Source organism: Eschrichtius robustus, chromosome 16 (genome assembly GCF_028021215.1).
Source record: "Eschrichtius robustus isolate mEscRob2 chromosome 16, mEscRob2.pri, whole genome shotgun sequence".
In the NCBI taxonomy this organism is placed as follows: domain Eukaryota; kingdom Metazoa; phylum Chordata; class Mammalia; order Artiodactyla; family Eschrichtiidae; genus Eschrichtius; species Eschrichtius robustus.
Genome location: NC_090839.1, coordinates 74,131,107 through 74,707,822, shown reverse-complemented (window position 1 = coordinate 74,707,822; position 576,716 = coordinate 74,131,107). Strand labels below are relative to the sequence as shown.

General features: G+C 41.9%; 1 protein-coding gene and 1 pseudogene across 1 annotated transcript; both read right to left on the bottom strand.

The window, feature by feature from the left end:
* Positions 1-146,678: 146,678 nt before the first annotated feature.
* On the bottom strand, positions 146,679-554,028 carry HS3ST4 (heparan sulfate-glucosamine 3-sulfotransferase 4). The gene is made up of 2 exons (XM_068524249.1): positions 553,295-554,028; positions 146,679-147,315 (listed from the first exon to the last, which is right to left on the bottom strand). Exons 1-2 carry the CDS (start codon positions 554,026-554,028, stop codon positions 146,679-146,681), a joined length of 1,371 nt encoding a protein of 456 aa, XP_068380350.1.
* Positions 516,115-516,232, bottom strand: LOC137750811 (5S ribosomal RNA; annotated as a pseudogene).
* Positions 554,029-576,716: the final 22,688 nt, after the last annotated feature.

Genomic DNA, 576,716 nt, shown 5'->3' with positions numbered 1-576,716 from the left:
CATTGGTGGGATTGGTTTTTGGTTTGGTTGCTCTCTTCTTTCTTTCTCTCTTTCTTTTTTTTTTAATACTTTTTTTTATTTTTAATGATTTTTTTCTATTTTAATAGCTTTATTTTATTTTATTTTTTCTTTCTTTTTTCTTTCTTTTTCTCCCTTTTCTTCTGAGCTGTGTGACTGACAGGGTCTTGGTGCTCTGGACGGGTGTCAAGCCTGAGCCTCTGAGGTGGGAGAGCCAAGTTCAGGACACTGGTCCACCAGAGACCTCCTGGCCCCAAGTAATATCAAACGGTGAAAGCTCACCCAGAGATCTCCATCTCAACGCTAGGACCCAGCTCCACTCAACGGCCAGCAAGCTACAGTGCTGGATACCCTATGCCAAACAACTAGCAAGACAAGAACACAAACCCACCCATTAGCAGAGAGGCTGCCTAAAATCATAATAAGTTCACAGGCACCCTAAAACACACCACCAGACGTGGTCCTGCCCACCAGAAAGACAAGATCCAGCCTCATCCACCAGAACACAGGCATCAGTCCCCTCCACCAGGAAGCCTACACAACCCACTGAACCAACCTTACCCACTGGGGGCAGACACCAAAAGCAACGGGAACTACGAACCTGCAGCCTATGAAAAAGAGACCCCAAACACAGTAAGTTAAGCAAAATGAGAAGACAGAGAAATACATAGCAGATGAAGGAGCAAGGTAAACACCCACCAGACCAAACAAATGAAGAGGAAATAGGCAGTCTACCTGAAAAAGAATTCAGAGTAATGATAGTACAGATGATCCAAAATCTTGGGAATAGAATGGAGAAAATACAAGAAACGTTTAACAAGGACCTAGAAGAACTAAAGAGCAAACAAACAATGATGAACAACACAATAAATGAAACTAAAAATTCTCTAGAAGGAATCAATAGCAGAGTAACTGAGGCAGAAGAACGGATAAGTGACCTGGAAGATAAAATAGTGGAAATAACTACGACAAGGTAACTACCATAAGATGCCACAAAATCAATCAGTGTGATACACCATATTAACAAATTGAAGGAGAAAAACCATATGATCCTCTCAATAGATGCAGGAAAAGCTTTTGACAAAATTCAACACCCATTTATGATAAAAAGCCTCCAGAAAGTAGGCATAGAGGGAACTTAACTCAACATAATAAAGGCCATATATGACAAACCCACAGCCAACATCATTCTCAGTGGTGAAAAACTGAAACCATTTCCTCTAAGATCAGGAACAAGACAAGGTTGCCCACTCTCACCACTATTATTCAGCACAGTTTTGGAAGTTTTAGCCACAGCAATCAGAGAAGAAAAAGAAATAAAAGGAATCCAAATTGGAAAAGAAGTAAAACTGTCACTGTTTGCAGATGACATGATACTATACATAGAGAATTCTAAAAATGCCACCAGAAAACTACTAGAGCTAATCAATGAATTTGGCAAACTAGCAGGATACAAAATTAATGCACAGAAATCTCTTGCATTCCTATACACTAAGGATGAAAAATCTGAAAGAGAAATTAAGGAAACACTCCCATTTGCCATTGCAACAAACAGAATAAAATACCTAGGAATAAACCTACCTAAGGAGACAAAAGACCTGTATGCAGAAAACTATAAGACACTGATGAAAGAAATTAAAGATGATACAAACAGATGGAGAGATATACCATGTTCTTGGATTGGAAGAATCAACATTCTGAAAATGACTCTACTACCCAAAGCAATCTACAGATTCATTGCAATCACTATCAAACTACCAATGGCATTTTTCACAGAACTAGAACAAAAAATTTCACAATTTGTATGGAAACACAAAAGACCCCAAATAACCAAAGCAATCTTGAGAAAGAAAAACGGAGCTGGAGGAATCAGCTTCCCTGACTTCAGGCTATACTACAAAGCTACAGTAATCAAGACAGTATGGTACTGGCACAAAAACAGAAATATAGATCAATGGAACAGGATAGAAAGCCCAGAGATAAACCCACACACATATGGTCACCTTATCTTTGATAAAGGAGGCAAGAATATACAATGGAGAAAAGACAGACTCTTCAACAAGTGGTGCTCAGAAAACTGGACAGCTACATGTAAAAGAATGAAATTAGAACACTCCCTGACACCATACACAAAAATAAACTCAAAATGGATTAAAGACCTAAATGTAAGGCCAGAGACTATCAAACTCTTAGAGGAAAACATAGGCAGAACTTTCCATGACATAAATCACAGCAAGAGCCTTTTTGACCCACCACCTAGAGAAATGGAAGTAAAAACAAAAATAAACTAATGGGACCTAATGAAACTTAAAAGCTTTTGCAGAGCAAAGGAAAACATAAACAAGACGAAAAGACAACCCTCAGAATGGGAGAAAATATTTGCAAATGAAGCAACTGACAAAGGATTAATCTCCAAAATATACAAGAAGCTCATGCAGCTCAATATCAAAAAAAACAAACAACCCAACCCAAAAATGGGCAGAAGACCTAAATAGACATTTCTCCAAAGAAGATATACAGATTGCCAGTAAAGACATGTAAGGATGCTCAACATCATTGATCATTAGAGAAATGCAAATCAAAACTACAATGAGGTATCACCTCACACCAGTCAGAATGGCCATCATCAAAAAATCTAGAAACAATAAATGCTGGAGAGGGTGTGGAGAAAAGGGAACCCTCTTGCACTGTTGGTGGGTATGTAAATTGACATAGCCACTATGGAAAACAGTGTGGAGGTTCCTTAAAAAACTAAAAATAGAACTACCATATGACCCAGCAGTCCCACTACTGGGCGCATACCCTGAGAAAACCATAATTCAAAAAGAGTCATGTACCACAATGTTCGTTGTAGCACTCTTTACAATACCCAGGACACGGAAGCAACCTAACTGTCCATTGACGGATGAATGGATAAAGAAGATGTGGCACATATATACAATTGAATATTACTCAGCCATAAAAAGAAATGAAATAGAGTTATTTGTAGTGAGGTGGATGGACCTGAATCTGTCACACAGAGTGAAGTAAGTCAGAAAGAGTAATACAAATATCGTATGCTAACACATATATATGGAATCTAAAAAAAAAAAATTGTTCTGACGAACCTAAGGGCAGGACAGGAATAAAGACTCAGATGTAGAGAATGGACTTGAGGATGCGGGGAGGGGGAAGGGTAAGCTGGGACCAAGTGAGAGAGTGGCATGGACATATACACACTACCAAATGTAAAATAGATAGCTAGTGGGAATCAGCTGCATCACACACGGAAATCAGCTCGGTGCTTTGTGACCACCTAGAGGGGTGGGATAGGGAGGGTGGGAGGGAGATGCAAGAGGGAGGAGATATGGGGATATATGTATACCTATAGCTGATTCACTTTGTTATACAGCAGAAACTAGCACACCATTGTAAATCAATTATACTCCAGTAAATATGTTAAAAAAAATAGTAAGTTATCAGCTAGAAAACAAAAAATAGAAGAGACAAATCATCCTCACAGAGTAATTCTGAATATATATATACTTTTTTCCCCGGATCCAGAGGGTCGAACTTAAACCTCTCCCCATCAAATGTGGGGTGGACTTAGTGACTCACTTCCAAGAAATAGAGTATAGAAGGGGAAAAGTAGTAACTTAAGAGTGGAGAGCCCTGGCAGACAGCATCTTAACCCAGCAATCAAGGTTAACATCACCAGTGACTGTTGGTGGCGTACGGTGAGAAGGGCACATCGCCTCTGGCACTATTCCCCAAAGTCCATAGCCTCCTTCTAATCATAGAAAAACATCAAACAAACCCCAATTGAGGGACATCCAATAAAATACCTGACCAGGAGTCTTCAAAACTGTCAAGGTCAGGACAAATAAGGAGAGACTGAGAAACTAACATAGACCAGAGGAGACTAAGATATGATGACTAAAGCAAAGTGGTATCCTGAATTGGGTCCTGGAACAGCAAAAGGACATTAGTGGAAAAAAAAATAAAGTCTGGAGTTAGTTAAGAGTAATATTCTAATGTTGATTCTTTAGTTTTGACAAATGTACCATCGTTATCCAAGATATTAACAATAGGGGAAACTGTGTGAAGGATATGCAGGATAGTCTGTACTATCTTTGCAGAAAACTTTCTGTACAATCTAAAATTATTCCAAAATTAAAAGTTTACTTAAAATATGTAATTTCCCAGTATTAAAATTCATAGTAGCTATGGGGGAAAATTTCCCCAGTTATTTCTAACATTCAGCCATTGTTGAGAACCATCTTCCCAACAATATTTAAGAAGGTAATCTTCCTACATACTGTATGATATCGCTTTATGTGGAATCTAAAAAATACAACAAACTAGTGAATGTAGCATAAAAGAAGCAGACTCACAGATATAGAGAACAAAATAGTGGTTGCCAGTGGTTGGGGGGTGATGCCAATAAGGGATGAGGGAGTGGAAGGTACAAACTATTGGGTGTAGGATAGGCTCAAGGAAGTATTGTACAACCCGGGGAATATAGCCAATATTTTGTAATAGCTGTAAATGGAAAGTAACCTCTAAAATTGTATAAAAATTTAAAAATTATAAAAAATTTTTTAAAAGTTTAAGAAATGGTAATCTTCCACACCAGTCCATTAGTATATATATTCAAACACATAAAAATATACTTACTTTGAAAATCATCAATGTTTGCTTTAAATAGATCATACTAAACACATTTCTTTGCAAGTTCTTCTCATTTAGTTGCATAATGTCTCATAACAATACGCATATGCCACCATTTAGCAGACCATTCTTTTCTTGATAGACATTCAGTGTGTCACACTCTGTTTTCAGTATGTCCCACTGTCTTATTCCATAAAATATGTTTGTGATGTCGATGTTAATGCTTTGGGCTAGTATTTTCATGGATGGTTTTGTGATCCCTCCCTGACAAAAGGTAAATTTTCTCTTTTTGTCTGTTGCAAATCCTTTTCTGTTCCCAACTGAACAATGGCACATTCTGAAGGGTTGCCCACATCTCTGATTTTGGATTCACTCTTTGCCCTCTCAAACCCTCATCTGAAAGACCATTGTCCCCTGTGCACTGAGGCAAGAGGCATTGTGCGTTGCTCGGCAACATAGGGGCAGTGAGCATAAAAAATAGGAGAGTGAGTGGTGATCGGTCAGAAACATGCTCACAGGGCAGGAGGATGGGATGAAGGGAAATTAAGACCAAGACCAGAGAAGGCAGTGGACGGTCCAGACACTATGTCCTGGGAGAAGCACTCTTTGCTCCTTTCTTTACCTGGCTGACTCAGGGATGGTTACAAGATGTAAATCAGATCCAACCCCTCCCTATTCCATGCTATTCGAACTCTTCTATGATTTTCATTTTCACTTGCAATAAAATATAACCTCCATACTGTGACCTCCAAGACTTGTATTTTCTGCTTCTCCTGCTACTTCTCTGGCTTCACATCACGCCTTTTTCTCACTTGCCTTACTCCTTACAGTCTGGTCATCTGTCAGTTCATGGAGGGCATCCATCTGTGTCCCACCTCAATGCCTTTCTACTTGGGTTTCCTTGAGTATTTGAATGACTGGCACCATCTCATCTCTCACTTCTCACCTATGTGGTCAGCCCTACAGACAAGACTTATCTCACCACCCTATCCTAGTATTCCTGTTAGTGTCCAATACTGCACCTTGTGTATTCCGGTCCTAGCACATTTCGTAATCTGCGAAGGCTTCTATTTTACATGCCTTCTTCCCTAGAGTGAAGTTCCGTGAGAGCAGGGACCTGATTATCTGGTTTATCTCTGTATCCCTAGTGTCTGACACATAGTAGATACTCAATAAATATTTTAGTGAATGGATAAACAAATGTGTAAATAAATGTGACATGTCTGAGATATTTCCTTATTTGTAAGCTAACAAATTAGCCCGTTTTTGTTTCATAGATGTTGGTAAAGACAAAGACTCTTGGGCCAGAGGAAAGTTTATTACCTGCAGCAAAACAGATAGCCCGAGTATCAACATGCATAATGGTTCCCTGAGCCCCGATTTCCACAGGGTGATGCAGCGAAAATAAGATGACATCTGCACAAGCATAGGATGCATTACAGGGAAGGAATCTGAGCTTAGGAAATCTGAATCTTTTATAACAAGCAGTAAGCATGCCTGCTGAAAGCAAACCTATTCTATACTCTAGAGGGAGACATTCTATCTTCCAAGGCTGATTACAAACATCCTTGAAAAGATGGTCCAGAATAAAGTCAGTCCCTTTGCTCTCATGACATACAGAAAAGCAAGAGATCCATGAAGACTTGTCTCCTTTGACTAGTACCTCCCCATTTCCCCCTCCACCCAGGTCTTGGCAACCACCACTTTACTCTCTGCTTCTGTGAGTTTGACTATTTTAGATTCATTGTATTAAGTGGTACCATATAGTATTTGTCCTTCTGTGTGTGCCTTATTTCATTTAACATAATGTCCTCCAGATTCATCCATGTTGTCACAAATGACAGGATTTCCTCAATAAGAAGGTTAAACAAAGAATTGTCTCTTAATAGAAAGAATGGATATCTCATTTCAGGGTTTAGGACCCATTTATCCTGATTTATTTAAACAGACCTGGCACAGTAATAATTAATTCAGACTTGAGTATTTCCCAAATAGTCTTGCGTATCCTGTAGAATTCTCACAGCAGGTGTGGAGGTGGGATGCAGTCTCCTAAGCTCAGAGATGGGAACAGAGTGCTTTGCAAAGCAGCAGGACCCCAACATATGGTCTAGAATTCAAGGTGAAATTCTTGGGAGGCAGGTGGACAATAGTTAATATAAAGTAGGGAAGACCAATGTGGACATTTGATTCTGTGAACTGGGCAATCACAGAGTTATGAAGCTCTGTGAGGATGGGAGCAGCATTCATCTGGCTCTTCTTTGTGCCCCCAGCACCCCGTACTGTGCCTGCATATAGAAATCTCTCCTTAACTATTTGTTGAATTAAGGACTCGATATTGAAATGAATGAATAAACCAGAGGGGAAGGTTTTGGTTTTGTTTCTAAACAAGCATGTAGTTTTTATCGTGGGGGAAAGGGGTCCCCTATCCTGGAAATCTCAACAGCTACATCTTGCCTCCTGATTCCCAGGTTTCGATGTGGAGAACAAGAATTAACATCCCATTTTTTTCTACATTTTCCTGAGAACCAAAACAAACAAACAAACAAAAAAACAACAGTGAACCCCCCCCCCAAACTTGGCCTTTAGTAGGCTTGGCTGGGTGGAAGTGAAACTAGGCACAAAGGCAACTAGGTTACGTTGGTTAACTGTTATAGCAGGTTAGGGAGAAGCACTCATATTTTTACCCGTAGATTGGCAAGCACTTTTTTTAACATTTAATTATGAAAAATGGTGGTGAGGCTATGAAGAAACAGTGACTTTCAAGTACTGCTGTTAAGAAAGTAATTTGGCAATATCTGTTAAAACCAGATATGCTCTAAGTGATTCCATTATTGCTACCTGCCCTGGAGACACATGCATATGTACTGCAGCATTACTTACTTTAGTGAAAAGGTAGGAACAACCTAATATCCATTAGGAGGGAAATAGTTAAATGAAATAGAATAAAGTGGTATAGAGCTATCAAATGGGATATTTTTGAATGAAAAAAAAATTGTCTCAAGAATGATACAGAATGATAACATTGATTTAAGACACAGAGAGAGTCTATTGTATTTATTTGTTGTACTATTATTGTTATTTATTGTATTCTATTTGTATACATGTAACAGATACTTCCCAAGCTGAAGGTAACCACTACCTTTGGGTATGGGAAGAAGAGACAGTGATTGGGTTGGTGATCAAAGGTGACATTACCTTTATATGAAAAAAAATAACTTACTGGGAGAATGAATATATGTGCAATGTAGAATAGCAGTTAACTAGGGGCATCATCTTATTTAAATTTGACTATTTGAGTCCTGTCTTTGCCACTTACTAGCTGTGTGACCTTAGGCACATTGGTTAACCTCTCTGTGCCCCATTTTCCTCATCTGTAACATGGGATCATAATAATATCTGCCTCATAGGGCATTAAGGAGATTTAAAGTGTTATTGAAAATACTTAGAAAGGTGCCTAGCACATAGTAAGCCATCAATAAATGTTAGCTATTAATATGTTACTCATATAATTAAAATCAATTTAAAATATTATTCAAGATATAAAGGAAGGAAAGAAGAAAAGAAGGAAAGAAGAATTTATGTTGCTCTTTCCAAAGTAAAGACAGACTTTGATCAAAAGAGTGTGTTTACAAAACAAAATGTCCTCTTGAATCGTCTGGAAATGTCATCCTCTTCCTCCCACAATTGAGGTAATTATCGCGGCTGGGAGCTATTTCTTTAACACATACCCAATCATGATGTGGCAGCCCAAGAGTTCAGAGACAGGGAAATGTCTTTCTCTCTCTCTCTCTTTTTCTTTTTAACATAATCTAAATTTAACAAGCCCATTAAAGCAAATGTTTCAAGTCGACACTGAACTGATTACAATATTTAATAAATCCTACTCCCAAAGGAGGGCTTTTAACCGCCAGCCAGGAATCAAAGTTGTACTATATTCATCCCTTTTGTGCCAAGATCTTGTGGGAGTGTGAGATGGGGAACCCCCTTTGTGCTCCATCAAAGCAAGGGAAGTAATTATGATCACCTTTAAAAGTGCCATTTATAGTTCCCAATTCACTTCATAATGCTTAAGAAAGCTAGGATCCAGCTTTTTTTCCACCCCCCACAGCAGAGTAAGACACTATTTCAAAGGGGAGGGAAAATCTCATCATTCTGAGATGCTAAAACATAGCCAAGGATGTCTAGTTCTCACCCTGGGTATGTGACATGGGGGGTACAACCTCGCCTTCCTGGACTTGGCTCAGCTATAAAACAAAAGGATTTGACCAAATGAGGATTTGCTTTGCTAGTTTATGCTTCTGTGATTACAGTTCCAGAGTCACTGCCCTTTGCTAAGTGACTGGGGGGAAGGACAAATTTCCCATGAAATTGATTCACAGCCTTCTGTTTCCCATGTGCAGATTATCTTCCTACACATTGAGGTCCTTGTGTCAAAGTTAAACTGCCTTCCTGCTGGGGTCTGCAAGGGAGAAGCTTCGTTCATTAGTGTGGCAGGTGGATTGGGGTCTCCCCATTCTGGAAAGGTCTTTCCTGCTATGAGGAAGAGGGGAACCTGCAGACTGGAAATAAAAATGGTGGCAACCATATCCAGGACTGTCCTGGAGAAGAATTGCATCTCTTAGTTTGTCTGTCTCTCAAAGCACCCGAGGATATCAGTATCGCCAAGCCTCTGTGTATCTGGGTCTCTGACTCTTGCCTACATCTTTTTTGGATGAGACGCAATCCTCCCAGGTGTGTATCTGTCTCTATACCTCCAGCTTTTTTTGTCTCCCAAGGGGCAGCTCTTTTGCTGTTCCTTGGGGGCATGTGTCCCTTGGGTGTTAGCACCTCAGTCTGTCTCTGCATTTCCTTCTCTTTCTTGTATTTTTTTCTTTTGGGCTTGAAATTTCCTGACCTTTGTGGCTTATGGCTTATGTCTAAAATAGTTGGGGCTTTTAAAGATTCAAATTTTACAGCCAGATAAACGAAAAAGTCAGCCTCTGAAAATCCCAGTGCAAGGCACCGGCCCAAGGGTAAGTGCCCTTGACAGCCAGCATTCACTGCCTTAGGGAAATCCTTCTTCCCTCAGAGGCCCTCAGCCAGCAGGACTGATGGGAGATACTAAGACGAATCAGCCTAGCCCCAGGTTCCCCAGAGGAAGGGAGAGAAAGCCAGAGGGCTACGCATCATCTGTGTTTTCCTGCCTCGTGTCTGTGGGCTGCTTAGAAAACAGTCCAGGGAGGTCCCTATATCAGATGGGCTGACGGCCTCACGCCCCTCTAGTTCCCAGGGAAATCACGCTTTGGTTGATCATAGGATTTTCTTGGAACACTAGCCTGGGCATAAATACACAGCAGAAAGGCGTATGCCCTCCTGCAAGATGCACGGTATGTTCCGGAGGCTGTCAGCCAAGCTGATCTCTCCTTCCCATCCCTCCTCCAGCACCCGGCTGCTCAGGGAGGGGCAGGAGGCTGAGACACAGAAGGACTGTGCCTGCTCAGGCCACGTGTCCTTCAATTAGCCATCACTGCGTTGTTCCCGCCAGCTTCACCCCCACGTCTGAGGCCACACGAGGGCACAATCTGGTTTGTACAACAGGATCTAACATGATGCTTGGCATGCAGTCAGGAAAAATATCTATTTGCTGGATGTGTAAAAGGTGGTTTAGGTCCCCAAAGAGAAGCAGAAGAAGGTCTCAATCCAATCGGAAGACTTTACAGCTGCCCTCTCCCCACCGTTCCTACCAGGGCTGCATCCTCCATACTCTCCTCATTTTTCTTCTTCAAAAAAGCAGAATGATACGTAAGAAATAAGTAAAATGGCTGCTTCCAAGGAGGAGCTGGGACACATCAGGGGTGGAAAGGAGACTTAATTTAACCTGTATAAAAATAATCTTTGATTTAAAAGAATCGTATACAGGAATTGTCTTATCAGATATTAAGATAAGTTTAAATTTTGAATACAAAATATAATACTACGCATGGCAAAGCATTTTAAAAGTACAGCTATATCCAATGACAATGAAGTTTCCCATCTACCCTTCTGGTTGGCAGAATAATGGTCCCAAGAGATGTTCATTTCCTACTCTCTGCAACCTGTGAATGTGTCATCTTACCTGGCAAAAGGAACTCTCCTGATGTGATTAAGCTCAGAGTTTTGAGTTGGGAAGATTGTCCTGGATTATCCAGATGGATCCAGTGTAATCACAACAGTCCTTTTAAGAGGGAAGAAGGAGGGTGACAGTCAGAGTCAGGAAAAGAGATGTGACTACGGAAACAGAGGTAGAGAGATGCAGGACCATAAGCAAAGGAATATGGCAGTCTCTAGAAGATGGAAAAGGCAAGGAAATAGGTTCTGCCCTAGAGCTTCCAGAAGGAATGTGGCCCTGACCACCCATTTTAGGACTTCTGACATCCAGAACTGTAAGATAAAGGGTGTTGTTTTAAACCACTAAGTGAGTGATGATTTGTTAAAGCAACAGTAGGAAACTAATACAATCTCTGACTTCTTAGTTCCCCATCCCAGAGGCAATTTACTCCTCCCTGTTCTTTTGTCTCCTTCAAGAAACAATATACAGCTGACCCTTGAACAATATAGTGGTTAGGGGTTCCAACTCCCCTGTGCAGTTGAAAATACACGAATAACTGTGGTCAGCCCTCCTACCCAAAATTCTGCATCCATGGATTCAACCAAGTTCAGATCATATAGTACTACAGTATGCATTTAGTGGAAAGATTCTGTGTATAAGCTCAAACCTGTGTTGTTCAAGGGACAGCAACATATATATATATATATATATATATATATATATATATATATACACACACACACATATATATACATATATATAAATTACTATATCGTAAAATATATATGCATACACACAAGCATATATGCGACAGATACATAAATGCAGAGAGGGAAATGGATATATAAATACATAGGTAACATAGATAATGTATATGTCATATCTATAAAATATAAAAGATACTAAGAATATGTGCATAGGTATGTACGTATATTTGCTTTGTTTTACACAAATAGCATGTACCATACATCTTTCTTCACCTTGCTTTTTTCTCCTAACACTATATCTTGGAGACCTTTCAATATCAGTGCACACAGATATGCTTTATTCCTCCAAATAAATATTTCAATAAAAAATAGCAAGAAATTTCTTGAGACATAGTGTGTTTTGATTTCTTGATTCTAGCTACACTGACCTGCTTCCTAGGTGCCCCTTCTTTAGTTCCCTGAAGGACTTTATTGATAATTCAGTGGGTGGTGGTAGAGGGGAAGAAAGCTATCTTGTTTCTGATACTCTATCCACTTCTCTCTGCCCCCCTTCTCATAGCTAGTACCTCCTTCTAATAGAAAGAAAGCACAATCAGGCCAGAGGCACTTGTGTACGTAGTGCCTGGACACAGTGCACTTATCCCATAGATGGATTTAGTCCATTTGGAAATTACAAGCCCAAAAAACACTCATGTCTCTGGAACCAGAGAGTCCTGGGTTCAAATTCTGGCTGAACACTTACTAGGGGTGTGAACTTGCCCTGCTGTTTCATCTTCGAAGAAAGCCTCTGAGTATATCAGTTTCATCTCTTAGTGGTATTGAATATCACATTAAAAGAGACATCACAAATAAAGCACCCAGCACCATGCCTGTGTTGGAGGTCCCCAAAACTGCCCTCAGTTTTCAGGATTCTCTAGAAAAACTCAGAAAATCTGTTATACTCACAGTTATGGTTTATGACAGTGAAAGGATACATATTAAAATCAGCAGAAGAAATAGACACATAGGGTAGAGTCCTTGCATTTGTGTTCTCCATAAGGAGAGAGCTTAATGCTCCCAGCAATGTCATATGACAACATGTGTGAAGTATTGCCAACCAAGGAAGCTCACGCAAACCTTGGTGCCCAGGGTTTTTATCAGGGGTCAGTCACATAGGATGGCGCAGCCCCCACCTCAGTGTCAAATTGATACAGCATGCTCCAAAGTCCCAGGCATGAAAAAAAATGATAATTTGCCCTACATAACATTGTTAGCATAAACAACCTGGCATGACCCATAGTTCAGATATACAAAGATGCTCTTATTGGAGAGAATATTTCAAGGATATTCACAGGTCATCTCCCAGCAGCTGGTCAAGGACAGGAAAATCTTTGGAATGTGCAGGCTTTGGGCAAATCACGTCTGCTGAGTTAAACCTTCCTGCACAATGGCTGTCACAGTAAATTAATAAAGGTTTGTTTCTCTCTTCAAAACCCTCCCTTCGAGGGGGACCTTCAAGATGGCAGAGGAGTAAGATGTGGAGATCACGTTCCTCCTCACAAATACATCAAAAATACATCTACATGTGGAACAACTCCTACAGAACACCTACTGAATGCTGGCGGAAGACCTCAGACTTCCCAAAAGGCAAGAAAATCCCCATGTACCTGGGTAGGGCAAAAGAAAAAGGAAAACACAGAGACAAAAGAATAGGGACGGGACCTGCACCAGTGGGAGGGAGCTGTGAAGGAGGAAAAGTTTCCACACACTAGGAAGCCCCTTCACTGGCAGAGACGGGGTGGGCTGGTGGGGGAAGCTTCAGAGCCACGGAGGAGAGTGCAGCAACAGGGGTGCAGAGGGCAAGCGGAGAGATTCCTGCACAAAGGATTGGTGCCAACCAGCACTCACCAGCCCGAGAGGCTTGTCTGCTCACCCGCCGGGGCAGGCGGGGGCTGGGACCTGAGGCTCGGGCTTCGGTCGCATCCCAGGGAGAGGAATGGGGCTGGCTGCGTGAACACAGCCTGAAGGAGGCTAGTGCACCACAGCTAGCCGGGAGGGAGTCCGGGAATAACTCTGGACCTGCCTAAGAAGCAAGAGATCATTGTTTCAGGGTGCACGAGGAGAGGGGATTCCTTCCCTGTCTGCCCACAGAAGCACCACCTAAATGAGCTCCAGAGACAGGCGTGAGTCGCGGCTATCAGCTCAGACCCCAGAGACGGGCATGAAACGCTAATGCTGCTGCCGCTGTCACCAAGAAGCCTGTGTGCGAGCACAGGTCACTATCCACACCTCCGCTCCCGAGAGCCTGTGCAGCCCGCCACGGCCAGGGTCCCGTGATCCAGGGACAACTTCCTCGGGAGAACGCACAGCACGCCTCAGGCTGCTGCAACGTCACGCCAGCCTCTGCCGCTGCAGGCTCGCCCTGCATTCCATACCCCTCCCTCCCCCCTCTGGCCTGAGCGGGCCAGAGCCCCCTAATCAGCCACTCCTTTAACCCCATCCTGTCTGGGTGGGGAACAGACACCCTCAGGCAACCTACACGCAGAGGCGCGGCCAAATCCAAATCTGAACCCCAGGAGCTGTGCGAACAAAGAAGAGGAAGGGAAATCTCTCCCAGCAGCCTCAGGAGCAGCGGATTAAAGCTCCACAATCAACTTGATGTACCTGCATCTGTGGAATACCTGAAAATACAACAAATCATCCCAAAACTGAGGTGGTGGACTTTGGGTGCAACTGTAAATTGGGGTTCGCTGTCTGCAACTGATTTCTTTCTGATTTTTGATGTTTATCAAAGTAGTTTTTAGTGTTTGTTACCATTGGTGGATTTGTTTATTGGTTTGGTTGCTCACTTTTTTAAAAAAATTTTTATTATCATTTTATTTTTTTATTTTAATAATTATTTCTTTAATTATTTTTATTTTTTAATTTTTTTTCTTTCTTTTCTTCTCCCTTTTCTTCAGAGCCATGTTGCTGACAGGGTCTTGGTGCTATGGCCTGGTGTCAGGCCTGAGCCTCTGAAGTGGGAGAGGTGAGTTCAGGACATTGGACCACCAGACACCTCCCGGCCCCAAGTAATATCAATTGGCAAGACGTCTCCCAGAGGTCTCCATCTCAACGCTAAGACCCAGCTCCATCCAACGGCCAGCAGGCTCCAGCACTGGGTGCCACATGCCAAACAACTAGCAAGATAGGAACACAACTCCACCCATTAGCAGAGAGGCTGCCTAAAATCATACTAAGTTCACAGACACCCCAAAACACATCACCAGATGTGGTCCTGCCCACAAGAAAAAAAGATCCAGCCCCACCCACCAGAACATAGGCACCAGTCCCCTGCACCAGGAAGCCTACACAACCCACTGAACCAACCTTACCCACTGGGGGCAGACACCAAAAGCAACGGGAACTACGAACCTGCAGCCTATGAAAAAGAGACCCCAAACACAGTAAGTTAAGCAAAATGAGAAGACAGAGAAATACATAGCAGATGAAGGAGCAAGGTAAACACCCACCAGACCAAACAAATGAAGAGGAAATAGGCAGTCTACCTGAAAAAGAATTCAGAGTAATGATAGTACAGATGATCCAAAATCTTGGGAATAGAATGGAGAAAATACAAGAAACGTTTAACAAGGACCTAGAAGAACTAAAGAGCAAACAAACAATGATGAACAACACAATAAATGAAACTAAAAATTCTCTAGAAGGAATCAATAGCAGAGTAACTGAGGCAGAAGAACGGATAAGTGACCTGGAAGATAAAATAGTGGAAATAACTACCACAGAGCAGAATAAAGAAAAAAGAATGAAAAGACTTGAGGACAGTCTCAGAGACTTCTGGGACAACATTAAATGCAACAACATTCAAATTACAGGGGTCCCAGAAGAAGAAGAGAAAAAGAAAGATTCGAGAAAATATTGGAAGAGATTATACTTGAAAACTTCCCTAACATGGGTAAGGAAATAGTCAATCAAGTCCAGGAAGTGCAGAGAGTCCCATACAGGATAAATCCATGGAGAAACACACCAAGACACATATTAATCAAACTATCAAAAATTAAATACAAAGAAAAATATTAAAAGCAGCAAGGGAAAAACAACAAATAACACACAAGGGAATCCCCATAAGGTTAACAGCTGATCTTTCAGCAGAAACTGTGCAAGCCAGCAGGGAGTAACAGGACATATTTAAAGTGATGAAAGGGAAAAACCTACAACCAAGATTACTCTACCCAGCAAGGATCTCATTCAGATTCGATGGAGAAATTAAAACCTTTACAGACAAGCAAAAGCTAAGAGAATTCAGCACCACAAAACCAGCTTTACAACAAATGCTAAAAGAACATCTCTAGGCAGGAAACACAAGAGAAGGAAAAGACATACAAAAACAAACCCAAAACAATTAAGAAAATGGTAATAGGAACATACATATCGATAATTACCTTAACTGTAAATGGATTAAATGCCCCAACCAAAAGACTAACTGGCTGAATGGATACAAAAACAAGACCTGTATATATGCTGTCTACAAGAGACTCACTTCAGACCTAGGGATACATACAGACTGAAAGTGAGGGGATGGAAAAAGATATTCCATGAAAATGGAAATCAAAAGAAAGCTGGAGTAGCAATTCTCGTATCAGACAAGATAGACTTTAAAATAAAGACTATTGCAAGAGACAAAGAAGGACACTACATAATGACCAAGGGATCAATCCAAGAAGAAGATATAACAATTGTAAATATTTATGCACCCAACATAGGAGCACCTCAATACATAAGGCAAATGCTAACAGCCATAAAAGGGGAAATCAGCAGTAACACATTAATAGTAGAGGATTTTAACACCCCACTTTCATCAATGGACAGATCATCCAAAATGAAAATAAATAAGGAGACACAAGCTTTAAATGAAACATTAAAGAAGGTGGACTTAATTGATATTTATAGGACATTCCATCCAAAAAAACCAGAATACACTTTCTTCTCAAGTGCTCATGGAACATTCCCCAGGATAGATCATATCTTGGGTCGCAAATCAAGCCTTGGTAAATTTAAGAAAATTGAAGTCGTATCAAGTATCTTTTCCGATCACAATGCTATGAGACTAGATATCAATTACAGGAAAAAACTCTGTAAAAAACACAAACACATGGAGACCAAACAATACACTACTAAATAACCAAGAGATCACTGAAGAAATCAAAGAGGAAATTAAAAAATACCTAGAAACAAATGACAATGAAAACACGATGACCCAAAACCTATGGGATGCAGCAAAAGCAGTTCTAAGAGGCAAGTTTATAGCAGTACAATCCTACCTCAAGAAACATCTCAAAGAAACAACATAACCTTACACCTAAAGCAAATAGAGAAAGAAGAACAAAAAAACCCCAAAGTTAGCAGAAGGAAAGAAATTATAAAGATCAGATCAGAAATAAATGAAAAAGAAATGAAAGAAACAATTGCAAAGATCAAGAAAACTAAAAGCTTGTTCTTTAAGAAGATAAACAAAATTGATAAACCAATAGCCAGACTCACCAAGAAAAAGAGGGAAAAGACTCAAATCAACAGAATTAGAAATGAAAAAGGAGAAGTAACAACTGACACTGAAGAAATACAAAGGATCATGAGAGACTACTACAAGCAACTCTATGCAAATAAAATGGACAACCTGGAAGAAATGGACAAATTCTTCGAAAAGCGCAACCTTCCGAGATTGAACCAGGAAGAAATAGAAAATATAAACAGACCAATCACAAGCACTGAAATTGAAACCATGATTAAAAATCTTCCAACAAACAAAAGCCCAGGACCAAATGGCTTCACAGGCAAACTCTATCAAACATTTAGAGAAGAGCTAACACCTATCCATCTCAAACTCTTCCAAAATATAGCAGAGGGAGGAACACTCCCAAACTCATTCTACGAGGCCACCATCACCCTGATACCAAAACCAGAAAAAGACGTCCCCAAAAAATAAAACTACAGGCCAATATCACTGATGAACATAGATGCAAAATCCTCAACAAAATACTAGCAAACAGAATCCAACAGCACATTAAAAGGATCATACACCATGACCAAGTGGGGTTTATCCCAGGAATGCAAGGATTCTTCAATATACACAAATCAATCAATGTGATAAACCATATTAACAAATTGAAGGAGAAAAACCATATGATCATCTCAATAGATGCAGAAAAACTTTTGACAAAAATCAACACCCACTTATGATAAAAACCCTCCAGAAAGTAGGCATAGAGGGAACCTACCTCAACATAATAAAGGCCATATATGACGAACCCACAGCCAACATCATTCTCAGTGGTGAAAAACTGAAACCATTTCCTCTAAGATCAGGAACAAGACAAGGCCGTCCACTCTCACCACTATTGTTCAACATAGTTTTGGAAGTTTTAGCCACGGCAATCAGAGAAGAAAAAGAAATAAAAGCAATCCAAATTGGAAAAGAAGAAGTTAAGCTGTCACTGTTTGCAGATGACATGACACTATACACATAGAATCCTAATGATGCTACCAGAAAACTACTAGAGCTAATCAATGAATTTAGTAAAGTAGCAGTATACAAAATTAATGCACAGAAATCTCTTGCATTCCTATACACTAAGGATGAAAAATCTGAAAGAGAAATTAAGGAAACACTCCCATTTGCCATTGCAACAAACAGAATAAAATACCTAGGAATAAACCTACCTAAGGAGACAAAAGGCTTGTATGCAGAAAACTATAAGACACTGATGAAAGAAATTAAATATGATACAAACAGATGGAAAGATATACCATGTTCTTGGATTGGAAGAATCAACATTCTGAAAATGACTATACTACCCAAAGCAATCTACAGATTCAATGCAATCCCTATCAAACTACCACTGGCATTTTTCACAGAACTAGAACAAAATATTTCACAATTTGTATGGAAACACAAAAGATCCTGAAAACAAAAGCAATCTTGAGAAAGAAAAACGGAGCTGGAGGAATCAGGTTCCCTGACTTCAGGCTATACTACAAAGCTACAGTAATCAAGACAGTATGGTACTGGCACAAAAACAGAAATATAGATCAATGGAACAGGATAGAAAGCCCAGAGATAAACCCGCTCACATATGGTCACCTTATCTTTGATAAAGGAGGCAAGAATATACAATGGAGAAAAGACAGCCTCTTCAACAAGTGGTGCTGGGAAAACTGGACAGCTACATGTAAAAGAATGAAATTAGAACACTCCCTGACACCATACACAAAAATAAACTCAAAATGGATTAAAGACCTAAATGTAAGGCCAGAGACTATCAAACTCTTAGAGGAAAACATAGGCAGAACTTTCCATGACATAAATCACAGCAAGATCCTTTTTGACCCACCTCCTAGAGAAATGGAAATAAAAACAAAAATTAACAAATGGGACCTAATGAAACTTAAAAGCTTTTGCACAGCAAAGGAAACCATAAACAAGACCAAAAGACAACCCTCAGAATGGGAGAAAATATTTGCAAATGAAGCAACTGACACGGGATTAATCTCCAAAATATACAAGCAGCTCATGCAGCTCAATATCAAAAAAAGCAAACAACCTAATCCAAAAATGGGCAGAAGACCTAAATAGACATTTCTCCAAAGAAGATATACAGATTGCCAATAAACACATGTAAGGATGCTCAACATCATTGATCATTAGAGAAATGCACATCAAAACTACAATGAGGTATCACCTCACACCAGTCAGAATGGCCATCATCAAAAAATCTAGAAACAATAAATGCTGGAGAGGGTGTGGAGAAAAGGGAACCCTCCTGCACTGTTGGTGGGTATGTAAATTGACATAGCCACTATGGAAAACAGTGTGGAGGTTCCTTAAAAAACTAAAAATAGAACTACCATATGACCCAGCAGTCCCACTACTGGGCGCATACCCTGAGAAAACCATAATTCAAAAAGAGTCATGTACCACAATGTTCATTTTAGCACTATTTACAATACCCAGGACATGGAAGCAACCTAAGTGTCCATTGACAGATGAATGGATAAAGATGTGGCACATTTATACAACTGAATATTACTCAGCCATAAAAAGAAATGAAATAAAGTTATTTGTAGTGAGGTGGATGGACCTAGAATCTGTCATACAGAGTGAAGTAAGTCAGAAAGAGTAAAACAAATATCATATGCTAACACATATATATGGAATCTAAAAAAAAAAAAAAAAATTGTTCTGACGAACCTAAAAGCAGGACAGGAATAAAGACTCAGATGTAGAGAATGGACTTGAGGATACGTGGAGGGGGAAGGGTAAGCTGGGTCGATGTGAGAGAGTAGCATTTACATATATACACTACCAAATGTAAAATAGATAGCTAGTGGGAATCAGCTGCATCACACAGGGAAATCAGCTCGGTGCTTTGTGACCACATAGAGGGGTGAGATAGGGAGGGTGGAAGGGAGATGCAAGAGGGTGGGGATATGGGGATATATGTATACATATAGCTGATTCAATTTGTGGTATAGCAGAAACTAACACAACATTGTAAAGCACTTATACTGCAATAAAGATGTTAAAAAAAAAAACAACACAAACCCTCCCTTCCTTCCAACTCAAACAAGACACCAAGCTCTGTCTTTGTGGGAAGCATTTTGTTCGGCATCATCCTACTTGAACTTCACAATGATTTTCAATGGTATCACTTGGTTTCCTATCTTACAGAAGATGAAACCAAGCCCAGAGAGGTTGAGTAATTTATTTAACATCACGCTTTCACTGTGTTCAGGGAGAGGATTCAAGTCAAGACTCTGACAACACAGCCTATATTATAATCACTTCTGCTTCACCCACATTTACTAAAATGGGGACCAAACAGAGATGACTGACTTGGCGATTTGCATGGATGCCCAGCAAATTCATGATTTTTTTTTTTATCTTTTTCTTAAATATCACTTCCCCAAGAAAGACTTCTGTGGATACTCAAACTTAATTCAATCTACTTGTCGGCACAGTCACAAGCAATTTGTACTAAGGACAATCAGGAAGAAATGGAGACTTAAGTCATGAGAAGAAGTGGATGAAGACAGGGTATCTCATTTGCTGCCACGGGCCAGTGGACACCCTGTCCTTGACCAAGAGGATGGGCACCACTTCCTCTGCCAGCTGTCAAGGAAGCTCATCCTGGACAAACACCCGATTGCTCCCATGACCTGGGAAGTAGCAGACTACGATGTTTGTAAGAAAGGCATCTTCTGAGGGAGAAAGGGCATGACATTTGTACAGTCTTTTAAATCATTATTTTAAATGTTAAATGTTTCAATTTCTTGAACCGTGGACAAATTCCCAAATCACACTATTATTTAAAGCTTGCACAGTGGTGCATTTTATTGCTTCTTTGAAGTATACAGGAAAACCGTAATGACAATTATTTAAAATTCATAATAGCTATTTTCCTAATATGTATTATAAGTTGCTTGAAAGCAAGAATCATTTCTGACTTATTCATCATTATACTACCAATGTCCACAACAATGCCCAGCATGTAACAGACTTTCAACAAATGCTTGATGAATAAGTACATGAATAAATTAATACAGTGTAATAAGAGGTGTGTTCTCCTTAAGGATAGTTTCTTACACCCTCTGGGAGGGCTGACCACTTAGGGATAAAATATTGTTTTATCAGGATAGGCAGAAGTGTATATGGACTGAATTGTGTATCCCCAGAATTCTTATGGTCAAGCCCTAATCCCCAGTGTGACTGTATTTAGAGATAGGATCTTCATGGAGGCAATTTAGGTTAAATGAGGTCATAAGTATAGAGCTTTGATCCCATAGAATTAATGCACTTATAAGAGAAGACCCCAGAGAGTTCTGTCTCTCTCTCTCCACCACGTGAGGACACAGTTAGAAGGTGGCCATCTCCAAGCAAGGAAGAGAGCTCTCACCAGAAACAATATTTGCCGGCACCTTGATCTTGGACTGCCCAACTTCTAGAATTTTAAGAAAATAAATTCTGTTGTCTAAGCCACTCAGTCTGTGTTATTTTGTTACAGCAGCCTGAGCAGACTAATACAAAGGCTACAGAGGTTAAGGGCTCCTGCCCAGAAACCAGATTTGCCTGAGTTCATTCCCCATTTCTGCAACTTACTAACTCTGTAAGCTTCATCTTATTAATGATCCTCTCCGTGCCTCTATTTCCCCATCCATATGATGAAGATTATAACATTAATCTATCTCACAACGTTTTGAGGATTAAAGAGCTTATTGTTACAATGGAAAGGCTTAGAACAGAGCCTGGGACATGGCATGAGTTATATGAATGAGATGGGCTGTTTCCAAAGATGGCCAGAGCAAGGTCTCATTTCACATGCTCTTCGGCAATGAGAGCTCACCACTCACTCATGAAGAAAGAGGTGGAGTCCAAGTTCCCTTTGCTTAAATATGGGTTTTCCCCATGACCTGCTTGGACCAATACCATGGGGTAGGAGAAAGCTGTGTAACTTTAGGCTTTGAAATATCAGCTTCCGTCTTCATCTCTTGGAACACAGCTTTTTGGAACTCGGTCACTATGCCGTGAGGAAGCTAAATCGTCCATGAGGAGGCACAAATGCAAGAAAACCAAGACCCCAGCTCACATCCCCAGATGAGCTCCAAAAGGCATCTGACACCAATTGTCAGCCATGCGAGTGAGGTCATCTTGGACCTCCCAGCTTTCCCAGAACATCAACTAACACCATTTGAAGCAGGAATACCACCACCAACAAACCCACAACGTCATGAAAGTAATAAAGTGTTATTGTTTTAAGACGTAAAATTTGGGGTGGATTTAACATAACAAAAGGTAACCCAAATAAAAATGAGTACCAAAAGCTGTGCCCTGTGTGACAAAAACCTAAAACATGTGGCACTAGCTTTGGGATTGGAAAACAGCATAGGCTGAAGGGCAGGGAGGAAACTGTTCATAAAGGGTGGAAAGGCAGTGAGAAAATCGTTGCTGGAGGTTTGGGTAAAAGAGACCCATGCTAGGTAATAGCACAGCATTTGGCAACACTTTATCTATAGCAAGATGAGACATAAAAGGTATACCGAATACACTTACGAATCTGATTAAGGAGATTTTCTGAATAATACTGAAATTACCAAATGGTTTTTTTTTTTCAGCTGCCTATGATAAAGTATGGGGGGAAAGATGATCTAAAGAAGGAAATGGTCAATATTCAAGCAGAAATTAGAGAAAACATTCTCAACCTAGGACTTGCATGTTTAGAAAATAAAATTGTTTCTACTTCTCAGGTTCTCTATGGAGTCAAAGAGTCTCAAAGTAAAAAAAAAAAAAAAAATCTTGAGGTAAAGATCAAATCTAGGATATTGCCACTAAAACAGAGCCTCAGGTCAAGATCAAGTAAAGGGTTTGGCTGTAACATTCGTTGTTAAAGCCTCAGAAAAATATAAAGAGGTATGTCCCAGACCCCACCACTAGACAAAAGGACTTCAAATAATGTTGTGCTGCAGGATCTTGACTACATCCCAAAGTAGAGAGACATCTTTCCCATAGAGATCTGTGAGGGTGTTTTTTGTCTGGTAGTGTGAACCTCAACAAGATTCATAAAAAACAACACAGTTTTAAAGAGAATTGCATTAATGGGAGTGACACCAGCTTGAACCAAAGAGACAAAGACAATTCAAAATGAAAAAAAAAAAACCTCTGGGCCCCCAAATTTCTATGAATAGGGAGCAAGTGTAGACAGAAACTCAGCTATAAAATTTTCTAATGGAAAAGAAAAAAGTTACTCAGAAGGAAAAATCCAGAGGTCAGAGACCAGAGCCAAAAGTTACTGAGAATGATTCCAGGAAGCAGAAATGGATCCTAATCAATCCACATCCTCTGCCTGCAGAGCAGAGAGAAGTGGCAACATGCACACTGGATTTCAGAAATGCTGTGGACCAGTGGCTACCATGAGCCTCCAGGTCAGGCTTTTGTTGTTTTGCTTTTGTTTTGCTTTTGTTGTTCTATTTGCTGAGCTTGTGGAAGCAGAGAGATTGTCTCTTTGGCTCACAGGCCTCTTCATCTCAGGAACTATATCCAAGGAACTGAACCCAAGGATCCTCATTTGGATTTAGGTGACAAGATCTTGAACCTTGAAGCTGAGCCTGATGCCATAATGAGATGGGAATATTAGTGGTCTTTGGAGGAAATGAATACAGTTTGCATGCCAGAGGAATACTAATTGTGGCCATAGGGCGGACTGTGTCGGATCTTGTTTCTAATAGTTCCAGCCATGCTTTCATTCCACATGCCCTTTGCAGTGTGATCTTAAGGATGTTGTGACAGTGACAAATCAGAAACAACCTAAGTGTCCAACATCAGGGGATGGGCAAATTGTGGTTACAGGGCATTAAAATAATGTAATAGCTGAATATTTAACAACATAGGGCAAATAATTCTCATGACAAAATTTTTAAATAAAAAAGGCAGAGTACAAAATAAGTGTATATATATTATAATAATACAATATATATTATATATGTATATATATATATGTGTGTGTGTGTGTATATATATATATTTATATATATAAAACCCCAAATGTAAAGAACATTATCATTATCTCCTAAGTGGGATAGTGGTAATTTTTGTTTGCTTTTTTACTTGTTTGCATCTTCTAAAAATGAAATTTGCAAATTTGGGATGTATCTATTTTTACTTTTTCATAATTATATATACACATACACACAGCAACACCGTGACACTGTCACGCCACCTGGATTCTTGGATTTCAGAGCTCATCTCCTCTCTAATGAAAGTTCTGAGGGGTTGGGTGTGTAAATTCCATCACTGAGCCTCAGTTTCCTCATCTGCAAAATGCAAGCTGACCCTGTGACCATTTATAATCAGTGGAGTGTGGTGGGAGAGGACCATGCAACTTGCAAGGCTGGACCTGAAGGGGGCTGCAGCCTCCACCCATATCTATTGGAATACTGACCGTGGCACTAAGGCGCCATGCTGTGAGAAGGCCAAGAGGCTATGGGGAGAGGCCCCCATGGAAGAGAACAGAGACCGAAGTGCCAGCTGAACTCCCAGACGGCATCCAACGCCAACTGCTCACAGTATCCATGAGGCCATTTTTGAACTTCTAGCTTTCCTGTGCTGGCCCATCGTCACCTGAAGCAGAGGAACCATCTAATCAAATCCCAGAACTGTGAGACATTATAAGTTGCTGTTTTATGTAACTATGTTTTGGTGTAATTTATCACACAGCAACAGGTAACCAAAATAAAGAGTGCTTATTTTTACTCTGATTTTTAAAAAATATCTTTCCATGGTGTTTCATTTTTCCTTGCCTTGGCTCAGGCTCATACTGGATTCAGTGGAGAAATGGGCACTCGGTATATTCAGTTGTCACTCAGTCTTTGCTTGCAGTGAAGCAACTCTGCAAATCACCTCTTACACAGCCTGCTGGAACCCAAATCGAGTCACAGATTGAGAGATGCAAGGATGACACAGATACCTGGTCAGAGGATATGATAAAGTTTAACAAGGATGAATGCAAGGCCCTGAATTTGTATGAAGAAGCCAGCTGCCCAAGGACATGTGGCTTAGCAGAAACGCACATTTAAAAACTCAACTTTTTTTTTTGTTTTTTTTTTTTTGCATGAAGTTTATAAGTATTGCAAGAGTGATGAGGCTGCCAAAAAATCTGATGTGATTGTAGACTCTCTTAATACAAGTAAAGCACCCAGAGTAAGGACGGCTATACACTTACCATAATGGGGTCAGACCACATGTAAAAGATTCAGTGTTGCCCAAAGCACTGGAAAAGTGAGATAGACAAACTTGAGTAAATTCAGGGGAGAGTGGCAAGACAGTACTCAAGGAGACACATATTACTCTCAATTTAAAAAATCTTTTTTTTTAACATTATTGGATTATAATTGCTTTTCAGTGTTGTGCTGGTTTCTGCTGTATAACAAAGTGAATCAGTTATATGTATACATATATCCCCATATCCCCTCCTTCTTGCACCTCCCTCCCACCCTCCCTATCCCACCCCTCTGGGTGGTCACAAAGCGCCGAGCTGATCTTCCTGTGCTATGTGGCTCCTTCCCACTAGCTATCTATTTTACATTTGGTAATGTATATATGTCAATGGTACTCTTTCACTTCGACCCAGTTTACCCTTACCCCTCCCTGTGTCCTCAAGTCCATTCTTTACGTCTGCGTCTTTATTCCTGTCCTGCCCCTAGATTCAAATCTAAAAAAATATCTTGAATTAATGAGTGTGTAGATGAGTAGTTCAATGAATAAGGGAATAAGTGTTAAACATTTTAAGGTAGCAACAGCATGTCTTGATTTCATCTATGTGTTGAACAAACACTTACTAAACAGGTACTGAATTCTGAGCATTCTTCTAAGCACTAGAGAGAGAACAGTGAGCTTCCTGTCATCTTGTACCTTGTATTTCAGATAAAACCAAGTAAATGAACAAGATAACTTGGGAGTTATGTGTTATGAAGCAAACAAATAGGGTTGATTGGGTAGAAAACGTCTGTGGTATCAAAAAATTTTCATTTTTGGTTATTCAAAGAAAGCCTCTCTAAGGAAATGACATTTGAAATGAGATTTAACTAATGAGAAGAAAGTTGTGCAACAGAATTGAGAAGTATCTTTCTAGACAGCAGGAACAGAAAGCAGAAATATCCTCCATCAGGGACAAGTTGGCATGTTAAAATAAAAAGAGAGGAAAAGCCAGTGTGGTTGGAGCAGAAAGAGAAGAGGAAAGTGGTGTGAGCTAAGATTAATCAGGTGGGCACGTCCATCCTGATCTCAAATGTTGTTCCACTGTCCCCAAAGTATTGTTGACGCTGCCATATTTGGGGGCTTGAAGTCAGATTTGGGGCTTGACTAATACATAGAAGATACAAGGAAAGGGACTAGAGAAGCAGCCATAGGAATATTCTAGTTCCCATAGGAGCCATGGTCAGCTCTCTGGAAGGCTGGCATGTAGAATTTGGGTAGGAATAGTGTCAGGCTTTATTTGTCCCCAAGAGGTAACACTGTGATATCAGTTGATGGAAACTATAGGGGTTGTTCAGCTCAGCAAAGGCAACATTTTCTTCTTTTTTTTTTAACATCTTTATTGGAGTATAATTGCTTTACAATGGTGTGTTAGTTTCTGCTGTATCACAAAGTGAATAAGCTGTACGTATACATATATCCCCATATCCCCTCCCTCTTGCATCTCCCTCCCACCCTCCCTATCCCACCCCTCTAGGTGGTCACAAAGCACCAAGCTGATTTCCCTGTGCTATGTGGCTGCTTCCCATGAGCTATCTACTTTACATTTGGTAGTGTATATATGTCCATGCCACTCTCTCACTTCGTCCCAGCTTACACGTCCCTCTCCCCATGTCTTCAAGTCCATTCTCTATGTCTGCATCTTTATTCCTGTCCTGCCCCTAGGTTCTTCAGAACCTTTTTTTTTTTTTTTAGATTCCATATATATGTGTTAGCATACAGTATTTGTTTTTCTCTTTCTGACTTACTTCACTCTGTATGACAGACTCTAGGTCCATCCACCTCACTACAAATAACTCAATTTCGTTTCTTTTTATGGCTGAGTAATATTCCATTTTATATAACATTTTCTAATTCATATCCATACCCAACGACAGAATCTGTCTTGGTAGGTAATGAGTTTCTCATCACAGGAAAAGTCCAAGTGAAGTCTGGATACTTACTGCCTTGAGGTTACAGTAGTCATAAATCAGCAATTGATGTTAGACTGAAATTAGCATTTCCCAAAGGGAGGGGCACATGCCACAGTTGGTAATGTAGATGCTACACAGACATACCATTAAATAACATAAAATCAAGCAGCAAAAGTGTTATTCCTTTTCCATTTCCTTTCAATTATTCCAATTTTGTTAAGGAGAACATCTCATTTGTCTTTAATACCTAACACTTGCTTTGTGTCCCATTCTTAAAAAGGAAATAAATCCTTAGATGAAGACTCTTTTGCAAGTAATAATATCTTACAAGACTTTTTAAAAATGATTTTGCCCTCATCATATTTATTTGTGTAAGAATTTATATATTTAAGGTAAGTGATGTGGGATTTATATTTATGGCAGTAATATAAAGATTAGTTTTATAAATAACTGATATTAGTAAAGAATTATATTGATTTAAAGAAAGACATCATGCATATAGACACAGATATTTTATGTTGAAGACTGTAATAATGGGGAAAAGTCATTAAAGTGCTAAGAAAATAATTGAAATGTAGAAAACTCTGGTTAGACCTTAAAGTCTTTCCCAACCCTGAGCTCTTTAGATTCATGGTACAGAATTGGGCTTAAATTGCTTTGCTAATTTTGTTGAACACGGCAACTCTTTTCAAGAAGGCACAAAGCCAGTTACAGTTATGCATGTTCAGCTGAGGAGAAGAGTTACCCCTAAGGATTATTAGCCTCACGTCAACTATCTCAACTGCGAGAAAACCCAAGTGTGATGATTTATTTTATGTGTCAACTTGGCTAGATTATAGTAACTAGTTGTTTGGTCAAACATCAGTCTAGATATTGCTGTCAAAGTATTTTTCAGATGTGATTAACATTTATAATCAGTTGACTCTAAGTAAAGCAGATTAGCCTCCATAATGTGGGTGGGCCTCATCCAATCAGTTGAAGGCCTTATGAGCAAAGACAGAGGTTACCCCCACAAAAAGGAAATTCTGCCTCCAGACTACAACATAAGAAATTCTGCCTGAGTTTTATTCTTCAAACTCAAGACTACAGCATCAACTTTTACCCAGATGTCCAGGCTGCCAGCTGGCCCTATGGCCTTCAGACTTGCCAGCCGCCATGATTGTGTGAGCCAATACCTTCAAATAAAATTCTCTAGAGAGATAGATAGATAGGAAGATAGACTGATGTTAGGTAGATATAGCTAGCTAGCTAGCCAAATAGATACAATATATATCTCTATATATAATTTTCTCTTTATGTGTATATACATATATATCTCTAGATAGATAGATATATACATACATACAAAGATAGATGTATCTTTTTATCTATCTATGTTAGATAGATATAGCTAGCTAGTTAGTGAGCTAGCCAAATAGATACAATATATATCTCTCTATATAATTGTCTCTTTATGTATATGCACATACATATCTCTAGATAGGTAGATAGAGGTAGAGATAGAGACGGAACAGTAACAAAAACATTAGGGTAATTTACTGTTTTGTGCTAATATGGGGGTGGAATCTTCAGGCACCACTTGATCCAGGGGATCAAGTGATAATGTGAAGATTTGCTTTTACCCACTTCTTGGCTCTGATTTCTGATTGTAGTTTCATCATCAGCCTCTAGGAGCCCCTGGGGCTGCTCAGTCATATTCAGGGTACATGAGGACAGATAAAGATGTCCCTGTTACCTGGATGCCTTTGTATAGAAGCCTGCATTCCTCAGCGTTTACACGATTCACCATTTGGATCAGAGAAACAGCCAGAGCTGCTGTTTGTATTCTATGAGTGAGATTCATTGGAGAAAACCAGAGGTCAAGGCAGAGTCATATAATTTCATGGTTGAAGACTTTAGCCAATACTGCATACTTCTCAGATAAGGTGTTTATTGCTGTAGGGGAAATTTGAGCTTTGTTGGACAAAGGAGACCAAAGTCTTTTACTTTTTAAATACCATGTTAGTCTTTTAGCCAAAGGCTTACAGTCAGCCTTCTGTGTCTGGGTTTTAAAGAGTGTAGGATTTGGGAGGTATCTGACATGAGAGAATCATTGAGCCTTATAGAAAATGTCTACAACTGGATCAACTGTTCCAAGTTTTATGCCAGACAATCAATAGCTGATTCAATCAGGATTTTAGCCATAACAAGGAATGATTATATGTTTGTCATTAGGGCATTTGATTAATCTTTTCATAGTTGATCCAATATTGGATTCAGATATTGGCCACAATGATTATCAAGCAAATAAATAAAACAAACACACACAAAAAAATTTAGTATTCTTCAAGAAGTTGTGATTATGTCACAGGATTGTGATATGACTTGTAATAGTAATTTCAGCCACATTTCACAGAGAGACAAAATATTGCTCAGCCAGGCCAAGGAAACTTGAGTTCATGGTACGGGGTAGAAGTTGAGTTTCAAGCCATATATCCCAGCTTCTCTGTACATCTGCATGGTCTGAAATCAATCTCCCTTGTTAAAATAAATTTGAAATGATGAGGATTTATTTCTAAAGTATCTTACTCATTTCATTTAATCATTTGATTTTTAAGTTCATCCATGTGTTCCTGTATTGCTTTCCAAAATGAAACCAAATCTATAATGGAAAAAATAATCAGGAATATATGAATATTTTCCTTGATTGAATAGGCTTTCCATGAGGACAGAGAAAGTAGGTCTTGTCCAACATGGATCTCTATCATCTAGCACAGTGCCTGGCACATAGGGGGCATCTGACTCCATTATTAAATGGATGATATAATAGATAACTGGATTAAAATATCTAGAAAGACATATTTTTCCTCTCACAGAGTTGAATCTCTGGTGGGAAGATAAAATTGTATAAGGAAGTGAAAATATGTGTGCAAAGAAACAGAGGTATAAAATTGCCTGGTGTGATTCAAAACAGGCAAAGATTTTGATACAAATAATGTGATGAATGACATGGTGGGGAAAGGTGAGAAGTTAAGTAGGAAAATGGGAGGGGAGCAGATTATGATATTTATTTGCCACGCCTTTTCAGTTGCAAGTGGCAAAACCCAATTAAAATTGGTTTAAGCATAAAATAAATTATATTGGCATATGTAACTGAAAAATCCAGAATATCTGGATCAGGCATAGTTAGATATAGATGTTCAAATGATGTCATTAAATATATATTTTTTAATTTTATTGGAGTATAGTTGGTTTACAATGTTGTGTTAGTTTCAGGTGTACAGCAAAGTGATTCCATTTGCAGCAACATGGATTGACCTAGAGATTATCATACTAAGTGAAGTAAGTCACACAGAGAAAGACAAATACCACATGATATCACTCTTACGTGGAATCTAATTTTTTAAAAATGATACAAATGAACTTATTTACAAAACAGAAACAGACCCACAAATATTGAAAACAAATTTATGGTTACCAAAGGGGAAACGTGGTAGGTAGGGATAAATCAGGATCTTGGGATTAAAATACACACACTACTGTATATAAAATAGATAACCAACAAGGACCTACTGTCTCCTATAGATTTTGGTTTGGTTTCTTGTTCTCATTTTCACACAGGCTCTCTCTCGGGGGTAAAAGGGTGAGCAAAAGTGGCCCCAAGCTTTCATCCTCCTGGCTGAGGAATCCCACTGGAAACAGATACCCTTTTACCCATGGTTTGAACAAAATACCAAGGTCTGATGCTTGTTAGCTTTGGTCCAGGAGGTTAGGTCACATGCCCATTCTTTAGCCAATCAGCGGAGCCCAGGGAATATGGTATTCTCATTGGTCATCCTGGATCATGTTTTATCTCTGCATCCCAGAAGTATAATCTGTCCAACCCAAATGTCATGAATTAAATTGGAGAGAAATAGGAATTCTTAAAGAAATACAAGGTCCAGTAGAAGAGCAACCAGACAAAATAAAATCATAGCATGCTGTTTAACCCCACTTATAAAATTCTACAGAATGCAAACTAATCTAGAGTGAAAGAAAGAAGATTAGTTGCTTGCATAGAGAAGGAGGAGTAGAAAAGAGGAATTACAAAAAGGGCAAGAGAAACGCTTTTGAGGTGATGGATATATTCATTATCTTGAATGTTCCTTGGGTATAACCAGATGTCAAAATTTATCAAATTATATACTTCAAATGTGTAAGTTTATTGTATGTCATTTATACTTCAATAAAGCTATAAAATATTGTAAAAAGAGGGGAAGGATAATGGTCAGGCAAGTACACCACAAAGCAATAAGGAATGGGCACAAGTTTTTAATCAGAAGAGTAATATAAGTCGGAGTTTTAAGATCATTATGGAAACTGATGAGAAAGTATCAGAGTGACAATGGTTAGGGTAGAAAGAAGAAGACCCATTAGGAGGTATATTGGATGTTTCTTGTGCCCCACCTTCCATCTCTCACCCCTTCTTGTACTTGAGGCTTTGGTTTGGCAGCCAACTTTGTGCAGGTGTAACCTGACAGCCCCTCACCTCAGCTCTAACACATCTCTCATGTTCTGTCCTACATCTATTATGTAGCCAAAGCTGGGAAGCCTGCAGCATCCATCCTGGCATTCAAGTATGCCCACCCTGGAAGTATATGGGAGCTGACGCCCCATGAGGGTGAAAGTCAAAAGATAAGTGCTCCCTCTTCTATCCCCTGGATGTATAATTTCTTATCATGTTTTAGTCACCTCCTCGGAAGGTTTCAGCTGAACCAAGCCCCAGTTGCCCACAGCAATAACCAGCTTAGGAGTGCCCTCTTCTATTGGTTTCCCTCGCTTCTCTTTCACTCTCCCTGAATTGCTTCCAACACTGAACTACCTGCATGAAAGTTGCAGTCTCTGCTTTCTAGGGTTTTAGAAAACTTGGATAGGATGATAGATGAATGTGATAATCTAAGTGAATATTGCTGAGAGCCTGAACTAAAGCAATGGTGGTTTGAATGGAGAAGCAGGGGAAGATGTATCCAAAGGAGAAATGATAGGACATGGTGATTAGACTTAAGGAGAGTGGGAGAGATCATATGCATCTAATTCATCCAGGAAATCAGTAGAATCCAGAGGAAACCCAATGAAAAGAATGATCATTTTACGAAGAAAAATACAGTGTCAAATTATCTAGGACCGATGATTCTGAGAAGGAGTTAGTACTTCAATTTGATGAACATTTAAATTGTGGACAGTTTAATTTAGACTATTATGTTTTGTAATGCTACAATGATTGATTACCAATGGTCCCAAGACATTAAACAAGACACCTTTTATGCACTGATATGAGAGTTAATGACATGGAAGAATTTGGATAGGCATATTGGTGATGGCTTGTCTTTGTACCATGTTATCTAGGGCTGCATCTGGAAGACTTAAGGCCAAGGCCTGGGATCATCTATTGGCTCATTTACTTACATGTCTGGTGGTTGATACTGGCTATCAACTGGGGGCTTCCTAACATTATGGCTGGGTCCCACGCTCTTGGAGGGAGACAGTAAGTCATGCAGCATCATGCTATTGTTCAAAACAGCCACAGAAATCTGCCTATGTTCAAGTCAATAGACCATAGACCCTGTATTTTGATAGAAGCTTATCAATGTCACATTGTACAACATGCATACGGAATCACGTGTTAATTTTCTATTATTGCTGTAACAGATTACTACAAATTTCACAGTTTAAAAGCAACACACCTTTAATCCTATATACAATGCTTTCCAGCAGAAATATAATGTAATCCACATAGGTAACTTAAATTTTTCTAATAGCCACATTTAAGAAAGTAAAAAGAAACAGGTAAAATTAATTTCAATAATATATGTGTTTAATTCAACATATCCCAAATGTGATCATTTCAACATAAAATTAATAAAACAGTTATTGAGATATTTTACATCTTTGTACTAAATCTTCAAAACTCATTGTGTATTTTACACTTACAGCATATCTTAATTCAGATTGCTGGCAATCAGACTGTGTAACTACAGACACTATGTTTGAAGTTATTCTGATGGTAATCTCTAAAAATCTAAATAATAAGCTGACATCATATATACAATCAAATGCCAAAACCCTCACCTCCCAGAGAGATTCTTCAGTTTTAGAGGTGAATACTCTAGCTTCTGTCTGGGGGGTACATTCTTCTTATGAATCAGGAATAGGGTTAAGGGTGCAGTAGGTGGAATAGTAAGCTTTTCTAGGCTGACTCAGCAAAGGGTCTTCAATCATTTGCCTTAAATTTGGCCACTCTTCTCAGTTCTGTTCTCTATATTACCAACTGTGCTGGCAGTAGGTAATTGAGTGAAATGGTGTCAATTCAGTTTTGAAAAATAGAATTTCACTCCTTTCTTTCTCCCTCTGGTGCTGGCACAATATCAATTCCTGAAGGCTGTGTCCCCAGCAGATTGATAGATGGACACAGCTTACCTTTAGTATCCTTTGCCTCTCTAGCAGCTTCCTTACTGGTCCAGGGGCTCTGAACAATGTCAACATAACTGATCCTATCCCAGGGAAAGATGAGTTCTGGATGGTCAAGACATTTTCCACACTCACAACATAGAACATACGTCCTTTCCTTGCAAGTTCTTCCTATTCTAGCTACTTGGAAAACCCTTGCTCATACCTTCTTGACCAGACACAAATGTTAATTCTCCTTGGGAAACCTTCTTCAGCACCACTAATCTCCCTCTTTTTTCATTCCAAATTCCCCTTTATATCTTCCTTCTATTAAAGCCCTTAACGCTTTTGACTATGATAGCTTATTCCTTTCTCTGCCACCCCAAGATATTATTACATTTTCCAAGGAAAAGACTATGCCATTCATCTCTTCATTCTCTGTGATTATCACAAAGTATTTCCCATAGTAGATACTCAGTCACGGGGGCTTCTTTGGTTCACTGAATAGAGGAAACCTAATTGGCCCATATGGGGGAATAAATGTGTGACATTGGCTTTATCTCCATGAGCTTGGAGACAAGATTTGCATGCTTTTGTTGTCCTGGATCAAGGGAACCACATGCACTTCAAAGTACTGGGGGTTGAATACAGGGATATTTGACAATACACCTCTTTAGTTAGATAAAGGGGACCTATTCATATACTGTGGGAAGGGAATCATTGAAGTTCCTGGTCCCTTTGTCTTTGACAATGGTCTCTCTGAGCAGCAGAAAAAGAGAGCCTCTAAGAAGGTGATTCATGTGAGCGCCTGCTGGGGACTTCAAATTGATCTTGGCAAAGAAAATGTCATTTCTCTGCCTGACCCTTGGTTTCAGAGAGAAATATTGAAAGGAGAGTTTCAAACAGACTGAAGAGGATACATGAGATTATTTTCAAGGAAGACAGTAAGACCATCTGAGGGTTAAAACAAATGCCTTCATCAACTCAGCAATTAAAGTTCATTTCCATACTACATGGCCTCCACAATGAGTTGCCTTGTTGACTGTTATCATCTTCAACAATGACACACCTGACCCTCTATGTGACTTTTATTTGTTGTTTCATGTATTAATAGCATACATACTATTTGCCTGACACTGTCCTCGGTTTTGAGGAAGTAGAAAGAAATCAGACAGGGTCCCATCCCTGAAGAAGCTTGTATTCTAGTGGAGAAACATATATAAAAACATGAAATTATCATCTACTGTCAGAAATGTTCTAATAGAGATAACAATGAAACATACTGGTGATACAGAAAAAAGTATTCACTTTTTTCGTCACTTTGTTCATTCAAGACATGTATATTAGCAATGAACATGTGGTGTACCAGGCTCTGGGGTTACAGCAGTCAAAAGAACTAGTTGCTATTTTGAAAGGTCCCTGAGCTGATAAACACTTGGATTGTTCAGAGATCTGAAGAGATAAGAGTGTGGCTAGAACTTAGTGGTCAAAGGCAGAGTGACATAAAATGAAGTTGCAGAGCTGGGTCACAATCATGAAGGGCTTTATAGGAAATGCTAAGAAGTTAGTTTTTCATGTTTTTTTTTTTTTCTAGATGAAGGTAAACAGGGAGTAACAAAATATGATTTGTACTTTTCCATGATCATTCTGGCTGCCAAGTGAAGAATGGATTTGGGGTGGTTGAGGGTAAAAGAAAAGTTGAGATTTGAAGCAGAGAGATCAGTTGGGAAGTTGTTGTAGTCATTTAGGTGAGAAATTATGGCACATTAGACTTGGATATGACAGTAAAGATGGAGAGAAGATGGGTGGGAAGGCATTCTTCAGACATACAATAAGGCAGGGATGAGCAAGAAGAATCCAGGAAAAGGGGGAAATGTGTAAAAAATATGGAGGCAAGAAACAGTTCAGGGAACTTTATCTTTTCCAGAGTCACCAATAAGAGTATAATCACACCAGAAACGTCACAGCCACCATCACCATAATCATCATCACCAGCTACCCTCACTACCCACCATCATCATCACTACTAACCACAATCATCACCATTATCACCATCATCTTCACAACCATAATCATCATTATCACTACCATTATCACCATCACCTTCATGTCTTCAATCTGAGTAACCATCATCGTGAACAATAATTTGTAATGCACAATAGTTTTAGTTTAAAAATGAATTTTCATCAGCATGAATTCATTTGAATTTCTCAAGTTGGCTCATCAGTTTTGAGTTCCCAATCTCTAACTGCAACTTCCTTATATGAAACCTCTTTTCCCACCACTCCATTCCTTGTCACTGGATGTTCAGTTCCTACACACCTCTCCATTGTCCTAAAGTCTTTTACCTCCTCTATCTTCTTGTGCCTTCCTTCCTGGTTTTATCACTTGCTCTGACATTCCAAAGTTGTCCTTTACAGCCCTGTAGGTTTAATCATTTGTTTGATATCGCGTACATACTAACAATTTCTTAAACTTGGATTACACGAGTATTCAATTTTTCTGATTATGAACATCACAAAATCTTGAAGAAGGAATCATAATTCAAGTTTGCGTATTTAATCCCCTTAGGAAATAACTTTCATTTTTCAAATCATCCCCACACCATCCAAACCCCAATATCATCTTGATCCCTCTCTATTCAGCAGTCAGCTCCATGGAGAAAATGGGAAGAAAGGTTCTAAAGAATGTTAAGCACATAATATGCACCAAATACCTTTCTTATCCATTACAAACGGAAGTTCTGGGGCAGGACGGTATGGGTTTGAACTTTAGTTTAGCCACTTCCTTACTTTGTGAGTTTGGAGAAGTTAATTTGACTCTTTTATACTTTAACAACATCATTTCTGAAATGGGAACAGTAACAGTAACCCTGCCTCATTGGGTTTACATAGAGGTAAAAATGTACATGAAGGTTTAAAAGGTACATAAATGTACAGTGCAACAGTACCTTGCACATACTCAGCATGTAATAAGGTTCTGTTGCTAGAATATTGGGATACAATTTTTAATTCCTTTTCACAAGTGAGTAACTGAGGTTCCAAAAGTTGACACCATTTGTTCCATGTTCCCCACAGCCTGTGATGTTGCCATTATGCATGCATGTGTGGTGCACACACACGTAAACACTCATGCCTTATGGATGCCGTTAATCCTTTGCTTGGACACCAGTGATATCACTGTCTCTAGGTCAACTATGTCCTTACTATACAAAACTCTGAATACTAGAACGTACTCCTTATACCTGAAGGACTTTCATTAACATGGTGTATATGTCTTTCTTTGACCCCCAAAGACCAACAGGTGGAAGTTACTAGAAACTAACTTCAGAAGAACAGGAGCTGGGGGAGTAGTATTTCTAAGACTAGTTCTTCCCAGTTGCTGTCTGTCGTTTCCAGCGCTTAAATATGAAATCATCTAAAAGAAGTGAGAGAAAGGATAGGAAGTACAGAGCCAAAAATGTGCCATAAAAGCCAGGTAGACCTAAGCGAATTATTGGAAGATGAGGTACATAGCTGAACAGGTGCCAGAGAACCTACAGAGTTAAGGGTAAAGAGCAGAGGACTGTATGACTTTGCAAAAGTCATTTGACCTCTCTTAGACCCAGTAAAATGCAAATAAACAAAATAAAATCACATGTAATTAGATAGAATATATCCAACCTATGCATTTAAAAACTGTTCACATTTTACTTATTTTTATTTTTACACCTTTGCCATAGTGTACATGAACAGCCCCTTGCCTACTTCTTTTTTTTAACAACTTTATTGAGGTGTGATAGACATTTGAAAAGCAGTATGTATTTAATGTATACAAACCAATGAGTTTAGGGATAAGTATACACCCATGAAACCATCACCACCATCAAAGCCATAAACATATCTATCTCCTCCTAAAGGTTTCTCCTGCCTGCTTAATCATTATGATTATGATTATCATTATTGTTACTATTTTTTTAGTGGTAAGAGTGCTTACCATAAGATCTACTCTCTTAGAAATTTTTAAGTATATAATACAGTATTGTTAGCTATCGACACTGTACTGTATGTTAGCTCTCCAGTATTTGTTTATCTTGCACAACGGAAACCTTGTACCCTTTGACCATTCACCTCTATATTTCCCCTTTTCCCCAGCCCGTGACAACCACCATGCTACTCTCTGCTACTTTAGATTCCACATATAAATGAGATGATGCCGTATTAGTCTTTCCATGTCCAGCTTATTTCATTTTGCATCATGTCCTCCAGATACATCCATGTTGGCACAAATATCTCTGCCTACTTCTTGGCACCCCTATTATTCTGCTCTTCTCTCACTAAACCCCATTCATATGGTTTTCATTTTTTCTTTGAAAATGTCTAGCTTCTCCATGCTTCAGAGCCTTTGCATTTGTTCTTCTCTCTATCTTGAACCCTTTTTCTCCACGTCTCCTGGTGGGCTCCTTCTCATCACTCAGGTCTCAGATGAAGACTGTCCCAATCATCTGCCCTCCACATTTCCCCATTCCTTTCCTTCACTGCACTCCTAGAAACCTGTAAGTTCTTTATTCCCTTATTTGCTTAGCCACTAAACACTCTTTTCCTTTGGAGCAGCGGTCCCCAACCTTTTTGGCACCAGGGACTGGTTTCATGGAAGACAATTTTTCCATGGGGGGTGGGGGATGGTTCAGGCGGTAATGCGAGCAATGGGGAGCAATGGGGAGCGGCAGATGAAGCTTCGCTTGCTCTCCTGCCAATCATCTCCTGCTGTGCAGCCTGGTTCCTAACAGGCCGTGGACCGCCACCGGTCCACGTCCCAGGGGTTGGGGACCCCTGATAAAGAACGTGAACTTTATGAGGACAAGGTCATTTTACATTTACTTTCTCACAGCCTGTCCACCTCCTATTATGGAATCTTGCACACAGTGAAATCTTAATATATAGTAAAAATAAGAATAATACACATTAATGCAGTCCTTACACCTCCATGATTCCAAGTGGTTTTCACATATTAAAAAATTTACCCTCACCATAATCCAAGGAGTTTGTTGTTGTTGTTATCATTATTATTCCTATTTTATAAATGAGATAGTAAGCTCAGCGAAGTCAAATATCTTGCCCAAAGTCACACTGCTACAGAGTGCCAGAGCTGGAATTCTGCCTCGAGAAGTTTAGTTCTAGAGACCAAGCTCTTAGCTACAATCCACATTTTTACCCACAATTTTCTTGATATTAGGAATGAATGAATGAATGATTATCCTGAGGATGATTGGGGGTCCTAAGACTCAGATGGTCTTTTCTGACTTCCCAGCCACATTTGCATGGGCTGGAAAAACTCATTAAAAGGAATTGGCCTGGGGAGGTTCAGGCACCAAGTGGTCTCAAGGCTTCCGGATCCGTTTATTTTTCTAGGGAGACACACCCACCATGGCAAGCTGACTCATTGGGGCCAAATCAACACTGTGTGATGGGAGGATTACAATTCCTGCAGCTGTTGTTGCATTATTAATGACTAGGGTCAGTCCTTGGGGGCTTGACTATTTACAAAGTGTTAAATTCAGAGTTGCCATGGGAAATTCTCAGTCCTTGCTCCTTACCCTCTGAAGAAGTATTGGAGCAGAGTCAGAAACTGCCCCCAGACTTCCTTCTTGTTCCTTTTGCCTTCTAGATAGTCTTTAAACACAACAAGATTCAAGGACCGTGGGAGTTTTTGTGTCCATATGTGGGAGGGTCCGCTTTATCACCTTTCACAATTGTTTCCTAAATGTTTCCAGAACACAGGTCTGAATGTTGTGAATGGGCCCCGGAAAAAATGATCTCCTTTCACTTTCAGGTCTTAGCAATTTTATTCCAGTAGTGTCATCAATATTGATTATGTGTCTACTCTATGCATAATGATAATACTAATAACCTGTATTTATACAGTCCATGTAAACCCTCAAGTTTGCAAGGAAACTTGAAGGTCATCAACTCTAACACAACAGCCCCCCCACTCCCCTGCCATTTACTCTCAACATTGATTTTATCTTTTTCAATCCTCACAACCATGGAAGGTAAGTTAGATTTTTGGTCCTCCTTTAAAGATGGAGGGAGGCAGCAGGAATGACTTACCCAAGGTCACACCGGCATAAATGACAGAGCTGCCACCTAGCTCTGTAAAGTGACATGTTGTGATAGACATGAAAATTTGCTGACTCTACCTGGTATGTATTGGTTAGCTTTTGCTATGTAACAAACCTTCCCTAAACTTAGTGGCTTAAAACCACAGTCTTTCGGTTAACATGGGTTGGCAAATTAGACTGAGATCAATGGGGTGGCTCTTTGGGTCTCACTTGGGCTCATTTGGGCATCTGTGGTCAGCTACTGGGTAGCTGAGAGTTGCTGGCTTATGATGGACTCAGCTGAGATGGTTCATCTCTAACAGTCTCACCTTCAGCAACCTAGCCGAGGCTTTCATTGATGACTGGTAGAGTCCCAATAAGGGAAATATGCTGCAAAATCTCTTTTGGCCTAGGCTCAGAACTGGAATAGCGTTGCTTCTCTCACATTCTATTAGCGTAAGCAAGTCACAAGACCAGCCCAGATTCAAGGGAAGGGTTACAAACCCCACTTCTGGATGGAGCTGCAAAGTCCGCTATTGAAAGGTTATGAAAACAGGGAAGGAAGGCACGTATGACCTTTTTTTTTTTTAAATCTACAGGGTATTACAAAAAATTTTTTTTTAATTTTTAAAAGACATAGTCCTTACATGCAGGACATTTATATTCCAAAGATTTGATACCTTTGAGCACAAATATATAAAAATAACTCACATATAAAGGTTGAATTTAATGTATATAAATTATACCTTAATAAAAAATGAAAAAAAGCCTTAGAGACAGATCATTCTCATCTATAAATGTATTAATATTTATTTCACTAGAAAACTAGTGTTTTAATGTACCAACACCTATTAGCCTAGTTGGAAAAATGTCAGTGGTTTCTTATTCTCTTCTCATAAGGGGCTAAAGCCATCAACTTTGGAATGCTAGTGAGTTTTGTACTGTTCTACTCAACTCATGACTAATTTTTTTCAAAAACAAAAGCTGTAAGATCTCTGTTTGCGTATGTATGTCTGTTTGTGTATGTGTATATATATGTATGTTTTAGATGTGTGATATTTTTCTACCTCTGGGTGGTATTACCAAAATTAATTTATAAAGAGCTGTATTTAATTGGTTTAGAATTAAGCACTTATAAGTTAAGTATTCCTGAAGTTCTCAGAAATATAATGAAAACTAACCCAAATGCTTTTCATGAGGTTTACATGAGCTGGGAAAATACTAATTATTAAAGCTAATTTAAATTTGTTGGTTTAATTAAAATAGGCATGTCTTAGAGTTATCAACATTAAATTAAAAACTTTTATTCTACCTGGGTTTACTAGTCAAGTAAGCTCATGCTACCTCTCTTACAAATCTGTCAGCAAGAAAAATATCTTGGTATGATAAAATTTTCATATCATAATTGTTAAAAACAAATAAATTATACAGACATAAGTAAGATGAGAGTTTTTAGGTGCAATAATTATGATTTATGATATGTGTACTTAAAAATAGCTTTCACAATCTTTTGGTAAGTTGACACTTTAGGATTTTGCTAAGTTAAATTAATGATGAAAACTTATTGATATCTAGATCATTTTCAAATAAGATAAAATATTGAACATTAATTGCTGAATATAAGTTTATCTACTTTTGGCTTCCTATTACAGAGGAACCAAAAGATAAATTTGGGTTTGTTAGTAAACATGTCTTGTGCTTTATTGAAAAGTTGTACTATGAGAAACATATGTGTCTAGAAATTATTTTAAAAATACTTATGAGTCTGCCATCCACAAAATGCTAATGTAAAAGAGAGTTTGCTTACTCCTTAGTTTTCACTAAAAATTAACATTTGTAAGGTTTAAGAATTCCAATTAACACATGTAATTAAAACTACTAAATTTAATAAGGGAAATATCTTAATATGCAAGGAAGATAAAATATGTGTTTTCAGTAAAAGAAGGAGTAAGAGGGCTTCCCTGGTGGCGCAGTGGTTGAGAGTCTGCCTGCCGGTGCAGGAGACATGGGTTCGGGCCCTGGTCTGGGAGGATCTCACATGCCGCGGAGCGAATGGGCCCGTGAGCCACAATTGCTGAGCCTGCGCGTCTGGAGCCTGTGCTCTGCAACAAGAGAGGCCGCGATAGTGAGAGGCCCGCGCACCGCGATGAAGAGTGGCCCCCGCTTGCCACAACTAGAGAAAGGCCTCGCACAGAAACGAAGACCCAACACAGCCATAAATAAATAAATAAAGCACACCTAGTATAGTGTAATTTAAAAAAAAAAAAAAAGAAGGAGTAAGAAACAGAAATGCATTTTTTTTTAGGGGAAAATAATTTTGTCCTAAATAGAGGCTAAAAAGGAGAGAAAGCATAGGACAAACTCTGAATGTAAAAAGGAAATTACCAAGATGTGTGGGAAAGGAAGCTTGAGAAAAGAGTTTTATACATGGTCAAGCTAAGATTGAAATAAATTTAAGTAAGTAAATGAGTTTTGATATCAAAAGTAACCTGGTACAAAATTAGAAGGTGGATTTTTTAACTGCTAAAAGGACAAACTATAAACATAAAAAGTTGAAGGGAGAGAGAGAGAAAGTAAAAGAGGAGATATTGCATAGTCAATCTGGCTAAAATTGAATTAACATAAGGGTTTTTTAAATTAAGCTTTAATACCAACGGTGTACTTAATGTAAAACTAAAACTCAAGTTTCATCTGCTAAAAGGACAATGTTTCTTAGATTATTTGCTCTTAATAAAGAGATTATAAAATGTTTTTATTTACCTTTGAGTAGTCTGCCTACAAAGCAGAAATTTTGTGTTTTATCAAAATAATTTCCTGTGTTGTTTATATCAGGTCTTTTAATTACCTAAGAAAACTTGGCCTTCTCTATTATGAGAGATAAGTTTTACTTACAACTATTTGACCTTCTGTATTTGCCTGTGAAGTTTTGTTACCATGGTTAAATAGATAACTAAATATTGTTTTATAGTGACCTATAATCCTATTTGACCAAGTATTTAAAAACCTTTTGATATTTCTGACAAACTTCCTCAAAATCAAATTCTAAATAAAGTCTTTTTGACTTGAAAGTAATTTTAGGATTTTCCCAGAGTGCCCCTGGAAAAATCTCAAAAAATTTGTTCTCTCTCCTTGTAGAACAAAAATATTAACCTAATTACAATTATTTGGTATGTTGCATTATGTAGAAAGCACTGTCAATTAAGAAGTAATGCTAAACTTTTAGGTTCTATTCGTATAGTTAAATAAGTGTTATAGAAATTGTATGAAATTCCTAAAAATCTGATATGTTTTAGTATAATGTTGTCAACATAATGTCGGTTGTTATCTGGAAATATTGTACATCACAAAAATAACTACACTTCCTTATCAAATAAACTCTAACAATAGACACTTTTAAGTCTTTTATCATTTACCAACAGTTATTATTTTACCCAGATGCTTTTACAAAAGCTTCCTGCAAATGTGTTTCATCTTCAGAGAAATTCATGGAATGAAATCTAACAAGTACTCTAGAATACAAGTTTCTGATAACTTTTAAATTATACCACTGAATTGGGTAAGAATTTACAGAATTCTAATGGAGAAATGGATGGCTTCATAAAACTTCTAACAAAAGAACAAGAATTAATTACATATGACTAAATGAAGAGTTGAGGATGATTATAATTTTTAGGACTTTTTATTTTAAATATTTCTGATTCTTTAATCTTTTGTTTTCTGGATATAAAGAAGCCTTTCCTCTTAAGCTAATTATAACTACAACAATTTGGTAAATTATACCTTTGTAAGCAGAATTAATACATTTATCTTTTTCCCCCTACCTGATCCCTCCAGAATTTGGAAACTTGTACTGAGTACTCTTATTTTTATGGCAACATAGTTATTTACACAAGTCAATAAGAATCTCTTCTCTGGGCAACAGAATACAATTGGAAACTTTGGTTGTATTACCATAGTTTGGGGATGTAATATTTGAGAGAGACATGCATAGCATAGACTCAGATATGACCAGACAACTCTACATGCATAGCATAGACTCAGATATGACCAGACAACTCTATGAAACTGAAGTTGAATAGTCAAATTCAGAGCCTAAAAAATCCCGTAAAAAATAGCCTGGTAGCTTGCTTACAGTGTTCCCAGCAGCCTTACCAGGTGACTAAGGAAGGTCACTTCCTGGCAGGTGCAGAAACCTCAAAATCCTTTAGAGACCTTAAGAAGAAAGGAATTCACCCAAACTTATAGGTATTGCAGGTGATTCTGATGATAAATTCTTGACTTGGCTTCCTGGCCTCAAGAGGCATTTAAGAATCCAATCTGAAATTCATTATGAAAAATTCCAACAAACCAGATTAAAAGAGCCTATATGTTCAATCACTAATCTCGCTGTACTTATGTAAATAAAAAGGCCAAGTTTATTGAAACTAAACTTATTTTGTAAACAAATTAGCTTTAAGTTGGCTATCTTTGGTAAAAATGGGGAAAAGAGAGAAAAACTGTGTTTCAGTGATACACCTTTATGGATATTAGATTCTTGCGCTACTCACTGTCTTTTAAGGTTTTGTTTTCTACCTGTAAACTAGTCTGGATCCTAAATCCTTCTAGTTTCCTCCCATATTTGGCTACAACTCTTCAAAATAATGTTTTCAATTTCTTTTCCCACCCTTCTGACTTGGAATCATTAAGAACTAAAACTGGCCTTTTTTCTGAAGCCACGCAAGCCAAAATTGTACAACTTGATATAAACTTGAGAAAAATCACCACAAGAGCTCATGTATAGACAATCTTCATGCATGTTGCTGTATTGGGCCACTCAAAAAAGATCACCAGAGACATTCGAACCACAAACTCGGAAGATCTATTAGTTTGCTACTACCTGCCTCACTCCATTCGAAGATGCTTCAAGCTGTGCGTCTAGAAATCTCAGCTGGCTTCCTTCAGAACTCAGAACCTGGGATTATGGTTTGCTCCAATCATTAACAGTTGTTTTTCATTTGTTTCAACAGAAGTGCATCTCATTAAACACCTGATTGCTTGCACCATAGTGATGCCGAAAACTCGGCCTCTGTGCAACAGTGCTGAATTGAATCTCAGAGACAGAGTTTTGGGTGAAGTAGAAAAGAATAGCTTTATTGCTTTGCCAGGCACAGGGGGACACAGCAGGCTCATGCCCTCAAAACTGTGTGTCCCAACCTGGGGGGATTTGGTGAGGAGTTTTACAGCAATGGTTCAAGGGTGGGTTTGCTGATAAGGATCAGGGCATGTGCAGGGTCTGCATTCCTTTAATCTGGCCTCAGCTGATCTCCTGATGAGCTTCTGTTGTTCCTGAGTTCATCAAATTGTGATCTCTCAGGAACGAAGAATGCTTCATCAGGTAGTTAATATCTTCCATTTATTGGGTGTTTTAATTCTGCAGAAGATCTCAAAGATATTGTTACATGTATCCCTTAAGGGGGAACCAGGACCCTGTCCCAAGGCTGCACTATTGTTTCTTGACTGCTCCTCCCTTCCTTCTGCATTCCCTCCCTTCCCTGATTAGCAACTGTTTGAATCTGCCCTTTGGAACTCAGGAAAGGTCAAGGAGGCTGAATGAAACTATTTCCTACAAACAAGAAACAGGGAACACAGAAAGGATTTGTACCAGGAGCCCCACAGGGTCCTGCTTTGTTTCAGTGTCTCCCTTTCTGTACCACTGGAGAGGAATATGACCAAATCTTTAGAAACTTATCAATAAAGAAGGCAGCAAGTTAAATGTGCATAACAACCTTGCTCTTGTTTACTGTGCTTTTCCTGGTAACCTCCCATAACTGGCCTTCTCCTTCTCCCCATCATCTTTTGTCTTTAGCTGAAAATGGTATTTAAGGTGATGGCTTTGGCTGTCTGGGGGAGTTACTATTTTTCTAGGTATTTCCCATGTATACATGTTATTAAACTTTCATTTGTTTTTCCCCTGTTAATCTGTCTGGTATTACAAGGAGTGTCTCAGCCAAGAACCTAGAAGGTTAGATGGAAAATTATTTTTCCTCCTCTACACTTCTAATGTAGCTGGATTCCTATTGGGTTTGGTCAAAGGGAGGTACTGGCAGGATATGGGATAGCAAGGAGAAAGGAGACACGGGACGTTCCTCCCTTTCTACTCTGTGCAGATGGTTTCTGGGGCAGGAGCTGTCTACCTTCCATGGCTTCAGCTCTTCCTAGGCAGATCGTCATGGTTCTAGCTTCTGCCAGGGGCCCCTTCTTTTTACCTCTCTGGCGTAGAGTTGGCAGCAATTTCCTGCTGTATCTAATCTCTGGGTCACCTTATTATCTTATGTTTGGTCTCACCATCTCTTTCATCTGGGTAAATAATTCCCTCCATTACATTCCTTCTGTTTTAAATACTGGAAGTCATTTCTCTCTTCCTGCTTAAATACAGACTGATAATTGTATCATCATCCCGGAGATTTTTGTGACCCTCAGTTTGAAAAACATGGATCTGATTTCTGACTCCTAGTTCATCATGAATTCACCTGTGCGGTCTTGGCCAAGGCAATAAACAGCACAGTTTTCCCAGTTGGAAGGCAAAGGTGTTCAGAGGAGTGATCACTAAGGGCTGCTATTGTGCTAGAAGCCTGCTTCCAGGGCTTGGACTCATTTTTTCATCATCAGTCTTACTAACATATATCTGCACTCTCCTCACCACCGGCAATCTGATTGTGCGGTTTCTCTAGGTGTCTGAGCCAATTACGAAAGAAGCTGAGCTGGATCCAGGTTGTGGAAAATGAGTTGAGTGGCTGAGCAAGGTGGAGACAGCTCCCCGTGCCTTGGGGAGCACCTGACCGCCAGAGCATCCTTACCCCACACATACAAGGCCTGCCCCACACTTGGAGGGGCTGCCGGCTCGTCACTCAGCCACCCTAAGGCATGCAGCCAGCAGCCCTGCTGGTCCCGTGAACATCACATGTGAAAAGCCTAGAAATAGGAACACTCCCCTGTCTGAGTTAATTAAGATTTCAGCCTCCAGCAGATGCCACTGTGACTGTGGAAAAAGAAAAAAAAAAAACAACCCAGTTTTCTTTTTCCCCAAACTCTGCCTTCTCTTCATGTAGATATGTTCCCTTGAGACGCTAATGGAAGGAACACTGATTCTGACTCAGTTTTCACAGACCATCCTAACAACCATGGACCACCTATAATTATAACAATGACATTATCAACAATAACAACAATAATAATACTAGCCATCACTTCCTAAATGTTCTCTATGTTCCAGGCACCTGGTCAGGTACATTCAAGCTTAGCACCTCATTTAATCCTCTCTACAACCTAAAAACTAAATAAATTCCATGTTCCACATTTTCAGCAGAAATTGATCTTAGGAGTAGTTATGTCACTGCTGAAATGCCTGTCACCTTACCAAATAGAATCTCCCAGGCCCACCTTGTCTGAAATAAAATGCACTCAATACAGGCACACATACACAGATGTATTTTCACCTCAACTATTTTATTTGTTGTCATAATTCTCATCACCACCCAACATCTATGCTCATTTTTTATCATCCGTCTCTTCCCATTAGAATGTAGATTCTGAGAATAGAGTCTATTATTTTCACTGTTTGTATCTCCGGTGTCTAGAACAGCACCTGACACAGAGTAGGTGCTTGATAAATATCTGTTGTATTGTTGCAGGAAGGGGACCCCTTCCAGGGTCCGAGAGTGGGCTCTTGTCTAACACTCAGAAATGAATTGCCCGAGGAGACACACGTGCTGACAAAGCAAGAGACTTTACTGGGAAGGGGTGCCTGGGAAGAGAGCAGCAGGGTAAGGGAACCCAGGAGAACTGCTCTGCCATCTGGCTCAGTCTCGGGTTTTATGGTAATGGGGTTAGTTTCCGAGTTGTCTCTAGCCAATCATTCTGACTCAGGGTCCTTCCTGGTGGCAAGCCCATCGCTCAGCCAAGATGGATTCCAGGGAGAAGGATTCTGGGAGGTTGGTAGGACATATGGACTGGTGTCTCCTCTCTCCTTTTGACCTTTCCCAAATTCTTCAGGTTGGTGGTAGCTTGTTAGTTCCACAATCCTTACAAGGACCTCCTGTTGTAAGACAACACATGCAAGTGGTTACTATCGTGTCTGGCCAGGGCAGGTGGTATCAGTCAGTGGTTCCCCCAACAGTATCAACACGTTAAATGATACACTCATGTCCCTCAGAGCATTTATTATTATCTGGAATTATTTTAATTATTTATATGTTGACAGTGACCATCTGTCTCCCTGAACTGGGATGTTAGATCCAGGAGATCAAAGGCCTTGCCCTTTTGGCTCCCTACTGCATTCCTTGCGCTAAAAACAGTGCCTTCCGCCCAGCAGGTGGTCAATAAATGTCTTTTTAGGACCCAGAGCTGATAAGGAAGAGAACTGGCATTGAGCTCCTTGTTCTCCTTGATTCCAAGTGCCCTGTTTTTGTCCTCCAGCATCAGATTAGTCCTCAGATTTCTTGTATCACAAACATCCCTGCAACCTGAATGAGAAGCAGGTGCCAGTTCCATGTCCTTCCTGACAGAGAACTCCAGAAAGTGAGGTCTATTCGCGTAGTCTGCCTTCCCTTCCACCACCTGGGCACAGCCATGGAAACAGGGCCCAAATGGGGAGACTGGGCTGTGAATCACAGCAAACATCATTGTCTCCCAGCTTTCGAATGCTGAGAAGGTCAGTGGAGGGACTGCTTGGAGTATTAGGCAGAAAAGAATGAGTCCAGCATATGCCTGATGGGATAAACAAGGAAGGGAGCTTAGTTTATTCACAAACGTTCACCGAGCACTGACTCAGTGATAGGTCTTATTCCAAGTGCTAGAGATCAGTAGGTGAAAAGGAAGATGTCATTGTTCCCGCCTTCATGGAACTCGAATCCCCCCACTGTGCCCAAGTTGCCAAATCCAGGACCTTAATGCAAGCCCATCTGATCTCCGAGTCCATGCATTTCCATATTATGTAGATGGGGGAACACATGTACATACTTTTGGAGCAATAGTGTAACCTGAAGATCAGAAAGACTAAAAGATGTATGCAACTTCACACAGCTAATCAGTGCCCAACCCAACTTCACAAATACCAAGTGTGGTCATATTGAGCTAGCACTGCAGACATAGGGCAGAACGAGGCAGGCGTGGTACCTCGAGGAGAAAACAAGTCATCTCTCCTCTCTTCTCCTTTATACTCACTGAACTAAAGCAACTCATTTAAGGGGTTCTGTCCTTGACAATCAGAGACATGTCTACCACTTTCTTCTCTGTTGGAAATTGGAGTGGCCCATTAAGTGGGTATTCACATTCAAAGCTTTGTTTTAGTGCCTTGATCTTGACATACTATCTCAGAGTGTTGCTGCTCTAGTCAATGCTGCATTTCCCCATAAATCAAAGAGGCCAGGATCACTCCTCAGGAAGAGGTCTCTCTTCTGGGAATCTCAATGCCCACTCCTCCTCTTCTTAAGCTAAAGCCCACTTTCATGGCCCCCCAGACCTCAGTTCAGATCAACCCTAAAGTTCATTCAAGTCATGGCCTCTTTCTTCCAGGTTCCAGGACTTAGACTCTGTAAAGCCTACATTGCTTCATCACACCCTGGGATCCTCCTCTAAGTCAGGATTGACTCACTCTCCTCATTTTCCAGGTAAGTGAACTAAGGATCCCTGCAATTTCCTGGATGATCTAAGGTCAGACATCCAAGAATCTGGACACTGATTCTGACCCATACTTACTTTGTCCTAAAAGTGTTGACCAGAGCCAAATGTAATGATAAAAGCCCCCTACATCCTTTTTCAAAATTAAACTTTTGAGATATTTGTAGAGTCACCTACAGTTGTAAGAAATAACACAAAGAAGATCCCATATATGCTTGACTCAGTTTCTCCCAGTGGTAACATCTTGCAAAATAAATAGTGCGATAACACAGCCAGAATATTGACATTCCACAGTCAGGATACAGAACATTTCCATCACCACAGAAATCCCTCACGTTGCTCTTTTAAAGCCACATCCACTGTTCCCCCAACCTTGACCCCTTCCTTATCCTCTGGCAGCCACCAATCTGTTCTCCATTTCTGCAAAGCTGTCATTTCAAGAATATTATACAAATGAAATCCTTTGTTTCATTGATTTTCTCTATTTTTTCTGCTTTTAATTAATCAATCTGTGTTTTTTATCTTTATTATTTTCTTTTTCTGCTCTTTTAAGGCTTATTTTGCTTTTCTTTTCCTGAATTCTTGAGGTGGGAGTTTATTGATTTGAGTCTTTTCCATTTTTTCTAATGTATGCATTTAATGCTATAAATTTCCCTCAGTACTGCTTTAGCTGTTTTCCACAATTTTTGATATGTTTTATTTTCATTTTCATTATCATTCCATTCAATTTATTTTTATTTATGTTGAAACCTCCTCTTTGATCCATGGATTATTTTAAATTGTACTGTTTATTTTCAAACTGTTCAGAAATTTTTTGATATTTTCCTGTAACTGATTTCCAGCTTGATTCTCTTGTGATCAGAAAACATAGTCTGTGGTTATTTGAGTATTTTTATGAATTCCATTTTGATTTATCTGTAGTGCTTTTGAGAGTATCTCCTTGTGTGGCTTTTTTAGTGATTGGTCTCGATATCACCTTTCATATACAAAATTTATCACAGTTTTCTAATGTTGTTATTTTACCAATTCAAGTGAAATCTTACTCTATCCTCTCCACATATAATATAATCATCTTAAATGTTTCCTTTACATACATTTAAAACCACATCAGTGTTATAATTTTCTCTTCCATCAACAAATACAATTTTGAAAACTCAAGAAGAGAAGGAAAATCTATTATATTTACCCATATTTTTGTTTACTACCGTCTTTCTCTCTTCCTGATAGTCCAAGATTCTTTATTTTACAGTTTTCTTTCTGTTTAGAGACCTTCTTCTAAAAGTGTTTAGAAATCTTCCTTTTTTTAGGCAGATCTGCTGATAACAAATTGTCTTAGTTATCCTTCATCTGAGAATGTCTGGATTTCTCCTTCATTCTTGAACAATAGTTTCACTAGTTAAAATTATGAGTTGACAATTATTTTCTTTCAGCTTGAAAGACAATGTTGTGCCACTTCCTTCTGATCTCCCTGTCTGATGAGAAATCTTCTATGATTCAAATTATTTTCTCCTATAGAATAAGGAGGCATTTCTATCTGGCTGCTGTCAATATTTTTCCTTTGTTTTTAGCATTCAGAACTTTGACTGTGATTTTTCTTGGTGTGATTCCTTTGGATTTATCCTATTTGGAATTCACAAATCAGCTTTTTGAATCTATAGGTTCATACTTTTTGCCAAAAATAGGAAGTTTTCAGCCATTATTTCTCCAAGTGCTTCTTTGGCCCTATCTTCCTTCTCCTCTTCTTCTGGGACTTTCATGACATATATTAGAACCTTTGTTAAAGCCCCACAAGCCCTTGAGGACCTGTTCATTTCATTTAGTCATTTTTCTCTGTGACTCAGATTTGGTAATTTCTCTTGTTCTGTCTTCCAGTTCACTGATTCTTTCTTTTTTCCTCTCCATTCTGCTGTTGAGCCCATTCATTGGGCTTTTTAGTTCAATTACTCTGTTTTTCAGATCTAAAATTTCCTTTTAGTTCTACTTTAGAGCATATGTTTCTTTGCTGAGAGTTTCTTTGTGTGTGTGTGTGTTCATGATATGTTTGCAATTGCTCATTGAAGCTTTTTTTTGTGACAACTACTTTAAAATCTTTCTCAGATAATTCTAACCTCTTTGTCATTTTCATTCTGGCATTGATTGATTGTCTTTTTTCATTTAAGTTGAAATTTTAGTGGTTCTTAGAGTCATGAATGATTTTAATTGAAACCTGGACATTTTGGGTATTATGTTATGAGAGTCTCTACATCTTATTTGGACTTTCTGCATCAGCTGGCTTTCTGTGACACTGCTTCAACAGGGAAAGGCACTCACCACCTCCTTACTGCTGGGTGGGGGCAGAAGTCCATGTTCCTCACTGAATCTCTGTGGATAGTCAAGTGGGGGATGAACTAGACTTCTGCTGGTACCTCCTTGGCTGGGAGGGGCAGATGTGCCTTGTTGCTGCTTCCCAGCGTTCACCACTGACACCACAGGGTGTGGCCTCACTGCTGGGCAATGGTGTAAGTCCTGACCCCACCCCAATGGGGAGAGAATCAGAGTCAGAAAAGGAGATGTGAGAATGGAAACAGAGGTTGGAGTGATGTGATTGCTGGCACTGAAGGTGGAAGATGGAAGAGGTCCATCAGCTTGGGAATCCAACAGCCTCTAGAAGCTGCAAAGGCAAGGAAACACAACTCTGCCAACACCTTGATTTTAGCCCAGAATTTTAAGATAATAAATTTGCATTGTTTTCAGCCACCAAGTTTGTAGTAATTTGTTACCGCAGCAATAGGAAACTAATACCGTGCAAATTGCTGATATCTAATAGGCAATTCTTTAACATGATTATGATGAAGACTGAATGCATTCATGTATTCATTTATTCAAGTTATTGACTACCTACTATGTGCCAGGCACAGTCTTAAGTGTGGGAAGGTGACAGGGTGGGTGGATTTAAACGTGAATTGAAGGCTTCCCTGCCCTCAAGACACTCACAGTAAGGAGGCATTGCACCCATAGACAATGGTCACATGATGCAATGATTATCAGTGTTTGTGGAGAAGTGGAGTCTACCAAGTTTTTTGTGCAAAGAGAGAATTCATCTTTGCCCAGCACTTATTCCTTTATAAAATATTCTGCTTATAAGCTGATTTAAACCAGATTTGAAGGAACTTCTGGAAGTGTCCTGGTACTGTGACCCAGAAACCAACAGCAATGCATCAGAACAACAGTACAACTCCTGCCTGTGTTCAGTCCTGGTTCCTACATCCAGCTGATCTTGAGCACATTCTAGGATGATAATAGGAGCATTTACTTTTCAGGGTTGTTATGAAAATTAAATGAGTCAGTTTGTGTAAGCACTTAGAACAGTACATGACATATAGTAAATGGAATATATAAGATTGCTAAATTAAAAGAAAAATCCTGAGTCAGACCCCAAATCGGAATTTCTGGGAGCAGTGCTTGGAAATCTGCATTTTAACCTCATGCATACTCAAGATGGGGACCTGCTGTGCTAGCCTACCCCATCTCGCCCCTCCAAGCAAGGCAAGCATTCAACCACTCCAATGCTTTTTTGTTTTTGTTGTGTTTTCTAGAGAAAGACTTTATGAAGTTTACTCTGTCAACATTTTTTTCCCCAGACTCATGAACTTTCTTGCAACCTGGCTCAAACTTCATTTGTCGCAAATTTACCCTTTTTTATAAATGCCAGAAGTTGACTCTTTATGAGGAAAGATCAATGAGAATTATCTGTATGTTCACTGTGTACACTTATTCATTTATTCACTCATTCACTCATCCAGCAGCTATTTAATGAGTCACGCCCTGTGCCAGATACATGTGTGTGCATGCAAGTGTGGTGTGTGTATGTGTGTGTGTGTATAATTACATTTATTCTGGAGGAGGCAAAATCTTTAATAGTAAAATAGAAGTCAACCAATCAAATGTACATGTGAGGGGTACAGAAAAAAAGATATTCCAGGCAGCCAAAGACAGTCTTTCATTGAGAAAACTCTCCAGCCTCAACTTTTCTCTCCTATGGGTGAAGAGAAAAACTGTGCCTTATCCCTCAATTCAACACTGCAATGCAGGGCATGACAAGGCTATACTCATAGATGCAATAGTGGCTGGTACCTGAGGAAACAGAAAATCCATATCAAAATTCATTTATGGTGCAGGGAGGAGCTGAGTGGAGGAGGCAAGCATCAACAGGGGTAGCAGGACAGAGTTCAGGGAGTCCCAACCATGTACCAAGGTGGCCAACATCACGGGGCTGGGAGCCAGACAGACTTGGGTTCAGACCCTGATTCTGCCAACTACTGGCTGTGTGGACTTGGGTGATTCCTCAGTGAAATACAGACATATAGTCAATATAGCAAAATACAATAGAAGTAAAATTGTACTTCCCCTAAGGGATCTGGGAGGATTACTGACATAACACTTATAAATATTTAGCCCAACACCTGGCACATTGTTCTTTAAAGAAAACTAGTTGTTAATATTGGTGTGTTTGGGGTTGATAATGGCAGAGCTGGGTATTTTTGTTTGTATCTGTTTTGTTTTGTTTTTAGTTTTTGTTTATTATCAGAGTAATGAATGTAATACAAGTTCATTAGCAGGTAAGAAAATACTAACTGCTTAGGCTTCTCCTTAGCCCCTTTACCTGGCCACCTAAGGGACATCTGCAGCCCACCCAGGACTCTACTGACACAGCTAAAACCCAATAATGCAGACAAATGAGGCCTTCATGATTGGCTCAAGAAGACCCTGAAGTCTTTTAAATAAGTCTCTCCCTCTCTCCTTTCTTATTAGGATGGGGTGGCCTAAGAGCCTCACGATGGAACTGACTTAGGAGGTAACTGCCCTTCCAATCCAACCCCTGATCCTGGTTCATGGACAAGGAGCTTCCAGGGATTGGGCAGAATGTAAAGGTGCTGCTTGACCTGTCTCCATAGAGCCTTCAGTGCAAGGCAAGCCTTTCCCTGTCAAGTCCTGGAGGATGCATAAGGCCTTTTTAGAGCTCTATAAAACACCAGCAGTTTATAAACCGTGGTCTCGGAGGCTGTTGTGTGCCATCATTTCCCATTCTTCACATCTGCTCCATTCTGTCTGTACCACACAACATGCCGAATATTAGAACCTATTAGGGCCGCAAAATACCCTCAATGAAGTCATGCAACAACTGATCACTGAGCACCTACCATGTATCATTTTCTTAATAGATAAGTAGTGATGGATGGGAATTAACCAAAAGCAGCAAACCTTTCTAGAGAACAGCCTGTGAATATGTAAAGATCAGAGAGGAAGCATAGTGTAAAATTAAGGTCAAGGACCAGAGCCAGAGCATTTAGCTCAAATTCTAGCTTGGCCACCCACTACCTGGGTGACCTTAGGATGCTGACAACTTCCATGTGACTCGTTCTCCTCGTCTATAAACATGGACCACGTTATTATCATGAAATAATACCCTTCACAAGTGTGTTGTGAAGACCAAATGAAGCTCCCTTTGGCATCTACATGTTTGATTTTATGAACTCTGCTTGCGAATGCCCTGACACAAGATATCTCTGGCAACACTGCACTTGTTTCCAAAAGTTTTAGTGACACGGACACCCATAGGTTCCTGAGCCTCAGGCTTGGGGAGAGAGGAAAAGATGGCAAAGAATTACAGAAGGTAAGAAGAAACAGCTCTTGGAGTCTATTAAGGAGTCTCTACATATAGCAGAGAAATAGGTATTTGGAAAAAGAAGAAATCAATGTGCTGACTGAATCACTCGATCGGTTCACTCACTTATTAGTGCACAACCTTGGCTCTTGGCATTTGGGAGGAGAATAGATTTTTATTGCTTAATTCCCTGTAAGTGAAGGACTAGTGAATTGTAAAATCCTGTTGCTTAACATGTAACATTAAGTATTGAACTAGCAAAAAAAAAAAAAATCGATTCCAGGTTTGGTTGCTGATTAGCTTTTCTCAGGGAATTGAGAGTAAAGTGCCATTGTTGTTCTTCTCTTTAATTCATAAAACACTGTGCATGAGACACCTAAGCAAATGTCTGCTATCTTAGTGCACAGTCTGTACTCAGTGGCCAGCGTGTTACAGACCCTTCAAGGGCTCCCTTATGATATGGTCCCAGCAGCTGCTCTGGGTGAGCCAGAGTTCTGGAGAAGAGGGCTCCTCAGTGTGGATGTGCAGAGATTCCACTACTTTGGAGAAATTCCAGCTTCTGGGGGGCTCTCCTTTGAGCATCAGTTCCCTGCTGTCCCCAGTCTCAGTTAACTGCCTGTCCGACCACCTTACCGAGGCATTCAGGGCAATAAAACGTCTACCTCCACCTGCAGGTGGTGTCTACAATTAGTTTGTCTCCATACACCCTGCATTGCCATACTGGGAATGTCTGACCCCTGCCTGCCCATGGACCTGCAGTCCAGCTCTGAGGCAGCCTTCTCAAGTCTACTTGATGTGGTCAACTCTTTGTTTCTTATTCAGCCATCCACATGAAGAGAAGGCAGAAATCAATATTTCTATGATGTTATTTATTTTCATTTGTTTACATTGATACAGCAATGATTTGGGGCTAAAGAAAATAAACCAAAGGCCAAATTCAGTCACAGTTTTGTGACTTTTGAGATAAGACACCCTACAACCCAAGAGCTCCTTTCCTTCTACCACTGACTCTTCCCTATTCTTGAAGTATCGCTTCCATAAGTTTACTGATCAATTTCATTTTTGAGAGATTCTACCTTTCCAGGTCTCTCTTTTTAAAATTGCTTGTATAATTTCTAAGTTACTATAGCCACATTGCTGCTTGTGCTAGTCTGTTCTAGAGAATCCTTCTCTTTCCTCCTTTCCTTCTTTTTCCAAAAAAAAATATTTAAGTGCTGAGTATGTCCCAGGCACTGAGTTTGAAAAATGAGCCAGAAAGCAAACTTTCATCTTGAAAAACTCACAGACAAGTGGAGGAGATGGACAGACTATCAGGGCATTATGATACAGCATGACAAGCATGATAGGATTGAAAACCAGAAAAGGAATCTTCAACTCTACCCTAGGCAGGGCAAAAAAGGCTTTGCAGAGAAGGTAACATTTGAGGTGAGTCCTGACAGATGAGATTCCACTACTCTCCATCAACTAGAGAAAAACAAAGGTTGAAAAGAGGTCATTCAGGAAGGTAAGATACATTCAAGAGATTGCAACTCACTCATCATGAGATATGACCTAGAAATTGGCAGGAGACAAGGGAAGTAGGCAGTGCCCAGCTCAAGAAGGGTCTTGTTCTCCACACGGAGATTTGTTCTTGATCCTACCTGCCAATGGTAGGGCCATTTGTAGGTTCCTAAGCTGAAAATGAACATGTTCTTAAGCTGAAAATGAGCATGGTTTGCTTTTAAGAAAGTTCCTTCTGGCAGCAACATGAAGAATGGTTTGAAGGAAGGGGAGAGACTGGAGGCAGGTAGACAAGGTGAGAAATAACGAGGGTGATCTGAACCAGGATAGCAGCCGTAGGGATGAAGAAGAGGCAATAGATAAGAGATGAATTGAGGAGGAAGAGTATCCTCCCAGTGTGTAGCAACTGCCCCAATCCAGGCTGTCTTCCCTTCTCACCTGGATCACTGCAGCAGTCTCCTCAGTCATCTCTGCTTCTGGTCTCTCCCTCTCCAATCTGTCTTCTACCAGAAAGGTTATTCTAAGAATCAGTACAGATCCAGTTTACTCAACTACTTTAAAAACTGTTTACTCCCTATCAGCTATAACAGTGGCTCTCAAGGGAGTAGAGGTGGGTATTTTGTCCCCAAGATGACATTTAACAACATCTGGAGATATGTTTTGTTTTCACAGCTGGAGGTGGGGGGGTTGCTACTACCATCAAATGAATAGACATCTAGGACGCTGCTAAACATCCTACAATACACAGGACAGCCTCCTACAACAGACCCATCTGGCCCAGAATGTCAATGGTGCTGAGATACCCTGAGCTGTAGTATAAAATCCCAAGCTCTCAGTATGCTATGATACAGTCCCAGCTTACTTCTTTCTCTCCAGCCTCATTTAATTTCTAAGGAACTTTTTAACATCTCTGTGCCCTTACTCTATGCTTTACCTGGAATGTCTTACTTCTCTACCTGAGGAATTTGCTCTCTTCTTCCAAGGTCTGTTTCAGATAGCCTCCTCTCTGTGATCTTTCCAGTTTCCTTTGGACAATGTTAATACCTACCTTCCTACACCCCTGAGACATAGTCCTATGATAGGACATCTTCCCCTTTTTTTATTTTTCCTATTTAAAAAAAATTATATTAAAAATTTCAGATTATAAAAATACTTTGATTGAAATAATACAATATAAAATTGTATCTATGCAAATCCAACATTTCCCTGTTTTCCCACTTCCCATGGTTCTTCTCTCCCCATTACCCCCCAACCCCTCAACATGATAGAACATATGCAACTCTCCTTCTAAGTCATACAACTATACATCATCATATGTATGCATATAAGGGGTTTTCTTTGCTCTTTATTTATACATTACTATGCAACTTGGATTTCGTGCTTGACAACCTTACGAGTCAATAGATATAAATATAATCTTTTTACTAATTTACTTATGCATATATATGCAGATATATGTAACAAACCAAAAAGGGATCATAGCATGAGTGGGGAGTTCTATTCGTCTATTACAATGATTTTTGGGGGGTCCACTCCAAAAATCCCATAACCAGGTAACCTGTGCTAACAAAACAGCTGTAAATTCTTCTCTGTCTTTCTCTATTTCATGTAACTATTTGCAAACTTACACACACACATGTGCGCACACACACACCTTTTTTGTCATTGTTAGCTTAATAAAAATAGTATCATAGGAAACACATTTCTTTGCCTTTTGTTTCTTACTCAACAATACCTCATAGAAATTCTTCTCTTACAGCTATAATTCATTCTTTTAAGCAGCTGCAAAATATTCTAATACATAGATTTTTCAACTCTTTCTTTGTCATTGGCACTTATTTTTTGCCACCCCATGCAATGTTGCTATAAACATCTTGGTATATGTGTCCTAATGTATTGATGTTTTTAATACTAAGGATTGTATTTCCAGAAGTGGAACTGCTAGGTTGAACAGCACGTGTACTTTTAATTTTAAGAGATATTGCCATTTTACTTTCCAAAAGGACTGTAAAAATTTATACTTCCTTCAGTAACTTTTGAGACAAGAATTTTCCCCTTATGCCCACCAGGAATAAGTGTTAAATTTTCCAATTTTTTTTCCAAACTCTTGAGAGCCGAAGGATATTTTGTTGTTACATTGATTTAAATTTTCTGACTGTGAATGAGTCTGAACCCCTACCTCACGTCACATAAAAAAATAAATTCCATATCCCTGCCAAGACTGTACAGGAATATTCTTAACAACATTATTCAAAATAGCAAAAAACTCTCCATCAACTGGAAAATCAACCGACTTATAAATAAAATCTAAATTAAAATATTAGAAAACAATTGAAGAGACTACACCTACAAATTCTTAAGATAATAAAGTCTTATGAATTGGGACAGGATACACAGAGACTACGGAAGGATATATAGGCAATTTGACTGAATATAATTTTATAATGTTTATATGTCAAAACATATTTTAAACAGAGTGAAAAGAGACAAATATAGATTTGAGGGACATTTTTAATAGAGATGATATGAAATGGCTAAAATTCTATAACAGTCAATGAGCTCTTACATATTGAAATAAAGAGGCCAGTAATAATAAAAATATTGACAATGCCTATCAAATCACAGAAGAGCAATTCCAAGTGGCCAGGGGAAAAAAGGAATTTTAGTTAATCATAAAGTGAGTACATGATTATTGTGAAAAAATGAAATCAATAAACAGTACAGAAGTATTTAGAATGAAAAGTTAATCAATCACCTCCTGTATGAGTGTTGGCAGGAAGCAGAAGACCTGCTCAAGGGCTTTAACTAGAGAGAGCTAAATGAAGGTGCAGTAGGAAGAGGTGTGGGCAGAGAAAAGGAAATCAACAAGGGATGGTGAAATACTAAGCCCCACCAGCAGCAAGAAGCTCTTGATGCCCCAGGTTGAAAGTGGCCTGGAAAGAGTTTCTAGATCAACAGTTGGACCTGTGGAATCACGGCCATCTGTCAGACAGAAGCTGTGACCACAGAGGGATGGCAGGCTCTACCAGAACCACAGCAAGGCAGGCAGGGCGTAGGGGAGGACACACACCCCTTCCCCTCTCTCCTCCTGACCTCTGATATAATGTCGCTGACGCCCATTAGCCAAAACCAACTGGAAAATAGAGGGCAAAGGAGTCCTAAGAATCCAGCGTATAGAGGCCAACCTCCTGAGGCACAGAGTAGGACAGGAAAGGGTGGAGATGAGTCAGGTGAGAGAGGCAAACAGAAAAACTAGCTTCCTTCTTACCACTTACCCTAACGCCCAGAGATAGAATAATGATTACTAACGGTTTGGGATTTATTCTACCAGCATGTTTTCTATGCACATTCTTATCACCCAAAGCTAATATATTTGATATTTAAATAACTTTAGTGGATCCATAAAGAAAGAAATGAGGAATATACAATAGAAAAGAAGTAAGGAACATAAATTAACTGTTCACAAATGAAGAAATACATATGGATAATATAAGGCTAAAAGAATCATCTTATTTTGCAACCAAATACATGCAAATTAAAACAACAACAAAATGCCATTATTCATCTATCAAACTGACAAAGAGTAAAATTGTATATGGAATGCCTCTTGTCATCAAGAGTGAGATAATACGTTCACTGATGGTAGGAGAATAAACTGCTTTATCTTTTCTTGAGGGTAGTTTGGCAAGACATATCAAAAGGCTTATGAAAGTATTTATATTCTCTCCCCTAGTAATTCTGCTTGCAGGAATTTATCCAAAGGAAATATTCAGAAATTTACATGTGATATTATCACAGCATTATTTACAATAGTGATTTTTTTTTAAATATAAATATTCACAGTAAGAGATTTGTGAATAAATTATGGTAGGGACATACAATGAAATATTATACAGCCATTAAAATCATGTAGTAGAGAATATTTAGTGACACAAGATAATGCATATGGTATTTCATTAAGCAAAATAATCTGAATGAAAGCCAGGATATATTGTATATTCCATAACCTTAATTTTATAAAAAACAAAAAGTGTGTGTGTGTATGTATATATATGTAGTTCCAGTTTGTAAGTACTCAAGGTAGCTACTATTGTGTTGGCCAAAACGTTCGTTCAGGTTTTTCTGTAACATCTTGGCCAACCCAATATCTATCTATCTGTATAGAGATACAGATACTTACATCTGTTATATCTGTATCTACACATAGAGAGAGGAAGGCTAGACACTAGAGGGAAATATACTAAATATTGATAGAGGTTCTATCTGTGGGGTAAATATACTTTATTTTCCACAATGAACATATTCTATTAAATATGTAAATTTTGTGGAGACAGGCATAGGTATTCCACCAGTCAAAGTCATCTTCTATTTGGCCATATGCAACCATTGAGCCATATGCAACCATTGAGCCATATGCAACCATTGAGCCATATACAATCATATGGAGCCATTGAAGCTACTATAGGCATGGGAAGCAGAGTAGCTCTCGCGCTTCATGAGCTGAGCTGCATGACCTCCTTCTGTGGGAGGGCCACATGCCCAGCACCTGTCTTCATCCACATCTGGTTTCCCTGCTGCCATTCTTAGGCACCTGACAGCTTACACCCTGAAGCTGGTGGGCGAGAAGACCGGCAACAGTAGAAAGAGATGTGTCCCCTCGAAACATGTGCATACGGCGATGCACAACCCCCAGCTTAGCCACTAACCTGGGAATGTGACCATCTCACAGGTTAATAAAATGCCTTGATCAAGGGAGAGCTACTGATGCTTGGGTCCCATACCCTGGTGTGAGTCCGTCGGTACTAAAATGTCCCCCGGGTGAGGGAGCCCCAGTGTTCTGCTATCAGCAAATGCAATTAAAGTTTAAATCAATGGATGTTCATTGGATTCCTCTTAGTTTCAGTCATTTCGAGTTGGAGGTATCTGTAAGACATTCAAGCATATATATCCCATGATAGTTGGAGATAAAGAAGGTAATGCTCATAATGTCAGAGAGGGGCAGATTCTAACGGTGACAGTACAGGGAGTGGCCCTGGGTGGAGGTAGCTAGCTGAGGTGAAGGGACACAGAAGACTTCCTCACTGACTTTAAGGAAGTCAAGTTCCTGTGAAGTCATGATGGTGGCTTGGGGCTTCCTTGGCATGTGGAGTCTCAGAGTAATGGTAATCATTGGGGTGGAGTTGAAGACCGTGACTGAGGCACCGAAGTCTTTATTCATCTTAGGGAACGTCTAAAGGTCAGATGGCTATGTGGTTGGCGGTGGAGAGGATAGCACAGCAGTTGGTGTGAACTTAAATGGGACAGAAGCTCTTACATAAAGATTGAAGAGTGATAGGAGAAACAACAAGAAATATATAAAGAAGGGGAAAAACAAAGGAAGAAAAAAAACACCACCCAAAGAAAATTATGACTTGTATTATATCCATCCATCCACTTTCCTAAATACATTGGGTTATTTTTCAAAAGTGGATTCAACAATATATCATTAGCATCTTTCTGTAGCAATGCTTGAAGAGTTACCATTTTAGTTATTTCTGTTAAATGAATTTACTTTCATTATTTTCAATAATTTCTTAGTGTTGAAACATCACGATGTTTTTTTTTCATCTGAAAAATATTGCTGTGATAAGAACACATTGTAAAATAACCCCCTTCGCTTCCTTAAAAAGAATAAAAATCCATTCACAACCGGACACTGTCGTTGAACACTCTTGGGTCTTACAGGTGGTGTCTCGGCTGTTAGGGTTGCTGTAGCTTATAAGCTCTCTCTGGCACTATAGACTCAAATAGAGATCATTCTCCTTGATGTGACTCCCTTCTTTCCAAGGTATTGCTTTTTTGAGAATAATCTAAAAATGCCCCCCCATCCCCTAAGCTTTGGCAAGTATCTGTGTGCCATTTTTCTCCTTTTATGTAGTTTAGTTAACAAACTTGAATGCTTACTCTGTGCCAATGTTCAAAGAATTTTACAAATTTACTAATGTATCCTCATAACAACTCTATGATGTACATTTTAAGTATCGGGAAACTAAGGCTCAGAGAGGTTACTTTGCCCAAATTAAAAAGTGGCAGAATGGAGATAAGAAGGCAGCAACGTTCTTTTCCCTTCCACGTAATTTTGTTGATGGAAAAGAGTGAAAGCTATTGTCCAAAAGTAGCATAAACTGTACACTCCGAAATGTGTGTGTGTGTGTGTGTGTGTGTGCATGTGCACGCTTCCAGAAGAGAGTAATTTTTTTAACATATGAGAACCCCTTCATCCTTATTGTCTTGAATGAAATATTCGCCAGCCAAGACAGTGATGGAATCTAAGGGGCCAGCAAGCTGTAACGTTTACAGTCTTGCTTCTTATAAAGGAACCACATCCATTCTGTTACAGTGTCCGAACTTATTAGGACATAACCTTTCAAACCTGAGAGAAAAGGTCAACTTTAACTAGAGAACAAAAGAGGTGTCTGCATTTGAGGGGGGGGCAGACTTTCACAGCCTCAGCTTCCCCAGTTTTTCCCTACCTCAGGGATGTTGAAAATTCAGCCGTGCTTGTAGGAATCCAATTACTCCTGCAGATTACACAGAGATTATCAAAGTTATAAACAGCAGAATATTTGCAGAGATCAGCGGAGTACAACAAGGCTCACATTTAATGGGAGAAATAAAAGGACGGGAGCTTCCGCAGCCAGTGACTGAGGAGTATAATGTCACATCATCAGGCTGAAGGTGAAGACGTAATTGACATCAACATAATAGCACGATGTTCTTCAGCTCTCCTGCACTTTGAGAGCACAATTCTGATTTCATAGCTGAGCAATTCATTTGCCTTAAACAGCGCACGATTAGGAGGGTGTTTTTATTATGTTGCCTCTCCATGAGGTTTGAATTCGGTAAGATTGTGGCAAATTAGGTCGCCTTTCAGCAAACCAGATGATGACAGATTGTTTGCAAAACCTCTGCATCCTCATATTCCCAGCCAGAGATTTAGGAGCTGAAGCCAGATGCTGGATTCTACAGTGGTGACAGGCGTGGGCTTTGATGCTGGAGAGATGTGGCCTCCGGGCTACATTCCCCCACATGCTCGTTGGGTGACCTTAAGCAAGTCACTTGACATCTAGCTGTAGGCCACCTCTTCTGTAAAATTGTGTCTTTCTGGGAATTAAGTGAGATAATATATTATGGGCTCATAGCCGTCATTCATCGACATTATCTAACACTTGTGCCAATACAATTTATCAAACTCATCATCCATGACACCTCCTCCAGGAAGCCTTTCTTAATATCCAAAGCCAGAAATGATTTTCCCACTCTGAGTTCTCTTTGTGCTTAATTTTTTATTAACAATTTTATTGAGACATGGTTTACATACCATAAAATTAATTGGAGTTGTGTGTAGTTTAACGGTTTTTAAAAACTTACTGAGTTGTGAAATCAACACCATAATCCAACTTTACAACAGTTTTATCATCCCAATAGTATTCCTCATGCCTGTTTAATCTCCCTCCCACACACAGACCCATGGTATGTCCGGACAGCAAAATGCTATTCAGCAGTAAAAAGGAACACAATACTGATACGTGCAACAACATGCAAGAACCTTGAAAACATAATGCTAAGTGACGCACACACACACACACACACACACACACACACACATTGTATGATTCCAATTATATAAAATGTCCAGAAAGAGGTTTTCCATTTTACCCTCTTTTGACCTTTGATGACTTTGAGTCACTTTTTCCTTTTAATTGACTCGAAGGAGGGAAGTCAAATTCATCACTATTTCCCCCAGGACACCTAATGAAATGCCTTGTAAAGTGCTCAACTAATTTTTAACATCTGTTGAAAAGTTAGATCAACAGGAAACCAGCTAAGCTTTGTCACCTACAGAAGCAGCGTTAGTGCTGAATTTATGGGTATACCCTTTTAACATCAAGAAGGAGCGCTGGTTTTCCACCGAAGGTCACCTCCTGGAGGAAGGACTAATAGTGGGACTATTAACCCAGAAGCTGGAACTATGCCCATTTCTTGGGGTACCACTGCTATAGATAGCTACCATTGCTGGAGCTCTTCCCACGTATCAGGAAGCGTTGGGTGATTTCCCTTCTGTTTTAACTCTTACGACAGCCTATGAGGTAGGTATTATTACTGTTATTACTGTTCCCATATTGCTGGTGAGGAAAGTAAGGTTTAGAGAGGTTAAAGAACCTGCCCAACATCACACAGTCAATAGGTATGGAGACAGACAGACATGACTTAACCAACTACGGCAGCTGCTGTTTCCTTAACTCCCCACAAAAAGGTAAGAAAATGGTGCCGGACTAGTCACAATGGCCAAGACATGGAAACAATGGTATACTACTCGGCCATAAAAAAGAATGAAACAATGCCATTTGCAGCAACATGGATGGACCTAGAGATTATCATACTAAGTGAGCTAAGTCAGAAGGAGAAAGACAAACACCATATGAAACCGCTTATATGTGGAATCTAATATATGGCACAAATGAACTTATCTACGAAACACACTCAGAGACATAGAGAACAGACTTGTGGTTGCCAAGGGGGAGGGGGAGTGGGGGAAGGGTGGAGTAGGAGTTTGGGATTAGCAGAAGCAAACTATTACATATAGAATGGATAAACAACAAGGTCCTACTGTATAGCAGAGGGGACTATATTCAGTATTCTGTGATAAACCATAATGGAAAAGAATATGAAAAAGAATGTATATCTATGTATAACTGAATCACTTTGCTGTACAGCAGAAATTAATACAACATTGTAAATCAACTATACTTAAATAAAATAATTTTTTAAATGCAAAAAAGAAAAAAAAAAAGAAAATGGTACTAGAAAAAGCACTTTCCCAGAATTAAAATTCTATCCATGACTTATTTGTTAAAAAACAAACACAAACCAAAAAACTATAGTAATATCTAATGCTTATGTAGTGCTTACCATGAGCAGGCATTATTCTAATGCTTTACAAATATTAGCTGTTTAATCCTCATGGCAACTCTGTGAGATGAACACTGCTATTATCTGTACTTTAAAGATAAGGAAACTTAGGCACAGAGACGTTAAATCACTTGCCCAAGTTCTGATCTCTAGGAAATGAGAGCATTGAGGTTTGAACCCAGGCAGTCTAGTTCTAAAGTGTGTGTCCTATCTTGTCCTCTTAAACAATAAGCACTTCAAGAGTGGCATTCACACCCCCTGTTCCTCAATCCAAGCATAGGGCATGACCCCATATAGACAATGAATACTTGGGAAATTTTCCTAGAAAAACACTGTGAAAAGGCAACTATTCACATGGGAGGGAATGAAGATGGCATCCTCTGGGCATCCCTATGTAGAGCCTAGAGGGCTGAAATGAGTCCAGCGGGTGGGAAAGAATGTGCTGATCCTAGAAATCAGAAGACTCAGTTTCTACATTTAGTCTTGGCACTAACTTGCTCCTCATCCTTCATTTACCATTCTTTTATTCAACACATGTTAATTCAGCACCTACTATGTTCCAGGCACTGATCTAGGGCCTGAGGATACAGTCGTGTGCAAGACAGACCTGATCTCTGCTACTTGCAAAGGAAGAACAAACAATAATTTAGTAATCACAGGAGTGTTGAAGGTTATGAGAGGGCAAATATATGATGACTAGAGGGTGAAAGCAAGTGAATCTCCCTGGCCAAGGGCTCCAGCAAAGTCCTTCATGAGGAAGTGGCTTTCAGATGAGGCCTTAAGGAGGGCAAAAGAGGGTCAGAGTGAAGATGAGGGGAGTGTGGTCCAAGCTCAGAAAATCAAAGGGATCCCATGCCAGGTCTAATTGTTCATGTCCTACTAACAATACTGCTGGTCATTAAGTGGAACCCTAAAAAAAAGATGGTGCATGTGTTTATTCTGTGAAAAAATGAAGAAATAAAGGATGTTTTCTTTATTATCTGCACATACAAATATTAAAAAGCTACAAATCACAGTAGTTAAGACCTTCATGGACTTGGGCTTGAATTTCATCTCTTAATGTTAACCACTTTTCTTCTCGGAGCTCCTTTACGACAACTGCAATCTAGAAACCGGACTAGAACTGTATGGTTTCTTCCAGTTTGGTAATTTAAAAAATCTTATGTCTCTAACTAATCACTTAACTACAGCCAGTGAGGTCTCTCTTGGATCTGCAGCTCAGATTTCATTCTCCCCCTGCTGCTCTAAAATCACTTTGTGATTTTAGATATTTTATCTAAATTGGCTATAATTCTAAGCAACATCTAGGCCCTAAAGTGTTGTTTGTAGGTCAGTCCTCCACCTGAAGCAACATGGTGCCTAATCAGTACAGCCATCACCTGTAATTCCCTAATGGCCTTATCTTCTATAATTCCCACCACATGGCAATGGATTCTGGAACAAGGACAGAAATTACACGAATATAGATAGATATAGATATAGATATAGGCTATATACTCATACATACATATATATATCTCCATACTCACACACATATATATATTGATATTATGTGTATAAAATGAGAAATATATGTAGGCTCATTATAGAGTTAATAAACCACTTGAGTTTTTCAGCCATTCTGTCTGTGAGATCTAACCATGTTTTGGAAGTGGATCAGATGAGGCTTAGACAATGGCAAGAGATGTAGAGACGCTCATTTATCTTTCAAAGAAGCCTAGATGGCTATGAGCCCAAGCTGTTGGTTGTTCATGGTCACCTGGAAGTTTCCAAATTACTCACACAAATGTGTTTGGACCATGGAAATCTTCATCTATAGTTCAGCAAGCAAGACACTTGGGACTTGGGATACTCAAAGCCAGCCAAGCAGTAGAGCCAGGCTCTGGGTTATTGTACAATAACAAAGGGTCCAGGCCAATAACAGAAGCACAAGAAGTAGGACCTGACCCTTGGGTCAAAAGTTCCAGGTAAGTTGGCTGATTTTCAGAATTGCAATTCATTCTTTGCAGAGAGAGAGAGAAAGCTTAGACACAAATGGTGAGAGAAGAGTCCAGATAGTAAAGCAGATCACACAGGGACCTTGCAGGAGACTATGTCTCAGAAGCTATGTGGATACAGGTTCCTCTCCATGTCTGCAAATACAATTCTCTACCATAAAAAAAGTGAAAAAATAAATCAACAACTGAAAACATTTCTGCTACATGAATAACCAAGGAAGAATCCATATCACCTACAAATCAAATAGAAAAAGAAAAAAACTACATAATAGAAAAATGAACTTTGAAAGGGAAGGAAATATGAATAGCCCATAAATATACTATTTTAACATCATTATTAATCAGGAAATTTATTGAGATAACCTTCTACCTCATGAGACTGGCAACATTGAAAAAAGAAGTCTAATATTATCATGCATGTTGAGGATGTGGAACAATAGGACTTCTCGTTCATGGCTAGTGGGCTTGTAAACTGTTACACCCACTTAGGAAAGGGTCTATCCTTACACGATAGAGTTAAACATGCATACTGTCAAGGCCGAGCAATTCCATTTGTAGGTGTACATTCTAGAGAAACTTTTGCATATGTGTACTGGGAGACAAGTTCAATAATGTTTTACAGCAGCAGCATTTGTAATAACAAAAGAATAAATATTCCAAGTGCCCATCTTCAAAGGAATGTATATATAAATTATGGTGCATTTGTACAGTAGAATGCTATGCAGCAACCAGAATGAATGAATTACAAAGCAGCATGCATAGATCTTAAATTATAATTTTAAGCTTAAAAAGCAAGTTATAAAAGAATGCATTCCCTATGATTTTTTGTATATTATCTAAAACAGGCAAAAGCAGTGTTTGGGAATGCATACCTCTGTGGAAAATCTATAAAGTAAAGCAAAGAATGAATAACAGAAAATCTGAAGAGCATTTTCCTCTAAAAAGGAAAAAAAGAGGTGATCAGAAAGGGACACAGGGATGACTTTCATAGTTCTGATAATGTTTAACATTCTATTTCTCAAGCGAAGTCATAGATACATAGGTATTTGTTTAAATGTTATTTGAAAATACACACATCCTTCTCATGTACTTGTATAAAAAGATATATTTAATAAGTAAAAGATAATTTAAAATGAAATACAGTTATGAGGCAGTAAGACTATTTCCAAACTGTCTTCAAGATGGCTGTTGTATAGTACCTGCCAAGGAAGGAGATTGGCTTAAAAATGTATCTCAAAATGACAACCAAGAGAACATGGACAAGGTGAGATTTATCCCACAGTGCTATGTGGACATCCAGCAATTCCTTCATAGTTGTGAGTTTTCTAGGACAATTTTCCAAATCCAATATTTGCTGATAGTGGTAGGAAGACTATTCCTACTATAATCCAGCCACTCTCCTAAGTGTCTGTATAAAAATTATTTCCTTTAATCTTCACAATAACCTAATAGGGTAGGTACTAATACTAGACATATTTTACCCATGAGGACACTGAAACTAAGATGTTTGTTTAAAATGAAGAAGCTATAAAGTGGTAGAGGCTGAACTAAACTAGATAACATTTGGACCCAAATTCTTTGATCTAAATCATGCTAAACTGTCTCTTTGAGTTTCATATGATTGTATTTAAACATAAGAATCTGAGTTCAAAAGTTTCCATTTACTCCTCTTTTTTTTTTTTCCAAAGGAATAGATGCACCCACCCTCCTCTCTTTTGAATGTCTTACTTTAAGCACTAGCTATATATTTCATAGAGCACAAAGTGATGAATTTTGGTGTATGATTCTACTCATGTTCCCTCTGTCTTTGATGGTAATTCTGAGATATAATGTGAACGGCAGACTGAGAGAGGCCTCCTGGGATTTCTTCTAACAATCTATTAATAAAGCTATTATTATGAATAATAAATTTCTCTTTATTAGCTTTTCTTTTGCCAAAAATTTTTTTGCCTTATTTAGAAGATTTAAAAAATAAGTTTTTATCCCCCTAAGTAATTACTTTTATTTCTAAGAATTTAATCTAAGAAAAATCCAGACAAGTGTTTTATGGTGTCATTTTCAGTTGTCCAGCATGCATTCCCTTTTTTCTGATTGAAACCCTTGGATTTTTCTTTGGGAAATGATTCTTTCTCTTTGTGATTTTGGTAGGACTGTAAATAAAGATGCCATGTGTTCTCTTGGCCAAATAGTGGACATGGAACAAGATAAACCTTATAGACCCTCTTACCCAGACTTCAGTGGAGGTGACTCAAGGTCAGAAAATAGTTGAAGTTGATTCATGTCCATGGTAGTGACCTCAATAGACTTTCCATTAGTTTCTGGTACTTGGGTCTTCAGAGCTTCCCAGATACATCTCCTTTCTGATGTCTAGTCATTTAGTTTGTGATTCAGTTTTGTAACTTACCTCAATCATTCCAGTAAATTCTTTCTCCCTTCAAGCTAGCCAAGATTGACTTCTGTTCCTTAAAACTGAAGGATCCTGGTTGAACTGTTATCCAAAAATGTATTACAAGACACTTATCATTGTATTGTTCATAATAGTGAAAAAAGAGGAAATGTCTACAACACGAAAATAGTTTAAATAAATAAGGATTTATTCAAATAATGAATGTTCTACAACTATTCAAATTGGTGATGTAGTTTTATAATTACTGACTTGAAAAATGTTTGCAACATATTGTTAAGTGAAAAAGCAAGTTACAGAACAGTATTTATAATATGATTCATTATGCAATATCATTATACACCAACCTATTAATAGTGATCACTCCTGGGTAGTGGGGTTATGAATGTTGTATTGCTTCACTGTATTTGCTAATTTTTCTTCAATGTATTTGCAACTCTCAAGAGAAAAAATTGTATTATTTTAATTTATGCTCATGAACAAATACATTTTTCTGGAGGAATTTTTAAGCTACATATCTAAGAAATAAAAATGAGAATCCCAAATATACTATTCCTAAGCGTTTCAATAAAGCACTACAGTTTTTCATGGGACAGATTTCTGCTCCAAGTTTTTTGCAGCCTAGGTGATGGGCCAAATCAAAAACAATGAAAAGAACTTGAGAGAAAAGTATCAATGGCTTCAAGAAGGGAAAGAAACTACTCGTCAGCTTTATCACAAATCATAGTATGATTAGTTATACTTTAAAAACGAGTCAGAGTTGTATAGTGGGAAAATCACTGAACTGGAGTCAAAAGAAATGGGTTTTACCCCAGACCTGTCACTAACTAGCTCCATATCATTGGGCAAGTCACTTAACATTTTTGTCCTGCTCATACATAAAATGAAAGGCAGAAATAGATTATCTCTCTAGAGTCTAAGATTCTTCAATTTATAAAAGGGTATAGAAACTCATTTCTGTGTTCAACCTGTTGCATTATTTGTCTAGCATCTCCTCTGGTCATAGCACCTGTTGTTGAAGTGGGAAGCCAATCTCAAACCATCAGGTGTTTAATAAATCAGACATAGTAAGCTTGTTCTGTCTAATGGAGAGTCAGTGCTCGGTTCAGATATCACTGTGTGCACCAGGGACATTTCCAGGATGGATTGGGAAAGAGGCACTTTCCTTCTACTAGAATGTATTAAAATTGCAAGATAGTTTCCCTTGAAGTCATCTTTGCCACCAGAAGAGGAGACCACGGATGAAAATTATACCCATAGAGAGGAAAGTAAGTCAATATGAGAAGAAAGAGAAAACCCTAATATTATCATTTGAGCAACTGAATCCAGCCGTTCGTGAAATCGTTATGATAGCTAATCAATTAACTTCCCTTTTAGAAAGCTTAAGCCCGTTTAAATTGGGTTGCTGTGATGGTTAATTTTTTATGCCAACTTGACTGGGCTAAGGGATGCCTTGATAGCTGGTAAAACATTATTTCTGGGTGTGTCTGTGAGGGTGTCTCCAGAAGAGATTCCCATTTGAATTGGTGAACTGAGTAAAGCAGATTGCCCTCCCAATGTGGGTGGGCAATATCCAATTCACTGAGGGCCCAAATAGAATAAAACGTGGAGGAAGGGTGAAGGTGCTCTCTCTCTCTCTGCTTGAGTTGAGACATCCATCTTCTCTTCTCCTGCCCTGGGACAGTGATGTCCCTGGTTTCAGATTCAGATGGAGACTTACATCACCAGTCCTAGACTCTGCCTCCCCTCGCCTCCCTCCCATTCCAGGCCTTACACCATGAGCTTTCCTGGATCTCCAGCTTGCAAATGGCAGATCGTGGGACTTCTCAGACTCCATAACCACGTGAGCCAATTCCTGTCATTAACTAATTCATTAATTAATTATCCTATTGGTTTCATTTCTCTGGAGAACCCTGATAGCGTTGCCATTGCTAGAAACCAAAAGGGTCCTATCTTATACTGTCTCTTTCTAGGTTGATAAACTTCTTCATGGAGTAAAACTGCATAACATTTATTCTAAAAGCCAAATCTATAACAACAAATCTACCTGCATAGGGAGTCACAAATTTCATCCTCATTGTCACAAAACTCTGGGAAGGTAGTTATTATTATCTTCATTTTAAGGACAAGGAATGTGAGGGTTTTTTTTTTTTAATATAAATTTATTTATTTATTTATTTATTTATGGCTGCGTTGGGTCTCCGTTGCTGCGCAAGAGCTTTCTCTAGTTGCGGTGAGCGGGGGCTACTCTTCGTTACGGTGCGCACTGCAGTGGCTTCTCGTTGCAGGGCACAGGCTTTAGGCATGTGGGCTTCAATAGTTGTGGCACGTGGGCTCAGTAGCTGTGGCTCGTAGGCTCTAGAGCACAGTCTCAGTAGTTGTGGCGCACGGGCTTTGTTGTTCCGCAGCATGTGGGATCTTCCCGGACCAGGGCTTGAACCTGCGTCCCCTGCATTGGCAGGCAGATTCTTAACCACTGTGCCACCAGGGAAGTCCCTTCCTCTGCATTTTACGTAAGAGAGAGAAACTTCCATTTTTTAAGCTACTTTTTTTAGTCTCTCTCACTTGCTGCCAAACCTAATTCAAAGTGATCCTGTTTATTTTTTAATTTATTTTAATTAATTAATTTATTTATTTATTTATTTTTGGCTGTGTTGGGTCTTTGTTTCTGTGCAAGGGCTTTCTCTAGTTGCGGCAAGCGGGGGCCACTCTTCATCACGGTGCGCGGGCCTCTCACTATCGCGGCCTCTCTTGTTGGGAGCACAGGCTCCAGATGCACAGGCTCAGTAGTTGTGGCTCACGGGCCTAGTTGCTCCGTGGCATGTGGGATCTTCCCGGACCAGGGCTCGAACCCGTGTCCCCTGCATTGGCAGGCAGATTCTCAACCACTGCGCCACCAGGGAAGCCCAATCCTGTTTATTTGATGGAACTATTGACATATCATAGAACTGTAAGATTTTAGAGCTGGAAGGAAGTTTTCGGGGCCTTAAGTCCTATATTCACATTTCAGAAATGGGGACCTTAAGTCTTTAAAAGAGGGGACTGTTCTTTTAAAGATGAATCAATAATCATTTTAGTTATCTCTTTGCTTGATATGATAAATGCCCTTACATTTTAATCCAATGGCATAAATTTCTTGGCACTCAAACTTCTCTGATTGTTTAGCCAGTTTGATTTCAATTTTCTTAAGGAATCAATAGGAATAAATGAAAAGTAAAACATGAGCTTTGATTTCATATATTCATGAATTTGGATCCCAATTGTATCCAATTTTTGACTCCAGAACTTCCTGGTCCTTACTCAGTTCAATTACTTGTACATTTCAGTTGATAACACCTACTTTATAAAATTGTAAGAAGATGATATAATGAATTGATGTCTACGAAACACTAGTGTCAAATACATAGCAGGAGCTCAAGCAATATAATTTTATTCTTTCATATGGGGAACACAGCTTCACTCCACAGTTTGGATAGTGTGGTATGATGTAATAAATATTTACTTGGACACAACCTGGGTTTTATTCTATTACATCATCCACTGAGTATTTGATTTTTAAAAATACTTCACTTATTAGACCCTTATTTTTCAAGATGCAAAATTAGTTTCATTGTATATCATATAGGTGGTGACAATGATTAGATATAATTTGTCCAAAGACTCTGATATATAGTAGGTGTTCACTAAACAGAAGCTATTATTAATGCTGTGGCTCCATCGCTACTCCCAGCAACATACATATCTTAGTATAACAGAAGTTTCTCTGGATTCACTGTAGTAATGAGAGGAAGATTAAGAATAATCTGACTTTGGGGTCTTCAAAAATCTTTATTATTCTTACTGAAAGACATGATGGGATAACTCAAGTCCTTTTTAAGTACATTTAGAGGCACATTTAGAAAAAATGATAAATAATTTAAATTAACTTGCCTGTTTTGGTTATAAATGAGGGAAACCCCAATGAACACTGACGTGAGCACCACACACCCCAAAATGTATTGTCTACATAATTGAGAAGCCTCAGCCATGGTTCAATCTACATATTTAATCTGCACATCATCATGATGCCATTATGCACATGCTCTCTCCCGCCCTCCTCCTAGTCATAGCTCTGCCTTCATCTATTTCAGCTTTTTTACTAGTTGAGTTATCCCCACAAGATGGCAAAGATGTCCACCAGTAGCTATAAGCTTACATCCTATCAGCTTAGCCACCTATGAAAAAGAGAATGTCACTTTCCCAAGAGTGTTTGAAAATTAAATTAGTAGAGAAGAAGTAGATTATGAAGGGCTTTGTGTGCATATCAAGGATTTTTGGCTTCATCATGAAAGCCATAGGGAACCATTGAAAATTTCCAAGTTGGAAATAGTCTCTCTCCATAATAGACAATGTAAGAGGGTAGCAAGAGTAAAAGCATGGAGATGAGTTGGAAAGTAGTTGCAGAAATTTAGGTGGGTCATTAGATCATGAACTATAATGATGGCAACAGAGACAGAGAGGAGAATTCTGAATCAAGAAATAGTTTTGAGGTCAAATTGATAGGATATGGCTACTTCTATGGGGAGGAGAAGTAGAAAGAGTGAATCAGGGTATTTCTAAGTTGAGCAAATTAGATCTTAGTGGAGTTACTTGAAACTGGTAATCTAAGAAGAATGTAGGTAGGAGGAAGTGAGGAGTTCAATGGACAATTTGAGTATGACCTGTCTCCACAAGTAGAGATGTTCATAATTGGGAATATGTCCAGAGCATTGTAGAAATATGGAGACCAGAGATACAGTGTGAAAAAGAATTGAGGACAATTCTCAGAGTCACACTTCAAGTGGATAATTGACAAATTAGAACAAATTCAGGGAAGGAAGCCATGATGATGAGGTGCCTGAGAGCTATTATCAGGTGGCCAGGTATTTTATCTATCTGTTTTTTATTATTATGGTGAATAATTAAAGTATTTCAATGAGTGCAGGACTTTCTCAGCAGTACTAAATACTCAATGAAAGGAAATTGTTATTAAGAATCAAAGAAGGAAAGAGTTGCTTGGCTCTAAAAAACAAATAATATGGCAGCTGGTAAAGGATCAAGTGATACACTGATGCATGTATATGTATATCAAATCATCCTGTTGTACACCTTAAATATATTATAATTTTGTCAATTATACTTCAATAAAGCTGGAGAATTATCTTAAAAGTCATTAAAACTATTTCCAAGGGATAGAAAAATAAATTTTCTGCCTACTGAAGAAGGGCACCCTGAGAACACTCCCCACGACTTAAATAACCCTGCTCATGCCCTTTGGGATTTTGTAGAAACACATTTCAAAGGTAAAAGAAAAGCAGTATCTAACAATGTGCATTAGACCCAGAGAAAACTGAAAAATATAATGTCATTTGTCCTCTATTTGCAACTGAATACCTTCTGCATAAGCCTAGTGAGGCTTGTCAGGCTAATGAAATTTGGGACTTGATCGCATTTCTATAGAAAATGAATCAGAGATTAGACTCACAGAAATTTTAGTACTGGGAAATGCCTTAGAGATGTTTGGTACAACCCACTTACTTTATAAATGTGAAAGTGAAACCCAGAGAAGTCAAATGACATCCTCAAACCCTCGAAGCTAGTTTTAGTAAAAGAGTAACTGCTAGAACCAAGTCAACTTGGAGATGTCTTTCTCTTTCACTCTGTAGAAAATACACCGCTGCTCTTGGTGCCAATCCACAGGAATGGGTTACCCATCCCATGAGGGTCACACACGAAAAAGGAGATAATGATTTGATCTATTTGTAAAGGGTTAGCCTTCCTTTTCTCAGTTTGCAGAGAAATAGGAAGCATTCAAGTTTTCTCTAAAAATCAGTACTAGGAAACACACTCTTTTCGTAAGCAAGCATTTAAGAACTTGTTTGGGCCCCTGAGAAAGGCAGAGACCAAAAAGAGAAGACAGAAAATCAGAGAAAGAAAAAGATACATGTTAGGATGTAATAAGGAATAGGAAAGGTAGAAGAGGAAGAGGGGGAAAAGTAAGAAAAGAAGTAGAAAAGAGCAATAAGAGAAGAAGAGAGGAAGTAATAGAGAGAAAAAGGGGAAAACTCAAACGGAAACCATTAATCCCGATATTAGGAAGAAAGTGAACAGATAAGGTGACCCATATTCCAGAATCAGAGAAAGAGCACATTGGTGTACGAGATGCACTTACTGGATCCTGTAATATTGTATTAAGAGTTATTGCTTGGCCATACACCCGGGGAAATGACATTAGAGAAAATCATGGCCAGTTAACACTATCCTTTGGACGGTATTTTCTACTTATCATTAAGAACAACAGTATCTACCATTTTTAAAGCTCCTACTGTGTACCAGGTGCTCTACAAGGGTCAGTGCTAACCTTCAGAACATGTGAGTATTATCATGTTTCCTGACAGAAAGAGAAGGTCTTGAGAAGTAACTTGCCCAAGTTCACCAGAAAACAACTTTCTTCTTTTCATTTAAAAGTGTTGTTATATGAGGAATAAGGCTAGTTTCTCCCCAAATAAATCAAGAAGATTTTACAAGTTATAAAGTAAGAACTTTGATTTTAGAAATCCTTATGTTCTGTAATTCAGCACCAAAAACAATTCTCAGAACATTTTGAGCATTCAAACCACATTTGTCGAATGAATAAGTAAGTGGACTGATGGGTGGATCCACCAGTATTTGTTGAGAATTATGCCTCCCATACTGGACACTGAAGATACAGAGGTGACTAGATATATAAGCAATTATAAGATATTCTGATGAAAGTTGAGGCTGTAATTAGAAAACCCAAGTAAACCAAACAAAGATGCAGTTTCTAGGGTCCTAGACCCTGAATTTTAATTTCTTGGATGTGGGAGGATTAGTCATCTGTAGTGTAAAAATTTCCCCAGGTGACTCTTATACACAGTATTGTTGAGAACCACCATTAGGTTCAGGGTTTCTTAAATTTGCCCAAAGGTAATATCCCCGAAGGATAAGCATACAAGTCCAGGGTCCCAGCCCAGACCAAGAGAATCAGAATATCTTGGGTTACTGTCTGTGTCTTCCTTTGCTGGTCAGCTAGGGCTTGCTGGATATTTGATAAATTGCAGAAAACCAATGACAAAACTGTAGGGGTGAGTATTGCCCAGTGTACTGAGGACAGCCCTGGTTGCGATTTTCTTCTTCGAGATGATCCCTGAACAAGAATTCCTAATGTAATTACCGTAATCATTAATTAGAAACTTTCTCTCTGCAGGGCACTGGGCTTAGATCATTCATTCAAACAGCATCTCATTACATTCTCACCACAACGGGAGGAGGTCAACATTTTCAGCATTCTCTTGTTAGAAATGGGGAAAGTGAGGCTCCAAGAGCTTAAGAAACATGTCCAAGGTCACCCAGCTAGGTCTGAGAGAGCCAGAATTCAAATCCAGGTCTGACTAGCTGGAACTCTCCATCAGCAATTACTATGATCCTTTATCAACCACATTTTTGTTTATTCTGCTCCCAGCCTCTCACTTGCCTGGATTTCCAAATTTTCCCTGGTTGCCATATAACAAGCCTCCCCAGGAAACTTTTTCCCCCAGGCTAACTGTGACCTTTAGCTCCTGATAAGATGTGCTAAGGTATCTCTGCTTTGGGGTAAAGCTAGACTAACAGTGGAAATTGGGAGGCTAATTAGGAAGTTGTAGGATCATAGGTAAGTTTTGTAACTGCAGACAGGCCCTCGGTTACTTAATCTGTCAAATAGGGATATTGAAGTATACCTTGCTAGGCTGTTGTGGGAATGAACCAAATAACATAAATAAAGAAACTTGCACGTGTCCGTCAGGGCTCTGACAGATATTAATTCCCTCCCCTTCTCCGACTGCTGGAGCTGAACTTTGCACTAAATCTGAGTGGCAGAAAGTTCTGTTGTCACCAGGAATTAGCTTGTGAGTGAAAGAAGACTCATGCTCACAGAATGCTTTCAGATCTATTTTAAGGGCGTTAAAGACAATGACCTTCCGCTCATCCATCTATATCCCCGCCCCCATCACAGTGCCTGGGGCTGTGTCTGGCATATAACAAGTATCAAATGAATATTTGAATGAAAGACTTTCCGATGAAAACATGGCAAGCCTGGTCACATTCACCATCTATCTTAAGTCTCCTTGCAAGTGTGGAGAGTTTAGCCTAGAGGTTTAAAGCATGGAGGCTAGAGTCAGACCACTTGGGATTAAACCCTTTCTCCTCCACTTACTATCTGTGTGACCTGGAGGAAGTTACATAACACCTCTGTGTCTCAGTTTCCTCATCTGTAAAATGGGGATGAGATACCAACATCATAGTGTTGTCATGACAACATAGTGAATTAATATATATATAAAGTGTTTAGAACAGTGCCTGGCAGGTGGTACATGTGATAAAAAGGCAGTTATTATCATTATTGTAATCATCCCATCTTATGGATGAGACAGTGAAGGCTCAAATGATTTGTCTGCAGTCATAAAGTAGCTCTGTGGCATGACTGCTGTCTTGGACATCTAGCCATAGGCTCTGGCCATTAATGTGGGCTTCTCAAGTTTTCCCTTGGGATTGGAGAAGTGCTGCGGAGGGTGGAAGGCAGGAAAGGAAAGCAAAAGTCAAGCATTTTCCAGAAAGGATCAGCTTACCCCTTATCCCTGGGGAGCTTATAGCTCTCCCCATCTTCCTCGACTTCCTACCCCCATACGTACATTTCAAGCTGCTATTCTCATAGTCTGCAAGCAACGGGATGCCAGACACCCATTGAAAGAAATGCCCTGCGCTAGGCACCCATGGTCTCAACACAGCTTTATTAAAAACTAAGTCGCAAATTATAACACTCACTGGGGAAGACTTGCTTTCCTCCCAATTACAGTTAATAGAAGAAAATTAATGTAGCAATTAATGTGGCTGTTCTTACAGCCCAATGTAATATGTGCAGGGACACAGCTCCCATTATAACCACAGCCTGATGACAGAACCAGGGCCCGGAGCTTAGCAAAGTTTTGCTTTTCCTGTGTTTAAACACTCAGGTCATAACTTACTTAAGAAACACACAGAAGAAGAGATTATTTAACATTTTAGAGTTTCCCATGAGCCATAAATCATTTTCACACATGCCATATTTGTTGAAAAGGACAGAATACATTCAATTTTACAGTATATTAAACTTCATCTAATTTGAACGTAAACAGGCCAGCAAAATAAATGACCAATTTCTGAAGCAGAAATTACCATTTGGTTGGTGCCATTACAGAGCTGCTGGTATTTTATCATGTTCTTAACATAATATTGCTTGTCTAGCGATGCATAGTTATAATGCTATTCCAAATTAGAAGGCGGTGAAAGAGAAGTGCATGCGTTTTTTTTTTTAACAGGCGTCATTTGTCAGATGTTATTCGGAGGGCTTTGTGCTGATGATAATATGCAGATTAAAGGAGAAGCAAATCGGGAAAAAGGAGCCGCTGCCAGGAGGAAAGAAGTCCCGTCTCTTGGGCTTCTAGGAGCTCCAGCTGTCAGGGAGAGAACGATGGCCAGGTGGCCACAGCCCCCAGACACAGATAACAGTAATTAATTTGCCCTGACAACTTCCAGGGAAAGGAAGTTGGTGGTGTTTGACAAAAAGAAAAATGCCACCCGGAATTCCAATGTGGGGTCTTAGCCTGTACAGTTAGCAATTGTAATAACCACTGGCAGGTTGCCGTGTCATCTACGAAACGTTTCACATCCATTATCAGGCTGGATGGGCAAAGAAAGCCCCAGAGGTCGTCACCTCGTTTCCTAATTAACCCTGTGTTAGAGGGGATTAGACCTAGGGTTGACAAAGTACAGGAACTTGCTGGAGTGGTCACAGCTAGGAAAGGCAGAGCAGGGATGCAAAACCAGGCCGATCAGCCTCTATTCATCAATTTAGCCATTCATTCGACAAATGGTAAGCTGCCAGGTGCCACATGGTTTCATTTATACCCTCATCTACTTTTCCCTGCATATGTATAATTATAATATATATATATATCCCAGACATCATGCAAATAGCTTATTTGTGTATATATTTATTTATTTTGATATCTTTATTGGAGTATAATTGCTTTACAATGTTGTGTTAGTTTCTGCTGTACAACAAAGTGAATCAGCTACATGTATACTGATATAGAGCCATATCCCCTCCCTCTTGAGCCTCCCTCCCACCCTCCCTATCCCACCCCTCTAGGTCGTCACAATGTATATATAGTTATTAAAAAATAACAACTTATCTAGAAAAACAACATAACCCTGATGCAATTATCACACCTAAATATACAATAATTATTCGATATCACCAAATACCCAATTAGTATTTACATTTCCTCGATTGTCTCAAAAATTGTTATTCAGTGCAATTGATCTGAGTCCAAATGAAGTCCATATCTTGTGACTGATTGACATGTCTCTTATCTCTCTTTTAAGATGTAGGTCTATCCCCTATATATTTTCCTTGTAATTGATAAGAAGGCATTGACACAAAGTCAGATATAGGCATAGATACGAAAATGACCTAGACAAAGTTACAGGCAAACACATAAATATAGACAGCTAGAGGGCTTCCCTGGTGGCGCAGTGGTTGAGAATCCGCCTGCCAATGCAGGGGACACGGGTTCGAGCCCTGGTCTGGGAAGATCCCACATGCCGCGGAGCAACTAGGCCCGTGAGCCACAACTACTGAGCCTGCGCGTCTGGAGCCTGTGCTCCGCAACAAGAGAGGCCGCAACAATGAGAAGCCCGTGCGCGTCTGGAGCCCGTGCACCGCAATGAAGAGTGGCCCCTGCTTGCCACAACTAGAGAAAGCCCTCACACATAAACGAAGACCCAACACAGCCAAAAATAAATAAATAAATAATTTTTAAAAAAAAATAGACAGCTAGAAAAAAAACTGAGTCATGTGTTCCCATAGTTTGAATTATGCCAATTGTTCGTCTATCTCTTGTATTTCCTATAAATTGGTGTAGACCCAGACGCTTGATCAGATTCAATTTCAAGTTTTTGGAAGTACACATCATGGGAGATGTGTACGTCCATTAGAAGGCACGTCATGTTTGGTTGTCTTCATTTTTATCATTGCTAATCAATGACGAGACCAATTATTTCATTAGGGATTGCAAAATTGTGATATTTGTATTATACTATATCTTCTTTGTTCATTAGGTGGGATGCAGAGTTAATATAGGAAAGTCAGGATAAATGCTTAATTCTTCCCTTTATTTACCAGTTTTCAAAACAATGAATTGGTTCTTCAGCATTTTCCAATAGTAAACAATAGGTTGTTTATTTTTTTAGAATCATCATGAACTCATGAATTTAAAAATACTGGATGCAATTTAATTTATTGAAGTTAGGATCCTTTTTTTTGCTCTAGTGGTCCCATTTTAGCCAGAGGGATCTTATCATGTTGGTTCTGAGTCCTTGTCTCAACCCTACAACTCTCTGATAGCTCTCTTGCTTTCTAGAATAACAATATACTTCAGGCTTAAATTGCACATTTTCTACCATAGTCCTGGATTTAGCTATTTTGCCAATCAGCCTTGGCTGCTCTGAGTGAGAAATGGTATTTAGAGATCAAAATATGAGCAGTAGAAGTATTCATTGCCAATGAGCTGGTCATTGTTTCTAGGCCTTTTCAGCGGGCTCCCTTCATACTTATTCATCCTCTTCTTCCTTTTAGATTTACACTTCCTCTCTAGGCCTTTTCAGTGGTCTCCCTTCATATTTATTCATCCTCTTCTTCCTTTTAAATTTACACTTCCTCTACCTTCCCCCTTTTTCTTTTTTTTTTTTTTTTGAGTGAAAGAGAATAACTTGTTCCACATCTCAGAGATAACTACCCAATTCCCACTCCTTCCTGTATCATGGAAAAAGACTATCATAATGGAGGGAAAGAGGCACAGATTCAGTGAAGGAATATGGACTCAAGCTCATGTTAATGTTAGAGCTGGCATTCAGGTCAGAGGCTGATAGTTACTTACACTAAGTTGCTATGAGATATATAGAATTTGTGAACAACCAACTTTAGAAAAGTGATCCAGTAGAGGGAGTTGTATGTGAAAATAAATTAATATTGTTCATTACATAAGTGCTAAATTAGAGCTTGCTACAAGGGTATGGATTTAGCACGGTGGAGTAAGAGTTTGGCTGAGACAGGAGAAGGCCAGCAAATTCTTCAGGAAAAAGGTGATGTTTGTGCATCACTTAAAGAATTAATGGAAATTTGTCAAGCAGAGGAGAAGGATAGACCTTCTAGGTATAGGTAATGATGTATCAAAGGAATGAAGCTATACAGAGGTATAGTGGTACTTATGCATACATTGGGCTAGACTGGAATCTGCAAGATGATATAGATGCTATTGCAATAGACCAAGTGTGGAATGATGAAGGCCTGAACTAGAGCAATGATGATGAGGAAGCAAGAAACTCAGAGGTATTTGGTAGGTAAATAGATGGACCAGAAGTATTACATGTATTTGATGAGATAAGGAGGAAAATCCAAGATTTCTGGACTGGAAGACTTAAATCAGAGTCAGGATCTAGGAGAAAAATAAGGCTTTGATGGGGAAGTTAAAGAGTTTATTTTAGGATGTGATAAATTTGAGATGCTCAGGTGGATATGCATAGGAGAGAATTGGATACCTGAGGCTGGAGCTTGGCTAAGTTGGAGAAGGTTTTATGATTTTCAGGGTACCTCCTACTATTATAGGCTCTTTCTGAGCAGGCAGACCATAAGCAAATTTTTATTCATCGCTGTCAGTGCTTTGAACCATGTCTATAGCAAATAGGATCAAGGTTTGGCCAATCTCAGACCAACAGTCAATGAAATGGCCTTTTATGGGAATCTTGCCCAATATGGACATGTTATATTGTATAGTGACTGACTATATTGCAGAGTAATAAAATGACTCAATCAGATAATTTCTCTTGGGACATTTACATATGAGATAGAGACACAGAAGTTAACATAGAAATCTAGATATCCACAAAGGGAAGCAATAAAAAGAAGCTGAGAGCCAGTGAGTACTAGATTAGAATCAGACAGATTCCCAGTAGACACAGTAAAATCAGAGATGGAGAAATTTTACCTCTGAGACCAATCAGCCCCCAGAGATGCTGATAAGTTCTGAATGGTCTTCCTGTTCATTCTGGAGACCAACTTCTGAAATGATTTCCTAATGTCACAGGGAATTCTACCTGGGCTGGAACTGAAATTCAGATGCTTCTGACCAGTATACTTAAAGAATAACCCACTGCACCCTCCAATATTTAGTATTCATTTACATTAATGGGTATGCCCAAAGAGGATTCTTGCAAAGGTGGAGAGAATGGTTTCTGTGTGCAGGGGACAATTAAGAGTATAAAGAAGAAATATGCCAAAATTGAAGGATTTTGTGAAACACTAGACACAGGTAGTACTTCCTTTTTTGGCCAAGGCAACCAAAGTTTAGCACAGAACTAGGGAAAAGAATTCTTACCAAACTGTCATGGAATCCAATGCTGCTTTAACTTGAGGATGGACTCTTGGGGGAAGATTAGCAAACAGTCACTGAAAAAAACGGCATTTTTCATACATGGTATTGACAATAAAAGATGTCAGTGAAATGGAAGCAACTGGAACAAAGGAACATACAAGCATATTTATTTCCAAGCTTCTTGGAGACACCATATGAATTCCCTGAATTCTGTAGGTAGGGAAGCCATGGGAAGAAGCAATTTCCGAACAGGTAGAGCTTAGAGTTAGAGAGATTTAGACATTGGTGGGATTTTGTTGTTGTTGTCATATTGAAGTGTAGTTCATTTACAGTGCTGTGTTAGTGTCTGGTGTACAGCAAAATGATTATATATAATCACTATATATATATATATTCTTTTCCATGAGGGTTTATTACAGGATATTGAAATATTACCCTGTGCTATACAATAGGACCTTTTTTTAATACATAATAGTTTGCATCTCCTAGTCCCAAACTCTCAATGCAACCCTCCCCCGCGCGCCTCCCACTTGGCAACCACAAGTCTGTTCTCTGTAGACATTGGTGTTAATGTGCTCTCACTGTGATCACAGAATAGCCAAACCTAGTGCACATTGTTACCTGTGCTTCCCTTGCATCCTTACACAAGTTCCCTTTCTTTGTGATTAAAATGAGCCTAATTAACATCATTAGAGGAAATGAAAATATAGATTTGACTGTCACTGCCAGCCTATAGGTGGTAGCTAGAACCTTTTCCAAGTAACCCCTTCCTGCCTGACACTTGATCTACTTTGGGCTTCTGTCAACAGCTCAAAAATCTGACAGTTTAATTTAGTAGCCCTCTGCTTTGTAATAACTGCCCTCAAGCAACTGATGTGGCAGGCTTTGTCCTTTCTCTTACAATCTCAGTGATGGTAGTGATGAGACCAGTTCTTTTCATATCTTTATTTTCCTACCATAAGGGTGCTAGCACAGTAGCAGACCCAAGAAGATGCTCTGTAAACGCTTTTTGTTGGTAACTGGATTAAAAATTCTTTTCTGTATCCTACACCTTTTTAAAAGTCAGATAGCAAGTCAAGTACCAGGTGCATGTAGAAAAGTATGGTCTCAAGTAATTCTTTGTAAAGTCAAGGTCTTTCCCACCGGCATGGAGATTTCCCTTACTCAGCATTTTGGTCTTGAACACAGGCATTTGCTGGGGCATTTCCACTAGTGCCTGTGGCACTGACCAAAGCAGATGACAAGAGCAGCCTTTATTCTATTTCGTGATTTTATGTAATTTTTCTTGTCCCCATTTGACCTCTCTGAGACATTCCAACCTACTGGCTCTGCGCAGAGTGGCAGCTCCGTCTGAGCGGCAGCTGGATTTGCATTCCATGCCCTTGGGGAAGAAGTGGTGGGGGTGAGGAGTGCTCATCTCAGCCTGGAAAAGCTACCAACGCGTTTCAAAAGCATCCACAGTGTTTTTGAAAGTGGTTTCCTTATGTTAGTCCAAGCTCCCATCATCACAATCAAACGGAGGGAATAGAGACAGACTGTCAGAACGAGGTCAAATTGCTCAAGGAGAGGGCAAGATGTATGGAAGGAGAGAGAAGAGACCAGTTTTGTTCCAGCAAGGCATTTCATTGAATTATTTTATTTGGTTCACAAGTAAACCTGGGGCTTCAACCTTGTTATCCCCATTTTGCAGACCGGAAAATAAGGCTCATCCAGGCAGTAACTATTCAGTTCCGTTCCAGACCTTCTTGACATCAAAGACTATGAGCTTTTACCACTATGAAAGCAGCTCTTTTGCCCCTTTCCCGTTTGCCCATTTCTGTTCCCCTGTAACCTTAAAAGAACCTAATTATAGGAATGAGATCACTAGGCAATTTAACCTAACTCTTGACTTATGCCGTCCTGAATGCGCACCATGCCTAGTCTAATCTATTGATTCTTTTCCCAGAAAAAAAAAAAGTAAGAATGAAGAATTAAGTAGTTAAAGAATGATTAGCTCTCTACCCTCAACAGCCCCCTAAGGAATCCTGCAGGCAGATCACGCAGGCAAGATAACATCAGAAGAGAGAGTCAGCCAGTCTGCATGCAGTGGAGCTTGATGCAGAACCGAACTTCTTGCCTCCATGACTCACTGAGATTCTTCCCCCCATTTTTTCCTTTAAAAAGTGTCATGGCGGAGCAGAATCTTGGGAATTGGTCTCTGGACACGAGTCAACCGTCTCCCCAGATTGCCAGCCTTTCTGATTAAAGCATCTTTCCTTTCTACGGACACTTGCCTCTTGAATTATTGGCTTTTGAGCAGTGAGCAGCCAAACCTGAGTTCAGTAACAACTGCTTGTTGCTGGAGTCTAAGCAACAGTCAGTAGCAAATGTAAAGGCTGGTGGTGAAGACATTGCAGGTGGCCAACCATCAAAAGCAGACCCCCCCCACCCCCCGCCGCCAAATGATTCATTCCCCTCGAGTTGACAAGAAGTTTGAGTACAGTGTCCTTCTTCTACCAAGCAGGGGGGTCCCGGGTTGGGAAGTAAGTCACTTCTTAGCTCTTCTCTCCACCTCTACCTCCTGATCCAACCCTCCCTCATCACTCACAAAGCTATTATAGCAACCTCATAACTCTTTTTCCTGAAGTCTATAATCAAAGTTCCAGCCACTGTAGCTGTTTTAAAATATCAGTGAGATCCTACCTCTCCTTTACCCAAAACTCTCCAACGGTTCCTCCTCCTTCTCAAAGTAAAAGCCAAAATCCTCACAAGGACATATAGGGCTGCTCATTGTCAATATCACCGCCTCTCTGTGACTTGTTGTACTGCTGTATCCCAAGTGCCAGCCGTGTAGAAGACACTCAACCAACGTTTGTTTAGTGAAGAGTAAATGAGGCAGAAGTCCCTTGCAGGGCAGTGTGCTGAGATTAACATGATAGGGAATGGCTCTCAACGATCCCTACCTCCTGATGTTCACAGCTTTGTATAATCTCTTCCCCTTGAGTGTGGGTGAGACCTGTGACTTAATTCTAACCATTAGAATATGGCAAGGGTGATAGAATGTATGTGATTATGTGTACGTGATTATGTACTAAGATTGTAGTGTTCATCTTGCTGAGGTCTCTCTCTCACACCCTATTGGCTTTGAATGAGCAAGTTGCCATATTGTGGGCTACCCATGTTGAGAGGCTCACATGCCAGGAACTGAAGGCAGCCTCCAGCAGTAAACTGGCTTATAATCAGTCTTATAATCATAAGGAATTGCCGTATTCCAACAAAGGCAGTTCGTTGCTGATTGCAGCCCCAGCTGACACCTTGACTACAGCATTATAAGCATCGTTATGAGTGGGGGTCATAGCTAAGTCATGCCTGGCTCACAGAACTATAAGATAATAAGTGTGTGTTGCTTTCAACCACTAAATTTTTGATAATGTGTGTGCAGGAATAGAAACTAACACAAACAGGCTAATACTCATGGTCTGTTATCCATCACATGGAAGATTCTAGGTCTAAGATAGTGTATCAGTTAGCTTTTGCTGTGTAACTAGCCATTGCAAGAACTCAGTGGCTTAAAACGACAGCATAGTTAGTTGATGACTGTGGGTTAACTGTGGTTTAACAGTTAACCCAAGGGTTTCTTGTGGTCTGGGCCAACAGGATCCATCTCTGCTCAACTCTCCCACGCATCTTTGGGTAGCTAGCATTCAATTCTATTTTGAGCTCTACAATGAACCAGGACTTCAATAATTAATTCTTCCGTTTATACAAACCACTCTCTCTTTCTTATGCATAATCTTTTTTATACAACTAGCACAAACATACCTAAGCCCACGCGTGCGTACACGCACACACACACACATACCTTATTCTTTTAGACCCCCTTATCTTTTTACATTTTCTTTCATGCTAGTCAAGTGAATCTTAAATAAAAGAAGCCTTTCAAAATTGCTACTCGCATCCAAACTAGCTCTGTGGAAGAGAAGAAAGCACTTGCAACACAGAACCTTCTGGAAACCAGGCTTCAAGGGGTAAAGGTAAGGGTGTCCACTGTCGGCCATCCTTTGTAACAGCCAGCACAGAGGAGTCTGGGTTGTGTTCCTTTTCACGGGAATCTGAAGAAGAGATAAGATTTTAGTAGGATCTTTGACTTTTTATTTTCTCTGGAAGAATTGAAGTTCTGGTTTCCCATGAGAATTTTGTGATGGAAGTATTGGGATTACTTGAATGAATTAATTCATTCAACAGAGAGATATTCATCCTACATGCCAGGCACTGTGCTGGGTACTGACCGTGGGTAGCGGGCAGAGATCTGCCCTTATGACGCTTATTCCCTGGTGAAGTGAGATGGATGTTTCATAAGTAAACACATAGACGTATTAATATAAGACACTTGGGGCTTCCCTGGTGGCGCAGTGGTTGAGAATCTGCCTGCTAATGCAGGGGACACGGGTTCGAGCCCTGGTCTGGGAAGATCCCACATGCCGCGGAGCAACTGGGCCCGTGAGCCACAACTGCTGAGCCTGCGCGTCTGGAGCCTGTGCTCCGCAACAGGAGAGGCCGCGATGGTGAGAGGCCCGCACACCGCGATGAAGAGTGGCGCCCGCTTGCTGCAACTAGAGAAAGCCCTTGCACAGAAACGAAGACCCAACATAGCAATCAATCAATCAATCAATAAATAAATCTTAAAAAAAAAAAAATATATATATATATAAGACACTTTTAGAGTTCAGTAAGTGTTATTTTGGACATAAAGTAGAGTGAAGGGGTAGAGTGTGACAAAGGGAGACGCTAGTGTGGTTGCTTTTTATAGGGGGTTCTTTCTGTGTTTCTCGACCCTACCCAGAACCCATCTGTGAAGCAAGGCAGCCCAAGCAAGGTTAGATCTCTCATGCAAGTGGGAACCATGGTGAGAAGAATGGCAAGGGTGAAACAGGTATAGCTAAGACATGTGCCTAAACAAAGCCCAAAGTCAAGGATCAAAATTTGGGGATGATGGGGGCTTGTGAAACAGAGGAATCCCAACAGAGATTGTCAATCTTGGCTTCCTATTGGAATCACTGGGGAACAATTTTTTTTTAAGCTTTTTTTGATGTGGACCATTTTTTAAAAGTCTTTATTGAATTTGTTACACTACTGTTTCTGTTCTATGCTCTTTTGGTTTTTTGTCCACGAGGCATGTGGGATCCCAGCTCCCTGACCAGGGATCAAACCTGCAACCCCTGCCCTGGAAGGCAAAGTCCTAACCACTGGACCACCAGGGAAGTCCCTCACTGGGGAACTTTAAAACGTAACAATATTTGAGCTCCCGGCCCCAGTGAATCTGATGCCATTGGTCTCAGGTGGGACCAGGGCATCAGCCTGTAATAAAGGCTCCCCTGGGGATCTTAATAGGAAGCCATGGACGAGAACCACTGGGTCAAGGAAGACCCCAAAGGTTTGATTGCTCCTGCTACAATCCACGTGAAATTCTGAATTCTCAGCTTGCTTCCCACACCCTTTTCTTAATTATCCTGTGGTTGATCTTGTTTCCCTGACTCCAGCAGTGACAGTTCTAGCCTCTTCTCTCAGTAAGTTTTCCCTGTCTACTGCAGCCTGATGGTCCCAGCTTTCATGCATAATGCAATGCAGCCTCACGAGGAAGAATCACAGCATGATGGAAGAACACAAATTCTGGTGTCACAGAGGAAGAACGCCACAACGTGATGAAAGAGCCAGCAGGGGAATTCAAAAGATGCAGTGCTATAAAGAAATGTGGTATAGGGACAGCAAGGCTACCTATTTCAAAGACCCTGGACTAGAGTAACTTAATCCAGTACAGTGGCTCTCAAAGTGAGATCCCCAGGCCAGCAGCACCAGCAGCACCTGGGAACTTGTTAGAAATACAGACTTCATACCTCTTTGAAGCTACTGAATTAGAATCTCTGTGTGGGGAAGGGTGGAGTACAGGCATCTGTGTTTTAGCCAGCCTCCAGATAATTCTCAGGCGAACCCAAGACGGAGAACCGTTGTCCTAGTGGATGCTCAAAATGATGGCCATGCGAAAAGTTAAATTATTCTTTGAGAAGCTGATGCATGTATGATGCACGTTAAACAGATTTCCACCAACCCATCTTCAGTCTACAACCCCGTGGGTGTGATAAAGATTCTCTCCTATTGACTTGACCTATTCTCAGTTCTTCTGTTCATTCATAAGAAATTACTGAGCACTGACTTCATCCTGAGTGCACAGAGCCTGCCCTCTCTTAGTGGGGGAGAGCTGTGAACAAATCATGACAACACAGAGTGCAGGAGTCCAGAGACCTTGACCATGTCTTTAAAGCCCAGCAGAAGGAGGAGATACCTGGAGCACCAACAAGGTTCCCAGGTAAAGTCTGCTTGACCTGTGTCTTGCAAGGGGGCAGTCATTCTCAAGACTCAGAGTGGGGCCCGGGAGTCCGGGCAGCAAAGGGCAGAGACAGAAAAGAACACTGCATGCTCAAGTCACAGAAGGCCCCTTGAATGTCAAATGTTGCCAGTTTCAGAAATGGGATGAGGAGGCCTGAATTCTGGGATCTGGTGTACACAAGAAAATGTTTTTAATCAAGATTCTGCTGCAGTTGAATTTTGCACAGGGAAAGTATAAACTTTTCAGTCTGGGCTCACCCTCTCCTACCATCAGATCCTTCAGTAAAACCTGTCAGTTCCTGAGATCAATATTTCTGTTTCTTCTCCTCAGCCTGTCTCCCAGTTTCTCTTATCACGATGCTTCAAACAAGGCCTGTATCTTTCTCAGCTCACGCCTGTCAGCACTTGCTAGAGAGAGGTAAGAGTCTGTTATGGAAAGTGGGCCAGGGCCTCAGAGGTGCCTTTGTTGGAGTGTGTGTGCGGGGAGGGTGGCGTGCACACGTGCACAACTTTGGAGCAGAGAGAAGAGGCCATGACAATTCCAGGGACTGTCATCATGGCACATTTTAGGGCAAGAAAGCCATTTAAATATTATCTTTCTGTTGTAAGGGAGAAAAAAATATATATATATATATAAAAGAATGTTTATATATGTATAACTGAATCATTTTGCTGTACAGCAGAAATGAACACAACATTGTAAATCAATGATACGTCAATAAAAAATTTAAAAATATAAATAGTGAAGGTAAAAACAAGTAAGTGACCCCAGAGAGTTCAGTGATTTTTCAAAGTCACACAGCAATACTCATGTGGGTAGACAGCACGGAGTAATTAGATGTTCCCAAATTTAACTGCCTACTAAAAAGTCCTGGGAAGCTTTTTAAAAAAATAGATTGTGAACCCCCCTCACACTGGTGGAACTAAAAGTTTTCAGAGAATCTGTGTTTTTTATAAAGCTACCTAGATATTCTAGGAAGAGGCTAGAGTCTGAGATCCATGATATGGGAGAAAAAGCAAAGGTCTTGGAATGTGATTTATTAGGATTATTTTCATTCCAATTTCTTAATTCATACTGGCAAAAGCCAAAACAGGGATTTATTCTTCATGAAACTAATTCCAGGATTAACAGTTTCAGGCATGGCTGGATCCAGGCGCTTTGAATAATGTCATCTGCAATCTCTCTTCAGCTCTCAGCTCTGCTTCATTCTCAGCTGGGTTCTTCCCACCAGTGGCAAAAATAGTCACTAATGTCTCAGAGTTTGCATTTTATCTTTTTAATAACCCTGGCAGAACAAGAGCATCTCTTTTACAACTCCATCAAAATTATCTGGATTATTGCCCTGCCAGTCCTATGCCATGTGCCCATCGCTAAATCAATCACTGTATTGGAGAAATGCTCTGATTAGCCTGGCCTAAACCACATGCCCAACCCTGGACCCAAAAATTTGTGGAACATGTCCTGCAAGATATTCACTACCCTGGATCCAAAAATTTGTGGAACGTGTCCTGCAAGATATTCACTACCCTTGGGTCCAAATTTGGGGGCCATAAATGCTAGAAATGGGACTAGAACTCAAGTTTCCTGAGTAGGGTCTTCCATTACAACACCAGGAGGGGGCAAGATGCTTAAATATCATCTTCTATCATCATCACGTAAGACCCTGCATTAGCTCTAAGTGTTGTCTGTGTGATTGACTCCTGGCCCCTTTAAATAGACACAAACACACACCTCAGAAAATCCCAGCTTTAGATGCAGCCTCCTCTCCTTGTTTGAAACAGATCACTGGTTGCTCCCCACTATCCATTCTGTCCCATGTTGCCATTTCAGCTGGACACATTCCCAGCCTCCCTTGCAGCTATGGGTGGTCATGTGACAGTAAACTGGCCACTGCTAAACTGATTGGGCAGAGGATCCCCTGATCTCTGACCTCCTCCTTATGAGATGGGAGAAGGACAGAAATGGGGCAGCTGATCTGAACCACAGAGGAAGCTTCGTGTTTAGGGTGGCAATTCAACCTGCTCAACCTGTCTACCACCCGTACCTCTGGACTGTTCTGTGAGAGAGAAATGAAACTCCCTTTTGTTTAAGACGCTTTAACTTTGAGTTTCTCTATTATAGCAACTCAGCCTTATCCTAACTAACTAATAAGCCATCCTTGTAATTCATCCAAATCATCTCCCTTTAGCCACTTCCGACCTACTGATCTCCATTCCATCCTTCCCTGATTTTCTAATCCACTGACAGTTTCTTTGCCTTAGCTCACAATGTGCCTTAGGACCCTGGCATTGTAGGTTCATTTTCCAGATGGGAAAAATAAGGACCAAAGTCATATGACCTTTTAGTATTGGAGTGAGGAACAGAACATAGATCCCCTGCCTCCAGCTAGTTCTTGGAATTCAGAATTCATTCCTAAATAACTTCTAAGTAACTTCACCTCAAGAGATGGCATTCCCAGACATGGACGTGACATTCTCATGAGAATGTCAGGAATCTTCAAAACACAAATAAAAATCTCTCCCTATTTAATACATGGGAAAATGAGACCCCAAGGCAAAATCAACTGATATATCTAACGTTCCCTTTTGAGGCTTTTCCACACAGTGATTTAGAGCAAGGGGTTCATCAGCTGGGCCTAAGGGGTTTCATGAATGAGAAAAGAAGAGAAGGAAAGAGGGGAGGAGAGGGAAGGTGAGGGAGGGAGGGGGGAGAGGAGGAGAGCAGAATAAGAGAAGGCTATTACAGATAACATTGTAGTGAAAAATCTTTGTACATATAGACTTTTTTCTTTTCTTGAATTACATCTAGACAATTTTTTGAGGACTTATATATTGGTATATATATGTGTGTGCGTGTGTTTGCATGTATATATATGCATGTATATGTGTATATTTTGTGTGTTTGTGTGTGTATGTATATATATATATGTGTGTATATATATATGCTTTTAACTTTACTTTCTTAAAGGAGGGTATTCATTTCTATTGCTTTTTACATATTATATAAAATGTATTTTAGTATCCATAAGCAGTGTGTCTATGTAAGTATGTGTGTGTGCGTATGTGTACACACACACACACACACACACACACACAGGTAAACCACAAAGGTGACTAATTGGATTATTTCCCTTCTATTGAGAAAGAACCTTTGTCTCCTATGTTTCATTACAGTTTATTTTTCCTGTCCTAATGACAACGATGATCATAAAAGCCACAATAACTGTAATAAATTAGATTGATTGAAAGCTTACTGACATATATTAGGTTCAATGCTAAGTTCTTTTTAGGCCTTTTTACATCCAATCAGGGAGGTACAATTATTCATTCCAGTGTAAAAATCTAGAGACTGAAGTAAATAGAAGATGAGTAACTTACCAAGTTGGCAAGGACAGAGCCAGAATAGGACCCCATATCTGAGGCAAAAGCTCTACTATGGGAAACAAAGAATAAAAACCACAAAAAGTTTTGGCCAGGTTTTTCCCACACAGACAATTTTGCAGATGCCTAGGCCCATGTGATGCTTACCTGGGATGCTTTTATAAAGCTAATACCTCCTCTCCCAGAGGGCACTCCCTAAGTAATTAAGGGGGTAACACATACCTTCTTCCATACTGGGGTACCCTCTGTTTGTATGCCCTGGACATAAGCTACTTTCTTGGTTATCCCTGTTCCTACTGTTTTTTATCATCTGAAGTATTGGAAGGATATAGCACAGTAGTCTTCCAATTTCAGCTATTTCTTGCATACCACCAGCATGATTTGGCATAACTGTGCACTATCTGTGCTATAATAACAATGTAACATGTTAATTAAATTAATTATTTAATATTAATTGATACTAATACACTATGAATGCTACTTATTGAATGCTTATCAAGTGCTAACCATGTCTTAACTCACTTCGTATTGACTATAATTCTATACGGTAAGTACTACCCATGCCCACTTCTCAAATGAAGAAACTAGAGGCACAGAGAGTTTAAGTCACTTGTCAGAGGTCACAGGGCCCGTACATGGTAGAGCCTCCCTTTCAATTTTTAGACCCAACTATAATAATCTACCTATATTTGTCCTAATCCAAATAAACTTTTTTTCTTTTTGAAGGACCTATCTCTCTCAGTCTCACACTAAACTCAAGATCCATGAACCACAGTTTTGATAGGTTGGTTATATATTTTTTCTAAAACACATTAAAATAAGCACATAGTTATTACAATGAAAATGATCTCCATAAAGTCAGCTCATCCACCTGCAGAAGCGTGAGTGCCCACTTTAGAAAATTCTGATGAGCAGAGAGAGCCCTCAACTTTACCTTAATGTCCTGCATTGAAACCCTGACCCTTCCACCTACTGGGTGCATGAATATGGTGGTCTCTTCACCTTCTCGTACTTGAGGCTCCCTGAAGCTTTTGCTTCTGTAAAATGGGAATTGGAGCACTTACCTCTGTGAGTGGGGATGAGGAGGGATAATATTTATATGAGAAACATGAAAACAGCCAATACCATGCTTAGCACAGAGTGATTTTTTAAAAAATACTAGCATATTTAGTACCTGTTCTGTGCCCAGAACTAAGGAAGGCATATATATGTCTTTTGAATACACACACACACACACACACACACAAACATACATTCACATCCTCATCCTCATAACAGACCTGCAAGATACACATTGCTATTTTAAAAGCAGAAAAATAGAATCTGGGAAGCTAAGAAACTCATCCATAATGACGCTGCCGGTAAGTGAGGTAGTCAGGACTTGAATCTGAGTCTGCTTGTATCCAGAGATTGTATTCTTTTTTATTTCCAAATTGCATTCCATTCATCCTTTATATATTTTTTCACCAACACAAATGGGCACAATTGAGGTGTGTTCCAGACACCAAACTAAGCACTGAACAGAAAATAAGATGTGTACTTTGCCATTGGGGAGTGCTAAATTTGATGCCTGAGACAGAAGGATAATCAAATAATCATAGTGTTGAGTGGTAAGTCCACAGGATGTTTCAGGGCCCAGAATTGACAGCTGGGCTATCAGAACTTGACAGAGGCAGGAGCTGGGGAAACATTACTCAGGGTTCTTTTAGCTGCTTGCTTCCTAGGCTGGAAATCAGATGGTCTTTACTGGGGTGGGGAGAAGGGGCAGTTAGGGGTCTCTTTCAGCTGATGGAGGCAGGATCTAGTGCAGGTGACAGGCACTGGATCACCAGCTCTTCTCCTGCTTACCGTCTAACTGCAGGAAATGCATTCAGCTAACGTTATAATGCTGATCACCTGCCTGGGGAGAAGCAGCTGCATCCCAGAGAACAGAATGTTGTGGTCTTTCCAGTCCACTCAACAAACATTCACTGCAGGCTTCCATGAGCCTGGCCCTGTGCTGGACCCTGGGGTCTCAGAGATGCTCTGGGGTCTTGGAGGAAAATGTAGCACAGCCAAAACTGAAGCTGCAGTGTTATCTGGGGTCAGGTTATAAAGGTCCTGAGTGCCAGACTGTGGAGTAGGGGGCATATCTTCTAGGTAATGGGAGCTCTGAAAGGCTATTAAACAGAAAGAGGCAGAATCTCTATGTTTTACAAAGACCATTCTGGGAGAATTTTGGAAAATGGAGACACATGGTTGGAAGCCCAGGGGTCAGGGAACTCAGACCTGGCAAGTTCACCTGTTTCAATATTTCCAAAAACCAACAAAGTTGGAAAGAGACCAGATTCACATTTTCTTTACTCTGAGGAAGAACTAGAAGTTGAAAAATATGGCTGGAAAAAGTCAGGTCTTTTTCCAGTTGCAAATGGTAGAGATCCAATCCCAACGGACTGCAGCCAGAAGAGACTTTCTTTGTTCACGTATCTAAAATGTGCAGGGATAATTCAGCCTTGGGCAAAGCATCATCCAAAGGCTCAGACAATGTCTTCAGGAATCTGACTGTGTCAGCACTATTTTCCTCTGCATTAGACCTATTTTAGGCAAACTTTTTCCTCATGTTGACGAGATGGTTACCAGTAGCTCCAGACCCACCATTATCTCTGAACTTCCAGCAGAAAGAGGGATTCTGTTCCCTAGTGTCTCAAAGACAGCTTTCAGAACTAAGTGTCATTGGTATAGTCAACCCACCTAAACCTAAATATTCTGGGAGAATGGGTGAAAAATAGTTACAAAAGGAAAATCAGAGTAGTGGTTTTTTGTTTATTTGGATTCTTTGTTTACTTAAAGAAAAGCAAAATGGATCCTAAGTGAGCAAAATCAATAGATGTAACACTGTAATAATGCCCATATTCTATTGATAAGATGGTTCTAAGTCAGTGATTCTCAACCAGCGCAATTTTGCCCATCCCCGGAGGACCTGGGGCAATGTCTGAAGTCAATTTTGGTTATCACAGTCTGGAGAGAGAGGTGTCACTAGCATTTAGAGAGTAGAGGCGCAGCATGCTACTAAACGTTCAGCGATGTACAGCACAGGCCCCTGCAACAAAGAGTTCTCCAGCTCAGTAAGCTTGAGGAGTAATATGATATTAACTAAAAATATCACTCCATGAGAGAGTTATTATTGCAAAGGGGGAAAGAGTAACTTTACACTGAACAAACCTGGCAGACTCAGCCTTAACCACATGATCAAACCAGTAGAGAAATGAGTAGACATCACGTGCCTCTGTGCATTGTATTCATGCACTGAGAAGAACACAATGGTCCTTGGGTAGCATTTCTGCCAAAAGTGCAAAGCCTGAATCTAACCATGAGGAAACATCAAACAAACCAAAATTCAAGGACAAACCAAAATTCAAGGACATTCTATATAATAATGGACAAGTACTCTTCAAAAATGTCAATGACATGAGACACAAAGAAAGACTGAGAAACTGTTCCCAGTGAAAAGAGACTGGATTTAATATACAATCCAGGATTTTCTTACTGTAAAGACATTTGGGGGATAATTGATGGAATCTGACTACTAAGGTTTGTACTTAAACGATATTATTGCATCAGTGTTAATTTCCTCATTTTGTAAAAGATTAAACAATAAATAAGGAGGGGAAAAAGTAAGTTGTAGAATATACACATATGTGTGTGTGTATATACGTTTTTATGTGTGTATATATATATACATACACACACATACACTATTCTTTAACAAAAAACATACAAATGTATAGAGATAAATTTTCTAAGCACAAAATAAAGGTGAGAAGCATCAAAAAGAGTCATCCAGCCTGAAATATCAACAATGCTGAGATTGAAAAGCCCTGGGATAAGTGGTAAAGTGCCTTGGAACATAGAGAGCTCCCCAGCAGGCAAGGTAACCAAGCAGAACCTGCTTGGCCATTCGTCTGGCAATGTTGCATTAAGGATTTAAGGTCTGATGAAAGGTCAGACTACATCAGAATGTCTCATCTCTTAGCTCCTCTTTGGCATGGCACACAGGCTGCAGGGATCCTACAGGTGGCAGGTAACATACAAGTTATAAGCCTATGCTTATTTAAACTGCACATTATCCTCTGCTCTCGCTTATACACAGATACAGATTGGTTCTTCCTCATGAAGGAAAGCATCTCGCCAACCAAACTTGGGAATCACTGACTTATTTTTATAAGGCGCCTCTAGTCCTGACATATGATTATTTGAGACATTGAGGCCTTAAAAAATGAAAGCAATTTTGGGGGGACAAGCTTAACAAGGGGAGACTGCAGGCCCTTAGGATTCATTCACTTATTTATTCATATATTCCTTCAGCAAAAAATTTACCAAGCACTATTCTAGGTGCTGGGAAAAAATAGGAAATAAGATATATTTACCCAGCTCTCATGAATATCCAGGTTTGATAGGAGAAGAACATAAACAAATAGAACAGTAATAATAAAATAGCACTAGGAGTATTTTGATAAAATTGTATAGAATGTGCTCTGGAAGCACAGAGTAGTGTTTGCTGAGCCAAACTTGGGTTCAGGGAAGGCTTTCAGGGAGGTGACATTTAAGCTGAAGGATGTGAAGGAGGTATCCAGGGGGAGTGAGGGAGAAGGGCCAGGCAGAGGAAGCAGCATGAGAAATGGCTTGGAGGTAAGAAAGATCCCAGTGGTAAGCATCTGTCACCTTCCAAATCTGCACCACCGTGTGCCAGGCTGGGAAGAAGAAGGTGCTGGATTTTCTAGCTCTTTGGGTGAACTGTCCAAGAATCCAGTTTGGGGCCTGACCCATCTGTCTTGATGTTTCCATCTCTCCAGAAGTGAATAATTTCCCACTTGCTTCTGGGGTGACATTTTTCCTCCAAAACCATGATCTGTAAAATTAGATGTCTCAAGCAGCAATGCTCTCTGAAGGGAAGACTGCGTGTTCTGAGCCCAGGCTGGAAGATGTGTGTGTGTTTCTGTTTTCCGCCAGGAGAGCTGGACGGAACCCAGACACAGCAATTGCCAGAGACATTTGGGAGGAAACAGAGGGTGTGAAAGACACTGGGTTTTCATACGGGAAAGGCTTACATCTTTGATGCCTTGGGTATGAGAACATTCAGAAGGCTAGTAAGGAGTTGAACTAATAATAAAAGAGAATCCTGCATATTTAAGAACTTTAATATGGCAAACAAGACCCCTGATGATCCAGCTTCTCTTTGCTTCTTCATCCTCCTGTCATGTCACTTTCACTGCCCCCAGACACACTGAAATCCTTTTACTTCCTTCAAGCCACCATATTGCCCCTTATTTTCAAGCCTTACTCTCCCTGTGCAAGGAATAATGGAACATTCTTCCTCTGTGACTTTACCAAACCAAATGTCCTCAGCTCAAACAGCCTTTTCTGGCCTAGTCTACCTCTCAAAAGGATATTATGTTTTTTGGTTTTTTTTTTTAAGAGAAAGTCTTATTTATTTATTTATTTATTTATGGCTGTGTTGGGTCTCCATTTCTGTGCGAGGGCTTTCTCTAGTTGCGGCAAGTGGGGGCCACTCTTCATCGCGGTGCGCGGGCCTCTCACCGTCGCGGCCTCTCTTGCTGCGGAGCACAGGCTCCAGATGCGCAGGCTCAGTAATTGTGGCTCACGGACCCAGTTGCTCCGCGGCATGTGGGATCTTCCCAGACCAGGGCTCGAACCCGTGTCCCCTGCATTGGCAGGCAGACTCTCAACCACTGCGCCACCAGGGAAGCCCAGGATATTATGTTTTATATGTTCATCTGTAGTACACTTACTTATCCTAGTGCCATCTTTATTATAGAGCACTACAATGGCTTTTAAATTTGTCCATCTATCCTTGTATGTGTAACCTGCTCTCCACATATATCTGGCAAGTAATAAAGTGCCTTATATACATTTTCAATAAATATTTGATGTATAAATGAGTGATTGAATTAGATGTGGAAGAAAATTTAGAGCTGATGAAAAGCACACCCTCATCTTCCACAGGAGAAACTGAAGTCTTGGAGGTAGTAAGTGAAAACCAGGATTCGGTGTCAGCCTTCCTTGTTTCCACCAAGGCCAGGCCAATTTCCACTGCAAAACTATAAATTGGGTATGACATAAGTGCTCCCAGGGAACTACCATTTTTTGTTTGTTTGTTTGTTTTACTTTTGGGAGCAAGGCGCAGGGCAGTGTCTGATAATGGAAATTTGAGGACGAGGCTGGGAAATAAAGACCTGAATAATTTACTGTGGGTGCACCTGTGTGGAACCTTCCTTCGAGGACCAGGCACCTAGCTCTCTGCCTCTGTTGGCCTTTGACATTCGTGACCCTACCATCCCCACTTGATCCCGAATAGGAGCCCCAGCGACTCCACCCATGAGATCCACCCTCCTCCCTAGGGACAGAACCCACTGGCAGTGTCAGCACTTGGCTTTTCCATCTAGAATGAAGTCACCTTCCCCCATCTTAGACCTTACTTTTTATGCCTAGAAATCTGGGCATGGGGCAGTAGGAATGTCTATGTAAAGCCTCCTTTCTAGAACAGAAATAAACAGGAATTGCATTAGTGTTCTGCAGAGAAACAGAATCAATTGGATATATATGTATATTTATATATGTATATTTGTTTATGTATATGTATATTTATTTATGTATATACACTATATATACACATATTTTATATAGACATACTATATAAAGACATACATATATACATACAAAGAAGATAGATGAAATAATTGATTGATTGATTGATTATGAAGGCTGAGAAGTTCAAGTGCCTGAGAAGCAGGAGAGCTTCTTCTGGCATAAAGTTCAGTCTGAGTCTGATTTTGTGTTTCCCAAGGCAGAAGACCAGCCTTGTGCCAACCCCAATACAAGCAGAGAAATGTAAATTATAAATTTAACGATTGGTTATAAAGGAGCTCAGCCTAGTTGGATAAGATGAACTGGACTGGGCAGTAACTTTGGAAGATACAGAGAAAAAGCCCATTGAAAACTAGACGGAGGCGTCTAGTTGACCCAATCTACACTAAAGGGCCACTCAGTGCAGGCTCTTTAGCACCAGATGCCAACGGACTGTTAGCAGAAGTGATGGGCATCCACTCTGGGCTAAAGCCTTTCACAGTTGGTGTGTATCCTCAATACGTCCCTTTCCTTCATGTAGCATATTTGTGGTCTGCATTTTACACATGGTGCAGCTACATAATAGTGGAGGATCACCTGACCCACCTTACATTTCCCTCAACAATTTGTTATAAAATATTTCAAAAACACAGAAAGTTGGAAGAATTGTACAGTGAGCATCCATATACCTATCATTAACATCTTATTATACTTGCTCTATCACACATATCAATCCCCTATCATCATTTAATCCATCCATCACCTCTCTGTTTTTTGAAACTGCATCTGATTTAATAAGAACAATTAATAAACCTCGGCTGGGCTGAGCCACTGAGATTTCCAGTTTTTCTGTTGCATCAGTCAACCTCAATTATTCTGACTACTACACATGATCCATTCCTGAAATCAACCTTTTTCTGAGGAGTTTAGATACTCAACAAGCTGTGGAAGTTTCTCAGAGATGGATGTCCAGCCTGATTTAGCTGTATCTAAAAGAATGGACAGAATTTAGCAGGTAGGAAAGTAGGAAGCTCTATATATCCATGGTCCTTGCAAATAAGGTCTAAGGGGTCTGCAAGTGGTAAGAAAACTTTTCTGCATGAGGGCTAATCAAACAAAAGGAATAATAAATACATTTATCAAAAGAAATTATTTCATGGTATAAGAAAATTCAATGTAAATCTCCTTTATCATTTATTTAGCCCTCCCCCATCCTTGAAAGGTTTTTATATTCATTTTGACATGAAAATGTTTTTATTGAGGTAAAATTCACGTAACACACAATTAATCTTTTTAGAGTGTGGAATTCAGGAGTACTTAGTGTGTTCACCATGTTGTGCAACCATCAGCTTTCTCTACTTTCAAAATATGTTCATCACCCATAAAAAATCCTATATTCATTAATTACTTCTCCCTCTCCCCTCCCCTTCACCCTGGTAACTTCTAAGCTCCTTTTTCTCTGTGGCTTTGCCTAAGGGTTTAATATCTAGAATCTGTAAAGAACTGTTACAACTCAGCAGCAAAAAGACAAACAATCCAGTTTTTTAAATAGGAAAACAACTTGAATAGACATTTCTCTAAAGACATACAAATGGCCAACAAGCACATGCAAAGATGTTCAGCATCATTGAGTAAGGAAACACAAACCATAGTGAGATACAACATCACACCCCCTACAATGTCTTTAATTTTTTTTTTAAATGAAAACTAAGAAGTGTTTATGAAGATATGGAGAAATGAAAACTTTTGTTCATTGCTGTTGGGAATATAAAATGGTGCAGCCACTGTAGAAAACAGTTTGGCAGTTCCTCAAACCATCAAACATAGGTTTACTATGTGACCCAACACTTCTGCTCCTAAGTATATACTCAGGAGAAAAGAAAATATATGCCCACACAGAAACTTGCACATGAATTTTTGTAGTAACATTGTTCATAATAACCAAACTGTGGAAACAACCCAAATGTCCATCAATGGATGGATGGATGGATAAACAAATTGTTGAATATTTTCATTTTTAAAGATAAATCTCAGAGGCTGTTTTTCTTTTATTTATCTTTCCTTGACTGACTCTGTGATTCTCAGATACTTAACTGCAAAATAAGGTTTGTTCCACCATAACTTTCAATATTGCATTATTTTGAAGTAAAGTATATATATCCAATTGCAAGTAAAGCAAATAGCAATGCTTTTAACACTCACAAAGATGTACTCCTCAATACAGTTGCATTGAAATTTCCTTTCATTAGTTACATATCTATTATTGGTATTAACCATAAGAACATATTTAGAAAATAGCCCTCATCAGTTTTCCTATGTCCGAACAGAATCACTCTTTGCGTTTCCCAGTAGATTTTTTTATTATAAGATGGAACTTAGAGACCACCAATCCTTGTATATCTGAGACTTAGTTATGCTTCTCAGGTCGTACATAATCTAGTGCCTTACTGGACTACAAACTAGTCTATAAACCAGTCTATAAACTCATCTTGTTTCTCTCTACCCCTTGATCAAAATACTCCAGTCACACTGGGTTCCTGGGTTAATACAAGCTCAATTTCAAGTCCTTTGCATCTGCCAGCAATATTCTTCCTCTTGCAAGTCCCATGGTTTCCTTTCTTTATTCAGGTCTCAGCTCACTTTTGAAGTCAAGGAATCCTTCCCTGACTGCCTTCTCTGCTGTGGCCTCCAGTCTGGTTCACTTTCTTTCACATTCTTATGTTTAATTCCTTATAAGAAATTTGGCACTCTCTCCGGTTACCTTGTATATTCATTTGTTTCCTTTATTTCCTACCTCTCCAGACTAGAATGTGTGTTCCATGGGGACAACAAACTCCTTTCACTGGTCTATCTTCAGTGTCACAATAGTTCCTGCCATACAGTGAGCTCCCAATAAATATTTGTTGAATCAGTGAGATAATTAGGCTACCACTCCTAATTCTAGAAGGCTTTTCAAAAGAGATGACATTTGATCTGAGCCTTTACAGTAGAGTAGAATTTGTTGTATATGAACAATTGCAGAATCCAGAGAAAACCATAATTTGAAAGGATACATGCACCCCAATGTTCATTGAAGCACTATTTACAATAGCCGGGACGTGGAAGCAACCTAAATGTCCATCGACAGAGTAATGGATAAAGAAGGTGTGATACGTATATACAATGGAATATTACTTAGCCATAAAAAGAATGAAATAATGTCATTTGCAGTGACATGGATGGACCTAAAAATTGTCATACTGACAAAGAAAGACAAACATCATATGATATTCCTTATATGTGGAATATAAAAAATGGTAAAAATGAACCTATTTACAAGACAGAAATAGAGTCACAGAGGTAGAAAACAAACTCATGGTTACCACGGGGAAAAGGGAGGGAGGGATAAATTGGGAGGCTGGGATTGACATATACACACTATTATATATAAAATAGATAACTAATAAGAACCTACTGTATAGCACAGGGAACTCCATTCAATACTCTGTAATGACCTATATGGGAATAGAATCTAAAAAAGAGTGGATATATGTACAGTATATGTATAATTGATTCACTTTGCTGTACAGCAGAAACTAACACGGCAGTGTAAATCAACTGTACTCCAATAAAAATTAATTTATTAAAAAAAAGAACAATTGCAAAGACCCAGAGGAGGAAATGAGCATTGATGGGTGTCTGCAGAGGCGCTCTCTCCAACCACCTTTAGTATAGCAATTACTATGTGCCAAGCAGTGTGCTAAGTGTTTCACCAACCTCACCTCAATTAATCCTCATAGCAATCTTACAAATATGGCAATATTGTCATTACGTTTTCTAAATGAAACAAATTCTCAGATTGAAAAAAACCTTGAATAAAGGATCCAGTGGTTATGTGTTGGGGTGCTCTTAGGTACCGTGCCTTAAAGATGTAGTGAATAGAAGGAGCTGGAGATAACTGGAAAGTAGGGGGAATTCGTGGTTGAAGTCTTCGTACTCCAAGATAAGAAATCTGGATCCATTTCTATCAGGAATTAGGGATCCTTCTAAGGCAAGGGAAACATAACCAGATTTGCATATTAGTCATATTACTGTCCAGTGTGAAGATGGATGTGAGGGGGCAGAGATAAAGTTAAGACGTAAAGAAATTAGAAAGTTTAGGAGAGAAAGAAGATAGTTTTGTCCAAAATAGTGGTAGTGGAGGTACAGCGGAGAGCAGGGATTTCTGTGATTTGGGGGAGAGGGTTTAGACTCATGAAGAGGGTTCAGTAGCTAGTAGGATAAATAGGGAAATGAGCTCCCTAAGAGGGAAAAATAAAGATGCTCAGCCTCTAAGAATCAGACTTTAGCACACAGCTGGAGTAGTACACTCAGGTCTAGTTACCCTCTTTTCGTGAAAGGCAGAGACAAACTGTCACAGGTCCAGAGGAGTCTGCCAGCCCTGTTATTTCAACTCAGTGAGAGGAGCCATCCACCCCCTTGCTCAAGACACGCTCCGTCCTCTGCCTCACTTCCCACACTAATTAGTCATAACATCCAGCCTCTTCTCCCTCCACCTAAATCTCCTAAATCCCTCTACACATCACAGTTTCCATGCCACCGCCATAGACAGACACAATCACCTCCTGCCCAGATGGAGGGGTTCTCGCATCCTCTCTTGATGCACTTGAAATTAATGCCTTTCAAGGGTTTCCAAATGTTCTTACCTCAGATCCATAAGATGATAAACAAGGACCTGCATGATCTCTGCATTTAACTCTGCCTACCTCTCCAGCTAATCCTGATTTTTGTATATTTTGGTAGAATTTCAAATTTATAGAAAAGTTGTATGAACGCCCATATTTTCACTTAGATTGATCAATTATTTCCATTTTGCCCTGTTTGAATTACATTTTCTCTAGATAGATAGATGATAGCTAGCTAGCTAGCTAGATAGGTGTTAGATAAGTAAATATGTATAGAATTATTTTTTCTGAGAAATGGTGTGCTTTTTCAGTGTGCATCTCTCAGAACAAAAGCATTCTCTTACATGGCCAGTTATCAAAATCAAAAATTTTAACGCTGATGCAATACTATTATCTAATCCTCAGCCATATTCAAAATTTGTCAATTCTCCCAATATATCCTTTTAAGCTATTTTTATTTTCTAGTCCGGGATCTAATCCAGAATAATGCATGGGATTCAGTTGTCATGTCTTTTTCTGTCTCTTTTAATCAAGAACAGTTCCATGCCTTTGTCTTTTTCTATCTTGACATTTTTGAAGAGCGCAGGTCAGTTATTTTGTAGAATGTCCTTGATTTTGAGTTTGCCTGATGTTTCCTCATGACTGGATCTGAGTTAAGAATTTTGTCAGAACTCTGCAGAAGTGTTGTGTTTTTCTCAGTACATCATATCATCAGGAGGCCCATCATGTCAGGTTGCCCCAGTATCTGCAATGCTAACTTTGATCAACTGGTTAAATTTGTATCACTACGTTTCTCTATCTATAAAGTTTCTATTTTCCCCTTTTTAAGTTAATAAGCATCTTGTGAGAAAGTATATAAATATCGCATGTCTCATAAAATTTTAGCCACAAATTTTATAATTCATTGATAATCTTCTAACGCCGTCATTCCTTCTATATTTATTTGTTGTATTTTCTGTAAGGAGGAGCTGCCCTTTCTTCTAGTGTTTATTTAGATATTTATTCGTCAACTTATGACAGAGCTGATTCACTGATTTTTATTTCATTTGATGGATTAGAATCCATTTCTATCATTTATCTTGGTGATCAAATTGTCCCTTGTTTGGCCAGGGGGTGGCCCTTCATTTATTTATTTATTTATTCATTCTTTTATTTTATTGAAGTATAGTTGATTTACAATGTTGTGTTAGTTTCAGGTAAACAGCACAGTGATTCAGATATATATATATATATATATATATATATATATATATATTGTTTTCCAGATTCTTTTCCCTTATACGTTATTGCAAAATATTTAGTATAGTTCCCTGTGCTATACAGTAAGTCCTTTTTGGTTATCTATTTTATATATAGTATATGTTAACATATGTGTATATGTTAATCCTAACTCCCCTTTGGTAACACTCCTGGGCATATATCCAGAGAAAATGCTAATTTGAAGAAACATATGCACCCCAAAGTTCATAACAGCACTATTTACAATAGCCAAGACATGGAAGCAATCTAAATGTCCACTGACAGATGAAATGGATAAAGAATATGTGGTACATATATATATAATGGAATATTACTCAGCCAGAAAAATGAATGAAATAATGCCATTTGTGGTAACATGGACGGACCTAGAGATTATTATACTAAGTGAAGTAAGCCAGACAAAGATAAATATCATATGATGTCGCTTATATGTTGAATCTAAAAAAAAAAAGATACAAATGAACTTATTTAGAAAACAGAAATAGATCCACAGATATAGGAGGTGGTCCTTCGGGTTGGTTCCTTGACCTTTCAATATGTCCCTATCTTTCTGAGCAAGTTATCACTTGTAAGGCACAAGATGTTCCAGCCTAGCCAATCCTATACTTCTCTCTAAGAAAATCTCTTATCCAGTCACACTGGACTTTCTTCCATTCTTTAAGTAGTACAAGCTCTTCTTTCTGCATTAGGGCTCTGGGGCATGTTTGTCCAGCTATCTACATAGTTCTTCCTCCCATATGTTTACCAGATACATAGTAAGAGTACAACAAATGTAGCTGACCAAATGAATAAAAATGTGAAATAAGCAAGCAGATTTCTATTTGAGTTCAGAAGATGAAAATATGTACACATGAGTAGCAATTATAGTGTCAGGATCTACTTAGTGTAAAAAGGAACTTGGGAATGTATTCAAGCAGTTACTTTTGACCTTTTGCCAGTAACGTCACAGAGAGAAACCTTGCTCTGTAGAAAGGAGTGGACCAGATGGCCTCTGATGTTTCTTCTGACTCTAAGAACCTGTTTCTGGTATTCTACGAAATATTCTTGGGCAGACATTTCTCATATATCTTAGAGCCCAGCATGTGGGTGGATTTCTAACCTTCCTTTTCTTCTAGCATTTTCACTAAGATTCCTGGGCAGTTTGATGATTTCAGATGCAGATTTTCCCATCAAGGTTGTCATCAGTTAAGAGGAGTTAACGAACATACTCAGGAAGAATTCAGTTATAGCAATTTATTCTTTCCAACTTTAGAAGACATAATTACATGCCTTTCAACATGGAGGAGGGATCCAATCACTTTTTGCCCTAGGAATCAGGGTGGTACAGAGGAAGGGCAACTGAACTAATGTTCATCAAACTTTGTTTGATGAACAAAGTGGGTTTGTCTTACAGATTCCACGTCTGCTGGTTAAGGTTTCTGGCTGGTTTAAGATGAGAATCCTAGCTTAACTATCCAAGAAGTGTGGGAAATTTATAATGCTCCAACTCAGTAAACCTCAATTTCCTCATCTACAAAATGGGAAAGTAAAGCCTATCTATCAGGAATGTTGTAAGGATTAAGAGATAATATTGGTGAATTAATTGGCAAAGAGCAAGGCACATAGTAAGGGCTAAATACATAATGGTTGCTATTGTTATATAAAAGACCTTAAGCAAGTTGCTTAAGCTCTTTGAACCTTACTCTCTGCAACTATTACACTGAATGATAATTACAGTCAGCCCTCCATATCCACGGATTCCACAGCAGTGGATTCAACCAACCTCAGATCAGAACCAGCGGATAAGGAGGGCTGACTGTACTCTACCATTTTATGTAAGGGACTTGAGCATCTCCAGATTTTGGTATCCACAGGGGTCGTGGAACCACTTCCTCGTGGACACAGAGGAACAACTTATCTTACAGGGTTTTATTAAGTTTTCACTGCACTAGGGCATGTTTGAGTTTCGAGCATACAGACAAGTTCTAAGTAAATGCTCTGAAATTTTTGTTAAAATTTAATCTGATATATAGCGACTTATACAAGAGTTTAGAGTTTAGCAATATGATGTTTCTTAATCAAATTCTCAGACCAAAGATTGGCAAAATATAATTTTTTCCATGCAGCCTTTACATTTACAAATTTACACTAGCCAGACTTAACTGAAAAATACCTCTTTCTATTTGGTTTCCAAAATACGAGAGTAGCTAAAAAGGCTGTGACATTTTAAAATATTTCTCGTCTCGCTGAGAAAATATTTTTCAATGCAAAATGCTTTGGGCTTCTTATTTTTACTGATGAGACTGTATGGATGACAAGAATTGCTTTTGGGACAAGTCCAGGTTGACTTGTTCTAATCAACTCCTTTTTTATTTCCTGGTCTTACTCTGTCCACACACAGTGCCCTGGATAAGTCACCAGACAACTTGCAACTAGACTTTGGGTTCTGTATAGTGTGGGTGCCATATGTACTGCAGGTGTGAAATACTCCTCTCCTCCTGTACATCATTTCACGTGATTTATCCTTCCCCTGGAATGTCCATCCTCATTGCCACTCTCCTCGTTCCCGTCCTCCTGTAAAACTCCTACTCTGGTTTCAAATCCAAGCTCAAACAATTAACAGTCTCTCCATGGTTTATCAAACTTGGAAAGGTGTTTCAAGTAACGTGTTTGAACGGGCAGGAGAGACTAGTAGAATTTCCAAGAATAGTGATAGACCTGTATTGGGAGGAGGGAAAGAGGAAAATTTTGTGTTGGGGGGTGGCCCAAGAAAACAAACTCACCATTTACACAATGGAAGGTCAAAAAAAATCTGAAGTTGATAAAAAAAATAATACAATGAGAGTATTACCTTAAAATATGGTAAATACCACCAAAAAAGCTAACAATGATAATGATTAAATGTGGAGAAAAAATGGGGGGAATGATTCAACAAATGACTCCTGCTTTTTTATGGGCTATTCTATTATTTTATACTTTTAAAAATCCATATTCCTATATTGTTCTGATATGAAAAATTAAATTAAATCATTTCTCTCATGTCCCTGAGTAAGTCATTCCTGAGTGACTGGAACCCCTGGGTACAACAACACATTGTTTATAATTATGTTTTTATATTTAACTCTTTTATCAAACTGTGAGTGCCTCATTGGCAGGTACTATACCTTGATTATCTCAGTTGCCCTAGTGGGTCCAGCACATAGTAAGTACACAGGAAAAGGTTGTTGAATGAATTCCAGGGAACTGGGGTTATGAAAAGGAAGTAAAACTGACATGAAGCTTTCATTTAGAAGTTAATTAAATCATCATATTAGTGAATATGTAATAACAAACTGATAATAATGCTCTGATGAATAAGTACACAGTTCTAGGAAACCGTGAAACAAAGGACCTGAGTTAGGCTAGTGAGAATGATAGGGGTGGTCAGGGAGGTCTTAAAGAAATAATGTCTGTGCAGAAAACTGGCATTAATGGGTCAAAATAAATCAAATGTAGTCACTTGTAAGAAGGGAACAAAGGAACGGCCACTAGTTCAGGCTTTACATTCTGCTCTTATTGCAACTGAATGTCTTGGGACAGAAAAAAGGAGTTTTCAGCCAGATGTTTTCTGAGTTCAAGCCAGAGAGAAATTCAGGAGCCAAAAATTTTGGAAGAGGAAGGGGCTGTCATAGGAAATGGTATGAAGCACACCATGAATACCATTCATCAAAAGGGGTAGGGAAATGGTGTTTACTGCTAAATATGTTGTGATCTCTCCCATTAGAAAAATAAGTTTTGATACTCCTTCTACTGCCATCTTCTGTCCTATTTCTTTGGTCTCCTTGGCAGTAAAATATATAGTGTTCTACGTTTTCTATCTCTAATTCTTCTCTTCCCTTTCTCTCTTAAACTTGCTCCGTAAAAACTGCTCTTTTTTAGGTCAATAGTGACCTCCAGGTTGCCAAATCCTGGGATAAATGATTAGTCTTATTAAACCTGAACTCTCAGGGGCACTTCACATCATCATTCTTTCTTTCTCCCAGATACCCTTTCTTCACTTGACTTTCCTGGAGTCTCTCCTATCTCATTGGTTCTCCTTCTCAGTTTATTCTGTAGATCATCACCTTCCTTAACCCCTTATTGTTGGAGTGCCAAGAACTCAGTCCTTGGACCTATTCTCTTCTCTATTTACACAAACCTCTTGGGTTTCATTCAATCTCATGACTGTTCCTAGTGACTCCCAGTTTTGTATTTCCAACCCAGAACTCACTCCTAACCTTCAGACACATAAATGGGGCTGCTTAATCGGTATTTCTGCTAGGATGTCCCAGAGACATCTCAAGCTTACCATGTCCAAAGCTAAATGCTTGGCATACCCAAATCCTGCTCCAAACACAACCTTCCCCATCTCTTGTGAAGGCAGCTCCACTGGTTATCAGTGCGGAAGGCAATGTACGTTCATCCTTATCTGACACTATACAGAAAAATAAGATGGATTAGGAACTGAAATGTAAAAGATAAAGCTATGAAATGTCTAGAACAAAACAGGAAAAAAGATCTTTGTGATCTTGTGTTAGACAAGGATGTCTTAGATAGAGCACAGGAACTCAGAATCTTCTCTCTGGCAGCAATAATTTGAAGGAACTGCTTATGTTGCAATCACTCAACAAAAACACTTTCTAATTGGGGTTCCCAGAAAGCTGAATAAGCAGTTAGGGATGAGATATAAAGGGGGTATCGTCAGAAGGCTTTAAAGAAAACATCAGCCCCATCCAAATGTCCTTACCAACTTCATCTTCCCTGAAGGTAGAACTGAGACTCCTTGGGGTTAATCTTGGCTCTAGAGCTGATGTTCTTTTAACAATTATCCATTCAGTTCAATTAAACAAATACTTAAATCTGCCAGTGTAGTGCTGGTACTGTGTCAAACAGGGATGAGCCAGCATCAGAATCACCTAGAGAACTGGTTAAAACATAAATTGCTAGACCACCTCAGACTTCCTGATAATGGAGCTCTTGGGGGGCTCCATTTGCAATTCCAGCACATTCCTCTGTGATACTGATGGTGCTGCCCCTAGTCTGGGGACTTCACTTTCAGATCCACTGCTTGAAGCTAAGGAATCTGGCATTAAAGATGCAGTTTTTTAAAAATGAAAAGTCCTATTTCAAGAAAAGTAAACGTATATAATTTTTTTTAAAAAAGAGCTTGTGATTTCTCGTTCGACCAGTGGTGTGCTGGAGCCAGCTTCTACTGGTTTGCAAGAGCTGATTTGTGGCTTGAAATCCATTATGATGGGAATAGTTACATCAGAGAAATTGACAAACTCTATAAATGAGGATTCATTTTTATTTCCTAGAGAGCTCCCTGTTGACATTGACCAACATGCTGCTGAATCAGACACACCTATCCAAGTTCAAATTCTAGTTTTCCTGTGTCTGTTAATATGTGAACCCTTTAGCAAGGCACTGAACATCACTAAGCCTCAGTTTCCCCATCTGCAAACAGGCGCGCCTACCTCTACAGGATTGTTGTAAAGATTAACTGATAATAACATTAAGCATTTAGTACATGGCACATTTTTATATGCCCATAATGGAGCTATTATTTTATTATTAGTGGGAGCAGACTGAAATGTAAATGCACAATGGAGATACAGTCTGACACATGCCCTCTTAGAAGGATTGGCAGAGTGTCATCAGGGTGATACAAAAGAAGGCTCTAACTTCCAGATGGGAAGGGGGTGGTCAGGGACATCTTCCTTTATCATTTCTTTAGAATCCAGCAGGATGGATGTATGGGGGAGGGGAAAGGGAGGGACCCAAGAGCCTGGCTATCATGGAGGAACCTTATGAAATTAGATAGTTAGACTTGATTCCTACACAGTGAAATCCAGGTTCTGCACATCATTAAATATGTGTCAGATTCAGTTTGTCATCCTTGATCACATCTGGAGCTCTGTTCCTGTTAGCCTAGACTTCATAGCTGATTGCTCTGGCATTACAGCTGTCTGCTGAAGACTTTAATAATGAAAAGGAGTGGGGTTTATGCAATACTTTACAGTTTGCACAGAATTTTTGCTTTCGTATCTTATTTCATTTTCACAAACAATGTGATAAGAAATATAGGTTTATTTGTTCATTTGCCTATTTATTCAGAGACTATTCACTTGGTGCCTACACTGTGCCCGGCATTATCCAGAACACTTAAGATACTGTAGAACACAACAGATAGGGTCCTTGCACTCATGGAAAGTGTGGATTTAACCCACTCTTCATTCATTTCCTGGTTTAATTACCATTGGAAAAATAAAATGTGAGCTCATAATTAGGACACTCATGTGTCTGAGAAAGTGACATTTACCCTGATACCTAAAAGGATGAAGGGGAATTAGCCAATGATGTTGGGTAGGAGATAAGGAAGAGGACCCCATGCTCAGGGAGAACTTTGTACCAAGGAAGCAGCAGAAACTGGGGCTGTCAATGATGTACAAAAAAAGGGCAGTGCGGCTAGAGATCAGGAAGCAAAAGGGAAATGCATGACATGCAGCTGAGAAAAGCTCCACGGTATGATTACACAGGGCCTTACAAGCCAGGCTAAGGATTTGGGTCTTTTTCCTAAGAGAATTAAGGATTCTAAGCAGGGAAGTGACATGATCAGATTTGCATCTTTTAAAGCTCTCTATAGAAAAGGGAAACATCTGAGGCAAAGACTGGAAGGATATTCTGCAAGACTTGTTGATTCTTTGGAGGTAGACGGTGAGAGAGAGGGTAAGGTCAAAGTCTGGGTAAGGTCAAAGTCTGGGTAAGGTCAAAGTCTGGGTGGGTGGGATGCCCTATACGGAGATTAACATTGGGGAAGATCAGCTTGGGAAACTGGAGGTGCTGAGGAGGAACTGGGACCATGTGAGATATCTAGGTGGTGACCTCAAGCCATCAGATATCTGGTAATGGACCTCAGAGGAAAGATCTGGGCTAGAATGATAAACTTCCAGAGTTTATCAGCAAATATGTGGGGGTGGCCAAAAAGTTCGTTCGGGTTTTCCATGCCATCTTATGGAAGAACCCAAACTAAACTTTTGGCCAACCCAATAGATGACAATTAAAGCCATGGATGTAAATGCTCTCAACGGGGGGCAGGGAGGCCATGGGAAGAAACAGGGTCTGGGATGCTGCCCTAAGTAATTACAATGAAAGAACTGGACAAGGAGAGTCAGGGAAGACACAGGAACATGGTGGGGAGTGTGATGAGAAATAAGCCAAAGAAATAAAATTTTTCTAGAAAGAGAAAGTGGTCAGCAGTCCATATCAGTTAAGCTGTAAGCAGTAAGTAAAGCCAGGAATGGAAAGAACTCCTTGGACCTGGCCAAACAGAGTAATTAGTGACCTCAGGAAGGAATCTTCTGGGGGATTGCTGAAGGCAGGGTCCAGATTGGAAGAGGTGGGTGGCAAATGAAGGTGAAGAAGGGGAGTCAGTGGATTTACTGAGACTTTTCCTTTGAGTTGTTTGCCGTGAAGAGGAAGCAAGAGAAACCTAGCTGCTAGAGTGAGATTTAGGTGACATTTTTGTCTTACGTTTCCATTCTGTGCCCGTTAGGATGCCTTTCTGCATCAAGTAACAATGGCAAATTGATCATTCAGTGAACTGATTTTTTTTTTTTCTTTACAGTTTGATTTTAGGCTAATTTCAGTAAATGGACCTAGAGCCAAATTCAGAAGTCCATGCCAATAAAAAACATCAACTTTTGAGTACTTTCGACATGGCAGGCTCCCTGCTGGGTCAGTAGTACTCTATGTTGTCACATTAACTCCTCACAAATCACTGGCAAATAAGGTGGTTTTAGTCTCAATTTACCAGCCAGGAGACCGAGGCACAGGAAGGGTCTGTAACTTGCCTAAGGTCACCCAGCTGGTAAGGGATGGAGTCTGAATTCACATTGCACCTGCCTGGCACCAAGGCCAGGGCTCTTCATTGCCACGCCTGGGCTTGCTTCCAGCACATGGGAAAGGTCTGCAATACCACACCAAAAACTGTCATCCTGAATGTAAACAGCAAGGAACTACTTTAGATCCTAGAGTGAGAGTGTGATCTTAGAAAACCATTACTTAAGGTTTTTCTCAGATAACTGGGAAGGGTGGGCTTATATTGGGGAGGTCTTTCTTCTTCTTCTCACCTTTACTTAAATATACTATTTCATCTCTCAGATTTCAGTGTAATTGTCTCTTTGTCACTAAGTGGGAGATTTCCCTTTATGGATGTGGAGTTCCATAGCTCCGTGCTTCACGTCTTTTCAGCACTTACAGTTTTCATGTGATGCTGGGATGAGTAACATCTACCCTCCCCACCCCCATTAGAAGGTTAGATTTATGAAGTCAGGAACCAGGAAGCCTTCCTTTGCTCTAGCACATTACACAGTCCTTGGAATATATTAGTGCTCAATAAACGTTTGTTGAATTAACAGGTTGTGGGAGCATCTCACCAGGGTTTCAGGGATGCGGCTGTAGCTCCATCACAACATCTACCCTCATCCTGGATACCCTACAATGCTGGGAGTGCGGGATGTGAGCTCCCTGGGGAGCAGACAGTCACAGGGATGGAAAGGAGGAGGTTGGTTCAGGCACTTAGGTCTCGAGATCTGTCTTAGCGAATCAAAGAGGCCAAGTAGCTAAGCCATGCTTTAATCCCCCTGCTGGGGACCCTGGCTGATGAAATTGGCCTCTGGATCAAAAGGACATTGAACTGGAATAATCAGATATTTCTGCTCTGCTTTTTAAATGGAAGGGCCTTTGGTGTATTTGGCAGGCTATGGACAGATGTCAAATCAGGCTTGCTTGTCCGTAGTTGGGTTGGGGATCAGGGGACACCATGACCAGGGTGTCCAAGTCAGCTCCTCAGCCATCTTAGAATTCTCCCTGGTGCCCCATCCCCTCCCTCTGCCTTCCTCTACACATGTGCACAAGCTCATAATTATGGAGTCTTCCTCATAAATCTCTCCCTAATTCATCCTCGCTTCTCCAATCCCATTGCCTTAGTTCAGGATTTCACTCTTTCTCACCTAGTGTTTCATTTCAACCTGCCATTGGTATCACCTGCCACCCCTTCACTCAGCAGGCATGATCTTTGTCAAACATCAATCTACTCATGTCACTCCTCTTATAAAGCACATCAGCGGCTCTCCATTGCCCTTAGGATAGAGTGCAAGCTCTCTAGACAGGCAATAAAGTCTCCCCACAATCTAGTTCCATCAGATCCCTCCCACTCCATCTCTGACCATTTCTCTTAAGGAGGACTTTTGCTTTAGTCATGATGTACCTGGCCTCTCCTGATTGTGTGCCCTGTGAATATTCAAGTCACCATGCCTACGAAAAAGTCACTTCCTCCACCTAGAAAGCCAGGTCCACATGGTAAAGTCCTGGTGACTTTTCAGGGCTGAATTCATTTATCCCCTTGTCCAGTCATCGCCCAAACCTTAGGATAATTCAGTTGTATTCAGCTGATATTCAGACAATAATCCATTGTCAGTGAACCCCCTGAACTTTATGCAATGATCTCAGAGCTCTTAACACCTTCTGTTGTATTTATCTGCATGTCTGCTTCCCCACTGGACTGTGGGAAACTTGGAGAAGTTCAGGGTAATATATGCAAGAGGTTCAGAATTCAGGCTATGGTCTCATAAAGTTCTAAGTCTAAATCCTGGTTATGTCACAGTATGACCCTGGGGGATTTATTTAACTCTCTGCACTTGAGATATTTTTAATCTGTAAAATGGGCACAATAGCTACCAACTTGTGTTCTTCTTCTGATATGGATTGAGTATTGAATGCTTAGCAACATCACTGATGGGTTTAGCAGATAGCACATAAAGTGTACAGAGATAATCAGATGAAAATGTTAATCAAAGACACATTTCATGTCCTTTCATCTTCTCATCCCAGCAATACAGTGGTATTAAAGGAGGTATTAAATATTGGGGAATGAATGAAGTAAGCTTTCATAGGGAGATGTGGGGACCAGGAGACACACCCATTTCTTCTATCTGTACTCACAGGCTAGAATTTCACCACCCAGCTTTGAGTTCTTCTAAGCACAGAGGTTGGAAAGAGATTTGACATTTTCCTAAGCAACCATCATTGAACGCTGTCTGTGTTCCGGGTTACTGTGCTGTCTGCCTTCACGTGTGAGCCAGACGTGAGCATTTCCCATTTTTAAACAAGAAAACTGATGCAGTGAAGGTAAGTCAGTCAGTAGCACTGGAAGGGCTTGAACCAAGATCTGCCTGATTCCAGGTTCCAAACTCCAACTTCTGTAGTCAGCAGCGGCCGCAGCATTATTCCCAACTAGAAAGTTCTCCCAGGTTTCCCAGGCAGCCCTGGCATTTCTTTGCAGAAAAAGATTCAGAGGATCGTCCATTATGCCAATGCTGTTGCCTTGAAACATAAATAGTCACTCACTGTGGAACTGTTTGTTATGAGGAATGTGCAGACTGGAGAGAAGTGAGACATAAAACCATTATTTCACGCAGAAAGACATTGCCAAAAGGATAGAATTACTTACTGTATTAATTCTGTCCTTCAGCCCCCAGCTCATCTCTCTGCATAATGACTTAGTCACAGAATGTACTGTTGGCAACATTTGGGGACATTTCCACTATGATTTCTGAAGAAATTGAATCATCTAAGACTTCCCGTTCTATTCCCTTTCGCTCTAACTACCTCCTCTCTCTTCTGCTGGTCTGTCAACACTTCTTCCTCTACCCCACCCTATTTCACCCTATGTGCAATCCCTGTTTCTTCCCACCAACCTCCTTTCCTTCTACTACTCACTCATATGCACTTCTTATTTCCCTTTCTCTTCCTCCAAACCCCTCTGTCAACCCTCCATTTCTTCTCTCTCATTTTCCATCTGCTGAATGTCATCTTCTACAACAGGCTGGAGGAGCTGACAGTGGAAATTCCACACAAGTCTTAAAAATGGTACTATGGGGAGAGTGCACATAGGGCATCATTTAGAATCATCGTCTAGAAGCATCCTATAGAATCACCCTCTAGATTCAACCCATAGATCCATCATGTAGAGCTATCATAGAGAACTATCCTATAAAACCACCATATAGAACCATCACATAGCATCTCAGAATTAGAATGACAAGGATTAAGATAGTGGGGAGGTAAACAACATCTGTTTACACCTGTGTTTATGTAGCCATGAATCATTCTTAATCCAAATCATACTTAATGGCAGAACATGATAGGCATTTCCAATTCAGTTAGAAATCCGATAGCTTTCATTTGATGTAGTTGGATGGATCTGCTATGGAGTGTGAGGCTGGACTGAGAAAAAAAGAGTTAAAGCCACAATATTCCAACTTGGATGATGTTTGCTGTCTTGTGGCCTCACTTCAAAGTTTTTTGGGCTAATGGTACCAGGTGCATAGAGAGTTGCCATGTGGAAGAGGAATTTTCTTCATGGTCTAGTATGATCGTGATTATCTAAGGCTGTTCTACAATTTCTTTTAAATTAACACCAATTCTTACCATCACAAGTTGAACACCTGCTGTGCTGTGCACTGCTATGGGAGCTTTAAATTTACCACCTCATATAACCCTCACAGCATCTGTGAGAGGCAGGGGTGAGCGTGTCTGGTTCAAAAATGAGCCGAGGGGGCTTCCCTGGTGGCGCAGTGGTTGAGAATCTGCCTGCCAATGCAGGGGACACGGGTTCGAGCCCTGGTCTGGGAAGATCCCACATGCCGCGGAGCAACTAGGCCCGTGAGCCACAACTACTGAGCCTGCGCGTCTGGAGCCTGTGCTCCGCAACGGGAGAGGCCGCAACAGTGAGAGGCCCGCGCACCGCGATGAAGAGTGGCCCCCGCTCGCCGCAACTAGAGAAAGCCCTCTCACAGAAACGAAGACCCAACACAGACAAAAATAAATAAATAAAAATAAATAAATAAAAATAAAGGAATTCCTTTATTAAAAAAAATGAGCTGAGGGAGTTCGGAGAGGTGAAGTAATCTCCCCGATATTACAATGCTATGGAATATAAATAGTAGTTATAACTGTTGCAAGGTGGACACGAAGTGTTCAAGATCAGTAAAAAATTGCTACAAATATTTACCGAGAGCTCATAAAAGTAGGCTGAAAAAACTGAGACTTACTATGTTTTTCTTTGGAAGAATAATATTTTAAAAATATTAACTCTCCTAATTTATGAGTGTAAACAATTTAAAGCCAAATCTGAGTAATTTTTCACATCTTAACAAAGTTATTCTTAAATTTAAAAAATAAACATCCTGGAGCAGCTAGAAAAATAGTAATAAGCAGTGAGAAGAGTGTACGTTAGTGTAAACTAATAACTAATTTACTAATATAGTAATGTAATGATATGCTAATGAATAATATGTATATAAATTATAATATTAATAAAGTTAATATACTTGTTTAAAACATTATGGGAACTGGCTCAAGAATGGATAGTTTGATCAAAGAAAAAGCAGAGATAGCTCAAGAAGAGACCAATATATATAAAAATGTACAAGATGATAAGTATGGCATTTCCCATCAGCAAGAGGAGGGAGAATCTTATTCCATATATGGTCAACCCTCTATTCATTTATAAAAATAACAATAGTAAGAAGAAGAAAAAAGAGAAGCAGAAAGGAGACGTTGAATGGTTACTTGAAGGTATAAAACAAAATAAATAAGTGTATTAAAGCATTGTAATGTTATAAGCAAAGGAAGAGAAGAAGGAAGAAAGGAAGGAATGGAGGCAGGAAATAAGGAAGAAACTAAAAATAATGAAAGATACTCTGTGTAACCAAACTTGGTATAGATAGGAAGACTTTTTTAGAATAACTTGAAAAGAAAAAATAAAGGAATATATTGATAGATATGATTACCTTAAATATTTTTAAATAAAGTATTTATATCAAAAATATCATAAAACTGAAAGGCCAATTACAAACTGTGAAAAAGTTTTTGTCAACTATGTAACAGAAATAGCATAGTTAAGTTTTTTAATGTTTATGTTTATTCTATTACTATTTGTGTAACACAGATAGAATATTCTAAATATGCAGACCTCTTAGAAATCACTAAGAAATTACACGTGCCCTGATAGGAAAGTGGGCAAAGGGTATAAACCAGCTGTTTCCAGGAAAAAAAAAAAATTCAAATACTTAATAAACATGGAGCGTTGGATTCCTAGTAGTTAAAAAAAAAAGTGAAAAAAAAGATTGTGAACTATGTTTCACTCAACTTGGGAGTGAATAAAAACCATTGTTGATGAGTGTGTGGGGTAAAAGATATGCTCATACAATAATGAAAATAGGCAAGGGGCTAAAATGCTATGACATTTTTTATTGTTGAAGATATCATGGGTGTATGTATCAAAAGCCTTAGGAAACATGCATAACAATAAACAATATGCATGATCCAACCCAATGATTCTCCTAGAAAACGTATTCCAAATAAGCAACCAGAGGTATACTACAATATGTGTGAGGATGAAGATATCTCCAGGTAAGAATATAGATATTCATAGCAACCTGCGGTAGGCAGCTTCTAACATGACTTTCAATTACTCTGTCTTCTGGTATTTACACCCTTGTGTTACCCCACTGCACTTAGCCACTTGCTTCTATAACAAATAGAATATGGGAAAATGATGGGCTGTGTCTTCTGTGATTAAGTTACAAAGACTGATTTCCGTCTTGCTGGCACTCCCTTCTCTCTCTCTCTTTTTTTTAAATAAATTTATTTTATTTATGTATTTTTGGCTGCATTGGGTCTTCGTTGCTGTGCATCGGCTTTCTCTAGTTGTGGTGAGTGGGCTACACTTCGTTGCAGTGCATGGGCTTCTGATTGCAGTGCTTCTCCTGTTGAGTGCAGAGCACGGGCTCTAGGCATGCGGGCTTCAGTAGTCGTGGCACTCAGGCTCAGTAGTTGTGGCGCATGGGCTTAGTTGCTCCGCGGCATGTGGGATCTTCCCAGACCAGGACTCGAACCCGTGTCCCCTGCATTGGCAGGCGGATTCTTAACCACTGCGTCACCAGGGAGGTCCCTCCCTTCTCTCTTGATTGCTCTGACAAAGTAAGATGCCAGGCTGTGAGCTATCCCATGCAGAGGTCCATGTGGAACAGGACAGAGGGAGGCCTCCAGCCAATGGTCAGTGAGGAACTGAGGCACTCAGACCACCAACTCGCAAAAAACTGAATCCTGCCACCAACCACATGCGTGGTCTAGGAAGTGTATCCTTCCCAGTCGAGCCTTTAGATATGACCAAAGCTGCAGCCAAGGAATTGGGGTTCCTTGATTACAGCCTGTGAGAGACCCAGCTAAACTATGCTCAGATTCTTGAGCACAGAAACTGTGAGATAATAAATGTAGTTTTAGGCCACTAAATTTGGGAATAATTTGTTACACATCAATAGATAACTAATACACAGCTTTATTTATAATAATACAAATTGGAAATAATAAATATGTTCATTAAGAAGAGACTGAGTCAACTATGAAGGATCCAGATAGCCATATACTGTGATGATACTAAAAATATTTTTTATTGCTACAGGAAAAAGTTTATGACATATGATAAGTGAAAAATCAGGCTACCAAACAGTATATGCAATAGGACACTATTTTGATAAACTAAGTAAATCTGTATGAATGGAAACATACTGAAAGAATACACACAACTTTTCTTCATTATCCCTTTCAGTGAGACTTTTTATAAATCTATGGGTGGCTGGATGGTAACAAAACTTGGACAGGAGGAATCTCCCTCATTCATTCCTTCATTTGCATTTAACAAGCCACGTGGGCTAAATGGTGAACAACAACAAAAATATACTTGTCCTCATGAGTCTTACATTTTAGTGGAAGAGACAATCAATCAATCCATCCATAACATAAAGCCATGGGGTCAGGAACGGACAAGTTTATGAAGTGGAATAAGGCAATATAAGAAAGCGGAGAGTGCTATTTTATACAAGGGAGGTTGGGAGATCGTGAGATGACATTTGTGCAGAGACCTGAATGAAGTGAGAGTAAGTCACCCAAACATCTGGGGGAAGTGATTTCCAAGCAGTGAGAGCAGCAAAGGTCCTAGGGCAGCATCATGTCCCTAAAATCCAACTTGAATTTGCTGCAGTACTATATAGAATTCACAAGCCCAGAACACGAAGACAGGGTTCAAGGGCTCAACTCTACTTCCTTCTTGGGGCCCTGGGAAGAAGCTGATCAGACAATTTAAAGACACAGGTTTCCGAAATTCCTCCCAACTGAATTTAATCTCTTCTCCCTCTCCAGGCTCTCCCTTCTCTATCTCGGGCAACTTTGACCAGTATGAGAGTTTCTCATTGGCAGCTGGGACCTGGAGTCATTATCATGAATCAAAGCATAGAGATGGCCTTCAAGGCACAGCATCTCCCAGCCCACGTGAGTTTGTTGGCATCTGTCTGCTGCAGATGCTTTGTAATCCAGCCCCACTGTGCCTCCCATAGAGCTCTGCGGTGGATATTGCTCACTACATGTAACTGGACTTCTAGGTCATTCTCTCTGTCATGCAGCTAATTAGCCCAATGGCCAAAGCTCTGACTATTGCTATAATAACTGACAATTATTAAGCACTTGCTCTGTGATAAGAGCATTGTAGACATAATCCCATATAATCCTCTCCACAAATGTGTGAGGTAGGTATGGCTGTGAGAAAACTGGGGTTCAGTGTGGGCTGAACTCATTTAGTGTCATAAAATCATAAAGTGTCAGGATTGAGATATGAGCCCAGATCTCCTTGGTTTCAGGACTTTTTATTTGCCTTTCCCCAAGAAATCACATTTTGATTTCCTTATTTTATTTCCTCCTTCCTTCCTATCTCATAGTATCTGATTTGGGGTGCTTCTTGGTTTTTGGAAACACATCCAGCAGAACTGTTTCCTGACCCATACAGCCTCTCTATCCTTGCAATGCTAGCCTCTGAAATTGAATCTACCCCTCACCCCAACATTATTCCGCTCAGGCCTTGCCTTCCTTCTTCCTCATCCATGCTATGCCCTGCTATGAAATGATGGAGGCCAATTGCAATGCAAACTGTAAAGTGATGAGTACGTGAGGGTGACCCTATGGATGATATGGGACACTCAAATCTTCTGCTCTGGGCCTGGGGCCCTGTGTATAGCTTGTTGTTCAGTGAACAACCTATACAGCATATGAGGTGGCCCTGCATCCCTTATTGTAGGTTTCAGGGTCAAAAATCCATTGGTTTCCCAGCCAAACCTAGGCTGCATAGCAGAATCACCTGACATCAGAGAGAGAGAGAGAGAGAGAGAGACATCCTCAAGTCTCACTCCAGATCCAGAGAATGGAAATTGGAGAGCAGAACGTAATCTTTATTTTTAATAAGCATTTCATAGAATTTTCAAGAAACCTCTCTATGGTCAGACGTTTCCTTTTCCTAAATGGATTATGTCTATAGCACCATTCAGGTGATTATACAGGTGAAACCCAGGTCCTAGGGCTGTTTGCCCAGGAGATGAATTTCCAAGTCTCTCCTGCATCTTCCAGCCTTCATCACAGAGGATGGAATTCCAGGCATGGTTAATGAATCTGTGGGAGTTTGTGTGAAAGAATGTGGCATTTTATCATTGGGGGATGCCCACTGAGCAGTCTATTGGCTTTACCCCTAAGCTGATCTTGTTTTTGAGCCCAGCCAGGCCTCAATTTATTTAATCCATGTAACTCAGAGACTGTAATAGTTTACTAAAGCTATGTTACAGGCTTAATTGTGTTCCCTCAAAATTCATCTTAAAGTCTTTACTCCCATAAACCTCAGAGTGTGACTATATGTGGAGATAGGGCCTTCAATGGTGGTGATTAGGTTAAACTCCAATATGACTGGTGTCCTTATAAGAAAAGGAAAAGACACCAGGGATGCAGGCACACAGAAATGACCATGTGAAGAGGCAGCAAGAAGGTGGTCAGCTGCAAGCCAAGGAGAGAGGCCCCAGAGGAAACCAAAGCTGCTTGTTTAAGATACCCCATCTCTGTGGATGGACCTAGAGATTGTCATACAGAGTGAAGTAAGTCAGAAAGAGAAAAACAAATATCGTATAATATCACTTTTAGGCGGAATCTAGAAGAATGACACAGGTGAACTTATTTGCAAAGCAGAAATGGAGTCACAGATGTAGAGAACAAACTTATGGTTACCAAGCGGGGAGGGGGGTGGGACGAATGGGGAGATTGCGATTGACATATATGCACTACTATGCATAAAATAGGTAACTAATGAGAACCTGCTGGGTAGCCCAGGGAACACAGTGATCTGTGGTGACCTAAATGGGAAGGAAATCTAAAGAAGAGTGGATATATGTATACGTATAACTGATTCACTTTGCTGTACAGCAGTAACTAACACAACATGGTAAAGCAACTATACTCCAATGAAAAGAAAAAAGGAGACCCCGTCTCTTATTCTTTATTAGGGCAGCCTGTGTTCGTCTGCTAGGACTGCCATAACAAAATGCAACAGACTGCCATTTCTTTCTGTGTCTGTGTCCTCTTCTTATGAGGACACCAGTCATATTGGATTAGGGCCCACCCAGAGGACCTTATTTACCTTAATCACCTCTTTAAAGACCCTATCTCCAAATGCAATGACATTGTGAGGTACTGGGGATTAGGACTTCCACATATGAATTTGGGGTCGGGGGTGGGGTCACAATCCAGCCCATAACAGAGACCTTAAGAAAGATAAGGAGAGAGAGAAGAACACTGGCTTCTCTGGATGATGTGTTTTGGGCCAAACCCTGCACTGGGTGCATCCAATCCTTACAAAAGCGCTGGGAGGTAAACCAGGTGGTCTCCCTTTTAAAGGTGAAAGAGCCGAGGCCTGGAGAGTAAACATCCAGCCACGACCCCCAGCCCCAGGTGGGAAGGGAAGGGAAGGGCTTGTGGGGCATGAATTTCTTCTCAGTGTAGCCCTGGGTCACCTAACCCGCCTCTTTTCTAGCCGTTCACAGCTCCCAACCAGAACCAACTTTTGCAGAATGGGCCAGTCACAACTGGGATGCTACTGGGACCAGGCTCTTAGGCTTGTGGGGACATGAGATTGCCATGCAGGGCGCTCAGCAAAGTGCTCAGACCTGGCAGATGCCCTAAGCAGTGACGGCTCTGCTCATCGCGATGATTATTTTGTTGCCTTGAAAACGTTTGAGTGCAAGAGAAAGAGGCTATCGAACTGGTGATTTTACCATCTACTTCTAGGCACCTCAGCCAACACCAGGAAACTGAGCTAGGGATGTTTTCACACACATTAGCAGCCCTGGGAAGGAAGAATCATTATTATCTTCCAGGTAGAGATATCCCTAAGGAGGCCCAGCTGAAAATGCAGAAGCCCAGGCTTTGTCAGCTCACTTGAATGGGCTCATCTAAATAGAACTGAACACCAGCCTCGGCTGCTGCCTCAGCCCCACCCCTCACACATCATCGTGCTGCTGCCCAGGGCCTCCACAGCCCTGGAGATGGTAAATCACAGCAAGTCTCTTCTCAGCCAAAGAACACACATCCTTATTCTCTGTCCCACCTAGACTCTCCTTCCAATGTTCGCTAGTCAAAGCTTCCTGGTCTTAAAAGTTCATCCCTGCAGCTCTGTTCCTGGATCTGTTCTAGGTCCCTGAGGAATCTTCCATATTGAAGGGTAGAGGAGAAATATCTAATGGTTATTAGGGCCTAGGGTGGACCCTTCACGTCCCATATGCCTTACTGCTCCTAACTAGTGTTATGAGGAGGCAGTGTATTGGTCCAGACTTTAGGGATGACTGAGGTCATAAAAATGTTCAGTAACTTGCCAAGGTCACCCTACCACTAAGGGACAAACCCAAGCCAGACTGACTTCATCTTTCCAGAGTATATATATATATATATATATGTATATATATGTATATATACATATATATATTACATATGTATGTATGTATATATGTATATATATAATATTTTTTTTCTGTGTTTGATTCTTAAGCCTCCAACCAATTTTACCAATAAGGAAACTGAGAGTCATTTGGTGACATGCTAAGGTCAGTTAGCTCCCAGGATGGAGCTGAGATTAGAAACTAGTTCTTCTAAGTCCAATGGTCCAATCAAGGGTCATTTATTTATTCAACATAAATGAGCTAAAACACAGAAGCAACCCCAATGTCCTTCAATGGATGAATAGATAAGCAGAATGTGTTCGATACACACAACAGAACATCATCCTGTCTTAAAAAGAAAGGAAATTCTGACGTATGCTGCGACGTGGATGAACCTTGAGGACATTATGCCAAATGAAATAAGCCAGTCACGAAAGGACACACACCGTATGATTCCACTTGTATGAGGTACATAGAGACAGAAAAGAGAACGGTGGCTGCCAGAGGCTGGGGGAAGCGGGCAATGGTGAGTTACTATTTCATGGGCCCAGAGTTTCAGTTTTATAAGCTGAAAAGAGCTACGGAGATGGATGGCTGTGATGCTTGCATAACATTATGAGTGCCTTTAATACCGCTGAACTGTACACTTAAAAATGGTCTAGATGGTAAATTTTATGTTATGTGTATTTACCAGAATTAAAATATCAGGAGAAAACTTGGACTGAGCATCTGCTGTGCACAAGGTAGCCTTCGAGTCAATGAGAATTCAGTCTCATCCCTGCCTATCTAGTGGCAGGGGATGGGGGGGATGTACAATGAACAATAAATGTAACACGAATACTCTGGATAACATGTTACTAGGTAGGGAAAGTTAAAAGGTACGTTAAAATGGGGAAAATGGTGGCCATTTTAAATGAGTGGGAAGGTAACCTTTGAGCAAAGACTTGAAGGAGGAAGAGGAATGAGGCTGTGGTTACCTGGGAGAGGAGCATCCCAGACAGAGCAAAGACAGAGAATGAACATGGCGGCCGAGCACGCTGGCTTGATACACAGCAAGAAGGTCAACATGAGTGAGGCAAAGGCAGTAGTAGGAGATGATGACAGAGAGGAAGACGAGTCATGGAAACCATTGGAAGGACTTGACTTTCTAACATGAGAAATACAGGAAAGCCCACAGTCACAGACTAAATTGTCCCCATGGCCCAGGCTGGTGATGTCACCCCAGGATGGCTGAGGTAGAACTGTGGCAAACAAGTGTGTCTGCCTCTTCTGAATGGGGCAGCCCCTACTCACTTTCATTCCAGATGTCCCCAAAGGAGAAGGCAAGCCTGATGTTGTCTGATCTGCTTTTCAATAGAAGCCAGAAATCTGGACTTTTACATGAAGCTTCCTGATTTTTTAAAAATATTAGCAATGAGTTCCGTTTCGTCAAAGCACCACGTCTCCCCCCCAAGAAGCCTCTGATTATAGAATTGCAACAAATTGACCCAGTTTGAGGCCTGTGCATTATACCGGGTTGCCATGTGATCCTACATCACCAGGCCTGTCTGATAGATTTTGAGGCATTAGGAAGAATCAGGCCATTATATTCATTACCTGTATTCAGACATGAGATTTAACCTCTATCAGTGTAGTTACCTCTTTGTGTTGCAATGATCTGTGTATATGTCTGTTTCTCTTACTAATTTGTGAGCGAGTCAAGGCCAGACACTGAGTTTTCCTTGGCTTTGAACCCCGAGAAGAAGGCTACACACATAATAGGAGTCCAGTAAATATTTATTGAATAAAGCTGTAATGGTGAATGTGTAAAAATAGCTTGCATATGTATTGAGGATAGAAGGGAAAGAAAAGACACAAAAGTAAAATGTGGATTGTGTTAGAGGTTGGCATTTAAGGAAGTTATTTTCTTTTGTTTTCCAAACTCTCCATACTGTTATTATATTGATTTTGTAATTGTTAATGGGAGAAAATGTTTTAACAAAAAACAATCAGTTAGTCTTCTAGGCCTCTCCTTTCAGAGCTGCTCTCGTTGGGATACACAACCTGTTGGGGAGAATTCCCTGCAATATCCCACTTGCTGGCCCCAAGCACTTGCTCACATCACTGAGCTCAGAACCAGTCCAACATTCCAGTTGTACATATGGGAATCCACATGATAGGCTTGATATCTTCTCTATACCAAAGAGCCCATCCAGCCCAGCCCAGACAATTCCCGCTAAATTTCCAGGATCTTTCTAAGAAAGCTTGTATTTAAGAAATGCTGCTGCTTCTGGAGTGAGGACAAACATGGAGAGAAGCAGGGTCTTGGTGATGGGACAAAATAGATGACATGTTGACCTCACAGGTCATGGTGGGTGGTCCAAGCACCATGTCTAACAGGTGTGTGTAGTGGTGTGGGAATTCAATTCAGCAGCCAAGGCATGGCACAACAGAAGCCAAGTGACCATTGAACACTGGGGACCAGACGCATAGTGAACAACCCGCCACCTCTTCCTGTGTCTACCACTCCGTGTACTCCATTCTGGAAAAATGATGTGATTTGGGTATTTGCAAATGGTGCCAGAGTAGGCAAATGTGCTATGCATGGGGTGGGGGGTAGGGGTGTCCATGTGGGCTCTGGTGTGTGAACAAAACACGGGTATATTAGGCAGGGGAATTGATCAGTCCTAACTGGAAGCACCTATTACAGAACCTCTGTCCTGTGGGTTAAGCCAACAGAGTGGAGAGGAAAATGGAGCCAACTGGCTGTGATGGATTCTGGTACTAAAGATCTACCTCAATCCTGCTCCAGGGTCTGACTACAGAGAATACAGAAACTGATAGCCAAGTTGAGAGCTTGGCCATCAGCTTTATTAAAACCCAAGTCCCTCCTTGACCCCCTTCCCTCCAGAGGGAGGCCCTCTAGAGAGCAGGCAGGTCCAAGAGATCAAGGTACACATGAGCAGTGACCAAACCTACAGGCAAACATTGTCCAACACATATCATGTTCTCATCGACTATCATGGCTACTCTACCTCCTGTGGGGAAGAACAAGAAAGAAGGGTGGAAGCTCTCCTTACAACCTTTCTTGGAAGGTTAGAAGCTTTGACAAAAGTCCCCCTTTCTGTAGAAACACAAAAATGAGTAGGAACATACCTACTATGGATTAGACAATTTCCTCTGTCTAATCCTCTATGGGAACGCTACCATGGATTGAGCCCTTTCCAGTGCTCCAGGCATCTTTCCATATATTCGCTCATTTAACCCTCCCAACAATCTTATGAGGTAACTAAGAGGAGCTGAGGCACAAGGAGGCCAAATGATGCAGCTAGTAAGTGACCGAGTCAGACTAAGAACCCAAGGGCAGCACACCAGAGTACGGACTCTGAACCTCCGCTCTGGAGCTGATGCAAGCAACATTTCCCCAGCCCTCTGTCCCGGTTTGATAGGTAAGGAACTTGAGGTTTGCCCATGAGGTCAAAGAAAGCTGGGTCTAAACTCCATGCCTGCCTGAACCTAGAGGACGTTCAATTACACCACGAAAGAGCTGCTGCATATAAGCAGTTATAAAGGCCCCCAAGTTTTGTATCTGATGGGCAGATAGCAACTCACCTGAGGAGATCCCACAATTCCAGTTGAGCCAATGCATCATGGTTCTGACCCGTCATTTAATCCTAAACTCCAGTCAACTGAACGCACACGAGACAAAAGGAAGGCAGAGGTTACTATGCTCCCTACCTCTCTGGTCTGGAAGGTCTGAGTTTGCAGCCGGCGAGGGTGAAGGCTGTAACCGTCATCCATGGTTGCACGTTAGAACCACTTGGGATAAATTTTTAAAAACATTTTTTAAAAGTTCCAGTGTAATTGATCTGAAGTATAGCCCTGGCATAAAGGTGTTTTTGTTTTATTTTAAGTTCCTCAGGGGATTCTAATCTGTAGCAATCGTAGAGAAACACTGGGCCGGGAAACGCACCCCAAACTGACAATTAGAATTAAAATCTTCCCCTAAACTAACTTTCATCTTAGACACCTGGGACTTGACTGAGCAATGACACTTGAAATGGAAAAGATCTGCCGTTATTTATGGAGTTTAATTTCAGCTCGTGATCCTAATGCTGGGTCTGTGAGGAGGGCCTGGGGAGGGGAACTTGCGGGGGAAGGTGAAATTGAAGGATGAGGCCATACAGATGGGACAAGAATCAGCAATTCACTGCCCTTGTTCGGTAAACACACCCAGTGCTTAATGCTGCCTCACGGTGCCTGTATTTGATGTCTAAAGTTATTTAAAAGTCAATTTACTAGAAAATAATTAGCAATTTTATAGTTCACTACTTCCTCGTTTGGGGGATAAACATTTTTTCAATGGTTTTATCAGGCACCACAATACAACAGTGCTATGAAATCAGTTGCCCAAAATGGAGGTAGACATGGGTCCCCTAAAGAGATAAATACGTTTAAAAAATTGTTTGATTTGCTATTTTCATTCATTGGAATGTAAGCCTATTTTCCCCTCCACTACCACTCCCCACCGTGCCAATCTCCTGTTTGAATCTGTAATAAATTATCCTTAAACAACAACAAGGGAAAGTTGTAGGAAGGCAGCTGGGGGATGGCTTAGATTTGACCTTGGGAGTCCTTAACCTTAGCAGTGGGAGTGGAGAAGAAAATTGTTTTCTCATTAGGCCAGATACATCTTTCCTTAATGAGCTTGTAAGAATATTCATTACAACACATTAGCTCACCTCTTCCTCTTTCTGCCCAGCTAGCCCAGGACTACAAGGAGAGATGGAATGATAGAAATAAATTTACTCAAGATTTTATGAAAGATTCACTAAAGAATTTGCTTGGACTTCTCTTTCTGGAGTCCTCTGCTGACAGCCAATAGGGAAAGGAATTGCTGTTGTTTTCAGTTCAGATAGAGGCTCTCAGTGGCTTTTACAAACTTTCTGCAGATGATTACCAGTTTCCACATCTGTGAAATGGGTGAGACAGTCTTTCCTCTGCTTGTTCCTAAAAGTGTGGTTCATAGATCAGCAGCATCCACAACCTTGGAAGTTTGTTAGAAATGCAGAATTTCAGGCTCCTCCTCAAAACTACCCAAAAAGAATCTCTAAGGGTGTGAAGCTAGATACTAGTGTTTTAGTAAGTCTTCAGGTACTTCTTATGCATGCTTGAGTTTAAGAACCAGTGCTTTACAGGAGTACTGTGAGCAGCAAATGAGATAAGTGAAAATATACTCTGGAAAAAAAACTGGAAGATGCTATCAAGATTCTGGGTATTATTGTTTCCCTTCATATTATTAAGTGTAAATGTCACAAAAATATTAGGAGGTTTAGGCCTAGAAGACTCATCCTGTAGCGTCATCAAAGTTCTCTATCGGTCAGGCTTCCCTGGTGGCTCAGTGGTTGGGAGTCTGCCTGCCAATGCAGGGGACATGGGTTCGAGCCCTGGTCTGGCAAGATCCCACATGCGGCGGAGCGGCTGGGCCCGTGAGCCACAATTACTGAGCCTGTGCCTCTGGAGCCTGTGCTCCGCAACAAGAGAGGCCCGCGCACCGCGATGAAGAGTGGCCCCCGCTTGCCACAGCTAGAGAAAGCCCTCGCACAGAAACGAAGACCCAACACAGCCATAAATAAATAAATAAATTAATTAATTAATTAAAAAAAATTCTCTATCGGTGATGTTAAATCTTGAGCCTTTTAGAGGCAGACATATGGAAGACAGAAAGCAGGCTGATGGAAGTCTCTAAGGACATGTGGGGAGTGGGGTGAAGTAGGGACCCACACCCTTCCTAGGAGCACTCCAGTTCTGTTTCAAAACAGTAGAATTGTGCAGGCCAGGTAGAATAGTTCTGCAAACTGAATTTGGTCTGGGGACTAATGATATGCATGGTACAAAAGTTTGGAATGCCCAAGAAAAATGTGTCCCCAATATCCCTTTTATCATACTTTTCTTCAATTTTTGATATTATAGAAATTAATTGTTTGTCTAGTGGAAGTCACTCCAAAAGGTTCTGCCTCATATTAGCTTTCCTGATCATTTATAATTTTATTTTCACATGGCTGTTGGTTAGCTGTGTTTCACTGAATATTTTCATTTTGGGATATCAGTTGTTAGAAAGATAGCTAAATGTGACACCTTCTTACTGAGTATGTGGGGTCTATGATTGTGTGTTTACATATGACTTATTTCTTCATCTAGAAAAATATTTTGGCTGCAATATTACATTCTTGTAGCATCAATATTGTGCTTGAAATGTGAACTAAACTCTTTTAAAATATTTTTTCCTATATTAAAATCCACTACAATATAACGTAGCCATTAAGAATATGAGTTTTACAAGATGAAAAGACAACATGGGAGAAAATATTTGCAAATGAAGCAACTGACAGAGGATTAATCTCCAAAATATATAAGCAGCTCATGCAGCTCAATATCAAAAAAACAAACAACCCAATCCAAAAATGTGCAGAAGACCTAAATAGACATTTCTCCAAAGAAGATATACAGATTGCTAACAAACACATGAAAGGATGCTCAACATCACTAATCATTAGAGAAATGCAAATCAAAACTACAGTGAGGTATCACCTCACACTAGTCAGAATGGCCATCATCAAAAAATCTGCAAACAATAAGTGCTGGAGAGGGTGTGGAGAAAAGGGACCCCTCTTGCACTGTTGGTGGGAATGTAAATTGATGCAGTCACTATGGAGAACAGTATGGAGGTTCCTTAAAAAACTAAAAATAGAACTACCATACGACCCAGCAATCCCACTACTGGGCATATACCCTGAGAAAACCATAATTCAAAAAGAGTCATTACCACAATGTTCATTGCAGCTCTATTTACAATAGCCAGACATGGAAGCAACCTAAATGTCCATCAACAGAGGAATGGATAAAGAAGATGTGGCACATATATACAATGGAATATTACTCAGCCATAAAAAGAAACAAAACTGAGTTATTTGTAGTGAGGTGGATGGACCTAGAGTCTGTCATACAGAGTGAAGTAAGTCAGAAAGAGAAAAACAAATACTGTATGCTAACACATATATATGGAATCTAAAAAAAAAAAAAAAAGGTTCTGAAGAACCTAGGGGCAGGATAGGAATAAAGACGCAGACGTAGAGAATGGACTTGAGGACACGGGGAGGGGGAAGGGTAAGCTGGGACGAAGTGAGAGAGTGGCATGGACTTATATATACTATCAAATGTAAAATAGATAGCTAATGGGAAGCAGCCGCATAGCACAGGGAGGTCAGCTTGGTGCTTTGTGTCCACTTAGAGGGGTGGGATAGGGAGGGAGGGAGCGAGCTGCAAGAAGCAGGAGATACCGAGATATATGTATAGGTATAGCTGGTTCACTTTGTTATAAAGCAGAAACTAACACACCATTGTGGAGCAATTACACTCCAATAAAGATGCTAAAAAAATTTAAAAAAAAAAAAAGAATATGCATTTTAGAGCAAGACAAACTTGGGCTCAGTGGTTCTGTGACTTACTAGTTGTGTATCCTTGGAAAAATAACTCCCACTCTTTAAACCTTAGTTGTATTATCCGTAAAATGGGGTCAATAATTTCTACCTCACAATGCTGTTTTAAAGAATAAATGAGATGGGAAATGAATATCATGCTGTATGTGGCATCTTTTATTATTATTATTATCAATTCTTTAATTTATATAGTATAATATTGTTGCTGTATTTGTTCATAGAACAGTGTATTGTATTGGGAGATGATATCTGGTAGGAGAATGGTTCCTTATGAAATAAATAATTAAAAAAAAAAACAAGAGTCTAGTGGAGTTCAGTAGTTTTCCTGAGTGACACATTGTTGGGGCCATCTCCCCACGGTCTAGTAAGGTCACCTGGGAGAAGATGTCATCATTTCCCTCTGGGTAAGGGGGCTCTGTTCACTCTCTCTAGCCACAAAGCACTTCATAAGATTAAGAATGCAGAGGGGGGGCTTCCCTGGTAGCGCAGTGGTTGGGAGTCCGTCTGCCAATGCAGGGGACACGGGTTCGAGCCCTGGTCTGGGAAGATCCCACATGCCGCAGAGCAGCTGGGCCCGTGAGCCACAATTACTGAGCCTGCGCGTCTGGAGCCTGTGCTCCGCAACAAGAGAGGCCGCGATGGTGAGAGGCCCGCACACCGCGATGAAGAGTGGCCCCCGCTTGCCGCAACTAGAGGGAGCCCTCGCACGGAAACGAAGACCCAACACAGCCATAAATAAATAAATAAATAAAATTTAAAAAAGAATAAGGCTAAAAAAAAAAAAAAAAAAGAATGCAGAGGGGGCCGGCTAGAGTAAGGTCATCTGGGGTTATAGCCTCTGGAATAGCCTCTCTGTCTGAATGGAACATAAAGATATAATGGCCATTTTGTTTTTAAAAAGGAGGAATTTTGCAAATGGAATGCACCTCACCAGGAACTGTCAGGAAGATCCATTCCAGCAAAAATGACCAACAGCCTTGCATAGTCTGGGCGGCAGAAGGCTTTGGTATGAGTCTCTGTTCTTCCTGCCTGCTCCGCATGTGGCTATAAGCTGTTCACTGCCTGGGGAGAAGAGCAGGGAAAAGGAAACTAGACAGAGTTGGAAAACTTCCTCTGGGACAGCTCTCTTAGCCTCTCTATCTTTTGTTTCTTTCTCTGCAGAATGGGAATCATAACCTAAATCGGAGTCGAGTGACATCGTGGATGGGAGAAAGATTTATAACCTGCAAAGTTAAGAAGTCAGCCCCATAGCTCATCTGTGTCAGTCCAGCAATAGCTCAGTAAATCTCTTTCCTCTGGGGTCCACATGGTGACAGAGAATGGTTGGCCTGGGAAAATGTCCCACTAGGAACTTGAGAAGAATATAAAATCCCATCTCTGCTTTTCTAGTGAAGCCCAGAGATTCCCCAAAGAGGGAGATGCTCAACTAGACCCTGGGTCCTGGTTCTGCCACTTAGTAGTTATGTGACCTCTTAACCCCTCTAAGCTTCAATTTCCTCATCTATAAAGTGGAATGATATTAATGCCTACCTCATAGGGTTGTGGGGTAAATTTGAGTAAAATAATCTATGTAAGGTACTCGATATGTCTTCATCAACTTGGTAAATATTTATTGAATGCGTACTGTATGTGAGGCACTTTTCCAGGAGCTCGGGGCAGAGCGGTAGACCACAGCCAGGGGGTCTTTGCCCACTCACCTGTCCCCCCAAGGGTTATGTCCCAGGGGAGGAGACAGATAGTGAGCAATTGAACACATCATGGTGATGTATGCTGTAATATAACAACAGGCACTGAGAAATGCTATGAACAAAAACAGTACAGGCTAAAGGGATAAAGCTCCAAGGTGGAAGGGTTGTGTCTTTAAATGGGGTGGTCAGGGAAGGCCTTTCTAAGATAGGGATATTTGAGCAGAGACCTGATGGAATGAGGCGAGTCATGCAGTATCTGGCAGAAGAGCATTCCAGGTGGAGGGAATAGCACTTGACACTTAGTAGGTGCTCAGTAAACACTAGCTTAAAATAAAGGGAAGGCTCTACAAACAGATGGCATCTAGTCAGACATAAAGGTGGAATTCTTATCCATGATGATAAAATGCTAAAAGGAGCATTGATTGAGGTCTGGAGGCTCTGAAGCCTTTCTCCAAAGAGATAAAAAACTGTCTTCCTCTTGGAGTTCTTAATGATGTTTTCAGAAGAAAAGTCAGACGCCCATTCCAGCCTGGCAAAATATACAGGGGAGATGCACACAGCTCTTCTCTTTCCATTTTTCATCACGTTATCCCTTTACAAGAGATCAACACGCTCAGTAGGTAAAGAGGCAACAATGGGAAAGTGAGATTAAGAGGAGGTAACAGGACTTCCCTGACGGTCCAGTGGTTAAGACTCCGCGCTTCCACTGCAGGGGGCGCAGGTTCGATCCCTGGTGGGGAACTAAGATCCCGCACGCTGCGCAGCGCAGCCAAAAGAAAAAAAGAAAGAAAGGGATGGGCTTGTTCAAGGTTAAAGAGTTGGTAACTAAGTAGAGGGGAGTGGGCTCAAATGAAGACTGCAATCTCTTTGCCTGGTGCTCTCCTCATTAAATAACATGTTTACTCATTCGTGGAACCATTCATCCCTTTGTTTGATACTTGCTGTATCAATCCTAAGATGTGGCATCAGTGGAACAGAGCTGAATAAGACCTTCCTATCCCATCCCCCTAAACAATGGCTCAGGGAAATGATTTACAGGGTCTCCATAGCATTGTAGAATACTTAAAATGCGGAGGATGGGACAACCAGGTCAGCCAGGGAATCGTGGAAGGAACATTTCCATCAGGTCTTTAAGCATGGGAAAGAAAGGACTGGTTCAGGGAGTACAGGTAGAGCAAAAAGTGTGTAGCGGATGATGACAAATCAGTGTGGCAGGACCACTGAGTACGCAGTGGTCGCCAGGGAGGAGGCTGGAGGGGATGGTCTGGGGAGCAGATTGTAAAAATCCGAATGCCCTAAGCTGAGGAATTTGGAATCTATCATGAAGGTGATAGGGAACTATGAAAAACATTTTATCAGCTTCCCAGCATCTCCTTTTGGAATCACTTCCCCCCATTCAATAATTGTGTTTTCCAAATCATAAGGGCAGGGGCTGGCTCTGCCTCGTTCCCAGGTGTGACTTGCGCCAGGCTAGGAGACTGCTTTAGATCCCTGGCCACCGTGATTGGCTCCTGAGTGGCCATGTGATCCATTTTTGATGGAGCTCTTAGGAAAATGTGTTTTCTGGGGAACTGTTAAGAGTCATGTAGGTTGGACTGCAGGCAGCCATAACAATACAATATGAAAACACTCTGAGAATGATAAGACTCTTATCATGTGAAAAGAGATCAGTGGAGACAAAATATTGGGAAACAGAGTGGGTAGAGGGGAAGGGATTGAAAAAGAGCAAATCTACTGATATTATTCAACCCTTGGATTCAGCATACCTTAAGCCAATACCTTCTGGAAAACTCAGCTGCGAGCCAGTAAATTCCTTTAGTCCTTGATCTCATTTGAGTCATGCTGTCTGTCACTGCCAGTTAAAGAGGTGACTGACTAACCTAGGAGGCATGAGTAGTTTATTAGTAAAGGGACGTTATGTTTCCCTTGTCAGCTAACATAGCCCCAGATGCAAAAATTGACTATAAATAAGAAAGGGACAACACTAGTGGGAGGGAGACCATTTATGGGCAGATCTCAGAAGACCATATGAGAAATGTAAATTGTGAGTATAAATGTGTTTTATGCAATTATTTGCTAAATCCGACAGCCCTAAGTGGAGGCGATGAGAAGTTGCTGAATTCTGGACATATTTGCTTTTAAATTATATGCAGGGGATAAGGAGAAAGAGAAAAATGAGGATGAATATAAGTTTTTGGCTTGGAGAGACAAAGAAGCCATTTACTCAGGTGGAAAGACATTGGGGGGCACAGAATTGGGTGGGTTAAAACATCTGGAATTTGACTTGAGTGTATTAAGATTGAGATACCTTCTATACCTCCCAAATGGACAAGTCAAGGGTTGTTCAATATAAGAATCTGGAGTTCAAGAGAGAGATCTGGGCTAAAAATGTGAGATTGAGAGTCACCAGCATAGAGATGGTGTTTAAAACCATGAGAATATATGAGATCACCAGTTAATGATTGTTAACATTCTGAGGTCATAATGATTTCCCCAGATATTGAGGTATGCTGACCCATGCATTCTCTTTCTTGTCCCAAGGACTCTAGGGGCTTGTAATTTAGGATGCTTTAATATGCAAGAAAAATTACTCATAATTACAAGTGTCTCGAGCCACAAAGATTTTTCTTCTCTCACTTGACAAAAAGCTTTGTTGTCCTCATGGTTACAATTTGGCTGCCACAGCTCTAAATCTGTCATCCTTTTACAACAGTGTTCAAATGTAGAAAAAAATGGATTCCTATCATATCTTTTCTTATCATTGGCCACTCTTTTTTTTAATCTTTAAAGATTATATTTCTCAAAAGCCCTGAGCTGTCCACTGCTCAGGTCCCACTGGCCATAAGAGGATCACATGTCTCCTGGCAGTGGGGAATTAAACAAGCATGATTGCTTAGATTGGTCATGGTTCATTCCTTGGGGTTGTGGAAGAGGTCCACTTTCCATGTACATATATTGACACCTCTTTCCAGAACAAAACCAGGGCTCTGTTATCAAGGAAAGGGGAATAGATAGCTGTTGGATAGGCTATCAACAACATCTGTTATAAGAATTGTGACCACTGACACCATAGGTTTGGGAACTTGCTTATGACTTATAGTTGAAACCATGGGAGTAAATGAGACCCTGCAGAACATCCACACAATGAGGAATGGACCAAGGATAGCAACCTCCACCATTAACTGAAAAAAAAAAAAAAAAAAAGAGAGAGGAGGAGGAGTCTGTGAAGGAGAGATAGGAAGAGCTGGAAGAAGTATCAGGAGAAGATGATACGGAAGATAGAGCAGGAGGGCTCCATGGAGCAAGCGGGTAACCAACAGTGCCAAATGCTAAGGAGAGATTAAGTCGATGAAGGCTGAAAATGGCCTCTATATTTGGCAATTGTAACACTACTGACGACCTCAAGCATTTCTTTAGACTTATGGGAGCCGACAGCAGGACTCAGGGGTGTAAGAAGAGGAAAGCAGTTGAGAGACTGCAGAGAGGGTAGAATCTACTTTCCAAAGCTTTAGCTGTGAAGGCGGGATGATGTATGGTATTTTTTTAAATAAATTTATTTATTTATTTATTTATTTATTTATTTATTTATGGCTGCGTTGGGTCTTTGTTGCTGCATGCGGGCTTTCTCTAGTTGCGGCGAACGGGGACTACTCTTCGTGGCGGTGCACGGGTTTCTCATTGCGGTGGCTTCTCTTGTTGTGAAGCATGGGCTCTAGGCACGTGGGCTTCAGCAGTTGTGGCACGCGGGCTCAGTAGCTGCGGCGCAGAGGCTTAGTTGCTCCACGGCAAGTGGGATCTTTCCAGACCAGGGCTCAAACCCGTGTCCCCTGCATTGGCAGGTGGATTCTTAACCACTGTGCCACCAGGGAAGTCCTGTATGGTATTTTGAAAAGTGCTACAGAAAGTTTTTGTCTTTAAATTACTGATGGGATGATCTGTTTTAGATTGACATTAAATGTAAATTCCAGTGAAGGGGGGGTAAATGAATAAAGTACGTGGTTCTAGAGGTTAAGAATTAGGGATTCAAGGCAAAAGTAGGACATGATGAGACGTGGGTGGAGGAATTAAGGATTCATACCATAGCTAGTAATTTATAATTTATAATAATATATTTATAGTAATGATAATAACAACAAGCCTACTGAGCTCTTTCTTCTTTCCAGTCCCTCTTTTAAGTTCCTTGCCTGTATCATCTCACTTAGTCCTCACCCTGCCCTATGAGGTGGGCACTATTATTGTTTCCATCTGACGGATGAGGGGAGGCAAGACCAATGAGAGGCAGAGAGAGGTGACCTTGACTTTCTCCACTACGTCAACTCTCTTGACCAATAGAACAAAAGGGAGGGGGCATGGGTAGGGATAGAAAGCTTGAAAGAAGGTGGAAATTTCTGAAACAAATACAAGGAACCTGGGGAAAAAAAATCTGCCAGGGGAGAAATAAAAGGGATGAATAACAGAACTGAGAACCCAGCTGAGGTTAGAAACCAGAAATTGATAGAGACCCCAATCCGCATTGTCTCCCAAGAGCACCAGAGCAGAATAAATGGATGACGGGATTCATCCTGGCTTGGGGACTAGTCTGCGAGTCTATGATTTAGACTCAGTGCTCAGATGTGCTGTCTGTGGCATAAACAGTTCCCATTTGAATTTTTGCTTTTTCTTTCCTCTCAGCAGGATGGCCATAGTAATGAAAGCCCTTATTTCCAAGCCCTTCTCCCAAGCATTCCCAGAAGCAGAGCCTCTCCCCTGGCACCCTTTAGAAGCACTTCTACTGGGATAAAAACAAACTCTTTTCTTCCTTAAATGACGGAAAATAAGCTATCTCCTGCTCCATCACACAGCCTTGCCTTCGATCGTCAAAGCCACCGTGGAATCTGCAGCCATCATCTCGAACCACAGCCTCGGACCTGCAGCCTCGTTCATCTCGAACGTTACTCGCTCTTTCCTCGTGGGATAGAAGGAAGCAAAGTGATTGCTAAATATTGCTTTTTCCATGAGTTATCAAAAAGAACACACACCACTTATTTTTTCTTTATACCATTTATTGTAGATTTTTTATTGTTCCCAAGGCTGTTCCCATGATCTTCGAAACAAACTAGTGACAAAAGCACATCCCCTAAAGGCACGTACATTTAAGGGGAAATATCCTTTGTCATACAGACACTGGTGTAACCGATTTGCAAGTAAAGATATGGCAGAGTTAGGTCTGCCAAGGAGATTGGGTTTCTTGAAATTTTTTAGGGAAAAAAGACTAAATCCTTCCATCCAGCACAGAGCTGTGTGAAGGCTGCCCTGTACTGTCCCACTTTTGCCTTTGTGGACCCACTCCCAAGGCATGCGGGACATGAAGTGAGGGGCTCTTAACCTTTCAAGAACCATAATTTGTCATTTTTCCAACCTGGTTCCAACCTAATCCTGCATTCCAGCTCATCTTATTCCCCTTTCCCCACCAGAATATTTTGTGTTTCTTCCAGGCAGGGAAAACTAAAAAAACAACCCCAAAAGAAAGTTAGTTAGAAATGTTCAAAAAGCTTAATATCAACTCCTCTCTCAAATTGAGACTTAAAGGAAGGAGATATCCAATATCTTCTAGAGCCCCAGATCCCCTTAATAATCAAATTCCAGAAGTTAATGTCCCCTGGGAAACCATCCTAGCCATTCTTGCTTACTGGCTGGATTGCTCTTGTACCTTTTCAGACAGATGGGCAACTTTCTCCTATTAAAGCTTCATGAGGATAGGTAATAGGACTTCTTGTTCACAACCTTCCTCTAACACCTGGCACACCTATGATACATAAATGCTTGCCAAATTAGTGATAGAATGGGATAAATGGTGGGGATTTCACAGCCTACTTGGTTTGCTTTAACAACTGTCACTGCCTAAAACTTCCCTCTTGTGCTTAATTTAGTGGATTCTGGATAGGGATGATTCCCAGGGGCCTCCTTGGGACTTCATCTTGCTCCTTATCCAAAGATGCCTCTCCTGGTTGACAGATTAAATGTAGAGTTGACAAAGAGCAGTGGAAAAGTATGTGTACTGGTCACACACACACACAGGTCTAGGTCCACCCCAAGGTGTGCTCTCTGCAGAACTCTGGAACACTCCCAGCCTGCATCATTAGTATCTCATAAGGTGGGGCCTCTGACTTTGGGAACACCATTAAGAAAAGTTGGACTAAAAAAAAAAAAAAAAAAAAAAGAAAGGTTGGACTGCATTCCAACAAGGCAAGGCTGGGGCACATTTAGAATCAAGCATAAATTCATCCCTTGCTTCCTGAAAAAAAGTCTTCCTGTTAGTATTTGTAGAAGCACCACATTTCTTAGATCAACCAGTTAGGCAAAGCTACTTTTAATACCCTTGGTTTGTCTCCTTAATCTCTGATGTGAGGGTGTGGAAAGTGCATTGGGCTACAAGTCAGTAGATCCAGGTTGGGAGCATGGCTATTCTATTACCTTAAATGAGACAGGATGCTTCTTAATTTTGCATCTATAAAGTGAAGACTAAGACATGATTCTTCACACCAAGTTTCTCTATTGGTCTGCACCTGGACTCCTACAGTAACTTATTCTAATTCTCAGAGCACCCTGAAGCTTCTTCCTGACTTTCTGTGGCCTTTTTTTCTCAGCATAGCCTGTCCTGGAGCTACAGGACCCAGGTTCCCAAGGCACGTGGAATAGATAATCTGGCATCTCTGTAAGGGAAAACTTCTCTCAATAGAGACAATGATATATGTGGTTACTGAAAGATGAGAGCAAAAAACAAGAAATTTATTAGGGAAATAAGCTGTCCGGAAGGATCCATCCAGGATACCAGCTAGGAAGTACTTCCTGGGGCCAGGTGGCTGAGAGAGGGGTCTACTGATCTGGGTCGCACTGTGAACATAGAGGGGTCTACTGCTCTGGGTCTCACTGTGAACATAGATCTTTGTTTCATCTTGGACCAAGGGCCAGGGAATGAGTTCATGATGCTTGAGACTGGCCAATGAGAAGTGTTCACCCAAATGAGCTCCTTGTCTCACATTCAGTCCTACTTACCCCACAATTGTCATAACAACAGGGTGTTATGGGTCCACTCAGAGCTAGAAAGAAGCTGTGATGAAGATCTTCCTGACCTCAAAACACAACAGACTGTCCCAGCTCTAGGCTACTCATGGCCTCAAGGATGAGCTGCTGACTGGTCATTCATTTTAAAACCATCCTTTTCCAAGCGGTCCAGAATGATTAGATGAAATCAGAGCTATTCAAGGAAAGCTGTTCAAGCCCAGGAGAGGTCTCAGAGCAAAGATTATGAAAATACCCTTTGAAATGTTTCCTGCTATTCTTTAGAACAGGCTGTACTGAAACTTCTCTCTCCTACAATTCTCAGTGCAGCAACCTGTGTTGTGATTTTACTTCAGTCATTACACTGATGTGCAACTTTGGGAAAGCCCCTTAAATTCCCAAACCATCACAGTTCCCATCTGTAAATTACAGGGTAAGACTTGTCGGTAATCCCTGACCTAGAGGACAAGTCTATATCCAACTTAAGATGTGCGAGTGTGTGTGTTTTCATTTCACTATTATTGAGTTTAGCACATTTTCAGAAAAGTTGGAACTTGGTTCCATTGGTTTGCTATATGAATCAACAAGTAGCTGACAGCTAAGGAAAGGGGGCGGGGTCATCATTTGACCTTCGCCTCACACAATGCCAAGGACACTATAGGTGTGGGGGGGTAATCTCTGTAAGGACTTATGTTCCCTATTCATGGCTTGGCTATGATCAGTTGGAGATACACACCTTTTCTTCTGCGAAAAAATTATCCTTGATAGCAACGTCCCTTATGCATACTTCTCTCTTTTTTCCCCCAAATCTCTGCCTTATAATCTTCTTAATTATCCATTCTTGTGTTATGTTTTATTTTGCTAGTGTCTACTTCTCTGTGCTTTAGCCTAACTCTAAAGAATAAGAATAGTTTTATGATTTGAGATGAGGCAAAATGCTGCTGAGTAGGGTCTTAGATACCACAAGTACTTGGTGGTCTTTCCTTTTCCCTAGTTATGACCACCCCCATTTCATGTTTCCATAGCACCCATCTCATAACAGTGTAAACCTTTGTGTATATATTTCTCCCGTGTCCATCTTCCCCACTAGGCTGAGAGCCATGTCAAGGCAAGTCAGCTTTGCTCTCTCTTTCAATTGCCCCTTGGTCACTCTACACATATTTGTGGAATAAAATCTGAATGAAACATGGTTGACTCTGGAGCACAGCTGCTTTCCTGTATCCAGGGACACTCAAGATGCTTGCCTATCTTCCATCTGTGGACTCACATTTCATACATTTTCTTGGCCTTTATTTTTTGCCTTGATGACGGATGATGTACTATTATTACCTTGAAATAACATATTTTCACAATTAAAAAAAGTGGTTGCCCATATCTCTTATATTTGAAACTGACACATCCTCACCCCCTTGATAAGCTAGAAATCATATGAACTCATCTCTCCCCACCCCAAGTTGTCACACGAAGAACCTCAGGAGGTTCCCCCAGCCCACTTTATTTCCAGAAACATATGAGACCTGCTCCCAAGCACCTGCCCTGATTCTCAAGCTTCTTCATCTTCCAGGTAAACGTTTACGAGTCAGAGTTCCAAGCACAGAATTCATAGCCTGGAAGCTTGAAAACTTCACTCCCACTTCCATCTCAAGAGAATCTGTTTGGCTCTTTGTGAATGAGCCTTGGTGCCTTGCAGCATCTAAAAGAACCTTGAGTGAGGAGCAAAAGAAAGGCCAGAGTGAGGTGACCCTGTCTGGGTATGGGGTGGGGGGGGGAGGGGCCTGACCTGGGTAGGGAGAAGATTTCTCATTTAAATGCCTGAAATCCAGCCAGTTCTGAGCCATTTATAGAGGGCTTTTCTTCTGGCCTTGGCTCAGAGCAAAATCAATGGTGGTTCCCTTCTTCCTGGCCTTCTCGTAATTGTCCAGTCTGGGTAAAGATACACCCTTGAAATACTATAAAGGTATGTTGTTCTGGAAGGGCTATCAGGAACCTCCTTCCTTCTTCTCCTCCTCTTCCCCCTTCCTCATCTTCTTCATGTTCATCATAAGGATCACCACCACCATCATCACTATCCAGTGTGTTCTTTCCAAATACCTTCCCACCTATTAATTCAGTTTGGTCATCACAACAACTCTGGGTGGTAGTCCAGTAGGGATTAACTACGTCTGTTTTCGACATAGGAAAACCAAGGTTCAGATAGGGAAGGCTACTTGTCCAAGACAGAGGCAAGGATAAAAACCCAACTACCTTTCTTCTGACAGTAGTGAGACAGAAGTGGTTTTCTTGGGGGTGGGGTGGTGGTGGGGGGATAAGGAGGTGGAGGATGGGCAAATGGGAAGGGGCAAGACAGACTGGAAGCATCTGGAAGCCAGAACCAAGGGGCTGAAGTTTTAAAGACGTGAAACTCAGATGAAGACTCCCAGTACCATGGGAATGAGCAGGCCACACTCTCCTGAACTTAAAATTTGGTCCAAGAGGCTCATAAAGTTGCAGGGAATTCCCAGTGAATGGCCACATCCTTCCAACTCTGAAGTCAGGGTTTTCATATACAGTCTAAAGATAAATAGGGATGCTGAATGTTTTTGTTATTATTGCTATTGTGTTTTGAGCTGGGAGGTCTCAGTTATAAGGCCAAGGCATTCATACCTTTCAGGTACAGACTATTACCTGCAAAAAGCGATGAACACGAGAACAATGCCAGCTGCACTACTTGGAAGGATGAATTCTCCCTTTTTTATCTTCGAACCGCTCGCAGCAGCCTTTCCAGGGCTGTGAATCATCCATTCAAGGGAAGGGAAGGGAATAGAACATTAAATATAATTTATGTTTTGCTAATTGAAATCAAATACAAAATTCAGTCTCCCGTGAGTTGCCATGCTCATGTTTAAATAGGGCGGAAGTGTCATTAACCTGATTCTATTTTAGTAGGTTGACTTAGCTTTTCTGGATAGGAATTAATTCCTTTGTCAAGTTTCCCCACTGAAGAAGGGGATGTGGCTTAGTGACTTGCTCCAAGTCACAAGGATCAAGCTAGAGGAGACACTGCCGAAAAGAGAACTTAAACATGTCAAGTTGGCATTTCTTTTCAGAGCCATGAGCTTTCAACCATATCGCCAAACAGATGCTTAAAATAAAAATCCTCCAGATCTCAAGGCTTAGGCCTCTGCCCTATTTCTCCAGAGAACTTTAGCCTACTGTTCTATGCAAGAGCGGATAAATTCTTTAAGGAGGTTTCCCCACTTTGATTTCCCAGGTTAAAGTGGCTTCTTAACCATGGGCTAACCATTTTAAAAATGGATTTGCTTGTCCTATTTATGTGAGGATGCATGCTTACTAGGTTTCTTTTTAAGCAGCACTTAAGGTCTTGATGTTCTGGGTTTATGGGGACAGGCAGACAGCCAGGCAGATGGCACATGGAGAGTAGGTGTGATTGAGGGGCTGAGCTAATGGGTGACCACCCACCATGGAAGAGATGCTGGTAGGCTGCAGTAGTGGTCATCCTTAGTTGGTGGAAAAACATCTTTAAAGCTCTCCTACCAGCAGCTGCTCCTTTGACCTCCTAAGTTATAAGATCATCCCTTACCTCGCTGTCACTGAACTCCCAAAGAGACCTATTCCTCCAAGGGAGCCATGAACCCTAGGGGCCATGTCTCTCGGAAGTAATCCCCACAAAAGCATAAAAGGAGGGAGGAAGGAGGATGAGGGGACAAAGAAATACCCAGGTGAGACTTCCCTCATTCTCAATCCCACCTTCCATAAGACTATATTTGAAAGGATAGATGTCTGGGCCCTACCCTAGAAATTCTGATCCTTTAAAAAGTCTGCAGCGGAGCTTCCCTGGTGGCACAGCGGTTGAGAGTCTGCCTGCCAATGCAGGGCACACGGGTTCGAGCCCTGTTCTGGGAAGATCCCACATGCCGCGGAGCAACTGGGCCCGTGAGACACAATTACTGAGCCTGCACGTCTGGAGCCTCTGCTCCGCAACAAGAGAGGCCGTGATAGTGAGAGGCCCGCGCACCGCGATGAAGAGTGGCCCCCGCTCGCTGCAACTAGAGAAAGGCCTCGCACAGAAACGAAGACCCAACACAGCCAAAAATAAATTAAAAAAAAAAAAAAAAAAAAAGCCTGCAGTGGAGCTTAGGAAGCTGTAGCTTGAAAGCACCACACATCTGCCTCTGATATGTAACTAACTAGATCCACTCCTTGCTTTGCTTATAAAACAAGGCCCCAAATCAGCTAGCGCACAGTACACTCTTCTGATTAAGCAGGCGTTGTCTTTTTTCAAGTAGGTGTAGATGTGTACATGTGTACGTATTTTTATATTTATCTTCTTTTACTTTGGTAGTAAAGGCATATATGTTGCCTTCAGCTCAATAACCACTTTCTTATCTGGAAAAAATTTATTTGTTTCTGAATCTGGCACATCAGTCCATTCTTTGCCAGGATGGGTTAAGATAGGAGGGTACCGCACCCCTTATAGGAGTTGCTTCCTTTGTGCTGTTTCAAGAATCATCCTGACCTGCAGACAGAATTCCCTGAAAGATTCTCTAATCTGGGTCTTTCTGGCTATCCCAGAGAAGGGATACTCCCAGAATTCGAGGGTAGGGGGAGAGGTGGGAATGGAGGTGACCAACACAAACACACCATCAAAACCCATTAATCAGATGGCATTAAGCTTTATAACAACACAGTTTTCAGTTAGCGGGAGAAATGACAGTTTAATAACAGCCGAACAGATTTCACTCCCCCCCACTCATACATATTTCCAATTTTGCTAGAACAGTTCCTGGTTTTGGAGATCTGTGAAGAGCGCTTTATGTCAAATGCTGCATTTTAATGGAATCAAACTAATGGGAATCAAACTAATGCAGCAGCCCTTGATGGGGGTGTCCGCAGACAGCCCTTACCCTCCCCCACCCCCATACACTGGATCTGAAAAATGGAGTCAGCCCTCTTGTCACTGCCCCAATATGTGCCATCTCTGAATTAAGCAAATGAAGCATGAGATGACCATGTAGGGGAGACGGTGGGACAAAGAGAAGGATGGTGACCGATCCCCTGTGGGTTGTGTTGCTGAAGGTTATTCATGACAAAAGACATGCCAGCTCTCTGGTCCTTGCCCCTCTGGGGACCCTAAGGGACAGAGCCCATTCTGATAGCATGTGTCAGAACCATGCGGCTGAGGGTCTTGAGGGATGGAGACCTCCCACCAAAAGGACTGGCTTTTCTTTTTTTCACTCCCAGAGATGGCATTCATCTCAGGGCTCTGAGCTCTGCTGCAACTCCCCTGCTCTGAGAGCAGCCCTGTGATTCTGATTCTAAGGAGGCACAGGCTAAGCTTCTCCACCACCCAGGATACTCACAAAGAGAGAGACCCAACCCCCCTTTGGGGGCTCTTAGAAAGAAGGCTTCCAGGGGTGTCAGCTTTTTTTGGTGAGAAACGTGCATGCCTCTGCCTTCATAAGGTGAGGAGGGAGCAAGTCAAAGGTTGTGGGATGAGACCTTTAAGGAGAAGGCTAGAGACACCTTAAGAGGGACGACCTTGCTCCCTAGGAGTCCTGGAGCAATTGGCCACAATTAGTATTCTGGCAAGATGCCAAAGCAGAGGTTGCTAGAGCAGGGGCCTTTGCCAGATATGGGGCTAGAACTCGGGCTTCCCAAATTAAAGTGAGAGACTCCGGCCAAAAGTAGACCTTCCTTTCTTTTTTATCATTTAAACAAACATTCATGCCACTGTCTCTGACCTTGACAACTATTTATGTATCCTGTCTTCAGATTTGATTAACCAGCAGAAGACAAGAATTAGCAGTAGATTCTGGTGGCCATCTGGTCAACCAGATGCTGCTACCCAGGCAGGCCTGGTACCCTCATGAGTATGCCATGGGATCCATCCCTTTGCCTCAGCCAACAGCGTTGGAAGCAATCCTGATTGCACAAAGGAGGAGATCTACTTGGCACCCCAGCAAGGCTGAGGCTGCAGACCCTGGGGGATTCAGGACTCAGGTAAGAAGCCTCCCTAGCTATTCACCAGCCTTCCCTCCACGTCTCTAGCCTCATTTGTCACCCTCTTCCTCTTCCCACTGGAAATTTTGACCAGTCATTTGGTAAAACATCATGTTGAAGGGTTTGTAGAATTTCCGCAGTCTGTGGATCACATCGGGGTCGATGCGGGGATGAGTCCGACCTTTGCTCTTGCCTAAGCACCTGGGGGCGCTGCTGTCTTCTGGCTTCTTTAGGCAAGGGAACCCCTTGGTTTTGTTGAAATAGAAATGTTTCTCAGTCACAACACGCTTGAGGCCTAGAAAATCCTGTACTTTGGCCATTTCCCCGGCGGGGTCCACTATGAGTCGCTCACCGCTGACGAAGAGGATCTGAGAGAGGGGGAAATACTGGAGCCAGTTTTCCAGATGCAGAGCATAGATCCCTATTCGAATGGCGCTCCAGGAGGCATCGATCAGCCCTAGGGTCCGATTTTTGAAGGCCAGCACCTCGAAGGTGGGGATCTCGGGTTTCTTTGACAGTGTCTGGGTGTAATCGGAGATGGCCCTGGTCACGGGGTCTCTCACCACCACGGTGAGTTTGATGTCCTTGGCCATGGAGTGGATGCGCTTGGGGGCCTCATTTGTCACAAAGTAACTTGGTGTCTTCTCCATGGTTAACTGCCCATCCAAAGTCTTAGGCATCACATTTCTGGAAGACGGAGGAAAACAAAAGAGTGGTTATTCCTGTCCAGAAATCATTGAACTTGTTGCACGAAACGTATGATATAAATAGCCCAGTGGGGAGCTACCCAATAAAATTCATGTACACTTGGAAGTTCTTTTTGGACTACATATCCCTCTATAGTTCTGATTATAGTATTATCAGAAAAAGCAGCATAAAGCTTGTGCAATTCATTCTTGGGAATCTTATACACCTGCATTTAAATTTCTGCTCTATCTCTTACCAGTTATGTTTAACCTAGATCGACTCGTAATTTCTCTATGTATTAGTTTTATAATCGCTGAAATGAAGATAATGATAGCACCTACTTCACACAGTTGTAAAAAGATTAAGGGAGATAACGCTTTTAAAGCATTTAGCACAGAATCTGGCATGTGTAAGAGCTTAATAAATCAAGGATATGATTGTTGTAGTGGCTTTCAGAAAGTGTTTGAGCTCAACAAGACCTCAAAGATGATCTAGTCCAGGGGTTGGCAAACTACCACCTGCCTCCTGTTATTGTATGGCCCATAGCTAAGAATGATTTTTCATCTTTAAAGGATGGGGAAAAAACCAAAATAATTAGACTAAAATTTTGTGATACATGAAAATTATATGTAATTCAAATTTCAATGCTTATAAATAAACTTTTATTGGAACATGGCCACACATTCCTTTTTTGTACTGTCTGTGGCTGCTTTTTGCACCTACATCAGCAGAGTCGAGTAGTTGCAACAGAGACTATATGACATGCAAAGCTGAACATACTTCCTATCTGGCCCTTTAAGAAAACATTTCTTGACCCCTAACCTAATCCAAAGGCATCTTTATGCAAATGAGGAAACTGAAGCCCAGAGACAGGGAATCAGACAGGCTTTGTGACCTCAGCAAGTTGAATCACATCCTCATCTGTAAAAATCCTAAAACTTACTTCAAGTTCAGTTGAGGATGAAACGAATGACATATAGTGTGACATACAGTGTGACAGCATCTAGCATAGAATTAGTTTTATACATGGGATTTCTTCTTTCTTGGCTCCCAAGGTTGTCCAGTGAGCCAGTGATAGGTCCCACACCAGGACGCATATTTCTTGGTTTCCTTCCCAAGGTTGCTTCTCCAAACCCATCCCTCCATCCATGTCTGCCTTCAGAGTGGCCTTGTTTTACTTGGGAACTTCAAGAGATTAAAGGAGTTTGATGTACTTGTACCTGTCGGTACAGCAGGCCATCTGCCACCATGTGCTCCATCTCCATTAAGTCTATTCACTTCCGAGCCTTGCACCAAAGTGGTACATTTAGGATTACACAAGACCTCTTTGCTATGATGACATGCTTTTAAATGTCTCAGCTAATAAAACTTAATACAGACGAAGATCCCTCAGCTTCCCCTACCATAATTAAATTTATTTACTATCGCGTGTGTGGAGAAGGAAGGGCTCTTCTTTCATCTCTAATTCACATGCTTTGTCAATAATTAATTGCTACTGGGTTTTGAGCTTTCTCCGCAAGCACTTTTATTAGGCAAGAGGCACTTGCCTCTTGCCTAATGTAGAGAAATTCACATGGAGTTTGTTGTTGTTCGTGTATAATGGCTGGGCAGTGAGGAGTTTTCAGATCAAAGCAATAGCCCTGGCCATAAATAATCATGCTCATCTTGAACTGATATTATCTCCCCAGTATTTTGAAAGTTTTCACGTTTGTGTGCCTGTTTGGCTCTTATCAGATTTAATTGTGACGTTTGGAGGGGTAGGGCTAAGGACCACACTTTTAGGGGAGTCACATGTGCCTGATTTAAGAGTTCTGACTACCTATGTCACCTTGATGAAGTGAGTAAACCCACTCTGAATCTCCATTTTCTCATCTAAAAAATAGGGTTAACAAGAGTCCTTCCCTTATAGGATTGTAATGAAGACTGAATGTGATAATGCAGGTAAATCATTTAGAATACTGTCCAATGAATGCCAGAATTTTAAAAGCTTAAGCCAGAGGCACAAGATCACTGGCACAGCAATTCTTAGAGAAGAGTAAGGAGAAAATATTTATGTTTGACCAAATGGAAAAGCTGAACTACATGGGAACTAAGGAACTTATCTAGAAAAAAAGGGTATTCTGATTCAAGCCAGTGTCATCAACCATTCTTCCTGATCTGGAGACTGGTGAGCAATGGGGGAGCTGCTATTAGTTCAGCTGAAGTTGAAGGAATATACTGATATCCTACTTTTCTTTCAGTTGGAGAGATGGAGTCTCTTCTTTTATTATAGAACTCATTTCATAGTATAAAAATATTAAATAAATGTTGATGCAAAAAATACTGAAGATGATATTTTTACATGGCCTCTTCCAGATTTTTGCCCCTCAGACATATCTTGCTCCTTTTAATTTGCTGCATTTTTCTTTAGCAAGGAGCAGCTGCTAGGTTTTTCTTCTCATCCAGTCTCTGCCATTCACTTCTTAGACCTCAGTGTTTATCTTTACATTGACAAATTCATCTCCTTCACTTCAGCTAATTGTTACAGTCTGTCAAGATCTTTGTTGATCTCGAGTCTTTTATCTGAAGCATCTGAGATAAATGGTACCCAGCCTATAAGCCAGTGTGTATAGGAGTAATTGTGTGACTAGCTCAGTGCTTGGTGCAAAAGGCAATGAGAGGAGCGGGGCTAGAGAAGGCAATGGAGAAGGTAGAGGGGAGCAGAGGCACCTAAATGGCTTTGATCGTCATGTTACAGATGGATTACACCATGCACTTGAGGACAGTTCCTGCATTTGGGGCACACATGGTAACACCATCTCATTAAGCCAAGATACAACCGTTGTTGCATGAGATACACAGGATTTTTTGCTGGTAAGAAGCTATCCAGTAGCTGTTCAAAATCAATGAAGTAGCAGTACCCCCTTTCCAAAAATGATTCTGAATCAGTTATATTCATTCATTCATTCATTTGTTCCATAAATGCTCATTTCCATAAATGGCAATATACTAGTGAACAAAACAGACAAGGTCCCTTCCCTGACAGAGCTTCCAGTGTAACTACTACATCTGATAAAAGAAGAGTTCTTTATAGCATCACATAAATAACTATCTTAATCAACAGAGCGGGTATCATTACTATTTCACTTTCAGAGAGAAGGAAACAGACTCAGAACCTAAAGATACTTTTTCAAAGTCTCACTGGGTGAGTATATCCTTGGTTTCTAAGCTCACTGGCCAAGCAAACACCTATCACCAGTTTCTGGCAAATAGCAGGTGCTGAATAAATATCTGTTGATTGAATGGATGAATAAACCATTAATCTCCTGTCCTAAGGCGAGGCTTTGTTGTGATGGGTTTTGTTGTCCTAATCTGGTCATTTCTCAGGCCTTGTCCCACGACCCAGCAGCTATTTCTGTACCTATCCTAGTGTCTCTCTTCCTAAAAGACTAGAGGGGGCAGTCTATGTGTAAGACCAACTTCTCCCAAAGTGGGCTTTGGACCTTGTCTCCCTCTACTTTCTCAGGAATGATTCATCCCAAGTTTCCTTCTCTCTCCTGGTTTTAGGGAAGTTCTTCTCGACTGGGTCTGACATTTTGACTGCCCATGTTCTCACATCTTTATGTGCTTGAGGAATGGGGAGGAGACCACTCATGCCACAGGGGAGTGAGCAAAGCTAAGGAAGTGAGAAAATAAGGTCAAGGGGTGGGGAGGGAAAGACCACAGGGGGTCTTATGGGCCATGGGCAAGACACTGGGTTTTATTCCATGTGTGATGAGATACCACTGAAGAACATGAAACAAGAGAACATAAAATTTATATTTTAAGAGATTTTTTTTCCTGGCTGCTTTGCTGAGAACACACAGGCATGTGGCAAGAGCAGAAGAAAGGCAGCCTGTTAAGAGGCCATTTCAGGACAGCAGGTTAGAGATGGGGGTGGCAGGAATGCAGGTGGAGAGGGCAACCTGGGAAGAAGTGTTCAGAATTAGGATGCCTTTAAAAGGTAGGGCCAACAGTCCTTTAGGATGGGTGGGATGTGTGTGCAAGAGAGAGAGAGAGAGTATCATAGAAGACTCCAAGATTGTTGGCCGGAGCTGAAGGGTGAGTAGTAGTGCAGTTTATTGACCTGGAGACAACTGAGAAAGAAGCCAGTTTCAGGGGAAGATACCAAGTCTGATTTTGGACTTGGAATCCGAAATACTCAAGTGAAGGGAGTTGAGTAATCATCTTGATACAGGAGTCTGGAACTCAAGGGAGATCCCAGTTGGAGGTGGACATTTCTATCATGAGTTCACAGTGCACCTGCCAGAAAGTAGGGCGAAGGAATGTCAGATTCTCTTCACCTTCACTAGTAGAAGGTGGGACCTAACCTTTGCCTATCTGGGGAATTCTCCTGAATAAGGAAAAGCATTCAGATGCCGGTGTGCAAAACAAATTTTTAAATTCCATAGCAAAGATTTTCACTAACTCCTTTGAATTTCCAGGGTCTTTGATAACTTCCTGTATTACAGAGCTTAGGATAATGTCATCATATGGCTGGTTCCCATGCCCTCCATGGCTAAGCTCAGTTTCCGGAAGCCATGGGCAATGTTTTATTCACACCTTTGTATCCCCAGTGCCTGCCGCATGGCAGCTGCCCCATAACTATGTGTGGTTATTAGATGAATGAACGAATGACATACGAATGAAGACATGATCCCCAGAAGTCAGGAGAACTGGGGCAGTTTGGAGGGCTCCTCTAAGTAGGTTTCCCTCAGGCGGGGTTCAGTGTTTCTGAATTCCAAGCCATCCCTCATCTGAAGGACCCTGCACTGCAGTGTGTACCATATGGTGAGAAAACACCGCATCTGGGCTTGGAACGGCTCGTTAACAGTATCTGGGGTGCTCAGAGCAGCCGTGACATCGGCGTCAACACACAGTCCTGAAGCGAGAATCATCCCGCAAGATCACACAGCTGCTCGCACAACCCCAAATGTTTATGAGACACGCTCCAACTCGCTCGCCCTCCACCACGTCCGCTCTGCTGGTGGGGGAGCTGGGCTGAGCACAAGCCCCATCTTGATGCGGGTCAGCATCCAGGGCTTCATAGGAAACAACAAAAATAGCGATCCTACAGTAGTTACCATACGCCATTTATCCAGCGCTCACTCTGTGCCGTTTGGTGGTTGAGAGTTCACATTCTGACACCAGATCAATGTCTCTAAGCACGTTCAGACACTGGGCTCTACAGCCTGGTGGTTAAGAGTAGAGCCTCCAGATGAACCAAATTTGGATCCACTTATCAGCTATGTGACTCCGGGCAAAAATTACCAACCCAAGTAATTTGTGTCTCAGTTGCATTATCTGGAAAACAGGCGCCATACGGAGAATACCCATTTCATAGGGATTTTGTGACGATGATATGAGTTAATGCCTGAAAGAGTGACTCACAGAGAGCAGGCTCGCAATACATTAGCCGTGAATTTTTAAAACGGCTTTCTTAAGAAGGTACGACTACCTTCACCACTTCAGAGGTCAGGAAACTGAGGCTCAGGGAAATTGATCTGTCAGTCCAAAGTCACAAGAGGCAGAGTTGAAATTCAACTCCAGGTCTGTCGTGAACTTTAGCCAGAGCTCTTAGTTACTGCCTGGCAATGCCTAACCAAACGACAGAGGCTCAACAAGGTTACGTGACTGGCCCAAGGTCACTCTGCTGGTAGATGGCAAAGCTGAATCTTCAATTGAGCCTCATTATGTGTGTCGTAAAGGTGGGCTGTCACTGACTCACCACTGGGAGTTACAGAAACCCAGGCCAGAAGCCCCAGAAATTCTTGCCAGATCAAGTTCCATCATTCAATTTGTGACCTCTCTCTCCGGGGTGTCATCAATTGAAGCAAATGGACACCATCACGAACGTCGAGGGAGAAGGCAGTCACCCGTATTAGATGTAAAGAGCCCATTCTCTCTGGAAGGGTTAGCAGCTGAGCTTGCCTTTCGCTTGCCTGAATCAGAGGTATGTGGGCACCTCACATTTTCCCAAATGCATTATCCAGTGGGATAAATGGTACATAAATGAGCAATATTTTCTGAGGCCTCCAGATAAACTGTAACCCAAGAGAATGGTGGTTAGAGCCAGGGCATGAGGTAAGGCTGTTTCTTCTGCATTGAGGAAAGAAACTTAGAAATTCAGTCGGGCGCCTGCTACTTGCCAAGCATCGAGACGGGCAATTTCACATATTATTCTGGCTGAACTGCACAAGTAGCATACAATTCACTGAGCCCATTATAGAGATGTGGAAACTGAGTCAAAGAGACAATAAACCCTGCTCAGGACTACTTTTCGGCCTCATTCTTTTGGCAAGTTCATGCTGCTTTTCAAATCCAAGTTTATGAATCCTGGAATCCCTGAAGATGGAAAGTCAAACCCTTTGGAAACCACATTTCTTACGTAAAGACCCAAGAAAAGCAGCCTTTGCCAGGGCCATACGGCTAAGGACCAAACTGAAGGCGGGAAAGAAGGGATCCTGAGTTATAGCTCTGACTTAAGAACTAACTTGCCAAATGCATTTAGGACAAGGATTTTTCCCTCTCTGGACCTGTACCATGAAAGGGCTATGTTAATACGAATTCCCTCATTAATTCCAACGAGTGTTTGCTGGTGCTTATTATGTCGGGTATATAGTGATGCTAAAGCAGGCATGGTACCTGCCCTGCAACAGACTGCAAGTTCTTTGAAGGACACACCTGAATTTCCCATTTTTGTAAAGTGGTCTGTGGTTCAGACGGGGCATCTCTGTTGTGGGCAGAGGTCTCTTTTCAGACAAAATCACATCTGCCACCAAGAGGGCGAAGGAGGTGACAGAAAAGTGTGGGCAGAGGAGAGGAAAGGAGGGAGAGAGCTGAAGCAAAGGATGAAGGCAACTAGAAGCGAGAGGAAGGAGAAATGAAGACAAGAGGAAGGAAAGAAGTGAGGAAGGATGAGGAGGAGGAAGGAGAACAGAAGGAGCCGGGTTTTGAGGAAACACAAAGAATTTGAATAACTGGAGAAGAATGAGGAAAGCATTCCAGTTTTGAGTGACACAGGACCACGTTGTGGGAGAAAAGAGCAAACCCAGATCTCAGGCACTTCTGTGGTTTTAAAGTTTGTGCCAGGCAGGTACAGATATTTTAGGATCTATGAAAGAAAAAGAGAGGAAACCATTTATCTGTTCATTAATTTGGCAACTGTCGTGTGCCAGGTACATTAGGAGATAAAATGAAGAGCAAGATGGGTCCTGAGGAAGTTCACATCTTCTGAAAGAGTAAAAATAGTCTGTGAGGTCTATCCTTGTCTCTGAGGATTCACGGAGTTCCATGAGTTTCAGGTAGAGAATCACTGGCTGAGGGTCGACTTGATTCCAGAGTCCACAATCACCTCCTTTGGAAGCTTGTCAGTGGGTGCTCATCCTGACAAAGGCGGGTGGCTCAGCGTTTGACTTCGGGGTTCCATCTCTGAACCACAACTGGCTTTAGCAACTCATTTCATGTCTTTTATCCTCAGTTCCATCATCTGTCAAATGGGTATAATAGCATCGCCTCCTCATTCACAAGAAAAGGTATCAGGCATCCTGGCACAGAGCAAGTATTGGTAAATGTCCCCCCTTGTTATTGCTGCTAGTGTAACATAGCACATAGTAGGTACAAACAAATTTATTTGTTGAATGAGTGAAGGAGACCAGCCCTGCTTACATTCTGAATCTAAATGCCTATTACTGCGTTGCCTAATAGATACACCCCTCTGTAAATGATGACCCTGATTCATGGAAACCCACCTCTCCAATGGGCGTTGATATGACCCACTCTGAGAGCACCAAACAGCTTTTGTTTAGCATAGATTCCAGTGAATTCCTAGAAATCTCTTTCTCCTTACTATCCCAGGGTGCCCAAGCACTTGGGAGGCTTCAGTGCTAGGCAGAGCTTGGCCACTTTATGGGGCCCATACCTCAAATGGCACAAATCCTAGGCTTGCTTTCATTTCTCCTTGTCATCCCTGGCTTTTCCCAGTTCCCCCCCCGGGGGCTTCAGCATCAACAGACCACCATATGACAGAAGCTGACTTGTTCATATGGTTTGATTCAGAAAACACATATGGACAGAAAAACAACTATGAACTTGACAATCCCTTAAAATGAATTTGTGAGCGAGTCATCACCACTGAATCTACATTTTTGAATGTGGCCATGTGTGCGCGTATGTGTGTGTATGGGATTTTTATTGATGTAGTTTACACTCAATGTTTGGTATCTATAGGGATGTGAAGGTCCCTGCAATAATTCTCAAGCCCACAGGTTGGGAAGCAGGGTTCTAAAATCTAAACCTTTGCCTGCTTACAACCTCAGCTCCCTCAGTGCCTTCTTACCCACAACTCTCCCTCCAATCCCTCCTCTCTTGTTATTGGACCACCTCACTCCAGAGATTCGAAAACAAGATGCTCCCTGATTTTGAATTCACAAGATTACGGCTCGCTTCACCTGCCCCTGACTGGGGATTCCACCCGGAGTATACTTCTCTGATCCTTTATTCATACACATTCAAAGAGTGTCCCACTGCAGAGCCTCACACACCAACTTCTCTTAGCTGTTTTATTGTATTTTCTTTCCTCGGGCTCAGCGTTTCAAAGGGCAGGTGCCACAACTAAATGATGATTACGGAGGTGTCAGCGTTGTCTGCCTGGGCACCTTGTGTGCTCACGATTTAACAGACGGTGACAGGAGAGGGCTCCTCTCGGGAAGGCCCCATTCCAGGTCTCTCCACCGCACGCTGCGCTCCCAGCTGCTATCCTTGGGGATGCTGCCAGCCTGCTTCCTTCTCACCTGCATCCTGCGGCTGAGGCAAGCCCTGCTTGCTCCTGCTGAGTCTGCCTCTGTCACCCTTTGCATGTCTCAGCCCTACTGTGTGGCTCTACCCTGGCTCTGCCATCCTCACTCTAAAGGACTTTGGGAAACTTATTTAACCACCTCAAGCCTCAGTTTCCTCATACAATGGGTATCACAAGCAAGACCTATCTCAGAGCATGTTTTATGAAGGTTGAAAGGGCCGGTGCTTATGATGCTGCTGTAGAATGAATGTGTGTGCCCCACCTCCACACAATTCATATGTTAAATCCTAACACCCAATGGGATGGGATTAGGGGGTGTGGCCTTTGAGAGGGGATTAGGTTATGAGCGTGGAGCTCTCATGAATAGAATTAGTGCCCTTATGAAAGAGACCCCAGAAAGCTCCCTCCCACCTTCTGCCCTGTGAGGACATAGCGAAAAGATAGCCCTCTATGAGCCAGGAAGCAGGTTCTCACCAGGCAGTGCATCTGCCAGCATCTTGATCCTGGAATTCTCAGCTTTTAGAACTGTAAGAAATAAACGCTTGTTGCTTAAGCCACTCAGTCTATGGTATTTTTGTTACAGCAGCCAGAATGAACGAAGGCTTAGCACAGGGCCTGGAAGGAATTAACTGCTGAGTACAAGTGTGAATTATTGTTGCTATTATATATGAATCCTGTTTACTCACTGTGCATTCACAGAGAATGCCATCTTAGGACCTGTGCTAACCGTGAGGTTATTTCATGTTTATCTCATGTGCATCCTTAAAACAAACTCTGTTTCTGTAAATAATTTGTACGTGTCTCTTCCTTGTGATGCAAGGAATCTAACCGGCTAGACCGATATATATATATAATAAAGCACTGGATGTTTTATTGGTGGAAGGGCTGCTCAGGTCGACTCATGCCTGGCCATGGAAACTTGTTAAATAACTCGGTCAAGATGGAGGCATCCATGCATATGAAGGACAGGTGTGAATGGTGCTGGGAAGAACAATATTTTGTCACACGGCCAGGCACCAACTCTAGCGTTGAAGGAAACTTGTTCTCTCTGCCAACAGAATGCAGCCCAGAAACCCCCCCTTTTCCCTATATTTGGCCAGGATGGCAGGACCTCCTCTCCTACAAAGTGCCCAAGTAAGAGCCTTCCAGGTGTGTCCTTGAGATATTTCCTTCATAAGGTTGCATCCCCAAATCAAGATCTCTAGCTTCAATGATGTAAAGCACAATCATAAATTAATCAGTGCACCCTACTGTGCCTGTACTTAGACCTGACTTTCACAGCTTGCGGCGCATGAAATACTAAACAGATTTTCAAACCCATCCATCTGATCATATAACAGATGGAGAAATGACAAATAAGAAAGAAGATCAGTGCACACCTAGAAAGATCTACACAAACAGGCACACATACTGTGCCCCAAAGATTGAAGATTCTAATATTATATCATCAGATATTCATGCACACTGATCTCCTACGGAGTGTTTCTCTTTTTCTCTTTTTCACACACACACACACACACACACACACCCCCACACACACCTCTACTCTTCCCACAACTGGCTCCTTCTTATTATTCAAGTCTTGGCTCAAACATCACCTACTCAGAGGGCAATCCTCTTCCCCAGGCACCATCTAAATCACTCTCCTTCACACCAGCCTCTTTTGGTCACTTCCTAGGGCTTCTTGTTATCTGACATTATCTTGTTTATGTGTTCGTTTTCTTGTGTCTAGTCTGTCTGTTCTAAAGGAAGCAAGCTCCCAAGAAGGAAGACAGTTTGGCACTTCTGTATACTGCTGAATCTCCAGCATCTCACTTAGTGCCTAGAATTGAGACATCGGTCTCAATAAATATTTGCCCAGTGATGGAAGAGATGAAGGAAAGAAGGGAAAAGAAAGCACAGTTGGAAAGAAGAGAAGGGAGAATAAAGGAAAAGAGGAAGGAAGAAAGGAAGGAAGGAAGAGAGGGAGGGAGGAAGGGAAGGAGGAAGGATAGGAGGAAAGAAAGTTGGGAAGAAGGATGGAGAGAGCTGGTTTCTTCCCATCATTCAGGTCTCATATTAAATGTCTGGCTTTGGATTATTATGAAAGCCACTAGCCACATGGAACTATTTAAATTTAAATTAATTAAAAGATTAAAGATTTAATTTCTCAGGGACAATAGCCACATCTCAAGTGCACAATAGCTACAAATGGCCAATGGCTACTGTGTTGGAGGTACAGCTCTAGTATATTCCATCATCACGTAACATTCTATTGGATAACGCTGGTCTGGTCCATCAGCTATGATTTTTGTGACATCAACATACCACTCAAAAGTCATCTCTCAGAGAGGCTTTCCCTGATCATTCTATCAAAAATCATGCCTGCTCCAAGTTACTGTCTATCCCATTGTCTGGTTTCTCTTCTTGCTCACACCATGTGGCATTGGTCAAGATTTGGAATTATCTACTTTACTTCCCAGTTCACATGATTTCTGATGCCCTTCTACCTGGAACTGAACTCTGCAATGGCAGAACTTTGTCTTATTCACTAGGTACTATATCTGTCTCTAATAGAGCACTGTATATAATAGGTACTTAATAAATGACAATGAATAAATGAATGACCCCTCTGGATGTGCACATTTGCATTTTTACACACTATACCCTCATTTCATGCATCCATGCAGCAAGACAAGGGAAATGAAGTAAGGTCTAAGCTGGTGGTAGGTGGGCCTCCATCTCTTCACCACCAGCTGGTGAGAAGGTAGAAAAGGCTGAGTGCTGATGCTTACTCTTGCTCGTGGCCCAACCCCCTTCACTGAGGCTCTACACATCTTGCCAGACTTCTCAGGGGCTGGACTCAGCGTCCTAGCTAGGCTCTGGCACCTAGGGGCGGGAGCCTTGGGAAAATCCAGGTCCACGGAGCTGTGCTGCTGGCTGGCTGGGGAGGAGCACATACAAAGTCACAGCCTTTGCTGCATGTCTGATCAATTGCCTACAAACTTCTTCCTCTCACATCTATCCACAATGACATTGCAGTCATGGTGTCAACATGTTAAGAAAGCTCCATTTTGGGGGGATGTGTTCAGGAGGAATGAATATTCCCTTGCTGTTCTCTTTTTAGGCTCCTCCCTAGACCCACTCACAGTAGTCCTGGCAGAGTAAGATTCTGCTCATGCTGAAAGATCCCAGGGAAGCAGGACATTGCCCCCAGATGACTGTGGATCTCATCTTCTGCCTGGACTCACTCTTCCTGGTCTACAGAATTTTTGGTCCCATTCCGGAGGAATCAGATGTTTCCCTTTCTAGGTCCAGATGGCTGGCTTAGTTGCAGAGAAACATAAATACCATTGACTCCTCTCCAGATAGATGTTTCCCACTGCCTAGAGCTCCCCATCTGCCTTCAGTCACCCCTGACCGTCTTTCATCATTAGTCTCATAGCTTAGCCCTCCTGCACAGAGCCCTGTGTCTTTGGGTGAATATGTATGCACTTGGGAGTATGTTGACACAAATAGTATACTACCCTATGCAGCATTCTAAAATTTGGGGTTTTGCTCGGTGATTTGTGACCACCTAGAGAGGTGGGATAGGGAGGGTGGGAGGGAGACGCAAGAGGGAGGAGATATGGGGATATATTTATACGTATAGCTGATTCACTTTGTTATAAAGCAGAAACTAACACACCCCTGTAAAGCAATTATACTCCAATAAAGATATTAAAAAAAAATAAAATAAAATTTGGGTTTTCTACTCAAGAATACTTCTTGATCTCTACGTCTGTGTCTCTATTTCTGCTTTGCAAATAAGATCATCTATATATGTATACGTATAGCCGATTCACTTTGCTGTACAGTAGAAACTAACACAACGTTGTAAAGCAACTATACTTCAATAAAATTAATTTTAAAAAATTAAAAAAGAATACTTCTTGAGATTTTCCCTTATCAGTTCACTTCCCATTTTTAAATGAATGTTGCATTCTATAGTATATGCAAACCACAGTTTATTTAGCCATTTCCCTGTAGAGGGTCCTTGGATTTTCATCAGTTTTCCATGATGACAAAGAAAGCTAACGTGAGCACCTTTGCACATGCCTCTCTTTGTATGTACCCGTTTGAGTATTTTCCTAACGCAGCCCTACAGAAGTTGGGTTGTTGGGTCATGGGAGTTTGTGTCTAAAGGCCATAACAGATACTGGCACATTGCCCTCTATGGTGGTCATGCCAAATTTTGCTCCCACTCATACTGTGTGAGAATACCCCTGTCCCCTCACCAGCTCCTAATGGTACTGACCTTTTTTATTTCACCAACCTGGTGATACCCATCCTTCAGGACTCAGCCCACATGCCCTGTTTTCCCCAGGATGACAAGACACTTCCCTGCTGTGGACTCTGCTGCCTGGTCTATTGCTACCATTGACTCATCCCACAATATGGCACATATGTATTTCCTTGTCTTCTTTATCAGACTCTGAGCAACTTGGCAAAAAGGCCAAAATGGCTCCCAGGAAAAGCTTGCTTGGTTGGACCAGATTAATCCCCTGCTCTTTCCAGATGCTATAACAGACCTTTGCCAGGAATGCTTGTGCCCCTGGCAGCACCAGGAACAGGTGGAGTGTCATGTGAACTTTGGGCGTCAAGAAATATTGATGGGAAAATAATCTATGCAGAAATGAGTGTGACTGCGTGCAGCCCAGCAGAAATAAGGGAGGGACAAAATTCAAAGGAAGGATCTGCTGGCCAGAATAGACTGTAGCCAGGCCCTGCTGACCCCTGCTCGTCAGCTCCTCGCGGAGGAGTGCCGTGTTCTGGCCGCAGTCCTGCCGTGCGCCCCCTGCACTCTGCATTTTGGCCTCCTAGAATTATCTTGCCATTTCCTGGAAACAATTTGTCATATCTTAGATTTTGCATATGATATTCTAACTTCCTGAAATACCCTTTCCTTCCTGCCCACTGACTGGGGGAGCCCTTGTTCATGGCATGCCTGATCCAAAGGCCTCCTCCTCTGTACAGCTTCTCTGGAACATATATAATATAATATAATATAATATAATATAATATAATATAATATAATATAATATAATATGATGTAATATAATATAATATAATATAATATAATATAATATGATGTAATATAATATAATATAATATAATATAATATAATATAAGTATAATCATAAATATATACCAACCCATAAATTACTGATAGCATTGCATCTATCTGTGTGAAGCTCCCCACCATCTCAAACATTCCCGGATGTTGTGCCAGAGGGGTAGATGAGAGAAAGAAAGAGGAAGAAGGGGAGGAACAGTGAGTACGTGAGCATTCTGGAAAAATACCACATTGGTAGTTAGATGGTCAGCCTGGAAATGATTCTCATCATTTCTGCTAACTGACTGACCAAAACCAGTCTTGTGACCCCCACCCACACACAAGGGAACAAGAAAGCTGAGAGTTACTAGAGAAATGACCTAAAGACTAAAAAACCCACTCTCCTGAATTTTGAGTTTGTTATTCTCTTGTGTGTGGGTATATCATATGTTGCATTTCTAAACAATATGCTGTTTAGTTTTGTTGGGTTTTTTTCCAAATAGCATAATACTCTAGTCTTCTGTTAATTTTTTAAAAACTTAAATGATATCTTTATAAAATCTATTAATGCCATTGCATTTACTGTTAGTGAATCCATTTTCACCGCTGTATAATATTCCATTGTGTGGACATGGCATTATTTATCCATTTTTTCTGATGATGGACATTGGGGTTGTTTGCTTTATGAACAATGTTGCTATGTAAATTCTTGTACATGCCTCCTGGTATAAAGGGGAAGAATCTCTCTTGGGTATTTTCCAAATAATGGAAATGCTGAATCATGAGCTCTGAGATGCTTACCCTTATAAGATGATGGCGCTTAAGTTATATTCCCTCCACCTGTGCAGAAGAGCTCACATTCATCCTCCTTGTGACTTAATGTCTGCTACTGTCTAACTTTGAATTTCTCTGAGTTTGGGAGATCTTTTTCATTTATTGATGATTTGTGTTTCCTCCTTGGTGAAATATCTGTATCTTTTGCCCATTTTTCTATTGGATTGTTTTTCTTCCTTTATTTATAGGGGTTCTTTGTATATGCTGGGTACTACTCCTTTGTTATGTAGATTGCAATGATCTTCTCCCAGTTTGTGGCTTAACTTATGACCTTCTTTATGTGTATTTGATGGTCAAAAGTCTTAATGTTAAAGTAGTTTAATTTACCACTCTTGTGGCTAGCACTTTTGTTTCTTATTTAAGAAATGCTTCTCTACCTGAGAATGAATATATATATATACATGTATATATGGAAATTGAAGGAAATAATTATGTGGCTCTCTGGGAGAAACCTGTTCTAAGCAGAGGAAATAGTTAGTGCAAAGGTCCTGGGGTAGGAGGGTTCTTAGTGTGCACAGAAGCAAGGTGGAGGCCAGTGGGACTGGAGACCACGGCAGAAGATGAGATCAGAGAGCTAATGGGAGGCCTGATGATGAAACTTCATTCTGAGTGTGAGGGGAAGTCCTTGGAGTTTTTTGAGCAGAAGACTAAGTGTCATGATCTGAATTGTAATTTTCCAGGACCACTTTCCACAGATGAATTGGAATTGACTGCACAGGGATTTAGAAGCTGGGAAGCTCTGAGGAAGCGAATGCAGCTGTCCAGATAAGAGATGATGGTGGGAGTGATGTAGTGGGCAGAGTCTTGGCATACTTGGAAGAAAGAGCTAATAGAATTTGCGGATGGATTATATTTGGACTGTAAGGGGAATGGGAGGTGTCAGGGTGACTCCAAGGCAACAGCCCTGAGCAACTGGGTTGGAGGAAGACATTGAGAGAAGATCTGGGTTTAGAGTGGGGGAAGATCAGGAGCTCTGCTTCAGATACATTATGCTTGAGATGATTTTAGACATCCAGATGGAAATGCCAGGTAAGCAGTGAGTCTGGAAGAGATCTGGGTGGAGAAATATTTGAATGTTGCCGACATACACAGATGGTATACGCTAAGGTGTATACAAAAAGGAGGAAAGGTCCAAGGACTGAGCCCTGCGACACTTCTACATTCATCTCTGGGGTTGGGGGTGTGGGGAGATGGACATGCCAGGAGATGAGCCTGGGAGAGCAGGTGTCTCCAGATGGACAGGACATTTCTGTCCCAGCTGTGTGCTAATTTCTGCATCCCAGACCTGTGATGCACTGCCAGGGTACCAGCGCCGTGCCCGGTTGCTCCCTCCCCTCTTTTCCTCTACCCCTGGACGAATTACTAGTGCCAGTTAATGTTTGCTCTGGCTCATAAATCCATAATGCCTACCACACAAACCTCAACGGCCTGTAATTGAGACTCACAAACATGCAGAAAAGATTGTGTGCGTGGAAGGTATAAATGATGCTGTCACCCGAGGCTGCTGCAGGAGACAGGGCCACCGACATGGTGACTGCATTCTGCATTTACTACCTAAACAGCCTGCTTCCCTTTGCCGCTGCCACCCTGGAAGGTAGAGGAAATTAGCTGTAAATATTTTACAGCTGGTAATTTGCAGGAGTAAATCACAGCTCATTTTGCCAGAGAGTCAATGGAATGAGCATGAGTTTCTTTTTCTTCCAGGGGCTGTTTGTGATGTCATCTTCCTGGTTTCATCCTGCATTTAACTTAGTCCTCAGCATGTTTATGTCTTTGTAGTGTAAGTTATTCTGTGCCTCCTGGATGGGCAGGAGTCGTGGGATGGGGGTGGGGTGGAGAAAGGAAGCAGGATTTCTCTTAGTGCTCCTACACTGGGGCCCACTGGGTACCAATGCTCATCAATCAGCAATTTATTCATTCATTTACTAAGCAATTTCTGACTGATCACTGTATACCAGATAGTCTGCTAAGTCCTAGAAGATGAAGATCAGTATTACCCGTCCCTGTCATCAAGGAGTTCCACAGCCTATTTGGGAAATCCCTGACAATACCTAAAACGTACTCATACCAACAAATGTTCGGTATAATATTTACTGAGATCTTACTATATGTTCCAAGTGTTTTACAAAATTAAATTCATTTGCTGTGCAAAAGCTTTTAAGTTTCATTAGGCCCCATTTGTTCATTTCTGTTTTTATTTCCATTTCTCTAGGAGGTGGATCAAAAAGGATCTTGCTGTGATTTATGTCATAGAGTGTTCTGCCTATGTTTTCCTCTAAGAGTTTTATAGTGTCTGGCCTTACATTTAGGTCTTTAATTCATTTTGAGTTTATTTTTGTGTATGGTGTTACGCAGTATTCTAATTTCATTCTTTTACATGTAGCTGTCCAGTTTTCCCAGCACCACTTATTGAAGAGGCTGTCTTTTCTCTGTTGTATATCCTTGCCTCCTTTATCAAAAATAAGGTGACCATATGTGTGTGGGTTTATCTCTGGGCTTTCTATCCTGTTCCATTGATCTATATTTCTGTTTTTGTGCCAGTACCATACTGTCTTGATTACTGTAGCTTTGTAGTATAGTCTGAAGTCAGGGAGCCTGATTCCTCCCTCAGAATGGGAGAAAATATTTTCAAATGAAGCAACTGACAGAAGATTAATCTCCAAAATATACAAGCAGCTCATGCAGCTCAATATCCAAAAAACAAACAACCCAATCCAAAAATGGGCAGAAGACCTAAATAGACATTTCTCCAAAGAAGAGATACAGATTGCCAACAAACACATGAAAGAATGCTCAACATCACTAATCATTAGAGAAATGCAAATCAAAACTACAATGAGGTATCACCTCACACCAGTCAGAATGGCCATCATCAAAAAATCTACAAACAGTAAATGCTGGAGAGGGTGTGGAGAAAAGGGAACCCTCTTGCACTGTTGGTGGGAATGTAAATGGATACAGCCACTATGGAGAACAGTATGGAGGTTCCTTAAAAAACTAAAAATAGAACTACCATATGACCCAGCAATCCCATTACTGGGCATATACCCTGAGAAAACCATAATTCAAAAAGAGTCATGTACCACAATGTTCATTGCAGCTCTATTTACAATAGTCAGGCCATGGAAGCAACCTAAGTGTCCTTTGACAGATGCATGGATAAAGAAGATGTAGCATATATATACAATGGAATATTACTCAGCCATAAAAAGAAATGAAACTGAGTTATTTGTAGTGAGGTGGATGGACCTAGAGTCTGTCATACAGAGTGAAGTAAGTCAGAAAGAGAAAAACAAATACCGTATGCTAACACATATATATGGAATCTAAAAAAAAAAAAAAAAAAAAAAAGATTATGAAGAACCTAGGGGCAGGACAGGAATAAAGATGCAGATGTTGAGAATGGACTTGAGGACACGGGGAAGGGGAAGGGTAAGCTGGGACGAAGTGAGAGAGTGGCATGGACTTATATATACTACCAAATGTAAAATAGATAGCTAGGGGGAAGCAGCCGCATAGCACAGGGAGATCAGCTCGGTGCTTTGTGACCACCTAGAGGGGTGGGATAGGGAGGATGGGAGGGAGACGCAAGAGGGAGGAAATACGGGGATATATGCATATGTACAGCTGATTCAATTTGTTATAAAGCAGAAACTAACACACCAATGTAAAACAATTATACTCCAATAAAGATGTTAAAAAGAAAAAATTACAGCCTAGACTCACCTTAAGAAAAAAAACACGATTAAACCCATTTAACCCTTACAAAAATCCTCTGGGGTAAAAATTACTTTTATCCCTGTTTTACAGAAAAGGAAACTGAGGCACGGGGCAGTTCAGTGACTTGTCTAAGGTCACACAGATGGCAAGATTCTAATAAGGCAGCTCCCTTAACTGCGTCAGTGTTACCTTTTGATATGCAAACAGGCAAGAGGAAGAGGGTTAATTATGATTAAGCATCTATTACATTTGCTTTATGATGTAGATCTGTGCTTGGTGATTTCTACAACAAATCCTTTAATTTTTAATTCTGGAAAATAAGCTTTATGATTTTACTAATTTTATCAAAAAATTAGGCTCAGAGAGTGATCCAAGGATACCTAAATAACATGCCACCAGGCTGAGATTTGAAGCCAGAATTTTCCGACTCTACACCAAGCTCTTTTCATGCTGCTGTGGGATGACAGTTGATGCAGACAAAGGTCTGTTCAAGGCACCACGGAACAGGGAATACCTAACTCCTGAGAGTTTGGGAGGTGAAGAGGGGGCAGCTAGTCTAAATTGTGCAGACAAAAAAGAACAGTTTAGATAATCAAGGGCTGTAATGGCAAGAGAGGCAGCAGACCAGCACGCGAACAGTACATAGTGATGTGAAATACTGTTGCTGGTTTTCTTTTCCTAAGTTCTTGAACACAGGGCATGTCAAGTCCTTCTGCACCCAGCAGAAGAGGAGAGATTAAGCAGGAAGATGACACAGTAAAGGCTAAGGAGAGAGGCTCTGGAACAGTTCCCTTGAGATCTCTCCTCCCCTCTGCATCTGTGCTAGGGGACCAGCACCTGAAGAAAGATTTCCGGTTCCACTCTCCTCTGTTCACTTTTTTGCTGTTTCTGAGCAGGTCATTCATTGGTCTGGGCCTTTATCTGCCGCCATTGTTAATATTCCCCAAGTGGCCCAAAGGCAGGGGCTGAATCTGCTGTCCCTGGTCTAAGCAGAGTGCTGGTCTGAGCTAAAGGATCGTGAATGAGGCCCTTTTGGGTTATCTAAACCTCACATCCTTCCATGTTCAGCTCTTGGCTTTTCCTTCAAGTTATATGCACGCTTTTTGTTCCGTCATTTAGAACACTGGTTTTCAACAAGAAATGGTTCTGGCTAACTATTTTAAATGGGGAATTTACTCAAAAGGATATATGAGGTGACTCATAAGGAATAGCTTGTGAATAGGCTTGGAAAGGGTAGGAAATGGGGGAACTGGGAACACAGGCTGCAGGACCTGATCTATAGTTTTTTTAAGGCATCACCATAGGAATGGGTCATATTCAACTGTCTTCCTTTCTCCTTCATTTGATTCTTCTTTCATTCCTTATTTATCTCCCCCTCCTCCTCTTCTTCTTCTCCTTCTCCTCCTCCCCTTCCTCTCCCCCCTCCCCCTCCCCCTCCCCTCCCTTTCCTCTCCCCCCTCCCCCTCCCTCTCCCTCTTCTTGTCCTTCCCCTTCCCCTCCATCTACTTCTCCTTCACCTTCTTCTTTCTCTTCCTCCTCTTCTCCTTTTCTATTCCACTCCACTAAAAATCCAAAGTCCTGATAGAAAACATCTGATGGCTCTAGTTTATTATCCAAATGAGTGCCAGTCCCAAACCACATACAGTGGGATAGAGGCAATTCCCTGAGTGCAAACTGGGGCACTTTAAAGCCGAAGACAAGGTCAGAGGTAGCATCTGAATAGGGATACAGAAGAAGTGTGAAAGTAGACAAGGTCAGAGGTAGCATCTGAATAGGGATACGGAAGAAGTATGAAAGTAAGCCACATGGAGGAAGGCAGAGGAAACAGCCCTTGCAAAATTCTGGGGTGAAAGTGTGTCTGGTGTGTCCAAGGATCAGGGAGGGAGGGGGTGGGGTGACTAGAAAGAAGTGTGAGATTGGAAGACTGGGAGGAGATCAGGGCAGAAAAGCAGCAGGGTCCAGGTAATACAAAGCTTTGAGGCCACTGTAAGATCTTTGGATTTTATCTTGAGTAAGTGGGGAGCCAGTAGGTGGTTTTGAGGAGGAGAAGGACATGGCCAGCCTTACACATTTGGAAGATCATGGTGATTGCTGTGTGGGGAAGAGGCTCTAGAGGCTAAGTATTGAAGGAAGACCAATTAGGAGGCTACTGAAATCATCACAGTGAGAGGCAACGGGGGCTCGGGCGAAGGTAAGCGTGATGGGGGTGTGATGACATATGGCAGCCATAACAGCATTTGCTTGTGGATTGGATTGAAGGTGTGAGAGAAAGAGAAGAACCAAGGATGGCTCCAGGGTTCATGCCCTAAATAAAAGGAAGAACAGAGCCAAGGCTTTTTGAGAACAGGACGACTCAAGAGGAACAGGGTTTGGGGAGTTGAGAAACAAAGAATTTGCTTTTGGACATGTTAATTTTGAGGTGCTTCTTAGATACCCAAGCGGGAATGTTGAGGAAGCAGTGGGATTTACAAATCGAGACTTAGTAGGTCTGGATTGAGAACTGTCAATTGAAAATCAGTATACAGGAGATATTTAAAGCTTTGAAAGTGGCTGAACTCAGAAAAGGAGTGGGTGAAAATAGAGAAAAGTTCTGAGAACTGAGTCCTGGGTTCTCTGTGAGCCCTGACCAAGCTTCCAAAAAAGGGATCTGCTGATCCTTTAACAAGTGGTACCAGCCCCAAATGGTCATGTTTTGGTCACTTACTAGAGTCAGAAGAGTGAGTCTAAGGTGACTTCAACTTACTGGGCTATTGTCCTTTTTTTTTTTTTGGCTGCGAGGTATGTGGGATCTTAGTTCCCCGACCAGGGATTGAACCCGCACCTCCGTGCCTTGGAAGCTCGGAGTCTTAACCACTGGACCACCAGGGAAGTCCCTATTGTCCTTTCTCAACCACTGTCAATCATGAACAGCATCAAGCCTAAAGACACAGTAGAGACCAGGACGGGTTGGTGGGAGAGAGGCTAAATTCCCAAGCTTCCAGGAGGAACAACTGGTTCCAGACACATTTAGTTAGGGTGACTGGTTAGTAGTATCAGAGGAAGGGACACCTTCAAACAAGATAATGCTGAGGTCTATAGATGCCTTAACTGAAGCCAGTTTATCTAAACCAACTTCTCTTAACGAGCAACCCACCTAGTGGTCAGGTCATGAAACTCACACTTCCTTTGAGGAGTTCTAAATCTAGTCAAATGTATTTTTTAAAAAACCACATTTACGGCACTTTAAGATCTAAACAATGTTTAAAAGCATTCCAATTTAGCTTTGTATTTGTAGTGTGTGTGTATGTGTTTATCAAATCTGCACATTTTATGAAAGTTGGGTTTTCTCTGTATTGGTGTGGAAGTTGTCATATTTTATCTACTTTCAAACACTTTAAGTAGTTTTTAGTGACACTGATAAAAAACCGTTCTTTAAAACTTGGTTTCCAGGGGTAAAAAGAATAGGATATACAAATGGATGTGAAACACTCAATGGTATTGAATTTTAAAGGATATGGTCATTAAGTGAATTTATAGCTTGGCAAAATGGTGTTATTAGATTAATTAAGCTGGGAAGGTTTGGATTAATCATGTACCAAAAGTCTCACTCATGGAGATCAAATAAAGTAGCCAGACAGAGTCCTTTGAAGGTATAAAGTCAATACCTGGGGATGTAGGAGGTGGGGTGGGTAGATAAGAACTTCCTAATGAAGATGGCCAGAGTACCTCCTGTCTATCCTATGAAGCCAACGGGGAGGGGGGGGGGTTTACTCCTCCATTACAGCTTTCATGGCAATTTCGAGAGCTCCAGAGTGACATCTTTTCCTTCCTTAGAGAAGAACTGTGATTCCTTGAGAAGAAAACTGAGTTGGAATCACATGGATCGAAGTTCAAATCTAGACCCTACAACTTATTTAGCATAACAATGATGTGTTCTCTTGTAATTTACTTTATGGCTTAGGTCTCAGTTTCTTCACTGATGGTGGTGATGATTAGATTTCTTTGCCCCACTATTGTATTAAATAAGGCAATTATATAAAAACACCTAACTCTGGGTGGCAGAGTTAGGCTAGCTACTCCCCCAAACCCATTTTCTCTTTCTTCTGGGCAGATAAACTAGGTTGCATTTCCCAGCTTCCCTGACCATTGAATGTGGTCATGTGATTGAGTTCTGGCCAACAGAATACGAGCTCAAGCGATGTGTTCACTCCCAGGTCTGTCCCATAAAAATTTCCCACTCATGATCTCCGTGTTCTTTCCTCTCCTGCCTCGTGGCTGTTTACGACCAGATTAGTCTTAGAAGCTACATGTTTACCATGTCAGAGCCTCTATCAGCTTGGGCTCCTGAATCGCTCTGTGGAAGAAAATGTTCCTTCCCTTGCCCCAGAATCTGCAACCCCTTGGCTACTGACGTAAGTAGAAAATAAACTCTTGTTGTATTAGCCTGCCCAAACTGAAACAGACAGAATCTGACACCTAGTAAGAAAAAACATGAGCAAATGAGCAAAAACCCAGAGAGAGTAAACCACCAAACATTATACAACCGAGATGGCAGGTCGACATAACACATGGCAATGGCTGGGTGGAGGTGGGATGTATTTGTCTTGTATGTACCAGATCTTCAATGGGATAATGAGCCTCATGCTGCCCAAGGGACAGCTGTTTCAAGGAATGGTATTTTACTTTGCTTGATTTGTTACCATTTGAGGAAATAGATAGGAAGAAAATGGTAACAGCAGGGGAGAAAGAAAGAAAGAGGAATGGTGGTGGGACGGACAAGAAACCCAGAGGCTTTTTCCCTGAAGCAACATGGAGAATTCAAAGAACCACCTTTTGTGAGCCTGGAGGATTAGTGACAAATGCCCCAGCAGGTAGGTAGTATCAGAATTCAGGATCCTAGGTGATGGTGATGCCAAATACCTTGGAGGCATTCTTGATAGAAAAATCCTTGCTAGACTGAGCCAAGAGACCTTACAGACACTGGATTTTTGCATGACTTTAGGCTTTCAAGAGCCATGGTCCAGTTTCACAATTGTTATATTGACCCACCCACCCTGAGGTGAACCACTGTCTGTAAATTAAGAGTGCTTGAGGTGGGATATGCTTTTGTATCACACAACTGTTTTGTCTCATATCCTTGGAAGAAGGGAACTGATACCCAAAAAAAGGTAATACTTTCCAATAATAACCCATGCTATTGCGCTACAGCCTTCCGATTGGGGTCACAGAAGAATCTCTTGTCTGTTAAGAGAATACAATCCTGAGACAGATTTCAAAAAGCGATAGAGAGAATATTGCAAAAAGGAAAGGGGTGGGGGGGCAATCACAAAAAGAATATAGCCTGGTTATTTGGTTAAGAAAAAAAAGAAAAAAAAATCTGTGAGATCCCAAAGTAAAAAGCATAAATCCATCCTTCCAGGGAGAGGGTTATGACATGAGGCTGGAAAGGAAGGCCAGGCCCAGGTAGGGCCCAGGAGTTTGGATTTCATTAGAAAGGTCTTAAAGTAAAAGGATGACTTGAAGTGGGTCAATTTTGAAGAGTCCATCCAAACTCCGATGTGGGGGAATTTGAGAATAGAAGTGAGTAGACTATTTAAGAAGAAAGCTGGCAGCTTGGCTGGGGGTGGGAGGAGGAGATGGGGAGGAGTTGAGGGGGTTGGAGACACACATTGGAGTAATCAGGTCTGCTGACAGGCTGGATACAAGCGGTGAGGGACATGGTGTCTCAAGCAATGATAACTCCCAGGTTTCGGTTATTGGGAACTGGGCAGATGGTGATGCCATTTACAAAACTGGAAGATGGCTAGGCCCAGCCCTCATTTCCTGCCTTAACCCTGGCTCAGCTGGGGAACTCCTGCTGCCCCATCTGCAAAATGGGGATAATAATGGCTTCCTTAACTACCTCATAAGACTATTAAGACTATTAAGAGGATCACAGGAGATGATGTGATAATAATGTAAACCCTAATGCAGGAGTTACGGGAAGAACAAGTCTCTCCATGATGCCAGGTGGTGGTTCAAGCAAAACTTTTTAAGACCTGAACTAATGATTCCAGTTTGGTTGGGGAGATTTATGAGGCATGAAAATAATGCAAGGGGACTAATTTTCATAAATCAGAGTGGAAAAGTTTTCTCATTATTGTATGGTTGCACCACGGATTGGGAACAGGTATACGGGAGGGTGCAAACGGATGACTCAAATGTACCGTAATGTCCCCTGCTGTCCTCAAAATCTAGGGCAACTAAGTCATCTTTAGATACCTTGGGGAACCAAGAAAGCACCTGCTCGTGGGCACGGATCTGGAGGATCGGAGAGGGGCCCCCCCAGAGCATTTGTGGCTTAGGGTATCCAGACTTGTCCCAAATATGCTGCCACTCTGTGACCTTGAAGCAAGTACCCAACATTAAGTAATCACACCTTTTCATACATAACACTGGGGAGGGTACCTTACGGGTACCACTGTTGTGAAAATGACATGATATAACAGGTGCGAATGTCCTTCCCCCAGATATCCACTTGGCCCCTCCATAGTTTCTGCTCTTTCTCCTTCTCAGGGACCCCCTTCTCTTCTCTACTGAAATAGAAATAGGATAACCCCTACACCCTTTCCTCCTAAAATCATCAGTGAATCATATTTCTGTTTATTTATTTACTGTCTGCCTCCCCCACTAGGATGTAATTTCCAGAAGGGCAGGGGTTTCTGTCTGCTCTGCTCACTTCTCTGTCCCTTGGTACCTGCCTCATAACTAGCCCTCAGTGAACATTTATTGAATGGATGAGTAAATGGATGTGAGTAAACTTCTCATGAAGATGACAGACATGGAGTGCATGTTGGATTTCCCTTCTTTGATCCCCCTGTTGACCCTGGGAGCGATGTTTGCTCCGGTTCATCCCAGATCTATCCTTCATTTGAGGTTTGAGTGTGACACAGGATGGCATCTGACTGCCTGGGTTCAAGTCCTAGCTCTGCCACCTTCCAGATGTTTGACTTGGGCTGAGTTATTTAACCACTCCGTAGCAACATTCTCTCTTCTTTCCTCTACCCATCAGTCACTCTATCCATATGTCCATCTGTATATTCACCCATCATCATCCACACATCCAAATTTTCATACATCACCCTGGACATTCATCCATTTGTTCATTCATTCAACAAACATTTACTGAGCACGGGCTTTGTGCCAAATTCCATGTCATACTCTGGAGATCCCAAGATACCTAAGTGTGATGCTTAATTTTATGTATCAACTTGACTGGGCCATGGAATGCCCAGGTGTTTGATTAAACATTATTTCTGGATGTGTCTGTGTTTCTGGATGAGATTAAAACTCATTTGGTAGACTGAGTAAAGCAGTTTGCCCTATCCAATGTGGTTGAAAGCCTCCAATCCATTGCAGGGCTGAATAGAGCAAAAAGGCTGAGTGAGGAAGGACTCTCTCTCTCTCTGCCTGTCTTCAAATTGGGACACTGGCCTTCTGTCTTTTGAACTTGGACTAGAAGTTATACCATTGGTTCTCCTGGTTCTCAGGCCTCTGGACGCAGACTGGAACTTACATCACTGGGCTTCCTGGGTCTCTAGCTTGCAGACTGCAGATGTTGGGACTCCTTAGCCTCCATAATGGCATGAGCCAATTCCATTATAATAAATCTCAATCTCTCTCCCTCCCCTCTCCCTCCCACCACTCTCTCAATAGACAGATAATCTCCTATTGGTTCTGTTTCTCTGGAGAATCCAGACTAACACAGTAAGACAATGTTTCTATTGCAGGCTCTGAAGCCAGGAACTGGAGCCTCTACCCAACGAGGTCTAATGAATCACCAGATAGGATGCCTTGGGACAGTGGTGACTTGACAAAAAGCAACGAGAACCACATGGCTTAGCTGTGGCAGGTCTCCTAGTGACATTCCCATGCTTATTGGCTGATCCAATTCATATCACTTCTCTCTGAAAGCCAAACAGAGCTGGGGATTGTCCTGTGGAGAAACTCGTTATGGCCAGTTCTCCGCCATGTTTTTTTTCTGCCAAGGGAAGCGTAACCATGAACAGGGTCAGGGACGGACAAAGACAGATCCCTGAACAATACCTCAGGCGGGCTCTAGAGGTTCCACAGTATAATTTCTTGTGCCCACCCCATTCTGTTTTTTTTTTTTTGAGAGGACTCCAGTTGCCCCATGCAATGGTGCTCAGAACATGTAAACAGTCACCAAGAACCTTAGCTCAGAATTTCCAGATTTTATCCAAAACCTCCAACCTCCTGCTACTCTATCACTCCTAATTCTGTACTATGATCCTCCAGTAGAATTTAAGCTCCATGGGGCAGGGGTTTCCATCTCTTTGTTCATGACTGTGTCCCCACACCAGAGCAGTACTTGGCACGTGGCAGGTGCTCAATAAATATTTCTTGAAAAAATGAATTCTTGAAATGTTTGCTTTCTGGATCCCACTTAGATTGGGAGTCCTCGGTTTGAATCCTCTAAAATTCTTGGCGCATGATGGGCACTTCATCAACACCAATTTCTTCTCTTCTTCCTCCCTACCTATTCCTGATAGTGCAGTTACTGGCTGGGATTCCTAGGCTTTTGGATGGCAATCCAAATGTTCCATCACTAACTTCATTTTGGCATCTCCTTAGGATATGGTATCTTCTCTTTGCATCTATATCTGTGGCTCAGTAGCTCTCTCCTTCAGTTTACCCTTTGCACAGGGGTCCCCAGCAGCAAAGGTGGAACAAAGGCTGGTCATCAGGATGTACCTAAGGTGTCAGGAAACCAATGCCCAAGGACATGAAAGATGGGCTTCAATAACAAATCCTGCCTTGGAAAGGCAGGCAGCAGGTGGCCAAGTTCTCTTCTGCTCCGTTAAAAAAAAAACCTGTACGTGGATCTGATCAGGCATGATTTATATCCAGCAAGCATTCATTGCGTATCTCTTTTTTGTGCCAGAGCCTATGCTAGATATTTTCAATATATTTGTTGATTAATCCACACAACACACCTGACAACATGTATTGACGTTATAGAGGCTTAATATTACCACAGATCAAGGTAAACGTTACAAGTGAAAAAAACACACTTCATAATTCCTCTTCTTTATTAGGGATTGGTTAATTATCCAGAAGGCAGAGTGATTTAAATGTCCAGACATCTGCATACAGACATTGCTTCTTTCTTTAGTCCAGCTTCGTGGTTCTCAAACTTTAATGTGCCTAAGAGAAACTTCACAGGGTTGTATCCTAAAACCTCACAGACTGTGCTTTATGGGTGATTTAAGGAATTCTCAAGGGTAATGTTGACTCTCTCTGTTGAGTGGGCCTCAGGTGCTCACTCCAGAAGCTAGCCTAGTAAACTCAGCTCCATTCTACGACCTCATCTTCCCAACACAGGTTCCTCCCAAGTCCCTTGATGCAGTCTCGGGGCCAGGGTGAGGGGGCCCAGGCTGGTGGAGGGTTTGCCAGCTCCTTCTGACGTCATGCCACCCCTTCTTATAACTCAGTGTGACTGATTCTCTTTGCTGTTGCTTGGGGGTTCGGCATCTCCAGATTAAAGTCTCTTATGACTATTTATGATTGCAGACCCTTTGGATGGTGGTACAGATCTTCTATATGGCTCCCCGGGGTCTCCATGGGGAGGGCCGCCATGTGGCAGTACAGGATTCTCAGGTCACCTTTGTGAATCTAGTTGCTTTTATGGGTTCGACTCTTCGGGTCTCATTCATTGGTTCTTGAGGACAGTACTAGTCCTGGGGGAAATTAGGTGCACCCTTTCCATGTTCCTCTGCAGAATGAAAGAAATGGGCCATTCTCTAGGTAGGGCCCTGAAGGCTTTTTATACAATCATCCCCGATGTCTGTCAGCCTGTGTACCTCGGGGAATCCTGGCCAACGTGGACACAGCTCAACGATTAATGACTTCTCCAGGATGCATGGAAGGACCATAAACATCCAAATGCTGGGAGGTTTCATGTGATTTATTCAACTCATTCTTTCAAGGAGAACTCTGGAACTGCAAATGGCTTCCAGGCCAGTTCTACTCTTTCCTTGTTCCAGCTGCGTGATCTTGGGAAGGTTTCTCAACTAATCTGAGTCCCAGTTTCATTTTCTGTAAAACTGTCAATAGGAGGGTTGTGAAAATCAGAAGAAAGGAAAAGAAGGGACTGAAATTAAATGCCTACAATGTGCCTGCTACTTCATAGATATAATTTCATGAGAGGCCTATTAACAAAATTATGAAATTAGAATTAGTAATAATAATGATGAGAGTGAAAATGAATTATTTACAGTGAGCCTGGTACCAGGCCAACTGTTCTCTATGCATTTTCTCATATGGTTCACAGGGCCCTATCAGGTAGGCAGTGCTGCTTGTCTACAGGAGAAACTGAAGAACAGAGAGGTTAAGTGACCTGCTCAAAGCTGCACAGTCCAAAATTTGGGGTTCCAGGACTCAAACTAACAATTCACTGGCACAAAAGTCCAGATGTGCTATCCTATCTCCTAGTGTCATTGTTCCAATATTGTGCGTGTGGAAATTAAATCTATGAGAGACAGAACAAGTGGCCTCGAGTGACACAGCTTGTAAAAGACCTATTCAGGGTCTGCCTGCTCCTGAAACATGCTGCCTCCTCTGGGATTAACACGACCACGGTGTCAAGGCCAACAGACCTTCCTGGCATGAAGGAAGCACTCAGCATACGTGAGCAGCCTTGCTTTTTTCCTTCAAGCGTCCTTGTCTTTCTATCTGCTCTTCAGACCCCCTCTGCAGTGACACTTGGCGTGTATCCCTTTTCACAAACCCACCCTAATCTCTCTGGCTCCGGCATCAAGCCCTCCTCTTCCGCCAGCCTTGACAACAGACGGCAGAATCAGCCTGGATACACCCTCCATCAGGACCGTCAGGTGGTAGCTGCTCCGCTCTCAGCTGCCGCAGGCTGGGAGCTGCCCTTCCACCTTTCCGCTGAAAGAAGTCAACCTGCACCATCTGGAGATGCAGACAGTCCCGTTCTGATTTCTAGGGGTCCTTAGGCTGCTTCCTCATATGCACCTGCTCTGGGAGGTGCTGAGGGGTTTGGATAAAGGTCTTCTAGGAGGAAGAGTGGGGCTGGGACGAACCTGTTACACCTGCTCAGAAAAACTCCCACTGCTAGGGACGTATGTGCACGTGTGCGTGGGGATGCACGCACGCACACACACATACACAGACCACACACATATACACGGAGCTCCTGCAGGAACCTTGGAGCAACTCTCCAGGCAGGCAACAAACAAGAGGAGACAGGTCCTCTGGGCAGACTTTCATTCAGAGACAATTAAGCTCCTGCTATTTGTGTGTCTGGACTTCACCAGAAGAAAATGGCTGGTTGGACTTTGTGGAGTTTACAGGGTATATTTTGGATGGTTTGACATGAAATATACCCTACATGGCCTAAGGAAAATTTAATATTGGGGAACCTTGAAGGGATCTCGGATAGAAAGGCAGCCTTGCTCCAGAGCAGCTGAAACAGAGAAAGGGAGAGGCCTGGGTGATAGCTAACTGGGGGAGGCGTGGCATACCTGCTCACACTCCAAGGATGGCTAAAACGAGCTGTGATTCGGCATCTGATCTGAAGCTCCTCATTGCAGGTGCTGGTTTGCAATGTGCAGCCTTGCCCATGACAACCACACACTGCAAGCTCCTCCCTCATTCATTCACTGACCATAACTAACGTGGATGTGTTTGGGGCATTTGTACCTGAGATTAGAGTTGTGTGAGCTCATCGGCCTGCCATTGACCCTACAACCAGCCAGCCACTACCACAACCCACCAACCAATACAAGCGATCCACACTATCATCAACCCCCAGCATAACTGACCACGCACCTTGACGGCCAATCAACCATGCCAGCAAAACCAAACATCACCACACAAACCAGCCGGCACCACAGCTGGTCACTTTCTCAACCAACCATCTGCTACAACCAACTAGACAAGACTGCAAACGACCACAACAGTCCATCAACCACAACCCTAATTAATCAGAGACCATCACAGCTAATCACACATCTCAACCAACTTCTAACACAATCAACCACCAACACGACCAACCAACCAAACGCCTCTATATTCAACCAGCCACCCCCCTAACCCAACACCGCGACAGCCAACCAACGCCAGCACATCCAGCGGCCACCACTATTAGCTAACTTTTATGTAGCATTTACCATGTGCTAGGAACTGTGCCAAGTACTTCCTGTGGGTTGACTCATGTTATCCTCACACTAAGCCAGTGGGATAGGCATTACCGCTGCTGCTGCTACTACTACTACCACTAATATGATATTCCATTATATTAGTTATACTATATTACACCCTGATGCAGGGATCATCATAAGCGATGCAGCAGGTGTGCTACAGAGAGGTTAAGTAGTTCGCTCAAGGTCACACAGCTAGTAAAAAGCAGATTTGGAAATGGAACTCAGGCATTCTGGCTTGAAACCAAACATTCACCCACTAAACAAAATCACTCTGAATGACAGGCATCAGGTGCCGAGCACCTACCCAAGGCCAGGCACTGTGCACTGCTGCCCACGGAAGGTCTGTCCGCTTGGTGGGGACACCGCTCATCAACACCATGTGGGTGCTGAGCGCTCTGCTGGGTCCTGGGACAGGCAGCCCACCATGGGCCCCGGGGAACCCTGCACGCTCTTGCTAAGTGAGCCAAACCACCAGACTGATCCGACGCTGCTCGGACACGGAGCCGTTTCTACAGCCGGTCACGTTGGCAACTTAGTAGGTCAAGGCAACCACGCTGGCTATCATGGACCTGTTCATTCCCAGGGGAGAGGACAGCCTCATTAATGCTCGCCTTCTTATGGTGCTGGGTCCCTGGCCCTGGGTTCCTCGGGGGTAGAATAGCATGGGCAGAATGTATTTGGGTCATCACATTGCCCGTGGGACTTGGGAGCCAGAGTTGGTGTACTCCGTTGAGTCTGTTTGCTGGGCTGGAATAAACCATCTCACTCCGATCCATGGAGTCTCCCCATCTACCCTCAGGGTTAATCCTTGCTGTCCCCTGTATGGCTGGGGGCTCTTCCCCGATGGTAGGCAATGGAGCTACGTATGAGCAAACATGGATATGGTCCTGCCCTTATGAGCTTTAAGTCTAATGAGAGACACACATAAAATCCAATACTTGAATCAATTATTACAGTGACAAGTGTTGCAAAGGTGAAGCACAGTGAATTGTAAAAGCCTATCATTTAGGTGTTAAGTTTTGTTAAAGTTGGATATTAAGTATATGTATTTCATAGTCTTGGTCTCTATATATTTTTCTATATTGTGAAACTTTTCCTATTAAAAATATAAATAGTAAAGGCAAGGATAGCAATCAAGATATATTAAAAAAAAAAAAAAAGTCTATCATTTAGGGATTTGACCAAGCCGGGGGGACAGGAAAGGCTCCCATGAAGAAGAGCTGAAGTTGAGCTGAGATCTGAAGGATGAGAGTTAAGTAGAAGAAGAGGAGCTTGTGTCCCACATGTGGTGTGACCAGAGCGAGCATGATGGGCCAAACGGCTAGAGACGGCCAGTGTGGCTGGGCAAAGCGAGGAATATGACATCTTTCAGAACCTTGGAGAAGGCCACACTCATGAAGGATTTTATCCTTATCTGAAGAGAAATGGGAAAGCATTGCAGGGTTTTAAGCAAAGGGAGATGTGAGGGGTATAATCCAAATCATTTTCTGTTTTTAAATGATCACTTTGGCTACTATGGGGAAAATGGTTTTGCGGGGAGGCAGGATCAATATAGAATGGATTGAGTGGGGATGGCTGGCGCCAATAATCCAAGCAAGAGGTGTCACTGGCTTGGCCCAGGGTGGCGGAGATGGTGAGAAGTGGAGAGATGTGAGTTACTTCAGGGTTTAACTCAGAGAGCCTGCTGATGACTTCGATGTTGGGGGAGTGAGGGAGCCAGAGGTGTAGGCAGGTCCCGGGTTTGGGGTTGGCTCAGCAGAATGACAGGCATTTCCCTGGTTCCCTTAAGAAGCCTTGGTTCAGCTGAATCCCAATTCCGGTACCGGCTTGTCCCTTGATGGGAAAGAAAGGGCCTCCGGTGAGCGGGCGGTTCATTATGCAACTCTCCAGGGCAGCCTGGGGCTTGCTCTAACCAAATCAAGGGGATTGAAATCCTATTCATTGCAAGTAAATATGTCTAGCTGCCCAGAGATGCCCACTCTGCGTGACCAGCATCATGCCTGCCGCTGACTTGAATGGTCAAATTACATAAACTTGAGCCCCATCAGGGGCTTGTGAAAGAGACGCCAGCACACTCTTAAAGATCCTGGCTCATTAAGGTGCAGAAACTGGAACCCCGAAGTGTTTAAAGAACAATTAATCAGCACGTTCTGCATTAAAGGCTTGGAAAAAACATTCCTGCACAATCGAGGTGGTCTGGAGGAAGAAACTGTTTGCTTAACAATGACAGCAGTGGCGTGGAGGAGGAGGGAGAGGAGGCAGTAGCAGTGAATGCGCTGCATCTGGGCCAATACGTGTAGATGCCCGAGACCCAACTAAACTGCAGTCGGGTTGTCAGAAAATACAGAGAAAAAACCTAAATATACACTTATGAAAGATGCAATCGAATATTAGTTGGTAGAGAGATAAGTGAAGGAAGGAACTGATATTTACTAAAGGTCAAGGGTTTTCTGCATTTCATTCATTCGGCAAGTATTTCTTATACACCTGCTAAGAGCCAGACACTGTTGTAGGTGTTTGGAAAACAGATGCAATCCTTACCCTCATGGTACTGACATTCTAGGAGGTGCATCAGACAATAGAAGATAAGCAAATAAAAATGATATACTCTTTTGTAATTATAAGGACTACAAAGAAAAATAAAACAAAGGGAATAGAGAGGGAGGGTGCTATCATAAGCAGAGCAATGAGGAGGCGACATTTGAGCAGAGGTCCTGAGTGATGTGAGAAAACAGGTATTGGGATTAACTGGGGGAGTTAGCATTCCAGGCACATCTCAGATAAATTCCATTTTATGCTCATGACTGGTTGATTTTATAAACCCATTTTACAGATGAGAACATTGAGGGCCAGAGAGATGAGTTGGTATTTCTGGGGTTATAAAGCTTGTGATTAGCAAAGCTGAGGTTTGAATCTGCACTAGCCTGACTTTAAATCAGCTCCTCTTTCAGTTACACTCAACTACCTGTCTGCTGTGACATTTCATTCAGGTTTCTATCAGTCAGAGTGGGAGTTCAGTTCTTCAAATAACTAAACATGGGTAAGGCTGGCTTAAAGAACCAGGTCTCAGCTGAGGGGAAACACAGAGGGGAGCGGAGATGGACAAGACACCGGCCACAGAGGAGAGGAGGATGGGTCTCTATTCCTAACTTGATTCACACAGAAACCCTCTATGTGATTCACTTCTCTCTGCTACAAAATGTAGCTGCTAAGGTTAGGAGAACATTGAGGAGATCACAGCTGTAAACTAAGAGTTTAATCAATGACAGCTATGACAATGGCTAGAAACCTCCCACGTGTTCTTTGAGACCCAAGGATCACCCCCTTGTTGAGATTCTCTGGATCCCTCCAAGTAGAATTCATCTCTCCTCTTCTTGTTTTACAAATCCCTATTAACATATTTATTTGTCTTTAAATAGATACATAAAGTATGCTTTTGGAAGATGAGACTAAAAATTTTTATGTGGCTCTAGAGGCCTCTGCAATACCCTGTGGAATTTTAATCAATGTCTTTATGGTTAACATATGATATACAATCTAAGATGCCCGAAGGATCCTGTGGTGTATGGCGTACATGAATTTCTGAAAAAAGAAGTGTCTGGAACATGAACTACAAGCTCTAAACAATCATTATGAGAATCACTTAAAAAGGTTCTGCCCCTACCCCAGAAAAGCAAGACCGAATAAAACAAAATCAGTGCTGAATACTCAAACTACGTCTTCCAAGGTTTTAACCAGAATAAACTCTCTTCCCAACCTGCACAAAGCCATCAGTTACAGCATCTAGGAATTCCACCATTCTTTCCACTCTAATTGAGCAGCATATTTTATTGGTTAAGGGCACTGGTTTTAGAGACAGATTGATCCACCTAAGATTCAAATCCTAGCTGTGGTCCTATTATTTCTATATTAAATATTTTCTATTAATATTTTCCTTTTCTTAGTTTAAAACTATTTGCTAAGTATGAAATGATGTAAGAAGTGAAAAATTTCAAATACAACATACAATAGCAAGAAACACATAATAGGAAAGTCACCATTCCTATAACATTTGAGGAGGTCTTATCCCAGATAGACTAGTTTCTGTCATTATTAATGAAGAAACATGGAAACCACCTTTATTTTCTCAGTTTGTTAAAAGGTTCATAAGAGAAACTGGGCAGGCAGGAAGGAGAGAAAGGGAAGCTAAAAAATTGAGGATAAAAATCACATTTCTTATGCAATGGATCAAAGAAATTACTGCCAGGAAACAAAATAGGCCCCCAAAAGTATTAAAAAGTCAAACTGTAGGCAATCCTAGACTGATACAAAGCAAAAAGAAATGGACAGTCTTGGGTATGATGAAGTTTACAAAGATGCAACAAAGCTCTGTACTGTTAGGAAATGATGATGGAGATGAATCCAGAAAATACCAAAAATAAGTGGGTAGGCTTCTCTTGAGGAGGAAAAAAAGAGTCCAAAAAGGAAACCCGAAGGTTGACCAGATTGGAAACCCATTATCTGTTGACCTTGGGTAAATTCCATAACTTTTTTAGTCTCAATTTTCTGATATCTAAATTAGGGCTAATATATACATTTTTCATAAGGACTAATTGAGATCATTCACGTGCTACCACAGAGTACAGTTAAAATAACATTCAAGAAATGGCAAGATATTATTATTATTATTATTATTTCTGTCCAGAGTGTAAGCATCATAAAGGCAGTATCTGTGCCTGTACTGTTCACCAATAATCTATAACACGGCTAAATCTCTGGATTCCTACACAGGGTCTGGTATATACTATACCTTCAATGAATATTTTTTGAATGAATAAATGAACACACGTTCACATGTGCTACTTAAGTCTTCATGCAATCCCGTGAGATGGGTATTATTAATATGGTTCCCATGTTAGGGTTAAGATAATTAAGGTTTCCAGAAAGTGGTGAACTAACTTGCCCCAAATTACAGAGTTGCTAGGGAAGAGTCAGGATCTGCATCTAATTTTTCTGGATCTAAACCCTAGCCTCATTCCAGCTCACTGAACTCCCCGCAGAAATCTCCAGGATGCAGGATGAGAGAGGAGCCAGTGGAGGCACGACTTTCCATCAAAGAGTCATATCTGGAAGGCCAGGAGCTGTGTCCCACTAGGCGAGCCACTGAACGCATGAGAGCTACGTTCAGATGCAGGGTCTGCAGGGAGCATCACAAAGGCATTAGCAACCAGGACTCAAGGGATTTATAAAGAACAAAGGAAACTACAACAAACTCCAATCCTTTGGTTGGCAAAAGAAGTGTCTTAGGAGACAAAAAAGTGATGGAAGCATGACCACTGTTCAGACTGGGGAGCATTTAATACTTCAATCCTTATAATCTTGCAGGAGAAAGAAATGGGAGATTAGCTGGGGTGTGAGGTTTGAGACTGGACTTCAGAAAGAAAAGCAAAAGGAGGAAGGGCTAGGGAAAGTGAATGCCAGTGGAGAGGTTATTTCTGAAGGTCCCTGGTGTCTTGAGAAAGACAAATCCCCTAAAGTCTCCATAGAAAGCCTTTGACTGGAGGCACTGAAGTAACAGAGAGGGATTAAAGAAATTAAGCCTGTTTAGTTTGGACAAGCAGAGCTGAAGTGAAGGTATAATAACCACTCACCGACATCTGAAGAAAGGACATGCTCAGGAGGGACAGATGTTATAGAAGCTGGCCCATGGGGATCTGGCCAGGAATAAAGGGATAAAGCTAAGCCAAGGGAAACTGGACCATCAGGACAAAGTCCAAATTTGGCAGGGAAGCCATCTCACCAGGAGCTACTGGTTCCTTTGCTGCTCCTCAACATACTATGTCCGTTCCTGCCAAAGGACCTTTGCACTCTCACTCCTCTGTAATTCTGTATTTCTCTGTAATTCTCTCCTCCCCAGATCTCACAAGGCTGCTTCAAGCTCATCTCATATGTTCTCTCCCTCAGAGAGGCCATCCTGACCTCAAAGTCCAAATCAAGTTAGCCCTCTAACCCGCAACCCCCCACCCCCCGCAGCAGCCATCAAATTACTGTTTTCTCTTATTCAGGCACTTGTCACATGTGAAAATATTGCCTTTATTTAACTCTCTATGGGTTTATTTTTTATCTTCTCTACACGAGAATATAAGAATGTAAGCCCCTGTCTGTCTAGATCAGAGATTTGCCAAGTACTGACCACGGGCCATATCTGGCCCTTCACTTGCTTTTGTAAATACAGTTTGATTGGAACACAGCAACATCCATCCACTTACGTATCGCCTACGGCCAGTTTCACTTCACAAAAGCCAAGCTGGGACTCGAGTTTGGTTGCAAAGTCTAAAATATTTCTACCCAGCCCTTTACAGAAAAAGTTTGCCATCCCTTGGTCTGGATAGCACTGAATATTCAAGTGCTTGAGATAGATTTGATGTAATTAATGAACAGAATGAAATAAAGGTTAGAAGGGGACAAAAGTCTCTGATGCTCAAATTAGCTGCAATAGCTACAGAAATATTCAAATTAATGCAGCTCACTCACTTCAATACATTTTTCCAAACGCCCACTCTACTGTCATGCACCATGCCTACAGCTGGGGAAGAAATGATAGAAATAATAGACTTTTTTAAGTGTTGGAGACTCTAAGAGCTGGTGTGAGGAAGAAACTAACAAATAAACTGCCGTAATTCTAGGAGCTGCAGAGGTTTAGAGAATGTGCTGTCAGAGGGCAGAGGAGGAGCAGCTAATTATGTCAGACAAGGGGACAGAAGCAGGTGAGGGAGAGATTCACTGAATCTATGTCATTTCACGTTGGCCTTGAATATCATGAATAACGGCTTCTATTTATTGAGCATTTCCTTTGTTCCAGGCACCGTATAAAGGCTTATCACATTCGGTCCTTACAATAAACTCCTGTGGCAGACGCCTGTATCAGAACAGGTTAGGCTATGCTATAGCAACAACCAATCCCCCCATCTCATGTCTTAAAATAACCAAGGTTGATTTATTGTTCATATAACACGTGTAATACAGTGAGGGGATGGGGGTAGTTGCAGCGTGAAGTCGGCACATAGGACCCCAGGGTGACAAGACACTCCACCATCTGATGAAGCTACTTTTTTAACACGAAGCTCCAGGTTTGTTACTCCAGGGTAGGAGAGGATGGAGAATCACATACAGCTCTTAAAATCTTCTGTGCAGAAGCGTGGTGTGTGCCATTGTTCATTTGTCCAAACAAGTCACGTGGCCATGCCTAACTTCGAGGGGGCTTGAAATGTGCCAGAAGGAGAAACAGGAAGTACTGGTTGAGCGTTAGTCATGTCTACCAAAGTGTTATTTACAAATGATGAAACTATAGTACAGAGAGGTTAGGTCACTTGCACAAGTTCACACCGCTAGTGAGAATGGAGTCTGGGTTCAAAACCCAGTCTGTCTGATCCTACCACTTGTGTCCTTCACCAAAACGGCTAAAATGATCCTAAAGGCTGGACAAGAGCTTCTCAGGGAGAGAAGGGAAAAGTGAAGGCATCTTTAAGTAAATGATTTAAAAACCAGAGGGTAAAGATCAGCCAGGTATTAAGGACTGATGGAAGACAGCACAGCCATCACTGAAGCCTGGAAACGCTACTTGATGAAGAACAACTGTAGTCATGTCAAGGCTTAGAGAATTTTAAGGGAATATAAAAGTGACTGACAGAATAGGATGCCCAGAACTCATCTCCATAAAGCCTGTGCTATAAAAACCCCACGGAATACCAGTTCAGTTAGTTTCTACCTCCCTCCCGCTGCAAAGGATACATCTCCTGAGTTAAATGGTGTCCGCCTCTACTGGCAGTTCCTAAATGGCTTGGTGTCCTGTTCTTGGCCTCCAACTCTTAGAACATGCTATTTCCTCTCCCTCTGACATTCTTCTGATTTCTTCACCTGGATAAGCCCTCCCGGCCCTAAGACACAGCTTGGACACCTCCTCTCTGGGAAGCTGAGCAGGGTGTATGCCCCACAGTGGACCTCCCAGGACACTGTAAACTTACTTTATCAATAGACCTAGTGTACAGTATTTGAAATGCCTCATAAACTCCTCAAAGACCCAGTCTTGGACTTATCCATCCCTGAGTCCTCTGCACCTAGCAGGGTACCTGGTACCTTTGAGAATTTCAATCAATGTCTATTGAATGAATGACTGTATTTGCAAAAACCCTGTAGCCCACTGCTTCCCAAACTTTGCTGTGTATATTTATTACCTAAAGATGTTTTAAAATCAGATTTTGATATACTTGGGCTGGGGTGGTGCCTGAGACTGTACATTTCCAATAAGCTCTTAGGTGATGCTACTAAACGTTGGTCCGTGGACACACTTTGATTATCAAGGCTGTAGGGACGCTGCGGATGCCCACCATATCCTCTCATCTCATTGTTTCCGTGGATGCCAACCGGACAGACTGCAGCTGCCAGCACCTGTGACTCTTTATTTGAAGTCTTCCTCTGGCTGCTGGACCCACATGGCCCTGTAGGAGGAAGACTGGAAGGGGCTTGGAATGAACACCCCCAGGAGAAGCCATCAACCAGTGACTGATGGGTATTGGTAAACAAATACCCCAGCTCCCTCATCCCTTGGTTGGAGTGGCCCTGAGACGTTCCCCACAGTAACTCCCAGAGTTTCCCCGTGGGACTGTGCTCCCATTGCCCACATTGGTAACCTGCCTGTTGGTGAATTTGCTATTTGCTTTCTTCCCTTCTCTGTCCCTCTTCTACTCCTTTACTAGGGTTTCCTGGGATGGCTACCTAAATGAACCACTTGTAATACCACCATGGTCTCAGGGATGCTTTCAGGGGAAACCAACTTAAGTCCCTAAAACTCTAGCTATCTGCTCTGTCTGTCCTTGGGTTTCTATTAGGTACTCATTCATTCCTTCATTCCACAAGTGGGCATGTAGTGAAAGATCAATCAATACTTGAGGGTAGGGAATAATTCTGATTTTTTTTCTGTGTTCCCAGTTCCTAGCAGAAAAGCAGACAAAAACAGGTTTTCAGAAAATGTTGGTTGGTGAGAGAAGGACGAAAAGAAGGAAAGAGCTATTCTGCCCTGACTTCTTGAATCCAGCCTTGGCCATGGTAGGTGGTACTCTCCAAGTATGAGGAGTTAGGCTGTCAGGCAGATAAGTTCAAATTTCCCTTCTGCCATTTTCTTATCAGGTACTTGAATTCTCTGTGCCTTGGTGTCCTCATCTTTCAAACCAGGCTACCAAGAGGACTTATTTTTTGGGTATAGTTATTATGAAGATTACATGAGATAATGGATGAATATCAACTCCCTCCCCAAACATGCCTGACACAGTGCTTGGAAAGCAGTAGATCCCATGATGTTGTCATTATCATTGGCTTCCTCCAATAAGCTGGCTCCAGTGCTAAAGCCTTTATGACTATTGTCTGAAAGAGTCCAGAACAGAGACGGGAGGTAGAGCTTGATATGTGGGCCCCAAGAGGAAATCCCCTTCCCTCTGCCTGAACAGAAATTGTTTTACCTATCACAGTGGAGGTCCTGGAATCAGACAGACAGGGTTGCATTCAAATCCCAGCTCTGCTACTGGTGATTCTGGGCAATTACATAACCTCTCTGAGCCTCAGTCTCCTCATCTGTCTAGTGGGCATAGTAATAGTACTCATCTCATAATGCTAAGGTATTGTGATGTTTAAATGGCATCAGGCATATGAAGTACCTGATAAATTGTAAGAGCTAGTAATGTTATTTTCTTTATCATTACTGTTATTAATATCAGACCTACGGAAGCGACAGGGCTTTCAGCTCAGGCAGCATTTGCCCTTCTGTGATTCCAGGCATCCAGGCTGGACTGGTTCTCCTTGACTGCCAGCTTCAAAAGAGCCTTTCTTTTTCAAAGGATACATTTGTTAAGTATGTGAATGTGCATGCTGCCCAAAGCCCCCCGTGGCTCCTGTAAATCCAGATTATTCTGTTTATTCCTTCAGTCCCAGCTGCTGTTGATCATATGGAGGTAGCTCGTTTATTATGTCTCTGGTTTCCCAGGCACCTGCTCAAGGCAGCCTTTGTGAACTTCAACTGCCACCACCGCCACCGAGTTACATGTCGATGGCAGTACCCACGGTCCTGGTGACCCACAAAGGGGCCTGAGACGTTCCCGGGAAGAGCCCCTTCCTTGCATCCTGCCGGGCACCACAAGCAACAGAGCTGCCTGTTTCACTATCATTTCTCCAAATTGGTACCAACAGCTGCTTTCATTCTCATACAAGACAAACATAGTCGTTTCGCTGTTTTATTATTAACACATTCTGGCATAATTGCTTGGGCTCTCAACTGTGACCTGTTAGAGATGCACTCAGCTGTGGAATTTTTAAGGGGAATACAGCGTCATGGTTAAAGACGGCAATATGCATGTTTCCCCACCAAATCTATTCATCTGTAAGCCCCCAAGTCAAATCTCTTGTTGAATTTGTTCACACATAAATTAATAGTTGAATTTACACAGATTTAATGTCTCATAATCTTTCTGGTCTGAGAATCTATATGCCAAACTAGATGCATCAGCTCAGACAGATCGCATTTAAGGCTGAAAATAATTTTAATCCCTCCAAAGCCCAATCCTTTTGCACATTACTAAGCCAGAACGGCCAATCCTCTCTAATAAGACACATAAAACCTGCTGCTGCCAAAGAATAAATACACATTTCTAGGATCTGGGCCATGTGCATGGGTCTGTTTAAAAAAGAAATTAAAGCACAAACAACTTTGGCACAGGAAATGTGGTCACTTATTATTCTCGTCTCCCTCCCCCAAATGATGCAAACACTGATCATCACTGAGGGTTATTCAAAGTGCCTGGGATAAACATCCCTTCAGTCACATCCACACAAATGTCAGTTGAATGAACTCAATTCATGCATGCAACCAATATTCATTGAGTCTCTGATATGTGCCTGGCCCCGGCCTGGGTGCTGAGCACACAGCAGAGAATAAACCCGATGAAGGCCCTGCATTCCTGGAACTGATATTTCAGTTGGGGAGCAGACAAGCAAACCAACACAAATAAATGTGTAACACGTGGCAGGTGGCGATAAGTGCTCAGAACGTAAGTACTGCAGAATAAAGGTCATAGTGACAGTAGTGGGCAGGACACGGCAGCACTGTAGCTTATTGGATGAAGGCGGTCAGCTGCCTGCAAAGGCTGAGTGAAATGGGCAGAGCGCCATGCAGATAACCAGAGGTCGCAGATGGAGATGGAGATCATCATGACCACTGATCAATCAGGCCTCACTGTGACCACACCCTTTTGCAACATCTGTGTTGCTGCTCCTCCCATCAGGAGGTGGCATCTATTTCCCCACCTCCTTGAATCTGGGCTTGCCATTGGTCAAAGCAAGTCATACTTGCAGACCTTCTTTCATTCACCCTCTTGGAATCCTGAGACCACCATGACACAAAGAGGCCCAGGCTAGCCTCCTGGAGGCCAAGTTACCCCAGTGGCTGGACAAATCAGTGAGGTCACTGAGGACCATCAGAGTATTGCAGCTGCATGGATGATCAGGTGAGAGAAGCAGAGGAGCCACTCAGGGGGGAAAGTGGCAGGGGTGGCGGTGGTGGGATGAATTGGGAGATTGGGATGGACACGTATACACTAATATGTATAAAATGGGTAACTAATAAGAACCTGCTGTATAAAAAAATAAAATAAAATTCAAAAAGAAAAAGATATATCTACAAGGTTGTTTCTTGTAAATGGATGGAAATGCAAAATTGGAAACAATCTGTATGACCAGTAATTGTGTTTATCAATACTACTGTAACAATTAAAAATGATTAGGTAAATATACATGTATTGAGATGGAAAAATTTCCAGTATATATTATTAAGTGAAAAAAGCAAGTTTCAGAACAATATGTATAGCTCCTAGCATTTACATGAAAAACACATTATAACTATGTATATGAATGCATATGCATAGAAAAATTCTGTGAATGGTGAATAACAAAATTTAACAAAGATCTCCTTTGAAGAAGAGAATGGCATTTATGTCGTGGGTGAGAAGCACTATCTCTTTTTAAAAAAAAAAATTTATTTCTATATTTGCAATGTTTATGAATGTTTGTAATGTTTATATTCATGTATTACTTGAGTAATTTAAAAATACAAATAAATTTTATAAATGGTTATAACATTGTCATCTCAAAAAAAAAAAAAAAAAAAAGAGCCACTCAGGTGCCACTCCACTGAAACATGAGAAAATATAAATCAAAAAATATAAATGTTTGGTGGCATTAAGTTTCAGGTAGTTTGTTATGCAGCAATAGCTAGCTGCAACACTGGGGAAAAGAGTGTCCCCAGAAGAAAGACTAGTAATGCAAAGGGCCTGAGGCAAACTCTACTTATTGGTGGTGGGGGGCAGGGTTCAGAGAACCACAAAATGGCCAGTGTGGCCAAAATGAAATGTGTAAGAATTCTTAACCATTCTGAATAATGTCTAAGGAATGCAGAGTTCCAATTCTATGAACCTATAAAAGCAGTGGCTACTCCTGCCATCCTCATATTCCAATAACAAGGGCTGCTAGGATTGACATACTTTCTTGTTACCTCAATTAATCCTCACAGGATCTTATGTGGAACATCTCCTTATTCCCATCTTAGACATGAAGAAACTCTGCTTAGAGACGAGAAGCTTTGTACCCACCTAGTGAGTGGAAAAACCGAAAACGGTTCTAACTCCAAAGGCCACGTTTTGATCACAATGCTTCCCTGGTTCCTAACCCTTAATTCTCTCCCAGGCTCAAGCAGTGGGATAACTTCTTCTAAACCCACTGCCTTGACTGCAGCCATTCTCACAGTATGGGTGAGCCTGAGATGCTCTTCCCCAATCCAATACTTTAATTGATGCCAACACCTTTAGCCTATTAGAATATGATCTTTTGGGTAAAGAAAGCCCATTTCAATGCCAGAGTCACTGTTCTAACCATGTAAACCCCAATATTGTGCTCCTACTAGATTCCTGGGCTGCCCATCTCCCTCCCTACCAAATCCACGCAGATACAAGCACATATGTCTCTCTGCTGGTCCCTGTCCTTGATCTGTACCTGCAAGTGCTTCTGTACTTTAATGAAGCTTGCAGGCCCAAGCTACAGCCTCCAATACAAGCAAGATTTCTAAGAAGGTACTATAATTTAAGGTAGATCCATGAAACTGGCCGGGTCTGGGACCAGCAGTGAAGATGGAAAGGAGGGATTTTTTTCTGTCATTGATGGAAAAATGGATTATACTCAGGACTAAAGGCTGGGGATAAACTATTAAATTTCTAGATGACAATATCTAACCATCGTGGACATCCCAGGGAGGAGTGTTGGTACAAAACTGAAGATATTGAAAATTATTTCAAAAAAGGAAATGTCAAACAATGCAGAATATAATACATTCTTTTTCAGTAGTGAAAAACCAAGCTGGCATCGAAGAATAACTGGAGTGTGTGAAATAGCCTGGGGATGCCCGTTGGGAATATATTAGGCAATATATTTAAGAAAAATGAATTGCAACCATATTTATATCCCAACCAGTTGAGAAGAGTAACTAAGACTCACGCTATACTGTTTCCTAAGCACTTCTGTCCAGTTTACTGCCATGTTCCCAAAGGTCTACAGAATATCTGCATAAAACTGCACGAGATCACATCCCAGGATGAGGCACGCAGGTCTCCAGTTAGATTCGTAAGTGATAATAACAAATTCCAATAGGAAATATTCAGTTATTCATTCATTCTTTTAGCAAACCTTTGTTGAGTATCTATTATTGATCAGGCATAGCGCTGAGTGCTAGAAACGTCGTCCCTATTCTCAGGTAACTACTATCTGATAATAGGGGAGACAGCATGTTAATGATTGAACTAGAGTATCGTAAGCCCGGCGGCAAATAAGAACAGGTGCTAGGCAATCACCCTGGAGGTCTGCCAGCCATTTTGTGCGGGAGAGAGTTGGCCAAAAAAGATAGTCTGGAGAAGTTTCTTGGACTTAGTAACACACTTTCTGAGTCTTAAAGTAAGAGCTAGTCAGACAAAAAATCGGGACAGGCATTTGCCCTAAATGAACACAGAAGCTCAGCATTCTTGCTCGAAGCTCAGAGTCAGGACACTGGCAGAAAATACATGGGGAACATGATAGTTGATGGACAGTAGGTAGGCGTTAATATTAGAAAGTAAGAATACTCACATTACAAATTGCATTGTGTGCCAAGTCTAGGAACTAAAGCTTTTTTCTGATTCCAAAGGTCAAGAATTCGTATAAAAAGAATGATAAAAAAATAGTCGGCTGATAAACCATGTCTTTTAAGGACCCAGCCTCTTTCTAATTTCCCTTCCATCATTCTCAGACAGTTGGCTTTTGTCTTTGCGGCCTCTCATTGTCAGATGGCTACCCAGCTCCAGGCATCACATCAACACTCAAAATGGGAAGAAGGAGGAAAGTGGCACCAGTCTTAAATGTCCTTTTTATCAAAAAACCAAAAGCATTCCCAGGACTGCCTCCACAGATATCTATTTACATCTCACTGTTCAGAGAATGCCATGGGGCCCCTATCTAGTTGCCAAGAAGGATGGAAATGTCTGAAGCTTTTCCAAACACAGAAGTAGGAAAGGAGCCGTTTGAGACTGGTCAGTCAGATAGTTGTGCCTGATGAGGGATTTTAAGCAAAAAAATTTCATTTGGGGGAGAAAAACAAATACTTCTAGAGAAGGAATTCCCTGGTGGTCGGTCGTTATGACTGCACTCTCACTGCCGAGGGCCCGGGTTCAACCCCTGGTTGGGTTACTAACATCCCACAAGTGGCGCAGCGAGGGAAAAAAATGCACTTCTGGAAGATGTGGAGAAGCCACAAGCTTCCTACCCTTAGGGGATCCTGAGAAATGACGTGGGAGTGGGGACGATGGGCGGCATGGAAATGATATTTCATATTAAGTGAAGGGCTTTTAGTTTGGAAACTGGAAGGCTGAGGGAATTGCTGAAATATTCAGTAGAAATAATCAAAGTTGGAAAAATAATGCAAGTTGTCTCCCAATTTCTATAATTTTCATAATAATACCCAGACAGTGCATTAGAACGCATAACGTAAATAGTTATGCTTTGTCTTGTTCAGTCTTATGACAACTCAGCAGGAGAGAAAGCTAAGGAATCAAAGAGTGAAAGCAACAAAGTATCCATCCAAGGGTGACACAAGTAACAACTGGCAGAAGTCCTCAAACTCAGGATTTTGCATACCACATCCCCAACACACTATCTCTCTGACAGAATATTAAGGAAATTTAATGATACCTAGAGTACGTATGATGCTTTAAAGATTATTTAGATTTTAAAAGTACAGGTTCTGAAGTCAAAAAGCATTGCAGGTCTCCAAATTTGCATAATCCTGAAGAGTTTTCCAGAATAATTTTGACTCTACACAAATTCCACCCTCAACATTGACATTAGAACTCAATCTCCCTGCAGAATGGGACCATGCTCTTTCTAACGGCGGCTGTAAAAAAAATAAAATGAAATAGTTCATGTAAAGTGCTCAGCACAGGGCCTGGCCTAGATTTAGGGCTCAATAAATGTCTGTTGAATACATAAATGGACAAAATAGCAAGAATTTACAATAGTTAGAACTTCTAGTAAGAACTTATAACTCTGGAACTATGTGCTGGACACTAAGTCTTTGCAGGTAGTAACTCATTTAAGCCTCTGAGATAAGGGGTAGTGTTTTGCCCCATTTCATAAAAGTGCTTTTGACCAGTATACTGTACTGCCTCTCATGGACAAGAAAAGGAGTTATTATCTCTTGGGTGCCATCTTAAATTTCTAAGACTGAGGCCACCACCGCATAGATATTCCTTCCAACTATGTCAGGGGCTCTAGAGACCATTGGTCTGACGTGAGCACCAATTCTGATGTTCCACATCCCATACCAAAGGCCCCACCAGCTCATCAGCCAAGATTCTCCCTGGCAGGTGAAGATGAAACATCCCTCTTCTAGACCACTCTTCTAAAAGCTAACACTCCCTCATCCAGAATCCTAAGCAGTCTGAGTCAGAATGGCCCTAAGAAATAGCTCATCCAAATATTTTCTGAGAATTGAGAACAAGCCCCAGAAAGGAAAGGCACTTACACAAGATCACGCAAGAAGTAAGTGGCCCACCTGCGTCCAGAACCCGTTCCTTCTGGTGCTGAGTTTTCTACATTACTCTGTGCTGACTTTCTCAAATGATCCTTCCATGTTTGATGGTCCTTCTCTCAGTTCTGTCAAAACCCAAGGACAGCAAAGGTGGGGCCCATCGGAGGAAAAGGCGTGAGGGCATTTGGCTCAAGTCACACATTTCTGACTGGGCTTCTGATGGATGTTCCAAATGAGATCATGCATTCAGCAGTGGTGATACGCTAACGTGATTGAAAGAAAAGGTGCATTCCAGGAGGGCAAGGAGAGAGTGAGGACCGTGAAGTGCCTGAGGCACCAAACTGAAGGGGGCTCCATCCTGACAGTAAGTGCCGCCTGAATTTTGTCCCCAACGAGCCTCACTTGCTTCACTCTAGTCCTGTCCCTGGTGCATCCTGAGCTTTAAACCTGAGTCCTGGGACCAGCTTTTGGTGTACTACTAATGAACACACTGAAAAATAAATCTTCTAATTATTTTGTGAAGAGCATGACTATTTCGCATCATATTTTCCTTAGTAAAAGTTTAAATGTAAACATTTGATAAATGCCACCATTCATAACCATTTTGACAGTTAACGATTTTTTAATACAGCGAAGCCTCAGAAAGTGTGTGCCCCAGGCATCTCAGAAAGGGAGACGTTTCTAAGTTCAGAAATACTTTCTTTTTGCTCTGGAATCTGCTTTTGGACTTGGATGCCCCAACTCCTTGCTCCCTGCCTGGCCTCCCTCTTCTCTCCTGAAGCACCATCACTCAGGGCCTCAAGCCCCCCCCCCCCACCCCCCGGCCCGAACTTCTCTCTCCCTCCCGCAGTCCCTTCCCTGACCCCCATTCTCCCTCACCCCTCACCTACTCTCACTGATGTTCCTCTCTCTGTTTCATGTGCCTCTTCCTCGGAGCACAAAGAATTTCATCTCCAGGCTTTGTGGAGCTGTGTGTAGGGATTCCTATGGGGCTTCATGCATAATTAATGACGATTCAGCTACACATGGTTTCTGTTAGCAATTCAGGCTCTTTTAGGACTTTTTAAAACATACTTTGCAATTCGCCAAAATTCTGAGAGGCATTTAAATAGGAAAAATCCATAAAAGGACAGAATGTCGGAGGGTTCTGGAAGGAGGCTTTAATGAAGAATTTCTCCCCAGAGAAGCATTTCCTGAAATGCTTTTTGCTCCGTCCCACAAGTTTCTCCAGATGAGTATAAGACTAAATCGCAGGTCTCCTCAAAAACAATGTCAATGGAATACATTTTTTAAAAAATGGTCCCGGGTTACCATAACAACCAAGGTTCCAACATCATGTTGACTAACTGCAAAGTGATATGATCAGGAAGACCAGAGCAGAGAACAAAAGTATCAGGTTGCTATAGCAACTGGATATACAGAAAATGGAGTTGTTTCAATAGGGAAGTTTTCAGTGCCAAAGTATATGTACAGCATCCTTCTAGGGTGAATGATCACCCAGGCAATTTTTACATTAGTCAAGCGTTAGCCCATCATTTTGTTTGGTTAGCAAAGCTCTAAGGCAGGAGTTTTATCAGTTAGCTATTGTTGTACCACAAATAATCTGAAAAACGCAGGGGTATTAAACAATGACCATTTATTTTCCCCAACAGTCTATGGGTTGCCTGGGGAGTTCTGCTCATCTGGGCTGGGCTCAGGTTATCTGTGCCAGGCTCGTCTGATTTCTGCTGGGCTTGTTCAAGAGTCTGCCGTCACAGTCAGCTAGCAGCTCAGCTAGGGGTTGGCTAGTCTAGGAATGTGTCAGCTGGGATGACTTGCTTTGTTCCTTTTAGTCTTCACTCTCCAGCAGGCTACCCTGAATTTGCTCTCATGTTGGAGCAGTTCCAAAAGAAAAGCAAATCTCAGAAGACCTCTTGATCCCTTGAGTCAGAACTGGCAGGCTACCACTTCTACCACATTCTGTTGACTAAAGCAAAGCACAAGGCCAGCTCAGATGCAAAAAGTATGGAAACAGACTCCATTTCTTGATGGGAGAGGCTGTAACATCCCATTTCAAAGGGTATGGGTAGAGGCAAGAGTGGAGAACTGGAGTCCTTTTTGCAAACAACATACCAAGGTGCCAACTTTTATATAAGACATACCTTGAAATCACACACAAAAGTTGAACATGCAAAAATCAAACAATCCAACTCCATATTAAAAGTCAATTATCTTCCAGGGAGCAAAACAATATCATAAAATGCCAAGTTATAGCTCATGCATTGAACATAATTTTTGACGATGTATTTTCAGGATTTTGTACTTGTTCTTTAATTTCCTTCCCTTCCTTCAAAACTGAAGAGAGTCAAGTGACCACTTGAGTCCCAAAGGTCATATAATTGAAGCTGGACCTGAGATTGCCTGAAATGTTCATTCATCAGCTGATGAAAAGAGGCTGTTTGGTGAAGTGATTAAAGTGTGGGCTTTGGAGTCAGATTGTCCAGGTTCAAATTTTCTCTCAAAATCTGGCTACGTGAACTTGGGTGCAACACCCCCATAATTCCCAGCTCTCTCACCTGTAAAATGAGGGTAGAATATTTTGTTGATCCTAAGATACAATTTTCACTTTTTAATATCTCTGAAGTTGAAGTTGGGGTGCACCACACAATTGATGCCATGTTAAAAATCACACATGAAACTGCTGTGCATCCAATTAATGGCATTTTAGACTCAATGACTATGGTGGTGCCTTTCTCAAAGGGTTGAATTAAGCTAAGCTGACTGATTAGAACAGTGTCCAGCCCCAGTAAGTGCCCAATAAATGAGAGTTGTGGGGAGGAAGAGGAGAAAAATTCACACTTGGCTAACATGTTGGAGGTTTAGGAAAGTAGACATACAATTATGTACATCCAAGTTGTGCACAGTGTGAATGTTTGAAAGGGAAGGACATTCTGAATCTGCTCCTCTGTGGTGTCTTTTCAGGAGAAGTGAAGAAACTAACTTCCCATGACTGGCTGGTGCCAGAAGCAATTTTTCTTGATTACACAAAACTGTCACATCAACCCTGGGAGGACAGTATCATCTTCCCATTTTACTGAAGAGGAAACTGAGAAACAGCAAGGTGGAAAAAAAATGTGCCCAGGGTCACAAAGTCAATTAGTGGCAGAGAGACATTGAACCCATATTTCTCTGATTCCAAATTGCCTTCATTCATCCCCCCAGGACAGGAACAAGTAGAGAGGAGAGCACAAAGGACTCCATTGTTTTGGTGCTTAGAATTACTGTGAGTCACTGCTGATTCAGAACTTCTCTCTAGAAGGACTCAGAGGCAGTAATTTGGTTGGAAGTGGGGCTGGGGACTTTGTCCTATGGACTATTTGTGTCCCTCCCAAAATTCACATGTCAAAATCCTATAGGAGGTGAGGACCTTAGAGGTAATTAGATCCTAAGGATGGAGCCCTCATGAATGGGACTAGTGCCCTCATAAAGTAGGCCTGAGAAAACTCCTCGTCTCCTTCCACAACGTGAGGTTACAGCAAAAAGATGGCTGTCTAGGAAGTGGGTCCTCACCAGACACCGAATGTGCTGGCACCTTGATCTTAGACTCTCCAGTCTCCAGAATTGTGAGAAATAAATTTCTGCTGTTTATAAGCTACTCGGTCTATGACATTTTGCTACAGCAGCCCAAGTGGGCTAAGAGAGCCTGGAAATAATGTTTGCACAGGAAACGTGATTTTTAATTAGACTGCATGTTAGTTTTGGGGTGCTTGGGAAGTGTTGGTTAATACAGATTATGAGGGACAAGCCACCCCTCAGAACAACATTGCAGCCTGTAAAATGCTATTCAATCCCATCTACCTCTCGGATCCATAGGCTTACAAGGACCTTCCTACCCAATCAAACTCCTTGGAGTCCCTGCCTGTCTTTATCCATGTCTGCACCTCTGGTCCTTGGCACAGACCCTGCTGCTAATTATTTGCTACATAAAATTTGCCGATGTCTGAAGAATCCTACAGGAATTCATTCCATCTACAGATTTGATGTTGAAGGAACAAATGTACCTGAACTTCACACATTGCAAAGGGATCTCCTTCCTTTGGCTATAGAAAGACTCTAGAATGAGACTCTCATTCCAAAATGAGAAGGAAGAAATCATGTGGAATTTTGCAGAGCCAGTGAGGCAGGAAGAATTCTGCACTGTACTCAAACTGCAGTTACGCAGGTGCATGATGTTTTCCTGTTAATTAACCTTTCACATGTCTCAGCATTGCAGCTGCCTGTGGTGAGTCTCATATCAGCTAGATTTCCATTTACCTGAGGGATAGGTTCCTGTTGGGAGTCATCTAAGTTTCTTGCAGATGCTCAGTGAATAAGTAGAAGGAAAGTGGCAGGAAAGGACAAAGGGATCAAGGGACAGAAGGGAACAAGATGAATGCACCAAAGGAGAATGAGATGAAAACTTTTCCACCTTTGGTCACTTTTAATGTAGAAGGTTTCATTTCCTCAATTAACACAGATAATACAAAATGATGGGATGATAACATTCCTTCTCTCCAGGGGACTGTCTTCGTCAGTTGGGGCTGCTCTAACAAAGTGCCATAGACTGGGTGGCTGAAAATAACAGAAATATATTTCTCACAGACCGGAAGTCCAAGATCTGGGTGCCAACATGGTTGGGTTCTGCTGAGAACCTCCTTCTGGTTCAGAAAGTTTCAGACTGTCAACTTCTCGTTGTACCTCCACATGGTGGAAAGAGAGCGAGCTAGCTTCTATCCTCTTTTTATAAGGGCACTAATCCCATTCATGAGGGCTCCACCCTCATGACCTAATTACCTCCCAAAAGCCCCACCTCCTAATACCATCACATTGGGATTAATGTTTCAACATAGGAATTTCAAGGGGACACAAACATTCAGTCCATCACAGGGACCATCTGCTAAAATGTTCACCGTCTCTTGCAGAAAGAATATCTTTCCCTCCACCTCCCTTAACAAATTCTTTTTGAAGTTTAGGGGGAGGAAAAAGCAAGTTATATATGATGGACAAGTGTAACTTCCTTAATCTCACGATTAGGTCCCTTCCCTCACACTGTTCCTGAGAACCCTTCACCGTCTCTGCCGTTGCCCCACACACAGGTGACTGTGTCATAAGCAGCTCACTCACAAAGCAAGTTTCCTACTGAGAGGGTTTCCTTGCACCTTGCATTTTAGGGTTCATAGTGGAGACCACCCTTTGTCTTCTTTACCAGACTGTAATGACCTGACATGTCATATCCAACACTCGATTCCAGTTGTCACATAACATATTCAGGAAGATCATCTCAAACACACCCTCCAGACTGTGGAACTCCATCCAGCTGTTTTGAACGAAATAATAACTTAAAAATGGGCAAAAATGTATTTTACTAATGTAGATGAGATACAGATGATTGTCTTATTTTATTGTCTTATTTTGCCCCTTTCTACCACAACGAAGACGCGAGAGCAAAGTTTTAGTACTTGGTATCGAATTGTCTTCTCTCTGGACTTCTTCATATCAGGCTGTGAGTAGTTCAAGGTGGGATCTGCTTCCTGTTTACTTTTAGTCTCCTGTAACTAGGCTGGTGTATAGAACTTGGAAACTAGGGGTCTTCAGTAACTGTTGAAATCTGTGGGCAAAATTTTCCCTCCCTTCCTGTTTTATTTCTTGCCTTATGGTTTAGTCTATGCTGACTGTCCAATCTTACTACACTGTGTTTTCAATTCAACCTCAAGTTTTCTTTACCATTGGGCATGGAATAAATAGCTAAATATATAAGAATATATTTCTAGCTGCCATCTCTGCTCCTAGGCTGTCTCCACGCTGTCCTGGTGTACACCCTCTGCCAGGTTTATTCCCTAAATCCTGATGCTCAAGAACCTACAAGGATTCCCCACAGCCCATGAATCATATCTAAACTACTGTACTCTGGGATAACTTCAAGTCTCTCCCTTATCTGGCTCTATGTACCCTGTGTTGTTCCCGCCAGTCCTCAACCCCTCCAGGCCATTCACATGACTCACTCTGGCTCTTGTACATGATGCTTCTGGGACTCTGTTCATGGTCTACCCACACCTGGGCTGACTCCAGTCCTCTCATCCACACCCTCAAGACCTACTCTAAACATTAAGGCAGATGTCAGAAACTATTTTTTTGCTAGTGATTAAAAATAGTCAACATTTAAAAACTGAGTTTAGTTTAAGAAATCCAGATTTCCATCATCTCTTGAAAGAGTGGAAGATTTGGCTATGCTGTATTTTCCTTCCTACATGACAACTTTTGGAAGGATCTGAGTCATGGCTTGGTTTCTTTAGAAGAGGACTGCATTGTCTGGGGACCATAGTCCCCATCACTCAGACAACACGTGTGTAAACACCAGCCCCATTCACCCGTGTACACTTACCCACCTAGCCTCTTATATATTTCAGTAGTGAACCCAACTGAAGCCCTAAGACCTAATTTAAGGTAATTTTCTCCATAAGGTATATCTTAATTGTGTTTTAGTTGTTTCCCTGAGGAAGTATGGGATGCCAATTGTCAATGGCCTATTTTAATTTACTGGAGTTTACCAGTCACCCACAGTTTTGTTGGAATCCTAGGGGTTCACAATTGGCTTCCAAACAACCCTCTCTGTATCCGGCTCCACTCACACAGCTAGGACTTTTCCCACGGGAATGAAGTTGTATCAGATGACCTCTAACATCTTTTCCAACTCAACTCAATATGGTGCTGTGAACGCCTCACCCACTCAGTTTCTCCCTATCACATCTCACGACTAGGCTGAGCATGGGCTTGTTAGCTGAAAATGGATAGGACAGGGAATAGCCAGGGACTATACAGTGAACTGAAAGGATTGGGGAAGATGTTGGCTGTGATGCAGATGGATTGATTGAGCTCTAAGCTATAAGAGGAAGTCAGACTAACCAGAAACTCTGGAAAGTACTGATATATTCATGGGAAGGCTCAGCATGGGGTAGAGGGATTCCCACAGTGTATGATGCATGGCAATGAAGATGATTCAGAGATAAGTCAAGTATGGCAGGTATGTATCAAAAAAGTAGGCTAACAGGGCTGCAGACACCTAGCCAAAGTTCAGGTATAACTATCGCATCTTTGGGGGCAAAAAGAGATAGGTAAGAGCAAAGTAGTTCTTCATTTGACTGACAGTACCAAAAAAGTTTTCATGCCAGAAATCTAGATAGAAAGACCAAGCCAGACTCTCATTTATTAAGTTTAATGTGCACCAGTCACTGTGCTAAGCACTGCGAAAAAGCTATTACTATCCCCATTTTAAAGATGAGAAGACTAAGTCCCAGAGGCATTAAGCAGCAAGTTAGTATTGAATCCAGAAGTTGAACGAGATCTTATTCCAATGTTCCCTTCTCTAATTTCTCTGCATTGGATCTGAGACACTTAGTTGGTTTTAGTCTTGGGGATCTGGCTCTGGGACAGAAATCTAATGGTTGGATAGTAGACACATGCTCTTTTAGTCACTTAACATTCATTAACCTCTTTCTCTCACTTCTAGCCCATGAGCTTTAGGGAGAAGTCCATTATCAACTCCAGAAGGTGGAGCACATGACCCAGCCTAGCTGTTTAGAAAAGTTCACTCTCCTGGCTACATTTGTTCAAGGATGAACACGTGACCCAAGCCAATCCAAGCAAGGATGAATCTCAGGAGTTTTTTAGGGACAACTGGGAGGAAAAAAAAAAAAAAAAAAAAAAAAGACCTTTTTTTTCCCATGGGACCTGAACCTTGAGAGAATTGGAAGCCAAAGCTGCTGGTTCTATCTTGTCACCATAAGATCAGAATTGGCCAGAGAATAAAGTCAGCACAGAGATCTGAGCCCTGAGATGGAAGAAGAAAGAGAAAGTGAGAAACAGTCTTGATGACATCGTCTGAGCCTGAGTCAAACTGCACTTGAAGCTAGAATGACTCTTAGATTCTTCATATTCCTGAGCCAATAAACTCCCAGCTGCTTATTAGACCAGTGTGGTCAGGTTTTCTGCCACTTACAATGAAAAAGTCCTACCCGAATTCTGGGCACAGAGTAAAGTTAAAAGGATGCCAAGCTCCCAATTATCTGGCCAGGATTTCTTAAATCCACCCTCCTTCTGGTCATAATTGTTCCCAGATGCTTGTGTGCAGCCAAGATGGTGGGTGGAGGTCAAGGAGAGCTTGAAGAAAGAAGAGAGGTGTGGAGACTTGGAACTAGGTGAGCCTGGATATTCTCTACCATGACCCAGGCTTGCATTCTGAGCCAGGACCACACAGTGTAGCAGTAAGTACACATTGTGCAATGAACCACCTCTTATTAGAGAGAGACAACACAGTGTCTGCAGTCAAGCTCAACCAATTTATTAGTGCTTTCTGAGATGGCGAAGCGGCATCTGGCTAAAGGACTCTGTGGAAATAATTTAATTAGACACAATAAAAGGGAGAAAGAAAGACAAGAAAACCTTTGACAAACTTCCACATCGAAAGCTGTTCAAAACACTGCATCACCATGGGATTGGGGTGTGTGTGTGCCTCTTGCCATGAATAGAGAATGTGCTCAGAAACCACGAGCAGAGAAGTAAACAGGACCTTGAAAGGAAGGGAACATGTAATAAACAGTGTTCCTCAAGGATCGATGATAGCACTTGCCTTACTGATCTTATGAAAGATCGAGGATGCGTTGCAGAGTAGAAAACCCCATCATGTGGATAGTAGCGAATTCTTCCAGTTAGCAAGCAGCCAGAGGGAAGGGACAGAGACTCCCACCGGAAGACCCAGACACTCAGCAGTCAATGACTGACCAGTTAATTACAAATCCAGGGTGATCAATAGCAGGGTGGTGTTTGAAACTACTCTGCTCTTATGGGTATTTCTAGACCAAGGAGAATTAGAAGCTGCTGCCTTGTTCCCAACACAGTATCTGCTAGAAGGTTGAATACATACCAGGCACTCAATCATTATGTGTTAGTTGTTATACCAGATTTCAGATGACAAATATGCCACCTTGGCTATCTTCCACCTTGTGGCTCATTAGAGAACCATGGTGAGAAAGAGTCCCAGTGCCTGCCACGTCTAAGTGTCAGTGTTATGATTGATTGGCATTGTCTGTTATGGAGGAAAAAAAAAGCAGAGGGCAGTGCTAATACACTGAGTGTCTGAAGACTCTGTACAAACTGAGCTCTTTGAGAGCAGGAAGCAAGGTACTCAGGTGGCAGTGCATTTCATTTCAGCAGCTCAATGGCCACCAGGAAACTCTCAGAGCAAGCGAGGAAGATAACAGCTTTGCAGAGCTGAAGTGGGGTCTACTCTGGTGGAAAAGGTTCCAACTAATGTGTCACTGGTGTTTACCCTAGGTTACCAGCCACAGACACCCTCAACACTCCAATATAAGAAGAGCATAGGTCAAGTTCAAATTGCTACACCTACTTCCCAGGGCTTCAGGCTCCTCATACCTCTTAGGGAGTTTGAGTAGTCATCCAATCTTTCCATGCGGTGTAGGACTGGGTTTCTCTGAATTGGCCATAAGGAAAATCCTAATGCACAGACTCGGGGCTCTGACAACAGTCAACAATCACAAGTAAAATAATCATAATTATATACACACACACACACACACACACACACACACACACACACACACACACACACACATATATATAGAGAGAGAGAGTTTTATGTTTTATGGATTTCACAATGCAATGCGTTTACCTTCCTAGAGTAACGCATTTTATCCTATCAAAATCCAGTAAGCTGTCGTCATCATCACCATCTTCACAGCTCAGACCAGGAGTGTTTATATGTTCTACCTGCCTCACGTAGTGAAGAATGGAGCTGGGAATCTAGCATATATTAGGCTTGTTCATGAATCAGTAAATGAATGAATGAATTGGTTAATGAAGCCAGCCTTTCTGACCCAAGTTTAGTGCCTTGCCTATTTTTTCAATATCAGTACCTAAAGGGTTCTCTCTTCCTTATTGTAGTTCATTGTTAGGAATAAAAGGTAACGATTTTGTGAAAACAGTTCTGCCTCTTCTAGCCTGGTAGTTTTCTGTACGAAAACCAGATCTCACGTCTTATGGATAGCATTCAAGAAAAAGAGAGAGAGGGGAAACAAGGTAAGGAGAGAAAAGAAGCAGCCTAAATACCCCAATATTCATCATCCCAAACCCATCATTTTGACCAGGCCTTTCACTGCTTCCCGACCTTCCACTGATGCCTTTTTACACATTCTGGGGTTGCAGCTGGCTATGCCTCATTCTTTGAACTAGAGGCTTAGGACAGCTGATCTGGCTTCCCTGTTGATCCTGACCTGAAATCGTCCTTTTTTTTTTTTTTTTTTAACATCTTTATTGGAGTATAATTGCTTTACAATGGTGTGTTAGTTTCTGCTTTATAACAAAGTGAATCAGTTATACATATACATATGTATATGTATATATATCCCCATATCTCTTCCCTCTTGCATCTCCCTCCCTCCCACCCTCCCTATCCCACTCCTCTAGGTGGTCACAAAGCACCAAGCTGACCTCCCTGTGCTATGCGGCTGCTTCCCACTAGCTATCTATTTTACGTTTGGCAGTGTATATATGTCCATGCCACTCTCTCACTTTGTCACAGCTTACCCTTCCCCCTCGCCGTATCCTCAAGTCCATTCTCTAGTAGGTCTGCGTCTTTATTCCCGTCTTGCCCCTAGGTTCTTCATGACTGTTTTTTCTTTTTTTTTTTTGGATTCCATATGTATGTGTTAGCATACGGTATTTGTTTTTCTCTTTCTGACTCACTTCACTCTGTATGACAGACTCTAGGTCCATCTGCCTCACTACAAATAACTCAGTTTCGTTTCTTTTTATGGCTGAGTAATATTCCATTGTATATATGTGCCACATCTTCTTTATCCATTCATCCGACGATGGACACTTAGGTTGCTTCCATGGCCTGGCTATTGTAAATAGAGCTGCAATGAACATTTTGGTACATGACTCTTTTTGAATTATGGTTTTCTCAGGGTATATGTCCAGTAGTGGGATTGCTGGGTGATATGGTACTATTTTTAGTTTTTTAAGGAACCTCCATACTGTTCTCCATAGTGGCTGTATCAATTTACATTCCCACCAACAGGGCAAGAGGGTTCCCTTTTCTCCACACCCTCTCCAGCATTTACTGTTTGTAGATTTTTTGATGACGGCCATTCTGACCGGTGTGAGATGATATCTCATTGTAGTTTTGATTTGCATTTCTCTAATGATTAATGATGTTGAGCATTCTTTCACGTGTTTGTTGGCAATCTGTGTATCTTCTTTGGAGAAGGTCTTCTGCCCATTTTTGGATTGGTTTGTTTGTTTTTTTGATATTGAGCTGCTTGTAAATTTTGGAGATTAATCCTTTGTCAGTTGCTTCATTTGCAAATATTTTCTCCCATTCTGTGGGAGTTTTTTTTTTTTTAATTAATTTTTATTGGAGTGTAGTTGATTTGCAATGTTGTGTTAGTTTCTGCTGTACAGCGAAGTGAGTCAGTCATACATATACATATATCCACTCGTTTTTAGACTTCCTTCCCATTTAAGTCACCACAGAGCTTTGAGTAGAGTTCCCTGTGCTGTACAGTAGGTTGCCATTAGTTACCTGTTTTATACACAGTAGTGTACATATGTCAGTCCAAATCTCCCAATTCATCCCACCACCCCTTTCCCCCTTTGGTAATCATACATGAGTTCTCTACGTGCCCGATCTTGTCTGATCTCCAAAGCTAAGCAGGGTCGGGCCTGGTTAGTACTTGGATGGGAAATCAACCTTTGGATCACACTCTCGCCACCTCCCTCTGAAAGGTGTGACCTACTACTTGCTTCCCACCCCGCAGGCTGAACCCGGATGATGAATGGGGCCAAATGATGCTCCCCTGGCACGTGTGTGTCTGACCTGATTGTTGGGACTCCAGGGTCCAGCTCTACAGTTGTGGTTCTATGACCCCCCTCTCTCTCTTTCCTTCTATGGGCTTCAGTTTCTCCATCTGTCCCAGAAAGGGGCTGGGTGAGATGTTCCATGAGGATGCTTCCAAAGCCAAGATTCTGGAATTAACTGCATTCATGTGGAAGAAAGCAGAGGCGGATGATAGAAGAGAAGCCATTTCCAGCTCCCCTGATTCTGCCTGAGGGAGCAAGAGGGCCAAACGGAAATACAGCAATTCTTCAGGGCTGCTCTGAGGCCAAGACGTGATGGACAGGAAAGAACCCTGTAATCACCGAGCAGGAGAGCGCGCAATCCATTAAGACCTTTTAGTCGAAGCTGCCACCAAGCTGTCCACCTCCTGCTGCGCCCGCGAGCCCTGTCTCTCCCCAGTTTTGATGGCCGAGGGGCCCTCTCCCGCTGACCCCGTTACCTCACTCCTGTCACCGCCCTGCCCAAAGGCCACATTTAAGCCAACCAAAAGGCCTGCACGAAGCAACACAATCTAAAGATATTACCGTCACTTGGGACCTGATCTCTTTTTCTTCTTTTGACAGATGGAAAATCTCCAGGGGTTGCTCTGAGCTAATGCCCAGATAATGCTCAAATAACAGGCACGTGTATAGCCCCTAGCTTGGCCCCTTTTCCCTATAGATGGGCAAAGTGGGCTTCAGAAAGGTGCGGGGGCTTCCTAGAAATCACACAGCCACAATTACATAGCTCAGAGAACCTCTATAATTCAATGCTCTAATAGGGCCCTTTCCTTGCAATGACTCGCGTTACTCCCACTTTTCATGGTTAAACTCTCCCTCCTCCACCAGGACCTGATGTCCCCTTCTCAGGAAGGACTTCTCAGATTGCCATCACTCTATATTTTTATTCTCTCTCATACTTTCTGGGCAGGACTGTGCCCGTCTACCTTGGACCCCCAGCGAGATGTCCCCCTCTGTCTCCTCTAAGATATTCCACAGTAAGATGGAGACCCCGCTTGGTTCCAGGCTACTGCATCTCTCCTCCTGACAAGAAAGACTGGATACATTACTTGATCTCTGTGAGCCTTGGTTTTCCCACCTATCAAATGGAGAGAGTATCAACTTCACAAGGGCATTGTTGATATGACAATATAACATGAACTACTCAATAAAATAGACTTAGTGCTAATTATAAATAGGAATACACCTTATAACACTAATAATGACACATACATTAACTTGTCATCTCTGGGTAGTTACAGAACTGAGAATGCCAAGTTGATAGGCTGACCTGTGTTATCATGAAAATCAAGAAGGGCAATAAATAAATAAATGCCTGTGTGTCATGGCGCATTACTGGGTGAAACACAAGGATGCCCTTAGTGATTTTTTAGGACATTGCATGGAGGGCATTGGCAGAAGCTCCATTTAGTGAATAACAGAAGAGGATGGAGCTTCAAAGGGTGAACACACATGGATAAAGAGCGACCAGAACGTCTGCCTCGTCCTAGAGAAGGCTGCTTGAGCACCCCGCTCCACCCTGAGATGGACCTTGGAGCATCTTATAGCCCTGAGCTCCTCACTATGCATTCATGGAACCCATGGCCATGTTCTCTGTCCTCGGCTCAGGCTCTCTCTGGAGACTTCGGATTTCGATGGGGTCTTTGCCCGTAAAATAACGTCTTGTTGTTGACACACCTGGGCTCCCATTTCCCATCTTTCTGTCTCACTTTGGTGGAGATAGCCACTCTTCTTGCAGACCCTTTCCTGATTACTAGCTCTCAACAATTTCCAGCCTGGCTCACTGGCCACAGTTTTGATTATTTCAACTGATCAGCTTTCCTGGCCCCTTGATAGAAATTGACAAGGATTCACGGAAGAGAGGCATTTAGCCCTTGCACTGGTAGGTAAACTGAGTCCATTAAGAGGGGAAGTTGATTTGAATGGACAAGAGCTAGCATCCTTCTGAAAAATAAGAGATCTTGATGCATATTCTCTGTCTTCCTCTCTCTCTCCCTCTCCCTCTCTCTCGGTGGTGAGGACACATTAAGATGTAAATCCAACCTGTCAAGTATGGTATTTACAGTCCTAGGGGATCTTTATCCAATGTCCAGTGAGCCTGAACCATGTAGACAGACAAGCCAGGTCTTTTAGAACTCTTGGCTCAAACTGTAAAGCTTCCTGATCTGTATGAATCAAATCAATCAGATGGTTAGAATGTAACTTCTTTCTGGTCAATGTATATTCAACTGTCGTGAGTCACGATACTTTAGGATGGTATTCATCCCAAGGACGCCTAAGAGGAGAGGAAAGAAACAGAGTGTCCCTCACCCAGTGGCTCTCCAGAGTGGAAGACTTTCAGTAAAGAGACAGAGACTGGGTTCAGAGGATCTTAAAGTAAGTCATCTGGGGATTCTCCTATGGGAAGTTGTTCTTCAAACCCATAAGGTTTGGCATTTATTTGTAGCCACAGCTCCCTCGGTGGGTAACACCGAGAACTAGGCTGTTGCCATTGATCAGCAGTTATGCCTGAGACCTCCCTGACAGCCCCCAAACCATTGTATTCCTCAGCCCCCATCACCATGACCCAAACACAGTGCCTGAGTTTCCCCTAAATCATCATCAGCATTGGTCCCATGCCGGCTATGAGCTAGGCAAAGTACGGTGTTTTACAAATATCATCTCCTTTACCATCATAACTGAAAGTTGAGCCTCAGAGAGGGTAAATCACTTACCCAAAGCCACATAGCTTCTCAATGCCAGAGCTGAGATCTGGGGCTGGGCCAGCCCAACTTCAAATCCTGTGCCTTCCTCTTGGATCTCAGCAGGCTCTCTCCCTGCTGGCAGTCCTGCCCCTCTCATTAACGATCCACATTAAAGGGCAATTTTGGATGATCTAAAAAGACCAGCTCATCAGTTTAAGAAAGGATGACGGAGACTTGGCAAAGCCAAGCCGACTGACTCTGAATTCAATCTCACAGGAACAAAATAGAACAATCCGATAGCCCAGGGGTTGGGAATGCATGTGACTTCAGGCGCCACCTATGAAATATCGGGGAGTCAAGCCTCTCTGCTGAGCAGGAGAGCAAACACCCTTTTGTGGTCAAAGCCTTCACAGATATTTGCTTCTCTCGCCCTGGGAACACGGTAGAATCACGTGTTTTCACCTACTCACTCTCAGACATGACTGTATGAATTGCTTTGACCAATGAAATGTGGGAAGAAGCGACATGTGTTAGGATCCAGGGCATCTACTGCCACAGTCTCCTTTGCTAGCCTTCGTGGTGGCAGAAGTCTGTGTTTCAAAAAAGCCTCCATCAGCTTCCATCCTTGAACCCCATGCTGGGCAATGCACCCCAGCTGATGCACAATAGACATGTTTTCTGAATCAGGAATAAACACTTAATTATTGAGAGTTTTGCTGTGATTGTTACTGCAACAGAGCCTAACCTATATTGTTATACTTGTCCAAACATCCACAGTAAATGCTAATGCTAATAATAATAACAAATATGAAAACTGATATATATATATATATATATGTATAAAACTATATTGGGAAAAAATCACATATACATGTAAGATTCTGATTTTCAAGTCTCTACGCAAGCAAATTGGGTGCAGAGAAGTCCATACTTGACCCCGATGGTGCACAGGGACACACGTCATAGTCCCAAATCAAGATCTCCTTGCCCCGGGTTGATTAGGACCACACTTCCTAAAGTCCCAATTTGGGTCTTCCTGGGAAAGAATAACCCATGTTCCCTTTACATCATTGTAAAGCCTGCTTCTTTCCTAGGACGCTACTGTTTACATCTCCTGGAACCAGATATGTTTAATGTCCTCTACATGATTTTTCTGTGACTTGGGAGGTTCATGCTGGATGATAAAAGCAACAAATGATAACATTCGTTAGTTACTCTCAGTGCTGTGATGAGCATTTTAAAACGACTTATCTCACTTAAACTTCCTAAATGAGAAACCTCAAACTTCCACCTGCTCTCACGGACCATCATAGAAAGACAACGTGTCCATCAATTTATGTGGGAAAGTGGGTTTTTGAGTGATGTTTCTTATGTTGCCAGGATATACACATAGACGGCAGAGCTGGATGGGTGCCTAGAGAGTATCATTCAGATGGGGAAACTGAAGCCCAGAGAGGGAAAAGGGCTTGTCCAAGGTAACACAGCAAACTAGTGACCTAGGACTTGATCCCAGGAGTCCAGTCTTGTGGTCTTTTTTTCCCCAACAAACCTCACAGAATCATCTGAAGGCAACTAACAACCTATGTTACATAAGATGAAAAGAGTTCAAGAAGGTAGACAAAGCATATTTTTAGTAAATCAGAAGTCCCCATCTCAAATCAGAAATCATCTGCAGAGATAAAGGTCCCTGCACGGAGGCAAAGCAGCACAGAGTACAAAGAAGGACACAGAAATATATTCTGGCTGCAGGGTCCAGGAAGCATCAGGAGTGGCAGGGACCACGGCAAAGCATAAGTCACATGGTCTGCATGGTCTGCAGCTACACGCTCCAGCTGCTGTCACCGTGGAGGAATATAGTGCCAGCATTGTCAGATCTTTTGAGTTTTTTCAGAATAAGCCACAATTCTGGATCTTACAGTTTTGTTTTTCTTTTTTAAATATGCAGTCTCCTGACTTTTAAATGTTGCCCTTTCCCCCCCAAGAGAACATTGTGTAAGACAGACAGAAAACTTTTGCAACATCTGGAAAGCAGAAGGCTGGATGGGCCAGTTCAAAACAAAGGGAAGGGGGGGAAGGAGCAGGTGGCAGGGTATCCCAGAGTCTTGTCCTGCCTGCTCACAGCTCCTTGTCTACACATGGACGGTCTCTCTGCCTTAGCCTACAAAGCTGGACACGATCTGCTCCCAGCTTTCTCCTCTCTGAACCAATCTCCTCCCAGTCTCCCCATTGCTCACTCAGGCCCAGCCCCAGCCCCACGGACCTTCTCGCTGTGCCTTAAACACACCGAACTCATTCTCGCACAGCACTCTTATGGCTCAGGTTTGTGTTTCCCCCAAATTCATATGTTGAAGCTCTAAGCCCTCATGTGATGGTGTCTGGAGATGATGTCTTTGGGAGGTGATTAGGTTTAGATGAGGTCATGAGGGTGGAGCCCTCATGATGGGATTGCGCCCTCAGGAGAAGAGGAAGAGACACCGGAGTCTCCTTTCTCCAGCAAGAAGGCGGCCATCTGCAAGCCCAGAAGAGAGCCCTCACTAGGAACTGAGAAGGCCAACACTTTGATCTTGGGACTTCCAGCCTCTAGAACTGTGAGAAATAAATGTTTGTTGTTTAAGCCACCCTGTCTGTGTCTTTTTTGTTATAGAAGCCCAAGGAGCGTAATACAGGCACCTTTGTGCTTGCTGCTTCCTCCACCTGGAACTCTCACGGGGCAGATTTCACAGAGTTTATTCCTTTACGCCATTCAGATGTCAGAGCAGCAGTAACCTTCTCAGGGAGGCCTCCTATGGGCCTCCACTTGAAAGATGCTTGCTTGTCATCACTCTCCATCACCTTGACCCTTCCCTGAACGTATTTTACATGCTTCCTTACTTGATATTATTTTTGTTTCTTATCTGTCTACCCCAGTGACCGTGTAAATTCACGGAAGCCGAGACATGGCACATTGTTTCCATTTCTCTATCTGCAGTGCTGAGACCAGCATCGATGGGTATTTTGTTTATATTTGTTAAAAGAAAGAGGAAGAGAAGAAAGAAAAGCTGAAAGGATGGAAAGAAGGAAGAGAGGAAGGAAAAATGGAAAACAGAAAGAGAGGGGTAGGAAAAAAGAGACTAGGAAAAAAACTGTCCTACTCCAATCTGGATGATCCTGGATGTATCATTTCATATCTTTAAGCCTCAGCGTCCTTCTGGGTAAATAAACATAAGAATGCTGACTTCTCAGGGTTTCTTCTGAATTAAAGAGACACCCCAGGAGAAAATATGAATAGATGTACTTGCCCTGTGAAGGTGGGTTTTCTGGAATAATGCTCATCCTTGTCAGGAAAGCTTGTGGGAAGATAGCTGTGTTGCTTGTGTGGAGGGAGCCTAGGCAATCTGCACGGGGCTCCTGCACTTGTCAGTCTCTGCTTGAGGTTTGCAGGGTAATTAAAGGTACAGTAGGCAGGTGTCATTAACTTGTTAACCTGAAGTTTTCCCCCACCCCCGCCCCTACTGGAAGAGAGCTTGCAAATGGGTTCCCATGAACCTGGTCTGACTTAGATGGTTTCCTTTCAATTATTCTCTCTGGAGCTCTGCAAATTTGCTGGGCTCGTTATTAAAATTCAGGGGCTGCATTATATTAATCCACAGTACCTCTCCAGATGAACACAACGTGGATGCCGGGCTCCTTAAAAGTCACTGCTCCTCAGAGGAGATCCCTGACCTCCAAACTTCACGGACCCCTTCATCCCAGCTCCCTGCTGCAGAGAGGGTTTTTTTTTTTTTTTCCCCACACTTCCAGCCTAATTGCCCAAGTTAGGCAATTAGGTCTTCTGAGGAGCTGTATCTTTTGCATGCTTCTAAGTAAGGGCTGCAAAGGCAAGGATTCTCTGAATGGCACTTTGGAAGCACTGAATGTAAGGCTCACGGTAAGAATGCTGACCACACGCCTTTCCACAATTTGCAGGGTGTGTTCATACATCTTGGCTCATTTATCAGCAGGACTGATATGTGGGGTGTCAGGTCTCTGACATGAGAGGAAGAGGAGGCTCAAAGGCTCAGAGTTCAAATCACTTGGCCAAGGGCGCCTGGTCAGCAAGAGGTGCTGCTGGGAGTCAAAGACAATTCTCTGACCTCTTAGCCGGGATCCCATCTGTCTTAACCCCCGTTGTAGCTACAGTATCTTGCACAGGGCCTGGCACATGGAAAAGACTCAATGAGTTTTGTTGATAACTATTTCCAGAAAAACAAGCAGAATTCATATTATTATGTACTTCAGAGTATGTAGCTGTATTTAATTCTATTTATAGAGAGGAAACAAAGGCATAGACAGTCTTCCTAATTCATCCCTGTGGACGGGGAGATTCCAAGGTATGAGCACACACACACACACAGGCACACAGGTCTCCCTCCAACACACACACACACACATACACACACATTCACAGCGATATCCTCCCCCAGATGCTTTTCCCAATAGTTGTCACCATTTTCCTTCCTCTTCTTCCTTGCCTCAGCCCCACAGAGGTATTTCCCAGGGTGCGGGCTTTTGCATTCCACCTTCATCACTTTTGCTGTGGCTTCTAAGAGTTAGTCTATTTTTTTTTTTTTTCCAATATTTTCTTTAAATCAACCCCCCTCAAAAAAATCTTGGCTACCTTTAGGTAATAAAGGAAAGTTTTTGATGATTATTGCAAGTGGAAGCCCAGAATCATCTGTCATAAATGAAAGGCAGGCATAAAAATTAAAGAAGATGAGAACAAGAGTAGTCTCAAATTCTAGCTAGATTCCATTGTCTTCCAAGGCTCCTCGTCTTCCTCTTTGTTCAACAGGGGATATTAGCAAATGTCAGGAGGTGTGAAAGGCATATTAGCACCAACTGAGATCTTCTTCCCAAAAAATTTCAAGACAAATGAAAAGAGAATGACTTTCTTGCGGAGTGATGCAATGTGATTTAATGTTGAATCCTAGTACCACTTAAAACCTTGTCACACAATCATGTGCGTGTGTGTGTGTGTGTTTTCACACAATCAGTGCTATGGGTTCAGTGAAAAGGTGATCTCGAGGAAGGATTAAGTCCCAGTTCCCCCAAGTGGCATTCCAAGCGTTGCACCACATGATCTGGTGTTTATCTGCAGCCTTTTTCATGATGTCACCTGGACATACCATCGGTCCCAGCTCATTATGGGCTGAGTTGTGCCCTTCCAAAATTCCCATATTGAAGTCCTAAGCCCCAGTACCTCAGAAAGTGACTGTATTTGGAGATAAGATTTTTAAGGAGGTGATTAAGGTAAAATGAGGTCATTAGGGTGGGTCCTAATCCAACATGACTGGTGTCCTTATAAGAAGAGGGCTTAAGACACAGACACACACAGAGGGAAGACCATGTGAGGACACAGGGAGAGGGCAGCTGCCTGAAAACCAAGGGGAGAGGCCTCAGGAGAAAACAACCCTGCAGATAACTGATCTCAGACTTCCAGCCTCCAAAACAGTGAGAAAATACATTCATTTTGTTTCAGTCACTGAGCCTGTGGTACTTTGTTATTGCAACCCTCGCAAACTAACACACAGTCCAAACAGAAGTTGCACACTTCCCAAAGTTCACTTATTCTCCCAATGCCCAGCCTCTGTCTAGGCCATTACATCACATCTGGTTGACTCAGAAGCCATGTCGCTCTTCAAGCACCACTTCAAATGCTTTTGTCTTCATGAGACATTTTCCAATCATTCACACAAATGTAATTTCTGCTCTTGTCAAAACCCTGCAGGTTTCCGTGCATGCTGCTCAACGCCCTGATGGAACCATCACTTTCTGCCATTCTCTTTTCACCATGAGCTCCCTGGGTGCCAAGCCCAGGTCTTTCTTATACAATAGGAGCTCAGGAAGTACATCTTCAATAAGACTGGATTAAGTAAAAGGAAATAAAATGATGGGAGATAGGAGAAAGTGAGTAATAGCTGAGAACACAAGGGCTTCAGAAACAAGATCTGGGCTTGGGTTCTGCCCTCTGTCGTCTGCTGGCTGTGTGACCCTCAGTGACTTTTGAGGCACTCTGGGCTTTTCTCACCTGTAAAGCAGGGTTAATAACAGCACCCTGCGAGGTTGCTTTCAGGATTAAACTAGATAATGAGGCCTCCTTCCAGGGCAAGAGACCAGCTAGCAAATGACTAGATTCACAATCCACCAACTTCCCTCTGAGATATTCATGAAAACGCACACACCAACACATGCAAAGTTGCTGCAGCCCTGGGAACAAGAACTACTGATCAAAATCTTTGGGGCCTTGGAGGGTTTCCTCTAATCAAAGAAAGGAAGTGCCCTTGCTGATAAACAAGGCCAGGCCCTTCTGCAACAACTTCTTAGCACAAAAGCTTAGAGCCCAGGGCCCAGTGCCAGCCAGAGGCAGGAGAGCTTCCTGCACTACACGGGAACTATTTCAGGAGGTGCCCACACATACTTTTCCTTTCTATTCCTCCAATCAGTGCATCCCTTTCTATACTCATTCAGGACTACGATGCCCAGTTGTGGAACAAAGCTATCATGCCACTTCTTTTAAATAGGAAAGGAAAGGAAAGAAGAAAGAGGCAACAAACCACTTTCTGCTGTTTTCCACTTTTTTTGCAAGAAAGGAATGAAAAGGAAGCATATCATAGTAGTTAAGAGCACATACTCCAGAGCCCCTTTGCTCAGCTTTGAATTCTGGCTCGAATACTTACTAGCTGTATGATGTTGGGTAAATTATACTGACTCAGTTTTCTCATCTGTCAAGCGGGGATACTAAGACTATCAACCTCACAGGATTATTCTGCAGATTAAATAAATGTAAAGGGCTTTGGAATAGTGCCCAGTACCAGCCCAGTAAGCAATGAGTAATGTTTGTTGACTAAACTATGTGTATATAAATATACATGTGTACACACACACACACACAATTTCTCTGCATAAAGCAGAGATAGAAAATTCCTCCTGAATCTTAAAGAACCACACTGGCTAAAAGTCTTCCCAGATGTCAGAAATTCAGCTCAGAGTGGTGAATATCACTGACAGAAGAGAAAATCTAACAGCAACCAGAAGTACCGTGTAGGAAATACAAATGAATCCACAGAGCCTAACATGGGCAAACAACAGGCTTGAATAAGAACTCTTCTTGTCCTTTCATGGAAACTATCGTCTAAGTACAGCCAAGTCTTGTACAGCAATAAAGAAGAATGTAGCTCTCACACTCATGCAGCACAGGTAGAAAATGCCCATGAAGAAGACATACTCTAGGCAACAAAAGAAAATTTCTGAAAGCAAAAATGTTTCATGGTCTTTATAAAGTTTCAAAACCATAAACTCAATGAAATAAGAAATAAAGTGGAAATGATAAAACAACTAACTGAAATGGAAAGAACTGTTTCAGATAAGCTAGTATGGAAAACAAGAATAACATCAGAGAATTAAAATATGCATTAGGCATGGTAAAGGAACAGGTTATCTGAAACGGACAAAAATATAATCATTAATGTCAGAGAAACACTGGGATGTTATAAAAGTGCAGAGAAACAGCAAAAAAAAAAAAATGAAAGTGTTGAGAGAGATGGAAAATTCACAAATGATGGTTGTTCCTAAAGAAAAGACCAGAACACACACAACCAACATTCATAGGTTTAGGAAGACACAGTGGTGAGAAGTTAGACACAAAGCCTGCATTAGCAGAGTTCACTGTCTAGTGTGAGAAAATCCTAGCAATGAGGTAAAATCTTCCAGGGAGGACAGTGTACACTTTTTTTCTTCCTACCTTCTGCAAGTTCTACTGCTGTGCTCGACTAAAATCAGTATTTCCTAAACTAAATTCTGGGGAACACTGTTTGCAATGCTACTGGCTCTTCTGGGTAAAAATAGTTCTCTGGTCAAAGAAATTTGGACAAGAATATGTTAATCTAAACTAAAACCAAATTCTTTACTTCATAACTTTAATGCTGAGATGCATTATGAATTTTGAAGAGTGAGATATTATGCCACATTTTCAAATTCAGAAAAGGTAGAGGTCACTTTTGGCTGATACTTTTGACCATAATGCCAACCCCCCTGTCTTTTTCATCTCTCATAACAGCTACTGACATCTCCTAGACATGGCTGCGAAGTGCCAAGGTAGACCCTGAGCAAGCAAATGCCAGGATTGTAACATGTCAGGCTCTCGCGGATGTGCCCTCAGCGCTACAGCCGCAGCCTTTAGAGCAGCTTGATATACAAATTACACATTCACACAGGCTGTCAGTGTCTTCTGCAAGATCATGGCTGGGGAGACCACTGTCAGTCTTGCAGGAGAGCACTGAGATCCACAGACTGGTCAACCAGCAATCCTGTCCCAGAACTTAAGTGCCTCTGTTTACTTCTCTTGCCACTCAGGAGCCGGTAACCACAGGGCATGGGAAAGCCCTGAGTTGCTGCTTCCATCTGGCTGCAGCTTCACTGGGACATGGATAATGTGCCCCTACGGTACTACAGCATCATGTCTACCTGGGATATTGCTTCAAAGCAGCAACCTCTGCTACCACCAGAATCCAAGCATCCTCCCAGCTTGTAAATCTCCCATATCAGGCGCCACCCACGGGGCTGGATCCTGGAATGTTGAAATGGATCTGGAAACCCTACTTTCTCCGTCTCTAGTCCAGCCTTCCTCCTTTTTGTACGCAGTCTGGGTCTGCCACTGGACAGCATGTTATGATGCACTGATGGTCTCCCACCAGAAGTCATTTGTAGGTTTCTGCCTTTCCTCCTTCTCCTGCTCTCTTCCTGTGGAACGACTTGGTGGCTCCTTGGAGCTCCTGCAGGGTCCATGTAACAATCAGAGCAGCTCTGATGGAACATCTGGTGAGGGAGAAACAGGACTCACTTGAGGTGCAGTTACCAGATGTAGGAGGTACTGCTGGGTTCCCTCATCCAAATAATATACGGCGCAAGGAAGAACAGAGATCTTGGAGCTGGGCTGCTCCAAAATTTGGTCCAATATGAAGAAGAAATGCTCTAAGGAGCAGGGGATTCCGAAGACGGGGGAAGCGAGTTTCTCAAGTCCAGAAATACCCTGGACAACACTTTGGAGGGATGCCACAGACTCTCTGGTCCAGAGGAAACCGCATCCTGCCCGAACGTGGAGCAAGTCATCTTCAGTCATCCCAACCCTGAATTTCCAGACCCCTTGCTTTCCCCGAGGCTGGCTAGCTGTGATTTGGGGCTATTTACTGAATCTCTCTGGTCTCAATTTCTTAATCTATAAATTGGGGTTAAAAATGGATCATGGAGGCACCAAGCTGAAGACAGAGAAATCGGCTAAGAGGTTCTTGCCTTAATCCAGGCAGAAGGTAATAAGGGCCTGAACTGAGGCAGTGACAGAGAGGATGAAGAGAAGGAGGTAGAATGTGAAAATTATTTAGGAGGTCAAATGGCACAATTTGGTGACCAAGTGACCATGGGGGATGGGGTGCAAGAAGAAGAGGAGGGGTAAGATGAGAATGAAACCATTCAAGTGTAGCTCCTAACTTTTTTGCTAGGGTAGTTGAGTAAACGTGGGTGCTATTAAAAAAGACAGTCCATAAAAGAGATTCATATTTGCTGTGGGTGTGGCGGGCATCAGTGTATTCCCAGGAGTTCTGTTGGAATGATTACTATCCCTGTTCATTTTCCTCACCACACTGTGATAACAAACCTCAGATGAGGAAACTGTGTCTGCTGCTCGACATCTGTTACCTACCTTAATCCTCATACCAGCCCCATGAGGTAAGTGTTCTACTCTTTATCTACTCTTAGCTCCATCATGTAAAAAGAGTAAAAAGCATCAGAGAGGTAAAACACTGGCCCAAGGTCACACAGCACCTCGGCTGGGATTGATTGATTATTTTATTTTTTTGCAATTTTTTTACATTATTTATTTATTTTTTGCTCTCCGAGCTCTTCTTTTTTGATTTTTAAAATTTTTATTGAGGTATAGTTGATTTACAATGTTGTGTTAGTTTCAGGTGTACAGCACAGTGATTCAGTTATATATATATGTGTGTGTGTGTATATATATATATATATATATATATATATATATATATATATATATATATATTATTTTTCAGATTCTTCAGCTGGGATTTCAACCCAAGGATGAGACTCCTTGAATTATCAGCCTTCAAGCATTACACACTGCCTCTGAAACACACTTTACCAGAGAGGCATTCTGAATATTATCATCTGTGCCATCTTCCTGCATGAAATAGTTCACTCTTCTACATAATTTTGATTTGAACCCCTCCTTGTATATTTGAGAGTTTGCCTTAGCTAGTGCAAAGGTGTTTTACCATATTATGCATTTGTCACAGCTGTTCTACAAACCTGTGTGGGCATTATGTTTGCATCGTGTGGTTTCTCTGACTAATTAGTGTTGAAAGCTATGACATGCACAGATAGATATGTACACAGAGATTAGGAACACATAGCAATACCATTTTAACATCAAAGTACACATGCCTAAGAGAAGAAGAATAGCCTATTTTGAACTCTTGGGCACTATCTGCTTAGCTGATAGCTAAGTGAAATTGGGGAATGTTAGAAAGCTGTGAATACTGTTCAATATTAATATTATAGGTTACCTGGGCAAAGGGGTTTTTACGGTATAAAATGATACTGCCCAAATCCAGCAAAAGGCTTAAAAGTCCAAACCACTCTAAATATTGATTTGACTCAATTGTTCAATTTAGAACATTCCTATATCCCCGGAGAGGAGTCATTCCTGAGGAAAATTGTGAAAATGGAATGTAAAAAAGGAGAGAGAAGAAAAAGTAATACTGCAGATCTACCACGGACAGAGTTCACTTTCATCTTTGGGGAAATTTCTTTCCACCTCCTGAAAAAGAGAGCGGCAAATAATGGTTCTCCCGATGAAACCATCCCAGCTGGATCATGCTAAAAAGCTTTTAGGAGGCAAGCGGTAAGTAAATTCAACTGTTCAAATGCATTTGGAGGTAATCCTAAATCAGTAGCATGGGAAATCGCCAAGCCATCAATAACTAAAAGGATTGAGACTATTAGATGTGGACAACAGAGAAATAATGGATGTTAAAGAGGTCAGGAAAACAGAAATGATTGCATTCACCCACCACATTGCTCTAAAGCTGACAACAGACAGGAGAATGGGAGCTCCATTTTCTAACCACTGAACTATTAAAACACACACACACACACACACACACACAACACTGATAAATGTCAGCTTCAGTTTTATCCTGTAGGTGGTTAAATAGTTTCTTCTTCAGTGTTCTGAAATAGAAGAGGACTTTGGTCTTTTACTCATTTCAGAGTAGAAGGGGAAGGATGTCTGTCTTCTCCACCAACAGTTCAGACTGGGAGGGTTGGATGCTGGGGCATCAACGGTTCCAGAACCTTGGAGGCAGGATCCTGGAACATAAGGCAGGCAGGGACACACAAAATGTCTATCCATGATCTTAAAGGATTTTTGAAGAAGAGCCAGTTCTGCTTCTCCAGCCAAGCTTTTGCTACTTGCCAGGAACATTACGCTTCAGGAGATCTGGGATTCTTGCAGTATGGACCCATAAAGCCTGCCCACGTGAAATCATCTGCGTTGCTTGTTGAAATGAAAACTCCCAGACGAAGGTCCCAATGTACTGAAGCAGAATCACTTGAGGTGAGGCAGGGATTCTTATGCCACTGACCTTGAGAATTACCATGGTCATGAGTGGAATCAGAAGTTGTGGTTTGAGTGGGATGATATTAAATTCCAGGCTCTTTGAAGTTATGATGATATAGACCAGGGGTCAGCAAACTACCACCTCCTGGCCGAATTTGGCTACCACTTGCTTTTGTAAATAAGGTTTTAATTGGAACGCAGTCATGTTCTCTCATTTTTGTCTTTGAGTAGTTGCCACAGAGACTATAAGGCTTACAAAAATCAAAAGTATTTACTAACTGGCCCTTTACAGAAGAAGCTGGCTCACCTCCACGGTAGACCAATGGTTTTCAATTATTTCTGTACATCAGAATCATTTACAGACTTTTCTTTTTAATGCCACTTCCCAGACCTATTCCCAGAGATTCTGAACCACCAGGATTGGGGTTGGACTGGGATACAGGTGTTGTTTAGAAGGCTTTTCAGGTGATTCAATGTGCAGCCAGGATGAGGGCCAGGATGATGAACAGGATGATGCAGTAAAGGGGATTGCACATGGTTTGCAAACTGGCTGAAAAGAACTTGCTTCATGATCCCACCTCCCCACAGCTGAGTGTCCTGGGGTAGCCTATGTAATCTGTGTGAGTCTCAGTTGCCTTATCTGTAAAAGAGAGATTATCAATAGTCACTTTGCTGGGCAAGGTGTTATGAGGATTAGAGACAAGGAATGCATACCTCCCAAGACAGGGCTTAGCATCCAGGAAACCTACATAAATGATGTTGGTGATGAGGGCGATGATAATGAAGACAACTGTGATGGAAGGCAACGCCTATGGCTTTAAGAATGCAATTAAGTATGCATTCATTAAACACTAGCTGTGTGCTTGCGAAGGGGAAAACGAGATACATAAGACGTGACGACCCTCTGAAGGAGCTCACGGCCAAGTCAGCCAAGCAGGCACGTGAAAAGATATTGACTGCAACAAAACCAGTTCAACCTCAGTAATCATCAGGGAAATGAGAAATAAAACGTGAGACATCTTCTCCCAGGAAACATGCAAATATTAGAAATATTGAAAATATTCTGCTTTCACGGAAGTGTAATTTTATAGACTTTTTAGAGGGTAAATAGTCAAGTTAATATCTGCGTTCTCAAATCCTCTATTTCCCTTCTAGGTATCTAGTCAGTAGGAATACATATGCATCTGCGTAAGAACATGCACTGTGGCATAGCTGCAACAATGGAAACCATCCAAGTACCCCATAAGGCGGGGAATGGCTAGCTAAGTCATCACTCTATGTAATTTATTGAGGTTTTTTTTTTTTTTTTAAATGAGGAATACATACAGGTATAAAACAGACAGCTGCCCCAAGTATTTTATGATGAAGTTGCAAATAATAGAAAATGCCAAAACCTACATATAATAAAGCACACATACCCACACGCAAAACAAAACTTTACGTTTTTATCCCCTTATGTGTATGTAAAATCCCAGACAAGATTACTTCTGGGAAGGAAAGGTAGATTTAGAGTAGGATAGAGGAGATCTTTCACTTTACTTATATTGTTTGAATATCTAATAACATGAATGAATGTATTCATGTGCTTCTTATGTACATTTTAAAAATAAAAAACAGGACAATAATTCAATATGGAGAGTATTATAATAGATGTGTGTGTAAAGTATGATGGCAGTGCCAAAAAAAAAAATTCTGCTGGGGTGGGATGCAGAAGAAGAGATGCCACAGAGACAGGATAACACTGAGCTGGGCCTCGAAGGGTGAGCCATTGGAGAAGATGATGGTGGCATCCCAGGCAGAGAGGGGACCACGAGCAGGAGATCAGGGCCACGAACGTGTACGCTTTCACTCATTCATTCATTTATTCACTCAACAAACATTTGAAGAGTGTCTCCTTTGAGCTCAAGAATATTAAAAAAAAAAAAAAAAAAGATAAAAATGAACTTATTTACAAAACAGAAACAGACTCACAGACTTAGAGAACGAACTTATGTTTACCACGGGGGAAGGATAGGGGAGGGATAGTTAGGGAGTTTGGGATCGACATGTACACACGGCTATCTTTAAAATGGACAACCAACAAGGACCTACTGTATAGCACAGAGAACTCTGCTCAGGATTCTGTAATAACCTAATTGGAAAAAGAATTTGAAAAAGAATAGATACATGTGTATGTATAACTGAATCACTTTGTTGTATACCTGAAACCAGCACAACATTGTTCATCAACTATACTCCAATATAAAATAAAAAGTTTAAAAAAAAAAGAATGTTCTAGGTGCTAGACATATATGGGGCGGGGGGAGGACAAAGGTCCCCACCTTCATGTTGCTTCTATTCTAGTCTGTCTAGATAGACAAGATACAGTCCAACAAGTAAAATGCACAGTGTGATGGTGGGTGCGATCTGGAGGGAAGGGGCATGGGAAGTGCTGGCTTGGGAATGGGGTCCCCTGCTTCAGCTAGGGTCCCCTAACTGTGGCTGTGCTAGGAGGTATCATGGAGAGAGAGCAAAAGGAGCTGCGAGAACTAGCTATGGACACAATCAGAGGAAGAACATTCCAGACACAAGAACACCGGGTGCAGAAGACCTGCTGCAGGGCTGAGCTTGACGTGTCCCAGTGACAATGAAGACAGCACAGCTGGAGTGGGTCAGCAAGAGGACTGCGGGTCAGAGGGCGGGCGGGGGCTGGATAGGTTACGTAAAGCTTTGTGAAAAATGAAAAGGATTTTGGACTCTTCTTGAGTGATGGGGGTAACTAGAGGCTTTTGAACTGAGAAGTGGCTTGATCTGTTACATGTTTTTAAAGAGCCCTCTGGTTGCTTCACTGAGAAGACTCCAGGGGCAAGAGTGGAAGCAGAGAGACCCGTTGGGAGGGTCCTGTATTTGCAGGATCTGCTATGGGTCCGGGCGACTGAGTCTGTGGAGGCTGGATCATTTGATACCAGTGTGGGAAACAGGGTCTCGGCAGCCTGTGGACATCACTGGTGCCTCTTCCTTAGGTAGCAGCTCCCCCATTCTCTTTGACAAACCCCCCTATAACATTGCGGAACCCAGGGTAAGAGCACAAACCAAGGGCCCTATACCATATGCCAAGGTATTTGAAAGTTTTAAAGCAATCTATTACAGGGTTCTATAAAATATGTACTATCCTCCCATCTTCATGATGACCTGGAAGGCCAGGTTCAAATTTAGAATCCTCTGACTTCTCAGGCTTCTTTGCCAAAATATGGCAGCATGGGGAGGGCTGGCACCTGGCTTATGGATCCTGAATCCCTACCCTCAGCCTGTCCCCCACTTTTCTTTCTCCTGCCAGCTCTGTGTCCCGCCACCCGCCATAGTGGCTTTTTGCACGTGTGGGTACACTGCAACCTGCACGTTGAAAACTGGTGGACAACGGGCTTTATATCCCCTCTGGCTTTGGTATGCAATTTGTCCTTGGAAAGGCAGATCCAGGGAAGAGGCAACTTGGGCAGGGAAATCCAGGTCCTCTGTTACCAAGAGAATGATCCAGAAGGGAAAGTGCAGGTTGTAATAAGCAAGTGCCCTTGCCCCATGGTCTTCTTATCTCATGGGAAGACATGCAGTGGGAGAAGGGCTAGAGTGGAGATCTCTAGGGTATATGACCCAGGGCAAGGATGCTTCTTGCATGGGCTTAAGAATGGTACTGCCCTTCTTAAGCAAGATGGCGAAGCTTAGGTCTACACTCTTCACCCAAGGGACATAGGATGCTTTGATTGGTAACCCTACCAAGAAGCCACGCAATGCAGGGGAGTTCCTAGGAATTTGAATCATGAATGGAGGGGCTGGAGGAAAAGTCTTGGTGCTGGTTTGTACTGGCCACTGGTTCTTGAAGAAACTGTCTCTTAACTCCTATTCTCTGGGGTGTTGGGCGTCCTCTGGTTCTAGTACTATCTTAGGCCTCTTTGTTCAGCTATTCCTTCCATTCTAGGAGGCTTTCGCAGTGCATTCTTTTTAAGGCTTGCATCATTCAGAGATAGGTACTGTGCCTGTAACCGAGAAACCCTACAAGATGCAGGTCATGTTACAAAGAATTTCATGTGCCACATGACAGCAGGTGAATGAAGTTCAGGCTTTGAAACAGAGAAGGGCCTGGGGTTTTTGTTTGTTTGATTGTTTTGGTTTTGGTTTTGTTTTCAATGTCTCCGGAGAAACATGGAAAACGGATGCAAAGGGAAGCCACTTTAATCAGTGGCTTAAACAGAGGCATTCATGATGAAGTAGAAGTTGAACCTCAAGAAAGAATGACATTCAGGTGAGAAAGATGCCAGGAGACTGATGATTGGCTAATGAGCTCATTTTCAGACAAGACCAAAGATTCAAGGCTGACTATCAGGAATTACAGATTGGGCAGAGTAACATCAAATCCCAGTTCAATTCTAGAAAACATTATAGAACAGATGGTTTTTGAGCAGGGAGAAGCCAACAGAGGTTCAGTGTGACCCAGCCATGCCAGACTCCTGTCAGCCCCAGCCTTCCCCAATCCTGTATAGTGGCACGAACTGAAATGCTTCAGCAGCAGGACGCCTGTTAGATGCCTAGGCCTCACTAGCTAGCGTGCTCTTAATGCGGCTGCCATGAACTTAGTATACAAGCCTTGATTCCATTTAGCTGTAGCTTTTCCCTAAACCTTCCAGGCCTCTTAGTCTCTTGCTGGAATCAGTATCTCAGTGCACCTGTATAGTGTTGTGAAACCACTAACCCCTTATGAAGTTCTCCCTTGAGAAATTCTCCCTTGAGGGACTGCCCTTACGATGGATGTCTGCTGTCTTTACCTGGCCAGCATCCACTTCTTCTGGGGCTGCTAACAGCTCCGTATTTGACCTGGAGAAAGGACCCTTCCTCCAGTCTCAATCCCCGTGCTGAGTGAGGTGGCGGTGGGGATGGGTGTTGACTTTGCTTCCATCTCCAGGGCTTTATCTTTGTCCTATGACACAAGGAGATGCCACTGATGAGTTTCATTAGGTGCCTATGAGGACAAGGTCAATGGTAGGATGATGGGATCAGGTTTGCATTTGGGGAGCATCCCTCAGGCTCACTCGGAGGGAGAGACGGCATACAACAAGACTAACTGGGAGACTGTCAAGAGTTTGAGGGAAGAAGATGGCACTTTGGACTGAAATACTGGCAGGAGTAAGAGAAGTAGCTTGACTCAAATGACTTTTAGGAACTAAAATCAACAGGCTGGTGATAAATCAGATATGGGGAACTGAGGGAGAAAGAGATGTTGCAAATGATCCTTAGCTTGTGCTTTGTGCAAATGAATGGATAATGGTGACTTCACCAATAAAGGGGAATCTGAAAGAGAACCAGACTTGAGCAAGGGATTCGTGAAGAGCAGGGCTTCCGTTTGGAATATTTTGAAACTCCTAAGAGGAAGTGTTAAGAGGCAGCTGCATATACAAATAAGGAACACTGAGGATGTGTCCGGGTTGGAGATATTAACTTGGCAGTCCATGTACAAAGCTAAAGATATGCATAATATCAATGAGGAAAGAAGACAGAGCCAGAGACCAACTTGGTAACAAGTCCCCTCTGTGTTCATGTTGGCAACTCTCTTTCCATCTTACATTGATGCTGTCGGTTTTCCTCCCTCCCAAAATGTACCCACCCATGACCTGTTCCTGCTTAATTAAACCTAATCATCACCACAGCTAATTTCTGGGGATGGTATTTTGACTTTGTTAACTATTTTTCATGGCACCATTATAACAGCGTCTTACACAGGGATGGTTTAAGAGATCTGACCAGATGATGAGGCTAATTCCATTCTTTTTAAATTCGCTCTCCCAATGGAGACACCAAGCATCTGGAATCTGAAACCCTATCCTCTGTTCTGCTGGGACCTCCTTCTCCCACTTCATGGAACATCTCCAGTTTGGGGGATTACACATTAGGGCAGAAGTGGACAAGTTAGATGATGTCTTATGGACAAGGGTCCAGGACAGAGAGCAGCCTGGAGGTGCTGCAGGATGGAGAACAAGATACCTTGGGGCGTATTATCAAGAGGCCTGGCAAGAAAAAGAGAAACCTGATTTATTCTGTGTGGCCCCTAGAAGAAGAGCAGGATCTGTGACTTACAGCTCTTGTGTTCTCAGGCCAGCGTAAGCCCAGTGCAAAGCAGGCTTCAATAAACGGGTGTTGAATGACTCTGTAGATGATGATGAATGTGTAGACCAGTGACGAGGCTTAGCTGAGGATACTGAAGACGTCGTTCAGGCATCCTGTGCATACGTCACCCTCACATGCTGCCTGGTGACTGGGTGTGTGTATTTAGCACCCAGCAGAATCTTGCCCCTCGTATCACGATGTCCACGGGCCCATCTCCAGCCACTCCCTCCCTTGCTCTGCCCTCTTCCCTGGAAACTGTAGAAGCCGGAGTCAGGCAGCAGGGACTCCAGAAAGGTCCTGGGGAGGAGGCAATCAGGGTGAGACTCGATCATTTACTGCAGCTCTCCTTGTCTTTTCCTGGGATCACCCAGAGCTGAAATCTGATCATGGAGCCTGGGCCACTAGCTGGTGGGGACACGGATGGGAAAATATTTATTACATAAGACGATATGCAGTGTTGTCCTACCAGCCCCTTCACCTCTCTTTGTCCACGTGAGTCTCATCTCACACCTGTATTCTCACTACCTTTCTTTAGAGAAGAGGGAGTTGAGGCTCAGAGAGGCTAGGATCTGTCACCCAGCTTGTAAGCCATGGAATGTACTTCAGACTCCGAGCCTGTGTTCTTTCCACTCAACTTCACAGCCACTCTCCAAGGTTCTGATGAGTGGGTCTCACCTCATATAAACCCTCCAGTGAGTGTAAAGAGAACACCTGAGCTAGAGCCACTTTTTTTTTTTTTTTTTAAATTTATGATGAGGATATTTTGGGCCAGAATCCAAATCAGGGTTAGAACCATGCCTCACCCTGCCGGGCTGTGCTGCTGGTGGATTAGGCCAGAGAGCACTATTGACATGCTTTCTAAATGATCACTCCTCCTTTTTTTTTTTTTAATTTGGGCCCAATTTGCTCCTCTCTGCTTGACTGGGATCTAACACTAGCTTAGTTGAAATAGATGTAATGATAATCAGCGTTTGCCTCTGTGCAGTCTTTTAGTGGAATAAGCCTTCCCAGGCTTCCTCCCTGGCTGGAATACAAACATCTTCCTTGAGCAAGCGAAGTCCGATCATGATTCTAAACTTATTCTGATAGAAATGAGTGAGACATCTTTGCCAGAGGGGGTCGGGGCTGGAATTGTTCCTGTCACTGTGTGGCTGGGAGCTGCTAAGCGATCTGTAGCCATCTTCTTCCCCTGGTTCTATTGGGGTGTGTGTGGGGGGGTCCATGTTCCTGGGTTTACAGTTCAGCTCCTCGGCCCCTCATTGCAGCATCAGATCCCTCTTCTCCATCCCAGCATCCTGGGCAGGCAGCAGGGACGTGCAATCCTGCTCCAAGCGGAGCTCTTGGCTGGACTCACAGTGTTCCCACCCACCTGCCTTCAAACTATCCGCAGCTGTTGCTTTCCTGAGTCTGCTACATAGGTGCCCATCTCTGTGCTTGGCACTTTGCATAAATCATATTACTTCATTCTCTCAACAATCCTTTCCTTCACAAATATTTATTTTGCATTTCCTGTGTGCGAAAGGAATACAGTCCAAGGGATGCAGCAATGAACAAAAAGCAGGCAACCCTCTGTCCTTGTGGGCCTCATGTTCTTTAGCAGGGGAACGTCTCTTTAAACGGTATTGTTACCCTCATTTTTAAAGAGAAAATAAAGTTTGGAGAGTTTTCATAACTTGGAACCTCACACAGCTGGTAAGTAGAAGAGATGAAACTCAAGCACTGGTTTCTAAGACCAAAACCCACCTTCCTTCTATTATATTGGACCACTTCCTGCTGATGGCAGGTCTTACTCGTAGAATCCCTATGACTGAGGGGGTGAGATCAAGATTTAACAGCTTGTGCCTTGGTTTGTACACCTAGCACATTCACAAGGGAGGCTGCAAACTGGTTCTGACTGATTCAAAAGGTCTTTCATTTAATCAGGTTACAGAGTGGAAAAGCACGATAATTCTAGCTTATCCACAGCAGGCCTACTATGGGCCAGGCATAGTTTCAGATGCTTTATTTGCATTGATTCATTTTCTCTTCATAACTAACCTACAAATATGGGTACTTTTAATATTATTTCCATTTTACAGATGAAGAGACTAACAGATGGAGGGTTTATGAAACTCTTCCCGGAGTCATGGAACTCAGAAGAGGCAGAGCTTGGGTGTGGCCCCAGGCTGGCTGGGGCCAGGGCTAGTTCTTGGATACCACTGGCTGCGTGAAGATGAGATGCAATGGCTCTCATGCTGGAGGAAGCCTGGATTCCCAGATGTCCCTCGGGCCGTGCAACCACATCACTTGCTCTCACATTTGACAGGTCTTGCTCTCATAAAGAGCAAAAGATATGAAGCACTAGGAATCTGGTTTTGACAAACAGGCAGAGGAAGGGTGTACTTAGCAAAGAGGACAGCGTGAGCTAAGGCGCAGGGGTGAGGAAGAAGCATCCTGGTTTCTAAAAAGACAAGTCAGAGGATCATCTCACCCTTTTTTTTTTTTTTTTTCATCACCCTTTTTGACACCGGACATGGAAACGGTGGTCACCCAACCAGGAAGGTCCCCTCTCCGGTCAGTCCCTTCAGGCCAGCATCCTTCGCCTCCTGGGACTGGTGCAGAGATAGACCCGGGAACTCTCCCAGGCAGAAGCAGCTACCTACTTTGCAGGGCCCTGTGCAAAGGGAAAACGTGGGGACCTGTGTTCAAAAATTATTGCGAATGTCAAGAGGGCAACAGCAGATCATTAAACCAAGTGTACGGCTCTTCTACAGGCAGCGCGCAGCGCCTCCAAGCCGGTCTTGCTCCCACGTCTCTCTGATCAACATCATCACCTCCCTTATCTCATCTTTTCCTCAAGGCAATTCTGGGAACTGAATATCACCGCGCCCAAGTTCCAGGTGAGGAAACTGAACGTCCAAGGCCAAGAAGGACCTGATCAAGTTCTCAGAATTAATGAGTAACTGTGTCAAGATCAGAATAATAATGAAACGACAACCCACAGTTAACATCTGTGGAGTTCCAGGACTCAAAGCTAAGATTCTCTGAAGCCACGTTCAGACACATGCTGCCACTCTGTCTCCTGCCTGTAGCTCGGGGCTCCTGTGTCTAATGCAGAGCTTGGACAGTTTCCTGCCTGGATTATACAGTCTGGTCTGGACCATCCCAGAGGTGGAATCAACGCACGTGTCAACAACTGTCCAGGGCCAGGAATATCTTCCCCGAAGCCTAGAGAAGAGGCGCAAGTGGAGACAGCAGGTAGCATCTTTACAAATTGCTGTCGCTGCCAAGTCAACCTCATCCTCGGGCTGGCACAGGCTGCCCTCAACAAGCAGATGGAGGAGTTTCTCTTCTTGATAACCAGACGTGCCCAGTAGAGTTTTCTATTTGATTATCACAATTTTTAAAGTGAGTTTAAAAATATAGCGCCGGGGCTTCCCTGGTGGCGCAGTGGTTGAGAATCTGCCTGCCAATGCAGGGGACACGGGTTCGAGCCCTGGTCTGGGAAGATCCCACATGCTGCGGAGCAACTAGGCCCGTGAGCCACAACTACTGAGCCTGCGCGTCTGGAGCCCGTGCTCTGCAACAAGAGAGGCCGCGACAGTGAGAGGCCCGCGCACCGCCATGAAGAGTGGCCCCCCCACTTGCCGCAACTAGAGAAAGCCCTCGCACAGAAACGAAGACCCAACACAGCCATAAATAAAAAAATAAAAATAAAAAAAAATTAAAAATATAGCCCCGTATTCATACTCACTCTTCTACCCTATTTAGTCTATTTAGTCCAAAATTAAGACTCTTTGTTATCCAGATCGTTTCTTTCCTGTGTGATGCAATCCAGCCATACCCTTAGACGGGTAATGTGTTTAAGACCAAAGAGTCAGGCATAACTGAGTTTAGGTCCAGCCCCTTGTGTTACCAGATGTGTCAACTCGAGCAAGTATTAAACCTCTCCTAAGCCTCAGTTTCCTCATCAGGATAAGAAAAGAATGCAGAGTTGTGACTATTAGGTGCATATTAGCAACGTGCTTAATGAAAGTTAACAATTAGCGGTAGTGTAATTGGCAGTAACACTCCTAAATTGGTCTCATCTAATTCCTCTGCTAACTCATTCACTCTTTCATTCATTCATTCGACATAAAGAAATCTTGCTGAGTATTTCCTGTGTTCCAGACCTGTACCACAGTTTGGAAAAGCAGAATGAGATAGAGGCCCCAATCTAGAGGAGTTCACAGACTAGTCAGCAAGGAGGAGGTAAATGTTGACCTAAATAGTTATACTACAGAGTAGACAATGTACCAGAGAACATGGAGACAGGACATGACTGGGTGAATCAAGGAAGGCTTCTTGGAAGAGGGAACATTACGCTGGGCTTTTCAATTGGATAGTAAGCAGCTCAGTGGGTAGTGTTTCAACTACTGGCCAATGAGAGCCAAAGCTATTTCTTATGAATGGAACTCCCTATAGTTTCCTGACAGCGTGGCTATCGTCCAAAATTATCCCCAGTTCAGAGTTTTACTTTTACTTTTGAAAAGTAAAATAGATTTTATTTTAAATTTAATGTTTTGAAAGTAAAACAGATTTTTTTCATATTCCAAAGATCTACAGCAGAGACTTAGGCAGTAGATATTTATAAGCAGGGGCACGTTGAAGGAGGAAGGAGGGCACTGAATTATGAGTAAGGATTCTGCCATGAGTCATAGGATATTTTCTAAACGCTCAGCCCACAGATGTATGCACGCACAAAAGGTTTAGCATTTATCATTTAAATGACCCACAGTGACCTCTACCCACACTTTTGCCCTGTAGCAGAAGGTTCTGCAGGGTCCTTCTTCTTTGATGGCTTGAGCACCAGTGTCCATTTTCCATACCCGACTTAGAGGACACATCTGATTAGTCCAAAACAATTATGATGATCCCATTTCTCTTGCCAGGGATTCATGCAGGCGTGGATATGTGACCCAATTCTGGAGAACAGACTTGAGCAGAAATCAACTGGTGGGGGGGGGGGGGGGCCGGGGGCGGGCTTCTGAGAAAGGTTTCCTCTTTGATAAAAAGGGGCACCAGAAAGTGATGTCATATCTTGTTTTCCACATTTTTGTTCTTCTGCAAAGAATTGATTCTGGATGTGATGCTTACTTAATATTGCTACATCTAGTTCATGACCAGGAAGAAAAGCTAGCCTGTATAGAAAACTGACACATCACAACAGCAGAGGAGAAAGACAAGACTAACCAGATCACTGATGACATCACTGAGCTACTGAGTTACCCAACACTGGAGCCATCCTATCTTCCAAACTTCTTATTATGTGCAGTAATAAGTTGTTCCTTTTGTGTAAGCTAATGGAATCAGAGCTCTCTGTTATTTGTAGCTGAAAGCATGCTTTATGATTAAGCTATAGTCTGTTGGCTTTTGAAATCATAGAATTGGTCTCGGTTATCAACATAAGGAGAAATGAGGGAGGTTTATCAAAAAACGATGTTGTTTCTAACCCTCCTGTTACTTGAGAAACTTAATTGCCCGTTATTGCCTATCCTCCCACGTGACATCAATCCATGTCACAGAGGCAGCAGCCAATCCTAGCCTTTCACTCTTGTCCAATAGTTGGCCTCACCCCCTCTTCGCTAGCTAGCAATTAATGAACCAATGATGCATCACCAGCCAATCAAAGATGGCCTTGAGTTCCAGGAAGCATTTTGGACATCAGATGTGGGACCCAGGGTATGAACGAAATAGTAACAGACAGTGGAATGATCAAGGAAAGCTGGCAATCAACCAAACCTGCAACTGGGATCTATCTTAATATCAAGTCATGTTATAGCACTTTCATGGTGGAAAAATTTGACCTTCGTGTTAAATAGTAACACATCTTCTCCCTTACATCAGAGATGGTTTTGAAGTATAATTTTTATTCTCTGTAAAACTATAGAAGAGTAACTTGTGCCCCATGGTCTGGAGGAGATATGATGGAATTAATTAAGAAAAGTAAAATTTGAGCCTTAGCCATTAGTAACTTTATTACTAATGGAATGGGAGAGAGGAATCCATAAAATAAAGACAAGTCATATCCTACAAACTAGCTCCTAGCTGGCCATGCAACTCTGAGCAGATCGCTTAGATGATCTGGCCTTTGGTTTACCCATCAAAGGTAAGGAGGCTGCACTTGACTCATGGCTTTTACTAGATGACATTTTGTCAATTTGGCTAAGGCTGGGATTATGTGAAGGTCAATTAAAGAGGTACTGAAAGTGTTTTGCAAACCAGGAAGCATTATGTTAAACGAGACTTGTTTTAAAAATAAACAAAAGAAAAAAGAAAAACAAATGAAATAGTTCTAGAGTGCTCTTCTTGCACGTCACAGTTCTAAAGGGAAGATAGACGTAGCACCAACTAATGGTCTATTATAATAATCAGAGCTCTCATTTGTGGATGCCTCCTCGACACAGTGCACTGATTAATCCAAGTGTTTTCTATACATTCCCTCTATTACCTAGAATGACCTAGTAGGAAATGCATTTTCAGATGATGACACAGAGACTCAGGTTGGACAATTTGCTGAGGTCACATGACTAATAAGTAACAAAGCCAGCGTGCAGATTTATATATGTCTGGCTCCAAAGCTTATATTCATTCTACTCTACTGTACCATATCAACTCGAAAGTCTGAAATAAGAACCATTCCAGAAAACTCTTTTATGCACTTTGGATTTTCAGTGCAGTCAAAATTGTTTCCTAAAATTCTGTCCTCTGTCCATTTAAATACCGTTCCTCTTACCAAACCAGCTGTGCCAAAATTGGGGGCAGGAAAAAAAAAAAACATACACATGCCTATACACATGGCTCCACTGGACCACCAGTGAAGTCCCAAAGAGCATTAAGATTTTTTAAATTGAAGTTTAGTTGATTTACAATATTATTAGTTTCAGGTGTACAGCATAGTGATTCAGTATTTTTACAGATTATACTGCATTAAAGTTATTACAAGATAATGGCTATAGTTCCCTGTGCTATACAATATATCCTTGTTTATTTTATACATAGTAGTTTGTATCTCTTAATTCTATATCCTTGTGTTGTCCCTCCCCCCTTCCCTCTCCCTGCTGGTAACCACTAGTTTGTTTTCTATATCTGTGAGTCTGTTTTGCTACGTATATTCCTTTACTTTTTAGATTCCACATATAAGTGACATCATACAGTATTTGTCTTTCTCTGTCTGACTTATTTCACTAAACATAATATTCTCTAGGTCCATCCACATTGCTGCAGATGGCAGAATTTCATTCTTTTTTATGGCTGAGTAGTATTCCATAATACACTCACACACACACACACACACACATATATGCCATCTTTATATTCATTCATCTGTTGAGGGACATTGAGGTTGCTTCCCTATTTACTACCACAAATAATGCTGCTATGAACGTTGGGGTGCACGTATCTTTTCAAATAGGGTTTTCATTTTGGGGGGATATATACCCAGGAGTGGAATTGCTGGGTCATATGGTAAATCTATTTTTAGTTTTTTGAGGAACCTCCATACTGTTTTCCATAGTGGCTGCACCAATTTACATTCCCACCAACAGTGTATGAAGGTTCCCTTTTCTCCACATCCTTGCCAACATTTGTTATTTGTAGACTTTTTGATGCTAGCCATTCTGACAGGTGTGAGGTTACATCTCATTGTTGTTTTGATTTACATTTCTCTAATTATTAGCTATGTTGAGCATCTTTTCATGTGCCTGATAGCCATCTAAATGTCCTCTTTGGAAAAAATGTCTATTCAGGTCTTCTGTCCATTTTTTAAAATATTGAGCTGTATAACCAGTTTATATATTTTGGATATTAACTCTTTGTCAGTCATATCATTTGCAAATATTTCCTCCTCTTCTGTAGGTTGGTTTCTGTTTTGTCAGTGGTTTCCTTTGTTGTGCAAAAGCTTTTAATTTAAATTAGGTCCCATTTGTTTATTTCTGTTTTTATTTCTTTTGCCTCTTTTTTTTCTTAGCAAAAAAATATTGCTATGAATTATGTCAAAGTGTGTTCTACCTATGTTCTTTTCTGGGAGTTTTATGGTTTTGGGTCTTACATTTAGGTCTCTAATCCATTTTGAGTTTATTTTTATATAATATCATTCTTTTACATGTAGCTGTCCAGTTTTCCCAGCACCATTTATCGAAGAGGCTGTCTTTTCTCCAGTGTTCTTGCCCCCTTTGTCATAGATTAATTGACCACAGGGGTGTGGGTTTATTTCTGGGCTCTCTATTATGGTCCATTGATCTTTGTGTCTGTTTTTGTGCCAATACCACACTGTTTTGATTACTGTAGCTTTGTAGTACAGCCTGAAGTCCGAGAGGGTGATACCTCCAGCTTTGTTCTTTTTTCTCAAGATTGCTTTGGCGATTCAGGGTCTTCTGTGGTTCTATATGAATTTTAGTGTTATTTGTTCTAGTTCTGTGAAGACTGTCATGGGTATTTTGATAGGGATTGCATTAAATCTGTAGATTGCTTTGGGTAGTATGGCCATTAACAATATTAATTCTTCCAATCCAAGAGCACAGAATATCTTTCCATTTCTCTGTATCATCTTCAATTTCCTTCATCAATGTTTTAGTTTTCAGAGTATACGTCTTTCACCTCCTTGGTTAAGTTTATTCCTAGGTATTTTATTCTTTTTAAAACATGGGGAAATGCTTGAGAAATAAAGTAAGGTGAAGAAAGGGAAAAAATGTCAAATGGCATAAACACTGAAATGACTACAATTATTTAAAAAGCATTGTCATAGGCTAGAAAATACTATGAAAATAGGGACCTTCTTATTGACTTAGAGCAGGATAACTAACAAAGGTCCATGGACCAGATTGGACTGGCCACCTGTTTTTTGCAGCCTGAAAATACAGCCATACGCCTTCATTTATGTGTGTCTACAACGTCTTTCACACTACATGAGAAGAGCAGTGGACTCTGGGCCCCCCAAAGCTAACTGCCCTTTACAGAAAAAGTGTGCTGACCCCTGACTTAGAGGCCTGGGATTATGAACACGTCACATTCATGCTCGGTATTAATCCTACAGGATATGTCAGATAAAGAGTAGGCATTAGACATTATCTACCACTAACGTTTTTGGATTTAGCTTTCCTGATTTTAACCAATATTCATCCATGAGATGAGTATTCACCATTACACTGAGAAGAGAACTTTGATGGGATGTGTTTAGAAACCTTGAGCACTGGGGAGCAGACCCATAGCCTCACAGATCTGCGGGTTTCTCTTGCAAACACAGCAACTCAGAAATGGCCACTTTACATCATTTCCAGTGAAACTCACATAATAAAGTGTAGCAGTTGCTAACTCAGAGGTCTAGAGGGGTTAGGCAGGTAATTCAAATGAGTAAAGTTGGTTGTGCCTAAGATAATAGGGAGTGTTGGGGACCCAGGTAAATGGGGAAAAAATGCCCATCTCATCCCATCCTGCCCATGATGGACGCTGGCTACCGTTCCCCAGCTGGTCACTTCTCTGCTTGGCAAAAATGCAGGCCTGCTGTGGCCAGATCTTTTAACTTTTCTAAGGAAGCTGAAAATCCAGATATTTAGGTAACATTTCCCATATTTAAAAGTTGGCAACTTTTTAAAAACTCATCACATAGAATAATAGAAATTTGCCAGACAAATTTGTCCCATAGGCTGACAGTTGTCCAAGTCTGCTGAAATTAAATTCACAAACGTGCGAGTTTGCAATAATTTCAAGAAGTACACCTGATGGATATTCAAGTCCTTAAACATGATCTACTTTGAGATTTGAAAGCTCCAAACACTCAAGTAAATATCAGCAATCATGTTTAATGAGTGTTTGCCACATGGTAGGTACTGTTGCAAGTGCTTCACATCTATTCCTTTAGGAAGCAAGGACTGTCTTCGCCATCCCCATTTCATAGATGTGGAAACTGAGGCATAGAGAGGTTAATTAAGTCACCAAAGATGGCAACACTAGTAACTGTAGGGACTGGGTTTGAGTCTAGGCAATGTGGGTTCCAGACTTTGGGTTCTTAGCTGCAGCTTTTTACCCTTTAACGTACACACAGGTCATCTGAAGATCTAGTTAAACCCAGTTTCTAGTTCAGGAGGTCTGGGTGAGGCTTGAGATACACTGCTACCAAGCTCCCAGGTGATGCTGCTGGTCCATGAACCACACTTGGAGTAGCAAAGCTCTTAACCACTACAACAGGGGTTCTCAAAGTGTGACTCTTCAGAGCAGCACCACCAGCGTCCCATGGGAGCTCCTTAGACATGACATTCATCAGGTCCCATCCCGGACCTGGAAGTCTGGAGTGGGGTCCAGCAATCTGTGTTCGCCAAGCCCTCCAGATGATTCTGATACAAGTTCAAGGTCTTAGAAACGCAAAGCCTTAGTCCTAGGGCTCCCACAGCCCCATCCTTTTTCAGCATCCCTAGCTTGGCTATGGGAATAGTGAGAGTGCACCTTCCTTCTGTCTTAGAGCTTTGATTCTTGCTTGGACCAGGAGACACAGTAGTGGGTGCCAATGGTTCTGAGTTTATCTATAATTCCTGGAGGCCCCATAAAGAGCAGTGCTTCCTTAAACAGAAGCAAGGGTCGTCTCTGTTATACACATTTATCTTCTACTAAGGCCAAGATCAAGTGAGATAAAATTATCCCAGTTTGACTCAAGTCACCTCTTTGATTCCACTACCAATTGTCAAAGGTGACTGCCACTGTCTTCTCTGGACTTGACATCCCTTCTCAGAAGTTCCCCACATTCGGGGTTTTAAGCATTCATAGACTTTGGGAGGGAAGATTGGTGGGAGCTGGGTGTAATTGGGGGAGGGGGTGGTGTCGGGAGAGCACAGACACCGCACAGCTGTTATCTGGAGCACCAGACGTGTTTTGACAGTTTTCGAGATGGTCATTAAATCACACACTGGAGAGATGGTGAAGTGGGTGTCAGTCAGACTGGGGATGGGGCTGGTGCAGCTGGCGAGTAGCAATTGCAGTGACTATGTGATGGGAGTCAGAATGAGAATCATAAATCTTGATTATTCTCTGTCTCAGCTGATTTGATCCAAACGCCTGGGACAGGAACGGAGTTCACATCTCACTGAAAACTGCAAAAAAACTGATTAAATGTACAAACTGATATAAATAGCCCTCGATCCATGTTAATGTTCAAACTGTCACCACTGCGGAAAAGAGGTTACATTTTGCAAACTGGGGATCTGTTTCGATAAGAAGAGGCATTCTGGATCCTTGGGAGCCAGAGGGACCCACCGCCCTTTCTCTGTGTTTTCATTCTAGTCCCGGAGAACAGCTATCTCTGTGTTGCCAGAATGCTAGCTGCTCTTATAATGAAAGCAATTAGTACAGCCAGCCCTCCCGATTTAGAGTGCCCTCCTGTTAAAATCAGGCACCCTATAGAAAAATGGAAATGCAGAGTCGTTACCATAAAGCAATAATTAAGTAAACCATTCAATTATGGATGAAAAAAGCACTTGGATTAATAAGAATATTGTATGCTTAAGAGCATTAAAATACCGGCGTATTACCATTTCTGCATACATAATGAATGAACTTGGAGACCAGAATGATTAGGATATAAAAATACTAACTGGTGGCACCCTTCCTCATAAACCAATGCTGCTGCTTGGGGTCTAGGGGTGGGGGAATGTGTGAATAGCACAGGACCCCTGGACACTCCTATCATTGCTTAGAAGTAGGGATTGCGGGGTGAGATGGAAGGGAGAACAGATGAGAAAGAAAAACTGAGTAGCTGGCAGCTTCCGCTTGCAGGATGGGAATGTGGCTGGAAGAGTCCTCAGCATCCAGATGAGGAAATGAAAGGTAACGGTGGGGCTTCCCTGGTGGCGCAGTGGTTGAGAATCTGCCTGCCAATGCAGGGGACACGGGTTCGAGCCCTGGTCTGGGAAGATCCCACATGCCGCGGAGCAACTAGGCCCGTGAGCCACAATTACTGAGCCTGCGCGTCTGGAGCCCGCCCTCCGCAACAAGATAGGCCACGATGGTGAGAGGCCCGCGCACTGCGATGAAGAGTGGCCCCCGCTCACCGCAACTAGAGAAAGCACTCGCACAGAGACGAAGACCCAACACAGCCAAAAATAAATAAATAAATAAATTATTTAATTTAAAAAAACGGATAGCTGTTGCATGTTGGAAAGATATTAAAAAAAAAAAAAAAAAGGTAAGGGGTTGCAAAGTCACATGACTACAGGGGCCAGGCAGGTGACACTAACAGGTGAATTGGGCCAGGTGAAAGGTAATGAGGATGGGGTGACTGTAATGAAAGTCGGCGACTGTTTGCTACTCAGCTCCTGCCATTTTTCCGCCAAGAGGAAGCATGGGCCCAGTGCTGCCAGATCTTCTGATTTTCAAGAGAAGGTAGAAAAGCTAATGTTTGCCCGAAGTTTCCCAAGTAAAACACTATGTGGGCCACACACAGTGTCGGTGAGGACCAGATATGGCTCCTGGGTCACTAGTTGTGGTCCTTGGTGTAGTGTCAAATGCTTAAACGTAGAGGGTCAGGAAATCGTGTCCTTTTCTGACCTTGTCAATAACTGGCTGTATTACCCTAGAAAAATCTCATTGCCTTGCTAGGACTCAGTTTCCTTGTGTGTAAAATAAAGTCTTCTAGATTGTAAGCACTTTGAGGGCAATTATGATGTCTGTTTTGCTCACCTTGATACTCCCAGAGTGCAGCAGCATGCCTGGCATATAGCAGGCACTCAGAAAATGTTTGTTGAATGACTGAATAAGTGAAAGAATGAATGGGCGTCATGCTGTGAGTTCCCACAACCAGTCTCCTGGTTTCTGACCAGTCCTATCCCCCCAGCTCTTTCTCCTTCTGGTCAAAATACAAACCCTGACTCCTGACTCTGTCACTTTCTCCACTTGTACTATATTTTATCCACTTTCCCACACCTGTTCATTCATCTGTGAAATCTTAAAGTGGCCCCATTGTTCTGGGTTAGGTCCTATGCTGGGCACTGGACACAGAGAGATAAAACAGTGTTATCAGCCCTGCTCTCAAATAGCATCCAGTCTAGACAGCTCGAATATCAAGTGAGCATCAAAACAAAACGCAAGGGGATCAACTCTCCAAGGTAGATGTGTGCAAGGCTCCATTTTGGTTTACCTTTTAACCCAGCCATCGAACTCACCTAGAATCCTACCTTAGAAAATAGATTCTAGGACCCTGGTGCTGCTACCCGGCTTCTGAAAATTTGTGTCAGAAGTTCCTTTCTGCTCTTTCCTGACACTTCTTCTCAGCATAATCCTGACTGTCCCAAATCTCCCCTTAGTACCATCTCTGGGGGCTGCTTTCCTTCCAAATGGCTATTTTTTTTTTTTTTTAAAGGGCTAGACAGGTCTCTTATATGTATAAGGAAACTTGATAGAACTGGCATCATTTGCCAAAAATAGACAGGAAGCACAAATAGATCAGAAACAGAAACAAAGCACACTTCAAAATTTCATGTAGATGTTGCTGCTAAAGGGTCCAAGTCTAAGACCCACTCTCCTTTTATAAAAAAGGAGGTAAGCTAATGATAGAGAGAGAATAAAGATACGTTAGCCCCATACTGAGACACTTTCCTCCTTGGCCCAAAGAGACAAAAGAGAAGTAAAATGTGAGTAACTTCCCAATGACGTGATTCAATATTATTTAATGCCCTGTCCATGTAGCCTCTAAAGTGATCTAGTATATACCAGTGGTACTTACACCTGTGAATTACTCTGACTCTAGAGCATGTCTGGGTGGACAGAATTAGATATTTGGGCCCTGCTCTGACAACCACACTTGCAGGAAGATTCCTAGATACTCTCATCATAAAAATAGCCTCATCAGACCCCTCCTGTTCGCAGGAGCAAGACATCATGTGAGAGGGTAAAATCTGTTTGCTCACATTTATTCTGTGCAATCCATGTGTGTATAGGCTCATTTCTGGATTTACTTTACCCCAGGGTTTCTCAATCCCATTGAAACCGAGCAGGTCACTGTGGGGCTCCCAGGTACACAAATCCTTTCTGTGTCCTCGTTTCTTGTTTGTAGGAAATAGGCTTCTTTCAGCCTCCCAGACCTTCCCTAGGTTCCTGAGGGCAGATTGATGGTTGCTAATCAGGGAAGGGAGGGAATGCAGAAACAAAGGAGAAGCAGTCAAGAACAATAGTGCAGTGATGGGGCGGAGTCCTGGTTCCTCCTCAAGGAATATACATAACAATATCTTTGAGTTTTTCTGCAGGTACTAAGACCCCAACCAAGGTGGAGGATGGCAACTTCAGGCTGATCACCAAATTCCTGGAACACCGCCCTGTTACCTTACCACCAACCAGTGAGAAGAAAGTCTGCATACAGTGGAAGATGATGAAGACTCTGACCCCCTCCCCAAATGATTCTCCCTTTAAAAACTTTCATGGTCCAGCAGAATCTTTGGAGTTGGTTTTTGGACATGAGTCCACCTTCTCCCCAGGTTGCCAGCCTCCTGAAAAAAGCAACTTTTCCTTTCCAACCAACACCTGTCTCTTGAGTATTGGCTTCCGAGCAGCAAGCAGTGATGCGGTTACCTGAGTTTGGTAACAGCATCACTACTGACTTGGGGGCCAGATAACTCTGTGGTGGAGAGAGATGGCTGTCTTGCACATTACAGAATATTTAACAGCATTCTGGGCTCACCCATTAGATTCTTCCCCCCACCAGTTGTGACAACCCAAAAATGTCTCTATTCCTGGCTAAATGTCTCTAGGTAGGGGTTACAGTCACCCCTAGTTGAGGAGTACTGGTTTAACTTAAACCTAAAAAATCAGAGAGACAATCTGTGGAGTAAGGAGTTTGGCCTCCAAAGAGAGGTCTGACTTTTGTCCTCACTCCTGGGAAGTAACCTCTAAACCCTAGGAATTTCCCTCAGTAGGAACATCTTTGTTATTCATGCTGGGCCACACCTGATAGTTTATGCTAACTTGGTGACACATGGTGGGCCCTTAGATAGTCTGTGTTAACCAAATGACTCAGGCTGGGGGCTGGCCACACCACCACAGAGACCAACCACGTGATGAGAAGCTCTGAGTCACACAGTATCCTGACCTCTAAGGAGGGGAGGAGGGCTGGAGATCGAGTTCAACCATGCGAGCAATAATTCAATCAGGCATACTTAAGTAATGGAGCCCCAATAAAAACTCTGGACACCAAAGCCAGGTAAGCTTCCTGGATTGTCAGTAGGATAAGGCATCTCTAAGGATGACAGAAGCTCTGTGTCTGGAACCCTCACCCTCTGCCACCCACCTGAGTCTGCCCTACAGATCTCTTTTTTTGGCTGGTTCTGAGGTGTGTCATTTGCTATAATAAAATATAATTGTAAGTATAGCACTTTCCTGAGTACTAGTGAATTATCACATCTGAGGGGAGGCATGGGAACCCCTAAATTCGTAGCCAGCTGGTCTGAAGTGGGATGGCCCTGAGGACCTCCAAACTTATGGCTAGAGTCAGAAACCTTGGGCAAACTTGACATCTAGACGACTATATCCTTAACCTCCAGTTTGACTAATTCCGAGTACAAGTGTAACAGGGTCACGTATTTTTCATCATCAATTTTGTCTTAAAAATCGTTTCTCCAGCAGTTGATCATTGCTCCTTGTGGGGAAGGGCTGTGCTCCATAGCTCCAGTTCACCATTAATAACCAGCAGGAATTTCCAAGATGTTGAGTCACAGGGTGTGGTGGATAATGGCTCAGATCTCTAAATCATGAGCATAAACCCTAAGTCTATCCCTTTGTTGGTAATAGTGGTCAAGTCACTTCACCTCTTGAGACTTGCTGTCCTCACGTGTAAGATAGTGATGATAGAGCTTTCACTCATTCATTCATGAAGTATTCACGGAGTGTCCACGATGTGATAGGAACTGATTTAGCCCCAGGGATATAGTATCAAACAAGACAAAAATCCCTGCCCTCGTGGAGTGCACTTTCCAGTAGGAGAGATGGACAACAAACAAATAACTCTACGTGATGAGAAGCACCACAAAGGAAAATAAAGCAGGGTAAGGAAAGAGAAAGTAATAGTAAGAGTGGATACTTCTTTCAGTAGAATCCTTTAACGCCTCTCTGAGAATCCTTTAACACCTTGTGCAAAGGCCCTGAGGTAGGCACAAATTTGGCATATTTGAGCTATAGGAAAACTTGGCTATTGAGGAACAAATAAAATAAAGCCTACAAAATTCATGAGCTTAGCGCCCGGCTCTTAAATGAAAGTGTAAGCATCCATTAGGTGATTCTGCATAAATGCACACTGAATGTTGCTGGAAAACATCCCCGGGAATAAAAATGGTTGAATTCGATTGTGTGCTTACCATATATTTTATATGAATTAACATATTTGATCCTCACAACACCCTCTTGAGGTCGATAACGTTGTCTTCACCATTTTTACAGCTGAGGACATCGAGGCCAGAGTCTTAAGGAAATTGCCGAAATTCACGCAGCTTGTATGTGGCAAAACCAGGAATAGGAACTGGCAGTCATCTCTTGAGTACCCTGCCCCTAACCACTCAGCTGTCCTGCACATTTTAACAACAGCTCTAATCCAAGATCTGGTCTCCTTTTTCTGACCTCTCAAAACACACTTGGACCTTTCCCGTGAATTTATCATCTGATATATTTATTCAATAAGCATTTATCAAACACCTGCTAAATTGCCGGCCCTTGAACAGGCACTGAGAATATAAAGAATGTGGCCCGGCCCCTATACATGCTGGAGGGTGGGCGTAGAGACAAGTGCAAAATAATAATGCACTATTTCAAGCCTTGAAATGGCATTTCACTGCCTCATGTGTCTTCCGCTTGTCTTCCCAACAACAATATGTCAACAGAGGTTGTGTTGTATGAAATTTATTGCTAGTGTATCTGGACATCTTCATAAACAATGGGGAAAACATTACTGGCTTCTGAGAAACAGAAGATTACAGTAGTAGAATTACAAATTTCAAGAAATCTTCAATTATGCTTAGAAGAGACTTTGCTAACCAGGTTTTCTCAGCTGTCCAAATCTTGATTTTTCTCCTTTGATCTTCCCTCTTTATTCGAAAATTTGGCTCATTGGATGAGATACAAAGCTTCCCTTCCTTTTTGCTACTATTGCATATTATTTCTTCTCTCCCTGGTCCTCAAGCTCATACATTTGACAGGAGTCCTTTCCCCATGGGCCACATGAGAGGAGGTTAAGACATTAATCTCTGTCTCCTTGTTTTATGGTCAAATAGGATTGTCTGCAAACCACGCCCTGCTGGCTTATCTACTGAGACATAAGGCCCTGTTGCCTTGTTTGATTAATTCTTGAGACTGATTTGGAATTTGTACCTATCTCCTTCACAAGCATCACAGAGGCATCAATTGATTATTCAGGTGTAGAATCTATTCTGTTCTCCAACTTTACAGCCCTCTCAATCTCTTCCAGAAATTGCAAGGGCTGTTTGGCCCTGGTGTGGCTTTCATTCATCTTGGCTTGAGTAACACATGGGGAAAGAAGCCTAGAATCTGGAGACCTTGTCACCTCATTTCTGTAACTTAGATCTCCACCTCATATATCCCTGATAATATTTGTAATAGATTAGAAAAACATGGATTTTGCTTCCCTTTCTATTATACTCTCCACATTGTCTCCTTCCAACTGCGTTTCCTCCGTGCGCACACACACACACGTGCATGCACACACACATACACACTCCTGTTGCCAGATTGTGATTGGCAGTCCACCAGCCAAACCCAGCCTGAAGTCATGTTTTACTCTCCCTGTTCATGTATTTTAAACAGTTAAATTGGAATGCTTTCAAGTCATACTGCGGCTCTCCAGTAATGGTGGGTACCAGAGACCCCATCAATCTTTATTCTCCGGTTTCATTTATGTATCTCACCTGCCTGGTGGCTGGAGGAATCTGATTTTGCAATCTCTGCCTCTAGCCACACAAAACTACTTCCAATTTCCTAATCATGCTACACTGTGTCTTCACTTGATGCCACTACACATGCTGCTGTTCATGCTTGGACCCTTTTTCCTTCCCTAGCCAGGACTAAAAGCTGAGAACGTGGTATGGGTAGGGCACGATGATAAGCGTTCAAAACCAAAGAGGGACTGTTGGCATCCCATCTTATAGAAGAGGAAATTCAGGCTTCTGGAGATTAGGATAATTGTGTAATATCATACAGCTAATAAATAGTAAATCCCAGATTAGAAATCAGACCATCGGGGCTTCCCCGGTGGCGCAGTGGTTGAGAATCTGCCTGCCAATGCAGGGGACGCGGGTTGGAGCCCTGGTCCGGGAGGATCCCACATGCCACGGAGCAGCTGGGCCCGTGTGCCACAACTACTGAGCCTGCGTTCTAGAGCCTGCGGCCCACAACTACTGAGCCCACGTGCCACAATCACTGAAGCCCGCACGCCTGGAGCCCATGCTCCGCAAAGGGAGAGGCCGCCGCAGTGAGAGGCCCGTGCACCGTGGCAGAGAGTGGCCCCTGCTCGCCGCAGGTGGAGAGGACCCGTACACAGCAACGAAGACCCAACGCAGCCATAAATAAATAAATAAACAAATAAAAAGAAATCAGACCATCAGCTCCCCAAACACACCTTCTTTGCCAATAAGTTATCTCAGTCATTCTGCCTTATTCTTCAACACTCAATTCAGATAAATCCCTCCTCTGGGAAGACTTCTTTAAGTTCCCATGGGCAGAATTAGTTACTCCCTCTTAAGCATCCCCACAGGATTATACGAGTCTTTGTGAAGTTATCACACTTTGTTGCATTTATTTGATTCCATGTAAATATCCCACTGGACCAGTATTTCTCAGTTGAAAATGACAAACGTCCCAGAATACATCCTGCAGGTTCCCAGGTTTTCCTTGAACCTCAATTTAAAAGCCCTACCCAAGCAAACATAAATATGTTTAAAAACTACAGATTTCACCTTGTAAAGCCATTTAGACTATAAAAATATTGAAAACTCCTGCCCATACTAGTCTATGCCCCTCTTTAAGGCAGGGGCCATGTCTTATTCATTTTTAGATTGTTACTGCTCAGCCTCGGACCTGGCCCAGAATGCAGCTTCTGAAAATGTTAGTTGCATAAATGAATGCATAATAATGTGGGCTTCCTAAGAAGACAGGAGCCACAGCTCATGCTGTTAGGATCAATTAAGCTAAAATGGAAAGCTGAATTTGCAGAGCTAATTCCCCAAGTTCAGTGGCTGCAGTTTATACCAGTCTCATAGCTGAGACAGTTGGACTTTTTTTTTTTTTTTGGCCATATCTGCATTCTTCTTCCAACATAGAATGGCACTTCCCAGTCCCAATGACATTTGGCAAGAGTGTGTGACTTACTTTAGTCAATACAATGTGATTAGAAGTGAAATACGTTGCTTCTGGGTGGAAGGCTGTAAGAGCTGGTGAACCATCTGTCATTTTCCTTCATCTGCCACATTCCAGATGGCAGAGGTTGCATGTGCTTACACACCTGAACAAGGATGCCACGGGGCAGAGGCTGGAGCCGACTGCAATGGACATGAAGCATGGCTGAATGCGAAAGGCTCCTTTGCAGTGTTAAGCCACTGATATTTGTTGATTGTTACTGCAGCAAAACTATTTACTTATTCACTTAACAAACATTTACTGAGCACCTAATATGTTCCAGGCTCTAGTCTAGGAGCTGAGGATAGAATGGTGCAAAATCAGATACGGTCTTTTTTTTTTTTTAAACTTTTTATTTTATATTGGAGTATAGTTGATTAACAATGTTGTGTTAGTTTCAGGTGTACAGCAAAGTGATTCAGTTATACATATACATGTATCTATTCTTTTTCAAATTCTTTTCCCATTTAGGTTGTTATATGCAGTCTTTAATCTCATAGAAGTCATAGTCTATTGGGAAAGACAAATATTTATTAAGGAAAGACATACATTTAAATATACAACGTGACAGATATTTTGAGATGAGGAACATGAAATAAAATCACAGAATCAGCTGATCAGAAGTGACTTCCCCCAAGGAACTCACAGTCGAGCAGAGCGCTGAAGGAAGAAAAAGAGTGACTAGGTAAAGGCTTTGGAGGATGGGAGAAGAACATGTGAGGCAGGGAGCACGTGCAAAGAGCCCAGGACAGGACCCCATGAGTTTAAGAAACTGAATGAAGGTCAGTGATGCACCAGTAAGACTAGCTTGGGACTTCCCCACCTTCTGTGATGATCAGGCAAGATGGAAGCACTGGCATTCTATCCACGGGTGCAGCTAAGTGAGACAGTGCATATGAAATTACTTAGGACCTGGAAGGTACTAGAACTTAGTAGGTACTTCACAGATGCCAGTTGACTCTGACTCTGTGGCATGTACCAAATTCCTGACTTCCTGCTTGCTTTTTCTTTTCTTTTCCTTTTATTTTTTCTGTCTTTTTTTTTTTTTTTTTTTTCAACAGAGACCCTGTATCTAACTGCCTTGGGTCCTAAAAGTTTACATCCTTGGAGGGAAAAGAGAGAAAAACAGTGTGGTGAATCAGTTTCCCTGGATATTGCTTCATAAACCCCAATTTCCACTCATAGTTCATGAAAACAAAGTGTGAGGTCCCTGAAGGACATGGTCATGTGATGGATAGAAGCTCCGGTCTTCACTGCCTGAAAGTGCAAATTAGAAAGAGAGGAAATGGCCTGGTCTTGTGAGCCTGCACACCTTGTGAGCGGCACCCCGGAGGATTTGAAAAAATGGGACAGGGGAGCAACATTTTATTAAGTTCTAGGGTGCTTTTGGATACTGTCCCTTCTACTTCCCCAACATCCCTAAATTGTACCTGGAAACATTCCCATTTTGCAGATGTGTGCAGAGCCTACAGCAGACAACAGATAAGGAAACTGAGCCACACAGAAGTCCCAAAGCTGGTAACTAGTCAAGCTAAGATCTGAACCCAGTTCCATCAGATCCAGAATCGTCCCGAGGCTAAAAAAGAAGCTTCAGATTGTGCAAAATTGAAAGCAGGAGTTATAAAAGCAAATACCTCCCGGCGCCTGTGCAGGGCAAATGAGGGGAGAAGCAGTCTGGAAGAAGCAGAGAGGGGGCCTGGTGAGCATATGCTTTTTTGAAAAGGGGCAGCTACTAACCGGCCACGATTGGTAATTGCCGTGTGACACTGAGGACAGATCTCCCCATATTTCACGGGAATCCTCAAATGCAAATAATAACGTAAAATCTCTGAGCTGTTAAAATGCTAGCATCTAAGATAGATAGATAGACAGATAGATAGGTGGGTGGGTGGATAGATGGATGGATGGATAGACAGACAGACAGACAGACAGACAGACAGACAGACAGACAGACAGACAGACAGACAGACAGATAGATAGATAGATAGATAGATAGATAGATAGATAGATAGATAGATTGGGTGGGTGGATGGATGGATGGATAGATAGATAGATAGATAGATAGATAGATAGATAGATAGATAGATAGATAGATAGATAGATAGATGGATAGACAGACAGACAGACAGACACATACCCAGTCTCTGCAGGAACCAAAGCTGTACTGAAGCCTCATTTAACCCAGTGGTTCTCAACCAGGTGTGATTTTGGCTCCCAGGAGACATTTGTCAATGTCTGGAGACACTTTGAGTTGTCACAACCGGGGGCAAGGAAAGCTACTCTATTCTGGTGGATAGAGGCAAGGGATGCTTGGAAATATCCTATCATTCATAAGGCAGCCCCACATCCAAAAAATTATCCAGCCCCAAATGGCCATAGTGACAAAGTTGAGAAAACCTGATTTAACCTGTGGTCCCTCAAGCTCTGATCTCTGATTTAAAGGTTTCTTTACCCAGTTAAGTCTTCTCCGGATTTCATCATCCCTCACAGCTATCCTAGGGCAGGGATGACATGATATTTACTTGCTTTTCATTTGGTTTGCCTTGTTCCAGACCCAGGCTAATTCTTACTAATGCTGAAGGTCTTAAGTTACACTTGCAAATCCAGCTTAATGTTCAAGTGTATAAGAAACAGAAGCAATTCAACTCCAGTCAATAATGTAAACAAAGCCTGGTTTAGATAAACCCCATTACCAGACCTGAAGCGGCCCAGGGCACCTCTGCTACTGCTGATTAGCATAAATGCTAAACACAAACCAATTAACACACTCTAAGGCTGCTTATCTCCTGTCACTTAACGCAGAAATAAAAGCCCAATGCTAAATACACATATTGATCTGGCCATTAAATCTACTAGCATCACTCAAAATAAAACTCATTATATTATTGAGTAACAACAAAGTCACCTTAGTTTTCAGGATGGGCTGTATTATTAAGAAATTTCACTTTTCCACTGTTCCACCAATTTCCCAAACCACACTGAGCACTTCCTCCCAGCGTGGGTCTTAACCAGCTCCAGGACAAACCTAGAAAGTAGAGTTTTGCATTCCCCTTAACATGATCTTTGCTTTTAGCCCTAAAAATGTCCATTCAGAAGGGAATCCTTTTTCTTTAAAATGTTATTTCAGCATAGACAAGGAAATTTTATGCTTGAAAGAAAGAACATTAAAGGGGAAGACGAACTGGGATATTAAACAACAAATACAAAAACCACAGGCGTTATAATAAAAATGGGTTAACTTTGAACATAAACCACAGGCACTGATCCGATGCTTACGGGCAAAAAAAAACTGCAGAAATATCTTCTTTGCTTAGGTGTAAACAACAGACCGAGGCATCTGAAAAAAATGTAATCATGAAATCACTTTGAATAGGCATTTTAATTTATTCTGCATCAGGTGCCACGTGCCATATCCTATATTCTATCGTTTTGGCAGCCATCACATTTTACCAAAATGAGTTAAATCTCCTCAGTGGGAAACCAAGCCCCAGTGAATGCTTTGTCTTATTGACCTTCATATCCCATACGCTAGTCTGGCGTGTTTGCATGTAGAGGACACTATTCCATACGGGTAACACAGAGACATTGGCCATGAGCTGTCTCAAGAAATGCCTGCTTCTAGAAGTGCCCATAGAAGTTAAGTGTCTACTTCTTGGGTTGTGTTTTCCCCCAGATTTCATTTGTGGGCTCTTTTACCTTAATTTCTGATTGACAGGATTGGACACATGATCTTAGCCCTTGTAAATATCTCTCTACCAAATGCTGTCCTTACCACAGCATCCTTGTAAAGTACTTAATAACCAGTGTTATTTTTCAGCTGCTCTTAACACATGACTCTGGTGTGCTACAGATCAATGGTAGAGAAAGAAGTGTACTTACAGCTCAGGGAAGTACACATGATCCATAGTATCTCCTATTTATCCAACACACCTTACTGATAGAAATTTGTTATACTAAAGAAACTTATTTGTCAGGATGGCAAGAAGCCCTGTCTTTAAAAAAAAAAAACAAAAAAACCTTCTGTGGGGACTCAGGATTACAAAGTGGAGTGAATGTGTGCATTTATCTCCTTTCCCTCCAGAAAGATCATTAAAATGTTAGTAAATACATGTTAAACTCTAATTTCTAGGTTTGTTAAACATGTAGAGAAATACATATGGACAAAAAGAACTGGACTGGGACAAAAGTAGATAAGGAAACTGACTTGGCAGGATGGAAAAAAACTGGAACTAAGCACCCACACTGACAGGCATCAAATAGAAGCAAGAAAATGTGTTCCAAAGAAGCATGGAAGGCCAGAGCTTGGAGGTTCCAGGCAGAAGGGGTGGGCACAGGGCATGGAGCTACATACAGTGTTGTCAGTTGAAAGTCTACTCATCCTACATTGCACTGCCAGGCAACTCCTTCACCTCACTCCAAAACCCCTGTCCAAGGTCAAGCTGAAAATACCTCCAACACAAAAGAAACGGAAACAAACACAGTCTGTGACTTCAGAAGGGGGACACAATCAGTGCAGTTCATCCCACTGTCCATAGTGATCCGTTTGGGAATGGCCATACTACCTAGTTGTTCCAGTGAAAGTCACCCTTGGAACTTCTGCTGGAAATGTTAAGCAAAAGACACATTCCTCCTGCTGGGATTGCTAAACTGGTAGCATCCGAGCCTGTAGTTTCTGGTGGTCATCTTTCCCCAGCGGAAAAACTGCCTGAGAATAAAGTCAATAGGGAAGCTGGTCCAAAAAATGAGAGAGGCGGATTCATGATGGGCTTTGTTTGAGCACCAGGATCCAGCCATACCTGAAGCCAATTATCCCTGGATAAAATCAGCAAACGCTCAGTGAGCAATTATTATGCATCAGCCCCGCTTCTAAGAGATTTACTTATATTAAATCAATTAACCCTCACCACAGCCCTGTGATGAAGGAACTATAATTATCTCTGTTTTACAGATAAGAAAATCATTTGGACAAGTTAAGTAACTAGGTCAAAGACGCTAACTCAGGAGGTATGGTTCCAGAGCCTACAAGTTTAAAACATTAGAGTGTATAATCCCTGGTTGTTACTTCTGTGAGTCAATAAATTCATTCAAGTCAGTTGGAGTTGGATTTCTGTCCCTTCTATCTGAAAGAGACTTAACCAATGTACTGTCTTGTCTGATAGGAACAAGAAAGAAATCTTTACTGATGGGAGCCTGCCAAGCATGTAGACACTATTTGTGTAAAATGCCTTGACAAACCCTTCTCCTATGAATTGTTTTCAAGTAAGGAATTCTAAGGATGCCATCTGGGAATCCAAAGTCCTTTCTCTGGAAACACTGAATAATCCAAATCTTTCTAAAGTCCAAATGTTCAGTAGCTCTTATTTCTGGATTTTTCCTAAGATCTAAGCCCCACTTTTCCACCATTCCTCTGAATTTCTCAGCTATTCAGATTTCTGGTCAGCAAGGAATTTACCTCTTAACCCTTTGCACTATTTCTGGCTTACTTCCTCTATAATAAACAAACTAGAACTTTGCCCTACTGTCCCACTTGGTCTCATGAGATACATTTTAAGTGTGGTGAATATTTACTGTCCCACCTGCTCTGGAGTAACCCTTAAAAAACAACGTTCACAGGCTCCTAAGTTAGTCCCACTCTGTTTTTATGCCTCCACTTTTTCTGAGTAATCCCAGCCATTCCCAAGGCTTTAATGACCACCTACATACTGATGGTCCCCAAACTTCATAGGGAGTTTTGGCTCTTCTGAACACTACACCTATAATCCCAGTTTCCTACTACACACGTGCACCTGGAAATCCCATAGAAGCAACAACACCAAAACAGTCTCAGTCTCTTCCATGCTGCGCCAGAACCCCCATCCATGTACTCCTCTACCTGTATTTCAGTTCTATTAATGGTGTTCTCATTCATTCAAGACTCTAAAACAGACAACTTGGCTTTTTCATCTTTCTTGCCTTGGACCCCTTGTTCAATTAGTTACCAAGCCCTGAAAACTCTCCCTTAAAATATCCCTCAGAGAAAAAGAAACCCTTTTACACTGCTGGCGGGAATGTAAATTGGTACAGCCACTATGCAGAACAGTATGGAGGTTCCTTAAAAAACTAAAACTAGAGTTACCATATGATCCTGCAATCCCACTCCTGGGCATATATCTGGAGAAAATTCGAAAAGATACATGCACATTTATGTTCATAGCAGCACTATTTACAATAGCCAAGACACGGAAGCAACCTAAATGTCCATCGACAGATGAATGGATAAAGGAGATGTCCTATATATATATATATAAAATGGAATATTACTCAGCCATAAAAAGAAATGACATAATGCCATTTGCAGCAACAAGGAAAGACCTAGAGATTGTCATACTAAGTGAAGTAAGTCAGAGAAAGAGACAAATATCATATGATATCCCTTTTATGTGAAATCTAAATAAAAATGATACAAATGAACTTATTTACAAAGCAGAAATAGACTCACAGACATAGAAGACAAACTTATGGTTACCAAAGGGGAAAGGGGGGAGAGGGATAAATTAGGATTGGGGGATTAACATATATACACTACTATATATAAAATAGATAACCAACAAGGACCTACTGTATAGCACAGGGAACTATATTCAATATCTTGTAATAACCTATAATGGAAAAGAATCTGAAAAATAATAAATTTATATGTATATATTTATACACACACATATATATAACTGAATCACTTTGCTGTACACCTGAAACTAACACAATATTGTAAATCAGCTATACAATTAAAAAATAAATAAATAAAGGGGAAAAAGGAAAAAAATCCCTCAGAGACATCTTCTCTTCTCTTCCCTCATTATTTCTTGACTGAACTATTGCCGATAGCCCCCTCAATCTCCCCTCACCTCGAGGTCCTTTCCATCCTAATCTGCCCTCCCCACTGTAACCAGCACAATCTCTCTTCAAAAAACATGTTAGAGCCTTGGAAAAAATGGCACAGTAGGTGCAAGCAGTCAGGAAGCCCTTTCTCGAATCCCTTTAAAATGCCCTCAAACAACCAACAAGAGGATGGTGTGGTATCTTTGCAAAGAGGATAAAATCAATTACATTATGAATCAGGGCCAAGTTTATATTAATTGCAGCGTCTTTCGAAATGGATGTTAAAACATATTATATCACAAGCTTGTTGAAAAATCTCAACTACTTTGTTAGTGCCTGAAGAAAGATAAATCCCAATACTTTTTAGACTTTTTATTTGGAACTAATTTCAAACTTAGACAGAAGCTGCAAGAATAAAAACAGCACAAAAAATACCTGTACTCAGATTCACCTATTGTTAACATTTTGTCTCTTCTGCTTTATAATTTGTTCTATGTAAATATTCACACAGACTGTTATTTTCCACACCAATTTTAGAGTACATTGTACATATCGTGGTCTTTTACCTTTAAATAGTTCAGTGTCTATTTCTGAAAATAAGAGGTGTTTTTATATATCCACAGTACACTTATCCTCTTCACTAAATTTAACACTGATTCAATATTTTTATCAAATCTACCATCTGAATTCCAATATTGTCAATTGACCCAATCGAGTCCTTTATTGCTTTTTCCTTCCCTCAGAGATTGCATTTAGGTGTTACGTCTCCTTTCTCCTTTAATCTGTAACATTTCCACAACCTTTCTCTATCTTTTATTACACTGACATGTTTTGAAGAATACAGTCCCTTTTTTTCTTTTAAGCAGAACTTCCCTTACTTGGGGTGTGTCTGATGTTTCCTCATGATTAGATTCAAATTAACCACTCTCCCATTGAATACCACATAAGTGTACCCTGTCCTTCTCAGGGTAATATGTCTAGGAAGCCCAAATATTTCCAATGTAGCATTCAGGGTCTTTACTTTTTGACTCTCCCTAGAGTCCACACACCCATTGAACCCTGCCTGCCTGACCTCCCAGAGACCAGCCTTTGGAGAACGTGTTTACCCACCCATCATCCATTCCTTTGCGGAATGCCCTCCCCAAATTCCTTATGAACGCTGCTCAATCCTCTTGGTTTTCATAGGGTAGATCCCACCTCTCTTGTTCCAGAGATATCATCTGGGACCAGGAATGGCCAACAAGGTCCCTCCTCTCCTTAGACACAGAAATGCAATCAAGGATGGGCACATATCACTTGGGAGAACAGTATGGAGGTTCCTCAAAAACTAAAAATAGAATTGCCATATGATCAAGCAATCCCACTCCTGGGCATATATCTGGACAAAACTCTAATTCAAAAAGACACATACACCCCAATGTTCATAGCAGCACTACTTACAATAGCCAAGACATGGAAACAACCTAAATGTCCATCAACAGATGAATGGATAAAGAAGATGTAGTATATATATACAATAGACTACTACTCAGCCATAAAAAAGAATGAAATAATGCCATTTGCAGCTACATGGATGGACCTAGAAATTATCATAGTAAGCGAAGTAAGTCAGAAAGAGAACAACAAATACCATATGATATCACTTATATGTGGAATCTAAAATATAACACAAACGAACTTACCTACAAAACAAAAACAGACTCACAGACATGGAGAACAGATTTGTGTTGCCAAGGGGAAGAGGGGTGGGGGAGGGAAGGATTGGGAATTTGGGCTTAGCAGATGCAAGCTATTACATATAGAATGGATAAACAACAAGGTCCTACCATATAGCACAGGGAACTATATTCAGTATCTTGTGATAAACCATAATGGAAAAGAATATGGAAAAAGAGATATATATATATAATACTGAATCACTTTGCTGACCACCAGAAACTAACACAACATTTTAAATTAACTATACTTCAATTTTAAAAAAAAGGATGCACACATATCCCAAGTTAGGCCATCCTGGACTTTCTCTGGACCTCTTAGGACATTTCTTTTCTTTGAGCTTTGTGAATTATGAGAGCACATATGTTTGGATCTGTGGAGGAAGAGCATCTTATCACAATGTAGAGAGATCCTTCCTGAGAATGAGGGAAAATGTAGCTGTAACTTGAAGTGAGCATATGAGAAAGAAAAAGACAGAAAGAGATATGTGATGGCCTAATTTGAGCACCTGATTCCTGCCATGCCTGAAGCCTTCATTACCCAGGACTTTTCAGTTACTTGACCTGGTAATTTCCTGTGTTGTTTAAGCTAAAAGTGGGTGCCTGTGTCTTGCAAACTGCGTCAGCCTGACTTTGTCACCTTTTTCACACTAGTCTGTGCTGCTGATGTCCAGCATGATAACAGATTGGGCAATAATACATACATTTACTTTTCAAAGTTGTGTACATTTATCTACAGACTAGATCAGCATTTCTTAGATTCTGTGTTCACCTATTGCTGTACTGACTGTTCAATACTGCTCATGAGCAGTCTGAGAGAAGAGATGAGTACATAACTATTTAAAATTATATTTCAAATTGAAAGTTCAATATGAATTTTTGAGAGCCCTTAGGATGTGTCTAAAGTAGTTATCAGAGGAAAACTCATAGTTCTAAATGGTACGAATTTTAAGCTACACAAATGAAAATAAATTATACTTAAGGATCTAGAAAAAAGAACAAGATACGTGCAAGAAAAACAGATGGCAGCAATTTAAAAAGATAAAAGCAGAAGTTACTAGATTACAGAGTAGAAGAAAAATACTTGAAATGATGAATACAATCCCAAACGTGGTTTTCTGAAAAACCACCTGCTCACCTAATCAAGAGAAGAAGAGAAAAACGTGAGTTAACAATATTGAAATAAGAATGGAGAAACAGTCTCAGATGCAGAGGCAATTCCATTATGCAAGAAAGAAATATATGCTCAGAAAGCTTCAGAAGTGAATTATATCAAAACTTCAAGAAAAAAAAACCTTGTGCCATTTAACCTGTTATAGAGCACCCTGTTAGAAGCATAATGTGATAGGTGCTCAGAGAGAAATCTTAAAAACTTATCAGGGCACTTCGGCAGGAGCCTTTTGCTAGTTCTCAAAGCTTGAACTTCCTGCTGTTGTCCATCAAATGGACGAGAGCAGGAAGTTCATCCCAGACAATGGGAATCTGGGGAGAAAGACTTGGATTATGAACATATGGAGGAAATAAATATTCATCAAATGGCACAAGCCTGGGAAGAGTGAAAAAAAAAAAAAGGATTAAACGTCAGGACCAGGAATGAAAAATATTCTGATAAACTGGAGTCGTGGAGCCAATTTCTAAAAATACCTGGATATGGTACTGAACTTTGGTAGATCAGCCAGAAAGTAGTCACACCTGTGATATCAGTTATTCAACACTAACTCATTATAACTCAGAAATATGATGTGCGTAGCAAAAACGTGAAGTAACCTCAGGTTATGTTGCAGAAGTATACTACCTAGAAAGAAGAAGATGACAGTCTCCATCTACAGTACAAGCCAGTACACTTGGATATAGTGCTCAGTTTTAAAGGAATATCAACTTTTTTTTAAAAAAGAGAGAACATATCCAGAAGAAGACTAGGATAATTAGGAGTCACTTGATGGAATCTATTGTTCTGCTTTTTCTCATTCTTTGGGGAAAAATAATTCATCTCTTCTTGCGGAAGCATTCGCCATTACCCCCCTCCACACACACATACACACACCATCCTTAGCCCATGTTGGGCCTTAAAATCATCCAGAGCAGTGGATACATGATCCAGGCATGCCCAACCACAGTCTTATCCTCTTGGAAAAAAAGGAACTGATTAGTTTTTAGGCTCGTGGTCACCAAGTTAAGTCAAGAATTGAGTTGGAACTATTAGAAAAATATTCACTTCTTGCTGGGATTGCTGAGTTGAGAGGACATAAGTCTGGGGCTACTAGGGACACTGTGATCACCAAGCCGGTGGAGAAAGCATCATAGATAAGAGATGGAAAGAGACAGGTTCCTGATGCCATTAGTGAGAACCTTGGTCCAGTCAGTACAAACTTTTCGGTTATGTGCATCTACAATGCTCTTTAACTAGTTTGAGTTCAGTTTCTGCCATTCACCACCAAAAGATTTATGGCTAGTTCAGCATGCCATATGAGAAATGATTAAAGGAACTCTTGATTTTGAAATTCAAAGGACACATAGAGACCATGACTGCCCTCTTTAAACTCTCAAAAACCATTTCACTGAAATCAAGACAAGGTAAGGATGACTTGCATCGCTAGTATTATTTTGCATTTTCCTGGAGGTTTTAAGAATACAATAAGGCAAGAAAAATAAATTAATTTCTGAACTATTGGATAAGAAGAGAACATTTTTTTCCTCTTTGCTGATATGATTATCTAGATAAACCATTTTGGTTTGACAAAGTGGCTGGATGGAAGATAAATACACAAAATCAGTACATTTTCTAAATCAAGTACTCACTAACTAGAAATGAAAATGGAAAGAAAGTTCATAAACGTGATAAAAGAGATACTTAGAAATGCATTAAACCCAAAGAATATGAGACTTATCTGAAGAAATCTATAAAACTGTATTTAAGAATATCAAATCTACATATCAATAAGTGGGAAGATATAGTATGCCCACGGATGGGATGACAATATATTATATCAGTTATTTGAAAATTACCTTATTAATTCAATGTAATTTCAATTGGATACCAAATTTTTGTTAATTTTATAAAATGATATTAGTTTTTATATGGAAGAATAAATTTCCCAGAATAACCAAAAATATGTCAAGAAGAATAGTGAGAAATGACTTGCCTTGCAAGTTATTAAAACATACTATGAAATTACCATAATCAAAACAATGTAGTATTGAAACAAAGAAATAAATAGATGGGGGGGGTGGCAGTAATGAGCCCTGAGACTATATATATATATATATATATATATATATATATATATATACACACACACACATATATATATATGTGTATATATATATATATCTCCAGTAACAAAAACATAGTTTTATTTAATAAATAGTGCTGGCATAACTGCTTATTATCTGGAAGAAAATGGAACCCATTATCTTATACTGTACATTAAATTTTTGATAGATTAAAAATTTTAATGTAAAGAAATAATAATACAGTTAAATCCTAGGTTATGATTAAAAATTATATGCATATCTCCAGATATTTAAACCACACAAAATACCCAGAAGCTATAAAACTCTCTCCTAACACTTTATCTTGCCCTCAGTTATCCTCTGGTGGAGGAGGATGGATGCAAAGCAATCACATAACAAATAGAGGATTCTTAGAATCTATGAAGGTATCAGGGGATAGTGTTGTCACCACCAATGTCTGCAGAGAATTGCTATAACTAATAATTAGAAGGCTTTGGTCCCAAATTTTATCTGGGCTCTGATCACATTTCTTTGCTAGTTCTCAGCCAAGGAAAAAATTTCCTGTATCATTATTTATACTGATTATCTCCTGGTCCATCTTATCTACAAATATACCCTTTTTTTAAAAGGGAGAAGGAACAAATCAACTGAAGCAAAGGTGCTTCTTAGCAAGGTGACAGTCACTCTTTGAATACATAATCCTGGTAGAGTCTAGGGAAAATGGAAGTGGGAGCATCAGAAGAAGAGAGAAGAATTCACATTTACTGTTCACCTACTATGTGCAAAATACTTTCAATATCAGAAAAAAACCAACCAAACAACAAAAAAAAAGTTTGTGTCATTATCCCTGTCTTATAAATGAGGAGATTACCACTCAGCAAGTTGAAATAACTTGCTCAAGGTCACTGTGGTAAGTATCCTGATGTATTTTCCCGCCTGTTCCCTCCTTTCAGCACTCTGATTTCTCTTTGAGAAATCATCCACCCCCATTCTCAGTCCTTGTGTATCCAGGGATGGGCACATGGCTGAGGCATAGACAATCACTTTGTTTCATCCCCTCACCACAGTGATTGGGCTAGGCATGGGACTCTGGTCAGTCCTATTAGTGCAAATTTTAAAATTTTGTTGTAACTGTTGAAAAACATAAGTTTTTTCCAGTCCGGTAGTTGAGCTGGTAAACTGTAGGCCTGAGCTGCCCTGTGGACAGAGCCAACCTAAGAACTGAGCTGGACAGATGAAGGCTTTTTCAAGAACTAGGGCAAGAGACAGAGTCTTGATTGTACAGTTTGAGCCCCTGGATCTAGCTATACCTGAAGCAAATGCTGCTTTTGAATTTTGCAGGTACATAGACCAATAGATTCCTCTATTTACTTAAATCACTTCACGTTGGGCTGCTGTCCCCTGCACAGAAAACGTCTTGATTAATTGAGTCACCACAGAGCTAAGAAGTGATACAGGCAAGATATAAATGTCTTTCTTTCTGACTCCAAAGGTCATAATCTTTCCACAACACCACGCTTCCTAGAAGAGCACTATTTATTAGCTGGAGAAAAATAGTACACTTCACCAAAGAATCTCCCGTGATACCTGACACATCCTTAGCCTGCTGTGAAAACTACACTGTCTTTGATGAATGGGATTAAGGAAGAACATTCTGGGAAAGTTGATGTTAATGGGATTTAAATTGTATTGAAAAAAAACAATGAAGTCTGGTTACCAACGATTTGGCTGTTACTTGGGAAAAAAGCACATGTTGAAGAGGAAAGAACAATGGACTCTGAGTAAAAAGAGCAGAAAGGGGGGTTTCCCCGGTGGCGCAGTGGTTGAGAACCTGCCTGCCAATGCAGGGGGAACATGGGTTTGAGCCCTGGTCTGGGAAGATCCCACATGCTGCGGAGCGACTAGGCCCGTGAGCCACAATTGCTGAGCCTGCGCGTCTGGAGCCTGTGCTCCGCAACAAGAGAGGCCGCGATAGTGAGAGGCCCGCGCACCGCGATGAAGAGTGGCCCCCACTTGCCGCAACTACAGAAAGCCCTCGCACAGAGACGAAGACCCAACACAGCCATAAATAAATGAATGAATGAATGAATGAATGAATGAATGAAAGTCATGGACACTTTAAAAAAATAAAGAACAGAAAGGTAATTCTGGTTTCACCATTCAGTTGTGTGATTTTAGGCAAGATGGGGGGGCAGTTCTCTGAGCCTTAATTCTTTCTCTTCCTCCTGGCAGAGATTTTGTAAAATGAAAATAAGATCTTGGCTGTTAAAGTACTTTTACTTTTTTAATTGTAAAGGGCTATAAAGTAATATTATTAAATTTGCTGGGGTATTTGAGTACAGTTTAGATTTCCAGTGCCTTTATTACAACATATAATAGCGAGTCTTTAGACTCAGCATTAAAAACAATAACATATTTAAAGAAATGAATATTGGTTAAAAAATAAATAAGTAGGATCAAGTTAATTGTATATACTAATAGAAGACATTAGCTCAAAGGCAGTATTGTAAAGATAAAAGTGGTGACTCATAAGTAAACAGCATATATTATATTGTCTTTACAATATTGCATGAAACGGTAAGATATGTAGATAATGTAAATAAGATAAAATGGGCAAATAAAGAGAATAAATGTTATAATAAGATTGAAAAAATAAATCTAAAAGATTAAAAATACCAAACAAGACTACGTAGAATAAAAATTAAAACATGATAAGGTCATAATAGGGAAAAGAGGAATATATTATAAAGCTAAGAGAGTTAAGTAAAACAACGAACATAGAGGAATAGAGAGATTCTAAAGCCAGACAACTACCTGGATCTGTACCTGATATTTACTGAATGCATAGTATGTTCCAAGAACTAGGTATTTTATATTCAGTATCTCATTTATCCTAACAGTAACACTGTAAGCTCGGTATTAACAGTCCCATTTTACAAACTGGGAAGCCGAGGCCTGGAGTGGCTAAAGGATGGTCTCACAGTAGGTCCAAGTGCAGCTGAAATGGGAACTCCAAGGTTTGGTTTCTAAAGCACACTTACTTTGCCCCACACTGCCTCCAAAACAGCTGTGGCTACTTCTCGGCCCCCACCAAAGGTTGCCTCTAGGTGTCATTGGGATTTCAAGACAGAATTAACATCGTTAGGGTGTGACGTAAAAGCACAAGGGTGCCCACGATCCACCCGGCGTTATTCCAGTAACCAGCCCATCCTTCCCTTGGGAAACGACCCAACCCCACTCTCTCGCATCTCAGCTCTGGGCGGGGCACCTAACCTAGGCCTCAGCCAATCAGGTTATCACATTCCCTTCCCAGCAGTGATTGGCTCCAAGGTGGTCAGATGACCCAAGCCGGGCCAATCGGAGCTGCAACCTCAGATTGCAGGGCTTCCGTTGGAGCTCACAGAGAGTTCGATTTCTCATCCCCACTCATCCCACACCCACCTACCGCGATTAAAACAGAAGGTAAGAAGTTTCCCACTGGCGGCAGCCATCTGTCCACCCCAAAGGGGACGGCCTGCCTGGGAATGGGCCGCACAGAGTGCAGGACGTAGCTGAGCAGTGCAGAAAGAACAACAACGTCATGGCTCAGCTTTATCCTCAGTCACGCTGAACCTGAAGTAAAATTACCCCTGCACCTTGCAAGTACCTGAGCCAGCGTGCCCGGTGGTTTCTCTTCCTTACAACCTAAAATTTACAGAGACATCAACTTGAAGCCTTGTATCCCTATTGTGAGAAGCCATGAAGGAAACCAAGAACGTTTCTCACCCCTAGCCTCAAAGTCCCAACAAGATGCTGGCTCTAATCTGGGGCTATGGGTGTCACTGTCAGACTGCTATGGTTCTAATTGGGAGCTGCCAACACACCTCAAACGACTTGGATGTTTCCTTTGAAGATTATGTGGCTAAGAAGATGACAGATTCCCTTTTGTGGGTTTCAGTGTAAAGAGTCAGACAATCCTGGATTCAAATATTAGCTTTGTCACATACTGGAGTATGAAACTTGGGAAGTTAGTGGCTTTTCCCTACCTCTGTGCCTTGATACATATTCCTCTACCTGGAACACTCTTCCACCCCTCTTCACCACCCCCTCCCCTTTGCCTGGATTAGCCCTGGTCATATCTAGATCTCAGTTTAGACATCACTTCCTCCAGGAAGCCTACCTTGACTTCCTTGACTAAGGTCTAAAGCAAGTTCGCCTTAACCAGATTCTCAAAGCACCTCCATTCTTTCCTTACCCCAGCACTTGTCTCCCTATAATAATCATAATCGAAAGATAAATATCTAGGTCTCCCACCAGGATAGAAACCCCACGAGGCAGGGAGTGTGCCATAGTATTCACCATCGGATCCTCAGGGTGAACTAGCACAGTGCAAAAGTTCTGACGAATGAACAGATATCTCAGCCTTTCCGTTTTCTCATCTGTGTAATGGACATCATTGTAGCCAGAATCATAGGATTGCTTGGTGATTTAACTCCAGGTTGTAGATAGCCCATCACGTCTGGCACACACTGGGTGCTCCATAAATGTTAATTCCCTCCTACTTCATTTACCCTTTCCAAGAAATTTGTTTCTTATGGAGTCATTCTTTGCTAATCACTAACTTGATCTCCCTGAATGCCATTAATAAAACTGATAAAATCCTCACCATTTCTTCAGGAGACCATGACAACTCAAGGGTTAATAATAATCTGTCTCAGCTTGACAATAATTCCTGGGTCACAATCACCACAGAAAGCTCTTTTTTTTTTTCTCAGTAGCTGTCAACACAGAAATAAAGTGATTAAAAGTGTTAAATATCAGATATAATAAATGGCACCAATATAAAACTTAATGCCCCTAATATTTCCTTTGAGTTGCTACCTTTTGCATTAATTGAAGCAAGAAATGTTCCACTTAGTTAAAATATCTACTTAGTATCCTGCTCATAAACACATCTGCAACCCGAGCTCACTGGTTCAGTGGGTTTAAATTAGTTGGTATCAATGTTATTGATGACACGAGGATTCAGAGAGCACGCTGAGGCCATAATGAGGAGGAGGACGCTTTAGGTTCTCGTATTCTCCACAGGCATGGACACAGTTCTGTGGACGTGTGTGGGTGAGATGACTGCAGGGCCTTACAGGAAAACTTACAAGGCTTTACGGAGACCCAGTAGCATCATAATGGATCCTTTGCTGAAATGAAGAGCAACTGCCCTGCTATGTGCCAGAGGCAGGACGACATTTTTACTGAATATCTATTATATATGAGGCAATGGGTGTATCACAGTGGTTAAAGGCACTGGCCCCAGAGTCAGGCAGATTTGGGTTTGAATCTGCCTCTGCCACTCCCGACATAACCATGAGCACAACACTTTCTCTCTCAGATCTGCTGTTTCTTTATCTGCAAAATGGAGCTAAGAATAGCACCTGAGTCATAAGGTTACTGTGAGGATTAAATCCACCTAAGTCACTTAGCGCAGTGACTGGCACGTGCCAAATGCTAGGTATTATCCTTATCATAATACTTGTGTGATGTAATTTCATCTTCACACTGGTCCCATCAGATTGCATTATGCTACTAGAGGGCTCACTGGATTTAGACCCAAAACATCTGAGTTCAAAAGTTGTTTAGAATGGCCAAAATCCAGAACACTGACAACACGCAATGCTGACCAGGATACGGAGCAACAGAAACCCTCATTCTTTGCTGGTGGGAATGCGAAATGGTACAGCCACTCCGGAAGACAGTTTTGACAGCTTCTTACAAAACTAATCTTACTCTTTACCACACAATCCAGCAGTCACACTCCTGAGTACTTTCCCAAATGAGTTGAAAACTTATATCGACACAAAAACCTGCACACAGATGTTTATAGCAGCTTTAGTCATAACTGCCAAAAGTTGGAAGCCACCAAGATCCATTCCCCCAGTAGGTGAATGGATAAATAAGCTATGGTACATACAGACAATGGAATATTATTTAGTACTAAAAAGAAATGAGCTATCAAGCCATGAAAAGACACGGAAGAACCTTAAATGCATATTACTAAGTGAACAAAGCAAATCTGAAAAAGGCTACCTATTGTATGGTTCCAACTACATGACATTCTGGTAAAGGCAAAACTATGGAGACAGTAAAAAGATCAGTGATTGCTGGGGCTGGGGATGGGGGAAGGGGAAGGAGATGACCAGGCAGAGTACAGAGGATTTTTAGGGCAGGGAAACTATTCTGTACAATACTACAACGGTTGATGTATGTCATTATAAATTTGTCCAAACCCACAGAATGTACAATACCAAGAATGAACTATATTATGGACTTTCAATGATTAAAAAGAAAAAACATCCGAGAGACTAGGTAGCTGTGTCACCTGAGACCATATATTCACTCTCCCCAAAACTCCATGTTCTTATCTGTAAAATGGGAATAAACAACCCAGATCAGGTCACTATGAGTTTAAATGAGGTCATGCATTAGAAAGTCTCTGGTTCAGGGTAGGTGATCAACAAGTCAGTGTTAGACTCCAGACTAAAAAGCATCCGCAGTCCCACTGGCCTCCACTTGGGGTAGGGGGCATCTGTTTCCGGAGACACAGCCTAGGATGGTGGGGATCGGAGGCAGGCACAGAGCCAGCGCTGACGGAAGGAAGCCAGAGTTGTTTACATTCCTAATTACAGGAACCAAGGCTTCAGCACAGCCAGGTGTCATTCCAACAGACAAGGTTAATAGGACGTGAACCGGCCCAGCTGCCACCACTCTGCTCACGGAGGACGGGCGTGGAGGCGAAGCCGGCAGCCTGGCCATGCTGGTCAACTTCAGCCACTTGGAGGCACAGGTTAAAATTCAATCTTGCAGATCCTGAGTTTCTCCTACAACCTTCTCAAGGTTGCTGTAGGTTTGTTTCACAAAAAGGCACTGTCACAGGGTGGGGTGGCGGGGGAGCCATGGTCAAGTCAGATATTTGGCCAGGGGTTTCAAACAGGGTCTTCTTTCCCCTCCAGCCATGAAGTTTAGGGAGGAGAAATGCATGTGGCCGTTAAGGGCACAAGCTTCAGAGTCCAAACCCTGGGGGAGATCCCACCTCTGCCACCTTCAAGTGGTGTGAACAGCAGCAAACCATTTAACCGTTTCGGAATTCAATTTCCTCATCTGTAATATGGGAATAATCCTTTTAGGGTTGTTGGGAAAATAAACTACTTACAGGCACATGGGAAACTAGCTCAATAAATATTAGTGAAAATTATTAGCAGTATTGCTTTAATGGGCTACCTGGGCAAGTTCTGAGCCCGGGCATCCCTCAATCCACAGTCCGCGCCCTGCCGGTCAGCAGACGCTTTAACCAGACCGATTAACAACCTGTTTCTGATCAACGATTTATGGCTTATGTTTCCCTGTTAATGAAATGTAATTGCCAAGCCTGAGATGTACCACGGAGGCAAAACAAACCGCCGTCTGAAAATTACATCCCAGGTCCCATAAGAAAAGCTGCAGCAACACGCCGGAATGTCTTATGATCAGAGGCGAGCGCTGCCAGCCCTCGCCTTCGAGGCGCTTGCTCTGTGTGAAGGTGGAAGAGGCGCTCCTTGCCAGTGTATTATTCTCCATAAAAATTAACGCCGTAACAGGACGCCAAATGGTTTCGGCTAATGTGCTTTTGAATGAGGACTAAATTTTATTCATAAGCATCCGTGTCAGAACTAAAATAACATTTTTATGGACACTGTGAGGATAAACAGCAGTGCTGACTCAACCAGGTCTGCCACTGAATTGCCTTGTTTCCCTCCGGGTGGCTGTTCAGACAGCAGGGGACTGGAAATGAGAGAGCCTGGGCTGGGGTCCTGCCTCTGCGTTCTCCTGTTCTGAGATACTGGAGGCAAATGAACCAGAAACAAAAATGAAAACACACCACCCCCGACCTTCCGGCTCATCATCTAGAAAGCGGGGATAACAATAAAACCAACTTCAGACTGATGTTGCAAATATAAAGCTCACTTATTCATTCATCCATAATTCCAGTTTCCCATCTGGATGCTGGGCACACAGCAGTCATCAAAACAGAAACAACCTTGATCTCGTGAAACTTACATTCAGACAGTAGAAAATGAATAAGTATACTGGATACCCTGCTAAGGAGATGTCACTGCTAGTGAGAAAAATTAAACAGAAGGAGCTTGGTCATGCCAGCGGGGGTGGAGGATGCAGGCAGTTTTAAAGAGGGTGGTCAGAGAAGGCCATCCTGAGAAGATGACACTGAAATAGCCCCGGAAGTGGGGGCTCAGTATAGATCAGGACTCGAGCAGAGAGCCAGACTTACACAGTAAACATCCAATAAATGGTTGCTACTGCTGTTGTTGCTTTGGTGCTGTCGTTACGGGGAGAATGCTGTGAGAATACCTACTGTGAGAGCTTTCAAAACTGCAAGGAACCATGCAACCTAAGTCAATGGATTCGTGCGTGTAAATGTCCAAGGAGACTTTTGTCACCCCTTCCTGTGATAGAGATTAACCTTAACATGGGTGCCCTGGGCAGGAAAAGCTGCCCTTGCCTCCAGGAAGGCCACAGTGTTGTGACTCATTTGTTGAACAGTGGGTCCCCTCTACCTCCTAGAGCATCCCACTCAGAGATTTGCCCAGTGACTAAAAAAGGCCAAGAGATGTGGGGAGAAAGGGGGGGGGGGAGCCTTGACTTTTCAGTAACTACCTGAATTCTTGAGGGTACTTAGGGATGCAGGAGTATGCTACCTTGTCATATTAGCCCTTGAATTTCTAGAGACTCTATAAAGTTAAAAGTTCTAGATTGTGATTTCCGCCTTCTAGAATCAAAGGACCAAAACTCAAACCTGCACTTTGGAACTTCTTAAATGTGTGATGTTAGGAAATGTCACTTACCCTAAAATGTGGATTGAAAGAATAGCTTATGAGGCACAGAACCAGTACGGGGGTAGAAATGGGACCTAAATGCAGGTCTTTCTGACTCAAAATCCCACGCTCATATGGATTTAGGATGGTGAGAACATATCTCTTTTAGAAGCACGAGGAAAAACTCCACACAGTTTGACCCTGCCTTAGCTATCTAACTGTTATTTCCTTCCAACAAAAATTTCTGATAACAGGAAGGCCGCGACCTTGGGATTCAGAGAGAGTTGTACCACACGAGTTACTTACCTTCATCTGAGAAGGAGGAATCAAACCGACTTTATGTCATTGAAGGGATTAAAAATTATATCAAACATTTATTGAGTATGAATATGATACAGATGCAATGCTAGGCACTTTAGGGACACTACTGGCTTTAATTCTTATAGCAAGGGTATTATTATCCCCACTTTGCAGAACAGGAGACTGAGCCTTGGAAAGTTAAGATTTTTCCTAGTGTCACATAGCTAGAAAATGAGGATTAAACTCAAGCAGTCTGCCTCCACAGCATATGCAATGAATCTCTACCGTGCACATCCCTTAAAGGCGCTAGATCACTTCTGGGTACACGGTAGGTGCTTAATCAACAGACACTAGTCCTAACCTTTCTGTAAAGTGAAACCCTATCCTTAGTGCCTATATACACTGCTCCTCCTCCCACTTCTAGGCCTTTGCTTAGAAGGGTCTTCCTGCCTAAAGGGCCTTTCCTGATTCTCTCCTCAACACAGTATCTGCCATGTTTATCACAGTTAAAGGGAAGATCCACTTCTTCGTGAAGCCAACAGAAATTGTGATGGGATGAGTGGGTTGATCTTAAACTCCAAACACTCTACCTGCAGTACAAGTACAGTACAAGTTTTTTGTTTGCCTGTCTTTTTTGTTTTATTGCCTGCCTGTGTCTCTTTACCTCTTTTTCTAAAAATAACCCGTTTTCTTTTGAGGGAATCTTCACATCCAAATTATCAGTCCAGGTGGTTTATCTGAAATAACTCCAGGCTCCAGGAATGACACACCACCCAACCTAGGTCACCCAGTGTACCTCAGAATGTCTACCAGAAATATATTGGGATACATACAATTTTCATTCTGGGATGACCAAGCTGGTAGTGTGTAATGCCCATGGAGATGCCCATGCCCATCTCTTCCCTTACTGAGGAGAGCCTTGGTAAGAATTAAGAGTAAAACAAAAGGAGACAGATACCTGATTGTATTGTTTGAACCCCTTGATCCAGCCACACCTGAAACAGTTAAATGATCCCATACATCTATTTTTTTTTTTTCCCACAGCCATTCTGAGTTGGGTTTCTGTCACTTGCAACTAAAAGACTCAACGCACACAAATTCTTTAACATTTTAGCTCTGCAGCCTAACCCTTTTGTAATTTTTTATTACAAAAAAATGTATTCTGTTACCTCAGTGATTTTACAGACTCTTTAAAGACAGCAGCAGATTCCTTTCCCAAGTCACTAAGAACTTGTAAGACAGTCAAGGGTACCTGGTGACTGATCACATTAATTAGAATAACCTATTTAGCAGCCTTGGGTTTTTATGCTTACAGCATCTATGGCGTATGGACAGAGATGGGAATGTGAAGTCAGGTTCTAGAACTGGTCCCATAGTTTACTGTGTGACCTTGGCAAAAGTCCTTTCACCTATCTAAGTCTCAGTGTCCTCATATAAAATATCTGGAGAAAATAATAGAAAATGATAATGTCTAGGATATTGGGTGTAAAAGTGAAGTGATAAGACTCATTTCTTGAGAAAGGCAAGCAGTTTCTCCTACTTCTCTTCCCTTTTCCTTGGCCCCTAACTCTGTCTCTACTGACACAGGCAAATGGACCTATTCCAGGTAAGTGAACAAGTAGAAATTAATTTATCCAAACAGACATGTCAACTCTGCTTGGAAACACAAGGGAAGCCTGTTGGACTGGTTCATACCATGGCAACAGGAAAAGCATCAGCCATCACCTACTGCAGGGCTCTTGTGTAAATTACATGATGCTTGGGAAAATCATTTGCAAACTGCAAATCACTATATGAATGTGTCAGGAGAACCAGGTAACTAAAGGGCACAAGCTTTTTGGAGGTCAGCAGGGGGTTATGAATCCTTCTCAAAGTTCAAACAAATCCCTGAGTACATGTTCTCTTTTACTGGGCAAATAAAGTGCAATAAAAAGCAAAAAAAAAAAAAAAAAAAAAAAATCATGGAGTATCTTCTAAGTGTTGGACATTACATTGAACTTTAATGTATATCTCTAATCATCACAATGATTAGAGATATGTACTGAGTCCTGACTATATGCTCCTTACTAGAGCAATGAGAATAAAGAAATGGTCCCCAGAAACTCAGACCAGTGGAAGAAAACGTGTGAACAGCCGCACAAAGAGAGGTCTGTTCAGGGAACTAAATGAGGCCCCCATGTAGTAGATACTGTCAGTTCTAGTCTGTATTCCTGGGACCCACTAGCCAGAACCACTGGTTGATGGGAGTTGGTGTACAAATGCCCCAGCTCCCTCGCCCCTTGGGTGGAATCACCTTGAAGTTCAAGTTCAACATTCGCTCCCGGAGTTCACAGTGGTAACTTACCCGTTATTGGATGCCTTCCCTGTCTTCTTGCCCTTCCCCACTCCCCTACCTCTGTCTCCTGGAATCATTTTCCCAATTCACTATTAGCACTTGAGTTGTTTTCTCAGGTCAGCTTCTGAGACAACCCAAACCAAGACATCCTATGAGGTGAGAATCATTGTGCCTGCTTTATAGACTAGGGAACGGAGACTTAAGGTCACACGGGTGCTCCTCCCATGCCCTCCCAGTTGGATACTGGGGTTCTCACCAAGTTATGTAACTACATGCACATCAGGCAAACCAATGGGAGGATCTTCCCTGAGATTCTCCACCATCGACTCCAGTGTTGGCGAACACTGCTCATTTCTCTCCCAACAGATGAAACACCAGGTAGTACTAAGTGGTGAATAATTCACTTCACTCATCTTTATTAATATGCATTGAGGTCCACTGAGTGCCAAGTGCTGACCCATGCCATGCTACAAGTATTAACTCAGGACAATGACACAGATCATTACTTCAGACACTTGGTTGTGGAGACGGAGCCAGATACTTAACCCCAGATCCCATAGCTCTAGGACGCAACTCAAAGGGATCTGAGAATGGCGTTCGGAAACAAAGAGGGCCAGAATGCCAGAGGGTGTCTTCCCTAGCTCTCCCAGGCTGTATCACCGCCCTTGTCCTCTCTCTACAATCCTAGCTCCCCCCAGCCTCTGGGTCGTTCTTGACCAGCCCCATGTCCACCCACACTGAGTCTCTGGAATAAGTTTGCTTCTGTGGCAGGCAGCTTCTAAGATGGCCCCAGTGATCCTCTCCTCCTCGTGGTCATGCCATGTGGCACACCCTCCCTGTGAGTGTGGACTCGACTCTCCAACTCATTTCTGATAACATGGCAGTCGTGATGGGGTATCACGAGGGTACGTGTAAGACTCTCACTCCCCTCTTGCTCACACCCACTCTGGCTCCTTCCCTTGCTCACTCTGAGGGAAGCTACACTGTACGTTGTCCCAGTGGCTGGGAACCGAACCCTGCCAACAACCAAGGCAGTGAGCTTGACAGTGGATCCTCTCCCGTCTGGAGCCTAAGATGACCGTGCAAGGTTGGCACCTTGATTGCAGCCTGTAGACTCTGAGACAGAGGACCCTGGTAAGTCGTGCCTGCATTTCTGACCCAGAGAAACTGAGATAATTCATATGTGTTCTTTTAAGTCACTAAATTCTAAGATAATTTATTACACAGCAATAGGTAACTAATACAAATGCCTTCTCATCATCTTCAGTGTCGTCCCTCATATGACTAGGCTAACATACTACAACTAACTAGTGCTAGTACTAGTTCTACTTCTACTAGTACTTCCATTAATACTACATTGCCTGGAGCAGTAGAAGTGCTCAAGAAATACTGGATGCTACCTGTCTTAGTCTGTTTCTCCAGCTGTAACAAAATACCATGGGCTGGGTGGCTTATAAAAAACTGAAATTTACTTCTCACAGTTCTGGAGGCTGGAAGTCCAAGATTAGGGTGCCAGCACGGTCGGGTGAGAACCCTCTTCCAGGATGCAGACTTCTCATTGTGTCCTCACATGGCAGAAAGGACCAGGTGGTTCTTTCAGGCTTCTTTTATAGGAACACTAATCCCATTCATGAAGGCTCCACCCTCTTGACGTAATCCCCTCGCAAAGGCACCACACCTCCTAATACCATCACCTTAGTGGTTACAATGTCAACATATGAATTTTGAGGGGATACAAACATTCCGACCTTAGCACTACCATCATCGTCATCACTATCCTCACCATCACCATCATCACCATCGTCATCATCATTATCATCATTATCATTATTATTTAACAACTGCTACTGTGAAGTAGCTTCTCTAATAGGGGTAACAAATAGGGGTATATTATCATATTTAAACCTCAAAACTGATCTCTTCAGGATGCAAATCAGTTCCCCCACCCCTAGGCCCCCATATCGGCTAAAATGTTTTACTGATGTTCCAGTTCCCTTATGATGTGGACCAAAATCCCTCACTTGTTCTAGGCTTTCTTCCACTTCCTCTGTGTCAGCCACCTACCCTGGCTCTCTTTAAGTTCCTCAAAAACCCCCTTGCTTCCTCCCACCTCAAGGTCCCTACACCTGCTGCTGCTGTGTGTGCAATGCTCTCTCCTTCCCTGTGCCTTTTATCGCCTGAGTTCTCTCTCTGTGCTCTGCTCAAGCCCTCAGCTTTCATCACCCAGCTGACCAATGCCCTGCCAGACTCTCAGAAGACATAGTCATCTCTTCACCACATCTTTCCCACAGCTGATTTTCTTGACTTGTTGATTCTTTGATTAATTTCTATCTCCCTCCCTGAATCCCGAACTCCGTGAGGGTAGAAACTACGAGTGTCTTCTTTTGTTGAACATTCTCAGCGCCTTGTTGGGTACACCTTTTTCTCGTTAGCTCCCCAGCAGCCCTGCACAAATTCGGCCCTCAGTATGTATTGAACGAATGAGTCAAAGTTTACTATCCATATTTTTAAAATGAAGAAGCTCAGACAGGTTAAGTAACTTGCCCAAATCACACAGCGGATAAACGGCAAAGCCAGGATTTGGTCTCACGCAGTGTAAAGGGTTAAGATCTTCAGCCAACGCTTAAACAAAAAAGCATTGTGTGCCTCAGGCCTAAACTGTTCTGTTTTCTTGATAAACCTGAGAGTACAGAAAGTACTTTTCCTGAACTTGTCTTAAGCACCTGTTTCTTATATAGCCCCAAACCACAGAATGTAGGAATGTATCTGCCCTGGGCTTACTTACCTTGGGTCATCTTTTCTGCGAACTAAGCTCTTGAATGAACTTCTCTAGACTTTAGACTCTCTTTTCTGGAAACTGAAAACAATGACCTGATCTTCATAGAACTGCATTCCCTGTTTCTCAAGCCCCCTCCTCGAGAACACATCACATCTCTGATAACTGCCACGAGTCTAGCACAGTGTGAACTTTAGACTTTCTCCCCTACTGTAGTGGAAATGAAGGTTTTTCTTTCCTCACCTGTTTTTCTGTGATTACTCTAGGACAGTGATTCTCAACACATGATACCAGACTAGAAGCATGTGCGTTCCCTAGAAACTTGTTAGAAATGTGAATTCTTGGGCTCCATTCTACCTACCGCATCAGGGACTCTGCAGGAAGGTCCAGCAATCCGTGTCTTCACAAGCCCTCCAGGTGATTCTGGTGCAGGCTGAAGTGTGAGAATCATGGACTGACAGACTGATTAACACCCCCCCCCAACTTATCTCCCCAAGAAAAGCTTTTCAGCAGAGAATGAGTCAAGTTAGAGCATCAAGAAAGAGGTGAGGGCTCGCAATGGCCAGGATGGCCATGATCAACGAGTCTACAAATAATAAATGCTGGAGAGGGTGTGGAGAAAAGGGAGCCCTCCCGCACTGTTGGTGGGACTATAAATTGATACAGCCACTGTGGAGAACAGTATGGAGGTTCCTTAAAGAACTAAAAATAGAACTACCATATGATCTGGCAATCCCACTCCTGAGCATACATCTGGAAAAAACAGAAACTCTAATTCCAAAAGATACATGCACCCTTATGTTCACTGCAGCACTATTTACAATAGCCAAGACATGGAAGCAACCTAAATGTCCATCGACAGATGAATGGATAAAGAAGATGTGGCACATGTATACAATGAAATGTTACTCAGCCATAAATAAGAATGAAATAATGCCATTTGCAGCTACATGGATGGACCTGGAGATGATCATACTAAGTGAGGTAAGTCAGACAGAGAAAGACAAGTATCATATGATATCACTTATATGTGGAATCTAAAAAACAGTACAAATGAACTTATTTACAAAGCAGAAACAGACTCACAGACCTAGCAAACAAACTTACGGTTACCAAAGGGGAAAGGGAGGGGGGAAGGATAGATTAGGAGTTTGGGATTAACAAATACACACCACTATATATAAAATAGATAAACAACAAGAATGTACTGTATAGCACAGGAGACTATATTCAATATCTTGTAATAAACTATAAAGGAAAATAGTCTTGGTGCACTTCCCATTCTCCTGGAACTCTCCATCTTCCGAAACTGTGGACCACCCCCTAGCTTCTTTGATACTCATATTGCCTCAATTCACCTACTGCGAGCAATTCCTAAATGCCAGGCACTTAAGTAGGTATTTTCACATGTCTCCTGTAGTTCCTGCAGCAACCCTGCCATGGAAGCATGAGAGACTCATTTTATAAACAAGGAAACTGACGAAGAAGACATTCCAGTAACCTGCCCAAGGTTACAGGACTAGTCATTGGTGGCTTGGGAATGTAAACCCAACAGCCTCATTTCAGAGCTAACACTCTTAACCCCCATATTCCACCTCCACAGTATGATGCTTACCCAGCCCCAAGACCCTCAATCCCTCTCAAAGGACCGGACTGGAAGTTAGGTGGGCAGAATTCCCCTGGTACAGTCGTCCCTTGGCATCCACAGGGGATTGGTTCCAGGACCCCCGGGGATACCAAAATCCATGGATGCTCAAGTCCATTACGTAAGACACTGTAACACAGTCGGCACTCCGTATCCGCGGGTTCTGCATCCGTGGACTCAACCAACTGCAGACCTCCCAGGTAGGTTGAATGCACCCGTGCAGAACGCCGGCTATGGAGGGCAGACTGTACACCTTGCCATCTTGGAATGAAGCCGAACTGCCGCTCCAGTTCTCTATGAAACATGCTGTGCGTCCCACTGGGATCCCGAGTCACTGTAGGACTGAAGACAAAAGAAGCCACGGAGCTCCCACAGCCCACTGATGAGCCTCTTTTATCCTTTAATGAACCTCCATTCCTGAAAGCGCCATCTGTGTGGGTCTAACCCTCCGGATTTTCAGGAACCTGACTCTGGTGAATGGTGTGTGCATGTGACACGGTATGCACTTCACGCTTTCATTCATTCTTTGATGAAGCCCTGACTAGTGGGGACCAGACCAAGCTGAATAAGACAAGAGTCTGCTCTCCAGGGATGCCGGCCTCCACCACCAATTCCAACACACGGGCTCTGTGGCCAGGAAAACAGTTCAAGGACGTTCAGAGAGCTGATCAGAGGAAATGACCACCTGAAGGAGTTGAGGGAAGCCACTGAAGGAGGCAGAAAAGGAGAGAAGAGGATTCCAAGCACAGGCGGTGCATCGTGAGAACACGTAATACTGAGTGCAAACCTTCCCCTGAGAGTCTTATGTGCTCCATCCCGTTTGTCCTGCACCAGATCCTGGGACGTAAGTATTGGTATTATCTTCACTTCTCGGCTGAGGTTGAGCCTGTGGTCACAGAAAGCAGGGAGAGCAGTTCTTCCTCACTCTGAAACCTGGGGATGCTTCCCCCTGGGGAGGGTGAAGATGTTGGTGAGGCTGAAGCGTAAGTGGACCAGGGTGGATGGCGGTGGAAAGTGAGCTGAAGAAGGAAGCTGGACTTGGATACTGGAGGGACCTGAGCAGCAACCTCGTCCCCTACCCTGTATCCCCCTCCCGCCCTTCTACTCATGTTTCTTCTAGCACTCACGTGTCACGCAACACACTGTATATGTACCTATTGATGTGTTATCATTTACCTCCCTCCACTGGAATGTAAGGGTTTTTACCTGTTTTCTTCAATCTTGTCTCCACAGTGTCTGGAACAGTGCCACTCAGCTGGGTTTCGATAAATAATCGCTGAATAAATAAGAGATCGTTGCAGACTAAGGACTAGGACTTCCAGCTGCAGACACAGGTTTCGAAACAGGGAAGTGCTGTGATCAGTTTCATTTTAATAAGAGAGCCGTGGCTGGGGAGCCGTTTGGCCCCAGGAAGTAAAGCCGGGCACTTGTTTATGACAAGGGGGCAGAGGCTGAGGCAACAGAGAGTTGGGACGACCCTACACAGGTGACCAGATGTTGTTCCAACTCGAGGCCTCTCAGCAAACATGGTCTGACTTCCCGCCTGGGGCTTTTGGAAGGCACAGGGGTGGCTACCTGTCAAAGCACATCCAGAAATTCAGAGCCCAGCTGGGTGCGTGAAGATGGAACCATCCGTTCATCTCCGCCCCCCACCCCCCCCAGCAGCCTTCCGCAGCCGCAGCTGTGTCCTGGGCCAAGTGGGACGCTCTTCACCTGCCTGGGGAAGCTTTCCGCGAGGTGGAGTGTGCAGGCGCCAACAAGGGCCATCAGGCACGTGGATGGAAGTCCCGTCACGTGCGCGCATGTGTCTGTGCGAAAATATCCACGTGTGCTGGTGTGCGCTCGCGGACAATCTCCTACCTTCCCCCTGGAACATGACTGTGGCTGCTGATAAGATTTCAAGGCACCAGAGGCCACTTTTTGAGCACTAACTACATGCCACAGCCATACTGAGCGTGTTTCACTCATTACCTATGTGATAGGTATCGCCGCCATCATCCCCACTCTGGCCCCAAGGGGCGGAGGCTCCAAGATCGGGTAGTCAGGATCTGAAGTAGGGCTGCCGAGCCCACAACCTTAGAAACCACACTTACAGCCTCCCCAGGGAGGCTTGGTTCCCTCCACTTCAGCCTTTCTGTGGCCTGTGAATGACAGGCCACAGCCACCTACAGGTCACCTACAGGATGAGGTGGCAGAGGAAGCCTGTGGACCCTGGACAGACCACAGGTGAAAGCCCTCTGCGTCCTGGGCACCTGCTCTGGCATCTACGGCCTTCCTGAGTGGGCTGAGGGCCTTGTCATAGAACCCAGCTTCTCTGTCCTGTAATCTCTGAATAGTCACCACCAGAGTGCCACCCACCCTGAACTCTCCACTGTAGGGGCTGGCAAACTACAGCTCCTAAGCCAAATCCAGCCACTTCCTGTTTTTGTGAATAAAGTTTTATTGGAACACACCCACACCCATTCACCGATGGGTGCTCTATAGCTGCCTGCAGCCTACAACGGCAGAGGTGAGTAACTGCTATGGAGACTGTTCAGCCAGCAAAGCCTAAAATATTTACTAGTTGCCTCTTTAGGAATAGTTTGCCAACCGCTGCTCTACTGGGTAGTTCCCAAGGCTGGTTAAAGAGAAGAATGAACCAATATTTTTTAGCACCTACTATTTACTTGGTTTTTAAAAACTCCTAAGAGAGTTTTTATTTGTTTTACTCAAAGTAAAAGTAACATTTCTATTTTGATAAAGTTCAATGCTGAAAATTCAAATTAAAAAAACCTGAGATTATATATATAGGGGTGTGTGTGTGTGTGTGTGTGTGTTTATATAAAATTACTATCATCTGAATTTTCACCATCCAGAGTTAAATATTGTTAACACTTTGTTGAATACCATTTCAGGCACACACAGAGACACTGTATACGTGTGTGTGTGTGTGTGTGTGTATGTGTAGATTTATGTATGTGTGTGTGTGTATATTTAGACAAATAAGATCATGCTACACGTTACCTTTTGTAACCTGCTTTTTACATTTAAAAATATATTACAAAATTCTTTCTATGTGAATGAATATAAATATGACAAACAAAAGAAGAATAAAGGAAATATTAAAGCTAAAAGCAAAATCTAACACACCAGAAAACAGAAGAATGATAGTGTTGGTAATCTCATATATTCATTTTACAAGTATTTGTTGAGTGCCTACCATGTGCCAGGGTGGGAATATGATGGAGAGAAATACACCCACACCTCTGCCCACTTGTCTTATAGTCCAATGTGGTATACACACGTTTATTCTAATAACCCCATATTAAATCAGCTGTATGATGAAAAGGTATCATGTGCTATGTATGATTAACAATCTAGCTGGAGAAGAGATTTAGAGCTCAGGGGTGAATATGGGTAGGTGTATTAAGCATGCTTTTTGGTGGTGATTTTTTTTTTTTTTTTTTTTTTTTAAATTTCAATGCTTTGACAACTTGGGGCCTTGCTGATACGGGAAAGGATTGCCCCTCCCAGGGTAACCTAATTCCTAGAATTAGCAAAGAATTCTGCCTAAAGCATGCCTTTCATGTGCAAACCAACCAATCTGAAGCTCATAACCCCCAGCTACCCCCTTCCTGGGGCTCTCTCCTGCCAGGCCACTGTCCCTCTGCTCTAATCACTCTAAGGCCAGGTACCAGATGACTAGGGACAACCCCTGGCCCCAGAGGATGTGGAAGCTATTCAAACCAGCCAGTCCTAGATCTCCTTAGCCTGCTTACCCGACCTTGCTCTTTCCTTCCCAGGGAAACCACAATAAAGGCTCTTGTCTACCTTTTCCCCTTGTTCCCTCTGCCTCCTGGCTGACGCTGGTGCTTCCCCATGTAGCCCTGTGTGGTGTGCCATGCCTCTTGTTTCTAGGGATCTGTGAGGATAAAAACTTCTTCCTTCAGGACAGTCATGTCTCTGTCTGTCTGTCTTACCAAAGCTGAATAAAACAAATCCCCCAGTATACTTTAAAGCAGGAGTCTGTCAGGTGGGCATGTGCAAAGTGGGGAGATATTGTGGGATGGAAGAGGGCTAGATAGAAGCCTTTGACTGAATGTTGGTGGTTGGCTCTGTCCATTCTACCGAACTTCTACACCCAGGAACCACAGGAGATGCGCACCTGGCTGGGAATATCGAGAGTACAGCAGTGGTTGACCTCCTGGAACTCACTGTGTAATACGCTGTGATAAATGATGTGGTCAGGAAGTACCAGGGGTTAACCTAACAAGAAGGGGGGAACTTGATCCAGACTTAGAAGAAGCAAGAGAATCAAAGAACGTCTCCCAGGCAAAATGACATTCGAGTTGAGTTCCAAAGGTATCCAGGAGAAGCAGGAAAAGGTAAGGATGGGTGCATACCAGGATGAGGGCTGAAACCATGACAGGTTTAGGGAACCACTGGGCAAAGTGCACAAAAGGAATGATGTGGATGAAGCTGGAGAGGACACAGTGCCTGGAAAGTCACACCTGTGAGTTTAGAAATCATCCTGGGGAAAACCTGGAGCCACTGCGGTCTTAAGCAAAGAGCAACAGGTCAGATTTTTGTTTTACAGACACTCACTGTGTGAAGAACAGATTGGAGGAGGACACGACCAGAGGCAAGAAGACCAGGAAAGAAGCAGGTGGGATGACTGAGGGAGAGCTGATGAGGTCTGAAGTGGTAGCAGTAGGAATGGGATGGAGGAAGCAGATCCAAGAGAGAGGCGTGGAAGGAGGGCTATGGTCAAGGATGACGCTGGGTTATAATCTGCATCACGGGGTAGGTGGTATTACCATTCACGGAGGAATGGTCCACAGAAGAGAGGAAGCCAGTTGCAGGTTCAGGGGAGAGCAAGTACCAAATTCAGTTTCAGAGTCTTAAAGGACATCCAAGAAGAGATACCAGTGGAATGCTAGAGGCAGGGTCCAGAGCTTATGAGAGACAGCAAGTCAGCGACCTCCTTTGGGCAGAGTTGTAAACTCTCTCCATCACTATCATGTGGTCCATAGGTCTCCAGGTCCTAGCTCATCTCAGTCATGACTTCTCCCCCTCCCTGCCTGAGCCTTGCTGTGCTTTTTACTGCCTTTTCTCTATAATTTCTGTTCCTAATCCTGAAGAAGTCAGTCATGAGGAGAAGCAGGAGGAAGAGAAGGAGACGGGGAAGAGGAAGGAAGGGGAAGGGGAGGGGGAGAGGAAGGAGGCTGAGACTTGTCTGTGCTAATCTGAATTTTGGCAAAACACTCGTAAAGGAAACAATGACTTTTATGCTCATTTTCAGATGAGGAAATTGAGGTCTGACTTAGGATCACCTGTGAGATTATCTCTGTATCTCTATCTCCATATCTCTATCTCTATCTCTATCTATACCTATATCTATTTTGAAGGAGGAGAGCCAGTTGGTGAAAGTTCTAGTCCAAGTCCAAAAGCAGGAGAAGACCAATGTCCCAGCTCCGAAGACTGTCAGGCAGAGAGCAGATTCTCTCTTGCCCAATCTTCTGTTCTATTCCCACCTTCAGCGGGTTGGATGAGGCTCACCCGCCTTGGGGAAGGCGATCTTCCTTCCTCCCTGAGTCTACCAATTCAAAGGTTAACCTCAGCCAGACACACCCTCACAGACACACCCAGAATAATGTTTAATTAAATATCTGGGCACCCCAGCACCTGATCAAGTTGACACATAAAATGAACCTTTCCAGAGGTGAACTATGGCCCCAGGCCAAATCCAGTGCCCATCTGTTTTTGTAATAAAGTTTTACTGTAACACCATGCATGCACATTGAGTACTTTGTATGGCTATTTTTTGCACTACAAGGGCAGAGTTGATTAGTTCTCACAGAGACTATATGGCCTGAAGAGCCTAAAATATTTACCACTGGGCCGTTTAGCAGGAAAACGGTTGCTGATTCTTGCCTAGAAAGTTGCCTCTCTTCTCTCTTCTAATGATTGGAATTTCTGAAACTGGGAAAACCAACTGTCATTGTCCCAGGTTATTGTATATTACATGGCAGCCCCCTTCCCCATCTTTAATTCAAAGCCAGCGTTGGCTGAAACAGTACTCGTGATACCCTCCAGGCTGGAGTACCTACTGTGTGTCAGACATTTTAAGGGCAGCCTCACTCTTCACCACACTCTGACATAGTAGATATTTTCCTCATCATTTTGCAGATGAAGAAATGGAAGCTTGAAAATGTGAAGGCACTCACTCTAGGTTAAACAGCTAGTAAGTGGTGAGGCCTATTCCACACTTCTCAGACTCTCTCTAAAAGCCCTGCTCTTCCCACTACCACCTGCTGACCTCCAAGAAAGATGCCTGCTGGAGGGCTCCAGGCTGGGGGCAGCAATCTGTGTTCAACATCACCGGACATCGCAGGGCACCCACCTTGGTGCCTGGAGTGCCTCGAGTTCCACTTCCTCTCCACAGAGGAGTTTAAGTCAGACTGTCATCAGCTTAACAACTACTGCTTTAATTAAAAAAATAAACAATACCCTTCCTCTTTAGGCCAAGTATCATAGGACTGAAGATTTGAATTCCAAAGAAGCCAGCAACTTGCTATGCTGTTAACAGGGTAATATTTGGGGGTGGGGTTCTCAAATACATTCAAGGGCAGGTTTAGACAACTTGAATGTGATTCTATGGGGGAAACTATTGACATGTACGCACTGCTATATTTAAAACACTTAACCAACAAGGACCTACTGTATAACACAGGGAATGCTGCTCAGTATTCTGTAATAACCTAAGTGGGAAAAGAATTTGAAAAAGAATAGATACATGGGGCTTCCCTGGTGGCGCAGTGGTTGAGAATCTGCCTGCCAATGCAGGGGACACGGGTTCGAGCCCTGGTCTGGGAGGATCCCACATGCCGCGGAGCAACTGGGCTCGTGAGCCACAACTACTGAGCCTGTGCGTCTGGAGCCTGTGCTCCGCAACAAGAGAGGCCGCGACAGTGAGAGGCCCACGCACGGCGATGAAGAGTGGCCCCCGCTTGCCACAACTAGAGGAAGCCCTCACACAGAAACGAAGACCCAACACAGCCCAAAATAAATAAATAAATTTTTAAAAATAATAATAATAATAAAAATAACAAATGTTCAAGTACAATTGGTGTCTAAAAAAAAAAAAAGAATAGATACATGTATATGTATAACTGAATCACTTTGCTGTACACCTGAAACTAAAACACATCGTTAATCAGCTATGCTCCAGTATAAAATAAAAATTTAAAAAAAACCCAATAAAGCAAAGTGCAACTAAACAGGTAAAAAATAAATAAATAAAAACGAAGAGACTTTGGGTTGGAGAATATAATGATGGATGTGTAAAGACCTTTTAGGTCCTAGGGCTCTGTTAGTATTATTTATCGTCTCAGTATTGAGAGGAAACCAGGTGGGCTGCGTTTGAAGGATTAAGATACGGAATGTGATGAGAACTGAAAGGTGAAAGAGGGCACGGTGTGTTCAGAGAACTGAAAGGATTTCAGTCCCTTGGAACACAGCATGCAGGTGAGGAGCAGTGACAAGTGATTTGCATATACACAGGGCAAGGGAAACAAAGGCATTAAATGTCTGTGATGTACCGGGGCTGTCCAGGCAAATTAGATCATCTTGGTCAGGGTCCAGCAAGTGTGTAAGGAGAGAATTAGCCCTTATTTTAAAAATGACAATTCTGATAATATATTGCAAAATTGTATTAGTGAAATAAGAATAGTAATGATATATGCTAAGTGCTTAGTCTGTGCCAAACAACAGGCCAAATTATTTACAAATATCTTCTCATTCAATTGTCCCAAGGCACTAGGACGGGAGTCAGCAAACTGTAGCCCATAAATCCTACCTGTGAGCTAAGGATGGTTTTTACATTATTGAGTGAGTAGTTTAAAAAAAAAAAAGAAGGGGATTTTGTGACATGTGAACATTATATGAAATTCAAACTTCAGTGTCAATAAATACAACTTATTGGAACGCAGCCATGTTCATTCATTTCCATGCTGTCTACAACTGCTTCAGAACCACAATGGCAGAGCTGAATGGTTGCAACAGAGACAGTATGGCCCACAAAAGCCAAAGATGTTTACTATCTCTGGTCCTTTAGAGAAAGAGTTTGCTGACTCTGGCTCTAGGAGACGGGGAGGCATTCTTCCTAGACCCATCTTCCTGGTGGTACAGAGCTTTGGCCCTCTGGCCAGCTTTGCACAGCCAGGACACAGTAGAGCCATGGCTGAAAACCAGTCCTCTATCCAGACACTGCATGTCTAAATAAGACCCCACACTGCCACCCACCAACCTCTCCTTCCCAAATACGGGTTTACAGGAAGCCCCAAAACTCCACTGGAGATTCAGAGACCGGTCAAGAGATAAACTGACACTCCTGGAGAAACGAAGGCAGAATACACAAAAAGACAACTCACAAATGATCGATAATGGTTTGAAGAAAAAAGGTACATGAGCCACTTGTAATAAAGTAAGTGCCATTAGAAACAGATATAATATTTAAAATTATGAAGTTGGGATACAGGAAAAATTTGTAAAATTCACTGCTGTTGAGGGTATAGTTTTCCAGATACTCGCATACACATCTGATGGAAATATAAACTGGGATGAAGTTTCTAGAAATTAAATTGGCAGCATAATTCAACTTCTCTCCTTCCCTGATACAACTGGAGGAGTTTCCTTTATTTAGTTCCTTTTATTCAGTAATTCCACCCCTAAAAATCCATTTTAGATAAATCATATGAGACCACTGCTTACATGCATCATGGTACGTTGTTCATAAAACTGGTAGGGGGGTAGGAGTCCACCAGTAGGTAAATAATTTACTGGCATATCACACTATTTAGCCATACTAGCCATTTTTTAAAATCATGTTTTTGAAGAATATTTTATGTATGAATTTTATTCTGAGTGAGAACAGAAGCCACGGAGAGATGTGACAGAGAAAGGACCTACCTGGACTTAACATTTAATGATCTCTCTGCCACATAAGGAATAAATCAGAGGAGGGGTGAGATGACTGATTAGAAGGCTACTGCAATACTCTAGGCGAGAAATGATGCGGGCTTAGGCCAGGGTGGTTATGGTAGAAAGAAGAAGTCATCAGGGTATTTTTCAAAAATAGACATGACAGGATTTGCTGACATATTACTGCATGTAACTGGTGAGAGGAGAAGTCAAGGATGATTCCAGGGCTTTTGACCTAAGCAACAGGATGAATGGAGTGGCTATTTATTAAGAGGGAAAGGCCAGCACTGGAGGAGGTTTGGGAAGAGACAAATAAATAAATACGAGTCTGGTTTGGATACACTAAGTCCAAAATAATTATTATAGCAATTTCATGTGTTCCTGTAATTTTGAATGTCTCAGTGATCTACTACAAGTTATTGAAGGTCCAGAAGTATACCATTTTTAAATGACATTTGTCTAACTGTAATTATTTTGTAAAAATTATAAAGTAACACAGTCATTAGAGAAAATGTGGAAAATAATATATATATATAAAGAAAATTAAAATCGCTTATAATGCCCCCCCCTCACAGATAACCACTGTTTTCTCTTGTCTCTAGACCACAGATTTCATGCTATGTTCTTGGATCATGGTCCTCGGTCACTCGAAGACCCCAAAAGGGAGTTTCTTTGCTACTCTGAGCTCTAAAGATCTAGCAAGTTCCTTTGCTGACTTCTCAATCAGGACACATTTTCTATTCCCCAAACCAGATGAAAGGACCTCTCTGGAGGAACTTGCACCATTCAGTTTCTGAGCTTCAATTGCAACATAATGTTCATGTTATAACAGTGGCCTTCCCAGAATGCAGTGTTGCCAAGTGGCTAAGTAGCTTAGTGCATCCATGTCCCATAATGCTATCTGAGACACCACAAGGGGGTGTTAAAAATAGCTCCAGCGGCAAGCAGCCCTGGAGACCACGCAGGGCCCTCTGATGTCTCACAAAATCTAGTGTCAGATAAAATAGTAACAACTAGTGGCTTGATGACTGCCAGAAAGGTATTTAGATAAACACAGCTCAGAGAGACTTAAAGGTGAGTTCTCGAAAAGACAGGCTGACAGATTATGGAGAAACACAGAGAATATATAAAATTTAAACTCCTTCGGTCATGTAACAAGTATATACAAGAGCTTTGTCTCTGATCGGAAATGAGCAAGAAGCTGAGGTAAGTCTGACCTGGCCCCTGTCCTTATGAGCAAGCTGCCTTGTACGTCTAATCCTCAGGCAGATGGAAAGTCTCTTCCTTTTCTCTGATAGTTTGTTTGCAGAGCGGGAAGGGCCATTTCTTAAGCTCTTAGACATTGGCACTACAGCAGAGGCACTTGAGCTACAAAGTCAAATAGCCTGAGGGTGTGCTCTGCCAATTATTGGCAAGCCGTTAACCTTTCAAGTCTCAGTTTTCTTACCTGTAAAATGGGCATAATAAAAACCTACAACACTGTTGAGTTTTTTAAAAGTATCCATAAACGGTGGCAATTTGTGTGTGTGTGTGTGTGTGTGTGTGTGTGTGTATCTGGTTGTCAAAGTATTCAAGGTCAGCAAAATCATCCCAATTTCAGATGAGGAAATAAAAATGCAAAAAGTTCAATGACAAGCCCAAGGTCACAGAACTAGGCACTAGGTTCAGCATTAGCCCCGAGTTCTTGGGATTATTTTCCAGAAGCCAAGCAGGACTCAAGACTGGGAGGAAGAAAATGGTACTCTCCTTATGGGCACTTCTGGAGAAGGGTCTTGCAGAAGAAACAGTTGGTTTTCTTGCACTGGATTTTCTTCTGTTGGACTCTCATGGCCAAGAAAGATAATCTCTTTTCTGAACTTTAATAGGTGGCTTCAGAGCCTCCAGTCTTGTCCCCTCCTTTCTAGGGCATCCATCTATGCCTATGACATTCCTCAGCTTAAAAATCCTTCCTGGCTTCCCACTTCATAGGAGATGGACTCCAAACTCCTATCACAATCTGGCACTAACCTGATTTTTTAACTTTCAAGTGTCCTGCTTTCCAGTCAAACTGAACAACTGCTAATCCCTATGCACATCCAGGGCCTTCAGCGCTGCATCTCTGCCCTCCCCTGACAATACAACAATCATTTTCTACTCTGTGGTCTTTACTTTTTAAATGAACATCCATCCCCCAGTAGGCCAGGAGCTCTTTGAGGAAGGACTCCCTTATAATTCATCTGCTCCCAGAGATCCCTCTAATAATTCCCAATAGTAATGACGATGATGATGTTGATATAGTCGAAAGCTTAATAAATATTTGCTGAAACAAAAGACATCAATAACAATATTAGTAATAATAATAGCTAAGAGTTTTAAAGTGTGAACTACGTCCCTGACAGTCCTCTCAAGGCTTTACATGCACGACTCATTTAATCCTCACCACTGTGATGGGAGCTTCACACATGACTCCCTAGGATCCCCCAATCCTGGCGTTCATGCCTTGTATAATCCCCTCCCCTGAGTGTGAGCTGGACCAGAAGACTTAACTTCTATTGCAGAGAATACACAAAAGTGACGGGGTGTTACTTCTGAGATGAGGTTACAAACAACTAGGACGTCTGTCTTCCTGGCTCTCTTTTTTATCTCTCGTCCTCTCACTTGATCTCTTTGATGAACCAAGCGGACACGTTGTGAGCTGCCTTCCACAGAGGTTCACGTGGCAAGGGACCAAGGGAAGTCCCCGGCCAACAGTTTGGGAGCAACTGGGACCTGTAACTCAGATCCAGCAACCCTCAAGGAATTGAATCCTGATAATACCCTCTTGAGTGAGCTTGGAAGCTTCAGCCTTAAAATAACTGCAGCCCCAGCTCACACCTTGATTGCAGCCTTGAAAGAGGTCCAGAATGAGAAGACCAAGGTACGACATGCCTAGATTCTTGACCTACAGAAACTGTGAGATGATAAATGCTGTCCTTTCAAGCTACCACGTTTTGGGCTAATTTGTTACACAGCAGTAGATAGCGAATATAACCACTTAGGTACTCTTACCATCCCATTTTGTAGTTGAGTACACCAAGGCCCAGAATGGCTCAGGAATTTCACATAAACTATGTAGCTAGGAAGCAGCAGAGCCAGGATTTGAACCCACGCAGTCTGGCTCCAGAATCTTCACTCTTGACCATGATGTGATAATAACAGGGGATGAATGGAGGGATGAACAGGTGGATGGTTTTCTCCCTTTCCCGACTGAAGGGGCCTGTTGCTCACCCCTGAGGATGATCTCATTATTAACCTCATCATATTGCACCATCAGCCCCAGACAGAGCACTTTATTAAAAAGTAGCCTCTGCAAGAGTGTCTACGTCTTGGTGAAGGTGACGTTTGGGTGGGAGGGACGTGAGCAATGCATGGAAACAGATTGCATGAGTTGGGGAATGATGCAGTTATGCAACAGCTGTGAGCTTGGAGCAGGCTTCTAACAGATAATATCACCTTATCAAGTCACATATATTATAGGTAACTATTTTCTTTCTCTAAAGACTGTAACGTCCTCGAGTGAAGTATTTGGTGTTATTAACTTTTGTATCCCCAGTGTTCCTAAAAACCGGTGTCCCTCTTTGAGGAATGAATGAGTGAATAAGTCAAAGGAAAAAATGAATGGATGAATGGATGGATGGATGGATAAAATGCGTTTATGATGATTAGCATATGGATGTATTCAACCATGAGCTTCTTTAGTATCTAATTCATACATAAAATGATTATTCAAAGGCCAAAACCCTCCCTTCACTCTAAAACAACCAGAGGAAGGGGAAAAGGAAACTAACATTTAATGAGCACTTATTATGTTCCAGGCCTTGTCTCGAAATCATACTTAATCCCCCCAACAGTTTGACTGTAGAATTTCCACTCGGCAAAGGGGAAACTGAGACTCAAGCAGGTAATGTGGGCCTCCCCAGAGCTACACACAGTGCCAGACTTGTGAATCCATCGCTTCAGACTCCAGAGGCCATCTCTCTGCCTGTCCTTCCACTCATGCCTGCTGAATGAGTGGCTGGGGGGAGGGCAGGTGTGTTCTTATTTAGAATGGAGAGTCCTATCCTGGTGTACTGACTGTAAGGGTACCGTCCGTGTATTTGTTCCATCCACAAGAATTGACGGTGCAGGCTCTACTCTAAACACCGGGGGCAGCGTGCTGGTTTGGGGTGGGGTTTGGGATGGAACTTTGCTCCCAGGGAAACTCAACACAGGTGCCTGATCTCAGAGCACGTGACCATAATAGCGCTCACACCAAATAATCAGCTCCTCTTCCCAGGCTCCAAGAGGATCTGAAACGGGGACCGCCTGCTCCTTATCAGTACATGGTGAGCTCAAGTTCAAGTTCATGCTATGGCAACTTTCATTTTCCCTTAGGAAAAAGAAGGAAAAGGGCATGAAATGGCCGAGTCTGCAGTGGGCCAGCCTCCCACATGCATACTGTCTTGTTCAACTCGGACACGAGCTGACAAGTTACGACTGCCCTTGTTTTAAGGGGAGAAAGTTGATACTCAGAGAGGCAAAGGGACTTGGCCCAGGTCACAGGTTGGAGGAAGAGGATCTGGAATGAAATGAGGCCATATAGCTCTACAGCCTAGACTCTTAACCACAGTGCTGTGATGTCCACTGACTGCTTTGCAAAGCACTTTTACACACACACACACACACACACACACACACACACGACCATGCCGCCACCCCGACCAGCTCTGTACAGGTGAATTGTGGGCCCCCCACCAGCCCAACAAGTTAGCACTATTTCTGAATGAATTCAGCTAGAAGCCTTCATGTGGCCAGGATCCCAGAACGCTCCCTGTCTCAAGGAATAAAATATCTATTCAGGGCGGGAAACTACCTCTAAGCTTTGTGTTCCAAAGACTTTGGGGCCCATGGCATGGGAGCATGAGAGAAGCACTAAAAGAACACTAAATCAATAGTTAGTAAATTCAAATATTGGGGTGGCAGGTGTATAATATACACGACGACTAGCAGTAGTAACAATGCTCACTGGTAGTCATCATTAGAGCCTTCACTGGGTACTGACTAACTACCAGACACTATTCTATGCCCCTCACTTGTATTAACCCGTTCATTCTTCATAGAAGACTGGGAGGAAGAAGATGTCGTACATATATACAATGGAGTATTACTCAGCCATAAAAAAGCATGAAATAATGTCATTTGCAGCAACATGGATGTACCTAGAGATGACCACAGTAAGCGGAGTAAGTCAGACAGAGAAAGACAAATATATGATATCACTCATATGCGGAATCTAAACAGAAGCAGACTTACAGATATCGAAAACAATCTTATGGTTGCCAAAGGGGAAACGTGGAGAGGAGGGATAAATCAGGAGCTTGGGATGAACACACACATACTACTATATATAAGATAGATAACCAACAAGGACCTACTATATGGCACAGGGAACTCTACTCAACATTTTGTGATAACCTATATGAGAAAAGAATCTGAAAAAGAATGAATGTACATATACGTATAACTTAATCACTTTGCTGAACACCTGAAACTAACACAACATTGTAAATCAACTATACTCCGATAAAAAAGGATACCCAGCTCTAGTATGCTCTAGTCATGTGACCTTGACCATGTCCGTTAACTTCCCTGGGCCTCAGCTCCTTCCTCTGTAAAATGGGTATAATAACCCTGTCATCTTAAGGGAGGACTATGAAGGTTAAATGAGATCCTCTGTGTAGGACATTTAGAACTGTGTCATGGCACATGGGAGGCACTCAGAAAATGTCAGTTCCCACTTTTCAAAATAAGGACACAATGTTACATTAAATAACATGTACAGGGCAAGCACTTAGGAAGAGTTCTGGATGCAAAAAGACATGCTGTTGCAATCAAGTGTATTTGTAAATGTCTTGTTCATTATGATTTGGGGTAAAGAACAAAATGCCTCAAGTCGGCATACACAGGTGAGCGTGACATGGAGAGTGAGAACGAAATGTTTCAGTTAATAAGATGTATGAAGACACAAGCATGATAAAAAGGAAAGGACTTGCAAGGGAGAGTTTTGCAGAAGACAGCGGTGGAGCTCCTAGGCGGGAGGGTCAGTGTTACCCGTAGAGGGAAATGTATGCGCCTGTGCACTCAGTAACTCTTGGGTGTGAAATATCCCAAGTCGGGAATTCACACCAGCCGTCTAGACTGTTAATATCACTGTGTGGAGGGAATCTGGCCCCGGAAACAGCAGAGCCCACCTGCTCACGGCTTCATGAGTGGACCTGCCTTGCCGAGGATCCGGGATGCTGAAGTCAGTATCCCACGACCTCTGCGGCACCTCCTGTAAAAGGAGTCAGCCTCCTGGATGTGCAGGGTGGGGATGCCCCCGCCTCCAGTCCCCCAACCCCTTTCATACAAAGAATAGTTGGTGCATATCTCTCGAGCTGAACCCACCACCTTCCTTTATCTGTTATGATGTCCCCTGTGCACCTGTCAACGTCTTTAGAACAGAGACTCTGCCCAGTTCATTTTTACGTACCCAGTGCTTAGCCCATTACCTGGCGCACAGTAGCTACTTTTAAATATTTGTGGACTAAATGAAACAAGATGAATAAATGGTTAAGTAAAGTGATATATACGGAGAATCATATACTATGATAACATATCATCATCAAGATAACTGGCAACACGAAGTAACGTTGATAAGCTAATATTACATCAAATGACAGGAAGTGAGGTGATGTGTACGTAGGATTGAAGTCATGGGGGAATGTTTACTTCTGGGCTGAAACCGGAAAAAAGAACATACAAGAAGCACTGTACTGATTAATTATCCTTTACTGAGTGGCAGAACTCAAGGGATTAAGAGTGCAGGCTCTGGAATCAGCCTGCCTGCCGTCAAAACCACTTCACCATTTCCTAGCTGTGGGACTTGGAACAGGTATTTAAATATGCCTCAGTTTCCGCCTCCGCAAAATGCGACATCATAGGGTTGCCATGAGCATTGTATTAGTTGAAACACGTCAAGCACTTAACACAGTGTCTGTCACATGGTAAGGAGCCAATGCTGTATATATACTTCTATGATGAGAGGATTTGTTACATATTTTTTCCTCAATGTTCTTTCATCTTGTTATATTGAATGGTCCACTTTCGAGAGCATTCCTTAAATCCTGCCCACAGAGCACACCAAGTCACTTCACCAGCTCTTCCCCTCCCACCAGTCAGCAGCTCCCCAACATGGCTGTCCTGACTCAGCCAAAAGACCTGAGGTCTACAAAGGACAAGGATGTAGAGCTAAAACGGAAGGACGTTTGCGTCCAGCACTACAGCACTAAATTCTTTGATGATTTTGAGAATAAAATGCTGATGAAATCCTTATGGGAGTACATGCAGGTACATGCAGTCTTTCTAGGAACAGGAAATTCTTAGGGCAGACAGAGATAATAAAAGCAGCTCTGGACGCGAAATCAGAAGGGCAAGTTTGAGGTCCAGCTGTATCCATAACTGGCTGAGGTTTCTTTTTCTAGAAGATGGTGGGAATAGTCCCAGTATTCCAGGGATGTACATGCTGAGACTGTCCACAGGGAGCAGCACTTGAGATAATCAATCTAAGACACTAAGGAGAGGGTAGAAAGTCTAGAAGCTGGCAGAGGTGAACCGTTACAGGCATGATGTTTAGGCAAGCAGAAGAATGAAGAACCCGAGTTGGGCAAGGAAGGGCAGACATGGTCAGCCTTGCCTGGGGAAGGGTATTATGGTTCATGAACAAAATCTGGAAATTGAAGATTCAGGCTGTGCTGCATGTCTTTGCTTGCAATTTGGGGTACAGAGGTGATGTCAATGTAACATGAAGAAAGGGATTTTGCAAAAAAAAAAAAAAAAGAGAGAGAGGAAGGAATGAAGGAAGGAAGGGAGGGAGGGAGGAAGGAAGGAAGGAAGGAAGGAAGGGATTTTGCATTTGTTCAGAAGTCCACCTTTGCTTTCTAGACCACACTTGATTTTTATTCCTGTTGCTACTGCTGCCCCAGAATTTCTCCCTGGCATTCTCTCTGTTTTGATAGGACTACACTTTCCTCTGCATCTCAGGTGGAAGAAGGAGTAATAGTAGTTGTAATCACAGCACCTACTGAGTGCTTATTATGTGCTGGACAGTGTTCTAAGTGATGGTACACATGTTAACTGATTTAGTCACAGCAACCGTATGAGATAGTGTGGGAGAGATTCTTAGTGTTCACCAACGACTCCTCCACATCTCCCAGCCTGCCTGGGTTTGGTCAGCCATGACTCTCATTCTGAAAGGAGTAGGACAATGTGTCACTCCAGGCTCAGGTACTCAGTGTCCAGCTTGCCTTCCCCATGTTTTCAAGGCTGGATTGCAGGGCTATGAATTCCAGAGTGGTAGAACCAAATGATGGACACAGCTGGATCCCTGAGTCACTGCTTGGAGGAGAACCATTCCGGAAAGATGTGAGACCCTCATCGGTTTGTATGAGGAAGAAATGTTTAATATGGATAGGCACTGATATCTGGGTTTGTTTTTATGGAAGCTAGCATGAATTGATGACTCTGACAAAAACAGGTAGAGACTGTCTTTATGCCCACTTTACAGATGAGAACACTGAGGCAAAAAAAGGATAAACAATATGTCCACGGTCAAAAAACCATGGAGTGGTAGAGCTGAGATTGAACCCAGATGGACTGAGCTCTAGAATCTATGCTCTTCCTTTTTTTTTTTTTCTTTTCCCTCACCTTGTTCATGGTTTTTGTGGCTCTCTTCATATTTTCCAGGATGGATATCATCTTGTACCAGTTCCAAGAGTTAAAGTGAAACCCAGGGGGGAAATCCATCCTTTTTCCTGGATATTTGGGAATAAAATCCATTAAGTTCTACCTTCTGTCCTCCCTGGGTATACATGAGAGCTACCCACACCAGGAATTATACTGAAGATGCTATTGAGTGTGTTCAAGAACCATTTGTCTGTAATTCCTTTCTTTTTATAATCACATACTATAGTCACACCTGGCTAAAGAGAGAATTAGTGACCAATAACCTTGCAAATTATCTCAAAGCCTAACGAGTTTTATTTTCTAAATATCAACATCACCATCGTATCTTGCAACTCGTTTCACAGTTTACAGAGCAAATATCCATATATAATTGGGAGCGAGGAGGTGGTACAGCAAGAAAGTTAATGGCATTAACTTTTTAAGTCAAAGAAAACAATTTCTTTGTCTAACTCTTTCATTTACTCCTGTGTGACCAGACATAAGTACATAATCCATGCATCCATTTACTCCTTTTTAATAACAGGTATCTATCTCACCAGGCTGCTGTGATAATTCAATAAAATAACGTTTTGGACTCCTAGATTTGAATGAAGAGTAAGCTGAGTGGAAAAAAAAGCAGTGTGCAAAGACATATTGCCCCTTCCTCTAGGTAAGAAACATACCCTGTGTAGTTATTATTAATTCTAATTTTCCTTATTCCTTGAGGGCAGGAAATATATCGTGTTCATCTCTGTGGGCCCCTTGTCTATCAAAAGTGTAGGACAAAATAAGTGTTCAGCGAATGCTTTGGAAAAGGATGAAAGAATAAACCACAGGGGTTTAAACCACATGAGTAGGGACAGAAGGGATCATGCTACCAGAAAAGCATAGCAGGCAGAGGCCACACACACCAAAAACGTGATAAGCGTGTCCACATCACGGTTGGCTTGGGGACCAGGAGCCTCACCCTTCTAATCACGTCTTATCACCATTCAATACATGCCTGGCTCCCAAGGAGACAGAGTAAGTACGTGTGTGACAGATTCCAAGATACCTACTGGGGCACATTTGCAAATGGGTGTGGTTACCGTACGTCCACTAACAGGTTAGCTTAAGAGACTCGATCTTGTTCTCTTCTCTCTTCCAACCCTGTGGAAGATGGAAGATGCAGTAAACTGTCCCAGGGACTGTTCTGAGGCCAGTCCTCTCATATTTGTCCTTCTCTGTGTCAAAATGTGTATGTTTTGGACTCTAGGAAGAGGCAGCATAGGGAGTGAGGAGAAAAGTGCAGGCCAAATGCATCAGTTTAATTCTTCAGTGTGAATTCTCAGCAGTGAATTTGAGGATTAAGCCCAGTTAGCCATGGTCACCCAAGTTTCCTCAGACAAAGTTTCACGTTCCCTTCAGGAACTCGTGGGGAGGAGCATTGGGCTTAGCAAGGTAAGCTAACACACGTCGCTCTGATTTTTAACATTTATTGTCTCATTTCCAACTTCCCAACAACTCTGCCTTTTGCCAATATTACTGGAGTGGTCCCCTTTATAAGACCTGGAGGCTTTGGCTTTGATATATAACATCACTGGGCTGAGATAACAGGGCAAGTTTGTAGCCAAGGTGGGCAGGGACTCAGACCTTCAGAATTCACCCCCAAATAGTTTGAAGCACAGTTCTCCCAGGGTTTATTCTAATAGTCTCGTAGACCATGTGGCTTATTCTAATAGTCCGCTGGACCAGGGAATGAGGGCCCCCCCCCTCATTTATTTTATCTAGTAAAAATGCAGCATCTGAGAAACACCAATGACTATGAATCCCACAGAGTCATGTCAGGACTTGGGTTGAGCCCCAGTACTATATATTTTCCACTCTCCATCATGTTGTCTATCTTTTAAGGTCCTGGCTCCCCATCCCCAGACAGGGGCCCTGTCTCTGGGTTCTCCTGGTAGATTCTATTTCCAAAGATTGAAGCAGCCGTGGCATCTGTTCCATGGGTTCTTCTGCAATGTTATCTTGTCACTTACCCACCTAAGAGATAAGAGTCAATTTATTTGCCCCTTGTCTTGGGGCTGGCCCTCTGACTGCTTTAATCAATAAAATATAGTAGAAATGACATCAGAGCTCAGATATTAAGAAGGCCTGGCAGCTTCTGCTTTTGTGTAAGAGGTCTGGCTACTCTGAGACCTCAGCATTAGGAGAAGCCCATGCCAGCCAGGAGAGGAAGCCACGTGGAGGGCACTGCCCTGTTTCAGCAGAGCTCCAGCCAAGAGCCAGCACTGGTTTGCCAGCCTCGCGAGTGAGACCATCTTAGAAGCAGACTCCCAGCCCCAATGAGCCAGCTCAGTTGATGCCACGTAGATCAAAAAAAAGTCTTCCTAGCTGCACTCTGCTTGATTTGCAGACTCATAAACAAAAGTATGATTGTCATTGAAGCCACTAAATTTGGAGGTGGTTTGGCAGCAAAGACAGCCAAGAGTTCTCATGGCATCCACCCCATCAGAGAGGTTATGATTCTGAACATTGATTATTGTCTCAGTAGGTATCTCTCCCTAATTTGACTCTCTAGGGCTTGCTCCCTGTGGAGTACCCAGAGTCCAGAACAGTGCCTGGCACATAGTAGGCATGCAAAGAGTCCTCGCAGAAAGAAGTGGACGGTGGTTTTGAACCAGGCTGTGCTCTGTCTAGCCTGCAGCCGACACACCTGCAGTGATGCTGTCCGGCTTCACAGCGGAAGGAGACCCCAATAAAGAGTCTACTCATCTGTCTCCACATCTACCTGCAGCTCAGAATTCACGGCAGCTCCCAGAAAACACTAAACTGAGCCAAACGACAAGCCTCCTTCCTTCATGTGGTTGTTTTATGACAAAAGTGCTTGTGTTAAGAGGGCTGTGGAAGGTTCGCTGATTTTTCATCGGCTACACAGCTTCAGATAAAATTTAATTAAACAGATCCCTGCAGCCATATGCCCTCCGTCCCAGATCGAGTCAATTATTTTCCTTTTCTGGCCTTTACGAGAGAAGATGCAGCGGAAGGGGCCGAAGCTGGGGACGTGCAGTGTGACAGACACAGGAGGGCTTCTCTCCAAAGGAGGAGTTAGAGGGGTCTGTGGAAAGGCCAGTAGTGGCAACCCTGGCCAGCTCTGGCCACAGAATTCTCCAGACCCCTCATTCTCTGAGCTCCTCCCATCCTCACCAGTACCACCCAAATCTGGGCTCTGATGGTCTCTCTACGGAAACATGGCCATAGCCTCCTTGTTTCCAGTTTCACCCAGATCCAACATCAAACCCACACTTAAATCAGATCCCCTCCCCTCCTTTTTTTTTTTTTTTTAAGACACAAACCTAATCACACCATCTCTTGCTCCTGGAAGGTATTCACAGGAAATTAAAGTCTTTCATATTCTGACCTTGCCATTTCCTCTTCAGGCCTCCTATAGCTAAGGGGGGTGGGGATGGGAGCAACTGACCTAGCTTTGGCCAGTGAGACTTCATTGTTGGGTTCCAGGAAGGGTTTTACTCCATGAAAAAAGAAACAGGGAGGAGACCTGTCTCTTCTTCATGCCATGAGCATGGTGGTGTGAGACCATGATGCTCAGCCTTGGGGCGGACATCAAAAGGCTGTGAGGCAACAAGCCAACATCCCAGGGGAAGGCAGAGTGGAAACCCAGGCAGAGCCCTCACACTTGATGACATTTCTCAGCCACTGGACCAACTTTGGGTAAGACAATTAAATATATTTAGTGTCCATGCCTCCAAATATGTTGTTGCACTGAAACCTTTACTGCTACTATCAATAATAACAACACACATATAATGAATTGTGTGAGGAATTGCTTTGCCAAAGGAAATTGGCTACCATGTTGGCTTAGATCAACCAAGCTTTATCACCGTGGTTTGACCTCCCAGAGATGTTGCCATTTCTCCCCAAACAAGATTCCATAAACCCGGAGAAAAGGAGAGCAACTTTTGGGTAGGCTACCAACACAGTCTGCCATAGCCTTAAAATATGAATAAGATTTTGACAAGGACGGCAGAAAAGATAAGGTGTCTAGACAGAGGCATCAATATGCACAAAAGCATGGGGCTGCGTGAAGAATAGAGAAAAGTTTAGTGCTATGGTAGCACAGGTGGGTTGTGGCTTCTCTAACTCCTTCAGGTGGATTTAGTAACCCTTTCCTCTATACGACACCTTAAAGTACACATGTCATTATAATATAATTGAGTCTATTTTCCCCAAGACACTGCAAAGTTCAGCACCACGTCCTATTCGTCTTATTCCTGTTCGTATCATCTTCCACTATTCAGTGCCTAAAACATACTAATCACTCCAATAAATGCTTGTTGAACAAACACACAAATGGCATTATCTCATTAGAAGTGCCCTGGGAGTAAAATAAATCAGACAGAGAAAGACAAATACTGTATGTTCTTCACTTATATGTGGAATCTAAAAACAAAATAAAACAAAACCACCACCAAACTCATAGAAAAAGAGATCAGACTTGTGGTTACCAGCTGCAGGGGGTGGGAAAAGGGGAAATTGGAGGAAGGTGGTCAAAAGGTACAAACTTCCAGGTATAAGGTAAATAAGTACTAGGGATGTAAAGTACCAATGATGGCTACAGTTAACATGCTGTACGTTATAGATGAAAGTTGTTAACAGACTATATACAAGAGTTCTCACCCGAAGGAGATTTTATTCTTTTCTTTCTATTGTATCTATACGAGATGATGTTTGTTAACTAAACCTACTGTGGTCATCATTTCACAGTATATGTAAATCAAACCATCATCATGCTTATATCTGAAACTTATACAGTGACACATGTCGATTACTTCTCAAGACTGGAGGAAAAAAAGAAGAAGTTCCCTGGGAGTGTATCCGCCACTAGACAGCCCGTGGCCAAACTCTTAGAGCCCAGGGGCTGGAGGGATGCCCACACCAGAGACAAATACACTTTGCATGTTCATCTATTTACAGAGCCATTGTAAATATTCCTAGTGGGAAATGCACTGTAAATGCTCACAGAAAAGGCAATTGCTTACAGTTCTGGACTTGTATGGGCTTCCTAGGTACAAACTATCAGTGAAGGAACACCTACACTAAGAAAGAAGGGAAGCTTGACCACGGTGGATTGGAAATGCATTCTGAAGGCTATAAAGTTACAAACGAAGTTCATTACACCTTTAGGACAGTTTGCAGAGCCTGTCTTGTCTAGTCTCACAGCCCAGTGCCATAACCCTCTATAGCATCCCTGACCATCTGCCAACCAGCCTCTGTTTGATCAACTGCAGGGTGGGGGCCAAGGCTACCCGGTCACAGGTTTAGCAGGTCAAGAAGAGGAGCTGTGAGCGGCAAGGGAGGGAAGGAGTAAGCTTTTCAGAAATGCCTTGCTCTGAGTCTCACTCATGGGGACCACCCACTCCCTGGCCTGGCCCTGGCTTTACAGAGTTTCTACAAGAGCTGATCCTGTCCTTTGCTGAAGACTCAGCTCCTCATGTTGACTTTTGATGGAAATGATCTATTTCCCAAGCACATTCACAGCTTCATCCCATCCCAGGTTTCTGTCTTTGCCAAGACTCAGGCTCTCGGCCATTACACTTCAATTGCTTATAGGATAAGATTTCTAAACTTTTCACCATGACACAGAGGTTAAGAGCTGGGGAGCTGGAAACAGACTGATAAGGGTTCGAATCTTGGCTTTTCCTTTAATGTTTTCTCACTTATTCATCCATTCAAGACATATCTTCGAAGTGCTTGCCATGTATCCAACACCCTACTAGGTACCAGGCAAGAAACAGGCCAGAAAAGGTCATAAAACTTACCTTTGTGTGTGTATGTATGTGTGTGTGGGAGCCGGGAGGGTGGGACTGGGTAGATAATAGCAAGTAGACTCAAATATCATATGTTTAATATGTGCTAGTTATCTCTATGACCATTTTAATTATCATCATCATCATCATTTAATCCATCATTTGGGATTAGGTTTGGCTGTGAGTGATAGAAAACCCAACAATGGCTTAAACAAGACAGATTTTTTTTCTTTGACCTAAACCCTAGAGGTAAGCTGCCCAAGCCTGGTGTGATGGTGCCACAGTCAGCAGGGACTAAGGCACCTTCTTTCGCTTTGCTCACCATGCTTAACCTCTTGGTCTAGAGTATCCCATAAGTATTCACCATTCCAAACATGCTGACAGCTCCTGACTGCAAGCACCTGAGACTCTCAGAGTGTTTGGTCCACATATGAAAGCCTGGAAGTGCTGGGGAAGTAATGCCTCCAAGAGCAGCCCTCAACGAATGGCAGACAGGTGTTGGTGTATAAATACCCCAGCTCGCCCACCTTTCAAGTAGAATGTCTCTGAAGCATGTGTTACCCAATTTCCTCGAGTTTTCCAGCAGGATGGAGCCACCATAATTCATTCATTAACACACCCTACACTAGCTTCCTTCCCTTGCTATCTCACGTTCCCATCCCCTATCAGTGCTTCCTGGGATTACTCGGCACATAAATAACTTGCTCGCAAATCTCTGACCGAGAGTCTGCTCTTCGGGGAGAACCTCATCTAAGACATGGCCTAAAATGGCCACTTATGCTCCGCCCATCTCATCCACATCCCAGCCAGCAGGAAGGAGGAAGCAGTGAAAAGGGCTGAGCCCCTCCTTTTAAAGAACATTTCTTGGGAATTCCACAGGATACCTCTGTTTACACCCCATTCATTGGGTAGCGAAGGATGATGGGAGGTTTAGTTCTTATTCTGAGTGACTGCATGCCCTGTGAGATCGGGCATTCTATTACTAAGGAAGAAGGGGTAAGTGGCTCGAATAAGCCAGCTTTGTCAGTGTCCAGGGGATAGGAAAGGCAGAGCCTTGCGGTGTAGGCTGAGGACAAACGAGCAGGTGTCTGGGCTCCTGATCAACCATAAATAGCATTTCACAGACACCTTGGTGCCTGTCTCTCCACCTGCTCCCCAACACAGTCTAAGCAGAACTTAATCTCTCCAATCCTGGGAGAAAAGCCAGGACTTAGCTACATCAGACCATGCCAGGATACAATTGGTATACTAAAATCACTCGAGCTGGCTTTTCCTTCACCTTAATTTTAGATAAATAACTAGTGGCACAAAAGACCCCAGCCCTCAAAGTGCTTAGATGATTCATAAAGAGGCACGACAGATGCATTAAAGAAGATGTGGGATGAACATGGCTAATGACAAACGAGCGGTCCAGGGGTGAAAGCCATAGTGGGAAGCTCTACGGACATTGCAAACCCATAAAATATCAGGGATGCAGGGAAATGGGGAGGTTTAAGAAAACATCCACTGCATGCAACAATGCGCCATCTGAAGACATGTAAAATTCCCAACCAGTCTATGAGGTAGGTTTCATTACTGGCACCATTTTATTATTTTTCTTTTTGGCCTCACTGCGTGGCCTACGGGATCTTAGTTCCCCAACCAGGGATGGAACCTGTGCCCCCTGCAGTGGAAGCCTGGAGCCTTAACCACTGGACCGCCAGGGAAGTCCTCTGGCACCATTTTTTTTTTTTTTAATGCATTTTAAATTTATTTATTTATTTATTTTTGGCTGTGTTGGGTCTTCGTTTCTGTGCGAGGGCCTTCTCTAGTTGCGGTGAGCAGGGGCCACTCTTCATCGCGGTGCGCGGGCCTCTCACTATCGCGGCCTCTCTTGTTGCGGAGCACAGGCTCCAGACGCGCAGGCTCAGTAGCTGTGGCTCACGGGCCCAGTTGCTCCGCGGCATGTGGGATCTTCCCAGACCAGGGCTCGAACCTGTGTTCCCTCCATTGGCAGGCAGACTCTCAACCACTGCGCCACCAGGGAAGCCCCCTCTGGCACCATTTTAAAGATGAAGAATGTAAGGCTACGACAGACAGAATAACTTGCCCCCAGTCACACAGCCACTAAGAAAGACTGAGAAAAATATTTTTTAAATGTGAATAATAATACATATTCTAGCTCTTTCCTTATGTGCCAGGCACTGGGCTGAGTACCTGTCATGCTTACACAATTGAAGCCTCACAATAGCCCTTGAGGTAAGAATGATTGTTATTTCCATTTTACAAATGAAGAAACTGAGGCTGAGAGAGAGTTAAAAGCTTGAAAAGAGTGACACCAGGATTTAAGAGACCAACTCGTCCAACTGCCAATCAGATGCCTGAATCCCCTTTATGGACGTGTCTGCCTGTGGTTACAGGGCCATCGGCTGAAACGCCCAGTGTCAGAGAACACGCAGCCTCCTGGACCCATCTGCTCCTTTCCTGGAGGAAGCCAGCTGAACAGTCACTGCTTCTGACATTCTGGACTGTGACCTCCACGGGAAGGACCATTTTTTTTTCTTTGGACGCACCACGCAGCACGTGGGATCTTAGTTCCCCGACCAGGGATCGAACCTACACCCCCTGCAGTGGAAGCTCGGAGTCTTAACCACTGGACCGCCAGGGAAGTCCCAAGGACCATTTCTTATACTGCGTAGCCCACCCGAAAGTTTACCCTAGGACAGAGCTTGGAAAACTTTTTCTGTGAAGGATCAGAGAGTAAATATTTTCAGCTTTATCACCCACATCGTCTCCGTCACCACTACTTAGCTCTGCCATTGTAGCTCAAATGCAGCCAAAGACAACACGTGAACCAAAGGACATGGTGTGTACCCTAAGAAAACTTTACTTATAGACACTGAAGTTGGCATGCCATGTGATTTTCACGTATCACAAAATAGAATTCTTATTTTGATTTTTTCCCAACCATTTAGAAATGTAAAAAGCATTATTAGCCCATGGGCAATACTAAATCAGGCAGCAGCCCAGACTTGACTTCTGGGCTCTAGTTTGCCAATCGCTGGCCTAGGATCTAGAAAGCTATCTGGACAAAAGTGGTACTTAGGAGCTCTGGTTTCCCTCCCCACATACAACAGTGCAGAAAGATATAATGCATTGCTTTTTTATAAAGTGGCAAATGGTTAGAGAATTGGAGTATAATTTGGGGCTGGCCCACCTCAAGTTCAAGGGCTAACCTGAAGTTTTAGCCTGCAACCTGAAGACTAGAATGGAAAGTAGAACCTGTATAGTACGAGCCCACATAGCCTCGCTAAGCAGGTTGAACTTTTTTTAAGTTGCCATTAGGTGCGTAGTACCACGTGACAGTTCCTGGGATTAGTGGGCTAGTGTTCTATTGCTGTGTATCTCCATCATGACACAGTTAGGAATATATTATTATCCCCACTTCACAGGTAAGGAAACCAAAACTCAGAAGGGTTAAGTGACTTGCCCAATATCCCCCAGCACGCAGAAGGAATTCACATGCAGAGTTGCCTGATGCCAGTTTCTAAGCACTGCGGATCCTACACAGGATGCGCAGAGAGGTGAAACACAGTCAAGCTTCCCCCGGAAAGACTGGCCGTGGCTCCAAGCTGGTCTGCTGCATATTCGTTGCTTCAGGCCTGATCTAGGAACATCCACCGCTGACATCAGTCTCTAACCTAAATCCCCTCTCAGCTTCCAGAGCTACCCAGAACCAAGTGATGCTGGAAGGCCTACGTCTTAGCAGCAGGCGGGCGTCAACCTTACAGAGGGAGGGATTAATTAGAAGACTCAGTGGGATGCCCCTTGCATAGAACGCACGCTTCCTACAAAAACGACTTGTGCTTGGAGTCTACTTGCTGCTCAGGACAAGGAGTGCCCCGTAGGGTAGGGGCAAAGGAGTTGATCCATAGGCAGTGTTTTCAATAATAATGGCAAGAGTGTTCAAAGCTGGCATCGTGGAAGACCTTTCCTCATGCTGGGCCTGGGTCAAGAGGCATCACATATATTATTTTACTTAATCCTCAAGACAACTCTAGGAGGTGGGTTTTACTGCACTTATTTGCAGATGAAGGGACTGAAGAAGCTCGGCTGATCAATGCATCACGCTGAGCAGGAATGTTGACTCCAAAGTCCATGCTCATTTGCCTGCTGGGCTCAGGAATGCAGTTCCAAGGTGTCAATCTGGACCTTTATCCTCCTTTGGCTTGCAGTGGTTCGACAGCCATTGACCCAGATATGTTTGAAATGACCCAACAGAACTGCTTTAAAAATAAGTATTTCAAGGAGGAAGGGCAAGATAAGGGTATAGGATTAAGAAATACAAACTACTATGTGTAAAACAGATAAGCAACAAGGATATATTGTACAGAACAGGGAAATACAGCCATTATTTTGTAATAACTTTAAATGGAGTATAATTTATAAAAATATTGAATCACTATGCTGTACAACTGAAATTAATGGAGCATTGTAAATCAACTGTACTTCAATATAATTTTAAAAGCTATTTACAAAAAAAAACTATTTACAATAAAAAAATAAAATAAAATAAAAACCAAGGGAATTTCCTGGTGGTCCAGTGGTTAGGACTCTGTGCTTTCACTGCTGAGGGCCTGGGCTCAATCCCTGGTCGGGTAACTAAGATCCCACAAGCCACGTGGCGCAGCTAAATAAATAAATAAATAAATAGTATTTACATAGGGGGAAAATTTTTTAAATAAACATTTCAGGCAAAGAGTAGTCGAACCCGTATAGCATCAAACAAGAAATTTTATAGTCATCATTTGTTTATTCATCTGGTCATCCATCTATCCATTCATCTGTCCAAATATCTGTCCATCCATCCGATGAATCAATCATTCATTTAAACATATAATCAATATTGCCTGGGTGTCCCCTGTTAGTCAGGCCCTGAAGAGGGAAAGTAAGACCTACTCTCAGCCCATTCACAGGGATTAACATTTTAGAGGGGCCACATTCCTGAGTGTGTCCACTCAAGGCCAGGGGGTCCGATGGGTCATCTACCTGGATATGAATGAATTTGTGTTCCCTGATTACCTCCATCTCTTTTCCCTACAGCCCACTGCCCTCACTGGTGCCAAAGCCATCATGCCCTAAAAGATCAGCATTTGGGTCAGTGAATAGATGTCACAAGTTGGTAAAACAAAGGTACTTCGTGACGCTGTAAAGAATTCTTAATCTGAATTGTCCTGCAAAGGGATATGCACCAGAAGACACTTGTTTCTTTGGGGTTATTCAAGGAGACTCTGATGACCACCCCCATGTACAAGATTCTCTCCTTGACCAAACTTGGGTCAAGTTCCTCTGAGCTCCATTTTGACAAGACCCAACCTTGAGCTCTATCCTTGGCTCTTTAAGCCCAGTTTTAGCAAGAATTCTGCAGGGTCAGTTTAGCAAAAATCTCCCACCCTTGATATCTGATTGGATTCCTCTTCCTCCACCCTCAACCTCTTATCACCCCACCTGTCTTCAGCAAGAATCCTGCTGAGTCAGTTTCGCCAGAATGGCACTTACCCCTGATGTTTCCTCTAGTGATTTTCCATCCACTAACCTCCACCTCGATTCCTGGCTATAAATCCTTACTTGTCTTTTGTTGTATTGGGAATGGAGCCCAGTTCCATACTGAAGTCTCTCTTCCCCTATTGCAATGGCCCCTGAATAAAATTTGCATTCACCACTTCCAGTACAGTCTGGCTCTGCTTTGTTTTGACACATGGATGGCATGGAAGGAAGGTCCACGTGGAAAAGATTCATTTGTTCTCTCAAAAACAACTCACGAGATGATACCTGCTCTGAAAAGCAATGTATCCCAGTGGTTGCTGAGGCAGAGGGAGTAACAAATACCATCTGGACATGGAAGGTCTTTGGGTTGATTGTCAACTCAATACTCTCATCCTCAGATTCCTGCTTTTATTAACTGGCAAGGTACTAAATCTTTCTTTGCTTCAGTTTCTTCATCGGGAAAATAGGCCTAATAACAGCATCATTGCAGAGAGATGTGAGGATCAAGTCAGGTGATGATTACCTAGCACAGTGGCTGACACACTGCCATGCTCAAAAGATACCAGCAATGATAACCATTGCTACTAATGGTAACTAGTCATGTAACTAGTAGTAGCCATTAATATTAGGTGTGAGAAAAGTGACTAGGTGATGGAGGTGTATAGCATTTGAGTCAGAGAACATTTATGCACTGCATGGAATTTTACACAATCCCTAAACTCAAGAATCAATACAAGTAATTAGAACAAGGGGGTACAGAGTGATCAATGCTATGAGAAGGCAGCAGCAGCAGAAATTATTTCCAGCTTGGGGGATAACAGGTCTCCAAAGAATGAGGTGATGTTTGGGATCGTGGCAGGGCTAGAATGTATCCATGAAGAGGGGTCTGGAGGGCATTTCAAGAGGAGAGCACAGGACGCAGGCAGAGAACCACAGACACACCATGTTTCAAAGCTAACACTGGCCATCATTCTTTATCCACGAACCTAAAATCCAAAATGCTCTGAAAACCAAAATATGTTTATAACTAATTTTTGTGACAAAACCTGAGCTGATCTGATACAAAAGTGTTCACCTTTTTTGTTTTTCCATTTTGTGTGAATGATCATGTTTCATGGCAGAATATTCTAGATTTTGGTTACAAGTTTTTGCTCCAGAACCCATTGGGGATGTAATGTATTTACTATATCGTGTGTGTATCACATTGCCTTTCTAAAACAGAAATAATTCTAAATTTCAAAACATGTCTGGTTTTCAGTAAAAAGATATGAACCTATACTAACAATCCCTAATATTTATGGAGCACTTCTTATATTCAAGCACTTCTCTAAACACTTAACTAAGTTAATCCTCCTTACGTAGGTAGGTACTGTGATTTTCTTTTTTTGCACGGATGAGAAAACTGACGCACATGGTGGTTTCTAATCTGCCTGGACTCACACAGCTAAGAAGTCTCAAAACCAGGATCAAAGCCACAAAGCCTTGCCTCAAAACCTTTCTTTATTCTTAAATACCACACTCAACCACATCTACACGCTATAATTAAGAGCAAGTGTGGTTGACTGTATTATTTATTCACAATACTTTCCTTCCTCGTTCTCCTCTCTCCATGCCTTCCGCTTTACAGAAGGATTCTACTTCCCACTGCATTGAGGTTGGATTGCTTTAGCCAATGAAATGTTAGTAGAGGTGGCATAAGCAGAGACTTTAAATGTGCTTTTGTGGTTTGGCTTGGCCTCTCATACTCTCATGATTTATTATGGAAAAAGCATGCTCCAGGTAGCTGAATGCATCTCAGAATAAGGGACAAGTACACTAGACCTCTACCCAACCCAGAGCCTGAGGCAGAGCTACCTCTGCCAACTCACAGACTCATGAAGGAGAAAAAAACAAAATGCTTGTTGCTGGAAGCCACTGAGATTTGGGGGACTGTTTGTTACCCAGCATTATCATAGCAATAGCAGACTCATTTCAACTGCTCAGCATTTCCTGAGATGAGGATTTAAAGCCGATGAGGATTCAGTCATAATGGGAAGAATCCTAAAAGTAATGTTAAAGATTTTGGATCCCATCCCAAAAGCAATAGAGAAGCATAAAATGCTTCTAGGCAGAGGCATAAAATGATATGACTTCTATTATCTACATTGCAACAGAGTCATCTGTTACACAAAATGAGTCACTACCTCCATCCCCCATCACCACACATACACTTACCTAATACCTGTCAACAGCTTTCCATTGGTCTTAGGATAAAACCCCAAATCCTTAATCTCTGGCCCCTGCTCAGCTCCCAAACCACATCTCACCCCATGCTTCCCCTCACACTGTGCTCTAACTCCACTGTCCTTTTTTCAGTTCTTTGAATGTGATCACTCCTTTTCACCACAGGATCTTTGCATACGCTTTTCGTGCTGCTAGAGAAACTCTTTCTCTAATTTTTTGCCTACTTTACTCTCAGTTTAATTGTCGCTTCCTTCTGGAAGCCTTTCCTGAGCTCTTTGGTAAGTCAATTTCCCCTGTTATAGGTGCTCTTAGCACCATGTGTTTCTCTTTTATTTCACTTATTATAGTTGTAGTTTCACATTTGTTCATAAACTTTGATTAGTGTCCCTCTCTGCCACTAAACTGTCGACTTCCTGAGAGCAGCTACAGGGTCTTTTTCTCCCCCTTATCTCTGTACACCCAGCATTAGCACAGTTCCTGATACGTGGCTGACGCTCAATAAAATTTGCTGAATGAAAGAATGCTGTTGGACGATAGCTCAGACAGCAGTGAGGGCAATGGATTATTCTGGTTGCCTAAAGCACACAAGAACAGAACTAATCCTTCTTTCTTGCATCAGCCCTTTCAACTCTCGCTTGCTTTCTTTGAGAGTTGGCCAAGACAGATCTGTCACAAAGCAAGAGTGTGGTGGAAATGCATTATCAATCTGTTAGGACCAACGGGGAAATAGGACCTCAACGCAGTGCAATATGGTCCATCTATGTGGCAGGTGTTCATCCTGTATCCCCCAACATCGCACTGTAATTTTACAATCCAGAAGACTCCCATAATTGCAGGAGGACGAAACATCTGGATGCTGCAAACTCTCTCGACAGGTTGTCTATACCACCATCACCTTCAAAATCGATGCACAAGAAATGAGAGTTTCTGGAGTGGCAGAATAGTGGCTGGCATTGGAACATGCTGTTTAAGTCCCTTCTTGGTATTAAGCAAAGACTACCTGGATTTCCTTTGGGAGTGATGTGAATATGGGATCTGGCATTCAAAGAGGCCATGGGTAGGACGGAGTGATGACTTCATTTCAAATGTGTTTGTGCTTAGGGAAAAGGACATCCCTGTTATCACATAATATCTGTGAAATAAATAAATGAATTCGGTAAATAATTAACCAATACCCTAGGATCATTCTGATCATAAGATGGAAGTCTGTATCTGAATAAAGGTCAAATGAGGGGTAGTTAAGCGTGAGCATGGAGAAGCTGGAGCTGAAAACAAGCAGTAGGCAAGTAGAGTGCTGGGAACTATGATGTAAAGTCGCTAAATCAAGTGCAATAGCAACAAAATCAAGTGCAATGGCACCAAAGAGAGAATAAATTTGAGAGAGCATAAAAATCAAATTGGTGATCTCAAACGTTGGTGAGGACACGGTGGGAGTAGAAATTGCCTTGATTGCTTTGGAAGGCACTTGAGCATTATATTTTAAAAATTGAGATGCATATATACTTGCTGTACAATTCTTCTCCATAAATTCCTAGAGAAACACTCGTCCAAGTGCAAAGGAAGGCAGAGGATGGGAAGTTCACTGCAACATGTTCATCACAGCAAAAACTGAGAACAACCCGGCTGTCCAGTGTTAGAGGACTGATCAGACCAATTAATCTACGTAGTCATCTATGGCAGGGGTCCCCAACCCCCAGGCCACACAGCAGGAGGTGAGTGGAAGGCCAGTGAACAAAGCTTCATCTGTCACTCCCCAACGCTCCCCATCTCTCACATTACTGCCTGAACCATCTCCCACCCGACCCCCGGCCGTGGGAAAATTGTCTTCCATGAAACCGGTCCCTGGTGCCAAAAAGGTTGGGGACCACTGATCTATGGGATACTAGGCAACAAGAAACATGTTAATACAAGTAAACATTTCCAAAAGATATTGTAAGCAAGCTGTCAAATGACAGAACTAGCATGTTATAATTGTCTTAAATACACATATCTAAAGTAACGATACTGTATATTGCACATTTTTTGCCGACATATATATGTGTGTAATCATGTAGTGGGTGGCCCAATAGGTGACACCCCAGATGGTTAAGAGCAGTCACCTTCAGAAATGGGGTGGGGACTGGAATTGGGTGTGGGGAGTCGTGGAGATTTGGGCACTGTCTATAATATTCTATTCATTTCACAAGGAATAATAGAGGCAACCTTAACTAGTGAAATTAAAAGTTTTTTTAAAAAAGAAAAACAAGTTGTTCAAAAGCATGAACGTGTAACAAAGAAACCAAGGAACTGAGTTGAGTGAAATTGCACTTGAAATTGCAGCCAAGAGAAAGGGAAAGTTGCTCAGAGTGAGATGGAGGTTTCTTGATGTCTCGATGTGGTTCTGAGGGGTTTTATTGATGGCTGGTCTCTCTGTGGACATTCTCAGCCCTATGCTACCTCTGGGTATCAAGGAATTTCTGACAAATGTGGAAGAGGAAGCTATTTCATTATGGATCAGCAACTTGGAGGTGGAGGGGTGCGGAGAAAAGAAGTAAAGAAGCAGGGAAATCACCACATCTCTTAGATAAAGAAAGGTTCCCCAGGCACCACTGCTGACACTGGGCTTATATACAGTTTTTACAAATCATCTAAAAGGGATTTATAGTTAAATATCTAAATGTACAAAGTACATTGAAGCTCTGGTGTAGGAAAATGCCAAGCAGATAAGGATAAACAAACCACAGAGCAGAAATGACCACAGGTCCAACCCAGTCTAATAATTCTTCCATCTCTCCAAGTTGTTGTTGAGGATTAAATGAGATTGCTCATGAATGCCCTGGGAAAATTGTAAAATGGTACACAAATGTTGCTTATGACTATGATTATATCATAGCTGGTTTTACATCAGAATTTGATAAACAGAGCTAAAAACAGAATCCATAATGTAGTTTGGGAGTCTATTCAGCCATCTACCCTGACTGGGAGCATTTTATAAGAATGATTCCGCTTTTATAAGGAAGCAGCCTCACTTTTTTTGCTTGTTTTGGCTTTTTTTTAAATGGAAATAATCCATCCAAATTTAAAAGTTGGGGAAGTAGAACAGGAAAAAAAAGTTACTCAGAGTCTCAATAGCCCACAAGCGTCCCCAGTATTTGCTATATGAGTGACAGAATAAATGAAACAATAAATCCATTTTTATCATTTTGCTGCCTTCCCTTTCAGTCTTTTCTCATTAGCATGTTTTACATGGTGGTAAGAGGAGCCTAGCTCTACATTTTTATAGCCTGCACTTTCCACTGGTATCATAAATAGTTCCTCATGGTCCTCCATAGCCTTCAGAACTGCGCAGTATTTCCTGGATTTGAGGTATATAATGTATTTAATCTATCCTTCATATTGGAACAGTCGTCATATCCTCTACAAACCTTTTCGGGGGTATCTTTGTACAAAGTTTTCCATTCGTTGGCCTGCACCTAATGCTTAAGAATTTCCCAGTGCTAGGGAATTATATTCAATATCTTGTAATAACCTATAATTAAAAATAATCTGAATATATATATATATGTATCAATTGAATCACTTTGCTGTACACTTGAAACTAACACAATTTTGTAAATCAACTGTACTTCAATTTAAGAAAAAGAATATTCCAGTGCTTAGAATACGGTTGACGGCTGGTGGTTGGCAGGGGCTCCATTTTACAGACCTTTCATTAGTGTTCTGGTTCTGGTATTGTTATCATTTTGTGTTAATGAAGTGGATTGCCTTCTGAACTGCTTCGTTTATTTACTTAATGTTTAAGCTAAAGAAAGAAAACACTCTCCAGGAACTACAGAGTTGATGTTAAAAAGGAGACAGGGCAGAGGACACACATTATGGTACAATGCAATATAAAATAGTCTCCACAGAAATAATTCTCTGGACAGACAGATGATTTCAAAGAATAAGTCAGCCTGGACTGATGAAAAGCTCTCTCCATACTCTCTGAGAAAGGATATGCAATAGCAGATGACCCTACTTCCTGAGGCCATCAAGAGGCAGCAAATAATACAGTAAGACGTGATTGTAACCCTGTGAGACTAACTACCCAAAAAACATACAGAGTGTGTTCACTTGTTCTTGACTTCCTTCTTCCAAGAATTCTGCTATTGGCCAGATTTTTCAAGATCCACTTTACATTGTTCACGCTGTGATGGATACTCTATCAGGTCCCATTTCTTCTCCCCCAGTCCCCAGGTTTGTGGCTCCAGGGCCCATAATACTACTGAGCTTGAATCCATCAATTGGAACAGCTCCCACTACCTGAGACTTGCTGCCAAATAATTATGGGACCAAGTGACACAGGGAGATTCTATTCATCCCCTGAATTCTTTCGAATGGGCTAATTCTGACCTAGAGACCAAGCTACCATTCATTTGCTGATTCATTCAGTAAATACTGACTTCACACCTATCATGTGTCATGCATAGTTATAGCTCTGAAGATGAAAGACAGAACAAAGATCCTGCCCTCATGGAATTCCATTCTAGTGCTGGGAGATGCATAATAAAGAAGGGAATCAATAAACAGTTCAAGTACCTATGGAAATGCTATGAAGGACACAAAATAGGGTATTGGATTGAAAGTACTGAGGGTGGGGAGACTACTTTTGTCTGGATGGTCAACGGAAGGGCTCTCTGAGAAGTTAATATCAGAGATAAGACCTACATGAGAAAGAGCCAGACAAGTGAAAATCAAATCTGAAGGGTCCTAGGCAGAAGAATGGCAAAAGAAAGGCCCCAGAGCAGAAATGAAGTAGATGTGTTCAAAGAACAGCAAGGAAGCTATTGGTTGGTTTTTCTGGTTGAAGTTCAAAGGGCAAGGGGGAGAGGAGTAGGAGATGAGGATGGTGAGGAGGTCAGAAAGCCAATGACTTGGGTAGTAAAGGACTTGGTAAGGAGTGTAGTATTCATTAAAATGAAAAGCTTCTGCCTTGATAAGCACTGTGGTCCATCTGGTCAACCTACTTCACACTCCACCCTCCCAACAGAACCCCTCTTCCTATTATTTATAGAGTTCTTATAAATCTTCTTCCGTAGGGGATTGCCTCTGCTCTCTATGCTTCTGATCAAGGCTTGCAGACTCGCCTAAAAAGGAGTTGGCAAATCGGGACCTAATGCCAACCTTCTGGTTCATTCTGTAAATCTCTGCTCACACCAGGCCTTCTGAACCATGTCTAATTCTGCTTTGCCTTTTGGACTTGACACCTTGGCCAGTTTGAAATAAAGTAAGCACACCCTAAGCCCACATCCTATCCCTACTAAATGGTGTTCCACTTGGTCCTGTGCCGTTCCTCCTCCCCGATGGCCCTGGGGCTGATCCTAGCATGCCTTGTCCTGACCGTGCTCTTGTTAAAGCTTAACTGCACATCACAGAGCCCCCAAAACAGTACAGTTAAGCTTAATTATCAGACTAATTCATTCGAGTTAGCTCCAAGTAACTCTTGGCTGTTTCAAAAAACCAAGTCTGGAGATTTGTCACAATTGAGGACATTTAAAAATTATGTTCAGACTCTGATGGCAATTTTCAAAAAGCAGTTCCCAGAATAGCTGGGAAATTGCCATGTAATTGGAATAAAGCTATGACCTCCTCACGGGTCTTCTTGGAAGAAGGACCACATCCATGTGGATGCAGAAGAAGCAATGAATTTGTTAATAATTGGCCTCATTACCTACCTACCACCCATGTGGTTGTGGTCATAACTCTTGTAGCACTTTGGGGTCTAGATTCTTATCTCGTAAATTAGGCACCAAACTGGGAGAGCCAGGGCAGCAAAGCCGAATAGTCCCATTAAATATCTGAATTTTGGGCAAATGTTCCTTTCATGGCATGGCCTCCAGACCTTTCATCATTCTGGCTGCACTATTTTCACCTGTAGTTTTCAATAAGCCTGTTTTAAAATGGTACTGAGGTTAGAATTCTCTCCTCCCAATGCAGTCTGAGCAGTGCAAAGAAGCATGTGTACTGAGCTTTTCTCCAGAGAAGGCAACCCATTCCCCACAGGGCCAGGGCCACGGCCAGCTCCCATATGTGGCTGCTTTGATCAATATAGCATTTACTCTTAAAAAAATATTGTTGTCAACATTAAAAAATTGAAAGGAAACCCATAAAATCAAGACTTCAACACTTTCTTAACAATACTGCCAAAACCTGTCCACACTGAGTCCACCAAGTTGCTTGTACCAAAACCAACAGCTAATGCACTGTAGCATCTGCTCCCTTTCAGTCGGGATATGGGATATGAGCTCCCATTCACCACCATCCCCACCTGGCGCAACACCGTGTATGTGTCTCTGATTTCTGCATGTAGGTTTCATAAGCCAAACAATTCACAGTGGCAAACATATCTGATTTGGAGTCAGAAGGGTCCACTTGATGCATTCAGCCTCCGAAATCATCATTGATCATTTATTCAGTGTCAGATATCACACTAGACTCTGAGGATACAGTTATGAGCAAGAAGACACAGAAGTTGCCCTTGCAGAACTTCTCGTTTAGCAGGGGAAAAGGGCATAAACTAGTGACTTGCCTTACTTACTAACTGCAAAGGTGAGAAGGGTCTCCAAGGAAAAATGGCACCATTAAAACAAATACAAGAAAAATCTGCTTTCTTCAGGGGGTCAGGGAAGCCTTCTCTGATAGTGACATTTAAGTTGAGGTTTCAAGGAAAAGGAGAAGCAGACAGGAGATGTGAAAAATAGAGTAAGGAGAGTTCCAGGATGAGGAAATAACAAGTGCACAGGTCTTGAGGCACGAAGGAGGTTGGCGCATCTTGGGAATTAAAAGAAGGTTTTCTTTTCTTTTTCTTTTTAATACTGTAGATAAAACCTGGGGAGGATTTTATTACTGTTTCTTTCTTAAGAACAGGTACCAGCTCCCTATCACAGCGACGATCTTTCCAATATGCTCCCTATTGTTGAGCAAGAGATAGGTGTGCGGGCTCCTGCCTGTGTTCTCACACACGAATGCGTGAATCCCTGGCAGATGATGGGCAGTTTTATTTTTTTCCTAAAAAGACAATGAAATATATGTAACTCGTAAGTCCCCAACCTCATCAGCCCGTGACTACAAAAATGAGATTATGCTCTTCTTCCACAGGCAAATTATTATGGCCTGAGGCCTTCCAACTGTCTCCCAGCTGTTTCTGAGAGTTTCCCTGGGCCTCCTCTATGTCCAGAATTATGTTTTTAGTTTCAGTTTGCTCCGAGCTTCTTGTCTTGCTGGGCCCATCTGTCCTCACTGGTGGCTACTGCTGATGCAGTTCTTGGCTTTGGGGAGAAGATGCTCTTGCTTAGGTCCAAAGGGACAGTCCTGGTGAGTTTCAACGCTTGCTAGGGCGATCTGAATGCAGAAGCATCTTTGAAGCTGGGAAACTTAGCACTGCTCCCAAATGTTGGCTGCCCCAGAAAACCCAGGTTGCAGTGATGCTTTCATCCTTCCTATCCCCTCCTGCCTCCCTGTGGCCAGAAGGCCGCTCGTTCCCACCAGCGCACCCCTCGATACTGCAGAGTTGGGATTCTTCACTAGATAATCTTGAGCTAACTGCTGAATCTCTCTGTTCCTAATTCTGTATTTACAAAACGGATACACTCACCAACTTCACTGTGTCCCTGGGAGGACAGGACAAGCAAATGAATGTAGAAGGATTCTGTACATCCTGAACAATATCCACAGAAGCCTCGTACAACAGATCCAAGCTCTGCCCAGTTAAAAACCGTAATCAGCATCTCAGTGCTGACCAGACAACATGGGACAGTGTAGGCCAGGGGATCCTCAAGACTCACCAGAATCTAGCCTCTACCCTCTCTCCAGCTGCATGGCCCACTAGAACCTTCTGCAAACCCACTGACACACACCACTCAGATTTCATGAGCACATGATGCTTCCCTGTGCCTCCGTGTTTCATGCACGCTGTTCCTCTGCCTAGCAGATCCTCTCTCTCCACATGGGCCAATAAAATCACGTAGGATTCCCATTATTTGAAACTGAGGAGATCGTTCAACTCAAAGTCATATAAGAAAAGTAAAAGTGAATTGACAGGTTAGTGTAACTAAACAGTCCGTGTTTAACTAGGTCTCAGGTTCAAATGATAGCACGGGGCAGAATTTCTCTTTCTTTGTTCCTTGTTTCTCTTTTCTTCATATTGACTCCATTTTTACCCCCTATAAACTCACCATCCAGCGGAAGGAGTTTCTAGATCTTTGTCTCTTGTTGGCAACCAACTAGACGGATGTTCAGCTTTCCTACTAACCCAAAAATTAGTCCCAGAAGGGTATAGCCTTGTCCCTAATTGGTCCAACCTGGGTGGCCAGAAGGCAGAATGTCCTGACTACGCATTCCACCTGAGATGCAGGAGCTGAGTTAACTTCATGCAAAGCTCAAGGTCTGAGAGAGCTCCATGATCTCAATGCCACATGCCAAATACCGGGGGTAAAAAGCACAAATATCTACTACCGCTATTCCAACAACCGTACTCTCTGTTTTTCACATGAAAAGCTCCTAATCGTCCTTCAAAACCCCATTTTGTTAAAAGTCCCCATTACAAGAAAAAAAAATTGTAACTATGTATGGTGACGGATGTTAACTAGACCTACTGTAGTGATCTTTATGCAATGTATACAAATATGAAATCACTATGCTGTACACCTAAAACTAATACAGTCGTCCCTCTGCATTTGTGGCGGAGTGGTTCCAAGACCCCAACCCTCTAGGATACCAAAATCCGACGCTCAAGTCCCTTATATAAAATGGCATACTATTTGCATATAACCTATGCACATTCTCTGATATATTTTAAATCATCTCCAGATTATTTGTAATACCTAAAACAACACAAATGCTATGTAAATAGTTGTAAATACAATGTAAATACTATGAAAAAGGTGGCAGGGTGGCAAATTCAAGTTTTACTTTTTGGAACGTTCTGGAATTTGTTTTTTCCTGAATATTTTGATCTGCAATTGGTTTAAGCCTCGGATATGGAACCTGCAGATACAGAAGGCTGACTGTATAATGTTATATGTCAATTATACCTCAATTAAAAAAAAAACTCATTTTGCCTCCTATGTGAAATTACGTAATGCTAGAAAAGCAGGCACTGTATATTCTAGACTCCCATAATTCTCTGTAGAAATCTCTTCTGCAGAATTTATCCCACTGGACGGTAATGTATCTGAATCTGCTGCTGGGAGAGCATCAAAAGCAGCAACCCAGCCTTATTCATCTCTTTATTCCCTGCATGCAGCATGTTCCTGGCACAGAGAAAATGCTCAGTAAGAGTTGACGAATGGATGACTATTTGTATATTTTTGGCCTCAGTTTTTTATTATCTTTATCAAACTGCTGGCTATATTCATCTTGTGGTCAAACAAATCCTCCCAGATCTTAGTCTTTTCCTCCTTTTACACGGACACATTCCAATTTGGTTTTTTTTCTCACCTGGTGAAAATACAATTCATATTTTAGACCTAAACACCAGACTTGGCCTTAGCTCCTACTAAGTTTCAACTTAACTGGTGTGTTTCTAGCTCTCCAACTTGATCAGAGAGTTCCGAGTCCTGATTTCATTGTTCCTCCTAATAACTATTACACTCAGCTTGGCATCATCTGCATATCTGACTACTAGACCTTCTAGGTTCTCGTCAAACCACTGATTAAAATGTTCACTAGGGCAGAAATGAACACAGAGGATCATTAGTGGACCCATGGATCATGAATAGAAGTCTTCCTCCAGGTGCAAAAAGAACTATCCATCCCATTCTAAGGTTCAAACAGCTGGAAGTCAACACGATGGTGTCATCCTCAATGAAATACATCACCATCTCAATCAACAGGGGCATACAGATATGCTCCCTCAGTTATCCAGTAGAAGTCAAGAGATCCTGGTACCCCAATGTGCTCTGTTGGTCCCATAGATTTTTTTTAAATTGACATTTTTTTAATGTGGGAGATTTCACATAAAGGTCTCAATTTCTGGCTTTTAAGAAAGCTCCTCAAACCCGGCACCATGGGGCCCATGTTACCTAACTGCAGATTCCCATGCATGTACCTCAGTCAAGGCTCCAGCAGGAGAGCAAATGGTCTCAGCCGGAACATTCCCAGTATCAAGGGGCTCGCTGTTCTGCAGGGTCAACTCTGTCTTTTCTAACAGAGCTGATCATTACTGTTCTTTCTCATGAGGAGGTAAAATTTCCCCCTCAACCTCCCTTCTTTCTCCATTAGACTGGATCTTATCCTCTGGCGCCATGTTGGAAATCATGACCACCTCTTCCACACACCAGTGCATCTACGTTTTGAGGGCTCTGCCTCCTATCCCCCCCTGGTTGAGTGAGTCTTTGCTTTTCCCATGTAAATAACCTCAGTTCCTTCCATCATTTTTATGGGTAATGGTTTCTAGACCCTACCTATCAGCCTGGTCACGTCCTCTTAACCCCGTGAATGTGTGGCAGTCTTCAGAGGGCAGAATGACATCAAGAACCAAACAGGGAGCAGACACTTAGAAACAAGTCCAAAAAGGTATTTACCTGAGAGGCAAGCACCTCTTGCCAGGAATTATCAAGGAGTCTCAAGGTTGGAAGGAACCTCAGCGATCACCTGGCCCTTTCTAATATACGTTTGAAGATGTTTCTCACGGGCACTGAGAAAACCAGGTGTGACTGACCCTCCTCGAGGTGATCAGAAGAAACAGCAGAGAGACTTGTACAACAAATGCCCTTGTGACAACTGCCAGAGAGTTCCCAGGGCAGGGTCAACCTTCACCATGGCGTCTACGGTTTCTCTTCTGCCCCAAGAAACAGGGGAAATAGGGATTTTTTTTTTCAACTGTGCTAATCCTCACTTTAAATGCAACTGAAGGTAGAAAACCAATGCAAGACGCCTCTGTTCGGGATGATGCTTCACCTGGGAACCAATTACCACCAGGAAGAGTGTTAGAGAATTAGGGAAACTAACCTCTTCTAATCCGCTAACAGGAACGTCTCAGCAGCCAATCAATAACAGCGGCGGCGGAGGGGGGCACCTGAGGTCTCTCTCTTCGTCTTCACATAAGCAATTAAAGCCAGTTTAATGAGACTGCCCAAGAGCTGGGTGTCTGAGAGCAGGAAGGGGTAGACAGCAGCACTGAGTGAGAGCGCGCTAGCGGGTGTGAATCACCCTGAACCTCTCTGGCAGAACGGGATGAGGAGCTCTGGAAACAGGCCCCTGAATAAACAGAAAGGCTATGATTGCCTGCTGTAGTTGACAGCCGAGGGAAGGAGAACTCAAAGAAAAAAGATCCACATTGTCTGAGATCTGCTCCCCCACCGCCCCACCCCCGGTTCCCATCTTTGCAGAAAACTCAGCTCCGAAATCTCACTGTCCCTCTATGGAATGGTGGAAAGAGCTAGATTTAGAAACCAGACTGCACTGAGTTTAAAGGCCAGTTCTGCCACTTAGAAGCTGTTCTATTTTGAATAAGTCCCTTCTATCATAAGCAAGTTCCTTCACTTTCTTAGGCCTCAATCGCCTCTTCTGTAAAATGGGATCATAACAGTACATACCTCTGAAGGATTTCATGAGGGGTAAGTGGGATCGTGCATCTAAAGTGCCAAGCACAGTGACCGGCTTCCGACGAGCATCCGTCAGGCATGATCATCAGCTATTGTTTTCCCTCATTGTCTCAGGCTCCTCATCCAGGTAATGGGAGGAATAACATCCCACAGAAGGATGACGTTAGGTTGCTACGAGATGCAGCGTACGAAGGTCCTAACTAGGCCCAGCAGGAAGCAGCCACACAAAACGGCAACTCCTATTCTTTGTCTGGACTAAACAGTGCAGACAGAACATCAGCAAAGAATCACCAGATAGAAAACTGCTTTACAAACACTGCAAGTTTGAGGGCGGCAGAGAGAGATCAGGGAAATGAACTTTCAGTACAGTGTTTTGCTCCTTTTCTTTCAAAAATCTCCGTTTGAGGGAAATGCAGCCTTTGGAAACCAAGTCCCATCCGATAGAATTGTTTCCCCACAATCCACCCATTGGAAGCAGCGAGGCAGCCTCTGCCACGACACCTTTCAGAGACAGAAAGCCTTGAAGGTACAGCAGCGACAGCCAGGGGTGCCGGCAGCCCCCAGACAGAACCATAGGGCTTGCTACACGTCCCACGTAAATTACCTATTGGCACTGAGCTAAACAAAACAAAAGAACTTAAAATCATCCTGCATTTGAATAACAGCCTCCCTTTCTGCAGCATCCTTTCCCACCAAACAGAATCTATCTGCATATTGCTGGCGCCACATGCATCCTGGTCAGCTGGCCTGTGGTTGAAGACCAGCTGTTTCTCGTCTCCATCCTACACAACGAAGTCAGTCCCATTTTATTGCCAAATGGCCCTGGTAATGCCTCTGTAACTGCCCATCCAGGGTGCTCTGGCTTTTGGGAATAAAGAGCGAATCTGAATTTCACCAAGTTAAACTCATGACTGGGTCAATACATCGGATGGTTATCGTGGGTGCCCTGCACTTTATCTATTTTTAGGCCTTGTCCCTGCAGGGGAAATAAAGATGGATCACCTGACTGCGTAAAAGCCACGAGCCTGAGGGAGAGGAGGAGCGTTTGGGAACTGTTTTTTGCAGGGTGGGGACCAGACGAAGCAAGCCCTTCACTGCTGGTAGAAAAGAAAAGAAAAGAAAAAAAAAAAAAAAGCAAAGCAGGAGGGATGAGGAGGGGGCAATAAACAGAAGGAAAAATCACTTACTCCAGTACCGACTTTGTACTTCATAAGAACTTTTTTTTCCCCCATGGGTGACATTCAATCCTCCAAGAGTTTTGAGCGATGAGCCTCATTTTGCACAAGGGGAAACTGAGGACCAGTGGTCGAAGGGGGCTTTTTCAAGGTCACACGGGGATTCTGGAACTTAGATGAGAACCATGTTTCCAGTTCTCTCGCCTTCTAGACACATGGAAAAGTCACACCCTGGCCCTTTTGGAGTTAGGTGTGATCCGTGACTTATTTTGGACCACGGAGTGTGAACAAAGGGAAGAGTGTCACCTCCGGTAGAAGCTTGGCCAGCCAGAGTGCAATTCACGACTCTCTCTGTGCTGTGACCAAACCAATATTCCAGACAGTGGCTGCCCTGGCAACCTGGGAGTGAGGGGATATGAAGCAGAGCTCCAGCCCAACCATGATGGACACGAGCAAAAGTGAGAAAGAACACTTTGCTGTCTCACACCCCCGGGACTCGGGTGCTGCTTGTTACCGTGGCACGACGGAGCCCATCCTGACTCTCAGCTCCTATGCTGAGCTCTTGCCTCCACTGAGCAAAGCCAGAAATTGAGCTCGGGTCTCCCAAGTCCAAGTACTCAATTTTTCTTTGGCCTTCCTTCTTCCGTTAGGAGGTCCTCCATTTTTTTAATCCCTATTTTGTAGAATATGAAATTAAATTTTGGAGAAGTCGCTTGCCTGACGGCACAATGCCGATGAGTAGCATGATGATGTCTGCTTTAGTATGAGAGCTCCTCTTAGCATTCTCTCCTTTTAATTCCTTGTCCTCACTTCCCAGGAAATCCTGAAGTCCAGGGATTAGCAGCACAGGCTGCTGAGTTGGATTCACATGTGACTTTGGGCAAGTGTCTAACCTTTCTGAGCCTTCATTTCTTCATCTATAAAATGGGTGCCAATAGTAACAGCACCTACCTCTTGGGGTTACTGCAAAACGTGTAAAAGTGCTCCACGCCATTCATGGCATGCATTAAGCGCCCAGTGTATGCTCACCCTCACTCTCCTCCATCCGACAATACTTCGGTACTCATAGAGGATGCCAGCCTCCTTTGGGCATGGTTACTGCCAGTTCTCCCACGGTTCTCCCACTGTGTCCACCAGCCTGTACTGCTGAGATGCCAGCAACCCTGCCCCTAAACCTCAACAGTGCGGGAGGGGGACCCCACTTGCAGCCCACACCCTGGAGTTCCACGGGCAGGTGGCTTCTGGCCTTGGGCCAAGATTGCCCAAGTTTTGTCCTCTGTTGCTCACTCAACGTCACAAACTGTAATTATTTGTCTTAACACTGTTATCATTACTTCAGATCTTTAAGAACTTTTTTTTCTTCCATTTTCATTCATTATTTACAGAGTGCCTGCCAGGTGCCAGGCACAATGCTAGGTGGCCGGAATATAAAAGGCGATTCAGACACAGCCCCCCAGGATTCACAGGGAAGCGAGGGAGGTAGACCCATAGGAGAGCAAATCTAAAACACTCCGATCAGCACTTATGATAGAAGATGAATATGATGTCCTGGAGGCATACTGCTCTATTCAACGAACATTTACTGAGCACCTATTTTGTATATGACATTTTGTTCAACAGTGAACACACAGTGGTGGAAAAGCCAGGAACTATTCCTTCTCACATGGAGTTTAGAATCTGATATCTGCACCAGCTTCTCTCCATATACTCCCTACGGCTGGTCTAGATGGCTTAGGCATGCCTGACTCTACTCTCTGACTCCGAGGATGGGTTTGTAATCAAGACTTGGCAAGTGGGAGTTTGGTCACAGTCACTGGTTCAGGAGTGGGCAAATGATCCAAGTGTCCATTGAGGACCAGCACCTAGACATTTGCTGGAGCTACCGAAAAAGGGGTCATCGCAATTTGCTGGGATGTAAACCTGGAGGGACCAATGTATCTGTAACAATATTTAGGGAGGACCAGGCTGAGGATGAAAGTAACAGCCAGGAAAAGAGAGACAAGAGATGAAGAAAGAAAGACTTCTGTTGATATTCTTTTAGCCACAGTCATACTGAATGATGCTGGATGCAGCCATACCTGAAGACAATATTACATCTTGATTTTATAGTTAACTGAGCATTTTTGATTCAGCCAGTTTTAAGGGATTTCTGTCACTTGCAAATGAAAAAATTCTAATGCACTAGGCAAAGAAAGAGGAAGTAGAAAGTTCTGTGAAGAGAGAACAGCATTTCCCAGACCAGGACTTTGCAGATTTCATACCAAGTAGAGATCTGTGGGAAGAGAGGTCTGATGGAAAAGGCAACTCAGTGTGCCAGTGATCCCAGTGGATGGGGCTCAAACACCAAAGCCAGAGGTTACAAACTGGTCCATGGACCAAATCTGACAAGCAAACAGGATCTGTTTCTTGCCTACATGTTTCTAATTGACCAGGCAAGACAAAGGCTCTGTCTCTTCTGTTCAATTACATCCTCAGCACTATGTGAGCAGTATCCCCACATAATAAGTATTCAGTAAACATTTACTGAATTGATGGATAAATGGATACTGGAGTTGGGTGATTTTCAATAAACATCCAGATTTCTAGCTCCTTTTGAAAAATCAGAAAAATTAGGAAAATAGTAAGCTGAGGCTGAGTAGCAGCCGTTCCCTGTAGACAGAAGCTGTTCCCTCCATTTTACCACAGTCCTCACCACTCTCTATTGTCTCATATGGCGCCCACTTCCTTTCTACACAACACTGCCAGCATGTAAGCATTTATGTTTGCTGACCTAAGCCATTATGGGAATTTTCCAGGTTAAATTGACTCTAGTCCCTGAAAAGGGTGCAGCCAGAGAGCCTGGGTTATCACTTGCCTTGCTAGCCCTTTAAGCATCCCTCCTGAGAAAGCAGGGCCTCACTTCTGCCAGAGTCTGTGGGCTTTAGGAGGTCAAAAATGTCACAAACTCACCCCATATCTTGCTCTTCCTTTGCTTCCAACATTTCCAAAATGGGAAACATGAATCATTCAAAATTCAAAATAATCTATTTCATTTTTTTTGTTGTTTTTTTAGTAAGATCACAGGCAGGTTTTTTTTTTTTCTAAAATGCTTTACAAATGCTAAGTTTGTTATTATTACTGCATATTCCACTGGGCCATTGCCTGCAAGGAATCAATGGGGAAGGAAAATGTAGTTGATTAAGCTGATCAAGAAAATCCAATAGCTTCACACTAAATTAGCCAAAGACCTTAAAGTATTTGGAATGGTCCCACTCCTGTCAGAGAGAGGGACCCCAAAGTGAATGCAATGGGGGGCACTCACTGATCAAATCACAAATTAAAGTCTACAAGGTACAGACCTATTGAGATCCCAGGAAATCCATTAGGCATGGCTCTTGTGGGTACCCTGTCAGCAGCTGGGAGGCACTGCAATTTTGTAGTTAAGGGAATGGATTTCTCGGCTAAACAGATCCAGATTTGAGGTCTGGCTCTGTCACTTACCATCTGAAAGTGCTGAGTTTCTCAGCCTCAGTCTCTGTAAATGCCAATAAGAATAGAAAACACTTCTTCAATTGAAATGAAGGTTAAATAAGGATCATGAGGTTTCGGTATTAATACAAACACTTAGCAGAGCTTCCAGCACCCAAGAAATGCTGAGTAAACATTAGTTATGCTATTCTAAAAGAGAAATGGCATGAAAGTTTGCCCCAGATCAAGCAATAAACTTCATTCATGCCCACGCTCACTCATAAATAGACTGTTCTATTCGACCTACCATCTGCAGGCATTCTGCTAAGCCCCAGGGTAAGGAAGTGATCTCGGTATTTAAATTCTAGCTGGAGAAACACACACATAAACAACAATTACCAGATCATTTTACAAGTTCATACAAAGGACGAACAAAGGCCTAGAGGATGAAATTACTCTGCCAGGGAGAGTCTGAAGTTCTTAGAGAGGCAAATCTATAGAAGCAGAGAGTAGATTAGTGGTTGCCTGGGGTTGAGGGTAGGAATGGGGATTGATACAAAAGGGCAGGAAAGATCTTTTTTGGGGAGAAGGAAATGTTCTAAGTTGGACCGTGGTGATGGTTGCACAACTATGTAAATTTGCTAAAAACCATTGAGTTGTATACTTAAGTGAATTTTAGTAAATCATATCTCAATAGATTGTTTTTTTTAAAAAGAGTTCACAGAGAGAATACCATGTAAGCTATAAGTCTGCAGGTTGGGTAGGATTCACTATAAAGAGAGGATTTGGTTTTCCCCCAGGTCCTGGCATACAAGCAAAGGCAGAGAGTGGGCAGAACTCAGCTGATCAGGGACCAGCAACATGGCAGGTGGAGGGAGAGATACGTGAAAAGGCGGGATGAGGTATCCCACCTAGTGCTGAACTGTGGGGCAGGGGGCTTCCCCAGGATACAGCCGTATTACCCCACCCTCAGAAATGCCTGGTATCTGCTGTTTCGCCTTCTGTCTCCCACGCAAATGGTGGGCTTTGGCTTTGCCAAAAAAAATACGTGCTCACTGACTGAAACCAGAAGTCCCCTCACAGGACAGGATAACAGAGCGAAGTGCTTGATTTCTCTGCTGTTTCCCCAGCTGAAGCTTCCCCTTCACTGGTACTTAGGGGATTTGTAGCTTCTTTACGGAAATGGCACAAGAGGTTTCTCTGCTTAATCCCCAGATCTTCAGAGTTTGGGCGGCATTCGGTTTCTGTTTCAAGAGCACCACAGTGACATGTGTGACAGCCAGCTTCGAGCTGGGAGAAATCAAGGCGATCAGAAAGCTTTTAAAGATGAGAAAGCTGAGGCCAAAGCAGCACCTTTTAAGATTTCTACCCAGGCCACAGTTTCCCCTCTGCTGTCCCACCTGCCAACATAGCAGATGGGGTTATAGTCTCTGACCCCACCCTCCAGACCTAGGGTGACTGGATCCCTGGTCCCAGCTGGGCCATTTACATAATCTCTCCAAAGGTTTTAGAACACAACTGAGGAATGTGCATTGCTCTGGGCTGGTCAGTGGACCTGCATCCATGTGGAATTGACATCTGCTCTGGAGAGAGTGATGGAGTTGACCTTTCCCCTCCATTCTGACAGCTTTCTGGTTTCCAAGTCTAGTCCTCTGTGAGATTGGGTTCACTTTATGACACCCCTGGGATTTATTAAATGCTCTGGATGCTTCCAGTAAATTCCTGTATTTTGCTTACACAAGTTGGAAATGGATTCCTTTCACTTGTAACCACAGTGTCCTAATTGAGTCAGAGAGTGGTTGGCCCAAATCACAAAGCAAAATTGACACCAGAGTCCTTCTCTCCTGCCAGACCATGGATCTTGATGTTCATTACCCAAGATGGTAGAGGTCAGCTGCTCATCAAGTCTGGGCACCCATACAGAATTCATGTGATTGTTTCCAGAAGCAAGTCCACCTCAAGTTCAACCTGAGAAGGGAATGCATTTTATAAAAGAGGGAAAGGTTGTAGTGCGGAAATCATAAATAGAGAGACAAGCCAGGAGAGGCAAGTAGGGGTTATCGTCGCAGGACTTTACGGCCATTGCAACAACTTTAGTTTTGCTTAAAGGGGGTGATAAAGGAAAATGGGTTGAAATATGCAAAACACAGAGCAGTGTCTAGTACAAAACGCTGTGCTAGTTATTATTAGATACTAGTTATTATCCTGAGGGTAATGGGAAGTACTTGATTGTTAGCGAGGTAATATCACTTTTAGATTTTTGAAAGGTCCCGTGGATGGAGGGTGAAGAATGAACTGGTAAAGAGCCTCAGAGGGTTGAGGAGGAAGATAGAAGGCTGTTGTTATCCTCAAAATGGGAAAGGATCGTATCTTTAATAAGAGTGGTGCCAGTGGATAGAGAGAGAAGCTGATAGACTTAAAGGGATGCTTAAGGGGTAGAACTGACAGGACTTAATGACAGACTGACTATTTGGAATTAAAAAGCAAGCAGCTCAGAGATTACTCTCAGATTTCGGACTGAACAACTAGATGGCTGGTCATGTCATTTAACAGAGACAAGCACTAGAAGGAAACTAAGTTGCGTGGGGAGGCGATAAGTTTCGTCTCTGGGCACTTTGCATGTGAGGTGAATGTGAAATAGCCAAGTGAAGATGTCAAGTAAGCATCTAGATATTGATGTCTGAAGCTTGGAGGAGTAAACCTAAAAAAGGAAACATTTTAAGTCATTGTTGTTGCAAAGTTGAAGCCGTGAGTATGGATGAGATGTTCCAATGGGAGTGCCCAGAGTCACATTCCAGAGAAAGCCAGTGGGATCTACTTAAGCATGGTGGATGCTGTAGCCCATGGAGCCCCCCACCAATGCCTCAAGCCCCAGCTCAATAAATAGCTACTTACTGAATAAACAAATCAATCAGTCAAATTCATGAATGGGATTGAAAGCTAGAGCGGCATATCAGATCCTTCTGTGGAGGCAGTGAGAGGGAATCATAGTGTGGAACCAACTTTGGGGTTTTTTTTCCCAGTTTTATTGAGAAATAATTGGCACATACCACTGTATATATTTAAGGTGTACAGCATGATGGTTTGATTTACAGATATTGTGAAATGCTTACCACAGTAGGTTCAGCTAACATCCATCTCCTCATATAGATACAATAAAAAGAAAAGAAAGGAGAAAGAAAAAGAAATTGTCTCCTGCTGATGTGAACTCTCAGGATTTACTCTCTTAACTTTCCTATATATCACACAGCAGTGTCAGCTGCTGTCATCATGTTAGATATGACATCCCTGGTACTTAAGTATAACTGAAAGTCTATACCTTTTGACTACCTTCCTCCAATCCCCTCATCCCCAACTTTGATAACCACAAGTCTGACCTCTTTTTGTATGAGGTGTTGTTGCTGTTATTGTTGTTTTTTAAGATTCCACAGATAATTGCAACAAAAAGAATAAAATACCTAGGAATAAAGCTACCTAAGGAGACAAAAGACCTGTATGCAGAAAATTATAAGACACTGATGAAAGAAATTAAAGATGATACAAACAGATGGAGAGATATACCATGTTCTTGGATTGGAAGAATCAATATTGTGAAAATGACTCTACTACCCAAAGCAATCTACAGATTCAGTGCAATCCCTATCAAACTAACAATGGCATTTTTCAAAGAACTAGAACAAAAAATTTCACAATTTGTATAGAAACACAAAAGACCCCAAATAACCAAAGCAATCTTGAGAAAGAAAAATGGAGCTGGAGGAATCAGGCTCCCTGACTTCAGACTATACTACAAAGCTACAGTAATCAAGACAGTATGGTACTGGCACAAAAAGAGAAATATAGTATCAATGGAACAGGATAGAAAGCCCAGAGATAAACCCACACACATATGGTCACCTTATCTTTGATAAAGGAGGCAAGAATATACAGTGGAGAAAAGACAGCCTCTTCAATAAGTGGTGCTGGGAAAACTGGACAGCTACATGTAAAAGAATGACATTAGAACGCTCCCTGACACCATATACAAAAATAAACTCAAAATGGATTAAAGACCTAAATGTAAGGCCAGACACTATCAAACTCTTAGAGGAAAACATAGGCAGAACACTCTATGACATAAATCACACTAAGATCCTTTTTGACCCACCTCCTAGAGAAATGGAAATAAAACAAAAATAAACAAATGGGACCTAACGAAACTTCAAAGCTTTTGCACAGCAAAGGAAACCATAAACAAGACGAAAAGACAACCCTCAGAATGGGAGAAAATATTTGCAAATGAAGCAACTGACAAAAGATTAATCTCCAAAATTTACAAGCAGCTCATGCAGCTCAATATCCAAAAAACAAACAACCCAATCCAAAAATGGGCAGAAGACCTAAATAGACATTTCTCCAAAGAAGATACACAGATTGCCAACAAACACATGAAAGAATGTTCAACATCATTAATCATTAGAGAAATGCAAATCAAAACTACAATGAGATATCATCTCACACCGGTCAGAATGGCCATCATCAAAAAATCTACAAAGAATAAATGCTGGAGAGGGTGTGGAGAAAAGGGAACCCTCTTGCACTGTTGGTGGGAATGTAAATTGATAAAGCCACTATGGAGAACAGTATGGAGGGTCCTTAAAGAACTAAAAATAGAACTACCATACGACCCAGCAATCCCACTACTGGGCATATACCCTAAGAAAACCACAATTCAAAAAGAGTCATGTACCAAAATGTTCATTGCAGCTCTATTTACAATAGCCAGGACATGGAAGCAACCTAAGTGTCCATCAACAGATGAATGAATAAAGAAGATATGGCACATATATACAATGGAATATTACTCAGCCATAAAAAGAAACGAAATTGAGTTATTTGTAGTGAGGTGGATGGACCTAGAGACTGTCATACAGAGTGAAGTAAGTCAGAAAGAGAAAAACAAATACCGTATGCTCACACATATATATGGAATGTAAAAAAAAAGAAAAAAAAATGGTCATGAAGAACCTAGGGGCAAGACGGGAATAAAGAAACAGACTTACTAGAGAATGGACTTGAGGATACGGGGAGGGGGAAGGGTAAGCTGGGACACAGTGAGAGAGTGGCATGGACATATATACAGTACCAAACATAAAATAGATAGCTAGTAGGAAGCAGCCGCATAGCACAGGGAGATAAGCTCTGTGCTTTGTGACCACCTAGAGGGGTGGGATAGGGAGGGTAGGAGGGAGGGAGACGCAAGAGGGAAGAGATATGGGGATACATGTATATGTATAACTGATTCACTTTGTTATAAAGCATAAACTAACACACCAATGTAAAGCAATTATACTCCAATAAAGACGTTTAAAAAAAAAAAAGCCAAAAAAAAAAAAAAAAGATTCCACGCCTAAGTGATATCATGTAGTATTTATCTTTCTCTGTCTGACTTATTTCACTTAGCATAAGGTCTTCAATGCCATCCATGTTGTCTCAAATAGTAGGATTTCCTCATTTTTATGCCTGAATAATATTCCCTTTTATATATACGTATGTGTATATATATACATGGAATATATATATATACACCACATCTTCTTTATCCATTCACCCATCAACCACTTAGGTTGGTTCATGTCTCGGCCATTGTAAATAATGCTGCTATAAACATGAGAGTTCAGGTACCTTTTTGAATTAGTGTTTTCATTCTCTTTGGATATATTCCCAGAAGTGGAATTGCTGGATCATATGGTAGTTCTATTTTTAATATTTTGAGGATTTCCATAGTGACTGTACCTGTAATCAATGTTTATTTCCTGAATTCTAGGCTGTCTTTGACTATCATTCATATATATATATATGTATACACACACACACACACACACATACACACATACATACATACATATATTTTTTTTTTTACAAAAAACACAGAGGCAGAAGTTGCAGGTACATAAAACATGTCTGAAGTCTCATTCCCAAAACAAACAAAAAATCCCCAAACTTGATTGTACTGTAGAAATCTATTCATTACTATTCTTCCAAAATATCTTTCTCTTTGCTAGATATCTTAGGTTTCAGGCACCAGAATTATAGAAGAGCCACCCCTGAGCTTTCTAGCATGGACATAGGGAAACAGGAAAGAATCAGGCAAGCTTGGCTGAGAGCAGACATTTAATAACTTTGTTTAATATGAAGGCAGAATATAGCCTTGAGTATTGTATCTTCCTTCCAACTAACATCAGCTTTTCCTCCCGACTCAAAAAGCTCTCAAAAACCCCTGCCACCTCCTCAAAAGAAATTCCAGAGAAGAGTAAACTGGAATTTGAAGAGTGTCACCCTATAATGCCTTGTTTGAAATTCATTCAGCGTATGGATTTGTGCAACAGTGGTGGAAAAAAATGGAAGAAGCAAGAGCAATAAAAACAAGGTTGGTGAACTTGATGTAGTAGAGTCAGAAAACCTAATTTGTAAGGGTGGCTGCTATGGTCATCAAGCAATTGTGTTTCTATCAAAAAAGTTTATATTATATTCTAGATGCCACCACTCCAATGGGCCCTTCAGAGGAAAACTGACTAATGGCCCTGGCCTTCTGCCATAGCTGAGTGGACCAGGGTGAGACCCAGCCCAGGGCAGCTATTCTATATGGCAGTAGTTCTTAAATTTTAATGTACATGCAATCATTGTTGCTTTTGTTGTGGTTATCCATTTACAATGCTTGGTGTCGGTCTATTTATCTCTTGTAAAAATAAAATACAGTGTGTGTGTGTGAAAAAACAAAAAACAAAAAACAAAACCTTCTTGATACTTTTTAAGCTTCCTTTCTGCTTATTATATAGTTATATTCATTGAAATATATATTTCTACTAGGCTTAATACCTGTTACTTGCTGGGTAAAAATATGAATGAGCACAATAATGAAATTCTTTTACACTTATTATTTTGCTGTCTGCTTTGTACCAGTTTTCACTGCAATACTTGTCTATATATATTGGGGCTACCTATACATTCACATTTATTGCATTTTGTTGCTTGTTATGCATTTTTACTGATATATCTTCTCTGTCTGTATGTATGGGCTAGGAATTCATTCAAAATCACCTTCTATCGTGTTTTTTGGTTAACAGTATTCACTAAAATAGAGTGGGCAAAATTCACTTTCATAATATTGCATGTATGGTACAGAATGTCATTTGTTAGTAAATTCATTATGCTTTGATACTTGCCAAAAAAATAAAAATAAAAATAAAAAATAAAAAAAATTTTAATGTACAAAAGAATCACCCAGAAAACTTGTTAAATACAGTTTTCTAGGACGCATGCTCTGAGATTGGAATTCAGTAGGTCAGCACGTAGCCCATCAATTTGCATTTCTAACAAGCTCCCCTGTGGTGATGCTGACGTTGCTGGTGCCTGGGACTGGTTGCAAGCATTTTGCTTAACGGCTGCTATCTCTGCCATGGCAAGGATGCTCAGATACCCAACATGCCCAGAAGAGTGCCAGGCCACAGTAATTGCTCAGTAAATATTTGTTGAATAAACAGTCCTCTCTTGAGGAGTTGCAACATTTAGAGACAGCCAGTTAGCAGATAAGAGAAAGGCCAAAAATACAAATAAAGAAGGCAGTGGGAAGAAGCCACGAGACAGCAAAAGCCACAAGGCAACCAAAGGCATAGGCTTGCAGTGGCCATGTATGAGTCAAAACTTCGAGAGAAGAGGGAAATTCATCAGTAGTGTCCAGGGTAATAGAAGCAAAAGCTAAGATTCATTGACTTGCCTACAAATAACAAATGCTGGAGAGGGTGTGAAGAAAGGGAACCCTCCTACACTATTGGTGGGAATGTAAATTGGTGCAGTCACTATGGAGAACAGTATGGAGGTTCCTCAAAAAGCTAAAGATAGAGCTACCACATGGTGTAGCAATTCCACTCCTGGTCATATATCCGGACAAAACTACCATTCGAAAAGATACATGCATCCCTATATTCATAGCAGCACTATTTACAATAGCCAAGACATGGAAGCAACCTAAATGCCCATCAAAAGACGCATGGATAAAGAAGATGTGGTACATATATACAATGGAATATTACTCAGCCATAAAAAAGAATGAAATCATGCCATTTGCAGCAACATGGGATGGACCTAGAGATTGTCACCGTAAGTAAAGTAAGTCAGAAAGAGAAAGACAAATACCATATGACATCACTTTTATGTGGAATCTCAAATATGGTGTCAATGAACCTATCTACAAAACAGAAACAGACTCACAGACGTAGAGAACAGACTTGTGGTTGCCAAGGGGGAGGGAGTGGGGGGGGGATGGATTGGGAGTTTGGGGCTAGCAGATACAAGCTATATAGAGAATGGATAAACAACAAGGTCTTATTGTATAGCACAGGGAACTATATTCAATACCTTGTGATAAACCATAGTGAAAAAGAATATATATATATACACACACACACACACACACACACACACACACACACACACACACACACACTCATATATATCTGAATCACTTTGCTGTACCCCAGGAACTAATACAACATTGTAAATCAGCTATACTTCAATAAAACTTTTTTTTAATTAAGAAAAAAAGAAAACAAGGGCTTTTGAGGGAAATCAAAGACGAACAGGGTGGAAAGAAGCACAGACCATAGTCACATGAGGAAGAAGACTTCAATCCACACTCTCTGCTTTATAGATGCTTAGCCCCTGGCTTCACTGTTACTGAGGAGAAACTGGGCCTTTTTCTTGGGTCCCTTGGTTAGACAAGTTTCTTGGAAGACTCATTTATAGACTGAATTTAATTCCTTTCTTCCCTTTCATTTTTCAACCCCCTCAGATAGGGATTATTTCCTTATCACTCCTCTAAAATGACTACCAAATCCTCAGGATACACTTAGGGTCTCACCTTCTCACACCTCCCAGCAGCCTTCAGGCACAAGTGGCTACGCCATCATTTTGAACACTAGCCCTTCTCAACTTTGGTGGCACCAGCTTTCCTATTTCCCCCCCCCCAAATCATTTGGCTACTCTTTCTCCTGACCTGGGTCCTCATATTCTTCCTACCATGTTAGAATTTGCCAGGGCTCAGGCCTGGACTGATTCTCACTCCACATGATCTCCCTAAGTGATGCCCTAAGTCCCATGACTTGCAAAACCAGTTATTGCCAATGACACCCCAAATTAACTGATGCCCTGAGCTCAGGCTAATACCTACAAGTGCTTTCTCAGCCACTCTATCTGCATGTCTACTAGACATCTCACACTTAACATATCCAAACAGAATTCTTGATGTCTCCCCAACCCCCAAACACGTCCCATCTTCTCTAGTTAGTTCCAGCATGATAACTTTCAAAATGCATTGCCAACCTTTACCAATCATGGAAGTTCCTACGAAAAAAATGGAAAGATCTGTTAACACGGGGCCCCTATCCCCACAGGGTGAAGGATTACTCTAGGAAGCCCATGCACGTTCCAGTTTTTAAATCCCTGGCTGGCTCACTGCACACAAATACATCACCCACCTAGCCTCTGTGGGCATTTAGCATGGCACTCCTACACCAGCCTCCTCTTGCACTTTTCTCCCCACTGAGCACACTAGCATCCGTCCACATGGGCTTTATTTTCGTTCCTTAACTGAGCCTGGTTCTTTTCTGCCTCAGTGCCTTCCCTCTGTCATGAAAAAGTCCTCCTTCTTTACCAAGCTGCCCCTACTCATCTTGCAGATTTCGGTCAAATGTCACTTCCATTAGCCTCATCACCAGCCCCCATCTAAACTGCCCTTGTCATGTGCTCCTTCGTGGCACTCCCTACAATTTCTAATTCTGCACACGTGTGCTGAACAGTTTAGGGCCATCTCTCCTCACACAGGCTGTGAACTCCTTAAAAGTCCATTATCTAATGGTATTCATCTCTGGATATCTAGTGCTTGGCATAGAATAAATATCCAATAAATACTGGCTAAATGAGTGAATGAATGAATGTCATCTACTTTATAATATGCCGAGGGTCGGCTTCCTCATCTGTAATGTGATGACAATGATATTTGCCCTTCTTTGGACACGTATTACTTGATAGACCAAATAAAACCATGAGCTAGCATACCATTTTATTACATTTTTATTCTCCAGGAGAGAAAGGTTATTCTACCCATATTTGTATCATCAGCACCTGGTATAAAGTTACTGGGCAATGAATGTGTGTTGAATTGAATTGCTATTATTATTTGTCTGAAGAAAGAGCAAAACAAAAGTTGATGGTAGCTCCCCAGTCCATAGTTAATGCTCCTAACCATCTATCTCAAAAAGATGCTTTGACCTGATCATAAGGTTTGGAGATCTGAAAGTAAGCATGTTTGGGCTGAATCAATACACTTATGGCCTAGGGTGAAGGGTTTTTTGTTTTGTTTTGTTTTTTCCCTGAACGAGTTTCCGTTTCTTACCTGTTTGTTTTATCTTTGGAAAGGCATCTGAAGTTCATCAATAAAGGTGATGTTCATTACTTGAAGGTTGAGGCAGCAGAAGAAAACAGCTGTAGATTATAGAAGGTCTGTTTTCACCCAAAGACGTCAAATATCTCGATCACATGTACAGCAATGGTTAAAGCAAAGCTGTACAATGATGGGGAGGGGATGCCCAAACCTGGTCTGTGGGTATGGGCAGCGTAAGGATACTCATATTCGTCCAAAAAGCTCACCTCCATGACTCCCCAGTGCACATGTGAGAGTAACCCATATGGATTCAGTCTACGTAGCCCATCTATGGCCCTCCTGTCCAATTCACAGCCTGGTGCATTTAGAAAGCGTGATAATAGACTGCATGCTTGGGATTTCCCTGGCAGTACAGTGGTTAAGACTCCACGCTTCCAAAGCAGGGGTCGCCAGTTTGATCCCTGGCCGGGGATCAAGATCCCACATGCCCCACGGTATGGTCAAAATAAATAAGTAAGTAAAATAGGCTGCATGTTTACTGAGCCCCTACTATGTGCCAGAACCTAGCGAGGCATCTTCCCAGCTCATTTAATCCCTACCTAGGAGGGATCGTTATCTCTTTTTAGAGATGCAGAAATGGAGGTTCAAGTAGCTTAACTTGCCCGAGATCATAAAATTGGCCAATGATGAAAAGCAGTGGAACCCACATTGAAGAATGGATTCAAAGAACACCATAGCAACAACAAAGGATGTACTACACCAAGACACCTGTACGTTTTAGAGTTTGCGCTGCCCCACAGAGCGTCAAACAGCCAATCACTTTCTTCTTGAGCTGCCATGGCCATATCTCAGCACACATCATGATACTGTCTGTTGAAGGAACATGCGTTTTGGAATCACATCTTGATCTGAGTTCTTCCTCTGCTACTAATGAGCTATGTGCTGCCAGGAGATTTGTCTCTCTGTACCACTGGTCAGGTGATCACGTGTTCTGTGGTTGTCTGGCCTATAACAGACCCGTAATAAATGATATTTCCACTTTTCCTCCTTCCTGCCTCAAGGAAGTAAACATCACCATGATGTTTATCCTAAAAACCGACACTAATAACTTTCCTTTTTTTTTTTTTTAACACGCCAAGGCACCCAGCTAAGCCTTTAACATACCATACTTTCATTTAATCCTCACAAACCCTTTTTCTTCCAGATCGTGGAACTGAGTCCTGGAGAGGTTAAACAGCTTGCTCAATCTTAGTAATGGGGCCAGGACTCTGACCTGAACCCTAGCCTATTTTAAGCTGGATTCCAAGCTATCTAACACTATGCCACACTGCCTCTTTCCCTACACTCCTAGACAATAAATATTGAGAAAGTATAAGCTTCTTTTGTTCATTCGTGTTTTTCACAATAATATTCCCTAACCTGGCATTCTATGTTTATGCATAATCACCAGGAAAATTTAAAGGTAGAAAGATCAGGAGACATCAGCTCAGGTTGTATAAAAATCAGCCAGCCTGATCTGATATTACGATGGGCAGGAAATTCCTAGAAGTTCAATATCATCTGTGGGAGTCTACTTTGGGTATTACGTTACCTTTAAAGTATTCTTAGAACTCCAAACACATCCACAGATGTTAAGCACTTGAAATTTTCATGACATGACTGTATTTTCCTCGACAATTCCTTGTGCATCAAGAAGAGGGAAAGGGCCGAGAAATGGAGGGAAGAGGCAAATTTTAAAACAGAATTTAGAAGCAGGTGCATTTGTGTTTCTCACTCCAGGCCAGGCTCTCCTCGCCTCGCTGTTGCTTCAGAGAAGCAGCAAAGCGATCGATCTGGCTCAGAGGTGAAGCTCTTCACAGAACCTCTTCCAGGAATCTTGCAGGGCTACTGGATATTTGAAGGATCTGGGCTTCCACGAACGAAGTACAAAGAAGAATGAAACATGTCATGCTTTAGAGCAGTGGTTCTCAACCATGGGTTATTTTGCACCCCAGCAGACATCTGACGACGTCTGGGGTCATTTTTTGGTTGTCACAACGGGGAAGGGTGCTCCTGGCATCTCGTGAAGAGATGCTAATAAATATCCTACAATGCACAGGACAGCCTCCCACAAGAAAGAATTATCTGGGTATAATGTCAACAGTGCCCAAATCAAGAGACCTTGCTTTAAGGAAGTGTCTCTGTTTTTGAATTTTTTAAAAAATTATCATCGAAAAAGCAAATTACTACCAGCCTGTCAATAAAATGGTCTTTCTAAAACACACTCCTGGGCTTCCCTGGCGGCACAGTGGTTGAGAATCTGCCTGCCAATGCAGGGGACACGGGTTCGAGCCCTGGTCTGGGAAGATCCCACATGCCGCGGAGCAACTAGGCCCGTGAGCCACAACTACTGAGCCTGCGCGTCTGGAGCCTGTGCTCCGCAACAAGAGAGGCCGCGAGAGTGCGAGGCCCGCGCACCGCGATGAAGCGTGGCCCCCGCTCGCCGCAACTAGAGAAAGCCCTCGCACAGAAACAAAGACCCAACACAGCCAAAAATAAATAAAAATAAGTTAATAAATAAATAAATAAAATAAAAATAAAAAAATAAAACACACTCCTTTAGATTACTTCCTGAATGAGGCTCCACAGCTCATTGCCCCTTACAGGATGGTCTGAAGCCCTAAGCACCATATGCAAGAAACTCCATGACCCGGATTGGCTACCTTCTCCTTCTCACCTCCTACCCCACCAAGAGCCAATGGCGCTGGACTTCCCACCATCTCCCAGGCCAGCCTTGAACTTGCACCCCGCCCTGTGCCTTTGCACACCACTTTCTCTCAGCCTGGGGATCTTTTCTTTCTCCAAGATCTTTCTCCATCTTGCAAAACTCCATGCATCCCTCAAGGCCCCACGGCACCACCTGCTTCACCTTTTCGGAAAAGACTTTCCACCAAAGCTTGTGGACCAAGAGCGTCAGCATCTCCTTGGGGTTTATTAGAAAACCAGAATCTCAGGCCCTCATCCCAGACCTCGTGAACCAGAATCTGCCTTTCAGCAAGATCCCAGGTGCTCTGCACGCACATTAAAGTGCAAGGGAACTGCTGTAGGCAATGTGAGCTGCCAGCCCCATCTCCATACTCCCAGGACCTCCTAAATAGCCCCATACACCCAGATCGCTGGCTATACAGCAATCGTCTGTTTGTGCGTCTGTCTCTCTCTCTACTTTGTGACCCTGATCTGGAGAAGGATGCTATTTTATTTATCTTTGTATCACTGGCATCAAAATAGAAGAGACACAGAGCAGACACTCAATATTTACAGCTAAACAAATGAACAGCTTATTTATCCATGCTTCCTCCATCCCTGCCAGATGGAAACCCTGCATCCTTCTCCAGACAGCTGAGCCCAGCGTAGGTCCAGGACCAGCCTCGGGGGTGTGATAACACTCCCCCATCCAGTAGTTCTTAGAATCAAGAAGAGCCAGGACCCATCCCATAAAATCCCACTGAAGCTTACTGTGTTCCAAGCCCTTTGTCTGGCAGTGGAGATACAATGTTAAAGAAAACACACCTGAAGAGGACCCACACCAGTGTTTAGCAGAGTACCGATCAGCACATGCATGTGAGAAACCAACAGACCTGAGTTGAGGGAGGGAACCATTTGAAAGGACTAGCTGGAACCCTCTATAGCAATCAAGGTCAAAATAGTGCCCGTCCCATCAGCTAGACCAGAAAACTTCACAATTATGGAGTACTGGGTAGAGTACTCAGAGAGTCTTGCTTCAGTAGCCCTAAGGTAAACAATGTTTTAAATACTCAAATATTCGAAAATTAAGTAGAGACATGGAAGATATAAAAACATAAATCAAATTTCTAGCAATAAAAACTACAGTGTCTAAGATAAAAATTATACTGGATTGGATTAATGGAAGATTTGGTATCACAGAAGAAAATATTAGTGAACTTGAAGGCATAGGAATAGACACTGCAAAATGAAACACAAAGAGAGAAAAAGGAATTTTAAAAAAATCAATGACCTATGGGGTCAACGTAAAGTAACCTAATATACACATAACTGTAGTTCCCAAAATCAGGTGGACAGAAAAATACTTGAAAAAATAATAGCTGAAACTTTTCCAAATTTGATGAAAACTATAGACCTACAGAGCTGGGAAATTGTGCAAATCCCAAGCAAAGGAATAAAGAGCCCTGGAAATGGAAAAAAGAAAAAAAGAAAGAAAAAGAAAGGAAGGAAGCAAGGGAGAGAAGGAGGGAGGAAGAAAGAAAAACACACCTGGTCCCTATTTACTGGGGCTGATATTCTGGGGAGGAAAGCAGAAATGAACACGTCATCCCAGGGTGGTGGGTTCTACCAAATAGGAAGTTTGGGACGTTAGGGGAGCAGGTGTGACATGGGGCGGGCGTGGTGCTCCTGCTAATGTAGTCTCCTTCCTGAAAGAGTGACATTTTAGCTTAGGGGTTAAGGGTGAATGGGAGTTAGCCAGGAAAAGTGGAGTAGAAGTCTTCCGGGATGAGAGGAAACAGCAAAGACCCTAAGATACAGAGGGTGTGACTGATGAGTTCACAGCATTTTCTACCCCAGGGGCCCGGATAATCCCTTACTTAGAGTCCTCTCTACACACACTTCTGCCCCCTTCTGATGGGCCTTATCTTCTTTGCTTGACTAGTGCTTGCTTTCCCAGCTGGACTTGAGACCTTCTCAATCAACAGCCCTCTTAGCCAAGGCCTAGACACCCTTCCCAGGCTCCTTAGAAGGCTAGACCGTGTTTTTCCCAAGACCCATCTTTCACCTGTTTCCTGCTGCATTTAGACAGGTGGCCATCCCTCACTCATTCACTCATTCATTCACTCAGTGTATTTATTTTGAGTCCTTCTCCGTGCCAAGTCCTGGGGCCACAGAGGTAAATAAAACAGACATAAAACAGAACAAAACCAAAACCTGTCCTTCTTCTCTGGGCTCTGCCAGGGATTGGGAGCAGGAGACGGGTACGAGGAGGAGAGAGCTCCCAGGCAGGCTCCGGAGCCAGTCCTAAGATGCCCCACCTGCCCATGAAGCCATCTCCAGGGCATGCACTCAGACCTTCCCACCACCTCCTCCAGTCTACCGTGGTGACCCCCATTTCTGCATGCCCCCTAAGTAAATGGGAGGTGTTTTCTAGGGAATCTGATTTCATGATTCTTTTTTTTTTTTTTAATTTATTTATCTAATTTATTTATTTTTGGCTGCGTTGGGTGTTCGTTGCCGCGCGCAGGCTTTCCCTAGTTGCGGAGAGCGGGGGCTACTCTTCGTTGCGGTGCGCGGGCTTCTCACTGCAGTGGCTTCTCTCGCGGTGGGGCACGGGCTGTAGGCACGTGGGCTCAGTAGTTGTGGCTCACGGGCTCTAGAGCGCAGGCTCAGCAGTTGTGGCGCACGGGCTTAGTTGCTCCGTGGCACGTGGGATCTTCCCAGGCCAGGGCTCGAACCCGTGTCCTCTGCATTGGCAGGCGGATTCCTAACCACTGCGCCACCAGGGAAGCCCTCGTTTACTTATTGCTTATGCTGCTTTCATGATAAAAACAGCAGGGCTGAGTAGCTGCAACAGAGATCATGGGCCCTCAAGCCTAAAAGTACTATCAGGCTTTTTTCAGGAAAAGACTGCCAACCCTTGAGCAATAGCTAATGTTTGTAGCATATAAATCCTGTGCAAAAATCCTTTATGTGGTTTGTGTCCTTTAATCCACATAAGATCCCATTTTACAGATGACACTATCGAGGCTGAGAAGTGATGGTCGGTCCAGGGTCCCAGCAGCGCTAAATAGCAGAGTCGGGGTTCAAGCCTTTGTTGCAGCAGCTGTGTCTGATTGACACATTCATGTGCCTCTTGATATCTGAACTTGCATTGACCCTCTCGAGCTAAGGGACTTTGTCAAATGAGGCAGGTAAGTCACTTTTTCTCCCCTGATAAAAGCTAGTGGGCTGTTCAGACAGCTGGATGAGGTATGGTGGATAAAAACATACTGAGTCTCGGTTAAACATTCCCGTCGCTTCCCGGGTGACATATGTCCATCTGGAGACAGCCGGCTGTGTTCCCTGATGCCCCCCAGCTGCATCCAGTCTGATAAGGCTCCTCTACTCCCTTGCTTCTCAAAGCGTGGTCTGCAGACCACCTGGGAGCTTGTCAGAAATGCAGAATCTCGGGCCCCGCCCCAGACTTACTGAAGCAGGATCTGCAGGCCAACAACATCCCCAGTGACTTGGTGGGGATTTGAGATGCTCTGCTGGTATCCGCACCCTGATGAAATCCTGATGGTAATGCCATCAGCCTCAGCCGGTATCACGGACTGGAGCACCTCCACAATCTCAACCATGCTAGCCAAATGGACTTCTGTCCTGGTTTCCTCTATTTAATCCTTTCAATAAAGGGCACCCCAGTCTGTCTCCCAAGACCACATGGATGGACTCTTGATGCCTTCCCAGGGGCTTGTGGGCCTGCTCTCCTAAGGATTTGCAGTTTATACCTTTTGCTATCTCCTCCACACCTGCTGTGCAGTGATTCCTGACACTTAAATAACAATACACTCCTGGCACTGAATATCATGCTCTACCATGCCAGGGCAAGACACGCCCCCTAGATACTCGTAGAAACAAGCTGATGCTGCCCTCCTACTTCCTTGACCTTGAAGGCTTATCCTCACTGTGGCTCATATTCCTGATGCCCCAGCCAGCCTTATGCCTGGGATGTGACAGTCAGTAATTCCTCATGGGCAATGCAAAGGATATACACCTTCACCTTAGGGGGGGATGCCTTATCTATGTGCATCTGGAATGTGCCTCACCAGCCCCAGCTTCCAGTATGGGGCCCAGCAAACAACACAGGCTCAATCATGCCCTGACGATCAACCAACTAGTTGATCTCCAGACTCTATGAATCCCAAAGCTGTATTTCTGACCTCAGGTCTCCCAAACCCCGCCTCCTCCATCTCTCTCATGCATATAAGAAAGAAAGGGAGTCAGTTAATGGCCTGAGCAGTGAGGTAGGACTACAGCCAAGTGATGCCAGAAAACACATCATCCTATCAACTTGACCCTCTCCCTGCCCCATTAGCTGGTATCTCAGCTTCCCAGGGACTCAGCTGTGGCAGATGTTACCAGGTTCAAGCAGCCCCGGCCAGGCAGCACCCATACTGTTTGCCAAACTCCTAAAATCAGTCAGATGTTCTGGCACAGATGCCTGTAGGTTTCTCATCTCTCTCCACACACCTATATTCATCTTCCTCCTCCCCCTTTCTATCACAAACACACATCTGTTCTGACTTAGGATAACTAAAGGAAAATTAAATGAATCTGTTTCGTGAGTCGCCAAGGTTATTTATAGGACTTTAATATAGGCTGATACAAAATAAAGAAAGAGAGAAATAAAAATAAGTTATCTCCTCAGGAGGCCAAGCAAAGTTCAAGAAGAGAAAAATAAGTCATGTCCTTCGGGCTGATGAAGCTGTACGCATCTTTGGTTTTTCACAGTCTTTCTTCCAGGTCCCAGGAAAATCAATGAGGCTTGTTGGATTTTGAGAGATCAATGTTAAAAAGACGCGCTTTGCAATGCAGAACATGTGCGCGGTGTGTGTGTTGGAAGGGGCCACAGGCTGATGGAACAATCCTAATCCAGCACTTGGAGGAGTGTAAATATTGACTGTGGGGATAAGGGCATCGCCAGGTCCTTCTCGCGCTGCCCCTTCAACTCCTCTCCGTGCGCTGTGAGCTGCCTCTAGCTGGCAGGTGGCTGAAGCTTTGGGTCACTGATGAACTTCAGCTTTCCTTAGTCCCTGCTTGCGAGGACGCCTTTCAGGAATAGGTCAGAGACAAGATTTTATAATAACTCTGTATGGAGTGTAATCTATAAAAATATCGAATTACTATGTTGTACACCTGAAACTAATATAATCTTTTAAGTCAACTATACTTCAAATAAATAAATAAATAAACAAAATTTGGGGAAAATGCTATTAGGGGCCTGCATAGGCACGGGAATCTAGTATATTGTTTCCAAACAAGGACATTCTGAAATGCCATGTTACTGGAAGTAAATACAGCATTGCCTCTTTTTTTCCTCATGGTCAGGGATATAAAACTAGCCAGAAATGGGGTGTTTGACATCAAAGAACACAAAGAGATGGTTCCTGGACATGAACAGGAGGAGATGGTGCCTGGCCCTATGAAGAATCTTCATGTGCAATACTGGACAATAAACAAGTGCATAATTACCTCTTCTTGAAAGAAAGAAAGGAGGGAGGGAGGGAGGGAAGAAAGGAAGGGAGAGAAGGAGGGAAGAAAGGAAGGGAGGGAGGGAAGAAGGAAGGAAGAAAAAAGAAAAAGAAATAAGTCAGAGAGAGAACTATAGGCTCCAAAGGAAATGACCAGAAGGGCAAGATCAATGTTACCTCTAATCTGGGAAAGTAGGTACCACGTCACCCTAGACACCTTTGACTCATCTCCCTCTTTCCCAGCATCCCCAGAGTCATCCGCTCACCAAACTTCCCTCCTGACGTCTGCTAGAACCAGGCCCCAGGTCTCCACCTCTCCATCTCTCTACGACTGTCTTGGTTCATCCCATGTCTGCCATCTTCCACACAGTTGCCAGCATAGTCTTTATCACGACAGGCATCTTATTATGTTTCTCTAATGCTTGAAATCTAACATTTTTGGCAGTTCATTAGGAATTGACTTGATTTTACCTTCGTAGGGAGCTCTCCCCAAATACATTTCCCCAATACCAGTCACACTGGCACTTAACATGTCTTGTCTTTTCACACCTCCACGCATTTGCTTAGTAAACAACTAGATATCAATGTGCGGTTCTAGTGCCTTCCCTCTGTCCTCATTTCCTGATTCTCTTTGGCAGATATAAATGTTTTTTGTGTGTGATCCCATGGGACCCCTCTATTCCAGTATTTATTCTGTAGTATTATACTGTATTTCATAGTTATCTGTTTCCTTGTTTCACTGTCCTCTTCACTGGAATATAACCTCTTTGAGGACATGACTTTCTCATGTTTACAGCTCTAACCCCAGCACCCTTAGTGCCTGGCACGTAATAATCACTCAAAATATATTTGTTGAATGAATGAATAAATGAAAGTCTACCCCCGGGGGCTAGATTGTGAGTTCACTGAAGTCAGAATTTCTTGTTCATTTCATATTCTGGGTACACAGTTAAGTGCCTGGCACAGGGTAGGAATTCAAAAACTAATGTTTTGTTGAATTGAATTGGCCTGAAAAGCACTTGGCAGGGGGAACTTACCAAAGGGGGTCCTCAGAATTGCTTCTCCATCTCTGTGTACAAAGCCAGATTAAAAGCTAAAAAGTGAGACTGCTTTCCAAAGAAAGAGAAGGAAGTCTTCAGTGAGGCTCAAGGACAAAAGATCCCCAAATCTCAACACCCCAAATTGGCAATTATGCTTCTCAGGCTTCACAGTTCCATTTATGAATGTAAATCCTTACCTTATCTCTGGAAACATACCACCATGTCAACTCGATTTTCAAAGACCTTTATACTCGCCACAACTTTGATATATATATTTTATTGTGGCACCATTTGCACTGCTAAAGTTAAGGCTGAGTCAGCACTTCTAGAAGGAAATCCATGTTCTGGGGATTTATAACTCAGCCATAAACACTTAGCTTTGGCTTTGGTGATAAAGAAATGAAATCTGCCCCGATGTGCAAAGATATGTAAGTGAACTCAATGAGCTCAAGGAGAAACCATGGGTGTCCCTTTTTAGAATTCTAATTCTAAATCAATATCAAGGAGAAAATATCACTAATGAGGAATACAAGCTTCTTCCATTTCTCAAGAAACAGAATCCAGTATGTGTGCTCGATTATGTGGACACCCTAATTCCTAATTACTTACCTCACTTTCCCCACACCCAGGTGGTCACCATATCCTAGTGGGTCTAACCTGCTGTCCTCCTCAAGCCTTAATGGGCCTGTGAATCACCTGGACATCTTGCTGACATGAAGCCCGGGGTGGCACCTGAGAGTCTGCATTTCTAACAAGTTCCCAGGTGATGTAGATACTGCTGCCCCAAGGACCAGTCTTTGAGAGCTCCCAGTATTTGAAAGCCCCCAATATGTCCCAGGCTCTGCATCCTCCCTCTTCCTTAATGCAGACCCTCATCATTTCATACCTGGCCTGTTTAACACCTGCCCCTCGATCCATTTTTCTGCCACCCCATCTGCCTTTATTTTATTTCATCCTTCTTTATGCTGCCAAGGAAGTTTTAGGGGAAAAATCAAAATCATATCACTTCCCAGCTTAAAACATTTTATCATCCCAAAATTACCTTCCCTATGCAATTAGGCCAGAATTCTCTAGCCATCTCCCCATCTCCCCACAGAGAGGGTGAATCATTCCCTTCCCGGTCCTACCACTTCCCACACTCTGCCATTAAATCTGTCAGTTACTAATTTTTGACCCATGTGTCTGTCAACCTCAACTGACTGTGGGGTCTTAAAAGGTAGGAAGCATATTTTACTCAGCTCAGGGTCTGCCAGTCAACAGGAGTTCAATAAGTGTTTGAAGACAGGAGGAATTAATAAATTAGGGAGTTTATAATAAGAGCTATCACTTATTGAGCACTGCTTGTTTACCAGGCGCTGTGCAATAGGCTTTACATTTATTAACCCATTTTATGCTCGGAACCACCCCGAGAGTTAAATACGGTGAGGCCCACACTATATAGGAGCAAGTTGAGAGAAGCTACGTAACTATCCCAAAGATACACAGCTGCTAAGTGGCGAAATCGAGTCCAAACTCAATTTCATTAAAATTCCAAAGTTCTTTCTCCTAATTGCCAAGCTATCATGAAAGACTGACGGAACAAATGAAGACAGGAATGAAGGCATGAATGACTTTTGTCATTCATTTTGTTGCCCTTGGGGATCTGTGAAGCCAGGCAACCTCTTCCTACAAGTCAATGAAAGTACCCTATTCAGATTGGCCAAGTGCTTATATATAAGAACAAAAAAAAGGTGATTTATGCCTCTGGTTTACTGCTCTGACCTCTGGCAGCTCAAAATAAGATTTGATTTTTAAAAAGCAAATGCCTCCACCTGTTATTTCAGCTCCTTGACACCAAGATGAAGGACATGAAGATGCTTGACCGACACTCTGGACCCAAGCAAGTTAAGAGCAGTGAATATGTTTTACCTACAGATATCACTAGGTGTGAGAGGCCAGAAATTCCACACATCATTCATTCACTCATTCATACGTCCATCCACCCATCCTTTCACTCACCCATCTTTCCATTCACTTATTCATTTTTTATTCACTTATCCATTCATTGATCCGTCCTGATGTTCATTTTTTCATTCACTCAATATTGATCAAGACTCAAGTGTGTTTTAGGACTATTTAAGTCTGAAAATATGGCAAGGCTGGAAGGGAGCTGTCAAAGGAATTTTCCTACAAAATTACCTCTCAAGTGATACTTGAAAGATATACAAAAATTATTCAGGTAAATAGGTATGTGGATTACAGCGTGTTACGTAATGGATAAGGGAGGGATGAAGGTAGTTCTAGACTTAAGTAACAACATGTGTGCAAGCTGTGTGTGTGTGAGGAGTCTGGCACACTTGAAGCATGGAGGAGGTGTGGGATGGCCGAACAGAAATTAGAGTACAGAGCAACAGGAGGAAGGGAGAATGATGAGATACAGAGATGCAGGCAAGAGTGCTCGATCCTCCTCTTTGCTTCTAGTAATTAGAGGGTGTCAGTAGCTCTGTGGATCTACAAGGGATGCCCTGAGAAAGGACTGTGTCAAGTTGAGGGGACTTGATACAACCATATCCATATTTATGTCCATATCCTTACAGGTTAACAAATAAATGAAGAATCAGGTATACCTGGAACACTCAAACATGGAAGTACAAATACATACATACACACACGTATGTCTATATCTATGTCTGTCTGTCTATCTACCAATCATCTTCATCTTTCTGTAAAGCAACTTCAGTTCTGACCCTAAGTCTTTAGCATAGTGGGGGGAAAAAAATCCCAGGTTCTTCCTGATGCCTTCCCCTGACCTTGAGATTCAATGCCACGGTGCTGGAAGTTTGAAAGTAAGATGCTAAGGACTTCAGTGATCTATCCAGCCAGGGTGGCTGTTTTAGCATTGCCCTGCTGCCTCAAAGCCTCTCTGCTACTTCTGCATCATGCTCAGCACCTGCAATTTTTTTAAAGCTGCCTGGGACCCCATTTGCCCAGAAGTTCCACATTGACATTTTCTTGCAGAGTCTTGTGGTACCCCCTGCATGCATCCAAGAGGTATGGTCGCCTCTCTTTTGCACCCAGAGATCTCTCCCTCTCCCTCACCGCTCTTCACTCATTCTCTAACTAGATGCGTTGAAGGGAGTGATTCTCCTTCTAGGATGGTAAAGAGGAGGCCACACTCTTCCCATGATGTTACTTTACATCCCAAATCCCTGCCCCGTCTAGGGTTTCAGCTTTTGAACACAAAAACCACAAAGAAAGTGTGGGGCAGGCAACATTGGTTTTCTTCCTGCTAGATCCCTCCCCAGAAGCAATGAGCACTGAAATGAGTATCTCCTTTGTTGGGGCAGGACTAAGAGAGAGAAGAAAGAAAAGACAGGAGACATGCAGAAAAAAGAAACATAATTAATATCCATATTACCATAGACATGTGCTGTGGGGGTGAATATAGACAGAGACACAGTGACAGAACGAGTAGATAGTAGACATATACATAGGATAAGACAATGTCAATATGCTTGTATTTCCCAACTTCTAATCCCTGCAGGCTAAACTCATTTTTCCCATCTCCCAAACTCTAAGGAAGGCCCTGTCTGGACAAACAGGTCTGGGGGGAGTTTTGTAATGGAAAAAATGAAAGCAAGGGGCAGAGGAGAAGAAAAGGCTGAGGGAAGCAAAGGTGGAAGAACACTGCTATATAGTTTAGGAAGAGAGGTGCTGAAGCAGCTCTTCTGTGTGAGAATGGGGCAAGAAAGGGGAAGGAAATGAAAGAGCATTTTAAGAATGGTTGCTGAGTATTTCCTACTACTCCCTGGAGCTGGAGGTAGGATACTGCACTGCCAGTTCCCATGGGGTCGGTTAAGTTTCCACAGATGCTGAGAGCTGCTCTCAGATGACTATACATGGCCCTGGGACCCCATGGAGCCACAGTGAACATCCTGGGGCAGAAACAGAGAAATGTGTTTAGGGCCAGGCATGAATTTCATCCCAGGTTCTTCACCAGGAACCTGCAGGGGAGGAGGAAAAGTAACTACTAGCTGTGGAGGAATTAATGCTTACGGGCTCAAGGAAGCCAAGAGCTTCTTCTAATACCACAGAGGCACACACCCAGCTCATTCACTCCAGGGATGAACTGCGGGGTCCCTGTCCTGACTTCTAAGGGGAGTAGATCAAATTCAAGAGCAGGGAATCATAGGGTCCTCAAGCAGGTGTCACTCAGGTGACAGAGTATGCAGAACAGGGCATCCAGAGTTTCACAGACGGCATCTTCAATCTTTCTAACTCTATCCTTCCTCTGGTAACAGCTACATCCCAGTGTGGTTGTGTTACATTAATCCACACACCTAAGAGGCACATAAGAGGATCTGAATCCACCCTAACTCTCTCCCCTATTGCCCCCCTAAAAGCTCAAGAATATACAATTTCATGAGTTCAAGTAAGGGAAGTTAGAAAAAAAGAAAAACAGACCAAAATACAGAACAAACGATGGAGCCTCATTTTTAAAATCCTAATATTAATAAAGTTGTGAAGTAAAACTGGCATAGAAACCAATTTCTGCAAATCCTCCTGCTGGTAAGTTATTCATTCATTTGTTCATTCATTCCACTTTGATCAACCACCAGAATTATACCGTAAGGGTGAAGGATGCAGGCTCTGGAGCCAGACAGACACAGAGTTTGAATAAATATCAGCTGTTTTTTGTTGCTAATAATAATAATAAACACTACCATGCTCCAAGCCCTATGTGAGTGAGGGGATTATTAAAGATAAACACTCTACATCTACCTTAGAATTGCTCAAAATCCAGCCAGGGGTGGAGTTTCAGTAAAGAAACTCTGTTGGAAATGTTTTCAACTGCATGTAACAGAACTTCTAGTTAATTGTGGCTAAAACCATGAAAACATTCCTAATTTATTTAACAAGAAATTTGAAAGTAGGCAGTCCCAGGGTTGGTCTGGCAGCTCCGTGATCTCCCAATGAGATGTGTATCTTTCCACTCCTGTCGACTTATTAGTCCTATGCATGTTGCTATGTGACCATAACAAGGCTACCACTGAAAAGAGGTACCATGTTTGCCTTCAAGACTGGAGGGAGGAGTAAGGGACCATTCTAGTGGAGCCTTCTCCCAGGCTTGCCCTGACCATCAGGAAGCAAAACACCTTTCTAGAAGTCACTCGACAGACTAGTCCTAAGATCTCATTAGATGCAGCTGGGTCACAGGCCCTCCCCCAATAGGTTCAGGGGAGGCTGGTGAAGTACATCTTGAGCTTTTCAGCTTCTAGAAGACGTGGCGATGCCTGTTGGGTTGGCCAACTAACAATACCTCCCTCAGAAACTTCCAGCATGTAGGACGACCAAAACGGAGGTGGCACATTTAAATTGGGACCACAGGAGAGATTGACTGATTCTCCTTTGGGATTTAGGACACACCTTATAGAGGAGGCAACATTGGTGAAACATCTGGAGGAAATGGGTGGTGGTGTGTCAGCTGGAGTTGGAAGGGCTTCCTGAGGCAGAGAACAGCAATGCAAAGGCAGAGATGAGAAAGAGTAAGAAATTGAAGAATTGTGAGACTGGAGTCGGTAGAGGGGAAAACTGTGGTGGGAGTGGAAAGAGATGGAGACAGTCCAACAGATCAGGGTCCCACTGAACTGGAGCTTGTCATACAGTACTTTTCAAAATGAGGGACTGCTTTTAGTGACTAGGAGATGATTTTAGAAGACAGGAACACAGTACTAAAGGGCATTGAGTCGTATGAGAAAAATATTCCCCTATAAACTCTCGTTGACGTCTTGTTTTTGCATCAAGGAGAAAGTCTTGGTTTGGGGTTGCTGTATCTTTAACATCTCTCTCTCATTCATGTCCCTTTGTAGCACAAAGAATGCAAGCCTCAGGCAGGCAACCCTGTCGACAGTCCCCAGTTCGGATCTAATAATGCTATTTGGTTTTGTCTGCATGATATTTATACTTATGGTTACCTTCTAGGGATGACAACTGACACTGCATTTGAATGACACTGTGCATTTCTCTGATCTTAATCTATGTAATTTTTTTCAAAAGTGAGTTAATTTACAGAAAAACCTTGAGTAAATCATGGCACAGGTGGTATACAATATGACAGGATTCACAAAGACCATCCACAGTGATATCTTTCTGTTGGAAAACCACAAAGGTGGTGGGCAAGCTGGGGAAGTTTGGGAAATCTCACCCCAGCACCCAGGGAGCCGATTAGTGCAGAAAGGGATGATCAGATCTGTTTTACAAAGACTTGCTGTGACGAATGTATGAGTTCATACATGCAAAGAGCTTAGGATCATTCCTGACACATAAAATAAATATTAACTATTGGAATCCTATCAGGACTACTAATATCATCATCAGCCGAGAGGCAAAGTGAGTTCAAGGATGGACGACTGGATGCAGGAGATGAATCAAGAGGTTAGGTTGTTAGTGTGATATAAGCTAAACAAACTCTGGGGAGAGTGGGGATGGCAGGAGAGACTGGAGACATTTAGGAAGAAGAATCTGTAGGTCTTGGTGCGATGGAGGTCAGGGTGAATGTCTCCTTTCTCTCCGCTGGGGCTGGAAGCTGTCTGAGTCCCAGGCTCATGGTGACACACTGCCCGGTCTCCCTGCACAGACTGACTCAGATGAACACCGCGCACACACAGATAAGACTCCCAGAGCACATTCTGTCCCCAGTGCGGCACCTTGTCATTTTCAGAATATCACCTGTCACACATAGTGAGAGTTCTCTTCTGCTGAAATGAGAAAGGAAGAGGAAAAAAAGGAAAAGAACCTGAACATAAACTAAAAAAAGATCCGAAACCTTGGTCCGAAGAACATATCATTGGCCACAGAGCCCTATTAACGAGGCAGGGTCTCCAGGGACATACTTCATACCTCCCCCAGGCAGGAGGAAGGGAGAGGGAAGAAGCCTAATTCAGTGGGTTTGCTGGCCAGCAATGCCCCCTACCCACCAACGACCCATCCCCCATCCGATTCAGTCCTCATCACATTCCTGTAAAGAGACCAGAGCTCAGAGGAATTAGGTAGCTTGCCAATGGTCACACAACTAGCAAAAGGTCATGGGATATGAATCATGTTTGACCAGCCCACGTTTTACTCAAACTGCACCTATGGGCCAATATTTAAGGAAACCGAAAGAGTAGGCAAAATGAGGCCTTGAAGGTTAATACTGATAGAACCCTGCAGTATTACTTTTGACTTGACTGTTGACTCACCCAAGACATATCGCTTCACTCCTCTCTAACCTAGTCTCAGCATCCTTCAATATTTCCATAGTTAGATGTGTGGCAGATTCGATAAACAAAAGGGCACTGGAATTAGATTACATTGGTTTCAATCCCAGGAGACTCTCTAACAAGGGACTGAGATTCTGTTGGTCAGGAGTGGGGCCCAGAGGGATGTGGGGAGCTGAGCCTAGCCCATCACCTCCTACTCCCTGAAATAAGTCACTCACCAGGGCTGTTGATATTACTCCCACCCTTTCTCCCTTCCTTCCCCATCCCTCTCTGTCTCCTTGGCCACTGCTATGGATGGAATGTTTGTGTCCCTCCAAATTCCTATGTTGAGTTAGGAAATCCTCCGTGTGATGGTGTTTGGAGGTGGGGCCTCTGGCAGGTGATGAGGTCATGAGGGTGGAGCCCTCATGAATGGGATTAGTGCCCTTAGGAGAAGAAACACGAGAAAGGATCTCTCTCTTTCTCTCTCTCTCTCTATCTCTCTCGCCCTCTCTCTGCCTTGTGAGGATATAGCAAGAAGGCGAATGTGAGCAAACCAAAAAGAGAGTTCTCACAAGACACCGAATCAGCCAGCACCTTGATCTTGGACTCCCCAGCCTCCAGAACTGTGAGAAATAAATTTCTGTTGTTTAAGCCACCCAGTCTGTGGTATCCCGTTATAGCAGCTTGAACTAAGATAGCCACTGTCTCAGCTCTGGTTTTCATCCTTCCCCGGTCCACTGCCTGCTCATCAGGCCCCTGTCACTGGTCCTTTGACCACCCCAGTCTCTGTCCACACTCTAGAAATTCAGCAGAATGATCTTTCTAAAACACAACTCCGATCATGTTGCTGTCCATGACTGAAACTCTCAGTCATTCCCCACTGCCCTCATACACCACGTCCAGACCTAAACTGTATGATCCTTGTCTACCAACCAATATAATACCAACTTAATATCTGGCCATAACCCATCTATCCTTCCTCCCAGTCATATTTGAACTCACATCATCCTGTTCTCTCAAGCCCTAGTGGCTTTCTTTGTATACATTGTTCCCAATGCCCAGCACATGCACACACACACACACACACACACACACGTGTGCACACACGTGCGTGAGTGTGCGCACACACACACACACCCTGCCTCCCTCATCCATCCTTCTTCCCTCTCACAGCTCTGGTCTCAGGCACTTCCTGGAAGGATCCCCACTAGCATATACCCTTATTACAGCCCCAATCCCACTTCCTTGCCATTGCAGTTTCTCTTCTCTGTCTCCCATATCACAGTCTAGGAGATTTGTCTGCTCCTTTCTACAGCCCTACTGTCCAGTACCTGGTATGCAGTAGGTACTCAACAGATGCTTGCTGAATGCATGACTACAAAACATGATGAATTCCACACTAGAGGAAAATTCAGATTGTATGGGAAGAATATTCCTACCAACTTTGCTCCTGTCAGTAAAAATTAGACCCACCAAATACAAGACGTCACAAATGTTACAGAAAACCCAAAAGCCCCCCAGAAATATGGCCCTCCTAGTAACTCCCACTCTGCTTTTCAAGCTGCTTTTTGCTGACCTGGGCTCCCCCGACATCAATAATTATTAACTAGTGACTTTATCTAGAGCTGGGAACAACTTCATTTGCATACTATACTGTTTTATTTCAGCCTAAATCAGGCTTAAAGTAAGAAATTGCTCCTGTTAAACTTGAAGTCTTCTCACCCCATTAACAGAACCTAGCATTTGAAAATCTGATGATGTCTCAAGCACTCCAAGGAAAGAATCTAGAATGGTAAAGACACTGTGACCTGGGTAGAGAAAGGAATGAACTGAGGTTATTTAGGGCAGAAAAATAAATATTTGAGATGTTGCTATTTCCTTCAAAAGGGCTACATGGAATGGTATTTGGGCTCACCTGTCACGCTAGGTGAAAACTGCCCTGTTTTAAAACCTGGAGGAAATGCCTTTCCATTCAAGCAGTTCCCCAGTGGCTGCTCTGGTGAGTGGCAGAGAGGAACTCCCCGAACATCACTGAATGTGCTCAAGCAAAGATGGGATGTCCACACTTCAGGAATGCCATTGAGGGGCATAAAGGACTTCTATCACTTTTGCCTGTCCAATACCTGTCACCACATTTGTTAAGTGTACCCACAATTTTCATTTATGGAATTACTCTTTCATTCTCAGCGGATGAGTCTCCAGAAGTGGGTATGTGATCATTCAAAATACCACATCATCATGGCCACAGTGATTGGTCTGTGAAATTGCATGTGACCCAAGGCTGACCAATGATATCCCTCCCTGGGACTTTGTCTGGAGGGGTTGCTAATTGGGAAAGATGTCAGCCTGGACCCAAGAATGTCCATCTTTGCCACTATATTCCCTACAAAGCAGAAAGAGGGATCGTTTAAATAGGCAAAAGAGAACATACCATTTCCCTACTTAAAAATCACCAATGGTTTCTCATTACACTTAAAATAAAATCTAAACTCCTTCTGATGGCCACAATCCCTGTACCATCTGCCGCTCTCACTTGTGCTCACATGACTTTCCTCTTCGGTCACTAAGCCCCAGCCATAACAGCATCCTTTTAGTTATTCAAACACAGCAAGATCATCTCAAAGTCTTTGCAGGTGCTGTTCCTTCTGCCTGGAACTCTCTTCCCCTCATCAGCACATACTGGGCTCCCTCTCACTACACGTGTGCCTTCTTACAGGTCACCAGCTCAGAGAGATGTTCTGTGATCATTCTCTTTACTCTCACTCTCTATCTCTGTACCCAGCTTTATTGCCTCCATTACACCATTAATTGCAATTATACACACATTTTCATTTGTCTATTCATTTATACCTTTCCCCCTACGGAGATAAATTCCATGAGATCAAAGACTTTGCCATCTCATTCACTGCTGTATCCCCAATGCCTAAAACATGCCTAGTGCAAAATAAGCCACTAGTAAGTATCTGATGAATGAATGATGGATTTATTCCAACTGAGAACAGGGCCAAAAATTTAAAAAGTAATAAAAAAAAGGAAAGTGGCTTTGGAAAATAGAGAGAGACAGGATTCCTAACAACATCATTGGAGCACATGGACCAAACCAAGGTTATCTCCACCTGGACTTTTCAGTTAAACAAGCAAATGAATCTCCTTCTTAGCTTAAGCTGATATGAACTGGGTTCCTGTCACTTACAACCAAAGAACTCTGACTTACACCAAGAGGGTGCGTACAGCCAGTGGTGAAGCCTGAGCATGCGATCACTCTCCTCTGTTTCCACTCATATATTCCCCAAACGGATCTAGACAAGCCTTGGTCACAATGGTTTAGGCCTGTTTCACCTGTCACTCACTGGTAATTTAACATGGCTTAGTTCCATGCTTTTTACCTGGAAGTAAGATGAGGCAGGATGGGACACAGAGCAGATTACACTGAGAAAGGTGAAAGCAAGTGTGGTGGGGCCAGACATTTATTAGATGTGGCAGAACCAGACCCTGTATTCTTCCTGTGTCTGGTGTCCATCTCACTCCTATAGGGGCCACTGGCCCCCATCTCCTGCCTGCCCTTAGAAGAGAAGCCCTATCTCTGGGATCAGTTCTGATCCAAAAGTGAAGCAATTAATCACCTCTAGTACCACATTCTCTGTCAGCATCAGGACCTACTTCCTAACAGGTTAGCCTGAATGTTGTTCCTTGGTTTAAGTCTTTGAACTGTTCCTGGCTGGTTCCCTAAGCCTGAGTCTCCGCCTTGGAAGCCTTCTTAGTCATGGTAATAATAGTAAATTCTTGCCTTTAGCTTACCATGTGCTCGGCTCTGTTCTGAGTACTTTTCTTCTTCTTAATTTTTTTTTTTTTTAATTGGGGTATAGTTGCTTGACAATGTTGTGTTAGTTTCTGCTGTACAACAAAGTGAATCAGCTATATGTATACATATATCCCCTCCCTCTTGGACCTCCCTCCCATCCCACCCCCCATCCCACCCCCCATTCCACCCATCTAGGTCACCACAGAGCACCGAGCTGAGCTCCCTGTGCTATAGAGCAGGTTCCCACTACCTATCGATTTGACACATGGTAGTGTATATATGTCAATCCCAATCTCCCGATTCATCCCACCTCAGATACAATCAGCATCACCAATAGACATGTGAGTGGAGATGCCTCCAGATGGTTCCTGCTTTGAGTCGTTGAGTTACTCCCACCCTTGAGTCTTCCCAAATGAGGACCCAGACATCAAGGAGCAAAGACAAGCCTAGCCAAATTCCTGATTCACAGGACACATGAGCCTAATAAAATGGTCGTTGTATGCCCCTAGGATTTGTTGTGGTTTGTCACACAGCAACAGTACCCGGAGCATCACCCCCGACCACAACCTTGTATACACCGTCTATAGAGCTCTACCTGTGAAGAGTATCTGTCTCAGTCCCTAAAACCCGATGACAGGTCCATCATATTCTGCTAGCCTGATATGTCACCCCATCATTCCTTTCTGGACTTCCTGAGTGCCAAAAGCCACCCTCAATTACCTCTCTTGTCTCTAGCCAGATCTTCATGATACCAAGTGTTACCAGCTAGACTGAATTTGCTCTTACTTCCTGAAGCTGTTTCTGACCCTTCCGAGATTGTCCAGAGATCTGTTTCCTGTCTCATTCCTCTCCCATCCAGACCCATCCATTTTCAGGTGACTCAGAAATGGAGATAATCCAGCTTTTTCATTTGAGAGATGTAAAAATAGAGGCCCAGCAAAATAACACAAAATAGTGGGGATCGATCAAGATGGTACAGTAGAAGGATGTGGAGCTCAGCGCCTCCCATGAACACAGCAGAAATACATCTACAACGTGGAACAATTCTCACTGAAAACTAACTGGAAACTGGCAGAAAGACTCCTGTACAACCGAAGCTTTAAGAAAAATCCACATGGAATTGGGTAAGAAGGGAAGAGAAGCAATCGGGTCAGGGGAGGGGACCCAGAGGAGAAGGGAGATGGCACGAGCAGAGACTCATCCTGGGGGGTGAGAGGCACAGATTGGGCGTCCCCTTCCTGGGGTCCTATGGGGGGGAGATGAGCCCCCTAGGCTGGTTGGAGGACTGCTGGGACTAACAGGAAGGCTGTAGGAAGCCTGGACTCCACTCCTGAGGAGTGTGTGCACTGATCTGCCCCAAGCAGAGCAGAGAGGGCAAGCTGGAAACACACAGCTGGCTGACTCATTTCCCACAACTGCCTCGACGCATGCCCCAGCCAGAACAAAGCAAGCCCTTCAGCCCTGCCACACTGCAGTACTGGATCTGGGGTGACCCAACCAGGGAAGAGACTTGACTGTGGGACACAGAGGTGACCCGGTCCCAGGGCGGAGCCTGGGTGGGGCAGCAGAGGGCACTGTTGGCACTTATGCAGCACATGAGAAGCAGCCCAGTTCTCCAAAGGCAGTTGCACCACCACAGTTCATGCCCTGATACACACTGAGAGGCAACATGGGCCCACCTGCCCTGCAGTGCAGCTCCACAACAGGGCCAGGGTGGCAAGGGTGTGGGGAGGGATTGGCTCTGAGGGACAAAGAGAATTTGGACCCAGGGCTGCGTCTGAGCAGAGCGAGGGAAACAATTGCTGGCACTTGTAATGGACAGAGCAATGGAGACAGCTCAGATCTCTGTCTTCGGCCAACACAAACTGAGAGTTGCCCCAGGCCCCCACCCCCACCCCACTTTGGCGCTCCCTCCCTCTGGGGCAAGGATCCCAGTGCTGGGAGAGGGGAAAGCATACATTTAAAGGGAACAGAGCCACCTTGGGCCCGGCCCTCAGGGCTTCTGCTCCAACAATTTGGGATCAGACCCCGCCCCGATAAAGTGGTGACAGCCACTGAGCAGAGGGGAAGCCCCACCTCACACCTAACCCCAGCTGTAGCCCCTTCATCTCCAGCCCCATCCCTACCAAGGTGATAGCTGCCAGCACACCCTGGGGAAAGACGTGACTTGCATTCATGTCAAACCCCGCTCTCCCACCAAAAGCATTGGGAATACACAGTCTGTACAGGGACATACCCACATAAGAACACCCCTTTCAAGACTGTACTAGGTAACTCTTCCACCTAAATGCATGAAGGCAGAGAAAGTTAAGCAAAACAAAAAGGTAGAGGAACTGGTCTCAATTAAAAGAGCAAGTGAAAACTTCTGGAAATATAAACAATGAAACAGAAATAAACAATTTACCAGATAAAGAATTCCAAGCATTGGTAATAAGAATGTTAACTGAATTAGGGAAAAGAATAGATGAACTATGAGAATTTTCACAAGGAACTAGAAAATATAAAAAAAAGACTCAATCAGAAATGAAGAATTCAATAACTAAAATAAAAAACACACTAGAAGCAAACAATAGCACACTAAGTGATATATAAGTGACCTGGAAGACAGAATAATGGAAATCACCCAATCAGAATAGCAATAAGAAAAACAAATTTTTTAAAAATGGGAATGGTTTAAGAGATCTCTGGAATAACAATAAGCATACCAACATTCACATTATAGGGGTCCCAGAAGGAGAAGAGAGAGAAAGGGATCAAAAATAAATTTAAGGAAGTTATAGCTGAAAAATTCTAAATTTGAAGAAGGAAATGGATAATCCAGGTACAGAAAGCACAGAGGGTCATAGACAAGATGAAATCAAAAGAATCCACATTGACATATCATAATTAAAATTTCAAAATGTAAACACAAAGAGAAGATTCTAAAGACAGCAAGAGAAAAACAAAAAGTCATACAAAGGGAATCCCCAAAAGGCTATCAGCTGATTTTTCTGCAGAAACTTTACAGGCCAGAAGGGAGTGGCATAATATATTCAAAGTGCTGAAGGGTTAAAACCTGCAACCTAGGATACTCTGTCCAGCAAGCTTATAATTTAGAATTGAAGGAGAGATAAAGAACTTCTCAGACAAGCAAAAACTAAAAGAATTCAGCAATATTAAGCATGTCCTAAAAGAAACATTAAAGGGTCTTCTCTAAGTGGAAAAGAAGCAAAAATCTATAGGAAAGGGAAAATCCCACTAAGAAGGGCAAATATATAGTAATGACTGAGAATCAACCACTTAAATAAGCCAAAATAAAGATTAAAAGACAAAAAATTGTAAAAGCAACTACAGATACAATAAACAGTTAAGGGAAATACATGAAGATGTAAAATATGACATCAAAAAAGCAAAATGTGGGGGAGAGGAGTAAAAAATGCAGAGATTTTAGAATAATGTGTTTGAACTTAAATGGCTACCAGTTTAAAACAAGTTGATATAGTTATAGGTCAACATATATGAACTCCTATGGTAACCACAAATCAAAAATCTACAATACATACACAAAAAACAAAAAGAACACAAGCATACTACTAAAAAAATCATCAAAGCACAAAGGAGGAAACAAAAAGAAGAACTGAACAGAGAAGAACTACAAAAACAATAGGAAAACAAGTAATAAGATAGCAGCAAGTGCATACGTATCAATAATTACTTTAAATGTCAACAGACTAAATGCTCCAAACAAAAGACATAGGGTGGCTGACTGGATAAAATAACTAAAATTCATAACCACAAAAGACCCTGAATCGCCAAATCAGAGAAAAAGAACAAAACTGGAGGCATCATCCTCCCAGACTTCGGACTATACTACAAAGCTACAGTAATCAAAACAGTGTGGTACTGGCACAAAAACAGACACATAGATCAATGGAATGGAATAGGGAGTCCAGAAATAAACCCATGCAACTATGGTCAATTAATCTACGACAAAGGAAGCAAGAGTATACAATAGATAAAACAGTCTCTTCAATAAGTGGTGCTGCGAAACCTGGACAGCTACATGTAAAACATAATGAGATTAGAATGTTTCCTCACACCATATACAAAAATAAACTTAAAATGGATTAAAGACCTAAATGTAAGACCTGAAACCTAAAACTTTTAGAAGAGAACATAGGTAGAACATTCTTTGACACAAATTGCAGTATTTTTTGGATCTGTCTCCTAAGGTAAAAGAAATAAAAGCAAAAATAAACAAATGGGACCTAATTTAACTTAAAAGCTTTTACACAGCTAAGGAAACATCAACAAAACAAAAGGACAACCTATGGAATAGAAGAAGATATTTGCAAATAATATCACTGACAAGGGATTAATATCCAACACATATAAACAGATCATACAACTCAATAGCAAAAAAACAAACAACCCAATCAAAAAATGGGCAGAAGACCTGAATAGGCATTTTTCCAAAGAAGGCCTACAGATGGCCAACAGGCAGTGAAAGATGCTCAACATTGCTAATTATCAGAGAAATGTAAATCAAAACAACGAGAAACCACCTCACACCTGTCGGAATGGCTATCATTAAAAAGAACACAAATAGCAAATGTTGGCAAGGATGTCAGAAAAGGGGACCCTTGTACACTGTTGGTGGGAATGTAAATTGGTGCAGCCACTATAGAAAACAGTATGGAAGTTCCTCAAAAAAAAAAAAAAAAAAAAAAAAAAAAAGAACTACCATATGACCCAGAAGTTCCACTCCTAGGTATATATCTGGAAAAAACAAAAACAGTAATTCAAAAAGATACATGCACCCCAGTGGTCACAGCAGCACTACTTACAGTAGCCAAGATACGGAAATAACCTAAACGGCCATCAACAGACAGATGGATAAAGAAGATATTGTTATATATGTAGAATGGGATACTACTCAGCCATAATAAAGAATGAAATTCTGCCATTTGCAGCAGTATGGATGGACCTAGAGAATATTATCCTTAGTGAAGCCAGTCACACAAAGACAAATATTATATGATATCACTTATATGTGTAATCTAAAAAATAAAACAAATGAACGCATATAGCAAAACAGAAACAGACTCACAGATATTGAAAACAAACTAGTGGTTACCAGTTGGAAGAGGGAAGTGGGGAGGGGCAAGATAGGGGTATGGGATTAAGAGATACAAAGTACTATGTACAAAATACATAAGCAACAGTATATACATATAATACACCGCAGGGAATTATAGCCATTATTTTGTAATAACTTTTAATGGAGTATAATCTATAAAATACTGAATTACTATGCTGTGCACCTGAAACTAAGATAATATTGTAAATCAACTATACCTCAATAAAAATAAACACTCCTATTTGATATATAGGAAAGTTGTTAAGTGAGTAGATCCCAAGAGTTCTCATCACAAGGAGAAATGTTTTTTCCTTTCTTTTTATTGCATCCATATGAGATGATGGATGTTAATTAAACCTACTGTGGTAACCATTTCACAACATATGTAAATCAAACCACCATGCTGTACACCTTAAACTTATAAAGTGATTATGCCAGCTATTTCTCAATAAAACTGAAATTAAAAATGCCCTTGAAAGAACAGTAGCAACTGACATCTCTTAAATCCCTAACGTACATTACTGAATTTAACCCTCATAATTTACCCTGTGTAATTAATAATATTGTTGACTCCATTACACAGAAGAAACTGAGGCTCATTGACTCCATTACACAGAAGAAACTGAGGCTCAGAGAAAGTAAGTGATTTTTGGTCATGCAGTTGTGTTAAGCTGCCTCGGTGGCCCCCTGAGAGGTCAGATCTTGGAAGGTTGAAAACAAGATAAATTATGGATTCCAAGACGGAAAAACCACTGGGTTTTTCTCCAGGCACAGAGAGAATCCACCTGATATTCCAATAAGGCAACAGCTCTGGTCCAGATTTCCTCCACTTTGGAAATACACCTTATATCATAAGTACATCTAGGAAAGAAAGATGGTCCTTCCTTGTGAGTTGGTATGGTGGGTGTGGCCAGTACAGAAGATTCGTATTGGCCAGATCCCTCCAGTTTTTATTTCTTTCTTTATGTCACATTCCAGAATGTCATACTGTAAATCTGGGTCCTCACAGTACGAAATCCGCCTTTGATGAGTGTACGATGCCTTCTCATGGCATGAAAATATACAGTGGTGGCTAAAAGAACAAACTTTTGGTATCAAACAAAGGTATAAATACAGGTCCTGCTGCGCACCAATAATATTAGTTGTGTGACCTGGGGCAAGCTGTGTAACCTGGTAAGTTTCCATGCAGTCATCAGCATAGCAGGGATAACAGGAACCATGTCACGGGGTTGTTGTAAGGACTAAGTGAGATAATGTAGACAGTCTAGCACATAATAATCCCCCCCCATGATCATTATTATCGTTATTATACACGGAAATGAAAGAATCCCTACCAAACAGAAGTAAGCAGAATCTTACTACAGTCTAGAAAAAAACACCAAATTTTCTCAAACTACAGTATTAACAATCCCTAAAATCCCACAAAGAGGCAAGAATGCCAACTCCCAGATTCCCAAGTGTTTATTCAGCCCCTTGTTGCTAAGAAGCATTTTGACACTCATCATTCCCTGCAATCTCCAGATACTAATCACTACATTTCTATCTTCTCTGGTCAGTCTAGTGATTGGAAGACCCAGCTTCTGACCTAGAGGTTGCAGGTGGGAGCCCTGACTTTCTTAATCTCTAGTCTAAAAAAAAAAAAAGCAAAAGAAAATGTAGGCAAATGATGACATCAGAGTTCCACCCTTCTGGCAAAAAGGAGAGTCCATAAAAGTTAGTGAGAAAAGATTCAATTGTAATCTGATTAATGCTTCTCCAGAAGGGTTGCTATCTGCTGCAGAGCACTCCCCATTAAAGAAATCAATTTAGTATTCGACTTCTCCTCCTGTGGCGCATATTGAAGTGGGATCTGACAAGGATGGAAAACAGATTTGTGTTAAATACTGCCAATAAAGCCTGTAGCTCAAGGTTATAGCAGCCAACGGAAATCCAGTGCCACGGAAACCCTGAGACCCTCATCCATCAGCCAGAGTCAGCAGCTTTGAAAGGAAACTGTAGGTCTGGCTCAGGAAGGGGGACAGTTAACAAAATTGGGTCTTGGGGCCACAGTAACCTAAGATGCTGGTTTTGCAATAGGTCCTTAAAGCCTGAGCTTCCAGGTCTCTAAGGATCTTGTTGGTTTTTCTTGGTTGTAGTGGGTATCTCTTATTTTTGCCTGCCTAGCATCCATTCAACTCTTCCTTTTCTATCAATAGCACCCACTTTATCTCGGGGAAAAGCTCCTTTTCTACTTCTCAGTCCATGAGATTTGGGTGGGATTTAGCCCACCTCCAGCTGTAAGGGTAGGTAGGCATGTGAACTCGCCCGGTCCAATCAAAGCTAAACAGCACCCTGACCTCAGTGAATGCTTCCGGGATGTGCACATGATCCACAAAGGCCAATCAGAGCCAGTATGGCTCAGACTTGGAGTTTATCGTAATTGTTTGTTAAAATAAGTCATCTCTCCACTGGGGTGGTTGGGAAGACAGGAAGCAAACCTGAAGCTTCTGGAAAATCATCTTATCATCATAAGGAGAGAACGACTCAACCCAGAGAAAGACAGAGATAAGAGATGGAAAGAGATAATCCAGAATCTGATTAGATCATTAGAGCTCCTGGAATCAAGCTGTACCCGAAAACCATCCCCTGGACTTCCCAGGTCCAAGATCAAACAAGTTCGATTTTTCTTGGTTTTAAGCCAATTTGAATTAGATTCTCGTCACTGCAAAGTAAGAAAGAGCCGAGGACTCCAAGGTCACTGTATGTCCCAGGTGAGGCAGACCTGTTTGGACAGCGCAGTTCCCTGGGGAGCCAAACTGAAGGCGACTCTCAGCAGTTAGTCATATATTCCAATCAGATTCAACATTCCAACGTATTAAGAACACACGGGCACAGTTTTGAGGATTGCACACGATTCCTGGGAAAGCAGATACAACATCCCGAACCAAGACTGCGGGTACCGGTGACCCTCCACATACCCCCTCAGAGCCCCCCACCACTGCCATGCACTCCATTCTCACCTTGAGCAGTCAGAGCTTCTGTCTTCCTGAGAAAGATGCCCCAGGGTTCAGAACCCCGCTTTGCCCGTGCCCACGACAAGTCGGCAGTGCCTGGGAATTGGGCAGCCCTTCCTTCACCATTTGCTTGCCCTTTGGCAAGGTTGATTTGGGAGCATTTTTAAACCTCATTTCTCAGTTTTCCCCACAGGGTTGAGTTTTAGGCCCCAACTGTGATAGCAGGATTACTAACGCCCCCCAATCAGCTGCCTCCCCTTCCCCCATCACCTCCCTACACCCTTGGGGGTGTCCCCATACCTCCTAAATCACCTACACGAGCTCCATCACTGTCTCAGTATCCGCTTCTGCCTTGAGAGCAGAAATGTTATCAAATCTCCCATCAGACACCTCTGTTATTGCCTGGAAATTCCGCCCCCGACAGCCTTTTTTTCCTTGGGCTGCTCAACCTTTTACAAATCCGCTTCCATGAACTCTAGAAACTCATCTCCCCCCTCAGCCTGAATATCCCATGAAGCAAAACAAAATCCTAGAAGCTCTCGCACCCTTCCCACCCGCCCCCAAAACTTATCAATATATTCATGCAGCAAAAACAGATTTCTTCCTGAAGGGAATGCTGTTGCCACCCAAATGGGATGCACCTATAAATACCAGTGCAAAGGGTGGCAGCAAGCAGGGTGGCAAGCAAGCTGGTGCCAAAACTGCAGTCAAAAGTTAGGAGTGTGGCCTGTTCCCCAGGGTCTGCCCCTACCCCACCTCACCTCTCACCCCTCTCCCACCTTCCCTTCAGCATTTTATGTGGATCCAGCCATACTGAATTAACTACTTGCAGTTTCTCTAAAATAGGCCATGCTGTCTCTTTCCTTCTGCCTGGTTAAATGTTGTTGTATCTGCCTGAAATATCTTGTCTTCTCAGAGACTCCTAAGGACTCATTTCCTTGTCACACCACTCATTTCCTTGTCACTTTACTAAGAAGGTCCAGTGTTCCAAGACCTCCTTACCCTAAACAGAGACAGAACGTGGAGGGGTTGCATTAGAAGACTGAGCTTCCTTCGGAGCAGATGATCAAGACAGGTCTAATGATAACTTGGCCAGATGTTAGAGATGGGACTGCAGATTTGAATAATGAAGTGGTTCCCAAAGTTCTGGACAAACACAACCATTATTTCAGGGGTTTTGCCAGATGTCTTTAGGTGATACATAAATACAGCAGTCAACTATTAAAATACACAGTAGGAAAGATACTCTTTGCAAATTTCCTCCATTCCTTCTGATTGCTTTAAACAAAGTCTAATGTTTGTTATTCATATGTCTGTAACACCTAACATTTATTAATCTCTCATTTTTAAAAGGCACAGCATTAATAATATTGTTTTCCTCTTACTGTATTATGTTTATAATTCCCTTCTACTTAAGGTTAGTGATACCTTTGGTTTCTTTTCCGTTTACATGAATGATATAAAGTTTTCATTTAAATGCAAAGAGTCAAAATAATTAAAGGTATTAAGTGTTTACACACACAGATATTTATACGTACAAGGGTGATACATCTCTATATTATATATATATAACATAATATAATATTATACGTATAACTGCATATATTAACTGCAGATGGTGCTTGGATATGACAAAAATTTGTGATGTTGACACTAAAATAAGTCAAGTTTAGGGAAAAAACCTAGAAGAAGGAGCTGGAGTAACTGACTTTTAAGATGCCCTCCTGCCAATGAAATCACGCCATTTGCAGCAACGTGGATGGACCTAGAGATTGTCATCCTGAGTGAATTAAGTCACAGAGAAAGAGAAATATCATATGATATTGCTTATATGTGGAATCTAAAAAGAAATGATACAAATGAACGTATTTACAAAACAGAAACAGACTCACAGACTTAGAGAACGAACTTATGGTTACCGGGGGGAAGGGTAGAGGGAAGGGATAGTTGGGACTGACATGTACACTCTGCTATATTTAAAACAGATAACCAACAAGGACCTACTGTATAGCACAGGGAACTCTGCTCAATGTTATGTGCCAGCCTGGATGGAAGGGGAATCTGGGGGAGAATGGATACATGGATACGTATGGCTGAGTCGCTTTGCTGTGTACCTGAAACTATCACAACATTGTTAACAAGATATACTCCAATATAAAATTAAAAGTTAAGTCCTTCCTTGATACCCATGAAGGGTTTGGTGGGCAGAGCCCCAAAGCAGGTGTACTCCCAAATTCTCCAAAGAAGCAGAATTTGAGAAACGGGCTGAAGCTGGTCTTCCCAGCTTCATAAAGGGCTTCAGAAACCAGCTAATAATTTGAACTTTCCTGTTCTCCCTCCTCTTAGGGTGTCTAAGCAAAATTTTAACATTCCTGGATTATTTCAGAGTTGAAAAACTACTGTTTTAGCTACATTTGGCTCCTCTGAAGTACAAGGCCTAGCAAGTTCCCATCTTGCCAAATCCCAGCTGTGATGCAGGACAAAGGCTCTGCTGTCTTTGATAAACAAATGAAGCTAAACATGAAAGGTGCTTTCTGATCCTCACTTAAAGAGGCGGCTCCAAAGCAAGCCAGCCAGACCTTTCTAAGCAGTTTTTGACGTCCAGGTTGAAAAGCAATGAGTGGTTAAGCTTGTCATTTTTATTCTGAAATGTGGCTTAGAGATACACAAGATGGGGCTTTTCTCTTCCTAATCTTTCGGATCGCTCCTTCTCACTCAACCAAACTCATTCAAATATATTTATCGAGCAAGGTTTCTGAGCCTGGCACTGTTCTAAACACCAGGGATAAACAAGAGGCCAGAACCACAAAGTACCTATGCTCCAGAGATTCTAGAAAGGGGAGACAGACAGTAAACACATACAAACATCAATAAATGAAAAGATGATTCCAGAGGAGGTAATGTTATTTAAAATATGAAATAGGATTCATCAAAATACGTCCAAGGGTGTGTGTGTGTGCACGCAGTGGGTGGTTAGCTTGGGTGGTCGATGATGATCTTTATAATATTTTGATCTGAAACTTGCATGATGAAAGGACCCAGCCTTAAAAGGTCTGAGGGAAGAGCGTTCCTGGTAAAGGGAGCCACATGTACAACCACCATGCAATGAGACTCCTTCAATTTACCTCTTCTTTATCCACCTTCCTCAAGTATCGACCCTTCCTTCATTCCCTCCACTTCTTTTCACGTGGCTTAAAGATGTGGCTCTAAACTGCTTTGATTCTTAGTTCCATCGCTCACTAATAACCATGTAACTAATCTTCTGTATCTCAGTTTTCCCATCCATAAAATGGTAACAAGAATAATAACACTCATTTCATAGGATAGCTGTGAAAATATGATGGTGTATCTAAAATGCTCAGTTGACTTCTTGGGTAAACACTCAGCATTGGTTATTCATCACTCTAATTTCATTGCTTTCCTTGGACAAAAACTCCAGAAAGCACTTAGACTCAAAAAAGCTAAAGGACTAGTCCTTTGTAAAAGCTGACCTGAATTTGAATTCTGAGTCCCTTCTTGTTTGAATGGGTTTGGGACTGATGATTGTGCAATAGGAGCTGATGTAAATTTTATTCTAATTTTTTTGGTTCCAGGTACCCCTTCAATAGCTGGAACATTCTATGCCCACTGTCTTCCCTGTAGGGTTTTTTTCCCTACCAGGGATCCAAGGAGAAAAAGAGTCAGTGTTTGGCCTTTGAGGTTAAAAACAGGTCTTTGAAACTCAAGGCAAGGACTACAGTCTTGAGTAAAAAGGCCTTTTGAGTTTCAAGAGCCTATATCCTTTGAGTTTCAAAAGACCAAAACCCTGTGCTAAACAATAGACACAGAAGAAAATGCTCCTTGATCTGTGAGAATGAGTTTTTCTTCTGCCACAAAAAATCCCACAAGCTGGGGAGAAGCAGTAGAGGAGAAACATGAGGGTTAGAATCTGGTCAGGGTAGAAGTCAAGTCCAGTGGAATATAAGAAACAGTTAGGAATAAAATTGCAGATATGAGGGGACAGGGGAACCACTTCTCATTTCCCAAGTGGAGACCGGGAAAGTGAACATGAAACGAAGCAGGGCCCTATGGGGCTCCTAGGCACAAAAGCCTTTCTGTGGCCCCTTCCCTGAGTTCCAAAGGGCAGGTTCAAACAGTAGCTAATCAGAGAAGGGAGGGGAGGTGGAGTTAAGGGAGAAGCAGTCAAGAAGCAACAGTGCAGCCTTGGGGCAGGGTGCTGCTTCCCCCTCAAGGGCTACACATTAACAATATCTTTGAGCTCTTCTGCAGAACTAAAACCAGCAACAAATGGAAGATGTTAATTGCTTGATGAAGCACTCTTCATTCCAGGGAGAACGTCACAGTTTGCCCATCACCACCAAACGCCAGATGATCTCTGGATTGAAGGAGTGCAGGCCCTGCACACACCCTGATCCTTATCCGCAACCCACCCCTGGACTGTAAGATTCCTCACAGTCCTCCCCCAGGTTGGGACGCACAGTTCTGAAGGCATTAACCCGCCGTGGCCCCCTTTGCCTGGTAAAGCAATAAAGGTATTCTTTTCCACTTCACCCAAAACTCTGTCTCCGAGATTTAATTCGGTGTCAGGGTACAGAGACCGGATTCGTCATCAAACAGGATTCGAGAGTTCTCCAGCACCCTCCTGAGGGTCAACACTGGCCTGGTGTTATCGATGATGGCAAGAGGCTATAGGGTTCCTGGATCTGGAGACACTTTGTGGATAAAGGCTGAAGCTGGTGCCTGCCTTCCACCATTCAAGTGAGCACCGGGCCTCACCATGTTAATTGCTCTTCTCCTGGGCACCTTGGTAAGGGCAGCAGCCAGCATCCTGGACAAAGAGAAACCTGTCTGTGCCCCAAGACGTGGCTTAGCACCATCTGAATTACCCCACGTGGACACATCCCCTTCACCATGGCTCAGAGCAGTCATAAGCCCTGAAGATGGAATGATGGCTCTAAAAATCAAGATGAATCAGCCTCAGCACTGATGCTTCAGTGGGAATGAAAGGAACCCTCGTGAGTTTCCCCTGGAGCTAGAAGGACAGTAAAACACGCTTTCATTATACACTTGCAATCAAAAGAGATTTTCTGGAAAGACAACCCACCATCAATAAACTAACGGTCTAGAGAAAAAGCAGACGAAAGCTGCCTGACGTGAAGCTGGCATGGCCCTCTGCTTTCCCCTCTTCATTCACCTTCTCTCCTAGAACTGAAATGAAATTTCAGGAACATAAACTTTGGCAACGTAGGGTTAGATGGGGGAGGGGATACACGATGCCCCAGAGTCTCCCAAGCTCATTCCTTTCACTTTCTGGACTCCACGCTCCAGAAATCTTTCACGGGGTGCTAACAACTACACTGGACAAGGGAAGGAAGGAGGAAAGTTCTCAAAGGGGTATTCAGCTGAGGAACATGCTTAGTCCTGGGCCGCCATCTGAACACTGCAGCAGAAGGAACACGAGCCACTAGCTTGACTGAACTTACGACTCTGTGTACTTTCACATCGATGACAGAGAGGGACAAAAGGTAACTGCCTCGGTTTCCCCAAGGGGACATCTTAGGTTTTCGAAAGCAAAACAATCTAAGATACTAAAAGCAAAACGTTAATATAGGAATGGGGGAGTGGGAGGTACAAACTACTGGATGTACGATGGGCTCAAGGATGTATTGTACAGCACAGGGAATAGAGCCAATACTTTGTCATAACTGTAAATGGAAAGTAACCTTTAAAAACTGTATAAAAATAAATGTTTTTTAAAAAATCAACTAAAAAAATAAAGTAGAAATAAAATTCCACTGTGAAAATAAATAAATAAAAGCAAATCATTAGAAAGCAAAAGGTTAATTGACTGGCTCCGTTCAAAAAGTAGAACTTTCAGGGCTTCCCTGGTGGCACAGGGGTTGAGAATCCACCTGCCAATGCAGGGGACACAGGTTCGATCCCTGGTCCAGGAAGATCCCACATGCTGCGGAGCAGCTAAGCCCGTGAGCCACAACTACTGAGCCTGCGTGTCACCACTACTGAAGCCCGCGTGCCTAGAGCCCGTGCTTCGCAACAAAGAGAAGCCACCGCAATGAGAAGCCCGCACACTGCAACAAAGAGTAGCCCCCGCTCGCTGCAACTAGAGAAAGCCCGCGCACAGCAACGAAGACCCAACACAGCCAAAAATAAAAACGTAATTGAAAAATTTTTAAAAAGTAGAACTTTCCATTAAGACTGCCCCTAAAAATCACTTTTAGAGACCAGCCTATGAATCTGAAGCCTTTTCTTATAAATTTTCATAAAATTAAATGTAGTCAATGTGACTTGTACTTGATATGAACAAGCCCTACAGGTCACTGGCTTTGCTGAGGTCTGAGAACTCAGTTGTCCTCCAAGGTTCTCGGGCTGCGGGGAGCACGCGCTGCTCCTGTCCAGATGTTGGCAGCCCAGCCCCACCCCCCTCCCGGGGGCCAGCCTCACCTAGCCGAGGGGAGCCTGGCAAAATACGGGAAGCCCAACAACTGCACTTCTAGGAATGTATCCTAAGGGAATAATCACGCAGCTATGTGGAGGTTTAACTACAAGGATGTTCATCCCAGAATTAATTAAAATAATGAAAACTGTAAATAACTTAAATATGTGACAATTGGGTAAGGATTAACTAAATTACAGGAAATCCATGGGCTATTACATTGGCCTTAAACGTCCTGTTTTGAAGAATATTTAACAATGTGGGAAACTGCTTAGGGTATAACATTTTAAAATTACATTACTGTGAGTGTGTACAAGGTCTGCAAATATTCACATGTGTAAAGAGGTTCACCAAAATAAAACAGCGACTCTCTGAATGGTGGGATTATGGGGGTATTTAAGTTTATTATGTGTGAGGGTTCAGGCCAACGGCAAAATTAGAAGGCACAGTCCCCAAGACTGCTCTCACTTCTGACACCAACTACAAGTTTGGGGGGTTGCTGGGCTTCGGTTTTCCCCAGGCCATGCACAGTTTTAATTTATTTGAGCGAAACTCTAATTGTATTTTCACTGCAGTATCTTGTATTTTTTTGTTTGTGATTTAAGAAATGGGAAGAGAAAATACACAGGCACATAATGGCTAACAATGTTTCATTCCTTGTTCTAGAGCTAACCACTTTAAAATTGTTTGGTAATGTCACTTAGTATAATTAATTGTTACATATTCTTTTAAATAAATTGAGTTATTGATGAAACTAAAACAAAACAAAAACTCAAGAAAAACAAAAAACCAACCTATCACCACCCTAAGTTTGGATAAATCATTAGAAAAACTCACACTTACTGAAAGTTGTAATGCTCATCGTTACGATACAGGGAAAGGATACAAACAAAGATCAGCCAACAGAAGAGATGCAAAGGGCAGAGTCCAGGAAAAGTACCGAAAGGGGAGCTTCCATTGCTTTCTCCCCCTGGAGTACGGATGCATTACTTTTGGGACATCCATGCGCAACAACTCTCACGGAGTATTGCCAACCAAGGACACTCCCTTAGCCTCAACGTCCAGTTTTTTGGTGGCTCCATTATGCAAGCATGACTAATGGCCCATATGGCTGATCTGTCTGCCATCTCCACCCCACTGGGCATGACCCAAAACCCCCACCCCAAATCGCATTGTCGGTCTTTCTGGCATGGCTCACCTTCACCCTCATGCGTGGCCATCCCCTACCCTAAATCATATCGTTAGACCATCGTGTGTGACCCAAGGTCCCAAGCAAACACATTCCAATCATGCATGACATTAGATCACCTCCCAATAGCCAAAAATAAAGACTGGACTTCTTAGGCAAGGTTAAATTCTTTACTACACACTATGAGAAACAATAAAAGTTATTCAAACAATAATATTAAGAAGTAGCCCTGCATTAGGTAACTAGCGTGTTTGAAATCTGATCCTGGACACCCAGTGATGCCAAAGAGCTGGTTCTACCCCATCCTTACCACCTGGACACTGTCTAGATGGGCTTCTGCCTTTCTTTGGTTGCACCTTAAGTCTTCAGTGGGGCTCTGACCCTCTGCCATTTTGTTGTTGCTATTCTTATTCTTGTTCTGTTACAATTTCAATAATGCCAATGACAATAACAGCAATCATTGCCATCACGTATTGATCACTGACAGTGTTCCAAGGACTGAGATAAATTTTTAACATAGGCCCTGAAATATTTTCATCTAAAATATCCGTTCAGTATGTGCTATTTTAGCCCCATTTTGCAGATGAGAAAACTGGGGAACGAACAGGTGAAGTTCTTCATCCAGACTCTCACTGCTAAGAAGAGACAGAGCTTTGATTCAAACCCAAATCTGTCTCACTTCAAGTGCCCTTGACTTTGCTGCTGCACTAACAGCCCCTCCCCTGGAGAATCACCATTCCCCGATTCATGGTCCCCCACTCCGGCCCAAGATAACCAGCTAGGAAGCCAGGTGGCCACCCACCTGAGGCCAACGATGAAGCTTCCACCAGCCTCATCAAGTCCTTCTGAACAGAGTCCCATGCCCACCAAAAGCCCCAGGAGCCTTCTGTCTGGGTGCTGGACACCAAGAAGGAGCTCCCTGTTCACTTAACCCAAATAAACGCTTCACCTGGACCCAGACCACCCCTCAAAACTCCATTCCCTTTTGGGTGTCTATCCATTCATCCAGCTATTCTTTATTCCCAGTCTCTGACATCTAAGGATTTTTTTAAAACACTAATTTGTCGAAGGACAACTTCATCATAATTTTACACATCTAATAAACACCTAACAAATCTCAAATACATTTTAGGAATGTTTTATATACTGAGGGACTTCTTTCTCTGTTTACTTTTTTCTTTTATTTTTTTTTTTTACTTTGAATCTCTAAAGAGTCAAATTTCGGTTAAGTTCCTTACTTCAAAATGTATTTTAATTTGTATTGACAGATGAAAGGCTATGAAAACACACAAAATGGAATGGAAGGTCTTGGTCATGAAGTGAAAGGGTTCAGACAAATCTGCCTGCAAGGGGCTTTCACGGGACGAACTGGTCCTCACCCCTGTCCCCTGACTTCCGTTTTTCCTGTTTATTTCTCTTTCCCACTAGACCAGCACCGCTGTGCATTCCCTGCTTGTTTTCCATCATTGTCGCAAAGGCATTTTCCAGTCACACTTTTGCTCCTGCTCAAGAAAGCCAGCTGCTTCTTTTCACTCACCTCCTTGATGGGTGAGCCACCTGTACTGAAATCAAAGCAGAAGAAAGACAAACTGCCCTCATCCCACAGGACTTCGTGCAGAACTAGAGGAGACCACCCGTCAAATACAGCCACTGCGTCCTCCCACAAAACCACTGAACTAGCCCAAAGTCTATAAAAATCCATTCTTGCAATCCTAACTCGAGTCATGCCCTTTATTTAAGAGATGTACAAGCAGAGAAAACCTCTGTATCGGGACGTCTCTATTCATTCCACACGCCTGTTCCTAATTTCACTCTATTATTTTCCATCTATTAATTTAGCAACCCAAGCGCTCCGTGAGTTATTTAGCAATTACTGGGGGACGCACAGGACGGGGAGAAGGTTGACAAACGCCCATTAGCACCAGGCCCAGTAATGGTCCCATAATGCTGCCTTGCACTTAGCCAGATGAAAGCAGCTATATATTGTAAGGAATTTTAAAGGGTGTCACCAACCTTAATGAATGCTCAATGCCCCCAGAGGAGAAAGTGTTTACTCCCATTTGGGACTCTGGGAACGGCCGCACAGAGATGGTTACATGTCAAAAGAAAAATACCCTAAATCAAGTTCACCTTAGAGCCTATTGAAGTGCTTCCAAGCGCATTTGCATCTGGGGCCCTTAGCTCATTCAGCAAATATTTATAGAGTGGCAGCCATGTGCAGGGCAGGGTGCCAGGCGGTACGGAAGAAAGATGAGCCAAGAAGACATGGTCTCTGACCACGTGAAACCGAGTCCCACGAATGAAAACAGCCCTTAAGCAAATGTATTTCATTAACTGGTTAATCACACAAGCATTCCGCTGAGCTATATAAAGAAAAGTTGCTTGATGCTAAGAGAGGAGCCAGGTGTAACCCAGGGTCTCAGGGAAGAGAGACCTGGGTTTGAGTAACTATAGGACCGATTATTAGCCACATGGCCTTAGACAACTTTTCAACCTTTTTTAGACTCAGTTTCCTCATCTACCAAGTAGTGATGATACCAAGCAGGACCCTGTGGGGCTCCTGGGCACAAAAGCCTCTCTGTGTCCCCCATTTCTTGATTACAGGAAATAGGTTTCATTCAGCCTCCATGAATTTCCCTGAGTTCCAACCAGCAGGTCAAACAGTTGTTAATTAGGGAAGGGAGGGGATGGAGAGACAAGGGAGGAACAGTCAAGAGATACAATAGTGCAGCCTTGGGGCAAGGTCCTGGTTCCCCATCAAGGTGTACACACAATATCTTTGAGCTGTTTTGCAGATACGGAAACCCCCGCCAGGTGGGAGAAGTTAATGGTTCACGAAGGTACCTTGCCCACAAGCTTGTAGACTCCGTACCAGTTGGAACCAGAAGGTGGATGATGGCGACTCCCACTTACCTCACCACCAACCAATCAGAAGAATGTCCACAAGCTGATCACGCCCTCTCTGAACCATTACTATGACTTCTCACTACTCCCTCCAGGTTGGGGGACACAGTTTTGAGGGCACTAGCCTGCTGTGGCCCCCTTTGCCTGGCAAAGCAATAAAGCTGTTCTTTTCTACTTCACCCCAAACTCTGTCTCTGAGATTTAATTTGGTATTGCAGCACAGAGGCCGGATTCAGCTTCAGGGTCCACATCAAAATTCTGTTGAAAGGATTAAGTGAGTCCGTGCATGGTGCCCGCCCCAAAGTAAGTGCCGAATCAAGGTGAACGTGTATAGCTATGATTATTCTTCTTCAGTAGCCACGGAAAGTGTGGGTCCACTGCTCATTCAAAGACATATCAGTTAAACCTGAAAGAAGTTTCTGGAATCCTTCAGAACTAAATGGACCTCTAAAGGTCTGCCAAGTGCAACTGTGTCTAGAGTTAACCCCAGGGAATTCGGCTTAGATGCTTGAGATAGCGACATCCTCCCATCCTCCTAGGATAGGATCCTTGCCTGGGGAGAGTAAGAGCCGGGAGAGACAGCAGCGCTGGGCGCTGTTTCAAAGCAGAGGACGGCTGATTTGGGGAGCCTTTTCTGGAGCTGCCACCAGGGGCCCCAACCTACTGCCAGAGCAGTGTCTTCACCACTTAGCCAGGAGGGAAGGTGGTCTCAGCCTAGGGCCTAATAGTCAACATTTTTATCGAGGGCTCAAATAAAGGCTGATAAAAATCTGCATGTGACACAAAGTTAGGACTTTATCATGTACGCAATATGCTACATAATGGAATCAGGTTCCCAGAAGACCTCCACCAGCTGGTGCAAAGACTGAATTACACAACGTGAAATGTACCAGAGATCAACACAAGGTTCTGCCTTCGGGGCCCAACAACCAGCTGGACAAGCCCTGAACGGGGAAGCAGGTGTGAATGCACCCGGCTGGTTTTCATTCCCTATAAGCTCAATACCAGTCAACAGTGTCATGTGGTTCTCAAAGGACAGTCAGATCATTTTTGGTTGCATTGCTCGAAGTAGAGGTCTAGAGAGCAAGGGAGGTGACACTTCTGTGCCGTTCTGCTTTGTGTTATCGGTTTGGGTGTCATTCTGCCAGATATTAGCACTCTTGAGCATCACGGAATAAGTGTAACCAGGGAAGTGATGGGGACATCATATCACATCCTTTGTGGCTGAAGAAACTGGGAATGATTAACATGGAGAGGAAAACACTTGGGGTAGCAGGACCGTTATTTTCACATGTTTAAGAAGCTATAAAAATAGCAGCGGATTTGGGCCAGGCAATGGTCTGAACACTTGGCATGCAGCAACTCCTTGCATCCTCATGCAGCAACTCCTTCCTCCTTCAGTGATCCCCAAGTGAAAATGAGGAAACTGAGACTGACAGGGATTAAAGGACAATTTGCCCAAGATCACGCATCCAGTGAGTGGGGAAGCTCAGATATGAGTTAGGTCTGAGTCCAGATTCAGCGCGTTAACCAAGATGAGATGGGCTGTATGGAAGACACCCCTCCCGGGAGACAAGTCATAGAATACGGCTTACGGGTGGGATGCCTGTTTGCCTGTGCACTTGCCGAGAAGATCCTGACCGTATGGGCTCTGTCTTGGCCGTCATCACATATGCAGTGCCCAGCACACAGTAATATCTAATAAACGTCTGCCGAAGAAATGAGTGAATTAATGAACAAAGACAAGCTGCAGGGTTGCATAACGCACAACTCTCTATAGCAAGAATCGTCACTGCACTGGATCCCAAGGCTGCCATAACAAAGCATCACAAGTGGCTCAAAACAACAGGAATTTATTCTCTCGCAGTTCTGGAGTCTGAAATCAAGGTGTCAGCAGGCTATGTTCCCTCTGAAGATCCTAGGGAAGAATCCGTCCTTGACTCTTCCTAGCTTCTGGCAATTGCTGGTAATCCTTGGGGTTCCTTTGCTTATAGCTGCATTGCTCCAATTTCATTGCTCTGTCTTTGTGGCATTCGTCCCCTCTGGCTGTGTCTCCTCTGTGTCCCTACAGCTCTTCTTATAAGGATCCAGTCATTGGATTAGGGGCTGTCCTAATGCAGCGTGACTTCACTTTAACTAATTATATCTGCAAAAATCCTATTTCCAAATTAAGGTCTCATTTACAGGTTCTGAGTGGACATGAATTCGGGGAGACACTAGTGCAACCACTGGATAGGAGGAGCAATTCTAGGTAGGGCATATGGCTCCACCCTAGGAATGATCAAGCGGAAGTTTTCAAATTGAATCACGAGGACTCAGGCAATAAATTAAAGCTCCATCTAGAATATGATCCTTTCATTCAATAAACATTTACTAATCCCAACTGTCTACCTAGCATAGAGTCACGTGGTTGGATAGTCCAACATGAATAAGGCACAGTGGTTCCCTCGGTGGCTCTCAAAGCCTGGTGGGGGGGACAGATGTGCAAAGAAACAACCAAATATGATACAAGGAAGTTTGCTCTGAAGACCTATGGAAACACGGCAGTTCTAGTAATTAACTCAGCCTGGAAAGAAAAGAGGAAAGAACAATGAAAGTATCAAGGATGAGTGGAGTTCTCCAGGCAGAAAAACTATGGCAAAAATATGTGTCTCCAGCCCAGGTTCCATCCTTCCTTCCTCCTTCTAGTAAAAACACAAAAATTTCCTTTGGGAAACCATTCCTTCTCCATTCTCAGCACTGCCCACTGAGTAGAACGATCCCACCACAGCTCCAATAGTTTCAGACCAGTCAGTATATCCCATGTTCTTGACTAACTAGAGCCAACAAGAGACGAGGAGACAGTGGCCGAGGCTGGGGGAAAGAGTGGTTTGGATTCCGCTGCATTCAGTGCTGTAAGAATATGAGGCTTGCAGCAGCCGGAACCATCGTGCAACCCAAAGGGGAGAATCTTGAAGCTGCCAAGAAAAACAGCAGATCCTGGGAACGGAGCCATTCACAAGAAGCACGGTCAAAGGCTAGTCCTGTTAACATTATTTATGTCCTAAATCAAACTGTACCTGAAACCAGCCCTACCCATGGACCCTCCATTATGTGAATCAGTAGCTACATTTCATTTTGCTTAACTCCATGTGACACCTACAACTAAATGACTCTTACCTGAAACAGCAGTCCAGGATGCAAAAGAGGCATGTCAGAAGTCACAGAGCCAAGAGAGCAGGGTGCTTTCTAGAAATGGTTGTGAATTTAGTGTGGTTGGAAAATGGGCAAAGAGATGCTGGAGGTATCATCGGAAGGGACTTTAGGTCAAGTGGGGTTTGGGTTTCATTATGAAGGTTTTATACCCTTTCCAACTCTGAAATTCTTTGGTTACCGAGTCTGCATTCCAGAAATCTCTGCAGGAGAAAAGGAACTTTAGCCCAGGAGTAGCAGCCTTGCCTAAGTTACAGCCTCAGATCTGAATGTGCCTGTTATTGGCCATTTTATCTGTATCCATCAATCTACAGGGAAGCAGAGAGTCAGGGGTAAGAATTACTGCCCGGGGCTCCTGGAGCCCATGGTCCCTGGGTATGCTGATCACACACGTGGCAGTAACCTTCACAGACTGCATGAGCTATACCTCCATGGCCAAGTCTCCCCCATCCTCAGGTACCTACAATCCAATCACACTTAGGGATGCTGGAAATTTCCACTTCTGGGCTCCTGAGCATTCTCAAGAGTAGGCAACAGAGTTAAAGCCTGCAGTCACATCTTAACATTCACATGGTCCCCAGCCCTCGTACTGGGCTTAGCAGCTGTGACACGGAGGAGAGAGTTGCCCAGGGATCACCAGAGACTCATTCTGGCCACTCCACATGGAGCACATCTCTCTGTGTCTGGGGAGGAGATGGGGTCTGCAGAGTCAGCAGTCAGCCTGGACATGCACACTCGACTGGGCACACGGACACCAAGAGACTGCTTGGCATTCTCATTAGTGCCATAAATGAACAAAGCCACATAGAGGGGGCAGTGTCCCCTCCCTCCTGAAAGGGAGCCAAGGAAAAGAGTAGCAAGGCTCCCATATACCCAGGTATCCAAGAAGCAATGACAGGGACAAGGGAACTAGTTCACATAAAGGTGAAGTTGTAGAAGAGTTTGCTTAGCTGTATTTGTCTTGGTTACCTGGTTGTTTGCCTGATAATTGTCTGACTAATTTGCTAAAATGTAGGTTCCATGATAGCAGTGACCTTGCCTTTTCTTGATGAAAAGGCACTGTATCCCGTGCATATAATGATTATAAACCAATAACACTACAGTGGGGCCACAGGGGTCAAGCAGTAGTCTAAGAGTGTGTGTGTGTGTGTGTGCGCGCGCGTGTGTGCGCGTGTGAATGTATTTGATTCTCTCAATAATCCCAGGAGGTAGGCACAATCATTAACCTCTCTAACAAATGAGTAAGCTCAGGCAGAGGCTGAATAACTTGCACAAGGTCACACAACTAGATGGTGGAGCCAGAATTTGAAACCAAAACAAACTGGCTCCAGAGTCCAAGGTCTAGTGATTCCTATGCTTTAACTGCCTTCCAGCTGCCTGGGACGTTCATTCAACAAGTACTAACTGAGTATTGACAACACTCCAGGTACATTTCTAGGTACTGGGGCTTCAGCTATGAATAAAAAGAAGTCAGGAGTTCATTAAACATTTGCTGGATGGATGGATAGACAGACGTAGAATGGATGGCTAGAAAGATGAAGCAATTGATGGATGGATGAGTTGATGGATGGGTGAAGAACAAAGTGGGAATCAGAAATATGGAAAGGATCCATTGAATATTACAGGTGAGCCATCAATAAAAGAGACTGTGGATCTCTCTTCATGTGTTTTTTTTTCCTGCTTTTGATAGTAATTTGTCAGTGGAATGCATGCAGGCCCCTAGGACCAGAAGCCTGGCTCCATCCCTCTACCATCTGTGTCATCTGGAGCAAATCACTTAACCCACCGAACCTGTTTCCTCACTTATAAAATGAGAATAACCCCAGTTACTCACACAGTTACTGTGGATTAAATGTTATTTGCTATTGTTTGGAGCCCAGTTCAATTGTTATCTCTTTTCTGTAGCTTTCAATTCAAGTCAATTCAGCGATATTCTGAAATGTGTCCTCTTTGCAGACATTGTGCTGGGGGTAAGGATACAACAGTCAATTAGACAAATGTGGTCCTTTTATTTGGGGAAATTTTACTTTAGCAGGGAATGGGAAAAAAAAGTGTCAGATGAGTGTTAAGAAAAGGGAATTGTAGGATGCTAAGGGAGTGCTGAACAAGGATAGAATTAGCCTCTCTTCCTTTATGCTCTCATGTTACTTCACTTGGGTTGGCTACTAGTGTGCACATTTCTCTCCCCTGTCAATCAAGGCTCTTAGAGAGATGCCCACACAACCCTTAAAGAGGAATCAATTGCACCAAATGAATATATGGATGGATGATGGATGGATGGATGGATGAATGGATGGGTGAATGGAAGGAAGAAAGGAAAGATGGATGGAGCAGTTGATGGATGGATGGATGGAAGGAAGGAAGGAAGGGAGGGAGGGAGGGAGGGAGGGAGGGAGGGAAAAAAAGATAGATGCATGGATGGATGCATGCATGGATGGACAGATGGGCGGAAGGAAGCTGAAGCAATGGTCCACAATCAGGGAACAGTCAGGACTTCACAAAAGCCAAGCCCAGGGCAAAAACACAGCCTACTCTGAGGTGATGCCCACATATTTGAAACCTGAAAGGAACAAGAGCATTAGAGGCAGATCTGGGGCAAAGCCAGAAACTTCAACTGAGATGACACGAGGAGGAAGAAAGACGGGGCTTGGCTGCAGGAGATGAAATTGGCAAAAAGAACTCTTTAGATAGCTGGACTCAAGGGGACAGGTGTAGTATGTCACAAAAATGGCCACAAATGTCTCCCACCCTTACTGGTGCACCCCTTCACAATATGACTTCGCAGCTCCTCTCATCAAGAGTGGAACTTTTTCATCTACATCTTGAACCTGACCTTGCCCATGTGATTTGCTTGGGTCAAAGGGACATTAGCACACGTGATGCAAGCAGAGGCAGAAAAGCACTTGCACACTGGAGTTTGCTCTCTTGCTGCTTTGGGAACCCCAGAGACCACTGTGAACCGCCAGGCTGACTAAGCTTGCTAGATAATGAGAGACACATGGCTGAGTCATGCCTATCGCCCCGACTGACACACAGCCAATCGTCAGGCATGAATGGGACCAGCCTAGAAAGGCAGCCTCCGCTGCGCTGCCGGCTGACTGCAGACATCAGGCTGTGTTGGCCCCTAAGCAGAACCACGCCCCAACCAGCCACAGAATCACAGGAAATAATAAAACAATGACCGTTTTAAGGCACTGAGTTTGGGGTGGTGTGTTGCGCTCTGAAAGCTCACTGAAACACAGGGAATCACGAGTAGCCTGCCCACCCCAGCAGACTCAGCGAACAAGCTGGTGCGGATGAAGCCACTCCTTTCTATTTGCCAATCCTTGCAGCAGGGGGATAATCTCAGCCAAAACCCTTCTCATCGGCTCCAGCACACGCGCTGACCACTCTCTAGAATTCGAGAGCCAGCTTGCAGGCATGTCTTTATTCCACCACTTTTTAATTGCTGAATAACTTATTCAACAAACATTAATGGAGCACCCACCTGGATTAAGCCCTGCAAAGAGAGTGGAGGCTGGATAGACGTGGGTTGTATTCCAACATGGCTAAGTGATCACATCAGGGGCTGGAAGGGGGGCTTTGAGCAGAGAGTTTTGAGCAGGAAGTGGCATGATGACAACTGTCTGGCCTGAGCCTGGGCCCTCAGCCAAAGGATTTCACCCCCATGCTGACTGCCGGCACCCAGGAAGGAGAAACGACAGCTGTCTTCACTCTCCACAGAGTGGCTAAGAGGACGGACTCTACCATCTGAGTCGGGATTCAGGACTTGCTATTTGTGTTAAGTAATCTCCCAGTGCTTCAGTTTTCTTATTTAAAAAATAGAGCTGGTAATAGCTGCTACTTTGTAAGGCTGTTGTAAGGATTAAATAAGATAATCCACATACCTAGAGTACCGGGCTCTGCGTAAGCACCAGTAAGTATATCTCATTTTTAAAAATTTATTTTATTCAAGTATAGCTGATTTACAGTGTTTCATTCATTTCTGCTGTACAGCAAAGTGACTCAGTTATATACGTATACACATTCTTTTTCATATTCTTTTCTATTATGGTTTATCACAGTGTATTGAATACAGTTCCTTGTGCTATACAGTAGGATCTTGGTGTTTATCCATTCTATATTATAATAGTTTGCCTCAGCAAGTCCTAAACTCCCACTCCATCCCTCCCCCAACCCCCCCCTCGGCAACCACAAGTCTGTCCTCTATGTCTGTGAGTCCGTTTCATAGATAAGTTCATCTGTGTCCTGTTTTAAGTTCCACATATACGTCATTATTTTTTATTATCCTTCCTGTCATCCTCTTCTCACTCCTCATTCTATGAGGCCCCTGACATGTGGCTCTGACTTTTTTGCCCCGAAATGGTTTTTCCTTCCCCACTTTACATTCTGGGCATCCTCTTTGAGGCAGCCATGAAAATTTACCTCTCGAGTCCACTGCTGCGGGAGCATAACTGACAGGTAGTTCTGGTTTCAGGGCTGTCCACTGGCCTGGCCAAATTTCTTTGAGAATTGTGTCAGCAACAAGTCCTACCCAACCGTCCTCCTTTGCTCTCTCCTTTGCAGGTGACAGACCTGCACTGCAGTCTGAAAACTCCCCTGCCATCTCTGTCTTCCTTGCCTTTTTCCTTCACGTTCTCCCCCCAAAACCTCTCATACGGCTCCTCTTGTACTGACATCTGCTTCTGCCCCTTGGAGGACCCAAAGTAACACAGTCTTTGACACTATATCCTACCCATGTTCTCTGATTTCCTCCGTTTATTGTTACCACAGGCAATCGCCTCCCAAACAACTAGAGTTCAAAACTTAGAGCATCTGTCTCCCTTCTCTACGGACCAGGAGAGAGTGCAAGAGGGAGAGGCATCAGCTCTGTCTCATACTCCACATCTTATCTTATCTTATCGCCTCTACCTTAAAATACAGCAGAAACCTGACCACTTCCCCCTCCTCCACTACCACCGTCTTGGTCCAGGATGCCATCCTCTCTTGTCTGTGTCTTGGCAATAGTATCCTAGCTGTTTCCCTGTCGCTGCACTAGCCCCTCTGCAGTCTACTCTGTTAAAATTAAAACGAAGTGATAGGAGTAACATATACACGCTACTATATAAGAATAGATGACCAACAAGGACCTACTGCATAGCACAGGGAACTATACTCAATATTTTGTAATAGCCTATAAGGGAAAAGAATCTGAAAAAGAATATACGTACATATATATATATATGTATGTATGTATAACTGAATCACTTTGCCATACACCTGAAGCTAACACAATATTGTATATCAACTATACTTCAATTTAAAAAAAATTTTTTTAAAGCTAAGTGTTCCTATTAAAGCTAAGTCAGATGATGTCAGCACCTCTGCTTAATGTCTTCTAACAGATTCCCATCACTCCCACCAAAGGCTAAAGTCCTCACCATAGAGCAAAGATGGCGGAGTGAAGTGCGTCGAGGCTATCTGGCCTTTGGGCCGGGGCAGGTCCGGCCCCCGGGCGCTTGAGTGCTTCTGCTGGCCCATGCAAGGAAGAATATTTTCCTTGACTTGTAGGTACTTTTATATTCACCTCGAAAAGAAAACAAAATTCTGAACTCAGGATTTGGCAAGTTTTGAATCAGAACTGTCTTGTCTTCAACCAGAAGAGGTTATTCAAGCTCAGTTTGGAGTTGAGGTATTTCTATGTTGTCTCCTGGAGTGGGGTTGTCCTGCTTCTTTTAGCAGGCTACCTTCCCTATTCCTGAAATGTGGATATCTCTTCTCTACACTTTACCTCCATGATTTGGACTGGAAAAGGCTGCTTTTCTTTTTGTTCCACCTCTCAGAGTCAACGAAGAGAAACCCCTGGGGTGCAGTCATCCTGCAAACTTCTCTAGGAAGAAAGAAGCAACTGACATGCATCTTCTGCTGCAATTTGCTTAATCACAAATAAATTATTTTACAAGCTGAAAATAAATAAACAAATAAAGTCCTCACCGTGGTCTGCAAGGCCCTCCCTGACCTACTCCAGCACAGACACTTGCTCATTCCACTACGTTTACATTTTTATTCTGATGCTTCCACCTCAGGGTTTCCTCATTTGCTGTTTCTCTGTCTGTAAAGCTCTTCCTGAAGACAGCGTTTGGTTCAATCCCTCTCTTTACTCCAATGCCGGCTTCTTAGGGAGACCCTCACTGGCCATACTGCCTGAAATTCCAAATTCCCCTCCCTACCCCCTTCGCCATTTTTTTTCATAACACTCATCATTATGTAACATAGTTTATACTTTAATTATCTTATCTTGGGTATTGTGCATCTCTCCCTAATAAAATGTAAGTTCCAGGACCGCAGGTAATTTTGTCTGTCTTGTTCACTGCTGTATTCACAATACCTACCATGGTATCTGGCACATAAGGGAGGGAGGGAGGGAGGGATGAAGGGATAGATGATGGAAGAATGGAAGGAAGGAGGGAGGAAGGACGGATGGATGGATGGATGAATGGATGGAGAAATGAAGGGAGGGAGAGATGGATGAATAGATGGAGGGATGGATGGAGGGAAGATGATTAGATGGATAGAGGGAGGGAGTGAGGAGAGAGGGACGGAGGGATAGAGGAGGAACAGAGGGAGAGATGGAAGCATGGATGGAGGGATAGAGAGATGGAGAGAGGAATGAAGGGATGGATGAATGGATGGCTAAATGGATGAAGAAATGAAAGGAGGGAGGGAGAGAGAGATGGATGAATAAATAGAGGGAGGGATGACTAGATGGAAGGAGGGATGACTAGAGGGAGGGAGGGATGAAGGGAGAGATGGAGAGACGGAGGGATGGAGGGAGAGATGGGGGAGGGAAGGAAGGAGGGGGGGGTGAATGAATAGATGGAGGGAGGGATGAACGGATGGAAGGAGGGAAGGAGAAAGGTAGGGAGGGATGGAGGAGGACTAGAGGGAGGGATGGAGGCATTCATGGAGAGATAAAGAGATGGAGAGAGGGATGGAGGGCCGGATGGATGGAGGAAAGGAGAGGAGAGAAGAAGGGAAAGAGAGAAGGAGGGATGAGAAAGGACCAGCCAGGTGCTGGAAGTACCACAAGGCTCATCCGAGAGAAGCAAACTACTATCAGCAAGGATATAACTGATGCTCATGTGGACTGAACCCATGGATTTACCCTGAAAATCCTCTGCTGTAATCTAATGTAATTCATCCTTCCAGACCCTGAGCTGGATGGGAAAACATAAGGTTGGATGGCCTGGGACCTCTACCTGTCATATCTCAAAGATGGAGATGAACGCCGCAGGAAGATCTGAAGCTTTAGCGGAAGACAGACAGAGATCTGAATCCTGGTCCTGGGCAGTCTTGGCCAAGTTACTGAACCTCTCTGAACCTTATTTTCTTCATCTCTAAAACTAAGATAACAATACGTTTATATTAAGATAAAAACGGAGATATTCTAAGAATTAAATGACACATATAAAAGGCTTAACACAGCGTCTGGAATTTAATAAATGCCAATTACTCCCAGAGACAAGTCATTCTGTGTCTTAGTTTCCCCATGAGGAAGAAGGGATTAATCACACCACCTACTGATGGAGTGTCTGTGAGGATGACACAAGTTGACAGTGGGCTCTGAACAAGTAACGACTCAATAAATGTGAGCAGTGTCGCCGCTTCTGCTGCTGGAGATGACGGGCTTTGCAGACGAGAGACGTGCACCCAAGGTCCCGCAGATACCCTAGAATAAGCCACTGAACTCCTGAGCCCTCCCTGTAACTACTTACGAGACGGTTATCTTCACTTATTTTGCGTCTGAGAAAAAAAGTCAAAAAGAGGTCAAATAACTTGCCTAACGCCACAGAGTTTACAAGTGGCAGAACTAAGACGGAATCCATGGGGTGGGGGAGGTCGGCCTTCAGCATCTATCCACTCCCCCAAATCCCCGAGGTCATTCTGACCACCCCACACGCAGGGGAAAGTTGCCACAACTTGTCCTTCTCCACTTGTTAAGAGACTGATATTATTTCACAGTCCAGACCTTCTCTTGCTCAAGGGGAATCTGTGAACTTGTACCATCAGGGCTGTTTCTCCACAGAGCGTGAATCACCAGCCTGGTCCCTGGGGCTGTGACTCGGATACAAACCCCTCCTGCTCCCCAGTAGCAGATGGTTGCCTCTGAAACCATCTTTCACTGAGCTCCTTTCTGGTACCCCAGGAGCCTTCAGTAATTACTGCTATTATTCTTACATTAAATGAGTTAATAAAATCAGAACTCCAAAGGTACAGTGGAAATACACACAGATATGCACACACCCAGAGACACATAAGCACACACACAGACACACACAGACACAAGCACTTAGATGCCACAGAGATTCTTAGAGGCTGTGACACAGAGAAATTCTGGGAGCATCATTCTATCAGTGGACCTGTCTACACAGAGATCTTTTCATCTTGTTTTCTCTTCCAGGCAGATCCAGGGTTTATTAACCGCCGAACCCGCAATTTACCTGCGAGGAACGTGGCAGCGGGTAGGCAATGACTATGGTTGACAAGGGCAATCTCTGTTTCTCTTGATTCCTAACCAGTTTTTAAAGTTGACAATCTGAATTACAACATTTGCTTCTTAAGGAAATTACTCACAAGGAGTTTCAGCCTCCGGATGAAACGCTCGGTTTTTCTTCTGTTTGTTTGAATTCTGAACCTTTTCAAAGTGAGGGTTCACCAACTGGTTTCTGTTTACGAAATATTTTCTCCTCCAAACCTAAACAGTGGCTGCATTTCTTTTTCTTTTGAGATGACCCTGAAACGGAGCAGGCTGTCGCTCCGTGTCAAGGTACTCCTGGGCGTCTGCTACAGGCTGACAGAGGGACATCTGTTGTCAGGGCCGCGGCCTCCTACGGAGGGGAGGGGGGCGGGGAGGAGAAGAAAGGAGCAGGTTGTGATGCCTGCTGTTCCATCCGGATTTAGAATCTTACAGTGAATCTTCAATTTGTAAGAAAAATCAGCTTTTTGGCAAAGAAGTCGTTGCAGCCGCCAAAGTTCTAAGTCTGTTCCATTCTCTTTTACAGGATTCCAAAGAAAGTGACTGGGTCCTGGCGTTGTCCATCTTGGGAGTACCCAAGCCTCATTCAGGTGGGAGGCAGGCAAAGGCAAATGCGGCAGGAGCAACAAGACGAGGATGCAGGTCCAGATTCTGCTCTAGTTGATACCTGTGCATCCAATATGAACCATCCTAGAATCTTTACTGCTTTATTTTTCTGATATCTCAAAAGAACACTCTGAAGGAGATACATACATACCTAAATCTACATACCTACCTGTCTCCCTATCCATCCATCTATCTATCTATCTATCTACCTACCTATGGGTATGTTTATTTTACAGTTGAGTAAACTGAGGCCCAACAGATACTTACCAAGCTCCTGTTACATGTCAGTTTCTGCGAGGTTTATGCAACTTGCTTGGATATGAGTAAGTGGAGATTAACTCAGCTCTTCCAACCTCACTCCCAATGTTCTTAATCAGGATCCTACTCACTTAGTAATTCTTAATCGTGACTGTAAACAATGTCAGCATTCACTCAAACTAGATTTGTTGAGCACCTAGTATGTACCAGGGCCGCCTGTGGCTAGTGAAAGAGATATTGGCTGAGTCCTGGGGATTAAAACCCCCATAGAAAATGCCTTAGTAGGCCTGTGTGCATTGAGCAGTGTGTGTGTGTGTGTGTGTGTAAATGTTGAAGGTGAAGACAGATGATACGTACATCTAAAGCAAAGGGATTGCACTGCAGCAGAATATGTTTGGTTAGATTAAAGGAGTCAGTCTTACTAGCACAGGATCCTAAAGCCACACAGAGGGCACTATAGGGTCAGCAGACTCCTCTTAGGGAGAGTTTCAAATCTTAGGGGATGACCTGATTTCTCCCCTTCCAGCTCTGCCAAATCAACAACACAGAAGAAATGGTAGCATGTGCTCCTCCATCAATGAGGTTGTTAATGTCCCCATTGCCCTCTTTCACCCTAACACTCTCCCATGATTATCCTCCAGGAATCCTCCTTAAGCCTTTGGGGAAATCTCCTAAAGCATGCCATGGCTCTGTAAACTGGGCCCCAGAATCCGGGCTGGACATAAGGTTTAGGGTCTGACAAGTCTTCTTTACTCTCCCCCTGGAAGGTAGGATTTAAAGGATGGATTTTTATTTTAAAGTTTGTTTTAATTCTATCAAAGAAAAGACAGCCCAGGTTCGATATGTTTTTCTGTGTCTCTGTGGTCGGGTAAGATTGGGTCCACTCCTCTTCTATATGAATGGATGAGTGAGCTTTCCAGGGAACCAGGATTCCCTAAATACTTAGCAAGGATGAATACAAGGCTCAGAGAAGCCAATGAAATGGATGTTCTGACCATTAAAATTCCTCTGCAAGATCCCAGTGCCTGGAATAATAAACCTTACTGCCTCCTCTGCAATAAATGTTACCTTTAATATAGAAGAATAAGCCTCTAAGCACAAGGCAAGTCTCCAGCCCTTTAGAGAGATCCATGAATTACTTAGAAGTACAAGTGAACTCACAGCAACAGATGACGCATATGCAGTCTCAGACCATCAGCCTCTGTTACAGACTGAATCATGTCCCCTCAAAATTTATATGCTGAAGCTCTAACCCCAACACTGAATGTGACTGAATAAGACAGGACCTTTGGAGAGATGATTCCATTGAAAAGAGGTCATCAGATAGGCCCTAATCCAATCTGAGGGGTGTTTTTATAAGAAGAGATTAGGACACTCAGAGAGACACGGCGGGGGTTGGAGGGGGGGGGGAGGCAGGGAAGGGGGGAAGGGCATCCTGCACAGAGGGATGACCACGTGAAGAGGCAGCAAGAAGATGGCCCTCTGCAAGCCAAGGAGAGAGACTCCCAAGTAAAGTCAACCCTGCTGACACCCTGATCCTGGACTTCTAGCCCCCAGAAGTATGAAAAAATAAATGTCTATTGTTTAAGCCCCCCGGTCTATGGCATTCTGTTATGACAGCCTGAGCAGACTAATACATGAGGCCAAACATTGGATATCTTGCATAAAATGAGGTAGCATTGGAGAAAACTTTATGCAGAAAGTTTCTATGTTCAGGTGACTTTTAAGCAAAGAGATTTTTAAACCTCTATCTATCTAGCTTAAATATATCTTTCCAGAAAAATGCACAACATAACACTTGTCTATAAAATCAAAGCGATGTTTAATTTCAGTGGATGACTTGACCTTTAAAAGCAAGATTAAATATTTAAATATATATATATATGGGGATACATGTATATGTATAGCTGATTTTAAAAATATATATCCAATTGTTCAAAATTATAAGACTTTTAGAGGGTCATATAGGAGAATATGTCCATGCCATAATAGTAGACAGAGAAACCTCAATTAAAAAAAAAAAAACTCAACACATAAAGAATAACTTTTGATTACCTTAAAATTAATAAGTTCTATTTCTCATGAAACATCATTAAGAGAGACAGAAGTAAAGCCACACAGTGGAAAATATACTTCAAACACGTAAAACTAACAAAGAATTCATATCCAGGATATATTACAATAAGAAAGTGTGCTACACAAGAGAAAACTGAGTAAAATACAACACAAAGAAAAAAATCTAAATAGCCAAAAAGAAAGAATGAGTGTCCAATTCCATTAGAATTAGGGAAATGCATATCAAAACTGTAATGACCTACCACTACACATTTTTGACAAAGATGAAAAATTCAAACAATATCAAGAATAAGCAATATGAAGCAACAGGAACTCTCAAATACTGCTGGTGGGAGTAAAAATTGGTAGAACCACTCCAAAAAGCAATTTGGCATTATTCATTGAAGTTGAAGATACAAATACCCAACGATCCAGCATTTCTACTTCCGGACAAGTACTGGCGAGAAACTCTTGAATACACACACCAAATACAGGTCCAAAAACATCCATAGCTACTGTGATACTGTGATATAATGAGAAATATATATCCCTGGATCCTGGTCAGGGCTCCAAAAACCTTTGTGATTTCCTAAGTGATAAAGGTTCTAGGAGCATCTTATGTTCTAATATTTGGTCTTTGACCCCCATTTCCTGACACAGAGTTCCTAAAACCCTTAGAATTTTCTGGGTGATAGGAGTATCTTTTTTTCTAATGAGGTGACTCTTGGTGAGCTCTGGGATAGCTCCTGGATAAGGGTTTGTGCTATTGTGATTTATAATAAGAAACATACATTTGGTCTTCAATGGTTCCTGGCACAGAGCTCCGAAAGCCCTTGGAATTTCCTAAGTGATGAGAGTGATAAAGGTGTTTTTTGCTTTGTTAATGAGGTGACTAGACCACACCTAAGGATCTAGGCTGGTAACTAGGAGAACAAACCAGGTGATTAGAAGGCTGGAACCTTCAGTCTCACCCCACTCCCCACCCCCAACCTTCAGGGAGGGGAGAGGAGCTGGAAATTGGGTCAACTGCCCATGGCCAGTGATTTAATCAATCGTGCCTATGTCATGAAACCTCCATCAAAACTCAAAAGGATGGGATTCGACTTCCAGGTTGGTGAATGCATGGAGATTTGGGGACAGTGGTTCAGAGAGTATGGAAGCTCCATGCCCTTTCCTCACACCACGGCCTATGTGTCTCTTCATCTGGCTGTTGATTCGTATCCTTTAATACCCTTTGTAATAAACCAGGAATCTAGAGTGGGAAAAGGTTTCCTGAGTTCTGTGAGCCTCTCTAGAAAATTAATCAAACCCAAGGAGAGCACGGAGAGAGAGCACGGTGGGAACCTCCAGTCTGTAGCCAGTCAGTCAGAAGCACAGGTGACAACCTGGGCTTGGGAATGGCATCTGAATTGGAGGGCAGTCTCGTGGGACTGAGCCCCTAACCTATGGAATCTGGTGCTACCTCCAGGTAAATGGTGTCAGAACTGTGTCAGAGAATCACTTGCTGGTGTGGACAAAACCCTTACACGTGCTGGAATTGGTTCCAGAATCTTACAGGGCTGGTCGCCAGAAAAACCAAGCCATGATTAGAAGTTTGGAATTTCAGACCCCATCCTCTGGGGAAGAGAGAGGGGCTGGAGATTGAGTTAATCAATCATGCCTATGTGATGAAGCCTCCATAAAAATCCCTTAACTAGGGGCTTTAGAGAGCTTCTGGGTTACTGAACACATCTACATGCCAGCAGGGTGGATTATCGCAACTCCACGGGAACAGAAGCTCCTGCACTCAGAACCCCTGTAGGGCTCAGACCTTGCCCTATGTATCTCTTCATCAGATTGTTCATCTGTATCCTTTATTGTGTCCTTATTATATAATAAACTGATAAATGTGTTTCCCTGTTTTCTGTGAGCTCTTCTAGCAAATTACCACACCCAAGGAGAGAGTTGAGGGAACCCTGATCTCTAGCAGGTCAGTCAAAGTTCGGGTGACACCTGGGACTTGGGATTGGTGTCTGAAGTAGGGACAGTCTTGTGAAACTGAGCCCTTAACTTGTGGGATCTGATGCTAATTCCACGCAGTTAGTGTCAGAACTGATATTGAATTATAGGACACCCCGTTGATGTCCACGGAGAATTGGAGAACTGCTTGGTATGGGAAGAAGGCACACACATCTGGTCACAGAAATGTCCTGTGAGGGTTGTAGAGGAGAAACACAAGAGCTTTTTCTCTTCAGTCGTATCACTCATCATTGTCATAAACTGGAAGCAACACAAATGTCTATTAGTATCAGATGGTCTAGTTACACAATGGAACACTACACAAAACTGAAAATGAACGAAACTTCAACTATACACGAAAGTCAGGGACTCTTTCAAAAGTTATTTTAAGCGAAACAAGCAAGACATAAAATAATATACATAGTTTCACTTGGGCAAATTTTAAGAACTGGCAAAAATCTATTAAGGGATGACAGGTGGTAAAATTAAAAAGAAAAGCAAGGAATCAAAGTACGTAACTCTAGATAACGTGTCTGTTTTCTGAGAGAAGGGGAAGAAGGTGTGATCTTGATCAAACTATCTGAGGGGACATAAAGGGGTCTTTTGAGGTGCTAACTAGATTATCTCCCTGATCTGAATAGTGGGTCTATGACTGTTACATTGTTTCTCGTTCACTATACTTCTGGTGCACTGTTTCATGTTTTATTTTACAATAAAAAAGTAGAGAACAAACAAATGAAAAGCTTTCACACATGCCAACAATTTAAATCATAAAACATTACAATAGGAATAGGCCTTATGTATTCATCAGAGGGTTTATTTGTAAATAACAGGATCTACTCGGTTTTTAAGAGTTAGTAAGCAGGATGGAATTCACTGTAGTACGCGGCACACAGAATCATTGGGACAGCTGAAGAAAGAGACTCTAACCTGAGCTCACAGAACTACACAACAGAACTGGGTCACCAATGGAGCTGCTGCCATCAGGGAACTCCTGAGTCAAGAGCCACCACTGCAGCTATAGATGCCAGGGCCCCGTGTCTACTGCTCTAATCTATACTTGAACCATGATGCTCCAGATCAATGTTTCATACAGGTGCATCTGATAACAACACTGAAATGATCCGCACCCTGAAAGTAAGGTGGGCTGGGAAATGCAGGTTTGTGTGGTTCTGGGATATGTGCATGTGGGGGGTGTTTGCTTGTCTTTTGTTTCTTGTTTTTTGTAATTTTACCTGGACAAGGCAAGATTTATATCACTGGGCACTATCAAAACACAGTGCTCAAAAAATTGTGGGCACCCATAACAGAGTCCAGGTAGTTCAACCTTGTTATTTTGCAGGTTGATGAAATGTTATCAGAGGAAAAAAACAACTCAGTTGCTTAGAGGAAAGCATTTTCAAGGGCACATCAGAAAAACTGATTTTGTCCTGACCCTGCACTTACTAAGAGAATTCTCTACACCTCTCTGAGCCCTCGGTTTTCTCAACTATAAAATGGACATCATTATAGAGTTACCATACAGTACAGCTGTGAAAATTAAATAAGATAGCGCATGTGAAATAACCTGAGAGAGTATGCCCTCATTTAAATTTTTTGTTTGCCACTATTCTTTCTAGAGAGTTGCTGAGAATTGCCTCGTATCTGTACTGTCTGTCCCAACAAACACAGTCCTGTTAAAACTGCCGGTCCATTAGGAATACACATAGATAAGGTTGAATTCATGTGTGGTTTTAGAACAAATTTCTCTTTTCTCCCTCCAAAATTCCAAAAAATGCCAAAAAACACATTTTTAAAACAGTAAGTTCAGAAAGCCAAGGAACTATGCCCTATCTATGGGGGAATGCTGGAGTAATCCCCACAATGCAGGAAATGACTGCTTCAGAGGAAAGAGTGGTTGACACTTTCCAAACCTAAAATGAACAAGTACAGAAAGTTGTAAGTCCCTAGGGATATTCTCAAGTTGAAAAACTGGGAAGTTACACTCAGAGCTGCTAGACAAACAAAGAGAAGACACATACACAGCAAAGGTCTACGAACGTGGGGGATCATTTTAAAAATTATATGAGAGCACTATGTAAAATTTATACCAATCTTGAAAGTCCATGCCAAATGAATGACTTCTGGGAAAACATAATTTACTGAAATTGACTCAAAGAGGTAGAAAACTCAAGTAGACCAATAATCATCGAAGAAATTGGAAATGCTGTCAGAAAAACTACTCAAAATAAGGAACCAGTGAAAGGAATTTGGAAATAGCTTTTAAAATTAAAAACACACACACCTTTCAACTCAGAAATCCCACTCCTGGGAGTCTATCAAATAGAAATAAAAGCACTAGTACATAGGATATGTGTTAGGATTGTTAATGCAGAATTATTTGTAGAAGAAAAAAGCAGGGGAGAAAGTGAATGGCCTACCATGGAAAATTATATAGTCATAAAAAAAATGAGCTAGATTTTTATCAGCTGATCTGGGGCAATCTGCAGAATGTACTGATAGAAGAAATGGCAAGACACAGAGAAACACATATAAGTGTGCTCTGATTTTTGCAAAACAATCATCAAAACAATTCCCCGTGTGGTATGTGCACACACATGTATTTGTATAATTTTATGAACATAGAGAAGATTCTGGAAATGTACATACCAGACTGAAAGCACTGGTTATAGAGTGAGGGTCAGGGAATGAATTGCTAAGGAAAGTGGAGGGAAGGTAAAAGACACAAAAAAGGAGAAACAAAAGATTACATGTAATAAATTAAGGATTCCATGGCAAAATGTTTTCATGCTATGATTCCTTTGATCTGGCATCAGATATGTGTATGTTTGAGTATGCATGTGTATGTATGTATGTGTGTTTGTTTTGTGTGTATTCATCAGTGCAAAAAGTGAAAATTAAAAAAGAAAAACATAAGTAAATGAAAAAGACACTGACCCAAGCTTTTCACAGGTTTCCCAAACCTTTAAGATATAATAAAAAGCCCTAAAATTTAAAAGGAAGGAAGCTTCTTAGCTCATTCTGTGAATCCTGATGGCAAAGCTGTACAAACAAGATACACACACCCATGGAAACCTATAGCTTAGTCCCACTGATGGACAGAAAAGCAAACTATGAGGTAATCCTCTCCAGAAGGGCATGAAAGAACATCATGGCAACGAAGCGTTCATGCAAACAATGTGAGGAGACTTCCGGTTTTGGTTCCAGTATGTAAAGACCTTGGAAGTCATCAACACCCATCCTTCCAATAAGAAAAAGTTGAACAAGTAGAAAATCAGTGCCTTTTCTTGGATCCATCAGAGAACTGAAGTCACAGGGTAAATCTCCACCTTGTAACGTACAAATGAATCTACAGAGTTATGGTCAGGATCAGCTTATCTGGAGCCACAGACTGCAGGAACACTTATATGGGTCATTTTGACAAATTGCTGGAGGCCAGGTATGGACTAGTGTGAGAATGAGAGATTCCTGGGGGCCCCAGTCTTAGGGAGTCTCTGATTCTATGAAACCAACTGGGTGTCCAGTGATTCAACTTAATTCTGACACTAATTACCCAGAGTTAGTGCAGACCCTACAGGTTCACAGGCTTAGTCCCACGCGACAGCCCCACTTCAGATGCAGCCACAAATGGAGTGCTCAGGCTACCCACACTCTTGCCAGCCAACTGCAAATTTGATGGTTCCTGTGACTGCCTTCTTTGATTCTATAACTTGATAGAACGACTCACAGAACTCAGGAAAACACGTTACTTACATTAATCGGCTTATTATAAAGAATACAACTCAGGAACAGCCAAATGGAATGTATGTGTAGGGCAAGGTATGGGAGTGGAGGGTGGTGCAGAGTTTCCATGCCCAACTTGGGTGTGACACCCTCCCAGTGCATCACTAATACAAAAGCTCTCTGAACTCCATTGTAGTTTAGGGGTGTTTGTGGAGGTTTCATTACACAGGAATGACTGGCCATTGGTGATTGAACTCAATCTCCAGCCCCCCTTCCCTACCCCGAGGTTGGGGTACGGGGCTGAAGGTTCCAGCCCTATGATCATGACTTGGTCTTTCTGGTGGCCAGTCCCCATCATGATGCTCTCTAGGGCCCTCCCCCTCCCCTGCCAGGAATCATCTCATTAGCACACAAAAGAGTAAATTCCAAGGATTTTAAGAGCTCTGTGCCAGGAACTAGGAACAAAGAACAAATATTTATTTTTTTATTATACCACAGAGGGCCTCCACACTTTCATAGGTTTTACCTTCAGAAACCCCACCAGCATCTCACAGTGAACAGCAGAGAAAGATCAGCCTGTGGTTCTGGTGAGGGAGAGGGGAGACGACTACCACAGTAGAATTTGTCCAGCGCATTCTCCATTACAAAGGGCTACTTTCTGGGGATGTGACTGTATGAGTTTTATCCTACCTGGGGGAAGGGTATTCCTGCACGCCTGAATTTGAAGTCGCTGGCACCTACAGCTACAGCAAGTATTAAACACAGCCCAGCCCACAGCCATGTTAACATAAAACTTCACATGCTCCATTTACCTCAGTTCCTATTACCCAATACATCATGTCCAACTTTCAACAGAAAATTACAAGGCATGTTAAACGGCAAAGAATGAAAGAACTAATGAACTTTAGGGTTTCTATTCATATCACTACATGACAGAATAAGAACAAATATATTTGATTATTCAAGTAGACACTGGAAAAGCATTTCATAAGTTTCAGCCTTTAGTTTTTTTTTTAAGAAAACACCTAGAAAATATTTCCCAAGTCAAGAAAGTGTATCTACCAAAAGTCTATAATAAATGTCAACATAAAAAATATTCTCAATGAAATCAGGTGTGAATGAAAAATGTTCCCTGCGTATCAGTAAACAAAGGATGTTGCAGCCGTCAAGACACCACAGTCACCCCTGCCCCACGGCGAGCCCTGAGGGAACTCAGGATGGAGACAAACAAACAGCCCACTGCCAAGACCTCAGCCACTGCAGCCATCCCCAACGGTGCACCCTGAGGGGACTCGGGATGGGAAAGAACAGGATGCTGGCCCCAGACAGCTAAGGTGCATATCAAACGAATAACTTCAGTGAGCCCAGACTCTTGCATCTTCCCCTACATAAAAGAGTGCTAAATTCCTTAACTTGAGATGTCTGGTTTTCTTTAATTAACAGTAACCTTTTGATGTTCCGACTACCTGAACTTTGTTGAAAAACTCCTATATATCCTGGCTCCTCCCTGACCTCCTTGGAGCAGTCCGTCAGAGCCATCTGAGAGTCTGCTCCTGGGCTTGAAGTCCTCAGAAAAGTCCGCCAAAGAAAACATAATTCTCAACTTTTAGGTTGTGCATTTTTTTTCAGTTGACATAGGAAAAGACAAAATTCCTGATACCGTATTTGTTATATAACGTTTTCTGGAGTTTGAATGAAAGCAATAAGACATGTAAAGAAGATGAAATATTGGAAAAGAAAAGGTGAGAGTCATTATTAGTAGAAGATATGATTGACTTACCTGGAAAAATAAAGAAAAGCAACTGAAAAACTATTCAAACTAATAATGCAATCCAGTTAGGTGGTCGGATACTTTATAAATACACAAAAGTTGTTTTCTGCCCTGTACACAAACAACAGTGAATTAAAAGGATTAATGATAAGATATATCTTCTTCAAACAAATGAGATACAAAGGAAAAAACTAGGTAAGACAAACATAAAGGAAATTGCATAAATTTATAGAAGTATCTTAAAGAAGATCTGAATAACTCGAGAAGGCAAATATTTAAAATCTCCCCCTGAAAGTATCTATAAATCCAGTCCTCTACAAATCAAATTATCACAGTATTTTAATCAAATTCAGTAATCTGTTTTTAAAGGAAATATTTTTAAAAATCATAAAAATTCTGTAAAAAAAATAGTGATTGACACCTGCTCTATCTGCAACCAAAACATGTTAGGAAGCTAAAGTACTTTAACACGTGTGTTATTGATGTAAAAACAGATAAATGGATTAACAAAACAGAAGAGAGTCCAGAAATACAATCACGACTTGAAGGAAAGTTTGTGAGCCATGCAGGTGGCACTGAAATCAGAGGAAGCTCACAGAACTGACTTCAGCAACTGGGGTTGGCCTAACTGACTATTCATTTGGAAAAAATTTAATGACATTCATCCATCGCATTACACACACAAAATTAAACTACAGATGAATTAAAGACCTGAACATTAAAAATTAGATTAGAGGCCAATATAGTATAATACTTTTATAATCTTGGGATGGGAAAATATTAAGCAATAAACAAGAGAAAGAATCAATGAAAGAAAAAATTACTGATTTGACCTTGAGATAACTTTAAAACATCTGTTTGACAAAAGATTAAAGAAAGTTATAAGGTCAGATTCAAGGAGAAATTATTTGCATCATATATGACAGAAATAGGATATCGATGTCCATAATATTTCAGAACTCTTACAACAGATTTTTTTTAAAACAAGAAAGGATACTAATTTTTTTAAATCGGGGGAAGATACATAAGAAATTCAGACAAGAAGAAATATAAATAGCGGATAAATATTTGAAGATATGTTCCAGTTTACTAGTAATCAGGGAGATGGACTTGACTCTCAAGCCATTGGAACTGAGACATTTTAACAGTATCAAGAAGAAACTGGCAATTCATTCCTGTACCCAGGCCCCAGAACTGCCTGGGTTCCCCGTCTTTCTGCTATCTTTTTATTCAGTGTGATCTTTAATCCCACAAGCTACCCCGCATCTTTCCACTGTATTTGCCCTTACGTTCTCTAGGCTCATCTTCTGTTACTTACAACCTTAGTTGACAGAAATTTTAAGGAATATTTAGCAGTCCAAAAAGCCACATTTTCTACTTGTATTATTCCTATTGCAATAAAGTATCATGAACTGAATGGCTTAAACCAACAGAAATTATCGTCTCACAGTTCGGGAGGCTGAAAGTCTAAATCAAAATGCCACCAGGGCCAATCTCTGAACCCTGTAGGAAAGGAATCTTTCTTTGCCTCTTCCTAGTTTCTGGTGGCCCCAGGAGTCCCTTGGCTTGTGGCAGCATCCCTTCAATCTCTGCTTCCATCTCCCCTGGCTGTCTTCTCCCTGTGTGTTCTCTGTGTTTTCTCATGGCACTCTCCTCCCTGTGTCTTCCTTTTCTTCATATAAGGACCCTGGTCATATGGGATTAAGGACACACCTTACCTACAGTGACCTCATCTTAACTAATTACGTCTGTAAGGATCCTGTTTCCAAACAGGTCGCATCCAGAGGTAATAGGACTTCAACAAATATTTGCGGGGAGCGGGTGGGGGGAAAACACAATTCAACCATAACTCAACAATAAAGAGAGTGAAGTATAAATACACACAAAAACTTGGATGGGTCTCAAAGACATTATACCAGTGAAAGCAAGCAGTCTCAAAAGGTCACATATGGCATGATTCCATTGATATGACGTCCTCAAAGAGACTGAACTGCACGACAGAGAACAGATCATAAGTTCCCAAGGGGTAGGAGTTGGGGGAGACTGTGACGAGAAATACTTTGGGGGGCTGATGGAACTATTCTGAATCCTGATTGCGGTGGTGGTCACATAAATCTTTACATGTGTTAAAATTCATGGAACTCTCTACTTTAAAAAAAGTGATCTTTTACCACATGATAATTTAAGAAATAAAAATTTTAAAAGCCACAAATTAGAGTGCTGTTGGACCTTCAGACTGTACTCACAGAGCAAAAGGCTGATGTTTTGTGGGCCATCAAAATATTTAGAATAAAGTAATATCCTGTGTTGTTTCTGCCTCATAAAATCAGCCCCAAGCAGAACTAAATGATTCTGACATATTCCCAGCTTTACATGTATAGCCCTTGATTTGATAGTTTTTCCTCCATTGAGAACTTTAATGCAATATTGTTTACTCATCATATACCTCACAAGTTGATGATCATAGAGTCATTCCTATAAAACCATAGAAGTTCTTTTAAAAAAAGAAAAGGAATAGTGCAAACTAAGCTATTTTGATGTAATTAATGCAGCTCAGATGCAGAATCTGTTGCTACAGACAAATCTGTAACGCTCTGACCATTCCATTCTTAACAGAATTATTGTCTTTGGTATTGCCCAATGATCATGTTATTTTGCTCTTCACACAGCAAAATACCTGCCACATAACAGATCGTGTGCATATCTTCTTGGTTCAGTCCCTGATGATATGCAGAGATTTCTGTCGAGAGCAACGTATGATTTTTATGGATGGTATGGAGGTCTATTCTTAGATTTCACACTGTGGAATCTGAACAATTTTAGCCCATCATTCACCAAAATGCATTGAGCCCCCAAACGTGCCAGTATATTAGCATGGACATCATCACCATCATCACCATCATCACCACCATCATCACCATCATCGTCATCACCATCATCATCACCATCATCACCATCATCACCATCACCATCATCACCATCATCACCATCATCATCACCATCATCACCATCATCACCATCACCATCATCACCATCATCACCATCATCATCACCATCATCATCATCACCATCATCATCACCATCAGCAGCAGCAGCAGCCCTTTGAAGAACTGGCATTTATTTCTTGCTCCCACTCTATACCCATGGGCTAACTGGTTGGCTGGGGGCTCTGTGCCACATCTTCCTTTTTCCAGGACCTGGTCTGCTCGTCACCTTGGCCAAGAAAAGCAGGAGAGGTCTGAACACCTCAGGTGGGGTGGTGTGGGATGTGCCATGAGGAGATTGCCAACAAAGGCTAACGGCTAAGAATGGCCTCTGGACTCACACCATTTGAATTTGAATCTCTGCTCCATCACTTACTATCTCTATGACCCCAGAAAGTAACTGAACCTCTCTGTGCCTCCATGCCTTCATCTGTAAAATGGGGGTAATAATAATAACTACCTGACAAATCATGAAGATTCAATGAACCAACGCCAACGCTCAGCGAATTACTATGTTCTATGCTTGATTCTATCTTAGAAGTGATGGAGGCAACTTAACGGACTTAAACTAGGCAGTAACAACAACTGCCTTAATTGCTTTAAAAATAGGAGTCATTCTAGCTTTGCTGTGGAAAGTGGATGGAAGAGGGGGTACAGCGGATATCAGGTTGAGAATGAATTTGCTGTCCTTTCTTCTGTGTGTATACATTGGGGTGGTTAGGGAGTGGAGGCATCAAGCATGAATTTCAAGTTTCTAACTAAGAGACTTCATTAATCAAAAGAGTTACCAAAATGTTGAGTTGAGGATTTGTGAATCATCCAAACAGGGGTACCCAGCATATGTGTGGCACTATAATTAGGGAAAGGTCTAGGCTGTGGATATCAACATGGGACAGTCAACATATAGAGAGAGGGGAGCAGAGAGAGGTGATCATACATCAGAGAGAGTTGGTAGAATAAGAAGCGAAGGCCAGAGTTTCAGGAGTACTTAAAGACTTTCAGAGGAAAAGGATTCAGAAAAGAGACAAAGAGGATTCAAAGAGAAGCAAGTAAAACTAAGGGGAAGTAAGAAGCTATCTGTCATGAGAAGCTCTGCTGCTTTTCTCATCTATCCTTAGCAGCACTGATTCAAATCCCAGCTCCACCGTTTACTCACCTGACTTTGGATGATTCCCTTACGTCACCTTCCTCATCTCTAAAATCAGATAATATAGAACTCACCTGATACTACTGTCATCGATGATTCATGAGCGAGTGTATAAAATGTGCAGACCAGGACACGTAGCCCATGGTCCCTAACTATCTACCATTGTTATTATATCACAGCCAGACCCCTTAATGACTTTTCTGAAGTGTCAGTAGGTATTTCTCATTAAGAGATTGTACGTCACCATCAAAACCAAACTGAATGGTACCTTTTGGGAGAAGCGTCAAATGTGATAAATTCTTGGTTGTTTACTAGGTCTAGTGTGAGTATTTCAAGCACTCTAGCTCCTGATCTGCCTGTCCATGTCCCACAGTTTTCCCACTTAACCCCACTCCCCTCTATTGAAGCAACAGAGATTGTCCGCCCAAGTCCTCTTACTGTGCCCCACCAGCTATGCCCCAAAGCTTTCTTTCAGAGGAACCTGTGTTTCAGCTACCTCTGGCCTCTAGAATGTGGGAAGGGGGCAGTTTCAAGAGTAACCACAAAAGATAACAGTGTTGGGAATTATTCTGGAAGAAAGAGAAGGTCACACGATGGCAGTACACTCAACAAATACATTGGAAGCTGGTTCTCTGTGGCAGAGGACAAATGGGAGGCTCTTTCCTCCATCAGCCCGGTCTACAGGACCACATGAGCAACAGTGCTCACAGAGACAGGAACAATGGGAAACAGTGATGACGGCCATTTGCAACTTGCCCTCCTGCATGGAATCAAGGACAGTGACCAAATAATAAACACGAAATAAAACAAAAGGGGCATAGTGCCCAACCTGCCAGGCATCTGTGTGGAAAAGCGAGCACGTACTATAAACCCCCAATGGAATCAAGTGCTAGCAGGGATGGGGCAGGAAAATGGGAATGTGTTGCATTATTTACGAGTGCCACAATGCTTGGCCATGTCTCAGTTCCCTTGGCAAAATATTCCCTGAGTGATTTCTCCAAGCTCCATTCTTTAGGAGTCCAAGGATTGCAAGCTGTTCAACTATAGCAGTGAAATGGGAAATTATCAGGTAAAAGGTCCAAGTTGAGTCCAAAGACTTTGTAATGGGCCAATAGACTCGGCATCGCCCTTTGCGGAGAAAGTATTTCCACATGAAAACCTATGCCTTTTTCATCCTCACCTACCACCACTTCTTGCTCCGTCCTTAAAAGAAAAATAGTTACTAGCCACAATGACCTGCTAGTAAAGTCCCAAACAGGTCCAGTGTTTTTATGCCTTGGTGCCTCTGTATGAAATTTCCTTCTCTTTCTTCACTTTGAAATCCTTCTGCACACAGCAGGCACAGCCTCTGAATACTCAGGAGACCCCAGGTCTCTGTAGGGGGTTGTAGAACCAAGAATAACAGTAGTAATTGTTTTTTTGGGGGGAGGGGGGGGCGGTGGTGCTGGGAGCAGGGAAATTGAAGTAGCAAAGAAATAAGAATTTTGTTTTTTCTTTCATGAATCCTAGAGAAAGTTAGTTGAGTAGATACAGATAATACAATGTACTAAGAGCTAGAATTTAGATGTAAGAAAGTGACAGAAACAGAAAGGAGAGATCCACTTATATTCAGGCCTAAGAATTTCCAGAAAGGTTTCATATGGGAGGTGAGATTTGAATATCATCTCAAAGGCTGAGTAGAATTTCTCAAATCGGTCAAGATGTGAGGTTTTTCCAACCCATACAGAATTTTCAAACTTCTGATACCACAAGGAAGAGTTTTGAAAAATATATACACAGATGCTCATGACAAGACACACTCCTGGAACAAAATAACTCGAAAAGATTGAAAATAAAAGGGCAAAATGTCAGTTAAATGCAGAGGAAAAGAAAATAGTATGAGTAATTTAAATATCAGAAAAAAAACAGAATTCAAGATAAGAGACATCATAAGGGACAGAGGAGGAGATTTTATTAATAAAAGATGATCAGGTAAGAAGCTACAAAAGTTGTGAAAAGTTATGCATCAAACAAAAGAACTTCAAAATATATACAGCAAAATCATTCAGAATTCCGAGGAAAGACCGCATATTTCCTACTCAGATTTTCACATCAAAAGAAAAATTTAGAAAGGATTTCAATGACAACAATTAACAACTCTGAGTAAACAGAGGTATGATCATACATATATGTAAATGTATGTAAATACAGTTGACCCTTGAACAACGTGAGGGTTAGGGACACCGACAAAAATAATCTGCATATAAATTTACCATTGGCCCTGCATATCCGAGGTTCCACAACCCTGCATTCAACCAACCAGAGATCGTGTAGTAATGTAGTATATGCATTTCTTGAAAAAAAAATCCACATATAAGTGGACCGCATCGTTCACACCCAGGTTGTTCAAGGGTCAACTGTACACAGGTCTGCACTTCACATGTACATCTTGTACCCTGAGGACATATATCCTTTACAAATAAATTTACCAAAAATTCCAATGTTTTTCTCAGGCCATAAGCAAAATCTCAAATTCAAAAAAGAGCCAGAATTGTTAAAGGTGCATAGCGGAATTAATGTGGTACATTTAGAAATTATTAACAAATAGATAGCCAAAAACCAAAAGTAAATAACAACATCACAAAACCATCCGTTTTTATACGGAACACTGTTTTCTGAATAACTCTTGGGTTAAACAGAAATTCTAAACTGAAATTACAACCTGTTTAGAAGTGAACAACTAGAACACTATGTATCTAAATTATGGAATGTGGCATTACTGAGGAAAATTTATAACACTAAATGCCTGTATTAGAAAACAAAGAAGACTGGAAATAAATGACTAAACATTCAGCTTGGAAAGCTGGAAAAGAACAACAAAAACAACAATAAAAAAACTGAAGAAAGTAAAAAGAAAGAATGAATAAAGACAAAAGCATGAATAAATGAAAAAGAAAACAAAAGAAAAGTAGGAGACTGCAGCAATAAAACTAAAAAGCCAGCTCTGTAAAAAGAGCAATAAAACAAGCAAACCTGTAGCAAGACCTACCAAGGAACAGAGCACAGATAACAATTTTAAGAATGATAAAAGGGTATGTATAACTACAAATGTACTGGAATTTATAATATATATAAATTTATATCAATAAATCTGAAAATTCAGATTAAATATTTTATTATTAAGGATTGTTAACCTACCAAAATAAACTCAAAAGGGTTTTAAAAAAGCGAAGAGAAATTTTTAAAAATTAAAAGTCAGCAAAATAACACCCCCCCAACAAATCAACAGCCTTAGATACTTTTATGGCTGAGTTCCACCAACATTCTTATAGCAAATAACCTGTACTTTATTGTGACTCTTTTAGAACACTGAAAAAGATGGAAAGCTTTCCAAATCATTCTCAAAGACAAACATAAAACTGAAAAGAAAAAAAAAACTATTTCAACGGAAACAAAAACACTCAAACAAATGTACCAATTTAATACATAAATATGAATGCCAGAAATCAAAACAAAAATCAGTTGTTTCCCACACATGGTCAGCATATCTTTGACAAAGGAGGCAAGAATATACAATGGAGAAAAGACAGCCTTTTCATTAAATGGTGCTGGGAAAACTGGACAGCTACATGTAAATGAATGAAATTAGATACATCCTAACACCATACACGAAAATAAACTCAAAATGGATTAAAGACCTAAATGTAAGGCCAGACACTATCAAACTCTTAGAGGAAAACATAGGCAGAACACTCTATGACATAAATCACAGCAAGATCCTTCTTGACCCACCTCCTAGAGAAATGGAAATAACAAAAATAAACAAATGGGAGCTAATGAGACTTAAAAGCTTTTGCACAGCAAAGGAAACCATAAACAAGACGAAAAGACAACCCTCAGAATGGGAGAAAATATTTGCAAATGAAGCAACTGACAAAGGACTAATCTCCAAGATATACAAGCAGCTTATGCAGCTCAATATCAAAGAGACAAACAACCCAATCCAAAATGGGCAGAAGACCTAAACAGACATTTCTCCAAAGAAGACATACAGATGGCCAACAAACATACGAAAGGATACGCAACATCACTAATCATTAGAGAAATGCAAATCAAAACCACAATAAGGGGGCTCCCCTGGTGGCGCAGTGCTTGAGAGTCTGCCTGCCAATGCAGGGGACACGGGTTCGAGCCCTGGTCTGGGAGGATCCCACATGCCGCGGAGCAACTGGGCCCGTGAGCCACAATTACTGAGCCTGCGCGTCTGGAGCCTGTGCTCCGCAACAAGAGAGGCCGCGATAGTGAGAGGCCTGCACACCGCGATGAAGAGTGGCCCCTGTTTGCTGCAACTGGAGAAAGCCCTCACACAGAAACGAAGACCCAACACAGCCATAAAAATAAATAAATAAATAAATAAAATCTACAAACAACAAATGCTGGAGAGGGTGTGGAGAAAAAACCCTCTCGCATTGTTGGTGGGAATGTAAACTGTTACAGCCACTATGGAGAACAGTATGAAGGTTCCTTAAAAAACTAAAAATAGAATTACCATATGACCCAGCAAGACCATTACTGGGCATATACCCTGAGAAAACCATAATTCAAAAAGAGACATGTACCACAATGTTCATTGCAGCACTATTTACAATAGCCAGGTAATGGAACCAACCTAAGTGTCCATCGACAGATGGATGGAATAAAGAAGATGAGGCACATATATAAAATGGAATATTACTCAGCCATAAAAGGAAACGAAATTGAGTTATCTGTAGTGAAGTGGATGGACCCAGAGTCTGTCATACAGAGTGAAGTAAGTCAGAAAGAGAAAAACAAATACCGTATGCTAACACATATATATGGAATCTAAAAAAAAAAAAAAAAAGGTACTGATGAACCTAAGGGCAGGACAGGAATAAACACACAGACGTAGAGAACGGACTTGAGGACACGGTCTGGGGGAAGGGGAAGCTGGGACAAAGTCAGAGAATAGCATTGACATAAATACACTACCAAATGTAAAATAGATAGCCAGTGGGGAAGCAGCTGCATAGCACAGGGAGATCAGCTCGGTGCTTTGTGACCACTTAGAGGGGTGAGATAGGGAGGGAGGCGCAAGAGGGAGGAGATATGGGGATATATGTATACATATAGCTGATTCACTTTGTTACAGAGTAGAAACTGGCACAACATTGTAAAGTAATTATACTCCAATAAAGATGTAAAAAAAAAAAAATCAGTGGTTTTAATCTAGCAGTATCTACACCAATAATACAGCAGGATCAAGTGAGAGTTTTCTCAGGAATACTATGATGGTTCATCATTAGGATTTCTGAAATTAACCACCTTCATGAAATAAAGGAGAAACTCTATATGACCATCTCGATTCCCACTGATAATTTTGATAAATATCTACCTCAATTCCCAAGAAAATTTCACAGCAAGTGAGAAATGGAAGGAGATTTGATTTCATCTGATAAAGGATATCCAGCAGATATCTATTAGAAACACCACACTTAGGAGTGAAACATTATAGGCATTCCAATTAAAATGAAGGATTAAATTCAAAAGTTTATTATCACTGTTATTATTCAAAATTGTTTGGGATATACTAGACATTGCACTTAGTGAAAAAGACAAAAAATCTGAGAGGAGTTAAAATGATAAAGAAAACTACAAATTGTCCTCATTTGAATGTGTTTTAACTCCTGACATAAGGGAAAAAATTCTGCTAAAATCAACTTAATATTTTTAATTAAGAAGAACGTTATAAAGGTGGCCAATTGCCAACAAAAATCAATAGCTCTCCTCAACATCAATAAGAATTTACAATGGGAAAAGATCCTAATTATAATGATACCAGGATGAAATACCTAGTTGTACACATAACAAAAAACACACAGGATGAAAGGAAAATTACACAATTTTACTGAAGTACATTAAAAAATACTTAAAAGTTTCAGTATTAACCTTTTATATTACTTATTTTATTGAGTATCTATTATTTCAATGCAATCCCATAAAAAATTACAATGTGATGTGTAAATGAAACTTAATAAACTGCTTGTAAAATTTATCTGGAGAAGCAAATAGAGAATATGCCAAAATAAAAATCTGGTGTTAAGAGACAGTTGGAATAAGCAAAGGTATTTGCCACTCTGGAGTTTGATTACGATATTGAGAAACTCACTATCCAGAGAGTGACAGGATGGTGGGCTAGAAGGTCCCCTAACAAAAACAGTGATATAATAAATACCCATCAGCAAAAACAGTTCTGGAAGAGCTCTGGAGTACAATTAAGAAACTGTAGCAACCCAGCAGAGCATAAAAACAGAGGATGACTGTGTAGAAAAGTGTAGAAAGCATTTTACTTGCATTATTTCATCCCCAGGCTGGCACAGCTCAGTGTCAAGAGGGATCTCCTTGGCCACAACTTCCGGCCATGGGGGAATAGGAGAGCAGGAAGACTCCAGCAGCCCTTGCCACCACTGCAGATGCCCGCAGCCTTCACTGCTGAGGACCCCTGGAGTCTTGACCGACACCTATGTTGACCCCAGCTACTGGAGCTGCCTGCAGTCCACGCTGCTGTCCCCTCTGGGAGCCAGAGCCACAGCTGCCACTGCTCACCCCAGAACTGAAGCTATTCCACCAGAACCAGCACCAGCATACATCCTATCCAGTCAATGCCCATGTGCCCACTCACAGGTGAAGGTTTTTCCCCATGGAAGCCAATTCATAAAGTCTGGAAGGAGCTCATTCAAATGCACAGACACAAAGGCAAGGCTACAAGATACATGAAAAATCAAGGAACATGATACCACCAAAAGAGCACAAAAGATTTCCAGTAACTGACCCCAAAGAAACGGAGATCTATGAACTGCTTGACAAAGAATTTAGAGTAATTATTTTAAAGATGCTCAGCAAGCTATAAGAGAACACAGACAACTCAATGAAATCAGGAAAAAAATACAGGGAGTTCAACAAAGAGTTAGAAATCACACACACAAAAAAGAACCGAAGAGAAATTCTGGAGCTGAAGAATACAACAAATTTAAATTAAAAATTGCAATAGGAAGCTTCAAAAGCACACTCCACAAAGCAGAAGAAAAATCAGCGAAGTCAAAGACAGACAAAGACACCACAAGAAAAGAAAACTACAGGCCAATATCCCTAAAAAAGATAGTAGCAAAAATTATCAACAAAATACTAGCAAACCAAATTTAACAGCACATTAAAAAGATCATGTAGCATGATCAAGTGGGATTCATCCCTGGGATGCAAGGATAGCTCAACATATGCCAATCAATAAATGTGATACACCACATCAATGAAATGAAAGACATATTGTCATCTCAATAGATACAGAAAAAGCATTTGACAAAATTCAACATCTTTTTATGATAAAAACTCTCAACAAAGTGGGTATAGAAGGAACAAAACTCAACCTAATAAGGCAATATATGACAAGCCCACAGCTAACATCATACTCAATGGTGAAAAGTTGAGAGTTTTCTCTCCAAGATCAGGAGCAAGAACCCAAGAGTGTCTACTCTCACTACTCCAATTCAACCTAGTACTATAAGTCCTAGCCAGAGCAATTAGGTAAGAAAAATAAATAAAAGGCAACCAAATCAGAGAGGAAGAAGTAAAACTGTCTCTGTTTGCAGATGTGATCTTATACGTAGAAAATCAAAAAAAAAAAAACCTCCACCAAAAACCCTCTTAGGACTAATAAATGAATTTAAGTAAAGTTGCAGGATACCAAAATTAACATACAAAAATCAGTTGCATTTTTATACACTAACAGTGAACTATCTGAAACAGAAAACAATCCCCTTTACAATAGCATTACTATTGTATTTGTACAATAGTATTATACAAATACTATACTTAGGAATAAATTTAACCAAGGAAGTGAAAGATCTGTACACTGCAAATGGTAAGACGTTGATGAAGGAAATTGAAGACACACAAATAAATGGAAAGATATCCCATGTTCATAGAGGAAGAGTTAGTATCATTTAAATGTCCATACAACAGAAATCCATCTATAGATTCAATGCAATCCCTATCAAAATTCCAATGACATTTTTCACAGAAATAGAAAAAAACAACCCTCCAATTCATAGTGAGCCACAAAAGACCCTGAGTAGCCAAAGTAATCTTGAGAAAGAACAAACTTGGAAGCATCACATTTCCTGATTTCCAAGTGTATTACAAAATAAAAAAGCTGAATTCATAAAAACAGAGTAGATTGGTGGTTGCCAGGGACTGGGGGGTAGGGAAAATGAGGAAATGTTGGTCAAAAAGTACAAACTTCCAGTTATAAGAAGAATAAGTTCTGGGGATCTAATGTAGCATGGTGACAATAATTAACAATATTGTATTGTATGCCTAAAAATTGCTAAGGGAGTAAATCTTAAATATTGTTACCATAGCAACAACAACAAAAAACGGTAATTGTGTGAGGTGAAAAATGTGTTAAGTAGCCTTATTGTAGTAAAGATTTTGCAACATATACACGTGTTGGATCATCACATTGTACGCCTTAAATTTACACAATGTTATATGCCAATTATGCATCAATAAAGCTGGGGGAGGGAACATTATAAAGCAATAAATAAAAAGGAAGTAAGAAAAACTCCTACTCACAGTCGAAACAAAACAAATAAAATAGGAATAAACTTAACCAAAGAAGTGAAAGATTTGTATAGTGAAAATTTTAGAACATTGATAGAGGAAATTAAAGACACAGATTAATGTGTCTTCCTGTGTTCATGCACTGGAAGAATTAATATTGTTCCAACGGCCATACTACCAAAAGTGATCTACAGATTAAATGTGATCATTCACATGGAACCACAAAAAATCCTGAGTAGCCAAAGCAATCTTGAGCAAGAAGAACAAACCTGGAAGCATTACATTTCCTGATTTCAAAATATATTACAAAGCTACTATACTTCTACAAAAGTAGTATAGTAGTGGTATAAAAACAGACACATAGGCCAAAGAAACAGAACTGATATTCCAGAAATAAATCCACACATCCACTGTCATGTGATCTTCAACAAGGATGCCAAAAACACACAATGGGAAAGCATAGTATAGGAAAACTGGATATCCCTAGGCAGAAGAACAAAACTGGGCCCTTATCTCACACCATATATAAGATCAACTCAAAATGGATTAAAGACTTGGAGATAAGACTTGAAACCATAAAACTACTAGAAGAAAACACAGAAAAAAACTGCCTTGAGATTGGTCTAGGAAATGATTTTTTGACTATGACATCAAAAGCACAGGCAACAAAAGCAAAAATAGACAAATGAGATTTCATCAAACTAAAAAGCTTCTGCCCAGTAAACAATCAATAGAGTGAAATGGAAACCTACAGAATGGGAGAAAATATTTGCAAACCATATACCTGATAAAGGGTAGTATCCAAAATACATAAGGAACTCATACAACTCAAAACAAAACAAAACATAAAAAAACAAACAAACAAACAAAAAAAACAAACCTAGTTAGCCAAAAAACCCTAATAACTCAATTTTTTAAAATGGACAAAGGACCTGAATAGACATTTCTCAAAAGAAGACATACAGACAGCTACATGAAAGATGTTCAACATCACTAATCATCATCGTAGTGCAGATCAAAACCACAATTAGACATCACTTCACACCAGCTAGGTTGGCTATTATCAAAAAGACAAAAGATAACAAGCACTGGTGAGAATATGGAAATAAAAAAGCCCTTGTACACTGTTGATGAGAATGTAAATTGATACAGCCATTATGAAAAACAGTATGGAGGTTCCTCAAGAAACTAAAAATTGAACTCCCGTATGATCCAGCAATCACACTTCTGGGTATATGTCCAAAGGAAATGAAATCAGTATCTCAAAGAGATATCTGCATTCCCATGTCCACTGCAGCATTATTCACAATAGCCAAGATATAGAAACATTCTAAATGTCCACTGATGAATGAATGGATAAATAAAGTTTGATATATAAAAAGAGTATTATATATAAACATATAAATATTATTATATAAATATTATTCAGTCTTAAAAATGAATGAAATCCTGCTATTTGCACATGAATGAACCCACAGGACATTATGCTAACTGAAATAAGACAGACACAGAAAGACAAATACGGCATGATCTCACTTATGTGGACCAGGTGAGGAGGAAATGGGGAGATGTTGGTCAAGGTACAAAGTTTCAATTACGCAACATGATTAAGTTCTGAAAATCTAATGTATAACAATGTGGCTATAGTTAACAGTACTGTATTGTACACCTGAAGTTTGCTAAAAGGGTTATTAATCTTAAGGGTTCTCACCAAAGGAAAGAAGGAAGGGAGGGAGGGAGGAAGGGAGGGAGGAAGGGAGGAAGGGAGGAAGGGAGGGAGGGAGGAAGGAAGGAAGGAAGGAAGGAAGGAAGGAAGGAAGGAAGGAAGGAAGGAAGGAAGGAGGGAGGGAGGGAGGGAGGAAGGAAGGAAGGAAGGGAAAGAAAATGGTATCTGAGGTTGCGAGGTGAAGGATATGTTAATTCTTTTGATTGTGGTGATTGTAAACATGTATCAGTGCATCATACAATGTAAACATGCATCAAAGAATCAAGTTTTATACCTTAAAGATATACCATTTTTGTTTGTCAATTATACCTCAATAAAGCTGAAAAAAACTCCTCTCACTGTAATCTAGACCTTATTTTACATAAGAAAAATAAATTTCCTACTTGTTTAAAAAAAAACAAAACTATTCATTTGTGGGGTGGGGAGGGTAAAAAGTATTTTCCCACATAAATAAAATCAAATCCCAGATTGATTTTTTAAAGAAACATAAAAATCAGAAATATGAATATATCAGAAAACAATTCATAATGGAAATAATGAAAACTAAAATCACAAACAAATGTAATAACAGAACTGACTACCTTCAACATGTAAATTCCTGTGAGCCGAAAGATACTCGAAACTTCATTAAGACACTGATGACAAATGGGAAAACGCGACTTAAATGGCAAGTAACAGGAGGTGTTAATAGCAAAGTGGCAGGCACTGTTGGTGAGTTAACCCAAAACTCCTTATCAACAGTCTTTTGACTGTTCCTATCTCCATTCCAGCCATTATAAACTTCCTTGCAGATTTGGGGAAAGCTGTAGCTTTCTGATAAAAAGGACAGAAATATGGCACTAATATTCTGTGATCAAGAGGAAAAAGCCAAGAGACTTACTTACAGAGATCCCAGTCCTGAGAAGACTGAGCCACAGAGCAAATGCCAACAGCCTCACACCTCTAGGCTTCTTGCTGCGTGAGAAAAGTAAACCCTTACTCGTTAAAAGTCATTGTTAGTCCGGTTCCCTGTTCCTTGCAGGAGATACTTCCAAATACCATCAGTAATATAAAGGAGCATAATAGGAATCACCAAGATAAAAACAACGCAACAGAAAAATGGACAAAGGCCAGAACTGGTAATTTAGAGGAAAAGAGAAACAAATAAACAAATGTGCATTAAATTTATAAGAATAAACTTTACCAAAGGACATATTAAACAGTAAGATGGCATTTTTCAGCCTTCAGATTGGCAAAAATTAAAGAGAGAGAGAAAGAAATACGATATCCAATGCTGCCAGAGCACAGGGCATCACTATTATTATCACACGCTATTCCTTGGTACAGCCATTGTGAAAGTCAGTTTTTCAGCATCATTTCATCAAAACTTTAAACGGGCCTTCTCCTCGACCCTTGACCCCCAGCATTTCCACTTTCTTAGACTCAAACAGAAAAAAATGTTGTGTATGTGCCCAAAGACACACGTTCAAGCAGGATCACTGTTGGATTGTTTGTAATGTCAAAAAATTGGAAAAACCTATGTGAGCATCATTAAAGGAAGGACTAAATGAATAATCTCATTCAGCAACTAAAAAGTATGAGGACAGCTATATGTACTGATACAGAAGAATGGCCAAGGTATGTTTTTTAAAAAAGAAATAAAATTTCAGACGTATTGGCACTCAGAAAATAATTTCTGAACCAATAAATGTGAATGTCTAGTTGAATGAACAAGTGATCCCAAATTTATTTAATAAGCAAAACTATAAATATATCTTTGCAAAAGAATAGAAAGCGGTATTGGATGGACACTGAAGTGTTAGAAATGAATACACACAGGGAGAATAATTAATGATGGACCAGAGTGGGGATGAGGCTTGTTCAGCAGTTGGGAATTATTGCTTTAACTCATTGAAGATAAGCTCAGGGATATCAACGTAAAACTTAAACTGGAGGGAAACACTGTCTTTCTGAACACTGTGTTTCAAGAACCCAGGATACAAATTTCAGGAGGCTGGGCCAACTTGAGAGGAGAAGCCATTCAAAACCCATTAGAATGAAGTTCAAGCAGTGTCACAGCTGATGACCTTGCATGAAGCAATCCTGATTCTTCAAATGATAATGCAGTCTAAGACTTGCATGATAATCAGAAAATCCTGCACACAATGCCACAGGCTGCTGCCATATAAGTAACAGGACTCATTAATAGCCATGACTGAAAGATTGAAGTTGATTATAGTTGTTAAAGGTAGAGGATCTTTTGACAAATTCCCCCGCCATGTTTATTTCCAGACTCTCTGCCAGAGGAGCTGAGCTCACTTTGGTAGCCCATCTCGAAAGATAAGCTTCTACCCCACCTTCCCCCAGTAAACCATGCCTCCCAGTATTCGTGCCCTGATATAGCTTCCTCCTCTCAAATCTGGGCTGGTCCTGGGATTTAGTTTTGACAAACAGAATACTGTGGAAATGACACAGGTCTAAGGCTAGGTCGTAGAAATCCTGCATTTGGGCTGGGTCTCCTGGAATGCCTGCTCTTAGGATTGCTCCCTGTTGGAAATCAGCTGCCCTGGAAAAGGGCAACTTCCTTGAGACCGCCCTGAAAACCCCAGGCCTTATGGAGAGGCCATATTTAGGAGCTCCAGTGGGTAGCTCCCAGCTGACAGCCAGCATCAACTGCCAGCGGAGTAAGTGACCCCAGACAAGCCTTCAGAAGCCACTATGTAAGCACCCAGGTTAGGGGATCCCCAGAGAAAGAGAGCCAGCAATGGCTTTCTCTTTTTTTTTTTTTTTTTTAATTTATCATTTATTTATTTATCTGGCTGCGCCAGGTCTTAATTGCGGCATGCGGGATCTAGTTCCTTGACCAGGGATCGAACCCAGGCCCCCTGCATTAGGAGCACAAAGTCTTAACCACTGGACCACCGGGGAAGTCCCTGGAATGGTTTTCTTGACATAAGAGAATCCATTCTGGTCTAAGCCATTTTGTGATCTAAGCCTGGCCACAGTGCTTGCCCTTGAACAGGTCTCAATAATTAATGATCTTAAGGGAACAAAGGAATGAAGGAACAGAAAAAAGGCAGTCAAACAATGGTGCAGTGATAAGGCAGGGTCCTGGTTCCTCCTCAAGGGATACACATAATAATATACCTTTGAGTTCTGCAGGAACTAAGGCCCTCACCCAGCTGGAGGATGGAAAGATGCCGTTGACCCTCCTGATTTTTATCAACTAAAGCTTGGACTCTGTTGACCTTTGCCCCAATTCTATGCTGAATTTTCCTTTGCTCAAGCCCCTTCATGAATATGCATGTACCCTTCCCTTACAACTTCCCCAGTTTTGCTGTTGGGGACACACTGCTTTGGGAAAGATCCCCGGCGTTCTCCTTACTTGCTGCAAGTAATAATGAATCCTTTCTTCTCCCAATCTTTGGCTTAGTTGTGTCTACTGGCTTGACACCCACCAAAAGGCGAACTCAATTTTCGGGTAACAACTATTTTACAGGAACTGCTTTAGAGACCATAATGAGAACTGCCCAGCTAAGCCAAGTTAAGCCACAAAACTCTGAGAAATAATGATAAATTGTTGTTTTAACCCACTAAATTTGGGGGTACCAATAACAATCATTCACTTTCCAAGAAGACAATGGTCTGAAGGAGGAAGGAATGAAAGTTATGCTGTGGAAGTGCAGGGAGGTATCCATCCTTCTCGTCAAGACTTAGTCAATGGCTGACAGTTACGACTCATGTTGCTCATCTCTTTATATGCTAATTTCATGAAATCCACTACCTCCCAGGTAGATACTATTATTAGCACCATTCTCTAGACGAGGAAGCTAAGGCTTTAGAGAGTCAGAATAACTTGTTCCAGGTAGCACAGCTAGTAAACAGTGAGGCTAGTACATTCAAAATTACCTATTCTCTCAGGAAATACTGATAGAACACCTATATGATCAGGTACTTACAAAAGGGCACTAAGCTCCTTGAGTTCAAAATAGTCATTGGTCCCTGAAGATTCTGACTCCTAAGATTCTGGTGGTAGAACCATACTTCAGTGACGTCCTAATAATGGGATTAATAAAGCAAAAACACAAAGAAAGTTTTCAGGACTCAATTCAATTAATTTACTGGGTATCTAAAATGTGCCCATCCAGGTCCTAGATTCTGGGACTAAAAAGATGAAAAAGACACAGTTTCTGTTTAAAAATATCCCAGCCCATGGGGGAGGGGGGTGGGAGTAGGGGAAAGAAAGAAAACCCACAGTACAGTATGATACATACAATTTTCAAGTTGTTTGAAGTGTTTTAAAAGTAGCTAAGAAAAAGCCCACATTGTTTCAGTGTATCAATTATCCAAACTTACTTTAACATAAACTCAGATCTTTGGGTGTGAAATTGTTAGATTTCTACATCAATACTGCAAGTATTTCACTCAACCTAAAAGAAGTGGTTCATAGTGCCATATGTAATCCCCAAACTTCAGCCAAAGCTTCAAGACTCCTTGAGGTGACCTTTTCTTCAACAAAAAGCAACCTCATCTGAGCCACTTCCCTGCCCACTGGAACAGGGCATGATCTGCAGCTGGACTTGCCATATGACGAAGACTCCAAAATGTCAAGGAGCCACTGACTTCCGTATTTGTGCCAACACATTGCAAATATGGTTTCCTATAGTGGTGGGGCTGGGCTCAGCCCCAAAGTGCCAGATGGTCCTGAGTACTTGAGAATAAAGCCATCTGCAGAACGATTCCTTCTATGGCCGTTACAACTTGTACTGATTATAAGTCTCTATCAGAACGTGTTTAGAACTCTTAGCTGTGGATAATCCTAGCCTCTTCATTACAGCTCTGGGTTTAAGACTATACTTTCAGCTGTAAGAATGGGAGAAACATATTGAATGAATATTCTGCCTATCACCCACTGATGTAGGTCCTAATGTGCATTACACCACCTCCACTGGAAACTCATAGACCAGAGGACGAGTTAGACCCACTTGTGAAGGCTAATCTAATGATGCAAGATGCTCCATGGGACTGACCATGGTTTTGAACTAAACATGAAGAAATAAAATGTTAGAAGAATTAAATACTGGATTTCATTTGGCAAATGATGAGACTCTTCTGTCTAGGACAAAAAGCCTACTTGACCATGGCTGGCCTAGGGAATGGGTGTAGCACCACAAGCTCACCCATGAGTAATATTTACATGGGTGCTGGCTGCAAAAATAAAAACTCTTCACTGTTTATTTGATTCAGGACGTTAGCACGTGTAGTATCTCATAAGAGGATATTCCAGTAGGTGATGAAATCCTTCTCTGAATCAATTTTGGCCCCAGTAGGTTGATACATTGTATCCTCACAGTGCTCAAAGCATTAAGGTACTCATAAAATTAATTAATGACCCATTTACAAATGCCCTTTACGGAAAAAAATCACTTCTCTATTCCAGGAAGCTGACATTACATTATCTTTATCATTACAATGTGATAGCATCTGAGAACTATTTACATGAAGGCACTGGCTAGGCTAGAAGTTACTTGAAGACCAACAATTTATTTGATATTGACAGTAAAATAAAATACTAAAGTTATTTATTATAACCTATCAAAACACTCTCTAGTGGAATAGTCAAGATGTCTTGCTCACATGACAGAGCCATACTATGTGGGGAAACTTCTGGTTCATAATAGATTGCTTCTCAAAACGGCTAAAGGAATCCTAAACCAATTTCAAACTTCTATTGCAATAACCAAAGCTTTCTGTCCAGTATTTTCAACAGAGGTTTCCCAGAAAGGTTTTTAGGACATTTAAGGAATTCTGGACAGGAGTCTTGTCTGAACTATCTCCATCACACCCCCTCATATTCCTGTGAGTCATCAGGATAAAAAGGATGTGCAGATGATCAAGACACCTTACTTTGTTGTAAGAAGAGACAGACCAAAAAGGGCATTCTGGTTTCTCCTGATCAACATGCCATAGGCGGTATAACTCAACCATTTCATTCTGGACGGAACCCATGTCTTATATAATAAATATTTAATAAGGAAAGCATTCCAGATTTAGCTTCTTCTCTGCCTATACTTTGCTTCTTTTAATCAGTAGTGTTTGCCTTTTTCTTGCGAAGGGCTAGATCTGCCCTAAAATTCAGCCCATGATCCCAATGGCACATAAAGCTCAAAGTCCTGGCTGGCTTTTGTGATCATTACTTTATCAATAAAATTAGGGGACAGGACGAGGGCAGAAAACCCTGTCTAGGACCACTTAAGGCTGGCATTCTAAATCTTCACTCTGCCAACTTATCAAAGACGAAAAAGTAGAGTGATGGTCACTGATCATCAATACGGTTGTTGTTCAAGGCCCCTGTATTTTAATAAATGCTAGAATAGAGCACAATATCCTCTTGCCAGAAAAAAAAAAAAAAAAGATCACGTAAGTAACTCAAGGAGGGATCTCCTGTGTGTCAGAGATCACTGAATCAACAATAATTCTGTGCATTTGTGTGTTGGGGGGAAGGCAGGTGGGAAATGAGTGGGAGGTGTTTTTATTTTGCTGGTAACCCCTCATAACTGCTGAGGAACTACTACTAATTGTCCTAAGGTAGAAAATTCTGGAAAAATTCTTTAAAACTGGGGGAAGGGAGGATCAAGCAGGGAATGTTATTTTTTATGTCTTTGTCTCTCATGAGAAGAAGGCCACGGTAGAAGGACAAATAGTCTTCTTTTGCGAGATTTCCTTTGCTGTCTGTATGATGTCTTGATACAACCAGATATTTCTTCCCAGACAGATACATAAAGACATTATCTTTGTTCCAAGAAGTTAATCTTTAAAGATCTGTTTTAAAAGGATCAATACCAAAGAGGATATACACAGAGTGCTGGACTTACATGTGTCAGATACTTTAATTTTCCAAGGCTTTTTATGCAGGGTTGGTTCCTGTATGGTAGCCAGTCTTCAGGTTATTTGACAACTTTAAAGTGAGGACATACCTAAACCTGCCAGATCCCCTTAACCAATGGTCAAATTTCACAGTGCCAAGGCCAATTTGGTTCCATTTTATTTATGTGGAGCAGTGACACCTAGTGGCAGGGAAGGCAAATCACAAAAGACAATTCTCTGGTGGTACCTCCCCGTCCCTCAAGGGATCCTTAATTTCTCATCGGGATTACTGAAAAAAAAAAAAAAAAATGACCCCAAAAGGGCTTACGTATTTTCTTGGTTGAGCACAGGTCTGATTTTGAAGATATCCAGTGACTTATGATTAAGGGCCATCTCAGTGGGCTGGCTCTACTCCAGCTTCTCTGGAAAGATGCAAACCCAGTATAGTGCTCAAGAATGGGAGGATCTATAAAGAGCCATAGAAGGCACTGCTGTTCTAAAGAAGGACCGTGAGCAAATAGGGCATCACAGCTCTTCAACAGCCAACTGAGGACACTGGGCGATTATCCAAAGATTCTGGAGTGAACAGCACACTGAGGACATTTTACCAGTACACGATGAGATGGAAGAAAGAACTGCAAATATCAGTCACCATCACAGACTCACTGGTTTTCTGCCATTAGACTGTGAGTTCCCTGAAAGCTGAAACTATTATCTTTTCCTTTTGTTAAAACCAGCTACATGTGTCTGACAAATAGCAGGTAACAGTAAATGGTGAATGAAAGGGAAGTAGCGCATTAAAGAGAATGAATCAGTCAGACGAGTACTTCTGGGAAGACTGCATAAGATAAGAAGCCTGCAATATACTTCCACTAAAGCTGAGACAGCTTTTAGCAAACTTGATGTAGTTAAGTCACAGTACTAGTAGTTGATATTCACTGAATACTTATAATACACTATTCAAACGTATTCCTCTCTTAGCGTCCCCATTTAGCATCTGGGAAACCAAAGCACCCTTCATCCAGCTAGGGAGCTACAGAGTTGGGATTCTAGCCAGGCACCCGACTCCAGCACCCCTGCTCTTCCCCACGATGCTATGCTGTCTCTCTTCAATGAAAGTGATTTTTTAAGTTCTAAAAAAAAGCATTTAACTTACAACAAGACTTCTTAAAGAGTGAGATCCATTATTGTAATGAAAATATGATTCACATATATTATTTCTTCAATGATTCTGTTATATCGAAGGAATCCAACCTTACATACACCATGCAATGGACGGGCTGTCCTGGCTGGAATATCCACATACCCCCTTCAGATAGATGGAGGTAGGCACTGAGCCCTTCCCCACCCCAAAGACATTTGTTTTGTTTTGTTTTTTATGACTTCAGCATATTTTACAAGAGATAGGCTCTCCCCTCCTCCACTCTCCCCCCGCCAGACTTTTTAAGAACAAGATTATATCATTTCTTAAGAGTTCCTGGAAAATGTCTGGAAAGTGGGCCTTATAGTTTTTTTTTCACAAATTCCTTATTGAAAAACGCTTCCCTCCTGAGGCCATACAGAACCCCAATTTGTCCACCTAGGACCTTGGTCATTCAGAATGAAAGGAAAGCAGGTTATGGGTATATTTCACATTTGGGGTTCATATATGCCTCATCTGAACATGAGTGAACTGGACAGCATCCAATGAGTTTTCTGACTTGATAATATTCTGCAGTGGAAAGATCTTAGCTGGCCTTAGGAAGGAAATGTGGTATCTCCTAAGCTCCATTTGTAATCATCCATGAACTGAATGAAGACTGAAAAATCCACTGTAATTGGCATCAACCCATACTGAGCTGAGAAGATCTGAGGTCCCCAAGAGGGGCTATGAGCACATAACCACATAGCAACTCCTCCTTAAATTCTCTTTCTCATTATTATTGTACCCAGTGTTACTGAAGAATAGCTCTCAGATACATTTTGGGGGTGCACTTAGAGACCAAATCAATAGTCTCGAAATCACCTTAACTATAAACTGTGAATTTATAATCTGAATTCTTGCTACCTTAGGTTTTCTGTTCCTCGTACCCTTTATTCAAGAATTATGCAATGTCGTATTCTAGGTCTATCGTAATTTAGCATTCATAGTCCACGGTGCCTTTGGGACTAGATTACCTCCCTGCGTGATATTGTTTTTCATTTCTATGCTGACAAATACACCATTTCAACTGTCACTTCAGCAACCAGTTCAAGCTCTACTGTTATTTTAGCTCCATATTGTCAAACAGGTGGATTTATAAATGTGTTACCTGAAGGAAACGTTCCCCCAAATAGCAGAAGTGGAGACTTTATTTATAATTATTTGTTAGATTTGTAAAAATGTTCCTGTTGCTGGAAAGCCTCTGGCTAAATACAAATTAAAACACTTTTGAATGTAGTAAAAACAGCAGTGGCATCATTTTAATTACCCACTGGGGGAAGCCAGGCAACAAAGATGTATTTCTTTCTTTCTTTCCTTGCTTAATGTAACTGCCTGCATAGGGATATGAACTTCCGGTCTGTGTGTCTGCCACACTGACTGCATTGCCAGCACCCATTTACCCCTTCTTAATAACATCCTGATTTTTTTTTTTTTTTTTTTTTTTTTTGGTGGGGGGCAGTGGTAGGAGGGAGAAAGAGATTATTCTCTCTTATTTTGTAGGCTTAGGAAGAAAGTAATTCAGGTTGACTCTCCCAGAAGAGAAGACTAGCTCTTCCCTCTTCCTGGTCTGGACATGGCTGTTGTTTTTGCTGCCCAGCCCTCCAGAATATACTTCTATCCATTTCCATTTCTTCCAGTCTTCTTTTCCATTCCTCTTGATATTTTCCCACTAAGTTCTCTTCTGCTTACATAAGCCAGCAACAATTTATATTACTTGCAATCAAGAAACCCGACTTATATAGAAGGTTAAACCAAAAACAAAGAAAAACAGTGTGGACCACCTTTTGGCATAAGAGACAGTATGTAGGATCGTTTCCAAACCCAGTCAGCCTTAGACCAGTTAGGGAACCACACTATTCCTTAAAGATAGCAGAGATTAGTCACTAAAGCAAGGTTCTGACCTTCATACAGATCTGATTTTGACTTCTGACACTGCATGTACTGTACTTGAGCAAGTTCCTTTAACCTCTCTGAAACTCAGTTTCTTCATCCATCAAATGGGTTAACTCTAATGACTACATGAGAAAATGTGTGTTAAGCACTTCTCTCCAGAGATAGCAATAAAGAGTGCTCAATAAGTGTTGGCTAATTTGGGGTTTTTTTCATCATCTGTCAACTGAGGAATAATAATATCCACACTCACTCGCAGACTTATTTCCAGGACGAAATATGTGAGACAATACTTTGAAATATATAAAGAGTCCACAAATATGAAACCAGAAAAAACAGACAAGCTGCTCTCTGGCTCACGCACAGAACTGAACTGGCTCATACAGCAAGGCAATGCTGGCCCAGCGTTTCCTCTGGTAAGGGATGTTCAGCAAGTAGCTGGAAGTTTTCATGTTCCAACAAAGGTGGGAAAAGGGAAATTACCCTGGGAACAAAGAGACCTATTTTAGGAACGCTTCTCCTTAAAATTAGTTGTTGATGATATATTTTAGACATTCAAACAAAGAATAATTTAATGAAAACCAACATGCCCATCACTCAGCTTAAGAAATAAAACCTTGCTAACAGTGATGAAATCCCTTGTGTAGCTTTTCCTATCACATTCCTTCCCGTCCCCTAATTTTTCTACATATGCATTCATCCCTAAACTATACGTAACTATATACACATAGCTATATAATTCTTTTTGCAAATTTTAACATTATAAAATAAATGGTGGTGGTATACTGCATGGATTCTTAGGCAACTTGCTTTTTTTCCCTCTCTCTCAACATTATGTTTTTTGGTTTTTGTGGGTTTTTTAAATTTTATTGTAGTTGATTTACAATATTGTGTTAATTTCTGCTGTACAGCAAAGTGACTCAGTTATACACATATATACATTCTTTTTCATATTCTTTTCCACTATGGTTTATCACAAGATATTGAATATAGTTCCCTGTGTTATATAGTAGGACCCTGCTGTTTATCCATTCTATATATAATAGTTTGCATCTGCTAATCCCAAACTCCCAAGCCTTCCCTCCCCACACCCCTTCCACCTTGGCAACCACAAGTCTGTTCTTTCTCAACATTATGTTTCTGAGATACAACCTTTGTTGTGTATGGTCTTGTTCAGTTCTGAATAGTATGATTTCATAGGAATGTATCATAATGATGGTGATGGACATTTAGATCACTTCCGGTTCCAACACTTTCTCATCCAACTCCTTTGTGCCTCAGCTCCAGAATACCTCCAGGCTAGTAGTTCTCAAACTTGAGAGTCCACCAGCATCACCTGGAGGGCTTCTTAAAACAAAGGTTGCTGGGTCCCTCTCCCAGAGTTTCTGATTCAGTAAGTCTGAGATGAGATTCAAGAATTGAGACCATATTCAAGCCCCTGGGTCCCTGTCCCTTGAAGTAAAAGGCTTTTGCTTTAGTCTCCTGGGCCTCCCTTGAGTCTCAAAAGGCTGACTCAAGAGTTAAACGATTAGGAATGTGAAGATGTAGAAACAAAGAATAGCTATTGGGTGGGGAAACTGGTACCAATTTAGACTATAAATCTGCCACATGGCAGAATCACCAAACTTCCAGTTCCCTGGAAGACACAGATACAGGCCTGACACACAGTCCTGAGTCGTTTTTACATGAAGCCGACCCCCTCCAGATGGAAACTGCTGACCGCAAGAACGCAGACCCTAGACTGGTTAAAACCAGAAGGTTGATGATGCTTGAAACTTCACCTTGATCCCCCAAATCCCAGTACTATGCATGCACTGATCATGCACCCTGAAGCCCCCTCCCTCCCACTGCCTTTAAAACCCCTTCCCTGAAAGCCAATGGGGAGTTTGGGTCTTTTGAGCATGAGCTGCCTGTTCTCCTTGCTTGGCACCCTGCTATAAATGCTGCACTTTCCTTCACCACAACCCAATGTCAGTAGATCGGCTTTACCACGTGCAGGCGAGCAGACCCAAATTTGGTTTGGTAACAAAATGTGCACTTTTAACAAGTTTCCAGGTGATGCGGGTTTTGCTGCTCCTGGGGCCACACTTTGAGAACCATCCCTCTAGGTTATATTTAAGAGGGGAAGTGGCAGGACTTAGAATACAAACACCTTCAGCTTTGCTAGATATTGCCAAGTCGTTTTCTAAAGCAGTTGAATCGACTATATATGGGCATTCCCCACTCTCCAAATTCTCATGGACCCTGGGAAAATACTTTTATCATTTTTTTCAAAGTCGCCAATTAGTATTTCCCGCCAGGCAGAAAGCTGCTCATATTGTATTAGTTCCATCAGACCTACCACACAGCACACACCGCTAAGTTGGGTTATGTGGGTGAATGCTTGGCAAAGCCTCCAAGCTCACCTGGCAGCATCCTTACCCTGGGGTAGAGAAGACTCCAGTCGGCGAGGCAAGAACTAAAACATCTTCTGTGACAGGGACATGCTTGGTGACTCTAGTTACTAATTTCCTTGGATTTCAAATTCTGCCTTTTCATCCAATAATCCTCTGTGTATAACCAAAATGGAGCTCATGCTGGCCAAGTCCCAGCTATCCTTTGGGGTTCATATTACATGAGCGATTGGCGGGGGGGGGGGGGGGGGGGGCGGGGGGTCTGTCCTCAGGGGAGAGGTAGAAACCCTCATATGTACTGAGTTTCCACCACATGTCAGACACTTGATCTCATTTAATTTCCATAGAAGTCTATGTTGCAGGCCTCATTATCTCCAATGCATATAGTTGTAGTAATAATAGTAATAACATCATCTAAAGTTACTGAGTGCTTCCTGTGTATAAGGCACTGTCTCAGCTCCTTGTATGGATCAATTCATTTAATCCTCACCACAGTCCACGGTATGATGAGCAATGGTTTAGAGCAATTTAATAATTTGATCCCAGCTGCATCCCCAGTCAAAGAAGTCCTAATCTGTTTGACTCCAAGATCACTGTTCCTTCCTTTTTACCATCAGTATCAGCCAGTTCACTTGTTCACACACAAAATGGAATCCCAAGTTTGGGGAGACGCAATCTCAGCTTTGTTTCTATCAATTCAGCTGGAATGAGTCCCAAGGATTCCCAAGCCATTGAGGGGAAACACACAAAGACTTACATAAACAACTCTTTTTTTTTTTCCCAAAGGAAACTAGCTAGAGTCAGTGGACCAAAATTCCAACTGGAAAGCTTTTAAGGAGGGTGGAAAATAAACATGAAATTTAATTTGAAAATATATTTACTGACACCCCTCTGTCAATCAGATGTCTCCCTGGCATTTGCCCAGGTCTAATAGCTGTGAACTTCAGCTGAAGGAAGGCTTTCTGCTACCGATCAAAATTACTGTATCACAGACCATTCACATTCAGAAGCTGTTGCCTTTCCTGTGTCTTATTTTTTGTTTTGGGAAATATTGAGAGTCTTTGCTACAGATTGTGCTACCAGACAAGATGAATGATCATCAAAATACAGTCAGCAAAATTTAAAAATATGGATAAAGAAAAGATATTAATATCCTTTCTAAGGTAATCAGTACTTTTTGTTTGACAAAGAAATTGCCCAGTGTTTATGGTTTATGCAAATAATATATGTTAATGTCAAAGCTGCAGAGTATATAGCTTTGCATATGAGTGTTTGTGGAAAATACATGCCAATACATTTTAAACCTTATCCTCATATAAACACAACGATTTCATAAATATACAGCACCTTGTTCTTAAAAACATTTATTATAATTTTATGCAATGCAAATCCCATTAGAATAAATTATTTTTTGCTAAAATGGCGAAGTCAGCAAAATTACAGGGAAATATAAAGTCCCTGCCATTGTGTGCTTTTCAATCACATCAAGATGAGCCCAATACCATGTTGAATAGAAGTAGTGAGAGAAACAAACAACCCAATCAAAAAATGGGCAGAAGACCTTAACAGACATTTCTCCAAAGAAGACATACAGACGGCCAGTAGGCACATGAAAAGATGCTCAACACCACTAATTCCGAGAGAAATGCAAATCAAAACTACAATGAGGTACCACCTCACACCGGTCAGAATGGCCATCATTAAAAAGTCTACAAATAACAAATGCTAGAGAGGATGTGGAGAAAAGGGAACTCTCCTACACTGTTGGTGGGAATGTAAGTTGGTGCAGCCACTATGGGAAACAGTAAGGAGGTTCCTCAGATAACTAAAAATAGAATTACCATATGATCCAGCAATCCCACTACTGGGCATATACCCGGACAAAACTGTAATTCAAAAACATAATGCACCCCTATGTTCACAGCAGCACTATTCACAATAGCCAAAACATGGCAACAACCTAAATGTCCATTGACAGATGAATGGATAAAGAAGATGTGGTATATATACAATGGAATACTACTCAGCTGTAAAAAAGAATGAAATAATGCCATTTGCAGCAACACGGATGGACCTAAAGATTATCATACTAAGTGAAGTAAGTCAGACAGAGAAAGACAAATACCATATGATATCACTTATACGTGGAATCTAAAGTATGGCACAAATGAACCTATCTATGAAACAGAAACAGACTCACAGACATAGAGATCAGACTTGTGGTTGCCAAGGGGGACGGGGCGGAGGAAGCGGGATGAACTGGGAGTTTGGGGTTGGTAGTTGCAAACTATTACATGTAGAATGGATAAACTACAAGGTCCTATTGACAGCACAGGGAACTATATCCAATCTCCTGGGATAAACCATAATGGAAAAGAATATGTAAAAAAAAGAATGTCTCTATGTGTGTAACTGAGTCACTTTGCTGTACAGCAGAGATTGGCACAGCATTGTAAATCAACTCTACTTCAATTAAAAAAAAAATTTTTTTTTAATTTCATTGACAATTAACAGTAAGTTTAAAAGACAGGAAAACCTTCAAAGGGATTTGAGGAACTGCAGTTTATTCCGTAACTGTCAGTTCATGTTCTGGACTCCCCATCTCTACCTGAATAATATCTGTGTCTGTCCTAGACACCTGTGGGGTGGAATCAGGGTACAGATGATAGTCACTCCCTGCTTACTGCTTGAATAGAGGGCACACAAGCTCTGAGACTGTTGTGAGGCTGACCCCACGCTTACTTGACCAGAAGAAAGCCAGTCTGTAGGGCTGTGTGGCTCTGAGTGGCTCCAAGAAAGAGGCTGAGAGAGTAGCTACCTTGGATCCCAGTGGCATTCTGATTCTTGGTTCTTGTCCCTCGCTCCTGCTGAGTTTCCAATTTCTGATTCTAGCCTCCTGAGAGGTCTGGCTCTATTTCGTATTAAGTTCCATGTTATACCTTTGAATCCTTATAATAAATCTCCCTTTCATTCTTCCTTCGCCTGGTTTCAATGATCTCCTGTTACTCGCAAATGAAAGGCATCAACAGATGCAGCTTTCACTAAGGTGGGAGCTAAAACCCTGGATCATCACTGTCTTGAAGGGCGCATATTCTGGAAGGCTTGAAAAGGGCAAGCATGTCTATGCCTTATAAAGAGATAAATGGCTCAGAGAAATTATATATCACGGAAGGTATTAAAATCACCTCTGAGATCGCTAACGTAATCACCCCACTCTACAACCACAGCTTCCTGATCCCTCCAACTTGCCTATTCAACTGCTCCCTTCATGACCCCCTTTGGTGTCACCATGACATTTTGTCATGGCTCCACTACTATCTTCCCTTTCTTTCTGTGTCCTCCCCACACCTTCATTTCCCTCTCTGGTTTCACGGTCCTTGGTCCTTATTTCTACAATTTCCTTGATAATATCCTTGCCCTTTTGCATTTCCCTACACTCACCAGGACAAAAATCCCAGCCCCAAATGAACTATATCCTCCCCTTTTCCATGTGTTATGGGCTTAACTGTGTTCCCCCAAAAATTCATGTTGAAATCTTAAACCCCAGCACTTCAGAATGTGACTGTATTTGGAGATAGGGTCTTTAGAGAGGTAAGTAAAGTGAGACCATTCGGGTGGGTCCAATCTAATATGAAGAGTTAGGGGAATTCCCTGATGGTCCAGTGGTTAGAATTCTGCGCTCTCATTGCCAAGGGCACGGGTTTAATACCTGGTTGGGGAACTAAGATCCCGCAAGTCACGTGGCATGGCCAAAAAAAAAAGAAGAGTTAGGACACAGACACACACAAAAGAAAGACTATGTGAAAACAGAGAGGATGTTCATCTATAAGCCAAGGAGAGAAACCCTCAGAAAAAACCACCCTGCCAACACCTTGACCTTGGACTTCTAGCCTCCAAGACTATAAGAAATAAATGTCTGTTATTTAAGCCAACCAGTCTATGGTACTTTGTTATGGCAGCCCCGGCAAACTAATACATGATGCAGGCCCCCTGAGCATCTGAGAGTTGCTGGAGAAAACTACACACCTGGGCAGGATGCTTTCACTATAAAGTTATGATCATCGCCAACCCTAACTGGACCCTTGGCAGTGCCTAGGAATCCTGCTACAGTTCTCTCTGAGCAACTTATGTGTCCACTATCCTTAATGACTATTTCTAATTTTTTCCAATCTCCTCAAATCTCCAAATGTCCCCCACTACACTTCCCATCCCTCTCAAGGATGACCTTAACTCCTACTGCACACTACAAGAAGAGCCATCAGGGGCAAAAGCCTTCAACTCTCTACCCATACACCTACAATCCTATCTACAACCTGCTTCACTCATGCTCTGGTTCCCACTGCCCCGCACCCCAGCCTTCTTAGAATCTTCTCTTTTCAATCACTCTACCTCAACTAGCTTCTTTCCATCAGTATTTAAAGAGTGCTCAAGCTTCTCCCAGGTTATTTCAGTCTCCCTGACTATAAGATGAACATAATTACAGCTACCTTAAATGGCTGTTATGAGTGCTATATGCAAGTGTCTAGCACATGCCTGGAACACCACAGAAACATAAGATCCTACTTACATTTCCATCAGAATGGCAATGTCTCTGTCTCTCTGTCTCTGTTTCTCTCTGTCTCTGTTTCTGTCTCCCTCTCTCTCTATATATATATGTATATAGATTTATATTTTACATTTATATAAATATATGTAAATATTTACTATAATATATAGTATATGAAAACTATATGTCATAGATTTTGCATATAAGGAAGAAGAAATACTTTTCTTTTCCCAGTAGATATTTAAAGTTTAAAAATAATTATTTTCATCTCTAAACTCTGACACACTGATTTAGACTGTGCTTGATGAGACCCCCAGAGAATAAAACACGTTCTGTGTCACATGAAGAGGCCAGAACATGTTGTTTAGTACAAAACCAGTGAGGTTGCTGGCACTGCTTCTGGTGATTTACACGCAGAAGTTGACACTATAAAGAAAATGCTGGCTTGGTTAAAATAAAGTACAGGTCCTTTTCCAGACAACACAGAGGGGGCACACGGACAAAGGATGGGGGAAGCGCTGCTCTGGGACAGTCATGCTGGGGAGGATAAACTCTGGAGCGCAAGCATGAGCAAGAATCTCTGTTACAACTGCTGCTCTGGGAGGGAACCACCAGTCCCCCAGCCTGGATATCATCACCATGGAAATGACCTTTGAGCCCCTGGCCATCACCATCACGAGGAACAAGGGGACCAGCGTATACAGTTGTCACTATCGATGCTCTCCTCCTTGCCACTGGACAAGCACCACCACATGCCCTGTGTCATCCATCAGTACTGCTCTGACTCGGCCAGCTCAGTCCACTCCCTTCACCCTGAGTCCAGCATGCCCTGATGCCCGAGGAGGAAGAAAACCACTGGTGCCTTCGGAGTAGTTACTGGAGAAGCTGTGTGGCCAACTGTGTGTTCAATAATCTGGTGGTTGGGCTTCCCTGGTGGCGCAGTGGTTGAGAGTCTGCCTGCCGGTGCAGGGGACGCGGGTTCGAGCCCTGGTCTGGGAGGGTCCCACATGCCACGGAGCAACTGGGCCCGTGAGCCACAACTGCTGAGCCTGCGCGTCTGGAGCCTGTGCTCCGCGGCAGGAGAGGCCGCGATAGTGAGAGGCCCGTGCGCACCGGGATGAAGAGTGGCCCCCGCTTGCCACAACTAGAGAAAGCCCTCGCACAGAAACGAAGACCCAACACAGCCATAAATAAATAAATAAATTAAAAAAAAAAAAAAAGAATCTGGTGGTCACTGCATGTGCAAGTTCTGTAGAAGATGTTCTTTGAAGTCAGAGCTATGTCTCAGGAGAACACCAGGCTGATGGTGGTGATGCAGTGACCAGCAGACTGAGGGGCTCTTCATCCACTGTGGGCATGTCTGCAGAGCTGTGGAAGGTGGGCCTGTGTCAGTGCTCCCTCACTGTCAAGCTGGCAGTGTCCCACATCTGGCTTTACTTGGGGGCCATGGATAGGACATGGGAAGACTGGATTTGCTCACAGAGTATCCAGGCCAGGCCTTGGCTCTCCCTGGAAGTGTCCTGAGTCTGTCTGAGCCAGGCCACCTCATTAACAGGCCTGTTATTGTGTTTGTCATGCAGCGATGTGTAGTTTAGCCAGGGTGCTCCCAGCCCCAAACTCACGTGAGTTTCACTCTCCACTCAGTCCTGTTTCTCCAGGGCTGCCAAGACAACACCAGGCCACCCACACTCTGTTGCCAGATACAGTGCTAGCTCCATCCGCCCTTGTTCCCTCCTAAATGCACTGCAGACCACTCTAGTCAGGTCTTCTATTGTTTTCTAGACTGTATATAAATTTGATTACTTTCTTTTTTTTTCACACACACACACTGCATTTTATTTTTTATTTTCTGATTTAAATAAAAACTGAAAAGGCAAAAATATGTAAATATATAAAGAATAGTGACCTTAGAGGAGATTTCAGGCAAGTCTTATAAATCCAATATATAATAAATCATCCCAAATGATTAAAGGAAAATTAAGACTGGGAAGAGTTGTGTAATGAGATTCACACCTCACTCCTGTATTTCCTTTTACCTGTGGCCCTTCTTGCTTTTGGACAGATAACAGTCATTGTCAAGGGGTGGCTAAACAGAGAGAAGCATGGAGTCCTTCCCTTGCTTTTGTCTTTGAAAAATTTAGACCTTTGAATTTCAGAAACCTAAGCCCTGAGGGAAATCAGGAAGCAGAAAATACAATGTGTAAGTGCATCCTGTGAATAGAAAGAAATCCCTGGGCGAAAAGAATCAAGGGCACAAATATGACCATTGGTACAAATTTCTAGGAATCCTTTTTCAACAAAGCAGGGAGGGATAGGACTAAATGTCAAGAAGAAATTGGGGTCTGAATTGCAAGTCTCTTCCTGAGAAAGCAGCTTATTGTTATGAAAATGAAAGCAAGAACCCAGAGGAACACCACCAGCCCCACCACCCCTCCCGCGTATGGAGGAACAAGTGTTGAGATACAGACACACTGTGGGGGGACTACAGGGATCTCTCTAGCCCAGTGGTTCACAGCAGGGGATGACTTTGACCCTGAGGGAACACTTGGCAATGTCTGGAGACACATCTGGTGTCATAAGTGGGAGGGAGGTGTTGCTACTGTCATCTATTAGGTAGAGGCTAGAGATGCTGCCAATGACCCAGCAATGCACAGGGCAGCCCCCAACAAAGAACAATCTGAACCGAGATGTCAGTGGTGAAATTGTTGAGCAGGATCAGCTACATAACTTGCAGGACCCAATGCAAAATGAAAATGTAGGTCCACATGTTCAAAAATGTCAAGGTGGTGATGGCAGAGCATTAAACCAAGCACAGTTCTTTCTAAGCATGTGGACCTGAGAAACTACACAGATTGTACATCCATGAAGCTAGTCCTGCTGCTGAGAAGCCTGTGCAGGTAGCCCTTTTATCATCAAAGGGCCATGAGGCCATCCCCCTAAAAGGAAGTCTGGGAGTGGTTGGGCTTCCCTGGGACTGTCCTCTGACCTGCAGAAGCTCCAAGGAAGAGATCAGACGTAGACATATCATGTACCATGAATACAGGGGAGGACAAAAAACAAGTAGATTTAAGAAGCCAGTCTATGAGGCATCAGATTCATCCAACTAGAGAAGAAATCTCAAATATGCAAAGTTCCCCAACTGTGACGGCAGGAGAAATAAAAGCATGTTTCTAAACGCATTGGTCCTGAGGAAATCGTCAGCAAGAGAGTTATAAAAAAAAAATCAGTAAAAAAAAAAAGGTTCTCTAAGTCAGAGGTCCCCAGCCTCCAGGCCGCAGACTGCTACTGGGCCTGTGAGGAACTGGGCCGCACAGCAGGAGGGGAGCCGCGGGCGAGTGCGTGAGTCTTCATTTGCCACTCCCCATCGCTCCCCACTGCCGGCACTGCCGCCTGAACCATCCATCCCCCCTCTGTGGAAAAACGGTCTTCCACGAAACCAGTCCCTGGTGCCAAAAAGATTGGGGACTGCTGCTCTAAGTTACCTCAATTCTTTCATTTGCTAAATAGCAGGACAGGTGTTTGAACCCAGATCTGCCTTCTCTAGATGTAGGAACATCAACAATAAGCAGGTAGGTCACAGGCGGTCAGTAAGTGATTGTCAGTGGGTCAAACTCAGGGCCTGGACCATCCCTCTCTCTGCACATGACATGAGAATCATCATGAGCTGGTGGGATGGGAGAATGATACATTTCTAGGGATCTAAACATTCAGCAGGAGGAGGAAGATAATTTAAATCCTTTTTACTCGGCGGGCGTTTCCTCAGGACTCCAGGCCAGGATCAGACTCTGTAATGAATGTTGAATCCCTTGCCCTGTCTGTTCTACAAACAGCCAACCCGTGGTGTGAATGAAAGGCATCTCTCCCATTAGTAAGAGCCTTCGGGTTATGAATGAGAAACCACTCCCTTCCAGAGCATCCCTGGAGCACGTGAAGTTGAAATTTCACCTGGGACCGCACCTCTGAGCGATGACTAGATTCCATGGATGAATGACCATAGAATCACCAGCACAAGACAGACGGGACATGCATTTTCACAGGCAGAAGTCAGTCTGATGATCCCATTAGAATTAGGAAGGAATGGACACAAGACTTCCAGGGGCAGGGGGTGGGGAGGATCTGTGATCTCTTAAGTGTACTTCATCTTTGGAAAGCTGCCTCTCTGCAGGCCAGACACACATCAACAGAAACCATCCAGGACCTGGTGGGGTCATGACCCTTTGGGGTTTGCAGCATCACCCAGGGCAACCCTCAAATGTCATATAAGAGCGAAGGCCGGGACTGCAGTGGGTTGATGGAGGAAAACTCTTTGTGTGATAACACATTGTGTGTGTGTGTGTGTGTGTTATGGTTCTTCCCAGCCTTGCAGAGTTGCAGACTCTGAAGCCCCCACCAATGGATCAACCCTACTGTGTTTCTTAAGCCAAATCCTCCTGGGAAGATGATGGTCTTACCAACAGCTGGGGATTGGGGGACCCTAGGCCAATCCTCTCTGACTTCCTTTCTTCTGCCTCAGTTCCCCTGCCTCTCATGCAGGTGGTGAAGAGTCTGGAGTCCTGTAGGGAACCCCAGTCTGTAAGCCCGGGCAGTTCACACCCTGCTTAGTTCTTTGAAGTGAGCTTTTCATAGTAAGTTTGACCTCCATCCTCTCTGTCCCTCTCTTTAATCTGTCCCCTCTTCACACACCCCAGCCTGCCAGCACAGGCCTGTCTTCAGGAATCACCACTCCTGAGAGCATCTCTGGATGAGAAACACAAAGGTAGAAAGTGGGAGTGAAAACAGAAAGAAATCAAGACTTAACTGAACAACCAGACCCAAAATCGGGAGCTTTTACAGTGTCACACGGTGGCTAAATGCAGACACCCAGGGAGTTTCTTTTCCCTCTTGCTTTTATTTTCTAACTTTCTCATTTCTTTATCGAAGATCTTTACAGCAGCACTGTTTACTCTTATCTCTTGACATATAATAGAACTGACACCTCTCATAGGAAATGGGCATATTCTCTCCTTGGCCAAAATAAATGACATGTAGGCCAAAAAAGATGCTTGCCACCCTAGAGATACTTTGGACTGGTAGAACATTTACTCTGCAATTTCCATGGTCTTTTACAAACATTAAGCCATCGGTCCCTCCCAACACTCTGCTGGATCCACATTTCACTGGTGAAGAAATTTTGGCCAGGAGAAGTCAACTAACTTCCCCAAGATGGCACTGAGTGCCAAGGCAAGGGTTTTATGACTCCCAAGTTCCAGAACAGTCTCACAGGAGAAAAATATTAAGTAAATCATATCACAAATGCATAATTATAAACCACAATAAGTAAAACTGGAGCTATATCTCCAGCAGCAGATGAAGAGCCAAATAAATGATGGTTCATCCGTATATAATAAATTACTAGTGTAGGCAATAAAAATGAATATGCATAAATACATTTACTTATTTACAATATGTGCTCTATATGCTGATACATAAAAAGAAAACAGGGTACAGAACAGATTGTAAAATATGATCCTATTTTTCTTAAAAGAAAAACAAAAGACATATATACATAGCCCAGGCTTTTAACTGCTATGTGATACTGCCCTTCTTCTGGGTACAGACCATCCTGTTAGCCCATCCTTTAGGACAGGGATGGGAAAACCATAGCCCATGGACCAAATCCACCCTGCTGTCTGTCTTTGCAAATAAAATTTTACTGGAACACACACACCCACTCATTTACATGAGTGTCTGAGCCTCCTTTTATGCTACAACAGCAGAGTTGTGTAGTTGTAGCAGACACTGTATGACAGCAAAGCCTAAAATATTTATTGTCCTTTACAGAACAAACTTGCCAACCCCTGTACTAGCCTACCCAGGAATCTGAGGGTACGCATGTTCTGAAATCACAGTATCTGAAGTCCCATCTAAGTGCCAGTCTTTGTGTGAGCATTTTGCAAGCATCCCTCACTTCATTAGCTCAACAGCCCTATAAGGTAGATACCGTTATTAACCTCACTTTGGTGTAATAGGGCAGAATGAATCTGACTCCATACTGGATCTGTTTCTTTCATTGTAACCTTTATATTCTATTGCTGTTGCTACAAGTGAAGAATGTCGCCTATAGCCTGAAGTACACAGAATAGCCCATTCTCAAGGCTCTGGCCTTTAAAGGTGTAACTTTTCCATTCATATAGAGATAAAAAGTTGCAGAACAGAGAAGAACATTTGTCTTGTTGGAGGTTTACAGGAACATCGTGACCTGACCTACCTGGACAGTTGCAAGAACAAAGGATTCCGGCACCAAGAAGGTTGCAACAACAAACCACACCCCCTCCCCTTTCAGTATAAAAGAAGCTTGAATTCTAACTTGGGGAAGATGGTCCTTTGGGACACAAGTCCACCATCTTCTCAGTCTGCTGGCTTTCGGAATAAAGTTGCTATTCCTTGCCCCAACACCTCAGCTCTCGATTTATCAGTCTGTCGTCTGGCGAGCAGTATGACCTTGCACTCAGTAACATTTGCAGATGAGAAAACTGGGGCGCAGGGAGGGTAAGTAACCTGCCCAAGATCACACCGCTGGTAAAAGAGAGCTGAGATTCAATCTGAGCTTTCACAGGCAAGGACACGCTGACTCCAAAATTAGTGTAAGAGAGACTCATATGCTTCTCCTTACCTTTTGGTTCTAACCTCTGGCTTCATAAATAGAGCCGCTTCTAGCCTTATCTGTGTCTGAAGTCCTGTAATTCTGCCAGCATCTCTAACTTTGGACATAAATGATTAATACTATTAATCAGATCGGACATCAGTAGGAACGCCGCAGTGCAGCCAGGGCAAACCACAAGTCTGGACGGATGTCAGAGGTACAGATGGCAATGGTATTGATCACCGCTGGAGCAGTCAGCTGTCAAGGGAAGCTTCTGGATGAGGGCCACCACCTGAGCCTTGATTGTGGAGGACTTTAAAAGCTAGGACAGTGGGGGAAAGGCAGTCCAGAGAGAAGGCAGAGGGTATGCTAAGAGCAGAGCTGGAATGGTCTCACTGAATGCTCCCTAACACTGAAGGTACCAAAGCCCGCAGGGCAGTGGAGGAAAGAAAAGGGGAGGGTAGTAAATCGTAAGTACACGTTTAGCCCTTTGGTACAGTCATGAACAAGCATTTACACAGTGGTATGTATATTATTTTATAATAAATTCCTTTCATTTTAATTTCTCCTTTATATTACAATTAGGTCACATAGACTTTTTAATTATACATGTGGATTGGTTATATTATCTATGAATTTCATTGCAGGGGGTCCTGCAAAGTATTTTTTATAAAAAGGGAACACTGGGTTAAATGGCTGTTGAAAACCAATAGCCTAGTACATTCAGGGAATAGTGAGAGTTCCATGAGGCTGGAGCTGGGTGGAGGGTTGGAGATATGAGTTGTAACAGGATGAGTTGAGTGAGATGAGAAGGAAGCAGATTATGGGAGAATCCTTGGGCAAAGAGGCCATTTTACCTTGAAGCTATTGACACTGAAGTTTCAGTTAGCCCCTCACATGCTTGGGGCCAGTGCAAGACCTTGGGAGGAACCCTACAACATATTCAGATGGTCTTTTTTTTTTAATTTGAAATATATTTTAATTTCCATTTTGCTTAAAAAGGGTCTTCCCCAAAATTGCATATGGAGGGCCCCACAAACTCTGGACAGCTTTGCTTGGGTGGAATTCATGCTTCAACAATGTGGAACGCAAGGGTGTGTTTAAGCAAAGAAGAGACACAACCCCTGGTGCAGAAAAATCACCGGGCACTCTTCTCTCAAGGAGATAAATGTTCTTGTTTCTCATTTCCCATTCCAGAGCAGTGGAACAGGCAGTGTGGTTCAGATTTGCTTTCTGCACCATCCATACATGGAACCAGATACATCACTGCATGGTGATCATGGTCCATCGCCGTCGTGCTCTCCATCCAGCAAGTCCCGCACATCCGACTGTCCCGCACATCCGACTGTCCCGGACACATTTCCCTCACAGAACAAATGAACTATTCCTGGGCTGGAGGTAGGAAGACCAGTCCTTGCACCAACCCTAGCATGAGGACACATCTTTATATTCCTCATACCTTCCTGAATTTGTGGCTCCATTGCCTGGGTAAGGCACAACTACACCAGCACTCATTGCGAATATGTTCATTCACTCTACAACCATTCTTTGTACTCCTGCTACACACCAGGTCTTGTGGTAGATGCAAGAAAGATGGGTAACAAGGTGATTCATGTGTAGTTTCTGGAGTCTTTGCACACCACTTACTAGCTAGGTGAATTGTGCATGATGTGATTTCAAATTTATCTTCACCATGAAATGGAAATGACAGCAGTGGGCATCTTGTACTTCTGTCTGTCCCACAAGTCTTTCTCGTTCTTGTTTAAGTTTCCACTGTATTACATAATTATCTTTTTGAGGTAGAGTTTTCATATCATAAGATGCAGTTCTTAAGTGTTTAGTTTGATGGGTTTGGACAACTGTGTACATCCAAGTAAACTCCACTGAAAACGAGACCTAGAACACTTCCATCACCCCAGGAAGTCCCTTTAGGCCCCTTTCAGATCAATCCCCTCCCCCCCAGAAACAACCACTTCTTATTTCTATGACCGTGGATAAATATTTTCATACATATGTATCTTTTTGTGTCTGGCTTCATCTCAACATCATAATTATACATTCATGTTGTCATATATATCATATATATTCCCTATAATATATATGTCATATATATTCCCTTATTGTTGTTGTTGTTATGTATTCCATTGCCTCTGTATATCCACAATTTGTCTATTCATTCACCCAATGAAGGATATTTGGGTTGTTCCCAGAGTTTGGCTATTGTGAATATAGCTGCTGTGAGCATTGCTGGGCAGGTCTTTTTGTGGCCACATGATTACATTTCTCTTGGGTGAATATCCAGGAGTGGAATTTCTGGGTCATTGGGTAAATGGATGTTTAACTTTATAAGAAATTAACAAACAATCCTCCAAAATGGTTGTAACATTTGATACTTCCCCCAGCAAGCAACATAATGTTCCTGCAGCCTCTCCATATCCTAACTCTTGCTTTTGCCAATTTTGGGTTTGGTTTTGTTTATTTTTACCATTCTAGTGGTCGTAAAATGGTTATCTCATTGTGGTTGGAATTTGTATTCCTTGTTGACTAATGATACTGAACACCCTTTCCATCCACTTATTGGCTATTTGTATATCTTCTTTTACGAAGTGTATGTTCAAGGCTTTTGCTCATTTTAAGGTGCTTGTGTATTTGTATTGTAAAATTTGTAGGCATACTTTATACGTTCTGGACATGGGTTCTTTGTCAGATAGCTGTAAAAAATATTGTTTATCCAGTCTGTGGGTTGAACCATAAATGTAACCATACCTACCACCAGGAATGTTCAGTGATATGAACCAATAAAATCCTCTTTTTTAAAGGTCAATTAAATTGAGTCTCTGGACTCTGTCCTTTGCAAGTGGGAGTCTTGTCTGACACATTGAGAAGTACCTACCTCACAGAGTAGATGTGAGGGTCAGATGAGACTGAATGTGATAATACATGGATCCAGCCCATAATAAACTGTTTCTGTTGGCTTTACTAACATAAAAACAAAAAAACAACAAAACAGCCCTTTCAATTATCAAGAAAATAGTATTTCTATAGGAGGGGAGAGGCAAGAAAAAACTATGAGGATTTATGGGACAATCTCGTGATTGAATACAGAAAGGCATGTCAAATAAACTTTCCAACAAAAGACTGGAAGATTATTAGGCAATAGTAAAACTTGGAAAGGAAGACGGCAGAGGGGATGCAGTTTCTAGGCAAAAGGAAGGGTATGAAAAAGTTCAATGGGCTGCAAATACCTGTGGCATTTAGGCAAGGCTGCAGTGTGTAGTGCAGGTTGGGACGTGATGGGAAATGAGGTTAGGGATGTAGGTGAGGTCAGATTATTGAGGGTCTTTGCCACACAGTGTTTGTTCTTTGTCCTACAGACCTAGTTTCTCAAAATGCATCCTCAGAGCAGCAATAGCAACACCAACATTATCTGGGAGCTTATTATTATTGATCAAATCAAAATCTGAATTTTAAAAACACTCCATGTGATTCATATTCAAATAAAGTCTGATGAGCACTGCTATAGACCAGGGGTCCCCAACGCCCGGGCCGCGGACCAGTACCAGTCCGTGGCCTATGAGGAACTGGGCCGCACAGCAGGAGGTGAGCGGCGGGCGAGCCAGCAAAGCTTTATCTGCCGCTCCACATCGTTCCCCACTGCTCGCATTACGGCCTGACCCATCGCTGGCTCGCATTACCGCCTGAACCATCGCTCGCATTACCGCCCGACCCATCGCTGGCTGGCATTACCGCCTGACCCATCGCTCTCATTACCACCTGACCCATCGCTCGCGTTGCCACCTGACCCATGGTGTTGCCGCCTGAACCATCGGTCGCATTACCACCTGACCCATCGCTGGCTGGCATTACCGCCCGACCCATCACTGGCTGGCATTACTGCCTGAACCATCACTGGCTGGCATTACCGCCTGAACCATCGCTCGCATTACCACCTGACCCATCGCTGGCTGGCATTACCGCCTGACCCATCGCTGGCTGGCATTACCGCCTGACCCATCGCTCGCGTTGCCACCTGACCCATGGCGTTGCCGCCTGAACCATCGCTCGCATTACCGCCTGACCCATCGCTGGCTGGCATTACTGCCTGAACCATCGCTGGCTGGCATTACCGCCTGAACCATCGCTCGCATTACCACCTGACCCATCGCTGGCTGGCATTACCGCCTGAACTATCCCCACCCCCGTCCGGGGAAAAACTGTCTTCCAGGAAACCGGTCCCTGGTGCCAAAAAAGTTGGGGACCGCTGCTACAGACAAGGAGAGTCATCTATAGATTTGAGCAGGAGAGTGATTTGATCAGATTTACGGGTTAGGAATTCGGAGGCAACACGGAGAATGGTCTGAAGGAGGTTAGACCACAGACAGGAAGATCACTTAAGAGTCCACTGTTGTTAGATCTCACCAGACCTCAAAAGTTAGTGTCATTTTTGATTAAAACACTTTCAGACCTCAACTTATACTGAAGGCATCCCTATAATATTGTTCTAAGAACTTCCTGGAGACATTTACTAATATTACTAAATCCTACTCATAATCATCATCATTATAATATCAAGAGTTATCTGACATGTAATGAATAATGCCAGGCACTACAAAGGGTATCCCCTGCATATTATTTCTAATCTTCATAGCAACTTTGAAACACTAGCAACTACAACAGACACGTATTTGTCTGCCTCCTCTGCACCCAATTTCCCATTTAGACCCAGGAAAGACCCCTATTTTCAGCCAAGTGGTTTGACTGGGACTGACAGCACCCTCAGTTCCTTCTTAATAGTCTTGGTGATTGGTTCAGGGAAGGTCATGTGAGCCGGTGAAAGCCAATGAGAAGCAAGAAGAATGTCTGGGGTCCTTATGAGGAAGAAGTTCCTGTAGGGGCTGCCCAAGGAGATGTTCACCCTTTCTATGTAAACTGTGATGGGAAAGTGAGACCCTGAGACGTTATTTCTGCTACTATGAGGGAAGCCACTCTAAGGATACAACCGCCACTGAAGACCAAAATTACAGAGAATCACAAAAATATAGCTACATTCTCTGATGAGAAAATGAAGCTCTGACTAGATCAAGCCACACCTGGAATGAGTTACTTCCAAAATTTTCTGTTAAAGAAACCAATTTTTGTTGTTATTTAGGCCAGCAGTTCTGTCAATTGTCACCAACTGTTTCCCAATTGACAGAGTGCTGTCTTTTTCATTTTCCAACTAAGAATCTGAGAATTAAAGAAGCTAAATTATGTGTTTGACCACACAGCAGATATTTAAAATCAAATCTGTCTCACCCAAAGTCCATGCTTCTTCAACTAAGTTTTGATCCTTCTCAAACTTAATTTTTAAATCAACATTAAAAAATATAAATGAGGAATAAGATTTAATTGAAAACTATATGATGCATAATTTGTACAACCAAGGGGGGAAAAAAATCACAGCTTGAGAAAGTGAAACATTTTCCATCTTTCACTTATGTACTTATTTAATTTTAACTTGCTAAGTCATTCAGGCAATATCTGCTGAAAGCCTATATTACATGTGGGCACTGTATTAGAAATATAAAAATGAATAAGAGAATGATCCTGAATGTGTACTCTCCAAACAACAAAGCCTCAAAAAAAAAAAAAAAAAAGATAGTTTTTTTTAAAAGGAGAAACAGATAAATCCACAGTTAGGGTTGGAGGCATTAACAACCCAATCTCCGCAAATGATAGAACTAATAGACAGAATATCAGCAAAGGAATAGAAGTTCTGGACACAATCAGCCAACAGTATCTAGCGGACACATGTAGAACATTCCATATATATTTTTTCAATCACCATAGAGCATTCACCAAGAGAGAGCATACTCTGAGGTATAAAATATATCTCAAGAAATTTTAAAAAATTGAAATCATACAAAGAATTTTCTTTGACCACAGTGGAACCAAACTAAAAAGAGATAATAGAAAGACAACAGGTAAAATCTCTGAACACTTGGAAAATGAACACCATGCTTCTAAAAAAAAAAAAAAAATTTATGAGTCCAAGGGAAAGTCTCAAAGGAAATAAAAATTACTTATAACTAAATAAAAATGAAAATACAAAATATCAAAATATTTGGGATGCAGCTAATGCAGAGCTGTCAGCAAAATCTATAGCATTAAATGTTTACTTCAGAAAAAAGGAAAAACAGCAAATCAAAAAGCTAAGCTTCTCATAGCACGGGGAGATCAGCTCGATGCTTTGTGACGACCTAGAGGGGTGGGATAGGGAGGACGGGAGGGAGGCTCAAGAGGGAGGGGATATGGGGATATATGTATACTTATAGCTGATCCACTTCGTTGTACAACAGAAACTAGCACAACATTGTAAAGCAATTATACTCCAATAAAGATATTAAAAAAATAAAAGTAAAAAACCCCCCAAAATTTTTTTAAATAAAAGTTAATTTAAAAAAAGCTAAGCTTCTACCTCAAGAAACTAGAAAAAGAACAAAATAAACCCAAAGCAAGCAGAAGCAATGATAAAGATAAGAGCAAAAATCAACAAAATTGAAAATAAGAAAACATGGAGAAATCAATAAAATGAAAAACTGCTTCCTTGAAAAAAATAAGTAATATTGGTAAAACTCAAGAAAAACTGGTGAAAATAAAAATAGCAAAGCCAAAATTCACCAATATCACAAATGAAACAGGGGATACCACTACAGATCTTAGAAACATGAAAACAATAATAAGGAACAACCATGTACAACTTTACATTCATAAACTTATCAACTTAGAAGAAATGGACAATTCCTCAAAAACCACAAGCTGCTAAAATCAATGAAGACGAAACAGAAAGTTTGAATAGTCCTATAACCATTGAAGAAATTGAATTCGTATTTTTAACAGTACCGAAAAAGGAAATCTCCAGACCTGGGTGGTTTTACTGGAAAATTCTACCAAACATTTCAAGAATAAACACCAATTGTACATAATCTCTTCTCAAAAATAGCAGAAGAGGGACCACTTTTGAAATCACTTCATGAAACCGGTACTATCTTGTTTAAAAAAAAAGAGACAAAGACAATACCAAAAAGAAAAATACAGATCAATATTTCTCATGAACTTAGATGCAAAAACCTTTTAAAAATATTAGCTAATTCAACAATGTATAAAAAGAATTATACACCATGACCAAGTGGGAATTACTTCAGGTGTGTAAGGGAAATTGAACAGCATCCCATAAGGGCTCTCTTAGGATAGGAAGCCCCAGGTCAGTAACCAGTAAATAGCATCACGAGAGGAGCCTGATTCAGTCACACCGCTTTGCTACCCAGCAACCAGACAGACACAGGAACCAGAGATTTAACAGACAGAGAAGTTGCTGACTGGACTGCCTTGGTCCCCAAAGGCCCTTTGCATCCTACCTGAGGCTGTGGTCTCCTTGACCTTCTAATGCCAACCTAGGTCATCCTCCTCTCCAGCTGGAGAAAATACTGTAATAACAATAATAGTAATTAACAATTATTAAGTGCTAGTAGCAAGCGTTAGCCAGTGAATGAAGCTCATTAAACATTATTTCACTTCATCATTCATGTTACGTGATCAAAGATAAGGACCCCAGAGGACATAAGGGCAAACAGAATAAAACCCTAGAAAAATGCTGTGCGATTCTGGGGCAAGTGACAAGCTGGAACATGACTGTCCACATTCAAGGATAAATTTAAAAGAGAACGAACACCACCTCCACCACCACGAGAGGCTTGTGAAAAGAATGTGGAACTTTGAAGGAGGATTTAAACATAACATACAACAAGCAGAGGAGGATCATATTTTCAAGAAAAACTGCTCGGGAAATTTTAGATACCATCTGCTTTTCACTCTCAAGGAAATCATAGAAAACACAGACCCTGTAAAATAACAGGAAATAATAAGGCAAGTTACTGCGGGAGAAATAAAAGACGCTGATAGAGTTAGGGAATTAATTCAAGGAAAGAAAGAACAGTTTGCAGAATTAAAACATTAAAGGGGCTAAACAGCTGAATTGACAATACAGGAAATTTCAACACCTTGTTGAGCAAAGCAAATTGAAGAAGCTCTTTTTGAATGCACAAGAAAAAGGAAAGGAGATAAAATTAATTAGAAATGACTTTTATAGTGGTTCCTATAAATATGTTGATGACGGTGAGGCAAAATACAAACTCAAAACCCTGAGGAAGAACATAGGACCAATGGGATAGAAACTATATGACCACAGCCAGGGTGATCACAGTCGGTCCTCACTTCACACGGATGAGGCAGACCTTTTATAAGCTGCATTCTGCAGATGAGCAAACTGAGGCCTTAATAAGCTAGGTACCTGCTCAGGGTTATGAAGCCTGGGAACAGAGCTGGAATTCACACCCAGAGGCTAGTCTGCCTCTAGAGGGAGGGGTGGGCAGGGGGGGGACAGAGAGACAGAGAACAGAAAGTGGGGGCACAAACAGAAGGAACCTAAAAACTACAAAAGGGAAGAGCTCATTTACGAACCAAAGAAAAAAGTGAAAATACAGCCACATCTGGATACACCTTGATACCGCGCAAATTGGTTCCAGGACCCCTACCGATACGCAGCGCAGCAAATACAAGTTTTGCTTTTCAGAACTTTCTGGATCCCCCATCCACTCACCCACCCGATGTTTCCCCATCTGAGGATGTGGAAGCCTCGGATGAGGAGGGCCAACTGTATGCAGTTCTGATGAAAACCTGTTGCAACCAGGCGACTGTATATTCGGGTAGGTTGAGACTCCCTGGTGAAAGCAACAAAAAAGAAACTCTCTTGACAGAAACTGACCGAGAAAATGAAGCCCTCACTGATGACCTTTCACGAAAGAAAAGAAAAGTCTGTAAGAAAACTCAATAAAATGAGGAATGAATTTAAAAAATAAAAGTAAAAACCTCCCTTGTGAGGAAGGCGCGTCATTAAAGCACCAAAGTCATGAACTGAGTGCTGAAAAATCTGCACATAAAATTCTCCTGACCTCCAGCACCTAGCACAGTGCATCACCTGGAAAATATTAAGTGCTTGAGAAACGTCAGTTCCATCATATTCAGTGATGATAGGACGGAGGAATTCTCATTAAAGTCAAGAACAGGAGAAGGAAATTGTCTCAGTTTTTCTTTTAACATCATTCTAGAAATCGTTGGCAACGTGAAAATATAAGACAAAGCAATACTGGATAAATTTTGGAAAGGAAGAGGTAACTATAACATTATTTGTGGATCATACACATCACTTAGAAATCCAAATTCCACTAAACTTATTACAATTGTTCAGTAGGGGGTCCAGGATACATATCATTAAATTATTATATGTTTATATATTAAATTATGCATATAATTTAAAATCTTCTAGCTTCCCCAGATGGCAATAATATCCAGTTAAAAAACATGATACCCGATTACCGCATTTACAATGGCAACAAAAAATGTAAAACACCTTGAAATAACTTTGTAGAAAAATGCACACAACCCAGATGAAAAATATCTACCCTCTGATGGAGAATATAAAGCTAACAGAATACACTGTTATATAAGCCAAGTTCTTAGATAGGACAACTCAATACTGTATCAACTGATTTTAAGTCCTTACACATTGACCTACAAATTTAATATCACTGAATAAAATCCCAAAGTGATTTTATTTGGAACTTCACAACATTATTCTAAAATTTATCAGCAAGCATAAGAAGATCAGAATAGTCCAAAAAATATTGCAAAAGAATAAGAAGAGGGAAAGTTGCAGTTTTAGAGAATAAAATATACAGTGACAATTTAAAAAAACTGTACCTGAGACCATAACAGAGGTAGATCAATGGAACATAATTTTAAAAAAAGAAAAAAGAAAAGAAAATGACCCAAATGTATATGTTTAGTGCACCCTAAAGATATTTCAGATATGTAGGAAAAGAACAATGTTTTCAAGAAATAAATTTAGATAAAAGACAGGCTTAAACCACACCTCAAGGTCTTACACCAAGATAATCTGTAAATGAATGAAAAATTGAAAAATAAAATTATAATAATAAACTGAAGAAAATCTAAGTGAATATACACATCATCCTTCCCTGCTTTGTTTTTCTCCATAGCACTCATCAGTTTCTAAAACATTATATCAGTTCTTTATTATTTCGTTTACTGTCTAGAATACAAGCTCCAAGAGGGCAAGATTTTTAACTATCTATCCCCAGTGCCTTGGAAAGCTTCTAGTATGTAGTAGCTGAGCAAAAAATGTATGTTAAATAAATGAACAAACAAATAATACCAGATTATGAAAAGTGCATGAAGGAAAAGAAATACGCATAAAATATAAGGCAAATTAAATTTTTCTCTTCATCAAAAAAGGCAAATAAGGGCTTCTCTGATGGTGCAGTGGTTAAGAATCCGCCTGCCAATGCAGGGGACACGGGTTCGAGCCCTGGGCCGGGAAGATCCCACATGCCGCGGAGCAACTAAGCCCATGCGCCACAACTACTGAGCCTGCACTCTAGAGCCCATGAGCCACAACTACTGAAGTCTGCGTACCTACAGCCCACGCTCCACAACAAGAGAAGCCACTGCAATGAGAAACCCGTGCACCGCAACAAAGAGTAGCCCCCGCTCGCCGCAACTAGAGAAAAGCCCGCACGCAGCAACAAAGACCCAACGCAGCCAAAAATAAAATAAATAAAATAAATAAACTTTTTTTAAAAGGCAAATAAAATTATATGATAAACGGGTAAAATATCTGCAACCTTAAAAGCTGATTGTCTATGATTAAATGACTAGCTTTTATAAAACAGTAAGAATGAAAGTGAACAAAGATGATGTCCAAAAGAAAAAATGCTAATGGCCGGATAAACATTTAAAATGCGTAACATCACAAACAACAAAAGAAATTATATCAAAATAAAAGTGAAACGTACTTTGTTTCTCCTCTGACTGGTAAAGAGTGATCACACTCTGTCTTTGCCCAGTATGCGAGGAAACTCTTACACCAGTAAGCAGAAGTAAATTTCAGTACGATTTTTCTGGAGAACAGTGAAATGTGTCAAATTTTATATAAGCATGTCCGTTTACCAGCAATTCCACTTCGAGGAAATTGTCCTACAGAAAAGCCTGCACAAATACAGTATTCAGACAAATAGGAACACGGATTTTTGATGCATTGCTATCATAATAATAAAATTGCAACAACTTAAATGCCTCTGATGTCAAATAAGACGCACTTCGCTACATACGGAGGTGGGTCAGAACTACATAAATACTGTCTGTGATAAGTTGAGCAAAAGATAGGAAGTTACTGAACAGTATGGGTGCCTTGTCCGTGTGTCTATACAACAGTGGTTCTCAAACTGTGGTCGCCAGACCAGCAGCATCAGCATTATCTGAAAGTTGTCTGAGATGCACATTCTCAGGCCTTACCCCAAACCTACTGAATCAAAAACTTTAGGTATGGAACTCAGAAATCTGTGTTTTAACAAGCTTTCCAAGACATTCTAATGCACAATAAAGGTTGAGGACCATTGGTAAATCTTGAAAGATAAACACCAAACTGTATATAAAACCTGTCTTGGGGAAGAGTTTCACGGGAAATTTCATTTTTCTCTTTTATATATTTCTGTATTCCAACTGACATGTATCACATTTGAAATGAGGAAAGTTATTTCCATCAGAGAAAGAAAGAGGGGGAGAGAGGGGGAGAGAGGGGAAAGAGATTGAGAGAAGAGTATGACTGACCAATAGAAAAATGGGCAAGAAATTTAAATGTGTGATGACACTCCACAAAAAGGCAAAAAAATTTCTAATAAAGGTACTTTTGAAACATTCATTTTGACTAGAATTAAAAGAAAATTGTATTAAATTTTGGCAATTGTTTCCACTTATCAGATAAGCAAGCGTCATTAAGAAAAATACTAAAACTAAATGGATTCACAGGTATAGTGGACACAGAGGCTTCTGGCAAATGTTACAGAGAGAGCACTGGAAATTTACAGCAAAAGGTATAAAACTGGCCATGTATTTGACTTGGTGACCCAAATTCTAAGGATTTCTCCTAGTTAAATATTTGAGGGTATGTTTTTTCAATAATAATGAAAAATAAATTGAAAGCACCCTAACTATTCTACCATATAAAATTGATTAAAAGAACTATGTTATACAGTGCTATTGTAACATAATTATTTCATTAAAAAGGATGGCATGACTACAGATATATTGATATAGAAATATATAACATGTAAATTATCCAGAAAAAAATATACCTGTCAATATTAAGCATTTAATATGTTAGGCAGTATTCTAAGAACTTTATAAAGAATAACTCACTCAATGCTAACAACAATATGAGAAAGTAAAATTACCATCTTACAGATGAAGAAACACATTTGGAGAATTTGAATAACTTGACCATCAGGTTATGAGTAGTGGGGGCCAGCTGTGCTGTCAGCCTCCACACTGGTAATTGCTGTGCACATAATATCATTTATACTGTTGATGATGGTTCACGGAGAAAAAGTCTGAAAGGTTAGCCACTGCAACAAGAACAATGGTTATCTCTGGACCATGGAATTAAAGGTAATTTAAATCTTGTTTTCTATCAGTTTATCTTTTGTCTCTAAAGATTATATAAGACTTGTGCTATGTAAGTGATAAATATTTAACTGGGGACATATTTTTTTGTATATTAACAGAAAAGAATGAGTAAGAGCTCACTATGAGGGTAAGACCTACAAAATCCAAGCAGCAGAGAAAGAACCTTTGAAAGGCATGGAGTTTTGAAAAGAAATGGTACTTCAAAGTAACAATGAGAAACTGAATGCGGGTGGCATGGAAACCACTTATAACACCATCATCCCACTTCAAGACTGCAGCTACCAAAAAAAGGTAAAGCTCAGGAAAATTTTGGTTCCAGTCTGCTCCATGAAAATTAAAATGGCAGCTTTTCCTCATGGAAGAGACCCCGACAATTGGGGTATTCAAACTGCACAGGACCTTCCTGCTCCATATACACCACCAACAAGATTAACTTGGATTCTTCCAGAAAGCCTTTATTTGCTCATTAAAGAGGTCACATATGCTCATACCTGTGTTCTGCTAACAACAATCTCAACTCAATGTCCAGGGAAATGCTGCAGGAGTAGACAGGTGGGCATTCCTGATGCATATAGGTCTCTGGATGAGACTGTGCCATACTGGGATCACGGGCTCCAAGAGAGGACTGGAGACAAACATTTGAATAATTAGGATGCTGCAGAGACTTATATGTCTCAGCACTTCCCAACTGCCAGCAGTCAGTATTCAGATTTCTCCAATCGAGCCATACTAGGGCATCTAAACCCTTTCTTTGTGGGTGAACCTGTCCTTGTGGTAGATTATATGATTGTTCAAAGTTTTCACTGCCTCTCCCTATGCAAGGCTTATTCTTCTCTACCCCACTAACATCAAAATTGTCCATGTGACTTTCTTTGGCCAATGAAATAAAAATGGAAGTTTCACATAAACACTTCCAATCAGAAGCTTTAGGAGTCACTGTGCGCTTACAGTATTCAGCTATTATGTTGTCTTTTCTCCTTGCCATAAAACCACTGATACAGCAGATAGGTGCAGCTCTATTAGCCTGAATCCCAGAATAAAGAAGTTGTGTAGCATAATTACAACTGACCCATAATGGACATGAAGTGTGAAAAAAACCTTTGTCGTTGTAAGCCAGAGACTTTGGGGCAATTTGTTACTGCAGCAAATCTCAGTATAAACTGACTGATACACTACCAAATCCCTGCTTTCATACTTGGAGACCCACTCAACACCAAGACTCACATCCTCCTAGAAGCTCTGTGAACACTCACAGAGTGTTCACAGAAGCTGGCCTGTGTGCACCTTCCTTGTTGTAGCTGAAGGAGTTTTTAACTCTCCTTTGGATTTGATGATTTGAATCACTGATCCCTCTCTGGAATAAAATGGCAGGCTGATTTCCTTACCCCTTCCTCCTACCCTAAGCTCACCATGTAATTATACCAAAAACCTCTCCTTTCTTCCAGAATGTCACATGCCCTCTGCCACTCCTGTGATGACAGGATATGGGAAGCAATGGACAGCTTCACCAGCAGAGAATGAAGTGGCCTTCAGACAGCAGCCAAAAGATGACAAAACAGGAAATCCCTTGTTACAGTCAATATCCTCGAGGGCTTTTGGTTTCTCAAGGCTTGCATAAAGAAATTTACAGTTTGAGTAACACTGTTTTCCAAGAATCCAGGATTCCAGCTGTTATTCATAGTCCTACCCACTGATGACAAAGCATAGTTGTCACTGGCAATAAAATGCAAGCATCTGCTTTCTGAATGGTTTATGAGCAGTACTTTTGGACCTCTGCAAACCTATCACTTGAATATTACAGGGGAAGACTTGGAAGGAAATGAAAATACAGGGAGCTTTGGGAATGGTCAAGAGGCATTAGTAACAACAATAGCAAAAACCACACCGATAATATTATCATTATTAAATATGATAGCTAACAATAGCTCTTGCTGGATGGCACATAGTGTTCTAAAGTCCCCATTTGCATTAATTCTTTTGCCATTCCTAACTTACCTGAGAATAAGGTACAATTTATTATCCATACTTTAAAAGATGACAAAATAGAAGATTAAAAAGGTAACTTGCAAAGGGTCATATCATAATTAAATGGAAGATTTTGAATTTGAATGTGGGTCTCTTAACAGCAAAATCCAAGCACTTATTCACCATATTATATTGCCTGAGATTAAGGATACAAATAAATAAAAATACCTGGGCATTCTTCCATATCTAGAATCTTCTTTCAAGAAAAGTAACATAGATGAAGGAGAAAAACTTACTGTGTAGATGGCTTATGTCTGAGTCCAAACGGTGGCATTTTTTCACTGTGTGATTTTGAATAACCCACTTAATCACTCCTAAAAGATGTTACTTCATTTACAGAATGAGGAAAATGATTCTCATTTTATCAATATAAGATTGCAATGAAAACAGAAAGTGGTAATAGATGGGAACAACTATAAAGTCCAAAATGCTAAATAAGGGTCATTTATAATACATAGTTCATTTTTGCAGTGCCATAATTGCTTGCTCAATGGCAACAATGGACTGATATTGACCAGCACTATTAGACCAAAGACAGGAAGTCTGAGTATAATATGCAATTCACAGCATCCACTGTCTTCTAAACTGGAGTAGCTTGTAATAGACCAACACTCCCACCAAGAGCAATGATAAAAACCAATAACATATCAAAATTCATTTGTTTGAAAGCACCAGAGAGTTTCTGTGGCAATCAGAATTTAAAATCCCGACCCCAGAGAAAAGGAAAACTCACTGAGGTTACCCCAACTCTCTGCATGCTGGTATTTTCCACAGGACATTTGTCAATTTTTGCCACAGGTTAGGAAGCTGAAATGATAGGCAGGGGTAATTGTTACAAGGGATAGAAACCAGCAGAGGTACAGGCAATTTCACAGGGCTGGGGTTAAATTAAGTTGGGGTTCAGGGCTGCCAAGTCAGCCAGAACTTGAGGAGCAAAGATCAGAGACAGAAGGAAAGAATAGAGATTTGAGACCCATATTCAGTACCAGTTTTCTTCTTGAGGCATTTATCTATAAATGTCACAGAACAGGTTAAGAAGCCAGACTAAAAGGGATAAAAAGAAAAAAGATTTTTGACAGCCTCACAGTGCTAGAGAGACAAAAGTTAGATTTGAAGACCTGCCAAGGAGAACAGTTCTAGGAGATGTGATAAGCCCTAAGTTGGGACACCTAGAGGGTGAGACCCTAGGATGGAGGTTGAACAAAAGGTAGATTGACCCTTATAAAGAATGCAATCCAACCTCAAGTCAGCTCTACCCATGATGGTATGAGATGATTTGTCCCCTGCTGCCTGCTATAGAAAAAGGTGAATCTTCTCTGAAGAGCAATAACACCATCCAGAATTCCTAAAATTTGACATCCATAATGTCCAACGTCTACTGAAATTACCAGACATATCAAAAAGTAGGGAAATAAATAAACAATTAAAAGAAACCCACAAGTGACTTAGTTATCGGAGTTACAAGACTCAGATTTTAAACGTTGATTAGAATGTCCAATAAAATAGATGAGATATTAGACAAGTTGACCAAACAACTGAAATATATAAACAAGAATAAAATGGAAATTCTAGAGCTGAAAACTACAATAACTGAAATTTAGAACTCAGTATGCAGGTTAAACAGCAGATGGGACACAGGAGAAGAGAGCTGGAAGAATGCATGGGTAGAAATACTCAGAATGAAGCATAAAAGGTAAAAAAAAAGATGACAAGTACAGAAAAGAACATGAAAGAGATATATATGTAACCCTGTGAAAAGGTTTACCATATATGGAATTTGAGTGCTACAAGAGAAAAATACAGAGAACAGGACCAGATCAATATTTGGATAGATAACAGCACAGAATTTTCTAAAACTGGTGAATGACATCAAGGTATGGATTAAAGAAGTGATACAACTTCCAAGAAGGACACCTACAAAGAAAACTACACCAAAGTACCTCATATATAAATGATTGAAAACGAAAGAAACAGAAAATCTCAAAGCATGAGGTTGAGGGGATATTGTCAACGGAGCAAAGTTTAGACTAACAGCTGACTTTTCAATAAAACTGTGGTAGCCAGACACACTGGAATGGCACCTTGAAAGCAGAGAAGGAAACAACCACCAACCTAAAATTCTATACTTAGAGAAAACATTCTTCGTTAAAGAATAAAGCAAAATAAATGAAATGGATTAACTGAATAAAGGTGAAAGAAAAATATTTCCAAACATACAAAACTTCAAAGAATTTATTGCCAATAGACCTCCACCAAAGAAACACTATAAGGAATTATTCAGGAAGGAGGAAAGTACTTCCACACAGAAACAAGAAATGCAGAAAGGAATTTTTTTTAAGTTTAAATATGAGAATTAATTTAAAGAAACAATGTACAAAAAAGTATAAAGTTTTGTAGTATATAAGATATATGTAAAATTAAAATACATGACCACAATCACACAATAGGCTAGAAGGGGTAGAAGAAGTTAAAGTGTTCCATAATCCTAGTATTATTTGTGAATTGATTAATATTAGACTGTAACAATTCAAAGATTCACGTTTTAATCTCTAGGGAACCCATAAAAGAATATCTACAAACTAATAGATGGGGAAAATGTAATATTTTTTTAAAAGGTTGAACTAATCAAAAAGTAAGCAAACAGAAAGAGAGCGAGAGAGAAAGAACTATAAAACATAGGGAAAATTAAAAATAAATGGCTATATAAAAATTGCAACATATCAGCAATTAAATATAAATAGTTTAAATGCACCAACTTAAAGTATCACACTGAGTTAAAATTAAAAACTATATACTGATTTTATAAGAGACATACCTTTAATATGAGAACAAATAAAGGCTGGCAGTAATGGGCTGGGAAAAGTTATAGCTTGCAAACACTAAATAGAAGAAATTGATGTAGCTAAAGTTATAAAAGGCAAGGTAGACTTTAAAGCAAGACATACAACTAAAGATAAAGAGGAATATCTCATACAAGTAAAATGGTCAATCCTCCTGGAAGATATAAACATTCTAAATTTGTCTGCAGCAAACAGTATAACACCAAATATATAAAGCAAAAAAGGATATAACTAAAAGAAGAAATAAGCAAACACATAAATATAATAGAAGACTTTCACAAACTCTTCCAGTAACTAACAGTAAATGGTAGAACAAGCAAAGCAAAATACTAGAAATAAGTTTTTTAAATCTTAGGATGATTAACAGTATTTACCAAAATGAAATATATAGAATGCTACACTTAACAATGATAATGATAATAAACAAAATTTTCAAGTTTATCTGAATGTTTATTAAAATTTATCATATTCTGGATCATAAAGTAAGTCCAAGAAAATATAATTCAGAGTACGTTGTTTGACTACATTAGAATTCAGCAACAAATCAATAATTAAACAAAAACTAGGAAATCAAAAATGTTTAGAGACTAAGCAATATAATTGTAAATAACCATGGGGAAAGATCTTATTAACATGGAAATTAGAAAATAGTTTCCTGTGAATCTTAATGAAAATAAAATTGGTAGAATGTAGCTAATGTTGTAATTGGAAGGAAATTTATAACCTTAAATGCATCTATTAGAGAATAAGAAAAGCTGAAAACAATAACCTACTAAGTTTAGCTCAAAATATTAAGAAAAGAGCCAAATAAACTAAAACAGGAGAAGGAAATAAATAATAAATACAAGGGCAAATTTAATATTAAAATAGAGAAAAATCAAAGAAGCTGGTTCTTTGAAAAAAATACAATTTCATAAACACCTAGCAGATAGTCAAGAAAAAAAAAAGGAACAGCATAAATTACAATATCAAGAGTGAAAGGAGCATCAATCCTCAACTAAATATTAGCAAAACAAATTCGACAGCACATTAAAAGGATCATACAACAAGACCAAGTGGGATTTATCCTAGGTACGCAAGGATGGTTCAATATGTGCAAATCAATCAATGTGATACACCACATTAACAAACTGAGGAATAAAAATCATATGATCATCTCCATAGATGCAGAAATAGCTTTTGGCAAAATTTAACATCCATTTGTGATTAAAAAAAAAAAAAAAAACTCTCCAGAAAGTGGGCATAGAGGGAATATACATCAACACAATAAGAACATATATGATGAGCCCACAGCTAACATCATACTCAATGGTGAAAAACTGAAAGCATTTTCTCTAAGATCAGGAACAAGACAAGGATGCCCACTCTCACCACTTCAGACAAGAAAATGAAATAAAAGAAATCCAAATTGGAAAGGAGGAAGTACAACTGTCACTGTTTGCAGATGAACGGATATTACACATAGAAAATCCTAAAAGATGCCACCAAAAAACTACTAGAACTCATCAATAAATTCAGCAAAGGTGCAGAATGCGAAATTAATATACAGAGATCTGTTATACACTAACAATGAACTATCAAAAACAGAAATTAAGAAAGAAATCCCATTTACCATCGCATGAAAAGAATAATATACCTAGAATAGATCTTAACTAAGGAAGTAAAAGATCTGTACTGGGAGAACTATAAGATGCTGACGAAAGAAATTAAAGACAACACAAACAGATAAAAATATAAACTGTGTCCACAGATTGGAAGAATTAATATTGTTAAAATGACCATCCTACCCAAGACAATCTATGAGATTCAGTGCAATCCCTATCAAAATACCATGGCATTTTTCACAGAACTAGAACAAATAATTCTAAAATTTCTATGAAAACACAAAAGATTCTGAATAGCCAAAACCATCTTGAGAAAGAACAAAGCTGGAGGTATCACACTCCTTGACTTCAGGTTATACTGCAAAGCTACATAATCAAAACAGTATGGTTCTGGCACAAAAACAGACACATAGATCAATGGAACAGAACAGAGAGACCAGAAATAAACATATGCATTTATGATCAATTAATCTATGACAAAGAAGGCAAGAATACACAATGGGGAAAAGACAGTCTCTTCAATAAATGGTGTTAGGAAAACTGGACAGCTACATGTAGAAGAATGAAATTCAAACATTTTCTAATACCATCTACAAAAATACACTCAAAATGGACTGAAGACTTAACTGTAAGACCAGAAACCATAAAACTTCTAGAAGAGAACAGAGGCAGAACACTCTTTGACATAAATCATAGCAATATTTTTTGGATCTGTCTCCTAAAGCAAAAGAAATAAAAGCAAAAATAAACAAATGGGACCTAATCAAACTTAAAAGCTTTTGCACAGCAAAGGAAATCAACAACAAAACAAAAAGACAACCTGTTGAATGGAAGAAAATATTTGCAAATAATATGACCAATAAGGGGTCAATATCCAAAACACATAAATAGCTCATACAACTTAATAGCAAACAAACAAACAACTTGGTTTTAAAAAATGGGCAGAAGACCAGAATAGACATTTTTCCAAAGAAGATATACAGATGGCCAACAGGCACATGAAAAGATACTCAACATCATTAATCATCAGAGAAATGCAAAGCAAAACCACAATGAGATACCACCTCACACCTGTCAAAATGGCTATCATCAAAAATTCTACAAATAACAAATGCTGGCAAGGACGTGGTGAAACCAAAACTCATACACTGTTGGAGGAAATGTAAATTGGTGTAGCCTCTATGAAAACGGTATGGAGGTTCCTCAAATAACTAAAATTAGAACTACCATATGATCCAGCAATTCCACTCCTAGGTATATATCTGAACAAAACAAAAACACTAATTTGAAAAGATACATATACCCCCAATGTTCACAGCAGCATTATTTACAAGACAGCCAAGATATGGAAACAACCTAAGTGTCCATTGACAGATGAGTGGATAAAGAAGATGAGGAGATATATATATATTTTGCCATTTGCAACAACATGAAAGGACCCAGAGGGCATTATGCTTAGTGAAATAAGTGAGACAAAAAAAAGACAAATACTGTATGTTATCAAACAAATATAACAAGACAGAAACTGACTCAAAGATATAAAGAATAACCTAGCGCTTACCAGTGGGAAGAGGGGAAGAAAGAGGGGTAAGATGGGGTAGGGGATTAAAAGGTTAAATTACTATGTATAAAATAAGTAATCTACAAGGATATATTGTACAGCACAGGAAATATAGCCAATATTTTTATAATAACTTTAAATGGAGTATAATCTATAAAAGTTCTGAATCACTATTTGTACAACTGAAACTAATATGATATTGTAAATCAACTATACCCCAATAAAAAGGAGCAAAAACAGCAACAGCATTACAAATCCTACAGACATTTAAAAGATAATGTAAGAATATTAAGGATAACTTTATGCCAACACATTTGAAAATTCAGATTAATGAAAAAATTCCCAGAACAACACAATTTAGAAAACAAGTATGTGACATTAATTAAAGAAACCTCAGCTAAAATTGGAGACCAAACAGGCCTGTATGGGGAGCTCTCATACCCTGTCATACATACATTGCCAGTTACTCCAAACAGGAAGAGACCTACACATGCAGCACACATCTCTGACAGGAAGGTGTTGCCCACCTTACTATACAGCAGGAAGAAGAAAACTCTCTGTCCAAAGACAGCCCAGCCAATCAGAGGCTGTAGCAGCCCAACCAATGAGAAGACTTCATACTCTGAACTCCCAGCTTCCTCCAATGGACTCTTTGGTTATTGCAGCCCCTCCCAATGCCCTCTTTTTCCCTGTAAAAGCAAGTTCCCCTCCCTTGTTCTCTGGGTTTGCCTAGGTCTGCCATAGTTCATAGATTCTGAATTGCAATTCCTCTGGCTAGTCCCAAGTGAACCTGCTTTTGCCAGTAAAATAACTGGCGATTTTATTACTAACATCGACAGGTTCAAGAAGAAATGGTAAATGTGAATACTTCTATATCATTTAGGGAAATTAAATTTAAATAAAAACTTCAAACATAGAAATCTCCAGGTCCTGAAAGCTTCATCAGTGAATTCTTCCAACCATCTAAATTATAATTAACTCAAGTATTACACAAAACCTTCCTAAGAATAAAAAGAAAAAACAAAAACAAACAAAAAAACCCAGGATTACATCCCAATTTGTTTTGTGAGGCTAGGATTACCTTAAACAACAACCAAAATCTTACATGACTAGTACAAGAAGGAAAATTACAAAGCAATCTCTCTAATAAACATGGATGTAAATATACTACATAAAAATTACAAAATGTATCCAATTAATTAATGTAATAATACATCTCAAAATTCTTTTTAAAAAAAATCAATGTAACTCACCATATTAACAGGAAAAAATCACACCGATATGTAAAAATCATTTGATAAGATACAATACACATTCATGATCATTTATAAGCAAATTATTGACAAAATGATATTTCCTTTATCTGATAAAGAGCAACTTAAAAACCCTAGAGCAATTATCATAATTAAATTTGAAATGCATCCAACAATATATAGGAGATAAAGTGCTATAAGACAAGAAAATGAAATAAAACTGTCTTCTTCACAGTTCACTGGCTCATATACATTAGAAAATCCGAAAGAATATATAAATTACAAGAAATGAAAGTGAATTTGGACAATATCCAAAAAATCTATTGTATTTCTATATACTAGTAACAAATGATTAGAAAATGAAAAACTTTTAAACATACCATTTGCAGTATCAGCAAACACTTAGAACTAAACCTAGCAAAAGATGTGCATGACCTGTACATAGAAAACATTACTGAGATAAATTATGGTACCTTAATAGATGGGAGGACATAGCACATTCATGGGTTAAAAGAGCAATTAAATAAAGATGCTAATTGTCCCACAAATCAGGCCATAGATTTGACATAATTCCAATCAAAATCAAATAAGTTACTTTTGTGGAAACTGACACAACGAATCTAAAAAATATATATATATGGAAACACTGACGGCCAAGAAAAACAAGACAATCATGAAGAAAAAGAATAAGCCCAAAGGGCTTTGACTTTCAGATATCAAGAGTTATTATAAAGTTACAAGAACTAAAATGGTGTGAAATTGGTTCAAGGATAGACAAATAGTCTAGCAAAACAGAACAGAGTACAGAAATAAACTCACAAATATACAATCTCTTGATTTGTAACAAAAGTGACATTATATTGCAGTGACGGGAATTTTCAATAAGTCATTCTGTGTCACCTGGATACCCCATCTGAACAATAAATAAATAAATGAAAGAACAAATTTTACCTCTACTTCACCCCTTGCCAAAAACTCAGTCATATATGGATTGCAGATCTAAGTTTGAAAAATGTAAGAAAAAATTCTTTAAGAAGAAGAGACAGAATATCTTCAGACCCTGAAATAAAGTCTTAATTTTTAAGCGGGATGAAAAAAGCAGTTATTTTAAAGAAAGATATTGATAAACTAGGCTGTATAAAAATTAAGAATTCCTGTTCAAAAGACAATATGAAGCAAAAAGACATGTCACAGACTGCTTGAAGATATCCAACATGGAACTTCTATCCAGAATACATAAAGAGCACCTAAAAAATCAATAAGAAAAAAAAAAATAAACCATTAAAAACAATAGGCAAAAGACTTAAAGATCCACCTCACAAAAGAGTATAGCCAAGTGTTGGATTAGCATAAGCAAAAGTACTCAATCTCGTTAATCATCAGAAAAATCTTAAAAGCCATAATAAGATACACTACAACCACCAAAAAAATCCCTAAAAATTAAAACAACTGACAATACCAAGTGCTGGTGAAGATGTGCAGCATCTTGAACTCTCAAACACTGCTGGGGGGGGTAATTTAAATGGCCAGCAGCAAATTTCAAAAAACTATCACCTAAATTTGAAAGTACACATCATGACCAAGGAATTCCACTATTTGGAATATACTCAATAGAAATGTGTATATATGCCCCCCAAAGGAATGTTCAAGAATGTTTATGGTAGCACTATTTAAAATAACAAAAACCCAGACTCATCCTCAACATTCATCAAGAGTAGAATGGATACAGTATTTTCAGTATACTCACACAATGAAATACTACACAGTGATGAAAAAGAATGAACGACAACATGAATGGATCTTACAAACCATGAGGCACTAATGAAACCAGATGCAAAAACTATAACATTTTATGATTCCATCCATGTCAAGTTCAGACAGGCAAAATTAATCTGTGGTAACAGAAGTCAGGATAGTCTTAGGGATTGGATGGTAGTGATGGTGTGGGATACAAGTGGGTAGTGTTCTATTTCTTGATCTGGGTGCTAGTTACATGGGTATATTCATTTTGTGGCAATTCATCATACTGTACATTTAGGTCTTATGTACATTCCTGTATGTGTTATATTTCCATTAAAAATTACTTTTAAAAATCCAGTTCTACTCATTATTATCTTTTCATGAGATAATAAAAAAGAAAAATCTCTTTCGACCTGGGTTCTTTCATCAGTAAAGGGCAAAATTGGAATTATATAAGATCTTTTGTAGCAGTCATTTCAACTTCTGGTAGAAAACATCCATACCGCCCCTACTCCCAGATTAGGAATTTCAGGTAGAATTGACCCCCAATCCCACAAAACCCAGGCCTGGCCAATCAGAGCATTCCACCTCCTAGCCACATCACTGATTGATTAAGAAATGAGCAAATAACCCAAACAGGATCAATGATTTTAGGGCAGCTTTTTGATGGAATTATTCGACAAGAACAGCAAAGGCTGCCACTGAGACTGATTAACTAGTGAACACAATCCTTAGCATTGCTATAACACTGTGAGATTCTGCCTGAGAACAAAAAAAAAAAAAAGAGAAAAAAGCAAAGATGATGATGATGATGATAGATAGATAAATAGACAAAAGTTGACAGATGGAGCCGTAGACAATACACAAGTGATGGACAGAAAGAAATAGAGAATAAATAGATTATTCACAGAGACTGATTTATGATGACATATTTTTGAGAATCTGAATATAGTCACATCCAATCTTGGACTTTTCAGTTTTGTGAGCCAATAAATTCCCTCTTTTGCTTGAGGCAATAAGTTGGGTTTCTGTCATGTGCAGCCAAGAGCGCTAACTGTTAAAATTTCCAAGGCCACTTCCAGCTTTAATTCCATGACTTAGACAATGCATTCCAAACTTTTCCAAATAAGCATCCTTTATGGCCTAAGGAGAATGAACAATAGATTCAGGAATCAAGCCCTTCTGCTTGCAAGCTTGAAGTTTCTTTGAAGTCTCATATATTATTTAAAAAAAAAAAAAAAGAAAATCATGCAAATTTTCAAACCTATTCCATAATATTTTGTCTTAATGTGAAAATATTTCTTCCATATCATCATGTAAAATCAACACTGTATTATTCCGAAGTTATCCACGCCACCCATACAGTACCACTACTCCTAGGGGCAGTATATCCCTGGTTTAAAAGAACAGACATAGGGAAGGGGTTCAGACTCAAATTCCTACAGGGGTCAGGCAGGTAAGACAACAGAGTACAGAAAAGGGTGAATACAAGCCAGCCAAGGTGGGTAGCTCAGCTCCACTCTGTTGTGGCTACCTAGGAATGTCTTTCCAATCCCCATGCAGGCCAAAGACATCTGCAAGATGAATAAAGTCTGGGCAAGACTCCTTCCCCACCTCTGACTTTGAACGCACATGGCTCTATTTTTCCATCTAAGACTCAGGCAATACTTACACGGTTGCTAACATCCGTTCTCCAAACACCCAATACTTTTCTCCTTATAAAAGGTATTTCTTGGGCTTCCCTGGTGGCGCAGCGGTTAAGAATCTGCCTGCCAATGCAGGGGACACAGGTTCGAGCCCTGGTCCGGGCAGATCCCACATGCTGCAGGGCAACTAAGCCCGGGCGCTACAACTACTGAGCTTGCACTCTAGGGCCCGCAAGCCACAGCTACTGAGCCCATGCGCCACAACTACTGAAGTCTGCGCACCGAGAGCCCGTGCTCCACAGCAAGAGAAGCCAGCGCGATGAGAAGCCCGTCGACACAACTAGAGAAAGCCCGCGCGCAGCAACGAAGACCCAACGCAGCCATAAATAAATAAATAAAATAAATAAAATTTTAAAAAAAAAGTTATTTCTTTCAAACAGAGACAAGGCATAGAAGCTTTGGCATCTATTTATTTAGTGAAACTATATTATACTTTCTGAAAATCAGATGGCTTTACCTATACAAGCTCTAGAAGGAAAATTACCCTATTCCAACAGGCACCCTCACATTTTATGTGACATTTTTAACAGCCTTGAAGTTTCAACCTCAACCAGCAATGTTTGAATTGCTTTTAATTTAGCAAGTATGGAGAAGAGAATAATCTGGCAGCTCCATCTTAAAACATGCCAGAGGCGGGGTCCTCCCAGGAGAATGTGGTGTTCATAAAAGTAATTTTTTCCGTTCATTCTGCTGAGAGCCTCCTCTTACAGCACAGTCATGTGGCTGTCACTCTGGAGGCAGACACCAACCTCTGAAATTACAGGGTGATTTTTTGGTGGTTTTATTATTATTTTTCAATAATATAATCAAGAATTTGATCTGAACTATTAAAGAAAGGAAAAAATTAATTTAAAAACTGACACCCGTGACCTTTACAATTATGTATTGCAGCTCTTGTACAGCATGCATTCAAAGGTGACTGTTTGCCTGATTTATCTGTAATAAAATGTCCTTTATGGGGAACAAGATCGCATTGTTCAAGGGAGTTCATTGTTAAGTCAAGAAGAAGGTTTAGTAGGTATACACTGAAAAAGTAAAGCGTTACCTACCCTGTCGCCCAGAGGTCCTCCAGTATTTTAGTTACACATCATTTCAGAACAATAACAGTGGTGATAATGATAATGATCTAGGTTACCAGACTGAGTACTTAGCATCTGTACAACACTGGGCTAAGTGCTTCACGCTCATTTTTTATTTAATCCTCTCAACGCTTGAGGGCAGGTACGATAATATCCCTTTGACCCAAGAGGAGTCTGAGTGAGTCTCAGAGAAGTGACTGGAAGCTGCCAGAAGTTTCAGAGCATGAACTCCAGTCCATGTCTGACGCCAGAAACTATGGTCTCAACTACTCACTGACTATAAAGTCGGAGCGCCCTTCTGAAATCAGCTACCCAACTTCGACTCTGCGCAGATTCTGACCCTTCCCCCCAGATCTGGCCATTTTCCTGCCTATTCTCGCTCAGTGACTATCACCAGCTTCCATTTAGCTGCTCAAGCCAGAAACCCAGGAGACATTACTGATTCATATTCTATCTCCCTCCCTCCCTGCCCAAATTCAATGCAGATCCAAGACTTGCTGATGCTACCTCTTCGAAAGCAACGGTTACCAATTCACTTCTTTCGCCTCTCTACCACCACCAGCCCTGTCCAAGCCACCAACACTTCTCTAACGCAACAGCCTCTACCTTCCACTCAGTCCGTGTCCAGTTTGTGTTTATGTGGCTGAAATCTTCTAGAAACGCAAACGCCACCCTTCCTGCTCAAAATCATTGGACGGTTTTCCGATACTCTCAGAATAAAGACCGGAAGCCATAACCTGGCAACAGTAGCCCTGCACCCCGCATGCCCGGCACCGCACCCCTCCCCACTTGCCTCACCCACTTCCCCTCTTCCTGTCTGCACTCCGGAAGCCACACCGGACTCCTGGGTTTCCGAAAGCTCTGCGCCCCCTCTGATCACAACTGTCGTGCATGCTGTTCCCTCTGCCCAGAATTCTCTTCCCTTCCTTCTCACCTGGGTAACTTCTATATGTCCTTCAAGTTCAGCTCATTATCATTTCCTCAGGGAAGCTGAGGCAGGGAAGGTTGGACCGGGTCAAAGCCCTCTCACAGAACAGCCTACTGCGCTGGTGAAACACTCACCACAATTACGATGTTCTATTTAGGTGTGTAACCACATGATGTCGGGCCCACTTATTTGGACTAATCAGAAACAAATTCTTTCTGCATGTCTGAAATTTCTGAGTTAATGAACAGTCAGAGGCAGCTTGGTGAAATGGTAGGCATCCATGTTGGGAGGTCAGGAACCTGAGTTCAAATCCTGACTCTACCTACTAGCTGCATGACCTTGAACAAAACACTTCAACTCCCTGATTCTCAGTTTTCTCATACATAAGATGAGGATGGTGTCAACACCCACCCCTTCCCTCCCAGGGTTGTTGTTAAGCTTAATGAGGCAGAGAGGTGAAGATATTAGCTCATCCCTCCCACCACGCGGTAAGGATCCAACTAGCATTTATTGGAAGCTTCATTTCCAAGAAATATTGCTTAGTAATAGAGCAAATTGCAGGTGGTCCAAAAGTACAAACTTCCAGTTATAAGATAAACAAGTATTAGGGATATAACATACAGCAGGATGACGATAGTTAAAACTGCTGTATGGTGTATTTAAAAGTTGTCGGGAACTCTACTCAGTGCCCTGTGGTGACCTAAATGGGAAGGAAATCCCAAAAAGAGGGGATATATGTATACGTATAGCTAATTCACTTTGCTGTACAGTGGAAACTAACACAACATTGTAAAGCAACTATACTCCAATAAAAATTAATTTAAAAAACCCAACACTATCAATCAACTATACTGCAATAAAATATTTTTTTTTAAATAATTGCCATTATCAAAAAATCTAGAAACAATAAATACTGGAAAAGGCGTGGTGAAAAGGGAACCCTCCTGCACTGTTGGTGGGAATGTAAATTGATACAACCACTATGGAAAACAGTATGGAGAGTTCTTAAAAAACTAAAAATAGAACTACCATACCATATGACCCAGCAATCCCCCTACTGGGCATATACCCTGAGAAAACCATAATTCAAAAAGAGACACATACCACAATGTTCACTGCAGCACTATTTACAATAGCCAGGACATGGAACTAACCTAAATGTCCATCGACAGATGAATGGATAAAGAAGATGTGGCACATATACACAATGGAATATTACTCAGCCATAAAAAGAAATGAAATTGAGTTATTTGTTGTGAGGTGGATGGACCTAGAGTCTGTCACACAAAGTAAGTCAGAAAGAGAAAAACAAATACTGTATGCTAATGCATATATATGGAAACTAAAAAAAAAAAAGAAAAAAATGGTACTGATGAACCTAATTGCAGGGCAGGAATAAAGATGCAGACATAGCGAATGGACTTGAGGACACGGGGTGAGAGGGGGAAGCTGGGGCAAAGTGAGAGTAGCATCGACATATATACACTACCAAATGTAAAACAGTTAGCTAGTGGGAAGCAGCCGCATAGCACAGGGAGATCAGCTCAGTGCTTTGCAATGACCTAGAGGGGTGGGATAGGGAGGATGGGAGGGAGGCTCAAGAGGGAGGGGATATGGGGACATATGTATGCATATGGCTAATTCGTTTTGGTGTACAACAGAAACTAACACAATATTGTGAAGCAATTATACTCCAATAAAGAGCTATTAAGAAAATAATTACCTTCGTAATTTCACTGCATGTTAACCCTAAATACTATAGTTTCATCTTCAAAAATCTTAGTACATCTTCTTATGTAACAACACTATTATCACACCATCAAAACTTAAAAATAGACGTTAACATATTCTAATACCAAATCCATTTTCAATTTTTCCCAGTTGCCCTCAAAACAACTTTTTATGTGTGGTTTGTTTGGATCAAATTTCAAATAAAGTCTCTTTTAATCTTGAAAAAAATAAAATAAAAGTTGTTAAGAGAGTAGATCACAGGAGTTCTCATCCCAAGGAAAAAAAAAATTTTTTTCCTTTTTCTTTTTTTTTTTGGTATCTATATGTGATGACGGATGTTAATTAAACTGTGATAATCATTTCACGATGTACGTAAGCCAAATCATTACACTGTACACCTTAAACTTACACAGTGCTATATGTCAATTATAGTTTAATAGAACTGGAAAAAAATAAAATGAATTGCTCAGCCATACATACAATATAATAGTATTTCTGTTTAAACACCCATGAAACAGGGCTAGAGAGTACACATCTATAGAGAAAAAAGACTAGAATGATACAATGCAAATACATCATTGGGATGGGGTTTGAGAAGAAGGCTGGCATGGAGATCAAAGTAAGGGGCCTTTGGCTTTATTTCTCTGAAAAGGATAATGTACTCACATACATGTGTAATAAATAAATGACAAATAGCTAAATAAGACATGTAAATCACTCCAGTCAACTCACTAATCTATGAGCCTTGTGTCTTTCTAGTTATCACTGTACCTAGAACTGTGCCTAGATTAGCAAAAACACTCAATAGACATATATTAAATAAGTGAAAAAATTCATTGAAATATAGTTAATGTACAATATTATATTACAGGTGTACAATATAGTGATTCACAATTTTAAAGGTTATACTCCATTTATAGTTATTATAAAATATTGGCTATATTCCCCGTGTTGTACAATATATCCTTGTGGCTTATTTTACACATATTAGTTTGTACCTCCTAATCCCCTACCACTATATTACCCCTCCTTCCTTCCCTCTCCCCACTGGTAACCACTAGTTTGTCCTCTGTATCTGTGAGTCTATTTCTTTTTTGTTATATTCACTCATTTGTTGTATTTTTTAGGTTCCACATATAAGTGATACACTATATCAAAAAGTGTATACACTATAGTGTATACACTATACACTATATCAAAAAGTGTATACACTATTTGTCTTTCTCTGTCTGACTTACTTCACTTAGCATAATACCATCCAAGTCCATCCATGTTGCTTCAAAAGGCAAAATTTCATTCTTTTTTATGGCTGAGTAGTATTCCATTGTGTATATATATACCAAATCTTTTTTTTTTTTAACATCTTTATTGGAGTAAAATTGCTTTACAATGGTGTGTTAGTTTCTGCTTTATAACACAGTGAATCAGTTATACATATACACATGTCCCCATATCTCTTCCCTCTTGCATCTCCCTCCCTCCCACCCTCCCTATCCCACCCCTCTAAGTGGTCACAAAGCACCAAGCTGATCTCCCTGTGCTATACGGCTGCTTCCCACTAGCTATGTATTTTACATTTGGTACTGTATATATGTCCATGCCACTCTCTCACTTTGTCCCAGCTTACCCTTCCCCCTCCCCGTATCCTCAAGTCTATTCTCTAGTAGGTCTGCATCTTTACTCCCATCTTGCCCCTAGGGTCTTCATGACTTTTTTTTTTTTTTTTAGATTCCATATATATGTGTTACCATATGGTATTTGTTTTTCTCTTTCTGACTTACTTCACTCTGTATGACAGTCTCTAGGTCCATCCACCTCACTACAAATAACTCAATTTCGTTTCTTTTTATGGCTGAGTAATATTCCATTGTATATATGTGCCATATCTTCTTTATCCATTCATCTGTTGATGGACACTTCAGTTGCTTCCATGTCCTGGCTATTGTAAATAGAGCTGCAATGAACATTTTGGTACATGACTCTTATTGAATTATGGTTTTCTCAGGGTATATGCCCAGTAGTGGGACTGCTGGGTCATATGGTAGTTCTATTTTTAGTTTTTTAAGGAACATCCATACTGTTCTCCATAGTGGCTATATCAATTTACATTCCCGCCAGCAGTGCAAGAGGGTTCCCTTTTCTCCACACCCTCTCCAGCATTTACTCTTTGTAGATTTTTTGATGATGGCCATTCTGACCGGTGTGAGGTCATACCTCATTGTAGTTTCGATTTGCATTTCTCTAATAATTAATGATGTTGAGCATTCTTTCATGTGTCTGTTGGCAATCTGTGTATCTTCTTTGGAGAAATGTCTATTTAGGTTTTCTGCCCATTTTCGGATTGGGTTGTTTGTTTTTTTAATGTTGAGCTGCATGAGCTGCTTGTAAATTTTGGAGATTAATCCTTTGTCAGTTGCTTCATTTGCAAATATTTTCTCCCATTCTGAGGGCTGTCTTTTCGTCTTGTTTATGGTCTCCTTTTCTGTGCAAAAGCTTTGAAGTTTCATTAGGCCCATTTGTTTATTTTTGTTTTTATTTCCATTTCTCTAGGAGGTGGGTCAAAAAGGATCTTGCTGTGACTTATGTCATAGAGTGTTCTGCCTATGTTTTCCTCTAAGAGTTTGATGGTATCTGGCCTTACATTTAGGTCTTTAATCCATTTTGAGTTTATTTTTCTGTGTGGTGTTAGGGAGTGTTCTAATTTCATTCTTTTACATGTAGATGTCCAGGTTTCCCAGCACCACTTATTGAAGAGGCTGTCTTTTCTCCATGGTATATTCTTGCCTCCTTTATCAAAGATAAGGTGAGCATATGTGCGTGGGTTTATCTCTGGGCTTTCTATCCTGTTCCACTGATCTATATTTCTGTTCCTGTGCCAGTACCATACTGTCTTGATTACTGTAGCTTTGTAGTATAGTCTGAAGTCAGGGAGCCTGATTCCTCCAGCTCCATTTTTCTTTCTCAAGATTGCTGTGGCTATTTAGGGTCTTTTGTGTTTCCATACAAATTGTGAAATTTTTTGTTCTAGTTCTGTGAAAAATGCCAGTGGTAGTTTGATAGGGATTGCATTGAATCTGTAGATTGCTTTGGGTAGTAGAGTCATTTTCACAATGTTGATTCTTCTAATCCAAGAACATGGTATATCTCTCCATCTATATGTATCATCTTTAATTTCTTTCATCAGTGTCTTATAATTTTCTGCATACAGGTCTTTTGTCTCCTTAGGTAGGTTTATTCCTAGATATTTTATTCTTTTTGTTGCAATGGTAAATGGGAGTGTTTTCTTAATTTCACTTTCAGACTTTTCATCATTAGTGTATAGGAATGCAAGAGATTTCTGTGCATTAATTTTGTATCCTGCTACTTTACCAAATTCATTGATTAGCTCTAGTAGTTTTCTGGTAGCATCTTTAGGATTCTCTATGTATAGTATCATGTCATCTGCAAACAGTGACAGCTTCACTTCTTCTTTTCCAATTTGGATTCCTTTTATTTCTTTTTCTTCTCTGATGGCTGTGGCTAAAGCTTCCAGAACTATGTTGAATAATAGTGGTGAGAGTGGGCAACCTTGTCTTGTTCCTGATCTTAGTGGAAATGGTTTCAGTGTTTCACCATTGAGGACGATATTGGCTGTGGGTTTGTCATATATGGCCTTTATTATGTTGAGGAAAGTTCCCTCTATGCCTACTTTCTGGAGGCTTTTTATCATAAATGGGTGTTGAATTTTGTCGAAAGCTTTCTCTGCATCTATTGAGATGATCATAGGTTTTTCTCCTTCAATTTGTTCATATGGTGTATCAAGTTGATTGATTTGTGTATATTGAAGAATCCTTGCATTCCTGGGATAAACCCCACTTGATTATAGTGTATGATCCTTTTAATGTGCTGTTGGATTCTGTTTGCTAGTATTTTGTTGAGAATTTTTGCATCTGTGTTCATCAGTGATATTGGCTTGTAGTTTTCTTTGTGACATCTTTGTCTGGTTTTGGTATCAGAGTGATGGTAGCCTTGTAGAATGAGTTTGAGAAGGATAGGTGTTAGCCCTTCTCTAAATGTTTGATAGAATTCACCTGTGAAGCCATCTGGCCCTGGGCTTTTGTTTGTTGGAAGATTTTTAATCACAGTTTCAATTTCATTGCTTGTGATTGGTCTGTTCATATTGTCTATTTCTTCCTGGTTCAGTCTTGGGAGGTTATACCTTTCTAAGAATTTGTCCATTTCTTCCAGGTTGTCCATTTTATTGGCATAGAGTTGCTTGTAGTAATCTCTCATGATCCTTTGTATTTCTGCAGTGTCAGTTTTTACTTCTCCTTTTTCATTTCTAATTCTATTGATTTGAGTCTTCTTTTTTTCCTGATGAGTCTGGCTAATGGTTTATCAATTTTGTTTATCTTCTCAAAGAACCAGCTTTTAGTTTTACTGATCTTTGCTATTGTTTCCTTCATTTCTTTATCATTTATTTCTGATCTGATCTTTATGATTTCTTTCCTCCTGCTAACTTTGGGGTTTTTTGTTCTTCTTTCTCTATTTGCTTTGGGTGTAAGGTTAGGTTGTTTATTTCAGATGTTTCTTGTTTCTTAAGGTAGGATTGTATTGCTATAAACTTCCCTCTTAGAACTGCTTCTGCTGCATCCCATAGGTTTTGGGTCGTTGTGTTTTCATTGTCATTTGTTTCTAGGTATTTTTTGATTTCCTCTTTGATTTCTTCAGTGATCTCTTGGTTATTAAGTAGTGTGTTGTTTAGCCTCCATGTGTTGGTATTTCTTACAGATATTTTCCTGTAATTGATACCTAGTCTCATAGCGTTGTGGTCAGAAAAGACACTTGATATGATTTCAATTTTCTTAAATTTACCAAGGCTTGATTTGTGACCCAAGATAAGATCTATCCTGGAGAATGTTCCATGAGCACTTGAGAAGAATGTGTATTCTGTTGTTTTTGGATGGAATGTTCTATAAATATCAATTAAGTCCATCTTGTTTAATGTTGCATTTAAAGCTTGTGTTTCCTTATTTATTTTCATTTTGGATAATCTGTCCATTGGTGAAAGTGGGGTGTTAAAGTCCCCTACTATGATTGTGTTACTGTCGATTTCCCCTTTCATGGCTGTTAGCATTTGCCTTATGTATTGAGGTGCTCCTATGTTGGGTGCATAAATATTTACAATTGTTATATCTTCTTCTTGGATTGATCCCTTGGATCCACGTCTTCTTTATCCAGTCATCTGTTGATGGATACTTAGGTTGCTTCCATATCTTGGGAATTGTGAAAGATATATTTTAAAGAACAAATAAGAAAGATATAATGATATAAAAAGTGGCTTAAAAGTGTTTAACAAATTCGGTCACCCAAGTAATTCAAAATCTCTGAAATCTATATAAGTTCTGAAAACGGATACTGGTGAAGGTTGTACAACATTGTGAATGGACTTAACACCCTTGAATTGGACCCTTAAAAATGGTTAAAAATGGCAAATTTGATGTTATGTATATTTTACCAACAACAAAAAAGTTCATACATATCTTTCTTCTGAGTGCAAAAAAAAAAGTAACCTCTGTGTCTGAATTACCACAAATTCTTTATTAATCATATTTTTCACTGTCACCTTACCCTATCCTCTAATAGAATGAATTTCTCCCCAAGAGTAGTTGCAGCTTCAAAATGGCTCAAGTGTCTAGAAATCAGGAAATTGTCATCACTCCACAGGCAGAAAAAAAACTAGAATTGGCTTGATTACCAAAGCTCTGGTGCAAAGCAGTGATGCGATTTTCAGTGACAACTGCCATCGACGGAGCTGATGTTAAAGCAGAGGGCAGGCAAGACAAACCCCCGTGGTTCTAACTGCAAAAACTGGAAATCTGGGCAATCAGCATTAGCTTTAAACACTGAACCATTCTGGAAAGTATTAGAAGGCTTGAAAGAGAAGTCACAGGCTATAAATAAAAGCAGTGGTGAGTTAAAGACATAATTAGATTAGTGAAAAGAAACACAGTGGAAAATTGAAAAAGAAGCCTTTCACCAACAGTGACATCTTCAAACATATTTGCAGTATACAAAATACAAAGGAAAAAAAAAAGAAGAACAACGGGATTCCTCTGATATAAGAAATTGGAGCAAGGCAGACTGGCTAAATGGCTCCCAATCTTCCTCTTTTTTTTCAAAGAAAGCAGCAAAATGAGGGTGGATTAGGTTTCCTTTGTGTTAAGTGGGGAAAGAAAATGCTGATGACAATGAAAGCATCTGAAAAGAGACCCAATACCACTGAAACAGACAAGCTATTACCACAAGAGAACTAAAATCTATGAGAAGTATTTTTAAACTATTAAGCCAGTAAGACTGGCAGTTTGATTTCACACACTCATGTTTGCAAAAATATATGAAATCAATTTTATTTTCACCTATTTGGATCTTCTAATTTAATAATGATTTTAAATGAGATTAGAACATTAACAAAAACTAGCTGATATATGATTTGCTTGCATTAAATTATCCAATATTGTTATTAAAGAACAATGGACTAGCCAAGCAGCGGCAAAGTGCATCCTTCTTTAACTAATCTAGCACTTTCTTAATCAAGTTGGCTTTGAAATAATCCTGGGACACCAGAGATATATGTAAACAGATACAGAGGGTATACAATATAACCTGATCAAGTGTAATATATTCTTCTTATAAACTGAATCCCAAATTATACCGTTAAGATCTGACAGTGGGGAAAATCTAAGTGTGTGCCAGAGAGAATTGGTGTGAAACACACAGAAAAGGCAAGAGGCACAGAGACAGCACCTGGGAAGGGCACTGGATGCCACTGAGCCCAGGGGTCGAGTTCCATGATGCTGAACCAACAGATGTCAGCAAAAGACAGGGGTGTTTCTATTTGGTGGCTGAGTTTGGTTCTGTTTTTCTGTATGGTCAGGTGTTTTTGGAGGGAGAAGCAAGAAGGGAGAAGATACGAGATGAAGATAACTAGAATTTTGTTAGCCCTATACCCCCCAAAAAACCAAACAAAAATTCAAAACAGAAGAAAAAGAATTGTACACAATCTTTAGACATCTTTTCCCAGACAGTAAAGGAAAACAGTAACGCAAAATTTTAAGTTGAGGGTGTGACTTGGGTGGTCAAAACCTTGGGCTCTGGGGTCAGAGGACCTGGATTAAGATCTTGACTTCATCACCTGCTAGATGTGAGATCCTGACTAAGTTATGTGTGTGCCTGATGGCTTGGGTTCTGCCTCTGTCAATGCAGACAGTGACAGGTCCCATCCCATCAGGGCAGGGTAAGAACAAATGAGTTTGTGGGGAAGCTCATGTTTCCATGCATCAGATGTAAGCCATGTGTGAAAGAAGGTTCCGTCCAAGAGGACAACTTGGAATGAAAAACGGAACCTCAGTGGTAAAAGGATGGAACCTGCTTTCCTAAGGGTGGAGGAGGAAGCCTAAGTGACAATGCAGAAACAGAGATGCAATTACTGCCATCCAGAGAATCGCTGGTAAGAACGCTCCAGCAATTAGGGATGGATATGTGTACGGGAATCTCCAAAGAAACCCCAAAAGCAACCATGAAAGGAAAAGCCTGCTTGAAACATCTGCCAATTCCAGAAAGTGCCAATACCAGCTCATGGCAGTTCTGGTCAAGTAAACACATTCATACCTCCCTCCTCCCCTCTCCCCCTGAGGCCCTCCAACCCTGGAGAAGGCAGAAACTGGCCAGTAAGATGAGGAAGGAGCCAGAGGTTGGCCACCTCCCTTTCATGACAGTGAGCCGCCCTGCATGTAGCAAGCCCCAGAAGCCAAATTCAAAGTTTCAGCAATTGCACTGGGGTGGATATTTTAATTAGTGATGTGCAGCTGAGTTTTGCAACTTACAGGGGCTGTAGGACCTTCTATTACTGAATAGGTACCAGAAAGTCAGTAGGGCCTTCCAGAATTTTCATCCAGAGGCAGCCACAGAACCAGCCCCACTGAGTAAATCTAAAGAGACAACAGAAGACAAAAATAAAGTTACTTTTAGGATGACAACACACAGATCATGCTCATTTAACATAGTGGTGAAATGTTTCAAGGTGCAGACTTAAAAATGATTGTATCCCTTGGGTGTTTACTAAATGCTAGAGACGGGGCTCAACACTTTCCAGGCAACATCCCATTTGACCTTCACAACAACCCTATGGCGGGGGAGGGGGGCAACAGGGAGGGGAACCGTCATCATTCCCATTTTACAGAAAACTGATAACTTGCCCAAAGTCATGTTAATTAGTGGCAGATCTGGAGTTTCAAGCAATGATGTCAATTCTCTGCTTCTCCTCCTCCTTTTGGGATGACTTAAGTAATATAATAAAAATAATCATTCTCATTTATTTAGGATTTACTCTGTGATTTACGTGGATTAGCTCAAATTCCTCTCCATAAAAGCCCCCTTTGATTGCCCACACTTTATTGATGCAGAAACCTAGGTAGAGGGAGTGGTAACCCAAGATTATCTACCCTGCAATGGTTAAACAGGAAGTCGAACCCAGACAGTTGGGCTCCAAAGGCCAAGTTCTGAAGTAGTGTGATCTACCACGTCTCTGAAAGCCCTTTACAAACTATAAGTGCTCCATGAATGTCAAAAGGGACGATGATTACTATTATTACAGCTCGGCCATATGGGAAGGGCAGGACTTGGACTGACCTACAATAACAGGGAGGACAGACACATCAGACAAAGGCCCAGAGGCAGGAGTGAACACGGCAGGCTCTAGAAGCAGCAAGGCCAGGAGCTGCTCTCACAGTGGAACTCATTCACAGGGGCAGCCAAGAGAGTGAATCAAGCAGAGAAGAAACAGCAAATCCATGAAATAATTGTTCACACTTGTAGGCTCGCCTGCCTGCTGGGACACCCTCATCGCTCACGTAAAGAAGAAATGGGAGCAGTAACCAGCCCAGGGACCTCGGGAGGAAAGCAGTGATCTGCAGCTGCTGAGACGCCGAGCGAGCTCTGCGCATGGGCGCCGTACATCTTCTCTGACCCATCAGGAAGGCTTCCCTCTCGTAAGGTGCAGTGGGTGTTGTCGCTATTATTGTTCTTACCCTCCTGTTTCTCTGTTTGACCTCATGCAGTGAATTGAAAACGAGTTAGCTTGGTGGAAAAAGAATTTGTACTCATCTCTGAGGACCAATCTGGATTTGAATGCGCCTGCCCTGAGAAGCTCAAGGGAAGTGGATTTTGTTCAGAATACCTGAAAAGCGGTCTATAGCACAAGACATTTTTTTTTCTCTTGTGAGGGATATTTTTAAGGTCAGATGGTTTAGATTCCTCAGGGTCCAGCTCAGTCTATGCCTGTCAATATTGAGCAACAAGTAAATATTATTTTAATGTTGGTTGGTTGGTTGGTTGATTGGTTGATTGCTTGGTTGGTTGGTTGATGAATGAATGAATAAATGAATGAATGAAATGATCAGTACAGAAGAAAGAATACAGACTTTAAGATCAGGCCCACTTAGGCATGGATCCCGCTCAATCACCAACTTCCTGTGTGACTTTGACCAAGTTACTTAAGGTCTCTGAGCCTGTTAATTGATTTGTAAAAGGGAATAATATTAGCTACAGGGATGGACTTGTATTCTCTGCCTTATTTTGTTTCCTTCCAGCCTCCATTTATTTTACTTCCTGTAACACACTAGTTTTGGTTTGGTGACCCATCCCTCTCCCACCCTTGGTACTCTGGTCATTTGGGTAGATCTAACCCTACCCACAGCCCCAGAAGTGAACATATAACCTTAGGCTAGGCCAACCAGTGTGTTCCATTCCTATGGAGAAAGTAACTGCCTCAGGGGGAGGACCATGACTCAAGCCAGGCTAATCACATCTGTATTAGTCAGGGGTCTCCAGAGAAACAGAACCAAGAGGGGGGATGTATGTATAAAGAGAGAGAGAAATACACATTGATATAGACATAGAAATAAACATAGATGGTAGAGACAGAGGTGGACACAGAGACGGAGATGGAGATGGAGATGGAGACGGAGACGGAGACAGAGACAGAGATAGAGAAGGAGGTAGAGACGGGGGTAGAGGTAGAGATAGAGACAGAGACAGAGATAGAGGTAGACTCAACTGATCGGACAAAGCCCACCACATTATGGAGTGTAACCTACTTCACTCAAAACCTACAGATTTAAATGTTAATCACATCTTTAAAAATTTCTTCTTCCTGCTGTACCCGAGCCAGAAAGGATGTAAGAGCAGAAAACCCAGGGCAGGAGGTAAGAGGCTCAAAGGGAGGACAGGAGGCAAGGCACCATGGGGTTTCAACCTCAGGAAGCCAGTCATCGGCCACGCAGACCTGACAGGCTCAGGAGTCGCCGTCCCAAACCAAACGGCCAAAGTCCCTGGAGAACGTCTGGTGATGCCGAGAAGTTAATCTCTCACATGGATTACTGCACAGCCTTCTAACTGGTCTCTCCACCTTTGGGCCCATACGGTCTGTTCTCAACACAAAAGCAAGAGGAATGATGTGAAAACATGAAGTCAATCATGATTCTCCACTCAGAACTCTCCAGTGTCTTCCCACCTCACTCAGAATAAAAGCCAGAGTCCATCCTTCCAGTGACCTTCCATCCCCTACGTGATCTTCCTCCTTGCTGAAATCCATCAAGCCCTCTTCCACCTCACGGCCTTTGCACCTGCTGATTCCTCTTCCTGGAATGCTCTTCCCCCAAATATCTACCAGGCTTATTCTTTCACCTCTACTTTTCTCCATAGTACTCTCCTCTTCTCTCATAGTATTTAATTTAGTTATGTATACAATGTATCAGCTATACATTGTTGTGCTTCCTACTGTATCCCCAGTGCCTGGATCTGTGCCTGACACAGAGGCAAACAATAAATATTTGCTGGGGAAAAAAAATGAGTGATTACTGAATCCTGGCAAAGCTATGGAGGTGTGAAGGATATCGGCAGGTTTTGAGTAAAGGATTCGAGAAACAAACAAAACAGACAAAGCGGGGATAGCAAATGCTAATGTATCCGTCGTGCCAGTTGCCACATGAGTTCAACTCGCCAATGTGGAGACCAAGGTGCTTGTGTCAACAGAGAATACCGACCCACACTGCAGGGGAACATCAGAGACACCTAATGCTTTTCAGAGAGGAAGCCCTACAGGAATGGGTGAGGGACGACGCTGATCAGGAGGGATATGGATTAAAATAAGGAGAAAGTATTGACTAAGCAATGCCCATGGGAAAAATGCACCTTGTAATGAAGGCATGCATATTTGGGGGTGGGGGTCGGTTCAGATTATTGCTAATAATAGAATGCATTTAATCAGTAGAACTAGACAAACATGACTCAGTCACCAAGATGTATAGAGACTTAGGAATGATGCAGAGGAGGAGATTTTTAGAGTTGAGATATTCTTGTGTCCACGAGAGAAAGGAAAGAGCTGAAGAACACGTGGCCCAGGTCTAGAGCTTCAGATAAGAGGTCATGTACTGAGTGTGTGCAACTGAGCACATACGGAGCTTAGTACCCGCCTTTTTTTTTCTCCCAGGGGCATGATCACAGCCAGTGTGATTAAGCCAAGCATCTGAAGACTGAGGTCTAGTCCTTGCACCAAGGTGTTGAAGAACACCCAGCAGAAACAGCAAGCTGACAGTCTACCGAAGAAGCAGCCATCATCAGTACTAAGGCTGCAATTCAACTGAAGGCCAGGCCTCTGGCCTGGGAGGAGGAAGTTAACTTCTTTGACAGGACATCACTGCTGGACCCGAGGCTGAGCCTCACCAAGTAGGCTTGGCCCTGCAGAAACCCGACTTCTTCAAACCAGGATTTCTAACTCACCTTTTTTTTAAATTGAAGTATAGTTGATTTACAATGTTGTGTTAGTTTTAGGTGTACAGCAAAGTGATTCAGTTATACATACATATACATGTATTTTTTTCAGATTCTTTTCCCATATAGGTTATTACAAAATATTGAGTATGGTTTCCTGTGCTATACAATAGGTGCTTGTTGGTTATCTATTTTATATATAGTAGGGTGTATATGTTCATCTCAACCTCCTAATTTATCCCTTCCCACTTTCACCTTTGTTAACCATAAGTTTCTTTTCTATGTCTGTGGGTCTATTTCTGTTTTGTATATAAGTTCATTTGTAGCATATTTTAGATTCCACATATAAGCGATACCATATGATACTTGTCTTTCTCTGTCTGGTGTACTTCACTTAGTATGATAATCTCTAGGTCAATCCATGGAGCTGCAAATGGCATTATTTCATCCTTTTTTATGGCTGAGTAATATTCCATTGTATATATACACCACATCTTCTTTATCCATTCCTCTGCTGATGGACATTTTAGTTCTTCCCATGTCTTGGCTACTGTAAATAGTGCTGTAATGAACACTGGGGTGCATGTATCTTTTCAAATTATGGTTTTCTCCACATATATGCCGATCATATGGTAGCTCTAACTCATCTTTCATTCCTATAATATGCACAGGGCTAGGACTATGCCAGGAATTCAAAGATAAATGGCCTCTGCCATCAAGGAATATGAACTGGTGGAGAGACGTAACAAAAAGTAAGTGCATCCATTATCATGTCAGAGAAGAGAGTGGTAGACGAGGACAGAGGGCAAGTAATTTGGTTTATGGACCTTGCAGAAGTCTTCTCCAAAGGAAGAGTTATCAGATCTGGGCTTTGAAGGATAAGTAGGAGTCTGCCATTGGAGAAGAGGAGGAAGGGCATTCCATACAAAAGGAAGTGAATATGCAAAGGCAAAAGCTATAAATGAGTATAAACTATCTGGAGACCAGTCAAGAAATTCAGTAGAACGTGATTATGGAGTACATGTGGCGAAAGCGGGTGGATTTTTGGACACAGCTGGAGATGAGGGGCCTAAGACTGTAAAGGCCTTATGTGCCGTGCTGAGGACTTTGGGGTTGATTTTGCACCTAACGAATAGCCAGAGGAGGTGTGCAAGCAGGCGGGTAAGATGACTGGATTGGTGTAAAAAGGGCTTTTCCCACTGAACCATCTAACAAACGCTGATGTTTTTTAATGACAGAATCTGTGTCCTTTCAGCCACAGAACACTCTGCAGTGATGTGCTGCGTTCTTTTATGGGCGGGCAAGAGGCAGGCAGCAGCTGCTCATCCTGCAGACACATGCCGGTCGCACTCATTGTCCAGATCCATTCTCTAGAATCTTCTGTACTGACGTCCCGCGAGCTGGGGGCCCATAGCAAAACAATCCTCCAGTATATCAAACAGACAGCGTGACCGAGGTCTTCACAGAATAACAGAATGAAATGCGCTTCTGCTTCTGGAACCCTTAATGGATCAATCTGCCAGTTCGCAATCTACACGTAAACATGGTGGGTGCAACAGCAGCTTAGCCACCAAGGCCCCTGCATAAGTAACATCCTATTTCATCAGTGCTAAAAGAGAGATCCCTGGGATGCATAATCTTGCAGAAGAAAATAATAACATCACCAGATTTTAAGCTACAAGCTGGGGCATTATGCAGCAAAGGTTTCCGTGTCCCTGGAAATTCAGTGTTACCCGAGAAAGGGATGGTGGGTGAAAAGTACATTGCGATATGCAAACAGACCCTGCTGTCAGCCAACTGGCCCATCAGGAAGATGAATGCAAAGCTACACAACAAAGAGATCAAGTAGGTATTGTGTGTGTGGAAGAGGTAGTCTTCTGTAATAATAACAAATGCTTGTGTGGTGCTGGCTGTGTGTCTGACACCGTTCTTGGCACTTTACACGTATTACATCATTTAATCCTCACAATGAGGTAGGAGGCTATCATTATCCTCGCTTTACAGATGAGGAAATAGAGGCACAGAGAGGGTAAGTCACTTGTCCAAGGTCACACAGCTCATAAGCAACAGAGCTGGAAGTGAAACCCAGTCTGGAAGTTTGGCTTTAGAGTTCATGGTCAAAACCATCATGGCCACAGCAAGGGAAGAGACTATATCTTGAGAGTGGGAGACCTGAGTTTGAATCTTAGTCCTTCTAATGCTCTAGCTCTAAGTCTTTGGGAGAGTTGCTTAATCTTTTGAACCTTGACTTTCCCAACTGTGAAATGAAAATATTTGTAGAGCTTATCTCCGAAGGTCTTGAACCGACTGAGTGAGTGCCTGGTGCACAGGGGACAGCCGGTGGATCCTGGCTAACTCCCAAGCTGAGAAGCTATCCAAAGGGCTCTCGCTGGGGCTGCTCATTCTAATTTAAGAGCTCACACAACGAGCATTAATCACTTCCCAAAGTGAGTCCTTTAACCCGCTCACCTTGCCCTCCAATCATCCTGGATCAAACCTCCTCCTTATCTACGTAATGACCATAACTAGTCCACGGTGTCAAAATCTTCAGATCCTGGGGTGTTCCTTGAAGAGTGGCTCCCTTCCCTAGGGCTCCCACAAAAAAAAGCCCTACAAGACTGATTTTTGGAATGACAGTGCTCCCAGCGATAAAAACAATCACAACAGGTCTTTGAGTAATTTGTTTTTTTGGTCACTAGGATGCTCTGAGAGTCATCAAAGACTTATTAGCAGGGTTGGTTTAAAAGGCTGGACCACTCAACTTTGAAGTCAACACAAAACTTTTTTTCCAGACTGCCAGTATTTCCAAGACATTTTCAGTATGTCAACTTGCAAATATCTCCAGGTTTATAAATAAGTTCCTATTTTCAAATTCAGCAATATGTATCAGGCTTTTATTAAGTGCCCACTACCATGCTAAGTCCTCAAACTAAGAGGATTATTAATAAGATATGGCCCCTGTCTTCAAGGAGCTTTTAATCTGTTAGGGAGACAAATTCACAACCAAGGTCAATTCCATGTTTTAAGTGTTCTGGGGTATTATAAACAAAATGCTATGGGGCTGGACCAGAAGGAGCGTTTCTTTCTACCTTGGGGAGGGGCCAGGTCATGGTGATAAGATGTAAAAGATCACCAAAGCTCAGTGATAAAAAACATGAAGATATTGCAGCTAAGGAGTGTGGAAGGCAGCTTGGACCAAATAGAGACATTTTTGAACGTTTGCAGAGATCCTGTCTGGGAACAGAACTGGGGAAATGTGGGCAGATGCGGAAACTGACAGTTCTCTGTGTGACATTTAGTTGCCCTACACCACATGCAAGTAGTTGTACAATGTATAAACTTCTGGTATGTGGCGTGTATAGATATCCAGCCTCTTCTTTTTCCCGATGGAGAGTCTCAATTCTTACTCCTTCTGGTCCCTGAAGTTTCATAAGGGTCTCTTCGATATCTTGTAGGTATCAGATCTACCTGCCTTGAGGAGCTGAGCACAGCATCTCTGCCCTGGGTCTGCCGACTGCTTACCTGCCACCTCCGTTTCCCTGTCCCCTGACGTCATAGCCACCTTTGATTCCCAGGCTTACATTAGACTTGTAACACTGCAGGTGTGAAACTGAAATGTCAAATTTTTCTCACTCTCTCTCCAAAAGAATGGTGAGACACTTAGAAACGATGAATTCCTCAGACTGAAATGTCTCTCACTTTTCAAAGACTCTTTCTAGAATTCCAAAGACACTGGACCTCCCTGGGCTCCACTGACTTTCACAGTTTACATTTCCATGTTTCTATTAAAAGGTTGAGCTTTTGGATAAAAGTCTGCAAGAAGACAAAGTAACTAGTATTTGCTCAATCTCTATTATGTGCCTGAAACACACTAAATATTTTCCACCCATTAAAACCCTACAAGGTAAGTATGATGATCTAAGTAATAGAGATGACAAAAGTGAGGATCAGAGAGGCTCAGTAACTCACCCAGGATCACGCAGCTCAAACGCAGAATTCAGACCAAAATAGTTGACTCCAAAGCCTAGGTCCTTTGCACTATAACCTCTGGTAAGATGATACCTAAATGGGCTAGCAGTGCTGTATTCAAAGTGATATGTATATGACATTGAGCAGATAATCTTTTCTTCAAGGTCTAGTTTAAGATAATGGCTTAGGGCACCTAAGCTAATCTTGACTGTGATAAGAGAAACCCAACTACCATCTTGCAGTATTTGTCATGATAAGAATACTCTAGAACAGGGATCAGCAAGCTACAGCCCATGTACCACATCTAGCCTGCTGTCGTGTTTTGTCAACAGAGTTTCATTTCACGCTACAACAGCAGAGTTGAGTAGTTGTGACAGAGACTACACAGCCTGCAAAGCCTAGAATACTTACTATCTGTCCCTTTACAGAAAAAGCTTATCAACCCCCAAGGCTAGAAACATCATTCCATCTTCCACTATATCCTATTTGAAGCCAGAAGATAACAAAGAGGTGGGAGAGGGAGCAAAATGATGAGAAACCATCATTAAAAATGTACTGAGTACTGTGATGGTTAATTTCATGTGCCAACTCGCCTGGGCAAAGGAAGGCCCAGACAGCTGGTAAAACATTATTTCTGGGTATATCTGTTTCTGGAACAGACTGAATCAGAGCTTGAGTAAAGAAGACCCACCCTCATCAAAGTGGACGGGCATCATGCAATCAGTTGACGGCCCGAAGAGAATAAGAAGGTTAGAGGAAGGGCGAATTCTCTCTTTCTTCTTGAGCTGGGACATCCGTCTTCTCCTGCCCTGAGACGTTGGAACTCCCGGTTTCAGGGCCTTCAGACTCAGCCTGAATTATACCACCTGCTTTCTTGGTTCTCCACCTAGCAGATGGCAGATCCTGGGACTTCCTGGTCTCCATAACCACATGTGAACTAAAAATGCCACCTGCCATATGAGTAAACAAAGGATGATGCAGCCATCAAGCCATCACATTACAGGCGCCCTGACAGTACACCCTGAGGAGACTCAGGATGAAAAGCATAGGATACTGGCCCCAGATAGCTGAAGTGCTTATCAAATGAATGATTTCAATCAGCCCAGAATTTGCATCTTCCCATACATAGCAAAGCTCTAAATTCCTTAACTTGAGATATCTGGTTTTCTTTAATTAACAGTAGTCTTTTGATGTTCCAACTACCTGGTCTTTGTTGCAAAAACTCCTACATATCCTGGGTCCCCCCCCTCCTCCACCGCCCTTGTCTCTTCAGAGTCGTCTCTCAGAGCTCTCTGAGATGCTGTGTCCCACGCTTAAGTCCTCAGTTTTGTCTGCTAAATAAAACATAACTCTCAGCTTTTAAGTTGTGCATTTTCTTCAGCTGACACACATGAGCCAGTTCTTATTATAAATCTCCCCTTATATGCATCTATAAATATCCTTTTGGTTCTGTTTATTTGGAAAGCCCTAATACAAGCAACCTAGCATAAGTACTCAATATGACTGTTACCGTCCTCCAGGCTGGGCGCCAGCAAGAGAAGGACTCATTTACTCACTCAACAAATATTTATTTAGTACTTACTATGTACCGGACATTGGAGCAGGTGCTGGGGAGACAGTGATAAACATAAACTGCATATTCTAGTGAGATACATACCTCATAATCTCTGCCTCCAAGAATTTACAACTGCACTGGGTACATAAATTATGACAACACCATGTAAGGAGGCTAGTAAGAGAGTCTAAAGACACTGGGCTTCCCTGGGAGGAAGGAGGAAGAAGCAACTAGTTTTTTCCCCTAGAACATGAGGAAAGCTTTTGGGGGTGACATCTGAACCAGGTGCTAAAGCATAGTTTGCCAAGCGGAGAAGAGGAGGAAAGGTGTACCAAGAGGAGAGCAGAGGACGTGCAAAGGTCCTGAGGTAGGAAATCACTTTGCATGCTAAACCAACAGCGAGGAACCATCCTGGGGCTGGAGCAGAGGGCACTAAACGGGGGGAGAGCAGAGAAGGAAGCTGCAATATCATGGGCTGTACAGTAGGTTCTGCAGACAGGCTCCACAAGTTCAATCCCAACCCTATCCATCCTGGTTCAAATTCTGGCTATAGGATCATGGTCAGTGGCTTCCATACACAGCTCTCAAAGTCACTGTGAGGGCCAACATGAAAATGCATTTAAAGCACTTAGCACCATCCCCGGTACACCAAAAGCACTGAATTTTCACTTCTATTGTTAATATCATCTTATGGGGCTGATCCGAAATGTCCGGCAAACTAACTGTGCTTCATAAATTGCAACACTCAGCCTCCACTGATCTTCAACTAATGGAGAGAAAAGTATCAGGAAACACATAGCCAGATGAAATGTATCAACATAGGCTATAGTACAGCAATGTGTTCCACTTGAAGAGAATAGGCGGAGCTCAAATCCAAACACCACCATCCATACTGTGTGGCCTGAGAGAGGTTACCTAACCTCTCTGTGCCCTGGTCTCTTGATCTGTAAACTAGGGATGATAATAGAATCAACCCCCTAGACAGTTGTGAGGATTACAGGAGATGATCATGGAAAGCACACAGCACAATGTCGGGATGTAAGGAGCGATCAATAAATGTTAGCTATTCACTTATCACCTTCAAGGCCATCATTACGCGAGCGAAACAAGTATACGTTTTCTTTCTCACACTCTAGGAAGCCCTGATGGAGGAGCAAAGGCTTTTACTCATCTCTCAGGAAAACCACTTTAGATTCCAGACATCTCTAGTAAAAGCAGAGAAGGCTATTCACCGGGTGGGAGGCAACTATGAATCCTGAAATTTCTAAGTTTCATTTTAATGGTCAACACTCTGTCCCATCATCTTTACTGGAAACTCCACTAGGTTAACAATCAAACAGTACTTCCTTGTCTGCGTTTTACATTTAGAAGTGAGGCACAAAAAAAAAACAAAAAACCTTGGAGTGACCACAAAAATATGGCAATGGAACTAGAAGGGAGAAGCAGGGGCAGGACAGAGTCTGCATGGGAAGGACTGAGGAGAGGAGAAAAAATTCCACCTGTGACTGCATTTGCCGTCTTCTCCCCCCACCCACCCCCAATAGTTGTCAACAACCTTGTAAATATCAGGTTTGTCCCCAGGCTGGTGAGGAATTACCGCAGATGGCCCTTTTCATGATCTAGGAGTGGAAATCAATTAGAATATTGTTTGCTTGTTGTAAGAATATAATCCAGCCTGCACTTCAAGCATCAACAGTTAAATATGTGCTTATTTAAAAATCAATCTAAAGTCAAGGTTTCCTTTTCAAATCCTTTCCATAGGAGGGCAGTGACGGCAGAATGGAGGGATAAAGCTTTGAGTGGTACCACCTGCTGAACGCGCGCATTCAAGGAGACTGCTACAGATTTCAGAGCATCACAAATGGAAAATGATTGTGAGAGGCAAACAATGGGTAAAATGCCAAGATCACCAGCCACTAAAGGGGCCTGCCATAAGCCAGAAGATGCCCAGTCTTCCCTGCATCAAATAGCAAAAGGTCGCGTCGTCAAGCCTGAGAACCAGGGCTGAAGACTGCAGAGATGACTGCGGAGGAAGCTGAAAGACTGAAACAGACATGAGAAGGATCAAAGCTGCATGACATGTGTACACGTGTGCACACACAGAATAAATGCAGGTGTGTACACACACATACACACACGTACTCAAACCCATACAGAGACACACAGACACACACACACACACACCCCTTACACCAGATGCAGGTAAAAAGGAAATGAGTCTTGAAGCGGGAAGATCCCAGCAGGACTCACTTTGCCCCTGGGAGTTATCTCCTGCTTGGGAAGAGGTAGTGCTCTGATTCTTGCTGCCAATCCACAAGGACACCGGGTGAGAAGGAACGCCCCTTTTGTGTTCTGGCCCAACATAGATTTGAACCTGGGATCACAAATTCAAATGCCTACAGGAGCCAGAAAGATCACATCGGTAAATGAAATGGGCCAGAAATCAGCGATAGGGAGTGGTGGGGACTGTGGCAAAATAAAGGGCACCTAACTGTCTAAAGGGACTGCCACCGCTCAATGCCAGCAGACTATGACTGGGCAAGGATGGGGATCAAATGGTTCTCCGTTGCTCCCTTTTTGTTTAAGAAGCCAGAAACCCAGATTTTTATGTGAAATCTCCCAATTTTAAAACATTAGCCATGGATTCAAAGTAGTCTTAAAACCCTCTGAGCTAAACAAATCAAATCCCTTGCAGGGCAGGCCCTGTTCCACACTACATCTGGTCTGCAAAATGTCCAATCTGCTCCCTCAAGCAACATTCTGGCTTGTCAGCTGCTGGCCTGCTCACGCCCTGTGGGATCCCCTGCCCTGAATTCCTATCACCCAGGAGTTGGTCTTCTGATTACTGTGTTTGTTCAGAAACAAGAGAAACAGAGAGAGAGGTAACACAGCTGCCCTCCTAGGGCCTCGGGATCAGTCTGATTTCCCCCGGGGACACAGTCCCCTTTCATGCACATAGCAGCGCTGTGACGATTCTAAAAGAAAAATAAATGACACTGGAAGGGTATGATCCTTAGGAAAATTACACACACACACGTGTGTATATACACATATATGTATATATATGTGTGTATGTATATGTATATGTATTGTATGATTTCATCTCTGTTGACTGAAACATGCATGGGTGAAAAAAGACAGGAAAGCCACAAGTTTGGGGTATTAGAAAAAGCACAGGCTTCAAAAACCTAGTTCTGCACCCAACTCCACCCCCCCATACATGACATGGGCCTAGATCTTTCATCTCCTGGGCCTCTGCTCCCTCCCCTATAAAATGGGAAGGTTGGGCCTTAAGCTTTAAATTTCTTTTTTTTTTTTTTTAAACATCTTTATTGGAGTATAATTGCCTTACAATGGTGCGCCAGTTTCTGCCTTACAACAAAGTGAATCAGCTATACATATACATACGTCCCCATATCTCCCCCCTCCTGCGTCTCCCTCCCTCCCACCCTCCCTACCCCACCCCTCTAGGTGGTCACAAAGCACCGAGCTGACCTCCCTGTGCCATGCGGAAGCTTTAAATTTCTAATCTCCACTGTGAGCTCCACGGTGACACAGATACGCTTCTATTTGTCCATGTACCCACTACTAAGAACAGCGCCAGGGACACAGCACATGGTGAAGGAACAAATCTGCCTGGGTGCCATAAGAAACTGAAAAGGACAAGTCAACATGCGTCTGAGTGGAAGCTTTGTCACTTACTCGCTGTGCAACACCGGGTGTGTGACTTAACCTCTCTGAGTTTCCGTTTTCATGGAGAAGCGTTTATTGAGCATTTGCAACGTGCCAGGCATTGCTAAGTACTCGAGCACACAGGAGGCGCTTTGAGCAAAGCAGCCATCATTGTCCCATCACCAGCATGTTGTTATTCAGAGATCAAAAAATCTCAGACTATGACGTAAAATGGCCTGGCCGGCAAGCGTGTTTCTTTGGTTTAGCCCACAATATGCATTTTGTTTCCTTTTGTTGAAACTGAATTAAAATTTAAGTTCAATATACTACGCATAAACGTTTCATTTGTGTTTCTCTTAAACTAGAAGCACTGACAATACTGAGCACCTGCAAACCCTCCACCTCCCGCCTCCATGGGAATTGGATGGAGTCGAGTGGTGGCCACCCCCTGGGAGGGTGGATCACTCTCGGGTCCACCAGCATCCCCACCAGGCCCCCTTCACTTATTCTGACACCTGTCCGGTCCCACTGGGCACTTGCCTTGCGGCCCCTGGACTAATCCAACAAGAAAGAAGGGGAGTCATCAAGAACGCCGGGCTAACGTCAAACCAGAATAAGACGGCACACTTGACCATGGCATCGCATTATCCGTAAGGATAAATATTTGCCTGGCATTACAAGAAGGTGAAGTAACCTGAACCACTCAGAGAAAGTGTGCTATGGGAATTTAAAACCAGAAATGAAAATAAAAGTAACTGAGTGAGCTATTTTTTTTTCCCCTTTGCCATTCACGGCACTTCTTAAGGTTGATTTACAAACTCTTATTTTGAAAACCTTCTCTTTCTTTCCTGTCAGTTGTATTTCCTCCTTCACCCAGGAAGTTACATTATGGGGAATTCCAAAGAATGCAGGATTTGGAGTCAGGAGGCTCTGCCCCAGACTGGCTGTGGCCACCTGGTGAAATTGATGCCCCTCCCAGAGCCTTACTTTCCTTATCTTTAAAATGGGATGATAAGACCCATAAGAGCTGCTGTGAGGATAAATGAAGCAATGCAGGCAGCAGCTCATTACACTGTCACTATCCGCGGTGAGTTTACTTTCACGTATCGTCTTTTGCACCATCTTTACACCCAAAATGTAAGCTCTATGAAGTCAGGGGGCTCGTTTTCTTCGTCACTGGATTCCCAGTGCCTGGCACATAACAGGCATTCAATAAACATTTCTCAATTAAAAAATGATGCATGTGGACATAGATGACTGGTGGGTGGAATAATAAATAGATGATATAGAGAGAGGCGGGTTAAATAAAATAGCGAGTGAATGAGTGAGCGGCAAAGACAGAGAGGCAGACAGAACTGTCACCACTACTACCATCTATATCTCTCCTCTCTGGATACTGACCCAAAGTTTGGCCACAGTCTGCCGAGCTCTTTTGACCACAATTACTAAAATCTTTACACGTGTTATGCCCTTGGGTGGACACACTCTTGCTACAATTCATTCTACACTGAAAGGTCACTTGTAAGTGACCTTCACAGTAGGGAAACTAATGTCATTACGTGCCTCCTGGGTGCCAGGAGCGAGGGCAGGCACCGTCATCTCACCTCATCCTCACAACCCTGGGTGGGGGGGGGGGGCATTGTTGTCCATCCAGCTCACAGTACAAGAGACTGAGGCTCTGACTGCTTAACTGAGCTTCCCAAGAGCACACAGCTTCTAAGTGCTGGTGCCTATTTTTGAACCTTGCCCTTTGACCCAAGTCCAGAGATATTCCCACATCCCTGATAGAATAGACTAGATAAGCCTGGGAGGGTCTTTGCATTATCCTGGGATTCTTGACTTGCTACTGAACGCATGTGCTCTTCTGGTCCCATTCTCTAACCACAGTGGCCGATGAACACACCAACCATTAACCAGTCTGGTAACTCTGAGCCAAGCCTTCTCCCACGACAAGAGAGTGTGCCCTGGGCCAGTCAGCCATGGTTCAGTCACATCCAACTCCCCCTCCCAGTACGGTGCGCTCAGTAAAATAACATGCTTTGTCTGAGTCGGTCACTGATCAGACCAGAATGGGCACCCCACTTAAAGATACATCCACCGGTTGGCCAACAATTACCAGGAGGCTTGCTATAGAGGGTTCCACCCACTAGGGTGCAATGGTACGTAGTTAAACCAATGAGGGTGTTCCCTCTGGACAAGTCAGAGCAAACTCACTGAGATGCAGAGAAGCCAAGAGCCAAGGCAGGGTCTACAAGGGACTTGAATATCGTCACAGCCCTTCGAGGCAGATGTCCCAGCCCTGAATCCTACTCGCAGAAGGGTGGAATCAACACCCACTGAATCTCCCATCAAAACAATGATAGCCCCTCTCATCTTTGGATCTGATTTAGAATCTGGCCCATGTGCTCTAATCCCAGCTCTAAACCCCATCTGAGTTGGCCCTTATTTCAGGGAATCAGCATTTTCAGCCCCAGCTCAACTCTAACAATGTCAAGGGCAACCAGAATCCCTTAGAAATGCCTTCTCAGCGGCACTGCTGGATTCCCATGACGCCTTGGCCCACTGAATAGGAGTATCTTTCAGAATAAATTCAGTGGAACAGAACTTCACGCCAGGATTCGTTTCCTCTACACACACACACACACACACACACGAGAGTCTGCTTTCACGGATCAAAACGTAACTTTTAATAAGGTGACGGCGGCCTCTGGAAGCCCAGTGGCTGTGGCCTTGCTCTCCACTTCCACAAAATGTTTCACATGATCCCCACCCTGCCACGCTCCAACGGCCAAGTGTGCTGCAGACGTGGCTGTGCTACCCATTGCCACCATTTATTTCTTCCCCCTCTTCCATCTCTTCCCCTTAAGGTATTTCTCTTCTTTTATGTCTAAGCATTTTTCTGGGTGAAGGAGAGAGTTGGCAGGATCAGAAGGGGGCCTTTCGCAAGGTTACTCTTACCTCAAATACTTCCGCGGCAAGTTCATGCACACACAGCGCCGAGTGGAATTATTTTCTGATCTCCTGTTCTTCAGTCGAAAAGTGATTTCACCAAGATCCACATTCATGGCCACGGTAGCTGGCCATGTGGCAGGGTGCAAAAAAGAACTTGCTACATCTAGCATTCACCAGTCATGGTTACATTATTCTCCCTTCGTTTTCCAATCCATCCACTAGCACCAATTTGCATCCCAAGTTACTGGTATGAATGTGCCATCCCTTTCTAGGGGCAGGCAATGCTAGTGTCCCATAGAAGGAAGCCAAGTTGGCAAAGGCAACTGTGATATTTTCAAGCACTGGCTGGCAGAGAGAAGAGTGATGACAGGATTGCCTCTTGGTGAAAACACACACACACACACACACACACCACACACACACACACACACACACCACACACACACACACAGGGTGTGGTTCAAATCTCAGCTTGGATACGAAGCCGTGTACGATCCTTAGCCTTGCTGTGCCTCTGCTTCCTCACCTGTAAAATGGGGGTGTATTATGAATATTAAAGAGTTTGATGAATGTGTCTATACTACACTAGGGACGAATACGCCCTTTCTCACCCTCCCCTCCTCTTGCAGCTCTGCAAATCATCTCCAGTCCAGATCAACTGCTGGGCTCAGGGTCTGACTGCCCGTGGGCACCTCCCTTCGATGTCCCAACATGTCCCCAACAGAATTCATCATCTTCCCCCACACACCTGCTCATCCTTCTGTGTTCCCTGCATCACTGCCTGGGACCACCTTCCAGCCCGTTGCCCAAGCCAGCAGTCAGCCTGGAATCTGTGCTCTCCTTCATGAGTCCTTTAGAATCTGCCTCCTATTTCCTGACTTCATCCACTTCTTTCCATCCCTGCTCCTGCCGCCCTAATGCAATCCAGGCCATTACCTAGCCTAGTTTTCTAACTGCTCTTTCTGAATCCTTTCTTGCCCTATCTCATCCATCTCCAGTCCCACACAGCTAAAGCAATGTCTCCAAACACTCAAATCTGAACAAGTCACTCCCTTGCTTAGAAATCTTCAGTGGCTTGTCACTGCCTTCAACATAAAATACAACCTGTCTACATCCCACAGCTTAGGAAGCCCTTCGCTGTCTGATCTTCTCCATCCCTCTGCAGCCACACTTGCAGCCCCTCCCTCCTGGCTTTTAAGATCCAGGCACAATGACTTTCTTTCTGTCTCCTGTACGCACCCTTCAGAGCTCTGATCATGTTCCTTTCCTCTTCCTGCAAGACCCATGTCCCTCCCCCAGCCACACCCCCTCATCTGACAAATTCCCATCCTTCCGATACTTGACCTAGACAGTGTCTGTCCTGTCGGTGCTCGTATCCCAGCACCCACCACAGTGCCTGGTACTTGGTAGATATTTGGCAAATGCATGAATAATGTGACACTCAAAGGCTTGCCTAGAGGTGGCAGGAAAATGTCTGCTCTGGACCCCTGAGGGCCTGGGCTGGGTTTACCCTTTCAAGTCCATTCTCACAATTGGCTGAAGCCTGCCGGGAGGAGACCTGGGAGGTGGCCATCAGGTGGCATTTCCTGTTGCCTGGGCTGTCTTCCATCCTGCAGAAGCAGCTGAGCAGAAAGCAAAACAGCCTCGGAGATTCACAAGAGGTTGCAACGTCCCCAAAGGCAAGTTTCTCCTATAAACCTGGAGTTTCCTACCGTAACTCCCGGGCCTCAGAGGACCTTGCCTGAGGATAGAGCAGGCTTCTTATTAGGCAGCCTGCTACCCGAGATTGCTGCTGCTCTAAGATGGATCAGGTGAAGCTGCCAGAGGGGCAAGGGTGCAGGAAGTGATGAGAAGCAGGTCGATGAGACGAGCTCTTCAACTTCCCGCATCCTCTCTGCCTCCTGGGCACCTGGGTGTCTGTTCCTTTCCCACCACGCATTTCACGACCCTACAGACTCAAGTCCTATCACCGTGTCTGGACGCCCCGCCCTTCCTGGTTCGGCATGTTCACCATCGGCTTTCGCCCCAGCTTTTGCTTGAGTTAAATCTCTCGGCAGATGCCTTCCTCACAGGAGCTGGTCTTGCGAGTGACAGCGTCTCTGAAGCCAAGCAGACGTGCTCCTTCTTCTTTCACTCTTCGTGGAACTCCCCAGCCCACGCCCTTCACCTGCAACCCCTCTCCAGTGGGATCTTCCAAAAGAGGACGGTGATTATGCGCGTGGACTCTGGAGTCAGACCGACCTGGGTTGCAATCCTGCCTCTTCCAATGACCTGGGCAAGTCAGTCAACCTCTCTGAACTCCACTCTCCTTGACTGTAAAATGAGAAAGACTGTAGCTGCCTCAGAGGATCGCTCTGAGAATTAAATTAATACATATAAAGTGTATGCAGCTGGCACATGGCAACCACTCAGTAAACAGTATAATCAGGTAATAACTATTATGCCAGTGCAGCACAGCAGTGATGCCAGAACAGAGGCACAGAGTAGGCATTTAAGAAGTATTTACTGAATGAATATGTAAACTCTGCCCTTTAAGATACTGGAGAGCAGCCCAAGAACCAAGAGCTGGTTCCCTTCGGCCTCTTGGCTCAGTCTCCGTGTCAAGTGGATGTGGACAAACGGCTCCATGCAACACACGCATTTCTCGGTGGGACCCACCCCAGGCCTGGTTCATGGAGATCCCGACTCCTTCCTGCATGATCTACCAATCAGCTTAGATCAAGGCTGCACTGTCCAGGTCTGAGGTATCCAATATGGTAGCCACTAGCCACACGTGACATTTTAAAATTTAAATTTAGGGAATCCCCTGGTGGTCCAGTGGTTAGGACTCGGTGCTCTCACGGTCAAGGGCCCGGGTTCAATCCCTGGTCAGGGAACTAAGATCCCACAAGCCGTGCGGCGTGGCCAAAAAAATAAATAAAATAAAATTTAAATTTGTTAAAATTAAATAAAAATTTAAATTTATTAAAATTAAGTTAAATTAAAAGTCTCAGGGGCTTCCCTGGTAGCGCAGCGGTTGAGAGTCTGGCTGCCAATGCAGGCGACACGGGTTCGAGCCCTGGTCTGGGAAGATCCCACATGCCGCAGAGCGGCTAGGCCCGTGCGCCACAACTACTGAGGCTGCGCGTCTGGAGCCTGTGCTCCGCAACAAGAGAGGCCACGACAGTGAGAGGCCCGCGCACCGTGATGAAGAGTGGCCCCCGCTCGCCACAACTAGAGAGAGCCCTCGCACAGAAACGAAGACCCAACACAGCCAAAAAATAAATAAATAAATAAATAAAATAATTAATAAAAAAAAAAGTCTCAGTCACGTGCACTAGACACATTTCAAGTGCTCAACAGCCACATGTGACTGGTGGCCACCATGTTCAAGCACACAGGCAGAGAACATCTCCATCATGGCAGAAAGTCCTGTTGAACAGGGCCGGTGCAGGGCCATCTGAGTTAGATGGTAGCTATGGAACGATGCACAGTGATGATCTGCTGAGCAAGATGTGGCTGCAGGAAACCCACTGGACAGATCCTGACCAGGCCCTGGTGTCCCCAGGACCCTAACCTCACCTGGCTTTGACCTGGCTCTGTCTGACTCTGGTATCTGGTTTGGAGACCACTCTGCATGCATCCAATCACCCTGGCAAGCCACAACCCCCCTTGCCCTGTCTGGCTTGGCTTTGACCATTTGCACACACTCCTGTTCAAAGCCCCCCATCAGGGCGGTTCTGTAGTTCGTCTCCCTTGCCTCCGACTCAGCACCACGCATACAGCCCACTTCCTTAGACTATCCTGAGCCCTCTTTTTCGGTAGGGTCACTGCTATGGGCTAAATTGTGTCCCTCCACAAAAAATTCATAGGTTGAAGCCTTAGTCCCCAGTTATCAGAATATAACTGTATTGGGATACAGAGACTTTAAAGAAATAATTAAGTTACAGTGGGGTCATTAGGGTGGGTCCTAATCCAGTATGACCGATGTATTTATAAGAGGAGATTAGGACACAGAGAGACACACAGACACACACAGACCAAGGGACAACCACGTGAGGACACAGCTAGAAGGCGACCGTCCGCAAGCCAAGGGAGAGAAGCTGAACCTGTCTTGGGTTTCCAACCTCCAATACCGTGAGAAAATATATTTCTGTTCTTTAAGCCTCCACAGTGCGTGGTACTTCGGTAGGGCAGCCCAAGCAGACGAATACAATTGCCCAGAATGGAGTTCAAGTCTCTGCCATTTACAATGCCACCTTCGGCAGCTTTCCGAACCTCAGCCTCAGTTTTCCTATTTATAAAGGAAGGAAACGCCCATCTTCTATCTCCTAGGGTTATCAGTCCCTGGTACTAATCGCTCTTTGGCCCCATGGCCGTTTCCTGTGCGAAGGAAGTTTTCCCTCCCTCCCCTCCTCAGCCACCAAGCCCTCACTTCCACGTCTCAGCTGACCAGTCACACTCCAACTTCTATAACAGGCCTGTTACAAGCACACGGCCCCTCCTGTCAGCGCAGGCTGACTGGGGCCCTCTCTCCTCTAGCACCTGTCCTCAGTGTCTATGTGGTTGGTAGAACAGAAGCTACCTTGCTTTCAAGATCCCAACTGGGGAGCCAATAGAGTAAACATGTGCTGTGATTCTTCAATGTTCCTGACAGCGTAATAGGGGCTGGACACTCAACAGAGAACAAGACAGGTTCGGTCCTCGACTTCCCGTGGTTTTACTTCTCCTCGACCTCCACCTGAATAGACACCCGCACCCAGACAATCTCCATGTTAGCGTCTAGGAAGAAAGGCTGAGGAGTCTGAGATTCCCCCTCAATTAGGCACCTGAGGAAAGGAAAAGGGAAGGAGACAGGAATCCCGTGACATATGACCAGAATGTAATGGATAGACATAAAAATAAATTACAAAGGATGTTCCACGTCGTATGTCATCAGGGAAAGGCAACTTAAAATAACAAAGAGACACCACTACACGCCTGTTAGAACGGCTAAAATCTGGAACACTGACAACACCAAATGCTGACGAGGATGTGGAACAACAAAACCTTGCCCTCACTGCTAGTGGGAATGCAAAGTGGTACAGCCTCTCTGGAAGGTGGTTTGGCACTTTCGTACAGAACGAAACATCGTCTTACCATATGATCCAGCAATTGTGCTCCTTGTATTTATTTACCCAATGGAGCTGAAAATGTATGTCCACACAAATACCTGCACACACAGATCTTCAGAGCAGCTTTCCTCGTAAATGCCAAAACTTGGATGCAACCAAGATGTCCTTCAGTAGGTGAACGAATATATAAACTGTGGTACCTTCAGACAATACAATATTATTGAGAGCTCAAAAGAAATGAGCTATCAAGCCATGAAAAGACATGGAGGAACTTTAAACGCATAGTATTACGTGAAAGAAACCAATGTGGAAAGGCTACATACTGTACAACATTCTGGAAAAGGCAAAACTCTGAAGACGGTAAAAAAAGGCCAGTGGTTGCGAAGGGTTGGGGGAAGAGGGGTGACTAGGCAGTGCACAGAGGATTTTAGGCAGTGAAAATACATTATATAAAATTATAATGTTTGATGCACATCATTAGAAATTTGTCCAAACCCATAGTATGTACAACACCATGAGGGGAAGCCAGTGTAAACTATGGACTTTGGTGATAATGATGTGTCAATGTAGGTTCATCAATGGTAACAAATGTACCTCTCTGGTGGGGGGATGTTGACAATGGAGGAGGCTATGCATGTACGGAGAAAGGGGAATATGGGAAATCTCTGTACCTATTCTATTTGGCCGTGAATCTAAAATTGCTCTTTAAAGAGACTATTGCTCTTTAAAGATGCATAAAATGGCAATGAATAAATTATAAAGTATAAAAAGGCAAACTATTTAATCAATCAAAAATAAAATTTTAAAGTATAAAAATATATTTATTTGTACAGAGTAGGACGCTACTACCATTCCTCTAGCAAAGGAAAAATTTTACGATCTCCTGCTTCAATTACTTGAACTGGGATTACTTTGTTCTAGTCATTTCAAAACCCAATTGGCAACGTTTATGTAGCATATAGCAGTCATCCAACTATCAATAACTGAACACCTGCTATGTCTCAGGCCCTGGGATCTTCTCCAGGCCCTACAGAGCAGGGGGCAAGTTCTGGGGGAGATATAACATCTTAAACCCACAAAACAAGCAATACTTTGCTCTCTGAGTTAAAATAATAATCTTTATTGAGCTATTAATATATACCAGACATTGCACCAAGTGTTTACCACAGTAAGAGCTGGCCCTTATTGAACACCTACTATGTGCAGCACTCTGTTCTAAGCAATTTACATATATTGACTCATTTAATCCTCACAAGTCTATGATGTATGTGCTATTACTATCCCATTTTACGGATGATAAAATGAAGGCACAGAGAGTTTAAGTGAATTTTGTCAAAGTCCCTCAACCAGGAGGTGGCAGAAAGCTTCAAACCCAGCCAGTCTGGCCCCAGAGCCTAGGATGAAGGTAGGTTTCATAATTGTACCTGGTTTAAAGATAAGGAACATAAAGCTCAAGGTAGTTAAATATCTTGCCCAAGGTCACATGCCTATAAGTGTTTGACATTTGAACCCAGGTTTTAAAAAGTTATACTATTGAACAGAATCAAGTTGGAGGACTCAACACTTCCTGGTTTCAAACATACAACAAAGCTACAACAGTCAAAACAGTGTGGTACTGGAATTAACTAATCTACCAGGGCCACTTAGTACAGTTGTACAAGTTGAACAGGGCATAAATCCAGAGAGCAGCATTCACATTGGGATCTATGTGAAGTGTCGTCCTAGAGTTGTGCAGTGCACAACCTGTTCAATCTTACTTGGCAATCCCGAATGTATAGGAAACTGATTTTATTAAACTATAAACACAGGTAAGAGGTTATTAAATTAATATTGGAAACATATGGCTAGCTACCTGCCCTCAGGTTATTCTTGATCTTATTAAATACATAAGTATTTTCAGGATGAGAGCTGAAGGAGCTATTCTAACAAATTTTGCTCCACTTCTTTCAATGAAGCATGAAGTTTCATAGGCTTTCACCATCAGGTGCAAGAAAGATATAACTTCAAAGCAGTTTTGCTTCTTTGCTGTGCTATGCTGTTAGGTCCTTTTTTTTTGTTTGTTTTACAGTGTTTTCAACTCCATTGTAATTCTTTATCTTTCCTCATCTTTCTGCACCAGCACCAGTGACATCTGTTTCACTAAGGATCATTTTTATCAACAAAGCAGTTTCACTACAAGGTTAGATTGTAGGTTTTGAGGAGCTGCAGATACCTCTGCCTCCAGAGGAAGGTTTGTGGTCAATATTGAACTTGAAGGCCTGGGTTCTTCTTAGGGGTGAAATGAGAGGAGGGGAAGTGGTACAAACGGCTGCCATGTGATTCACCCTTTCTCTGTCTCATTTGAGGTTCTGTCTCAATCTCTTCTCTTGCCCTTGCTGTCAACTATTCCTGCTGCTGTCATATTTTCATTCAGACTCACATCTTTCCTCAACTGGATAATTGTAACAGCCTTTCTATTTTTAGATTTGTCCAGCACCCTCCCCTCCAACTGTAAAACCATCACCATCAGCAACCAGAGTGATTTACTAAATCACTGTTCCAACAATACCTATGTCACTTCTCTGCTTAAAATTCTTCCAAGATTCTGTGATTCCTGCAGTAAGGGTTACAGACTCAAATGTCTTTCAGGAGCAAAGAGTAACATAAAGGAAAGAAACCGGCGTGTGTGTGTGTGTGTCTGTGTGTGTCTATAATGCCACCTAGAGCTGTATCCTTCCCACACTGACATACTTTGTTTGCATGCTAAAGATGAAGGAATATTCTTCACTTCCACAAAGAAATATGTTTTCTCTCTCACTTTTCTTGAAAGAGACAGACCTCTCAGTCTAGCTTTTGTTTTTCTTCTTTTAATAGAGACATAAGGAAAGGAAATATTTTACGTTCCTCTTTACTCTCAAGACAAACAGCAGTACAAGCGTGATGATAAAAGAAAACTGATACTCAGCTTCAATGTGGGGACTACCATGGGGAGGGCATGACTGGGGCAAGCTGGGAGACACGTGCCCCAGCTTCAGAGAGCAGCTTTGACTGGATGGTCAGTCCATGGTGGGCCCAGAGTTGCTGAATTTTCTGATTTTTCCAAGAGAAGCTGGAAATCTGGATTTCTGTGTGTGAATCTCTTAATTAAAAATGGGGAAACTGATTCATTTTTGAAAACCTCTGTCTAGGCAGAACACAGCACAGCTGCAGGCCAAATGTAACCTGTGACTTTCATTTGATGACCTCTGACCTAGAATACAAAGGTTTCCTCACCTCCCTGCACTGCACCGACTTGCTCCTTTCACTCTTAGACCCGCTCCATGCATGCCATGACTCACCCAGCTCTGCATCTCTGCGCGTGCTGTTTCTTCTTACTCCTCTTCTACCTGAAAAACTCCTTCTCCTCCAAAGCATGAATGTCACCTCATCAGTAGAGCCTTCCTGATTCCCCTGGCAGAGTTCATCACTGTCTCTCTAGGGCTCCCTTAGTACTCTGAACATTACATTGTGAACCCACTTTTCACATTACTTACATTAATTTCTGTCTCTCTTAATAGGATGTGAACTTCTTAAAGGTAAGAATTATGTCTTACCCATCTCTATGGCTCCAATGCTACCAACGGAGCTTATTGCAGAGTAAGCTTGCATGAATATTGGTTGAACGGATGGGTGCCTGGCTGGCTGGCTGGAGGCATGGATGCATGGATTGTGTGATTGGAGGCTCCTCACCAAGACCTTAGGAACAGCTGTCAAGGATTAGTCCGGACCCTGGCTTTATTTAAGTTCCTCAAACACACTAAGCTCATTCCTCTACCAGGGACTTTGACCTTGTTCTTTCCCCAGTTCTTTCCAAGACTAGTTCCTTCTCAAGATTCAGGCTTCAACTCAGATGATACCTCCTTAGAAAACCTTTCTCAACCACCCCAATCATAAGAACGACAACAAAGTCAATAATTATTACATCGTTGGGTTCGTTAGTAATTCTCACTGAATAAAACTGCTTTGTCTATATTTTTGTTTACACGTGTATTTCATGCCTCCCATCCACCTACATTAGAAAGCTTCATGAAGGCACTGCTATAGATTTATGCCTACCAATGTGTCTGGAACATTGTAGATGCTGAATAAATATGAATAAAGTGATTACTAGGAAGGAAATAATCAATTAAATGAACGAGTAGAACCCACTTCTCTGGTGCTTTTTATTGGCCTTTGTGGCAAAACAAAACAAAACACAAAACAACACTGGGAATAAGAAATCTCTTGTCCTTATTAAGATTTCCTCTAGGAAGCTGCACGTTACGGCTGTTAAAAGAGAGTCTGGGGTTTAGAGCCAGATAGACCTGAGTGTGAGACCAGGACTTGTCACTTATCATCACTAAGTGACCTTGGGAAAACCACTTAACTTGCGAACCCTCAGTTACAGAACACAAACTAAACACCCAACTGAACAGCAACAACACGGGGGTACTGTGAGGCCGTGACCACCGGCCACTAATGTCACGAGACGTGGCCTGTGAAGCAAAGACATCAACACATCTGACTCCTTCCCAAAGCACCTTACTTACTGGGGCTTTGCAAGCCACCAGCTCTGCGAAAGCCTGTTGGGCTGGACAAAGGTCACGAGTGATACATCACCCTCTGTGCTATTCACCAGAAAGCTTCAGGGTCTCCCCACCACCGCCACTGCAGCTGAGGGGGAATGGTGCCCACACCCTGTGCCAGCCTGATCAGAAGCAACCCGTGCCAGGACAACACTTGCTTCCAGGCTGACTTCCTCTTGGCAATGCCACTGTCCTGGGGAAATTTCTCCTGAGCCCCGTTTCCTTGGAGGTCAGACCACCATATAAGTGAATCTTCTCTGTGGGCCCCGCATATGTCAACATGGTATTTTGCTAGGAAAACTCATAAAGAGGATTGCCGGCTGCAATACAACACTCATTCTATAATACCGTCAGTCTAATTGTTTCCAGAAGCAAACAATTAAAACAGTTGATGAGAAAAACTCTATCTGTAACTGTGGGTCCTCCACACCTGCTTCCCAAGTACGGCAGTTGGAGAGGAACCGGTGCAGATATGAAAGTACAGTATGTATTTAGCAATATGGCACCTAAATGCATCACAGCAGACCTATCGGGGAAATAAACAGCGTTCAAGTGTATTTTTGGAAGACCAATACTCAATACTTCATTTCATGTATGTTTGCAGTTAGTGGTTAATCTCAGACAACGAAGAGACAGCTGTGTTTTACGTGGCTACTGAGGAAATGCAGAAATGATTGTGAGAGTGATTGAGGATTTTGAAAGAGCCCAAATCCCAATCCAGCAAAGCCCTTTGTTGCTTTTTTTCTCCTTCTTTTAAATTTGCCTATAATCCATTCAGACAAATCCTTTTATCGCGTTGATCTCCTCTCCTCATTATAACCAATGTGATTAATTGCTAAACTTTTCTCTCATTCTTGCCCAACTGTAAGATCTCATTATTCATGTGCAGAATGGCCTTTCTTTTCCCAGTACACATATCTGCACTCCCCCCAAAGCATCTCTATTTTATGTCTCCGGGTTATTAATAATAGTTTTCAATTGGCCCATCCGGCTGGCCATTTGCAAATGTGAAATACGCCTAGACCCGGCCGAGCAATGCTGGAGAAGAGCCCAACACCTCGATTCGACAATCAGTCGGCATAATTAGAGACTGTGACCCTCAGAGTCTTTCATGAAAGTCCTCTTTTCGTGACATATTTATTCATGGAGTAAAAGGAACCGGGAAGGCCCTTCCTAAGCCCATCTCCACCTGTATTTCCCAAAGCTGGTCTGAATCACTCCCTGGCTTGGAAGCTTCCAGACAGTCCCAGATTTAATCTTAGGATAAAAAAGAAAATAAAAGAAAATGGAAGCAGTAGAGCAGATTTAAAACTTAGTGTCACAGAAACACAGTGGGAAAGCCATTTTTTTTTAACAATCGAATGCATAACAACTTAGGGACTTCCTTTCATCATCGTAGGCTGAGATCACTACCGACGGGAGCAGACCTGTCTTTTCTTACTCTAACCTTCCAGCAAACAGTCTAATCCTCATTTCCCACAAACGCTACCACTGTGTGTAAGCCAAACAGCAGTGGAAAACATGAAAGGCAATTAGATTGAAATCGAGTCCTGCTTACTCCCCACCAGCTCATTTTTTTTTTCCACTAAGAGACTCTTCGGTCTAGTAACAAATCTGATTCCTGTTTAGCACAGTGTAAAGCAGGAATGAAATGCAGGTCTGTTCACTACGCAGCTAACTGATGACATAAACTCCTGAAAGGAGACTCAAAACACCGATTCCTAACAAAAACCCAGAGTGCTTTGTAATTACTTCTATGTCGTTCCTACATAATCAATGTCGCTCCGGCACTCACAGAGCTTAATTCCTGGCTTTGTGTAACGTTCTCTGACATTCTGTGAGTCACATTATAAGGATCCTCAGCTCGGTCTCTGCCACGTACTGCATCTTCCCAGTGATGGCCACAATGAAAGAGCATCTCCATGACTGGAGAGTATAGAGGGGAAATGAATGAAGCCGGGCTCACACGCACTTAAGCACACATGCAATCCATCCGCATCCGCACACACTGTCAGGGGAAATCTCTCTCCTGAGGTGGACAGAGGAGTGACGGCAATGAGCCATTTCAAACCAGGCTCTGGCCAGGACCCGCACGACACCCTCCCGTAAGGTCATGGGTCTCAGCGTGTGCAGACACCGGGGAGGGGTGCGGTTTTAAGCATGCTTGATCAATTCTTCATGTATCATGAGAACACCAAGTGGCAGCTTCTTGGCTCCTCTTCAGCAGCCCTCCCACCACACAACAGGGACTCCCTGCAAATTAACATTCCTTTCCCTCCGCCTGCCCTGCCCTCAAGTTTTCAAACACAACAACAATCGCAATAAAATAATGAGAGAGACTCATTCGAATGCTGTAGAGGGAACTGTTTTATTGCTAAGGGAGCAAAGAGAACTAATTGAATCCACTGGAAAGAAAGAATTAGAAGGGAAAAGAAAAAAAAGGAGAGTGAAGTAACAGGATGGAATGATGAAGACACACACACACATGCACGCACACATGCACACACACACACAGATGCAGGGCAGGTGAGTGGGAACCTGAATATTCATAGGAGAGAAACTGTGTACGTGTGAATGAAAAGAGCTTCCAAGATGGCAACACCGCCGAGGGCTGGGCTCAAGAGTACTGAGAAAGTTCCTCAACCACCGTATACTCTGAGCTTTCCAAGAGCTACACGATATTAGCTGGAGCACGTAATAGCAGTCTGCATCCAGGCACAAAGGTAACATCAAGTCCCAACAGCACATGTGGTGGCTATAAAACATAGCTGCAAACTCTACGACACTCGTTCCATAGAAAATGGAAATCAATTCAGGTGGATTCATCCCCTTTGACCCCTGGAGTATGAAGTGACGTTATGTGACTTCCAAGGCTACATCACTAAAGACCATGAGGCTTCTACCTCTGTCACCAGAATGCTAGTTCTGGGAACCCTGAGCTGTAATGTGAGAAGTCTGACTACCCTGAGGTCACCATGCTGTGAGGAAGCCCAAGCCATATGGAAGCATTCTAATCAACCATCCCAGCTGAACCCAGTCTTTGCGACATACTAGCCCAGGCCCAAGATATATGAATTAAGAAGCCTCCAGAGGATTCTAGCACCAAGCTATTTGGGTTCTCCCAGCTGAGGCCCCAGGCTCTGTGAAGCAGAGACACACCAACCCTGCCGGGCACTGTTCTATTTCTTCCCCACAGAATCCATGAGCCTAATAAAATAATTGTTGTCGCATGGTACAAAATTTTGTGAGTGAGTTACAGCACAACAGCAAATCAGAATAGCATGTGTTTATTCTCTCTGCTTCTTCAGAAAATAATCAATTTCTACATTATTAACCTTAATTTCAGCATCTGGAAAATGGAACTAATAATATCTACCTCACAGAGTTTTTTGAAGAGCCACTAAAATATAATAATAGTAATAATAATTAATAATAAACTAACATTTGTTCAGAGCTTCTTCTGTTTCTGGACCCATGTCACGTAACTTAATTCTCTTAACAAACTCATGAAGCACAAAGCCAGTATTATCCCTTCTAAGAGTGGGGAACTGAGGCACAGAGAGAAATATAGTTTTCCGAAACTCACACAGTAAGAGGCAGAATATGAATTCGAAACCAAAGCAGGCTTCCTCCAGCCTCTTAACCACTCTAAAAATCTGCTTATAGACAGTCAAGCATAGAAGACAGTGCCTAACACGTCTTTAAGCTTGAGCGATGTTTACTTGTTGTAATTACTATCGTTGTTGCTGTCGTTCTTGTTTAAGAATCTGATAACTAAGAGATACAGACTCAGGAAATACCAAAATGGGTTTTTCCTACTTCCCTGTGTTAGAATCTGCAGGTGAACTTGGCAGTGGTTTGTCCACTGTCTATAATCCCCCCAGAAAATGGGAAGACTATTCATATTGTACATTTCATACGCCAAAAAGATTTCAATTTCATGCTGTACTGAACCTTAGAAACGCCCCCCCTTAATCCTGTTTTTATTCTAAACCAGTATAAAAACTTTAACATTTCCTAACGGAGCGTACGTTTATTCATTCCTACCAACCTAATGGCAATTTATGAGAAGTCAAGCAATAGCCAGTAAGATAAGCTTGAAGCTTTGGTTCCAAAAGTTCAATCAGTTAACCTAGGACAGCAATCACTTCCCCAGAATGAATAATGATGTGGAATAATATTTGGATAGAGATAAACCCTTTTTGCATAGAAAATTGCATTATCATGTGCAGTATCTCAGCTGGATATGTAAGTTTACCAATAAGAATATGGCTTCATGCATTTTTATCATGGAGCTTTTGATTCTGAGATTTCCAGAGGATTCTGCCTTGAGAAAGGAATCCTTCATGTTTGTATAATGTGTGATGCTCTCTGAGCTGTAGATACGAGGGTGGAAAGGCAGGAGCTGGGCTCTGCAGCTTCTGAAAAGCTGCCACCACACTTTCCCAGGGGTTCTTCATTCCACTTAGCAAGGCAGGGAAAGCTAGCAATGCACAGTGAGACAGAGTTCTTTAAAGAAACGGCATTAAAAATAACCATCATGTCAATTTCAGCTAATGGGGCACAGTATGGGCTCATTTTAAAGCGAGGAGGAGTGGCATGCAACCATTAAGAAAGAAATGCTTATGCCATATGTAAGCATACCCATCCAAGCACAGCCAGGAGTTCTCTGGGGAGAACTCAATGCGTCTCTCCCACAGACTTGGAGCTGGACCTCCCAGTGACCAGATCCCAGACAATCATTAAGGAAGTATAATTATAAATGAAATTAGTGAGAAAGTAGCCAAGGTTTTTTTTCCACTGGAGCTTCAATGACTCCTACTGGCATGAAAGAGAGAGAGAGAGAGACTAAATTCCTGAATTCCACTAACTTCCCTTTCACAGGTGCAATTGAGACAACATCAAGATGCACACACCCGCTTGCCAGCTGACGCATTTATCTGAGATCACCCTTTCAAACTCAGGAGGAAGCAAGCTAGGAAAAGCCCTCTTTCCTACCACCACTCCTGCTGGCTCAAGCAAGATTCCAACTACGAATCATCTACAACACTTGTGTCCACTGAGAGGATACCCACACTCGGGCATCTGAAGGAAGTTGGAGAGTTCCACAGGAGTCTTTTGGTGCCCACTGTAAGACAAGTGTAGTGGCTCAGAGCACAGATACTGGTGTCATGAAGACCCAAGCTTGAGTCCTAGATCTGCCACCCATCTCTTATCTCTGTGCCTCAGTTCACCATTCTGTAGAAAGAGAAGTAAAAATGACATCTACCTGAGAAGAGCTGTGAGGATTCGATGGAGAAATGCAATCCCCCTGGGCCAGTGAGGTACCTGTTACTTTTTGATTCTGAAGTATAGATGCTCTGGACCACAGGTTTAGAGTCCCGTCCTGCCGTATGTCCAGCATGGAGACAAACCAAATATCTTGGCCTGCAGAAGGCAGCAAAAGCTCATCGTTGCGATAGGTGCTGTCCACAAACATGGTGCTGAAAACGAGCCATACCTCTGCCTTTGGAACTAGCACTCATGGCTACCTCTGACTGTCATGTCCACAAGCCTCTAATTGGCCAGAAACCAATGGAAAGAGGAGTTACACGAGTATCAAGTAATAACGCCCGGGGTATTTTTCCATGTCAGACATAAGTTTCTCTCACTTCTTTCTGATTATTGTAATGGTTAACATCAACTTTTGGCTCACAGCTTGATCCCCTCCTTGCTTGCTACACACCTCATGCTCTGATCACTTGTAACTCTTCTTTCCTCTTCAAACACCTCACATCCACTCATAACTCCATGCTTTTTGCACACAATGACTGCTTTACTCAGGATGCTCTCATCCCATTCTTTGCCCAGCAAATTTCCTTCAAGGTCCAGATGACAACTTCTATAAGTCATTCTCTGAATCTCCTCAGCCATATTCCTTTACTAACCTGTAGCACTTTACATCAAATTATTGCACTTGTAACACCATTCTGTGTTCAATCAATCACTTGAAAATACTTTTCAAGTACTGTCACAAAACCAGATATTGGCACAGGCACTGGGGATTCAATGACAGGCAAAGAATAGGCACTGCCCTTAAGAAGCCCACAGTCTAATGGGAGCAGACCTAGAGTAAGCTTAGAATCAACAGGTAAGTCCATGGAACAATGAAGCATATAGAACAAGCACATTTGATGCATGACAAGAGGAGTGAAGAAGGCTTTACAGTGGAAGTGAAATCTATACTAAGATCTAAAGGATGACTTAAACGGGTGAAAATGAAGGCGAAAGCTTGTATGCAGTGGACATTTGCGTCTCAATATTTGTCAAATATCTGATAAATTGTCCCATGATACTATAGACACCAGACTAAGAAATTAGAGCCAAATGAAACAACAGTTAAGTCAGAGCTTATTTTTATTGAAATCATGTAGATCAGTGAATCTCCAAGTTTAACGGTATATAAATGGCTATGTACTATACAGTCTTTTATATAAAATCCTAGACACGGCAAAAATAAAACTGACATAAAGCATATTTCTTGGGAGGGGACAGCAAAGGGAAACAAGGAAACTTTGGGGGTGATAGAAATATTCTATACCTTGATGGTACACATGACTGTACATATTCATCAAAACTTATCAATTTAACACTTAAATTTTGTGAATTGTATTGAATGTAAACTGTACTTCAATAAAATTGATTTTTAAGGGAGTAATAAAATATTCAATGTGCATAAAATATAGGACATGGCCCAGTATTCTGCATCTTTAATAAGCATCTCTAGCAAATTGGATACGGTCTAAGAACAACCATTTCAGAAACACTGATGGAGTGATCATCTATTCAGAGTCATATTCGGGAAGGTCTCAAGTTGTGCAACACATGACCCAATGCTTGACCTTGTTCAAAATGTTATCGCCAACATATCTGTGGCCAATATTGTCAGTTGCCCAACTCACCATTTATTCTTTCTTCCATTTTCAGTAATAGAACTCTTATTTTTATCTGGGTACATAGTTCCCTAGCCAAAAGACTGTATTTCCCAGACTCTCTTGCAACTAGACATGGCCATGTGATTATGTCCTGGCCAATGAGAAGTGTTCTTCAAGATTTCCAGGAAAACTCCTTCAAAAGGAAGAAATGTGACCTTCATTTTCTCTTCTCTATGCCTCCCACTTGCAATGGCTGGAGTCCCAGCAGCTATCTCAAACCCTGAGGCAGCATATTAAAGATGGAGAGAAACACCTGTTAAAAGGAGCCTGAGTCCCTGATGGCCATGGAGAATTTATAGACTATGTTAGAACAAGCTCAACTCTGGAATTCTTTTATGTTGAAGAGAAAAACAGACTTCTGTCTTATTTTAAATCGCTGTTATTTGGGATGTTTCTACTAGATGCAGCCAAACCTAATCCTGTCTCATATATGCAGTTTATTAATTTTGTATTTCACACCAAGCTTGTTTCATTATCCAGTGTGCTGCTGGGTGACAGAATCAAAGTTCAGGCAACTATAAAAGATATCTGGGGTATGGAGAAAAAGGAACCCTCCTACACTGTTGGTGGGAATGTAAATTGGAGAACAGTATGGAGGTTCCTTAAAAAGCTAAAAATAAAATTACCACATGATCCTGCAATCCCAGTCCTGGGCATATATCTGGAGAAAACTCTAATTCGAACAGATACACGCACCCCAATGTTCACAGCAGCACTATTTACAATAGCCAAGACATGGAAGCAACCTAAACGTCTATTGACAGACGAATGGATAAAGAAGATGTGGTATATATAATGGAATATTACTCAGCCATAAAAAAGAATGAAATAATGCCATTTGCAGCAACATGGATGGAGCTAGAGATTATCATACTAAGTGAAGTCAGACAGAGAAAGATAAATATCATATGATATCACTCATATGTGGAATCTAAAAAGATGATACAAATGAACTTATTTACAAAACAGAAATAGACTCACAGATATAGAAAACAATCTTACGGTTACCAAAGGGGAAAGGGGGGAGAGGGATAAATTAAGAGTTTGGGATTAACGTATATACACTACTATATATAAAACAGATAAACAACAAAGACTTACTGTATAGCACAGAACTATATTCAATATCTTATAAAAACTTATAATGGAAAAGAACCTGAAAAAGAATGTGTGTGTGTGTGTGTGTGTGTTACTGCATGATTTTGCTGTACACCTGAAACTAATACAACGTTGTAAATCCACTATACTTCAATTTAAAAAATAGTTTAAAAAAAAAATACCTGGCCAAAATCCGGATGAATGGAAAAGTCTATTGGGAGTCTTAGTTGACCACCGGACTCATTTTAGTCAACCTTGTGATGTAGATAATTTTTAAAAACTAATTCAATATCAAATTACATTAAAGGAGGTAGAGTATAAAGAACAAAGAAGATGAGCTTTCTGACAGGCTTTTTAGACAATGGATGAAATACTGAATTTATTCTGAACACCTCTTTTGAAGAAGAATGTTGACAAAATTGAGGTGATCCAGAAAGGAATAGAGAGAGTGGTCAAAGGCCTAGAAAATGTCAACCAAAGAATTTAGACTATTTAAACCTGGGAAGGGAATACTGGGATGGGGTGATACAGATGATGGGAAATATCTGCAAAGCCATCATGTTCTAGAACAGTAAGACTCATTCTGTGTAACTATAGAAGAAGCAAGTAGAACAGGATGTCAGAGTCAATGGAAATCAGCATAAGAAGACCCATCAAACAACAAAAAAAATGAACTGCCTTACAAAATACTGACTTCTCTCATATGCTGATTGATTAATTGATTTACACCTCACCTTGTGCCCAAAATAAATATCTAACATTTTAAAGTGATTATGTGATAACACTCTTCTGAGTGCTTTATATGTATAATTCATTTGATTCACACAACAGCCTTAAGTAGTTACTATTATTATCCCTATTTTTATGGATGAGCAAACTGAGAAAGAAAGGTTAAATAACTTGCCCAAGGTCACACAGATAAGAGAATGGATGCTAAGCCAAGATGCAAAGGCAAGTAAGTGTACTGGCCCTGGAAGTCCACGTGTTCATCACCAGACAGCTACACTGCCTCTTCCTCGCTGAAACATGCAAGGCTTCCTATGATTGTCCTGTTACTGGAGCAGACCATAACAATTAACTGTCAAGAATGTTAAGGTGACAATTGGGTATGATGGACCTCTGATATCTTCAATGACTTGGGACTTTGGGGAAGCTCAGTGGGATTCTGGTTTTGTGGAACTGTTGATATGCTGGGTTTCTAACATGTAGAATTTGATGAGAATGTAACACAACTGGAAGGTAGTTCAAGAGAAACATTAGAAATCAGAGGCACACATTTGCCACAAAGGTCAAGGCTAGACCTAAAGAATTTGAAATCACTCTTTGGATATGTGACCAATGAAGCCATGAAGCATTCACATTGGAGAAGGTAGAAAGCAGAGACCGAAGAAGGCAGATGCTAAGGCTGAAACCATGAACCATGCATTGCACACAGAGGGTGGAAAGAGAAGCCAGTGGCAGCTAAGCATGGAAATAGCCTCATGCTCCAGACAATAGCACAAGAATCTTTCAAAGGGTTGAATAACTGAGAAGTATGAGATCTCTGTTGCTTTTGTTTGCCAAGAATCCATTCCCCCTTATTCTTCCAACAGCACCCCATTTTCCTCTGAGAACCATCCCTCTCTGTCATGTTTTCCTGGTGCGGTTGACCCCATTCCCTGGAGAATCCAAGGCTGTCCGTATTTCAAACCTGGCCAATGAGCATAGCCTATTCCCCTGATCACCACGGTTGGTTTAGGGTGAACAAACATAAGACCCAAGTGGGTCTAATGAGAATCAACACCGAAACGCTTGGTGGAATTATTAGGAAGATACTTCCTCTTTACCACCCAGGTTACCTAAGCCAGTAAGATGAATGCATGGAGCTACCAGGACCATCTTTGCCGCTATGGGGAGAGCTTGCCCATAAATGAACCAACGTGAAAAAAAGGTAAAGCCAAGGGACTGGCTGGGGCCAGGGGGCGGGCATTTGTACTCCCAGATCCTGCTATTTGAGTATTTACATATACCCCCTAGATTTTTCACTTATGTGAGCAAATAAATTCTCCTTTTCAGTTGGTTTTTGTCATTTGCCACTGAAAGCGATGGCCAATATATCACCTATGTCTCAGAGATACCTCTTTCTTTATGTATCCATGCTTCTCTACTACATCATAAATTCCTTGAGAGCAAGAAATGTGCTTCCCCACATGGCAGCACCTAGCACAGAGCCAGGCACATTCTTGGTAGAAACAAACCTCACTGAATTATTTCACATCAATTAAATGAAATAAGGCAGGCAAGAGGGTGTTGTAAGCCACAGAGTATTTTTTTACTATTACTTCAAAGACAGATGATATCATAGCCTCTCTTTATGTTTAAAGCTTACTGAATCTGAAGTTCAATCAAGTTCATTAAGAAGAGGTACCCTCAAAGTACTTTGTTCAGCCACGTATAATCTTAACAATCTAGTCTACTGCTTTTTCCCCCCTCTTCTTTCTCGAATGTACCCTTTAAGGAAATGCAGTGCTGGCACTTAAAATCAAATCTTGGCAAGGTAAATGCTTTCCTTTATACAAAAACAAAACAAAACAAAAAAGACTGAGGAGTAGTACATCATTTAAAGTAATAAAAAAAAAACAATTTATTATCCATCTCTGATGTTCAAATGCAAAATGGGATGGAAAATGTCTGTGTATAATGAATTTTGCAACATTTGCTGAAGCCCTGCATGAGAAGGAAAGAAGAAAATGACTCAAAAATAGAAATCTCTTCAATTCAAATACTTTTCACAAAAGGAAAGTACCCACACACAAAACTGTATAGTATAATCAGAAATATAATAGTGACAGATTCTAGACAGAAACTAAAAATCTCTGATAGGCTCAGTAATGAGAAACTCTCACCATATCTTTCAACTATATTTACCCTTTATATACTCTTTCTTTCCCTGGATCTTGGCAAACAGAAATTTAAAAGTAAATTAAGGGGAGAGGAGGAAACCTCATCCACTACAGCAATTAAGAATGTGGGTTTGGGAGGGCAGGGAAGATGAGAGTCCCTGGATCTGGCACTGTGTGACTTCGGGCAAGTCATCTCACCTCTCTGAGCTCCAGTTTCCGCATCTATATAAGGGGTGACATAATCATAGGTCGTTGGGATTGAGTCAGAAAACAGCATGGAGAGTGCTTACCACAAAGGAGTGATCACTCTGAATTATCCTTTCATTCTGCGTGGTTTAAACCAGCCACCATGACATCAGCAAGACTCCTCTCCATGAAAGAAGCCACAACCAGAATATCTGACTGCCAATCGTGGCTCTGCTTCTAACTATCAATACTTGTCCCACCTTGACCAAGTTAATTCAACGTCTTGAAAAGGAGTCACTTGGAACCTAAGATCTTTGAGGCTCATTCCATCCGAGACTCGACCTGTTCAGAGCAGGCAAATACTTATATTAAGGGAACAGGCAGAAACGTGTCCTGAGCACTGGTTAAACAGTCTCTCCTGTGTCTCCTCTCTGCCTTTCCGGAGGAGGCCTTGAAGGGTGCCAGTACTTTAATCACTTCAACCACAGGAAGATGCCGGTGCATCTTTGCTCCCCTGTAATCAAAAGGTCTGTGAACTCACACTTGAAATCACAAAGAAAGCTTAAGTGGAAAGAACATCTTTCAATAACCAACAACATAATCCTCCCCACGTTTTGCCATCCCTAATAGACAGAGACGTTCGAGGAATCGTGCTCCAGAAAGCGCTTTTCAGGAAACAATCAGCTTAAGACATCACCCACCCGATTCACCTTGACACTGACGGGCAATGACACTGTTCCTTAGAAAACAGAAACAGGAATGGCAGACCATCGCTACGACAGCCAACTACTGGGTAGTCTTTTGGGTTGCTTTATTTTTTTTTTTTAAGTGTGTCATTCGCTAAAGAGGCAGGGAAAACGGGCAGGTTACAAATAGCTTCCTGTCTGATTGGAGGCTTGAGATAATTAGTAGACAATTCTGATTCTTCATCCATTTGTTCACTTATTCAATAAATATTTAAGTGTGAGGTTCCGTTCTGGATGCTGAGGATATAGCAGTAGACAAAATAGGCAAGATCCTTGCTCTCAATGTATATACTAGTGGAAGGACACAAACCAAAAATAATAAAGTAATAACGCTGCCATGAACACGGAGGTGCACCTATATTTTCCTATTAGTGTTTTCATTTTCTTTGGCTAAATATCCAGGAGTGGAATTGGTGGATCATATGGTAGTTCTATTTTTAATTTTTTGAAGAACCTCCATGGAAGCGACCTGAGTGTCCATCAACTGATGAATGGATAAAGATGCTGTGGTGTATGTGTGTGTGCGTGTACACGTATATACACCTATATATAATGGAACATTACTGAGCCATGAAAAAGAATGAAATTTTGCCATTCGCAGCAACATAAATGGACATGGAGGGTATTATGCTTAGTGAAATAAGTCAGACAGAGAAAGACGAATACTGTATGTTTTCAAGTATACGTGGAATCTAAAAAATAAAACAAACAAATATAACAAAACAGAAACAGACTCACAGAGATGGAGAACAAACTAGTGGTTACCAGAGGGGAGAAGCGTGGGGGAAGGGCAACATAGGTGAAGGGGATTAAGAGGTACAAACCACTAGGTATAAAATAAATAAGTTACAGAGATGTAATGTACTGCACAGGGAATAGAGCCAACGTTATATGGAGTATAATCTATAAAAATATCAAATCCTTATGTTGTACAGCTGAAACTAACATAGTATTGTAAGTCAACCATACTACAATGAAAATAGTAACCATCAGATGAACAAACAAGAACATCTCAGGCAGTGACAAGTACTAGGGTGGAAATAAACTAAGCAGTATGATAGAAAGTGACCCAGGCTGGAGGGAGCAAGGCTGCAGCCTATGTAGGCAGGTTACGCTCTGAACACTTCTAGAGGGTACCATTCACACCGTGAATGAGTGACAAGGAAGAGACAGCCATGCAAAGCCAAGGGCAAAAGCCACCGAGCTCAGGTTTTCTCGAACGGGATGCTATTGGCATTTGGCCTGGGACTGTTTTTCTTGTGTGGGTCTGTCCTGAGCACCGCAGGACATTTAGCATCCCCTGACCCTCCCCCGTACCCAATATCTGTAGGGTCCTCTGGGTAGTCATTGGGGTAGCCGAAAATGTTTCCACTCTCTTCCCTAGAGGAAGGGCTACAACTCCCCTTGTTGAGAACCACTGATACAGCAGAGAACAAAGGCCAGGGCCTTGAGTTAGAAACAAGCCTGGGCTGTGCAATGAACAGCAAGAAGGCCAGTGTGCTTGGCATATAATGAGTGATGGGGAAAGAGGCGAGAGTTGACTTTACAGCCATATATGCTTAGCTGCGGCATACTGAGTTTGCTTGCTGTCAGCTGGGAAGATTTCATACAGGAGACAGAGGGTGAGCAGAGCACAGAAGCCACAGTTACACACACACTTTCTGTACAGCACCAAGAAAGGGGATACAATTCTATGGGCAATTTGATGACATTCTGCTGCCCTGGTGCTGCAATTAGCAAAGCTGGGAGGAGAGGAAAGTGAGCAAACTACAATATTTCATCAATCCTAAAATGTATCTTTTTATTCACATTTCAACCTAGCTGAAATCAAAATGTGTCTCACAATCATCATCACGTATTGTGACCGCCTGAGTCTGTGTGTCAAAACCAGCAGCAGCCTGGAAGAAAATCCTGAGGGCAAGGATGGAGCACTCTTTAAGAAATGCTGCCAGACCAACAGCCTAGGTGGAGTTAAGAATGACAGCACGAAGAACATGCAAGAGAAGGACACTGCTAACTGGGGGTGGCTTAGAAGGGTCAAACTCTGAATAAGAAATGTCAGGAATCCATGGACCAATTTCTCTCATTTATTTTTTTCTGATGTATGAATGCACAAGAGTGATGGAAGATAAATGTTCAAGCATAAGGATGCTCTTTCCAATAAATGTGAAATTTAAAAATCCTACACGTAAAAGTACCGTCATGGTTTAATTAGCAATGCTCTATTCCTAGTGATCGTAAGAGTAAGAGTGCACATTATAGATTCGAGGAAATCTGAGAACCTTTACTGAACATCCAGCCGGTGCCAGGAATTTTATATGTGCTATACAGCAAGTAATCTCACAGCAGCAGTCTAAATAAAATCCACAGGATGAACTCCACTTCACAGACATTAATAAGTAACTTCACGTGGCACGGTTTCCTTTCTCACTTCAAATGAACCATGTCCAATATTTAAAGGGCCAAGGTCACTCTGCAGGGACACGATGACCAAGAGTGGTCCCAGCCTCAAAGTCATGGTCTTCCAACACTGTTCTGCATCATCACTCCCATCAGCCTCCTCACTCTGCCTTTGCAATAGTTCATTTTAAGCATCAACTTGACTGGGCTGAGGGATGCCCAGAATGCTGGTAAAACATGATTTCTGGGTGTGTCTGTGAGGGCGTTTCCAGAAGAGATTAGTATTTGAATCAGTAGACTGAGCAAAGAAGATCCACTCTCACCAGTGTGGGTGGGCCTCATGCATTCTTTTGAGGGCCGGAATAGAACAGGAAGATGGAAGGGCAAATTTGCTCTCTCTGCTTGAGCTGGGACGCCCACCTTCTCCTGCCCTCAGACATTGGTACTCCTGGTTCTTCGGCCTTCGGACTCGGGATAAATTACATACCACCAGCTTTCCTGGTTCCCCGCCTTGCAGATGGCAGATCATGGGACTTCTTGGCCTCTGTAATCACATGAACCAATTCCTATAATAAATTAATACCTTTCTATAGATGATGGATATAGATATAGATATAGATATAGGTGTAGATATAGAAATTGGTTCTGTTTCTCTGGAGAACCCTAATACAGCCTTGGAAAACATCCTTTGACCTCTGCTCAGACACCATGGGGAGGTCCATCTGGAGGCCACTCAGAGGCATGAAGGGATGAAACCTGCACTAGGACAGATGGAGAGGGATTCGTGAGAAGCACTGCAAAGTTGGATGGAACCTGATGAGAAAAATTAAACTGTTGCAAGATGTTAGGCAAAGAATTTGGCCCATCAGAGCCTCTCTGCCTAGGTTTTATTCTTCCATCTCCTAGTAATTAGTACCCCAACTTCCCTTCAGGGAACATCCCTCCTTCTTCTCAGTCTGCGTTGTTTGGTACAGGATGCCTCCAGCCTAGCCACAGGGATGGCAGGAGACCCGGGTCTGTGCCATTGGGTTCACAGTGATTGGTTCAGGGATGGGTGCATAGCCCAATCAGGGCCAGTGAGAATCAGCCTTGGAACTTCTGCCGCATTCCCTCTCCTCTGCTATGGGCGGGCCATCGGAAAGTAAGCCTGGAACTCCAGGCAGCCACGACATAGAGGAGGCCTGCCTGAGAACAAAGCCAGCGCAGAGCAGAGCAAAGCAAAGACGCAGAGACAGACAGAGCCCAGATGGTTTTGAATCCCTGGATCCAGCTGTGCCTTAAACCTCTACACAATGTTAGATTTTTCAGTTAGTTAAGCAAATCAATTCCTTTCTTGGGGAAGGATAATGTCACTTGCAACAGACAGAGCCCTCACTTACAAACATTATACAGGTATCCTCCAGTTTCAAAAGTTTGCTTTACTCCACTTCGCTTTTACAAAATACCTACATTAGTATCTATTTTCGCTAACTGAAAGAAACCTGAAGAGGATTTTCACTGTTATGAAAAAAGGTGAAAAGCAAAAACAGCGTTCAGGGCTTGTCTTGCAGCCAGTCCAGCCGTCACAGAGGCGGGGCACACGCCCTGCGGCAGGAGTGCCATCACCCAGCACCTTCCCCAGGAACCAGACTCAGCATCTGGGCATCAAGCCGCCACAGCCCTGAAATGTGTCTGTGAGCACCTGTGCTTTATCTCCATTTATTTTGTGTATCTGTGAGCAAGATGTGTCCTAAGGTAACTGCTTCTTCGCTTTACGCCATTTCAAGCTTACAAAATGTTTCATGCTCTACTTTCGGATAGCGGGGGAATCCTGTACACTAACATATCCTGTAGTGCTGATGACTTAAATGTTCAGGCAGGTGGACCGTGTTGGCCTCTTATCCACGCTCTGAATGAGACTTCTTCTACAAGAGTGTAAGTGGCTGGCGGCCAAGGTCTTCCATGCACAGACACCAGAAGTATACTCATTGCAATACCCTAGGAAATCAATGACATTGCCAAAGGTTTTCTAGATCAAAGCCTGGTTCAGAATTCACAAGGCACACTCCACTGTAGACAGGACTCCCGGTAAGGTCAGCCCCCCATGGCCTGGCGTGAGTGTCCCGGGAGAATAATGTAAGATGCACAAGAAAACTCTATTGGGCCAATGTAGCTATTGGTCCCCTCATCACTCCCATAATAAAGCCTGAAATCCCCACCATCAGGTGCCCCCTTTGGTTTCTAGCGCTCTCTTGCTCTCTCTCTCTCTCTCTCTCTCAAAGGCTTCTGTTGGGATACATTTGTGTCACACAGGAGGGATCACCTGAATTGACTAGCTCATCTGTCCAGATCACACAGGTCTGCTCATTACACCAGCTGCAGCCTCTTAGGGGAATCAGAAAGGCCTGGGATTGGTGGCTTGTTTATGGCTCCACTACACCGTAAATTCCTTAAGGGGGAGGAATTGTGTCTTTCCTGGGCTCCACTGTATACCCAGCACCTCACTTAGTGCCTGGAACACAAGCACACAATCAATATGCATTGGATAAACGGTCGATGGTAGACAGCCCTGGGGCTGGGAGTTAGGGCCTGGTTTCCGGTCCTAGCTCTGGCCCAAGTCTACACGTTTATTCATGCTCCTCTAGGGGCCTGGGTCCTCATTCCAAATGAGGATGTGGGCCTCTGAGATCTAGGATCAAATCCAGGAGTCCTGCACAGCTGGGTTTGTTTGGCCCATCTTGCGATTTTACACTTTTGTAACAATCTAAAAAACTGGGAGATTTCGTATAAAAATTCAGATCTCTGGTTTTTCTTTCATAATGGAAGCTTCGGCAACTTTGAGTACACACTGCACATGGCGGCGAAGGGCCAGAAAATAGTAAGGGCTGCACCATTGAATGGAGCCTAAAATCGCCCACCCTCCACAATCCCAATGTGGTCCCTGCACCAAGGCCAAAGGTCAGCTATTTATGATCACATGACTCTGCTTCTTTTCTTTTAGGAAATAAATGTCTATAAAGATAGACCGAGAGGGTGATGTTTTAAAAAACATTTAGAGAGAGCACATTCCTTTGTAGGAGTGAACTTAATCCCCACATAGTTAATAATACATCCATCACCCATGCAGCATTACTATAGATGCCAGATGCCATTCTAAGCACACTACCTTTATTTCACCCATTCAGTCCTAGATACTATGACTATCCAAATTTTTAAAAAGAAGAAACGGAGAAACAGAAAGGTTCAGTAATTTGTCCAAGATAACACAGCCAGTGAGCAGCCTCTAAGCCTGGAACTCAGGCAGCCTGCATGCACCTATCACACGCCACTGCCACATGCTTTCGAGCTGAAAGAACTCAGCCTAACTCACGCCCAGTCTTTTGCACTCACCTATTAGCCAATTTAGTCTCCTCTGCTTCCCCACCCTTTTTCAGAAAGGGAAACTGAGACCCACAGATGGGAAGTAATTTTTTTTTCCCCAAAAAATTCATTAAAAAATTTGGGACAGGACGAAGGCCAGAAACCAAGCCAACCAACTTCCAGCACTGCTCTTTTTTCTAACACCAGGATGTTTAGTCCTGGAGCCTAGACTGGAGATAAATTCTCATGCAGCTTCTTTAGGAACCAAGAGACCTGAGTCATTTTAAAGAGTCCCACTCACTACCTTGTCACATGTGATACTACATAACCAGGCTTGAGGCTCAGATACCCGAGGAAACAAGCCCAAATGCAGAGGGGTGTCCAGTGTTGGCTTGTGCATGGGCGTGTCCTGGCAGACAGGTGACTCCCAGTGAACTCCTGGCACCCTGCGCCAAGATGCTTGAGAAAGGGGAATATGTAACAAATCCAGTTATCTGAGCCCAGGCTCAAGATGGAAAGAGTCAAGATGACTCAGAGGAACAATAACCAAAGATACTAAGAGTGCATCTCACATCACCAATTTATTGGCACTTCTAAAATAATAAGATGCATGTGCTTCCATCTTGATAATCTCTAAAATATACCATCCACTGTTCCCATTTCCCCATATCCTGGAGGAAGAGGGAGCCTAGGCAAAAGGTTCTAGAAATCCTCTACATGAGGTGGATCTCAGAGACTGTCTTATTGGGAAGGCACCTTTAATCTATAAATCTACAAGGTGGGTATGGAGCTCCTTAGCTATCAATTTAGTATCGGAATGTATTACTTTTACCCTGATTACTTCTGTTAGCAACAATGGATGTTGCCATTTTTTAAAATTTTCTTTTATATGATAGTTGGTTTACAATGTTATTTTAGTTTCAGGTGTACAGCAAAGTGATTCATTTATACACATACATATATCCATTCTTTTCCAGATTACTTCCCATATAGGTTATTACAGAATACTAAGTAGAGTTTCCTGTGCTATACAGTAGGTCCTTGTTGATTATCTGTTTTATATATAGTAGTGTGTATCTGTTAATCCCAAACTCCTAATTTATCCCTCCCCACCACGTTTCCTCTTTGGTAACCATAAGTTTGTTTTCGAAGTCTGTGAGTCCATTTCTGTTTAAGTTCATTTGTATCATTTTTTTTAGATTCCACATATAAGTGATATCATATGATATTTGTCTTTCTCTGTCTTCACTTAGTATAATAATCTCTAGGTCCATCCATGTTGCTGCAAATGGCACTATTTCATTCATTTTTATGGCTGGGTAATATTCCATTGTCTATATATACCACATCTTCTTCAGCCATTCCTCTGTCGATGGACACCTAGGTTGTGGACGTTTCCATTACATGGCTGTGTACTACGTGTTAATAAGCACAGTGTGGAAAGCCTTACTTGCTCTAACCTACTAATCAGCATAACTATGCCATGAAGTAGGTACTACTGTTACCCTCCTGTAACTGATGAGGAAACAAGACAGTCTGAAGGGTTAGATGATATGCCCCAAGTTCCACAGCTAGGAAGCAGCAGGAGCAAGGTGAGCAACTAAAACACAGGGTTTCCAATAACCCATGCAACCCTACCTCCTTCCAGAAATCTAACTGGTCCTATTCAAGTAGTGGGATGTTTTTTGAGTTCTGTTGTTCAACCAGTCAAGACTGCATGAGCTTATCACCAAAACCCATTTCTTAAGGCCGCTTCAGGGTGTCAAGAGCTCCATGAGGGGGGCTTCCCTGGTGGCACAGTGGTTGAGAGTCTGCCTGCCAATGCAGGGGACACGGGTTCGAGCCCTGGTCTGGGAAGATCCCACATGCCGCGGAGCAACTGGGCCCGTGAGCCACAACTACTGAGTCTGCGCGTCTGGAGCCTGTGCTCCGCAACGAGAGGCCGCAATAGTGAGAGGCCCGCGCACTGCGATGAAGAGTGGCCCCCGCTTGCCACAACTAGAGAAAGCCCTCGCACAGAAACGAAGACCCAACACAGCCAAAAGTAAATAAATAAATAAGTAAATTTAGAAAAAAAAAAAAAAAAAAAAGAGCTCCATGGGGTCACCCAGGCTCGACCCATCCACTGTGACACCCAGAATGCCAGCTGAAAGTCAATGGGTATCACTGTGAATAGCTGGGGGGAGAAAAAAGCTTGTTGCTCTCCAGTGCTTGTTAGCATGAAAATAATCATGCATTTCCCACTGTTTGGGTGGCAGTTACAAGGGTCAGCCAAAGAGATGGCATAACAATGTGGTTCACCAAATGAGTCATCAGGATGAGAATATCAATTTATTTGAGCAGACATGTGTTGAGAGAATTCAACCAATGTAAAAAGGTAGCTGATTTAAACTGCCTCCAAAAAGTACCACCTACTTGACAATCTCTCCTAATGCTCATCTGGTGCCCAGGGTTTGCGGGGCAGGAAAAGGGGTGAAAGAAAGGAAGGGAGAGGGAAAAGCTACAGTATTTGCTTTAGAATATTTGTTTTAAAGACATAAGTTTCAAAAATGGAAAGCCTGCTCCAGTTACTTTGACTGAAACTTGCTCCCTGGAATCCTAAGAGAGGGCAGGCCACCTCTAGTCACATCCCTTGTGGGTCTTTCAATATTTCCACCCCAATCTTGCATCAGGAGAGGCCAAGTGAAAATGCAGCAATATGATGACACGGCTCCTTTGCGAACATTATGAAAAGATTTATCCTTCCAAGGTAGTCTAACCAAATGGTTTGCTCACTGTGGGACAGCGAAGAGACGAAAGCAAGTCTTCAGATTTGCATATAGTATAAGAAAGCATCTTTATTTTCCCATCAGCTTGCACTTGCCTGACCTAGAGTCTGTGCTGCTGTGGGAGTGTGCACTAAAGGGTTTACTCAGCAGGCTTGGGGTCCCCAGACCTTGCACACTCCAAAGAAAAGACTGACCCTTGACCATGCCCTGGGAGATCAACTCTGAACCCTTGGAACACCCTACCTGTTAAGAGTGTCTTTGTATACCTGAGACAGTGGACCACGCCAAACAGTTTATGCTAACACTGTGATTTACAGTGAACAGCGGTTTTTGTTTGCCTGGGGCCCTGAGCCATGCTGAATCAGTTGGACCTTTAGAGGGGCAGATCCTGGAGGCTGAGTAGCTAAGGTCATCAGTCGGGCACTCCATGCCTAGGTGACTGGTCGCCAGTACAATTCCTGGACACCAAGTCTCGGTGAGCTTCCCTGGTTGGCAACACTTAGCACATCTGTCACTGTTGTTGGGAGAATTAGTGCTGTCTCTGCAACTCCACTGGGAGAACACAACTGTAAGCTTGGGTCTGGTTTCTCCTGGACTCTGCCCTCTGTGTCTTTTTCCTTTATTGATTTTAATGTGCATCCTTTCCTGACTGGGAGTATAACATCTTTTCTGAGTTCTGTGAGTCCTGTTTGAAAATTGTCCAACAGGAAGGTGGTTTTGGAGATACCCAACCCAGGCAGGGAGGGAGAGAGGGGGAAAGGAGGGAGGGAGGCAGGAAGAAAGAAAGGAAGGGAGGGAGAGAGGGATGGAAGGAAGGAGAAAGGGAGGAAGGGAGGAAGGGAGGAAGAGAAGGGGGAGGGAGGGAAGGAATAAAATGAAACAAGAAGAAAAAAAGCCAAGGAGTTGTTCTAATGCCAAATTTCTTGCTGTTTGGGCTCAAAGTAACAGCAGGAAAGAAAATACCATGTATACAAGAGCCTCGAAAGATAGAAAACAGATAAAAATCAGAGGCTGCCCCTGCAACACCGAGGGCATCATTGAAGACTCTATCATGCCGTCATTGAGATTGCTTTGTCTAACTGTTTCCCCAGTACAATGACTAACCTCCACCATTGAGAAATCATAACTATTCCCTTCTGATGAAAACATTCCATTTCAGAAATAAAATAAAACTTTCAAAAGTGATCTGGAAGAGACTTAAATAGATTACAGCATTAAACAATACTTTTCTTTCTTTTTGTGGCCAAACAAGAGAATAAAATGGACTGCTGCCTATTTCTGTACTGCCAGGGCAATTGTACAACCACGCTGAATGCTCTGGCAAAGCCGAGGGGATATATGCTCCATGCCTGGACCCAATACTAGAAACTCAGGCCTCCATTCATACTCTTAACCCTTCTCAATTCATTGAAAACCACTTCAAGCAAAAATCATTTGAAAGAAATTACCTCTGTGTATTACACCATGAGCAGTGAAAAATGCCCCCGATGGTCCCGAAGCAATAAAATTTTTGCTGAAGTGCAAGATGTAATAACTCAAGGAAAAGAAGTCCTCATGACAACAAAAGGGGAAAGGAAATGAGTGACAATATGGGGCTTCAAGTCCCTCACAATACAAGGCATCACTAATTTGTACTTGGAAATCTGTCTTTGGGACTGAAATCCCAGAAAGTAACTTCCTCTCTATCGTTTCTCTGCCTGCCCAGGTGGTATCGTTAAACCGAACTACACTTCATCAAAAGAGGATAGAAATCCAGGCACTAGGATGGAACCTGCATCTATTCCACGCTTTCCACATCTCCCAAATCAAAATGATGCAGGTGTGCTATGGAGTTGAGAGCAAGAGTGGGATTTTGGAGGGTTCAATACGCACACGTATAGAAGTTGTAGCCAGAGAAGGAAACCACAGGATTTCACACCATGAGATGCCTGGGGTCATTTTCCAAACACTGTTCCAGTTCTTTTTCTTTTTTTTTTAACTTTATGTTATTTTTATTTTATCATAATAATTTTTTTAAAGGTGGGAAAAGGTATGGTCCAAGAAATAAAAGCAGCAATAGTTTCAGAGTCGACACATCTCAAATTATACTTGGTCTCTTCTCTAATACATATTATCTGAAGGAACACTGCCAATTAGTGAGTCAAAGTTTTATGCAGGACTTCCCTGGTGGTGCAGTGGTTAAGAATCCACCTGCCAATGCAGGGGACACGGGTTCGAGCCCTGGCCCGGGAAGATCCCACATGCTGAGGAGCAACTAAGCCCGTGCGCCACAACTACTGAGCCTGTGCTCTAGAGCCCGCGAGCCACAACTACTGAGCCCGCATGCCACAACTACTGAAGCCCGAGCCTAGAGCCTGTGCTCTGCAACAACAGAAGCCACTGCAATGAGAAGCCCACGCACCGCAACAAAGAATAGCCCCCGCTTGCCACAACTAGAGAAAGCCCGCGTGCAGCAACAAAGACACAGCACAGCAAAAAATTAATTAATTTTTTTAAAAAAATTTTATGCAATGGTTTGCTTTTTTTGTTTTTGAAGCCTACAGCACCCAGTATTCCCAGGTGGTCTCCCATCCAAGTACTAACCAGGCCTACCCTGCCTAGCTTCTGAGATCAGATGAGATCGGGTGCACTCAGGGTGGTATGGCTGTAGCGTGCAATGATTTGTTTTTATAATAGGTGCACTTTTTTTAAATTGAACTATAGTTGATTTACAATATGGTGTTAGTTTCAGGTGTACAGCAAAGTGATTCAGATAGACAGACAGATAGATAGATTGATTGATTCAGGTTATTTTCCATCATAGGTTAATACAAGATATTGGATATAGTTCCCTGTGCTATACAGTAAATCTTTGTTGTTATCTATTTTAATATATAGTAGTACATATCTGTTAATCCCATACTCCTTATTTATCCCTTCCCCCTTTCCCCTTTGTTTTCTATGTCTGTGAGTCCATTTTTGTTTTGTAAATAAGTTCATTTGTATTATTTTTTAGATGCCACATATACATGATATCATATAACAGTTGTCTTTCTCTGTGTCCCATTTCTTTTTCAGGAAAAAGATCCCAGGAAGAAACTCCTAATTTCCCTACTGAATTCCTTGGTTTGCTGCTCCCAGCCTGGCTGCTCAGTGGGGCCCCATCTCTCCAGACTCTTCCTTCATGCCCACTCAAAACCCATAAGACTAAAACTTCTTAAGGGTTTACTAGTTATCAATACTGAGAAACAGAAGACACAAAGAAACAAACACTGGAGATTCTCCTGGAATCTTGGTTTGTACAGCCACTTCCCCACTGAGTCTCTGAGTCCTTATTCCTGAAGGTGTTGTTGCTATGGCCCTCCCGACCCTGCACAGCCCAGATACCTTCTTAATTCCCGCTGACACCTTCCTAACAGGAGGTCTCTCCTACCAGAACATCATCATAACAAGAAACAGCTTTCAGTTAACCAGGATCTACCAAGGGGCGGCCATCAGGCTAGGCACTTGACATAATTTATCTCCTTTAACCCAATCCACAGCCCTATGACAAAGGTATTATACTTTTCACTTTTTAGATGAAAAAATAAAGTTCAGAGAAGTTAAGCAATTAGCCCAAGGTCACAGAGCTAGGATTTGGCAATCCTGTGATTATAAATATCACAGCCTGAATAGCCTGAATATAAATCTACTGAAAATCTAACCAAAACAGAAGAGTAGTTAACTCAGGTGATAAGTGGTGTGAAGTGTATAATGCACGTTCCCAGGGTCTCCACATGGAGCCAAACCTCCTCTCTTCAAGCTCACCCCATTGTTTCCATGAGGTCTGTAATGCTGAAGTCAGATATACTGACTTTATCATAGTAAAGCGTGTGGACCAGAGGGCAGACAGCAGAAGCAAGAAGAACTACAATCGTGCAGCCTGTGGAACAAAAACCACATTCACAGAAAGATAGACAAGGTGAAAACGCAGAGGGCTATGTACCAGATGAAGCAACAAGATAAAACCCCAGAAAAACAACTAAATGAAGTGGAGATAGGCAACCTTTCAGAAAAAGAATTTAGAATAATGATAGTGAAGATGATCCAGGACCTCGGAAAAAGAATGGAGGTAAAGATCGAGAAGATGTAAGAAACGTTTAACACAGACCTAGAAGAATTAAAGAACAAACAAACAGAGATGAACAATACAATAACTGAAATGAAAACTACACTAGAAGGAATCAATAGCAGAATAACTGAGGCAGAAGAACGGATAAGTGACCTGGAAGACAGAATGGTGGAATTCACTGCTGCAGAACAGGATAAAGAAAAAAGAATGAAAAGAAATGAAGACAGCCTAAGAGACCTCTGGGACAACATTAAACGCAACAACATTCACATTATAGGGGTCCCAGAAGGAGAAGAGAGAGAGAAAGGACCCGAGAAAATATTTGAAGAGATTATAGTCGAAAACTTCCCCAACATGGGAAAGGAAATAGCCACCCAAGTCCAGGAAGTGCAGAGAGTCCCATACAGGATAATCCCAAGGAGAAACACACCGAGACACATAGTAATCAAATTGGCAAAAATTAAAGACAAAGAAAAATTACTGAAAGCAGCAAGGGAAAAACGACAAATAACATACAAGGGAACTCCCATAAGGTTAACAGCTGATTTCTCAGGAGAAACTCTACAAGCCACAGGGAGTGGCATGACATATTTAAAGTGATGAAAGGGAAGAACCTACAACCAAGATTACTCCACCAGCAAGTATCTCATTCGGATTCAATGGAGAAATCAAAAGCTTTACAGACAAGCAAAAGCTAAGAGAATTCAGCACCACCAAACCAGCTCTACAACAAATGCTAAAGGAACTTCTCTAAGTGTTCTTAGAGAAGAAACACAAGAGAAGAAAAGGACCTACGAAAACAAACCCGAAACAATTAAGAAAATGGTAACAGGAACATACATATCGATAATTACCTTAAACATGAATGGATTAAATGCTCCAATCAAAAGACACAGGCTCGCTGAATGGATACAAAAACAAGACCCATATATATGCTGTCTACAAGAGACCCACTTCAGACCTAGGGACACATACAGACTGAAAGTAAGGGGATGGAAAAAGATATTCCATGCAAATGGAAATCAAAAGAAAGCTGGAGTAGCAATACTCATATCAGATAAAACAGACTCTAAAATAAAGAATGTTACAAAAGACAAGGAAGGAGACTACATAATGATCAAGGGATCAATCCAAGAAGAAGATTAACAATTATAAACATAGGAGCACCTCAATATATAAGGCAAATGCTAACAGCTATAAAAGAGGAAATCAACAGTGACACAACAACAGTGGGGGACTTTAACACCTCACTTACACCAATGGACAGATCATCCAAACAAAAAATTACTAAGGAAACACAAGCTTTGAATGATACAAAAGACCAGATAGATTTAATTGATATTTATAGGACACTCCATCCAAAAACAGCAGATTACACTTTCTTCTCAAATGTGCATGGAACATTCTCCAGGATAGATCACATCTTGGGTCACAAATCAAGCCTCAGGAAATTTAAGAAAACTGAAATCATATCAAGCATCTTTTCTGACCACAATGCTATGAGATTAGAAATCAATTACAGGGGAAAAAAATGTAAAAAACACAAACACATGGAGGCTAAACAATACGTTACTAAATAACCAAGAGATCAGTGAAGAAATCAAAGAGGAAATCAAAAAATACCTAGAAACAAATGACAATGAAAACACTATGATACAAAACCTATGGGATGCAGCAAAAGCAGTTCTAAGAGGGAAGTTTATAGCAATACAAGCCTACCTCAAGAAACAAGAAAAATCTCAAATAAAGAATCTAACCCTACACCTAAAGAAACTAGAGAAAGAAGAACAAACAAAACCCAAAGTTAGTAGAAGGAAAGAAATCATAAAGATCAGAGCAGAAATAAATGAAATAGAAACAAAGAAAACAATAGCAAAGATCAATAAAACTAAAAGCTGGTTCTTTGAGAAGAAAACCAATATTGATAAACCATTAGCCAGACTCATCAAGAAAAAGAGGGAGAGGACTCAAATCAATAAAATTTGAGATGAAAAAGGGGAAGTTACAACAGACACTGCAGAAATACAAAGCATCCTAATAGACTACTACTAGCAACTCTATGCCAATAAAATGGACAACCTGGAAGAAATGGACAAATTCTTACAAAGGTATAACCTCCCAAGACTGAACCAGGAAGAAATAGACAATATGAACAGACCAATCACAAGCAATGAAATTGAAACTGTGATTAAAAATCTTCCAACAAACAAAAGTCCAGGACCAGATGGCTTCACAGGTGAATTCTATCAAACATTTAGAGAACAGCTAACACCCATCCTTCTCAAACTCTTCCAAAAAATTGCAGAGTAAGGAACACTCCCAAACTCACTCTGTGAGGCCACTATCACCCTGATACCAAAACCAGACAAAGATACCACAAAAAAAGAAAATTACAGACCAATATCACTGATGAATATAGATGCAAAAATCCTCAACAAAATACTAGCAAACAGAATCCAACAACACATTAAAAGGATCATACACCATGATCCAGTGGGATTTATCCCAGGGATGCAAGGATTCTTGAATATATGCAAATCAATCAATGTGACACACCACATTAACAAATTGAAGAATAAAAACCATATGATCATCTCAATAGATGCAGAAAAAGCTTTTGACAAAATTCGACACCCATTTATGATAAAAACTCTCCAGAAGGTTGGCACAGAGGGAACCTAACTCAACATAATAAAGGCCATATACGATAAACCCACAGCAAACGTCATTCTCAATGATGAAAAACTGAACGCATTTCCTCTAAGATCAGGAACAAGACAAGGATGTCCACTCTCACCACTATTATTCAACATAGTCTTGGAAGTCCTAGCCACGTCAATCAGAGAAGAAAAAGAAATAAAAGGAATACAAATTGGAAAAGAAGAAGTAAAACTGTCACTGTTTGCAGATGACATGATACTATACATAGAGAATCTGAAAGATGCCACCAGAAAACTACTAGAGCTAATCAATGAATTTGGTAAAGTTGCAGGATACAAAATTAATGCACAGAAATCTCTTGCATTCCTATACACTAATGATGAAAAATCTGAAAGAGAAATTAAGGAAACACTCCCATTTACCACTGCAACAAAAAGAATAAAATACCTAGGAATAAACCTACCTAGAGAGACAAAAGACCTGTATGCAGAAAACTACAAGACACTGATGAAAGAAATTAAAGATGATACCAACAGATGAAGAGATATACCATGTTCTTGGATTGGAAGAATCAATATTGTGAAAATGACTATACTACCCAAAGCAATCTACAGATTCAATGCAATGGCAATCAAATTACCAATGGCATTTTTTACGGAACTAGAACAAGAAACCTTAAAATTTGTATGGAGACACAAAAGACCCCGAATAGCCAAAGCAGTCTTGAGCGAAAAAAAACGGAGCTGGAGGAATCACACTCCCTGACTTCAGACTACATTACAAAGCTACAGTAATCAAGACAATATGGTACTGGCACAAAAACAGACATAGATCAACGGAACAAGAGAGAAAACCCAGAGATAAACCCACATATCTATGGTCAACTAATCTATGACAGAGGAGGCAAGGATATACAACGGAGAAAAGACAGTCTCTTCAATAAGTGGTGCTGGAAAAACTGGACAGCTACATGTAAAAGAATGAAATTAGAACACTCCCTAACACCATACACAAAAAAAACTCAAAATGGATTAGAGACCTAAATGTAAGACCAGACACTATAAAACTCTTAGAGGAAAACATAGGAAGAACACTCTTTGACATAAATCACAGGAAGATCTTTTTTGACCCACCTCCTAGAGTAATGGAAATAAAAACAAAAATAAACAAATGGGACCTAATGAAACTTCAAAGCTTTTGCACAGCAAAGGAAACCATAAACAAGACGAAAAGACAACCCTCAGAATGGGAGTAAATATTTGCAAACGAATCAAGGGACAAAGGATTAATCTCCAAAATATATAAACAGCTCATGCAGCTCAATATTAAAAAAACAAACAACCCAATCCAAAAATGGGCAGAAGACCTAAATAGACATTTCTCCAAAGAAGACATACAGATGGCCAAGAAGCACATGAAAAGCTTCTCAACATCACTAATCATTAGAGAAATGCAAATCAGAACTACAATTAGGTATCACCTCACACCAGTTAGAATGGGCATCATCAGAAAATCTACAAACAACAAATGCTGGAGAGGGTGTGGAAAAAGGGAACCCTTTTGCACTGTTGGTGGGAATGTAAATTGATACAGCCACTATGGAGAACAGTATGGAGGTTCCTTAAAAAAACTAAAAATAGAATTACCATATGACCCAGCAATCCCACTACTGGGCATATACCAGAGAAAACCATAATTCAAAAAGATACATGCACCCCAATGTTCATTGCAGCACTATTTACAATACCCAGGTAATGGAAGCAACCTAAATGCCCACAGACAGCCGAATGGATAAAGAAGATGTGATACATATATACAATGGAACATTACTCAGCCATAAAAAGGAACGAAATTGGGTCATCTGTAGAGGCGTGGATGAATTTCACACAGAGTGAAGTACATTAAAAAGAGAAAAACAAATATCGCATATTAACGCATGTATGTGGAACCTAGAAAAATGGTACAGGTGAGCCGGTTTGCAGGGCAGAAATAGAGACACAGGTGTAGAGAACAAACATATGGACACCAAGGGGTGAAAGCAGCGGAGGGGGGTGGTGGTGATGTGATGAATTGGGAGATTGGGATTGACATATATACACTAATATGTATAAAATGGATAACTAATAAGAACCTGCTGCATAAAAAAGTAAATTAAATAAATTAAGTAAATAAATAAAGTGTGTGCACGGGCATCTGGCTGCACACATGTGTTTTTTGCCAGTTACAGTCTTCCACAAAACACCTGAATGATCAGCGAGCCCAGAAGCCAATCATAATTCTAGTCATGAGGTGTACCAACTGGCATAATTCAGCTTTGAAGAGGCTCCCTCTAAATGGATTAAGTATGATCGAATGATACGGGTTCTCCCGGGGTGTAAATGGGGTGGTAGTGTACAGGCATTCTGGGAAGTGGAGTTAATTCTTTCCAAGTGTCTCTTCGATCCCCAAGGGATCTCCTCCAACCTGGGAGGACTCAGCTCAAAATTCTCAATCGGGGGAGGGAGGAGGAAGGGATGGATTGGGAGTTTGGGATTAGTAGGTGCAAACTATTATATATAGAATGCATAACCAACGAGGACCTACTGTATAGCACAGGGAAGCATATTCAATATCCTGTGATAAACCATAATGGAAAAGAGCATGAAAAAGAATGTATATATGTATATAACTGAATCACTCTGCTGTACAGTAGAATTTAACACATTGTAAATCAACTATACTTCAATAAAATTAATTTTTTTAAAAATTCTCAATCAGAAACAACGCAGTGTCATTATAAGACAGTTGAGGTGTTTTCTGATGGGCAGTTTTCTAAAATACCTTAGACACTTGCTAATCTTTACTTTTTTCCATTATCTATTTTAATTGAAGTAATACACTCAGAGGATTTTAGAAAAAGAGACATGCACGCTGTCAAGGATTTACACTAGACACCTCCCTGCAGCCTGTTTTTTCTCATCAACAACAGATCTTGGAGTTTTTTCCACGGCGATATGCACAATGCTATCTCATTCTTTTAAACAACTGCATTGTATTATTTCTGTGGGCAAGCCATAACTTACACAACCAGTCTCGTACTGAGGTACACTTAGGTGGCTTCCAATCTTTTGCCATGAAAAATAAAACAACTCGTACACACCTTTTTGCTGGACAACTAAGATTTCTCCAAACTGAACACAGAGTAGTACTGTTCTCAATGCAGGCACATAGCTGTTCTTACAGAGATGCTATGATCCAACTCAAAAGTAAGGACAACAACTAAGACATAAACTGGACGAACAGCGAGCAGGGACATCTGAAGCAAAATCCGTCCTGAAAACTGCACAATGCATGGTTACCGCGTCTACACTCTTTCTGAGAGAATCAGAGGGTCCATGGCCAAGGACAATGGAAAGACCCACAGGACCTAAAGAGCACTGTGCAATGTTTAAAATAAGCACTTCCGGGCTTCACTGGTGGCGCAGTGGTTGAGAATCCGCCTGCCAATGCAGGGGACACGGGTTTGAGCCCTGGTCTGGGAAGATCCCACATGCCGCGGAGCGGCTGGGCCCCGTGAGCCACAATTACTGAGCCTGCGCGTCTGGAGCCTGTGCGCCGCAACAAGAGAGGCCGCGATAGTGAGAGGCCCGCACACCGCGATGAAGAGTGGCCCCCGCTTGCCACAACTAGAGAAAGCCCTCGCACAGAAACGAAGACCCAACACAGCCATAAATAAATAAATAAATAAATAAAAATTTAAAGAGTTCTATTTGCATTTTAAAAAAATAAAAAAATAAAAAATAAAATAAGCACTTCTTTTTGGCGGTGTACAGAGAAATATAAATGCTAAACCTCACCTGCAGAGCACACTGCATGGGACATAAACATAATACAATTTAGACACAAGAGCAATCTTCAGTCATAGAGCAGACTTCCATCACTGCCAAAAACATTTCTCCCCTCACTGTTGAATGCTGCTGTGAATTTCATCTGTGACTGAGATTCTAAGATAACTCAAAGAATGTAGTTTTTACGTGTGAGGGCAGGGAGAACTGGGCATCCCCAGACACAGCTAGCAAGAGTGTAAATATTTATAATAAGCTTCCTGGAGGGAAATTCAGCAATGTGTACCAAAAGCTTTAAAATCATGCTCACCGCTCACCTTTTGACCCAGTAATTACATGCCCATGTATGCCCTGGAATTCATCCTAAGAAACTGTGTGTGTGTGTGTGTGTGTGTGTGTTTTCTGTACCCATTTGTTCACTGCAATGTTTTAGGACCAGAGAAACACTGGAAGCAATGTAAATGTCCACCTGTAGGGTATCAGTTAAATACATTATAATGTATTCATACCATACAATGAAAACTACACAGCCAATAAAATTCATGTGTTAAAGGAGTAGTTTGCAAGCTGTGGGTCACAAATCATTAATGAGTCATGAAACCAGTTTTTGTGGGCCATGGACAGCTTTTTTAAATAGAAGAATATCAGAGTGCATCACACAAAGTAAGTGTCAGTATGGTTTCATGAAACTTTTTTAAATGCATGTGTGTTTATTCTGAGTCAGTATATAAAATGTACTTCTTACTTTAGGATATAGTTTAAAAAAAAAAAAAAACAACTGAAAACCGCTGTGAACTGAAAAAAAAACTGAAAACAGTAGCTCAGAATTGAAAGTATTCTTATTCTGTATCACAGAGTATACACAAGTGACTGTTGTTTCTATTAAAAAAGAAAGGAAGGAAGGAAGGAAAGGAGGGAGGGAGGGAGGGAAGGCACAGAAATAATGGAAGGGAAGAGTGAAAAGAAAAGAAAGTACCAAAAATATCTGGTATGTTTAAAAAAAAAAAGACAGAGAGAGAAAGAAAGCTTGTCTTTAATACATAGCAGCAAAAAAATTGGACAAAGCTTTCATTTTATGACTAGAGGTTTCACTCAGCAAATATCGTCCTGAAGTTATTAAATTTTAAAATGCCCAGGAACTCAATAAACCCTTTTTTAATTCATAATGAGTTAATGAAGTGGCCAATGACCTGACCTCTTTTCAAACTGGATGAGGGATTTGATGAGTCAGTGCTAATTCAGGTTCAGGTGATCACTTCACTGTTAGGAAAACATTGTTACATTTTTTTTTTTTCTGAGGAAGGGGCTTTAGTATGGAAGCATAATCATTAGTGATGCTATTTAACCTTCTGCTTCACCTCAGTGGTACCCCAGTGAGGCACAGAACTAATGAAATTACTCAGTGTTAAACAAGGAAATGGCAGCTTTTCTGTATGAATTCCATCTCTTCACTTTCCAAATCTTTCTCAACTAGAGATGGGACCCTGTCCTCAAAATGTTTATATTCTGTTGGGGGAGACAATGGCAACTCCTGGATTTCTATTTAAGTAGGTGATGTAGAGGTTTAGGCGGCTTGGAAGAGAATGCTTGCTGATGGAAATGATTGGTGATAAGACTTAAAACCACCCTTCCTATTGCCACTCAGACGAAACATAAATAACAGGATACGAAGAATATTGGGAAAAGAGTGTGCTAACTCAGGAAGAGTAAAATCACTTCTAGGCTGAAGGAGAAAAGCATTTGAACCTCACCAGTTATATTTTGGGAATAAAAGGTACAAAATTGTTAGACAGATGGACAAACCCATCCTTTTGGATGCTACTGTGAAAATTTGGAGCCAAACTAAGGTTGATCACATATGATTTCCAAAGAGTATATTGGTCAAACTTGTATCACTTTTTTCAAATCTTCTGATTTATTTGTGTATCCCTAGCATCTTGCAAAGCACTGGGGAGAGCAGACAGTTATAAAGTATTTATCCAATATTAGATAAATACAGTTGCTTGATTTTTTAGTGGAATCCAATAAGGATTTGAGGAAAGAAACATAGATGCTTAAGGAGAACAACTGGTATACCAAAGGCACATGGATTAATTTGTCTATACTGACAGATAACTGACTTCTCATTTTAAAAAATCTCCACCTTATCTGCTTTGCTTTATTAGTATTTATTTTCCAGAGCTTTGCATGTGTATCTCATTTAATCCTTGTAACTAACCTATAAAGTACATACTATTAATATCTCCATTTTAGAGATGAGGAAAGTGAGTCACAGATCAGTTTAGTAACTCATTCAAGGCCACACAACCAGCAGGTCCCACAGCCCATACTCGTAGCCAAGCAGTTGGCTCCAAAGCCCATGTTACCCTAGTGCCCCCTATTTCCAAAGCACTCTAAACATTTGGCAGATGGGATCTTATTCTCTCTCCCAAAACCACTTGAAATAGCTTGTTAAAATACTGTGACCTTCCCCAAGTCACTGTATGCCCTTGCTGGGTATTGTCTGAGAGACCAAGGTAATTTCCCGCAAGGCCAGCTTTATTCCTCGCTAGCTGAAAAGCAAAGCAAATGAAACAAAAGAAAAGGAACATGAAGGGTTCTTTGGGCACATTGTGTGTTGGACGTAAACAAATAAAATGGTTTTAATAAAGGGGTGGCAAGTGAGAACATGTATCAGTCACCTGGTACCTGGGTAGACCAGATAACCCTCCTCATGGAGTCTCAGAGACATGAAGGAGGAAGTGCCCTTATGCCCTGGGTTTTGTACCTTCCGAGATCCGATAGAGGTCTGCAAGTTTTAATGAAAACAATTTGCATTGTAGGGTGCTGAAGGTAGCAGGCTAATTTTAGGGTGGAGTTGGCTGGTTAGTTTTATTCTCCAAAGAGTCTAGTTATGTCAACCCACTCCCAGTAGAGTCCCCCTGACAGTTATCTAATAAACTCGAGTTTCCCACTGCCAAAACATAATGCTGACAACAAAGGGTCTTTCTTTAGCATTGAAGAAAACTGAGTGCATTAAGGAAATCTGGTCACAAAAGAACAAGGAGACGTATAAAAGCTCCCCCACGTCTTCCATGCCTTCCTTCCAGCTTGATGTTTCTTGTCAAGAGAAGGAAAACTCTCAGTATAAATATGCATTTGAATCATAAAACAAATCCACCCAGTACTTTTGCAGAAAAAGAGAGAAATAAAAAGAGGCTCCAGGACAAACATCTAAGTAAAAAATATAAAGTGCTTTTACCCCCTCATCTCACGATGTGCCTGTCTCTTCCACTCTCCTCTTGCACTGAGCAGTACGTACACTTTACAGAGAATGCCAGCTATAATCCAACAGATGTCACTGTGAACATGGAGGAGAAAATGGCCAGAAACAGCCTCTCCAGGGTTGTCTGCACAAAAATACACTGACCAGCTTTGATTTTCAGTGCCACGGTCAACTAGACCAGCCCACGTGTGAGCACAGGAACTTGTTCCTGCCGTAACCTGAGTCAGGTGAGCTGGGAATGCTAATTCATTTAGATGAGATTTGTGAAAAATATTGCTTTGGGTGAAAGAAGGGTATCTCATTGCTATTCAGACGTGTATTATCAGGGGGAAGAAAAGCAAAAAAGACTAAGGTTGGCCCATATAAGATAGTCCTTCGAGGCAACCCTCAATCCAGAATGTGAGAGTGCCTCAGGGATCAGCACGGTTAGACTGCAGTTAACCCCTTCTCTGTAATAATCCACACTGAAGTCACATTTAAAGAGAAGAATCATGTCATTTCACCATCAGATGTGTATGTATCACATCTCTCTCCTCCAAGCCTTCACATATTCTGTTCCTTATGCCCAACACCCTTCCCTCGCCATTGACCCTTAGCTTAAATGGCTAACCCCTACAAGTCCCCTACTTCTCAGCTTAGGTGTCACTTCCCTTGTTTTATCTACAAATGTGCCTGGCAGATAGTAGTGAATGAACAGATTTTTTAGAATAAATGAATAGGACCCATTTGTGGCCAGTGGGTGTAGAGGAAATATACCAGGGTCTTCTAGAAGGAATTTTCTCCCTAATGAAAGGCAAGAGCTGCCTGAAGAATAAGCCTTTTTGTCACTTTTCCTCCCTTCCCTCTTTGCATACTCTCATGCAAGAATATAATACCTAAAGCTGCAGCAGCCATCTTCAGATCACAATGTAACAACCCACAGTTCAAAATCCAACAGGCTAACATGGCAGAATGGAAGGATGTAAACAGCTTGAACCCTTCATAGCCTGGTAAACTGCTGACTCTATCCTGGAACCACCCATCTGGATTTCTTGCTAAGTGAAATCTAAATATCCTAAGTCACTGTTCATTAGGTTTTCTCTCGCTTACAGCCAAAAGCATCCAGACTGACATATTCTGCACTTATTAACCGAAATTGTGATTGGCATTTGCTTGTATGTCTTCCCACCTAGACCATGAGTTCCAGAAGGATGAAAGTGTCTTGTTGTTTACCTTCTTCCTGGCATACAGCAAAGAATGGGATGCCTTAAACATCTGTCAAATGAGAGACTCATTTCCCTCACACCTGCCTCCCCCAGTTCCCAAGAACTAAAACTCGAAGCTGACCCATTTCTATCTTTCTGAACCTTTAGAGGTATCTTTGATGTTAGATCTGGCACCTCTCAGTTCTCAGAACGCTATGACACATCTTAAAAAGTCAACTCTTTTTCAAGCTTTCTCTAAGTCAAATGGATATTTTTCAGACTTCACTTTAGAAAATCTCTTAGTGACATTCAACATGGTCAATCACTCTTTCCTTTTTAAAATCCTTAGTGCCATAAAACTGATTTGCTTTCTTTTTTATTGAAGTAATATTGATTTACAGAATGGAAGAAAATATTAGCAAATGATAAGACTGACAAGGGGTTAATATCCAAAATATACAAGCAGCTCATACAGCTCAATATAAAAAAAAAAACCAAACAACCCAATCAAAACAAAATGGGCAGAAGACCTGAATAGACATTTTTCTAAAGAAGACATACAAATGGCTAAAAAGCACAAGAAAAGATGCTCAATATCGCTAATTATGAGAGAAATGCAAATCAAAACAACAATGAGAATCACCTCACACCTGTCAGAATGGCTATCATCAAAAAGTCTACAAAGAACAACTGTTGGCAAGGATGTGGAGAAAAGGGAGCTCTGTGCACTGTTGGTGGGAATGTAAATTGGGGCAGCCACCATGGAAAACAGTATGGAAATTCCTCAAAACACTAAAAAACAGAACTATCATATGATCCAGCAATTCTGCTCCTGGGTATAGACCCAGAAAAAACAAAAACACTAATTCAAAAAGATACATGCACCCCAATGTTCTCAGCAGCACTATTCACAACTGCTTTCATCTTGTCCTCTACACTTTTCTCTTTCACAAGCTCATCTTTATGTACTCTGCACCCAATTTCAGAGCCTCATTCTAAGCCTTCCTTTCTTGCCACCAGACACTTGCTCACAATCATCATTGACCATGGCTTCAATTATCACTTTATGTTGATAAGTCCCCAGGTTGTGTCTCCTAGCCCTGTCCTCTCCTCTGAGCTCAGCTACATACATCTAACTACCTATTTGGTATATATATATCAAATATATATATATATAGTCTCAAAACAATATATATATATAAACATATATATAAATAAATAATATATATATGTCTCAAAACCATCTGAAATTCAACATTTTTGAAACTGAACTTATTATCCTCCTGACTCATCAGCATCCAGATGAAGGTATCAGAAACCTACCTCAAGCTGACTTAGGGCACTAAAGGAAATGTATTGGCTCAAGGAACCAGAAAGCTCTTGGACAGAGCTGGTCTCAGGCATGCGTGAATTCAGGAATTTAAACAACAAAATAAGGTCTCTCTTGCCATCTCTCATCTCTATTAATCTCCATCTAACTCCTTTCTCTCTCACTGCACACCAGCTTTCTCCATAGGTAGGAAACATCTCCATAGCTAGAAGCATCTCTGTAGGACTCTATCCTTCCTGCTCCAAGACCCCAAAGGCAAGCCCCCTTTGCCTTCACCTCCAACATCCCACAAAAAAGAATCTCACTGTGCAAACCTTGGTCACTAAGCCAATGCCTGTTACAGCCAGAGGAGGTGGGTTTTCCTGAAGGGAAATCTAACCCAAAATCAGATGATTGGATTAACAGTTCTTCAACAGGAGCACAGGGTTTGCTAGACAAGTTAACTGAGTAGATGTCCTGCAGCTACCCCAAGCCAGCTCTTCTCCTTGTGGTCACTGTCTTGGTAAGTAAAGCCATCCTTCTCTCATCCACTTACACAAGCCAGGAACCCAGGAGTTCCTGAAGACTTCCCTCGCTCTCATCCCCCAAAGGCAAGCCAGCACCATATCCTTTCAATTTTGCCTCCCAAATGTCATTCAACATCATCCACCCTCTTTCCATCCTCACTGCCATCTCCCTAGTCTAAGCCACCAGAAACTTCTCCTAGACTATTTTAAGAACCTTCTGCAGGTACTTACTCTCCTCTCCCCAGTCCATTTCCTACGTAGCAGCCAGGCTGATCATTTCCAAGTGTGAACCTGACCCTGTCCCCTGTCTGTTGAAACCATTAGACAGCCCTTCATCTCTCTGAGGATAAAACCCCACATCTTTAACATGTCCTGCAATTCCCCACAGCTATCTCCTCTCCAGTTCCATTCTAAGCCACGCCTCTCTCTCTTACTGAGTTCCAGCACCGTGGGTCTTTAGTTCTTCCAACATGCCAGCCGTCTTCCTGACATGGGGTCTTTACATGTGCTGTTCCCTCTGCTTGGATTGCTACCCTCCCCAACATACACACACACACACACACTTTCACCTCCTACTCAACCTTCAGATCTCTTCTCAAATGCCACTTATTTAGGAGAGTTTTCTCAACTCTCCAAACCTCTAATAGGTTACAGCTCTTGCTAGATGTTCAAACTGCACCCCCTTTATTACAGTCTCTTACAGCCCTGGATACTGTTCCTTCACAGTATTCATGCTGCTCATGATTTTAACTTTATTTACACTGACTGATTATATTGTTCTTCTCCATTGAAAGACAAGTACCACAAGCCCAAGAATCAACTGCTTTTACTTACCTTTGTGTCCCCAGCCCCAAGCACAGTGCCTGGCACATTGGGAGGCAATCAATATGCAATGAGAAATAAATGTCTGAATCATTTCTGGAAAGGACAGAGATTAAAAGTACAAGTTGTGGAGTCAAGCAGGTTAAAATCTTGGGCCCATAGGGACTTCCCTGGTGGTCCAGTGGCTAAGCCTCCACACTCCCAATGCAGGGGGCCCAGGTTCGGTCCCTGGTCAGGGAACTAAATCTCGCATGTCGCAACTACGGGTTCGCATGCTGCAACTAAAGATCCCGCGTGCCGCAACTAAGACGGGCGCAGCCAAATAAATAAATAAATATTTTTTAAAAATAAAATAAAAACAAATAAATAAAGTCTTGGGCCCATAGAAATACAAGGTGTGTCACCTTGGACACATCACCTAGAATTTCCCTTCTTTAAGTTTCAATTTCCTCACCTGTAAAATATGGACAATAATAAGGACTCATAAGATGACCTGCCTTTTAGGTAGGTTTTTTACACTTAAGACAATGCCCAGGAACACAGAAAGCAGATGTATCCATTGCAATTAAGTTTATCCGAGAACAACTAAAGCCCAAAATAGTATGGCTGAAGCAACACAGAAAGGCATCCCTCTCTTACCCAGAGGTTTCCATCGGGCTCCTTCTGTCCTGCTGCTTCTTCATTCTCGAGATGACACTCTCTCCACAGCACCAAATTACTGTTGAACTTCGATTCTCATACTCACCTTCTCATCAACAGCAAAGAGCCTCCTGGTAAGGACCTTTCTCCGAAGTCGTGCCCAGCATCTGCTCTCAAATCCCACTGGCCCGAACGTAACCTTGTCAGCCACATCAAGCAGGAGGAAGGCCGGGAAACATAGTCTTTATTTCAGATCGTCATGTGCCCAACAAAAACTGAGAGACGAACAGTAGCCTCTTTTACAGCAAGACACCGAAAGGAAAATTCTTACACGGAAATTGGACATTTTATGTCAAGGAGTGCCTCCATAAAAGATGATATGGGCAAATGAGAGCGTAGAAGCGCCCTCCCCAGAAACACATCCGTCACAGTAAGAGGCACATAAATGCATTTGGTGGATTTTCGAGAAAACCACCACCATCATCCCATATGTGAACCTTCTAAACCCCTGGGTCCTGGGCTCCAGGGAAAGTGTGCTTGCCCAGAGAGAAGCCTTCAGAGGTTCGTCCCATTGTCACTCACATAGGCCTGCCTTGATCTTTTCTCTCTGAATGATGCAAAATGCTTACAGGTGCCAGGCGGGACTTCTCAGGGTGTCCTGGGGCAGTCCTTTGCCTGCAGAATCCCTCCAGGGCAGGTCACCTACAGGAGGACTGTGGCTTTGCTTACCTGACGCATTGAGGGCCTTCCCAACCTGTCGCTAACCACCACCTCAGAAATCCAATCTTGCTTTACAGCTAAATCAATCCTGTCACTCCAATTAAATTCGCTTGGGAAAAGTTAAAAAAGGAATCTTTGGCCTCACTGTGAATTCTCAAGTCTGACAGAAAAAGAATGATTCTGCCGCAGTTCAAAGACAGGAAGGAAGTATTTACTCTGTCCCCCTTCGTGCAGAAGGGAAAGGGGCACTGATTGTTATTTTGATACTAGAAACTAAACTCTAAATAAGATCATCCGAGAACGATCACCATATTCAAACTATTTTCTTTCATCTCATGGAAATGGTACATGGAATCACCATCCTTATTATTAAAAGCTTTTATCAAGGTGCCTGGGGCACAAAACAGGCTGAGTTGTACTAAATCTGTAACATTACTTGAGGATGACATGGAGGGTCTTTCCCAAGAACTTAGAAATAAGATTACCATCTGACAGCTTATCAAAATACATCAAAGTGTATCAAAATTTTAACAGTGCATACTCCTTCCATTTCCTCTGGAGACATGCATTCAAGAGCACAAAGGTATCCTCTGTAGCCTTGTCTGTAAAAGCAAAGGATGGAAATGACAGAGATGTTCACAAAGAGTACAGAGGTTAAGTATATCATGATACAACCTTACAGGGAAACACAATGTCAAGATTACGAAATCGTGAACTCAACCTCTACACAGCGTCATGAAAAAGTGTTCACGCTCTCATGGTAAGTAGCCATAGCAAATGCAGGCTCTGAAGCCAAAAGGTCTCACTTAATTTGTTTCCCAGCTCTGAGACTATGAGTAAGTTACTCAACATCTCTAAGCTGGAGGTCGCTTATCTGAAAAATGGGGTAATAACAGCACTACCTCATAGGGTCCTGTACGGATGAAACACAGCACTTACCCTAGTAGATGGTGAGTTGGCATGGGTAACTGGTAACTCACTACAGTTCTGGGGCAGTCTTAGTAATATTAACGACACCTCATCAAGCGTCATCAGACTATATCAGTGGACTCTTCTTCCTCCACTGTATACATCATTCAAAGGGAAACACAGGCCGACTACAAGCAGCGGCTCCTTTCTGGGAATGAGGCTGGCAGTGCAGGAAGCAGGATGGAAAACAAAGAAAGAGGAAAAGTCTTTGGCTTTATTTTCATTTATATGTTAGTGATTTTTTCTTCTAAAACCAGCTCGTGTTACTTTTATCATAAAGTGGTTTTTTTTTTTCAAGATTGGCCTCTAAGAATTAAACTGTAATTGCATCTCTTAATGGATGAGAGCAGAGATATGCAAAGTTCCCAGGAAGGAGATTCTGAGCCTCAGGACCTGATGTAACTCAACTGAAAATAGCAACATATCTAAAGAAAGGATATGACTACCTATGGGCTGAGGGTGGGGATGGCACCGAGTCCTAGTAGCTTAGGAAGAACAGGGACAGCAGAGGTGGCAGGGCATGCAAGCAGTTCACAGGGGAGAGGGAATTTTGGTCCTTAGACTCATATTTGCAGGTGTGTCCTCTAGGGTCTTCACTTGGCTTTTGCTCTGTGTTAAGGACTGAATTGTGTCCCCCTCCCCAAATTCATGTGTTGAAATCCCAACCCCTAGGACCTCAGAATATGACCATATTTGGAGATAGGGTCTTTCACAAGGTAATTAAGGCAAAATGGGGTCATTAGGGTGGGCCCTAATCCAATAGGACTAGCGTCCCTGTAAGAAAAGGAAATCTGGGCACAAACACACAGAGGGAAGACCACGTGAAGACACAGGGAAGAGAAGACAACCATCTGCAAGTCAGAGAGAGAGGCCTGAGAAGAAACCAACACTGCCAACACCTTGATCTTGGACTTCTAGGCTCCAGGGCTGTGAGAAAATACATTGCTGTTGTTTAAGCCCCCTAGTGTGTCGTATTTTGCTGTGGCAGCCCTGGCAAACTAATACACTCTGTTCGTGATTCTTTTTCCGTACATGAATTTTACATTTTCTATGTGCAAATCCATCAATCTTTCCCTTTATGGATTCTGGGTTGTCATTTTTTTAAATCTTGATTTAAAAGGACTCTGCCATCCCAACTTTATTAAGATATATCCATACTGCCTTCTTATCATCTTTGTTGCTGTTACTATTGCTATGGTTGTACTGTGGTACCTCTTTTGTTTCGTTCTTTATCTGAAATATATTTCTGTAATTTGGGTGTGGTCAGGCCCTAACTCTGGGGTGACCCATTGTCTATATTACTTTTATACTCATAAAAATGTTAAAATTATATTACAGAAATAGATTTTAGACACAGGAAAACATTCATGATACACATTTAGGTGAAAAGAGGGAATTATATTTAAAAATAAACATTTTTGAAATAAAATGATTTATATATACTTCATAAGTATTGAAAAATGTATGAAAGAACATACACTAAATTATTAGTAATAGTTATCTCTGGGTGATTAGGATTTTTTATGCTTTCAGTATTTTCTAATTGACTTTACCGAAATAATAATTTAAGTGAAATCCTACTGTATCTCAGATCTCCTTTTCTTAAAAGGACACTAGTCCTATTGGATTAGGGCTCACCCTAATGACCCCATTTTGCTTTAATTACCTCTTGAAAGACCCTATCTCCAAATACGGTCATATTCTGAGGTCTTAGGGGTTAGGATTTCAACACATGAATTTGGGGGGGGTGGGGCACAACAATGACAACAATACAAAATTTGATAGTGAAACTCTGGGATTCAGACCAACTCATGTTACGATCAGGGTGACCTTAGGCGAGTTATTTAACTTTCCCTACCTTAGTTTTCTCATGTGTAAAATGGGTATAAGAACAGGTGGTCATGGGGGTAATCAGGAGGTTTGTTGTTTGGGGGAGAGTACGTATAAAAGTTCTTGGTGGGAATAACATTCAGTAATGTTATTCAATAATAACATTCAATCAGTGGCACTGTAATGTACCTTCCAACTTCGAAGAAGGGCAAAGCTCCAGGAATAGCAGGTGTCCATCATCAGGGCAGGGAAATTCCATAGGTGTGGTTCATAACGTGTAGTCAGGGGGACAAGAAATAAAGCTGGGCTTAAGGAGGAGCCAGGATTCAGAAGCTCTTCTACTCCACACCAGCCACTCTGCACTTTATAAAGACCGGCGGTATGCATGTCACAGAGCTTTGTAACTAGGGGTGATGTGATTACTAAAATTTCAGCCAAAGTACTGTTCACGGAAACACTTTCCCAAAGCCAGCTGTCAACCTGAGGGGGGTTAACCGTTCTTCATCAGGAACAAGAATGTGACCACGATTTCCCTGACCAAAACAGCCTCTGCGACCAGCCCCTCCCTGCAGACATCCTACAACCAAGGCAGCAGGTAGGAAGCATTCCTAAATAAGATGCCAGTGAAGAGATGCTTTCCCTCCCTCACATGGCTTTGAAATAGCCAAGCCTGAAGGATTTTTTTTTCCTTCCCTTTCTTTTTAAAAAGTATACAGCCCAGGGCAAATCTCATATCTCTGCTGTCCCAAGAAGAGGTAGCTGAGTCACTGGGTCTCTGAAGCTGCCAGCTCACAGCAGGGCTTGGAAAATCAATACCTCTCTCTGAAGTTATCCAAAGTACTGAGACCTTTAAACCAAACTCCAGTAGATAAACACTATCAACAGTCTTTCACAGCATTAGGAGATGTGGGTTTATTTCCCAAACAGCCTTGAAATGCGACAACGGGAGCTGTTCTCTAAGATGTGGACATGTGGAATTTGGCTGCAGAAGTGGTTTCCAGAGAATCACCACTCTGTCTGCCGACAGGAACAAGAGACAGCTGGACTGTGGATGGAACACTCCCTTAGCATTACAGCTGTGTGGCTAAAAGAACACGCCCTAAATGCCTATGTTGGAATCCAGGTCACATCCCTGTGGACCTGTGTATCTTTGGGAATCACTCTTCACCTCTCTGTGCCTTACTGTTCACCTAAAACCAGGTACCCTAGCTCAGCAGGGATTGCTGTGAGGATTAAATAAGATAAAGGAGGGACACGTATGCACTGGGGTTTTCTTTTAATCCTATAAGCACATCAAGGAAGTTAGCAGTTGTTATTAAGAATGCATAATATGCAAAAGCACAGTTGCTAGAAAGGAGAAATCACAAAAGTTCACTTCCCACCTAACCTGTTCGTTTTGAAATTTTGCCTTTTTCTGAACCAAGAGAGAATTTGGAAGAGGTCTTCAGACTCTTAAAATAAATCACAAGAAAGCTGGAAAAGAACTCTCTGAAAACAAGGGTTCAAAAATATGAGCCGGCCAGAGGCTGGATGGCCAGCAAATATTTTTGTGACTCTTCCTAGTTCCTCCATCTCTTTTACCTCCAGCAGGTAAACCCTTCAAGGGAAGAGTCCTGTGGCTTTCTTTTGGGGGGAAATGATGGGGAGGGACCCTCGGCAAAGGGGAAAACATCACTGCATGCTAATGAGAATCCCCCAGACAACACAAGGTACCTATTTTTAAACAAAACGCCAAGACACTAGATTTGACCCAAAAAAACTCCCCAAAATGTAGATTTATTTTTATAAAAAGTCTTACAAAAGCATAAAAAATTAAATCACACTTAATATTCTATCATCAGCCTTACCTTAACTGCAAAGAGGAAAATGACATAGAATCAGGGTTGTTCTAGAAATTCTGGGCTATCTAGTTGTCCCATTAAGGCTGATGAAATGCCAAATCATTTCTCCCTCTTGACTTGAAGAGAATCTGGGCAGGAACGCTTCATGTGATGAAACGATTTCACTTGCTATTTGAAGAATTTTCTTGTAAGATATACAATCTCTTTAAATTTTCCCAGGCAGCTGCTAAGGGTTGCTAAGGCAGTGATGGAAATAGAAAATATTCTAAAAAAAATAATTAGTGATTTCTGAGGGGCAGGTACTTTGGATATTTTTTTCAGGATGTCACGCATCTTAGGTACTAAGACTGGACAAGTGGCCTGTCCTGTCTTCCCTCCCTCTCTCTCTTCTTCCCTTCCTTCCTTTCTTTCTGTGTTAAGGAAGATAAAATAGTTAACTAATAAGGACTTACTGTATAATACAGGGAACTCTACTCAGTAGTCTGTAATGGCCTAGATGGGAAAAGAATTTTAAAAAGAGTGGATATATGTATGTGTATAACTGATTCACTTTGCTGTACACCTGAAACTAACACAACATTGTAAATCAACGATACTCCAATAAAAATTATTTAAAAAAAAAGAATCTTCAAGCAGTGAGCTGGAGAGGGAGATTTTGAGCCACGGTGTGCCCACCTTGGTGGAGAAACACAGAGGAGGACCCAGGCCCTCCATCGCCACACAAGTCAGCGGAACTCTCAATGTATGTGTTTTAGTCTGTTGTGCTTTAGCAAAAGATTATGTCTGAACAGAAGAGTCTTAAAATAGACATCTGTGGTTTTGGCACCAGCATCCATTTCCCTTCTTTGATAACCGTATCCTGGTTCTGTTTTGGGAAAATGCCCGCATCTCATCCTCCATGCCCCCAGGGGAAGCATCCTGCCTCTGCGCCAGAGGGGCGAGTACCTCAAGCCTCACACCCACTCTGGCAACAACAGCTGGTTGCAGGATGTGTGTGTGACCCCATAAGAGGCAATGAGACTTCAGCAGACACTTCTGGGACAAAGATGGCACATTTTTCCTACTGCATTTGGGGTGAGAAGACTGGGCTGGCACCCACTCCCATCCACAAGGGGACAGGTTTTCAGAGAGCAGCCAACCACCTCAGAGGCAGTAAAATCCAAAAATGAGAGATCTGCGGACACTGTTTAAGCCCTAATTAAGCCATTCCCACCCACGACTTCTTAAATATATAAGCCGTTCAACTCCTTTTTGGTTCATGCTTGGTTCAGATTTTACCAGGAATTTCTGCGTGTTATAACCAGAAGAATCCTAGACAACAGAGTTCCACAGCTACACTTCAAACCACTGGGAAAGATTTCCTTTAAATGTTCTCTAACATATTATGATTGGGGGCAATTTCTTCCTCCTGGTGGAGGAGAGGGAAAGAAAGAGATATAATCCCAAGAAATCTAGGAACACCAAGGTCAACAGTTCAAAGTAAACTAAAAGAAGGGACTCTCGACACAGCAATTCATACATAAATGAGAACCAGTGAGTATAGAACAAACTCATATTTTATTCTAAATAAGAAAATCAGTGGTTCTGGGTAAGGTCATGGGGTTTTTGTTGGCTGAAATCGCCATGCAATTTTCAGAGTCTAAATAGGCAGTACACCTATTTAATATCCGGCATATATGTTATAATAATAACTTCTAATATTAAATGTCTTAACATATATTTTTGGAAACATGGTATGTTCATTTTGTTTGTCCACATTCAGACATTCATAGCTAAGAAGGAAAGAAAAATGCCACCTGGCAATATACTCTCTGAATCTGAACACAAATTTTTAAAATTGGCTAAGAAGTGGGTAGAGAAAAAAGATAGCCAAATGTATTTGAGTTTGTTTGTTTTAAACAGGCTCTAAATATCTGTTTTGATGTCTGTTTATTGTTTACTGAAAGTGAACCTTTTATAAAGTCTCTAATTTTTCAGGGGCAAAATATGCAGGATTAACCCAAGCTGGAAGGAGCCTGAAACCATTCACATCTTTTATCTCAGGAAAAGCCTTAGTGTACTTTGAAATGAGCCTATGTCACATGACCACCACCTAGTGGCGGTGTACTTAAATAGCAGGAATAGCTGAGAGTTACATAAACATCTTTGAAATGGACCCCAGCACTGTCATGGTCATTTTGATCAGAACTAGATCTTCCCTCCAGGATGGTGGAATTAAGAACCAGGAAACTAAGAAACCAGAAATCTGGGTAAGAGCAGAATAACTGCAGAATTAAGCAACTGCTGGTGGTAACATTGTTTTTACCAGCATTTTCCAATGACTGGACCTCTTAACACTAGGAATACACAAAGTGAGTCCAGGGAGTACAAGAAAAGGTCATATTGAAGAGGGAGAGTTGAGCAGAGGCTCAAATGAATGGAAGATGCAAACCATGCAATTATCTAAGAAAACAGCATTATAGGAAGTGGAGGAGGCAACAAGTGCAAAGGCCCTGAGGCAGGGCCATGTTTGTCTTCTCAGGGTACAACAAGGAAGTTAGTGTGGTTCAGGCAGACAAGCAAAGACAAGAAGGCAAGTGAATGTGGTTGAAGAGGTGGGCAGGGGTCAGACTCTTTAGGGTTTTGTAGATCATGATTGGGACTTAGAATTTTTTTCTACGTTGACAAAAAGCCACTAGAAAATGTGAAGTAGGAGAGTGATGTGGTCTGCTTTATGTTCTAGAAGGATCACTTACTCTATTCACTGTGAAGAGCAGACTACAGAGGTCAAGAGTGTTATCAGAAATAAGAACAGAAGTCTACTGCAACAGTCTGGGCAAGAGATGCGTGTGGTACCAAGGCAGATTGATAGATACATAGATAGATAGGTGGACAGTTATCTATGTATACAAACATAAATGTGTGTATGCATGTATGTCTCCACCTCATCAAGCACACTTATAGTAATGATACAGTCTTTACAAATATTGAAAAAATTATTTTTCATGTAAAAAAGAATCAGTATAGACGAGTATATCTATATGGCAAAAAAAAAAAAAACTGCAAGAGTAATACTTATGACTGACGTTTAGAAGATACCAAACTCTCAATATCAAAATACACTATTAGAGAATCAGGTAAATTTTATGTGTTCCTCTAAAATTTCCTGTGACCTCCTAAAATAGTTCTGTGTTCCGATTGTGAAAAACGTTATGCCTACTCAATTTATTTCATCCTTCCAACTGGATTCCCTTCTTGATGGAAGAGAATAAAAAGAGGTCTAGTATGACCATATCCTTGTGTTAGTTACTTTGGCAGATAGCTGACCCCAGACTCATTCTCCCCTCCTTCTTGGGCACAGAGAGAGACACTCATATGGTCCCCAGAATCCTCTGCAGTTGGATCTGGCCATGCACTGGAATTCTCACCAACAGAAGGAGAGTGGAAGTCATGAGGGTCATTTCTGCTACTTGCTTAAGAGAAAACTGCTTCCTAGACTTTGCTCTCTTTGCCTGACTGTTGGCTGGAAAGTAAATGGGGTGGGGCCTCAGCTCTGATCACGCAGGAGAAAAATCCTCTAAGGCAGGGGTTCTCACTCAACCACAGGCAATTTTGCTTCCCAGGGACATCTGGCAATGTTTGGAGGCATTTTTGGCTATTCAAATGAGGGGTGAGGAGTCAACTACTGGCATCTGGGGAAGGCAGAAGCCAGAGAGGTTGCTAAACATCCTACAATGCACAGAAGAGCCCCCCACCACGAAGACTTTCCTGACCCCAAATGTCCACTATGCTGAAGTTGAACAGCTTTACTGTAAGGCCACCTTTTCAAACTTTGTGCAAAATTATTCCCCAAGTATCTTCTTAAAATGTAAATTCTGCTTCTGAAAGTTTGGGATGGGATCCGAGATTCTGCATTCCTAACATGCTCCCAGGGGGATGGCAGAGCAACAAGATGGAAAGAAGGGAACTTGGGTCTCTGAACGGTCTCCCTGAGCACAGCTGCTCCAGCAGCCCAGTCTGGCTGGAGTGCCCACGCAGGGCTGCTACTCAAACATATACACCTGCACACCTGAACTCACTGCTTGCAGCTTGTGTTCCTTCTGAGTGGCTGGTCTCCATGCAGCAACAATCGCTACAAACTTTGAATATCGACTTTCATTATGAGGGAGAAAAAAATCATCTATCTTATTTAAGCCACTGTAGGTTGGGGTCTCTTTGTTGCAACAGTTCAGTTTTTTCCCTAATACAGTGACCATCTGCAAATAGTGGACAGTGACATCTATGGTGCCGTTTGGCAAGAGACCAAAGAGCCCCGGAGATGACACTCTCCAGAAAAAAGAGAAAGAGCAAAGGGAAGAAAAGAAACAAGATGGCGACTTCTAAAGATATGCGGGAAGAGTGCTTTGCTGCTGTAACAAATGGCCACAAACTAACTAGCTTAACATGCTAGAAGTCAGAAGTCTGAAATGGGTCTCCATGGGCTACAATCAAAGTGTCAAGAGGGTTGCATTCCTTCTGGAAGTTCCAAGGAAGAATCCATTTCCTTTTCTGTAGCTTCTGGAAGCTGCCTGAATTCCTTGGCTTGTGGCCCCTTCTTCTATCTTCAAAGCCAGCAACAGCAGGCTGAGTCCCTCCTGTGCTGCCATCCCTCTAATTCTCTCTCTTCTGCCCCCTCTTCCATTTAAAAGGACTCTTGTGATTACATGGGGCTCATCCAGATAATCCAGGATAATCTCCCATCTCAAGGTTAGCTGTTTAGCAATCATAATTCCATCTGCAACCTTAATTCTTCTTTGCCATTTAATGTAGCATACTCACAGGTTTTGGAGATTAGGATGTGGTTATTGGGAGGGTGCATTATTCTGCCTTCCATAGCTTAGAAAGTAGGCTAGTCAGGCAGCCAGAAGGTGGGAATTTAATATGCCCATCTGGGAAGTGTAGAGAGGGTGCACAGGAAAAAGAGATGACAGGTCATTTGAGAGCAAAATGAGAGAATCTTCTGGTCACTCCCAAAGCTCGTCAACTGCAGGGCAATCCTAAAAAGCAAAGGTGCCCTATAGCTTTTTACGTTTTTTCAGTATGAAAGAATGATGCATCGGTGGTCATGAATCAGATAAAAGAATTATGCAGACAGAGGTTCTCCAGGAATTCTCAGGATCTTTATGCAGTCTGCCCTCCCAATGTTTGATATCCATGGTATATAATAGTTTCTGTAAATTAAACTTCTTAATCTAACTTTATGATAAGAGTGCTTGTCCTGTATTTCAGGTACTCCCTGGAGTGCAACATTCCAGAAAACCAATTACCTGGGGGAGTTCATGGAAACGTGCGTGGATTAACAACAACTACAGAATGTACAAAGCAGATGTGAGCACATCACCATTATTCTGCCCTTGCAAAATCACTGCGGGGTTATTAGAAACTGTTATTCCCATTTTAGAGATGAGAAAACAAAGGCTCAAAGGCTAAATACTCTCTATGCACACAACGCAAGGTAGACACAGAACTCAGATTCCAAATCTTTAATTTCTGATTTTAGGTTCAGCTTTCTTTTCTAAATATCACAGAGCTCCAAGCAGGCAAACTGCCCTATGATAAAGGCACTCAGGCAGTTTGACTCAAATTTCCTCAGCTCCAGGGACACCCAAACCTCCAACCCCCTGTAGAGGCTTTAACCTGGAGGCAGAAAGGTGTATCTGCACCTACAGTGAGCAACAAATCGAACACAGCCTCGATGTAATTGTTTGATTATTAAATGGCAATTATGTCATTTTGAAAATGCATTTAGAGAAACACCATCCAAACTACTCTTGGAGCATAACAGTCTATCAGGAATAATCCAGGCTCTTCTAAAACTTTGGCAACTACAGCAACAAAGGCCAGGAACCAAAAGCCACCTGTTACAATGGAAAGACACCTGCTGTGTGACGCCGGGACCATCATCTGCCCTTCTGAAGTCTCATTCTCTTTATTTGTAACGCTGGGATAAGACAGTATCTACTTCACGAGGCTGCCGAGAAGAATAAATGGGATAACGTGGTATGCCGCTGGGACCTTTTGGGGAGACTGTCTAGCCCACACAGCTTGTTTGACTGGGTTTCTCTTTCTTGTACCCAAAATAGTCTTGGAAAAACAGTACGTGAAAGAGCTGAGGACAATCCTTAGCCAGGGTTCCCAAGGAATGTGAGTGTGTGATTTCTTTGCAGAAGCCTGGGGTTTTGAAAGAAAACAGCACAGAGAAGGTACCCCTTTCATTCAATAAGTCATTGATTCAGAATTAGTGATGAATAAGCCACCATTATGGATTGCCTACCATGTGCCAAGTACCGCTTCTGGTTCAGAGCACTGGCAAGATCATGTGGGATAAGACCCTGATCCCATGTACTTGATCTTCTGGGGAGGGAGAGGTAAGTCATTAGGATGATGTGGGAGAGTAATACATGCTCTGCAGAAAATAAAACAGTGCAACAAGCTCAGAAGTGGAAAAGGGTCTTTAAATCAGGTAGTTAGTAAAGGTCTTGGGGGGGAGCTGAAATGTGAGCCAAGATCTGAAGGACAGGTAACGAGATACCTGCAGTCTAGGCATCTGGGGACAGAGAATTCCCTTAAGAGGAAACAGAGATTTAAATGCCCTGAAGTGGGAATGAGCTTGGTCCCAGAACAGAAAGGGAGACACTTCCATGGTCTGTTTTGGGGGCAAAACCTCACAATTAGCCTGCCCTGTAGGTAGGCCATGCACACACAGGAAACCAAAACCTTCTAGCACAGAAATGCTGGCATTTATTATTCACCCCCAGGATGCTGGAAGACAACCCTTCCAGTGGAAAAGAGCTTGGGGACAAATGAAAGGAAATGCTGGGGACTTCCCTGGCAGTCCAGTGGTTAAGACTTTGCCTTCCAATGCAGGGGGTGCAGGTTCGATCCCTGGTCAGGGAGCTAAGATCCCACATGCCTCATGGCCAAAAAACCAAAAACATAAAACAGAAGCAATATTGTATAAATTCAATAAAGACTTTTAAAAAAATGGTCCACATCAAAAAAAAAAAATCTTCAAGAAAAAAAAGGAACTGCTGTATGTTTGGAGCCAAACACCTGGCTTTGAATCCCCAACTCCATATCCTGAGCAAGTTCCTTGACCTCTCTGTGCCTCAGTTCCCTGACCTGTACACCATGGGCGATCACAGTACCTGTCTCACCAGGATCTTGGGAAGACTGAATGAACCCACTGCTCGGGGCAGAAGCTGGCATATACAGTATGTGTCCACCACCGCGATTCTTACCACCCCGCTACTGTGATTCTTTCAGGTCCAAATCTTAAATCTTCATCTCCCTGTTCCATTAAATAACCATCATTTGTCTGTGATTTGTTTTTTGCTTTGTAGCAACAGGAATGCACCTAAATTTACTAATTTACACCAATTCAACTGTTAATCCTCCCCTTGGCATGATCCTACCACTCCTGAATTTGGGATGTAAGGCAGCCAGCATCCACCCTCCATGAGGAATTCTAACACTGTTTATGAATCTGAACAGGAGTGGTCATCTTACCATCCTCTCCTCAGTCAAATAAAATGTAGAAAGTAAGGGACTCCTACAACTGAAGTACATTTTGGCCATGTTCATAGAGACAATATCTTCAGACCACTCTCAAACGCACCTGACCTCAATGTAGTAGCAAAGATCTCCAGTTAAAAAGGGGAGGGGGGGAAGGAGAGAGGGAGGGAAAGCAGGAAGGGGGTGGGGAAGGAAAAAAAAGAAGTGCTATCCTAGAGAAAGAGCTCTCTTTCCATTTACTGTTTTCTTCTCCGACACCCCTGAGTAAAGTATTAAAATTTTGTTCTTGCAAGTCCCTTGCAATTCTTGCTAAATTTATTCCTAGTTATTTTGTGTCTTTGGTTGGTTCTATAAATAGGATATTTTCTCTCAGTATATTTTCAAAATGCTTGGCATAAGCAGATAGTAAAACTATAGATTTTGCATAGTAATTTCCTCACATTAATAAATCCTATTATTATTTCTAATAGATTCATGGGTTGGGGGGGATTGCTTATCTTAGGTTTTCCAAAAAACGATGAAATTACTGGCAAATGGTGATAATTCTAACTTCCCTGTTCTTATTCTTTTTTGCATCTAACTGCATTACCTATTCATTCCTGAGTAACGGTAAATCATAGTGATGATAGTGGGCATTCTGGTCTTGTTGTGGATTTAATGGGAGTGTTTCTAGTGTTACACCATTAAGTATGCTGCTTGCTTTGGGTATGATCCTATTTTATTAGCAGACGTTCTAAAAATCAAAAATAAATATTTAGTTTTATCAGACTTCTTAGCATCCATAAAATAATCATAAGATTTTTCTCTAAATGAGAAGTGTTACAAGTGAATCACGGTATTTATTAGATTTCCCAAGATCAAGCCATCCTTCCATTCCTAGAATAAATCGCACTTTGTCAAGATTTTAATTACCTTGTAATGTAATCACTTACATGTTCATTTCTCCGCTCTGTGCGTTCTTTCAGATCACAGGACATGACTGATTCAGGTTTGACACATAGTTGACATTAAATATGTGTTTAACGAATAAATAAATAACTGAAATAACAAGTATATTTAACCTCCCCAAACTAACCATTTGTACCTCTTCCCAGCTTAGAACAGTCAAAGAGATCATATGCCTTCCCCAGAGTGGATCTTTATATGTTTAATGAATATGTGGTTTTAACTGGTCCCTACTTCTTTTATCAATAGAACCCCTGAACACCTCATTCTTTATGAGGAAACTACTCCCTATGGTTGTATTGGGAATAGCCCTGCTTCCCTACTCCCACCATCACCCCAAGCCAAAGGGGTGGCTACATCCCCCAGGCCTGATTAGAGTAACTACACAATGATTGCTTGAGGATGGGCACCTGACCCAACCTGGGTCAACAGCATCTCCAGGAATTTCTCACAGAAGCTCTTAAGAAAAAATTTTTCCAAAAGAATTGATAAACAAAAAAAACACTTGTCTAGGGTTGCTGCTTACCTACCATCTTGCCTAAAATGTAGTGAGACAACCTATCTGAGAATGAAGCAAGGTATAGACAAACATGGCAAAGAATGGAAAGAGACAGAAACCTGGTGCCATTATTTGAGCCCCTGGGTTCAGCTTTTCTTGAAGCCATTACCCCTTAGACTTCCTAAGTAATAAGCCAATAATTATCTTTCTTGGTTTATAATAATTTAAGCTCCATTTCTATCACTTACGACCAAAAAATATGGCCTAATTCATGTGTTGCTTTGTTTTCCTCCATATATGCTTTATACATTCTTAAATAAAGGTTGAAAAAAAAGTTCTCTAAAGAAAGGCAATCCTAACTAGTGAGTGTTAAAAAAAAAAAAAATCAACCGCCTGCTTTTAATTAGTGGCAAGATATGCTGAAAGGCTCCCTTAGTGAATTATAACTTCAGATTGAAATTCCCAAGACAGTTATAGAGGAACCTATTAAACCACAGAAACCAATGGAATTGAGGGATTTACCTTAACAGGGCAGTGGTTCAACCAGTTTCAGAGATATCATCCATTACGCAAAACCAAAACCTTTAAAACTTTCCACCGCGCAACCCTAGCAATCCCTTATTCACCTGAAGTCTGGAGGCTTCTCTCCTGACTCAATTTAAAAGTAAAAATGCTTGGTATGATTTACAAAAATAAAAATAAAAATAAAAAATAAATCATGTCATGATGGCCAGAGAACTCCCCAGCAAAAGCCGCCAAATCTCAAATCTCAAGACAGGGAGTTTCATGGGGTCTTCCTGAACCATCCTGCATTCTCAAAAGCTTTCAGATCTGCAGGAAAACTGAAGGCAATCATGCCCTTGGCATCCTAAATATCCCTGTACCTATCGGAGCAATCAGCATCAATTCCTACCATAGGCTCAAGAAAATGTCAGTGGGCCAGCCCAGAGAGCCTAGCCACTTCCCTACCCCATCCCCTTTATGGAGAATTCTGGTTGCACTTACCTCCTGCAATCAGACTCTTCTCCCTCAGCTCAAGTTACAATAGACCAAATTCTGGAATCTGGTTTTGATTATTCTCTGGAGAGCTACTTAAGAGCTGCTTCAGGGTTGGAAATCCCTCATTCAGGCATAATCTTGAAATAAAAGACTATATTCAAATGAAAAATGCATTACCGCATTCTCTTTAGGGCCTTCTGTACTGACAGGCAGGATAAAAGGAAAGAATGGAAGGAAAATGAAGAAGAAAACCAAGGGGGAAAAGGAAAAAAATGGGAGTAAAAGAGAGAAGAAAGAAGGGGAGAGAAAAATGTATTATGTCACAAACTGTGTAGGGCACTTTGAATGTCATTTCATTTCATCCTCACATCATCCCTTCAAAGTAAATACTACTGAGCCCATTCTGCAAATAAAGAAATTGAGGCTTGGTGATATTGAGTAATTTGCCCAAGGTCACACAATGAGGATGCAGTGGATTCAGGCTCAGAGATACAAATACATGCTCCAAAGTATGTCGCTTCTACTTGACTAGCTTCCTCCTTCTGAAGAGTCTAATACAAGTGTTTGTTCTAGAACCAAAATATTTCAATGGTTGAATGGACCCTATGAAGATAACATAGCTTCATCATCTAATAGAGAAGGAAGGAAGGGAGGGAGGGAAGGAGGGAGGGAAGGAGAGGGAAGAAGATATTAAGGAACCTCACATCCAGTGGAACTAGTATGTGGCAAAGAAAAACCTAGAACCCTAGAAAACTCTCAGGTCTTAACTCTGTCCATGTGACCAGAATCTATTTTATAAGTGCAAGTGATCTAAACGGATCAAATACAGATACTCCTGATTAAGGAGTGAACAACTGAGAATTTCCCCTCCTTCAAGAAAATGTTCATTGGGAACAAAAGGGAAATTTATTTGTGAATTGTCTTTTTCTGCTTATATCCAGTTTATATCCAGTTCCTGTTCATATCCAGTTTCCTTTGTTGCTGTTGCAACATATCTCAGAGTTACTTCCCCCATGCTGTTGCAAAATCAGTTAAGGGGGAAAATATCTAAACTAAAATAGCACAAGTAAGTGACAATTCTGGCAACTGCAGAGGGTGTAGGTATGCCAGGTAATTTCTGAAATGAGTTTAAACCAAAGGTCACTAACCAGTAGCCTGCTGGCTGTATCCAGCCCACAGATGTGTTTTGCTTGTCCTGCAGTGCTGGCCCACACCACGCTTTTGAGAAATCTCAATCTGTTGCCAACATTAAAAACCAGGTCACTTCACACCAAAACCTGGATTTCCAGTTTCTTTTACCAAGTGGAAGACCTGGTTCCCCTGATGACACATTTGCACATGGAAAAGGGTAGCTGGAATATAGCAGTAGCTGCTCCTTGGGAAAGAACATCTGTGCCCCAGTTTCCCCCTACCTAGTCTATTTCACTCATGTATATTATGCACATGAGCCCTGAAGGCATCTGAGTTGGTGACCCTTGGCTTAAAAGGTTAAGCAGATGTAGATTTCAAAGCCAATCATTATTAGACTTTTCCCCAAAACATCCCCAATAAGCGCCTCCAGTCAATATTATGACAGCTGAGACAGAAGGTAAAGCATGTGGGACCAAAACTCAGTAGCTGGGTTCATCTGGATTTCTGCTCTAGGATACTCATTTTTTGTTTAGAAAATATATTCACTTTTAGCATTTCATTTATTCCTCCTAACAACCTCAAACTGAAGCCAAGTGATGTTATGTCAGTTATCCAACCCAGATCATCCGACAAGTTAAGTTGCAAAGCCAGCTTTTGAACCCAGTTTTGCGCAGCTACAAACACTGTGCTTCTGGAATAATGGAAGAACACTTTGAAAAGCCACGAGGCTTGTTTCTACCTCAGAGCCTTTGCACTTGCTGTTCCCTCTGCTCAGAAACCTCTCCACCCAGGTCTTCACATGGGAGGATCTTACTCTTTCACGACACTTACACCACCTCCACAGAGAGGCTGTCCCTCATCGTTTGATTTAAAATAACACACGCACACACATTTGCACACACACACCCCGATTACCGTCTAGGCCGCTGCTACTCAAAGGGAGGTCCAGGAATCAGCAGCATCAGCATCACCTTGGGAATCAGAAATGCAGAGTCTCAGGCCCCTTCCCTGACCTACGGACTCAGAATCCGCATGTTAACACCACCACTCCCCACCCCCGCCCCTGCTGTTCTGTGTGCATTTAAAGTTTAAAAAGCACTGCTCTACAGGAGTGCTGCCCGGTGGAAATAAGTGTAACAAGAGTCACAAGTGTAAATTTTAATTTTCTAGTAGCCACATTACAAGAGTAAGCAGAAAGACTTGTTTGTTTGCTGTCTCCCCTTCTCCCACTCCCACCCCCACTAATACGTCAGTTCCAAGAGAACAGGTGCTTCATCTGTCTTGTTCACCCCTTTACCCCCAGCACCTAAAACAGTACACTGCGCACATATTAAGTATCATTAAATGTTTGCTGAATGAAAGAGGTAAGGAAAAGACCTCGCTGGCGCTCTATATACCAGCACTTTGGACAGATGTGGCTTCAAATGTCAGCTCAACCACTGACCAGCTGAGCAACCTCGAGCAAGTTGTTCTTCCCTCTGGGAGCCAAACTGTAAAGCAGAAATGCTGTTCTTTTGCTCACAGCCTCATCACGCCGCCCAGATGCGATAATACGTCTATAAAACGCAAGCCACCACGATAACAGGCGTTCAATACACGCCAGTGCCTTATGCCGCCCTCCTTCTTTCTCTCTCTGGACACCACGTCCGAATGGTGCTGCGGGCCACTCTCCTCTGGGTAGCATAAGCATGACAACTGAACGCCAGCTATTTCCCTCCAGCCAACAGGATGTGTGTAGTAACTGCTGGCAGTGAAGACAACTTGAAACCATGGAGGGTCACTTCCCGTCACCCTACAGCTGAGTGGCTTCCACAGCAAAGTGGTCGCAGTCACCGTACAGTCTGTAATCCACGACGGAGACCACAGCTCAAGTCATTTCTGTCACTTTAATGAGTTCTGCCGTGGCAGCCACTTGGCCTGCCACAAGGTCCCACCCCTTAGAGGAGTCTAAGGTCTCTGCCCAGTGTGTATTAGCTCACATTGAAAGGCGTATTGTGGCTTTGCCCTTTTAATTTTTGAGGGGGGTAGGGATGGAGAGTTTAATCTACCCCCGCTTATTAATCACTGGCCTGTGTCAACCCACCAAGTGAGGCTTGCCGTTCCACAGCTTTAACACACCCTAATCCATCAGTCTATCTTGTCCTGCAAATCTGATGCACATGTTCTAGTCGCAAATGTGTTTTTAAATCACATTAGATCAACAGCATAGGCGAAAGCAAAACCCGGATTTAGACATAACCAGAGTGACACCAAGGAAATAAAACTGGGGCTGCTTAGTTGAATATGAGGAAACCCTTGCCAGCTCTGCCGAGAGCAGCCCCAGTTTCTTCTTTCTCTCCCTCTCACGGAAATCACAACCACCATGATCACCTGCAGAATCAGCAGGCTACTGGGAAGCACATTGAAATGAAAAAGAAAAACAAAACAAATAATGGGAAGAGGGGATCAAAACCTTTAATTAACCTGTGAATCTCTATCGGGCAAATAGTAGAGTAAGATTCCAGATAAGGTACACGGCATATGGGGAGGAAATGTAACCACTTAAGTACAGATGCCACCATTTAAAAGATTGGGACCAGGGAACCAGGAGGAAGGGTTTCTGTTACCGGTTTGAATCAATGCCAGTGCTTCCTTTCTACGATATAGTGAGGATGCCGTCCCCTCTTCCTACATGGGAGAGGGAGAGAAGAGCCTGAAGAGATGCAGCCAATGGAAATCCCCAAAATGCCCTCAAAAGACTGCTGTCCCTGTTAAGGCTAGAGAGCTATCCTAGGATCCAAAGGGTTTCTGGGAGTCATCTCAACAGCCAGGTTTGGGTGGAAAATGATTCCTCTACGTTAGATAGATTCTCCTCCAGCAACTCCAATCAGCACCACTAAGCGTAATAAGGATCTACCATGGGTGTGATGCTGGGGCAGGAGATGAGGGATACAGAGATATCACATGGTCCTCTTAAGTGAGGATCAAGGGAACCCAGTTCCATCTCCATCTCTTAGTCCTATGGGGCACTGAGCCCCACACACCACAAGTGATGGCTGAGGCTACCACAGATCTTCAACAGCCATGTCCTGACAGCGAGGCAGTTTACATCCCTCCTTTTCCCAGCCGCAGTATAAATGAACGTAAGAAAACCTGGCATCTTCTATCTTTTCATTCAGAAAATGCTCCAGACCCTACGATGGAACTTCCTGACACGCAGTCCGCCACACACCCTTCGTCAACTTTATTTTAACTCATCCAAATAAAACACCCCCTTCTCCATCTCCAGCTGCGGTAAAGCAACCCAAACACCTGTTAGAGAGATTTGATCTTTATGCCTCCCTCTCCCCCAAAGGGCATTTGACACTTCTCACAAGATACAGGGCTTTAAAATTAGAATTGGAGAAAGCCATAGTTACCCTCTTAGGGCCACGGCTGCCTCACAACAGAAACCAGAACATTCCTACAATCAACAGTTAAACAACTGAAACCTTCCCAGACATCATACCCTTTTTTTTTTTTTTTTGCTGTTGTCGCATTAATCATCCTAACACCTTTTAAATTATAACTGCAAACTGGAAGCCATGGCTTGTGATGTTATAAATACTGATTTTCCAGCTAAATTAGGCATTTGCTGTTTTTTATTTTGATAGGAAGGGGCTGTTTGAAGCCTCCTAAAATATTGCAATTAGTTCTCTCTGTTGAAACAGAGAAGACATGAACAGACGCATTTGCTGTTTTGGTTTAATGTGCTGGAATGTTTATCCCTAAGTGTACTTCTCTCAAGCTTTGAAAGCATAAGGCATATTTTCAAAAGGGAAAGAAATACACACATTTATCATATATTTCCAAAGTTAAGTTATTTCTAAAACTTTCCTAGGCTGTAATTTAAACTTAGAAAGCACATCTCTTCAACAAGAAGGCGACTTGTCAGGAAACAATCCTTATTTTACCTATTGGCTCTGTTAAGATGATAACATCACTTTAACTGACAAAGCCTGTGTTTCTGGTTGACAATTGCAATTAATTACTGAGATACAACCGAGATGGGGCCAGCCATCCAGATCTGTTTTCCAGAGAGATTAAAAAACAAGAGAAAAGGCGGGGGTACGACACTGGATTATTAATTTATTTTACCCACACTTAACTTACTACTCCTCTTTCTCCCTTTCCCTCACCGCTGGCAGACGGTGGAAAAGGAGGGAGATGAACAAACAACTCACTAGACACAAGCTCAAATCTGTTGCAAAGGAGGCACAGGTTAGAAAGGGCACGGGTGCAGGGCATGAAAACTCTTAGGGCACCAACTGTCATGTAGGCACGGATACTCCTGATGCAAAATCAACCCAGTGTTCATGCAGCCCAAGAGGGATAGAAAGTTCTGGAGATGGGGGACATCCTGAGTCTTTACTAGAAAGCCCAAACTCGCCAGCATCATCTTTTTAACTGTTCCCTGTTCATTTTGCTCTGAACTGAAAACACTGGATTCCAGCCACGCAAATGCGTTTGAGGGCGATTTTGAGAGATTCCAGGGGATCCCAAAGCCCTCTGGTCAATCTAGCTGTCCTGCTCCATTTCTCAGCGTCCCCAGCACAGAAGCGCACCGCCCCGCAAGAGCCTGAGTTAGGAAACACCCCGGGGGCACGAGGGCTGGGGATTCCCAGGCTTGGAACTAGGCAGATTCGGAAAGCAGCTCCCTGGACGAGGAGCCTGAGGCAGGCAGAGCAGGGGGACCCCTCTCTCCTCGCCCTGGAATTAAGTGGTCCCTGGCTAGCCTCCAGCCCTCTCCGCCGCTCCCCCAGAGCAGCCCCGCCAGGGTGCGCAGAGCCCGCGCGGGGTTAAGACCTCTCGGGACGCTGCCCGGATCCCCAAGGGCCAGGGGAGCGGCAGCTTCCCGTGCTGGTCTCCCCTACGCGCCTATCCCATCCGCCGAGCTCGGGGTCCTACCTGTACCATTCCAGCCCCTTGTCATAGTTCCTGTCGAAGAAGTGCGGCTCTACGCCCACCGCCCGCACGTCCGGGTGCACTCGGATCGCCTCCAGCAGGGCGCGGGTCCCTCCTTTCTTGACCCCGATGATAAGCGCCTGTGGCAGCTTCTTCTCCCCATAGTCGGGGGTGCTGACGGCGCCGCCCCTCACGCTGCTCCCGTTGGCCGCCCTCCGGCCTGCGAGCTCCTCGTCGGTGGTGCTGGACTCCTGCGCTTCCCTCTCCAGCAGCGCGCTCTGCGCCATGACCATCTCGCCAGAGGCCAGAGAGGCCCGGAGCCAGGCGTCCCGGGCGCCCCCGCCGCCGCTCGCCAGTCCCCAGCCGTCGGCCCCGGGGGCGGCGGGCTGCTCGGGGGGCTCGGGCGGCTCCCCGCGGCTCTCGTTGTCCGGCGGCGGCGGCGCGGGCGGCTGCGAGGGGGCGCCGAGGCGCACGGGGGGAGGCGGCAGAGAGGGTGGCGGCGGGCTTGGCGGGGGCTCGGCGGCGGCGCCCGGCGGCTCCTGCAGCGCCAGGGGGAATTGCAGGGAGCCCGAGCCGCCCAGGAGGCTGTAGCACAGGTAGGTGACGGACAGGGACAAGGTGCACATGAAAAGCAGCTTGCGCGCCGGCGGGCCCTTAACCGAGGCGCCGGGCGGCGGCGGCGCGGCGAGAGGTGGAGGCGGAGGCGGAGGCGGAGGAGGTGCGGACCACGGGGCCATCGCGGCTCCCGGCTCGCGGCGGCGGCGGCAGCGGCGGCGGCCCCCGGCGCTGCCCGGACATGGTTTCAGCCGCCGCCCCCGCCGCCGCCGCCGCCGCCGCCGCCGCCGCTGCCCAGCCGCCCCGGCTGCATGAAGCGACGCCGCTGCGCCCCCGGCCCTGGCCGCTGTCCCGCTGCGCCGGGGGGGAGCCCGGCCGCATGGCCCCCCTCCCCGCTCTCCTCGTGGCGTCCGGGGGGCCCCCCACCACCCCCCTCAGCCTCTGGCAAGGGGCCCGAGGGGGGCGCGCGGACCCGCCGTCTGCACCTTCTCCGTCTGCAGCGCCCCAGCTTCCCCGGCTCCGCCGCGGCTCCCGCTCCAGCTTCTGCCGCCGCCGCCGCGCGCTGTTGCAGCCCCGAGTTCCTTCCCCGCTGCTAACTTTCTGTCGGGAGAGAGGAGAGGCGCGGAAGGGAGGCGGAGGGGGCCGGGCGCGCGCCCCGCGCCGCCGAGGGAAGAGGGAGTGCGCCTCGCGCGCGCCTGCGGAGGGGGCCGCGGGAGCGGAGGCGTGCGCTAGGGCTGGGGCACCTGGGGAAGCGGAGATCGTACCCCCCGCCCCCCCGCTCGGCACGCACTCGCTGGAGGTGTTCCTCGCCGCACCCCGCGTGCTTCCCCTCCCCTGGGAGCCTGGGACGCCGGGTTCTCCATCCCTCTCCCAGTACTTTTAGGGACGTAGAGCCGGACGCCCGCCGCCGGTGCCGCTCACCGAGCTCCCGCTGACCCCTTTCCCCCTGGGACTCCAAGCAAACTCGGCCCATCCCTGACGCGCCCTTCTCTAACCCTGGATATCCTCCTGCCTTTGGTCCAGGAGTGGTTTCTTCTCCGTAACAGCTCTCTCATTCCAACTTCCATCTTTCCAGCCTCCCCATCTTATCTTGAAGCTCCTGACGGGTTGAGCTTGGACACAAACCCCCAGGTTTCCCTACCCACAGAGTTTTTGCCTCTGTCCCGCCACCGGGGGACTGCGCTTTCTGCTCCGAAAAATGAGGTTCTTTCTCTACACCCTTAACCACAGGTACACCTGCGGCCCTTGGGGGCGTGGCCGCGAAAGGAGTTAGATTTCCCTGGACTGAAACCGACTGAGACCGTCACTGCTCTAAACATCTAAGAAGCAGAGACAAGTTGCGTTGCAGGGTCTCTGTGCATCGCTTCACTGATTTTTTTTTTAAGTGTGTTCTTTTCAGCGAGATTTCCATCCCGCACCTCCCTCTCCTGGGGAGGTAATGGTAAACATCAGAAGGATTTGGGAGATTCAAAACTAGAGTCTTGCTTCTTGGAAGTGGGGGAACTGGGAGTCTGCAACGGGAGGGAGAGGCAGAGCAATCAACTCTGCTTGCTGGGGACAGGGGCCGGCCCTACACACACCCGGGGCCAGTATCTCCCAGGGGCTGGCTCGCTGAGTCCCATTTACCCCATTTACCCTGCCAGCCACAGCTGGGTGCCTTGGCGAGTCTGTCTGTTTTCACAGATGTGTTTGGCATCTCCGGTTTTGTTTGATCACATAATAGGAACAACAGCTGAAAGAAAAAGTATATAATGTCTAAATATTAACTAGATACCTAGTGCCAAAGAGGGGAAGCAAATGTTAATCAAATAAGATGAAGAACACGGACTTTTTCCCTGAGTGAACAAAAGCTCACTGCTGCTCTCAGCTGGACATGAGTTTCCTTCACTGCAGCTTTAGTTCAGATAAAGATTATTCCTTTATAATATATTTTTTACGGTACACTGGAGACCTCTGAAATGCAGAGTCTGGTGTCCTGTAAATCATTCCGTGTAACTGGAGATGCTTTTTTCAAACACCACACGACTGCATTACTGTAATGTTAATGGGAAGGGGCCAACTAGAGCTGGGAGAAACCACGAGCTTGGCCCATCTCTCTTCCCACTCCAAGCCCAGCTCTGGGTGGTCAGCCAGGAGGCCCCAGTGGCAGCAAATATTGCCGCTGCCGTGCCCCGTCTCCCTTTCCAGGCCCAGGCACCAGGATACTCGACATGAGGCCCAGGGCCACCCTGTAGTCCAAGTGCCCCAACTTTTCCATCTACCCTCTCAGCAATCCAAATAAACCTTCTCTGTATCTAGTTTTACTAAAGAAAATGTGCTTTTTCACATTTGGCAAGGTTTTGATAAAACTGTGTTAAAATTTAACCCAGAGGTGGCAAACATGACCAGCAAAGCTGAATGTGGCCGGCACAGTGATAGGAAGAAATTTCAACTAGTTGCAATACTTAAATATTAAGGGCTTTCCAGCAAAAAAAATCTGGAGATGAGGTTTCTGTTGAAATAGCAGATCCAGCAATTCGGGCCCCTCAGCCAGAGCTGAGAAGCCTCCTTTAGGTGGAGCACGTATGCCGTGTTCTTCATGGGGCACCCAGATTGTCCCCCTATATTTATGTTACTTGCCTGGTCGATGCTAAGGAGGAAATTTCCCGGAATCCCTTCTCCCTCTTGTCCCCAAATAGTCACACTTTAATAAAAGACTCTTGAAAGAATGGAGCCCCACTGGTAAGGTGTCAGCCCCACAACTGATGGCAAAGAGGTGATTTGGGGACCAGAGGAGCTTTGTACATTTCTCACTTAGGCAGTTGTCTATTTTTTTCTACTCTTGATCCAGGCTTTTTCTGGAAGCGAGTTCTTGAGAAACCTACAATAAAAAGCAGGAGCTATCTACATAGGGAGAACCCAGACTTCATTCAGCAAATCCCAATCGATCTGGAGACCAGACAGAAATTTTTCTTTTTCTTTTTTTTTCTGTTTCCACTGCCAACACCCATGCTCATTAAGGCCTATCTGAGTTTTTGCAATATTCCTCCAACTGCTCTCCAGGCCTCCCTTGAGCCTCGCGTGCCTGTTTCTATTCATCCTAGGCAACAATATTTCTGAGACAGAGTTCTACGAATGCCCTCAGTGACTCTGTACCCTTCCTCTCACTGCCGAACTCATAGACTCCAAACTCTTTACCTTTGCACTCAGGGTGCCCTTCCACCTTTTATGTGTCTCACAGTCATTGCCAAACCAAACAGTACCTACCATTCAAACATGCACGCTGCATCATTGTTTCATCTCCATATGGTCAGACAGTAGAATTAAAACAAAGCTGTCATTTGCTAGCTAAGTGGCTCTCGGACAGGTCATTTCACCTCCCTGAGCCTCATTTTCTGCATATATAAATTATGGACAATAAGACTCACCCCGAATTATTTTTATAAAGAATCAAATTGACTTACAGAGCATATGCAAAAATACCTGGCTCCCTGCCTGACATGTGGTGGCTACCAATAATTGTTTGGATCTAAATATTGGCTCATCCATGCCGGTCTTCTTTTCTTATTAAAACCTTACCCTTGGGCTTCCCTGGTGGTGCAGTGGTTGAGAATCTGCCTGCCAATGCAGGGGACACGGGTTCGAGCCCTGGTCTGGGAAGATCCCACATGCCGCGGAGCAAATGGGCCCGTGAGCCACAACTACTGAGCCTGCGCGTCTGGAGCCTGTGCTCCGCAACAAGAGAGGCCACGATAATGAGAGGCCCGCGCACCGCGATGAAGAGGGGCCCCCACTTGCCGCAACTAGAGGAAGCCCTCGCGCAGAAACGAAGACCCAACACAGCCATAAATAAATAAATAAAGTGAAAAAAAAAATGCGTTGATACAACCATGTCTCACTTTTAAAAAAAAATTTAAAAAAAAAAACGTGTGTGCCCTTTCTTCAAAACCAGCGGAATGTGTCAGCTGAAGTTCACTTTCCTAAGCTGCTCAGTTGCATTGATAATGCCAAGTCCAAAGCTTTCGATAGTTTTTTGGGTTTCTTTAAGCAATAGAAACTAACTCGGACCAACTTCGGTTTGGTTCGGTTTCTTATTAAAGAAATTTACTAGAAGGATGTATATAACTCACGTAACGGAAGGAATTTTTTAAAAATCAACAACAAACAAAAAGCAACAGCCAGCTTTGGAAAAGGCAATAAATGGGGCGGATAAGTGTATAGTCGTCATCACCGCCATTCAGCAAATATTGTCGGCTCTCCTGTGGCCCACGGGGGGGATGTGTTTTCTTGGCCCCTTGAAGTTAGGTGTGACTCTGTGCCGTGTTGGCTAATGAAACAAGAGGAAGTGAGATTGCCTCTTCCAGGAAGAAGGTTTGAAACACAGCGGGAGATTTACCGGTGGGAATGTTTTTCCTGCCTGGCAATTGTGCAGGAGGGGGCTTGAGCCGCTCTTAGCTGCCATCTACTCAGTCCTCCACACTGAGCAAGGACAGTAAAGATCCAGCCCCTGATCTCTTGTAACATGAACAAAAAATAAACCTTGCTTGTTCTCAGCTCCTGAGACGTGGAGGGTTGGTTTGTGAATACAACACAACCTAGACTATCTGTTGAAAACATACATATTATGAATTTCCTCTGCTGTGGACCAAAATGACTTCCACAAGCCAATATTAGAATTCCCTTTCACAGAGGTGGATGAATGATGAATTAGAAGTCTACATTGTCCCAGCAGTGTAGACAGAACCTTTGTCTCATATACAGCAAATGTATTTCCCCATTTTGTCTTTTACCTGTCAATAAAAAGGTATATCTAGAAATCCGGAGGTAAAGCTCCAACCAAAAGCAACGTGGTGACAAAAAAGGAACATTATATACTTATAAAAGGAGCAAAAGGTTAAAAAATAATAATAATGGCTATGAACTTACAGGACCTTGCATTGAAAAGGATCTCACATGGGAAATCAGGAAATACTTAGAGCTGAAAGCACTACATGACAAAATCTGGTGGGTGGAATTCAGCCATACTTATAAGAAAGATTGTATCTTCCATATACTTACCCAAAAAGAAGAAAGATTAAAAGGAAATGAAGAAGCTAGAAAAAGAGCAAGAGGGTCAAGTAAGGAAGAATGGAAATGATCAATTAATTGCTGTGGATTGAACTGTGTTGCCCCAAAATTTGTATGTTGCAGCCTTAACCCCCAATGTTGCCATATCCAGAGACAGCGTCTTTAGGAAGTAAGGTTAAAATGAGGCCATAATGGTGGCACCCAAATCGGATAGGACTGTGGCCGCATAAGAAGCTAAAGAGATGCCTCTGTCTGTTTCTTCACACACATATACACACCCTGCCGTCTGAGGACACAGTGTAAAGCAGACCTTATGTAAGCAAGGAAGAGAGTCCTCACCAGAACCTGACCAGGTCTCAGACTTCCAGCCCCCAGAACCATAAGAAAATAAATTTCTGTTGTTTAAGTCATCTGCTCTATGGTATCTTGTTATGGTAACCCAAGCTAAGGCATTTATCTTTTACAGTTTTGTAAATAGGTTCTGGTACCAATTCCAATGTGTATGTTTTTTGGGGAGGGGGGGGCGGTCCCCACACCAACAAGAAACTCTTGTGACGCCAGCTGGGTGTTCTACAATTCAACTCAATTCTGACACTGTCTACCTGGAGATAGCATCAGAGTCCACAGATGAAGGGCTCAGTCCCATGAGAGCTCCCCCACTGCAAATGCCAATCGCAAATCCAGGTTGTTCCTACTGGCTATAAAACAGAGATTCCCAAGACCCCCTCCTCGGGTTTGATTAATTTGCCAGAGGGGCTCACAGAACTCAGAGAAACATTTTAGTTACTAGATTACCAGTTTATTATAAAAGGATACAATCAGGAGCAGCCCAGGGCAAAGCAGGGGAACAGGGGTGGAGCTTTCATGCTCCCTGAGTGCTCCACTCTCCCAGTATCTCCCTGTGTTCACCAACTTGGAAGCTCTCCAAACCCACCCGTTCTTCTGGGTTTTTATGAAAGCTTCATTACACAGGATTGATTAAGTCGTTGGCCATTGGCTATTGATCCAACCTCCAGCCCCCCCTCCCCTCCCAGGAGGTTGGAGGGGATGGGGGTGGGGGCAGGGACCAAAAGTTCCAACCCTCTGATCACATGGTTTGTTCCCTTGGCAACCAGGCTCCATCTTTAGGCTGCCTAAGGGCTTTCCAAAAGTCACTTCACCAACATAACAAAAGACACCTTTATTGCTCCTATCATAGAAATGCCAAGGGTTTTAGGAACTCTGTGTCAGGAACCCGGGTGGGGATCAAATACATATTTCTTTTATAACTCACAATATCACAGTCCGCCCCCTACTCCTCTAACATGGATCCCTTAGAGCAAGACAATCATAAAGGTCCAAAGATACAGGCACGTTACTAGAATCCCACTCAGTCATTAATAACTATCATCAAATGGTATGAAAAAGCCTCCCAGGGCCAGCCCACTCAGGTTGTCAGGCTTCCAGTCAATCTCATCAGGTTCCAAAAGCAGAAGTGGTCTCAGCAATATGTGGCTTCACCCTTTCAGGTGCCTGGTATCATCAAGCTAAGAGACATAACATCTCTTCCTCTGAGCCCTTTGGAGGTGTTAATGTAATACTCGATTTCCCTCATTGCATAACCTATTTATTGATTCCCTTTCCCTCAGCTACTATTTTTCTTTTTCTTTTTCCATTTATACCCAAACATTTCCACCTCTGAAAACACAGTAGTTTCAACCCCTGTGCTGGTCTAGATTACAGGCAGCAATAATGGTCTAGCAAGTGCCTCCCCTTCTGTTCCATTTCTATTCAGATAAGTGAGGGTTAAACAGGCACAGGGCTAGCAGGCTATCTTTCCCCCCAGACAATATATCTACATTCACTGTTAATCCCAGTTTTGCTGGATGGGGTGAAGGTACATCCTGCCCCATCAGGCCCTTAGGAATTCTGTCTGACATAAGGTTAAAAGCACAGTTACAGTGTTTTGTTTAGGAATCATCCCTACTTCTAGCCCCTTTAGTTGCAGCCCTGGTCCTATGACCACTGTGCATCAACGAGGGAGGAAAAAAGTTGAGATGATGTAGGGAAATTTTAAAAGAAGTATAGTCATCTCTGGGCATAGTCCCCCAGATCCACCAGAATAACCGAGAACTCTATCCAGTTGGGACACACTTTTAGCCCCACTCATGTTCATGCTGAGTCTGAGCACACTCTTGTGAAGGTGTTTATTTTTATTTTTATCAGTTTTCTATTGCTTAGTTGCTATTTCTTACTGATTCATAAAAGTCTCTTATGTGGTAAGGATATCAGATTTTTTTCTCTTTCATATATCTTCCAATTATTAAATTACCAGTTTGCCTTTATCAGTAAATTGTTTTTTAGTGTTTTTGATTACGTAAGTTTTTCATTTTTATGTACACAATCTCTCTATTATTTCCTTTGTAGTTTCTACCTTTGGTGGAAAACCATGTCCCCAAAGTATGTAAATGTACATTTTCTTCTAGTACATTTTTTGGTTTATTTTCTACACTTAAATGTTTAAACCATCTGAAATTTATTTCAGTACGTAGTCTTACATGAGAACCTAACTTTATTTTTTTCTTCATTTCCCTAGCACTAGTTATTTCCCAACAGTTTGAAACACCAATGTTATATAATAAACCCAGAATGTTGGGGTTTTCCCACCCAGAAATATAGAAAGCGAATCTCCATTCATTCAATCTTCTTTTATATCTCTTATTGGACTTCTGTCATTTTACTGACATAAACCTTACACAAATCTTTGGCTGAGTGTTTTCACAGCTCATTCTGCTTGGTTCAGTTTTATAGTTTCTTGCTTTCTTTTTGTTTCATTCATTTACTCATTCTTTCAGTTGTCATTTTCAAGAGACTAATATATTCTAGGCCCTGGATTAGACGTGGAGGATAAAATAGCGAGGCAGAAAGCAACAACCCTGTCCTCATGAAGGCAGAAACAATTACACAAGCAAGTTTAATAAAGCTAGGCATTTCAAAGACAGAAAATACAATGTACTATGGAACACATTGTTGGAGATTCCTAACTAGTATATAGGCAAAAGAGAAGCCTTCAAAGAGGAAGTGACATTTAAGTCCACATATAAAGGGAAAATTGGATTAAGCCAGGGAACGCAAGATTATTTTTAGTATGTGAAACATCTCACCCACTTCATTCATTGTCAATATACTTAGCAAACCACATTGAAGGTAACTCGACTAAGAGAAAAGTTAAGTTATTTTTCCCCATCTGCCAAAAACCTACAGCAAACATTATAATGAGACATTACAAAATATTAGAGCTGAACCTTTAAAGACAGGAACAAGACAAGTGTACCTGCCATCACAGGTCCTGAATAGCCTTAAACTGGGGTTCTCAGTTAATGCAATAAGATAAGAAAGAATAATAAAAAACATGAGAACTGTGAAGCAAACAACAAATGATTATTATTTGCATACTATGTGTTTGTTGGCAAAAGAAAATGTATGAAAATCTACAAACAAAAGAGTTTGGCGAGGTTGCTGAATAAAATTCAAAATACAAATAGTAATAGCATTCTTATGTACAATCTAGATACGATTAGAAAATATAATTTTAAGAGAAGATACTATTCAGAACCACAATAAAATCCATTAAGTACTTAGAAATAAACGTAATAAAAGGCAAGTGAGTCCTTTATAGATAAAATTATACAACTTTTTGGAAGGGCATTGTATTAGTTTCCTAGGGCTGCCGTAACAAAGTACTACAAACAGTGTGGCTTAAAAAGAAATGTATTCTCTCACAGTTCTGGAGGCTAGAAGTCTGAGATCAAGCTGTCAGCAGAGCCACGCTCCCTCCGAGACTCTCAGTAGAATCCTTCCTTGCTGCTTCTTAGAATCTAGTGGTGGCCATCAATCCTTGGCGGTCTTTGGCTTGCAGCTGCATCACTCTGATCTCTGCCTCTGTTGTCACATGGTCTTCTTCCTGTGTGTCTCTGTCTTCATATGACACTTTCCTCTTCTTATAAGGACACCAGTCATACTGGCTTAGGGCCCACCCTGATGAGCTCATCTTAACTTGCTTAAATCTATAAAGGCCCTATTTCCAAATAAGTTCCCTTTTTCAGGTACCGAGGGATAGAACTTCAAAATATCTTTTTGGGAGACACAATTCAACTCACAATAGGCATATACTTGTATGAATAAACAAATCTACACATTTATTCATTTATCATATTTATGAATGCAAAACTCAGTACTGTAAAGATAAAGTTCCTCACCGTTAATCACGATACGCTAAGTAATTTCAAACAAAATCTCAATAGGGTCATGTGTAAGTATGCATTATGTATATTTTGATAAGTTAATTCTAAATTTCACATGGAGTTATGGAAGCAAAGTGACATAAACCCCTCTTTGAGAAAATAAAATGTGTAATCAGAAAAACTAGTCTCCCTTTAAGAAGGGAAACAGATTTTTTAATTAAATAGAAAGATTAAAATAAATTTCTTAGTCCAAAAAGGACTTTGTTAATTCAGGTGCTACAATGTAAATTCTTTCCATATTCTGATAAGAAAGCTAAATTGACAACCTCATGAACTAATCAAGGAGCTTAGGTTTGTTGATATTAAACTAAGATGAAGTTCTCAAGTAGGAATATTGCAAGTAGAAATAAATGTAACTATGTAATCTGATCTCCATCATAAGTGACAGATTTGAGCCTGTGTATTTCCCTGCCCTTCCATGTACAAAGAAAAGAAGTCTCTAGTTGTGAAGTAATTTTTATAACAGCGTATGTCTTTACCTATCTGAAATGTAAATATTTACATGTGCATGGGTGTTAGAATGTGCAAAATACACTTTCTATGATTATGAGGAGCCATAAAACATGACTCATGTAGGAGAAAGTAATGATTGCTCATTGTTATTCATGTCAGTGAACTCATTTACAATGAACTCACTGGGTTTTTAAAAAACCTTTTTATTTTGTAATAATTTTAGAATTACAGATGCGTGTCAAGATAGCACAGAGCGTTCCTTTATACACTTCATGCAGCTTCCCCTAATGCTAACAACTTACAGAAAGCATGGTACATGTGTCAAAACTAAGAAACTAACCTTGCTACAGCACTATCAACTAAACCACAGATTTTATTTGCATGTCTATTTTTCCACTAATATTCTTTTCCTGGTCCAGTAGCCAATTGTGCTGTATGTTATTGTCACGTCTTCTTCGTCTCTTCTGGTCTGTGTGTTGGAGGAGGTCACTGAGAGGATGTGACCGCTGGTTGATGCTGGAGCTGGACTCTGGCAACTGGAGGCTCCTCACCCCCATCCCTGGCCTTGGAATGTACGTTCTGCTCACTGTTCCACAGTTGGAGCCGTTTTCAAGGACACAGGCTTGAGAAGGTAACGTGTTGTTGAGACCATCTGGACAGTAAACATGACTAAGCCCCATTAAGGTCTCTATATAAACTTTGAGGATTCTGGAGGGCAGGTGTGGAGATCTACTCATATTGTGGCCCCTCACGACAAGCCTTTTAAGTTCCCTTGCTTATTAAACCTGCCACCTACCAATCTGGAGTGGCTGCCTCTTCCTCTGGTCTCTCCTTGCCCTCCCTGTATGGGGCTAGTTTCAGATTTCACCCCCCGGGAACTCCCGAGGCTGTGAACCAACACTGTGGGAATTTCTCAGTCTTCCCATGTCTTTCACAACCTCGAGACTTTTGAAGAGCACTGGACAGGTATTGTGTAGAACCCCTCAGTTTGGGATTTGTCTAAGGGTTTTTCTCATGATTAGTTTGGGGTTATGGTTTTGGAGGAAGACGACCACAAAGGAAGCGCTCTCCTCATCACATCCTATCAAGGATACAGGACATCGACATGACTTCTTGGTGATATTAGCCTTAAAACAAGATTAACGTGGTGTCTGCCAGGTTTCTCCACTGTAAAATTATTTTCTTTCTCTTTCTAGACTCTATGTTTTAGAATTGAGTGACTAAGTCCAGGCCATACTCAAAAGGAGAGCAATTAAGTTTCACTTCCTGGAGGGAAGACTATCAAAGATTATGCAAACATATGTTAAAACCAGTACGATAATTAGTAAGTATTGGGGGGGGAGATATTTGAGGTTATGCAAATATCTTGTTTCTCTTTAATGTTCCATCCACTAATTTTAGCATTCAGCAGTGGCTCTTACCTGCAGCAATTATTACTGTGGTGGTCTAATGGTGATTTTCTATTTCTCTCATTTTTTACATTTATTAATTGGAATTTTCATCTAAGGAAGATTTGTCCGTTCCATTTTTTTGTCTATTCAATTGCTTACTTACATCAGTATGGACTCACAGATATTTATTTTATTCTTTGATCTACACAATCAGTATAATCCTATATAAATTGTAATTTATTTTGTTGTTGAAAATGTTCCAACTTTAGTCATTGGGAGTTCTTTCATGTTGGCTCCTGTATCCTTTCCACTTGTTCTCATTTTTTGTTGTTGTTGTTGTTGTTTGATACTTCCTTACTTCTTTCTGGCCACTTCAAGATGCTCCAGGCTTATCTATATGTCTGTGTATGTGTGTATGTATGTATCTCTCTCTCTCTCTCCGTATATATATAGGAGAACCAAATCTGGAAGCCAACATATAGGTTTAGTTTGAATGTTGTCTCTGAGTTTGGCACTCATGTGTTCAACAGGGTATGGAATGTCTCTTGGGTGGCCCTGTTGGTGGGCTGGCCAACCCTGGCTGCCATGGGTAGTCATCTCTTTGAGCAGTCATGCCCGTGTCCATGAACTTGGGGCCAGGGCTGTGGCCTAGATGGCTGGATGCTGAGGAGCCCATGTGAGAACTGAATCCTGGAGCCCCAGGCTGGGGAAAGAGGAGAGAGGACTGTGGGGTGGGAGAGGTGGCGGTAGGCCCAAAGAACCTCCCTAGACCAAGCCCTTCCTTTGGCGCCATCGCTGGGGGACACTTTCTTCCTGGAAGGTGACAAGAGGGGTCTTGGGCACACCTGGCACTGAGCTTCCCCACAAAGGACCAGGTTCACTGTCCTTGTTTATCTCCTGTGGCCCTACCCTGGGCTGGAATCAGGAATGTTCCAAAGAGTGATAGATAGTCTTTTCTTTTGGCAAAACTCTACTTAATCCAATGGAGTATATGTATATATATATAGAGAGAGAGAGAGATTTATTATAAGGAATCAGCTCACTAGATTATGGAGACAGAGAAATCCCGAGATCTGCAGGGCAAATCAGGGATCTGCAGGACAGTTGATGGTATAGCTCTAGTCCAGCTACGAAGGCCTGAGACCCAGGAGAGCCGGTGTTTCAGTTCAAGTCCAAAGGCAGGAAAAATTCCCCCTTACTGAAGGGACCATCAGCCGTTTTGATTTATTCAGGCCTTCAACTGATTGGATAAGGCCCACATTAGGGAGGGCAAACTGCTTTATTCGTTCTACTGATTCAAACGTTAGTCTCATCCAGAAACACCCTTAGGGACACACCCAGAGTAATATCTGAACAAATATCTGGGCACCTTGCAGCCAGTCAAGTTGGAAGATAAGATTAACCATCACACCTCCTATATAAAATAAATTATCCAGCTTTTACTCTCAGCTCCTCTCAACCTTTCTGCCACTTAATTTCTGGTATAAACTTTGGAATTTTGGACTCATCATTGTTGAATCAATATTTTAACTGTATATCTTCCTTTATATTTACATGTGTTTTCCATCTATATTTATATAATCATGGATTCTCAGTGCATGCAATGTTAAACTTCAATTATTCATTCCAGTCCCTTCACATTCCCTATAGTTGGGAAGTGTTTTGATTTGACTTTTGATTTTCTGGAATATATCGCTCCACATTTCCACAGGGTTTGAGCTTCTAACTGGAGCCAGAACCTGGCAGGGCCCCCAATTAAGTAGTCCGCTTTTACATAAAAGACTAGAATCAGTTGTTCCTCTGGACACAAAGGATTCTCAAACTATGATTAGATCCAAACAAGCAAACAAACAAAAAACATTTTTCGGGCTTCCCTGGTGGCACAGTGGCTGAGAATCTGCCTGCTAATGCAGGGGACATGGGTTCAAGCCCTAGTCTGGGAAGATCCCACATGCCGCGGAGCAAATGGGCCCGTGAGCCACAATTGCTGAGCCTGCGTGTCTGGAACCTGTGCTCCGCAACAAGAGAGGCCACGATAGTGAGAGGCCCGCGCACCGCGATGAAGAGTGGCCCCCACTCGCCGCAACTAGAGAAAGCCCTCGCACAGAAACGAAGACCCAACGCAGCCAAAAAAATAAATAAATAAAATAATAATTAAAAAAAAAAAATTTTTCATGAGAGGATAAAAATGTACAGAAATGCAATTCATTCAGCCCACCAGTAGATGACACAATTATAAGGTATCTTTCTTTTCTGTTGTTTTCTGGTTTTATAATTACAAAATAAAATATGAATACATTGTAGAGAATTTAGCAAAAAATAAATCCGAGAATACAGATGTAATTGGAAGCCCCTCTATTAACAAGTATTGAATTTATGAATTCTCATAGGTATCATGAAAGCTACTTTTCAAAGTTAAAATGCATTGAGTCCACCACTGACGGATGATGTGATGCTGTTTACCCTGATCTTCAAGCTGCCATTCAGTCTACACTGTATTTCCCATGCTTATGCTTGTAGAAAAGCAGCAGCAAGGATAGTGAAAAAGTTGCTAAGAAAGGGCACATGACTAAAAAAGAAAAAAAGAGAGATTTCTGGAAATAAAAGGCAAGAGAAGGAAGAAGGTGGCATATGTGCATGGCATGAATTATTTGAGAGTGTGAGTGATTTTGAAGTAAGAATGAATTGCGTGAGATAAAAAGAGGATTGTGCCTATGAAATCTACTATATTCATCAAGAAGTGAGAAAAACTATTTGACTGAGTGAGAGAAAGAAGTCAGACGTCCATCCGCCTAGTGTTCATTGTTGACAAGACTTGATATGGGGAATTGAAGGACTAAGTAGGTCTTAACAGGCTACTCCTGACTCTTTTGTCTCATGGATTATTCCCACCAGGGTTGAAAGCATACTGAATCAAGACACCATCAATGTGAGTGGCAAACTAGCACACGTGGACTTCAAACTGCTAAAGAATGATGTATGACTCCTGCAAAGATGATGCAGGAAGAGACAAATACCTGCCTTAACAGATTTCCAAGGAAGACAAAATTTATCTATTTGGGGAAAATAAATCTGCTAGAAAATATATGTGTAAGAGGGAGAAGACTATGCCTGTTTTTCAGGCTTCAAAGAAGTTGATTCACGTTCCTGTCAGGCAGAAATGCAGTGGAGATCACACGTTTAAATCTGTCTTAGTTGCTTTGGAGTTGAAGACATATGGGCTTACAAATATCCTTTCAGAACCTAATCTATCCCAAAGTATAGACTTGCCCTAAGTAACTATTGTTAACAGTTTGATTGCCACTGGTCTTTCTTTTTATATATATAAACAAAAATTGGATTATACTATAAATAATACTATTTATCAAATTCATTTTGTCACAAAAATTTAGGAGACTTTTTTTTTTCCTTAGCATATCAGTTTTACTTGCTTTTTTTTTTTTATACAGCAGGTTCTTATTAGTCATCAATTTTATACACATCAGTGTACACATGTCAATCCCAATTGCCCAATTCATCCCAGCACCACAACCACCACCACCCCGCCGCTTTCCCCCCTTGGTGTCCATACGTTTGTTCTCTACATCTGTGTCTCAATTTCTGTCCTGCAAACCGGTTCATCTGTACCATGTTTCTAGGTTCCACATATATGCATTAATATACGATATTTGTTTTTCTCTTTCTGACTTACTTCACTCTGTATGACAGTCTCTAGATCCATCCACATCTCTACAAATGACCCAATTTCATTCCTTTTTATGGCTGAGTAATATTCCATTGTATATATGTACCACATCTTCTTTATCCATTCGACTGTCGATGGGCATTTAGGTTGCTTCCATGACCTGGCTATTGTAAATAGTGCTGCAATGAACATTGGGGTGCATGTGTCTTTTTGAATTATGGTTTACTCTGGGAATATGCCCAGTAGTGGGATTGCTGGGTCATATGGTAATTCTGTTTTTAGTTTTTTAAGGAACCTCCATGCTGTTCTCCATAGTGGCTGTATCATTTTACATTCCCACCAACAGTGCAAGAGGGTTCCCTTTTCTCCACACCCTCTCCAGCATTTGTTGTTTGTAGATTTTCTGATGATGCCCATTCTAACTGGTGTGAGGTGATACCTCATTGTCGTTTTGATTTGCATTTCTCTAATCATTAGTGATGTTGAGCAGCTTTTCATGTGCCTCTTGGCCATCTGTATGTCTTCTTTGGAGAAACGTCTATTTAGGCCTTCTGCCCATTTTTGGATTGGGTTGTTTGTTTCTTTAATATTGAGCTGCATGAGCTGTTTATATATTTTGGAGATTAATCCTTTGTCCGTTGATTCATTTGCAAATGTTTTCTTCCATTTTGAGGGTTGACTTTTCATCTGGTTCATGGTTTCCTTTGCTGTGCAAAAGCTTTTAAGTTTCATTAGGTCCCATTTGTTTATTTTTGTTTTTATTTCCATTACTCTAGGAGGTGGATCAAAAAAGATTTTGCTGTGATTTATGTCAAAGAGTGTTCTTCCTATGTTTCCCTCTAAGAGTTTTATAGTGTCTGGTCTTACATTTAGGTCTCTAATCCATTTTGAGTTTATTTTTGTGTATGGTGTCAGGGAGTGTTCTAATTTCATTCTTTTACATGTAGCTGTCCAGTTTTCCCAGCACCACTTATTGAAGAGACTGTCTTTTCTGCATTGTATATCCTTGCCTCCTCTGTCATAGATTAGTTGACCATAGATATGTGGGTTTATCTCTGGGCTTTCTATCTTGTTCCATTGATCTATGTTTCTGTTTTTGTGCAAGTACCATATTGTCTTGATTACTGTAGCTTTGTAGTATAGTCTGAAGTCAGGGAGTCTGATTCCTCCAGCTCTGTTTTTTTCCCTCAAGACTGCTTTGGCTATTCAGGGTCTTTTGTGTCTCCATACAAATTTAAGATTTTTTGTTCTAGTTCCATAAAAAAGGCCATTGGTAATTGGATAGGGATTGCATTGAATCTGTAGATTGCTTTGGTAGTATAGTCATTTTCACAATATTGATCCTTCCAATCCAAGAACATGGTATATCACTCCATCTGTTGGTATCATCTTTAATTTCTTTCATCAGTGTCTTGTAGTTTTCTGAGTACAGGTCTTTTGTCTCCCTAGGTAGGTTTATTCTAGGTATTTTATTCTTTTTGTTGCAATGGTAAATGGGAGTGTTTCCTTAATTTCTCTTTCAGATTTTTCATCATTAGTGTATAAGAATGCAAGAGATTTCTGTGCATTAATTTTGTGTCCTGTAACTTTACCAAATTCACTGATTAGCTCTAGTAGTTTTCCGGTGGCATCTTTCGGATTCTCTATGTATAGTATCATGTCGTCTGCAAACAGTGAGAGTTTTACTTCTTCTTTTCCAATTTGTATTCCTTTTATTTCTTTTTCTTCTCTGATTGCCATGGCTAGGACTTCCAAGACTATGTTGAATAATAGTGGTGAGAGTGGACATCCTTGTCTTGTTCCTGATCTTAGAGGAAATGCTTTCAGTTTTTCACCATTGAGAATGATGTTTGCTGTGGGTTTATCATATATGGCCTTTATTATGTTCAGTTATGTTCCATGCCAATCTTCTGGAGAGTTTTTAACATAAACGGGTGTTGAATTTTGTCAAAAGCTTTTTCTGCATCGATTGAGATGATCATATGGTTTTTATTCTTCAATTTGTTAACATGGTGTATCACATTGATTTGCATATATTCAAGAATCCTTGCATCCCTGGGATAAATCCCACTGGATCATGGCGTATGATCCTTTTAATGTGTTGTTGGATTCTGTTTGCTAGTATTTTGTTGAGGATTTTTGCATCTATAGTCATCAGTGATATTGGTCTGTAATTTTCTTTTTTTTGTAGTATCTTTGTCTGGTTTTGGTATCAGGGTGATCGTGGCCTCATAGAATGAGTTCGGGAGTGTTCCTTCCTCTGCAATTTTTTGGAAGAGTTTGAGAAGGATGGGTGTTAGCTCTTCTCTAGATGTTTGATAGAATTCACCTGTGAAGCCATCTGGTCCTGGACTTTTGTTTGTTGGAAGATTTTTAATCACAGTTTCAATTTCATTACTTGTGATTGGTATGTTCATATTTTCTATTTCTTCCTGGTTCAGTCTTGGGAGGTTATACCTCTCTAAGAATTTGTCCATTTCTTCCAGGTTGTCCATTTTGTTGGCATAGAGTTGCTTGTAGTAGTCTCTTAGGATGCTTTGTATTTCTGCAGTGTCTGTTGTAACTTCCCCTTTTTCATCTCTAATTTTATTGATTTGAGTCCTCTCCCTCTTTTTCTTGATGAGTCTGGTTAATGGTTTATCAATTTTGTTTATCTTCTCAAAGAACCAGCTTTTAGTTTTATTGATCTTTGCTATTGTTTTCTTTGTTTCTATTTCATTTATTTCTGCTCTGATCTTTATGATTTCTTTCCTTCCGCTAATTTTGGGTTTTGTTTGTTCTTCTTTCTCTAGTTCCTTTAGGTGTAAGGTTAAATTGTTTACTTGAGATTTTTCTTGTTTCTTGAAGTAGACTTGTATAGATATAAACTTCCCTCTTAGAACTGCTTTTGCTGCATCCCATAGGTTTTGGATCATCGTGTTTTCATTGTCATTTGTCTCCAGGTATTTTTTGATTTCCTCTTTGATTTCTTCAGTGATTGCTTGGTTATTTAGTAACGTATTGTTTAGCTTCCATGTGTTTGTGTTTTTCACGTTTTTTTCCCTGTAATTCATTTCTAATCTCATAGCATTGTGGTCAGAAAAGATGCTTGATATGATTTCAATTTTCTTAAATTTACTAAGGCTTGATTTGTGACCCAAGATATGCTCTATCCTGGAGAATGTTCCGTGCACACTTGAGAAGAAAGTGTAATCTGCTGGTCTTGGATGGAATGTCCTATAAATAGCAATTAAATCTATCTGGTGTATTGTGTCATTTAAAGCTTGTTTCCTTATTAATTTTCTGTTTGGATGATCTGTCCATTGGTGTAAGTGAGGTGTTAAAGTCCCCCACTATTGTTGTGTCACTGTCGATTTCCTCTTCTATAGCTGTTAGCAGTTGCCTTCTGTATTGAGGTACTCCTATGTTGGGTGCATATATATTTATAATTGTTGTATCTTCTTCTTGGATTGATCCCTTGATCATCATGTAGTGTCCTTCATTGTCTCTTGTAACTTTCTTTATTTTAATGTCTATTTTATCTGATATGAGTATTGCTACTCCAGCTTTCTTTTGATTTCCATTTGCATGGAATATCTTTTTCCATCCCCTCACTTTCAGTCTGTATGTGTCCCTAGGTCTGAAGTGGGTCTCTTGTAAACAGCATATATATGGGTCTTGTTTTTGTATCCATTCAGCAAGCCTGTGTCTTTTGGTTGGAGCATCTAATCCATTCACGTTTAAGGTAATTATTGATATGTATGTTCCTATGACCATTTTCTTAATCGTTTTGGGTTTGTTTTTGTAGGTCCTTTTCTTCTCTTGTGTTTCCCACTTAGAGAAGTTCCTTTAGCATTTGTTGTAGAGCTGGTTTGGTGGTGCTGAATTCTCTTAGCTTTTGCTTGTCTGTAAAGCTTTTGATTTCTCCATCGAATCTGAATAAGATCCTTGCTGGGTAGAGTAATCTTGGTTGTAGGTTCTTCCCTTTCATCACTTTAAGTATATCATGTCACTCCTTTCTAGCTTGTAGAGTTTCTGCTGAGAAATCAGCTGTTAACGTTATGGGAGTTCCCTTGTATATTATTTGTCATTTTTCCCTTGCTGCTTTCAATAATTTTTCTTTGTCTTTAATTTTTGCCACTTTGATTACTATGTGTCTCGGTGTGTTTCTCCTTGGGTTTATCCTGTATGGGACTCTCTGCGCTTCCTGGACTTGGGTGGCTATTTCCTTTCCCATGTTAGGGAAGTTTTCTACTATAATCTCTTCAAATATTTTCTTGGGTCCTTTCTATCTCTCTTCTCCTTCTGGCACCCGTATAATGCAAATGTTTTTGCGTTTAATGTTGTCCCAGAGGTTTCTTAGGCTGTCTTCATTTCTTTTCATTCATTTTTCTTTATTCTGTTCTGCAGCAGTGAATTCCATCATCCTGTTTTCCAGGTCACTTATCCGTTCTTCTGCCTCAGTTATTCTACTATTGATTCCTTCTAGTGTTATTTTTCATTTCAATTATTGTATTGTTCATCTCTGTTTGTTCTTTAATTCTTCTAGGTCTTTGTTAAACATTTCTTGCATCTTCTCGATCTTTGCCTCCATTCTTTTTCCGAGGTCCTGGGCCATCTTCACTATCATTATTCTGAGTTCTGTTTTTGGAAGGTTGCCTATCTCCACTTCATTTAGTTGTTTTTCTGGGGTTTTATCTTGTTCCTTCATCTGGTACATAGGCCTCTGCCTTTTCATCTTGGCTATCTTTCTATGAATGTGGTTTTTGTTCCACAGGCTGCAGGATTGTAGTTCTTCTTGCTTCTGCTGTCTGCCCTCTGGTGGATGAGGCTATCTAAGAGGCTTGTGCAAGTCTCCTGATGGGAGGGACTGGTGGTGGGTAGAGCTGGCTGTTGCTCTGGTGGGCAGAGCTCAGTAAAACTTTAATCCGCTTGTCTGCTGATGGGTGGGGCTGGGTCCCCTCCCTGTTGGTTGTTTGGCCTGAGGCGACCCAACACTGGAGCCTACCTGGGCTCTTTGGTGGGGCTAATGGCAGAGTCTTGGAGGGCTCATGCCAAGGAGTATTTCCCAGAACTTCTGCTGCCAGTGTCCTTGTCCTCACAGTGAGACAGAGCCACCCCCTGCCTCTGCAGGAGACCCCCCAACACTAGCAGGTAGGTCTGGTTCAGTCTCCTATGGTGTCACTGCTTCTTCCCCTGGGTCCCGATGCGCACACTACTTTGTGTGTGCCCTCCAAGAGCGGAGCCTCTGTTTACCCCAGTCCTGTCGAAGTCCTGCAATCAAATCCCGCTAGCCTTCAAAGTCTGATTCTCTAGGGATTCCTCCTCCCGTTGCCAGACCCCCAGGTTCGGAAGCCTGACATGGGGCTCAGAACCTTCACTCCAGTGGGTGGACTTCTGTGGTATAAGAGTTCTCCAGTTTGTGGGTCACCCACCCAGCAGTTATGGGATTTGATTTTACTGTGATTGCGCCCCTCCTACCGTCTCATTGTGGCTTCTCCTTTGTCTTTGGATGTGGGGTATCTTTTTTGGTGAGTTCCAGTGTCTTCCTGTCGATGACTGTTCAGCAGTTACTAGGAGACTTTTTAATCAGAATGTATAGCTCTACCCCATTCCTTTTAATAACAAAAGAGTATTACACTGGGCGGGGCGGTGGTGGTGGGATGAACTGGGAGATTGGGATTGACATATATACACTAATATGTATAAAATAGGTAACTAATAAGAACCTGATATATAAAAAATAAATAAATTAAATTAAATTAAAAAAAAGTATTACACAGAAATTCATCTATCATAAAATATTAAATAATTCTACTGTTGGACATTTAGGTTATTTACAGTTTGGGAGTGTGTATATATACAAACTACATATAAATTGAATTCATATGCAATATATATACATATTGCACAAATATTGCATATATATAATACATATGTGTGTGTATACATAAATTTCTATGCAGTAGAATTGTTGTGTCAACTGGTTCCAGTGGTTTCATAATTTGAAGAACTAAAAATATGTTGCAATTTATATTTTCGCCCAGTTATTTTGAATTTTTTATTTTGAAAAAATATTAAATTTATACAACATTACAAGATGGATGCATAGGACTCCCAAATACCTCTAAATAAGATTCACCAATTGTTAACATTTTGTTTTATTCCCTCCTCTCTCCTTTTTGCATTCTTTCTGAGCTTAGAGTAGTTTGTATATATAACACCAAGTTGTTCTCTAATATTTCAATGTGTATTTTCTAAAAGCAGGGAGATTCCTTTATGTAACCACAGTGCACTCATCAAGCTCAGAAATTTTAACATATATCCACTTTACAGTTTACATTCCATTTGTCAATTGTCCCAATAATGTCTCTTACAGTATTTTTTCCCCACAGTACAGGATCCATTCTAGAATCATGTTTTGCATTTAATTGTGATGACTCATTAGTCTCTTTTATTCTGGAAATAGTCCTTAGCTTTTCATTGTTTTTTATGACTGAGATGTTTTTATAAAACATGGCAGGTTATCTTATAGAATGTCCTGCAGTTTGGGTTGGTCTGTTGTTTCCTCATGATTAGATTCACATTATACCTTCCTGGATACACTACTGTAAGTCATGTTTTGTTTTCAGAAGTTTACATCTGGAGGCACTTGCTGGGCATCTGCCCCCTCATTGGTGATTTTAATTTTTCTCAACTGATGAAAGTGTTGTCTAGTTTCACTGTATAATAATTACTATCCACTTATAACTAATAAATTCTCTGAAGGGAGACACTTTCAGATAATATTCTATTCTTCATCAGACTTTCATCTCCTAAATATTCTATCCATTGACAATTATTATCTGAACAAGTCTGTAATAAAATGATTTCAAAATGGTGATTTTATACCTCTACCACTCCCTTCACAGTTATCAATTGGCATTTTACTGAAGAAAGAACATTTTCTTGTTATCTATCTACCTACCTATCTCACTATTTTGCTATGTTTCTGTCTGCATATCCACCCTTTCATATACCATCTACTTATCTATTTTCTATCAGTGTAGACTAGTGGATTACTATTTTATTCAGTGGGTTAAAATACATTTAAATACTTACTTATTTTGATACTCAATTTTCCCCAGATCTGTCCAGGAGGTTCCCCTTTAAGCAGGTTCATGTGTCATTTTGATAAGTTCCCATAAGTTTTTGTCAGGGCTTGCTTACCTCTTGGCACTGTAAGATGTTCCAAGTTCTTGGATGTTCTAACCCTGGAATTAGTACTTCCTCCAAGGATTCCTGGTCTTCTTTGTTGTGACTGGAAACTAAGATCTGGGCTCTGGATTTGTTCATTGGCACTGAGCTGTCATTGCTTCCAGGTCTTTTCATTTGCCAGTTACTGAAATATTTGTACATTAGAAATCATGAGTAGATACTGATATTCCCTCCAATTCCAGTCTAACCCCACAAAGTCTTTCCTTGCTTCTTCCCTACACCCCAATGAGAACCCTGACTTCCAAAACAGCACACTTCCTCATTTGCACAATCCTGTGTCACACAGAAAAGAGTCTCAGAATTGCTATGAAAAACATACCTAATAATACATGTTTGAGATTAATTTGTAGTTTTTTGTTCCCTAGACTGATGGTCTAGAGTAAAAGTACTGTATGCAAAAGTCAGTTGCATTACTATTTTCCTCTGCAGCCGATTGTCTTAAATTTGCAAAACAAATGGGTTCATTTGTCTCTTTTCAGGTTCAATTTAGGCTTTGTTTTTTCCCACTATGATGATTAAATTTTATTTTGAATATGTAGAACATCAGCATTCTTAGTTGCATTTGTCTACATTATTGGAATATTTAACATTTATATATTGTTCTTTCACTCATGTCCCCTTCCTTGTTTTAGTCTTATTACAATTAAACATATTACAATTATATATTATTACATTTAAATGTAATACATTTATACTTAAATATATTAAATATGTTTAATATATTTGTTAAATACAATTAAAAATATTAAATGGTCACCATTAGCCCTTTCGCCAAA

Coding starts and splice junctions, on each gene's coding strand:
- HS3ST4 (XM_068524249.1), bottom strand. CDS start 554,028: ATGGCCCCGTGGTCCGCACCTCCTCCGCCTCCGCCTCCGCCTCCACCT. Junction 147,316..553,294: donor AAGGGGCTGGAATGGTACAG/GTAGGACCCCGA, acceptor TCCGTCTTCCAG/AAATGTGATGCCTAAGACTT.